Here is a 491,346-nt window from a genome sequence, read left to right on the forward strand (position 1 = left end):
AATTTTCCAATCATTATTTTTAAAAGTAACATGAACAGGGAATGTTTTTAAGGACAATAGCGTGTTTGAATATTGTATAAACCTTCTAATATACATACTAGGACTTGATTATTACAGACCCTTCGAATGGAAGTAAATAAAATTATATTGATTTTTAATATTTTTTTAACTACACTGAATTTCAATAATAATTATTCCATTCCTTGAAATGTACACTATTCAGTAAAAAGTAATTAAAATCGGTGCAATTCAACCGAATATTTATTGGGTGAAAGTTACTGGGTACCTACTTTAGTTGCTGTTCTAAGCCTATATTCAATTCGTTAAAAAAATATCATGACTGGTGAAGCTCCATGTACATGTTAATTATAGGATTCTATCCTCGATATATTTTCTAATCAGATTGCGTTCGTATTAATTATTAATATTTATGTACAATTGTCGTGGTTAGATACAAGTATGAATAAATATGGTATAACACTGTAGTAGGTTCAATAGTGGTCAATGAGCCATTATTGAGCCCAAACAGCCCACTTGCATCCTTGACGTAATCCTACACAACACGACACAAGTATGTACCTACGTATATTATATAGTTATGTTAATGCGACCCGTCGTGGGCGAACTGACATCACCGCCCGCATTACCTTACATGGTCATCAACAAGTCGTATGAATGGTGACATAATTTCAGAAATATTACGTAGTCTAAAAAAATATACGAACAAGGAAATGAACAAAACTAGTTTTCAAGAGAATATGAAGCCGAAATATACAATCTGCTTCTCTTATTTTTTATTATTTTCTATAAACATAATATATATAATTGCAAACTTTTCAGCTTTTTCATTCTAAGCTTACTTTTCTTAGCCTAAAATTTAGCTTAATTTATAACTAACCTTTACAATACGAAAATCAAGATTGAATCCTATACTATATTTAATTTTTATATTATATAACATATGTTTCTAATTCACCAATTAATTTCTTTTAATATTTTTATTACTCGAATAAATTGTTGTAACTACCAAGTAAGTATTATGAACGATACCTATGTATTTATTTAACATTTGATGTCTTAAGAGATTATCTATCTCAATAATTGTAAAATAAACGTATTAACTCGAACTTTTCTGCTTTAGATTCAAATAAATAAAACATCTGTCTAAGACCACGATGGCGAGCTATTTTCGTCTCAATTTTTAAGGTTACTGGTCGTTGAACTGTTGTTAAATTTAACTATTCGCCTCTCTTCCTTCAGTCGCGAGTCGCATGTTATCGACCTATAATGACTTTACAACTTTCATTATAAACGACTATCTGTTGTTAAGCTTTCCTTGTATTATTCTTTACAATAAAATCGAGGTTAGATCCGAACAGTGTTTGCTTTTCGGTACGTATTTTAATGATTATAAGGAAAATTGGATTTATATGTACATTATAAATAATGTACAAAAACGTTTTAATAAATAAAAATTATATATGAATGTAAATTTAATAATATATATATATATTTAATTTATTACAAATATACCTATCCAAAAAAAGATATAGTAGAGTAAATAGGTACCAAAATAAATTATGCCATACTTAGAAAGAAAAAAGATTTAGTCTCATATATTACAGTAATTCAAAAGTTCGCAAGGTACGGGATTCAATTGTGGGACAGACGCCTACCTTATTATAATTAATTGATTAATTACAAAGTATACATTAAATCAGACACATGTCGCGCGACCTCAAAATAGTTTCAACGAGGTATGGGGCCGCTCTTCTATACATAGTCATGCCACTATAAATTGCGCCGTTACCGTACTTATTCCTTACTAGCTTGCAACACCGGTAGACGATGTTTTTTTGACAAATTACATGTCCAGATATACAACTCGATTATTTTTGCTTAATTATATAAAAACGTGCATAACAGTCCATAAAAGCAATTAACTATATATCTTGTTACGTAGGTACAGTAAAAAAGTAACAGATTGTAAATATCCCACTGCTGGGTTGAGGCCTCCTGCCTTTTTGATGAGAAGTTTAGGACCATATTGCACCACGCTGCTGCAATGCCGGTTGCTGTACACACAGTGGCAGGTTTTCATCTAACACATTTGTTGCAATATTTTCTTTCGAATTATAAACACAAATTGAGCTCATGAAAATTCAATGGTGTTAACCCGGGTTGAATCCGCGATCCTCGGTTAAAATTCGATAAAGGAAAACATTTTACCTCTATTGTATTAAAATCGGTTTAGGGCGTAGCAGTGAAAGCATCACTGATATACAGGCAGAGTTACATTAGCATCTGTAATAATATTAGTATATGACTTTGTCTATAAGTACTACGGAACTAAGACTTCTTAATGCTAAGTGAATATGTCTGAAAATTTAAATACATGAGCATAAGTTAGCCGCACTGTAGTTGGCTCTGCGAGCATTTCGCGCATGTAGGTCATGGTCGTCGATAAGAGCCACCTCATACTCGTTCCAAGGATTGGTTAGGGAAACATCATGTTTGCTTAAGTCAATTAATTAGTTTATTTCATTGATTCAGAATAAATTTAAAAAATGCTTTACGCAATACTTACTAAAATAATAGATTTAGTAATATAAAAAGCTATCCCGATTTCGCACAGTTGAAATAATGAAAAAATATTAAATATCCTATGCGATAAAAACATTCACCACGATCTGGCAACATGAGGCAGGTACTCAGGGCATAAAGTAATTAATAATTAACGATTACAATCACAATATTTAATCATCAATCACGATTACAGTTTGGGCTCAGTGAATGACTATAATTAGGTTATTATTGAAAATAAAATTCGAAATTACTTTAATGATTTATTTCATTCTGTATAAGACACTGACATGGGTTCCTTTTTCGTACAGAAAATAAAATTCGACATAATATATAAGTATTAAATAATTTCTTGTCATCTACCAAAATGTTAATTAACTTACTGGAATAATACACTTTAACTACTTCGTACTATGCGGTTATATGTTAGCCCTATTAGTAACTATTTCAGATAATAAAGCAGAGGCGTGCACTAATTTAGTTGTAATTTAAAAAAAAACGATTTTTTTTCTCATTACAGATTACAGCTAAAAACTAAAGGCCTTATAAACGCTGCTTAGCGGGTGATTTGTTAAACAATGCTGTCTCTTTCTTTCGAATTCCAAATCAATGATGACAGAAAGAGCGAAATGCGTGTTCAACTAAACAGCCGTTAAGCGACGTTTATAAGTGAGGCCGTAATATCTAATAGTTAAGTGATGGATTAGTATCAATGTGGACACAAAAAAAGATAAAAGTGTAACTTTCTATATTATTATGAAGATCTAGGTCGAATCGTTATTGATTTCGTGTGAACTTTAGCATTGATTTTACTACACACCGGTGATTGACGTGGCAAAAATGCATGGAGATTATTAATCCATGCTAGAAAACAATAAAAAAAAATAACAAGAATATGAACTTACGTTAAGATTTCATAATTATAATGAAAAAAAAAACACAAAATTTAAACATTAATTTGACGTTATTTTCTTTATACTTTTGGAATATTGCCAAACGTAAATAATCTTTGAATATGAACATAAAATTAATGGTGAAATATAGTAAAGATGGTTTACTATGAAGACGAATGATGAAGAGAAAGCGTGTGATGTGCTCATATAAGACACTACTGTCACTTATAACATGAATGACTTGAAGAGTTTTTTTTCATTTACGTTTTTATAAACATTCAAAAGAACAATTACATTATTGAAAATGTCTGTATTTAAACTTTTATGTCTTGTTTTGTCTACTTCTCCGTTTCAAGTGAATTATACTTATCTTATTGAATTATTGCATTGTTTTATTATATTCGTAAAATTGATATTACATATATCTTATTTCAAAGGTTCACAATAAATTATTTGTAAAACTAAATGACACAACTTTTATTTTCATTGTATGATTATAGAAATATTCTGTCAAAATTTTTTTAAGCATTTGAAGCATACATATTTATATCGTTTTTATAAATATCAATATTGTTCTTTCTTATTTGCATATATACCAAATTAAATAAAGTAATACGTACAGTAATCTAATAAATATTATGTTGAAAATCGTATACACTGTTCGAAGAGACTTAATATATTTTTTAATGACGACTACATGTAACTTATTCAGGAGATATCATTAAAAATGGAACGCATTTGCTATATTTTTAATATAAATAATTCAAAATAATTTACTTTAAAATATTTGGCGTACGTTTTTGGCGCGTACGGTTTTAGGAACACGGAAGTCCTTTTGTTTTAATAAAAAAACATCATAACAAATCGATGATATTAATAAATTATAGCAAATATCGGTAACAGTTTGACAACACTAAGCAAGACACTGTTAACATTTTTTAAATTGGAATTTTGGTAGTATTGTTATCATAATTTATTAAAAGAACCTAGATTGAATTGCTATCTAGTAAACGTGTATTTTTAACCGATTCTAAACACAGTGACGCTACACATTTTTAATATTAATGTATAAAAGTAACAATTATATAATACTAGCGCCATCTTTCGGGCAAATTTGGAAGATATCTTATAATTATCTAATGTATTCTATATATATATATATATATTCAGAACAAATGAAATATACACGATATTTTTCACAACTTATAGATATGTGATGTATATATTTTTTACACTTATGCTTTATCTAGTCTACACGTAGCGACCAAGGCAGCCGGATTTGAGCAGTGAAGTCGCTATAGAAAGACAATCGACTAAACGGTGCAAGTTTGCTTGTTGCTAATAGCTTCAACAATTTGACTGCACAAACCGAAAACTGTACGGAAACTAAAGGGTTCCCATTATGTTTGACAAGAGCCGTGTGACAAATTATCATTTAAAAAAAAAACTATTCAGGTAACAAACATATCGTTTTATAAAATATAATTTGACAAAAACACTATCGATAAATGTTAAACTTTAATTAACAAAAAAAAAAAAAAGTTTTTATATAACCTTACCAATATATTATGTATAAAATCAATTGTTTGTCAAATAATTATTATATTAAGTAATGAAAATATAATTTGTAAATTAACCAAAAGTTGTTCGTAAAATGATAATTTGTCAATAACAGGAACCCAAAATAAGATTTTAAACGACTTTAGTTTTATGAGAGAGTGCCTTTTACACGAACAGACACACATTTAGCACAAGTAAGGGTGTACCCTTTAATAGCGATAACTAATATAATAATTATTTAAAATATATACAAATAAAATGATAGCATATAAATTATAATGGATTTAAAATCGTTTTAGAAGAAATGCTGATAAGTTATTTTATGCAGGCTGTTTCAAATATCAAAAATCATATTGTAGATGGGTTTTGTGAGATATTAAGGTAACATTACAAATATCTCCAAAACTATGACATTATTACTGACCATATTCGGTTATTCTATTCGGGTAAATAGTAAAAACTCGTTTAAAGGAGTAATAGTGTTTTACTGATTTATATTGTTTAGCTCATTTATGGTTTTATTATTTATTCTTTAAAATCATCTGCTTAAGGACCTTTGTACAATTTCTTATCTGTCGTTGTATCAAAGAGTATTTTCTATTAAAAAACAACCTTTCTTTTCCATATACAAATATAAGTACTGATTAAAAAATATAATCCATAAATATTAGTAGTGTGAATTATTTCCTTTTTTTAATATTTTATTTCTAACTAAATTATAAACATATGACACTGTTTTCAAAAATAATTTACATTAATTTCAAATCATATAAATCTGTCAAATAAATAAGTTCAGTCTATACAATGAGAAAATAATGAACAACTATCTACCTTATATCTTCTGCGATAAGGTTCAAAATTTAACTATCAACAATGTTTAACGCTTTATTTTATATATTACATACTACGTTGTCACGGAGACATCTTTGACACGAAACTGAAAACATGGAAAATTATTATTATTATTAATCAATCATATAGTACCAAATACTTTTGTGTACCTCGTTGGTAGTGGTTCTAGTGGCTAGATACAAGTTCGCAGATCCCGAGGTCCTGGGTTAAAACCCTAGGTTGGTGGGCCTGTACCCAGTGTAAACTCCCGTATCCCGGAAAGTATCCCATCAGATTATAAGAGTGAGGGAACAGAGAGGGCACCTGTGTTTGTGTACACCTGAGTACCATAGTCTGTTCTGCGCAGCTGGCTAATCTCACTTGAGTTTAGCCGTCGTGGCCGAAATCGGTCAGGAGGACATCATTATCATATATTTTGAAATCATTTATGGTAGTAAAAAGGCAGAGGAATGAAACAACAGTGAATACCTTTTGGCAAGCAATCACATATATCTAAAAATACTGGCAATATCAGAGGAATTAATCACTCAGTTGACACTCAATTCATAGCGTGTAACGGATATTGTTCTACCGTTCTCGAGCCTATTAGTAGTATATTTTACTACCATTTAGTATATAGTAGGATATCTTACAACCGTGACACGATTCGTTTTGCTTACGAATCGTCTACGAGGAGCAATCAGGAGCTACCATTTGCTTGCCGCTTACGGGTCAGAAGGCTACGAATAACTAGACAATACGTAAGCAAAAGGAATCGCACAGAGCACCGGGCCGCTGAGCGGGGACGCAGCGGGGACGCAGCGGGGACGCAGCGGGGACGCAGCGGGGACGCAGCGGGGACGCAGCGGGGACGCAGCGGGGACGCACCGTGGGCGCGCTCTACACGCGCGCGGTGTAGAGCAGTCGGCGCTAGAGCGCGGGCGGCGGCGCCAGCAGCGCGCCGAACTGCAGCAGCGCCTCGCGCAGCGCCGCGCCCGCGCCGCCCGCGCCGCACACGCGCGCGCCGCCCGCCAGCCGCACCAGCGACGGGTACACGTCTGCCGACGTTTCGGTGACGGCGATTACCATACAATTGTTCACCAGATAATGCCCCTTCTAATTGTGTCGTCGCTATATGACTACACTTACTAGTTTCAAAAGCTGGATAGAGTAAAAAATGCATCGTCCATCACGTATACGCTAATCGGTACATATGCGATGTTTTTAAATTTTAAAGACTGCATTTGACGGGCCTTTTATTATTGAAACGCTTAATTAGCCTTCAGATAGTCTATCGAACCGTCAAAAAAACTAAGAATCGAGCTCAAATGTTCGACTTGTAGTTCGGGAAAGTCCGATGACCATTGGACATTGAAACTGAAACATATAGGCTTAAAGTCGAAGTTCGTTCGTTCCGTCGAGTCGGTATGTTGGCACGCACCGATGAGCTTGGTCCAGGCGGCGCGGTCGACGCGCGAGGGCGGCGCGCGGCGCATGGCGGCGGCCAGCGCGGCCACGGCGCGCAGCACGAACGACACCTCCGACGCCTGCTGTCTGCAGTCGGGGAACAAGGCGTGGGTGAGTCGTTACACGTTTAGCTCAGTTAGTCCCGTGAAATTACGGGTTTCCCACTATTTGATCGATATTAACGTTGAAAGAACTATTTTTAATATACCCATTTTATGTTATTTTATCCACAGTTATTTTTCTCATTATTACAATGTTCTAGAAGTGTTTCATTATAAAAAAAATCCAATATTATGTGTCTTTTTTCAATAAAAATAAATATATTAAAAATTAAACATTGATAAAATAAAAACAAAACGAGATAAAAAACTAAAAAAATCTATAGACTTAAAGAAAGACATTACAAAAAAAAACATTTTTCTGAATAGTCAGTAAGATTTGTATCTAAGAAGGGAAAAGTAGTAAAAAGTTTAAACAAAACAAAGTAACAGTTAAACTATGCCGGCAAGATCTGATCGATTCATATTAAATATCACCAAAATCTATCACATTATATTACCTGGGTAATGGTTCCGAGCTGTCTTCTTCTTTATTATACCTGGATATAACTTCTTGAAATCGATCTAATAATGGCATTATCGCCAATGGGTCGCTTTCGTCTGTAGACAAACGAAGTACATATTATGTAATTAGTTAAAAAACATGCCGTTTTTACAAGACAATGGTGCGATTATTTTAATTTCAAATAATAACGATTTCACTCGTTTATCGTTGACGTACAATACTGATAATATAAGTCTGAACGAACAAAGTAAAGAAAGTAAAGAATGAGTAATAATTAAATATGTATATAGTAAGGATATTGACAATTACTTACTTTCAGCGGCGGTTATGGAGTCCATGTCTTCAAGCATGGAGAATTGGAGAAGCGTTTCGAAGCAAGTTCTCGCAAACTCCTCCCTCTCCTTAAGTTCTTGCTCATTCTCTATAAAGGTAACTGTTATTATAGCTCGTAGGCTCGTCACAGCACTAGACTGTAAGTAACGCCGGGGGGATATCGAATTGAAAGCCAAAGGACGCAGCACGGAGTAGAAAGCAGGTGGAACTCACGCAGGAGCTGGTGCGCGGAGTGCGCGGAGTGCGCGGAGTGCGCGGGCTGCGCGTGGTGGTGCAGCGAGCCGGCGCGCACGAGCGCCAGCAGGCGGCGCGCGGCGGGCGCGGGCGCGCGGGGCGCGGCGCGCAGCACCTCGTCGCGGACCACGCCCACCACCTCGCGCGCCTGCGCGGAGCCGCCCACGCTGCCGCACGGAACCCGACCGTTAGGGGTGTGGTGGAGTAGATATTAGATTATATTAGAAATTTATTAACACCTACGGTGGCTCAAACATAAACGTCTCCAAAACGGTGGGCAGAATTTCCCAAAATTCAGCATATTCGTCAGGGTTTTCTCTCGCTAGTGGTAGGCCCGTCGCTAGCACCTGCGGGACAAACGAGGTGGATCGGTTTTTCAAACCATACAACGTCCATGATAACTGAACATTAATGACATGATATAAGGTTTTGAAGAAGTAAACATTATGATGTTCGATATCTGTTTTAAGCTGTTTAATAAATTTTTTTACAACTATTAAAAAAGATATATTTTTTTCAATTGACCAGTTCACCTGCAATAGTAGCGAGGCGATCTGCGTGGCTTCGTCGGGCTGGTCCCGCTCCCTGTCGCTGTTTCGCCGTCTCTTGTCCGGTGAACATTTCTTTACCGCTGTGTGAAGAGCCTGGAGGGGAGTTTATTGTTAGCAATTTAATTGTTCGTGTTCACCGTCACCGCTCGGATCAATATACATATTAGTAAACATTAAAAAGATCAGTGGTCAGCGGCGGCGCACCTGCAGCAGGCGCGGCGCGTGCTGCGCGCTGGGCCCGGGCGCGGCGCGGTACAGGCGCGCGGCGGCGGCCAGGCTGCGCGCCGAGCCCGCCTGCTCCGCCGCGCCCGCCAGCGCGATGAGCGCCGAGAACAGCGCGCCCAGCAGCTCGTGCCGCGCCAGCGCCTCCTTGTGCACGGTGTCCAGGCAGTGCAGCGCGTGCAGGCTGACGGGCGCGCCGCTGCCGAGCCCGTCCAGCGCCGACGCCGACGGCTCCACGCTGCACACGTTCGACAGGCACTCGCCGAGCTTCTGCACGTCCTCTGCCGTAAACCTGCAACGACGTCATACGTTCAACACTGACATTTTATAATACACCGTATAATAATAGTAATGTCCTCCAGACCGATTTCGGCCACGGCGGCCAATCTCAAGAGAGATTAGCCAACTACGCAGGAGATATTATAATGCACTAATGTGTGCGCAAACACAGGTGCACTCTCTATTCCCTAACTCTCATAATCCGATGGGACGGCACATATTTATTATTATACACCGTATAGTAACAAAAGAATTTATTATGAAACTTTGTGAAAATCTATATTATTAAACGAAATAATTCTCACGTAGGCCGTATGTGTTGGAAGATAAGCGGGAAGATCTGCACTAGTGTGGTGAGGAAGTTCAGCGACGGCGCGTACAGCTCCACCGGCTTCCCGTCTTCTGAAACTGAAATATTTACACAACTTTATTTAAGCTTCGTCACGACTTTTGATATTTTTTTAATTGAATGATGAAGTAGTTTTTAAAATTTACATGCAGCAATTATATACAATATTTAAATATATGTATTTTAGAAATAAAAAAGAGCAACAGCCAAGTACACAACAATACTTATTGCCATTTAGCTGTAGAGTTTCCGATGGGCGGGTGGTACCAAGCCTAGACGAGCTTACACAAGGTCCTACTACCGAGTAATAATATATAAAAATAGTCTTCTTCCATATAATCTTTACATACCGGGCGGTGGTCCTCCGACGCCGGATGCGATGGTCGTCCAGGCGGCCCACGCCGCAGGCCACACGCGTCGCGGGGCTTCGCCCTCGACGCGACCCGCCGCTGACACCACTTCTTGGAATGATTTCAAAGCTGCTACTGACACCTGGGATTATGGAGTTATAAATATATAAGTACGATACAAATGCTGTGTAAATGATACCGTTATAATTAAATATATATTTATTGTCGAAACGCCGTGTAACTGAACATTAACCCCGGATGCATCAATTAATTTATGACTTTTTTTATTACATTTGTTGGTAACTTGAAAAGCAGAAAAATTAAAGTATTTAAAACTCATTAAAAAAATCAAATAAGTGATATACTTTTGCTATTAAATTCATGAATCATTTTTTTTCTCTTCATGTCTAAAAAAATTACTTTGAAAAATAATATGATTATTTTAATGCGTTTTACGGATTGGTTAGTTGGAAACATGTCCACGGTAGCATGAGAAAGCGATCCCGTGGCGCTCTTCGGCACCTTGGACACCGGCGAGCCCACATCCCCCCCCCCCACTGTTCCGGTGGGGGAAACGCGTAACGCGTTTTTCGTTAAAAAAAAAAGTTGGAAACATGTGGCAGAAATTCAAGAGACACGTGTAGTTCTCTTCAAGTGTATCAATATGTATATAGCTACGTTAAACATTTGACTTGACTTGCGGTTAAAATATCTTTTAAAGAATTATCTTTTTAAATGAAAGATCCGTTAAGAAGAAAGATTAATCTAATAAAAAAAAAGATTTTAGATAAGCTGATTTGACCACAATTTTTTTTTAATAATTTGTTAATCTTCGATTGAATCTTAAAATTTATTGTAAATGTTGCTATCTTACCTCATGACTCCTGCGCAAGGCGAAATCGGTAATGTAATCAAGTAACGCGGTCCAGGATCTGTTGAAGTCCCCAACTGTTGTCAGTAATTGAAAACGGGAATGGAACACCCGTGATACGCCTGACAGTGTTAACACCTGAAAAAAAAATGCTAATTTAATATAGAAAAAATAAACAATAATTCTTTTTCATGGAAATTTAATTTATTATATATATATATTAATTGTTCTTAATTTAACTATTACTACCAAAAATATATACAACACTAGCTGCCCGTCCAGACTTCGTAGTTGTTGTACTTTAGTTTTAGCGTTTATTCTCATGCAGAAGATTATACAAAAATTAAATTGTACATAATAATGTTTATATTATAATCCAAATAATGTATTTACTGAACTTGTCGGTTGAGTCAATATTCCTGGTGATAACTTTACATGTAGTAAATATTTTAAAATGACGAGTCGAAATGCTCGTTAGAACCTTCGTGAACAACAATATTCCTATATAAGTGTAAACATATATCTAATTATTTACTTTACAGCCTTAAATTCAAACAAATAGAAAATAAAAATAGCTAGACCACAAATCGTGACCGCATTGAATGCTGGCAACATTTCGCCTTTGAATAAAGTTACTCAGATTGATTTATAGAAATTCTTTCTTTTGTTATTATAGTAGAAACAAAGTAATTTCAACGTACTTGAGTCTCCGCCCACTGTTTCTGCGCGGTGTTTCGCGTGTGGTGGATGAGGATGTGCTCGCCGGTGTCCACCTTCTCGGAACTGGCAATGTTAGACTGCTTTTGAACCTTAAATACGAAATGAGAATCGATTTTATTTTCTTATACTTTCTTTTATTTTATTTAGTGTGATATTAGCGTGCACTACGCCTTGCAGGTTGCTTTACAGTTCTGTTTATTATGTAGTAAAATGTATAAGTAAATGAGTTCAGATGGTTCAATATCAAGACTGTCAAGGGCATACTTATAAACGTTGCTTAGCGGCTGTTTAGCTAAACACTGATTTCTCTCTTTTTGTCATTATTGTTTTCACATTCAAAAGAAGAAGACAGCATTGTTTAACTAATCACTCGTTAAGCGAAGTTTATAAGTAAGGCAGATTAATCTTTATTGAAGATTTTGTGGTTCGAATTTGAGTAAGGTCACAGTTTGTTTTGAGTGCTTCACTGGTTTCTATAATTCATCTCGTAGTCAACGGTGAAGTACCTCATGAGGGTCACATGACACTGTGCCATATGTTTAGTGGAGCAGTGAAATGAAACGCTGAAAGGAATTGAAGTGCCCCAAATCTTTTTTTTGAACAGAAGAGGAGCTCGTTTAGCAGTGGGGATATTTACGAGCCGTTAAAAATACCTTATAGTAAATATCGCAATCGAATCATTCGTTTTCAATTCAATCATCCATTCGGTCATTAGAGATACGTTAGTGCCGCGATAATCGAGCCTCGTGCTAGCATCGAAGAGTATTTATTTGGCACAGGGTCCGCGAGCGGGCAGCACCGACCTGGTCCAGCATGGGGAACAGCACGGCCAGCAGCGCGCGCCAGGCGGGCTTGCTGAGCAGCGTCCCGTGCGCGCCGATGCAGCTGAACAGCGTCTGGCTCGCCGCGCGCCGCACGGGCGCGCGCGCCTCCGTGCACAGCTCGCCTGCGGACACGCTGGGACGGTACAGCTCTACTCTACTACTACTGACTCTACGAGTACTAAAGAATTTGTATAATAAATAAATAAGTAACGTATTTATAACATTGGAATGTAATGGAAAATGTAGCCATATTTTGTTTTTGTATTTTAGTAAAAAAGTTGACGAAGTAGTTTTTTTTAAATATGATTTTCATATTTACACTAAGCCATTATCTTTTTTTATAAGTATGCGTTGAGCCCGTATAGTTGCGCATGCGTCACGCTCGTGTATGTAGTGGTGCGCGAGGTACTCACTGAGGCGTATGTAGAGACACATCCACAGGCGGTCCAGCGGCGGCAGGTCGGGCTGCGCGTCGGGCGCGGCCGCCGCCTCGCTGCTCAGGGCGGCGGACAGCTTGTCGCGGTTGTGGTACAGGTAGTCGGATATGTTCCACTGGTCACAGAACGACAATATTAGGATCTAGTTGATTTCAATTTATTTTTATAGACTAATTGTATAGGCAAATCTATCTACATGTCAATCAATGTAATCTCTTATTTAATTTGACACACTGATATATAAAAAACCCAAGATACACACTCAGCGTCTCAAAAACGTCCGCATAAAATGAGCGCACAATTCAAGATTGTGCGCCCATTTAAAATAGTCTCGCTTCGCCAGCGTCACTGCACGCTCGTTAAAAATGCCGAAGTGTTTGTTGAGAAATTGTAAAAAGATTACGTCAAGAATGTTAAAAACGTATGGGATATCGTATTATCGATAAGAAAAAGTGTTTATTGATTTGTTTTTGTTGTTTTTATGACTTAATATAGACCACAATATGTGATTTTGATTAATTTATCTCAAAACTTCACTCATCGGTCTAAGTGTAATAGGGCAAATTTCAATGACCGCATTGTTAGTGTACGAACTATGCATAACAGCCTCCTTTTAAAGCCTTTTAAGCCTCCGTTTAAATTTTTAATTAATAATTTTGAACTTTTTTGTGTTAAAGTTTTTGTTAAAATATTTATACATTATATATTATAATATAGTTTTTAATTTAGAAATAAAAAAAATTAATCTTATAAAAGCTTTTATAGAAAAGTTTATACACGTTCGTTTACATTATATCGCATAGAGAACAACAGAAAACTTAAAATCGAATTCAAAAAGACAACTCTACAATAAAGTAAATTTATTCCAAGTAAGTTAATGTGTTTCCTGCTATTGCCATGACAGTTTAATAAATTTATTATATTTTTAAAGTTTTAAGAGTGATCCATAGTAGATACACCCTGAAACTTGAAAAATTCGAGTTTCCCGAGCTGGTAGCTCGCTACCCAATATAATATAACACCCTAAACTAAACAGGTACCTACGTAGTTTTGATAAAATGTTCTACTAATACTTTTTGAAACAAAAAAAAATATTACCAGTAAATATTTGTTTCAATTATTTATACACATGTCTTACCCAAAACATACTTACACTGAGATAAAAGTATAAATACGTGTTTAGAACACAATTTAACAAACTCTTAAAAACTAATTCAATGTCGTATAAAAATAAACAGTATAAATAATATTCGTCTCCACTCCATGCCTTGTCCTATCGGATAATTTCGGTTGTAAAATTTTATTGCTTTTTATACACCGCTTTGTAAAAACAATTTTAGGCAATCCGCGTATGGTTGAATTTGCAAAAAAATTGTCTATTGTATAACTATAACGACTTATATATAAATGCCGAGTGTTTAGTGACAGTTTCGAGTGTTACTTTTGTTCGTGACTGTGTATCTAGGGTTTTTTTTATAAATATCAATGATTTGACATAAGCAACTGTTGAGTTTCTTCACTTTTTAGCTTTACAATTAATTTAAACATGACCATTCGAAAGTATATATTATATAATTGAATCCCTGGCCTAGAAATTTCAGTACCGTATATTTTTTTGCAAATATAGCTTAACTGATTCTGTTATATTAAGTGTGATCACTCCATTTTCATCGTTTATATACGTATAGCAAAGTAGATATTAATGGTCGTGGCTTGCACCAACCATCAAGCCCACAGCAGTGAGACTAATATTCAATTCTTTGGTCTGGCGGGCGAAGGCGGCGGCGGCGGCGAGCACCCGGCGCAGGCAGCGCGGCCCCGCACAGCCCAGCAGGTCGCCGGCCACCAGCTGCGCGCATTGGAACGCCGAACGTACCAGCTGCTCACTGTCGACCGATGATGTTTAACATTTGCGTAAAACATTTCTGATGTGCGCTAAGCGACTCGGTATTTGAAAGGAACGTCGGTCACCTGTGGTGGTCGCTGATGGCGGAGATGATCTCCATCATGAGCGGCCAGGCGGCGCCCAGCTGGTCCCCGCGCGAGTGCAGCAGGCGCGCGGCGCACTCCAGCTGCCGCGCGCGCACGTCGCAGTGCCGCACGGCGCACAGCTCCGCCAGCGGCTCCAGCACCAGCCGCTCGCGCGCCTGCCACGCCGTACGGAGAATATATTTTGTATGCACACATTGCAATTCCAAATGTTTCGATATCATTGATATCACTTCATATCCAAATCAATAAAGAAGTAAAAGAACGAATTGAAATAACTCGTTATTATTATAGAACTTCATCGTATTCACCTCGGTGACAAGACCGGGGTTATTGTGGTGGTACTGGAAAGCGGCCTGCACGAGGTACGTGATAGCTTCCACGCCCCACTCCCGCATCCTGATGTGGGGGTGCTGGCACACCTGTAGGCGATCCGTGACAAATAGATTAAACTAAAACATATAGTCACAATCATTTTAGAAATTAGTTTAATTTTTATACAAATATTTTATTGTATTATTTGTACCTGACACTGGCAAGTGGGCTACCTGATGTTAAGTGGTCACACTGCCCATACATAGATAGACATTGACATTGTAAGAAATATTAACTATCACACACATCGCTAACGCGCCACCAACATCGGGAACTAAGATTTTATGTCCCTTGTAAATGTAGTTACACTGAATCACTCACCCTTCAAACCGGAACAAAACAATACTGCATTGCGATTTGGTAGTAGAATATATGATGTGTGGGTGGTACCTACAAGATGTGCAAGGGCACAAAGCCCCACCACCAAGTGCAAACTTTGCTCCAAGTACTTACTTCAAGGAGATGATTCGTGATCGGCCTCCACATTATCTCTATCCTGTGCATGTTCGCCAAGCCCGTCTCGAGGAGTTTAGCGACCGCGAATAAAGATGGCTCCTGTGTATTCATTAAATAATATCAATTACATAAAATATTTATTAGCTTTTTAGTAAACTACAAACTATTGCTGACTTCCTATGTAAATTAAAAACTAATTATCCCATCTTTTTTTGAACTAAATAGTTAAAATGTAATAACGGAAAAGTATAGAGAGTTTAGCGATTGCATAGTCATGATGATATTACTTACTCTATTCGAATACGCGAGCTCCATGGCCTCGTTGGAGAGCTTACAGAGCGCATCTATTAGGTGATGAAGAGCTACATCGTCCAAGTTCTTGGAAGCTTCGAAAACTCTTGACAACATAGCCGATAATGCTGAAATAAATAGCGATACGTATAATAAATAGACATATTTATATATATTTACTTACTTTCACATGCTCATTCTAGAAGCATATATGTCACCAAATAAATACATAATATATGTATTAATACATTGTGCAACCTTGTCTTTCATTATATATTTGAGCGTGGCATTCCTAAGCATGTTTATATATATGTAAATGCAAGACGTGCTTTATAACTCGGTTTTTGTATATTTTTCGATATTATTGAATAATTGTATAGTTATTGATACTGTATGATAAAAAAAATTAAGTCATTTTTATAAATTAAAATCTGTTTTTTTTTGGATAGCAGAAAACCGTCACAAAGCGGTCTTATAAAAACAGCCATCTTATATCGTGTCGTTCTATATTTGAAAATGCCGGCACGCTGGGCAGAAACCACGCCATCTTGTTTCCATAGACAACACTCAATGACAATAATCGACACTGTAACGCCGCTAAATGAAGGAACCGCTATCCTTGAAAACTTGATAAAAACGTTTATAATATTAAGCGTTTATATTATTATAAGGTAGTAAATAAAATAGTCCCTTGTGTTATTTACTATTTAAAGAGTTAATTTCAACTTAAAATCAATCATACAATACCAAAACTAAAATACAATTATATGTCTATGCGATGCAATCGAAAATAACGGTGCATGTTAAATAATATAAAAAACACGGCCAGCAAGCTCCATCCCAGAGCGCGAAGACGGACAAAAGCGAACCCCTAGCGACATGTAATAAGTTCGATAATACCGTTGTATTATCGAACTTATTACAACCACGTAACGTCGATTGTACAACGACGTTATTCCATTCCCATGTGTGTCTATTTGGAATCACATTGAATGTATTGTTCGAAGCACACATGCAAACAAATGTATCTTCGTTCAAAATCTTATAAAGAATGAATGCATCCATAGAAGACAGGTATATGTTATCTGTAATTAGTTTTTTTTGTGTATTTGTTTTTTCTTTCACGACTTTTGGCATTGTTAATATGATATTAGTAATGTATGTGTGTATTAAATTCTGAAATAAACTAAAAAATCTCTTCGTGAAACTCTGGACTGTTGTTTTGTTTAATGCAATTTAACTGACAGCTTCTGTCAACTGTCAATTTATTTAAAAATATTGATATATATTTATAAATATATGAGCTCAGCTGTCCAAAGCGATCAATGACAATTAAATAACGTTTCTTTTTGTTTATACATGTTAATGATATATTAAAATTAGTTGAAAGATTGGAATGGTGTTTTAATTTAAAAAAACGTCTATGATAAAGCATCATTATTGCACATTAAGCCCTTTGAGAAATATGTATTATATAAAGATAAAAACATAAGCTTTAAATTAAATACATAAAACAAGTAATATAAATAATATACATCATTAAGGCTGCTGAGAAATTCAATGTGCGGTACGACGTAACGGAAACGGTGAAACATTCCAAATAGACACAGAGTTTATAAAACTTTATATACCACTCATGACTCCGAGAGACTCGGCCACGGGAACTTGCTGACCTGAAAATAATTTCATTACAACACATCTCGAGATATTCATAAACTTCTCACGCAGTAACACAACACTTCTATAATATATACTAGTATATACTAGTATTATTGTGCTGTCAGCGCATCGCCTTTTTAGTTGTAATTATATCCATATTTGGCAAGATGACGACATCAAAACAAATTTCTTATTAGATTATTATAATGTAATTGATCAGTCAGTACTGGGTACTCAAATAATTGTGACGTGTCTTAAATAAAAATATATTATTTCTTCGGTCTGAGAGTATTGGCTAGCCTCGTACCTGAATCCGTCTCTGAATAATATACGCCTCAGTATCTCAAGATTAGCCTACACGCTAAATTATAAATGAGAAAGTAACTATATGTCTGTCACGTTTTCGCGATTAAGCCACTGAACCGATTTTGATGAAATTTGGTATGAATCAAGCTTGAGCCCTAAGGGAAGAAATACGTTTTTTTTGGATATCTAACACTTGACCCAATAACACGCGGACGAAAACTAATTGAACATAAATTGTCGTTTGCAAAAGGGATACAAAATATTAGGCTTCTCAAGATGAATTCATTCACAATATGAAATCTATAATAAAGATTCAATGGCGAACCGTTAATTTCTCCCTACTAGGTAAGAACCCCCTACCATGTTAGGACTTTTTTTTATTTCACCATTACTAGATTGATTTCTTCTTGTTTTTAAAGAGGATACATGCGTGAGAAAAATGTGAATTATATGATTTAGTTATTTTTGTGATTCGATGATGATGATGACAAAGAAATATATTCTTACATTCTATATTTCTATATTTATATAAATAAAATTATTGCTATGTTCTGTTAATGTCATATGGAATTATTAAAAAGCGATTTTATGGAATGACTTTTTATTATAATAAATTATTAATAATAATAATAATTGAAGGATTGAATTAGGTTTAAATATTCGTTTACCAGGTAAGTCCGCCATGACAGCCGACGTGCTCATAACAGCGTTCGCGTCCGCACTCGCCCGGCTCGCCTTCATACTGCCACCGGTCGACGGCTTCAGACCCAGTATCCAGACCTAGAGGGGAAAATGTGATTAACTTTCAAGCATCGGTGATTCACACTTGAGTGCAGTTCTACAGAATATGTAGATATTAGACGAAGGTTGCGGTTTTAAATCTAGACAAACTCCATTAAGTTTTTCATAATAATGAATTTATTTAACAAATCTTTATGTTTTATAACTTTGCCCGATGTGAGTAGATTAACTAGTAAATCGAAATTTTAATTCTTGTTTCTCGATAGAATCTATATTTCGAGTCGGTAGGAGCATTATATTCAATCGAGTCCTGTAACATCACGATTCAAAAGCGATTAACAGGAGTCCACTATAATATGTAAAGTCGGAGGAGGTCGCCCGCACCAGGTGCTGCAGCGTGGTGAGCACGGGCAGCCACGCGTGCTGCAGCGCGTCCCCGTCGCGCCGCGCCGCCGCCAGCAGCGCGCGCATGGCCGTCACGTGGCGCGACGTCACCATCACGAACGACTGCTGCTGGCCTACGGGGAGGGCGAGCCGAGAGGGTAACATTGTAGTTTATACTATTACCGGACAATTGGTACGATGGTGTGATAAGGGTGGGGTGACCACTTCATTAAGTAATATATTAGTGTTTCCATCAGGAAACTACTGATACTAATAGTGAGCTTGCGAGAGTATACTTCGATATAATATATATTTATGACAAATAAGAATTTAAATGTGAAAATAAAAAAACAACGACGGCTACTAATCGTACACAAAAATCATCGCATGTTTGTATTTATTTTGGATCGTGTAATAATATAGTTCGTAGCAGTCGATGAATAAACGTATCGATACGAAGGCAGGTGTGCGTCGCTAGCGTAGTACGTGTGCAGGAGGCCGACCGGTGGGCTGCGCGCAGGGCAGCGGCGTGCCGACCCACACGACGTGGTGGCGCAGGTCGGCGCCGGGCGCGGGCGCGGCGCGCGCGGCGGGCCACGGACACGCCAGCGCCGCCAGCGCGCCCAGCACGGGCACGCAGTACTGCGCCGGCAGCGCGCAGCGGCACAGCGCGCCGATGCACGCGTCGCGCGCGTTCGTCACCCCCACCTGCGGGCGCGCCATGTAGTGACGACAGGCGGACGACGACATAGAAACGATACATGCCTTATTATAATCTTGTTAGCATAATTGATATTGAGGGTTTTCTTACCTTCCCGCTGACCCTTGCCAATGTCTGTATGGCTCGTAAAATGTTTTCCAGCTCGCCGATGCTGGCCTCCGCTAACACTGAGAGACCCCATACTAAGCCGCACCACGAAGATTTTATTAGCTGAGAACGAGATAAATAAAGTATAAATAAACTCTCACTATATTGGTCCTGTGAAAATATTAACCATCCCTTGAAAAGCACCACCGACCGCGGGATAGTTACACTGGCTCACTCACTGTTAATTATTTTAAATTTTAGTCTTTAAATTAATTAGTTTGAATGTATTTTTTTTTCTTATAATACATCAAATTTATAACCCTGTGTTTACCTTGGGATGCCTGATGTTCGTACTAATAGAAACATGAATATAAAATAGTATCTGAAACTTTAATGACTAAGTATCAAATATATTGTAAAATATTATTTTTTGTTAAAAAAAAACAAGTTAAAACAGAAATGTGATTGATAATCAAATATTCACACAGACATAAGTCACCAACCTGCAACTTCAACTGTATCTCCTTATCGTCTGCATCTGGATCTATTTTCTCAACAACATTAGAATTCTGATCTGCTTCCCCGTGTCCATTGTTTGTTATTTCCTTACCATTGTCTAATTTTGTCTCTGGTTCTGTAAAAATAATACATAAATGTAATAAGACAGGAAATGTCCCACGACTGGGCAAAAGCTTCTCTTATTAAAAAAAAGATTTCAAGGCCATATGTCATAATTTATCATAATTCATCTAATACGTGCAGGTTTCCTTACGGGTTTTCATTTACTGGTGGTAGGGCTTTGTGCAAGCTCGTTTGGGTAGGTACCACCCACTACCACTCAGATATTCTACCGCAAAATAGCAGTACTTGGTATTGTTGTGTTCCGGTTTAAAGGGTGAGTGAGCCAGTGTAATTAATTACAGGCACAAGGGACATAAAATCTTAGGTCTCAAGGTTGATGGCGCATTGGCTATGTAAGCGATAGTTGACATTTCTTACAATGCTAATGACTAAGGGCGTTGGTGACCACTTACCATCAGGTGGCCCATATGCACGTCCGCCTTCCTATTCTATATAAAAAAATATATATCAGCACGAGTTGAATTATAAATACAAATAAAAGTACATAAAGTACTCAGTGCAGCCAATGATAGAAACTGCAATCATTGTTAAAGATTCCTGTGTTCTAGCTATTGAGGTATATCAGCTTATGTATTTATTTTTATGAAATAGGTAGGTGGACGTGCAATGTGCTATCTGATGGTAACTGATGGTAATCAATAAACATTGTCACTGTGAGAAAAATTAACAATTCCTTAAATTGCCCACGCACCACCAACCTTGGGAACTAAGACTCTTGTGCCTGAAATTACCCTCCAAACCGGAATACAATAATACTAAATGTTCCTGTTTGTACGAATGTCAGTATCGACTCGGATTATCTATCAGAAACAATAAACATTATCAAAATGATGACATCATTTAAACACTCACCTTTATGGTTATTAGTTGTTTTATTGGAATTTATTTCTTTATCTTCGCCGTCGTTTTGTGAATCATCGTAGAGCTCTTGTAATCTGTAATGCGATAGTGTTTGTTAATAACTTGCTATTTATTTATCACATTGAAAATCTTTACTAATATAATATTCGTTTTAATTACGATATTTGTCATTGAAAAAAAGTTTAAAATAACTGTTTCGATAGTTTAAATTATTTAGCTATTGAAAAAACTTCTAAGCTTAGGAGTTCGTTGCTGTCACAGACTAGACGCTTTTTTCGCACTTAATCAAAAACGTATGTCGTGTCTACATCAAGAGAAATGTAATCATTTGTATATTTCGATTGTCATTTTGTTTTGTAGACATACGAACGTAAAATAAATAAAATAAAAATGCGAAACTAACTATGTCTGTTTGTCACGCTTTCACGGCTAAGCCACTGAACCGATGTTGATGAAATTTGGTATGAACCAAACTTGGACCCCAAGAAAGGACATGGGCTACTTTTTATATCATAATAATATCCTGGGACATTTTTCACACACGGTCATCTGATCCCAAATTAAGCTTGTACAAAGCTTGTGCTATGGAAACCAGACAACTGATATACTACATATACTACTTTTCTTTTTGTAAATACATACTTATATAGATAATTACACCCAGACTCAGGACAAACAGAGATGTTCATGCACACAAATGTCAGTCCTGGGTGGGAATCGAACCCACAACCTTCGGCGTGAAAGGCAAGTGTTCTACCAACCACGCCAACCGGCTCGTCATATACCCGAGGCGAACAAACACCTGAGAAAATGCGGAAACTAGTTGAAAATAATTTGAAAAATATACATACTGCTGCGTTTCTTTCGCTAGTTCTTCAAATCAGAATATAATACTTTTCGAACCGTTTCGCAACCGTTTCCGTAACGCTTCTACGTTGAATAAATAAATTTAAGTTTGAGGAATCGCTTAAAATTCTTTAAATGTTTAGTGAAACTGTCTGTATCTATATATCTTATATTATATAAAATAAATAGTGTAAAAGATTCGCAAATAATAATTCACGTGGACGTAGGTGAAGTCATCATTTAGACTATTGTTTATATTTATAAGCCGTGATGACCCAGTGATAAGAACGCGTGAATCTTAACCGATGATCGTGGCTTCAAGCCCGGGCAAGCACCACTGAATTTTCATGTGCATAATTTGTGATTATAATTCATCTCGTGCTTGACGGTGAAGGAAAACATAGCGAGGAAACCTGCATGTGTCTAATTTCACCGAAATTCTGCTACATGTGTATTCCACCAACCCGCATTGGAGCAGCGTGGTGGAATCAGCTCCAAAACCTTCTCCTTAAATAGGAGAGGAAGCCTTAGCCCAGCAGTGGGACATTTACAGGCTGTTATTGGTTATATATTTTAAAGTAATTAATATTAAATAAATAATGCAACAGTTATACAGTTGAAAATCACAGAAAACACATAAGATAATTGTCTATATATCTATCTATGATAAGAAATAGTCCCACTCATTGTTAATAATGTAATTTTACCTGAAGTACTCTTCTCCCTCCAAGGTTATGGCGATCGAGCGTATAACCTCGACGAGGCAAGCGTACGCAACTGATATGCCGTACCCATCCTGTATCGTAGGCGCCTCTGTACGATCCAGCATCTCTATACTGAATTGTAAATATATTATTAAACAAAGCGTTTTTTCATAATTATAATTATGAGACTCCATTGAAGTATCAGAAATCTTACTTACTATACTGCCTTAGCGGTGCCAGGCTCAAAGGTGACGCATAGCGGTAGCCACACTCCTTTCCAATAGAAACCGGCTTGTTGGGGGATGCTTGACGATCCTATAACAACAAAAAACACATGAGTATATATGTATATGTGTATTGGGTTAGTGGCTTGGTGAAAGGCTGCAGACCCGGAGGTGCTGGGTTCAATTCCCAGGTCGGGCCAATAAAAAGTTATTGGGTTTTTCTGTCAGAAAATTCTCAGTAGCAGCCCGGAGTCTGGAAGTTGGAAGTGTGTTCACTTCCGTGCCTCGGAAAGCTAGTAAAGCCGTTGTTCCTGCGCCTGAACTCTATCCGGTAGTGTCGGATTGCCGTTCCATCGGATTATGAGAGTTAGGGAATAGAGAGTGCACCTGTGTATGCGCACACACTTGTGCACTATAATATCTCCTGCGCAGTTGGCTAATCTCTCTTGAGATAGGCCGCCGTGGCCGAAATCGGTCTGGAGGACGTCAATAGTATATATAAAAAAAAACTTTAATGTAGTCTTGTCACAGAAGATTAGTAATTAAAATTTAGAATAACAATTTAAACATAAGTCATGTTCGAACATTATCATTAAAAAAGGTAGAACTGTAATTTTTAAATTGAACACAAACTCATTTTATATTACGTTACAAAAAGAAAATCAGTCCGTTATTAAATCTGTAAGGCCGCGGTAGTTAATAAAAATGAACAATAAGATAAGATTTTGTATTTTTTGTGTGCTAACATCAAGCTTCTTATCAATATCATTGGACGGTATTGTTTTATAAGTGTCATTTAATTTAGCAGAATTTAAATTCAAAGCTTAATGTATATAAATAAATAAAACTTAAGTGCATGTACTAAAATTCAAAACATAATTATTATGTATATTTATTTATCTGTCAGTCCGTTTGTCAATAAGCCGAGATGGCCCAGTGGTAAGAGCGCGTGAATCTTAACCGATGATCATGGGTTCAAACCCGGGCAAGCACCACTGAATTTTCATGTGTTTAATTTTGTTGTTTATAATTCATCTCGTGCGTGACTTAAGAAAAACACCGTGAGGAAACCTACATGTGTCTAATTTCACTGAAATTCTGCTACATGTGTATTCCACCAACCCGCATTGGAGCAGCGTGGAGGAATAAGCTCCAAAACCATCTCCTCAAAAAGGGAGAGAAGGCCTTAGCCCATTAGTGGAACGTTCACAGGCTGTTGCTGTTACTATCCGTCTGATTATTTGTCTGGATGTAATCTTTGTATCGTAAAAGCTAATTTTTTCTTTCTACAGCTCAATCATTAGTTACTAGAAAATCCAGGCAGCACAATTCGATTCGATGTACGAGGCGGTATACGCCCGGAATGTGCATCGAACCTGTAATATCAGTGTGGACTTTCGTATTTCAACTACAAAACTGCACGTAGGTTTAAAAAACATTGTTTTAGTTCGAATGTTCCTTAAATAAAAAATCTTATATTAATATGTTTAAGTTCATTTTTAGCTAGGTATCGATCGCGGCTTCACCCGCGTTTTAGGTGGAGAGGAGCGGGTACTAGGTGAAGAAAGTAGCCTATTACCATCCTAGGGGTTCAAGCTTCATAATAAATTTTATCAAAATCGGTTCAGTAGTTTACCCTTGAAAACGCAATAAAGACAAACAGTTATTGTCACATTTATAATACCCGTATAGTCTATTATTAAGAACTTCTTTCAGCGAGCGTTACGGATGCCCTGCGGAATGGCGGTCAAACCGTTTCATCAGCTACGAGCGGTGTGTGAGGCGTTGCAAGCCACTCGTGAACCTTTATACAGAGATCTTGGCTTATGATACGCAAAATTTATCCGCATATTTGCGATCTAAAACCTGGGGTGAGTACTTTTGTATACATTTTTATTTATAAATTATTAATATCACACTTAACATTATTTGAATGTAATGGCATATTTTCTAGAAAAGAATGATTGAATATATAAAAAAAAAATGGAGATACTTTTGTTGGCTCCATCAGAGTTATATCAACTCGATAATCGGTTATCGAAAATGATGTTTTTAAAGACTGTCTTAACTAGTTTAACGAAATTATCCAATACAAATTAAAAAAAAAAAACATATCTTAATAGAAATTTTTAACAAAATGGTTAGAGCCACTTCCGCGATACATTAAATAAATTAAAATATTTTGAAAATTAAACCCCTATGGTGGTAATAAAGGGGATGAAATTTTGTATGAAAAGCCTTCATGAAAAAAGAGCTATGCAAATTGGTACAGCAAAGTGCTAGTTTTATAAAATATATAATAATGAGATAGAGAATACTAAAACATAAATGCATTATCCTATTACAATCCTAACTTCATATTGAAAAAAATAACAAAACTTTATATACTCTTTTTTTTATAGAATAGGAAGGCGGACGAGCATATGGGCCACCTGATGGTAAGTGGTCACCAACGCCCTTAGACATTGGCATTGTAAGAAATGTCAACCATCGCTTACATAGCCAATGCGCCACCAACCTTGGGAACTAAGATTTTATGTCCCTTGTGCCTGTAATTACACTGGCTCACTCACCCTTCAAACCGGAACACAACAATATCAAGTACTGCTGTTTTGCGGTAGAATATATGATGAGTGGGTGGTACCTACCCAGAAGAGCTTGCACAAAGCTCTACCACCAGTAAAATATACCTCATATCCTATGAGTTATTACTTACACCGTTGGTTGCCTGGAAGAGATCGCTATGTAACGTTAAGGTCGCCAAAATTGTATACTACTTTTATTTAGCCTGTATCCATCTTTTGTATTTTTTTTCTCTTTGTGGTGTACAATAAAAGTAGAACGTAAAGTATCATACATCATGTGAATACGATAATGCGTTTGTTACGTACGTTTATATTAGAATTAAAATATTGTTTTGTATTATTCCGTACAAATAAAATTACTTTCATAATTACGTAAAACTTGTAGCAAATTGATCTGGTCAAAGTCGAATTCACCTCATGACGTACCTACTAATTAATCCGAGATGGCCCAGCGCTAAGAACGCTTGAATCTTAACCGATGATCGTGGGTTAAAATCCGGGCAAGCACCACTAAATTTTCATGTGCTTAATTTGTGGTTATAATTCATCTCGTGCTTGACGGTGAAGGAAAACATCGTGAGGAAACCTGCATGTGTCTAATTTCACTGAAATTCTGCCACATGTGTATTTCACCAACCCGCATTGGAGCAGCGTGGTGGAATAAGCTCGAAACCTTCTCCTCAAAAAGGGAGAGGAGGCCTTAGCCCAGCAGTGGGACATTCACAGGCTGTTACTGTTTTTACTGTTACTGTAGCAAATTCAGGGAGACGAGATATAGACATGGACGATGACCCCGAATCCGATGAAGATATATTAAAACGGGACAGTGTAGAGGGCCCAGCGCCTGATCCTCTGGATGACGACTTGGACTACAGGTACCGAGAGTTGGCGCCCGACATAGATGACGTTGATTCGGAGATCACACAATTTGATATGATGGGCCATTTGTATTTACGTAATTAACTTGCAATAAAAATATTTAAATATTATTTTTCATATAGAAACGGGTGTTTTTATTTTTATCTTGTGACATGCAGTCAAATCGGCTTGAGGAAATTTTTGCGTTTGTAAAAATACTTTGATTTTTTATAAGTAGTTACTTAATATTTATGTTTATGTACATATTATTTATTTATATGTATATGTATGTATATTTAGCTATAGTACTTTATATATATATATATATATATATATATATATATATATATATAATCTTTATATTTATTTAAAAAAATAAAAATTGAGATGATTAGTACACCTCCTTACCGCTTTATTTATTTATTTCAAGTCCTTCACCCAAAGGTTGTCTGGAAGAGATCGCTCTTTTAGCGATAAGACCGCCTTTTGTACGAAATAGTTTTCGTTTTTTTTTTGTGTTTGTGTCTAAAATGTACCTCTTTTGGTGTACAATAAAGGATATTCTATTCAATTCTAATATTAAACATATTAAAAGCAATTTTTAATTTGATTTTCTTTAACTCCAGACATTCCTTAGTAATATATAATCCTCATCCTCGCTTTCATTTAATAATAAATCGATACTTATGATAATGATTTCACAAACAAATCATTATTTTTTATAATATTATTATATTATAAAGATGATTAGACATTAGAAATATTAGACAAACAGTTCTTGAATAATATATCTATATTTATTGTATCAAAAGCCGAGATGACCCTGTGGTAAGAACGCGCGAATCTTAACCGATGATCGTGGGTTCAAACCCGGGTAAGCACCACTGAATTTTCATGTGCTTAATTTGTGATTATAATTCATCTCGTGCTTTACGGTGAAGGAAAACATCGTGAGGAAACCTGCATGTGTCTAATTTCACTGAAATTCTGCCACATGTGAATTCTACCAACCCGCATTGGAGCAGCGTGGTGGAATAAGCTCCAAACCTTCTCCTCAAAAAGAGGAGAGGAGGCCTTTAGCCCACCAGTGGGACATTCACAGGCTGTTACAATTACAAAAACAATATTGTATCATAACTATACACTATTTCACTTAATTCGTTCACTTTAATTTGACTTCCAAAGTTCCGTTGATAATTTCGATGACATTCAAAAGGACATTTTCCCACGAATCCATAATGAATACCATAGACAATTTTCGACCAATGATATTATGTCAATTCAAGTTCAAGGTTGTCTATTTATCTTAACTCCTGCCGTTGGAATCGACTTGTATCATAACACAGCTTTATTACGTAGTGCTTCCTTTTGCCATGTAGAGTTGTTAACATGTAGAGCGGTCGATTTCAATATTTTTTAGCATTAAAAGTTTTAATAAAATTTTGCTGTCATTAGAAGTTTAGCAGAAGTATTTATATATAATAAACATAAAAGTCTTAACACCAACCAACGATCTGAGTAGGCGAGATGGAAATACAATTATCCGAGTAGGAATTACGTATAACAGGACCATTTCAGCTCTTTGAGTACATTGTTTTTGTACTAAAAATAATTGTGTAATCTTCAATGGTTCAAGGTCCACCTAGAGATGTTAAAGTCGCAAATTCAGACCCTTGGGCTATTGTTGTCCCCACCCATAATAAAGGCTTAATTGGAGGGAAATAAGAATATTCCTTAATAGATAAGACTTACCAGCTGGTGTATTGACTTGCGAGGCCACGAAGAGGCTCTGCACGTAGGCGCCAAGCGCGTTCACGATGTCTTGGAATATGTTCGTGGCGTGAGGCTTCATGTCGTAACACTCGCAGAATGCTTTGAGCAAATCTGAAAACAAATATTTTATTTTATTTCTATGGTTCCTTCTTCCTACACTCTTCAAATTCAAGGGCAAGTGTAAATTTAAATGATAAAAATTTTTACTACTTTTGATTTATTCCATTGAATTCACCCAACTACAACAACCTATCTGGATGCCAAATTTGAACTTTCTAGGTCATCTGGAACTGGGTTAGAGTTTTGATCTAGAGGTCAGTCAGTGATAAAAATGACGATATTTCTATGTTAATATCTAAATAACCGTTTAAGGTGTGTTTATGAAATTTGGAGTACATATGTATATCGTAAGCCTCAATATATGAGCCAAATTTGACATGTTTATGTGAAATAGTTTTTGATTTATGAGAGGGTCAAACGTGGCTCCAAATGGTTCGTGTAATATTACACTCGGTGCTGCTCGCCAGTTCTGTTGGCTTGAACTTGGCTTGACACGATACCGCGTGTCTACATTAAAGTTATTCATTGATTATATATTTGATTACATATATTGATACATTGATTTGCATTCAAATAATGGTTTTAATTATAATTTATAGCACATAAAAGAACGCACCTGGATGTACAGTGATCCGATGCAGCACTTCAAGCGCTAGAGCGCGTTGCCACAGCGGTTTGTCCGGATCGAGGAACTTGATTGTCAACGACATGAAAATCTCACATTCCGTCACCTGCGTCATATATTTAGTACATTTAGTTGTTATGTAGCAACGCATGTTAAAATTGATGATTATGTTCACTCACAAGGAAGTGTTTATATAACGTGACATGCGATCAATGCCTTCTACATATTGGTAATATCTTAACCTTATATTGATCTTTTTTTTTATAAAATATGTAGCTAGATGTAGGTGGATGGCCTAGTGGTAAGGACGCGTGAATTTTACGCGATGATCATAGGTTCAAACCCGGGCAAGCACCACTGAATTTTCATGTGCTTAATTTGTGATTATAATTCATCTCGTGTTTGATGGCGAAGGAAAACATCGTGAGGAAACCTGCATGTGTCTACTTTCACTGAAATTAGCTCAGCCCAGCAGTGGGACATTCACAGGCCGTTACAGTACGGTACAGTACAGATGGGCAGATAGGCCTCGTGATGGTAAGTAGTCACCACCGCCAATAGAATGGTGCCGTTAGAAATATTAACTACTCCTTACACACCAATGTACCACCAACCTATAAGACTAAAATGTTATGCTCCTGCTGCCTGTTACTACACTAGCACACTCACTTTGTTGGCTGCAATACTTAAAAAATTTAGGTACAGAATATACGAGTGCTAAACATATTTTGACACAGCGAGTCGGCGCTATCGAAAGCACGCGGCGCACTGACCAGCACGTCGTGGTACTTGTGCACGATGACGGACACGAGGCGCAGCAGGCGCATGGTGACGGGGAAGTGCGGCCGCTCGGGCGCGCCCGCCGCGCCGCCCGCGCCCGCCGCGCCCGCCGCGCCCGGGATGTGCGGCGACGGGAACGCCGCCCTGCGACCGCGGGATGCAGTTTTTAGATGTGTGGTAAATACAGTGCAACCTTAATATAACGCCTTCCTCGATTTAACAAATTCTTCGTAATCCCCTCGAATTGTCCATAAGAGTCGATGTAAAATATCCCTTTACATTACGAACAACCTCTTTATAAGGAATTTTCAACTATCAAGAAAAAGTATAAATACTTCTAATTAACGAATTTTGTCAACCTAAAACCTTTATATAAAGTTCCCACCGATGTATGTCTCTTAATCTCATAGTATGTGATTCATGTCGCGACAGGATTCGACGCGCTTTTGTTCGTAAAACAATCATTGTTGTTTAATGGAAAGTAATGTAAACACTTCTGCTCGTCATTTATTAGAAGAAGTTGTTCGCTATAACAAGATAAGTACGTAATGTTGAAGTGAATAAAACTATTTTTTTTACCTCTTTATAACGAATTTTAACCTAACCTAACCTCAACGTAACAAACCTCAGTTCAACGAATTCCTTGATATAACGAATATTTAATTGTTCCCTTCCGATTTGTTATATCGAGGTCGCACTGTATTGAGCCAGTTAATAAAAAATTTACATTTCGTCTCGCACTCGCCAGTCAAGGACATCATCAAACGTCGTGAGGAAACCTCAAGTGTCGGATGAAACTACTCGAATATCACTCTAGAGCCAGTGTAGTGGTAAGCCCTAAACTTTTTCCTTAAAAGATTTCCTGTAAACTTCACACCTTTGCCGCACCCAGTAATATATTCATAATCCATTACTATACCTACTATAACCTATTCCAAAGACAAAATGAGTAAACCCAAATAAACAACTTTCGCACCGTTATCAATTGACGCGATCTTGAATAATCTACGACATTCACTATGGATTCGCAAAAAATGGCGTTTTCAATGTCCGCGAAGTTGTAATCGGAACTTCGAAAGTTAAATTAATGTGGTTATAAGTAGTCAAGTGGAACAGTGTCGTATTATAAATAAAGGTAAATTAATCAAGAACTGTTTATAGTGCGTAATACTGCTGAACAATTTGACGATCGCATGCAATTTGTAAATTTACTGTTTGTTTACGAAGTAGGGGTAAAGACCCCTACTTCGATTGGAATAGGGTATATATTATTATATGTATAACGATACGACGACGTGTTTGCACGTTAGACGAGAACAAAAAACTTCAAGCTTTTGATAAAAAACCAATCGACATAAATCGTATCATACTTACTAATTTACTTACCTATATTTAACATTGGGTGAAAACAGCCTTATAATCAGTGCGCACACGTGTTCCTTCAATAGAAACCGGAACTCTGAGATCTGCAAAAACATATCAATATATATTAATCATAGTCATTCAAATAGACGGTTAGAAATACTGGTGGTAGGGCTTTGTGCAAGCTCGTCTGGGTAGGTACCACCCACTCATCAGATATTCTACCGCAAAACAGCAATACTTGATATTGTTGTGTTCCGGTTTGAAGGGTGAGTGAGCCAGTGTAATTACAGGCACAAGGGACATAAAATCTTAGTTCCCAAGGTTGGTGGCGCATTGGCTATAAGCGATGGTTGACATTTCTTACAGTGCAAATGTCTAAGGGCGTTTGGTGACCACTTACCATCAGGTGGCCCATATGCTCGTCCACCTTCCTATTCTATAAAAAAAAAAACTATAAAATAGAAAATTATACCTTGAAAAATACGTCCGAAAAATCCGTTAGAACAGTATCTAACAGCTCCAATCCAAACGTCTTTGGTACGTCCGATATACCGACAAGCCAATGCGCCGAGTCTCCATTTATCAGCTGAATAATATCCTGCAATGGAGATGCTAGTACATACAAGATTGTTTTGGAGTTTGTTATGCTATTGGTGGTTATGACTTTGATAGCGTCAATAGACGTAAGACAGGATGTTAGTAAGAACGGGATTAAATCAATTTTAAGCAGCCCCCAAAGACGCGAGGGTACCGCTTTAGTGGGTATTCTAGCACTTGGTCAGCGATTCCCGAACACCCTGCCCAGCTTCACGTGGGAGACAAATGCGCTCATCGAAAACAAAAAAGGATGATACACACTAACAAACATGTCGAATTGTGTCGAGAGTGCAGACTAATATGTTCATTGAGTATTGAAATAGATTTCCTTAATGATAATCAGATATACAAATAATTAAGTTATTGTATGACATTCATCCTGAATATATAAATTATTCATTTTTATATCCATATAAAAAGTCACGCGAATGAAGTTGATAACGACGTTTCAATTTAATTACTACATAACTACATATTATAAAACTTAGTCCCCCGCCGCGTCTGTTTGGACGCGATAAACTCGAAATCTACCGACCGGATTCTCATATGGTTTTCACAAATGTACGACGTGATTTACGAGAAAGGTTTAAGTGTATAATTCATTATGGTTTTGTGTAAACTGGTTGAAATAGACTTGCCGCTTAAACCGATAGATTTATATTTTTTATTTTGTTTTATTTAAAAACCACTTTATTAGATCAGAAACAAAATGTGAACGATAATAACTGCTATAGTGTAAAACTGTGATGCAGTTACTCCCGCCAACAAAGCGACGAATCTCTAGTTTGTAAAACATTTGAGTTGCACAAAAACAAAAATACACGATAGAATTAAAATTAAAAGATTACAAAATTACAATATTTTAAACAAATTTAACGAATGATAACATTTAAGATTTAGACAATACATTGTGTGATTAAAATTTCTCATATTACTGTTCGTGTATGTACTTAATTTATAAGTTACTTATATTAGTTACATATTTATTGTAAATAATAATAATATTAATCAAACAAATTTAATAAATAAGATAACAATAAAGGAAGTTAAGTAGCCAATTAGTTAATTTTATTTTACATTGAACAAAGTTCAGTTCATAATATGGATTGCGATACACACGTTTTATCTATACTCTTCTATTACCCGCGTAAAACTGGGACGGGTAGCTTGTTTAAAATTTAACACAAACAAATGACGATCGTTTCGATCGAATCATTACGAACTTACCTGTAATATTAGGTACGCATCCACTGCACACGGCTTAAGGTCCTTCGGCGCTTTATTGTTCGCTTGCATTCTGACATCAGCGGGATTTACTTTAAGGGTACCTGTTCAAACGAGACGGTGTATGGTATAGTAAGTAACTATAATCGATTTCAATGGCAAGAATTAAGATAAATAGACAAATTTGTCCTTTAATTGACTTGAAATCAGTTATCGAGATGTAAATAATCTGTGGTATTCATTATGGATTCGTGAAAAATTCCGTTTTGAATGCGACGAAGCTGTTATCGGAACTTTGACGGTAAAATTATAGTTGATACAAGCAGTTAATTCGAATAGTTATGGATTATTAGTAAATATATATTAATTAAGAACATTCTGTAGTGCAAAATATGTATATAGGTCGGCTAGACTTATTAGCAAATCGCATGGAATATATAGATGAATGGTTTTTGTACTCTTATTCCTACCATTGGAATATATTATATTAACAGTAACAGCCTGTTAATGTCCCACTGCTGGGCTAAGGCCTCCTCTCCCTTTTGAGGAGAAGGTGTGGAGCTTATTCCACCACGCTGCTCCAATGCGGGTTGTTAGAATACACAAGTGGTATAATTTCAATGAAATTAGACACAAGCAGGTTTCCTCACGATGTTTTCCTTCACTGTCAAGCACGAAATGAATTATAATCACAAATAAAGCACATAAATATTCAGTGGTGCTTGCCCGGGTATGAACCCACGATCATCGGTTAAGATTCACGCGTTTTAACCACTAGGCCATCTTGGCTTATTATACTATACAACTAAAAATAACATTAAACAAACAAATATAAGCATTGTTTACATCAACAAGTTTTTCTAAGATATATATTTTAAGCTAGAATAAGGAACTTATATTATATAATGGTCTGAATTACCATTAGCCTCTGCCAGCGCACGCTCAAACACGAGAGCCACTAGCTGCCGGACCGTGGCTGCGGCTGCGTGACTCGTACTCACGTCTCTGGTCTCACTGGGTGATACCATGCGTATACACATCACCATCGTCTGTATGGAAGGTGTAGGTGTAACATTCATTATGTTTTTATGTAAGCTGGCTGAGTATATTAGTAGGTAACAGATACGATATATTTTATACCCCAATCTAAATAAGTTCAGGTTTAAGAAGAATTAATTTCTCTAAAAATAACAAAAGCTAAAGTACAGAATCGAATGACAGCCACAGATTTCAGTATCATTGTTATAATGTCTGATCAACATGCATTTTTAATGTTTTTTTAAACCATTTTAATGATTTTAACATACATCGGTAAATTATTGTGTTACTTCAAGGTAAAGATTAACACAAAGATACCAATCTACTTCAAAATTACCTCTAATTGAACCTAATCAAAGTGTTATCAATAAATACACAGAAACCTATGAACAGCTGATCTTTATCACTATTAAACATGTAATTTTTTAAGTAAGTGCTTAACAACTAAACTTTGATCAAATATCTTATAAGTAAAATTGTAACTTGCTTTTTGTATGTGCTGGCACACATTATGTATAAATATTTTTGGAGATATATGACAATGTCATTTTTTTTTTACAATTAATAGGCCAGCGTTTGACCGTTGACTTGCCTGATTTAAGCATCGACACGGTCTATGTATGATGTAACACGCTTGCCTATAAGAAACCTGTTTACTCTGGATTTGAAGACACCAACATTGTACCTATCAGGAAATAAGGACTCAGGCAGAGCATTCCATAGTTTCAAGGAAGTCAATATACAGTTCAAGAAAAATATAAGAAAAAGTAATGTATCAACGATATCTAAGGCTCGGCTATGGCCTCCTGTTAAGAAGAAGGTTTGGAGTTTATTACACTAATAATACGAGTTGGTACACATGTGTCAGAGATTCTAACACATTTACGTTAACTAACAAACGTTAACAAACACCGTTTGTCCTGGTTTGAGCCCCATTCTTTTGTTGTCATCCTAATTGTGTGTTACAGATAAAGTCGCAAGCATTGCCTATTATTATATAAATTCCGTACTTTCAACTTAGCATGAATAGCTTACCCTGGCCAATGTGTCTCCATGAACCAAATCAGATGTTGTCATAAGTAAGGCTGCTGTTTGTAGAAGTTTTAACTCCAGCATGGCTGCCTGTCCGAGGTTGTATAGGCAATCTACTACATGACGAGCACCCTTCGCATCAATCCCCTGTTGAGCGATTAGCCGTTGGATTGTGCCAAGGCAGAACTGTAAGAATCAAAAGCAATATTTTAATATCTTCTAACACTATGAATTTATATATACATCCTCAATTAAATATTTCATCTGATTTTTGTTTTATAAAATTTATAATCAATTTATTAAAATGACAGTTAATTAATGTATGTAATAATGTAAATGTTGATGCATTTTTAATGTTTAGTCAAAGTTGCATTTAATCTGATTTTTTTTATGTTATAGACAGGCAGACAAATGGGTCACCTGCTGGTAAGTGGCCACCACTGCCTATAGACATTGGCGAGGTAAGAAATAATAACCCTTCCTTACATCTCCAATGGGCCACCGATCTTTGGAACTGAGATGTTATGTCCCTTGTGCCTATAGTTACACTGGCTCACTCACCCTTCAAACCGGAACGCAACAATACTAAGTATTGCTGCTATTTGAGGTCCCCCATTTGGAAATGGTTAGTGTAAAATGATATTATTTTTGGCTTGGTAGGACTTTTCGGCTGGTTAGGCCTCTATAACAGTGCTTTGTAGGCCTAGGCGTACTTACAGGGGTGGTTTAATACACTATTTATCATTTTTGTCAATCTATTGTCTGTTCAGTATAATTTAGGGCAACCTTTGATCTTAATTATGATGAATTGATTATTAAAATTAACTAATTATATTCTTTAATATAGCATCGAAATAACACACAAATCAATAAGTAAAGAATAAATAGTTTCTTAGATTTCTTTAAGGATATGTAGTAATTACCTTTATAATTTTCACATCCTTTGACTCACATCCTTGCACCAGTGGATATAATATTTGATTCACCACCCCATAAAGAGAGGCTTGTGGATTATTTGATGCTAATGCCAATTTTTCTATGGCCTCATCACAAGCCTGAAATAAAAGAGAAAATGTATTGTTTTCTAAACTAATGTAATATATTTATAACTGTTTGACCATTATTTTTGTGAAATAAGTAACATGTACATAGGTTTAAGAAAATAAAATGTAAGACTCATTATTCACATATATTTTCCTTTGTTGTTTTTAATGTGAAAAGCGATGTTTTAAAAATTTATTGTTAGCCAATTGTAAGATTAATACCTCTCTTATCTGTGGATGTTTTTTCTTGGTTTCTAAGCTAAGAGTTTTAAAATCATTTTGTAGGACATCCATGAATTTTTTCGTGGAGTCATCGCCGGTAACAGCACTGACAAATGCCATGTTTTGATATTAAGTTTTAATTAATTTTTCACTTCATGTTTTACACAAAAATGAAAAATCTTACAAATTACAAATTTGCCATGTACACAATCGACATCACAATTTTCAGTTCTAAAATGATATTTTGTAAATGTCATAATGAGAACATTAAATTTGTATAAAAACACTAACATATATTTTAAAAATAAGATTTAAATAAACATGTATGAAACAATAAAAATACTATTTTAAATTAATGCAAATTCGTATATGATTCGTAATTTTAAATTTCTGAACTGAAATATTTATTTATCAAATTATATCTCAATTTTCAAATTCAGTCTTAAAAAATCATATAAAAATAAATAGTGAAATTGAATAAAAAGAAAAAAATTAAGTTTATTTTAGATCAATTAAATTGTTTGCGTTATTCTCTGCGTAAAATAAGTAGGAATGACATATCATTATTGCCATTATAATATACCAATTCCAACTTAAAAATTCTAATAAGAACATTTCGTTATTTTTTTCTACAATATAACATATTCTAAATTTGAAAAAATAACTAGTATAAGATAGATTAATATACTTATTTTATAAAAAATAGATTACTTATGCTTATAACCGAATAAAATAGTGAAAGTGAAAAAGAAACTTTGAAACAAGATCGATGACCCACTTTTTCGTCAATTTTTTTTGAAAACTAGCAACACTGATTTACTGATTGTGCAGAAGAAAAAACAATGGTGTGATTCCAGATTTTTATTTGTAAGTATTTATAGAATCGAATATCAATTTAGCTAATGTAACGTTTATGAGTCGATAAAACGATACACGTATTCAACGATGCGGATCCTAAGGTATAAAACTTTCGCCTTTACCCAAAAATACATGCTTTGTGAACTTGACGGACTGTCATTGCAATTTTTACTCTATTTATTCAGCTTGATTTAGCTATGCGCCATTCGTATTATAATAAAACGGCCAATGCATGCAGATTTTAGAACACCATTAAATAAATCTTTAAGTTACGCGAGTGAAATGGTCAGAAATTTGATGTGGATCAGACGTAATATCTGCAAACTTTCTGTCGTGTTTTCTCGGTTTGCATATCTTGTTGCCGGCACCTAGTTTTAGTTAATTGTGTGTCATAAGCTCAGTGTTTTGTTATTACATTCGCGACGAAAGTAGAGTGTTGACTTCCTGGTATTATCGAAATAATTATGTCCCTGGAGATATGTCAAGTGCGAAAAGGTATAATTTAAGCCGAAAAACTATGCAACATGTGTTTTTGTGTACAAAATTATATATATGGCTTTAAATTCTCACTAAAAATAGTCTCTTGGCTTGTAAACCAGTTTGGACAACTGGTCCATAGTTAAATAGCTATCACTTCCAACCACCTTATACAATTTTATCATGACATTCCAATTACTATCACCAAATTTATACAAATATTTCACTACTGTCAATTATTTTATATCTAAATATAGTTTCAAATCTTCTGTTTCATCTTACACTTATCATTACAATAATCCTATGACTATATTCTTAAAACTATGTATATATACAACCAAGAAAGTAGATAGGTTCATGTAAGCTTATCACTTATTTGATCTGCATTGCATATATATAGAAATAAACAGGCATCTACTCTTATATTACATACATATGTGGAATGTCTGACGGTGAAAAAATTGCTGCTTAAAACCTGTCTAAGACACAACAGATGTATTGAAGTAACACACTTATATAATTATACAACATATTCTAAAGGACAAATGTCATTGTGAAATTTTAATCTTTCACACTTTATTTGCCTTTTGAATCATACTTATATATTTTTTCAGAGGCAATATTATCAAAAAATGCGAAGGATATCATAGTTCTGTACATTTGAAGTTATGTAAATTGAAAGAATAAAGTATATTTGATTTTATCCCGTAATGTTTCCAAGTATTTTCTATAAAAAGTGAATACAGTTAAAAGGGATTGTTTTCTAAAGGATGTCATGTTTACTTAATTATTTTATTAATTTATTGCTTATTTTTTTAGCTCATTATTATGCTTATTCTAAAGTATTTTTGTTTACATTTACTTAAAGTAAGAGCTATATATGTCACTCCTGGGCAACAGCCCCATCTACAATTAAGGAGATAGTTACAGCTTATTCAAAATGCTGCTCTAGTGTGTGTGGGTTTCCACCATCCGGTTACATATGCAACTTTCAATTAATGCACATATACTAGAGTTCTTTACCTTCCTGCACTTAGTTCCCTTCATTGCCGAGCATGATATTTTTAACAAAAAATAAAGAACATATAGGCTCAATGTTTGGCTTAAATCTGCGAACCATTGGTCTTAACAAATCTTAATCTGTGTATGGAACACCACTGGCCTGTTATAACAAAATGTTTCATATTAAATAATGATTATGACTTTTGTATTGTTTCAGATAACATCATAAAATATACCAATCCTGCAATAACTTTCCAAATTTCCCTCAAGACTGTTTATATTTTAGAATAAATATATATTTTGGTTAGTTTAGGGTATGAGCGATAGCTAGTGAAGGATGCCAATATTGCGAGAGAGAAAAAAAGACGGAATTAGTTATTTATTTATTTTATATTAATTATAAAATAGCTTAATCAATTGTAATCATATTCCTAGTTATTCATTATATCCTATATCACTATATAAAATTATTGTAAATGAAATGAATTTATTAACGAAATACTGAGATTGTGATGAATTTGGTGATTATTTATTTATTCAATTATTTTATCATTCGTTAGTTATTAATTAATGAGATTAAAGTAATCACAATGAATATTGAGTGCGCTCATTTTTGATATTGTGACTTGATGGAGCAATATGGACAATATGGCGTCCAACGTGTCTTTACGCAGCAACAAGCAGAGAAAAGACAACCTTATCACCAGGAAACAGGACAAGAGCCCCGAGAAGACCATCAGAGGAACGAGGGGTGCGTACCGTGGCATACCATCGACTTCGAAGCGTGATGAAGAAACGGAGACAGGTTCTACGGAGCGATTGGATAGGCCAAAGAAGTTTATATCACAGAATAAAAGCAATTATGGTCTGGGAAAGAGGCCTGATTTCTCCTTGAAGAACAGGAACGTGCATTTGGCATCCTCACGATATGGACAGGTGAGTGAAACCAAGCTATATTTATCATACTATTTGTAGCATTTTGTAATTTATCATAGATACTATAAATTATAATGCGTCCAGATAAAATGTCGCAAATAGAGTTGAGTGTATATCAAAAGAAATACATTTTATCTTTATACTGTATATTGTATGCAAAAGGGTGTATATGTTTAGTCCTTAGAACAATAGAACAGTTGGCTATATAATATATATCATTTTAGTACTCAAATGAATTATTTATTTAGTATTCTTATATAAAATCCCATTGGCTTAGGAAACCAAGAAAGAACAAATGCGTTTAATATTGTTGTTGTGTCTGATTTTACTGGTGCTACGATTCGATTTAATATTATGATAGATTTATTTTCACTGAATTTCAATTTGGTTTTAATTGTTTTCATACTACCGATAAATATATATTATTATAAAGTCTTCGTAACCGACGATCAATTTTGTTTATATCATACATATAATTCTACCGATTTAGATAAAATATACTTGAGAGCACTCCGTCGACATTAAGATGCAAGATAGCAAAAATCCGATCTGAATCCGTCCCATCGCTTTTACATTCCAGTCCAAAAGACCGACTTGAAATCGAATTTGTCAACGTTAAATGTTATTGATAGTAATCTAACAGGGTTATTTCTTGTAGTGTTATCTCAGAATTAGAAATTTTGTATGGTTATATCGTTTAATTTTTGTTAAATAACTAAAAAATAAATAAAACGAATGTATCGATATCTTTTTGAAATGATAGAAATATTACAATCAACTTTGATTAATGAATTATATATTTAAATAACTCTGAAACCGTTAAATTAAAGAACTAAGCGCCATTACACGACATCGTGAAGATGTATTTATTGTTATTCGATGTTCATGCAATCGGCGATGAGGGATTGTGTTAAAAATTACGTGATAAGTTTAAAATCTTATCTGATATCGACAAAATTTACCATTAATTCAATTGCTAGGTCAAGTTACGGGTATTATATTTTTGGCACGGGTTTTGGGCAATAATTTGACCTTAATTGAACTATTTTTTAATCGTATTAACTATTGAAATTCGTCGTTCTTACAAATCCATAACTATAGCATATTTAAGGTTTCCTTAAAACACTTGACACTCTTTGGCTTCGACGTTCATACAATATTTTGATCCCTCAGTCAAGATGACGTCCATCGTCTCGACGAATTTACATCTTTGTCGTACATTTTATCGATCGATATAAGTATCACATAATGTTATTAATATTTGATAAAAGACTTTCAATTTTTATCAGATAAATGGTCAATGCCCGAAATTGTTTTATCGCTACAGATAAACATTTCAAAGAAAGTCCGAAGTATCTTACAAACTCCTTTCATTTGTAACGTAATTATCTTGTATGTTATTTCAATATTTTTATTTATTATTCATCTTCGTATATTCGTAATTACTTAGTAGAGGCGGCATTTTTTTTTTAAATTGATCATTTTTCTTAAATGTCAAGTATGTGATAAGCAAATATATTATGTAACTCGTGTCTGTCCTGAAACTATAAACTATCATTATTTAAAGTTAGATATTAATAGGATTAGTTGAGTATAATCCGGAGATAAAGAAACTGCTGTTTATAGTAATAGTACGATCCATTTTTATTTCGGCGTATTAATTATATTACTGTCGTGCATAATATAACTAGCTTTACCGTTTAAAACTATTAAATTACAAAAAATATATTTAATTAACCTTTGTTACTTTAATAGTCAAAATTTGATGGATGAAATTGAAAAGTGCAGCTACTTAAATAATAATATTATATATTAAAATCTTCACCGAAACGCGATACATCTTCTGTTTTAGTTATGTATATTGGTTTAGTATTTTTTTAAGTTACATTACAGAATAAAACGTACTCTCATTTACTAGTACAGATAGATTAGGATGCAATTTCATTCAATTAGAGAACCATAATGATTCAGATATGTAAGGGTCAATTGGTCATTCCAGGTCACCTGACATTGTATTAGTCGCATCACATTAGACTCGTGATATTAGATTGGGTTACTGCGACCTTATTTTATATTTTATTCGAATAAGGGCTGAAAGTTGGGTCAAGTGCTCTTGGATTTTCACAAGTGCCCTTGTTTTACGGCTGGCATCTTTGACTATCAATGCTTGTATGTATTGATAAGCGTTATGTCACTAATTAATTGTTTATATTTTGGTGGTAAATTTCAATGATCCAATTCCTATTTCTGCCAATCAGATAAATTTTGAAGTGGATCACGTAGATATCTTGTTATTTTTATCTCGTAAACTTGAAAAGTTTCATCGATAACGGTTCAGATAAATTTTCTGACATAGTGATATGTTCACTATGTCAGAAAAGTCGTTGCGTCATAATAAATGTTATAGGATCGAATTGGGATGCTGATTTTTTTACAAAAACCGAAAAGCTAGTAATTGTGACGATGTAAGTAAGTGGTTATCTTGTACTCGCATTGTAAGAAGTATATGGTCCATCAGCAAAGAGTCGTCAGTGGAATCTCAAGAAACTAACTCAATCTATCAAAATAGTCGTGCCTGTTAGGATAAAATTCACAAGTTGCTACGCCTAGACGGGTCTGCACCAAGTCTTCTTCACCGATTGTTATTTGGGACCGAAATTGAGGATTTACTTTTCAACCCATAATAAGTAACGCAAGATCTAGAAATCTTCTACTGTAGATGAGAAAAAATCTCTGCATAATAAGGGATATTTTTATTTCAATTGAAATAATTTATTCAAATGCTTAAATTAGACCGAACGCTATTGATTGAGCCTATATGATATATCCAGGCACATCGTTAAATTGAACACGTCATATAAGACAATATATACGAGTATATAAATTATAATTACGTGACGAAACATTTATTTATTTAACTATGTAAACGAACGTTAAAATCACGACCAGACAATATGCCATACATTTAATAGTAAACATTTGTTCTTATACATATTTGTTTTCGATACACCGACTCGTATATACATATGACGTAAAGTTTTATTGAGAATGCGATAAAAAGTTTTTACGTCTTTGCCAATAAGTTAGCATACATGTTTAAGTTTATATAAACAGGCGTCTTTTCTAAAAAAAATGAAATAAATGGGATAGTAGCTCTGTATGACTTACGTTTTCATGGCGAAGCCACTGAATTGAATTTGTTTAAATTTGTTATGAAGCTAGCTTGAACCCCAAGCACCGTAAGGACAAAAGCAACTTTTAGACCATATTTTACCAAACACCGTACCACCGTAACCGCACCGTAAGGACAAAACTCCCTACCCTCTTTACAAACGGGCGAAGCCGCGAGCGCAAACAAAAAATATTTTTAAGAAAAAATAATATATCTTTAATATAACCTTGTGACATTGCAGATAGTTGGGTAATACTAAAATTGTCCAGCCAACTTAAAGTTGAAGTGGAGTGTCGTTTGGCATTTACCACGTCGATATCGAAAGCTCTGTTATTTTTTTTTCTCAACACTACATATTACACATTACTGCATTATGTGCACTGCAGTTCTTATATTTACACTCTTGCGCAAATGATAATTTAAATACACGTTTCTGTCTGTGTTGATATTATTCTATAGTTTATAAATTGCTAACTATTCTATCGTTCAGTGATACGGATTGCTGCGAAAAAGGCATTCTTGCGTGTTAAAGAAAATGTTTTGGAACTCTTGTCTCGCTGCTCCAGAGCGGAATTGTGGATATATGCAGGGGACATAGAACAAACTACGAAGCCGCATCGGATAGTTTACAGTCTTGTAGTTTCAATATTTTTGTAACTTACGTTACCTTAGTAGGATTTTACACCGCAAATGGGCCAGTTGATCAGTGGTCACCTTTTGCCCCTAGATATTATCACTGTATAACAAACCGCTTCATACGTCGTCAATGCGGCGCCAACCACCCATATTAGATATTATGTCCCATGTGTCTTTAATTACATTGGCTCATTCAGCATTCAAACCGCAACACACGTATTTAAAGTCATGCTGTTTGGTAGTATAATAACTAGTGAGTGGCTGGTATCCACACCGACAGCCAAGTAAAAAGCCGTACCGCCGGAAAATATTTTCGGTTGCCTGAGAAGCTTAGTATGTTTTATGTTCAATTGAAACATTATATAATGATCATCAATAAACTATCAATTCGTAATAAATCTGTCTATAGCTATTAATTCAAGCAGGCATTGCGTATGTCTCGATATATATTTCGTACTTAATCAAAAGTAACAATGCCTGTTAATGTCCCACTGCTGAGCTAAGTTCTCGTCTCCCTTTGGGGAGGTTTTGGAGCCTATTCGTCTACACAGCTCCAATGCGGGTTGGTTACACGTGTGGCAGAATTTCAGTGAAATTAGACACATGCAAGTTTCTTCATATTTACATTGAACAAATGATTAATGAATGTGCTGTCGAATTGGAGGGCGTTAGTAGCTGATTCTAGTATAGTTACTATTGTATATATTGTTTATGATATGTATTAATTGTTATGAATTGAAGGCACTAACCAAGGTATGATAATTCAACGGTGCAATGGTTCAACCATATGCTGACACCGTTTATTATAATAAGTCTATGAAAATCTATCAGCATTGTATAAATAAATTTCAATCTCAATGTAAATATGCAATCTTGTACAACGAGAGGTCCAAATACATCTGAGCGCTGATTTCAAATATTTATCCTGGCAATTTTGCAACCGCTCGGGAATTGGTTAATCAATTTCATTCATGAAATAACAATTGGGTCTCGCGAGTGTTACGTCATCGCTAAGAGTCTAGGCTGCGGCGTTTACCTAGCGTTAGCCGCATTACCGCAAGCCACAACTCGGACCGTGAACATGTTATCGCTTGAAGATATTATATCTTGCTATAAATATTATTTTACCGCCAACAAACGACGGAAATACTAAGTATTTCTGATAGTATGTTCCAATTTAAATTTAGAATATCTTATTTCCATGGTAGGTGGTCTCTATTTCTTACAGCGCCAGTGTTTATAAGAAACTATTTACCGTCTACGGCTTCCCGTGTTATGCCCCCCCCCCCATAACACAGGAGTTAGATACCCCTATAAACTTGTGTGTTGGGTACACACAAGTGACAACATGAATACAAAATTTCATGACGACTGGTTTAGACTTGAAAGCAAAATAAATAAACAATCAAACACATTAATTTTGGCATTTATAATATTAGTAAGAACAGTAACCAAATTGAAATGCACGTCTGCTTTCCTAAAATGATATATAATATTTATGATAACATTTAGCCTTATAAGAATACCAATTAAGTTTCGACAAATTTCTTAATAACATAAATACCACTATAAAGCTACAACAAAGAAAGAAAAATAAATAAGAAAAAAAAAACTAACAAAATAATTTTAATGTATGCATTCTTCACGGTAGTGTAGACATTCTAACTGCCTCGTTGGTCTAATGGCCCGCTAGCGTAATCCAGCTAGGTTTATAGTCCAGGAATTGGGATTTCTGACAAGAAATTCTCAATGGCTTGCATTTCACTCGTGTGTGTGCACACAATTGTGCGCGGTTATATCTCCTGCGCAGTTGGCGACCCTTGAAAATGCGGCCGAAATCGGTCAGCAAACCATGGACATTCTGAATCGATGGTAACGGATGACCATTCAGAAGCTTACATGGAGATAAAACTTGGTGCAAGCCCATGTGCAACCCATTTATCATACATTATACCGCGAAACAGTAATATAAAGTATTGTGTGTTTTGGTTAGAAGTGTGACTGAGCTAGTATAACTACAGGCACAAGGGACATAACATAGTAGTTCCCAAGGTTGGTGGTGCAATGGTGATGTAAGGAATAGTTAATATTTCTTACAGTGCCTATGTTTATATTCAGTGGTGACCATTTACCCGTCCGCCTACCTATTTCATAAAAATGTTATTTTTACCAATAATGGAAGTAGGGATAATAGAAATCATTGAATCAAAAATGAAATCTGTTGTTAAAAAAAAAACGACAGACTCATGTCTTATCAATACGGTAGGGCTATTCTGTAGGAACAAACTCGAGGCTCACCGCAGAAAATGGTCGTGAAATATCAGTAAGTGATATGCGACATTGACCATAAAAATTATAACATTTCAAGAATACACGCTTCAAAATAGTATATCACCATAAGTCGGTTGTCAACATTTCACGGGTGAGTAATGAAGCGAGTTCATACAGAACAAAACTGCTATACAGAGGTATCCATAATAAGTGTAGTAAATAAATAATTATAATTTACAATTTCTCAGTATTTTAGTTAAACGTTGTCAAACACGTCCTCCGGTCACGTAAACGACACGCAATAAGTATTTTATTTGCTCCTTTATTCTTAGAAAACATACATGTATACAATGTTTCACAATTATTTTCTTCTAAAATATTTATAGCCGAGATGGCCTAGTGGTTAGAACGCGTGAATCTTAACCGATAATCGTGGGTTCCAACTGTATTTTCATGTGCTTAATTTATGTTTATAATTCATCTCGTGCTTGACGGTGAAGGAAAACATCGTGAGGAAACCTGCATGTGTCTGATTTCATTGGAATTCTGCCACATGTGTATTCCACCAACCCGCATTGGAGCAGCGTCGTGGAATAAGCTCCATACCTTCTCCTCAAAAAGGGAGAGGAGGCCTTAGCCCAGCAGTGGGACATTCACAGGCTGTAAAATATTTATTATAACAGTTTACATGGCAGTTCTGTTGTTTCTAAGAGTTTACAGAATTGATATATCTCTGGAACCACTTATCCTTATACGGTTGTTATCAATTAGTTGATTATGGAATAGTCCGTTATTAGATAATTGTAATATTGATATCTATTGTTTCATTGAAATATTATTTGTAATTAATTAAATATGTTTTTTAAATAAGCCGCTTATTCGGTTTAAAAGTTTGGTTAGCAGGTGTAGTTATATACAGAAAGGTAAGAAATGGTTAATACTTCTTACAGTGCCAATGTATATGGTCGGATGTCGCACCTTACTACTTATGTCGGATGATCCAAACGCACGATCCAAGATAGAAGTAACTGCTTGGATTTTTTATTACGTTGAAAAAAACATTAACAAAATCTCTATGATATTCGATTCAATGTTTCCTTGAAAATTATATTTTCTAATAAATTTAAAATGAAGTTTAAAATGTACTGATTAGCGTTTGGGAGTATCTAACCTAGGCTATGTTTAGACACGATAAAGCCTAATTACGTTAACAGCGCGTAATTATAACGCGACCTTTTCTGTCAGCGGCGCGGAATGCCGTTACATCACGGTGCGATAACTCTGACGCCTTATCACAATCCTTTCTGAGTAAAGATTGCGCCGTCATACTAATCGTTATCCATAATGCACCGTTTCAACTATTAGGCTGCCCTTGAACTGAGCAGTTTGTTTTATCGTCGTATGAAACGCAGAAACAATAAAGCTTTTAGAAACAAAGTTATTTCGATAATCGATAGCGATTTACACCGTCTGGCCTCTCTTTTCTTATTAAGGAAGCCTTGACAATATATATAACATACCTATAGCAAAAAGTAAATTCGGAAACAGGGAGTAATTGGCCCATCAGATTGGTCCATTTCATCTTCTTCTCCTGTTTAGGACCGTAAGTAGCTCCTACTTATACCACACTGCTCCACTCAACGTGTTTTTCGATATGTAGTAGAATTTCATCTTACCCATTCAGGGGATGAATCATAAACACAAATTAAGAAATGAAACTAAGTGGTTTATGTCAGTATTTGAACATTCACGTGTTCTATTGTCTGGACCATCTCAATACACATTGAGTGTTAGCTCAAATAAAAGCGGGCGGTAACTTTCATTTCTATATAGGATATATAATATATATACACACAAAAAGATATATATTATACACAATCTGATTCTCACAACAAAGTTGTACAAACCAGTCGGGTAAGAACCGTAAGTATTTAATAATGATAATGATATCTAAAACGACATCGTCGTAGATAACGATTTTTTTCTGTTTTTAAGGTGAAAATCTAAAATAGAAGTCACATGACCAGACCATGTCACCACAAAATTCGAAATAATGTATAGAATAAGTTTATTCATCCATTCATCCATTCCTTAAATATTAGTCCGTTAAAATTTGGGTTATATGTTTTTCTACCGTTGCAGTGATTTTTTTTATTGCCTTTGGTTTATTCTTATTACAAAGCACTCATAAGACTATTTTATAAATTGTTAGATTCTTGTAATTTTCAAAATATAACTAATGTTATATATATTATAACGCTTTCACTTCTTAACTACTCAATCGATTGTCATAAAAATTTGCATATATGTTGTAAGAAAAGGACATATGTTACCCAACACGTTACCCACCCCCCATTACACGCGGGCGGAACTAGTAAATAATATTTCAACTAATTGACAGAAGAAATACATTGCTAACTCTTTTTAATCCGAGGTTAAGAAAGGATAGCAAATATTTTATCGGCGTTAAATCAGCACCAGTACGAATACGTTTCACGAGCCGCTTTAAAGCGTTCATAAGTAAAAGTAACATAAATATTCAGTGTAAATATTTTATATTACATTTTCCTCGCAGCGTTACTGTGCATTGTGTGTGAGTAGCCTTACACACTATGCGTTTCTGAACCTTTATCGCGGTGTTTATTATGAATGGACCAGTGTCAGTCAATCACTGCTCGTTTTAGGATTGACATTTCGCGCCCATTTTTTTTTTGTTTTTTTTTTTTCTTTCTTATTTAATGATGAAGTTCGATGTTTTTATGAATCAGTGTCAGTGAATTGAAAATAAATTGGTGTTTATATATGTTATATGTTCGTGATGTGACAATAATTTGGTGGGGGTTTTTTTTAATGATTCTTTTTATCAATATGAAGAATTTTCCTTAATTGCCATTGAACGTTAAATTGTAATTAATAAGAGTAACGGAAAATATATTTATATACGAAATACGTGATTTTATGGATTCGTTCATGGATGAGTCAAAATTATCTACACGTTACACGTAAATGTATAAACAGTTTTGTAATAATTGGTTATAAAGATATTTCTTTTTCTAAATATTTATTATCTTTAACGCTTAAGAATCGTGTTTAAATATAAGACTTTGTCGTGTATGTCTAAGGCGGCTAAGAAATATATCTCAGACTTACCTGTTATGGCGCATCCTCGATTGTCATAGTTTAAGTAATAATAACAATAATAATGTCCTCCAGACCGATTTCGGCCACGGCGGCCAATCTCAAGAGAGATTAGCCAACTACGCAGGAGATATTATAGTGCACAAGTGTGTGCGCATACACAGGTGCACTCTCTATTCCCTAACTCTCATAATCCGATGGGACGGCAATCCGACACGACCGGAAAGAGTTAGGCCGCAGGACAAGCGGTTTTACGTGCTTTCCGGAAAGCACTTCCAGACTCCGGGCTGCTACTGAGAATTTTCTGACAGAAAAACCCAATAACTTTTTTATTGGCCCGACCTGGGAATTGAACCCAGGACCTCTGGGTCTGCGGCCTTATTTCAAGCCACTAGACCAACGAGGCAGTTAGTTTAGGTATCAGTAGTTTAAGTAAATTACTGATAGAAGGCATCCTTGCTATTTGATTTGTAATAGTTTTGTTTTATGTATTTCACGCTTACAACTTCAATTGTTTTTTTAGTTTTAAAATATGTGTTCTTTTTGAGTTTAGCACATAGAATGAAAATATAAAAATAATAATTAAAGCGTCACGGTTGAAAAGGTCTTGTATACAACAAAAAAAAAATTAAGGTCACAAATAAAATGTTTCTGGGACGCGACGCTTCAACAACACAATTATGGTATCGACATAATATATTATGAAATAATTATATATATATAATTGTTCTTCAAAAGTTTTAAATATGTTTTTGCAATTAGATATATAAATACAAACCGTACCGTACACAGCGTTTTATACCACTTGATGATTGTCAAATTAAGGAATCATACAGTTAGGATAAATAGAGGCGTTTGTCAATTGATCCTGTCAGCGGAGTTCCTCTCCGGGCGAATTTAATCTCGAGTGAATACGTATCGCGGATTGTGACCTCGTATCTTATGAGATTGAAGAATAGATAAAGATGTAAACAGGATACATAGCTAACTTCGATTCAGTATAGCAGTTATATTTATTATTATACTTAAATTATATTTTGTTTCTTAGTGTTCGTTATATTCGAAAATTGTAATAATATCGATATTACATTAAAAATAACATTTTAATGGTATTATGGTATGGTTGCACGATTAGTTACGGATGACAAATTTTGAATGCTGAATTTTTAGAAGCTCGTATCTTAATACAAATAGTTATTTTAGCAATACCACTTTGGTCTTAAACAATTATCGAATTTCCGTATGAACATTTCTCACTCATTTAAACGTTTTTAACGAATTCGTCGTGTCTTACAGATGACATCTGGCCTTCATCATCAAATACCACAGCCGTCTCACCATCTAGAGCCTACCGTTCTTCCCGCCAAAGAAAAGACCGTGCATGGCAAAGAAAAAACATTTAAGGTGCTGATAGCTACTGTTTAAATCTTATCATAGATTATCACCGAGTTTTACGACGTTTTATAGCCAATAAACCAGTTAAATGAATCTCGGCTTCCGATAAGAATAGAACACGATTATAAATCGCAACTTCGCAACGACTTTTATTATGTATCGCTCATACAGATTTCGTCTCTGATAGACATTTTGTGAGTAATTTGTAATCGAAAAGGAAATTAATCAGGCTGGCCAGCTTCTATTGTGAGAAATTACCGATTGGCATCCGTTTGTAACTAGTTTTGGCTGTTAAATTATCTGAGTTAAATGTGTGTGTGCGTGTGTCTCAGGTGGTGGTGGGGGGCGAGGTGGGCGTGATGAAGACGCCGGTGCTGGGCCCCCGGCCCTACAACGCGCTGGCCATCATCCACACCCAGCAGAGCAACACGTTCGATATGCTCAACTCGCTCACCACCAGTGTGGTACGTATGAAATAATATATGCTACAGACGTGTATATTAAATAAAGTTAATTTTTCCTGCTTATACGAAGGTAGGTTTATCTGCTTGTTACCTGTTTTATACTATGTCTCTTTCATAAGTAATAATGTAATTCAAAGCTTTTATATAGAAACGAAAGATTTCGCTTAAAAGTATCAGATGTTTGTCGCCAAGTTCCATTATGATCGGTTGAAGTGTTGTAATCGAAAAGCCAGACAGACCGACAAATTCACCTTCACGCTTATTCATATAATCCTGGTACTGGTAATCAAGTGAAATTCGCAATTCGTTTATTTATCTTTGTTACAAAAATTGTATTTAAGTGTCCTTCTCCCTATGTAGTAAGCTATGTAATAACTTTATTTACAAATTGGTACCTTACCATTTTTAAAATCTTCGTAATAGTTGTATAAGTTCCGCACTCGTGGGGTGGGGTTACTTATATATTTTTTAATTTTTATTCCAGGCTAGTCAACCTGTAGTGGGTGTGGGCGTTGGAGGATATCGAAGGCGTAGTTCCGGCCAGGGCACCATATGCGATCCCGAACTAGACGATAGCGGCAACAAGCTGGTGGCGAGGCTCGAAGACGACGCTTTCATCTCTGAGCAGGATTTGGTGAGTAGCATCTAGAGACTTTCTAAATTTTATAAACGAAGATTTCAAACTCTTATGTTAATCCCATGTATATAAGGAATTTATATATATATATATATATATATATATATATACATATATACATAACGTGTTAAACTCATGTATATAGATTATTTTGTGATGTTTCATGGGCGATTCCAAAGTTTAGACGAAAATTAGACACGACAATGTTTACAAAGATTAAAACGGCAATTCTTTAACTAAAATATTGATCATGTTGCTATTTTAGAAATACAAACAAGATGAAATTCACTAACGCGAGTACCGTTTCAGGAAGAGAATATCGAGATAGCCGCGGCCACGGAGAAGGGCGCTCCGATCATCCCGCACCCGCCCGCCGACGCCAGCGGACAGGAGCAGCCGCAGGAGCCGCAGAATGGTGACGATTCATTACTGGCGGATTTGTCATTAGGATATATCTGATATCATGTATTCGTTAGGGTTTACTAATAAGCCTTATCTATGTGTAACGTGTTTCTAATTTAAAAACACGTCAGACATTATTTAGGTCACTTTGATTAATATGATTTTATGATTCTATATACTTCCTTCAATGAACTTCAAGTAGACTTTAATGTCTGCATGTTTCTTTGATTGTCTGAATTGATTGTTAGTTGGTTGATAACAAACTGCAGGGCATATGCCTTCTTCCCTCTTCAGTATGGCGATATAGCCTCCGTTTGGCTTGTTCGCCTTCATCCCGCTGCTCCAATGAGGGTTGGTGATTAGATATGTCTCAGAATTTCATACCGACATGTTTCACCGTCGAGTATAAGATCAATTTTAAATTTAATCGAAATACAAATTAGGCACATAAGAAACTCACTATATTTTAATTTAGTATATAATAGTGTTCTCACTTTATATGGAACACAGTACGCGAGTTTGACTCACTCTTGTCTGTATTAAATGTAACGTTTTGTGAAATTATGAATCATTAAAATTAGTGTAATGTTATATTTAATATTATTTTATAACCATCGCAAATAAGACGGGCGATCAATCAATATATTCAATATATTGAATAATAAAATACTGGTCAATATAAAAAAGTATTAAGTTATATCATAGAGCGTTATTTTAGGGTTGGTGTACGATCCTATCTACGAGCTGAACAAGCTGGACGATAAAGACAAAGAGAAGGAGGAGGACGAGGAGGAGCCGATCGGCGTGTCTCCTTGTGGCAGGTATATCATGTCATATTATATTCATCAGGTTTCACAACGTTTTTTATCGTGAAATGTTTGATATGTTTTAGGGTAATCTTTCTTATCTTCCCTATTTAACCAGTTTGATTATAAATCATTCTGCGAGTTCCGTGTGAAGATTTTTTCCTGTCCGATTATCATATTAATTTTATTTGTTTATTGTGTATTTGTTTTTAATTAAAAAAAAGCTCTTACAAGCGAGTGTACAAAGTCAATTATAATACTTTTTGCGTCGAAAAGTTTCATAAATTAAATGCTACTCTCGAGCTTGATCTTTAATAAAATTAGTAATAAGATTTTCCAGTCTCGAACATTAAAATTTTAAATAAGATTTAATGAGTGATTACTGTTTTTTTATTTGAATTTCGTATCATTGTCACGTACAGGTTCTTCAAGTACGACAAAGAGGTGGGTCGCGGCTCGTTCAAGACGGTGTACCACGGCCTCGACACGCAGACCGGCGTCGCCGTTGCCTGGTGCGAGCTGCTGGTTAGTGGGCAGACATCGCATACTTACAATCTCAAGTTTAAATCATACTTTCATCGAGTAGGCTCTCACAGGCAATTTTGAATCGAAAACATCCCCCACCTCACACGCCGGCGAAGCCACGGATAGAAAGTAGTATGAAAATATAACTAATAAAGTGCTCAGAAATTTAATTTTCAATTTAATTTTCTCTTCAACAATTTTACAATTTATCGATATTTTAAATAAAGACAGTAATAGTAACAGCCTGTTAATATCCCACTGCTGGGCTAAGGCCTCCTCTCCTTTCTTCAGGAGAAGGTTTAGAGCCTATTCCATTACGCTGCTCCAATGCGGTTTGGTAGAATAAACATGTGACATAATTTCAATGAAATGAGACACATGCAGGTTTCCTCACGATGTTTTCCTTCACCGTCAAGCACGAGATGAATTATAATCACAAATTAAGAACATGAAAATTCCACCCACGATCATCGGTTAAAATTCACGCGTTCTAACCACTAGGCCATCTCGGCTTTAAATAAAGGCAAATATGCTAAAATATGAACAACTAAACGGTATACTTTATTTTTCAGGAGAAAAAACTGAACAAAACGGAACGTCTCCGATTTCGCGAAGAGGCCGACATGCTCAAGAAGTTGCAGCACCCGAACATCGTCCGCTTTTATAACTACTGGGAGGGCACCGTTGCTAAGAAAAAGAATATAGTTCTAATCACCGAGCTCATGGTCTCCGGGACGCTCAAGACGTTAGTATAACTTTAATGAAACACCTAAACTAGTGTAAAGTCGAATGTTAACATTTGTATAGAAATATGATAACGAAAAGGCTTTTAACGTTGTTATAGTTTAGTATATTTACGTGCAGATTGCTTGGTTTATTGACATTTAAAGTAACTGTTCAGCTTCTAATAGAACGAAGTTTGGTGGCCTCGAACTTTTTTATATAGATACTGACGGTAGTGGTTTAGGTAGAAGCATATTGGTATCTATATATATATATATTGGTCGTCTTCACTACTTTTCATAAATGAAATGTAAAATAGATGGTGATTTTATATTTATAGAAATATTTTATTTATTTTAGATATCTCCGACGCTTCAAACGAATCAATCCCAAAGTTCTCAAGTCATGGTGCCGGCAGATACTGAAGGGACTCAACTTCTTACATTCGAGAACACCGCCTATTATACATAGGTAAGAGGTCAAGGTATAACAGACATGATTTGTTCCTATATACCATTTAATAAATAGTCATGATTAACTAATATTATTCATATTACTAAAACGTTGCCATTGTACAAAATACTATATAAATGGCATTAATATTCATGATTGTAACATTAAAATTTATTAAGTAAAAAGTTAAGGGGAAGATTAAATAATAAATCATTCATTTTTTTATTTTCAAATTGTATATAATTTTACATTTTAATCTTGATTAATATAATTTATTGACAGAGATCTGAAATGCGACAACATTTTCATAACGGGAACAACCGGCAGCGTTAAGATCGGTGACCTCGGCCTCGCTACACTTAAAAACAGGAGTTTCGCCAAGTCTGTTATTGGTATGTGTGCGTTATTATATATTTCTATATGTTATGCTATTTAATTTTTTTAAAAAAATTCTTAGTCATTACATAATTTATACAACATTGTATCGATCTCCGTTGGCAACTGAAGGTGATTACAGTAATTTGTTACAAACGCAATATTATAGTAACCTAACATGTAGAATGTATTATTATACATTTTTGTATACATTGAATTCTTTACCAGTAATAATCCGACAGAGAGACAGTCAATAAAGCATCGAAGCGAGTTTCATGAAAACCTCTCAGCTCCAAAAGGTCGCATTTCGTTCTGATCGTCCGTGGATTATACAGGATGTAACAAACGATCGGATTAGATAAAACGTGATCACAAAAACATGTTTAATACTTAACAAATAATTATTTCTAAAATTTAGTATCCTGGTGAAATTAATGTTTCGTGTGGTCGCAGGTACGCCCGAGTTCATGGCGCCGGAGATGTACGAGGAGCACTACGACGAGTCCGTGGACGTGTACGCGTTTGGCATGTGCATGTTGGAGATGGCGACCGGCGAGTACCCCTACAGCGAGTGCAGCGGACCCGCGCAGATATACAAGAAAGTGGTCTCGGTGAGTACATGTGCAAGTTGGAGATGCGACCGGCTAATATAACCTGAAATGCTTTTTGAATATCCTTGCAGATGCTATCTGAATTTTGAAGTAAAATTAAATTTATAATATACATATATGGATATGGAAGTATTTAAGTGGAATAGTGTCGCATCATAAACAATTCTTTATCGATAATTCTTTGTAGTGCGCAATATAGTTTGTTTTCATTTGTGCGTCCTAACCCAAAAACACTTTCACCGTCCACACTAGTACGTACCTAAAAGTATTTCGTCCGTATCGTAGCTACAGATGCGACGATAACGAGCGACAAGCTTATAGTGTTGGTAAACTAACTATGTATGGAATTTTTTTTTTGTTTCAAAACTGGCTACAATTAGGCGGTTAGCCTTCTCGTCAGATCTTTATCAAATAATTAAATCATTATTATTTTTTCTTATTTAAAAAAATAGTATACCGTATTTGTTTACGATTGTAATTACATAAACATTAATTTATTGTATCCAGCATTATAGCAATTAAATAGTTAAACAAAAGACAATATAGTTACAACGTCATCAATAAATTACTAAATAACATAATACAATTCTATTAAGAAATTTTGACAACCCTTATCGCTGGTTCTTGAACCCAGTTTCGGACATCGCCCGACCGATACGATAACTGGTGGTAGGGCTTTGTGAAAGCTCGTCTGGGTAGGTACCACCCACTCATCAGATATTCTACCGCAAAACAGCACTTATTGTTATGTTCCGGTTTGAAGGGTGAGCTTAATTACAGGCACAAGGGACATAAAATCTTAGTTCCCAATGTTGGTGGTGCATTGGCTATGTAATTGATGGTTGACATTTCTTACAATGCCAATGTCTATGAGCGTTGGTGACTTACCATTAGGTGGCCCATACGCTCGTTTGCCTTATATATATATATATATATATATATATATATATATATATATATATATATATATATATATATATATATATATATATATATATCTCAGCACGAGATGAATTATGCACACAAATTTAAGTACATAAAGTAGTATTTTTACATTCGTCAAATTTTTCGAGGCATACGGCGTAATTTTTGTAAATGTTAATTTTTGGAAGTGTTAATTGTCATTACATAAATTTTGAATATACTTCAATTCATTTTTTAATATATTTTCCGTCGGTATATGTTATGTAAATAATCTTAATTTCGAATTTCCTTTTGTAGGGTGTTAAACCTCAGAGTTTGGAGAAAGTCACAATACCGGAAGTGAAGGACATCATCGAGTCGTGTATTAGACCTAACAAAGCCGACAGGTATGACATATGTATTTTTTATTGGCGATATAAAAACTTGTGGCTATAGAACTAGTTATTGTTTTAATCTAATAAGAACCCAGCCAAGGCAAAGCTCAATGTGATTCTCTTGTCCGTCTTGAATAAAATAAAATCCACAAACACAATTCAGGCCCAAAGTGAAAGATCTCCTTAACCACGAGTTCTTCGGCGAGGACATCGGACTCCGGCTGGAGATCGTGGGGCGAGACCTCGTCACATCATCAGACATCACCAAGATACAGTTCCGGCTAAAGATCATCGATCCAAAGAAACGGTAACGAATAAATTTAACGAATAAATCTTTTGTTCGGTTTTTATATACGAGTGGAATCCTAACTAGTATTAGTAATATTAAAGTGAGTTTGATTATTTGTTTGTTTGTTACGCTTTCACGTCTTATCTACTAAACCATGAACTTTTGCATAGAAGTCGTTACATATAAAGAAAAGGACATGGAGTACTTACGGCCTGCCCCATTCACGCGCTGGTGAATCCGCGGGCGGAAATTAGTTTTTTTTATAAAAAAATAGCTGGGTGTCCAGGCTTAACATAGAACGTTTGTATTAAATGACAATCGTGCATAGAAATTTCGTGTTTTTTTGGACTAGGAACCTTCTCGAGCTCATGCACATCAACTCACCAAAGTTTTCTCAAAATCGGATGAATGACTTAGGAACGCATAGAGGACGAACATACAAACATTCATTTTTATTTATATAAATCGCTAAGGGTTGGTTTGACACAAGTTTTTTTTAAGTTCATTAAATATAAATACGTCACATATTATATTTGCGGAAATCGCGGTGATGGCGTAATTGATAAATGTCAATACTCGTTTAATGAATATTAGGTTTGTTATAATTATTATAGTTCACTGAAATATTTACTATTCATTTACGTTAGTATTGGTTTGCAGATGTTAACGTGATAAAACTATGAATCTTATTCGTAATGTAATTATTAGAAGTATTCTAGAATATTCCAGCATAATGTGGAACCCGGGCTATCAAGTACACTCAAAAGTACAGTACGCCTTAAAGGTGTACTTACGCTTTCAAGATTTGATTGAAATGTAAAAGTGAATTTTATATTATAAAAGTAATATTTTATACTTATGTTAATACATGTGTTTCGAATAAACTGAAAAAAACTTTTATATTTTTGCATACTGTGTGCATCTGTAGGATAAAAAAAATATTATTGTATTTTGTTTGTGTTCGTTTGTGGCAAATAATTTGTTGTATTCATTTTTGCGACTAAAATAGAGGGCTATTGTCATCCCACCCGCATTGGAGCAGCGTGGTGGAATAGGCTCCTCAAAAAGGGAGAGGAGGCCTTAGCCCAGCAGTGGGACATTCACAGGCTGTTACTGTGTCATCCCATTCCTAAATCAAAGATTCAAGCTTATCGCTCGTTTCAGGTCGTACACGCACAAGGAGAACGAAGCGATCCAGTTCGAGTTCGACATGCAGCACGACGACTGCGAGGAGGTCGCCAAGGACATGGCCAAGGCCGGCCTCATCATGGAGGAGGACGCCAGGATTGTCTTCAAACTGCTCAAGTCGCAGCTCATCAGTCTCAACCGGTTAGTCTAATACGATAACCACGCGCTAGTGTTGGTCCCTGCTACCGACGTTTAGTAATTTTTTTATTATATATATATATTTAGAAGATACATCAACATATCACACATATTAAATACAGATATATAATACGGAACATTATTCATATTTACAAAATAACTTATCGTCAACATGTTTGATAAAAACAACAAACAAATTAGAAATAGAATACACTTCAAACTATCTAACTATAACTATAATATACATCTGAATTAAGCTTTGCAGCTAACTTTTATTCTTTATAACAACATCAAAATCTTAAATCTCATATTCAGCATATTGAAAGTGAAAATTCCAATTTATATGGACGAAGGCAAAGAGAACAATATCAATAATAATATACATATAATAACATAAAAAGTGTTTTCCGATTTTGTTGTCTTCAACGACGATTGTAATAACAATTTAGAACTACAAACGTATGAATAAAATTACTCGTATTACGAATTTATAGACGCTCAAGGTCGTTCGTACATAAATTACAATTTTAAATCGTTAGAAAATTGTATTTTATTTATTACCTAGCAAAAATTGTAACGTAACGTGAAAAAAAACAACTTTGTTTAAATTAAATAAGCATATTAAATCGTTTTTTCCGCATATCACTTTCATTGTAATTGTATTATCTTTATAAAAATATTTACGACTGCAATGTAATGTAATGTACCATCTGATTGCCTACGATATATATTATATTTAGCAGTCGATTGATGCTTTTATTGAGAGTGCTCCTTAAAACGATGATAAGGAATCAGCGATGGACCTCGTTTTATTCATAACGCCTATGATGATGATGAATTGTTTGTTAATCATAGACGGATGTCGGCATGTAGAATGTAGATTATATGTCGCGACCCTGAATCCGTATTTCTAATCGGTACTTGTAAAACTTAACTTGGAAGGTTTTATGCGGTACAGGTTTTTTTTTTTAATTATTTTTAATTAATTAAATTTAACCTTGTGTTGCGATTGTATCACTATAATCACTGGTCACGTTATAAATGAGAAAGTTTTTTTTTTCACACAGTAACCGGAGCAATCTTTTGACGCTATTTATTACATAGGGGTCGTCCATTAATCACGTGACGTTTGTTATCAACTTTTTAACCCCCTAACGCCCCTGGTGTTAGGTGATGAGGTTTAAACTACCCCCAAAACTCATAATCTGATTAATTTTTCGTTAAAAATTGTGCATTCTACGAAAAATAAATTCACGTGATATCTCATTAACAAAACCCCACCCCCCCTACTTGTGATTTTTTTCCGAAAATGGGGGAATGGTCCTTTCCAGCCTCACGTTATTAATGGACGACCCCTTAGATAGTTTATAGGCTACTTACAAAGCAGCAAAGTGTAGTAATATATATGTAGAGAAAGCTATTTTATTTAGGAAATTTTCTGTCTTTAATCGTTTTCGTCTTAGTGAGTGATAACGTATACGAACAAACAGCTAAACTCATTACTTTTCTTGATTCTTCCGTATTAGGTAACAAAACAAAAAGGAGTCATCGATGTTTAGTCATTATCGCATAACGTCATCAGAATTCAAATGCTTATTTTGACGCTTCATTGCGCGTAATTAATTGCTCTTGACGCGATAACTGCAGTACATAATGTGTGTCGGAGATTTGCACAACGGATTTTGTGGTAAATAAACGTTTATTTATCAAAAAAAAACATAGTATCTTAAATGTTAATCTCGATCGTTTTTATATGTCATGTATCGTGACCGCTTTATAATAAATTCTTGGCATCTGTATGGTACCGTTGTGTATGACACGTGGGTCATTATTTTTATGTCAGTGTTAACAGTGTTTATGTTGACATTTCGTTGCGATGTTATTGCTGTCATCGAAATCTATAATTAAATCGTAAACATTAACAAATTTTACGTATATATATATATTATATATATATTGATGTAAGTAGGGCTTTGTTATTGCTATTATTCGAACGAAACTGTGCCATAAACAGAAAAAAATGGACGAATTTAATTTAAAAAAAAAAAAGTGGGTGAAGACCACACGCGATACTGGTTTTTGTTTACTCGTTTAAAAATTTATATTGAAGATTTTTCGATCTTTATCATCTTGCAATGTAAATTAGTTATAAATCAATTCATTATATCACTGCGTTCTGTCTTTGACTTGACTTATCAAGTCAAAGACACAAATGAGGTTTTTCTTTTTTTAAAGTTATGGCAAATTCAAAGTACTTTGCATAAGATCAAGAAAGAAAAATATTATCAAACTTTATAAAGAAGTGATAATAATATAAGGTCTTTGTACCTTTATGCAATCGATTTCTAAACTGCCTGTATCGCGTGTTTCAAACACTTGTTTCTTGTGACTTTCACATTGTCGACTCTCTTGATTTTCTTGAATTTTCGTATATCTTTAAAGTCATTCTATAAGAATAATCTTATATATTAGAAATTAATTATTTATTATTATAATTTTAAAATTTTTATTGTTACATTTTTCTTAATTCACGTGTTTGGTTTGAATTGAGATAATTTTTCGTAATCGGTGGGAGATTTTTGACAACTAAAGAGTTTTATTATACAAATTATGTCGACTTTCCCTTGATTATTGAAGATAAAATGATGATGAAAATTCATGTTTTCTTTAAAATCCGATTATATTAAAAAAATAAAATAATTTAAATATATTCTAAGGTCGAGGTTTCTTTAAATGTCGTGTCGTATCTTCATACACTTGCGTAGTCATGGCGACCGTAAAAACGACGTCCGCACGCTAAATACCATCAGTTACACAAACTCGCGTGCTCTGCGTCGTTGTGTACATAAACAGGATTATATATTTTTTTTGTGATTGTAATTAAAATTATGCGAGATAATAATAGAGCGCAAAGAAGTTGCCTTACATTTATTTACTTGGACTATTTGATTTTAGACAATAGTTTTTTTTTTTAAATCAGTACAATGTCGAGGACAAGATCGCATTTGTTCTTCTTATATTATATCGCAATATTTCGTCTTATATTTGAATATCCATGAATTTTATCTAATATCATATTAAAATTTAGACATTTTCCTCTGAACTATATAATTAATAATTTCTACAGTTTCTGGCTGTGCTTAATTGGACATTACGTTTATTATAAATACATAAACACTGTATTTACACACATACACATTTACACAATACAACAAACTCATTTACACTGTATTACTTTTTTGACAATTATATTTAAAACATACCACTCCTATGAGGAGGATAAGTGTTTTTGAAATTTTATAAAAATCAATGTAATACTCCACAATCCTTACAGCGAGAGGAGTGAGAAGAAAGCTCAGATGCTGTTCAACCAGGAGTTGATTAATGAACAGAATATGCAACAGCAATTACTTTTGGAGCAGCAGTTGAGACAGGTTTGCAGCTTTTATTATATTTTTCGTTTATGTTTTTATGAATTGAAAACAATGATTTTAAATGTGTTTACATTTTTCTGATTATTTATTTATCGGTTAAAGGTTAAAATGATCCAGAACCAACAACAATCTGGTCCAGTCGATCAAGTGAAGGCTGGCCTGCTGAACGGTGTTGGCTCACAGCCTACTCTGGCATCCGTACAGTAAGTGCTTAAAATATCTTATTGTAGGTATTAATTGATGATCTAATTTATATATTTGCTATATGAATTTTAATTTATGTGTCTAGGCTAGATCAACAATCTCAACTGCTGCAGGCTCAGCAACAGCTCCTACAACATCAGTTTCAGCAGCATCTTAATAATGAAGAGAAAGCCATGAAATTGTTTCAGCATAATCTTATGCAGGCACGCATGTCACCTTCTCTCACGGGCGACCAGCAAATCTTGCAGCAGCAGCAGATTCTTCAGCAGCAGCAGTTTCTTGAACAAAATCTCAAACAGCAGGTGATGATGGAACAGAATCTCCTTAATCAGCAGATGTTAGAGCAAACGGTAACCAACCAAGTGTTGATGGAACAACAGGCCCAGCAAGCTCTTTTCGAACCGCAGCAAAATCAACTACAACCAAATTTATTAAATCAACAGTTAGTAGCAAATGAAATTAACAATCAAAATCAAGCGTTGCAGCAGCAAATAATACAGCAGCAACAAAATATTATCGCTCATCAGGCAGCGGCGATTCAGCAAAAACAGTTGGAGGAGCAATTGACGGCCCAGGAAAATATAATTACTGGACCTCAAACGAATCTCGTTTCAAATCAAGTATTAGACCCATCTTTACAAAACTTACAAAATATTTTAGCCCAAATTATACACAGGCCGGACAATTTGCAGTCAAGAAAAGATTCCGAGTCAGAACAAATGCAACAACAACTTTTACAGCAGCAGCAGGCACAACAACAACTACAGCAACAACAACAACAGCACCAACAGCAACAACAACAGCAACATCAGCAGCAGCAGCAGCAACAACAACAGCAGCAGCAGCAGCAACAGCAACAGCAACAACAACAGCAACAGCAACAACATCCACAGCAAATACAACAACAAATTATTAATCAACAAGCTGAAAACGAACTTCAAAAAAATGCTCTGCAAGAGCAGGAATCCATGCAACAGCAACAAAATGTAATGAATGTGCAAGTACAACAATCAGCTGGTCAAAGTATGAACTTTCAACAAACTCAGCAGTTTATGCATCCAAACTTATTAACGGCTGTAGATCCTACTATTTTTGCGCAACAACAACAAGTAGCACAAGCGCAGCATCAAGTAGCTCAAGCTCAACAACAACTAAATATGCAAAAACAAATGTTAGCACAGCAGCAGCTTGTACTTCAGCAACAGTTAATAACTCACCAGCAGATGCAATTGCCAGGACAAACATTGTCCCCACAGCATATACGAAACTTGCAACAACAACAATATTTAGCTCAACAGGAGTTACAATTGCAAACACAACAGAATATAATTGATCAGCAAAATTTAGCGTTGTTGACACAAAAACAGCAACTAATGGGGCAGCAGCAGCAAAAGGTAGAGGAGATATTACGAGCACAGAGACCAATATACACCCGCCAAGGATCAGAGCAAAGCCAAATAAGCACAACGGAGGTTCACGATCATCAGCAACCAGTAGTTTCCGATCAATATCAACAGCAAAAACCACTTCTACAACCGCAGATGTCGATGGATCAAATGTATCAGAATCAACAATATGTAGAAAAACAGTTACAAAAGCAACCGTCCGAAGAGCAACCCTACCATCCCCAAGTGCAACCAATGCAGGGCCAATCGCTTCCTCATAACATGATGGTGCAAAATTTCAGCCTAATGCAGCAAAACGAAAGGCAGATATCTAGTCATGAAGGCACACCTGTGCAAAATTTTACTGCCAATCCTCTGCAAATGTACCAACAGAGTCAGCCTGTGCAAACTATGCCGAACATTGCGTACAAATCCGTGGAAACGTCCATACCGTCTACAGTTCCTACAACATTACCTCAAAATCCTCCTGTGACTCAGTATCAGCAGGTGGATACCGTACCGGCGTCGAATCCTACTTCGATACCTTCGTCAATTCCAGCCGCTGTGCCTACCCAGGTTCCTCAAGAAGTCAAATCTCAAAATCAAGTCCCCGATACAGTGCCTCAGCAACTAAACATTCAAGCCGAAGAAGCTTTTGTGCCTAATGGTTGTCATAAAGAGCAGTTCCACACTCCGATGACAGAGTTCCCTACTGGTGCGACACATGTTGATGCAATACGGCAGCCGGAACTTAATTCCGTGGAAGAAAAACAAGCGGAAACTCAACAACAGGATGGTACGTATTCTATTTAATTCATCAACTAAAAGAATTTACTAGATTGTACTGTCACCGTTTTTCTGATAATTGGTATCTAATTCAGTAGAAAATTTTGTCCACATATACTATCAGTTGAAGTTAAATAAAATCCTGTATAAAAATATAAAACAATTAATTATTACAGAACCTCATTAAATCTTCACTTAAATATTTAGTATAAGTAATAATTTAATATGTAAATTTAGTATAATAACATTTTTGTAATGTACGTGTTATAATGTACCTTAGGCACAGCAGTACCGTCTCCCATAACGAGCGAAAAGAAAAGTCGTGGTTCCAAGAAGCGTTCTCGAGAGAAAGAAAAGTTTCCGCGTCTCACGTTACTGACGATAAGCGACGACAACACTGTGGTCGAGTGCCTGCTCGAGTCCAAGTCGAAGACCGTAACTTTCAAGTTCCACGTGCCGGATGTCAACCCTGAAGAACTAGCCAATAATCTTGTAAATGAGATATTACTGACTTTTTTTAACTATTTTTTTTATTTGGTCCCACTGTCCGACGGGATTCTTTAAAGTGAGAAGCCTAAAGCAATTGTAAAACATGTTTTTAATTTACTGTAGACATTTTTTTATTCTAGATGAATTTTAGTACAGCATAGTATTTTTGACATCATTTCTGGCTCGTTTTTTCATTTGTAAGTAAAACTTTTTTAAAAGTGAAATCAAAAGAAATCTACGTGAATGTGAACGTTTGACAATATATATAGAACATATTTTTCAAATTAAAGACAAAGAAAGAGTTTTTAAAAGTATTCACTCCAGATAGTGCATGTCGTCGTCGACGCCGCCCGAGCGGTCGTACTCAGTCGAGATCTCGTGACTAATGGAGGCGCGCGCAGGTGGCGAACAACTTGCTGCCGTCGTGGCAGAGCGGCGCCTTCACCGAGCTCATCGGCGACATCGTGCGCGAGCTGCGCGAGCCGGCCACGGCGCGCGCGCCCGGCCGCCTGCGCCTGCACGTCGACAAGGTGCGCGGTGCGGCGGGTCGGCGGGGTCGGCGGGGGGCTCGGTCGGGCTGCCTTCGTACTAGGTGTATGTGTGTTCGGCTTGCAGACGGATTACGACTCCGAGACCACCGAGCGCGACGAAAATTTGACAGATTCGAACCAGGACAACTCCGAGTGCACCACGCCCACCGCGTCGCAGGACAGCATCGCGCTGGCCGAGCTGGCGGACGAGGCCGAGCCGCCCCCGCCGGTCGCCGGCCTGCCGCCCGCCGCGCCGCCCGCCGGGCCCCCTGCGGGCCCCCCCGCCTGCCTGCCGACCGTCGACACGCTGGCGCGCAAGATCAGCACCGCCTCTTCTATAGGTAATATTCCCATCGGTCGATGCGCTCTGGTGAAAGTTTCGTTTCGTTTCCCATTATCTGGTAATTAAAAATGTGTTTTCCGAATAATTCATTTTAGTTATTTTTTTATGCGATACGACCTTGGTCTATAAATATACATTTCTGTTTTAATCGTTAGGTTCTAATCAGTCGGATGGAGGATCGATAGCGGATCGGTCCGGTAGTACCGAATCGAACGGCGAGAAGAAATCCCAAAAACCCACTCGAAAGATTTCGAGATTTCTAGTCAGTCCCGTCGTAGATCGCGGCGAGGACGTTCCGGAGGAGAAAGTCGACCGGACGTCAGCCGAGTCGGATAAACCGGCAGAGGTTCCGAAGGTAGCCGAAATCACCAAAGAACAGCCCCGCGAGCCACTAGTGAACGGTCTTCCAGAACCGGAGCCGGCACCGACGTCTGTTTCGCAACCGGTGCCCGTTCCACAATCGGAAGCCGTACCTGTCACACAACCGGAACCGCTCGCACCGGTAGCGACGCAAATGACTCAAGCCATTCCTTCTGATAAATTTGTTCCTACGCATCAGTACCCACTCCCGACGCAACTGTCGCACGCGCCACAGACCGTCACCGACCACCGGCCGGTGGACAGGAAGCAGGTCCTGAGCGAGTCGACGAGCGGGCCGATTACGCAGACGGCCGTGCAACCGATTGTCACGTCTACGCATCTTCAGTCGACGATGACGCAAAATTTTCCATTTCAAACAACGATTAATTCTAACTTATTTAATGGAACTTTACAACCAAATCTTACAAACTTAACGACGCCATTACAAATAGCAACAGATACTCCGCTACTCGGTCTGAGCCAAGTCGGGACACCTATGGGGGTGAGTGGAGAGTTGGGCCTGAATATAGGCCTGGGGCAAGTAGCAACGGGGCTCACTGATCCGATGGGGCTCAGTAGGCTGCAGCTGACGCAACCCTCACTGACCCCCACTCCGGGGGTTACAGACTCGCTTGCGAATGCAGAAAATATTCAGAGGATGTTGCTCAAGCAGAATATAATAAAGTAAGCTTTTTAATTTATGTATATTCGATATTTAATAAAATAGCACTAAACATTAGAGACGCTTCGAAGGCTTCCTTCTTAAAAAATAAGAAAATTGCTTATTGATAATACTGAATAAGGAGACTTATTCAATATTCAATAAAATTATTGGTTGGTATTTATAAAATGTAAATAATTATTATATTTTTTTCAGCCAACAGCAGAATCTCTCGGGGCCTAACCTACTGGGTCTTCTCAACCAGCAGCAGTACCCCCAACCGGAGCTTTCGCTGCACAACAACCTGCTGACTAACACGCAACCTGGTATGTGACCATATTTATATAATACTGCCCTGGTTTTCTAAAGTTACTGCAAATTGAACTGAATCATTATTAATTGATCATTTTGTTATTTATAGAGTGATAAATGTTTTAGTCAATGTGCCTGGTTGCTATATTGAAAAAATTGAAATAAAATTACTATTAGTTACGAATTAAATGAATTTGCAGAAACTCCGTAGATACCAGCTTTGTAGCTCGTGCATGGCATTGTGCTATGCAATGTTGTATCTTACTAACTTGCTCGTAGAAACCTTTTTATGCGATAAGTCATAGTAAGTATTTATGCGAAGACAACACATTCTTGAATTGTACTATTGCTAACGTATGTGAAATAAGAAGAAATTATTAATAAATATCACTTTTAAGCCGTCACTTCAAAATACATTGTTTTAAACATAATTTGACCGTGTTTTGGAAACTATAAAATAGATTTCGTCGATAAACTTGCAATAAAATCTTGTTATATGTTATATTTGTGTGACCATATTACCCGATTGGCTGTCCCCGCTGTGACTAACGCTGTGTGCAGGGCCCATGTGTCGCCTGCCGTACGCTCCGCCGCGCTACTACCAGCCCATGCTGGCCACTGCTAACGAACTCATAGGTAACTACCACGCTAATTTCTAACTTAAAACGACGAAATTAAGTCCAAATTATTAAATATGACAGATCTTTAATATCAGTTGTGAGTGACGCCGTGCATATATATAGGTGTTATGTACCTCGTGTACATAATAAATATAGTTTTCTATCATACCGATTGATGCGATATGAAACAATTATTTACTACCACTTTATGCTTATATGACAATTAGTTTAAGAACTTAAAATGTGTACATTATTTGTAATTATGACTAACATACGTTTCTCGTGTCCTAATTAAATGTTAGCATGCATGCATATTGAGCTTGTTACGATTTGCCAATCGAAAACACACCTCAGTTATGTTTTCTTAAAAAAAATTTATTTAAACCTACACGGCAACAACAATATTATAAAAACTACGGTTTTAATAAGAGAATGTCTTTTCAGCATATGATTGTACATTATTGACGGGCCGTTGGCGTGTTCGGTAGATACTTGCTTTTCACGCCGAAGGTTGTGGGTTCGATTCCCACAAGGAACAGACATTTGTGTGCATGAACATGTGTGTTAGTCCTGAGTCTGGGTGTAATTATGTATGTATTTACAAAAGAAAAGTAGTATACGTAGTATATCAGTTGTCTGGTTTCCATCGTACAAGCTCTGCTTAGTTTGGGATGAGTGAATAATGGCCCAGGATTTCCCAATATATTAATATTGTTGTTTGAACATGGTCAGATTTCTTCCAAGCCCATTTTAAACTAATTAATATATCTCATGAAGTATTTTACCGCCAAATATTTGTAATCTGTTATGTGCCAATGTGCCGATTTAAAGGACGAGATAGCCAGTGGAACAGTCAATGGAAATTGTATCGTATAACTGCCAATATGTACATAATAGACATTGGCAGTTATATCTATATATGTATCGTTGACATTAAGTAAGTCTTCGTTTCAATTTTGTTGAATTGTAATTAGACTACTCAGCATTTGTGTATTAGGACATTGGAATGTAATGTTCATTAATCCAAACTTTTGATGTGCATTATTATAAAATATATGGAGACGTACATTGCTGATCAAAGTAAAGATTGACTTTAAATAATGGTCCTTGGTCGATGGCAGGCGCAATAGGCATTTTAGATTACGGGTTAATTTATATAAGGGTCACTGTTCAGCCAGATTTGTCAATCTAATTTTGGTCTTGTATTGAAGTCTTGAGTTTAACAGATCCAATTATTAAAACGAAGCAATAAATACATTCGGTGCACCAAATTCATGGTTTATTTTTGGATAATTTCTCATTCAGTCCAGCAGCAAGCCTTACAAAACTCGGGTCAGCTTAACCAGCCGATGTCGCAGCTGAGCCTGGGCTTGGGTCTGGGCGCTCCTCTCCAGCCTGCTCTGGCGCAGAACCTCGGCCTGCAACAGAACATAGGTCTCGCCTCGCAGAACCTCGCACTCAATCAGAACATTATGGGACAGAATCTTGGACAGAATTTAGGTGAAGAGAAATATATATCAAAATACTTATAGTGTAATTTTTAAATATTGCAAAATTAAAATTGGATCAGTATTCTAAAGAAGTTAGGTTTCATACTCTAAGCTGTTTTAATAAATCGGTTCTTCATACAATTTATGTATCGCAGTTGACACGATTACTTAAGATTTAAAATCATTTTTTTCGCTAGATTTTTAGTCCTAGTTATCATTTCAAATACGAAATAGATAATAAACATACATTTCATCTTCATTCGAGTCAGCTAGATGATCACGCTTCCTTTAACATAGGTCTAGCCGGTCAAAATCTAGGTTTAAGCGGTCAGAATCTCATGGGTGGTCAGAACCTCGGACTCGGCGGTCAGGGGCTGGGCCTGGGCGGCCAGAACCTGTCGCTGATGGGGCAGAACCTCGGGCACCTCGTGGCGCAGCGGGCCGTGCACAGCGCACTCGCGCGCAGAGCCGCCGACATCGACATCGGTGAGTCGCCGGCCCGACGCACTTGGCTGTTCATTCATTACTCGGTAGCACGTACTTTCTTTGTCATTTAATATAACTTTGCAGATTTGTAGTGGAGTGTATTCATATCAATTTATTATATGTTTACATATTTTAAGTAGAACAACTCTTTAACTTTGTTTTGGGGTATTTATCTAAATCTTTAAGTGATCATCCGAAAGTATTGATCGCGTAGTTACATCTAAAAATAATCGAGCCTCTACACTCGTTCATAACTTGAAAGGTTTAACATTCATATCAGCGTATCATAGTTACTGAGAGATACATTCATTAGAATGTCATTAGAATAGCAGAATATTCTACTGGTGGTAGGGCTTTGTACAAGCTCGTCTGGGTAGGCACCACCATGTATACCATCATATATTTTACCGCAAAACAGCACTACTTGGTTTTGTTATGTTCCGATTTGAAGGGTGAGTGAGCCAGTGTAATTACAGACACAAGGGACATAACGTCTTAGTTCCCAAGGTTGGTAGCATTGGCGATGTAAGCGATGGTTTACATTCTTACAATGCCAATGTCTATGGGCGTCAGGTGGCCCATATGCTCGTCCTATACAGGGTTACAGGGTAATATGTCACGATCCTTTTAAAGGGTTATAGTTCAGGACAATAGCTATCAAATGACCCCCAAAATGCTTATGCAAAAGTGTATCGTTTTCGAGTTATTAATTTTTTAATATTTTTTTTATTTAAAGGATGTTTAAGATTCTAAAATTCAATAAAAAAAAAATCAACGTATTTTCCCTATTTTTTTTTTGTATTTCTTGCTAGGGTACATCCTAGTTAATAATAACCAGTTATAAAACAAAAACAATCTTCAAGCATTTTTAAATTACAGATCCAAAACTGTACAACTTTTCGATTTTTAATTTTGATCCTTTAAGTTACTCGCAATTTTTTTGTAAAAATCACTATGGCTCTTATCGTGCGGATCATTTTAAAAACATCTGCGTTTCCTTAGCTATCCATCGGTACATAAAAAGTACAGTAACAATCATAAACTCAGGAGAAAATTAGATAACAAAGAGACCAGGTAGGAAATTCTAAGAAATGCTATTGTTAAGAAATTAAATCTGGATCAAAGACAAAAGGACCTCAATGCAAAGTAGTTAAAGATTATTTTTAATAGGGGTAATAGGTAAAAAAGGAGAGATAAACCAGAGCTGTTTGTGGAATACTATTATCAATTCCTTTGAATTTACCGTCATTTTTTCTAATTTCCTTTTATCTCATTTCTTTTAGGAATAAGAGTAATAAAACCTTGTCGGGGTACATAATACTCACTGTACTTGCACTGCTCGTATAGTGTGGACGCGCTTTAGTGAATATTGATCTCTTAAATTTTTGAAAAAAACCAATCCAGCCGCGTGGACAGTAAACCAGACTCTCCATTGAGATACGCCCAGTCGGTTTGCCACAATATTGGTGGAAACTGTAGGGTCCTCTCGAAAATGACGAATAATTACATCTTCTTCATCTGGAGAACGGACACGAGGGCGTCCGGAATCAGATTGTCTCCTTTGCACGCGACCAGTTTCTCTAATTCGACGATACACACCAATAAAGACACTATTGTCAGGTGTCCGGCGATCCGGAAATCGACGATTATACTCACGACGAGCAGCTGCGGCGTCACCGTTACAATATCCATAGCAAAATAAGATGTCAGCGTATTCCTCATTAGAGTACGGACGACGAGAAGAATTTTGTTCTGCAGCCATAATAGTCCTTTTTACGCGCCAAGTTATCATAAACACAAATCACAAATTCCTTTTAGCCTTTTTTTTTTTTTTTATAGAATAGGAAGGTGGACGAGCATATGGGCCACCTGATGGTAAGTGGTCACCAAACGCCCTTAGACATTGGCATTCTAAGAAATGTCAACCATCGCTTATAGCCAATGCGCCACCAACCTTGGGAACTAAGATTTTATGTCCCTTGTGCCTGTAATTACACTGGCTCACTCACCCTTCAAACCGGAACACAACAATATCAAGTATTGCTGTTTTGCGGTAGAATATCTGATGAGTGGGTGGTACCTACCCAGACGAGCTTGCACAAAGCCCTACCACCAGTAAAGCTAGCCGAGTCACGAAGTTGTAAGAAACAGAGTCCAGTAAACGAAGCGGTTTTTTTCAAAAATTTAAGAGATCAATATTCACTAAAGCGCGTCCACACTATACGAGCAGTGCAAGTACAGTGAGTATTATGTACCCCGACAAGGTTTTATTACTCTTATTCCTAAAAGAAATGAGATAAAAGGAAATTAGAAAAAATGACGGTAAATTCAAAGGAATTGATAATAGTATTCCACAAACAGCTCTGGTTTATCTCTCCTTTTTTACCTATTACCCCTATTAAAAATAATCTTTAACTACTTTGCATTGAGGTCCTTTTGTCTTTGATCCAGATTTAATTTCTTAACAATAGCATTTCTTAGAATTTCCTACCTGGTCTCTTTGTTATCTAATTTTCTCCTGAGTTTATGATTGTTACTGTACTTTTTATGTACCGATGGATAGCTAAGGAAACGCAGATGTTTTTAAAATGATCCGCACGATAAGAGCCATAGTGATTTTTACAAAAAAATTGCGAGTAACTTAAAGGATCAAAATTAAAAATCGAAAAGTTGTACAGTTTTGGATCTGTAATTTAAAAATGCTTGAAGATTGTTTTTGTTTTATAACTGGTTATTATTAACTAGGATGTACCCTAGCAAGAAATACAAAAAAAAAATAGGGAAAATACGTTGATTTTTTTTTTATTGAATTTTAGAATCTTAAACATCCTTTAAATAAAAAAAATATTAAAAAATTAATAACTCGAAAACGATACACTTTTGCATAAGCATTTTGGGGGTCATTTGATAGCTATTGTCCTGAACTATAACCCTTTAATATATTATATTTTATAGTATAATATATTAAAGGGTTATATAGTATAGGTTATAGTTCAGGACAATAGCTATCAAATGACCCCCAAAATGCTTATGCAAAAGTGTATCGTTTTCGAGTTATTAATTTTTTAATATTTTTTTTATTTAATTTATATATATATATATATATATATATCTACCTATACTATAAAAAAGAAAAAATATTTTTTTTTGCTAATACAATCATAATAATAAAAATTATTATTATTATAAGTCATAATTTAATATTGACCTATTATAATTTCGTATTCGCTTGTTAAATCTTCCAAAACTCTCCAATATCTCAAGTCTCAACTTGAGATATTGGAGGATTGGATGCAGAATTAATTTTCACACAAGTTGTCATTTAAATATAAGGCTTTTATTGATTATAATCGATCCTCATTCGTCCTCAGGCATGACGAATGTGAACTCGACGGGCTCGTCGCAGCCGAGCACGCCAAACAAGAGTCAGTCCTACAGCGAGTACATGCTCACTCTGCAGAACAAACTCGCCTCTATCTCGAACAGCGTGAGTTTTTGTAGTTGCTAGTATCACCCGTGATCCACTAAACCAGCCGTCGAATTATAAAAGTTTCATGTATCGCGTTTGATAAATAATTTACGACAATTTTAGGTATTCACTTAAGAGTAATAAGAGGGTAGATTGACAAGTTCGCGGCTAGATTTTTTTTTATTACACAACCGTCATTTGATTGACGAACTTTTTGGTAGTCACCGTGTAAAATTTTGTTGCTGTAGTATTTTCGGTTGTCAAACTAGAGCGAATTTGAATCCAAGACCTCAGTATATATCCATTTTTAAGCTACCCGCTAGACCAACAAACCGTTAGTCACAGCACAGTTCAATCATAAGGGGTTTGCCACCTAAATATAAATATAAACGAAATGTAATAAGTATAAAAATGTTAAATTTATTTTATATTGTTAATATATTAAGACAGTAAAAATAATAGTGTATTCATCCAAAAGTGTATATTATAGTAATTTTCCGTTTCTAGGGTCCAGTTTCTCCACAATCTCCTCTAGAATACAGTCCTGCGTTATCGCCGACGCATAAACAAATGCACTCAGTTCCTGGACATAAGGTAATTTAAAATACGATATTGGTTCATTGTTGCTACGGATTATGTTTGAAATTATTGACGCCTAGTTTCTTTCAAGAACGCTAAACTTTTTTTACCTTACTTTTTTATTTTCTTACTTAGCTTACTAGCGTAGGTTACTACTAGCTACTTAGGTTTCCATAATACGTAAATAAAATACATCGATAAAAAAAGTATTGCTTACCGATAAGATGATGTCAAATTGCCACCTTTGTTCCGTAGTTGTGTTTAATTGTTAATGCTTTTTCACTTATCATTAATAAAAATTCAACCCATCTACTTTAATTCAATGTGTTTTTTACCGTGAGAATATTTTATGACATAATTTGTATTTTTTATGACATAATATTTCCGATATTTATCCATATGAAATAAAAACGTGTGATAAAAAATGTATACTATTGGTTTTTAGCGAAATGCAGGCGAAGGCGGCACAGAGGGCGGCGCCGAGGGCGCGGAGGGCGCGGAGGGCGCGGAGGGCGGCGAGGCGGGCGGCTCGCACGCCGAGCGCCTGGCGCACCTCGACCACGAGCTCAGCAAGATCAGCCTGCACTACAAGCACGCGCAGCCCAAGGTCAGCGCGCTCGCCGCCCGCACGGCCACATACGTACATACAGTATTCTGTCTTCTTACGCGTCGGTCGGAACGCATTCGATACCTACGCGCCTCGAGTTCGGTGGACACCTCGGTATAAAAAAGTTAGGGTCGCCAACTGTTTTTGAAAAAAATAACGTATCACAAAACATTTGAAAAATAAGTATATTTCAATTTTTTTAAATTTTCGTTATCTCCTCCCTGGCATATTTTTGTGTGTTTCCAGTAAAAACTTACAGTTTTTCATTATCCTCAAATTTTTGGAACCAATCTTTACATTCCCAATTTAAATTTAAATAAACGAGCAAATAATTTTTTACTAAATTTATGGATGTCATTGTTCATTTACTGGTTAGGGCTTTGTGCAAGCTCGTCTGGGTAGGTACCATCCACTCATGAGATATTCTACCGCAAAACAACAATACTTGATATTGTTGTGTTCCGGTTTGAAGGGTGAGTGAGCCAGTGTAATTACAGGCACAAGTGACATAAAATCTTAGTTCCCAAGGTTGGTGGCGCATTGGCTATGTAAGCGATGGTTGACATTTCTTAGAATGCCAATGTCTACGGACGTTTGGTGACCACTTACCATCAGGTGGCCCATATGCTCGTCCGCCTTCGTATTCTATAAAAAAAAAGTCATGTGGTCGAAGTGTCTGTAATAGTTAGTAATTATTCACTTTTGTTGTGTTTCACTTTACGCATCATAAATAGTAGAGATTGGAATAGTGTATTTTCACATACTTTATTTTATGCAAAAGTGTTAAAGTATATTTACCAAAAAAAAAAATGTAGAATACGTTATTATAAAGTATAGTTGGCAACCTTAACTACAATCGCGAATGACGTATCGCGTGTTGTCGTCACGCGCGGCGGTAGGTGACTCATTTCAAGGACAGGGCCTGTAGCGAGGGCGGTTTGGATGATAACCGAGCGTGTAACGTGTTGCAGGACGCGTACAGCGAGCACGGGCCGGATATCAACGACGCCGCCGTTAACAACTATCATGAAGGTTAGTTCCTTGTCGTCATTTTATTTCGATAGACACATGAGTGCATATTTTCAATTTACGACATCTCTTGAATCGCCATTTATGGTTTTCGCTGATTATATCAAAACAGTCAATATATTCGTGATACTATGATACAATAATAAATATATCGTTACGAAAACGTAATTATATGTATTAAAAATATGTTGCGTCTGAATATAATTAATCTTCCAATCTTTGAGTCTACAGTGATTTCTAAAAACACTAGTAATGTAAAGATCACTACATTTGAATACTAGCTTCCTTACAATAGGCCAGGTACACACTAGGCAGTTTGTGACACTAGCGGTCCGTTCCGTGTCCGCAGAGCGCGCGCCGGCTCGCTTCCAGCTGTCGCGCGCCGCCGCGCTGCGCGGGTACGCGCTGTGCCGCCTGCTGCCCGCCGACGGCGCGCACGGTACGGACTTCTCTGCCGACTTGTTTATATTCTAATATTGAAGCTCAGTTTTTACTAGTACTTTATCTAGTACGATGATCTGTTCTACTTGGGATCATATTCGGGACCTTCTAGACAGTTTTTTCACCCCTAGGCAAAGATAAACTGGAGCTGTCTCAGAGTCAATTCGTGGGAGAGGGAGCGCTGGACGAGCTGTCGTGCGACAACACGTCGCTGTGCGAGGATGCGGGCGAGGCGTCGGCCGACGCGGACGCGGACGCGGGGGCGGACACGGACGCGGACGCGGACACGGACGTCGACTGCGACACCTACGTGCTGACCGACCGCACGCGCGCGCGCCGCTACGTGCTGGACGACGCGCTGGCCGAGCGCCGACACGTCATCCTGGACCCCGCGCCGCTGGTAGGTGGCGAGCCGCTTACACACCGATCGTGACGCGTTCATGATTTGGTCAAAGTCGAATTCACCTCATGACGTACCTACGTCATTACACGTATTTACGACTTACCGAGGAGACCAGGACCCGAAGGCTCGTGAGGCGAATAACATCTGCGTCGAACAATTCATAATACTTCATGGCGACCACGACCGCTCTGACAAGAGTGTCACGACGAAGAAGAAGACGCGTTCATTCTCGCTTATGTGTATTTAGAGGAAGAAATAAAAACTAAGAAATTACAATTCATATTACATTTAATTTACATTCATTAGTTTATATACAATTGAACATGAACACTAAGCGCCTTTTGCACTTTATTTTATTTGAATGTTTTAGTTTTCAATTAGTCACATAGATGGCGCTTCGACGGATTGATCATTGTTTATAAATTTTATATTTCTTAAAGAGCGACTCGAGGCCGAGTCCCGGCGAGGCAGTCGAGACGACCGAAGCCGGCGAGTTCGAACGCAGCTACCTGATTCTGGACACGCTACGGGATATGACCTGCACGGTCATCGACCGCACATTGGCACTAGAAGACGACGCCTGCTTCGCACGCTTTACGGAGAGAAGATATCGCGACGAGGCGCCGGTCAGCGCGGGACTCTCCGTGAGCGAAGAGTTCGCGCGCTGGCGAAGCGCCGCGCCCCCCGAGCCCCCGCCAGCGCTCCCCGGGGCCCCCGCGCCTGCCGGGGCCCCCGCCGCGCGTCGCCGGCTGCTTCGAGACGTGCCCGCCGCCGACCTGATGGCCGACCTCTACGTCGACGACGCGCTCACCGACAGAGGTACTAGCGGACCTGCCATTTTTAAATGTTACTTTATAAATGCGATGGCATATTTCGTGGTGCTTGTATGGAACATTCGATTATGTATGGGTAAGCGAACAAATGTCGCACCTGATGGTAAGCCACCACTGATGTCACCACTGATGTCACCACTGATGTCACCACATTGACGAATGTTCTGTATTAGTAGATATTGCCGACTTTGACAAACCATTGTTATTACTGTTTAATAAATTATTATTGTTTTTCATTATATACCGGAACAAATAAATACTATACGTATTGATCAATAGCAAAAACGATTATGTGAAGGTTACACGTAAACACCTTTTGATATTAAAGATCTTTACACACAATATATAAAAGTAAAGTCGGTATTGTACGTAGCGGTGTGTGTGTGTCCACAGCGCAGTGCCGGCAGTTGGTGCTGATGTCGGTGCGTCCGCGCTCATGACGTGTGTAGCGATTCACCTTGTACCTTATATTTATTGTACGTGTAACATACTATATCTATTAATTAAATATTCATATGTGATATCTATCTCGTTGTTTTCTTTATCTGTCGATTAAAAAAAACAACAATCTATCCAACAACCAACCAACAATCTATCATATTCGCCCGACTATGATAGCATCAAAGAGGGTTATGAATTCAGCAGGCTGTTTTTATGTATAATACTTTATAGTGTATTTTAAACCACTTATCATAATTTGATAAATGAGGAATCGTTTAAACCGTTGATAAAACTTTGGCGATGTCACTTCACACGCACTTATGCTATAATTGTTAAGTATTCTGTATTGCATTGTAAAATACACTTTATGTATACGTAATATGGATGACTTTTGAATACGATGCCTGATTGATATTTTAATTGCTATGTGAAGTTAAAAATAACTCACTGCAATAATGCTAAAAGCTAGTAATAGTAGTAGATTGAAGTGAAGAGAGGCGGCGGCGTTGGACCGCGGGTAGGCGACGCCGTACACCTGGAAGAAGTATTTTAATATTACCAGTCGATAGAAACCTGAACTGAACCGCGGTCCGGTTCGGTTATCGGATAGACCTGTACAAGAATGAAGCAGACATGAAGGAATTCGTGTTAGAACAAATCATGTCTTACTAACGCTTATTACGTGTTTTTATTAATAACGATGGATACAATTGTTTCAACTAAAAACTTATCTGTACATTTGTGCAGGATTTTTGAAAATTTTAATTTCGATGTCATCGTTAAGTAAACAAACAAGATGACGTCACTTACAACGTCATAGCTCTCCTACTGTATTTTGTTGTAATTAGGAATAGTCTATAGTAAGCGTATTCTGCTACAAACTCTACATACGACACTTTCTAAAATCAGCAGGTCGGTACACAAGCATATTCTAAAATATGTTTTATGGTCTCATCAAACATTAATTAAAGTATAACTGAGGGATCTGTGACTCATTTCGTTAAACTTTGTTGAATAATACACATATTTGTATATAGTTTTTATATAAACGGTTGACTGGTAGATAGTTCCTCATTGGAATAACTAAAATTAATAGGTTAATGTTATAAAATCATTGTTAATAATATATAACTAAGGAATACAATAACAAAAGACAGCTTTGATACTCGATAGACGGTGAGGTATTGCTAAGACAGTATAGTCGAGAGAAATAACAAACGAAAATGATTAACAAATTGACAAGTACGATTAGATTGTGTACGATGAAGTAAACAGTAAAGTAATTGTATAAGACGTAAGGAATATCTCGTTCCAAAGATCGTACACATACATACGTACATTATCAAATCTGAAACTCCTTGAATAATAAAAATATCTTTGATGTATATAATAATCGTATGCTTATCGTATCGTGTTGTTACACGTACGGTGGAGTTGATCCAGTTGAAGTACGAGGCCACGCGTGTGTTGACTCCCGGGAACAACGGATTTGCACAACCCCATCCCCAGGACGTCAGCCCCACCACAACGCCCCCCGCAACCACTGGCCCACCGCTGTCGCCTTGACACGCGTCCTTACCTGTAGCAACACATCGTGTACAAGTGGACGACCAACCGAGGGTGACGGCTATAATTGATGACGAGGGAGAAATGATAATGAGACGAAAACGCGAAAAAGAACGAATTGTTTGTTTTTTTAAATAATTAAAAAACAATCAATTCATTCTTAGCCTGTTGTGCTACAAAGAACATAACGACACTATAGCTAAAACCGGCATATCTGTAAACAAAAATCTTCTAGAATATGTTTTATGGTTTCATGAAATTAAATAAAGTAAAACTGTGGGACCTGTAACCCATTTGGTTAAACTTTGTTGAAAAATACACATATTTATGTATTATGTAATGATAAAAATTAAATTAATTGTTTTTCTATAAGCAGATAAATGAAATCGCTCAGATTTGTGCTCACCGCCCTCGTCGATCATCCCCGCACAGATCATGTTGTCAGTGACGGGGAAGGGATTCCCAGTGGCGTCCTCCAGCACGGCGTAGCGCGCCGCGCACGTGTCGTGCGACACCGTGTACACTTGCACCTCGTTCAGCACCGTCGAGCCTTGCGCCACTGACACCTGCGCAGATCGTATATGTTTCAAGTTCCTTAAAATATTGATGTCGCGCATTATGTTTTTCTTTAAGTTGCACGTTGATTTGATAATAATTAACGCGATCGAACCGCAGTCTCAGCTAAAGTAAAAGGTTTTACATTAATCCTAATACAAGGTTACGAGTATCAGTGGTACCCACATTGGTCCGTCCCCAGCCCAGGATAATGACGGGCGTGCCGACCGGCACCACGACATTCGCGGTCGGCAACGTCGCCAGCCCCACGGCCGTCGACAGCGGCACGGAAGCCGACAACATCAGCACGGCCACGTCGTTGTCGCGCACCGGACTGTTGTACGACTCGTGCACCACGATCAGCGACAACTGTCGCAGTAGGCCGCCTGCGTCGAGACCATTGGATTAATATAGCAACGCGTTGGTTCTACGCGTTACGAGTCGCAGCTATCAATAGAAAGCCAGAACTGCCATTAGAAAGAAATATAATGTTATTCAACATATTTGTATAGCTATCTGTGTATGAAAAAGTTTCCACCGAAATGCGTTAAATTAGGCACTACCACAACATTATAAAAACTGCGCCAAAAGTTATTCGAGTAGGATAGATAAAAAAAAATAATGAAAGAATTCCGCTTAGGTTTCATGCTTTTTAAAATAATCATAAAATTATAAACAATTATATATAATTAAATTTTTGCGTATTATTTTTCGACACAGCAGTCACTTGAGGTAATGCTCACAAAATTATTTTGGACTAGTTGAAATTTTGTATATTGTACTGTCACACTTCAAACTTCAAGGTTTTTGTACTGTTATTTACTGTTTACAGCTGGACACTTCGCCATATAAGATAGCCCTCCATACAGAATTGATACTTATTCACTTCATTGCAAAATTATTTTATACTACACATAGGAATAAAATCGACCGTATTCTAATGTCGGATATTCATACAATTAAAATAGTTGTTACGTATATATTATAAAAATACAGATACATATTGTATATTATCTATGTATATAAACGAAGAGACATAAACAATTTATACTTCTTAGCTTTGTCTCATGTTTTTAAACTGTAGGTATGTGTATGAGAGTCTTTAATTCCCATTGAAGCCCTATACGAAGGCGGCTTCGTACTAACCTTTACTGATATATGAAGATCCTATTCGGATTCTGTAGTAGACCGGGCTTACTTGTTGACCATTCCTGCAATAAAAAAATATGGGTAAAACATTTGTCAACATAAAAAAAGATTTAAAAAGGCGAGCACTTAAAGCTCGCAAACATAAATTTGAAACAAAAAAAAAATATTTTATTTTATTTACTCGTATTAACTTAACGCGGCTGATTTCAAAGTAAGTAAGAAATAAAATAAAATTACCGTAAGATCATTCAAGGATTTTGAATCCTTCAAAATTCAAAGGTTTCGAAAACAATAATGAGAATGATACAACGAAAGTAAAACTTAGTTCTAAGTTCTATGGAATTTTACTCTATTGTACTGTTTCTTACTCGGCAACGAAGCAATGCGCGGCTGAGAGCACGTGCCACTGAGTTATTAACGAACCCCCGCACGCTAGCTGAGAGCCGTACAGGATCTGCAAGATAGGGTAGAGATTCACACACTCATACGAAAACTCCGTTAAGGGCCAGCTCATTTATATAATTTTCTTCTCTGTATAAAGCTTGTAAGCTGTGTATCTTTAGAAGAGATTAAACATAATAGATTATACTTTAATTAAAAACTTTTAATTAAAAATTGCATAAATGGTATTGTAGCTAACGCATACGTTTTCAATTACGAAGTTGCAATTTCTAATCCAAACAAATCAAGTGAATAAATTCTGTCTTTTTTAGCTAAGATATTCTCAGTAGCATTTGATGATGATGATGAGGATTATGTCCTGTTAGATTTCATTCAAGGCGAATTCTGGCACAACCCAGAGTTTGAACCCAGGACATCGAGGACTGCGGCCTCATAAACTAGCCATTGGTGTAATGGCTAGCTTATAATGCCGCAGTACACAACACAACAAGTCAATTACATCGATATCTAATATACCTGTACAACGAACGGATACTTTTCCACGGATGTAGGAGTTCCTCCAATTATGCGCGTGCTGTTGTCGTCCACAATGCCGCCGGCAGCGGTCAAGTTAGATGTTTGGATAATATATGCGTAAGCTATTTCAAAAATAAATAGTATAATCAATATCTCAATATGTACCATCGAATTGGTTACTCAACCTATTATTAAGTATATAAGAATAAGTTTTTCTCATTTCTGTTGACAGTTCTCGTATTGAAATGAGCTTACATTTTGGTGATCGATATTCGTCAATTTTTTTAAGAGCGTTTGTTTGGATTGTACGGGCTTAGTATATTATGAATAATAATGTCCTCCAGACTGATTTCGGCCGCGGCGGCAAATCTCAAGAGAGATTAGCCAACTACGCAGGAGATATTATAGTGCACAAGTATGTGCCTAAACACAGGTGCACTCTCTATTCCCTAACTCTCATAATCCGATGGGACGGCAATCCTACACGACCGGAAAGAGTTCAGGCGCAGGACCAACCAAGGCTTTACGTGCTTTCCGAGGCACGGGAGTGTACACACTTCCAACTTCCACACTCCGGGCTGCTACTGAGAATTTTCTGACAGAAAAACCCAATAACTTTTGGGAAATGCCTCTTGGTCTAGTGGCTTGATATAAGGCCGCAGACCCGGAGGTCCTGGGTTCAATTCCCAGGTCGGGCCAATAAAAAGTTAATTATGAATAATATGATAAGCTTAAATCCACTTCTATCATAAATATTAAAAATAATATACGACAATTTTCGATACTAATTTTTTAATCTATTTATGAAATTACAAGTAAAATAAATACACAAAAAATTTGATTAAAAATGCCTACGTCTTTCGTAAGCGCGATTAACGACTTACGTCGAGAAAAAACCTGTTTGTTAAAGGTTAGATATTTAATTGACAATTTAATTCGTAATATTCGTATATTACATAGAAATAATTTAAACTAAAATAATTATAATTATATAACAACACATAGTAATCATACTGTCATAGTGTTTACTCTGCTATTATAGTAATTAACTGCTTGTGTTTATTAATTTAACAATTAAAGTTTTTGCGTTTCAATAGAGAAAACGAAAAAAGTATGGACAAGTCTTATCAATTTGGAAAAACCGGATAGTAAACTAAGTACTTGAATCTAATCTTTATTGTTATAGTACTTCGAATGAATGCTCTTTTCTAAAATCAATATTTAAAACCATGTTGCTATTTATGTAAGAACTAATTTCAAATAAACATAAAACTTTTATATATCTTTGCAATCTAAAGTACTAATACTTTATAAATATTCTATGCGATATGACAGGGAAAGTACATAACCATCCTAAATTAGGTGCTACAAGATTTTCAGTATTATCAGATGAACATAAATAGCTAATCAATAAATAAAGGAATTGTTTTATGTTTCCATTGTTTTATGTTACCTACATATTTACTTGGCTACCTATCTCACACAATTGTTATAAATTCGATAATCAAAAAATGTATATATACGTTTAATTCAATGAACGGGGCATTTTTGTCCTAAATCAACTACTAATATTAAATTAATCAATTTATTTATTTTCCTCGTCTTATTCAACTGGAGAAAGGAGCGCTGAATCATCGCCAGAGGGCCGGGAATTCCGATTCAAAGGGTATCTCAAGGGGACCCCTTGCATTCTTGCCAACATTCCATATTTTTGATTTTATTTGTGTATATTAAAACTTTAATATATTATATTATTGTTTATTATCTTGTAACTTTAAAATATTTTTAGTCCCTCTTTTTAAATAGTACTGAGCAGTGGTACTACGATACAAAAATTAGCGTTGCTAAGATTTTATTTTGGGAAGTGGCTGAATAGCCCAATAAAGCTAATTGCTAACTTGGTTTTTTATATTCATAATTTTAGGTCATTTTATTCATATACTTATACCCTTACCCCTCTGCAGCAATGGAAACAATCACGTTTAAAAAGAATTTCTTCATCAAAAAAATGTTAAATCTTACAACAAAGGACAAATCTTATCAAATCGTACTTACAAAACGCTATTAAATTTAAAATGAAAGTGACACACCACATTTTTGCAAACATTCACAATCGACTGGCGATCGAGAAGTCTCTTATCAACCGATAGCGCTGATATTATCGGTTGATCCAATTTCCATCTTCATCAGATATAAAAGCTCTTGAGCATGTGATTCATGATTATTTTTCAAATAACAAGCTGTTAATAGTTTTTTTTTTTATTACTAAAGGAAAAACTTTCGTGAAATAAAACTACAACGCTTTTAAATGGTAATATTTTGTGCCAGCACAAAGGTACCATACATTTGTGACACTTTTTCAACGATGAATTTTATAATATCCAGTTGTCACCTATGATTATTGAGGTACCTACCACTTTTTGGCAACTCTGTTTGATGTATTGATGATCTAAAAAAAAAAAATAAAATAAAAAAAAATGTTTGAAGCTGTTGTAATTACAATCTTGGTTCTCATCGCTGACATATATCAAATGTAAGGGTTACATACGTTTAGCAGTTAGCATCAAGTTGCTCTTAAAGCTGATGAAAATTTATTAAGGTTAGAAAAAATAAAAAACATTTCTGTGCCATACTTTTATATTTCATAAACAAAACCATATTTGCATTCATCGTAACAGACTTACACTAACTTTATTACTAATAGAGAACTAGTTCAAAGATTCCACGATACAGATCTATTGTTCTATAAAAGAGAAATACGAGGAATGTACAGAATAATGCGAAAAGTTTTACTTATTTTTTATAGAAAGTATAAAATTTACATATTAAAAATCTACAATAAGTATAAAACTCGAAACTTGGTCACACATCCAACTGCAAGAATTTAGTTAGTAAATATATTAAAAGTTTGATTATTTTTAGTCGAAAAAATATAACTTCGTATATATGTTAGATAAAAAAAAAAAAGTTTTATTATTTAATAAAAATCTTTAAATTTAGATAAATTCTCTGTACTAAAAATAATATATATATATAAAGATATAGTAGTCTCATGTTGAAGGAATGTTAACATTTTAGTGTAAATGGTAAAGTTATAATAGTAACAAGTAAGAATTGAAGTTTAAAAACATTAAACATCTTAAGTACAACAAAATCACTCATAACAACTCTAGTATTTGGCATCTTATATGTTCCCTTATGTGTATATAACTGCATACTAAGTAGTACAAAAACACCAAAACTGACTCACAGACGATCTTTCGAGAAAATCTATACTCAATACATTTAATTAATGCTAAGCAATGGTTTTGTTAAAAAATCAACCTATTCTTATCGCTATTGTTACTTGTCACATGGCACTGTTTTATGATTTCAACGTCACAGTAACATTAAAACAGCTGTACTCAACCTGCCGCCCGCCTGGCTATTTCGTTGGCCCACCTGATGTCACTTTAAACTATTCAAATATTTTTAATTTCAAAGAAGTTTTTGAATTAAACAACTGCTTGTAACCACGTTGTCTTTGAAACGTCAAGAAGTGATAAAAAAATGTTACAATATACGCGATAAATCTGTTCATAGTTGTTTAATTCAATTTGTAACAATCCCGAAATTTAAGAAATAATTATCTAATTTTTTTTTGTTTGCGGCCCGCGGCAACCTGACTAAGACGTTTTTGTATAAAGAAAAGGTTGAGTATACTGTATTAAAACATATTATATAAAATATTCAAGAAAAAAACCCTCAAAAAGCATCTGTACCCCATGTATCTCTTATTACAAAGACATAGAGACTATAATTTCCACTCCAAGGGGAAGTTTATAGTAAACAAAGCTGTCATCTATAAACCAATCTGTTAAATAAAAATATTAAAACTTAACCTAACGTAACTAATTCATATAATAACACACAGATACAACAAAATATATGAAACACACGATTAATCGCAATTCGTTTCAGATCTTTATAAGATTTTTTTTTAAATAAAATTTTATTATTTTACTAACTACAGTTAACGGATTTTGAGCGAAGTCGTATTGCACTTCCGAAGTATTTAAATTTTGGGTGACCTCGTTGAAAAACACCAAATTATACTCAATTGTAACTAAGTTGGAGAATAGAATGAATATTTGAAAAAAAAATAACAGTAAAAAATAAAATAAAAAATATATAATTTAGCTACGAACTAAATATTTAATATAAAAATAAATATAAATGTTTAAACAGACAAAATAATATTAGGAAGATAATATATAAGATCCAAAATTAACAAATTAAACTTTATAGTAATATATTTAAGGTTCCAATTAGAAAAACCCGTTGGATACAAAATTTGAACTTTCACTATGAACATTAAATAACGAACAACGTTTCATAGTTTATTATGTTTAGTAGCAATTAATCAGAAAGAGTGTAAATTTTGAATAGTTTAATAGAGAATTTTTTTTTATGAATATCTTCCTAAAGAAAATTTGTCTAGTCTTGTGTTGATAATTAATGAAATGTTGACTTTGATAACATTTTTTATAACTAGCCAGTTACATTTATCATAAAAATATTGCTTCAAATTGGCTGTCTATAGTTTACCGTAGTCTACATTCCATTTATATTTTTTTATAAGCTTGTCAATAGTATGTTAAGACACAATCTATTATGATTCGCTGCGATTGAAACATTCATACGAATGTTTTCATACGCTATCAAATCGATTTCAAATCACACTAAACATAAATATGTTTAGAGTTAATATATCTAGTGACATCTAGTCGAAATTAAAAAAAAATACAGTAGACGATTTAGTCTTATTATTGTATTACGTATTTCACTCCTCGCACGCTTCCTTCGTGCGTGTGACCGCTGGACAACGTCTGCGTCAACTTTTGTTTTATTCATTGGACTTATCGAGGTGATATTTTTGTGCGATTGTCATCGAGGCTTGATGGAATATTAGACGCACCGGTTTTGATACTTAGTATAAACATATGTAAATAAATGTGAAATAAAATATAAAAAAAATACTTAAAGTATTTTAGATTTTTAGTGTTAATCTATTCGAAATTATTATTCCTTAATAAAAATTTCTTACTAAGCATATTTTGGGTATTCATATAAATATATGATGATGATCATGCTGTATGAGCATATATTATGCTGTTAAATTGAAACGAAAATGTTGCTGCATTGAAACTGACTACCCGGTGCGTCGAAGTATCGGTATGTCGCTCACGGCGGAAGGTTCATTTGCAAGTTCTGGAGATACGCCGACGTCGAGTTCAACAGGCCGATACGTTGTTTCTGTTTTCGTTGTTCCGTCATCTGCGAGTAGGAAAATGATTTCATAAATTTTCCATAAAAATTGAATCAAAATATTGAACTTTCGAATGCTTTCGTGTATAACATAAGAATTCATAAAGTGTGAGGTGTCCGTCGGCCCGCAGCGGCCGCGGTACCTGGTCGCGCAGGTCGGTGAGCAGCTCGGTGAGCGCCCGCACGGCGGCCTGCGCGCGCTCCAGCTGCGCCTGCAGGTTGCGCAGCTCCAGCTCGCCGCCCTCGCCCTCCCCGCCGCCCACCAGCGACAGCGCGCGCAGGCGCGGGAACCACTCCAGGTTGTTGCTCTGGCGAGTGCGACGCGACATGTTACTTACGCGCTGGAGACTATTCGATTGCGATGTAACGAAAGCCTTTGCTATTGCGGACTGCCGTGTCCGCTGTTTCCTCGATATATCATTGTTCGTAATTTTTAATTTACGACTATTGCCATTGTTATTAAAAATGTAGTTACCGCTTTTGGTTAAGGTATCACTATGTCTTGTCGAGTGAAAGAAAATATGATTAAAGAAATGATTTAATGTGAATTTGAATAATACAGTACGTAATAGAGTCATAAATGTAAGCGCCTCTAGTTATAATCACCTTGATCATTGAGTGTACGTAGCTCTCGGGCCCGGTGAACTCGGTGGGATCCTTGACTCGCACCAGCACCATGAAGTACAGGTAGTGCCACATGTTGTGCTCACTCTTAATGTGTTCCTCGAACGAGACGGTCTTATTGTCAAAGGCTGACCTGTTCAACCCTGGTACGGAAACATAATACTTATAAGCGACCGTAAATAGAGGTTAATTTTTCCAACTAGCACAGTATCAGCAAAGAAATGCATAACGGCTGTACTAAGATTCTATAAACAATGTAATAATAATAAATTAAGCAATATATATTTAAAAGTATAATAAACATGATTTATAAGATTCTCACCACATATAAAACATGTGTTCTTCAGTATAAGTTCTTTTTGCTGCTTCTCGCTACGGAGATCGGCGAAGGTGTCGATAATAACACCGAAAATGAGGTTCAGTACGATGATGATCACCACGAAGAAAAACAGGAGGTCGTACACCACGCGTGCGACGAACAGTGGCTCCTGGCGACCGAGTGGACGACGGTTATAAAACAAATGCAGCCGTCGAACCATTCAATAGAATATACACATGTATCGCTTACGGTATTCTAAATTGAAACGAAGAAAGGTGGTTAATATGATTAAGGTGTTTTTTTGGATAGTTATCTTAAAATGTTAATTTAATCAACGTTAAAATAGGGTAGAGTACAAATAATATATTTATAATTTTTAGGTTAAATTTTGACTTAGAAGAAAAAAATATGAAACCGAAAATCATATAGAATTAATTAGACAGACTCCCTTCTATTTTCCTAAGGCATTTGAATATTTAAACTAAAATCTTGTACTTAAAGAAAAAATAAAATTACGTCATAAAAAAACAATCGATAGGAGCGATGTCAAAAATATATCAAATTTTCCAGCCCCAAAATTTTTTCTAAGACTCAAAAATGCGCGACGAAAGACTTTTTTATTTGTTTTATTATTCGATCAGCTGGCCTAAATCGACCGGAACCGTCATCGATACGAGACATGTCCGAGCCGCGTCGGCCCGTAGCACTCACGAAGCTGGCGGGCGCGCGCAGGATGTCGCCGATGCCGCCGCCGTTGCGCAGGCCCTGGTTGAGCGTGGTGACGATGCACATGATGAGCGAGTCGCAGCTGCGCTCGCGCAGGTCGCCGCCCACCGACACGAGGCGCGCCGGCGCCGCGTACCGGCCGGCCGGCGGCTCGCAGCCCGGCGCGCCGCACTGCTCGCGCTGCTCGAAGCGCGGGTCGTGGTCGTCTGCGAGCGACGGCCGACTTACTCTTTTTTTTCTTTTTTTTTATCGAATAATTTCGAAGAATATTGACGGGGTGGATAGTTACCATCCAGACGGTCGACGGTGACGAGGAAGTGGTCTCGGAAGAACATGTAGCCTACTATGGAGAACATGTAGACCAGCACCAGCGCCAGTACAGCCGTCAGTAGGATGGACCGCCCGTTGCGAGTGACTGATCGCATCACGTTCAACAAGGTCTCCTCTCTGTATACTATGTCTAGGAGCTAAAATGTTTACGTATTAGTCACGGCAGCTCGCGTATTTGAAATTTGGAAAATCACATTATAGAACGGTGTCACGCTCGACGTAATAAATATTATAATAATTTGTCTATATATTTTTGTAATATTAAAATGCACCACTCACCAGAACCGAAAAAAAGAATGGATGCCAGCATATGCCCATGAAGCAGAAAGCGAGGTAAACGCCGTGGTAAAGCAGCTCGGGGTCCGTGATCACGTTCCGCGTCGACTTCGACAACGTCCCCTGGTTGCCCATTATACTCACCAGGTGAATACCCTTTACTACAATCTGTCGAAGTCAAAGATGAAATCTTAACTCGATTCTACGATTCTACATTTATTAACGATATCGCCAAGGTCCGGGAGGACCCGGTCAGGAGGAGATTTGTCAGGAATTGAGTATGAAATGCGAGCAGGCTCGCTGCGACTCACGGTGAGCATGCCCAGCATCCACATGGTGGGCTCGGGCCCGGCGGAGTAGATGAGGCGCACGATGGCGCTGGCCAGCAGCGCGCGGGCGCCCGAGCCGCGCGGCAGCCACGCCACCAGCGCGCCCGCCGCGCCCGCCGCGCACCACAGCACCAGCGACAGGTGCTGGCCCAGCCCTGCACAGCCGGCGCGTTACTGGCGGCCGAGCGCCGGGCCCGCCGCCCGCGGTACTTACGGGGCTGCGCGTCGCCGAACGGGTAGTAGAAGGCCACGATGACGTTGATCAGGACGGCGAAGTTGAACAGTATGTTGCTCCACAGCGACATGTAGGACGACACCCAGAACAGGAACGGTTGCCCTGGAACGGATCGAGGCACACTTTCAGGGGCTCCGTAGTGCGAGATAGTATTGAAAAACTGGCATTTCTTTATTCCACTCACCACGCAGCTTCTTTTGCCACTTCATCTCGTGAAAGAGATTGTCGAGGCGCGAGAAGAAGTCCGCCACCTTGCTGCCCTGGTCGTCGCGCTCGGCGCTCTGCAGCACGCGGTGCTTGCTGTCCACCGGCAGGTACTCGCAGATCTCCGGGATCGGGAACACTATCTGCTCCATGCTGCGATCCGTGCGAACTATCTGCATGAGTCGACAATATAAGATTATTACATAATTATACGGAGAGGCAAAACACCTACCTGCCTTACATATTACTTCACACCGTCAATGAGACGACAATCATGGCAACTAAGATGTTATGTCGCTCGTGTCTATAATCACAACGGCTTAGAGAACTGTATGTCACTAAAATACTGGTGGTAGAGCTTTGTGCAAGCTCGTCTGCGTAGGGACTCATCAGATATTTAACCGCAAAACAGCAGTACTTATTATTGTTGTGTTCCGGTTTGAAGGGTGAGTGAGCCAGTGTAATTACAGGCACAAGGGACATAAAATCTTAGTTCCCAAGGTTGGTGGCGCATTGGCTATGTAAGCGATGGTTGACATTTCTTACAATGCCAATGTCTAAGGGCGTTTGGTGACCACTTACCATCAGGTGGCCCATATGCTCGTCCGTCTTCCTATTTTATAAAAAAAAAAAATAGGTAAGTGAGGGCCGGTCCGATTTGAATCTCTTGGCGTTAGTCAGCCTTTTTATCGATATAAGTATCATTGAACAACAAAGTAGCGGTCGGAATACGCGCAGTTACTAGTTTATACTACAACATTATGACACATTCCACATTCGTGAAAACGTGACTTTTTCACGAAACCGTAACGGTTGCAAGAGTGCGTGCCTCGATCTGCGCGGTGTGCGTGCGGTAGTACTGCAGCGCGGGCGCGGCGGGGCCGGCGGGCGACGCGCGCACGAGCGCCGCCAGCTCCTTGTTGTGCGCCGCCAGCTGGTGGCACAGGATGTAGATGTTGTGGCCCACCGGGGGGGGGGGGGGACACTTCATATTACTACATTCGAGATCGATTCGGTTTGTTAAGCGTTCCCCGCTTCCATAGACCACTCGACGAGCACCTGAAACCTGGGAGGCTCCCACTTTTGGGGATCTGCCGCAGTGCGGACATCGACAGCGTACGATACCGCGATTGTGAGATGAGATTAGACGATGCGATTGACACTCATTGATGGTATGCTTTGTAACTTAAACAGCCTTCGAGCCTGAAAGGCTTGTTTCTCAGACCATAAGCGATGACCCGATAATTTTAATCGGTAGATAGGAAATACCCGGGTAGTGAGGCAGGCCTCGATTCTGAGCTCGATGTCGCTGTTTAGGCGGGCCGCCGATCAGTCATCAGCAGAATTCCACGATCGAACCTAGTTTCATATTCTCACATAGCTACAAGATCTAAGGCTTTTTAAAATTATACAATTTATCATGGAATCGTTTGAATCTTCGGGTATCTTTTTGTGTAAGTGTATTGACTTACTTCCTTCGGAGAGACGCCTTGTACGGGCGCGTCGTCCTCGGAGTCGGAGTCGGGATCTATGGAGTTCTCCTGGTGGAAGGCTGAGCACGCAACATCAACCTGTACGGAAACAGCTGTGTAATTTCGTTGAATTATAATTTGATATCGTAATTTGGTATCGTTTTACTTGGTGGTAGGGCTTTATACAAGCTCATCTTGGTACCACCCACTCATCAGATAATCTACCGCTAAAAAAGTATTAAGTAATGTTGTGTTCTGGTTTGAACGGTGAATGAGCCAGTGTAACTACAGGCACAAGGGACATAACATCTTAGTTCCCAAGGTTGGTGGCGCATTGCCGATGTAAGCGATGATTAATATTTCTTACAATGCCAGCAGGTGGCCCAGTAGCTCGCCCGCCTACCTATTCTATAAAAATAATTTATTTGGCATTTGATGACGAATACAAATAATTAATTAAGCTATATGCATAATTGGTTAAGTCAGCGTATCCTGCTCATATTGACGGTAATATTAGCCACTCACCAGCTGTTTAGGATTCATGTTGTATAAGATCCTTTCGGCGTTGTTCTCCGAGTCATTTCTAGATTCCATTATGGCCAGCAGGAGCTTGGAGGCATTGTTCTTCAGCTCCAGTACGAGGTCCATGCGTGTCTTGCCGAGGGGGTTAATGTCGTTCAATATCAGTGCTGTTATAATATCAAGCCCGTTGCTCTCGTGTGTCGCTATGCAATTTTGGTTTTCGTGGCACGGACCTGCGACGAAGATAAAAGATATAGAGATAGATAAATAAGAGAACCTAAGATAATAGATAAGTATTATAAAATGTAGCTAAACTAATTTAAGAAATATTTAAAGATTTAGTTTAGTTTATAAATATTTTAAAATACCTTGACAATATTCTGTGAGTGTTTCCAAGGTCTGGTTGATAAGTGCCACATTCCCTTCATTGATGTACAGTCCAAGCAACCCGAGCCCTCCCGTCGTGGATCCACAGATGCAGTCCAGGAACATGAGGGTCTCGGAGACGAGGTTATAGTTGGACTTGTTGTTTTGATTACGAAGGAGGTTCTAGTGGAAGGAGATAATTATTTTGTTTATTTATATATATAATACAACTTAATATATACAATAAGCTAAAGCAAAAATAGTAATAGTTAAATAACTGAGCAGTTGTTAACTTAAGGCTATGGTAACGTTATAAACTTAAATAATTGTTGTATATACGGATATTATTAAAATCCACACATAGAAAGCAACCTCGCACACAAACATTTATATACATACATACTCTGTCACACACAAATATACACACAAGTGGTCACATAAAATTAAATAGGTTATTTTAATATATAGCTTTTATTAGTAATTATACATATTTTTTTGGCTAATATTTTACAAATTTAATTGGCAAAGTTATTGTTACAAAAACCTGAGAAGGAACTGACTTCCAAAACACAGCGAAAAGCTAGTTTGGAATTCAAGGCTTGTATAAGAGTTGTAAACAAAACTTGTGTATAAATAAATAAATCAAATATATTCAATCGTTTACCTGAAGGTCGGGGTTGTGGTTCTCGCATAGCAGCTGTAGGAAACGCAAGATGGGCCGCATGACGGCTACCTTAGCAGGCAGGACGTCCGAATTGCCAGATTCACGTTTTTTCTCTGCCATTATTTCTTCCAAGACGGTTGTACCTGAATACCATTTTGTAGACATTATATATATTATATAATAATAATAAACATAATATAAAAAAACAACATAGGTAATAATTTTATTTTTATAGAATAGAAAGGCGGACGAGCATACGGGCCACCTGATGGTAAGTGGTCACTAACGCCCATAGACATTGGCATTGTAAGAAATGTTAACCATCGCTTACATCACCAATGCGCCACCAACCTTGGGAACTAAGATGTTATGTCCCTTGTGCCTGTAATTACACTGACTCAGTCACCCTTCAAACCGGAACGAAACAATACCAAGTACTGCTGTTTTGCGGTAGAATATCTAATGAGTGGGTGGTACCTACCCAGACGAGCTTGCACAAAGCCCTACCACCAGTAAATTAATTATTAAGACAGTACCAAAAACTAATAACATATAATAATAAGAAAAATATATAACTGGTAGGGCTTAAGTAAATGGAGAGAGAGAGATTTCGCGGATGCAAGAATTATATTGTGGGAGTAAATAGTAAATGGGACCTAAACCGGACCGATTGTTAGACTGGACTGCGTCATCATTATTATTCATATTATGGAACTTTTAGGAAGTAATATTAAAAGTGGTTATGAACTTTTAACGAGCACAACAAGAAAAGAATGAATGTATTTATTTCTTATATAAGTTTGTTTGTATGTATGAATGTAGGTTGGTATATTACATATTTGTATTAAACTCCTTAAATTTTAAGTATAAGTTGTTCGCACCCTATGCCCGATTAGTGATGATGGCTAAAAACACATAAGCATTTCTCTTTACAGAGGTTGCCTGGAAGAGATCACTTTAAGTGATGAGGCCGCCTTTGCATACTTTATGTTTTATTTGCTATTATATGTTACTAAATGTTTGTAAAGTGTGTGCAATAAAGGATTAAAAAAATAAATAAAATATAAATGTATGTGCGCGAGCGTACCGTGCGACATGGTGTGTATGTCGGAGTACGCGTGCACGGCCGAGCTGCACGCGCTAGACACCTCGTCGTCCATGTCCTCTCCCACCACAATGGGACCTACCACTGCCTTACCTACGGGTAGATGATTATGAACTTATTTTTAAATTGTTTTCGGTAGTTGAATGTATTGAATAAAAAATGCGAGTAACAGCTTGTCTGCTTAGCTAAGTAACTCCCCTATTAAAGAAAAGTTCTAAAGCTTAATCCACCGACCTCTTCTATGTCGAGCTTTTTGTTTGTTTAGGGTGTACATCTGGCAGAAATTAAACCGCCTTACACTTTCTAACGACATTTTCCTTTACCGAACATTTTTTATTTGTTAATCTCCGATCTATGTTGTCTGTTCACGGGGCGGCATCAGTTTTACATTAGGCATAAATATTAGATACAATTAATATTGTAATCTGTAAGTTTTCATCATATTGATATAATTAGACAGTATGTTAAACTTACCATCGGTACTGTTAGATTTTTGCTTTTCTGTTGATGACGACCGCTTGTCGGTGGTAGTGGTGGTGGTACTGCTCACAGCCAGGGAGCGAATCTCTTGCTGGGCCTCACGCATTTTATCGTAGAATACCTAACAATATTAAAGTCATCTTGACTTAAATATCACTTATTTAATGCACTCATATTACATACTAACAGTAACAGCCTGTGAATGTCCCACTGCTGGGCTAAGGCCTCCTCTCCCTTTTTAAGTGTGGCATAATTTCAATGAAATTAGACACATGCAAGTTTCCTCACGATGTTTTCCTTTACCGTCAAGCACGAGATGAATTATAAAACATGTGTTTAACATGAAAATTAATTGGTGCTTGCCCGGGTTTGAACCCACGATCGTCGGTTAAGATTCACGCGTTCTAACCACTAGGCCATCTCTGCTTATGAAACCTGATCGACTACGGCCACGGTGATTATTATCCAGGGCGATAAGCCATCTGCGCAGGGAATTTGAAAATGCACGAGTGTTTACGTAAATACAAGTGCAGTCTCAATACCATAACTCTCGTAATCGTTGGGATAGCAAATCCGACACGACTGGAAAGGTTTCTAAAGCCACTAGACCAACATCTTGACTTGTAAGGAACAGCGTTCAATCTTAATTTAATAATACTAATATAACAACATCAATTTTCAATAGCAGATATTATAAAATACATAACAATACTTTGTTCGGAATTATTTTACCTTTAAAAACGCCTGCGATATTTCACCATTTTGCAATTTCGTGAAGATGCTGTGTTGAATTATAGGATTGCCTCCTTCTAAAAGCGCAATTCCTGTCGAAGGACATATTTAACGTCAAACAACGACCAAGTATATAAAATACTTTTGTCATTTTGTGTAATCTATAAGATCAACCGTATGGATAGAGGTACGGTAGATAGATACTAAAATGTCCGACTCTTTTGTGTATGTTTGAGTAACAAATAATATAATAGAATAATAATAATATCCTGGGACATTATTCACACACGGCCGTCTGATCCCAAACTAAGCAGAGCTCGTACTATGGAAACCAGACAACTGATATACTACATATACTACTTTTCTTTTGTAAATACATACTTAAAATTGATAATTACACCCAGACTCAGGACAAACAGACATTTTCACGCACAAAAATGTCTGTCCTGGGTGAGGATTGAACCCACAACCTTCGGCGCGAAAGGGAAGTGGTTGGTAGATACCACGCCAATCGGCTCGTCGAAATCTTTATAGATTTTATATATATAAATGTACAATTTATAATGACAATTTTATTATAACAAAAATGACTCACCGAGCTGTATAGCTTCAAGAAAGATAGCTGGTCGGTTAGTGCTTTTGATGACCAGCTCGACCACCAGGTCGGAAGCGCCCTCACGGTCCAGGTGCGCCTGCACCTGCGCCAGGCTCTGTCCCGTGCGCAGCAAGACCTTTGCTGTATGACCACAAAGAGTCACTATTGCCTCTGGTTTTACCATAAATGCTTTGACCGTATGGAATATGATGTGGGCGTGTCAAGGGTGACATCAAATTATTAGAATTATAATAATATTTCATTAAATTGTAAACCTATAAATTTTGGACCCACCCATATCATACATCCATAGAATAAAGCCAAATAGATATGCCATCAATAACTAAAACTTTCTTTATAATATAAACTCTTTTATACTTAAAATATTTTCAATATCATATAATGCAATAATCCTTTCTAATTAAACGATGGCATTTCTAATGTACTTTTATTTTTATATACACCATATATACATCAATCGTAAAAGAAAAAGTCCGAACATTCATATAACATTAATTAGTTAAGGGTATTGTTATAAGTATATTAAAAAGTATTATTCACGATTAATATTAAATAATTTGTAAAGAAGCTCGTAACGAGTAGTCTACTATAGCAAAATTAAGACAGTAGATAATAATAATATCACCGAACATTATTCACACACGGCCATCTGATTCCAAACTAAACAGAGCTTGTACTTTGGAAACCTGACAACTACATATACTACTTTTCTTTTGTAAATACATACTTATATAGATAATTAGATTCAGACTAAGGAAAACCAGACATGTTCATGCACACAAATGTCTGTCCTGGGTGGGAATTGAATCCACAACCTTCGGCGTGAAAGGCACGCCAACCGGCTCTTAAAAGATAACTTATTTAATAGCTCATTTTCATCATGAAATGTTTTCTCAGACACAAAAAATAAATTGAACGTTATCACAGAAGAAATTAAGTTGGTTTTTCCTTAGAGGCTCAGACGAATAAGTTAATTTGTAATACATTTTATAGCAAAATCAATAATATTATAATCAACGCGAAAGTAACAGTCTATCTCTCTACTTATTACGATTTCACAGCTGAACTACTAAACCGATTACGATGAAATTTGATATGAAGGTTGAATCCAAAGGAAAGACATCCTCCTTTTTTATAACTAACACCTGACTCCTAAAACACGAGTGAAGCCGTAGCCGAGAACTAGTTTACTATAACTATTATAATACTTAGTTGATGACGTAAAATATTAATGTGAAAGATCAACATATGAGCCGATATGGCCCAGTCGTAAGACCGTATAAATCGCCACTGAAGTTTCATTTACTTGTGAAGGAAAACATCGTGATATGTCATATGTGTATTCACCTCAGGAGTAAGATTCAAGCCTACTCCTCAAAGGGATTGGAGGTTATAGCCCAAAAGAAAGACATTTACAAGCCAGTGTGTAACACCGTTTCATCACATTATAAATTAATGATTAAAATTGTGAATGTTAACTACTCGTTTCAGGCTTTATTTTGAAAATTCTGATTACGCATTTCTACTTCTATATCGTCTGTAATACATTTTCTTTCCCTTTATATATAGTTTATTATTTTTAAATTAATATTCAATCATGTTTTAAGTATTACTACTGACTTTTTTCAGAAAAAAAAAGATAATATGAGCCAGAATTAAAAATATGTATTTTATTTTAAGATGTTAAACGTAAAAGAATAATAATTTAAAAAGATAACATTTAAAAAGATAACTATGAGTGCTATACAAATAGTATGTGTTGCCATATTAGCTACAAACAGTACGATTATAATACTTAAGAAAAAAATAATTGTTAAAATAATATATACATACGGCGTTATCTATAAATATTGTTCAGGGGGTGATTAATTAAACGATTTTGTCTTCTTCTTGCGAATGTCAAATCAATGATGACAGAAAGAGAGAAATCATTGATTAACTAAACACCCACTAAAAATACTTCTATAAGTAAGGCCGGCAATAATAAAGCAATATAATTGAAAAAATTATGACTGTCGTCATATAATTTCGTTTTATATACAATACTATAATATATTTTACATGGCAAGGCGATCTATAAAAATATTTTTTTGATCTAAGTGCAACATATAAAGCTGGTGACTGGATAAATGTTATGGACCCACCTCTCTTCGGCTGTTGCGGTACAGTGTCTGCTGCGCATGCGCATCGTGGAAACAAATGAAACATTTCTACCAGTATCTAGATTTCGTAACATGGCCGATTATACTTTTTAACGAAATATAAAATTGATTGAATCAATGAAATAAACGAATAAAATTACATGATATCTTTATAAATAAAATATATTTACCAATTAATTCTGTTTTTCTTTATAGTTATGATGAAAAAAAAAAAATATATAAAAAAATAAGTGATAATAAAAAAGTATTATTTATTATCCATTTTCGTTAAATATATAAGCAGCCATGTTACTTTCTGTGTCATTAAAGTTACAAGATTATATTTTATTTTATATTAAATAACTACTTCTGTAAGGGTTTTAGCGTAGAATACTAGTTTATATAACTATTACCTATTGTGCTGCAAACCTAGTGCTAATTGTGCATACTAACGATCTATTGTTTCAAGTATATATCGTTGTTCGAGTAATATTAAATTTACTTTTGTATAAATAAATAATTCTATTCCTGTACAAAATTTGATTAAATTGAAATTGAAATGTTACTTTTAATAATTGCGACGAATGTATAATATATTATAAAATGTTAATGTAACATTTTTTTTTTCACTATATAATCAAATTTTGTTCAATTATCCAATGGCAGAAGTAGTAAAGATAATACAACATTGACTTAAAAAAAATTTGAAATGATTTATGAATTTACTGGTGGTAGAGCTTTGTGCAAGCTCGTCTGGGTAGGTACCACCCACTCATCAGGTATTCTACCGCAAAACATCAGTACTTGGTATTGCTGTGTTCCGGTTTGAAGGGGGAGTGAGCCAGTGTAATTACAGGCACAAGGGACATAACATCTTAGTTCCCAAGGTTGGTGGCGCATTGGCGATGTAAGCGATGGTTAACATCTCTTCCAACGCTGATGTCTATGGGCGTTGGTGACCACTTACCATCAGGTGGCCCATATGCTCGTCCGCTTTCCTATTCTATAAAAAAAAAGACAAAATGGCGATTTGAATGTCGGCGACGTTGTCACTTTGGAAGTAAAAAAGATATAATAAATTAAGTGAAACGGTGTTATAAATAAAGACATATTATTCAAGAACTGTTTGCAGTGCACAATATAGCAGGTCTATTAGCAAATCTCAACGTTACATATTCGTTGTATCCAAGGTTTGTTTATGTTTACTCCTCCTACCATTGGAATGAAGTAATTTTTTTCACTTACGTTGTATGTATGTAATTTGAGTATTACATTCCAAGAATAGAAAATAATTATATTCAGAAGCACTTAAGGCTCATTAAGTAGTAAGTTCTTTTTTCATTAAAATTTTTCATTTTTATTTTTTTATTACCAATTGAAATTTTTGAAAGGTTAAGTGGAAGTTATATATTTATAAAGTAACCATACCACCGGGACCGTGAGTGACGGCGACGCTGGCGGGCTGGATCCTGGGCTCCGACTTGCGGTTCACGAAGTACTGCGAGAGCAGCTTGTTACGTAGCTGGTTGCCCTGAAGAATAAACATCGAAAACAATCAAACATTGTCCATATTAATATGATAAATGCAGCTGCCCGTCGGTTACGCTTTCAAGACTAAGCCACTGAACCGATATTGATAAGATTTGGTATGAAGCAAGATTGAACCCTAAGGTAGGATACAGGCTACTTTATTTATACCTAACACCTGCTTATTCCCCAACAATCTGGGAAGCTGGGGCTTAAAACTAGTTTAAGCATAACGTTTTCTCTGTCCAATATTTATTTTATTATGTCTAATTAGAACGGCAATGCCACTAACACTAATTAGATATTATTAATAAATTATAAATTACAGGAAACACAATATGAAAGAGATAATAGATATAAAACATAAATAAAAATTGAATTTATCAACAATATTTATACTGAATCTTCCTAGTTTTTATATACATAATAACTTACATTAGAATTTATTACATAAATATTAAAGTTTATTAATGGAATAACTATACTGGTTTAAGGTTATGAGAAATGACACCTAGGCAAGGTATATAAGAAATGACTAAGGCTACAGTTATAAAACTCGAACGCCTAATGCGTACACTGTTGCAATTGTTGCCTAAAAAAAGATTGTTGTTGTTTATGTCGAATAAAAGAAAAACAGAGTGAATTACATACCTTCTCCCCATATTCAGGATCGACGGCCATCATCTCCCGCAAGGTCCTTAACACTTTGACGCACAGCTTCTCTTCTTTCTCTTCAAGAAGCTTTTCCGTATGACGTATTAATCTGAAAATAATGTCGCTTAATTACTAAAAATAAGATTACTAAATTCAAAAATAACAACAGATTAAATATAAAACAAAATTGGTATATAAACAATATATTTTTCATAACGACATAAAGTAGTAAAGTTGTAGGGGAAGAAAATTAATAATGTAAAAATTGAGTACATATCACGTCAAAAAATAGTATAAAATTTACGGTGATGATAAATTATTTAATGGAAAATATTTTTTGCAAAACATAAAAAAGCGAATTCTTGCATACCTCGATATAAATATTCCGCTTGTGTCGGGGTGCGTCAGTTCCCCGGGGCTGGTGAACAGCCGATGCGGTTTGTACAAGATGTCGACTAGCAGAGACTGCTCGGCTTGTAGTAAGGGTCGCAGCTGCTCCTCTAGTAACGCGACTATCTCTTGCAGGCCTTCCATCACGGATCTATCGTTTTGGAGGTTTGTCTAGAGGGGAAAGATATTTCATAAGACTATAACATATAATTATATTTTATGACCAAGGGGCACGTACCCGGGGCGGCGGTTTTATTATAGTTGTCAATGTTTTGTTTCTTTATGATTGACTTTTCTAAAAAAACTCGAGGAACCTACTTAATTAACATCACACAAGTTATCTAATATTTATTATTAATCATAATTAAGAATAGGTACTACAGGTACTTTCCTAAAACATTTAAGGGGAGATTATTTTTTGTGCTCGGTGCGCCAAATTTGAAGTTACGCGACTGGGTTAAGACATAATGGCACATAGCCCATAACACACGCAAAGAAACGCGGGCCTAGAACCAAATGTATGGTGTAAATACTGTACCTGCGAAGCCATCTTCTCCAGCTTGGAGGTCTTGGAGGCGAGCAGCCACTTGCTGGTCTGCCGCGACAGCGCCGCCGCCTTCTCGAACACCGTCTGGATCTTCGCTTCTAGCTCCAACGGTATCGCTATACTGCGACTCTTCGCTGTTAAAAAACTCATATGTTTATTAAGACAAACCCAAGAAATTATATATATAAGTAGTTTTTTTTTGTTTCAATTAAATGTATGGTCACGATCTGACAGACGCGTACCTAAAATAAAACAATTAAATATATACAGTATATATATAGAGAAAGTTTAAGCTGTATTAAGACTATATTGGTAATACAATCTTAATTATAAGGGTATAAATAAATAAATTATTTGCAAAGAAAATCTTCAAGATAAAATATTTTTCATGGACTTTGCTGTTTAATTTAAAAGTGAAATGGTTTTTTTTTTTAATTAATGGACTTCAAAGATAGAAAATTAAGAAATAAAAACTTATATTTCTCACCGACTTCGCTGAGAGTGCGTATACATTTCTCAACGTTGAGTTTCTGCGGCGGCGTTAGCCAAGGACACTGGTAGATCCGGAAGGTGGTTTGGAGCAGCTTCACGAATATCGACTGTCGGGTCTGTGGAACGGATACCAATGTTTTAGTACGCACGCACGTACGCATAATACGTGTAGATGTAACTTATAACTTTATTTTTATTTTTTCTTCAGAAAGACGATTGGTACAGTTTTAATTTATGCAGGACATTCAATTTCATTGTAATCTTAGAAGTATTGATATTCCAATTCTTATATCATTCTTTTACTAATATTCAAATTCTTACAAGAAGTCATCTGGCATACATTCCTAGTCAATGAAATATTCTTTGTAGCAGGAGCCATTACATTTTCGTATTGCGATTATAATATACATATCGCAAAGAAGTGATAAAAAATATAATACTTACATCAACAAGTCCAGCGTCCAATATAGCAAAATATAATATATAAAATGTTAATATATGATACAAATACATACTTATACAGTATATACGTAGTTGCGAGTATATTATTAAAAAGTTATTCCATTCAATATACGTGTATATCAATTTATGAAATATATAGATTAAGCAATAATGGTATACTAATAGGTATTAACAATATTTTATTTTTTTTAAACAAATGTCTATATTTGAAGCAGAATGCTGCCTTAATATTGTCAGATGACATTGTATTTTCATGCTAATAATGAAAGAAAATTTTCGTTATTAAATTTTAAATACTAGTGATTCTATTTTTAAACTAAGACTCATGTTATAAAAGCAACGATATACGTTTATAGTTATTTAAATGACACTTCTATTCCAGTATAATATGACATCACAACCAGCAACATTAGTGTTAGCAGGGAGTGTTTGAATACTACTGGGAGCATCTGCATGGTGTACTGAGCCAGAGCCAAAAACACATATCGATGATATTTAGCAAAAATTTCACAAGTTTTTCAATAGTGAAACCTAGTTACTGGGTAACGGTGTAAACGTACTGATCACATAGTGAGTATAGAAAATATCAAACAGCGATTTTCGATTAAGTTTGTAGAAAAGGGCAAAATGTATGGATATGACATATTTGTATTAAGTTTATCATGTTTTTTTTTTTATAGAATAGGAAGGCGGACGAGCATATGGGCCACCTGATGGTAAGTGGTCACCAACGCCCATAGACATCGGCGTTGTAAGAAATGTTAACCATCGCTTACATCACCAATGCGCCACCAACCTTGGGAACTAAGATGTTATGTCCCCTGTGCCTGTAATTACACTGGCTCACTCACCCTTCAAACCAGAACGCAGCAATACCAAGTACTGCGTTTTGCGGTAGAATATCTGATGAGTAGGTGGTACCTACTCAGGCGAGCTTGCACAAAGCCCTACCACCAGTAAGTATGTGATTAACAATAGACATATAATTCAATTATAGACGGGCGAAGTACGAAATCAATTCACCAATTAACGAATGTCGTTCAATTATATATAGAAATTTGTTGTTTATTGATATAAGAAATACCATCAGCTTATGTACAAAATAAATTACAATATTAGTGACATAGTAATGTCATACTCTTTTGACGAGCCGATTGGCGTGGTTGGTGAATGCTTGCCTTTCACGCCGAAGGTTGTGGGTTCGATTCCCACCCAGAACAGACATTTGTGTGCATGAACATGTCTGTTTGTCCTGAGTCTGGGTGTAATTATCTATATAAGTATGATAATTTACAAAATGAAAAGTAGTATATGTAGTATATCAGTTGGTTTCCATAGTAAAAGGTCTGTACAAGCTTAATTTGGGATCAGATGGCCCTGTGTAAAAATGTCCGAGAATATTATTATTACACTAATGCAGGCATTTACAATAACATAGGATATAGCAATGAGTTTTTTTATATAACATAATGGACGCCTAGCGAATGTATATCTAGTACATATATTACTCACTGGGTCCTTAATAGGTACTCGCGTGGATGTGAACTTTAATCGTGTAAATAATTTGTTCCTTCTTATATCTTGTGTCACCTTACAAGACGCAAAACTCAAAATCAAATTACTAATATCTTATACATATATGATGACGTAACATCCATTATAAGGTAAATTTGTTTATAAACAATGTAGTGTGCGAAATCTTTTAGTGTCAATGTTTTAATAGTTTCAAGGTTGACTAAAACTAAATCAAAGTTTAAAGCAAGAAGTATTTGCCACTTATTTTTCTTTAAGATAGCCTCTTAACTTAGAAGATATTTCAGAATCGCGAGTAAGAAGTGTTTCGTTATACTTTTATATACATATAATTATAAAAAATCAAACAATATATCAATTAAAGGAGAGTCCTACAGATTTAAAATACGTTTAACATACATACGAATACACGTCTGTCCTAACAGAGCTCTCAGACTTACGCTATTAAAAAAGGCCGAATGAATCAATCGGCAGTGGTCTATATCTATCCTGTTTATGATCAGTCAGGGCGGTCACCTGCACGGTGGTGCTCTGGTCGCTGAAGGGCGAGTTGAAGAAGGTGCAGATGGTGTGCACGAGCACGTCGGTGACGTAGTTGACCCACGCCTGCCGACAGCCGCCCGGCGAGCGCGCCGACGAGCCTGCGCACAGCGGACGTTAGCGGCGAGGGCGCTGGTAAACGGCCCCTCTCCGCAGCAGCTTATTCGTTGTCAAATATTTTATATCATTGTTACTCTGAGCACGTTTCATTACCACATGCCCTTTTTATACGTCGGGCTATTGTGTTTTAGATTGAAAATTGTCTTAGATACTGATGTGAGGCCCAGCGTTATATAAAGCTGATGAAACACCACAACATAATCAGATCATAGCCACCAATCCACAAAGGACTGCAGCTTTTAAATTATTATTAAGAAGCGCGGAAGCTTCTGATCGGCAGTGGACCGTTTACTCCTGTCTCCTCTCCGCTTGAAAATATATCAAGCCTTGGTAGATTTAGAAAGCAAGATACTCGATATTTTATGAAACATCCATTCAGCCTTTAAGGGTTTGAGACCTTTGTTCCAATTTTATCATTATGGCTTAAATGTAAGTTATCTATTGGAGTTGATTTAAGGTGGTAAACACATATTATATATAAATAAATAAAAACTAAAAAGTATTTCACCCGGCTCCGATGTCTGCGGCTCCGGTTGCAGGATAGCGAGCATGTCTTGCAAGAAGGACCGTTCGAACAGGTCCCACATGTAGTTGCTGGAGTATATCTCCTTCATCTCTACCTCCGTGTCGATGTAGCAGTGGTTCAGGAAACCCACGTACGCTTCTTTCACCTGTATAAAGAGAAACAATTATTATAAATTTAATTCATATCATTCAATTGTGTTTTAAAATTGATTCTGATTTTATACTTATAAAACTGTAGTAACAAGAATGTACCTTATCAGACAAAAAATAGACCATAATATGTATGCACTACCAGTTAATGAAACAATAATTTGAATGAAATTATGAATTGATGGTAGCCATGGATGATAGGTTAATCGATAAATTATGATATTGTTTACACAAGGAAACAAAAAAAGCGTAATGTAATAGATTTTAGACGGATTGTCTGATTATTTATGTGTCGTGTCACCTCAGGAATACAGTCCGGGTGAGTGATCATGGCCACGATGTCGTCCAATGGTAACAAGCTGTGACACTTTATCTCGGTGTACACGTTCTTGCCCAGAGTGCAGCACGTCAAAAGCTTCACCAGGTCTATATGGTATCTGGTTACAGATAAAAAACGATAAATGTTACAGGTTATTTGTCATTAAAATATTCTTACTGTGACTACAAACGATATAGGATAAAGCCTACTAACGTCAGAGCCTCCGGCATCTCGCCCGTGCGCTTGTACTGGCGCATCATCTGCAGGAAGTAGTTGAAGGACACCTTGTCGTTGTAGAACACCAGCACGTCCTCGCCCGCGTTCACCATCTGCAAGCAGAGCGGCCGGTCAGGCGGGCGGCGCGGGGGCGCGGGGGCGCGGGCGGGGCGGGCGGCACCTCCTGCATGACGAGGTCCTGGCTGCGGCGGATGTGCTGTCCGCCGGCGCGCACGATGGTGCGCAGGAAGCGCAGGTAGGCGGGGCGGCGGCCGCGCGCCTCCACGCAGTGCACGAAGTGCGCCGCCACCTTCTCGTTGCCCTCGTGCGCGCACAGCGACGCGTTCTCCGAGAAGATGGCGCACACCGTCTGCGCCTCGCGGATCTGCGGACGCCGGCGGGGTTAGGGAACATATGTATTAAGGTCGGGTCCTTTTAGATATCAAAAAAATACATAGATTAGTGAGTGGCGTCGAAGGTTTCTTACCCCAGCATTAAGGAAGAGGTCGAGGTGCTTATGTAGGATGGCTTGATTCTGCTGGTTGCCGTGGCAGAAATGTTGGAGGAACTCGTGAGCGAGAGCCAGTAGTTCGTCCATCGCTGCATCATCCTCGTCGTGGGGAACCTGAGTGGGAGACCAGAAAAATTCAGTGTACATTTAGATACTATACAGCCCCTATTGTCATTTTATTTAAAATTAACCTACAAATGTACAGAATATTGCCGCCAATTGTTGAAATGATGAGCAAAGTCAGACTAACTAATCTGACTAGACATTAAACGCTCATTGGTCGTCTACTACGTCATCGGGTGCTATCGACCAATGACCATTCAGTACTATGTCTTTATGTATAGCGTGTACTTAGTAACCTGCAGTAAGTCCAGTACGATGTTGTGTACTCCGATGTTCCGCAAAAGACGCTGCTCGTGTCTTCGCGGCCGACTGACCTCTCCCGCCTCGCCGGCACTGTTGTTGCCTTGCGTACAATATTTAATCATGCGTTGAAGGATCTGAAAAAAAAATGGGTTTAAATTAATTGACGGTATAAGGAACCAAGATTAGGCGACTTCAGTTAAGCTTATTATATTCTGCAAAGATTTTGGGAAATGCATGCTGGGATATGGATTCAGGTCCTCAGGATCTGCGGTCTTATAGCCACTAGACCAAAGACGCAGACATTTATATAAATACATAATACAAATATATAAGAAGAACCTTATAACAAGTAACACTATAGATAAATCAAGCGTCAATTCCTATCTACTAAGTTTAACCTCCAGACGTACCTCCTTGATCTTGTTATATTCGTTCATGTGATCATGTTTCGTGGACCTTGAGGTGTCTAACACATTGTCGAGGGACGCATTCCTTTCTAAAACTGCACCACCCGGGCCCACTGTTCCTTTAATATCTAGAATGAATTGAAAACTATTTAAGTATCATAAATAGCATTCTATAGTTGTTAACTTAAAAATTCACACGGTATTTTTATAGCGTGACCAGTTAAAGATGGTAAGGATAAAATTGTGCCAAAACTATAGATTAGTTTATTTATTTTGCATCTTACCGCTATGATCGTCCAATGTTCCAGCTCGACCTTTGTTGAATACCCAAAGTTCAGACTTTTCCACACTTTGCCGTAACACGTCCAAGTCTGCTTTGATTTGCTTGTAAGATTCTACGTCCGCATCTGATACGAGGAGTTGCACCTAGAGATATCAATGGTTTGATGTAAAGACAATTTTATATTATTTATAATTCTACAAATTGATTGTATTTAACATTTGCTCTTAAGCTTTTTTATTCTAACATAAATTATTTGCAAATATATAAACTTATATTTCTTCTGTGATATTTATATTAAGGTTCAAATAAATGCCTTACTCTCTCTCTGCTTACTCAGTCTAGTCTAGAAAACACCTCAATAACTAAAATGATTAAATTAAAAAAACGACTCAACATTGTAATTGGTTCTAAGCATGTGCCACAGACCGAAAAATAATTCAAGAACATCTTATTCTAAAAACATGTGGATATTTATCAAAGTTTGAACGTCTTAATATTAACTTTCAAAATTATATAGAGAAATATTTCGAACGTAGAATTTATGAGCTGCTTACTTGTTTAAAGGCCGCCAGGACTTCTTGCCTTTGACTGAAATGTCTAAACAGCAGCGCCAAGGCCCCAGAGACAAGAGACGCCGAGGCACCTTGGGAACATAATTGCAGCAATACGCGAAGGACCATACGACCTCCGCACTCATCCAAGTCCAAACCGTCTCTGGAAAATATTATATCATTATGTTAAGGGTGCATTATTTTAGAATCTCTACAGCACTCGGATTACATACAAGTGTGGTTTTTAACGAGCAGGTTAGTGATATTAGCGAAGACAAAAGCCCAGAACACGAAATATTAGTGTTTAAAGCACAATATGAGATACCGCAGCGTGCTATCAAACAATTAATGTTATGTAATTATTTTTACAACATCAATAACACTATTATTATTAACTCTAACTGATTCGATTACGTTAATATTGATCGGGAAATGTTCAACATTTTATCAGCAACGTCATTTTATGACGGGAAACGACTTCTCGAAAGGGTTCCCGTTTAAAGATTGCCAAAAAACGTTGATCGTTTTACACAAAACGTTTCAGTTTATGGTGACTAAGGTCTAGTTTTTTAAGCGTATCGTGATAAATTGTTTGTCAAATTATAGTTTATGTAACGAAAATTTGTCTGTTAATTATTTGTCAAATGACAGGATCCCAAAAGATGTCGATCGTTCCTCGGAAAATAACGTAAGTGAAACAGTCTTATTCAAGTTATAATAATGTTAAGCTCATGGTTTATTGAGAAGTAAAGTAAAATTAATAATAGAAGATCGTATATTATAATTTAAAAAGATATACGACATCAATGTTAATAATTCTTTTAAACATTTTCAAACGCTATGGTGTATTTTAGAAGCGTTTCTGAGACTTGTTTTTTACACATAACATAACATGCACTATTACAGCTAAACACATTAAACCACGTATATAAACTGTACATTAATATTTCAATTTAAAGTATTTAAAAAAGACACATGGTGTTAAAAAAATCCAAAACAACACTTAACCGAGTGTCACCAATGTTTAATATAATTAATTTTTGTAACATTATGAACAACCTTGAAATTTTTTGAATTGTTTTTTTTTTTTAAATAATCTAAATAAAGTAAAAACTTAATTTGATAGTTTGTTTGACGTTAGAAAAACATTAAACTATCATATTAATATTATTATTGTTTAATATTAACTTCATAATTTAATGTCAGAAAGCCAGCAAACAAACTATCAAATTTAAACCGTATTTCAATGACCAATTAACGTTAATTAAAACTTCTAATGGCATTTAAACCAATTCATACATTGCAATATTAAATTTAGGTCATGTTACAACTTCATATCTAACCAAGTTTACACTTTGCAAAGCAAATTCAGCGTTGTTCTAATACATTTAAAGGCGAATTTAGAACGGACATGCTATGGCATGCATCATGCATCGTATAGTTGATCTTACTAACAAATCTACATTTTTTGGAAGACAGTTGTCAGGCACAGTCTGTATAGCTCTGAAATAATATTCATTTATTAAAATGACACCAACAAATTTATGTAAATGATGATATGTGTTTTAAATTTATATAATAGTTTTGTTAAAATCAAAAGTTGATGCGTGTGTTGGAACGTCGGAAATTGAATGTGTTATATTGCATCACAAGTATTATAATAATAATAATCTTTATTCTTCAGGCAACAAGGCTCATAATTTTTGGTACTATTATGCTTGTATAATTATTACTAACGTCAAATGAGTCTTAATTTTTTAAATGCACAAAATCACGAGAATGGAATCTGATTGTTTTATATTTTTAAATGGATTTATTTATTGATGGATAAAAATTATTGATTATTGGAAAGTAAATTTTAATCATCAATAATAGAAAACATATTTTAAAATATTGTAATAATATTACGTTATTAACTAAATCTACAATTCTGTTAAAAAAGAGAAAAATATTTAAAAATAGCGCTAGAATTAATGATGTAACTAGAAAGATGCATTATCCAAATTAGATTATACTGTGTTGATTATGAAAAGTGTTAATAACTACATTGATTTTCAACTACAATGTTATATATATATATATATTTTATTAAAATGAAATAGATGAATAAAAGTTATTTGTTCCCTTATACCCAAAAATACCGACCACTGTTGTAATGTGTTAGTGACAACATTTTTATATTATATTATATAATGGTTATTATAAATAATTCATAGAACATTAAATACTGAAACAAATATTAAATATATTTCATAATGTACTTCAAGTACATTATGAAAGGTGGACATTATAACATGATTTTGTTGATAGGAAAGAAGCCAGGACTTTGATGGAACAAAAACTCATAGTACGGAACACTAATACAACATTGATTTTATTATATTCACTGTTGACAAATCACACAAAATAATGATAATTGTTAATTTTTCATAAACTTAAATATATTTACATGTATATGTTAAATGAAACATATTTAAAGTATTATGGGAAATGTTATAGCCAATGTAATAAAAGAGTAATGGAGGCTTTGTGTAGCGATAAGTTTAATAGAGAAAGATTTTGGTTTAATCCAATATGTTTTTTTTATAGTATAGGAAGGCGGACGAGTATATAGGCCAGGCCACCTGATGGTAAGTGGTCACCAACGCCCATAGACATTGGAATTGTAAGAAATGTTAACCATCGCTTACATCACCAATGCGCCACCAACCCTGGGAACTAAGATGTTATGTCCCTTGTGCTTGTAATTACACTAGCTCACTCACCCTTCAAACCGCAACACAACAATACCAAGTACTGATTTTTAGACATTCTAAATACTTCCACAGATAACTATTCCATCATTTAGAAAGTGCTGACTAATATAAAATTTATCAATCTTTTCAGTTTTCAAATTGATTGTCTAACTTCATGCCATTACATTATCTTATTACTTGGTTGAAGTAAGTCGGTATCACCCACTCATCATTTATTCAAATAGCATGTTTGGTGATAAGATAATTTGTATTGCTATTTGGTAATATATTATATAATATATAATTTTGGGGCTTGAAAGGCGAGTAAGCCAACAGGCACAAGAGACACAACTCTTTGTAACCATGGCCGATGACGCATCTACAATTGCCAATGTCAATAGGTGGTGGTGACCAGTTCTTAGGTGGTCTATTGGCTCGTTAATTTTCCTATTTTCAATAAAATATTAAAATATCATACATAAAGATTATTACGTGTTAAACACAATCTATAAAACTCACCGACAACTGAATATGCCTTCAGCTTGTAATCCAATAGCTTCCACATCTGCTCTCCCGATGTTGTCAGCTTTATCCGATTGTTCGAACTCCTTCTTAAATATAGACAGCAGACAGCTTATGCGGTAATCTAGTCGCACGTCTAAAATGAACTGAAATATTTTTTTTTAAATTACTGGCGGTTTACAAAGTATTAATTTTTAAAAATTTACATTTATATTACTTTAAAATCAAATAGTATATTTAAGCTAGTTCTGTAAGGCTCCGTTTCTGTTCCGTACGTAACACAGAGGTGGCGGGCGGTACCTGCAGGATCTCAATGATCTTGAGCTTGGTCTCCATGACGAGCGGGTGCTTGCGGGCCAGCGCCAGCGCCGACGGCGAGCGCGCCGCGCCGCCCGGCACCTGCACACGCACACACACTCACACACATAGTATTATATTACATTGTACTAAAATGTTATTTGTGTTATTAATTTATCTTATATTCATGTCACCTAGTCGAAAAAGTTTTGGACGATTACACATCCATTAAGTAATATTTTGTTAAATTTTATTTTTAATGATACATTGTTTAACAATATTTTGAAATGAAACTAATTAAGTTTATTAATAATGATTCGTACATTACGTGCGACAGATCCGAGAGTGATCGACGTCATGACGGCGCCCATGTCGCCGATGCTGCGCAGTACGCCGCCCTCCGCTGAGCAGCCGACAGTGCATAAATATCATATATATATATTATTACAGTCAACTTTTACTAATAAATAATTCTTTACTTAAAACTTAATTATTCTTAAAAATACAATACTAAATAGTCACCTATGCCCTATAGACGCTGGCCTTGTATAAATTATTAGCCAATTATGTCGTCAATGCTCCACATTTTTTGGGATGATGATGTTATGTCCCTTGTGCATATATTAACATCTGCTCACCCACCATTTTAGCTATATAGGACCATTTGGTTGATTGGTTAGTTAGTGGTTTAAATCACCAGTTAGACAGGCATGCACAAAACATCAACAACATTCATCATCAAATCTCATTTAATAATATTTGAATCATTTAATACGATAAATGTATACGTGAAAACTAATTTATACACTAAAATTTTGCCATGTCAAATAATTATAGTACTATCGTTACAGCCTGTGAATGTCCCACTGCTGGACTAAGGCCTTCTCTCCGTTTTTGAGGAGAAAGTTTGGAGCTTATTCCACCACGCTGCTTCAATGCGGTTTGGTGGAATGTGGCAGAATTTCGGTGAAATTAGGCATATGCATTAAAGTAAAGCACGAGATGAATTATAATTACAAATTAATCACATGAAAATTCGATGGTGCTTGCCCGGGTTTGAACCCACGATCATCGGTTAAGTTTCACACTTTCTTACCACTGGACCATCTCGGCTGTTTATATATATATTATGGTACTAACTTTAATTATATTAGGTTTCACTTACGTTTCTTTATCTCGTTTTCCTGAGCTGCTTGTTATCAAATATGTACTAAATGAAACTATTTAGTTATCGATGGCATAATTAGATTTATGTTAATACTATGAATCCTATATAGGAGACAGTTTCATATGGCATAAACTTTGACAAATATATACAAACACAGGATCATTACTATAAGTGGATATGAATAATTAAATCTAAAACTAAAAATTTTGGAAGTACCAGCGGAATGTGGTCAATAGCCTTAGTTGTTGGTCCGATTTTGATGAAAACTGAAGCTGCACAGTTTAATTTTATATAATGTTAATAATGAATTTCGACTCAATACTACACTATATGAGAACAACAATGGTCATGAAAAATAACATTTTGTAAGATTACAGGATCATTTAATTTAGCAAGATACGTTATGAAAAAAACACAACTTACATTCCACCTCTCCAGTGAGCGCGCTGGTCTCGTTCAGCAGATCGATGGCGGTCACGCAGTCCAGAATACTGAGCAGCGTCTTGGTCAATCTCAAGAGATCACTAAAGCTGTTGATTGTACATTTATTTTTAAGCTATATTAATAAACTAAAAAAAGAATTGTAAATTTTAAATAATTTATAGGATCATTTGTATAATAATATGAATTGTTATGTATATCTTATCTAGTATTTTATTGTGCGCAGTTTGAGAATATATCTCATTAAATATGCCATGCGATTATTATATGCAAAGTCATTTTTTTAATATAGAATAGGAAGGCGGACAAGCATATAATGGTAAGTGCTCACCAACGCCCATAGACATTGGCATTGTAAGAAATGTTAACAATCGCTTACATCACCAATGCGCCACCAACCTTGGGAACTAAGATGTTATGTCCCTTGTGCCTGTAATTACACTGGCTCACTCACCCTTCTAACCGGAACACAACAATACCAAGTACTGCTGTTTTGCGGTACAATATCTGATGAGTGGGTGGTACCTACCCAGACGAGCTTGCACAAAGCTCTACCACCAGTAAAAAGTCAATAAGACGAGTATAGAACATCAAATATTTTATAAAACTATATTGTAAGTCTATTATTAGGAAAATAGTATTTACATTTGAGTATCATAAAAGCGCATATCTTAATGACGTAGTCAAACTTACGAACGAAATATTTATAAATTAAGAAATCTTAAAAAAGACTTAAAATTCAAATAATACATAAATATACAAGTAAATGATTTACGTAGTTTCCTTGAATTCATTTATTGTGAGAGCTTACCTGTAAAATCCGAAATAAATCAATTCTCTGGCTAGCTTTACCACCTCGAAGGTGAGCTTGTTTTGATCGTGGTCGCTGAAGTACCAAGTCCTGGTGACCACGTTACACAGGTAGTTCTCGACGAAGCGGATAGTTGACGCGAACTGCTCCTTTACTTTCTCTCTAGTAGCGTCCGGCCCGCCTTTCACGCATTGATAGCTATAATTTTTGTTTTATATTATTTTTACTTGTAATCAACAGCGTTACAGAAATGGTAAGTAAGGCCACATAAGATTACAATTTTATAATACGAAGCTTGAGAAAAAATAAAAGTAAAGACATATTATAGATATTAATATTTACAGTAAAAAATAAATAAAAATAAAAACATTCTTGCTTAATATTAATGCGAGAAATCCGTATATATGTATGCGCGCTTGTTTGTGTGTGTGTATGTTGTATGTCTGTGGTTATTTACTTTATTTTTTACGATAAATTTGAATTATATCTCTTTTCTCTTTATTACTTTATATTTTATTTAAAATATAAAAAATAAAGTAATAATAAGAAATTTATTACAGCAAATATAATACAGTTAGGAGATTCCTTTGGCGCGACTTGTGATTTGTTAAATGTGTTTAATCGTATTATTTGGATTTTTAAGAGTAATTGTGTGAGTATTTGGTGTTCTATTTACGTAAAGACCAATTCGAGGTTTTTATAAAATCAGTCTCAGTACTACATATAATATTATTATCGGTAATGGTCGGCCGACCGTGGCGCTGGTCGCGGTACTCACTCGTGCACGTGTATGGTGCCGGCGACCTCGGCCCACAGGCGCGCGTACTTGACGGGCGTGACGGGCTCCTGCGGGTCGCGGTCCACGTGCAGGTGCAGCATCAGGCGGCAGAACGACGCGCGCACCTCGTGCGACAGCGCGCTGTTCGACATGCACCTGGCACAAACGCGTTGGTAACGAGATAACGGTATAAGTATAATTATCAGCCGTTAGTTTGTAATAAATAATAATATTCGTGCTCGGTGGTGGGTTAATCCAATATCGGTACCTATTTTTTCTCTAATAGCCCCGCATAATATTTATCAATACTCACTTGAGTATGAGATCGATCTGCAATTGCTGCGACAAGCTGTTGAGCGCCAGGTACTGTCTGTTGAGGCACATGTTGGAAAAGAGATCGAGCTGATGCCTGTAGTAGTCCAGGATAGCCGCAGCCTCGCTGCGGGGATCCTCTGCCGCTTCTGCTGCTAACGAGGACAATAGCCGGGAACTCTGAAATTTATTATCTTTTTAAGTATTCTGAAATGGTACGTACTCGTCCGAGTTCGTAAATATTTCCACAGAGAAGATAAAATTGTAACACACTTACTAGTTACACAAGTCACTAACAATGTAATTTAACTTTACATTACACTAATTTTAAATTGTCTCAAACCGATACTTATTTTGCCAATGAACCCTGTGTCCTTAAATTTTATTGATAACGTACATTAACATTAAAATAAATCAAAGTCCACATACAGCTGCAATACTTGCACGAACAACGGATAGTGGTAACATAACACTCCGAAGTTTGTATAATTTGGGTAAAAATTAATAATATAATAATAAAGCAATACTTATTATGTTACCTTTTTATTGTTCCAAAGCAACATGACGTCATCTTCTACCGTGTATTTATTACCTATGTCGTCGATTTCCGATACGTTTTCGTATTTTGTCGATACAAGTCTGTAACAAAACAAATGGTGTGGGTTTATTTCTATTTTAATGATTTAACTGGAAATACCACCAGCCTTTCGTTTAAAGTTAGAAGGAAAGGTGTATTGAAAGTTTTCTATAATTGTTACAAATAAATAAAATAATCTGCAATATGTAATGTATACTATACTACATAATACTATACTGTAACTTCATTATATACTGTAGTTTTTTTTGTCTTCGTGTTTAGATAAGAAATATATTCTGTAACTTCTATAGAAATTCATTCTGCCGCTAGATGGCGTAATAGCTAATGTCAAAAAAATATCTTGCAACTAAAATACCTTGTCTCAATAAGAATGTCAGCGTTATTAGCGCAGAGCACACTCTTGCAGATCAACTCCTGCGTGACGGCGATAGCCTTTTTGTTAGAGATGCACAAGTCACTCAAATAGTCTAAGAAACGGGATTGCCAGGTCTTCATATTCTTTCGGACCAGACCTAAAAACAAGCCAGGAAGTGTTATGATTATATTTTTCATGGGAAACTAAATATGGATACTTTATTAGAACTGTGATAGTTTTGGTTTTCCTATATACAAATCAATTGCGTCTTTGGTAGTTGTCTATTGATAGCTTAGCTATTATTATTAAATATGATAGTATGTGTGCGGTGTTATGTTTTTGTATTTATTAAAATCTGATTGTGCATTACACAAAAACAACTATGTACATATCATAGCTATATTTCATTGTATATGTTCCTTTTTCAAAATATCTACTTCTACTATCCATTTGAAGACTCGTTTAAATATTCCACTATATCTCACCAACGAACGTCTCTATCTCCGAAGCAGTGATGTGCTTCTCTAGAAGTTTCCGGTTGTTGTGTAACAGAGCCGTGATCGTGTCCTCTGCGAGTATGTCGTATCCTATTTGTTTTTGCATGAATCCGAAATGTTTTGCAATATATTCCTAGAAAAATACATAAAATTCGTTGCACTTTATGATTTAAAAAAATCGAAATATCTACCAGTATTTAAATATAATATTTTGAATTTTTTTTTAAGATACTTTATACTAAAAAAATACACGTGTATTTTGAGATTAGTCTAAAGCTTCACCAAATTATCACCATAAAGATGGGGAGAGGGGTTATTAACCCCTTAGTTGCTAAAATACTTTTAAAATACTTTTATAATTTAACTTTATGTCGTGTTACCTGATTCTTCCGATAGTCTTGCTGACTGAGTCTAAGTATCCTGTAGCAGAGCCGGAAGATGAACTTATACGGCGCATATCGCGGATCATACAGTTCCTCTATCTTAAGGAACGCCTCACCCTCCGGGGAATCTTGGAAAGGACCCTGAAATATAATACCAATATTGGAAACTTTACGTATATACACAGGCTCACGTAAGTAAAATAACACTGAGGTTACTTCACCTGGAGTATTTTGAAGAGTTGCCTCAATATATACTGTTCACGTAGCAACTTCTGTCTGTCTCGATTAGGATTTTCAACCACCAGGTCGAGGGCTTTGCACTTGTTGGGTTCGTTCTCGAAGCCCGCTATGAAGTATACGATGTCTTGCAGGAGGCAGGTCAATGCTCTGGAAATATTTAATATATATTAATTACAATTTAACTTTAGTGTGAATTATATTTAAAACTTGTAGGTTTAAACTAAGTTAATAACAGTTGTGCGTAAAACTTTTGTCAGTAACGCATAATAGTATATCATTATAAATTTTAGTCATTTAACATAAGAAATTTGTTTTTTGTTTTGTTCTTTAGGTCATATCATTTTAAATTTGTAAAGTTCGTAATTTTAATTTTACTATTTATATTAGCTGTTGTCTAGAGAAGCAAAAAGCCTACAGAAACAAAAAGGCCAGACCCGCCCGATGGTCAGACGATTTTAGGAAAATGGCGGGTGTTCAATGGATGTGATTAGCACAGGACCGGTAGAATTGGCGGGCCTGTGAGGAAGCCTATGTCCAACAGTGGATTAATGTGGGCTGAATATGATGATCATGATGTTGCTTAGTTGTATATGATAGATACTGTGGTTTCCTGTAACTGTGTATGTGCTCCCTGCACATAGATTTATATGAGATCCTATTAAAATAAAAAAATAAAATAAAAATTATATGTTGGCAATGCTTTATTAAAAAAAACTTACTTCATTTCATTGTGTTCGATATTCCCGTGATGCAGTTTGGTTGACAATGCGGAGAGGACTTTGCAGGCATCGTTGGCGAAATCCAAGTCCCGGACCTCGCTGGGAGATACCGATATCAATGCAAACGCTTCCTTGTCCTCTTTCACTATTGAACATCCCACCTGCAATCAGATCTATTAGTGACCAGAGTATAACATATTTGATTGATTCGGATTGATGAACTCGAACAATAATCCGAGTAATGTTTTTGAATAGAGGTGATATGTTAAAATTTAAAAGCTTTAAAGTCATAACCGTTATTTAATGTTTATCATCACTCAGCTAGTGTAATGCTATGATCAAGAATCTACTACCGGTGCGAATGAAATATAAATTATTTCTTGACCCGAGAACTATATAAAGAAACAGCTAGATTTGTGGGTTATGACGTGATTATAATTCCGAGTACGTTTTACAGTAAGGTTATATTGATTACATTTTGAACATTATCTGTGATGTTTTTCGTAAACGACTATTTATCCTACAAGTTTTACTAAACCGTTACCCTCAGTTTATAACATGCACGTCACAATTCCTCGAAAAATCTTTTAGTTTTTATGTCAACACATAACCAACGCGTTAGAACGCGTGAATCTTAACCGATGATCGTGGACACAAACCCGGGCAAGCACCACTGAATTTTCATTTGGTTAATTTGTGTTTCTAATTCATCTCGTGCTTGACGGTAAAGGAAAACGTCGTGAGGAAACCTGCATGTGTCTAATTTCACTGAAATTCTGCCACATGTGTATTCCACCAACCCGCATTGGAGCAGCGTGGTGGAATAAGCTCCAAATCTCCTCAAAAAAGGAGAAAAGGCCTTAGCCCAGCAGTGGGAAATTCACAGGCTGTTACTTTACTTTACATAACCAAATATATATGAATAAGTACCTTCGACATAACTGGCTTCTCTTCTTCTTTATCAATCGGTATAGACGTTGAGTGCACCCAGGTGTGCGTGCAAAGGTGTTGTAATCTGTAAGAAGACATAATAATACGAATATATTTAGTGATTTTAGGTAAATGGTATAACCTTAAATTCTTAAACGGGTAAAAAACTGCATTTGTAGTATGTTTTTTTTTGCATATATATGTCAGAGATAATAAATTTAAGCGGGTATATGACGTCACTTATTAGAATAGTCAACGTGATGTATGTCATATGACATACATCACGTTGTGTTGTCTTATATTTTTACAACTTGACGTCTGACAACCGATCAACCTATATAGGTAGGTAGACGGGTGCCTATTTTATAGCATAGCCGAATAATTGAAATATAAAATATAATGGTGTATCTGTCAGGAGCACGTGTGATCGTTTGTCGAGCGACCCCCTTAGTCTCTCGGTCTCTCGCTCTCAGGCCAGCGCCAGCGCCGCACGTGCGCACTGACTGATTTAATAAAATCAACATATTGGACGACAATGGCGGCCATTAAAATGGCAATCCATTTGAATCCGCGACTTATATAACCCAGCAACTTGCTGTGGAGCTACGTGGTGGAACTTTAAATCTACTTATGAGAATAAGAGTACAATACCTGACATAGCTGCTCTGCGGTACGGGCGCGTCGGAGTGCGTCATGGTGGTGGGGTCCAGCTCGAACAGCGTGGCGATCTCCGACGAGTGCGGCACCGACACGAGTTGGTAAGCTGGCTCCGAGTTCAAACCTTCATTTTCCATCATATTTTCGCTGATAACAAATAGTTTATATTTAAAAGGGAAATTCTTCTTAAAACACAGGTTACTTAACCTAATAAAATAAAAGCATAATCAAAAATTTTCAGTTAGTGCTCCTTATAATGTTACATCTTAGCGAATAAGCTTACCAGTTTGTAGTCCATGTATCAACTTATGTTTATGTTTAAATAAATATTATTATTAAAATAACACCTATTTGGGAATACTAACAAATATACACATAGCAACTTACGATTGTTTAATGCAAGCTTCGGCAGCCAAGTAGTGTCCAGTAGCGAGGTGTTTGAAGCGAAATATCGAGTTCCAGTGACCCGCGCCTCCTCTACACGGGTCGTGTTGTACCACCTGGAATAAAATAAATTACAATTTGTTATATATGAAATATTAAAGAGGATATTTAAATAAACTCTTAAAAGCTGGTCTTTAAGAGTTACCATTGATTCTGAATGTCAATTCTGCAAATAAAACACAACATTGACTTCTTAGTTCTCTGTATATAATTGTTTCAAAATGTATGCATATGTAAAGGTACGAGGAACCATACCTCGATCTCCCACAGAGCTTTACTGCTGGTAGCGGCAGTGGCACTCGATCGGCCCGTGGTCCTGAGGAAGACGTGCTGCCTTCGTCTGTACTCGTCCATGGTGAGAAACTTCTCCTGCTCCGCGTGAAAAAGTCGTACCACGTCACCACCCTTTAGCATCTCCTCCTGGTTCTCTTTATGTTCTAGGAAAAGGGTCACCTTCCATGACGTCGATGAATTTACTACATTCACCTAAAAAAGTTTAAACTTTAGACCATATGTACACCGAAAGGTTTTCAATTGAAATCTAATGTTTGTAAAACACTTATAGACTAGTAAAAATACCCTTTTATAAGGAGGTCTTTTATATTAGTATTTGTTTAGTTTTTAATAAGCAATAAGCTTTCCTGGTTGGACTTGCATAAGAGAATTTCTCTAATTTAATGTAATGTAATTTAATGGTAAATTCTCCTTTTAGGACTATTTAGCTTCTTACACGAGCGAAGAAAGTGATGAAACCAAACGAATAAATTGGTAAAAATAATGCATTAAACAAGGCATGTTTAAATGAACTACCTCACCTCCATACATCCAACGTTGTCCGGTAGTTCGTGGTTGGAGGAAACATGTAGTACCTGTTGCCCGGCGTTCACCGGGTTCAATATAACCTTGTCGCCGACCACTACATTATCCCCTGCAAACGTCACGAGAGTTATAAGCATTTAATTAGATTCGTGTACTTATTTAATCTTTGCTAATATTATAAATGCGAAAGTAAATCTGTATGTCTGCCTGTTCTTTTTTTTTTTATAGAATAGGAAGGTGGACGAGCATATGGGCAACCTGATGGTAAGTGGTCACCAAACGCCCTTAGACATTGGCATTCTAAGAAATGTCAACCATCGCTTATAGCCAATGCGCCACCAACCTTGGGAACTAAGATTTTATGTCCCTTGTGCCTGTAATTACACTGGCTCACTCAATCTTCAAACCGGAACACAACAATATCAAGTATTGCTGTTTTGCGGTAGAATATCTGATGAGTGATGATTCACCCTGTCCGAACCGAATTTGCTGAAATTCGTATCAAGCATATTTGATGACCAAGGTATTATATAGGCTATTTAACACTAGGCTTATAAGGACTTCTGATTGTAGGGTTTATTGAAAATCGTCTAGCTATTTACCATCCACTAACCATTTATTTTACCGCCATATAACAATAGTTTATGTAACACAAACTATTGCTATATGAAAGTATGGCTTGTTTAGATGAGTGAGCCAGATTAATTACAGGCATAAGGAAGGGGGGTGGCGCAATGGTGACGAAATTTATGGTTAATATTTCTTACAGTGCAAATGTCAAGGAAGGTGGCGACCACCTAAAATCAGTTGGCCCATCAGTACGCCCGCCTACCTATATAATAAAGAAAAAATCCTGTATCTGCTAATCGTAGAAAGCGATACTCACCAGTCGACCGGAGTTTGTAGAATGGTATCACATAGAACCACGACCCTTCATTACCATTTGCATCTAAGTGCACCCGCATCGCGTTTTTCTCCAGCAAAGCGGGCAATCGTTTATTAACCTAGTACAATAAGAAAATATTGTTAGCATCGTATAGCATTATAGTAAGTTATAAGTAGATAAAGAACAGATTGCAATTACTACTTAAGATTTGTATTTCATAATCTTTAATAATTATACGCTGTTCAGCTGTAAAAAAACACCTCTATTCTACTTAGCGCTAGCTAAAGCGCTATATTTGTGATGATGATGTTTGAAATAAAAAGTATAATTGTAGATCAAGTACACATGTATATATTCTATGAACTTAAGACATTATTAATATTTCACATTGCCTAAGTTTATATGCCTTACTTAATTACGAAAAATCTCTTCTCTTATTTATTGAACAAAAAATCAATGGAAAACAAGGAAGGTAAAAAAGTAGAATTTGGTACCAAAATATACTCACAGTCAAATATTTGTTAGACTTAACATGCAACAGTTGTATAACGCTGCCGTACTGTACTACTGTCCCCAGGAGTTTCTTATTCTCCATCTCGTTCTGTTTTTTCTCTATCTCGGCTGCATGCTAAAGAGAAAAAGAGTAAATATTATTTTATTTATCCAGAATGCAAACGGGTTGATATGTCACCGAGTGATTACTTCTGTCCGTAGATATTCCGAATGAAAAGTTTTAACTATTTTTGCATTATCGTAAAAATCGTATCACATATGATAATATTAAAAATATATAGTTTTAAATTAATGACTGTCGGACAGTTAATTCGCTAATGTTTTTTTTTGCAAATGTGTTGAATGTAGAATTTTAATTTATATAGCTTTTACTAATCTATACGAAAAGGTAAGTATGTAACAGTCTGTAACTGTCTCACTCCAGGGCTAAGGCCTTATCTTCCTTGAGGACAAGGATTAGAGCTTATTACACGACGCTGCTTCAATGCGGGTTGGTGGATTTACATGGTTGGCGTTCTGACGTCAAACGTGAAATTGGACAAATGTCGGTTTTCTGACGATGTTTTCACGAGCACGAGATGAATTATAAATACAAAAACATCATATGAAAATTCATTAGAGCTTGCCTGGGTTTGACACCCCGCATTATCAGCTAAGATTCACGTGTTTTAACCACTGGGCCATCTTAGATATTACCAAACAAAATAATTTATTATTATTTGTTCAGATAAATTTTATGATATTTTTTTTCCGATATTTTTTTTGAACGGGTTATTTATTGTACCAGAATTTTATATACAGTTTAAAATATGAATGTTTGTAAAAAATAATATTAGTCATTTATATTTTATCAAATGACAGGAATACTTAAGCAAGAAACAAATTAAGTGATTTAAATCTTATTCCATTTGCGTTGCAGTTTCGTTAAAACGGAACGAGAATAATCGAGTTTGTCGCCAACGGATTTATTTGTAACATTCAATCTTAAAACCATTCCGACAAACCGTTTATTAGGCCTGTCACATATTAACGTCTTTTATAATTCGTATTACACGGAGATGAAAGAAATAAGGACGATTAAATTGTATAACAGTATCATTTATCAAGTGAATTGGACGTTAAATTCACTTTATGAGTTGCAGTTAAAAATATGTGACGGATGACAGAAGACTATCTGGGTTAATTGCAATGTTTTCTTTGCCTTTTGTTCTTATTATGAATGAATTTAAAAAAGCATTTTTTTAACTTTTATTTAAATTAAAATTTTAGTGTTGGTTTCTTTCCAAGCCGAGATGATCCGGTTCAAACCCGGGGTACCACTGAATTTTCATGTTTTTTTATCGACGGTGAATGAATACATCGTAAGGAAAATTGCATGTGTTGTTTGAAAATTCGCCATATTTGTATCCATTACCCGCATTGGGAGAGCGTGGTGTAATGAACTCTGTGCCTTCTCCTCAAAGAGAGGTATGACCTTTACCCAGAAGTGGGATAATTAAATTGAACCGTGATTGTGTGAACGACAGACCATACATTATTATTTCTCCAGTTCATTATTTATTATTTATATATTTTCCCAACATACTTAATTATTTACAAAACATGTAAATAACATATGTATATGTTGTAATGAATAAATATTTTTATACGGATTTAGGTTAGATACCTCCAAGATAACAAACTATGGTATTTCGAATCTTATACGAACATCGCATGTTTTTTTTAATAGTATAGGTAGGCGGACGAGCCTATGGGCCACCTGATGGTAAGTGGTCACTAACGCCCATAGACATTGGCATTGTAAGAAATGTTAACCATCGCTTACATCGCCAATGCGCACCAACCTTGGAAACTAAGATGTTATGTCCCTTGTGCCTGTAATTACACTGGCTCACTCATCCTTCAAACTTGGACACAACAATACCAAGTACTTTGTTTTGCGGTAGAATATCTGATGAGTGAGTGGTACCAAACTTGCATAGAGCCCTACCACTAGTGTTATCGCCCAAAAAAAACATCCGAAACCGCCCAGTAATAAAGTGGAAATAGATCGAATCTTTACGTGACTGATATGAAACCTCTGTTGTCGATATAAAATTGGCATTTGATTCGGCTTTTTTATTCATTTTCTATATTAAACAGGTCAACGTGTAACGCTTTAAATATTTCAATGGTAGAGTAAGAAAATAAATAAACTCATCATCTTAGACGTTATTTATGATTCACGTAGACGATCAATAAAAATATTATAGTGGACCTTTTTTCATAGGATGTTATGATATTAAAAGTATTATTATGAAACGTATTCCATTGGAATATTTTAACAAGTTTCCTATATTTCTCAAAGGTTATATTTATTTATGTTGGTCATTGGCTCATTGGTCTTGAGGCTCGTATAAGGTTGCTAGGATCGGGACAATATAAAAATATTTCATTTAAATGTTGGCAGAGTTGGTCCTGCGAGTAAACTCTTTCAAGTCGTTTCGATTTGCTGCGTCATTAGATTGAGCGTGAGAAAAGAGTGCAACTGTGCTGTGTTTGTGCAAACATTTGTTCACTATATTTCCTTTAGAGTTGGCAAGTCAACGTTGAGAGTAGTCTAGGTCTATCTTATTAATCAACATCTTGTCGAAATTCAGGACATCATTCTCATATTTAAACAATAATTTACTGTATTAAACATATAAGACAATTTTTGTTTTTTTTTTGTTTTTTTTTTTTTATGTCGTCAATGCGCCATCGACTTTAGGAGCTACTGTGTTACGTCCCTTGTTCTGTAGTTACATTGGCTTAATCAAAACAATAATAAATGATGATTGGAGGCAGAATATCTGACGAGTGCGTAGTACATATCCAGGGTGGCTTGCACGTACCATCAAATAAAAAATATTTTGTATCTAAATTTGCAAAATATGACCATGAATTGTATCAAACGATGTACAGAAATGTACATATGTGTATGTAAATGTATTTTCGCTAAAAGTATTATAAAAAGTTACGATGAAATATATCGACTGCCAGTTTTTACAGAAACAAGATGCCTTCGCTTGAATGTATTATTAAAATTTAATTTTCTACAATCTAAAATGTTTATATTCAATATTGTATATGTATATTTACATTTAAGCAACTTTTTACATGTGCGATAATTACGAGTGTAGTAAACATTTTCATAAATTAATGGTGCTTATTTTAAAGACGATAAACATTGTGAATTTAATTTTAACTGTGAGTCAACCCGCCGGGTTATTGTGATCACTTAGTGTTACTGGTGGTAGGGCTTTGTGCAAGCTCGTCTGGGTAGGTACCACCCACTCATCAGTTATTCTACCGCAAAACAGCAGCACTTGATATTGTTGTGTTCCGGTTTGAAGGGTGAGTGAGCCAGTGTAATTACAGTCACAAGGGACATAAAATCTTAGTACCCAAGGTCGGTGGCGCATTGGCTATGTAAGCGATGGTTGACATTTCTTACAATGCCAACGTCTAAGGGCGTTGGTGACCCCTTACCATCAGGTGGCCCAAATGCTCGTCCGCCTTCCTATTCTATAAAAAAAAACTTTATTTTAAACTATTCTAAATTTCAAAGGTTTTCATGAACACCGTTTGATAAATCCGTTCATATTTGTTTCATATAATTGTAACAATCCCGTAACATAAGAAATCATTACCTGTATACATTGTTTGCGGCCACCAGGACTAGCACGTGTTGGTGGCCACTATAAAGAGAAGGTTGAGTATCGCCGATCTATACTATCATATTAAAAAGTTGAAAACTTTGTTTCCTTCAACGCGCTGTCCAGTCCGATTTAAAAATTGTTTCAGATGCATCACAACATTATCGAGGCGTGAATGAAGATGCCTCATCTTGCGGGCCGGCAAGGCGGGAGCAGCTAGTGCAGAACATTTTTCCCGACTGTACTGGCCGTCGTCGCGTTTGGACTCTACTACCACTTACCATCAGGTGCAATGGAGTCATTTGTTTTCCCGGTTTATATAAAAAAAATCACAACCCGGAAGAGAAGCGGAGCAGTAACGTTTATCGAGCATAAAACAAGCAAACAGAATGACAAAGTTGTGGATATAAGCTAATCCAAACTAATATTGTAAATTCGAAAGTGAGTTTGTTTATTTATAACGCTTTCATGTCTTAACTACTTCGATAATTATGAAATTTTGCATACACATTGTCAGGGATATAAACAAGGACACGGAGTACCAAACACCTGCTCCTCCCATTCGCACACAGGCGGAAATTAGTTATAAATAAGAAAGTTCATAGAACATTTTATTCACACAACTATTGTTATTGTTACTTGAAAGTTATTGAATAAGTAAGTTATTAAGTACCTTGAATACATTTAGTGTTTCTTTTACAGAACTTGTGTTTTATTTGTACAAGATAAGTGAAGGACATGTTCAAAATAACTACAACAATAGTTCTTATGTGTTCTAAGGCTGATTTGTTAATTTATGTTATATTTGCACAAATTATAAAAATTAATAACCAATTCAAGTCAAAATCGATTTATTGTAATAGACTTTTAGAAGTACTTTTGAATCGTCAAGCGCTACCCGGTATTCGGAATGTGGATTCTACCGAGATACAAAGTGAAATAAAAAATCAAATAACGAAACAAAAATAAAATTAAATACACATACAATAAATAAATTTAAAAATATTTGTGACGTAAGCGATCGCACATATAACAAAAAGAGAAAAATAATCCTTATTTTTCTTTTTCAACTCGAGGAGAAAGAAAGCTTCTTCTTTACGTAAGTAAAATTGGCAACTTTTGTGTCGTCAACATAATAGTGACAAGAAACTTTCTATTATAAACATGTGTCGTCACAAAAAATATAAGTGTTGGTAACTTTCTGAAGAATTGCAAATAGACGCATCAAAAGTTTCAAACTATTTCTTAGGAAACAAGCCACAAGGCATTCCCTGAACTCTTTGACTTTAAAACATCTTAAAAGCAACGGTTTTAAAAAAAAAGTTTTTTTTTTTATTATAGCAGTTTTGGTTAGGCCGCGAAGTGAGGATTATGACGATGGATTTGAATTTAAAAATGATGTTTCTGACGCGAAGTTTCAACTCCGAGCTTTATTTTTCGTATTGATCTTGTTTATACATTTCATGCAAAAGTGGTTCTTATAATAATGTAATCAATGTACGTAATTGTACATCAAAACATATATATTTTTTGTAGAAGAGATAGCAGACACGATAAACCGTGTAATTATCTTGTCAGTTAAAGCAATTTCGCTTTGTAAAAAGCTTTGACTTTATTCATATTATATCAACGTCAGTGGCAAACGACTTATTCAATAGATATTTATAAAGTAAAAAGTGAAAAATAAGCATACAGCTGCTGGAATAATTTCTCCTTTCCTATGGAGGAAGTGGAACTCATTCCACCACGCTGGTCTAATGGATACATGACAGATTTTTATCCGTATCAGTTATATTATAGACTAGTGGCCCGTCCCGACTTCGTTCGAGTTGAACAAATTATCTATCACAGTTGATATTTTATAGGAAATTTTTGATACGTTGGGTAAGATTATTGCAATTTACAAAATAAAATACAGCTGTCGTTACTCGCTGATGAATCTTGTTTTAGGTGTAATATTTTTTAAGTCGATTCATTAGTTTTTGGTTTATCCATAACAAACAAACATACAAAAAATGAAATCCTATCTCTTCATAATATTAGTATAGGTAATAATCATAAATATTACATCAATACTATGTGACAAAATCTTATAATTTGAAATAAGCAATATATATATATATATTGTTAATTATAGAATATATTGAAATATATGTATATACATACATATATTTCGTGTATTTCGAAAACTGCTCTAATGATTATGCTCAAAATTTATATTTATGATACAAATATATAAGGTTTTGCTTTAAGCATATCTATATTTAATTATTAAAGTCTTAAATCTTATAGATGAGCGAAGCTAGTTCGCCCAGGTTCTCTCAATAATATGATCAAGGATCGTTGCTTATTGGTAAAATGATTGGGATCGAGTTATACTTAGGCCTGCTAAAGTTCAATACTTCATTATCAGTAGATAATATAATGTGCATAATATGATAAAGCTCACTAATATAACATTCGTTTCGTTTGACTTAATCACGCTTGAACGCTGATTTTATTAAAAAATTGGTAGACAAGTTGACTTTATCGAGAAGCAGTACGTGTACGTTTTTGAATGGATACTAATGCTTAGCGAAGCTGGCGAAATATAAAAGTCATTCGTTCTCAAGAAAATGTATTACAAAAGTTTCTTAAGTGTCTCATTTCATTTGGTAGCATTAAATCTTAACAGATACATCAGCTTGGAGATGTTTTTGCATTTGTAGTAGTGTACATATAATACATAGCCACTGGACTAAAACCGGAATAAACCAGATTGTGCTAGCTACCACATTCATCGAACACCATGAGTAGCGTCAGAAGTGTCAAGATATTTTGTTATTATTATTTTCTTAGTAATTATATAATAAAATATACATTTAGTATGTCGCAAAAATTTAATAAAATTACCTGAAAAAAATTGAGCGCTATATCTGCAGAGTAATGGAGAAATGTTTGTCTATATGCTTTTGAAGAGGAATAGCAATTTTAGAGTAAAGACGAGACTTCAGGTAGGTACAGTACAGTTAGAAGTGTCACATTGTTTATTATTCTTTGCTTAATAAAACAAATGGGGGAAGTTGATATCACGCCACGAATGACGTGCTGTACGAGGACACAGTGTTAACACATTACACAACACTGCCAACTTTCTAAATCACTTTTAGATAATTTCTGGACTGAAAAACCCAAAAATATATGTATGTTGTGTACACTTGTAATCGATATACTTATCAGAAATTGATTTTTTCTCTTTGGATGTTATGTACCACCGTTTAAGATGTATATTGCTAGTGTTCCTATTAAATAAATAAATAAATAAAATATTTATTACGATATCTGAAACCGAGACACGATCTCCGTTTTAGTTTTTTTTTATATTCGCCGGGAGGGCAAATGACTCTACTCCACCTGATGGTAAGTGGTAGTAGAGTCCAAACGCGACGACGGCCAGTGCAGACGGGAAAAACGTTCTGCACTAGCCGCCTTCGCCTTGTCGGCCCGCAAGATGCCTCTTCACGCCTCGTTTGAAGGAACCCGGGTTGTAAGAGGAGGGGAACACGTGAGCTGGTAAGGAATTCCATTTTTTGGAAGTGCGACAAAGAAAGGAGTTGCCAAATTTCTTTGTTCGCGATGGAATTGATGTCACAGTTAGGCGGTGACATCGAGAACCAGCTCGCGTGGACTTAAGAAGAAAGGGGGAAGCAGGAATTTGAATTAGATCTTTGATTATTAATTAATTTGAGTTAGATCTTTAAACTAGACCAACGATGTATTAAAATCTATATATTAGTTACGTTGGAAAATAAATAAAACATTTGTGACGTAGCCTTGCTATGAATAATAAAACAATAGGTGCGTGTACTCACATGCAACCTCTTCAGCAGCCCGGTGTCCGTATCTGCGCTGGCATTGGCGGACTGCTTGGCAGTATTCCAGAACTGCTTCTGGGCGGAGTAGCGGTTCATAGGACATATTTTGAATAGGCAATCTGAAAATAATTTTCTAGATTTGTAAAGGAATCCGGTCTTTTAAAAAGTGCTTTTAATTGCATTTACTTAGTTTACTTAAGACTTTTTTAATTTCGCAGTATTCGATTGTATATTTAACAACAGACAAAAAACATATCTTTTACATCAATGTAAAAGAATTAATTAATATTCGCGTTTCACTTTAAAAATACCGCTAATGCATATTTTTTATTCATCTAACTGTTTATAATATATTCTGTAATTCTTCAAACCGTGGCCACTAATTAAATACAATATAATATTACAATAATTAAGTCGTATTAAAAAGAATACATAAAAGTATCGATACTAACATAAAGTATGGACGGCAAACAAATTTTAAATATTATTATTTTTTATAGTAACTATATCAATTATGTATTGAGATTAATTTGTTCGTGTTACGGTTTCGTTAGTTATACTGAAAGAGAACACAGGTGAGTATATTGCGTGTGAATAAGATGGCAAGTATTTTTTTCCGTGTATGCAATTACTTGACTTCGTCTTGAAACTTGGCCTCCGAACTTCCATGCTAAGCTAATTAATAACAATTTATAAGGCATTTCTAAACGACACGGGTTATACTTCTAAAGCGGCTATTTTACTTCTTCGTTTGCATCTAATATTAGCAACTTATTTTTTTAAATGGTGAATAATTTAATGTCGACATATTAATTTATAAATTCGTTTAACTTACCCCGGAACTTTTTTGGCGGATCAGTCAGGTCTCCTGCCTCAGGACATACAACGCACCTGTCATCTACCAACCTGCAACAAACGTTAGCATAAAAATATTTCCATTAGCGTCAAATACGTATGTATCCTATATATTTTAAATTGTATAAAAAATGACTGAAATAATTTTTTTAATTGCATAAATCGCTTTGCGGTTACATATAAAAACTTCATGATATGGGGACAATTCCGCTAACAAATTGTCGCTTTGCCACAATCGAATCGAAACGTAATCGTTGCCCTTTAACCGTTTTCCTATTATACTAACACAACGATCAAGTTGCTGTACTTTTGAAGTTGGATCGGAATCGAATCGGGAGCGTATTGTAACAAAATTGACCCTTAATTACAATTTCCATAAACCGTAACAGCCTGTAAATGTCCCACTGTTGGGCTAAAGGCCTCCTCCCCTCTTTTTGAGGAGAAGGTTTGGAGCTTATTCCACCACGCTGCTCCAATGCGGGTTGGTGGAATAAACATGTGACAGAATTTCAGAGAACTTAGACACAAGCAGGTTTCCTCACGATGTTTTCCTTCACCGTAAAGCAAGAAATGAATTATAATCACAAATTAAGCACATGAAAATTCAGTGGTGCTTGCCCGGGTTTGAACCCACCGATCATCGGTTAAGATTCACGCGTTCTTACCACTGGGCCATCTCGGTACTTTTTTTACCAATAACGATTCAGCTGGGGTTTATTTTTGTAAAGAATAATAGAGTCGTGAACGTATCGTAGCCGCTATAAATTAAAAGAAGAATTGAAAGGTCAGGGGTCGTTCCAGACCGCACGCCCCTATAACCCCAATCTGCTTAATCGTTTTGAACGAAATAAAATTTGTAATTATTTATTAGTTTATTTAAATATAAAATAGTAATTTTTTTTTACAATTTGTGTTTGTAATTCATCTCGTGCTTGACGGTGAAGGAAAACATCGTGAGGGAATCCGCATGTGTCTGATTTCATTGAAAATCTGCGACATGTGTATTCCACCAACCCGCATTGGAGCAGCGTAGTGGAATAAGCTCCAAACCTTCTCAAATAAAGGAGAGGAGGCCTTAGTCCAGCAGTGGGACATTCACAGGCTGTTACTGTCACTGTTTTATAATTGAGATAAATTAAAATAAAACATTAAATATTTTAAATCTATAAAACCATTATTCAAATACGTTTATATTTATTTTAAAATCAAGTTCAAGTTATAATGTTATATAAAGGCAAATAATATAATTTTAACTAAATTCAAGGCGAGGATGTTATCTAACTAAATGCGAGTCACGAATTACTAAAGCTCATCGGATACGATGCTGTGTACGGAGATTACTTTGAATGCTAAGTAAATTGAGTTTCAGACAAGATATCTATCCTCTATAGGACTTTGTTTGTTTGTTCGTAAGCTTTATTATATTCATATAACAAAAACGAGCGCTTTTGAAAAAAGAATGTTTTCCATAATCAAATTCTTTTTTATTTAAAATACTTATATGCAATATTATATGGATGAAAAATAAATAGAATGAGTTCCTATATCGTATACCAAGACATATTCTACCTACCTACCTACCTACAGAAAAATACATTATATAGGTACATTTTATTAATAATACTAACTGTTATGTCGAAAATAAAAGTTAAACGTATATGATATCCAATATTAAAAGATAATAAACCCAGAGATTTTTTTTTAAATTAACTTATCAAAGATAAAATATATTTCTTTGTAATTTATGTTATTCATTAAAAGCTATCTCCAAAAATGTTATACTAAAGATCGTTTTTTCATTATTTTATTTCTTTATGTATAGTCAAGTTATTTTCCAACTCACCCTAAGGTACTGAGGAATCCTGCCACAGACCCCTCCGCGAACAGGGACACGATGTCACCCAGGTGCAGGAAACTGTCACCCATGTTGTCCCCCTTTCCTCACTCCCACCATGAAAAAACGCCTGTGAACAATAATTACATATTTATAACAATTCATCCAAATTGATGTTATATTATAAAGATGTTACAATCGTGTTTTACGTCGTTCATTCTCGTTTTAAAAAACATTTTTTTTTTCCTTACCCGTCGTTTTAAAACATATACAGCCTTAGTTAAACACCGATTTCGCTCTTTCTGTCATTTTCGATTTGACATTCGAAAGAAGACAGAGCACTGTTTAACTAATCATCCGCTAAAAACGTTTATAAATAAGAGCATAAACCATTAGATTACTGAATATATACTAAACATTATTTTGCAATATAATAGATTCGGTGGAATTGATTCAAATTCACATATAAATATGTGTGGGTAAAATTTGTCTTTGATATTTCAATCTCATCGCTCCCAAAGAAGACATCAAAGAGCATTGTGAAATTATTGGCTATCAAATGTATACATATCAGATATAAGAGGAATGTATTCAACAAAATTCTGTGCGTTTTTTTTTAATTAGTGTTTTCATTAAAAACGTAATTTGAATAAAGAAACAATTCTATTTTAAAATTTTCGTTACTAATTTTCGCACAAAAATCAATTCTATTAGGTACTATTTTCTTCCATGATTGCTGATTACACAAAAAATATTCTTCGAAGTATGCATAGTTTATATGTTTATTGAATAAAGGATGTTATGTTTAAATAAAATAAGGTCGATATTGGCGTGAATATGTTTCAAATATTTTTCGTTTTGTTTGGACGAATCTGTCAACACTGAGTGTGAGGCTATCGTTTAATGTTAGGCCGAAACCCGGTATATTCATTGAGCTATTGTACAATGTTTTGCCGGATTATTTTCAAGGTGACGGACACTGTGATATCTCAAGCTTTTTTGAACTTTAAATGTGTATTTATATTTATAACATATACATGTTTTCTTATAGTGTTAGAGGAAATCAAGTTTTTTTTTTTATTTTACGTTGAGTATTATTCGCATATTACAAAAATCGTAGGATTAAATTAAATATATTAAAATGTAGCTCTTGTTAAAATTAGTTTTTTTTTTTAATATTGAGATGATAAAATCCTGCTCCTCCGACCTCAGTACTTCCTTGCCGATTTCGGGTTGGCGTTGGGCCGCTTATAACTTTATAAAATATGCTGGTATGATCCTACCATCTCAGGCTGTTGTCGTACACATAGTATTAAATATCATGTTTATTTATAACAAAAGACTTACAAACATACATTACTAGTTTGCTTAGAACATCGACTACAATTTGTGACAATAATCACGTAAGTATTTAGTCTGATTCGGTACATAATTTAAATCGAGTTTATGGTTACCACATAAGCGACGCGACGCCTGTCTAACATGCTTGGAATGCCAAAGCGTAATTTTTAGTAAAATGTCCGTATAACTTTAAATATATGCATTATTTGTTTCAAGAGATCCTCTTTTACTAATAAATAATTATAAAAATCTTCACAAGAAACGTTTTTATAGTTTTCTTGGGTTGCTAGTATCGCTTTTACTGACTGAATCGTCTGTCGATTTATTTCCTTACCACTGAGCTTGCATGTAGACCTCAAAATGCCTTGCAAATGCGACAAACGCCTGATGGTAACCCTACTCGAGTCACTAACAGCGTGTTTTAAACTCATATATCAACAAAGGATACTTCGATACGCTAAGCATAAACATGTCAGTTAGTAAACATACTGGATCTACTAATAGATGCAATCGCTACTCGCTATAACTAGTCATCATTACCCCGATAATGATTATCGTTTATGTTTTAATCATATTTTTCAACTTCAAACGTATATTGAAGCTGTTTACCATAAAAAATATCACTTATTTTTTTATTACTCTTTAATAGTTATATAGTTTTTTTAATTAGGTAATTTGGTTCTAATAACATTTTGTTATAGTAACACAGTTGTACTTAAAAACAATTTCTGTTATAGCTAAAACATTTTGAAATAGTTGAAGTTACATTTTGAAACTTTGTACTGAGAAATAAACTGAAAACCTTAGCTAAAAGCAGAACTCATTTCCTTTTGCGCTATAATGTATTAAATTCAGCTTAGGCTTATTTAAGCTTTTCTGTTCCTATGTAGTGTTTTAAAAAAAAATACAATTTTTTTAATACTTAATAGGCCAGCGTTTGACCGTTGACTTGCCTTGTTAAGCATCGACACGGTGTAGCACGCTTGCCTATTAGAAACCTGTTTACTCTGGATTTGAAGACACCAACATTGTACAAAGTATTCCACAGTTTCGCAGTGCTAATGATTAATGTAGATTCAAAGCGCTTCGTACGTAGGCGAGGAATTTCCACTCCACCTCTGGCGCTTTGGTCGCGTTTGCCTGGCCGTTCGATAGTAAAAGGGGGCGGGAGGAATCAGTTCGTGTAATTCCTGAGCACAATCTCCGAAATGTATCCGATAGAGGACTGAGAGTGATGCAACCACACGTCGATGTTCGAGACTTTGAAGCCTAGACTCGACCAATGTATCGTCTCCTATCAGCCTCCTGGCACGCCTCTCAACCAACTCTAGAGCCTGAAGGTGATACTTAGCAGAGCCATCCCAAAGGTGAGAGCAATACTCCATACATGACCTCACTTGTGCTTTATATAAGCTGAGCAGTTGTTCTGGAGTAAAGTAACGTCTCACTTTCGAGCGGCTATTTGGGCTATGGACTCAAACAGGCCTTGGGTACATTGAACATGACCAAATTGGCATTGCCCCAATCGGACACTGTCTTAAGGGTCACGTTCAGGCGCTCAACCATGGCCTCTCTCTGAGCCTGGATTTGGGCCTCCCTAGCTCGCGCGTTGGATTTGTAGTTCTTGACAACTGTGCAATGATCTGCGTACCCATGGATACCGGGCATCAGCAGATCATTAATGTGCAGCAGAAATAGTGTCGCCGAGAGCAGTGAACCCTGGGGAACACCGGCATTTATAGCCATTTGATCCGACGAGTGGCCATCAACCACCACTCGTAACGATTCCGGTTCCTCAACGGTTCCTTAGGAAGTCTGAAATCCACGCACACAGGCAGGCCATATGCAGGAAGTTATCAGCAGATAAGGCCATCATGCCGAACCCTATCAAAGGCCTTCATATATCATATCAATATCAATATCAACAGCCAATCGTTGTCCACTGCTGAACATAGGCCTCTCCCAAGGTGCGCCAAAGCTCCCTGTCCTCCGCCTTCCGCATCCAGTTGGTGCCCGCCACCTTCTTAAGGTCGTAGGTCCACCTGGCTGGAGGGCGCCCTACGCTGCGCTTGCCGATTCGCGGTCTCCACTCTAGGACTCGTCTGCTCCAACGGCCATCGGTCCTACGACATACGTGACCAGCCCACTGCCACTTCAGCCTGCTAATTTTGCAAGCTATGTCGGTGACTCCGGTTCTTTTCCGGATAATCTCATTTCTGATCTTATCCTTCAAAGATACTCCGAGCATAGCTCGCTCCATAGCACGCTGAGCGACTTTGAATTTGTGGACTAGTCCCGCAGTTAGTGTCCACGTTTCGGCACCGTATGTCATGGCAGGTAAGACGCATTGGTTGAAGACTTTCGTCTTCAAACATTGCGGTATAGACGACTTGAGGACTTGACGAAGGTTGCCAAATGCTGCCCATCCCAAGCGAATTCTTCGATCGGCTTCCTTCTCGAAGTTGTTCCTACCGACTTGTATTATCTGTCCTAGGTAGGTATATTCACTAACAACTTCGAGAGGTTTCCCCTCGACGTATATCGGTCCCGGCACGACATGCCTATTGAACATGACCTTGGTCTTGTCCAAGTTCATACCGAGACCGACACACCGGGAAGACTCGCCTAGGCTACGCAGCATTTCGGTGAGTTGTTCCAGCGACTCTGCTATGATGACGATATCGTCGGCAAATCGAAGGTGTGAGATGTACTCGCCGTTTACATTGACTCCATACCTAGTCCAATCCAGCGTTTTGAAAACGTCTTCCAACGCGTTGGTGAATAGTTTCGGGGATATTACATCCCCCTGTCTCACCCCTCTGCGCAGTTGGATCACCTTCGTCTTACAGTCCTGGATGTGGACAGTCATTGTAGCGGCGTTGTACAGACATCTCAGTACCTCGATATATCTCCAATCGATATGACATCTCTGCAATGAGTCGAGCACTGCCCAGGTTTCGATGGAGTCGAAGGCTTTCTCGTAGTCCACAAATGCCATACACAGCGGCTGATTGTACTCTTCGGTCTTCTGCACAATCTGCCGAACAGTATGGATGTGGTCCACGGTGCTGTAGCCTGATCGAAAGCCGGCTTGCTCTGGGGGCTGGAACTCGTCAAGTCGTCTGGCGAGACGGTTCGTGACGACTCTTGAGAACAGCTTATACACGTGACTCAGGAGGGAGATTGGTCTGTAGTTTTTCAAGAGGGTTTTATCACCTTTCTTGAAAAACAGTACCACCTCACTCCCGCTCCACGTTTCCGGGGTCTTGCCATGTTGGATGACGGAATTAAAGAGGCTTGCTAGCTCTTTCAGGACCGGAGTCCCGCCTGCCTTAAGCAACTCTGTTGTGATTCCGTCATCTCCCGGAGCTTTGTTGTTTTTAAGCTGTTCTAGAGCCGCCCTAATCTCTCCTTGGTCAACGACCGGGAGCTCCTCGGAGTAATGGCGCATAAGAGGGGCGCGCTGGTCATCAATACTGATTCCCACGGGTTTATCCGATCTTGAAGAGAACAACTGCCCATAAAACCTCTCTACTTCTCCGATAATTTCAGGCCTAGAGGTAACGACCCCACCATTTTCAGTTTTAAGTTTTGTCAGACGCGGCCTCCCAAACTTGCGAGCGAACACTTTCGATCCCCGATTTTGCTCAATCGCAGCCTTGATGGCACGGGTATTGGAGCGTCGGAGATCGCGTCGCGTCAGCGTTTTTATTGTTCGGTTTAAGGCCTTATCTGACAAAAACGATGGTAGTTCTCGTCGTTTTCTCATGAGCTCGAGTGTCTCAGCAGAGAGTTTTGGTGCGTTGTCTCTTCTCTGTGGCGGAAAACACTTGCGGGATGTGTTTTGCAGTATTTTGACCAGCGTGTCGGTTCTCTCATCAATGCTGCTTATGGTTTCCAACGCGGTGAATTGATTTTGAAGTTCCATTTGGAACTTTTCGGAGCCTTGAGAAGCTTGGAGCATGGTAGGTCGGAGAGTAGACCTCATCATTCTCGATCTTTCGGCTTTTAAGTTGATATTTAGAGTGCCTCGAACCAAGCGGTGATCACTTCCGGTATTAAACCTGTTGATCACTGAAACATCTCTAAATATGTGCCTTTTATTCGAAATGATAAAGTCTATCTCGTTCCTTGTCACGTTATCGGGGCTTCGCCAGGTCCACCTCCTCTGAGGCTTTTTTTGAAAGAAAGAATTCATCAAAAAAAGCCCCTGCGTTTCGAGAAAGTTTACCAGCATTTGCCCCCTGTGATTTCTGCAGCCCAAGCCGTAAGGTCCGACTTTCGATTCACCGCTATCTTGTATTCCCACTTTAGCATTAAAGTCTCCCATAACAACATTGTAGTGGGCCCTCGAGGTGTCGTTGAGGGCCTTTGCGATGTCCTCGTACATCGCTTCGACCACATCATCAGAGTATGTCGAAGTTGGCGCATATACCTGTACAACCTTCAGGGAGTACCTGTCGGAAAGTTTTAGGACAAGGTACGCTACCCGGTTCGACACACTACTGATTTCCACAATGCTGCTAATGAGATCCTTTTTGACTAGAAAACCGACACCACCCTGGGAGAGGTTATCACCTTCGCGGAAGTAGAGTAAGTTACCGGACTCTAGAGTTATCGTGTCCTCCCCCTGTCTTCGGACTTCAGATAACCCCAGTATATGCCAGTTTATATGACTTAACTCTACTTCTAATTCGGCGAGGTGATGGTCCAGCCTCATCGAGCGTCCATTATACGTTGCCATTTTCAGTCGTTTTATACGGTAGCCTGCCGTGAACCGGTAATTCTTAGCACCCCCTGCCCTGCCGATACCGCGACCGCTACCTTGGTCGGGCCTAGCGGGCTTGCCGGTAACTGGGAGCCTTTTTTTGGGCGCATCTGCCATTAAGGGAGGGGTTTGCCCATACTCGCCGCGCTGGGCAGGCGTGTTGGCGAGCGCAGTAGGGGGTAAGATGTTTATGGGAGGGGGGACGCTGCTGCCCATCCCCCCTTTTCCCCGTCCCTCAGTCGCCTCTTACGACACCCACGGGATGAGATTGGGGGAGTACTATTCTAAGCCGGTACTCCACGGCAAGGCAAAGGCCTTCGAGATATCCAAAAAAACAGCAAGTGCCTCCCCGTGTTTCTCGATGGCTTCACTCCAGATGTGTGTGACGTACACCAGAAGATCACCTGTGGACCGGTTTCGGCGAAACCCGTACTGTCGGTCACTGAGAAGGTCATTGGCTTCCAGGTACGTCAGGAGCCTAGTATTTAGGATACGTTCCATTGTCTTGCACAAAATGGACGTAACCGAGATGGGTCTGTATGACGAAATAAATATTAGATGATGATGATGATGATGGTTTATCTCAATTGTAAACTGATAACGCTGTCATTGCGACCAATTTTTAAAATGATTTTAACAATAAATCGATAATCATCGTTCAATCTCATTCGCGTCTTCTACATCTTACTGTTTTCGCCGGTTCTTTGCAAGTAATTCTTTCCGTACTGGTAGTATTTTTTTTTAACGATCAATAGGTAAGTAAGTGTAATGCTTCGACATTAAATAACATTTTGACTTTACTAGGTAACTTTCGAATTTATTCCGGCGAAATAGAGCTTACTTAAAGTCGATTTAATAAAAAATTATAACCTATGCAATTTGTCTGCCTATAGACGAAATATTTTTTGAAAAGAATGCCTGTGATCATAGATAATATTACACACTAAAAGACAGTTTGGCTTTAATATTTATTACAAGTATAAATATTTGTATGAGATAGGCAGAAAGACAAATGAACCGCCTTATGGTAAGTAGCCAGAAGCTGTCTCAATTCTCAACTATCTCACTCAACTTTCACAACGAAACAACAATATCCGCTTAGCTAAATAACTCGATAAATAAATAGTATATTCTTGCGGTACGGTAGCTAATAAGAACCAAGACCGTATAAATAAAATTACTTATATTTATAACATTCCTGAGATTGGAGAAATCAAAATTATATTTATTTGAATTTAGAACGACAACATTAATTATGAATGCACGAAACTTACCAACGCTCAAGACGACTCCATCCTCTCAGTACAGCTCAACTAACTTCATCAGTAGTTTGAGCATGTCGCATACGAAGTAGAACAAATGCAGCAATAACTTATAGCATAGTCGGCGGATGTCTATGAGATAGTAACCGAGCACTAACACGACGAAACACACACAGTAACATAATTTTCGATTTTTACTTATAACCATCTGAAAGTATAGTCTTATTTCTTAATACCGAGCAATTTTGATCCTCAATTTTTTTATAATTTAAACACAAATGCTTGAATATTCAAGCTTATGTAATTGTCTTTTTCTTAATAGCTTTTTTACGTTTGTTTTTTTTTTAATCTGTACGAAAACTTCTGAGTAACCGCGTCTGAATATTTATCAAAAATAGAAACATATTATTACACAGATTAAATGTAATAAGCTGTAAACCCAGAATGCGGCGTTTACGGTTAATATGCTATAGCTAATTGAGTTTGCTCGCTTATTAATCCCTCTTAATTTTATGAATAAATTGGACGTTACAAAATCGTTTACTTACAAAGTTTAACTTTGCAAGACATAAAAATAATTATTATTGTTTAATTAAAATTTTCGTTATTTTCTAATTTTGACAAAAACAATTATGATAAAAACGATGACGACATAATACAAATACACACCCTCTGCGTTCACTAATTAAAACTAAACATATTTATGTATAATATATCGTGTTACTTTTTTTGCTACTAAAAAAAATCCGCATCAAATTAAGAAACTATTACTATGTAGTTTCAGACCACAGAGTTTCTATATATTATTTGTCAGCCAGCAAACCGACCATTAGATGACAGGTATTATCTGACACTAACTTTTTCCCGCTCGTTAGATACAGGGCAATCGATATGTGAAGTGGATGCGTATAAGTCTAATCAGGCAAGGTGGACCCGACACATATAGAAAAGTCCTTTGGACCGTGTACCTTTAAAAGCCCACTGACCTATATATTCCTTTCGCTAATTTTATTTACAAAGGTCAAACGATGCATTATTAGATAGACTTAAGAATTTACTTTGACCGAGTTAAATATATTAAAAGTAATTAATATATATATATATATATATTAATTACCTATATATATATATATATATATATATATATATATATATATTATTTTAAATTTAATTATTTAAAGAAACATTCCTCTTTATTTACCTAATAATCAGACATGTGTCAGTTTTCTCACAAGATAAGTCGTATGTCGTCGTATCATCTTTCACGGATAAACCACTGCACCGAATTTGGTAATATTTGATATGAAGGAAGCTTGAACCCCAAGGACTTAGGCTACTTTTCTATACCTAACCTATTTTTTTCTTATTCTTAGTTCTTTTGAACTCTAGTCCGGTTTCAAAAAATATTTTGATTTAGATAGCCCATTTATTAAAAGGTTATATACTTAGAGAAAAACTATTACTAAAGTGAATGAATATATAACATCCACGGGGGTCGAGCAGTGTTTTTAACTCGAGTGGAGATATTAAATATAGATTGTTAAGTCAGCCCTTAAAATTATTTATTTAAGTGACACTTAAATTATTGTGTAGTGATCAGTAGTAAGACATAACACCCAAACATAAGATAAATACAAAATTATATGATCTCGAAATAATTAGATGTGGTCAGGTAACTAAAGATAAAGAATAATACAAACAAATATTAGATTTGTTTATCACCATTTTGGCGTTGTGATTGAAATTACGAAAACTTAAATATCTTTATATGAATACCATTCAGTCGAGTCTGGGCCAACAGATAGATCTATTATTGAAATCTGATGCCTTCCAAAGTGCATTTATTATCCATTAGGTTGAGTGAGATACTATCCGCTTTGATTGTTGAATGAAATTTTCAGAAGATAAAATTGTATGTCATAACAACCCACGATATATTTAAAGCAAATATTAAAATTAATATGATTAACACGCTAAGATACATTATACTAGAGTTTACTTAAGGTAACGGATGGTTAATTTTTCTTACAGTGCCAATGTCTATACGCGTGAATCTAACCGATGATCGTGGGTTCAAACCCGGGTAAGCACCACTGAATTTTCATGTGCTTAATTTGTGTTTATAATTCATCTCGTGTTTGATAGTGAAGGAAAACATCGTGAGGAAACCTGCATTTCTCAAATTTTACTGAAATTCGCAACATGTGTATTCCACCAATCCAAATTGGAGCAGCGTGGTGGAATAAGCTCCATATCTTCTCCTCAAAAAAGGAGATGAGGCCTTAGCCCCGCAGTGGGACATTCACAGGCTGTTACTATGATGTCTATGGGCGGTGGTGACCCCTTAGTAAGTGGTTAAGTCAAGATGTAAAAATAAGTAATATGAATATAAAGCTTTAGACCTTTGCAGGTTTCGGCAACATTTAAGTGTTCAAGCGAGAAAATAATAAAAAATATTATATCATTTATAATTTCAGAACACTTTGTATGAACTTAAAGATCAAAATCGCGTGTTTTCCTAAATATTGTCACTATATATAATGTCACACACTATTCACATTTTTCCCATTGGATAGTCAACCGTGAACTGAAGCATTCGGAATTTCATGATCCACATGAAAACTTGCCTGAAATGAATGATGGCTGGAACAGCCTTGTTTTTTTTTTCCAGCTCTGTTTATTTTGCTTTTCGCGTCTTTTATGTTTTTGTGTCATTGTAGTTTGTTACAAGTGCACGTAAACACGGCGCACACTTTGTGCCGTTTCAACTACACATCACAATGAGAACGTGTACTTTTAAAAAATGTTTATTAAACACATATGACTACTCTTTTAAATTTTAAAAATCACGTTCCATCTATACTCATTTAAATAATGAGAAAATTATTCTGTTTGTCTATTAGGCTTTCACGGCTAAACCACTTCTGAGAGGGCAAATGACTATATATAGGGCAAAGATGGTAAGTGGTAGTAGAGACCAAACGCGACGACGGCCAGTACAGTCGGGAAGAATGTTCTCCACTAGCCGCCCCCGCCTTGCCGGCCCGCCAGATGCCTCTTCACGCCTCGTTTAAAGGAACCTGGGTTATAAGAGGAGGGAGAACACGTGAGCTGGTAAAGAATTCCATTTTTTGGAAGTGCGACAAAGAAAGGACTTGCCAAATTTCTTTGTGCGCGATGGAATTGATGTCACAGTTAGGCGGTGACATCGAGAGCCAGCACTCGTAGATTTATGAAGGAAAGGGGAAGCAGGAATTAGAGAGAATAATTCCTCAGAGCACTCGCCGTGATACAGTCGATAGAAAGCGCTCAGCGCTGCAATCTCTCGACGCAATTGTAAAGGCTCGAGGGTGTTTGTCACCTTTACGTCGCCAATAATGCGGACCGAACGTCGCTGCAACCGCTCCGAGGCCTCCAGCAGGTACTTAGCGGAGCCATCCTAAAGGTGCGAGCAATATTCAACGCAAGAACGTACCTGTGTTTTGTACAACAGGCACAGTTGTTGTGGCGTGCAAAAACGCCGCACCTTGTTCAGAACTCAGTTTCCGTGAAGCTGTTTTTATAACAGCCTCGATGTAATCCCTAAGGTCGCAGCGGACGTCAAACACCACTGAAGCGATGTTGATGAAATTTGGTACAAAGCAAGCATGAACTCCAAGAAAGGACTACTTTTTTATACCTAACAACTGCCCCCTTCCAAACACACGGAAGAAACCGCGGGCGAAAACTAGTTTGTTATAAAAATTAAAAGAAATGTTTACGATACTCGTTCATTGTCTATGGGCAGGGGTATTACTAACAAGAGGCGCATTGCCAGTCTGCTTACCCATTTAAAAAAAGAGTAAAGTAAGAAATAGTGGCTACATGAATTATATGTAAGTACCTATATAAGCAAACTTTATTTCAAAGACACCATAACTTTTGAGGTCTTGCTTATAAAATTTGTTTTGCGGGTGATTAGTTAAACAATGTTCCGTCTTATTCTTTTGAATGTCCAATCAATAATGACAGAAATAGATAAATCTATTTAAGTAATAGTGAAAACCGCATTCAAATCCAACGTGAAGCCAAAGTGAACAAACGGACATATAAAAAAGGTACTTTTTTATACTATTTTAAGATAAAAATTATTAAAATGACTACAAAAAACATGCTTAGAACATTTAACTAAATAGTTACAACAAAAATTTATATAAAAATAAATCGTTTATGTTGTAAATATTAGATACCAGTTCTATGCACATTTATTCACATATAAAAATACTTATTTATAAAATGTTAACCATATTTTTTGTACACATCTACAAACACAAAGCTGTATTAGTTACAGATTTATCACAAACGAATCTTCCATTTGTCGAAACATTTACCTTTTGCCCTTTGATATTATATGGCTGCTAGCCTGCTACTAGAGGATAAATAAACTAATGGCAAGGTGGCCAGTACATATACAAATGCAAAACTTAAGAGAATAAGAAGAGAAAAAAATAATAATTTCGAATTAAACCTTAAACTTTTTAATGGTATTTTATAATAGTATAATTTAATTGCTTCGTCGTTCTAGTATCTAAGTTTTATTTGTTTACGGGCTTATATAAAAGTTATTAGAAGGTATATTTTTTAATTCTCCGACCAAATCTGGCTGGTTAAGGATATTGGTAGTTTTACACTCCTCGGAAAGCAGTTACAGCCTTTGGTCATATTCCCGGTCTCTTTACGGTCGTGTCCACATTCCGCTTCCGATTATGTGCCTGAGGCAAGAGAGAGATTGCACCTGAGTCTGTACTTTTTCGAGATGGCCTAGTGGTAAGAACGCGTGAATCTTAACCGATGATCGTGGGTTCAAACCCGGGCAAGCACCACTGAATTTTCATGTGCTTAATTTGTGATTATAATTCATCTCGTGCTTTACGGTGAAGGAAAACATCGTGAGGAAACCTGCATGTGTCTAATTTCACTGAAATTCTGCCACATGTGAATTCTACCAACCCGCATTGGAGCAGCGTGGTGGAATAAGCTCCAAACCTTCTCCTCAAAAGGGAGAGGAGGCCTTAGCCCAGCAGTGGGACATTAACAGGCTGTTACTGTTACTGTTTACTGTACTTTTTATAAATAAGAATAACTATAGATTCCTGAGACGAGATGCATAGCTCAGTGGTTGGAAGGCATGGATGTTAACTCACCGAAATAAATTTAGAATTCATATGAAAATTCAGTGGTGATTGTACGGGTTCAAATCTGCTATTTTCAATTATGATTCACATGTTTCTGGCCTCTGGGTAATCACGATCACTTAGAATCTGTTCCAAAATATTTAAAGGTTATCAAAAAAATATGTCAAGTAAATATTTGACACCATTCTGTATTTAAAATTCTGGATACGCTAAACTGCAATTTACATTTAAATACAGAAACATTTATAATATAAAATACAATATTTAAACAATAGTTATACGTTACAATATGTTTATTTTAAGAATATAATAACAGTATACATATTCATCGCAATAATACAACACTTGTATTTAAAACATCCCTGACTTGACACACACACACACACAGCTCTAAAATAAAAACACAGTTTTGTTTTATCCCAAAGGCAATCCATTCCCTTTATTACAGGTTTTCTGATGTTCATCTAAAAGGTAAACTAACGAAAATACAAGTAAAATTAAAGTAATAGCATGTGAATGTCGCTCAGATGAATTAACGCCTCCTCTCATATTGAAGAGAAGGTTTGAAGATTTTTCCACCACGCTGCTCCAATGCAGCTTGGTGGATACATACGTGGTACAATTTCAGTGAAATTAGACACATGCAGGTTTCCTCATAATGTTTTCATTCATCGACAAGCACGAGATTAATTATAATCACAAATTAAGCACATAAAAATTCAGTAGTGCTTGCCCGGGTTTGAACCCACGATCATCGGTTAAGATTAAACGTGGCAGAATTTCAATGAAATTAGGCACATGCGGATACCCTTACAATGTTTTCCTTCACAGTCGATTGCGAGATTAATTATAAACAAAAATTAAGCACATGAAAATTTTATAGTGTTTGCCTGGGTTTAAACCCGCGTTCATCGGTTAAAATTAGCGATTTCTAACCACTGGGCCATTTCCTATATACGAGTATGTTAATCTTAGTCGAAACCGTAGTTGCCAGATGTTTAATATAATTCCATCACGGTCCCGATTTATTCAAACGCGTTTAGCCTATTCCAACCACTGGAAGAATAAAGACAAATAAACGACTTTGACAAGATCAATGGATCTATGATATTCATTATGGATTCGCGGAAATATGGCATTTTGAATGTCGGCAACTTGTTATCGGAACTTTTAAAGTAAAATTAGTGTCTATAAGTAGTTAAATGGAAGCGTATTGTTTTATTAATAAAGACATATTCATTAAGAATTGTTTGTAATGTATAATATGTATGAATGTAAATGTAAGGTTTGTTTATATTTACTCCTTCGATTGGAACAGGCTACTAGTACGTCGTCGCGTATGGACTTCACTGCCACTTACCATCAGATGGAATAGTCATTTGCAATAGATATATATAAAACTTTAATTCTCTAACGACATTGCTCATTCTACAATGAATTGCTCATTAAAATGAAGAAATATTAAGCATGTTACGCGCGACGTCGAGTGGCTACGTGGGCTTGTCATATATTAAAAAATTGTTGTATTTCATTCAAATTAAAAGTATTGCAAAATAGTACGATTTTGTTTAAAAAATAAGTGTTTTATTGTTCAAATCAGTAATTGACTGTAACAATGTATTTAAAAAAGTTTATTTGTTTACGTAAAGTGATTTAATTGTATCGAAAACTACTCTGATTTATATATTAGTCACGGAATTTATAAATTAAGCAGGAACGCTAGTCATTCGTATATTGTTAGTCATGGTCTCCTTGATACAACGCGTGAAGTTCCAGTGGGGCAGCAGACGCGTTACGCATCAGTGAGGTGCAGAATATCTTTTCTATTGCTATTATGATCTGAACTTAGTACGGCACTTAAGGCCTATGATGAGACCTATCATAAAGATTTTAGTTCCCGACTTTCCCGAATATCCCATATAATCAGTTCCTTAGAGAAGGTAATTTCGAAGATATTTTGAGTATTATAAAAAGTTTAAATTGATAGCTGAAGTTCAAACTGGAACGCAACAATACTAAGTACTGCTGCTGTAGTGATATTAAACCTCATTAGTTTGTATTATTTTATAATAAATTTATTAATGTCATATGTCACTTACGTACTTTTATTATGTAGAATAAAACCACATATTCGAGGTTTTGTCTTATTGCAGATGCTTAGCTGCAGAATATCTTTTTTTTTTTTGTAGAATAGGAAGGCGGACGAGCATATGGGCCACGTGATGGTAAGTGGTCACCAACGCCCATAGACATTGACAGTGTAAGAAATGTTAACCATCGCTTACATCACCAATGCGCCACCAACCTTTGAACTAAGATGTTATGTCCCTTGTGCCTGTAATTACACTGGCTCACTCACCCTTCAAACCGGAATACAACAAAATCAAGTACTGCTGCTTTGCGGTAAAATATCTGATGAGTGGGCGGTACCTACCCAGACGAGCTTGCACAAAGCTCTACCACCAGTAAATATCTGATGAGAGGGTGGTACCCTCTCGGGTGCACCAAGTCCTACCACCAGGAATTTTTGATTATTACATAAAAACTGTATTTATAATATTATAATGAGCAAACCGTGTACATGTGCTGAGAAAAATTGTGTAATTTTTTAATTTAAACGTGTGTTCCGATTGTATTCTATTCGTGTACCTATAGAAATAAAAAAATAAATTGTCAACCCCTGGTCTAGCAGGTTATGTTATAAGCTTTATAATATGATCTAATTAACGCTGCCATATTGCACTTAGAAAGCAGCGAAGTGTGATGTATAGCACTAGAAAGATACTCGCTTATTGTACGTCACGTTCATAAAAGAAATACACCTAGCCTTCCCATTTGGTTATTAACTTTTTGACAGATATAACTTGTATGTCTGCCGCAACGTTACACTTTTATTATCGATTCGATTATTGTTATTTTAACCGGTAGATACGAGTAGCATCGATTATCGATTTTTATTGTTGAATTAAAACCTTCTTTGTTATGTTTAGGCGTTTTTATGCCTTGTGTTTATTATTGTTAAACAATATAAATTTGTTGTTGTTTCTCAACTTATAATTCAATTTCGGTTTTATAGCAAATAATAGCGTATCTCATTGTTTGTCGCATAACGTATCAATAATGTATGAGTGTAAATAAATATGTGGTTTAAAAAATATGAATACATACACGTTGTTTGTGAATAAAATTTTATGAAAGTTTTAAAACATCGAAATAAAGCATTTATTAAGGCATAGTCGAAAAGACTATAATATTATTTATATTCGGATTATATTCGGGAAAGATATGTGGTTTTCGACATTAAATAAATTAAGGGTCATCAGACGAAAAGGCAGTTTACACATATTTTTTACGCATTTTAAAATTAACTTTTACGTAATCTTAAAGATTAATGTTTTAAGACTGATATCAAAAAGTGAATAGCCAAATGGATAATGTCTGGTACTTATCACAATAGACGTTCGCACAATGACCGCAATAAAGCGTCTTCATCGCTTAATAGCAATTTTTTGCAGGCGATCTGGTTGAAAAACGTATAAGAAATAAATAAATAATATATTATACTGATTTTTATCAATTCCTTGGAAAAAATTCTCGAGCCCTACTTGCTAATTTCAATTTTGTCTTAATATTAACAATTCTCTGATTTGTTCTATTTTATATTTTTTTTTTATTTTGTCATTTATATCACAGCATTACATCCACAATTTATTCACCAAGTTTTTTTTATATTTATGATTTAGTGTAAGTGATTATTAGTAAACCAAATAAATAAATAATGAAACATGTCGTATTATCGACTAAAACTCATACTATATTAACTAATATTAGTATGGTAACCGAATTCCGATTATTGCCACTAGACGGCGCTGTTGGTTGGAAAACCCATACAAATCGCAGTTAACGTTGTCGAATCAGTAAAAAAAATTCCGCACTAAGCACACAGTCGAGATGGCTTAGTTAATAGAGCACGTTGATTTTACCTGAAAGTTGTGGATTTAAATCGGGCAAGCGTCACTCATTTTTTACATAACGGTTAGTAAATCGTGCCGTCCTAGGCAATTCTGCCAAAGCATAAAAATTTACGATTTGAAAGTAGTAAAGCGGCCTGGTGAAATAAACTCCAAACATTTTCTATTTATAGGTGAATAAACTCCATACCTTCTCTAGTTAGAGGTTAAACTTCGAGTAAAGCAGCGCGGCTTCTCATGCTTCTATTTAACTTTGCCTATTAGTATGTTTTATTAAATGTGGATCAGATCTCGCAACTAAAATTGAAACAAGTTACACCCAAACAATTAAGCTGAAACTTTGAACACGATGCTGGAACACCCGACCAAAAATACGGCATAAACTTTACCTTTATAAGTTTTTACCATTACTCACATTACCTAACTTTACCAGCAACTTTAAGCACAAGGCTCTCGTGTGTATGTGGTTACACTCACCCTTCAAACCTACTCAGAAGGTGCACAAAGCCCTACCACCAAGTAACATTCAATATAGAAATGATAGAAGCATAACACTTGCTCATTGATTGTCAAAAAATTGCCACTTCATATTATGTTGACAATGATGACTTCACAATATGGCGAAAAGTCGTTTCTATTCTTATTTGGATCGCTTAATACATTTAGATCCATAAGAAAATAATGGTGGATAATAATAATAATAATGTCCTCAAGAGCGATTTCGGCCACGGCGGCCAATCTCAAGAGAGATTAGCCAACTACGCAGGAGATATTATAGTACGCAAGTGTGTGCGCAAACACAGGTGCACTCTCTATTCCCTAACTCTCATCAATCCGACACGACCGGAAAGAGTTCAGGCGCAGGACCAACGGTTTTACGTGCTTTCCGAAGCACGGCAGTGTACACACTTCCAGACTCCGGGCTGCTTCTGAGAATATTCTGACAGAAAAACCCAATAACTTTTTATTGGCCCGACCTGGGAAGTGAAGCTAGGACCTCCGGGTCTGCGGCCTTACATCAAGCCATTAGACTACGTGACAGACTTTCACATATAGGTTTCCTCACGATGTTTTCCTTCACAGCCGACCTCGAGATGTATAAGCACAAAATTAATATATGAAAAATCAGTGGTCCGGGTTATATTATTTGATATTAAAAATATTTTTATATAAAATATATCAAAACCAAGCAAAGATCAGATGCTAATGTCTGATCATTCTGCTATGTAAGTATATAATATTTATTAAATTACTTAACCATAATCAAAATATAGGTATTTTCTTACTTTATTCAAATTTTAACTCTGTTTACTTTTGAATTGTCTTTCCAAAAATGTATACAGTGAAGAGCCACAAACCGGAGCAAAACTCACCAGTTTTTTAATAATACTATTTAAAATACCTTTATATTTATTACTTACAATTTTATATACATATAATCCTATATAAAAATCAAAAAACAACTATGTTCTTGACCCCCAATTTTCGCGTGCCAAATTTGACGGAAATCCGTTGAGACGATGAATGATGAAATGCGTGAAAAACACAGTTTAATGCAACATAATAAAACTTGAGGTCGTGAGGTCAGCAGAAAAGAGGTTATAAGCGGAGTGAAGTGTTGTGGTAAGTTGAGGTGAGATGAGATGAGAAGTGATGAGCGGAGTTTTGACGATTGGCAAGATATTTGTGATCTGGTTAATTGATGTAACGGCAGCTTTTGAAAAGAAAATAAGAAAAATAATTGTATCCATAAAACTAAAGTTTTATTACAAGCTCATTACTTTACTCGCAATTTTTTTCTTTATATTTTAATAATAAAATGATTTAAATTTCTATATCTGACACACATACATATCTAGGACATATTTATATGAAGCATTTCAAGTAGTTTATCAAACGTTAGAGAAAATTATTGACAAGGTCACCGCGATGTCGCATGAACGAGACAATACCTACTATGAATTAATTATTCTCTTACAACAAGTGATTGGCCCTTGTACATCGTTTATTATTAAATAATAATTAACAAACTAGTATAATTGTGGTATTTTTATAACTATCTTATAACACAGTTCTACCTTTTTTTTGTCTACAAACAATCCCCCGTTATATATAAATATATATACACATATATACCTCATCCTAATGAAGATTGTAAGTAAAAAATTTTATATCGTTTGAACTTTTTATATATCTGTTATAGTTTTTCAAACATTCGTCCGCCAGGAAAGCACTTGAAACGACGATTTTCTCTCAAACCAAGTTGTCAGCGATTCGAAGTCCATCGCGAACTGGTAGCCTATTATGATGTAAGCATTTTATAAGTAAGGAGAAGTTCAATAGCGTGAGTACGGAGAAAAAAAACGGATTCCATTCCTACCTATATAATCAATACATATAATAAATCTTAAAATATACGAGTAAAAATGTACACACTGCATTAAAATAAGTTTTATGGAGGTAATAAACTAAAATATTTCGCATATCATTTATTTTTAAATACCCGTTCGTAGGTTTATATCGAAGGACAAAAATACGAGGAAGAAATCATGGTTTGTTTTGTGGACCTGGAGCCCTTTCCGACGTACACAGGACATAATCATCTCAATGGTTTTGCTTATATAGAAGAGAAGATAAATGAATAACATGACAACTAAATTCAATTACATTTTTAATGTAAACAAAAAAATGCCGTCTTCGCCGAAAGTGTCTCAATTAAATGAAAAAATCTCCTTTTATGTTATTTTTCAGGGTTTCTGTTCATTATGTTCGTATCTAAGACCAATTAATTAATGGTCTAAGGTTCGTGTATTGTATTTTGATAAGCCTAGTGTGCATCGTTATTTTTTTATTATAATAATAAACGCGATTTTCCTTTTATAAAATATTTGATACGGAAATGTTTATCATAATAAGTGTATGTTATGTAGGCAAAATTGAAAAATGTTTGTCCTGTTGTTCATGATTCCGTTCTATAATTTTACTAATAGGACAAAGGGTTTTTTAAGATTATCAAACAATCTATTAATTTGATTAATATGCTATTTTAAAATTATAATTTTTTATAAGGACGGCTATAGAATTTTTAATATAAAATATATTTTTTTTTAAATAGCATTATTACACCACAGTCGGGAGATTGGTCCGGGCGGTTTTTATGCTATGGCCGCCAAAATAATAAAAGATAATAAATATTATTTATGATACAATATTTACTTCTCAAAAATATACATTTTAAAGACGACACAGTAATCTCTTTTATGTTTGAAAAACTGTGAATAAACTCAAAGTTATTAATCCTTATCAAAATAAATGACATATAAATTTTAAACATTATCTGTAAGCAAAAACCTATCATTAACACTTTATAATTTGGAGCTGTAGTTTTAAAGATATTACGAGATAAATTTGTATAAGCGAATGACAAATAAAATACGTGTGGTGTGCAGTACTTAGAGGCGGATAAATCGCTTCTTCTGAAACTGATTGTATTATAAAACTTATAAACTAATCATTAAAAAAAAAACATAGAAGAATAATTCATGAAAATATAAACCTATTTTAGATTTAGCATAGCGATAGAACACAAACGAACACTTACAGCTGTTCAACAAATCAAGAACTAAATTTAGACATTTGTTTTATAAACTTTTCAATTTTCATATTAAGCGCGGCCAACATGCGCCGCTGTTATGAGCTTACAAACATTACAAGTATGCTTCGTAACAATTAATTATCGAGGCGCAGTGCACTTACGCCAGTTAGCACAATTAACTCGAGGCGAAATGATTGAAATGTTTTGTTTAACTCTGATATATGACCATTTATATTAATTATATCGTGTATGATAACGCTAATTATAAAATAATATTATTTTCGATGAGTGCTATTCATGATTTATCATAAAAACATATTTAATCTAGCAATTAAAATCTATTTAAATATTTGTAAACTGGACTATGTAAATCTATTTAAATTTTGTGTACTGTGTTGTTTGATAACTTTAAATATTGTATTAAAAAAACTAAATTGCTATTAAAAGGGGGTTATGATATACACAGCTATTGTGGAGTTCTTGTAACAATTATATGGAATATTTGCTACTAGAAGAAGAATTGTATTTTAAAAATTTATCTATCAATCGAGAAATTTATTAATTTGTACTTTCTAAATGGAAAAAAAATTGAATTATACGAACTACATACAATATTAAGAATTTATAATAACCTTGAATTTGGAAATCTCCGAGAGAAAAATTATCATATTCATATTCAAAATGTAAGCTAAATAATATACAACATGTATATATAATATATATATAAAGAAAAGAAGAGAATGAGTAAGTGAGTGAATAAGCATCTCCTAGGCATGCGCACTCACTCCACCTTCGACTGTATCATCACTTTCCATCAGGTGTGATAACAGTCAAGCGCTAGCTACTTGCCTATATATTAAAAAAAAATTCAAACTTAAAGCGAAATATTTGCATCTTATGCTATATATTAAACTATACATCATATTCAGGTTAGCAACTATTGTAAGCTTGTCACCAACTTATTGTTTTTTAATTATTTAATACACGAGTTAAGAAAGATATTTAAAACAAAGAACATTGTGTTACTTATCTTTTACTTATTTGTTGAAATTTGCCTAAAATAAACAGAGAAATTTAATGGAAGCTACCTTTTGGATACTAATGAACAAACATATTCCTTATATTGAATTTAAGTTATTAGAAATATTCTTTGAAGGTTAAAAAATGGTACGAGAAAAGGTCTAAAGTACAGGCCTTACTTACAGCAGGTTATCATACCTATAGTTTAAAAAAGTATTTTGGCCATATAGTTGCCCAGTGTAGTTGGTATATTTAAATTTCAATTAATTTCATTAGAAAATTACTTACTATGTATGATAAAATATTTATAAACGATATTTTAAATAAGCATATTAATAGTACAAAAAATCTGGAAAAAAACTTTGAAATCTCAATTTGCATGCCTTTTAACAATATTAATAAATTTTGATCACCTAATTATCTACTTCCAAAATCAAAACTATTTCTATTTGTTATGGTTTTATGTAGTTTTTTAAAGTAAAATTTATAGTCATTAACATATTTTTTTTTTATTTTAATAATCCAAAAATATATAATGTATATATTTTTTGAATTACCTTATTTTGTTGATGAACCAAATTTTCTTTGAATTTTTTTATATATTGTTATATTTAAAAATCTATAAATATTTTATTTATTATTTAGTCAATTTGCTCTCTTGTGGCTATATAAAAACAGTGAATTTGTGTTTTTTTTCTTAACCAGACATAATATTTTAAGTTAAATACCTACCCCAGGTATTTAACCTAACCTCAAATTAAAGTTTCTTGCTAGCTATTAAAATATAGCCGTATATAAATGACCCGTAATACATACATTAAGCATGTATTTAACTTCAAATAATTTTGAATACTAAGGAGCTACGGACAAATAAGCTCATTATTTGTCCGTATTATTATTTATTCAGTTTTAGGTGATATGAGAGTTTTTATGTCAGGTATATTCTGTTTATTAACGTACGATTCTATTAGGATTCTAATTGTAAAGTTAAATCAACGAAACCGGTCTTTCTAACTAAATAAATAACCGAAACATTTACTTTGGATCGCATACCAATGTAATATATAAAACAACAAAAAAAACTTTCAGATCACACCAATTATACGCCAGCCCAGCAACTGTTTGAGAAAACAGAGGTCTTCGTAATATTTAACATTGAAACATTATTCTAATAAGAATACAATTTCAATGCGATACAGTTCAGAATCGCCGTTTGACAGGAGTAAATGATTAAACGATTAACTTACCCTTATCACACACCTCGAGCGCACATAAGATGATAACACATAATCACAATAAAGTCCGCATATGATAATTAATGGGATTAAAAATGACAATTCGAGAAAAACATGTAAACTTTGACTCGCATGACACAAAAATCATACGACACGCTTCCCTCTCGCTGAAAGGCGCGCCACTGCGTAGGGATACCATGTATCAGATACTTTTACCCTAAAATAAACTAAATTAGGCAAATTATATTGAAATACAATTTTAATATATACATTGAATATTTCATTTAGATACACCAAATCAATTAACACATTTGGATGATGATTTTCTGCATTCTCGACAATATGTCGTACAAGGAAAAGAACATACTTTCCGGCATGATTTCACATTTGTTATGTCGTAGTTTTGAACTGACTTAGAATAATTTATGGGCTTCTTTTCTAGTCGTAAACAACATTCAGAATCTGAAGATATGAAAGCTAACATTACAGGAATTTTATCACCAAACAATTGTTTTATACTGCTATAAACTGCTCGAGTTGATTTATTTTTACTGAATACTCTTGGTTTTCTTATGTTTCTAGACCTTTTTATAGACGGCTCGCAGTTTTTCCGGTTAGTTTTTTGTCTCTTAACTGCTTGCAATATGTTTTCAGGATTTAATTCTTGTTCGTGTACATCATGTGGTAGGCCATTAAAATTTCGATTACCCATTCTCAAAATATTTGTAAAAAATAATACAGAAAAATTTTGTTCAACAGAAAACCATATTTTGACGTATTATACAAACATTAGTTTGACATACCTACACATAGACAAAACCAGTATATTTTTTTAAATTAATATAAATTTCTTGGGCGATGTTGGATACTTATGTTTTATAAATTTATCTTAAAATGTTGTAATAGTAATCGAAAGAAGTTAACTTTAATGCAAAGTATTTAACGACACACGCGTTGTAGTATAATATGGGATACGGGAAATTACCTTTTTATTTTCAAATATTCAACATCTACCAACAGTTACAAAACAAAACTAATTTTAATAATCTATGTTTTTAATTTGAGTAAAAATTAAAAATTAAATGAACTTGGTTGTAATTCTCAAAATAATCGGAATAGGAATGATATCCATTTACCATCTGGCTTTGAAGATACAATTGCATATTCCTATGAGTCGAAAAATTATCGACAGAAATAATAATTATTTTATTAGATAAAGAGTACGTGCATGATTGGCAGTACTAGTTATCTTTGTAAGCTTTTTGGACTCGTATATAGGTTGTTGCAAAAGCAGGATATTTTCGAGTTCTATATCACGTCCTTAATCATATTGATATTAAAAATATTTATGGACACAATATGTGAAATTTCTTAATGATATTTGAGAAGGCGAATAAAATATTAATTTAATACAGAAAACAAATGTACATAGAGGTTCTTGGTAATCCTTTGTGATTAAATAATAAATTAAAAAAATATATTGTAATGTATTATTAGACAATTTTTTATTTCAATTTACTTTTATAAAAAAAGATCCAGTAACAGAGGGAATAATTTTAATATCAAGGTAATACTGAATATGAACACCATGTATAAACAGTATAAGCTGAAGATTATACCAAGTTTTTAGTCCAGCTTCAACAATATATAAACGTATTTATCGATCGTAAAGTTGTCTTGATACAGTCACACCACACGTAGTAGGCAGTTATCCTATTCACCATGGTTGCCAAATTCATTTGTTTGGCCTTTGCGCTCCTCTATACTGGTAAGTTTCCAAAGATAATTGTAAACATACATACATTTAATTTTTTTACTTCATTAGCTATATTTTTAACACATGTAAAGACTATTTACAGTACAGTAACAGCCTGTTAATGTCCCACTGCTGGGCTAAGGCCTCCTCTCCCTTTTGAGGAGAAGACTATTTAAACCCAACTAACTCACCTGTTTATGGTCTATGGACATTGTAAAGGGTCTTTTATATATAAAGGCTCAGATGTTGATTTGCAGGCGCTGGTTAATATACCAAGAAAGTCATATTGTGGTAGAAGATCGATGATACAGAATAAATATATTTAAATGTATTCTTATAGCATCAGCAGCACCAGAGAGCCGCATCGTCGGCGGTACCCCTACAACTATTGAGCAGTTCCCGTACATTTCTGCTTTCGTCTACCACTACCCAAAGCCCAATATCTTAATCCAGAGGTGTGTTGGTTCCATCATTTCTTCATATCATTTACTAACTTCAGCTTTTTGTTTTACGTAAGTATTCATAATTGTTTGACATATTACTAAAACACATATTAATAAAATATTTATTTAAATATAAAAAGTTTAGTGATACTCATATAAAATATTATGTTATGCATAAAATGCCCGATATTCGGTAAAATCCATTAAAATTGCTTTAAATTATTTTTATAACTATATTTATATCTGATCATAAAATACATAAATAATCCAATACATAAATATTTATTAAAAAGCAATCTATCAAAATCGTTCAAAACACCTATGACTATCTTACATTATATCCGATAAGGATTATGCAATTAACACCAATAGTAACAATTCACCGATTAATGTATGTGATAACTTAGATCAATATCGTGCTCTTAACATTTGTGATTCATTTTACATTTTATTAAAAATTAAATTATAAAACCATAAAAATAAATTACTTTACTATAATTAATTTAACAATGCAAGGAAAGTTATGACCATGAGTTATAAAACGATTTTTTTACATTAGCTTGCATCATTTGATATGTATGTATATCCGGCTTGAAGGACCAATTATGTAATTTCTACAGAGGTGCTGATCCAAACAACATGCGCATTCGCGTTGGTTCCACAAACAGCTTGCAAGGTGGTATATTAGTAGACATTCATGAAGTGATCAAGCACCCCGATTATGTCGAGTTACCACGGACCGCCGATATCGCTATTGTGAAATTAAAAGACCCACTGAGGATGACTGATACCGTTAATATGTTGTTCATACCTCCCGCGGGAACATACATCCCGGATCACTTGGCGACCAAAATCGTCAGCTGGGGATTTGAATCTGTAAGTTTTTCCTAAAGCATACTTTTTTGGCCTTTCATTTGCAACGAATTATTTAAAATTTATACATTATAGGAGAACCCTTCGAGTCAACTGCAAACGCTTAAGACCATTACACTCAACAAAATACCCTTAGCCGACTGTCAGAAGAGCTTTGAGAATGAGAATGTTACTATCACTGATGGTGAATATAAGATTTTATTACTATTATAATTATTTTTTGGAAATATTTTTAGGTATACATAAGATCTATATTTGAATTACAAAATATAAGATTTATATTTGGTTTACGCAAACATGATCATTTCTCGTCGAATAACTCAAGTTGCTTTTTATTAACTTTCGAAGAAAAGTTCATGTTATTAAGAAATATATTGTTACCGATTTGTGGGATGGCGTATGACTCTACTATTTTAATTTTCAAATATTCATATATTTTTAATATCTAAATAAAATTCAAACATTGATCGCTAGCAAAGTCAATGCTGTATGTGTTTTGTCGTTTGTTTATACGACCCTAGGTGTATGTCTAAATATATTATATTGAGATTGAGCTGACGTGTGTAATTTTGATATACATTTTCTTTTTCTTCTGCCTAGCGTTTTCACGGCCTAGTAACGCCAGCGTCTCATATTATTATATTTAAACATCTATCTTGGTAAATATAAAATTTATACATCTGTTTCGTCATCAGACAAATTGGAAGACATGACTCTTTAGTGATTAAGCCGCCTTTTCAAAGATATATTTTTTGGTTTATAACTTTAACGGTTTTGTCTTCGTTGGCAACTTGTGTTATCATTAAGTTATTGGATAAACATATCTATGTTACTATTTCGTCTTTAAAGTTTAATTAAAAAGTATTAGTTTATACTAATTTCCTCTGCAGCCGTCATCTGCGCAAGAGCTCCAGGTAAGGGTATCTGCGGTGGAGACTCTGGCGCGCCCATGGTGTACGACTCTGTGCTGCTGGGACTGGCCTCTGACTACAAGAACTGCACCACCGACGAGTTCCCAGACATCTTTACTAGGATCGACTCCTACACGGATTGGATCATGGAGGTCGCCAGAGCAGACGGCACCTCTGAATTGCTTAGAATTGCAAAAGGCTTTTAATCCAAAAAAACTTTTTAGTTTTGAGTTTATGTAGATGTAATTTATTAGTATATTTTAGTCATGTATATATTATATAATCAAGTTAAAAACGACATTTGAATTATATTAATAAACAATACGTATTGTGATGGGTATATTTTTTGGTTTTGAATAAAACATTAGATAAGGTGAAGAGATCTTAATAAAACTAAATTGTAATGATTATAAAAATATATGTATTTACTTAGTAAACTTTTTATTAACGCCCAATCCTATAATAATTTTATTTATCATTTGAATACATATTATAACATTACAGACTTGGGAAACATTAAAATTTATAAAACAATATATTTATCTACTGCCGATTCCAATGGAATAAAATTAGATAAACAAACGTAACCTTGAATGGAAGTGACAGCATTGGTCGAGACCATAATCTACGAAGTCGGCGAAGTTGATATCGGATTTGTAAATGAAGATTAAAGACATATTAACATAATGACTGGTTTCAGTGTATATCATAGCAGAGCTAATAACAAATTAAACGTTAATTTATGGTTTGTTTAACCCTACACCTCCTGCTATTGAAATGTAGTAAGCAATTACATAAGACAGTCTTTGGGCGTTATATACAAGGGTGTGATACATTTTACAACAATTGGATTAAGGCAAGACAGTTCACATGAAGGCACTTACTGTTTTACTCTTAAATAATTTATCTAAATTACACTCCTTTCGGTGGTACCATCTAACGAAAACTACATCACCACTATAGACATATTTAATTTTTGTCAGTCCTAATAACAAATTAAGTCATTACATTATCAATTTATTTACTTTCTAATAATATTAGATAATGTATATTAATAATTATGTATCAAATTTATAATTGCATATTTCAATCAAATCTTCAAAGTATTATATTTTCATTTGAGTAAATCATTATAGTTATTAATATTTTTTTATACATCGATTAAAATCTTTTCAATTATCTGTTTCTGGTCCTTTTTTTTCATCGTTATAATTAGCACTTATTATTATTGCAATACATTCAACGTTTATAAAATCCTAAAAACGTTAATTATTTAAAACTTTATTCAAAATTCATATCCTATAACATCGTGGAATTATAAAATCATGAACACTTAAATATATACAGAATTATAAAAATCTATTTAAAAAACAGATTATACATAAGGTAGAGGTCACATTTAACTTATATCTAAGTTTATACAAAAACTTGAGCAAAACGTGTTTTTATGGTCAAATGTGATTTTGTTTGTTTTTAGAGTGTATGTTTGTGTATTATATTAAGGGCTAAAAAATTTGGACGGCAAATATTCGGAAGAAGAGGTACTTAAGTACTACGAACTTAATTATATTTTTAATAGTAATCTATGTCTAATTTTATTACTATAACTATGATAATACTTAAAATAAATTTGATATTAAATTAAAGCTATAGATTCAATACTTCTAGTAATCTAGGCTCTTATTGTAATTATTCAAATACCTGTAAACACACACCACTGAATGGAGGAATGAGATTTTCATTTTGCTTGGAAGTTTAAGTAGATTCATTTTGAGATTATTTTGCCTGTATCTGGAATAGAAATAAATGAAATATATAAAAGTATACATAACGTAATATGTAATGTATATATATAATTTAGTAATTATAAAAACCTTTTGGAAATGTTATTTATGTTTATATATGCCATAGACTGTACTGTGTTTACTAAAAATCGGTTAAATTAATGTGACCTTTATAAGTAGAAGAGTTGTGACTACTGTCCCAATCATCAAGCAAAACTTATTATTTTGTAAACGATATCAACTTATACAAGCTTCAAACATTTTTGTAAAATTATAATATTAATAGCAGCTTTATTTATCAGATAACAATGGCATAAAAATTATTATGATTACCACAGATTATAGAAGAAATTTTTTTTTATAAAGCGACAATATTTATATTTTAGTATATCACAGAATTAAACAATTCTGCGTTCGACATCTGGTATAAATGATCTCATTCATCGTGTTACCGCGCATGGCAGTCAGTCGTGGCGCGGGTCGGGCGGGGTGACGGTGAGCGTGACGGCGGCGCCCGAGCGCTTGATGAGCGCGACCACGTCGGGGTGCGGCAGGCTGCGCACGGGCTGCCCGTTGATGGCCACGATGGTGTCGCCCACGTGCAGCCGCCCGCAGCGCGCCGCCGGAGAGTTGGCGATCAGCTGGCCTGCAGCACGGGTACGCGTATGTGAGAGAAGGGAGAAGGGCCTAATCGCTGTAATTGGTCGGCGCGATTGGATGTGACGCGGAATGTGTGCACGTACCTTATCACAAATGAAATTATGTTTTTACCGTTATGATCAAGAGATGACGACGCTTTACTGACAAATGAGATACTGGTGATACACACATACACTAATTGTAATTTTTTTTTTTTAAATATGTATATAATATCAAAATATACGATTTCTCGTATATTTCTACATATTATAGTGAGCTTACCTATGGTACTAGTGGCCTTGTTAGTAGATGAAATAACGACGAAGCCGAATCCTTCCCCCTCGTTTCTTGTAACAGTCACGTCATATGGAGTCGGAGACCATCCTGTGTTCGTGTCGTATTGAACACCATACCTAATAAAAATAGATTTATTAAACAGCCCATGAAACAGTATATAAATAATAGATTAATACCATTTTATTTATAAATGCTTTCATAGATCATATTTATCCTGGTGGTATTTTTATAGCGTCGTCTGTGGGTAGGTGGCACCTATCTGTTATTCTATCAATACTAAACATTGCAGTGGATCAAGCTGAGTGAAAGTTGAGTGAGCCAGAGCATTTATTGATAAAGGTGACATAATATCTTTTATACTATAATGGTAGCGTAATGGCGGTATAAAGAATGGTAAATCACTCTTTCTCTTGTAGAGCCAGTATCTATAATTGTACGCGACCACTTACCGTTAATTATATATATATTCGTATTATAATTGTAACTATCAAATAGCCAAAACCAGGTCAAGTATGAAAATCCTTTTCCATCCAAACTGATGCTCCAAGTTAGTTTTATGATCATTATAATGTTACAAAAAAAAAAACATGCAAATGAAAAATTAGAAAATGAACCTAAAAAGTATGTACATAAGATAGAAAATGCAACGAACATTGACATATGAGCGGCCGGCGGGTACATCGGCGCCGGGTGCAGTATGTTGTAGGAGGCCGGCGACACGTGGTGCAGCGGTTCCGCCCTGCGAGGTCACGAGTTACACTTACTGCTGTACTAATCTACTGGGGGCTTTGATTGACCTGCGCCATCAGATCCATCAGCTCTACTACAGACCACTTTAGATCACCACTGATTAAACGGCTACCGATAATTTATTATTATTTTATTCTGAAATCGTAGTAGTATTACAATATAATTTTCTTTTAAATCCGAGCACACGTATTAACTTACCTCACGAATGAACAGATGTGGTAAAAACCATTTGAGGATTAAATCACAAATAATAGATAAAAAGTTCTAAATGTTATTTTATAGTTCAATTAAAACCTATAACGTAACGATTCAAAAATGTTTATAAAAAATTTACATTTTTCGAAATCATCTTTATCAGCTTTTATTTATTTTATTATATCTTTTATTATTATTAATTTGACGTTGGCGCAATAAACAACGATGTGTGGAAGGAACTTTAAATTCGTCTTTTTGGGATTTTTGTTGTCAAGCGAAAAACGCTTGTAAGTATACTACAATAAAGTATAAAGTAGGTATTTTCAGTTTTGAATAAAGAATAATATCTTGCACGTGTCACAGGTATGTTTTCAACACTAGATTTCTTATACAAGTCTCAATTTGTTTTCATTTACACGAATAATGAATGACAATTATGTAAGTGATAATATTAATTGAGTTAAATGATGATTTTTTAATTTAATTGTAATTTTAATGATTTCAATCTCAGTTGAAACTCAGTTATTTATGAATAATGTAATCATTTAAATATGTTTTTAAATATTTATTGAATTCGAATAAGAATTTTTATTTTGTAAACAATATATTTTACAGTCTTGTTAAATCCTTAATAATATTATAAATTTGAAAGCGAGTTTGTTTGTTACGTCTTACTTACATAACTGAACATTAAGAAATTTTAATTAATTTAATGTAACTAAAATATTGTTTACATAATAAAATTAATCCGAATAAAAATTAATTCTTAGAATTAGAATATTAGAATATTATTTCTTATATAATGGTGAACATATGAGGTTTGTTGGGTAAGAACATTAAGTTTATTATTTTGACGTGCCATAGAATTAAAATACAGAAATTATGATCTTCATGCATATTTACACAAGAATATGTCGTTAGATGGCTGAGCTATGTAATAATAGTATATAACAAAGCCGTGGAAAATAGTCTTACGTTAGCAGCGGCTGGTGCGCGTGAGGCGCTGACATGGTCGGCAGGCCGAGCGGCTGGATGTCAGCTCTGTTGTGTCTCACACCGAGTGTCACCTGAAAAATTGATTAGAAAACTTTAGCCGGTAACTAACCTACTGCTAGGCAAAGACCTTCTTTTATCTTGTATCTCTCTATGTATTATAGATATCTTTGGGGTTTATATTATGCTGCTTCAGAGCGACTTGGCTCTCATCCTGTAGAATTTCATCCAAAAAAAACCAATACAATAAATCATTGAAATTATTCCGAAAAATTAAAGCATATAATAAAAATCCACGAACACGTGACAAACGATAAATTTTTATACATTTTTTAAGTATTAATTATTAAATGATTGAAATTAAAGCTACATCATTCAAAAGAGGATATTATGTTAACGATATGCAAAAAATTTAATTGAATTCCGATCACACGTGATATTTGATAACTCTCCCCTGCTCTCGGGTAAGGTGTGAGGGTGAAGAGTACTCACGTGGCCGCGAGCGGCTGCCTCGCAAACGTAGGCGACGGCCAGCGCGTGGGTGGCGCCCCCCAGCGGGGTGCCATCCACCGAGGTCAGCAAGTCGCCCGGCCGTAGAAGCCCGTCGGCCGGACCGCCTAGAGGTGAACAATATTAATATTAGTTTCTTAGGAGTGAAAGATAATTGGTAAATATTAGTAATCCTATAAATAGGCGTTGCTAACTAACCGGGCACAACATAACCCACAGCGACCCGACTGCCGTCCTCCGTGCCGCCCACGATACGGAATCCGAATCCGGCTGATCCTCTCGCTAACCTTACCAGCACATCTGCTTCTGGATCGGTCGCGCCACCAGCTTCTACCTGTATCGGTAATTAAATATATACAATAATAAATTTAAAATCACGAACCAATCATTATAAAGACTCAAAAAAAATTTCACAAACACATCACTTTTATAACATAAAGGCATGCACCCTTTGAAAAGTCATTTGTAAATAACTAATATGATATTAAAATTTAAGTATCTTCAAAATACTTTATTATTTATTACGAAACGTTTATCCTTTGATATAATAATATACCATACCATGGTACCAACTTTAAATATATTGAATAAAGGGTGAAGTATTATCGTAAGAGTTATAGGCATTTAATTAATATGATTACAATTTCCAGACGACAAAATCAAATCCGGTATAAAATAACAATACCTGTGGGTAGTTGGCGACATACAGAGCGTTCTGCGTTTCTTCCGGGTAGCACGGAGAGCGTGTCGGGGACCGCAATCTAAAAACAATTCATAAGCTACATAAATATACATGTATATATACATCGTATGAGTCAGTACATTTATAATTAACCTTTTTGACCACAAACACGATTAACCATTGCATTGTACGAACGGCGAACTTCACGCCGTCGTATGTAACATATATAAAGCAAAATAAATAATTATATATAATTAATTCTATATATCATGAATAACTATATATAGTAAACTCTTATAGATAAACAAAACCTCATAAAGTAGAAGACAACATGTCTATTGGAATAAAAATTCTCATATATGTTGATTAGATTGAAGCATATTTAGTATATCTTTTGATGTAGTAGCTTTATATTAAAATTATTATATAATTAGTCTACCTAAATAAAGTAATATTGACTTTTGACATTATCATCGGTTGGACAAGAATAAATAAATTTGTTGGTTGGGCAATATTAAAAAAAAAATTATATTATGTATTTTACATACTCTAGCCAAAAAAAAAATTGTGCAAGACAAAAATAAACAATTATATAATATACATGTTATGGAGAGTTAATCGTAGTAGAATTTAAGTTAAATATATTTTACTACTACAACTAGCTACTAATATACGCTCAACGTGTTAAATAAATAAATGTTTCAGCAGGACTAAGGTTGGATGAAACGGAACATTACTTCATCCCACCAACAATCGGCGATTTTTTTTCGACACGTCAGCTTCCTGACGATAGGAAACATTCATCAATACATAACGTGAGCGAAATCAGAATATTTAATTATCATAATATTTTGAATACCTAAATATTTGATTTGCTTACGGTTTATTTAGTATTAAAATATATATAGCTTAAATTTTATTAAATGTTAATTATCTTTAAAACATACCAACAGACGACACATTAAAAATAAAGGATAACAAACTTACTTGGTATAAATAACGATAGTTATTGATTTACACGTCATCGGACAGCTTAAAATGCATAAAGTATTATATATATTTGTAAGGTGTTATATGCATATATTTTAGAATATAAGAGAACTTTTATATATATATAATAGGCATGATGAACGCAAATAATTGCATTTTCATTTACCTATTTTGAATTTCGCTCGAAAACACACGCAGGTGTCATGGCGCCTGCACGTGACGTCACGCCTCAATAAACGACAGTAAATGTTGTATTATGTCTATACTCAACGAAGAAAGGCAGAAAATATTGCGTATTTCCTAAGGTTAAAAATGAATTCCAAAGTTTACAAGTGGTGTGCGGTCTCTCTGTGTAAAAGTACATTCGAATGCCAACCAGATCGGAGAACAATCTACAGAAGCAGAACGACCATATATAAGCAATTTCGTTGCTTACTTATATGATGGTTCTTGAAGAATGTGAAAACCAATTAAAAGAAAGTATGGTTACAGAACATTTTAAAGAAATTGTAAATTGAGGCGGAGATTCATAAAGATTTATTATATATTTATAATATATTTAGATTTGTAGAAATATTCGTAAATATGTAAATTCACAAATTCTTGTACTAGTGGAGCTAAATGAAATATTGTCTTAAAAGTTCTTATTGGTAAAAATATTAGGGCTCTTCATATGCGAGTAATACTATATAACTAACAGAAAAAAACCAATGATAACACTAAAGATAAATAAAAACTACTTATTACTTATTATTATATATATTACTACTTATATTATTATTAGTACTTACAAGGAAGTTTTCACATTTCGAAATTCAGATGAGCAAAAGTCTTTATTTGATGAAAGAAACTCTCCTAACATCAACAAATCCTGGGCAAATTAGAGGAATTTGCATTAACAAAACCTTGTTCCATCATTGATAGATCTTGGATGTTTTATTTTCTTCACAACGCGAATAATGAACGACTCAACTAATTAAATAATGCAAAATAATTTTGACACGCGTAAACAACAACTGTTCAAGAGAAACGGTTATAGATACAGAGGCGTGACGTCATTCTGATTAGTGTTTCAAATAAAATGGCCGATTGCAGAATTTTGTATTTTTATTTCATTAAAAATATTATTAATATCAATGTATATATTAAAATGGGATCATTTTTTAGAATCCTTTTAAAATAGTTTCCTCTCTAAAATCATTTCTTTTTTTGTCATTCTTTAATACTGTTATATATGTTATATCATGCCTATACTAAACAAGAATATTGTCCAACTTAATTAGAAGAAAAAACAATAATCCTAATTGAAGGATGAATATGCTAACCATTAAAGAGCGTTTAACGTTAATTAAACAGTTTTATGAAGACTATGAAATTATCTTTATATATATAATTCTTCTGTATTAGAAACTGGACTCTTTTAAAAGGGTTGAGCCGATTTTGACAATTTATTTTGTGTGTGATTGAATTATTGATGGTTAAGATTGGACCCGGTAGATGGCACTACGATCATGTTCCAAGTTTTTTTAACAACAACAATAAAATCTTATTTCACCCGTACGAAGACGGGACATGCAGCTAGTATATATACAAAAAGTTATTCTTTTGTTTAATAGTCGCTTTAATAATTACCTAAGCGGTGATCCTTTTATCCGGCTGTTAGAAGAGTTGTTGGAAGGAGACTGACTCTGCAAACGTGTCGAGGGAGAGTTGGCGAGGAGACGCTCCGAAGCGCTGTTATTTGATGGCGAGTGACTTCTCATACGACCTTGAACAATTAGGGATAGTTCTAAACTATATATATAACATAATTATTTTCATATTTCCGGAGCTTTTTAAAGAGTATAATATAAAATAATTAACATAGCGAACAATTTATTTATTAATTGAACTTCGAACATTAAGAAAACAAACGAAAATAAAAACAAAGACTCGATGAACCATGCAAACAGATGTGTATATAATCACCATTGGAATTAGAAGGCGAGTGAGGTCTGTTTCTGCTGGTAGAAGGCGATTGTCTAGATAGTCCACCAACAGCTGCTGTACTCGGAGAATGAAGCATACCATCTTCAGGGAAACCTATAAAATGTAATTAAATTAGTATTAATTCCATTTTTAAAGAATAATGTAACTTACTTCCCGTAAAGAAGATTTAATATATATCTATATTCAATAAACTCGATAAATTATTATTATTACTCGTTATTTTAATTTTAATTTTTGTAGCTATTTTTATATATTTCTTAACTCACATTTGCACAATTTAGTCTTGGTTTAACAACTGTTTACCTTTTTTTAGTTCCTATGTTTTATTGAGTACCACTATGTAATATTTAGTTTATAATTTTTTTTTTTTAATTTCTGTTTAGTCATTATTTATGTGCTTGCTGTGGTCTCCTTTAATTGAAAGAGCACACATATTTTAAAATATTATTCCACGATGTAATGTACTCGTAAGTGTGTATCCTTTGTTGAAGATCCTTAATAAATAAATAAGCTCGTTACCTCCATTATCGCTACTGTCCGCAACGCTCGCGTTCCCCCTCCAGTATGCGGCATTCATATCAACGTGCACGGTAGGAGTAGGGACTTCCCCCCAGTTGTTATTCCATCTTTCCCCTCGCTCCCAACCATTGCTCGGACCATCGATCCTACCGATGTATTCAGTGTTATTTCCATCCCATTTCTGTCCTGTTTCATCCCATTTCTGAGTCTCGGCCCAGTTCCTGACATTGTTGGAGTTGTCCAGCCAGGGTTGTTGCTGCCACTGGCTGTCCTGGTTGTCATTCCAGTGCGTGACCACGGGTAGGGTGAGCCTCGCTCCGGGGGTGCTGCTACGGCGTCGCCTTTCCATTATACTTTCACGTGTTTCGCGGTTTTTCGCTTCGGGAACCGCATATGTTGCTTCCACTGAGGTGATGATATCATGAATGAGATGAAGGTAGCAAAATGTGTAAAAGTGAATCTATAAGTTTTTTTACATTCCGTAACATTGCAACACAGGCACCGGCCTGTTACTATACCATACCTAGTACTATGTAAAATCTTAGTATTGAACACTCATTGCCCGAACTTATTTTCAGGCAGATATTTTCATATTATAATGGATTTATAACCCTTTAGCAATTATTCAGTAACAATACCAAGTTTACACATGCGTGCTCGTGATTCGCTTCGCGCGTATTGTAAATGAGGTAAAAGATTTTATATAGGACCAGCTAAATATGTAGCGTGATTTTTAAACAAAACGAGATATTATGTAAGAAACCTCACCAACAATAACTAAGCAAAGTTTCAACTGAGTCGGAAGAACAAACTTTTTTATTTATGAATATGTAACTATCTATGTTTACTATTATTAATGAGTCTAAATCAAATACGTTACACGTGTCATGTTTTATGTAACTAAATAATATATAAAGCAATGATGTAAAAATATCTATAGTTATTTAGCAAATATAACAAAAACATGTTGTATATTTACCTGAATTCATGCCATTCTGTCTTTCTCGGAGCTCGTTGTCTGGCGTCCGTATCGGTGCAGACCTCAGCTGTTCAGCTGTTGGTGTCTTACTTCGACCCAACTGGACATTGTTGTTTGTATTCGCTGAAAGGTTTAATTACAATTTTATATTAGTAAATATTGACATATATGCAAAGAAAATAGTGTATGTTTCATCATTTCAAAGACTGATGTCAGTTTCTTTTGTACTATTTAAGGTCAAAATTGCACATTTTGAGTGAAGGCGATGCAATACAAAACATAAATAAATTGTCAGCTTTGCTGCCGGCTCGCTATCGGTAGTGTACTCACGGGGCGCGGCGCGCGTGGCGGAGCGGCTGCGCGGCGCGCGCGCACTGCGGCGCCACACGCGCAGCGTGCTCTCCGACAGCGCCGGGCACTCCTTCAGCACCTGCAGCCACGACAAAAACATATATAATATATAATAATTAAAAATATATATCATCTATTATGAAACCGGTCAAATATTTCTTTGACACATGTATACAAATAAGAGCTTACTTGAACCACGTGTTGGTGTGGCGCATGTCTGACATCAGTTTCTCCAATTTGCAGCAGGAGATCGCCCTCACGTAGACCAGCACACCGACTGCGATCCAAAACCTAGAAATTGAGATGTACTTTCATTAAATATCCATTTATGATAATAAAATATAAAATGTATATTCCCTTTTTCAAACATGATATAACACATGCACACACACAGAAACACCCCATGATACATAAAACAATAATAATAATTGATATATTATACATAGTTTTTTACATAGTTTTATAATAAAAAGGCAAATTAAATTTTGCTTCACATTCATAAAGAAATAAAACAACGGTTTTATAATCGAATTATTGATACTTTATAAGGCAAACATTTATTACCTTTTTGACTTTCTGTCCGTGAACACTGTCTGCTATGGTGAAGCCAAAACCCGCAGCGCCTCGGCGTAATGTGAGGACGAGCTCACGACCCGGCTCGCTTGCAATTCCATTATTATTGCGATGTGGATGATCTATGGAAAACAAAATGTCATTTTTCACACACGGCCATCTGATCCCAAATTAAGCAGAGCTTGTACTATGGAAACCAGACAACTGATATACTACATATATTATTTTTCTTTTGTAAATATATACTTATATAGATAATTACACCCAGACTTAGAACAAACAGACATGTTCATGCACAAAAATATCTGTCCTGGGAGGGAATCGAACCCACAACCTTCGGCGTGAAAGGCAAGCATCCACCAACCACGCCAACCGGCCCGTCAAAATACCTTTATTAATTTTAATAATACCTTTATTTATTTACCGTTAATACCTCATACTTACATACAAAACGTGTGCTTTGGGTAGATGTAATTTTTTAAAAGCTTTTGTTCTTGTTTATTTATCAATATCACACAGGAAGTATTTTCGAACGTGTGAAATACAAACTATGTTGTATTTCATTTTTATGAAATTTTTGATTAGACAGATAGTAAATCAGCAGCATCATAATTGAAAGACATTTGTTATCTACATTTAGCAACAATTTAATATAAACCCTTACTATATATATTTTTTAACTTTGTCTATATCTTACCGCTAGCTAAAGAAAGTAGATGGTCTGCAGAAGGGCATCTCGGAGGCACCTTGTTTTCATTGGTCGTTCCTATCTCGTCCAAATCAAATGATCTCGACATCAGTCTCCGTTGATTGGAGCTATGCGGAGTGCCTGGGGAGTTATCTGTTTCATCTCGCCCTTGTGATGTGTCAACGTGATTTGGAGAGTCGAGGTTGAATCTGAAAAAATCAAAAATATTTCGATTGAAATTGGAGGTATAATAAAAACTATCCTCTTATAACGAAGAAGAATTTCATAAGTCTCATAGCTTGTCTCTGTCAGTCGCGTATGTATTGCCATCCCATTCGCACAGGTGAACACTGTCATCGGGGATTTCAAACTATTTTCCTAAGCAATAAGGTTTTTCACATTTTCTATTAAAAATCGCAATATTTTCAAATTCACATATTGTCTAAAAATGTATGTATGTAATGTCTGTAGGATTTCGTTGAATAATCGATGATGACATTGTTTTAGACTAACCTAGTCCTCAGAGCTCTAGTGAGCTGTTGCATGGCGACGGCATCGGGCGTGGCGGGCGTTGTCGCGTCCACCGCCAGAGTGCTCAGCACGCGGGTGTTCGGGTCTTCAGAGTCGAAAGAGAGGGGATAGCCTGAAATGGAAACATTTATCTACTTAAATATCACAATCATGAAGCATATTTTTATATTTATTTACTCTTTTACCTAAATATGAGACATTTAGAGTTGTTTATCCTATTCATGTATGTTTACATGTATAGTCTAATTACCTATATTATAAGTAATTTATTATGTTATGGACAGACAAATTGTCCGTCCACCTCATGGTGGAAGCGGCCACCACTGCCCATGGTGGTACTTAATGAGGCAAGCTTGCACAAAGCCTTACCACCTAGTAAATAAGTCAAATATAATTAATTACACCAATTACAAATCTTAAGTACGTAAAAAATATTGACCATAATATTATCAAGTTTTAGATGTCTGTAATTTTGTTAGTTTTTTATACATCAACGAAATTTATTTTATCATTATATAAGCTAGTAGGTAGCTGACCGCAAAGAAAAACAATTATATAATTATTATTCTTAAAGGACATTTGGTGACATTTTTATTTTAATATGAAATAGGTTGACAAAACAAAGGCTAAGTCTGTATTTCTTACCTCGCACAAGATGTAAAGTAACTTCAGTGCCAGGTGTAATGGATTGGAAGATCTGAGCGACCTGCGCGTGAGATAGCCCTCGAACGGCCCTCTGCCCCACGCCCACCACAACGTCGCCTGGACGGAGAGCCCCTGTATCAAGGAAGAAAAAATATTGTGAGAAATTCAAATACTTTATATATACAATAACAAACCATAGATTTGTGAGATATCTAGTGCTTGTCAAAGGCCTATCTCTACTAACCAATTGACCAGTGTCAATCTGGGTCTTCACCTTAACTGCACTTCACTTCACCTGACTATACATTGCTACAGAATACGTAGATTTCAGTTGAACATTGCAGATTTTTATATACTGACCAGCTGAATGTTTATCCTCACCGGTAACATAGCCATTTCTGAATGGAAGTTAGACTTATGCTTCTAATGTGGTGGGAAGAAAAATCCGGCCGAAAGAAATAGAACAGGACAACGACAAGTGCACTCACCATCGATCCAAGCTGGACTATGAGGTACTATACTGCGGATTTGCAAATAACCTTCTGTTTCCGGTATTCCTTCAGCTCCAATCAAAGTGAATCCCAAACCCTAAAAGGTATTATATATAAACTTCTTTTAGTTATTAAAATAACACTAACAATATATAATGTAATATAGCTAATATATGATTTGTAAAAAAAGGTTTGCAATTTCTTGATTATTTTTATAAGATGCGTAATTAAATTAATTAAATTTATAATATTACCTGTGGTCCTTTAGTAAGGTTTAAAGTGAATCTATCTCCTCTCAGCTCTCCAGTTGTTGGAGGACCATTTACTTGATTATTATTACCATTTTCCGCAGCCATTTTCTCAGCTAAAAATATTTAAATAATAATAATAACGACAATTTGTTTATATAATAATAACGACAAGCTAAATTAATTATGGCACAAACACGATTTATACATCAAGGATTTCATTCTCATATAAATTTCAAATAGAGCATGGCAATACTAAATTTTATTATATTCTATCATTTAATATTTTCAATGCCTTTATAGTCATAATTTATTTCTTGTATCTTAGAAACTAGATAACTTACCTCTGAGTCTACGAGCCTGTAGAACAGGGTTTTCATATTGAGTGCGTCTATTGATGTGGTCCACATAATAAGAGCCATACCTCTCATCCGTGACTCGTTCCCATCCATATGGCAATTCATCTTCACCACATTCACCTAGAGAATGTTTTCTAACTCTCGCTAGTCTTGGATCCAGCCAATGTGAAGTTCCTGTATTATAGCTAGAAATATAAATTTGTAAATTATTTATTGTTCTTTCTATTTACTTAGTAACAAGTTAATGACTCACACAGAAACAATTGTTTGTTAATGATACTACACCAGAAGCCATAAAGTTAGTGTCAATAACAGCTGTATAAAAGATTTGAATCAATAATTTTTGGTAAAGGTATAAATAAGGGGAAAAAAAAAGAATATATTACTAGCAAAAGATCGCAAAACATTGTTCTGCCGGGGTATATATTTCCATTTCATGTTTTATATAGTGATAATATTTTCAATATGCATTTAAATAAAAGTTACCGAAACAATTAATATTATTTGTTTACTGCATTTTTATTATATTATGAAAATATACTACTATATTAAAAAGTACAGTTTGTTATGCAGTAATGTTGATTTTCATTTAATATCCACTAATCACGAGATCACATAGATGAGGAGGAATGAATCACGAGGAGGGGAAGTAAATTAACTTATTTTATAATGGTTAAATCTATCATATATGTGGCTCGGAGTCCTTCATGCCATACATAGCGTTAATGCATCATTTTATATGAAAATAGGGCAGGATTAACCTATTTCTCTCAAAAAGATTACGAAAAGTTAATGACACTATATCTTAGATAACATTTATGAGCCAGGGCAGGTTAACAAATACAATTTATATTTTAAATTGTATTCAGAATAAAAACAAATTGAGAACAAATAAAACAACTTTACAGTGAAGCATAAATATTTGTACATAATTGATGACTTTATCGTGTCAGGGTAACACCTACAACCTTCAATTTATAAATCTATGCTCTACAATGTACTATAAGACTATGTGACCTAGATTGTGTGATGTATGTCATGTAAATTTTATTATATACTTTTGTTAATTAAAGGTAATCTGATCTAAATCAATTTTTTTTAATTCTATTTATGTTTATTATTACCTATATCATCCATATAGATGTATTAATAGAAAAATTATATAAAGTTAAACCATAGAAAGATATAATGTGTTTTTGACTAAGAAATTACCAATGCTACCATAATAAAAGAATCTCATTGAAATTTACATAATCACTCACATACACATAAAATCTTAGGACTAAGATGTTTAAATTTTGTTTTAATGTTTAGTTGTCTCAGATAAAACTTGTTTTCAAATAAAAAAAAGTAAATAATGTCACCTTGACAATGAAATCAAATAACAGGCATAAGTAATTTTTTTTCAATATATGTATTATATAAGAATATCTTTTATACCACCTTTTGTTAACCTTCTTTCTATAACATAAAAGCATTATTATATTCAATCTCACAACCTATTGTTAAAACACTTTAACTAACTTGTTTAGAAGTTGTGAATACAAAGACTTTTGTGTTGAAACTAAACTTTTTCCTCAGAACAATATATCTATTTTTAGATCTCTTTAAAATATGTTGTTAGATGTTCTCATTATGTCTTCAATGTGTTCTGTTTAACATCATTAACAAGCTTTAATGCTAACAGATTTTCTACTCATTAAATTGGTAATTTCAAGTGATTTATTGATTTATTAGCAAGATTATATGAATTTCACTTTTAATTACTATGCTATTGTGTTTTATAATCATTACTTACTCTATAAAATATCTTTCTCCTGATGGTGTAAAAGCCTTTTCCCACATTGGAGGTAATGGACCCAAATTGTAATCATCCTCATCTTCTCTTTTGTGGTTTGGATCACCAACCCTTACACCAACTACAGATCCTCCAACTGTCCCTGCTGTTCCTGAACTATGAGTAGAAATACCAGCTGAAGATAGTCTATCTGAATCCACTGAACTTTGAGCCATTGCACTATTCAAAATAAACTACGAACATTTTAAGACGAGATACTTATTCACAACTATTCCCGCCAAGTGCCTTGCATTCTTTGAGCTATACTCATTGAAATAAGCAACATTCCACAAAAAATAAACAAAAAAGGTATACTACTGCTTACTTATGAGTCATTTTGTGATCTGATGACTCTTCGGTCTCTCAGATAGTTTATTTTTTAGTTTATCATGATACACACAGTTCCACGTAACTAAATTTACTTTAATTATTCGCTTCGTCGTGTCATGGTAACAATGCACTCAACCCAATATACTGTCGGATGGTGCGTTAATTAACGCCCGACGTATCTGCATAATGCACTGCAGGTGCATCGGAATTGTAACGAATTTTGATATAGAAAACAACACACATTCCGCTTCCCTGTACCGATTGTAACGGTAAATTAGATAACACAGTTTGAACGCCAATGCTTTAACATGCTAATTAAATAACATGTTCACTTTCTCACATAAACAGGTAAAATATTAACTTTTTGAAAGTAGGTGCAACAAGTTGATGTTAAACTGACTGAGTAGGACGTTAGTCGTTAAGGCTGGAACGAATACGACATAACGACACATCGCATTCAGCTGTTTGTTTGGTTAAGGCTTAGTGTACACGTTTAGCTTTAGATGTTTTTTTGTTATTAATTTCAATATAAACATGTTACTGATACATAATCGAATCTGTGTTTTAAATATATTTATCTACAAAAACTATAGTTAAATTATAGTTAAAACAACGTTTTGTTAATTTTAATTTATATTAAGTGCAGTAACATTGGAGTTTTATAGGGCAAGAAAATAATCTCGTTCTAATTATAAAAATTTTCAATAGATGTCGTTAGTGTGATATTTAAGTTAAATCGTAGACAGCGTAGACATAGAAACTAATAAACCAAGGAGCCGTGAAACCGCGATTGAGACAGAGATAGTTTGTCAATGTTGCCGTAGTAATTCCATTCCCTGTTTTGGGAGATAAATAATTTTCAGGATTTAATTAAAACAAAACAAGGTTATTAAATTTTACTTTTTAATATTTCTTATACATTTTTTTAATTAAAATATTTTTTTGTTTACCAACTACACCCAAAAACCGTTGCATTGTTTGTTTTTGTTTCCGTTTTCAATAGTACTTCAACATTTTTATATGGTACTATGGTACTGGCATTCTCCTCAGATGTTGAAATCTAAAACACTAAATTAAATTATTAATAAAGAATGGTTGCCACGTATATTTCTATGTTAACCTCTTGACTCGGAATACAATAATATTATTAATTTAAGAAGAATGTTAAATAATGTTGTCATTAGGAAATTATAAATAGGTGAACGAATAAATTAATATAATATATTTATACATAACGAACCATTAGTCGATATTTTTTATCTAAAATCGGGACATTTTTTAGCTGACGCTGGCAGGACTTGCATGATAAATAATTATAGGATATGAATGATAAAAACTGGAAAATCCTATTATCTTCAGGATTTTAATGCGATATAAGGTTCCGTCATGCTATGGCATACGTAATCATTTACGTATTATTACGCTTGAAAACACAGGCTGGCAATTTTCTTCTTGCTATCGTTTTAACATGAAATAATACGAAAATGCACCATTGTATAACCTTCGATATAATATAAGGACTGTTTCTCTGTCTATTCACTAGATTAGAATTGTTTTCTAACTTAAAAATAAGACACGAACTCTCACGTTTGTTTCGCTACTTGAGTAGCCGACCTTGATAAAACTGATTACACGATAAGGGACAAAATGTTTAATAATTCTATCTCTGTCTAAACTATTTGTAACGTAATTTTTGTTCCCTTTCTTGTGTAAGTGAGAAGTCGTCATTGCGTCCATTAGTTTTTCTTTCTACGAGATAAATAGTGCGACAAGGATCTTGATATTTTGTGGCATTCCAATGATATTGACAGCCTGACATGGCGCAGTTGCAATTAATAAAATTTGCTTTCTTTTGAGGGAATCGATCTAAATCAGGAATAGTATCCATGTTTCCCAAAAATAGGAGTAGGAAGAATAGAGAAAAATGAAGAATATAGAATGAGGAAACCATCACAGTCGAATATAAAAGCTGCAACTTTTTTAAAATCAGCTTAATAGAGGCCTTATAACTTTACTCATTATTTATTCTAACCACTATTCTTAATATTTAATATCTTCTACTGAAACAAAGATCTTTAACTATTGTTAAATGTAGCTTTAAAATGCATTATTATGGCTAGGCAATGATTTATATCAAGAAAATCCCAGTGTATTTCGGTAATTTGCTATAATTGTTCTATATTATTGAAATAAAATGGTCGCAAGCCTTCATTCACATCACTTCTTCACTATACTATATATCAATATTAAAATTATCCAACAAAAAAAACAAGGAAAGATCCTTGTTTTTCTTATTTATCTCTAAAATGTATCTAAAATACTGGATGATGCTTTGGGCATTTTTTGTAAGTAAGCGACGGAGGAATGCACAATATACCTACTGTTATATTTTATATTTCAAAATACAGTCCATCAGTTACTATGAATGGGAATTTAGGATTTCCAATTAGATATGGTATCACTTATCGTTTGCAACGGCTATTAAAATATGACACTTGACAAGATGTCGATAATAATAATTCCGATTTTGGCCACGTGCCAAAATATCCTTGTCGGACTGTAACAGTAAAATTATTATACGACGAAGTTCTAGGTCATTTTTATACTGAAATTTAATATTGGTTATAAAGTAATTAACAAAAATATCAAACTCAACAATAAAGTTATTTTTTTTTTCGCGACCGAAGGTGTTCTTGTTAAAATTTTTAATTATAGATTTGTTTTTTATCATTCTACTAAAATTTAATTTAACAATTTTATTGTGAGACGCCATTAAGCTTTTTAATACGTTACCAAAAATAACAAACAAATGCCCTAGGGCTAAATAAAGCAAAGCTGGATTAACAATGTCACTAACTTCTTAATATATATAAGATTACCTAACAATATTATAAGCACGATATGAATTCAGCACTAACGAGTATGAACTTAATTTGAACCTGCATCATCATCATCTTATGTAAAAAAGGTAAAGGTAAAATAAAATATAAGCAACTACCTAAGGTTAATCACGCTAGCGGCCGATAAACCATGCAGCCAAAGATGATACAGTTAGCCAGTAATAATAGGTACCTATAGTTATCCATCAATTAATACGTACTTACATTTGCTAATATCTACATTTTTTTAAATGTTAAATAGGATTTTTGTAATACTCATACCAGGCCCGGATTTAGAGATTAAAGGCCCCTGGGCACTTTGATCTATGAGCATCCTCCATTCCGAAACGGTTATAGTAAAATTATTTTATGTTTCGTTGGGTGAGACCCTCGCATGGCTAGGCCCCTTGACCCTAGGCCATTGTTGCCTATTATAGTATGGAGCTTCCTAGTTTATTTTCATGCCTATACGATGATTAAAAGTATTCATATTATCAGTACTACTGGCACTGAGTGCGTTTTAAAGTTTATTATATGAAGGATCACGGATTTCTGTTAACAATAGATCTGAATTGTACACTGGTCTGTTATATATCGAGAAAACGCATGATTTAGTGGGTAAAAAGTTGCTATCCTAAGCGACAAGTTGCGGTTCGTATCTTGGCAAACATCTCAATTATATGATATTCTATTTTAATCTTAAGCCTGGACCACTTAAACAATTCGTGATACATATTCTAAAATATCCAGTTTAATGCGAAGTGTCAAATGACATTCTTGTTATAATTAAAAACCTTTTTAATTAGAAGAATCCAAAAATTACTTGAAATAATTTTGTTTTAATAGTCTGTAATTTGTATACGTAATGTGTAAGCTTTAGTTATAATAATAAATTTGTTTGTATTCGTTTGACCTTTTAATCCCTTAAACATTATTCGGTGACTACAATTTCATCGGTAAAATTACGGAAAATATCCTCATAAATATTGATCTTTTAATCCAAAGGCAAAGATGGTGGATATGAATTTAGTGAAACACTTCATTAAGGAACTCATATATAAGTGTCGTTTATGTAATTATTTCCCGAGTTCATCGTATTATAATTCGATGCAAGTGGAAAATGATTCCAAGATTTACGTGTTCCAAAATACATCACATACATTTTCACCCAGCCACCTAAAATTTACTTTAAGGCACGTGAAACTGGTTTAGTCACGTATGTTCTCTGGCTGGGTAAACACTCGCGATAAAAACTCCAGCTGGATTTTTTTATTAACAAAATAAATAAATTAAGTTTATATTTTTTATCAAAGGTTGAATAGATAATCTGCATTGCGTTTCCGAACGCTCAATCTTTCCCGCGCTTTCTCGAGTTCCCGCCATCTATACCGACAACTTTTTGAAATTGGAAGTAAGTGATTTGTATACGATTTAATAAAAAATCAATAATTTGTGTGCCAAAAATATATCGTGTAAGTGTTTAAATGACAGCAGGGTAAAGTAAATTACGATATTTTGTAATATCAAATGAATAATCAGCGTATGGTTTTCAGCAGTGCTTTATTGCTAGTGTTTCGTAGAAACGACCGGCCTCCATGACAAATAGTTCGTGTATGTGTTTAAGCAGAGATTATTACGCAGAAAACATTAAATTGGGTTTGGCAGAACATCTAGATTTCATACAAGTTACGATTAGACATACATATATAAAGTAAATATAGTTTAGGTCCAACCGGAGTCGAGAATGTCAACATGTGATGTAATCGGTAGTGAAATCCTTCTATTTTCGGGTTAGCTTGGAATCTGTTATTATAAAAGTAGGTACGAAACGCTCGTGATTTCCACACGTAGGTTGGAAATTATTTTTAATCTGTAATCCTGTTATATGCATATTTTAATGTCGGATGTCGGTACATTATTCGACTCTTAGTCAGCGGTAGTCAGGACAGACGAATGATATCGGTTTGCCAAAATTTCTAAGCTTTGCGATACATGATTCGAAAGATTAATATGAAATTTATTTGTCATCTATAATTCAAATAGGATTGAATTATTATCTTTTATTAGAACTATTTGTTCAATTAATTAAGGTAGGAGTGATTAACAGTAATATGAAACGACATCCAATGATCCCTTGGCAACTGATCAATTTTAACGTCGCCTTAAGCTTTTTTAAATGAAGACTACCTAGGCTTACACTGCATACATTGAAAAAATATTAAGAAATTAGGCATATTACTCTATACAGGTGTTATATATTTGATAAAAAATCTGTGTAAAAACAAAAAAAAAAATAACCAAATGATAAGATGACACAAATTTAACATTAAATAATAATCATTTATTTATTACTTTTTACAACTTTGTTACGATTTAAGCTTGAATACTTATAATAAGTATAGAGATAAGTTTGTGCCAGATAGCTTTACTGTTTTAAATCAACATACACGCCTATTAGCAACATGTAGTAAATCGAAAAAAACCACTAAGATTAATCGAAATAAACAATCTGCAGGTACTTGACAGTTGACAGTTTCAAAGAGAGTTATAAACTTGTGTGAGCAGGCACGTACTTTTTATTACGAATTATTATAATCTGATTTACTATTAATTTAAAAATTTTACACTGAGCTTTCTTTAAATTATTAACATTTTAAGTTTTGGTTTCAAGTTCGATCCATTATTATCTAACGTTAAGTTATACTTGCTGGATTTAGTCCTTTTTGCAAGGCCGCTTGGATAAGTAAAACCCACTCATTACTCATTCTATTGCTAAACAGGAGCAATTTATATTACTGTGTTCCCGTTTGAAGTATTACAGAGGCATAGTAATTACATACACATGGGATAAATCACCTAGTTCCAATGATATCAAATGTTGGAATCATTTTCCCATTAGTATACACTATTAATGGGTTGCCAATAGCATGATTACTCTTTTTTTACATTTTCAATGTCCAAGGGAATTGTTTTCTTATGGTCTTTAGCTTAACCTTAGTTAATAATGTCTCTCTCTATAAAGACTGTTCTAGGTCGTACATACAATAATTTTTTGAAATGTATTTATCTTAGTTAGGCGGACTGGCAAATAGGCTAACTGATGGGTGACATTGACGCTTTAAGAAATATTAATCATTCCTTACATCGCCAATGCGCCACCAATCTTCCCTAGGTTATGTCTCTTGTGCCTGTAGCTATAACAAATATTTTCTTAATAACAGAGAACAAACAAAGTTTTGTTTGATTACCTTAAACGAATAAAGCTTTCTCGTAAATCTGCAGGAAAGGATCTGGATTCTGGACGTAGGTAATCTTGTATGTATTGCTTTATCTTCAAACACCATTATGATTACATAATGTAGAAAGGATACAGATTTGTTCGATAGAAACACGAGAAGTCTTAAAGTCCCAATAGTGTATTTATTTATTTATATCATACCTATACCAATAATTTATTCGTAGTGTTGTAGAACATAGCTCGGTTATATGGTCACCTAATTATGCCAGCAAAAGAATTGATTCTGTGGACAAATTGTTTTTTTGCGTTTTTGTTTTCGCTATAAATATAATTTAACATGCATGCAGTTGAATATATTTCCTTATATAATGTTCTTTAATATAATCAGATAAGATGAATCAGAATAGATGTCCATTTACGAATAATAAGACTTACATTTAATAAACTAAAATAATCTCAAGTAAATTGTATTATGCCATTTATTATTATTAATCTTAATCTAAATATGTCGCACAGGAACTATCTCGTCATTAAGAATTTTCCGGGAAACCGCTTCCCGGGTGCAACCCACTGGAGCTCGGCGTCCCATTTTCAGCGCTAATTAATAAACAGCCAGACAGATATACCCGTAAATAACTCGTCTAGAAAATATACAATTAAGCAACAATATTCGATGGTATTTAGTACTGGCTTTATATAAATTGGGGCAGACGAGCAATTGCATATTATAATAATGGTTGTAACTACATCTACTCGTAATTCCGGTTTCTTTAGCCATTTTTACAATCGTTAGGAATTAAAAGAAAATTATTATATAAATGTAACGAATAGGTAATTTAGATATAATGACATTTATCGTTTTTCTTATAATACATAGTAACCTTTACGTGAATCTTTAAAATCGGTTCAAACGGTTCGATTTTATGTGGTGACCAACATTGGTTGATCAACAAAAAATTGAAAAAGAAAGAATAGTGAAAAAAAAGAACAATTGAAACACGGCAAACTTATATTGTGTACATATTTTTGGGTGAAAAAGTCTTTTTATACAGTTCGACACTGGCTCTCTTATCATTCAAACCGGAATCCAACAATACAAGGTATTGCTTTTTGACGTAAGAATAACTAGCGGTGTTCACTCGGGTAGTCCTGCGTAATTCCCCTACCAGAAAAATTAGTTTTAATTAAATAGACTATTGAAAATAACCATGGCAAATTGACGATCACATTTTGGCATCCCTATAAGAGATGGTAATATGGCTTTTGATTGTTACGTCTAATTTCTGTTATAAACAATTAAAAAAATATATATTTAAATATGAATCTTATTTCCAATTGATAAAGTAGGTTATAATTCTGAATCGAAATAATTATACTATGTATATGTGTATAATCCTATGAAATAAAAGAGTATGTAATATTTAGGTCAAGGAGTGTCTACGCAATTTACTTAACCGTTTACATAATACCTAATAAATATAACTGAAGCACTTAATATAATGGAATACATCCATATGAATTCTCAATAGTCATACTCTTTTTGTCATGACATTTACAAACGGATCACAAATTGCGTTCTTATCGCGAGTAACGATTGTTATAACTAAACGAAAGGTTTAATAAAACACCGCGACCCGTCACAACGCTCTATTAAACGCGAAAGCATTAAATAATCCAGGGCGACATTTATTGGATGCGTGTTAAGTGATCCACTAAGATCTCTTCCTTGAACGAGAATGTTGATATAATTGAGTGGCTACTATATAGTTCATAATTATATTCGGTTATTTTTATTAATGCTTGTATGGTTATAATATTTTTTATGTATCTGTGTGATCTTCATTACATATATATGGCAGAAATTTAAAAAAAATTCTTTCATCGCCGAGCACGAGACGAATTATAAACTCAAATTAAGCACATGAAAGTTCAGTGCTTGCTTTTGAACCCGCAATCATCGCGCTATTCGCGCATTCATGTATTGTCCTAGCTTAACTAAGAAGGAATTAATGAAAAAAAAAAGATGTACGTAGACACGTACGAAAGGCAATTATTTATATAGAAAATTTTGTTAGTTCATTTGTCACAAACATTAAAAAACAAATGTTATCTTTGATCTTTTTAGATATTTATAGTGTTTTAGCAATAAAAGAGTACTCGGTATATAATATGTTTGTTCTATGAGTTTCACTGTACTTATTTACACAAACGTTTTCAAAACGTAAAGTCAAGGCCTCCAAGATCCAGGGCCGATTTGTGGATAGACACGCGGTAAAAATTTTATCTGACACATGCGTGTGTTCTTACAATGTTTTCATTTACCAACGAGCAAAAGATAAATTATAAACACAATGAAAAATTTCAATAACAAATCTATTTGAAAGTATGTGCAAACTCTACAAAAGGTAGCTCGAATTCACGATTCCCCTGTTAAGATGCTGTTTGAGCAATTTCAGCTGTTTTTGATAAATATGATAAAAATACTTAAGCATATATCTATGATAGACAGACATATAAGTAAATTATTAGATATACTGTATGTATTATAACTGACACAGTTCGCATACAAATAATCTTTATATATTTAATATTTGGTGGTAGGCGTAGTAAGTCTGGGTAGGTTGGTAGGTCATCTAATCATCAGATATTCTACCGCCAAACAGCAATAAATATTGTGTTCCGATATGAAGGGTGAGTGAGTGAGTAACTACAAGCACAAGGGACATCACATCGTAGATTCCAAGATTGGTGGCACATTGGCGATGTAAGTAATGGTTAATATTTCTTACATCACCAATGTCTATAGGCAGTGGTGACCACTTACATCAGGTGGCCCATTTATCCGTCCGCCTCGGTATATTATAATAAAAAACGGTGGACCATTAAACTTAAATCCGTCATCGCAGTCGTGTCACGTTACTAAGACGAGATATTAATCTATAAATAACAGTGAGCCATCCGAGATATTAATTAACGATACGATATTCTTTACGGAATGCGATATTTTTACTTGATTCGTTTTATTCAGCAACGTCACGAATTCTTGGTTCGCTGTTTCGGAACAGTTGTTACGAATAATAAGACTTACATTTAATAAACTAAAATAATCTCAAGTAAATTGTATTATGCCATTTATTATTATTAATCTTAATCTAAATATGTCGCACAGGAACTATCTCGTCATTAAGAATTTTCCGGGAAACCGCTTCCCGGGTGCAACCCACTGGAGCTCGGCGTCCCATTTTCAGCGCTAATTAATAAACAGCCAGACAGATATACCCGTAAATAACTCGTCTAGAAAATATACAATTAAGCAACAATATTCGATGGTATTTAGTACTGGCTTTATATAAATTGGGGCAGACGAGCAATTGCATATTATAATAATGGTTGTAACTACATCTACTCGTAATTCCGGTTTCTTTAGCCATTTTTACAATCGTTAGGAATTAAAAGAAAATTATTATATAAATGTAACGAATAGGTAATTTAGATATAATGACATTTATCGTTTTTCTTATAATACATAGTAACCTTTACGTGAATCTTTAAAATCGGTTCAAACGGTTCGATTTTATGTGGTGACCAACATTGGTTGATCAACAAAAAATTGAAAAAGAAAGAATAGTGAAAAAAAAGAACAATTGAAACACGGCAAACTTATATTGTGTACATATTTTTGGGTGAAAAAGTCTTTTTATACAGTTCGACACTGGCTCTCTTATCATTCAAACCGGAATCCAACAATACAAGGTATTGCTTTTTGACGTAAGAATAACTAGCGGTGTTCACTCGGGTAGTCCTGCGTAATTCCCCTACCAGAAAAATTAGTTTTAATTAAATAGACTATTGAAAATAACCATGGCAAATTGACGATCACATTTTGGCATCCCTATAAGAGATGGTAATATGGTTTTTGATTGTTACGTCTAATTTCTGTTATAAACAATTAAAAAAATATATATTTAAATATGAATCTTATTTCCAATTGATAAAGTAGGTTATAATTCTGAATCGAAATAATTATACTATGTATATGTGTATAATCCTATGAAATAAAAGAGTATGTAATATTTAGGTCAAGGAGTGTCTACGCAATTTACTTAACCGTTTACATAATACCTAATAAATATAACTGAAGCACTTAATATAATGGAATACATCCATATGAATTCTCAATAGTCATACTCTTTTTGTCATGACATTTACAAACGGATCACAAATTGCGTTCTTATCGCGAGTAACGATTGTTATAACTAAACGAAAGGTTTAATAAAACACCGCGACCCGTCACAACGCTCTATTAAACGCGAAAGCATTAAATAATCCAGGGCGACATTTATTGGATGCGTGTTAAGTGATCCACTAAGATCTCTTCCTTGAACGAGAATGTTGATATAATTGAGTGGCTACTATATAGTTCATAATTATATTCGGTTATTTTTATTAATGCTTGTATGGTTATAATATTTTTTATGTATCTGTGTGATCTTCATTACATATATATGGCAGAAATTTAAAAAAAATTCTTTCATCGCCGAGCACGAGACGAATTATAAACTCAAATTAAGCACATGAAAGTTCAGTGCTTGCTTTTGAACCCGCAATCATCGCGCTATTCGCGCATTCATGTATTGTCCTAGCTTAACTAAGAAGGAATTAATGAAAAAAAAAAGATGTACGTAGACACGTACGAAAGGCAATTATTTATATAGAAAATTTTGTTAGTTCATTTGTCACAAACATTAAAAAACAAATGTTATCTTTGATCTTTTTAGATATTTATAGTGTTTTAGCAATAAAAGAGTACTCGGTATATAATATGTTTGTTCTATGAGTTTCACTGTACTTATTTACACAAACGTTTTCAAAACGTAAAGTCAAGGCCTCCAAGATCCAGGGCCGATTTGTGGATAGACACGCGGTAAAAATTTTATCTGACACATGCGTGTGTTCTTACAATGTTTTCATTTACCAACGAGCAAAAGATAAATTATAAACACAATGAAAAATTTCAATAACAAATCTATTTGAAAGTATGTGCAAACTCTACAAAAGGTAGCTCGAATTCACGATTCCCCTGTTAAGATGCTGTTTGAGCAATTTCAGCTGTTTTTGATAAATATGATAAAAATACTTAAGCATATATCTATGATAGACAGACATATAAGTAAATTATTAGATATACTGTATGTATTATAACTGACACAGTTCGCATACAAATAATCTTTATATATTTAATATTTGGTGGTAGGCGTAGTAAGTCTGGGTAGGTTGGTAGGTCATCTAATCATCAGATATTCTACCGCCAAACAGCAATAAATATTGTGTTCCGATATGAAGGGTGAGTGAGTGAGTAACTACAAGCACAAGGGACATCACATCGTAGATTCCAAGATTGGTGGCACATTGGCGATGTAAGTAATGGTTAATATTTCTTACATCACCAATGTCTATAGGCAGTGGTGACCACTTACATCAGGTGGCCCATTTATCCGTCCGCCTCGGTATATTATAATAAAAAACGGTGGACCATTAAACTTAAATCCGTCATCGCAGTCGTGTCACGTTACTAAGACGAGATATTAATCTATAAATAACAGTGAGCCATCCGAGATATTAATTAACGATACGATATTCTTTACGGAATGCGATATTTTTACTTGATTCGTTTTATTCAGCAACGTCACGAATTCTTGGTTCGCTGTTTCGGAACAGCTGTTTCGAATAATGATTTCGAAAGCTATGTATATTTAAGATATCTAGAAATAATAATGTAGATTTAGTATTTCTATTGAATTTAGATTAAGATTTAGTATTTATCATTTTGATAAATTAATAATTTATATTATATATATAGGCCTCTGCATCTTTGACAGATGATTTAAGCGGCATCGCGAAGGCACTTGCGTTCATGACTGAAAAGACCAATGCGAGAGAGGATCCTCCGGCCGCACTTCCGACAAGTGTATGCGCCCCCAGATGGGCGGGGGTTTGAAGCCCGCTCATAACGCCTAGTGCGTTTTTCTTTTAGTAGTTTAAACCAGTCATTGTCATGCTTTGATTGACCTTCGTGAATAAGGCGTCGCCACTTGGCACGGTCCTCTGCAAGTTCCTCCCATCGATTGCTAGGGATGTTAAACGCAACCATATCACGCTTAGCGCAATCTTTGTAACGGAGCATAGGCCGCCCAACAGACCTCTTTGCATCCACAACCTCTCCCAGTAGTATTTGCCTTGGAAGACGGGTCTGCTCCATTCGATGCACGTGTCCCAGCCACCGTAACCGTTTTTTTTTTAGAATGGCCATGATGCTAGGCAGCTGTGCCTTGCCTAGAACAGACTCGTTTGTCACGCGATCCTGCCATGTGATGCCCAGAATGTTCCGAAGACAGCGCAAGTGAAATGTGTTTAGTCGGCGTTCTTGTTTTACGTACGTTGTCCACGTTTCTGCTCCATACAAGAGTGTGCTTAGGACACATGATTGGTAAACAAGCATTTTCGTTTTTACCGTAAGGTGTCTGTTATCCCAAGCCCTTGAACAGAGCCTCCCGAACATAGAGGCTGCTTTGCCGATGCGGAAGTCGATCTCTGCATCAAGCGAGAGATTGCTTGACAAATGTGACCCAAGGTAGCAAAATTTGTTAACCACCTGTAAAGGTGCGCCGTTAAGCAAGATGACTGGTTGCTCTAAACATCCTTGCGCTAAAATAACGGTCTTCTTGCAGTTTATGGACATTGAGAAGAGGTCACACGCTCTGGCAAATTTGTCCATTAGACTCTGGAGTTGAGTTTGGTCATGAGCAACGAAGGCAGCGTCGTCAGCGAAGAGGAGACTATCTACAAATAGGTCCTCCCTGTAGCGTTTGGACTTGAGCATTGAGATGTTGTACAGCCTACCATCGGTTCGCGTGTGTAAGTGGACGCCTTGCTGTTCATCTCCAAAAGCAACCTTCAGAAGCACCGAGAAGAATATTCCGAACAAGGTGGGGGCCAGTGCACAACCTTGACGAACGCCACGGCGTACGTCGAATGGCGTGGATGCGTTGCCATTGTGCAGGACGGTGACTTCCATACCTTCGTGGAACGATTGCACTATCCTTAGGAGTTTTGGGGGGCATCCAATTCTGACAAGAACCGAGTACAACCCCTCTCTGCTCACGGAGTCAAAAGCCTTATTTAGGTCTACAAATGCAATGACTAGGGGGGTGTGTTGCTCCCTACACTTTTCTTGTAGCTGTCTGAGTGAAAATATCATGTCGACAGTTGACCGTTGGGACCTAAAACCACATTGTGCCTCAGGGTATACGCGGTCGGCGAGCCTTTGTAGTTTGCCTAAAATGGCCCTGGCAAAGGCTTTACCGACGATGCTAAGAAGAGATATACCGCGGTAACAGTTGCAGTCGCCACGATCGCCTTTGCCTTTGTAAAGAGTGACGATGTTAGCATCTCGCATATCCTGAGGGACGTAGTTTTCTTCCCAGCACTTAGCCAGGTGGTTATGAAGGATGGGCAAGAGGCACTCAAGCTTGACGACTTCGGTGACAACATCGTCTTTTCCGGGGCTCTTTCCGCATTTGAGCTTCTTGACGGCCAGATAAAGTTCCTCTACTGTGGGTGCAACGTCTAGCTCGTGCCAAGTTGCCAGATTCGGGACAAGCTCCATTGGTTCTGGCTGAATATCCACTGGGCACGAGTAGAGCCCCTTGTAGTATTCTACCCATCGTGCTATCTGACGGGTGCTGTCTGTTATAACAGAACCGTCGGTTTCCTTGAGAGGTGCCGTCTTTTTTGGAGTAGGTCCAAGAGCTCTTTTGATGCCCGCGTACACCCCGCCAATATCCCCCGCGTTTGCGCACGCTTGGATGCTTTGGCAAAGCTCTGTCCAATACGCATTTACAAAGAAGCGCGTGCTACGCTGGAGTGAGGCTTTTGCCTTCGTGAGATCTTTACGCGTCGCATCGCAAGGGTTAAGGCGAAAATTTAAAGCGGCTTGGCGTTTCGAGTCAATCAAGGGAAGTAAGTGCTCCTCGTTTTCTTGAAACCAGTCGTAAGATTTTGCCTTTTGATAGCCAAAAATCTTGCCTGCAGTGTCAGTGAGAAGAGACTTGACTTTTTCCCATTCGACTCGCGCTGATGCCGTACTATCCCAAGTTGCAACTTCTTCGCGGACGAGTTCCCCAAATGACTCCACTACTTCCATGTCACGAGTCTTGAAAAGATTTATCTTTTTACGACCGGGTGGCTTGGAAGAATGGACTCTTCTAGGGACAAGTCGGACTTTAGTAGCAACGAGGCTGTGATCGGTGTCACAATCGGCACTGTGAAACGCCCGCGTGTGGAGCGTTTCCCGTAGATCCCTCCTTCTTGTAAGAGCAAGGTCTAATTGGTGCCAGTGTTTAGATCGAGGGTGCATCCACGAGACTTTCCGCATCATTTTGCCTTTAAAAAAGGTGTTGGTAACACACAGCTGGTGCCTTGAGCAAAACTCCAACAGTCGTTGTCCGTTGTCGTTAAGCTTCCCTATGCCGTGTGCACCGAGGCATTCAGGCCAGGCTGATGTGCCCTGACCGACGCGGGCATTAAAGTCACCCAAAATATGCAGTCTGTCAGTTGGATTTACCCTGCGCACTGTCTCATCGAGCTGGCCGTAGAATTGATCCTTGGTCTCGGGTTTTGAACTAAGCGTCGGTGCGTAGGCGGAAATTAGCGTGACAAAGCCGCTTTTTGTGTTTAGACGCAAGACCATAATTCGCTCGGAAACGCCTACAGGTGTTTCTATGGCGTTGATGAGATGGTTTCGAACCGCGAAACCTACACCATGCTCTCGTGTTTCCAAGGAACTCTTGCCCTTCCAGTAAAAAGTGTAGTTAGCTTCACGCAAAGACCCTTCGTCTTCAGTTCTGGTCTCTTGTAAGGCTACAATATCAATATTGAGCCTTGTAAGCTCCACGTCGATACTGTAAGTTTTGCGCAGTTCTTGGGCGCAATCGGAGCTTCCGTAGGTGTTCGGGAAGCTTGTCCTCATCGTTCGGACATTCCATGTCGCAAAGCGCATGTAAGCAGCGATGGTGTGGGTTTTGGGATTTTTGTTCCTTTGAGCAGGTGGTTAATGTCACAGCGTCAACGTCTAGCTGTAAGGCTTGTGTTCCGTTCACCCAGGCGGAACAAGTTAACGCTGAGGCGGATCAGTACCTTATTGATCGGGGGCTGCCCGACTTAAAGCAGGCGGTAACTGATCAATGGATCTACGATGGATCCTTCTACTGTCAAGAGTGGCCCCTGGCGTCCGCACTTACGCCTATTCGTGCTGACTTATAACCGGTGACTGCCACTCTCCGTGTTGTTTTCCACCTGCAAGACAGGTGAGCGAAGTGTCCTCTCCGTGGATGCTGCTACGCCTGGGCCAGGCGACTTTATGGCAACACGGGCTTGCCCAGTACCCATGCCACCCTCTCCTCCTCCCCAGCAGGATCCGCAGGAATGACGAGTCAATACGTGTGGTGCTGGTTTGGCCGCAGGTGACTGGCTTACGCCTAAACGGAGGCACCGCTCCGGGTTTAATATTAGTTTTCCTTCTTCTTTGGCGTGACGCTGGGATAATTTTGGGAAACAGCGTATCAAGGAGAGGGGGGAGGATACTGTGATCACGGAAGATACAGGAATGTGACACTAGTAGCTAGAGCAGTCCGGGGTCGCGTACCCGTAGTGATTCCAACCAGCTATCGGACAGATAACTGGTAGATCCACCCTCTGGACAAAATTTTATTAATAAATAAATAAACGAAATAGCATGAAGAAATAAAATACGAATTACAAGACGGACATACGGACTACGGACAAGCTATTTGTCAAAACAAAACGTATCTACCTTCTTTTATACTGCAGTTTATTTTTAAAAAGGTTTCTATATATATACATATATTTAACGTCTTCTCATAATGCATCAATGTTTTTGGCCAATCAAATTCGGCTCATAATATAGTATTTGTGTTGAAGAAAACTGTTTATTAGTGATAATGTAAATAAATTATAAAAGGTTAAGAAGACGAGTAAAACTCACGAGCCTTAATATTGAAGCTTCGCTTTGATTATTTCCGCCGATGATTGTTTTATGCTGGATCGATATTAATAATGACGATAAAAATGTTTATGTACAACCATTCATCCGTCTGACTGACCAATAATATCCGATATTGCTGGCGAAGGTTGCGGATGAGTAAGATGTGAAATATAACTCTAAAATTATCAATTTTAAGCAATTGCATAGTGGAAAATAAACTGTAAGGGCTTAGTTTAAAAGGAAAAAAGAAACAAATATATAAAATAAAATAAACAAGCGTAGCGAACATATTCTTCTAAGTAAAGTTTTGGGTTTTGGAAAGACAATTGTTACATAATGTGTTTTTAAACGACAATTTCAACGATAAGCATTCTTCCAAAGAGTTTTTTAAAAAATTGTTGGAAAATTTTAGCTAATAGAAATTTCATTCTTTGTCTAATATACATTTTATTTTTGTCCTTTTAAAATGCCTATAGTTAATGTGGTTTTGCTCTTTTCAACAAATCTTTTTCTCTGTTTCTCAACTTTGTCTGTATTATAATATCGTTTATTACAATAGACCGGAGTATATTTTAGAGGGCCGTGACTTAGAGCATTGAGTATGTAAATACAGACATACAAAGTAAAGGATAAATTGTTTTGCTTGGCACAGTCCGGATCCGCTCAGAAGCGACACGAATTATGACACGCAAACAAATACAATACATATTTTAAGAATACATAATATTCAGGAACGTACTAATTATTAGGATTTATTAATCTTAATTACTTTGATTATTAAAAACTTTAAATGATCCCATTTAACAGTCACGTCCTCACCGGATGTTAAATGGAAATTCCGATATTCATAGAAAATAACTAGCACTTACTTAACCTCGTCAACTTTCAAGGTTCAAGTTTTTGGGCATAGTGATATAATTTGGAATGTATTGTAATATTAAATTATATATTACGTATCTTTATTATCTTGATCGATTACATTGAAGATTCATTCTAAGCGGATACTAGACAACTGCACAGATACATTATAGTGCATAAGTGTGTTTGCAAACACAAGTGCAATCTCTATTCTATTATCAATCCCAAGTATATGCAATCTGAAATTCTTTCCGAAAACTAAAGTGTTAACAATGATTAGTTTAAAATTCCAGGCTATCACTGGGAAATAATAGAAAAATCGATAACTTAACTAAATCCCTGGATTTAAGCACAATCAATCTGACAGAACAACGAGAATCATAATATATTTTTACATTTAAAATAATAAACATTTATGCCTAGGAGTGTGAATATGGATAATTCATTTCTTTCATTTGGTAATTCCCCAGTACAAAACAATAAAGTAAGTTCGTTCCATTATTTGCAATAGAATTAGTGAATGTATCCAATTTATTTCTCACAAATAATCAATCAATGTTATACTTATATAAAATATAAAAAATATATATTATACTACTATTGAAAATGCTTGTAATGATATTGTTTATATTTGTTTGAGAATAATTAAAGTGTGAAGTTAACTGTGTTAATGGATTATCAGGATAGAATCATACATTTACTTGGTGGTTCTCATCAGATATTCTACCGCCAAACAGAAATATCTAATATTGTGTTCTAGTTTGAAGAGTGAGTCAGTGTAACTTCGGGCAAAAAGAAACGTAAATTAGCTCGTAAGGTTTCTGCGACAAAAAAATCAATAAACAATAATACGATGAGATTTATTGTTAATTATTTTGCATTATTAAATTCTAAACATATAAACGTTTGAGTATTAAAAATTTTTCTTCGAAGTTTCATTGATTTCGACTAGAGTATTCCAAATATTCACCGACTGAGCCGAATTAATATTGAACTAGAATTATATTTAAAATAACAGACCAGATGGTCAAGTAATAGTTTTATAATTTACTGTCATCATCCTGTGTCTGTTCTGCATTACATCGAATAATTTACGTACAATTTTTGTATGACACGCTTATAGTTACAAGTTTAATTTTGCTTCAATTTGAAATAGAATTGTTAAAGTTTTTAAAGAAAGATAAATCTTTTTTTGTTTTAACGTTATATATTGTTTCAAAAGTACACATTAACAATTAGAATACTATGTATATATTTATATATGTATGTATAAATTAGGTACGTAGAAATTGTTCACAAGTTTTATTAACATATTAAACTGTTCGATAAAACACTGAAGAAGCAAACATAATAAAGTCTAGTTTTAATTTATATTATTACGTAATAAAAGCGGTGATTGCTTGTAATTTAAAAAAACCAAGAATTTATAGCATGTGTATGTGATTTCTTTTTTTGCGTAAGGTTTGGTTTATAAAATTGTGCAGTCAGCTGTAACTAACAATAGTCGTATATAAAACGCCACCTACCAGGTCCAATCTAAACCATCCGGCGACCCATTCAAATGTACACATACAATTTCATCAAAATCGGTCCAGACGTTCGGGAGGGGTTCAGTGACACACACGTACATAATAATTATAATAAATATAAAGTTTAATAATAAAACATTAGTAGTACTAAAGTACTAGCTTTAAAATAATTCGTATTAAAAAGCCGAGATGGCCCAGTGGTAACAACGCGTGAATTTTAACCGATGATCGTGGATTCAAACCCGGCCTAGCACCACTGAATTTTCATGCGTTTCATTTGTGACTATAATTCATCTTGTGCTTTACGGTGAAAGAAAACATCGTGAGGAAACCTGCATGTGTCTAATTTCACTGAAATTCTACCACATGTGTATTCCACCAACCCGCATTGGAGCAGCGTGTTGGAATAAGCTCCAAACCTTCTCCTCAAAAAGGGAGAGGAGGCCTTTAGCCCAGCAGTGGGACATTCACAGTTTGTTACATATTATTATAACGCTGATTCTAATACTGATACGCAAAATTCAGACATGCTTTGTCGAAAATAATCTCCTCATATAAGGAATTCTTTTCGCAAGCATGTCCGAATTGAAGGAATTCCTTATATGAGGAGATTACTTTCTACTTTATAACGAAGGTTATAATTATGACTGCTTATAAAACAAAAGAATACTTCAATAATGTCAGCGCAGTTTCAGATATTTTTGGGTAAAGTAAAGCTTGTCCAAAACATTAACTTATTCCGGTCTTTTCGAATTGTCCTTGAGAATGGTTGTCTACGCTGGACATTTTAAATTCGCTTAGAAATAGCGTAGCAGATTAAATATTTGATTAACATAACGTTCCTGTATTCAAAATGGGAAACCTTTACACAGTTTCAATCAGAACGCTATTTATAGTTAAGAAAAATGCCATAATCGTTGTTGCTATGGAAAATCAATCAAAATCTATTCCTCGTCCTTCCCACTCAGACAAAATGTACTATTGGAGTTTATGTACTCAGCCTTGTTTACATCACTTTGATACGCCATCAATCTCTGGATTAATTCAACACTAATATTTACGTGTTACCAAGAATAAGAGATTGGATTTTCTGCTTGTAATTTTAGCAATTAAAATGATGCATAGGATATTCACGTTTGCAAAGCAATTATATGTTAGCTAGTTTATTATTTATTTAGGTCGATATCCCCTTCTGACATATACCTATATGTATAATAAGAAAAAACAATACATGATATAATACAGCTAGCTGCTCAGCGCGGTTACACTTTTTTTTTCTTTTTATAAAAGTGACAGTAAAAGTAACAGCCTGTGAATGTCCCATTGCTGGGCTAAAGCCCCCTCTCTTTTTTTGAGGAGAAGGTTTTCAACCAACCCGCATTGGAGCAGCGTAGTGGAATGAGCTCCAAACTTCCTTTACCTTCTTTTTTAATATAGGTATATATGTATCTGCCTCGTTGATTTAGTGAACCGGAGATCCTGGGTTCAAATCCTGGGTCGGGCTAATAAAAGTTATTGAGTTTTTCTGTCGAAAATTCTCAGCAGCAGCCAGTAGTGTACACTCCCGTGCATCGGAAATTACGTAAAGCCGTTGGTCCTGCGCCTGAACTCTTTCCGGTCGTGTCGGATCCCATCTGATTATAAAAGTTAGAGAATAGATAAGCCGAGATGGCCCTGTGGTAAGAACGCGTGAATCTTAACCGATGATCGTGGGTTCAAACCCGGGCAAGCACCACTGAATTTTCATGTGCTTAATTTGTGATTATAATTCATCTCGTGCTTTACGGTGAAGGAAAACATCGTGAGGAAACCTGCATGTGTCTAATTTCACTGAAATTCTGCCACATGTGAATTCTACCAACCCGCATTGGAGCAGCGTGGTGGAATAAGCTCCAAACCTTCTCCTCAAAAAGAGGAGAGGAGGCCTTTAGCCCAGCAGTGGGACATTCACAGGCTGTTACGGTTACGGTACGGTAGGGAATAGAGAGTGCACCTTTGTTTGTGCACACACTTGTGCACTATAGATATTACAGTGTAGTATTCTGCGCAGTTGGCTAATCTCTCTTGAGATTGGCTGCCGTGGCCGAAATCAGTCTGAAGGACATTATTATTATTATTATATATATATAAGGATGGGCTGATGGACCACCTGATGTGAAGTGGTCACCACCGTCCTTAGATATTTGCGCCGTAAATATTTACAATGGCTTACTCACCTTTTTAACCGGAATACATCATAGTATTGCTATATATATACCGTCAAATAGCAATACTATATTGTAGTATTGCTATTTGACGGTAGAATATGTGATAATAGTGTGGTACCTACCGAAACGGGTTTGCACAAAGCCCTACCACCAAGTAAAATGTTACTGGCTTGCCTCCATGCCGTCGTAGCGTATGTATTTAATGTCAATACAATAATATAGAAAAACTTCAGGTAGCACATTGTTTATTTACTCTCCCGTGTTGTTTGTTGGTTAAAAAGCCGAGATGGCCCAGTGGTAAGAACGCGTGAATCTTAACCGATGATCGTGGGTTCAAACCCGGGCAAGCACCGCTGAATTTTCATGTGCTTAATTTGTGATTATAATTCATCTCGTGTTTCACGGTGAAGGGAAACATCGTGAAGAAACCTGTATGTGTCTAATTTCACTGAATTCTGCCACATGTGTATTCCACCAACCGTTACTGGAGCAGCGTGGTGGAATAAGCTACCTTCGCCTAAAAAAAGATAGAGGAGGCCTTTAGCCCAGCAGTGGGACATTCACAGGCTGTTGTTGTTGTTGGTTATTTTGATGACTTAAAAATGTTATAGGTTTTATTTTAATATTTAATTATTATTTGTAATATTTGCATTATAAGACTTTAACATTATTGCTTTATGTTTTTTTATGTTTTAATTATCTGTATATTATATGGAAGTGCTTGTTTCTCTAATAGAAACATGCATTTCGCAAAACATGACCAATCTAAAGCAGAAATATTTTTTTAGTCGGTCTGGTAAATTCTGAGATATAAGCGTTTTCAAACATTTTTTTTAAGTTTAAAAAAAATTTGATGTGTTAAAAATATAATTATTGACGTTATTTACTTTGCTACACTACATGACAACATAAAATAAATATTTTTACTTATTAGAAATGAGTATCTTATTCAAGTAAGATATGGTGTGTTATATAAAAATAGCCAGAACAAAAACGTAATAGTTAAACTGTTACATAGCTTCCAAGTGGAGACACAGATTGCAGAATGTTCATCATCCGAGAAATACATGGGCATTGCGGATACAATAAACATGAAATTTATTTGCATATATTAATTCTACTATCATATTATAACATCAAAGATTAAAAAAATATTATTGTTAGGAAGCATATGGCTCTATGGATATATAATATGCACGTACTCGTATATGGAAATCAGCGACCCCATAAAGTGTGTGTTAACATCGAATTTCAAAGCGATCCAAGCTATATTTATAGAGTGGCGAGTTTCCTCAGCAAACACCGACACGTGGGATAGAATATTTCAGACCTATATTACCAGAAGACGTGTAGACTTACAATTCTTACCGCGTAGTTAGTCGTAGTGTAGCGGATAGTCTTATGTTTTAGTGTTTTGTGCTGTGCATACAATAACGCGGTAAGTTGAGTTTTTTTTTTTTTTTTAATCTAGAAATTAGGGATAACGAATAAGTACGATTATGCTTGCTTTAAATGAAATATAGGCGTTTAAAATATTTTACAATATAATGCGTTTTGTTAAATACACCAAATTGATTCGCAAGTTATTTGCAATTTATTCAATTAACTAATATTGATAAAATGTATTTTCCGAAGATGGTAAATATTGAAACGTAAATAAATATGTTATAGCGGACACTTAATATGATATTTAAGTTGGCAAATATACAAACGAAAAATATATTTTAGAAATTCTCTTTGTAATCTGATAGCATTAAGCGATTGTCTACTAAAATAGCTTCGTAGGCAAACAATTTAAGTTTATATATTAACGGCCCACGATGTTCCAAACGCAATATTTTTATAAATTTACTTTATTACTTTTCCTACTTTTTTTTATTACGCATCAAAATTTATGGATGAAGAAAATAAACCCAATGAATAAATTAAATTCAGATTGGTTGAGTCTTAAATACATTTTAAATTAAATTGACTCTAATATTATACATTAAAACGTCACGTTGCAATACAATATTTTTTTAAAAAAAAGGTTCAAATAATATTTGTTGAGAAAAAAATAAGCGGTAACTTTTTTGTTTCAATAACAATAATAACATTATAGATACTTTTGATAATTATCTACTTCAATAATTGTCAAAGAACAAAATGATGAAGAACAAAAGGGTATTCAAAATGGCCGACCTTTCGCCACCTGTCAAATAAACTTGTCAGCTGTAATAGCTGTCGACGGGTGATTAATTTTCAGAATTTCAACACCATTATGCACGTTGTTAAAAATTTAGTGATTTTTATAATAAAATTAAATTAGTCTCCTTGTAGATCATTGCAATATATAATTTTTTGTTTATGTAGATATTATGCGATTATTATAAATTAAATATTAATATATTTTCACATAAAATAAAACGATAATTATAAAAATAAATAGTTACAAATAATAATCCCAAATCACTTTCTGTACTGCAATTGAATTATATTGTCAAATTTCTGCATTTGAATTAGAATTGAGTTTATAACACATTATATGATAGCACATTTAATATTACATTGGTATATTGCTTATACTAATAACAATGTAAACGATCTTGAGGGAATTCTTAGTATAGCAACTATGGCTTTCTTTTATTACAAATTAAAAAGGCCTATACTTTAAATTATAATATATTAAATAGAAATAGTAATTCTATCCTTAGCTAGGACAAAATTTCATTAAAAAAATAACAACTTTACAATTCAACATCTAGCTCTGTGTCACCAGTCACGTAAAAAAAGAAATATTTATGTCTACATAATTAGCAAACATGAAAGTTCGGTTAAAGACAGACAGATAGAAGGATAATTTGTCATACATCATTACAGATGTAAAATATACAAGAAATATTTACAGCTAAAAAAATATTTTTAATTAGGTTTTGGGATGCGTTAACGATTTGACGCGAAATCGTTTTCTATTTGGTGGTGTAATACAGTCAATTTGGAAAATAAATAAACACAGAAACTTTTTGCTATTATTAAACCACATAGATTCAAATTACCTAAATACCTGTCTTATCTATGCAATTATTAGTTTATGGAAGCAGCGGCATAGCTAAAGGCTGACCAGGCATGGCCGTAACATTTAGAGGAGCACACTGTGCCACTTCAACGATTGATGATCCTCATGGCACGGAATAAATTAGTTTTGTATTGTTTCTCTTCTCACATAGCATCTTTATGCTTAAATAACTACATTATGAAAGTGATTGCGAAGTTTTTCTCCCTTGAAAATCCTTGAAACTCCGATTCCGCTGTGAAGCATTAGTCGAAATTTTAATAATTAGAATGGAAACAAGTTGGAATTACTTCGCAATGGTAATTTCAATTATCAATAGGAAAATAGTCTATGATTGGATAAACCGCAAAGCCAACATAAATAATTGTTTCTACTAATACAATTTGAAACTGCAAATTAAAAAAATAACAATCTGAGACGGCTATTTGTTCACATTTGTCACTTATGTGCTACGTTTAGCTAATTTTTCAGTACATTGTTTTATTTCTCATCCAAGCAAGTGGTAATAAATGAGTTTGTTTATCAATGATGCGCGAAAACGTTTTGTATTTCAATCAACGCAAATACGTTGCAGCGATATATCATATAATATTGTTTTCTACTGTAGATAGATTTTTGATAATACAGAATTTTTCTTCGTGGCAATTTTGACAAGAAAAGTAAAATTTTCATTACAAAGGAATAGTGTTTTTTCTTTATTCTAGACTATCACGATAATATTTAATTTATTTGTTTGTATTAAGTAATTTTTTTAGTGATTTTGTTTTAGAACTGAAGTTTTATAATAATTATTATATTTACGTTTATAAATACGAAAGCTTTCAGCACTAAAATAGATCTTGTAGCTTAATAGCAAAAATCAAATATAATCAACGTCAGAAAGCCTTGACCTGAAGGCCGCTCATTCTCTGTCACCTGTCCTTGTTCCAACCTGCCTGACCTCGGTCTCTGGGACGCTTCGACAGAGGTCACCGGGAAGTTCAGGGCTGCAGTACACGTGTCAGGGATTCAGGGCAGGTCTTGTTATCGAGGTCGGGGCAACCTTGTCGAAGGACGAAATTGTGTCCTCGAACTTTAGAACTTCTGACCTGAAGTAAGGCTGTTTATATTACGATGTAACAAATAAACATAATACAAAATATTGCAGATGTAGGTGTAGTATAAATACAATATACGAACTATTTAAATCGAATCTTTACATAATTGAATATTAATCTTTTGGTTTTCGTTTGAATCTAATACTGAATTTATAAAGTTTTTCAAATTTATTATAGAATCTATTATCATTATAATTATCTATATAAGTATGTATTTACAAAATAAAAGTAGTGTATGTAGTATATCAGTTGTCTGGTTTCCATAGCACAAGCTTTGTACAAGCTTAATTTGGGATCAGATGGCCGTGTGTGAAAAATGTCCCACGATATTATTATTATAATTTTTATTCGTAAGTTTTTGACACGATGGCAATAATATGTAGTATATTTTTTTTAATTAAAAGACCATGGCACTATTTAATTTAATTTAAACATTATTATCGTCATTTTTGAAACAAATTATACAAATATAATTTGCTTAAATTTTCCTTCGGGCAGAATAATATTATAAAAACGGTGTCTTTTGTGTTGTTACTTTATAGTCCGGATGTAAATTATTATTAATGTTTCAAATTATGACAAAGAATTAACAGATTCGTATCAATTTTTTACAAGTAGGTTTTATAGCTTTTCACATATTGTGTAATAAATGATAAGCTGTCGCTAAACACAAAAAGGTTTAATACATGATCATACAACTGTGAATTATTAGTTATTAGTTGTAGTTTTATCGATTGCATATTTTTTAGTTTTTTAATTATTAATATATATCTTATCGTATTGTGATCCCAACACGTATTTTTATATTTTTTAATAGCGTTATATCCCATGTATCATCAGTGAACTGTCTTTTTTAAATGAAAAAGCCCCGAAATAATATGTTATCGTTAATTTTGAAGGCTGGCAACATTTGTGTTTAAAATCATAAAATTATAAAATAACGTGACGGCTCTCTTTAAATCAAAGTATTAAAAAATATTTATAAAATAAAATCTGTCTGCTTACTTTCATATAATATAAAAATGTATGTTTGATTGACGTATTTACAAAGATGCGCCAGCTTAGACGAAGAATGTTTTATTTATGTTGGAATGTACTGATGATCATTTTCATCTCCACATTAATAATACTTTACTTGATATTGTGATATTTAAACGTAGAATTACATGTTATGCTTTTCATTTTAAAATAACATCCTTGAACAGTAACATAAATCTATATACACATAGGTATATAAAATAATAATATTAACTGATTTACATGTCAATAGGCCCCAATCATCATGATAATTAGCATATAGGTTCCTTTTACACAGCAGTTTAGATTAGGTTAGTAAGTAAGGGTAAGTTACTAAGGATTTTTGAAAATTTAACCCTTAAGGTAGTACTAAAATGGTTGAAAGTTTGTATGAAAATCATTCATTTTTAAAGGAAGAGCTATGGAAATTGGTAGTTAAGCGTAGACTTATAATTACATGTAAATTTTAATTCGTACCACAAAAGCTTATAACCGTAGATTCCAAGCTCATGGGCTGCAACTCAGTTGAACAGTTATTGGGATTTTCTATCAAGAAATTAATTTATCAGTCAGGAGACTGAATTACGATAGTTACTCTTCCATTCTTCATAAAGCACGTCAAATCGTTGGTCTTGGTTACACGTGTCGAATTGCCGTGCCATCATATTATAGAGAATAGAGATTACACATGTTTGCGCACATACTTGGGCACTATAATGTCCTGCAATTTTAGTTCGCCTCCCTTTAGACTGACAGAAATCGGTCGGGAGGACATCTCATCATTTTGATTTGTTCACATGTCAATATTCCATATATTTACAACTAAAAGTTAAAAAGTTAAGTATGTATTATGCTCGCAATATTTCTTGCTTGTTCAAAATAGATCAAAGTGAAGATTAATATTAAATATTATTTTATTAATAAAACTATTAACATATAATTAAACTGTTAATAGTAAAATAGATTATGAAAGATCTAATACAATAGACTAATTACTGTACGCGATCACGATAGTCAAACATTATACATCACTAGCGGGCGATGCGCCAGCGCACCTGTTATAATCCACTGACTCAATAAGAGTTTATGCTTTTTAATATTTCCATTGGATTACATTTTTGTGGCTATATATATATATATATATATATATATATATATATATATATATATATATATATATATATATATATATATATAGATTATATAAATATTTCTAAATAAAAAATAACGATAATAAAATATTATGATTGCTTTTATATTTAAATGTATATTATATTATTTTCATTTCAATTAGACAAAAATAACTTATCTAATAATAATAAAAATACATCGATCCGTGTGTTTTACAACGAGAGTGTGATATTTCATAGCATAGTTATAATTATTAAAAAACATTCAAAGTATGGTTTTTTAAATAATTCGAAGTTTATTTATATCAATAGTTATATTTAAGCCCGTAAAAGTAGAATTGTTGGGAAAAGGCGTCCTTCCATCTTATGGAGATGTCACGGAACTTATCCCACACTGTTAAAGAATTTCATTCGCTGCACATTTTTCCTCATGATGCTTTTTAAGCGTGAGAAAATTCTAAACACAAAATCTGCACAAGAAAACTCATAATATTCAGTTATTACCTTTGTCTTAACGAGACTGACAACGGTCTTGTACTTTATTATGAAACTCGATCTAGTTAATATGAATTTTAAAGATAAATTATAGAATGAGCTTCGACGTTGATTCATTTAATTAATTTAATAAGAAACTTTACGAACTATTAAATTAAACAGTGTTGATAATCATATATTCTGATTGCACATGATCTTTATTATTATTTATTTTTGTAAGATATTTACTGTTGTGCGACATCCCAACGAATAAGTCGATATTCTAGAAGATTATTCACACACGGTCATCTGATCCCAAATTAAGAGCCTGTACTTTGGAAATATACTACATATACTACTTTTCTTTTGTAAATACATACTTATATAGATAATTACACCCAGACTCAGGACAAACAGACATGTTCATGCACACAAATTATAGTATATAGTGTAACAGCCTGTGAATGTCCCAGTTGGGCTAAGCCCTCTTTCCTTTTTTGAGGAGAAGGTATTGAGCTTACCACTGGGCCATCGTGTCTAAATTCTAATATAAAAGTGTATAAAAATTTATATAAATAGCAAAATACTAATGCAATTTTTTTCAGTTCTAGAAAACTAAAGCGTGATAATGACATTAATTATATATATATATATATATATATATATATATATATATATATATATATATATATATCTCAATTTAAATAATGTTAACTCCCAAAGGAACATAATTACCCAAAATTTTACGACCAATTCTTCATCATCATTACCACTCAAAATATCTAAAATTTTACAGGTCTTATGTACCATAACCAAACTTTATTGGATTTTATACACACAGTATAAAACATCACACAGTATAACACATACATCTAATACAAATGAAATATGTGTAGAACTATAGCCACGGCTAAGTAAGTATATATATATGTAAATGTTACACTTGGTATTTGATTGATAAAAATCTAACACCGATTCTATATATCCCACAACTGAAAAGAAAGAAAGAAACAGCAAAATGACGATATTATTTCTATACGTTTATGTTTTTCATATGGAACACCCACTCAGGCGCAATCGATTATTTGATACAGTAATGTTTATAATATACATCCAATAACATTAATCACCGTTAATTTATTATCAATGAAATTAGCGTTGAAAGCATCGTTTAACGCGAATTTTGTAATACAATAAGTTCTTTTTAATTTATTTATTCGACTATTCAGGCATTTTTTTGTCTTAAACAAATCTGCGAACTATTTAAATAATTTAAATATTTCCTTTACTTTTGTCAGAGAGCCAAAGCTCTATATAAATCGCGTCTGTGTTATACGCAAGCGGAGGTTGTTCTCTTAGTATATACTGGTGGAAGGGCTTTGTGAAAGCTCGTCTGGGTAGGTACCACCCACTCATCAAATATTCTACCGCATAATAGCAGTACTTGGTGATGTTGTGATCTGTTTTGAAGAATGAGTGAGCTAGTGTAATTACTGGTACATGGGAGTAGGTAGGTAAAGGTAAGCGATGGTTGATATTTCTTACAATGCCAATGTCTATGGGTGGCCCATATACTCGTCCTATTCTATAAGTAATAAAAACGAACATCACTCAGTCTTTTTGTTTTTTTTTTTTGATTTGACGTTTTTTATATAAACGTCAATGGGTCACCAACCTTGGGAACTAAGATGTTATATCCCTTGTGCCCGTACACTTGCTCTATCATTCTTTAAACTGGAACATAACAATACTGAGCAGAGCTTGATAGGGATAGAATAAATGATAATTGGGTTGTACTCAGACAGGTTTGCCCAAAGCCCAACACCAAGTAAACAGTAAATGAAAATCATCAAAACGAATCAAAAGAGCCCCGTGGGCTTACAATCATGTAAAACATCCCGCAGCCTCTCCGATCTCCATTGCGGACGGCCTTTGCAGGGATTCTTCCCATATAACCCTGCTCGTGAGAGAACTCAACTGACTGACAACTATGATTAGTACACACCCAATAATTAAACAAAATACATTTTTTATCATATGAAATTTGGAACATAAGTTTTCAACCAAATTAAAAAAGTAAAGGGGTACTTTGTATGAATTTTCGTGTACGAAGTCAGGACGGGCTAGTCTTGATATAAAAACTTTGTATCAACGTCATAGAAAATACAGTAATAAATTATTTTCGTACATTTTACAAGGTTATATTGACTCTATTGTTGAAATGCTCTAAAAATTAGCTTAAGGAATTTATTATCAAACCGAATTTCCTGTAATTACGTTTATGTAATTTTATTTTATAGTGTAAGCTTTTATAAAGAATAGGTATGTAGCTTTCATAATCATAGTTAACGTTTAGATTTTTTTATTATTGTTTAATTTTTTTATTTATTTATAATACGGACTGGCAAATCGGCCACCTGATGTTCAGTGGTCCCCACCACCCATATACATTGGCGTTGTAAGAAATATTAACTATTCTTTGCATCGCCGATGCGCCAATAACCTTGGGAACTAAGATGATGTGTTCCTTGTGCTTGTTATTATATTAATTACACTGGCTCACTCACCCTTCAAATCAGAAAACATTTTTTTGTTGTGTTTGGTGGTAGAATATGTGCTGAGCGTGGTACATACACAAAGCTCTACAACTATGTTAATATTATGTAACCAAAACGTGTAGTTCCCATCTCCTCGTCATCATCCATCATCAGTCACCACTCGTAGTTACCACATCAAAATGAATGTGATTTTTTACATGAAAATAACCATTTTTGAAATTCATAAACAATATTTATAAAACATTTCCGTAACCGTAACAGTGTATGTCCCACTGCTGGGCTAAAGACCTCGTCCCCCCTTTTGAGGAGAAGGTTTGGAACTTATTCCACCACGCTGCTCCGATGCGGGTTGGAATAAGTTCCAAACATCCTGGAATAAGTTCAAACCGATGTGGCAGATTTTCAGTGAAATTAGATACATGCACGTTTCCTTACGATGTTTTCCTTCACCGTAAAGCATGAGATGAATTATAATCAGAAATTAAGCACATGAAAATTCAGTGGTGCTTGCCCTGGTTTGAACCCACGATTATCGGTTAAGATCTGATAGCCAATTTCATAAAACATATAATTTAAATAGCATTTAAAAAAGATCTATATTGACTAATGACGTCGATGAAATGCGTTGTTTTAATATAAACCTTACTTATATTTTTCTAAGAACTGAAAATCGAGCTCAGTGGCGTGCCATTGGTGAGACCTATGTCCAGCAGCGGACGCGAAAAGGGTGATGATGATGATGATATTTTTCGGTACCGCTTATCATTAAATAATAATGGCACGAACACGAGGCGTTTTGCGATTTCATAGAAAGCTCCTATCACATATACACGCAGGGAATGTAAAAACTTGCCAAGCACTGTTTGTATTGGCAAGCGATTGGGTTTTGAAAAGGCGATAAAATATTTTCTAAGTAATAAATTTATAGTCATCGTATAAAGAAATTTTTTATAGTCTAATTATTTCTTGTTATTTACATAAGTTTGATAAATTATGTTTGTATTTTTAGATAAACTATAAAATTGATTTTAAATTTCATTAAGCACCTTTTGTATGATAATTGAATTCAAATCATCCGGATTGAGATCAAATTAAACCCTCACCAAATATTTGTCCAATTTTTTTTACAAAATTGAGTCTACTATAACTAAAGTCAGAAGTTGATTTGAGGCCTCGTACACCCCTCCAACCTCGACTGCACAAGCTTGTCCTAATGTCCTTATTAGAGATCTGATGAAAAAAGGGCCGCAGCATCTCATCGCAGAGATTGTAAAGAATCCTATATAACCCGGTTCTTTCATAGATCAGGTGTTTTATATACCTAGGTACATTTATTGGATTTTCAGTCACGAAATTTTCAGTAACAAGTACGTAGTTAGGAAGTTAGTAATTATCCTAGAAGCAGTTAGTGTTTGGAGTTAATTGCAATCAATTCAATTATTTTTTATAAAATGGTACTAACGTCCTTAAAATACTGTTGCTACTTGCCCGCGTTCTTTCAGCGAGCAGTGCTCGCTTCCTTCTATTACTAAAAACATTCGTCAGTATGTAACAGCCTGAAACTGTTAACATCATGCTCTTAGATCGTTCAGCGATGTCTGGGTAAGTTTGGATAAGGATCCCGAGTAAAAACTTTGATAAAAGTTCTGAATTAACATACAGACAATGCTACACTCTATATGCTTCGGAAGATTCACTTATATACTAATAGTTATGTAATGTATATAACATGCTTGACGCTTAAAAATATCCAAACAAAAGTATAGAAGAAAATAAAGATAAGAAATAGGTGTTGAGCTTTGGTAACATGAGTCCAGTTATAAAAACGACTCTACATTTCATCGCTTATATTAAATTGAATTTACGCTATAAAATAATGAAAGCTTCGAATAAATCATTTATAAAAATAAACTTGTAGTTATACAAAATTTTATTATAATTAAACGTAGACGCACGGAAAGCATGCGTAGGTGAAAAATCTAACTCTTTGATATAAAAAGTTTTTTTTACGAAAATATTTCGTAATCATTGTTATTAATCTTCATTTTTCATACAGATTTGAATGAATTTTGAATGTTTATTCACACTATTTCTCTTTCATTCAAGTTCTTTGTATTGCGAAATAAAAATTCATACACTCAATCAATGTTTTATATAATTATGACGTCAATTATAAAGGTGGTTAAAAATGTTGTGTCTTTTTCTAGCGACTGTTAGATCAATGATGACGGAAACAGAGAAATCAGTGTTAAACTTAACATCTGTGATGCGAATGCCATCTTTCAATTAAAGAACATAATATTTTTTGTTTATTTTGTTAAAAACGCCATCTAGTTGAAACTTGTGAGAAGTATAACCGTTTATCAATATTTAATACAGCACCATCTATTGGCGCTTTTTTTAAACTGAAATCGCTTCGATTCGAACCCATCCTGAAAAAGAAAACTGAAACTCCGAACGTGTGGCGCGGTAACGACTTTCAAAGATATTTATGCTTGCGGCGAACAGTATGAACTTGGGTGTCCGAAAATAGTACAGTTTGACATATGTACGGCGGAAACATGTAGTTTTTATTTTGAATGTCGTCGTTTGGCGAATTTTATTTCATGAAATTACTCCCCGTGTCGCCGTAGATGATTTTCGATATGGATTCCGGGTAAATATAAATACTGTGAATTATAAGTGATTGCATTTGCACGCTTGTCAATTACGTATATAAAAGAAATTGAGATTGTTTTTGTTCCATATAACCTCTTTTTTACGTGTTTTTGCTTATATACTTTGATTGAAGGCTTATAATAATAAGATCGTCCTGTATCAATTTGATAAAACATTATTTTATAAAATATACATATACGTATAAGTGTGTTTGCATATTTTAAATACATAACTATTAGCGGCATTTCTTTTTGTGACAAGCATGAAAGAAAAAATAGACATGCTGATATATTTAATCATTATATTTATCTTATTAAATGCGTAGATATCTGTTGATCTAATTATTGATTTGTGATCTATTTTTAATGAACATTAAATGTTTTATTTCCAAGTTCAATTTTTTTTGCGACTGATTCGATTTATATAAAAAAAATATTATAAAATAAACAATGCATTTTTTTTAATCCTAATTTATTTTTAGGCTGTATCAGGAAAACCTTTGACTAAAGTGATAAACGCAAACTCATTCGAATTTTAAATGTAACGCATATATTGTTAGTCGTTGTATTTAAAATGTTTATTTATTTTGATACTATAATAATAGTATTATAACACAATCAAATTCACGACTACTTCGATCATTAAATGTCACACGTAATCCAAGTACTCAATACTTTATTACATTTATCCAAACCTAGTGGTCCTTATTGTAACAAATAATATTGCGAACTACTCATAACAGTGGTTAAAACAAAGTATTATTAATGTGTATTATTAATGTGAACTTCTCGTCTGGGCACACAAGCGATGACTGACATCGTTCCGTAGCCATATCTTCAGTAAACTAACTTAATCATCAATTTATTTCAAGTAAAAATATTTAGAAAATCTCGCTAAAATACTCCACGACAGTGTAGCTGTTGATTATATCAGAAAACTGTGTGTGTGTACAAAACAATGTTAAGTTTTGACATTTGTTTAATTGCTTGTTACTTTTTCCACCAATGAAATTGAGATAGGAACAGCTTGGATCTATATTAAATACAAAAAATAAATTATATCCAAAACTGGTATATAAAAAAGTCCGAACATAACTTTTGTTAATATTAACTACCAAAATAAATATAACTACATAATTAGTTAGTCAAATTCTTTATACGAACAAAACTAATATATGATAATAGTAAAAATAAATTGCGTTAAATAGTTAAAATATATATATATCTCCAATATAATAATAATGTCCTCAAGACCGATTTCGGCCACGGCGTCCAATCTCAAGAGAGATTAGCCAACTACACAGGAGATATTATAGTGCACAAGTGTGTGCTCAAACACAGGTGCACTCTCTCTTCCCTCACTCTTATAATCCGATGGGACGGCAATCCGACATGACCGAAAAGAGTTCAGGCGCATGAACAACGGCTTTACGAACTTTTCGAGGCACGGGAGTGTACACACCTCTAACTTCTAGACTACTGGATGCTACTGAGAATTTTCTGACAGAAGAACCCAATAACTTTTTACTGGCCCGACCTGGGAATTGAACCCAGGACCTCCGGGTGTGCGGCCTTACATCAAGCCACTAAACCAGGAGGCAGTCAATACAATGTTAATTGATATGTCCCCTACATATACCTACGTAATATATTATGTAGCTGTAGGTTCGTGAGGTCCGAAATTTTAGGAGCGTCAAACTATTTACAGCGAATTCGTAATCTATTATTTCAGATTGTTAAAATACGTTTAAATAATCATTTTTTCTGCTTTTATGATTACAATATTTTAACATTAGAATGATATTGTTTGTATAATGAAGTGTATCATATAACAAGAAGCTAAGGTGTAATTTAACATAGAAATTATATATATATATATATATATATATATATATATATATTATATATATATATACATATATATACATATATATTATATTTATATTCACTGGTGGTAGAGCTTTGTGCAAGCTCGTCTGGGTAGGTACCGCAAAACAGCAGTACTTGGTATTGTTGTGTTCCGGTTTGAAGGGTGAGTGAGCCAGTGTAATTACAGGCACAAGGGACATAACATCTTAGTTCCCAAGGTTGGTGGCGCATTGGTGATGTAAGCGATGGTTAACATTTCTTACAAGGCCAATGTCTAAGGGCGTTTGGTGACCACTTACCATCAGGTGGCCCAAATGCTCGTCCGCCTTCCTATTCTATAAATATATATATATATATGTTCTATTATCAGTTTATCAGATTTTTAACGTAAATATAATAGTGCTTAATTTGTCAAACTTACGCAGTTTCCTTGGTAGAAGTTAAGTTTCTTGCCGGATATGTGAATGATTACATTATAAGACCAAAGTTAATTATATACGTTTTATTTTATATATACAAATACAATATATACAAAATAGAAAACGAAGGAGTTAATGGAATATAACAGCAAAAAAGAAAGTCACATTAGTCAAGCAGATATAAATATATAATAAATGGATAAACATACTAATGGAGTAAGCTAGACCAAGTGATTCGTAGAATATTTGTGAATGTTCTTATTTTAAAAACATTGTTTTTTTTTTTAATATTAACGAGTTATTCAACAAAAAGGTAAACTAATTATTTTGCGTAATAAAAAAAAATGTATATTGTTATAAAATCTGTATTAATAGTAGAAGCCTACAAGCTCTACATTCCGAACCGGTGTTTAGCTTTACATTAAATATAATTTTTTAAATTTATAATCCAGAAGGGTTTTAAAGGCTTAGTTATAAAGTTAATTTTAGTTTTTTAATTATTTTTTAAAGTATGAAACATTTTATTACAGAGGCAGTACAAAGAGGCTGGGTGAGGGCGGCGACCAACGTTGGTACATCGACTCTACGTACGCTTCCTCTCTTAAGGTCTCACTCCGGCTCCCCACTAGGCAGTTCCTAGAAGGTAAGTTCAGTAAAGATAAGTTTTATAATACCTCAATTAACAAAACTATTATCAAAAGTGGTCACCATGTAAGTCTAAGAATAGAATAATATCTTAATTATTATGGATAACAGAAAGAAAAATCATTTTATGGAAATTTTCAACAGCATGCTAACAGTACGTTCATTGAAATAGGCGATTTTTTCTATAAAGATGGTAACAAAATTTATGAGTCTAGTTAAACATACGTAAGTAAAAAATATGATTTACTTGTGAAGCTGAGAATAAGGAATATTTACAGAATACTATCAACCAAGGCTACGTCTGAGTCAACTTGCCAAATACGTGATGGGTACGTTCAGATTTGCCTCATCCTTTTACCCCACATGAACGAAAATCCATAAATATTTTCTCTTGTATAAATTGCATCGAATTACCCTTAAAACGTATCTCTCTTAACCATCCTATTGCGATTACATTCCAAATGAAATATCTAAATTTAAATATCGAACATATTCTATAATTACTATTCGGTGGTTAATATCAAAAAAATCAAATACACAAAAAAAAACAAATTCTAACTGTGTGCATTGGTATTGAACTGGAATGGCGCAGTAGTTAACATCCCTTTTGTAACATAAACAATCCCTTTATTGTAACTCATTACGTTTTGTTTGTCGTTTTATTTATTTCTGATTTTTATTATGTTTTAATATAGCTGTGTGAGCTGAAAAATATAATCACAAGTTATTCCATTTAAACGCTACTAAACAGTAACATTAAATTTATGTTCAGCGCCATCTCCCGCATTTTACTCGAACTAAGACGCTGAACAACATCTCTTACTTGTAGATCGGTCTGTAAAATATAGATGACGTGTAAAACGAAAGTAAATTGCTTAGTTCAAATTCAAAAGCTTATGTATTATATTAAAAAAAAAAAAAACATCAAAATAATTCGCCATATTTATTTTGAAAATGTTTTACCAACTAATTAAAAAAAATTAATTTTATACTTTTATCGACCTGTTTAAGTTGAGAGGTACAAAATGTATTAATATAATAAAAATATAAGAATTTAAATAATATCAAGTCAAAGTCTTACAATCTTAAATATTGCAATATCAGAGTCAAATGTGCAATAGTACAATTCCCACCTACCTAAAATTTTCCTGACATGATCTGGCATTTAACATACAAAAATAAAATTATTTGAATTAAGCCACTATTTTTACAGTATCGCGAATTTGATTAATAATCAGCAAGTAAAATATATTGAAATAACTAATGGATCGGTTTAAGATTTTTTCCACTTTACCACGAAGACGGAATACAATTTGATGTTTGATATATATATATATATATATATGTATATATTTTTAATATTATTAAATTTAACATAAAAATACAAATAATATCTAAAAAAAAATATTCTGTTCGTCTGTATTTTTGAAAATTGTAAAATCATAAATTGCTTTGAACACTCATTCATAATAAACGCAAACATAAATTAATTTAAAAAAAAAAAAAGCAAAGCAAAATAACTCATATTAATCTTTTGTTAAAATCTTTCCTAAAGTTACGAGTGCGAAATAAGATTCGTTCATTAAAAACAATTTTTTTATAATTAAAATAATAGTGACAATGAATCAAAACTAAAAGTCATAGCCTTATTATTTATAATTAATTTAACATATATATATATATATATATATAAATAAATTATAATAAAATGTATCTACAATTAAACACTTCTATAAGTCTATCGAAGCATAATTAATTTTTAAAGTTAAGAAACTAGCTACAATTTTATTATAATTATATATAATTATATATAATATATATATATATATATATATATATATATATATATATATATATATATATATAAATAAATTATAATAAAATGTATCTACAATTAAACACTTCTATAAGTCTATCGAAGCATAATTAATTTTTAAAGTTAAGAAACTAGCTACAATTTTAAAAGTTATATAAATTTATTCACTATGCCGTAGTCTATTACACTACAAAAAAAATAAAAAATTAAAAAGTTAGAAAATAGTTAGCAACACTGAAATTTGAGTGGAAAATAATTTGTATCGAAACTATTATAAGTGTGGAGTTTAGTTATAGTTGTGAATGACGCATTCGTGTGTTTTATGTGGACAGGTGGAGGAATTTCTTTATATATCATTTAATATCCACACTATAAGATTTCGACATTTTTGTAACACCCTTACACTACGGCTTACGACTTAGATTAAGATTATTTGAAAGATTTTCAAGGTTTTTATATTTCATATTCATTGGATTTAGTCTTAAACATATTTTTAATGGATATCACCATATTCATTTTTTATTAAGTATAAATAATTAAATATTTTTAAATTTATTGTTTGTAATATAATAAGAAAGTTAAAATAATTTGTTTAACCATTTTTTTTGTCTGCCTTTTTATTATAGTATCGTATATATCTTTTTATTATTGTATTTAACTCATAGATTTGATGTAATCAAATCTATGAGTTAAATACAATAATAGAGCAGCAAGATTTGTTTAACTAATCCTTAATCAAGGTTTTGCTTACACAAATGGGTTTAATAAAAGTGTAAAATTTCCCATTGCTAGGCCATTCTATCCATTAGGAGAAGGCTTATTTACCCACGCTGTCCTAATGTGTAATTAAATGTGTTCTTGAAAATAATAAATATCATTAAACTTCACTGAAGTCAATCACAAGTCAATAAACGTATTCCCGAATTAATTTTACGTATGTATAATTAAGTTGTTCGACTATAAAAAAATCACACCATAATGAAGAAAGTTTAGTATATAACATGTTCTCACAAGCGCCTGACATACATATATGTTTAAGTTAGGTACTTTTTTAGTTGCAATATTTGACTCACACATACAAACATTATGTTTATACAATCCAGCTGAACTTGACCTACCAACCTTTTAATTTTTTTAATAATTTTATAATAAAACAGTTATTATTATAAATTTTAGAAAATACACATTTCAGACAGAGCTTTCGAGCTTGGCGTGAACCCAGAACTGGAACATTAAGACATTACGCAGTTAAATTGTCATTTGAAATACAAATTATTAGCTATTTCCATACATTTTATTAATATAACATTTATTTTAGTATTTTAAATGTAATTTTAATTTTTTTTGTTAATATGTATTTGAAGGATTATCATATTTCAGCGTTCTTATATTTATAATTTTTTATTTATAAGCTAGGTAAGGAAATTCATATTTTAGAAGAAGATTGAGATTAACCTCCAGTTTCTGAAACGCAGAGCAAAGTATTATTAACTTACTTGCTTTTAATCTGGTTAATATTCATTACATTACGTCGGTTACAGCCGACGACGCATTGGGCGACCAATGAGCGGTCAGATTAAATGTGATTGTGTAAATCTGACTTTGACAACTATTTGAGAAATCGGAGCTTAGATAAACGAAGTAAAAAAATAAATTTAAATAAGAAAAAATAAATGACTACAAGAAAAACAATAAAATGTACAATAACAATAAATAAAAAAAGGCGATTTGAAAATATTCGCATAACAACAAAATATAAAATTTATATTAAAATTATATAATTTTAAATGCACCCTTAACCTAAGCTATACGGGCCGCTTCGCGAAGTGAAACTGCAGTTTCGAATACAGCCAGTATTCGAAACTGCGTGGTACCCACGCAGGTATCGTATCGTGATACCCACTCATTACACAAACTGCGGTATAATAAACTTGGTATTTGATGGATAATTTAAAGCTATTCAAGGATAAACCTCAAAGGCTGGCAAAGCATTTGCATTCTCCTTGGTTCATATAATTTCCTCACACTTATTTAGTATATAATTAATGTAATCCAAAATTTTCCTGTATTCTTTATACTACGTGATAATAATTTTATCTAAATCCGTTTTAGTACAACTTGAGTATTGTAAAAAGGCTTTTAAAACAAATTATAAATATAAATGGCACAATAAAAAAAAAATCGGAATTCAGCAATAATTAAAATTATTTATAAATTCACTGGAGGTTGTAACATTCAAGTAGAAAAAATAGATTTACTTAGCGGTGGTTACCAACTCAGCAGATATTCTAGCGCAAAAGAGCAGTAATTAGTGTCGTATTCTGGTTTGAAGGGTGGGTTAGTGTAGTTACATAACATTTTAGTTCCCAAGGTTGATGATTATTATGTATTTATTACAATGCAACACAATACAATACGTATCCCACCTATCTGTCTATATAAAAAAAAACTGTCTCGTGAAAACAATGTAACTAAAAATATATACATATATAAAAAACTAAACAGTCATCGATCCCTATAACTGTTTCAAAGATATTTTAAATGCGAGGGTGTCCATTGTATCGTCAATAACACTGCGACACATAATAACCACTGAATTACATTACGAAAATACGTGAAAAATCCAGAATATAATTCTAGTGGATATTAGTGCCAAACGATGTAAATAATTAGCCGCTGTGGGCGAAGACTCTAGACGCGAGTTTTCAATATCGTCTGACTCAGGCGGGTAAATTAAGAAAATATGCACGCGTGATATACGGTTAAATCTAAACTTAACTAAAGCTGACAGTTTACTTTAGTATAAGCGCTTCGCTGAGCGATAATGATTATATGAATGTTTTTTTAATGTAAGGGCCATCCATTAGGATCCATTAGGATCATCTGATAATATTGTATAAGTGGTCAACGCCCATAGATATTGGCGATGTACGAAATATTATCCGTTCTTTACATCGCTATCACACCAACCTTGTGAACTAACGATAAGATGTTATGTCCCTTGTGCCTGTAGTTACATTGCCTCAATCACTCTTTAAGGCGGAACTCAGCAGTACTTAGTATTGTCGTTTTGCGGTAGAATATCTGATGAGTGGGTGGTGCCTACTCAGATGCTACTCTGCTCACACAAAAACTTACCGCAAATTGAATGTATTTTCAAGGCTGATATATAAGAAGATTGGATGAAGATTTTTTTTTATAATAGCAATGCACATGGGTGTTAGTTGGCCACTTATTTAACTGGTACAAAAGAAAGAACTAACAAAAAATTTGGCATTATTTTCTATAAGCCTAAACGTTAACTGTGATAATGAAAACCTATACCTTATTAATTCTGTAAATAATCCCTTACGTTATATTTTAAAATATATAGAATGGATCACTTACCATCAGATGATCAATTTGTTAGTCTGCCTACCTAATACAATAATAAAAATATATAAAAAAAGAAACTATGATTATAAAAAAGTCTAATACTATAGTGTTCGGTAAAACTTTAATCTAATTTCGCTGAAACTCATCCTTTATTATAGTTAAGATTACAAAACATGAAGGAATTTTTTCATTTGTTTTCTTATTTTACGACCATCTGCGTGTTTCCACTGAAACACGCAATGTATTAATAATTGAATTATAATTAACACCATACTAGTTTTCACCCGCGGCTTTGCCCGTGTTTTTTTTCAGGCAAGTGTTACGTAGACTTCTTGTTTAATTTTGATGGCAAAAGAAATAAAAAAATGTGGTCTATTTGTCAAAAACTATATATCTAATGTTTTATACATTAGATTAATAATATAATATACTAAATCAAAGTTATAACATTAAAAATCCGTGTATATAATGAGTTACTTCCTTTTTGCATAAATCCTTCGTTTATCTTTTAAAGATTTAAAGGTATTTAAAAAAAATTAACAACTTCAAATTCCAATAAAAATGATCTATATGAAATTTCTATGTTTTTAATTTATGATGTAATGTGTCATCATTATAACTATCAACATTTGTTAAAGTTTTATCATTTTGCAACCGGTCAATGTCCTACTAAACAATTACAAATGTAAAAATATTTTTACCTGACATTGGCAGAATGTAATAAACATGAGTACAAATACAGGCATATATAAGTAAAAAAAAAAACAAATAGTTCTCACTTCGAATTAAATAAAGAATGTTATGTTTAAATAGAAGGAAAAATATTTGAATTTCAGTTAAATTAATAATACTTCAAAACGCATAAATAATTTGTGTGCATTATCGAACGGAATAATAGATTAATTTTTCTTTTTTTATTTTTTTTTTCTTTATTTATAGTTTCTTTTCCTTTAAATAAATAAATGAGAAATGTTAACAGTAATCTATTTAAATAACAAATTTTCAAGCATGTAAAGTCATATCACAATATAGATGGTTCTTAAAAGAGTACAAACTTGAGGGTAGGATTGAAAGATATAACGGATGTCTAAAAATTTTTCATTTGATTAAGAATCTCTGTAGACATTGCAATGCTTCGTTTATTTGAAGTGTTTTCGTTACTAAGTGTATAACTCATGTCACATTTGGCACTAGTTCAGGAAAAAAAACGTAATATGTAAGCGCCTTGAGTCACGTAGCGCCTTTTTTAAATAATTTCTGATTCATAGTTGTTATAATGACTCTTCACCCGCCTGAGTTGGAAATATGCTTAAATGCAATTGTTATTTATTACAGTCTTTACTTACAAAAATACGCTATTAATGTATGAGATTTGTTTTTGTTATGCTTTTAAAGAAAACATAGATATATCCGAAATATTTCTCGATTTCTAATTAATTTAAAATTCGAATGTCGTTTCCAGTAACTTCAGTAACAAAAAAAAAATTACCTTTTGCAATTAAAATTCTACTTTTAACTGTGTTTGTTTCATGAATATAAAAATTGTTAAGCGTTAGAAAACACTAACTTTTTAATAATGGTAAAATTCGATTGTTTGATTCAGAACGTTAATTTAACTAATCAGTTTTAACTTTTTTAATGATGTTATACCAGTCTTAACCTCTGAAAATTATACCAATATAAAATTATATTTCATTATGTCATCCAAAATAGCAATTCTCATAAAAAAAAATTAAGAACTGGAGCTATTTAAATTGGCATATAATGTATCAATAAAAATGTAAAAAATAAACATATTCAATTTTTTTTACTGATAGATAGGCATACGAAGAAATCTTCTATTATAGTTATTGTAAAAAATATACCGTTAATTGCGGGCTGCCTTAGATCGGGATGGTTGGCGTTCTATGGGGGTGGCTTTCATCTATCAGTGGACGGCGATAAGCTGAAAAAAAAAACCTTTCATACGAACTAACATATTGTGTGCTTGTGACGTAATTATAATGACGCACTCACTCTTCAAGTATATGGCAGTAGCATAAAAGGTGAAAGGGTAATACCCATACACCATGAGCCTGTAAACGTAAATTAAGTAACAAACTGTAAAATCTGTTGGTAAGTAGTCACCGTTGCCCATAGACAATAAACAACAATTCCGTGCATCGTCAACGCGCCACAAACCTTGGTAATTAAACTATTATGTCCCTTGCGCCTGTAGTTGAAATGAGACAGTGTTCATTCGCCCTTCAAACCGTAACACATCAATACGAAATATTGCTATTTGGCCGGTGAATATCTGATGAGTGGGTGGTGGGCTTGCCCAAAGCCCTACTACCAAGTGATATCTTTGCTCTGTTGTTGACAACGCATTGATCGTAAATAATGTTCAATATTCTCTCAGCAGTTCCAGTAATGGGCAACGTTGACCACTTATATCAACAGATCTTTTGTACGTCTGCTTTCCTAAGCCAAATAAAAAAAAAACAAAAACAAAATACCAACATAACAAAACATGTTATGATTTTAAAATAAACATTAACATCATCCCACACTTACTTAAAATGAAGATCTTTGGCTGATTGATCTCATTCTTAAGCCTAAATAATGTTGTTTATGTAATTTTGTAACCCTTTCAAGATTATTCTTACAAGACAATCGCTTGAACAATACTGGCTTAATGCCAACGGACTGACATACAGTATTCTGAAATGATTATCTACATAATAACCTTTTAAGACTTGCTTAACAAGTAGGTATATACCAGTGCCAATGACCCGATGAATAGTTGTTTTAAGTTATCTAAGTTACTTTTGAAATTGCTTATGCATTGTGGGCTTAAACAATATGGTCTGTTGCTTAATATTAAGGCTCTTGTAATATCAATTGTGAAAGAAAAATCTTTAAGGGAGATTTGTCATCAGTGGAGACTGATTATCAGCATACTAGGAGTCTCTGGTCTTATCAGGCAACCTGTTGTCCTCGGTTTATTACATTAATTAAAGCGATTATCATTGACAGATGTGATTAAATAGGATTCAGAAACTTTTATGAAAGCGGCGTGGTGGTATACGCTCCATACCATCTCTTTTAGAGGAAAGGAGGCCTTTGGAAGCGTTTACTGACGTTTTTTTTTATATATAATAAAAATATGCTGTTTGGTGGTGAAATATATGTTATGTGGGTGGTACCAACCCAGCAATTTACCAAGAAAAGTTAGTTATATTATGATTAAGTTATTGCAATTTTTGACAGTAACCCTGCGGCATATTGAATTGTTCCGATACAATTATTACTTACATACGTTTAAATTTGGAATTTCAATAAGTATATTGAAATATATATTGCATATTTATATTGCTACACCGCCTACTAAGGTGCCTACTATGTGAAAATCTCCTTTCAGATGGGATTTTCTGAAATAAATGACTATCTAAGCTCTTTCTACTATACAATAATTTGTTCTAATCATTTATTCTACAATTATTATCATGTCAAGTAAAAGAAAAAAAAACAATTTAAATTTCGAACAGTTTCGAACATAAAATAAACAAAGGCTTCCGCATTTACAAGTAAATATACCTATTTTTCGTAATAGAAACGAAACGAACGTAAACAGAAACGTCTACACGTTGAACATTTGCTCCAATTTTGGACATCGCCCAAACTGTATTGAAAAGTTGAAATCTCTCTCGAATAAACATCAATTAATTTACTTGATTATCACGTTATTTCAAGTATTCCCGGCTCTTATTTACGACAATTTAACACTGACGTAAGAAATTAATTACCGAGGCTTTTGATCTTTGTAATTAAAATAACTCTAGATTAGTATTAATATTTATGTATATTCTTTAAAGCATTCTCAATAACTAAATTTAATTTCATATGAAAAACTTCAACTTTCTTTGTTAATTGATGATAATGATTATATATTATACAAAAGGTGATCTTACTGCTAAAGCAACGACCTTTCCCATTCAGCCATTGATAAGAAGAATAATTATAAAATAACTGTAAGGCGGTACAATCAAAGTAAATATTTGTTTACTAGTAATAAATCGTTTCACCATGAAAACGTTACTTTATACAGAAGCAACATAGGTTATATTTTATATCAGTGTTAATAACATATCAATATGTATGTATGTACTCTTTATTTATTTATTAAAGGTTTGCTAGCGGATGTTAATAAATAATGTACACTAGAAACATTTTATGTATACACATTTAAAAGCAAACACTGTATGCATAGTGTTCTTGTGCGATTAAAATTTCACAAAAGTATTAAAGTACTTGATTAATAAGTAACAATAACAGAAAAAATAATAATAAATGTGACAATGATAGTATATTTAATACCGCATATTAAAAAAATATTGGTTTAAAATAAAAAAATTAAAAAACAAAGAGAATAGAAATAACAAAAACGTCTTAGATGCTACATTACAAAATACCACAAGTTTACATTGACATTAAATATTATTGTAACAATCTTTTATAATCACTAACTGTATTCCACGCGGACGAAGCCGCGAGCACAGGTATATATATTTATTTACAAATGAAATTTCGTCCGAGAATTTACCACTAATGTTATAAATGCGAACGTATAATGTATATGGTGGTTTTATTGTTAATCACGATCAAGCGGCTTGACGGAATTTATTAAAACCTTACATATAAAAGTTGCTTAGCGGCTGTTTAGTTAAACACTGATTTATCTCTTTCTGTCATTATTGATTTGACATTCGAAAGAAGAAGACAGCATTGTTTAACTAATAGCTAAGCTTTACGGTGAAGGAAAACATCGTGAGGAAACCTGCATGTGTCTAATTTCACTGAAATTCTGCCACATGTGTATTCCACCAACCCGCATTGGAGCAGCGTGGTGGAATAAGCTCCAAACCTTCTCCTCAAAAAGAGGAGAGGAGGCCTTTAGCCCAGCAGTGGGACATTCACAGACTGTTACGGTTATAATTACGGTTTAAGCAACCTTTAACATTAAATATACAAATATAATATTTCATAGTAAAGGACACAAGGAATTTAAATTGACATAAATTATACATAGTATGTTACTACGTCTTAACTGTTTGCGTTATTCATTCTATGTAATATACGATATCTGTAATATTCGAATTCATTTTTTTTTTAATTATTAGTCTGTTTTGTAAATAAACAATATATTTTTAAATTTACCATAGATTATAAGATTCGAGAAGTTGATTAAAAATATATGTTTAATTTCAACCAACATTCAAGATATTTACAGATAGAAACCTGCTATAAATATGTTTTGTTTTTATTAAACATCATGTTCAAAGGTCGTTTCTCCAGTGTAAAATAATTTAACTCATATCTAAGCCAAGATTGTCACACGAACTGTCATTTGTCAACATTATATTTAATGACGTTTCCTACAAAATTGAGACTCTGTTCTACACACGAATATTATTAAAAAAAAAACCTACACATACTATTTGCATATATTTTTCGCGAAATGCATTATTAAAAATAAAAATATGTATTTTTACGTTAGACTCAAATTGATGACTTAAACGTGTAACTGCTGAAGTGTGTCCTGGTATCTTAAAAGCATATTTAAAAAAAAAACAGTCCGTACGAAACAAAAATATCCTTAAAATAACGAGAAGGCGTAAGAAAAATCAATCAGCATTCCACGTTGACAGTACAAAGGACCTTTAATGAATTGTGCACGTCAAAGACATTTCAGCAAAAATAACACGTGTTGAAATGTGGAAAATAAGTTTAATTATAATAAAATATATAAATAAATACTTAGTTGTATGTTACTACGCGGTCCGACACCGACTGACTAGTCGCAGGTCGCGCGCACCGCTGTGCGGTACCCTCTGGAATTCCACATTCGATATTTCAAATTCAAATTATAAGTGGCCAGTGTGAAGTGATTTTAGTGCGGTAAAATTAAATTACGGTTTGTGTTTAAAATTCGAAATGGCAGGAGTACGATTTTATAATTTTATAATGTTTTATTTTTTTAATACACACTATACAAGTTATACAAGTTTATAAAATTATATAAAAAAATATACATATATAAAGAATTCACCATTGGTGTGAGTTGTTTGCTACGCGGGTGCTACGCACGCACAAAACGTTTAGCTACGAGATGATTTGTACGAAAGGAAGACGTTATTTTCAAATATTTCTAGATGATCTCCAAATATATAATACAATAATATAATTCAATAGCCATAATAGAATTATTCATTATTAAAAATATTTTAGTAAATAATACATGCAAAATTTTATTAACACAAAAATATACTACAAGAAGTAATCCTATACAATAGGCATAAAATAATGATATAATAAAAAAAAATATTATAACACGTGACATAGCCGAAACTATTTTTCGTCAGAAACGTTGCACTCAAATTTAAACATGTAATTTTACTCTTATCACGCCAAAAGAATCAATATATTAAAAAGTTAAAAAAATATATCATACGGAAAAATTTGAAATCTTTTAACTTAAAAAAAAAAAAAGGTCTTTCGTAGATCTTAAATATGTTGGAATGTATAATCTTAATAAAATTATTTTTAGCGAGCCCGGTTTTATTCATTCGTAATATTTATTACGTGCTATAAGAGCACTCGTGCTCGTTATGAAAATTGTAGTAGTTATTTTAGATGTTCGAGCCAAATTTCTTAGCTTAATATTAGATACTAAATAATTTTAATAGTAATTTATTTACAGATAAAATAAATATCAACAAATTCACTTATTAAAAAAATGCGTCATTTCTTTAATCATATTACCTTAACATCTTATTTCCCAAGGTTGGTGACGCATTGGCGATGTAAGCGATGGTTAACATTTCTTAAAATGCCTATGTCTATGGGCGTTGGTCACCACTTACCATCAGGTGGTCCACATGCTCGTCCGACTAACTATACTATAAAAAAATGATTTTGTTTTATTAGTAACTAGTTTTTAACCACAGCTTCGCTCGCGTTATGAAGGGAGCAGGTGTTAGGTATAAAAACTAGCATATGTCCTTCCATGAGGTACAATCTTGTTTCATAACAAATTTCATCAAAATAGTTTCAGTGGTTTAGCCGTGAAAGCGTGACAGACGGACGGACAGACGAGTTACTTTCGCATTTATATTATTAGTACAAATTTTTGCAGGATGTATCCGTTGAGTCGTAATCGCGATTCTCTGAGCCAAAAATATTACATATTTAATTAAAGTTAAAAAAATAATAAGTTTTAATGAAAATTAAACGCACATGATCATAAGTACGCGTTGGAAATATGAAACATTTTGGCATCAGAAACGTTTTACTCAAGCGTTGTATTTAGAATCGCTGCACTTCGCTTCAAACTTGAAATTTTCTATTTGCACCCAAAGATACCACCACACCACATATTTACACACCACACAACACATCTATTAAAACAATTAGCACTAACTTCAGGTGGTAGGTGCCATTTTCTGTGCCACTGACGAGTATTTAAAATTTCACGATAATCAGTTGAGTAGTTAAAACGTAACGAACGAACAAATTAACAAACTCACATTCGCATTTCTACCCTTCGATTAGAACACTATGTGTTGTCATACCTAACAGGTATTTTAAGTCTCAATATATCAACGGTATGATCACCCTGACCGATTTCGGCCAAGGCGGCAAATCTCATGAGAGTGCACAAGTATGTGCCCACGCACAGGTGCACCCTTATTTTCTCACTCTGATAATCCGATGGGGTGACAACGCAACACAATCGGAGAGTTCAGATAAGATCAAATGTGTTTTCCTTGGCACGGGAGTGCTCACAAGACTGGAATATTAGCAATATTCGTTGCATTGCCAATATACGATTAATAAAAGACATAATGTTGTTTTAATTATTTTTAAACGAATAAAAAATCAATTTGTAAACAAGTGCCGCTATATCCAATTATCGCTTTTACGAATGCGTTCGTGAAGTAATGCGAACTTCCTAAGTATTGAGTCATTAGCAAATTTTCGAAGTTCATTTCATCGTAAAGTCACACCGTGAAATCAGTTGCAACGACAGAATTCCGAATATATTATCACTCGTTTTTGGCCGCGGCTTTACTCTCGTATCAGGGACGAATAATATTAGTGTTTTTCATTTAATTATGCTAAAGAAAAAAACAATGTATCAGAATAGTTTGTCGGAACGTACGCCTTAAGAGGATACTTTAGGATGTCTGATATCAATGAAATTAAGATTGGACGTCCTTGGAGCTAAATTGAATCCTGAAGGCAAAAGAATAATTAAAATCGGCATATAAACAAAATTTACATAACATCATCAAATTTTATCCTTAATTGAGAACTTTCTTATTTTGAAGTCTGTTATAAAAATAATCTATGTCACTCTTAAGATAATAGAATGTTTGAGTTCTGTTACTGCGTGAAGTACGAAACATCAATCATCATCAAACATCATCAGTTTTGCATTTTTTTTATAGAATAGGAAGGCGGACGAGCATATGGGCCACCTGATGGTAAGTGGTCACCAACGCCCTTAGACATTGGCATTGTAAGAAATGTCAACCATCGCTTACATAGCCAATGCGCCACCAACCTTGGGAACAAAGATGTTATGTCCCTTTTGCCTGTAATTACACTGGCTCACTCACCCTTCAAACCGGAACACAACAATATCAAGTACTGCTGTTTTGCGGTAGAATATCTGATGAGTGGGTGGTACCTACCCAGACGAGCTTGCACAAAGCCCTACCACCAGTAAATTTATAATATTTATAATATTAGCAAGCACATTTCGACATTTCGAATAAAATCAATTTTTTTTTTTTTATTGTTACATCAATTATTGCGTTTTGAAATCAATATTTTATCGTTCGTTTTTTTTTTATGTAAGCATTTTTATTTTTAGGAAATAATAATTAACTAAAATTAATTTATCTTATTTTTTAATTTATATTTTAACTGCGTTTTATTTAAGCAAAGTACTTAAAAGTTTGAATATATTTTCTTATAATTTTAAATATCTCTCCTCGAAAATCTCTTAAATAGAATTTACATATCTATTTATACGCAAAGTGATAACAGTTTTAAATTATAAGGAAAATAATTATAAAAAAATTGTATACTGATGATTAAGAAGAGGTTTTTTTTTCAATATTACAAATGTATATGTATAAATATTGCACGGCTCATTTCATTATACATAGAATTTAGTAGGTTGAAGCTTGCGTCCAGCAGCTGTTTTCAAGCTGGACGGATGTATAAATTTTGAAGCGACATTCTTGGTTGGCAGTTGCTCCGGTCACAGCGGAGTGCGGATGGACGACCCGATTATTTCTGTAATCATATCGAATTATTTTCATGGCGATCTGTCACTTTTGCAAACTTACACTATCGGTTTAATATTTGATTAGGATCGGGGGATTCTTTAACATTGGTTTCGAATTTCACATTCATTTTTTTTAAATAAAAAACTGACCTGAATTATAAAAAAAATAAAAAATATCGTTTATCTAAAACGTGATAAGCTTAAAAATAAATACCATATTTTGATAAATAAAACTTAATAATTGCGTCCCTGATTTTAGAATTCCATATTGTTTCACGCATATAACCTGAAACCTGAAGTGTGAAGATTTCCTGATGCAAATAAACAGAACCAAGGTTACTTGGACCGTTCCAGTCAACATTAATCATAAAGGGGCAAAGTACGGAAATCCTAGTTGAGTGATAGATGTACACTTACATGCCTCAAGGTGTTTGAGCCAAATGGGTCAAGTAAATATGTGGTAGGAAGCGAAAAGTTGACAGCTATGAAGAATATTCTCGAATATGAATAAGACATCAGCGAAATGTTGTTCTCGTCAGATGTCCACTGTGTAAGTGGTCTGTGTATTATGATTCTGTCAAATTTATTGTTCAGGACTACAATTCGTTACGATCGTTCCATTACGCGTTATTACCATTTGGATTTTTCTTTTTCAGTGTGTATATAAAACTAGTGTTATGTAATATATGTTTGAACAAAATTTAAATGTACGTTTTTTAACTAACTTAAAATTCTAAATTTAAATTTTTAAAATTCATTCGTAGAAGAAGTCTATCCTGATGAAAAAAAATCATCATTAATATAACCCGTGAAAATGGGGTATTATTCAGAGTATTTTTTTCAATTTATTTTTGACATACAAATTTTACATAATGGGTTGTTAAATAAATTTAATTATACTTAAATAAATTAAAAGACATGCTTTTGTGGGTGTCATATTGTATAAAATGTATAGGATTAGTCAAAACTAACTAAAAAAAAGTGATAATGATTCAAGCAATTCAATCTCAGATCCAATGTCAGGTTAGCTAAACGGTACAAAATTATTTTTTGCAAAGTTTTCAATCTCAATGACAAAAAGTACTAAGTTAAAATCGAGTTCCAAATTTTGCTAATATACTGACGTAAGTTATATAAGTAGCTAATATTAAGCGTGTACATTTCTTATAGTCTACACAGTATCTCTTGTACCGTTTATATTTTAATACTGGTTTTCGCTCGTAGCTTCGCCTGCATATCAGGACGCCCCATGTGTGTTTGCCGTTGTCAGGTATGAAAGAAGTAGCCAACTCTGTCTGCTGTCTGTTATTCACGGCTAAACCACGAAAGCAATTCTAATGAAATTTATTATGAAGTGAACTTGAAATCAAACGAAAAACAAATGATTTTTATACCTTACACCTCTCAACGTACGAGTGAAGTCGCGGAATAAAACTATTAATTTATAAATTAGTGATGTATAAGTTAAATAGTGCTCTATACATTTGACTTATTGTATTGCATATATAATATTCATGCGATTAATTTGTGATTATAATTCATCCAATGGTGTATTCCACCAACCCGCACTGGAGCAGCGTGGTGGAATAAGCTCCAAACCTTGTCCTCAAAAAAGGGAGAGAAGGCCCTGTGGGTCATTCACATGCTGTTACGGAATATATAATAATTGATAAGATATATAACGCTCCCAGTGTTTGAGATAGTAGTTTTTTTTTTATATATGCCCCGGGATGGCATATGACTCTACTCCACCTGATGGTAAGTAGTAGTAGAGTCCAAACGCGACGACGGCCAGTACAGTCGGGAAGAATGTTCTGTACTAGCCGTCCCCGCCTTGCCGGCCTGCAAGATGCCTCTTGATCTACTTAAAATTGCGAATGTGAAATGATTTCATAAATGATACAAATTTGACATTTGGATAAATGAGATAGCACAGTTGCCCGCTTCGCGTACACAATTAATTTGATATTTATTATCTTCTATAATTTAACTTAAGAGTTAATCTATTATTTAATTATTTTAATTTTATAAATTGGCTGCTTATATTTTTTAATTGTTAAACTGTCCATGCACCTGAATGTTTTCTGGTCGTGTCTGATTAGCCGTCCTATCAGATATTGAGCGTCGGAATAGAGGGTTCGCAAACACGCTTGTACACTATAATATGTCCTTTTTAGGCTAATCTCCCTTTTATAACTAGACTGATTTGATGGTTTTTTATGTAAATAAATTCTTGTAAATAAGTTGCTCCAACTCGAGCCTCTGAAAAAAGTTAACTGATAACCATAACTCATAATCGATGCGTGTACAAAAATAGTGTGCGCCTGTAATGGGCACATAAACGGTTTAATATTTTGTATATACTTTCGCTACTACGACAATTGTATCCGGTAAAAAGGTGTCCGATTTGAAAGGGCAAGTTTTACATATCCAGCTGGTTGATTATTTCTATCAGAGTTTCTTAGTTTTTTATATAAAACTTAGATAATTCTAATGATATTAATAGTATTTTCATACATCGGAATAAAACATGCGTTTGTTTGGTCTATTAAATAATTTGAATGTTTATTTCATAATAGATATTCCTGATAACTCTAAGAAGTCTTTGGCATTTGCTTTAAGACAATATTGTCTAAAAAATCTGGATGTGTTGTAATTGGTCCAGTTCCAAGTTCAGTCCAGTTATAGTTTCAAAGTTTATTAACCTTTTAAGTACAATTTTATTCCTTCCTTCATTTTAATATAAAAGTGTAATGAATTTCGATTTTAACAAATGCGAGTTGTATACGAATCCACGATTTGTATCTGGAATCTGTTCCAAATTCCACATTTAAAATGATCACGCCGCTTGCGCAAAATATTGTGAAACATATAGAATATATTATATTTTACATAGTTTAATTTGTACGTTCCCATTTAAGATTGGTATCCTTATAATTAGTTGGCGCGACTTCGTCCACATTACAATAAAATACGGATGTAATTTTGACCTTTGATTTTTATTATTCTGATGTAAAACGTAGTATGTTTCTGGAAATTATTATTAAATACAATTTCTTTGTGTAGAAGTATTACACTTTCTTAATGATTGTACAGTTCGGTACAACTCCGCTTTGATGGATTTGATTATTTATAAAATAAATATAATTTTATATTAATACCACTTATATTTCATTTTGTACTTCTAAATTGTGTTTAATTTATTTTTTATTTTATTTTTCTTCTCTTTCATTATTATTTTAAATGCTTAGGGTCATTTTTCATGTCGTGTTTATTTGCAACTTTTTTGCAAGTTTGTGAGCTTTTAATTTTTAATTATTACTGTATGTCATTTTGGTGGCCCTAAATAAATAAATAAATAAATAAATAACAATAACAGTACTTTTGTAAAATACAAAAATATAAATTTAGAAGTTTAGTTCTAAATTACTGGAGAACAACAATATGCACAAGAATAGTTTCAATAATATTAATTAAAATAACTGAATATCTTTTCCACCAACCCGCATTGGAATACAGCGTGGTGGAATAAGCTCCTAACCTTCTCCTCAAAAAGGGAGAGGAGGCCTTTAGCCCAGCAGTGGGACATTCACAGGCTGTTACGGTTACGGAATATTTTTTGTTACTTAATGATAGCATGTCTTTTTGAAGGCAATAAAAGCGGGAGTACAGTGATTGAATAAACAATAATAAAAAAATATTTACCAATAAGTGTATCTATACTCTTATTTAATGTTTTGTCTTTTTCTTTCAAATTTGCTGCTCTGGCTTTAACGCTATATAACTTTTACTGGTGGTAGAGCTTTGTGTAAGCTCGTGTGGGTAGGTATCACCAACTCATCAGATATTCTACCGCAAAACAGCAGTACTTGGTATTGTTGTGTTCTTACATTACAGGCACAAGGGACATAAAATTTTAGTTCCCAAAATTGGTGGCACAGTGGTGATGTAAGCGATGGTTAACATTTCTTACAGTGCCAATGTCCATGGACGTTGGTCCACTTACCATCAGGTGACCCATATGCTCGTCCGCCTACCTATTTTATAAAAAAAATAACCCTAATTCCATTTAAGTATAACATAAATGGTTGCTTATGTTAATAATGATTGGTTAAATATAGGACCCGTGCATTAATGTCGCCTTCTAATTTATGATTTACCAATTATGAGTAGTTATTACGAGTGTTTCATCGAAGGCCGCAATAAATTTAGCCATAGACCTTTCAACAAATGCTATAAAATTGCCATGCATTTATATATAATGATTAACGGCGTAAGAAAGTTACAATTAATATTATGTAGTAATCCGTATTCTATGTTCATCCGAATACCGAATTCTCCAAGAATAATTTAATCTATTTAAATAAGAATATTTGTCATCACAAAAATTAAATTAAATATCATAAATGTGAAAGTTTCATTTGTTTATTAGGCTTTAATGTCATAAATTTCCAATCAATCAAAGTGTTTTGCATACAAGTTACCATGGGTTCAGAAAAAAATACAGGGTACCCAGTATATGCTTTACCCGCGTGCAGAAACTATTTACATAATAATGTCCTCTCTGACGGTGGATCGCTGGTTTCTCTGTGCTGGTGCTGTATTGAATAATATTAAATATAACTTTTATTCTACTACAAATAAATTACCTGTAGCTGTTATATATATTAATGCGTTCAAAGTGCCAAAATCAATGTTTTGTAATTTCTTAGTGCGCTTCTAGCACAAGGCCATTTTCAAATGTTATTATAACATAAAAAAAATATGCATGCACCCTAAATTTCAGTATATAAAAACAGAAATAGTCTGTTTATCTGTCTGTATCTGTATATATATTAGGTATATGTAAAATAGACAAAGTATGCATTAGGATACTTTCAGTTTTCTACATAATATATTATAAATTATAAAATTTAAAAATATATACTTATATTTTATGTGGTGGTAGGGCTCTGTGCGAACCCGTCTGGGTAGGTTCCACTGATCACATATTAACCGCCAAACTGCAGGTAGTCAGTATTGATATGTTTCGGTTTGAAGAGTGAGTGAGCCGGTGTAACTTGGTTGGTTGGTTGGCCGATGCACCAGCATTGGCGATGTAAGGAATGGTTAATATTTCTTACTGCTCTAATGTCTACGGGGGATGGTGACCACTTACCATCAGGTGGCCTATTTACCCGTCCGCCTACCAATGATATAAATAAAAGTAACAAATAAATACATAACTATGAATTATTGCACACTTAAGTAATTCATAGAACGTAGTAGTTATATTCGGAGGGGCATGCTTTAAATAAATCAAATATGTTTATAAACAAATACTGACTCGCATTAGATATGCAATTAAAGTATCACTAATAAATTTCATTAAACATTACAGTGAATAATCATTTCTTTATTTATAAACATAATGGCTTAAAATAATTTTATGGAATTCTACGGTATTACATATAGATACGTATTAGGATTTAAAATGACAATTCAAAAATTATCTATACTATTTTTTTTTTAATAGAATAGGAAGGTGGACGAGCATATGGGCCACCTGATGGTAAGTGGTCACCAAACGCCCTTAGACATTGGCATTGTAAGAAATGTCAACCATCGCTTATAGCCAATGCGCCACCAACCTTGGGAACTAAGATTTTATGTCCCTTGTGCCTGTAATTACACTGGCTCACTCACCCTTCAAACCGGAACACAACAATATCAAGTATTGCTGTTTTGCGGTAGAATATCTGATGAGTGGGTGGTACCTACCCAGACGAGCTTGCACAAAGCCCTACCACCAGTAATATTGTAGATAAGAATGATTAATTTGCTTGTAATCTAAAAACTCTGATACTGCTGTAGAGCCATTCTGTAAGAACAAACTGGTGATTTTTGTAGAAAACGGTCGTAGCGTCCGGAAGTGATTCGTGACATTGACCATAAAAATTATAACGGTTCATAATGCACCGGCCATCGGAACACAATTTGTTTCAACTTTTTTTTATACTATATTCCATTTACAGTAATGTAATTTAATTAAGGTTTTATAATGACGACTTCGACATTACGCTTATTTTATTATATTATTTCGCAGGCTTGCCTTAAAAAAAATAAGGGCTCTATTTAGAACTTTTACAATTATAGATGTATCCTGCAAAACGGTTGACAACCCTAACTGTTAATATACTTTATTGTATCTAGTTTTGTTAGATTTTAACAAAAATGGTTTTCACAGGACATTTTGAAAAACTTAGGACATTATACATAGCATATACAGCATATATGTTATTTGTTCTAATAAGTGATTTTTTTTGACAACCCTAACTTTTGACCCTAGCCTATAAAAGTATTAATGCGTTTTACAGCTGACCTGATTATATTATGATTTCAAAACTTTCTGGATCACATGGAAGTTATGTGTTTAGAGTTATAACTGGCGTGTTGTAGCGTCTTTTATGTCTATGGTTCGGTTTAAATCCGTTTGCAATAAAATCGTATGCTGGTCGTTTAATGTGGCTTGTAATTTTTATGAACACTTTATTATCGCTTTATCCAAGGGTATGTTGTAGTTTTGTTAGCGGATTACGCAATCCTGCTTTAGGAGTCTAGTATCCATGCCCAGCTCCTATGCCAACCGAAAACATTTTAGGGTCTCAGAATTAGTTGTTAGTAGCGCCAGCATTATAGTATAAACAAAGCAACTGCCTCGTTGGCGTGTGCTAATTAATGAGGTTGTGGATCCCAAGGTAAAAGCTACAAGCTACTTAGTAATAATTGTATGTAGCAACTTACTATATTACTCTATTGGCGTCGGTGACCACGTACCATTAGGTGGCATATTTGTCCGTTCGCCTATCCCTCAAGCTTTAAACCGGAACACAATACTATTTCTGTTTGGTGTTAGTGTACATGATAAGTTCAAAGCCCGATCAAACATAACCTTAACTCTGCAAATGAAACACTTTATGAACTTTATAATCTCGTAAATATTTCTTATACTTACGTGTGATTCAAAAATATATCAAATGTATGCGTTATATAAACATACATCTTATTTTAAGTATTCAATTGCTTAAAACAAATCGCCGTGACGAAATTGCTGGAATGTTGCTCAACATAAATGATAAATCGTAAATATATTTCATTGATGTAAAATATTTGAAGATTTTCCTTTTTTTTAATTTAAACATCAGTATTGTGATATATTATCTGGCAAGAAATAATTTTACAAACGCATTTAAGTAAGAATGTATTCTGTTTTTTTGCAACTGATTTTATAAGTTCACATTTCTTTGATAAAAAGTTATATAGATGATGAAAAAGCGTGGAGTTAAGTGAGTCCGGCTCGAAGGACCAAAACAACTTTCGTAAAAGGAGAATTCTCCGGATGTGTAATGACTATGCGGATTTAGGAGATTTTTTTATTTGTGTTTTATTTAGTTATTTGTGTCGTAAGTATTGTTAGTCGACACTGTACTAAGCGGGTGATGGAATTGTTGTTATGCCTCGTCGTATTAGTCGTCATTACGACGACTAATACCAAACCAAACCACTGTACCGATTTTGATAATGTTTGATATGAAGCGAGCTAGAAACCTAAAGGAGGAAGGCTACTTTTTGGGTGAAAACGAATGTAATAAAATCCTGTAAAATTGATTTTTTGATAACAATTCTAGCGTGTCAATGAAAAAGTGTAAACGCTACTTGAAATTCTTCTGTCCGAGAGTAAAACGAATTTGAATACAGTAACCGAGCTATTATAATAAGAACTTATTTAATTTGTCACCTTAATACAATTGCTGGCGACCGCGATCGAAGATAATAGCAAAATGCATTAAGTTATAAGTAAATAAGTATCTATTATATAAAAAAATATATATAATTCTATAATTTCTTAATCATTATGTTTTGCGTATACGTAATCATTTGCTGACATTCAATTCCTTACGTCAATACGCAACGAATATTTCCTTGTTATTTTTATGATCTGATTTATATATTTATTTAACCGGGCCGGTTGGCGTGGTCGGTAGATACTTACATTTCAAGCCGAAGGTTACCCCACCCAGGATACACATTTGTGTGCATGAACATGTCCGGTAGTCCTGAGTCTGGGTGTAATTATCTAAATAAGTATGTATTTACAAAAGAAAAGTAGTATATGTAGTATATCAGTTGTCTGGTTTCCATAGTACAAACTCTGCTTAGTTTGAGATCAGATGGCCGTGTGTGAATAATGTCCTAGGATATTATTATTTTTATTATCAATTCCTAAGTAATCAATGTTTCACAAAAAAAAAGTGGTAAGAACGCGTGAATCTAAACGGATGATCGTGGGTTCAAACCCAGGCAAGCACCACTGAATTTTCGTGTGCTTAATTTGTAATTATAATTCATCTCGTTCTTGACGGTGAAGGAAAACATCGCGAGGAAACCTGCATGTGTTGAATTTCACTGAAATTCTGCCACATGTGTATTCCACCAACCCGCATTGGAGCAGCGTGATGGAATAAGCTTCAAGCCTTCTCCTCAAAAAGGGAGAGGAGGTCTTAGCCCAGCAGTGGGACATTCACAGGCTGTTATAATGTTTTTAGAGTAGCATAGGACGTAGAGTAACACGTGTGTATGAATCAATAAGTGACGTCTGTTAATTCATATTCAATATTTTTCAAAACGAATGTTTTAATTTATTTAAATTCTGAAATGGATTACTACTTAATAAAACTACATAAAAACATATTAATCATTTAAAAGTTTGTATTTCATAGTGTTTGAAATATTGTCAACCCATTTCGTATATAAACTACACATAACATATGTATGTTGAGTAATCGTTTTAAAGTATCAAGATTGATTTACAAAATTTGTATAAGTATGTCACTTCGTGAGAATTTCCTTTTTATTTATTAATACTGTCATTTTAAACATTGTTTTGTCTAGAATCGGACCCGCTATAATTTGTCTTGACACACGATTCTTTCGATCTTTATTTTATTATATTTTATTTTAGAATGATTTGTGTCGGGTGATTAGTAAGAAAATAGTATATTATTATATACATTAGTATAAAAAACCTCGGAAAGCATGTAAAGCCGTTGGTCCTGCGCCTGAACTCTTTCCGGTCTTGTCGGATTGCCTTCCCATCGCATTTTAAGAGTTAGAGAATATACAGTGCACCTGTTTGCACACACACTTTGCATTATAATATCTCCTGCGTAGTTGGCTAATCTCTCCTGAGATTGGCCGCCGTGGCTGAAATCGGTCTGGAGGCCATTATTATTATTATTATTACCAACCGTTATGGTTGGTTAAACTGTGTCGAAGTTTATTAATCTCAAACAACTATACCAATATCTATCAAGATTTATTGTATAGGAGCGAAATACCACTCATCACGATATCTCCTTAACTATCCGCTCGATTGACTTGTAATTTATCACAGTTACTCCTTACCCGACGTAAGCGCTCTATAAGAAAGGATTTTATGCAAATCATATCAAAAATACATTTTTCTTCACATCAAACCGTGCAAAGCCAGAACGATTAGCTATTTTTTTGTATATATTTAAATTAATCTAATAAAAAAAAGCTAATCGTCCTGGCTTCGCATGATTTGATAAGAAGAAAAATGTATTTTTAATATGATATGTTGTATATTTAAATAAATCTAATCGACTTCCTTCAGCCTCCATGCTAACGGAAGTTATTGACAGTTGACGTATGTAAGACGTGATCAAAATGTTTATTTATATAAATAGTAGATTAAACAATGTTGTATGTTAATATTATATTTAAATATTTTATTTATGCTTATTCTAAATCGATTTAAATCGAGCTTTATTTCTAATTATAAATATATTCAACTTACGTATTTAATATTGAAACTACTTAATATTAAAAACTAATGTCTAAAACCTCCTTTGGAGATAGTTACATCTTATCAGAACTTTATATTTTTTTTAATTCGCATTGCTATTTGCTAGTTCATATGAGCTTAGTTTTAGGTTCGAAACCATTGGCAGTCTAATAAAAGTTTATGGTTTTTATGGCAAAATTATCTCAGTAGATGGAATTAGGAAGTTGATGGATGCATTTTCGTGTTTTTAAAATCTGCGCTTGAGACGAAAGGGTCGTTTGTGTCGCATTGTCGTCCCATCAGGTTATGAGATTGAGGGAATAAAGATATCTGTGCTTGTGCACATACTTGTCCTCTATAATATTTCCCGTGCAGTTGAAATTCGGTCAAGACAATTTTATATTTCTCAACTTTAATAAATGACTACGGAATTCAGAATGACATATGTTATGATATTCGCTAAATAAAAATGTTGTATTTACATCGGCGACAGTATAATAATTTATAGCAGACGTGTCGTGTCAGAAACATCACAAAAATTCTATGCCATTAGACTTGAAGAACAAACAAATTCGATTTCGTTTGATATTTATTCAAAATAACGAGAATATTCGGTCGTCACGCGTCGTTACTGTAACACTTGAAGTTTTAAGTAATTATTCAACTTCATTTAAAAAACAACGTTAATTTATTTTTATTACGTGCTTAAAATATGAAGTCCATTAAGAATTTTGTCAACTGTTAAAGAATTATTGTTATTAATAAGCTTCTGTGTGCTTAGTGCAAGTGTTTTTATTTATTCGATTACGTTGACGTTAATTGCGGGATGTATGGAATGAAGAAAACGTCTAGTGACAATAACGAAAATTATTTAACAATTTTATAAAATTAAACACACTTACAAGTATTTTAATGTGGACACGAGCTATTTAATTTACTTTAATTAGAAATGATTTATTTTAAAGAGCTGGCTCTGTTATGTCCACCAACCCGCATTGAAGCAGCGTGGTGGAATAAGCTCCAATTCTTCTTCACTAGAAGGAGAGGAGGCCTAAGCCCCGCAGCGAAACATTCACAGGCTGTTACTTTATTTTTAATTTGCTTAATAATATTTTTTATACAATAATAAACTATAGGGTAGTTTATATATTAAATATTATTATTAAAAGTCCCTATAACTTTGTCAGTATAGGAAGCACAACCCGTATGCCGGAATCTTCGATAATTATTCATCAAGCTAATTTTAGAAATACGTCCACAATGAAGGATATTTTTTTTTTTTATAGAATAGGAAGGTGGACGAGCATATGGGCCACCTGATGGTAAGTGGTCACCAAACGCCCTTAGACTTTGGCATTGTAAGAAATGTCAACCATCGCTTATAGCCAATGCGCCACCAACCTTGTAATAATAATAATAATAATAATAATAATAATCCTTGTAAATATAAGAGATACACTTGTCTCACTTTATTTAATACATTTTCGCTTCCATAATATTACCTTCTATTTAATTTGTATAAACTGTAGACATCTTAAAGAAATAAGTATTTATACACAAGTTAAAAAGGAATAATATTTTTTATATATATTTGCATTATATCTTGTAAATATAATTAAACATGAAAGTTAACTAACAATAAACTTGTAACTTACATCTTAGAGTTAAAAATATTTGATCATAAATATAGTAATTAAGCAATAGTGCGTGTGACGTCGATTTGCGCTGATTGTAATTATCTATTTGGAAGACTGCCTACCAAAACAAACGAATTGATTCTAATGTTAAATGATTTATAAGTCTAAATTTATATATAAACACCCTAATATAATAGTGCTATTGTAATATAAATATTGTAATATTTGACTGGTGGTAGAGCTTTGTGCAAGCTCGTCTGGGTAGGTACCACCCACTCATCAGATATTCTACCGCAAAACAGCAATACTTGATATTGTTGTGTTCCGGTTTGAAGGGTGAGTGAGCCAGTGTAATTACGGCACAAGGCATGTTATGTACAACTTAGTTCCCAAGGTTGGTGGCGCATTGGTAATGTAAGCGATGTTTAACATTTCGTACAATGCCAATGTCTAAAGGCGTTGGTGACCACTTACCATCAGGTGGCTCATATACTCGTCCGCCTTTCTATTCTATAGAAAAATACTATTGTAATATACCTTAAAAGAGAGAAAAAACATATATCTACTCAACCGATCATCACGTAATTTTGCATTCACGTTGTCACTGGTACAATTAAGGATATAGGGTACCTAGCACCTCCCCTCCTCTCCGGGTGAAGCCGCGGGTAGTTCCTAATATTCATATTTACCCCTCCAATGCTTAGGCTAAACTAAGTGTATTAGAAGTAGAGACGGCAGTAGCCCAAGGTCAGAATCGAACCTGCAGCCCGTAAACCACTGCGCTATTGACGTTTAATATTATTAAGGTATGTTAGAAGAGTTTAAGGGATAATTATACTTTCTCTATCCTTATTACTCCTAAGGGATCTAAAGAGTACAATTGAGACTGATTTAAACATTTTTTTTTATTTGTTACTAACGACGTTAACTATTGAGGCAGTTATCTTGAAAGTATTTATTTATAATGAAGTATTTGTCTTTATGATAAAAACCGTGTTGTTTATTTTATTTTTAAATGTACTTTTTAAAATTACGTCATCAATCTTATTCATCCCAAACTGATCTGAAATTTACTTCAATTTAATCTTTATAAAAGACTACAAATTAATAAATAGATCTATAATATATGTAACGAAATACATATATTCATCATTATGTACCAATTCATTAAAACTAATAACAGCTTGTTAAAGTCCCACTGCTAGGCTAAGGCCTCCTCTCCCTTTTGAGGAGAAGGTTTGGAGCTTATTCCACCACGCTGCTCCAATGCAGGTTGGTAGAATACACATGTGGCATAATTTAAATGAAATTAGACACATGCAGGTTTCCTCACGATGTTTTCCTTCACCGTCAAGTACGAGATGAATTATAATCACAAATTAAGCACATGAAAATTCAGTGGTGCTTGCCCGGGTTTGAACCCACGATCGTCGGTTAAGATTCAAGTGTTCTAACCACTAGGCCATCTCGGCTTTAAAACTATCCAATTTAAAATGACTGACTGCCATACCACACACAGCTGGGTCTAACAGGATTACACTTTGCACAGAGATTACTTATAGAAAGCAGTTGATTACTAATAAAGACAAGCGCGCCCCAACTTAGACTGTATCTTTACTTTCCGTCAGGTGTGATAACAGTCAAGCGTTAGCCTATATATCTAAAAAAAAAAACTCAAAACTCATTTCCCAAGGATTAAATGTGAATAACTTGTTTTATATAAAACAGATAATACACGAATCTAAATATTACACAGATTATAATCGATATTAACGATGACAAAAATGATGTTCAACGGTCAAATAATTTAACACGTCATAAATTATTTGCGATAAATCTTCTTACACTCGTCGACAGGTCGGTATCGTCAAATTGTCAGCGAACGGAAACGTCGCCAGCGATAACCAAAATATCACGTGTATTATATGACAGATATTACTAAGAGCAGATTTGTATAACGTCAATTCAATCTATATATCTCTATAATTATAATAATCTAGCTACTTGCTCCGATGTTACAATTTATCACATATCTCATCACTTATAAAATTAAAAGTTAAGCCAATACAATTGTGGTTTAATAGCTATTCGACCACAGCGTTTCATGTAGGTAGATGTGAAATAATGTCACCCTTCAGGCATTTTTCTTCAAGATATTGTCCTTACCGTCGTGCAGGAGATGAAATTACAAACACAAATAAAGTATATCAGAATTCAGCGGTGTATGCTTGGATTTGAACCCGCCATCGCCGGTTAAAATTCACGTGACCTAGCCACTGGACCATTTCGATAAATACACAGAATAGAGACGAAGAAGATATACATACAAAAGGTGACTTATATCACTATGATAGCGATCTATGTATAGGCAATCATAAGGTTGATTGTGCTATATACAAATAAGTATATTTATGTTACTAAAATGAATGAAATATAAACAAATTATATTTTATTATACATTAGAAGTTTATAATTAGAGTGACAAAAAAAACTATCATAATGAATGCAAATATATATTTTAACCAATTGTATAAAATCAAAATTATAATTTATTCGAGTGGACTTTTTAGGAACTTTTGAATGGTAATTATACAAGATATATTAAGTTTAAAACTACCACAGGATTAAGAACCGGTAAGAAACTCAGTAGTTACTCGTTTCCTCTCTATTTCTAAAATTCAATAAATGAAATCATTAAAATCAATATTACATATCATAATATACATTTAAATGTAGCAAGTATAGCTACTCTGATAGTTTTCTTATAGTTATCTTATTAATATGCAGTCGCTAATTTAAATGGCTGACATAACCCAAGCGGAATGTCGTTTTGATATTCGTATTTAGGTCAAATTACATAAAATACACTCAAGTTTATTAAAAATACCCGCGTCATGTAACTGCGCCCTAATATAAAGTCGGAGGCGCGTCATCTGCGCTGCCAACTATTTTTATGATTTTTATTGTCACAACTAACGCATAAACAGCAAATTTTATATATTTTATAAATAAAACGACGATTATACATAGCGACACGATTTAATCACGACAATATGACGTCACTGGTGAAATAACATATTTCGTACAAAGTTCGTTCCTAATTGATAATTATCATGTTAAAATATCTAGGAAGCATATAAATAGTGCACTTGTAAACTATGAATGATGTTTAATATTTTCAACAACTCTTATAAATGTTGTCAAGGATATACGGAAAGTTTCGAGTACTTTAAACATAATTTAATTAAATACCAGCCAAAATATACACGTTTAAAATAATATATTGCTAAAATTCATGCTAGTTCCACAATAATTTTGTCAACATTTTCTGTACTTAAATCTTATTGACAGTGTTATTTCAATTAAGACAGATAGATAGACTCATTTGTGAATTTATTAGATGTTTTTTTTTGTATTTTTAGATTTACAAAACTTCCAGTTCATTTTAAAAATGGCATATTAATGCAATTAAGCAATTCTATTTTGATTCTTCGATATAGTCTTTTAGCTTTGAAGAAGATTTAAGTGCGGCCAATTCATTTCCCGTAAATGACGAACTATCATTTTATGATGCTGTTATTTGTTCAAATATGCTCGAGATGATTATCGTGGAACTAATTTGAACTTTAGATAAACATTCAAAACTATCGCAGCGTTAAAGTATATTAAAAAAACGGGTCAAAAAAATATATATGTTACAGAATAACTAACAAAAGAATATATACTAATAAAAATGTCAAAAATATAAAACACTCACCACACAACACAATACAAAACAAGTTTTCAATTTGAAGAATTGTAAGGAGAGATAATACCTAAATGGCGTTTATGTCTGGTCTTTGGAATTCTATCGTTGGTGGGAACGGGAAGGAAGATAATTGGAACGACGTATCAGTCTTCTATTGTGATAAAAAAAAGAAATACTTCTCAGTTTCTGAGATTGATAAGGAAGCGGTACCTATAGTTTTTGCTGAAGCACATAAGATTACATTCAACAAAACTGGCCTTGGACTTAATTACACGCCTATTAATTTTTTGACGATCTACCATATTGATAGTAGACAAGGTTGGTTAATGATATAGACCTCCATGTTTAATAATTTCGTTACTAAAGCTCGTATAAACGAAGTTATCAATCAATCAAAGTTGTAAATCTTTAAATAATCCGGTTTCAAGAAAGTACGACTTATCCGATACGATTTTATTTTTACTACTACACCTTATTTTATTTTTATTTCGATTTATTTAACATAATTATATTCCCTTGTCCCGTACACTTTCATGTTGAATTTATTTTCCTTCAACTCCTCTGAACGAAAATCCTCCTGATAATGTTAAATATAATATTTACTTATATTTTAGCGGAAGTAAAAATGCCAAGCGGCCACATAGACCAGCCAGTAATTGAAGACAACCGGGATGGAACAGTCAGCATCAAATATGATCCTCGGGAGGAAGGTTTGCATGAACTCTATGTCAAGTACAATGGGGAACACGTACAAGGTATGTATCATTTAATAAACATGTTATCGACTCAAAGTCAAAGTCAAATTTTTTTATTATATATAGAAGCGTTATCATAACATATAAATCTACCACCAGTTTGGAAATAAAGACCTCATACCTGGGAATAACCATCGCTAACATCATACTCAAGCTAGTACGATCCGTTACGTTAAGAAAATGTTCGATTAATAAAAGATCATTAACATTAACAAATCATTGGCATTTCTATCTCATGTAATAATTCTAATTTAAAGTTGCGGAGAGTGTAAAAATATTTAATTATAAGCAGGTTAAGATATGGCATCACATACATACTAAAAAAATGCTATGAAGAGAATATTAATAGACATTTTTGCAATCGAAACTATTAAATCAGAATCATAACAGCTGCATGAAAGTGTAATTTTGTAAGACGCTACAAATTGCCTACAAATGAAATTGAAGCCAAATAATAATCAAGAAATGGGTCAAGGAATACTTCTTATATCTTAATGTCAAATAATGATAGCTATCTGAATTTCTTCAAAGAAAATGTAGTTAAAAATCTTAAGCGTAATATAATTAATTCAAGTCTTTGATTAATGCTTATTTTAAACATTTCAGGATCACCTTATAAATTCCACGTGGACTCTATTTCTTCTGGTTACGTAACCGCATACGGTCCAGGTTTGAATAGCGGGGTCAGTGGGGAACCAAGCCAGTTCACGATTAGCACTAAGGGTGCTGGTGCTGGTGGACTGTCTATGGCTGTTGAAGGTCCCAGTAAAGCTGAGGTAAGATAAATCTATCTCAGTTATTTATATTGCGCAATAAGCTGAATTATATTTTCTCAGATTTTTTAAAGCGTAACTTACAATTAGTTTTGTTGAAGTATAAGTGGTTTTTCTTTAAAATTTTGTCATATTTATAATAAGCAATTCATCACCATTCGAAGTAAATCTATTTAAAATTATATTTGTGAATATTTCAGATCACATGCCATGACAACAAAGATGGTACCGTCGCAGTATCTTACCTACCGACTGCACCTGGAGAATACAAAATCTCTGTTAGGTTTGGAGACAAACACATTAAGGGATCGCCATTTATTGCTAAAGTTAGTTTTATTCTACTTGTATGTGTTCTGTAATCATTTGTTATAAATGTATTTTGATGAATAATAAAAATTTCAAAATTATATGTTATTTAAGTATTAGTAATTAATTAACATATTTATCTTAGGTCACCGGTGAAGGTCGCAAACGAAACCAGATATCCGTCGGTAGCTGCAGTGAAGTCACTCTTCCTGGCAAAGTCAATGATAACGACATTCGCAGTCTAAACGCTTCTATCCAGGTCAATACTATACTACTACTGCTACTTATGTAGATAAAGGTTATCTTCAATCCCTGCAAGAAGTACACGCTATTGTTTAAAAGCTCAATACACTATGACCTTTGCGCCAGTAATTGCACTGACCTGCTCATCCTAAAATCTAGAAAACAGCTTAAAGCTTTTATTATATTTACTGGTGGTAAAGCTTTGTGCAAGCTCGTCTGGTTGGTGGCGCATTGGTGATGTAAGCGATGGTTAACATTTCTTACAATGCCAATGTCTATGGGCGTTTGTAACCACTTACCATCAGGTGGCCCATATTCTCGTCCGCTTTACTATTCTATAAAAAAATATCCTTAAGCTTATTTTTTTGCATCGTGTTGTCTAGTTAGATTGATTAGTTTCATATATATTACATTTAATAGCAGCAAAAACCCCACGCATTTCTTATGTAGTCAAAAAACTGCTGCATAGAAGCTTATTTTTAAGCTTCTAATTTTGTTTAAGCAGCGATTATATATACATTTTTAGTATCACAAATACAAACAATTAATAACTATTTACAGGCTCCATCTGGCCTTGAAGAGCCATGCTTCTTAAAGCGACTGCCCTCTGGTAACATTGGCATTAGCTTTACACCTCGTGAGGCTGGTCAGCATATTGTCTCCGTCAAGAAAATGGGTGTTCACATCCAAAACTCACCCTTTAACATCACTGTTCAAGAACAGGAAGTTGGAGATGCAAAGAAAGTCAAGGTAAGATTATTTGAAATTTGTTTTTATGACGGGGATCTTTATATACACCGCTTCAAATCCCGATTACGGTCATGGAATTTCCTTATGAATTTATACGATATTGTAAGTTGCATATAATTTATAATATTCTGCTTCGTTGGTTCAAACCTTGGGTGTGGGCAGTAAAAGGAAATGGTTTTTTTCGTTGAAAAATTCTTCTGAGAATTCTTCTGTTGATACTGCTGAACCTCAACAAGCAATTAAAGCCGTTGTACCACCGCCTGATCTCTTCGCTCGTGTTGGATTTTTCGTCCCAGATTATGAGTGTGAGGAAATAGAGCCTGTGTTTACGCACACATTTGAGAAATTTAAAATAATTCACATTATATTTTGTTACGTTAACCAAAATACAATTGTTTTCAACTATCCTACTATCAACCTTATATTTTATAGTTATCAAATGATTTAGCTTTGTTATTTTTATCAATTATTCTAACTACTATGACCCTAAATGTCATTATGATACTGTAAATCTGTGTTAATATTTTTTTAATAATAACACCTTATCTGTTCTCTGCTGTTTATAAATCCACTACTGGACATATTATCTTCTCTCGCGCGTCAATTCTCACGGTCCTGCCCCAATTATATTACAGCTGATATTTTCTTGTATCAAATGTTTACTTCAAACTTCCCTATCTTCATCACCTATATGAATCATTTAAAATCATCTATATTTTTCTAGGTTTCTGGAACAGCCTTGAAAGAAGGCAAGACTCAAGGCGAGAACACCTTTACTGTTGATACGAGAAATGCGGGTTACGGTGGTCTCTCACTGTCCATCGAAGGTGTGCTTTCATGTTTTATTAATTTTGAATAACTCGAAATAAATGCTGATTCACTAAACATACTGGGCTATCAATGCGCTTAGTGAATCTTAACTGAAGATTGTGGTTCTACGCGCGTTCCCAAAGGCCCTGAGTTTTTATGTGCATATTTTGTGTTTGTTATTTATCTTATCTTATTTATATTATTCGCTAGTGAAGTAAACCTTCTGAAGAATCTTGTTTGAGTCGAATGATATTCTGTCACATGTGTATCCTCGAACTCGAATAGGAGCTCCGTGGTGGTCGAAAAGAGGGTCTATGCCCAGTAGTAGGGTAGTTACTGGCTGCTACTTTATTTTTTAAATGTTAATTATAACTTTTTTATATTCATACGAGCATAATAATTTGTTTAGGTCCAAGTAAGGCTGAGATTCAGTGCGCGGACAGCACAGATGGTGTGTTAGCCATCAGCTACAGGCCAACAGAACCCGGCTACTACATCGTCAACCTTAAGTTTGCTGACCATCATGTCGAAGGATCCCCATTCACAGTTAAGGTATGTCAAATCGATTTCTGAAATTTCTAAGTCACAAAACATGTTGATCAAAAATAATAAGATCGTTTAATAGAAATAATTTTAATTGGCGAACTGGTTTACTGGAAAGAGCCTATATCTTAAGACTAAGAACTATTGCTATGACTATATTTCTGTAGTTATCCAGTTATTTCCTTTATCCTTGGACCTTCGTAAGAGGGTATCCCAATACGATATAGTCATCCTAGATTTCCGTATTTATAAAAACCGCGAAAACTTAACACTTGTAATGAATTGTTTTAATAATAGTTACAAACAGTACTTTAAATAATATGTAATAATGAGAGTGGAGAGTTTGACTGTCTCGTTGGTCTAGTATATATGTATATATGTAAGGCCACCGACTCAAAGGTCCTGGGTTCAATTCCCACGTCGGGCCAATAAGAAATTATTGGGTTTTTTTGTCAGAAAATTTTCAGTAGCACCCCGGAGTCTGGAAGTTGGAAGTGTTTTTCACTTTTGTGCCTCGGAAAGCACCTAAAGCCTTTGGTCCTGCGCCTGAACTTTTTCCGGTCGTATCGGATTGCCGTTCCATCGGATTATTAGAGCTAGGGAAAAGAGAGTCCACCAGTGTTTGCGCACACACTTGTGCACTATAATATCTCCTGCGCAGTTAGCTAATCCATCTTGAGATTGGTCGCCATGGCCGAAGCCGGTTTGGAGGATATTATTGTTATTAATGAGAGTGAGTGTGTCCGCAGGTGTCGGGCGAGGGCAGCAACCGCCAGCGCGAGAAGATCCAGCGCCACCGCGACCCCGCGCCGCTCACCGAGGTCGGCACCAACTGCAAGCTCACCTTCAAGATGCCTGGTCAGTTGACTCCTCCTTGTTCATGTCCTCCCTTAAAATTCAATTCAATTCCGTTTAGTGGCTTAGCCGTGAAAGTCATATGGACAGAGTTACTTTCGCATTTGTAGTATTAGTTAACATTTTTTATTTATTTATTTTTATTTTTATAGAATAGGAAGGCGGAGCATATGGGCCACCTGATGATAAGTGGTCAGCAACGCCCATAGACATTGGCATTGTAAGAAATGTTAACCATCGCTTACATTACCAATGCGCCACCGACCTTGGGAACTAAGATTTTATGTCCCTTGTGTCTGTAATTACACTGGCTCACTCACTTCAAACCGGAACACAACAATATCAAGTACTGCTGTTTTGCGGTAGAATATCTGATGAGTGGGTGGTACCTACACAGACGAGCTTGCACAAAGCTCTACCACCAGTAATATTTCTCATTATATCTATTTAGAGCTATTATACTCGTATTGTCATGATCTCGATAATTGTGAACGTGATCCTTAAATGAATTATTGATTGATTGAAATCAGTCGGTTGACTTGTATTCATAGTTCATTACACGATTGATTGCCTTTAAATTATAATCGACCACATTCTTTATATTTACATTCTTTTTATTTAAATTTATTTATAATTATTATTCTTGGTTGAGAGTCAAATTATTACACGTTTTAATTGGCCGTCTTAATTGTGTAAAGTATTCACAAATTATAATTTGTGTACTTGCAACTACTTCTTTAGCTTAGTTAATATATTTAAATAAAACATAAACGATAGCTGTATTCATATAATACTTTGTGAATTATTTAAATCGCTATTTTTTTTAAAAAAACTAATAAATATGACCCGGATAAATATGAACTGAAAAAGTCATGAAAATTACATGAATCAATATATTTAATATAAACATCGATTTTCCCCAGGCATCACGTCTTTCGACTTGGCAGCGACGGTCACCAGTCCAGGCGGCGTGTCAGAGGACGCTGAGATCCAGGAGGTGGAAGATGGTCTCTACTCTGTCCACTTCGTGCCCAAGGAGCTGGGCGTGCACACAGTGTCCGTCAAGTACAGGGAAATCCATATTCCTGGTAAGTTTTGATTTTGAACGTTCTCGTAACCAAACCCTGGTCTTCCTAACTCCGAGATACCATTGATTAATTTTATATACAGAATAATCCAATAGTTTCAGTTGCTTAACGAAATGGCTCAGGATTCGAACCTGTAATCTCGGGATCTATAACATTTAAAGCCAGCAACGAGAAAGCAACTCTTTCAAATAATATAGGTATTTTACAGCTAGGTAAAAGTTTCATATGAAAATTTACCCATATAGGTAATTTGTGGGACTCAACTTAAAGTTATGCTTCAAGTGTCCACTGTGTTGCTCCTGTAGGTTAGGGGGGTTTCAAAGCTTAACTTAATAATGAAAATGATGAAAGTGCCAAGTGGCCAGTTAATTAAAGTATATTATGATTTTAAATTAAAAAAAATCGTTCCTAAAAACTGTTGAAACAAATATATTTTTTATTTCTTTTTAGATAAGTCATTTCACAACTTTTTTAATCCTAATAAGAATATATTAATAATGTATATTTAGCATCCAGAATTGAAATTGTTTTCATAGTCGCCTCGAATTAGTTTTTATATAAATAGAACACCAAATAACATAATCGAATACATTCAACAAATCACAAGTCGCGCCAATAATGTATTAATTACTTTACATTTCTGTCCACAAACAAAATGGCGACTTGAAATTAGCGCGCGTCTTTTTTTTCTAAGTACGCTGTTGAATGGATAAAGAAATCTAACTGAATATTAATTATTTAATTAATATGTATTTTCATTACATATTATATATCATTAAAGGTAAAAAAACTCAAACATAAGAATTTGTAGACTTGAGTTCAAAGATCGATTAATTAAAATTGATAATGATTTAATAACCACATTCCAGGATCCCCCTTCCAGTTCACCGTTGGTCCCCTTCGGGATTCAGGGTCCCATTTAGTGAAGGCCGGCGGTGCTGGCCTGGAGAGGGGAGAAGCTGGCCGCTTCAATGAGTTCAACGTGTGGACCAGGGAAGCGGGAGCTGGACAACTCGCCATCTCGCTGGAGGGTCCCAGCAAAGCTGAGATCGACTTCAAGGACAGGAGGGACGGATCGTGTGACGTGTCTTATAAAGTGGATGAGCCAGGTTAGTTTGTATTTTGGTTCATATATAAAAAAAAAAATTGTTATAAGAAGGTAGATAAATGAGCCATCAGATAGACATGTACTAACGGAAGTGTCAAAATTACCATGGAATCTAAAACGACTCTTGTGTTTTTAATTACACTGGCTCACTCGCTTTTCAAACTGAAATATAGCAATTAAAAAAAATTAACTGTCAATAGTGGCCAAGGCGTTACTACAGTAAAAGTTTAGTTTGTATTATAGAATAACAAATATTATAAGGTGTAGTCATAATAAAAAGATTAACGGCTGTACACTTTGTTTATTGGATGAGTAGTTAAACAAAGCTACGTGTTCTTCTTTCAAATGTCAAATCAATGATGATAGAAAGAGAGAAATCAAAGTAACTAAACACCCGCTCAACAACGTTTATAAAATAAGGCCGTATAAGTCGTATACGGAATTTAAGATTAAAAACATTTTTATATTGTATGAATGCTCATGAATATTAAGATGTAATATTAATAATGTATTGGAAATATCTTTAAATTTTTTTAACATACAAAAATTCAACAATAAATTAAAAAAGATAATATCGACATTTAAAGTTAAATAGATTATGTATAAGTTTTCAAATGCTAGACCGATCAGGTTATGTTGGAACTAGTCAACAATAACACGGAGACGAATAATTCATTCCGAGGCGCTTTATCGTCCCCGGATCAGCAAGTCAAATGGCCTGCCGCCCCCGCGGAGCCACACTGAACTGTACACTATAAAAAACCACATAAACACTGAAATGCACTTCATAAATAAATCGCCGGACTTGTTCCTTATACGATTGCCGACCACGCCCCCCGGCCGGCGGACCAATGCCGGCCGGCTTGACCGCGGCCGCGGCGAAATTTACCGCGAACCATTTTGACAGATCGATTTTTTAAATTGTTTTTCTTTTTTTTTAAAACGACTAGCATCTCCAGCTTCTTTTTTTAAACGTGATAATAGCTGTCGCGTTTTCGGTCAGTGATTACGCGAATTTACGATATACGTTTTTGCTAATGTCAGTCATAACTCTTTGGCAGGAGTTCGGGTTTTGCGCGGTAATTTTATGAAGACATTTTTAAATGTTAATCCATTTATAATTGCTCCAATCATTGGGTGCATTGTTTAAAACTTAATTTTACTTTTTCGAACGTTGACGTTTGTATAGGTGATTAAAGACAATAGATTTTTTTGTCTATGGCATGGTCCAGTGCTGCTTAGTAATATTTAATGAATTATGCAATTTAAATACAGTTTGTGACAATTACCGGGACGTCAGCTGCAAATAATCACTGTTTAAATCGCGAGGGAATGATAATATTAGGCTTGCTAATTTCCTCGTTTGCATATAACTAAAGAGTATTTAATACACACACTAATGGCATTTTGAGTTCATAATGTAATTTAAGTGCTCGATTCCTCGAAAATTCCTTTCTTGTAAACTACATTTTTGTGTTTTTATATTATTGTATTTAACACAAATTAAGATTCTTTGAATATTATTTTTATTGCTGCAGGTCTTAAAATAATATGAAGTGAATTTGATGTTTACTTGTATATTGTAAAACCGTAACGAATTTGTTTTCTATAATTAAATTCAATCACTATATACGAATACATTTAAATTAATGTTCTTTATTCAAATTGACATTAAATAGGTATAGGCAGTTTAAAAATGGCGTTTTAATGATAATTTAAAAAACAAATTGTAATAGTAGAACTTTCGATATTTTTAATACAATAAAATAATATTATCTATATCCATCCTAAACCTTATAAGACCATATTTATTTGTTATGATATACTAAAAATAATTATACCTAGTAAAGATAAGATAAGATAAGAAGCACTCCCGTAAATTTTTAATTTCTCTAAATCCTAGTCGAGTGCGGCTGTGCCTAACATTAAGAAATGAAGGTGCTTTTCAATTCGACGATAGTAAGTCAAGACATTGATCTTTTATAAATGTATGAGTAAGATATTAAACAATTTAAAGCTGCGTGGTTGTATTTTTTTATAAAAACAACTTATGTTTCATGTAAACAACAAACTTAGACAATATCGGGTTTCCCTAATTTACAACTTGACATTGGAATCCATTATAATAGTCATTACATAACAATACTCCAGTAGTAGGTGTTTGTTTTTAAGTTGTTACTTTATTTCAGTAAATACATACAACTAATGCTCTTACTATATATATATATATATATATATATATAATTTCATTATTGCCTGCAGCTGTTATTTCGATACTACCTTATTGATAATATATATTGTATATGAATAATAATAACGTCCGCTATATTGGATTTGATCTTGACCAAATTAAAAATTAGCAAAATACGCAGATAAAGTATATAACGAAAATGTGGGCTCGGACAAGTGCATTCACTACTCCCATATTATGTTATTACAATCCGATGGGACGGCGATATGACGACCTTTGTGATAACGGGCAGAAGTGAAGCACGACCCAAATCCAGGCTTCTACTGAGTATTTCTCGCTAACAATTAAACAGATCTTTTAGCCCGGAATTAGAAACCAGGACCTTGTTATTTCTTGCTTTCTTTTTAATGTATAAGATTGGCTGGAAGGCCACATTATGGTAAGTGGTCACTACCGCCCATAGATGTTGGTTCTGTAAGAAATATTAACTGTTTCTTACATACTATAAGCCACGACACCATAAATATATTATAGCGTGTTACTATGTATTAAGATAGTAGAAATATTAATAACAAACGAAGATATCCCTAAAAATGTCGCGCAACACAGTAGCCAGTTAAAATATTCCGTATCCCGAATTGAATTCTGAACCCGTTCGGACGTGACATTCCATCATAGTGCGATGTCTCCTCTCCAGTGGTTCTGTGACTTTTTTCTCGCCATAATATTCGACCGGCGGTCAATTAAAATGACTCTTAAACACCAGTGGCAAGGAATTCCGCTTCTAAACTAAATTTGTCCGGGTCCATTGTGTTCGCTTAGACAAAAAAACACGCACGCATCCGACAAAGAAGCGGTACCTTTTTGTTGGCGGATACTTCATAAGTGTATAGCGAATAGAAATTTCTTAGTTATTTGATGATATAATGACTTCGTTGTGTTCAGTTTGTTTATGGATTATATTCTCTATATGTTTTTGTTTTCGTTATTATTGTCTTATGCAATTAATTTAATTGGACGAACGTTTAATCTATACAAATAACTGTCTGACTGACATATCAAAGCACAGGTGAAACTACCGGGGCTATCATCTTGAAAATTTACATACGAATTCCTTATACACAGTAGGTTAGCACTAATAATGGATTTTTGAAAATTAAACGCTCAAGTGATAAAGGAAACGAAAGTTTCTATGAAAATTCATTTTCTACGATAGCTATGCAACGTGTTATTTAGCAATTCTGAAATGATGCAAGCGAAACCGTGGGTAAGCCGCTAGTCATTTTATAATGCGATCATAACGTACTCGAAATATGTTTATAGTTACGCAAGCCGTCGCGTTGTTTTTGAGCGTGGAAAGTGTAAAAATGTATCAGTCCATTTAAAGAGAAACGCGTTCGTGTTATCCCAAAAAACGTTTATTATATTTACTTGTTTAGGTATATTAAAAAGAATGACGAATTTCACGACTCGATTGGTTGGAGTTAAAGATAGAGGTGTTACAATGAAGTGTAATTAAGGGAGAAGTGAAAATTATAAAAAGAGCTTGCGAAGTGCCAGCGAAATGAACTTCAACTTCAAGTTTTATGTCTCGATGATAAACTGCTTTTGATAATTAATTTATTAGTCATTAATTACTTTTTTTCTTTCATTGTATCTTTATACAAATTTAGAATGAATAAATTATCTTATTAAAGTTTTAATAATCTCTAATGAAAACAATCTTTTTTTTGTATTAGGTAATTATAGTGAAATATGATGAAAATAGACGATTTATTTCACAAAATGTTTGAATACAATTCTTCTTATATTTTTTATTACACACACATACTCAAACACACACACATATTCTTGTTGATATTTAATTATTAAAGAGAAAACATATTGTACGTAATGATTTTGTTGCACAAAAAGGGGAACGGGGCTGTTACTCTTTAATACAGTTTATGATCTAGCGAGAAGTACAGTGCCAAGCCCTATGTTCTATCTCTATTATGTAACAATATATATGATATATTTTGTTACATAATTTATTGAAAAGTCTGTAAATTTTCAAGGTATTCAAATACTGATATAAAACTAATTGATTGTTACTTATAAGGGAGCACATGAACACCGATAACAAAAAATAACATCAATTCGCGGCTCATTCGAGAAAGTTAATTTATAAATAAACAATATTTTCCACAGCAAAAATGAAGTATTTGATCTATACAATAAATGTCAATATTATTCTAACTCTTTTACTCCAACAAATATTTGATCTAAACGATAAACGTCAATAATATTCCAAGTCTTACACTCCTTCGACCGATCAAAAATAAAAAAAAAACAAAAAATAAACTAAACTTTCTTTTTAACATTTCTATGAAAAAGATAAAAAAGGCTTTAAAGTCGGGCACGGCGCGGGCGCATCGGGGCATCAAAGAGGTTGAATTCATCTTACTCATTCATTTATACGAACATTTCTGGGGACGAATTCTTTATAAACTGCCAATGGTCGCCGATAATCTTAAATGATTATTAGCTAATTCTGTAATTATTTTTATTATTATTTAGAACTGGGCAGACTTAATTGGCTACTTTATGTCAAGTTTTTACTGGTGGTAGCGCTTAGTGCAAGCTCGTCTGGGTAGGTTTTCCACAAAACAACCGTACTTGGTATTGTTGTGTTTCGGTTTGAAGGGTGAGTGAACCAGTGTAATTACTGTCACAAGAGACATAACATCTCAGTTCCCAAGGTTGTTGGCGCATTGGCGATTTAAGCGATGGTTAATATTTCTTACAATGCCAATGTCTATGGGCGTTGGTGACCACTTACCATCAGGCGGCCCAAATGATCATCCTATACTATAAAAAAGTCACCTCGGACTATAGAATTTGACATTGTATGTAATATTATCCATTGTTTACACCTATTATATTATAGTATCTAAGATATTACATCCCTGAATAAATACATTATTTAGACATTATTATATAACTACGGTATGGCAAAAGAATGACATTTCACGAGCGCCGTTTATTTTTTATTTGCCGGAAAAAAATGAGTAGGAAATTAGAAGCCGCAATTAATTTAATTTAGCCAGCCTCTTGACCATAATTTTTGTTTCATTCATGATATAATTCGACTCTTGAAGTCGCTGCACTTGTAACAAATAACTGGTATTTATATGTCACTATCTCCCGGTCTTCTAACTTGATAAAAATCGTACATTATAAACATAGAAAGTATTATATACCTGTTTTATTATATATATACATATTATACTATTTAGTAGGTATGATGATGAAGGTGACGTCTTGACCGATTTCGTCCATAGCGGCTATTCTCGCCATGTGGTATTGTAGTGCACAAAGACAGAAGATATATGTTAAATATTACTTACAATTGGCCATTTGGACGGGCCGGTTGGCGTGGTTGGTGGTCACCAACCGGAACAAGCATTTGTGTGCATGAACATGTCTGGTTGTCCTGAGTCTGGGTGTAATTTTCTATATAAGTATGTATTTGCAAAAGAAAAGTACTATATGTAGTATATCAGTTGTCAGGTTTCTATAGTACAAGCTCGGCTCATTTTGGGATCTGATGGCCGTGTGTGTATAATGTCCCAGGATATTATTTATTATTTATATAATTCAATATTATATGTGAATTAATTAATGAAGTGCTTAAAAAGTAAAAAGCCGAGATGGCCCGGTGGTAAGAACGCGTGAATCTTAACCGATGATCGTGGGTTCAAACCCGGGTAGGCACCACTGAATTTTCATGTGCTTAATTTGTGATTATAATTCATCTCGTGCTTTACGGTGAAGGAAAACATCGTGAGGAAACCTGTGTCTAATTTCACTGAAATTCTGCCACATGTGAATTCTACCAACCCGCATTGGAGCAGCGTGGTGGAAAAAGCTCCAAACCTTCTCCTCAAAAAGAGGAGAGGAGGCCTTTAGCCCTGCAGTGGGACATTCACAGGCTGTTACGGTTAAAAAGTATAAATTTATGTTACTGCATATACATATATATTATAAAACAGGCAGGCGTGCGTGCAAATGGATCACCGGGTAAGTGATCACAATCGCACATAGACATTCACGCTGTAAGAAAATAACCGTTCCTTTCATTACCAATGCGCCATCAACCTTGGGAACTAAGCTTTTATCTCCCTCGTGTATTTACACCCTTAAAACCGAAACCCAACAATTTTACTATTAAGCGGTAGAAAATCTGATAATATGGTGTACCGTACTTAGACGGGTTTGCACAAATCTGTACAGCCAAGTAAAAACACTATTAAATATATATATATATATATATATATAAGTATATATATATATATATATATATATATATATATATATAGTAAATTAGTTATATTCAGTCAATAAAATTACAAACAATTATCTGTGCTACATACTTTGTAGATAATACGTTTCAGTTCTATTGAACTTATAAGCATTTTCATTAATAAGATGACAATTCTTATAAGATCAAGATAAAAATATGCACTCACAATATTACATAGTATTAAAGATTGAATAGTTCGCTTAGAACTCTTGTATAACATTACTTATTGTTATACAATATTGTTGTGTTCCGGTTTGAAGGGTGAGTGAGCCAGTGTAATTACAGGCACAATGGACATAAAATCTTAGTTCCCAAGGTTGGTGGCGCATTGGATATGTAAGCGATGGTTGACATTTCTTACAATGCCAGTGTCTAAGGGCGTTTGGTGACCACTTACCATCAGGTGGCCCATATGCTCGTCCACCTTCCTATTCTATAAAAAAAATAATCTTATATAGATATGTTCTTAAAATAAAAAGGAACACTTATGATATTAGAAAATCGTTGATTTTAATTCACGAATTAGATTAATTAATTAAATTCTTATAAGTTTGTGAATATGACAGATTGAATATAATAAATATACTATTTCCTAATCCAGAAAGATGTAAATTTCACCTGCGATGTAGCAAAAAGCGGGATGGTTTTTTTAAACCGAAAGTATAATAAGAAACAAGAGGAAGCGGCCGGGACATCGAACCCGTAACATGTCAATACCTCCGCTTTGCATGAGGGCTACATCATTATTTGTGATTTGGGTCGTGTGCCACTGTGTTCGGTTAAGACATATTAGTAACGGGCTGTTTTATTTTTAAAATTTTATAATATCCTGGGATATTATACACACAAGACCATCTGATCCCGAACTAAGCAGAGCTCATACTATGGAAACCAGACAACTGATATACTACATATACTACTTTTCTGTATTAAAATCACTATATTAAAAAGTGAAATTATTGTTACAATAACGAATGGTCTTTTTAAAAATAGAACACCAAATCATACAAATTGATGTAAATTACTCACTCAATTACTCTCAAAAATCCAAATAACACAATGTAACACATTCAACAAATCACAAGTCGCGCCAATAATGTATTAATTACTTTACCTTTCTGTTCAACAATAAAATGGCAGTTTTTTTTTAATTAGCGCGCGCGCCTTTTGTTTTTTCTTGTAGGGATCAAGGAATATCTTAACTAACTATATAGTTCGTTAATTTATTAATTTATACATTGTTTTCTTTTTTTTAAATGGAAAATAAACTCGTATTTAACTTACTAACGAATACAGGATCACTGATCCCGAAACTAGTTGAAAGTACCAAATACGGCATGATCGAAAAAAAAAAACGCAAGATTATTTTTTGTCCAATCAATGAAAAGCACAACAAAAAACAATTCTCTCATGTAAATAAATCTGTAACAATATGCCCTCCACGAAGTTTGAATGTTCATACATAAAAAACTATTCGAGAAAAATTTAAATTTCCACAAGTAGCACAGAAGAGAAATGGCCGCCGTCGTTAGTCGGTTATTCAGATTGAGTGACGTCTCCTCCGTAAAAACCTCCTTTCTTGCAATTCAAATCGCGTTTTTGTACGGTTTTTTACCAATTTTGTCGGTTTTTTAGATAAGACAGAAAATTTATAGGACATGTGGGGAAGGGGTCGAGTTAGAAGTAACATGCGTTTGATTTTTTTTTCTTGTAATAAAATATAAATTAATTTGTTACAACTTGTTTTTAGTGATGTCTCTCTGTCTATTTTTTTTGTTCTAGAACATCGTCGAACAAATTTATTTATTTTTGAAGATGTACACATTTTTGTTGTACCAATGACTTTGAGTTCAGCCACAGCATCCTTAAGATGTTATACAAATATAATATTAATCTTAAAATATAATTATGTCACTAAGCATTTAACTGTCTTAAAAAATCCGTTAAATTCCTTAAGCTTATATAGAAAAATATATTTTTTTTTAATTTAGAAATTGATTAATTTTAAGAATCCAACTAGTCATTGACCAATTGGATGGTAGAAATAAATTAATCTTAATAGCTTATTTAATGTTATTCGAAACTTGAATCACTTAGATATGAATGGCCTCTTTAGTAATTATTAAGTTATTCAGTTATATTGTAAAATTAATTAATATTTGCGAAATTACATGTAAATTGTAATGTACTTAAGATACGATCGATTCTAGCTTAATGTAACTTAAGAACGTGCTTTTATGAGAACAAGATCCTGTATTTAAAATTAAACATCAAAGACTTGCCGCATAATTATAAAAAATAATTATGAAATAATTAATTTGAAATGAAATTAAACATTGTATATTATTTCTAGGTAGGGCTTCTGGGTAGGTACTCATTAGATATTCTATCTCTAAACAGCTATAATTAGTATTGTTGCCTTGGTTTGAAGGATGGGTAAGCCAGTGTAACAACAGGCACAAGGAACATAACATCTTTGTTCCCAAGGTCGGTGGCACATTGGCAATGTAAGGAATTGTTATTACTTCTTATATCGCCAATGTCTATGGACGGTGGTGACCACTTAACATCAGGTGGCCCATTTGTCCGTCCGCCTAACTGTAACATAAAAATATATTAAACTCTTTGCAATACAATAATATTTAGACAACGGAAAAACAATATAAAAATAAGAGTAAGCTAATTAAATTTATACATATAAATAAGTGTCTGTCTGTGATTTCAAAATATATAACAAAATATATAGTATATAACAAAATTTAGACGAATAATATATATGTATATTGTATATCTAATATTTACAATAAAGTTCAAACAGTTGAAGAAAAAAAAACAAAAGTCAAATTATTAGAAAGCTACAGATTGTATTAGTAAAATTTAAAAAATATATAAATTATTTAATTTTTAATTATTTATTAAATAAATTAATTAATAATAAATTAATTAATTATTAAAAAAAATATAAATAACTATGATTTACGTTACACAGGTGAATACCGAATCGGGCTAAAGTTCAACGAGCAGCACATCCCAGACTCACCCTTCAAGGTGTACATCTCTCCAGCTGTAGGCGACGCGCATCTTCTGGAAGTAGCTCAGTTCCCGGATTCAGCTCAAGTAGACAAACCTACACAGTTCTACATAAGGCTCAATGGCGCTAAGGGCAGCTTGGATGGCAGGGTAAGTAGCCAATTAATTATGTTGAATATGGTTCTCCAAACTTTTCAACATAAGGGCTGGATCTAATTCTTCAACTTATTTCTAAGAACCATTGCAATAAACGATCCCGCTACTGATTGTGTTTGATGACCGTCGGTGTAGTTTACTTAATTTAAACTTAAACACGTATTCTTTTATTGTCAAGTTAACCTACATTTCTAAAAGTTCGCTCTAAAAAGAACTAGCAAGAAATATATATTTAAAAGCATACAATATCATATATAAAAAATATATATAAGACACGAGATTCAAAAATAGTTAAATACGCAATGATTTTTGAAATAAAAATTTCACAGTAAGATAGATAATATCTTTATATAATAAAACTTCTTAATTGTTGATCATGTTATCTTTGATAAAATATTCGTTGCATGTTTGAGGAGACAATATGAACATATGTTATGTCTATATCTTAAGAGAATGTTAACAATACAATACTTGAACAGCGCTAAATATCTAACGATAGAAAAAATAAACTATTGTCAATATAACAAATCCATATTTAAAATTTTCTGTTATCTGTATAGAGTCCGCGAATCCCCATTCATCGGACAATATGTTTGCCAATAAGCGAGGGTCAATTTGATTTATCGTGTGAACATGATATCCGTCCAGGCCGTCATATTATTAAAGATTTATGATAGATGGACCCGCGTTACGTTTGGCGTAACATCGCTTAACAATTGTTCTTTTATTTGATAATCCAAAGATACTATAACTGTCCTTTTAAAAACATAATACTATATTTCATATCAATTCATAGCTATTTGAAAACTGTTTTTTACCTATATTACTTTTTCTTTTAAGTGCTTTAAAATATTCTTGAATATAATTTACAATTTAATTTGCTTTTAATGATAAAAATTACGATAAATATCAACATTATTAGATAATTATCTCGAGTAAAACGTACAAATCTTAGTGTCATTGACCCAGTGACTAATTATTATTAATAAGCCTACGAAACTTTCTCTATCACTTTACAAATTCGATAACAAATGTCGTACATTCGCAACTCTGGACTAGTCTTATAAAACACTTGGGACTTGTGTAATCGCCCTTTGCTTTCATAATGCACATTCATTATAATAAAAAAAAAAACAACAAATAAGAACTCTTTTGCTAACATTCTAAATTTAATATTTGTTTTTGTACCCAATAGTGTTATACCGTATTTCTTTGAAAAAAAATGTAATAAAACAGGCTGACCGCACGTGACCGCCCTCAGCAGCATAAATCATAGTCCAGCTTAATATTTTATAACTTCGTACGATGAATACTGGCCGAAGTTTCACGATGTGTTATAAAAATTAATATGGTAACAGTTGCATTGTTTCATAATTCAGAAGAAAGTCTAAAAAAGATTTATCCTACAGGTTTATTCTTGTTGAGTTATGATTTTATAACACATTAGAGATCTAAATAGGTTTCTTATTATTATATATAAGAAATTAGCTAATTTTATCTCTAGGAAAAATGCAACATTGATAAAATCGAGTTAATTCTATTAAACAAATAAACTGAGAATCCAATCGGTACTTACCACTAAGCACGAACTGTAAAATGTGAACTAAGCACACTAGAACCAAGTGGTTTCACGAGTTTGAATCCGTAATCTTCAGTCAAGATTAACCTGATATAACCAGATATTGGTTACATCTAAAAAAACAATAATATTTAAAATATATTTGACCCAATATTTCTCTTATGAATATTATGTCTAATAAGGAATATTGTAAAGCTTAATATCGAATGGAATTCGTCCAGGTCATCTCCCCATCAGGCAAGACAGACGACTGCTTTATCCAGAACATCGATGGTGACCAGTACAGCATCAGGTTTATGCCCAGAGAGAACGGTGTCCATAACATTAATGTGAAGTTCAACGGAGTACACATCCCAGCCTCTCCTCTCAGAATCAAGGTATATTATTTATTTTGGAGATTAACATCTTATCTTATAAAATGTCAAACTGCTGGGTTAAGCAGAATTGTTCTTTATGTCTATATAAATATAGGTTAATTTACTTACGTAAACATATTCCCTTATATGAAATTTGATGGAATTGTGCATTTTTTTTACATTTTAAGTTGCATTAACAATAGCTGAAATTGCAAGAAATTGGTTCTATTAGTCATACCATCCATTCCCTAGTTGCTTTTTTATATAATTTATAAAATATATTAGTACTAGTTACCGGCTTCGTAAAGGTAAAATAAAGATTTAAATAAAATGCTTATACTGTAATACATAATATAACTATTGGTTTACGTGGATGCCAGCAAAGTCGTTATGTACCACAAAACCGTTATGTATTATATACCTAAATCGCAACATGAATCCGTCCATTAATGAAAATCTTATGAAAATCTGTGCGGTAGTTTTTGAGTTTATCGCCTTCAGATAGACAGATAGGCGTAGGGTGCCTTCGTTTTAAAATATAAAGTGATAACTGAAATACAATAACTATATATGAAGTGTAATGTTTTAATATAGGTCGGTAAAGATGACGCTGATCCAGCTGCTGTTCACGCGCATGGGCCAGGTCTTGGAAGTGTTAAGACAGGTAGGCTAACATTCCGCTTAAATTAAAACATAAGTATTCTAACGTTGGAATCCTAGATTAAAACTAGCTAAACCTAGGAACTCAAGAATAATTATACATCTTGAACGAATGCAATAAATGAACTCGTATAGTATGAGTATACTGGTTGTATGAGTGCTAGAAACATTTCCCTGTTGAATAGCAATTGCGATTCTTTTGACGTAAATAGAACAAGTATACTAATCACTTGTGATATGCTGTGAAAGCTATAAGACGTGTTTCTAATTTTAATACAAGATGCTTAACACGCAAATAAACTTTCAACCTTTGTATTGCTCGATGAAATGGAATATAATTTTATTACAGGCACAAGGGACATAACATCTTAGTTCCCAAGGTTGGTGGCGCATTGGCAATGTAAACGATGGTTATCATTTCTTACAATGCCAATGTCTGTGGGTGTTGGTCACTTACCATCAGGCCCATATGCTCGTCCGCCTACCTTTACTATAAAAAAAAACATAGATGTTAAAAAGTTAGCAGTTGATTTTCATGCAGAATAATGATTGAATTTCATTAACATATATGTATGGTATTGCATGAGAAAAGAGTTACTATTGAGTATATTTGGTTTAAAAAAAAATAGAGAAATTACATAAACATAGTTAAAAAAGTGTCTCGGATACAGTAAAATAAATAGTTATAAACTTAAAACTTTGGCGTGTAGGCTATCTTGGGATACTGAGGCATATAATATTGAGAGTCGGATCCAGGTATGAGGCTAGCCAATACTCAAAGACCGAAGGAATAATATATATTTATTTACGACACGTCACAATTGTTTGAGTACCCTGTACTGACTGATTGATTAATGTATTATAATATTCTAATAATAAATTGTTATGATTTCGTCATACCAAATATGGAGTACAACTAAAAAGGCGATGTGCTGACGGCACAAAACAGATGAATGAATGATGAAGGTTTTATATCGGTATTTAGTCTATATTTCGATCCGTTGGTTATTTCATATTTAATTTAATTTTGAAAAATAATTCTATAGTGCGTGAATACCTACTTAACCTAAGGTACCTGAATAAAATATTCGTATATTTTGATTTTATGATGTATGGTACCATGATAACATAAAATAATGGTCGTTGTCGTCAAAAAAGAGAAGATGTGGGTTATCTAAATATGCAATTGTATATATGTATCGTGGAATGCATTATTTATGTGTAGATGATAAGGCTCTGTGTTAGTTAATGTAGGCACCACCCTCTCATTATTCTACCGGGGCTTCGCTATAGCTGGTGCTAAGTCTGACAAGATATATACGATGGAGATCTGCATTAAGTTTCTGTGATTTTTCATACATAATGGATCTTATATTTATATTACAATTATGGGTACCCCACTCATTATTCAACCGCCAAACATCAATAAATGCTGTTCCGATTTTAAGGGTTAGTGAGCCAGTGTATTTATAAGCACAAGGGAATAAAATCTTAAATCATCGCGTGGTCATTTGTCTCAGCTCGTCTTCCTAGAATTAATATTAAAAATGTTACAAGTTTGGTATTTAAATAAGATTTAAATATCTATGAAGCCTAATCATTCTAATAACGAACAGAGCCATGATCGGAGACTAGTCGATTAAAATTAAACAAGATTATTTAATACATAAACGCAACTAAACAGAATTATTTCGTCATTACGAGGACGTAAAGTTTTTAAAACAGAATTTATTTGAAATATACTCGTATGTATGTACAGATGCAATTAAAATTCACGTTTCAATTACACGTGTAATTAATATATATATATATATGTTTTAATTTATTTTAGGATATTGATTGTAGATAATAAAGCTAGACGTGTATCGTGTAATGTCATTAGATATATCCTCTGTATAAAGTACTTACTTCCTTATCTCTTAAGGTGTGGGTCTAATTATGCATCTATTTGGCTAATAAAAAGTTAAATGCTTCTCTGTTTCTTAGAATACGATAAGATTATGATTTCTAAGACGAATTCAATATTAATTAAATGAAAGATATTTGAAAATGTACTCGGATGTCAGATAAAATATAATTACGAAGATGAAAATTCAATTATTGATAAAATTATAAAATATTTTAACATGAATTCAAGTTAAAGTAGAACGATAAGGTAAAAATTTCTATAAATCGTTCTCTTTCTCTCTCTTCCCTACGAAATGTACAGCTCTCCCTTTTTAACTCGAAGAAATATATTTGTTAGTATAGTTTTCGGTGGAAATGGTTAAAAATTTAGTTTAAAAATTTTGACTATAACAATGAAAATACGAACAAAGAAAGTTAAATAAAAGTACTTATTTAATTCTATAGTTACTTTATTGTGTATTTGATTATCACGAATGATTTTCAATATTTTTTTCACAGGTGCTAAAACTGACCTGATAATTGACACGTGCAATGCCGGGGCTGGTATCCTGGCAGTTACCATGGATGGTCCCTCCAGGGTTGCCATGGACTGCACTGAAGTCGAAGAAGGTTATAAGGTAGGTCAATACTTATTAATCGTACAAACTATATATGTATTTTTTTAACAAATTTAAAATATACTTCATTTAAATACCTAACTCAAAAAACGACTAAACAATTAAACTTAAAAAGTATACCCGAAATTTTATTATATAATATCACTATATATGTACATATATAGCTGCTGTTGTTTTATATTATATTAATAAATAATTCAAAAATAATAATATATAATATATGTTTTATATTAAAGTAAACAATCTTTTCAGTTTTCTTGATTCATTCTTTGTAGTATCTGCATTCGCATTAAATAATCCTTTAAATTATTTACCTTTAGTAAGCTATTATGTACATACCCCTTTAGACTAGTTTCATAATATTTTAACATAAAAAAATAAAATATTGTTATGACTTAAGTTATTTTACGCCTCTATGAAGTCTAATTTTAAACAATTACTATCCAGGTTACTCAATTGTTTCTTAGAAGATTTTGCATTCTTGTAGGGCTTTCCAATACTGTGGCATATCGAATCGAAGGCTTTAACGAAATTGGTGTATATTTTGTTAGATAATATATTTGATTCACTGTGTTTCTGTTTCTTATGTTACTTTGTATTTTTTATTAGACTTTGTATTTCTTTAATATTTCCGTGGCGTATATAGACATCTGATATTTTCTGCGAAGTTGGTGTATTTCTTTGTTCAGCGTATAGTTTTTATAAAATATAATTGCCGTTTTCATTATTCTAGAGCTTTAGAATACGTCTACTCGATGACTTGTCTACTACTTGGAATTATAAGCTTTCACGAATTTAGATCCTTGTATACATAATAACTTAAGGCTTCATGTGTCGGCTAGATGTTTCTAGAATTACTTAAGTTTAAGTTTTTCTTATTACGAATAGTTATTTTATTCAGAAAAATAAAACAATAATTTCTTAAGAGAATATATAAAATAAATAATAATAAATATAAATAATTAGTTATACATGGCCTTTCTGTAGTTATTCAATTCGTATACATCTACCAAATTACGAATAAAAACGCCTACCGTTTTTATACTATAACTGTTTTTATTTTTGAATTGGCTTGTAAAAGTCTGCGGATAGGAGTACTTCTTCCTTGAATATTATTAGTAGTGTACTATTATCACTTAAGTATTATTTTTAATAACTATTTGTTTATTGCTGCTCAAGAAGTAAAGCTGTAAGTCTAACATTAATAATTTTTCTTATTCTTACGTTTATTTATATTTACTGGGCGCAAAATATAATATTTAAATGTTTGAACGTTAATTAGGTTATCATATTTTTTTTTAATTTCAAACGAACTGGAAAGGTAAAGGCTACACAAAATTTGCATCCGGACGACCCTTTAGTCTGTCAGAAAAAAAAACTGTGTTGAATAAAATTGAAAACCAAAACTTTAACAAAATAACATTAATGTTTGATTTTGAACTTGTGAATGTTACACCATTTAGGGAGCAAAAGGCTCCGTTTTGATTTTGAAGGTTTTCATATCATTTTTTTTCCCAGGTACGATACACACCTCTGGCTCCTGGCTTCTACTACATGAGTGTGAAGTATAACGGACATCACATCGTCGGATCGCCTTTCAAAATCGAAGCAACTGGTAATTTTAGAAATAAATTATTAACAAAAATCGCGATAAGGAAATATTTTTTTTAGCGATATTAAACCGATAATGGTCACTTGTATATCGGTAATAGGTTTGACTGTTCTATTTTTGAAGCCGAGATGGCCCAGTGGTAAGAACGCGTGAATCTTAACCGATGATCGTGGGTTCAAACCCGGGCAAGCACCACTGAATTTTTATGTGCTTAATTTGTGATTATAATTCATCTCGTGCTTTACGGTGAAGGAAAACATCGTGAGGAAACCTGCATGTGTCTAATTTCACTGAAATTCTGCCACATGTGAATTCTACCAACCCGCATTGGAGCAGCGTGGTGGAATAAGTTTCAAACCTTCTCCTCAAAAAGAGGAGAGGAGGCCTTTAGCCCAGCAGTGGGACATTCACAGGCTGTTACGTTCTATTTTTGATGAGATTTCGTCTGTAACAAGGCATTATAAATATACCCATATTTATAATGTCTTTTCCCGGATATATTATATGTACTGAATTTACTCGCCAATTTGAACGTGGGAAATAATTGTAAGTACATTAAACGTTTAAGCGATCGAAGCTATCTCCATACTTCATCACAATCAATTCAATGGTTTGGTTGATATTTTGACAGACAATTACGAATTTATAATATTAGTTAACTTTATATTTATATATAAAAACATGATATTGAAAAAATCTATCTTGAGGAGGAATCTCCGTGATTGACGTTTTCGTCATCGATTCTACGTTTAGTTCCTTTGATATTTTTAACAATATACTTACAATTATTCGTTTCGGAGTAAATAATATGATGCTATTAATTATGATATAATTACAAATAACTCGCAAAATAATCGCTACGTGTCTTTAGAATTGTTAAATGTATTTTTATCTTCACACATATAAACAAAACAAAATTGGCAATATTGCAAGGCGAATAAAACAATCGCATTGTAGAGGTTTTTAATTTTAACTTTTTTAGTTATTTAATTTTTATTTTTAATTTTTTTAATTTGTAATATGTATTTTGTTCTTTTTATTTTAATTTTGTATTTTATAAAAATGTCTGTATATAAAATGTAAATAAATATAACTTTAAAATTAAAAAAAAAATTAAGATCACAAACCAGATCGTTAGTGCAAAAAAATGAAGTTTCAGTATTTTTGAATTAATTCGTTATGTGAACGTTTCATTTATAAAAAAGTATTTTAACGATGGTCTTGTCAATAGTACGTTATGGAAATGGGGTCCGATTAGTAATTATTGCATGCAAGATTACAAGACAATGTCTGAACTTTCATGTGATATGTTAACTGAAATAGCTGCTGAATGTGCTTAAATTACTTCTATGGTTAACACGTAAGGCCGATGTGTACACCTTACCGTTATGGATTGAGAAATTAGCTATATCATAGTTTGGAAATGCTTTAGCAATGTTAAAAGCCTCTAACGCGATAGAGATGTTTTTCAAAATTTCCGAACTGTGAATGAACACAATTAAATTCTAGAATGTCTAGTAAATGAAAAAAAAAAAAATTCTGACGAGCCGGTTGGCATAGTTGGTACATACCTTGCCTTTCACACCGAAGGCTGTGGGTTCGATTCTCACCCAGAACAGACATTTGTGTGCATGAACATGTCTGTCTAGGTGTAATTATCTATATAAGTATGTATTTACAAAAAAAAAGTAGTATATGAGTTGTCTGGTTTCCATAGTACAAGCTCTGCTTAATTTGGGATTAGATGGCCGTGTGTAAATAATGTCCCAGGATATTATTATTATTATTATTTCTAGGTGACAACCTGGCCGAAATCGGTGCGCAAGAGACATCTTCAGTGACAGTGGAAACTGTTCAAAAGGTTTCAAAGGGCGCTCAGAAGCAGGGTCCAGTTCTGCCACACTTCAAGTCTGATGCCACGAAGGTTACCAGCAAAGGCATGGGATTGAAGAAGGCTTATCTGAACAAGCACAATCAGTTTACGGTGCACGCTGGTGATGCCGGTGAGTTGATACTTAGCTTCTGTGTATTTTTATCTAATGTAGACGATTAACTACAATAATTCCTATCATAGAACATACTAGTTTTCATTAACGAATCTTTGATTATGCCAATGAAAGTGTAAACAGAATATACAGATTCTACAAGTACTTGAAATATTTTAGAACATTTAGAACCGAAGTCATTGCTGAAGTTTGTTTCCTTAGTTGTATTACAGAAAATCATTATTAATTTGATATATATCTATCATATCAATCCAAAACAATTTTATTCTCCTTGATTGTTAATTACGTATTCACAGGAATTAGTTTAAATCAAAGATAACATTTTAATTAAATCAATCTTAAACTATATCATTTTCAATTAAGCTTGTATTGCTCTTTAAAATTGTCGATCAAAGTAGATTCGGAATAAATTTTCACTGATAATTAATTTAAATTTTAAACTTCCTAACCTTCAACTATCTTTAATTGACACTCAGGAAAACTATGGAACTTAAATCAATTTTAAAATTTATATCTCGACACAACTAGATTTGAATCTAAGCTATTTAATTTACACATAAGCCACATAGTCGATTTTTAATAAAATTTAAATTTGTTATTTAAATTTACTTTAATTATAATTTAAATTTCGAATATGAATCGTTTGAATAATATTCATCAGGTAACAATATCTTGTACGTCGGCATCTACGGTCCTAAGGGACCTTGCGACGAGGTTCAGCTCAAGCACAAGGGCAAGAACAACTACGAGTGCTGGTACGTCGTCAGGGACAGGGGAGAGTACATCGTTATCGTCAAGTGGGGGGACGACCACATCCCCGGATCACCCTACAAGGTGGAAGTCTAAATCCAATCAAACTGCGTATGTAGCACCATCTGTACCATCGTCTAGTATTAAGTCATCTAAATTGTGTGTTTTCAAAATTACATTTAGTCGTATTCGTGTTTGTCCAAATTTAGGCTGTTATAATCTACATACGCTGCTTTCTAAATTTGTTCTTAATTTATTAAGATTTCCATAATTTTGTTGGATTATTTGATTTCGGAATTGATCTCTTTTCGATCTGAAACGTCCTCTGCCATTCACTATCGTTTTGTGTTTTTTTTTATGTTTTTGTATTCCTACGTCTTTATTATCTATGTTACGTCACGAATTGTAATTTTCTTTCGTAATTAGCATTTTATTAATGTTTATTTCGATATCAACGTTCTAGTCGACTCATGTCAGTGTTTTTTTTTTAATTTATATGATTCTCGTTTAGTTTTTAGGGCGACTAAATGACAATACATATAAAGTATTATTTCAAAATATTCCCTTTTATAGTCTAAGTCGTAAGATGTAATTTATTGCTGTAAGACTTGAGCGAATTTTTCATTGTTTCTTTATATCTGTTTGTATGTAATTCTTCTGCGTCTTTTTCTTTAAAAAGTTCGTAAGAAGAGTTGGTAATTCGCTTATTGTCTTTAGATCGAGGCTAATCATAGACATTTGATTTTTCTTGTCCGTTTTTAATATTACTAACTCTACCTAAAAATCTTTGTCTGTGATTCGTCTGTATATTTTTATATGAATTGCATCTTATTTTATATTTCTTTAAGTATGATATTTTGCTTTCTAATTTTGAATGGTTTGTGCTGTATGAATTTTACCTACGTAGGTAGAATGATCCCTTATATTTGTAAATACCTATTTTAAGTACCTATTCAATAATGTATTTGCGACTGTTTACTAAATAAAAATGAGAAAAGTGTTAAAATGCCTTTTAATCTTCAAATCTACCTTCTGATTCTTATTGTCTAATTTTCGATAACTTTAAAAAAAAATAACAAAGTTAGAATAAACTCTACAAAATAAGAGCAATATATATACTCGTATTGTATTGTCGCCAGCGTTAAAACTGTAAATAAATACAAGCGGTTACGTAGTTAGAAGTAATTTCAAATTCAGTCTCAAGGTTGGGCCCAGACATACTAATAGGTCAAGTTTGACCCACACTTACAAATAGGTGAAGTTAAATATATACATTTTAAAATAATACTAAGTGAATAATATAAAGTTATTCTGTCAATTATTTGTGCCCGCGGTTTCACCCGCGTATAACTTAAAAAAATTTCTAATACTTATAGACCATATACTTACGGCGAACGAAGCCGCGGGCAATAGCTAGTTAAACGTATAGTATCGAAAAACAAAAGAAATGTGTATTACATATATTGTTATATTTTTTTAATCCGTAATAAGTAGCTTTATTTTTAATAATCCGCTAACCTAAATGTTTACAAAGTGATCTAAAAAAATTTACGAAATGGTGTCATGAAAATCGCATGAAACTAAATGAAATAAAATGTCACAGTATTAGGTTTAGTAGAAAAATATCAGAAATTAATTATGATTATAGCATAAATAATTGCATTCTAAAGAAAGTAAACCAAATAAAAGATTTAGAAATAATAATTGATTCAAAAATTTTATCCCGCATATTGATCACATTATAAGTCATTGATTGCGCTAGGGTTTATTAAAAGAAACACAAAAAGTTTTAAGAAATCAAACGCAATGGTTACTTTGTATAAATCATTCGTAAGAAGTTAGTTAGAATACTGCTCCGTTGCATGGAATCCGTTTTATCAAATTCATAAAGACAGGTTGGAAAGAGTACAGAAAAAGTTTTTAAAATTATTGTCTTATAAGGACAAGAATAAAAATTATTTGAAAAATACTCTGATATGTTAAAACATTACAACATGACTACACTTGCAAGTCGCAGAGATGTGATGGATTTGTGTTTTCTACATAAAATCATATCAGGCAGAATAGACTGCCCCGATCTTCTCAGTGAAATAAAATTAGTTATACCGAGACAGAGTTCAAGATTTGTGAACATACTGACTTTTAAATATCGGTTTTCACGAACAAACATAGGCATAAAAGCGCCTTTAAACAGGGCCCTTAAAACGTATATAATGTTTATAAAGAGACGGATATAGATTTATTTGATGATAGCATGGGAGCATACAAATTTAAAATAAAAGAATATTATGACGGATTGTGTATTTAAATTTAAACGCCAAAGTACTGCTACGAATGGTTCATTAATTAATTCTTCTTGTTTTTATTTTATTTATTTTTTGCGTTCTTGTGTATATTTTTTTATTTTTCGTATTCTTCTAATAATTAATTTATTTGTATACGTGTTGTTTACGCGATATCTTAAAAAATGTCACGTTGGAGTGAACGAAGCTGAAAATGTGAAATTGCATGATGAGTTAGCCTATAATTGCGATGTATAGTGTTAATAAGTGTCATTATTTTGAATTGTTATTTTCTGGGACAGATATGTAAAAACATTGTACATTGTGTTGGCTTCCTATAAAATAAAATAAAATAACCTAACAAAATATATCACAAACGAATCCAGACAGAGGTTTACCAGGTCCCTGTTACCAGCGTCATGGTAGCAGTTCGAAAGCGATCCCGTAGCGCTCCTCGTTAAGACGGAAAGGGTTTGGTTTTTTAGTGGGTATTCCGATGTTCGAGCCACACCGTGGGGAAAACGCGTAACGCGTTTTTCCAGCGTTAAAAAAAGAAAGGTCCCTGTTAGAAAGGTCAGAGAGCGCCGTGCTTCTGCAACATACCTGCGTTCGCTGCATATAACTCAATACTATAAGCATTTACATAACTTTTACGTAAACGCGTGGGCACGTTTAATCGACTTATGTCCATTATAAGCCGAACCCTATGTAATATGATTGATCATATACACCTGAGCTCAATTCACATTTGAAGTATCTAAGTCTCTGTAGCTGTCCATTTTTTAATATTGTTTTGTTCCTATAAACTTTCAATCATCATTATTCTACAGCTATCTTTTTGTAGCTAAAGTTTCAGCCAATTCAACTGAACAGTTATTTTATAGCATTTTTTATCGAATAAATGTTCGACATGATTCTTTAGTGACATAATTTTATCATTCATAAACTAATTGAAATAAAACAAAAAAAATTATGTGAACACAATACATTAGTGAAAACCGCATCCAAATCAAGTTAAGCTGTTTATAAGATTAGCGCGCACAAATGCACAGACAAACAGACAAAAATTCTAACAATCATTGTTTTGGGTTACATTGCGTTGATAAAGGCCTCCGATAATAGTTTTACCCATATATACTTCTATGTACAGACAGCTACATTTTAATTATATACAGATAAGTATGTTTTTGTTAAATAAATATCTTAAATTAAGTGATACATATTGATGTTATGTACGCTACAATCATATGTGTAAAAAGGAGTATTATCTGCTATGACAGATGTGTTTTGACTTTAAGTTGTCAAAATTTTTTGTTGACAAGTTAAAGTCCAGCCTGTGAATGTCCCACTGCTGGGCTAAGGCCTCTTCTCCTTGGGGAGAAGGTATGGAGCTTACTCCACCATGCTGCTCCAATGCGTGTTGATGGAATACACATGTGGCCGAATTTCAGTGAAATTTATATCTGTTTTGTAGCGTATTAAATAAATATATTAAATACTTTTTTGGGACATTGAGGTATATAAATAAAATGAAAATATTTCTTGGCATAGTTGTAATTATTTTTATTCGATTTTAAGTAACAAAAAAATTATTCGTCCACTTTCATCTAAAATCTTAAACGGGAACGCTAGACGAAGCGAAACTATCATAAAACGAAATTACTTACAAAAATATGTATTTAATCATAGTAATAAGTTTACACTTAACTTAAAATAAAAATCAATACAATATCACATGTCTACTTACAATAGAGAGATATTGGCGACCTTTGCATCCCTTACAACCGAATTATAAAAAAAAAAAATTTAATATACTCTCGGCTTCATGTCATCTATCTACATTTCGCGCAAGCACTAAAACAATTCGGAAGAGATAATATTGCCGTTGATTACAATAAAAACAATGATTTTTTTTTTATTTGTACAAGAACTTAATTATAGCATTTGGCTAACTTTGTGACGTATGGACAGACGGCATACGATTCCAACGGAACGGTCACATCACAAATAACCACAACCTAACGATTCATAACCTAAGATCAATAGCAAATGAATTTAGACGAAAGATCTTCGAAAAATACACCTCCCTCCGCTTCGACACCTATCACATTTTTTTAAAGACTATCCACTTTGAAATTAAACAAATCAACAATATTTCGTATACATCAAAATTAGTCTAATTAATCGAGTGAACGAATTAGACAATTGCTTTACTTTATTTTATTTATATTTAAACATTGTTACAATATGTATTGTGCAATCATATTGCAAAAAGATATCAATGATGATTTGCGATTAGTGATGTGCAACTGTCTAATTTTCATCATCGATAAAAAAATATGTCAACGGAAAAATGTCAACTGTTAAGTACGATCAAAAACTTAAAAATTGATGGTTATCACCAAAATAAATTTACAATTAATTGAATTCACTTTATGTGAATAAATTTGATTTACTCTGAAGTAACATTTTTTTGTTGCGTTGTATCCACATACCAAATGACATCTTACGTCTAATATAATTGAGCATAAGCATAGACTTAAAGGGAAAAAAAATATTTTCAATAAATTTCAAGTTTTCTCAAAAAATGTGTTTCAATTATTTACAAAATATTTACAAAAGTGCGTTTTTATCGATATCGATAGATGAGAGAAAGCAATTTTGGCCACCTGTCGATATATTACATATAAACGTAACGTACAAATGCAAATAGAAAATGTATTCAGCCTTCGAGATTGAAGATTAACATATTACAATCAATAATAGGATATAAATAAAAAATGTATCCTACTCAAATATATCGCAATCATTATTATTTTTCACCTTCGTATGTCATTCTTAATAAAGTTTCTTGAACGATTTCAAAATAACAATATATTATATTACTGATAAAGAAATACACAATTTAAAAGAAATAAGAAATACTATCACAACCTTATACTTCAGTTACCAGGTCTAAATCCATTAATTCTTATCAAAAAAGGTACAATATATTTCATTTTTATCAATCCCGTCCTAGTAAAAATGTACAAATCAGAAGGAAGACCACATTTTCTAAATCAGTAATTAGAATAAACAAATGATCGTTGTGTAATGATAAATGAAAAAATATATAAAGCTAATTAAGTTTTTATTCGATCTAAGTAGGAACTGAGTGCAAATGTGATGATTTAAGAGATCTGTCATGTTTAGTACATGTCGACGTATACGATAAAAATGCAAATGGAAAAAAAATTAACATTTTAAAATTCGAATTTGTATTTTATCGATATTGTAACTTCATTATTAATTTATCGTTCAGGAACTCTGTTTTTCATTAAATAACAATCAACACATTATATTTAAATATATTGCTTATTACGGTTTTAAAACGACGAAAATTATTTATTATTGTTGGTACATTCTTGAGTACTTCTCGTAAAAGTTTTTTTTAAAAATTATAGCTATTTTATTCAAAATAATGTTTGTTACATTCAGTACTTTAGAATTTATAATTTACACGTTAAAATGTGATAAGACTCACAGAATAATTAAAACATCGAAGTGTAGAGTATTATTACGTTTGTAAAGCCTTTTTATTATGCAATTGTATTATTATTTTCCTATAAATTTTTAAAGAGATTTTCTGACATTATTGCTTTGAAATTTGAATTTAAGGATTAGTTTTCTTAAAGGCAACAGTTTATATAAGGTTTGCTGTGATAGCTTCCACAATAAGAAATCTCTTAAAGATTTGTTATCAATAATTAAATAAGAACCTGGCTGCGCTTTAATGAAAACTAGTCAATAATAAATTCGATCGTGATTTACATAAAATTTTAAATCACATTTCATACAGTATTTGTTACATATCTACTCGCAGATTCAAAATATTTTTACACAATATCGATATAAGTCTAAAAACATGAACTTCGCATCACTAGTGACAAACAAATTTCGTATTTCATACATAATACCACTGTCTTGGAGAGCGAGATTCTAAACATTTTAATAATTTTTGTTTATTTTTTTATAGACTAATAATACCATCATAAGTTCTAAGGTAAGTGCACCTACAGAAAGGGCAAGGGGGTTACTGTTTGTCTTTGTGAGCTAAGGAGTGGGGCAGAATGTGTTCTGCGGGCAAGAGTGCCGAGGGCTGGTGAGCGTAATTCCGAATTTGGTGAAGTGATATCAATTGGTTAGGAAACGAGTTTGGCTGCTGTTTTCCTTGTTGGAAATGAAGTGGGTCGTACAAATATGGTCTCGTTGGAAGCGCACTATGATGCGACAGTCCGTTAAGATGGGGAGCCATTGAGTTTATAGGAGTGAAGGCGGAGTTCGCGGCGGACGAAACTGGGGGCTGTATGCGGTCTTCTTGACTTTCGTGCTGGGCAAATAATGCCCGCTGCTGCTGAAGCTGTTGTTCGTGATGATCGTCGCTTTCTCGCTGCTGATGATATCCACCCTCATCGGACATGTGAGCCGCTGAATCTGGGCTTACTTTCGGCCAGTAGGGGTGATCAGCAAAAGGCGCGGCCGTCGGGGCTGCCGCCGCTAGGGACCTATTGAGCCCGCTCAGTCCCAAGGCAGATATCGGCGGCCGCTTGTCAGCCCTCTCGGCATGCTTGTTCATATGCTTACTTAAGTACGTTTCCTGGGTGTAACTTTTACCGCAGTACTGGCAGATGTGCGTCTTCAGATGTTTCGACTCTTTATGTTTCGGAATGTGTTCGAGCAGATCCTTCTCGTGTGTGAAACACTTGTAGCAAGAATTGCATTTGAACGGCTTGTCGGTTTGATGACAGCGACTGTGACTTTGGAGGTTAGAGAGTTGAGAGAAGGCTTTGGTGCATCCGATTTGAGTGCATCGGTAGGGTTTGTCACCAGTGTGAGTGCGAATGTGTTGTTGGAGATGAGAGAGTTGAGTGAATTTGCGCTGACAAATCTCGCAGCGGTAAGGCTTGATACCCAAGTGTATGCGAGAATGCTGCGCCAAGTATGAGGAGTTGGCGAAGGCTTTTGGACACTGGGTGCAGCGATAGGGCTTCGCTTCGCGGAGGTGTATCTGCGTGTGTAGCTGGAGATCCGCTTTTGAGCCAAAGACCTGAAATGAAACAAAAACAATAGGTTAATAAGTTTTTAGTAAGTAAATGGTGTTTAATAATATTTTTATATAAATAAATTTATTTTAACGATTTCTTGCCATTTTATTTATTACTTATTATAGCTTCGATTATTTGTATACGTTAAAATGCAATAACGAATGAGTCCCTATAGTATAGTAGTTCATCATTGGAAAGCGAATTTTGCCCTTGAACGACATCCGCAGGTAGCCGGAACAAATTGTGCTTAGTTTCAAAGTATTTTTTTATTTACTCAAGAGACGAACACGGCAATAAAAACAGGATGCCACCTTCACGGCGTTTTTCACGCATCTTGGGTAACTAGCTTCCTCAAAGTTAATCTACTGAATAATACGAATAATTATAAATAATATATTTATTTTGGCTCATTTTTATTAACCGTGTAATTGAAACTACTAATGTAGTTAATAAAATGATTGATGATAGCTTTGATCAATTCAGTCTATCTATTCAACCTGAAGCGGTCTAGAATGATGTTGCTAAACTAGTTTTAAGTACCTAGGTACCGGGGGTATCACGCGTGCCAAGTACGACTATAATAGAACGTCGGCAATCTTTGCACATTCAAAGCTGTTTTGGTACGGCATTGATACTCATTGTGATATTCCAAATTAGTTTCTGAGCTAAAACCGATACGTCATCCTACCGAGACGTTTTATTCACTGTCCAACAATGAAACTGTGGGCCACGTTCCTTCGGGCACCGGAATCTATTGAAGCAACACGACTCAATTTTAACTCCTCTATTAAATTTATAGACGTAATCAAAGTGTGATCGATCTTAATTCTATAGTATAGAGTTCAAAATATGTCATCAGCTATTGATTTATATTGTCGAAAACGGCATATCAATGTACAAAATTTAAAATGCTCGCGATAAATATTTGATTTCAAGCAAATTTGAACTTTTATCTTGTGATAATAGAGATGATTTCTGTGCATTAATGGGAGATGCTATTGGTGCCACGCATTTACCAGAGTTATAGGATTCGGTAGCACGTTGCATGACTTGTAAGAATACGCAAACACGAACACGATTGGTCACAGCCTGAACATAATTAAAGTTTGGAGCACTACTTAATGGCATGAGGATGGAGATTCGAGGTGGTGGCTGACTTTTAATAGGACTTCGTGAAGGATTGATTCACCGCAGAGGAATCTGCGTTAAATTAATGTATTGTTGTTACACCTTCCGCTCTATCTAAAACGACTTCAGCTACTTAGGAATTCTCTTATAATGATATCGTTAAATATCCGCTGACAAGTTAAGCTGTATGAAATTATTATGAAGCAAAAAAAATGTGTAAAAGTAAAAACAGCCAAACAAATCGTACAATTTGTATAACTAATGACATTAATGATTTATGGAAACACATTGAAGCAGTTAATTGAAAACGAGATAGAAAAAAAATATATGAAAAAAACCATCAAAGAAAGATGATAAAAAATTTCGAAACAAAAACGGTTATAAATAAAACAAAATTGTCAAACAGCTCATGAGCGATTCAACATTGAAATACAAATTATTAACAGGGTTATTTGTACACTTTGATGAATCACCTATGATAATTATTTGCCATTATAATGTACAATAAATAACTACTTATATTTTGGATTTTTATTTAAGTGAAATTAAGTGGCCATTTTTTTTTATTAATGACACAGAAACAAATGCCGATGCAAATATCAGTATGTATGTTATTTATGCAAAGCTACCAACGGTTCGGAATTTAGTTTCTACCGAAGATCCGGCAAGAAATCTAGTGGTTATTCTTTATATATTATGTTATAGTGAGTAATACATCATATTTATATTTTTTTTTATATAAGATTTAAATTTATTAAATGGTAAAGTCTCTGATTACTAAACTCATAATATATACATAAAAGTAGTATTTTTAGTATTCATTTATAATATTAATAAGTATTGATATTCAAGCTATTTTGACCATTAATTATAACCATGACGTAATAATCTCGGGTGGTATAAAGTGCTTTGATTTGGAGAAGAGATTGCCCTCCCCTAAAGATGTGAGTGAGGGTCAAAGGATTAATGCTTATTAAGGGCGGGACACGCATTATGACATATTTTAGACTGACCCTTGAAGTAAAGAAAAATTGCCACTCCTCTAGCAGATTTTGACAAGTTTATCTCTGGGCTGAATTCATCTAAAACATTAAATTTAAATTGGATCTTTAAATAAAATTAAAATGTATTTAATATATGTTGCTATTAAAAGCTTTTATACTAGCAATTGTCATTTTTAAATAGTATAGTTATCAGGTTCGAAATAGAGCGAAGGTAGAGCTCATTTGATTTAATTCTTACCCGCTAAAAGTATTTACTATACGAATTTTAAAAATATATTTTATCATTTTTGGTAATTTGTTAAAGTGCTTATACAACGGAAATGCCATAAATATTTCGACCCCAACATAGCAAGATTTTCTAATCTAATTTCCTTATAATCCCTTCTTTTAGCAAAAAGCCTGACAAAAAGTCGCAGCGAGCGGACAGTTTCGTTATCCTAAAATTATTATTAATCGTAGACATACATCGCGTCTGTTTATCTGAGGACGCTGGGGTTTGTTGAGGGATACCCTCTAATAAGGCGGTTTTTTGTTGGGATTAATCCAGAAGAAACATTTCAGTTTTAAAGTAAAAAGTTGCTCAAAATATATATGCAACGCTAAGTGCTTATAATTTATTTATTATGTACATTTCACAGTTGTACATATATGAAACATAAAAAAATGTAAAATTTAACAGCGTGTTAACTACCCACGGCTGTCAAAGGCCTCTTCTCCTCTTAAAAAGAAGGATTAGAACTTATTCCTTGTTTTCCTTCACTAGACACAAGAATTTTAAACTCAAATGGTGTTGGTGCTTGCCTGTGGTTGAATCCGCAACCTTTGGTTCAGATTCAAGTGTATGGAATCTCGGCCCCAACGACTGCTTTTCAATAATATTAGTGTAATAAGAAGTTTAAAAATGTTTCTTCATATAATAATAATTAGAAACATTTGAATAAAACTATATCGAATAATAACATGGTTCGACTGTAATTATTTTGTATATTTCTTGTAAATTTTAATAATAATTAAAATATTAAAATATCGCTTATTATAATTAAGTAATTAAAACATTTAAAATTCAAGCTTGTTGTTTTGTACGCATAGGAAATATATAAAGGTCAAAGGATGGGATATGTTTTCAACATATTATTAAATTTTAATATTATTAAAGAAATATTTAATCTGTGTTATAATTGAGCGTTTAAATAACGAACGATTTAATACACAACTAACATTAAGATAATGTATTATTGCATAAGTCATGCTACAGCGTTCTACCTATATTTATATATGTATAAATAAAGATTAATATAAATCAATGTGTCTTTATTTCACCATTCATCCGATTTAGTTGAAACTTGGCAAATGGTTAACCTGATTGCAAGTGGTCATCGCCCATAGACATTGGCTTAGTATCTATAGAATATTAGCAAGCTGATCGAATTATTCACAGGGAATGTTTATGTTTATTCCTTGTTTTCTGTGTATAGATTTTTTTTTCGGTATAATTGTTTTTTCGGTATACATACACTCTTATTACGCGAGTCCAACTCGAACTTGGATGGTTTTTTTATTATATTCATTTTATTACAGTTTTTTATTTTTTAAAATATGAATATTAATGTTAGATAAAATCAACAATAAAATCCTTTATTAAAAAAAACCGCTTAATAAATATAATATTTCTAAAATCTCAGCCGACTTTTCGACCTTCGTTGTTTTTATGTACATTTAAATTTTACTTTTAACATAAACTGTATATACCGAATGTTTTAAGATTTATTCTTATATAATGAATACATCATTACTTTATTTAAATTTCTATTGTATTAAAATGATAAATTATTTTGCCATGTTCTTAGAATTTATATTTAAATTTAAAAATAGAATAATTTGCGATAACTTTTGTCTATTTACCGTCAATGTATGTATTATGCTAATTTGTAATGAAAAGATAACTTTAAGTCGAAGCCTTTTTAAAATAGTTTAATGCGTTCACTTTAAATATTTACTAGATAGCGTTTAATTATTTTAAAGAAACTCTAATTAAAAATAATATGAGGGAGATTAACAACTGTTATTGAGGATAGAAAAATCCAATCTCATATTTAATTGTTCAAATGCAGCCTTTTGCTGATAAATAGTTTTACGAATTATTAATGTTATAATCAGTGTATTAAAATCTATTTATATTTGTAACGAAATAAAGAAGTCAAATATATATGTATAAGAATGAAAATTATGAAATATAAGACATTTCATTTAAGTTTACAGTTTCGACTGGACATCTTGTGACGTATACGTTTTTAACGTTAAGCCTTCAAGAGGAGGGTTTATAAACTACCCTTGTTAATAAAATAAATAGGGTAACAGGTGTGAAGTTTGGACATGTACTTTTTTCTCAGACCAACATTGATAAGATATTATTTAAGCCATCGCCATGATATACATATATATTACAAATTAGGTAATTATGGTTAACTATTATATAATAATTTAAATAGTTTACTTTGTCTATATATTGTATATATATATATATATATAGTTTATTATTTATTATATATATATATATTTATTTATGAATAGCCATATATATATATGGCTATTCATAAAATTGCAATCGAAGTGTAAAATACAAAAACAATGAAATCGCGTGTCAACGCGATGTTCTTTCTTTCTTGATTGTGATGTATATATTTGAAGTGTGTGACGGAAACAGGTGTGTTTGCATCGCGTTACGTTTAACTCAGTAATAATTACTTACTTCTACATATGAAAGTAAATAACAAGTTTTTTTAAACCTATAGTCAATATTTACAACTTCAACATACATGGCGATTTTAACCAAAATCATCAAAAGCTTATCATGTCGTAATATATAATCGAATAAAAATATATTTCGAAAATAAATTACAAATATAATTTACCATTTATGAAAAACCGTTACATTACAATAACAAATTATTATTACGGAAATATATTTCATTACAATAGCGAGGGATACGACACTAGCCGCGGTTTCGACTCGCGCCAAATTAAACGTTTAAAACGAATTTCCACGCCCAAATCCACGGCACCTTCAATGCCAATATTAAACGGTTTTTTTATTCGGGAGCACGATTTCCAACTTTTTACTCGCCGCTTGGGTGACAAAAGCGGAAAAAACTAGCGTGCCGAGTTAAATAGTTGTATATCACGGATTTAAGCCTTACACGCTTTGATTTAGAACTCAAATTGTTTTGTCAGATTTAAGATTTCGTAGGGTCCGAATTGGGTCTTGGTCTTTCGCTTCTTTACGCCAATGCGTCGAAAAACGGTTATTTGGAAATGATATTTTTTATCTGGCACGTGCTTCCCGCCTGCTGTTCACGATATTTGAATATATTGCTAGATTCACTCAGCGTGGATTTTTTTTAATTTTAATGAAACCATAACACAGTGTCATACTGCCTCGTGACATTGTGATATTTAAAAAGATAATTTTGACATTGTGATATTTATCTGTGCTTGGAAACATTGTTACCGAAAATATTTAAGATTAATTGTATTTATATTTTTATTTTTATTCGTATCATATAAATATGTAAATCAAGTCTTGGAATGTGTGAAATTGATTAATGGCTCAATGGATGTCATCGTTGTTTCCATTCTTTTTTAATTGTTTTTTTTTTAACTCTTACGTTTTATATATAGAAACAAGTTAAACTTTTACCACATGCATTACTTTGATGTCTTTTATAATTGAAATTAAATGAAATCTGTTGGATGATTATTTCTCAATAGACTAATATAGATTAAAAATACTTTAATAAATATTGCCAGTGATGAAAATTTAAAACAATAAAGTTTCACAATAATATAATCGCAAATGACTTTTTGAAATTATGAATATTGGTACAAAAAATATTATCACAGAGATCGATTCGTTTTGTTTAGTAACACTTGATTTCTTGCTATTTACCTAAATTATTCGCTTTTTTAACAGAAGTTGCGCCAATCTTTCACGCATGGACGACGCTGACATTGGCTTTTTTGCCGCCAAAAAGAGGTCGACCAATCGATATTTTTCTATGATATAATAAATATCTTTGGGATAATGCTGTGTTTATCTGAACCAACAGACTGGATAATTGAAGGTTACAATAATATTTATATATGTTTATGATATCATACAACTGACTGTTTAATTGTAATTAAACATTAAATTTAAAAATATTTATCTACGTATAATATTTATTGCTTATTTGATTTTAGATAGAACAATAAATACCTTTAAAAAGAAAATTTTAATTGTTTTTACAAATGTCAATACATTTAAAAAAAGAATCATTTAGACAAACGTGAGGTTTATTAGAGTTTCCCAAAAATATCGAATCGTTTGCTATAACTTTTAAACTATAATATATTAAAAATGCCCGTCTTGGTAAAATCATCACAAACAGATAAATAGAAATGCTACAATAAGATATACCTAGATTTTTTGTCATTATATATATATATTTACATATATTTTATTTAACATAAAAAACTAGAAGATTTAAACACGTATGCATTTGAAAACGATATAAAAATTTGTTTCGAGATAATTAATTATTAAAACGAATTTGTCTCGTAATTAATGATCATTAAACAAGTAATCAAATTAAGGATTTTGATAAAACGATGATAAAATTAATTTTAAATAATATGGAAATTTGATTGTTATTTTGTCAATTCTAGGTATTCTAAGTTCAATTTACTTAAAATTAAAATACGCTAATTAATATGAAACAATTATAGAATTGGTCATAATTTTAAGTCAAATTATTGCTTTCGTGTACTGTTATAAAGATTTAGAGATGGCAACACATATATAGTTTAGATACTTTAATAATATATATTTTTTAATCCTTATTATCTTTCTATTTTGTTATTTTAATTAATTAGTACTGTAAATTAACTTGTAAATTTTAGTTTGTGTTTAAATTATTCGTACATAATCCTATATAATATCAAAAGTAACTTAAAAAGCGTTAGATTATATGATATATTTAGTTTATCGATCCAAAAAAGTAGCCGAAATCGTTATGTTTTGTATTCATTTTATTAATATTTCTTGAATGATGCGCAAATTCTCGTTTAAAAATAACTTATTTTTAAGTTATATTTATTTTGTGAGTCATATTAAAAGTTTTATTGTATTTAAAATGTAATTTTCGTTAAATTATCAAAAGTAATGTTGAGTATAAAAGCCATTACTAGCACCAAGCAATATCGGATCGATGAAACCCATCGTTAGTCCGGTTCCAGGATCCATTAAGATTTCCGCCCGGTGCCGTGAGATGCGCGGGAGCACAAACCGTTTTCAGAAACAAAAGCACGTAACACAAATTCGCGTTTATTGAATTTGAACCTTATGGCTACGACATAAGGTCCATTTATTCTTTAATAGCTCTCAAATTGAAATGCGCCTACATTATTACAATGTTGATTTAATGTACAGCACTTTATAGTTCAATCTCGTTTGGTGTTATGCAGATAATTGTGCTTGAAAAGGAGTTCGGAGTGTATTACACAAATATGAGTTTAATTTGTTAGTATTTAAGAATGTAAATCGTTTGAATTCGGCCAGTCCTTCGCAGAAATCTGCTCGTTGTTTGCTATCACTCATTTTTATAGTGGTTTTGAGATAATGGTATTGATTTACCACTGTACACGGTATCTTTAGAAATCTGTTATATTTTGTATACAATATTCCGGTCCCATGGGTATGATATTTCATAATATCTTTTATATATAATTATATGTATATTTACTTGATTTAAAATTTATATATAAATTCGAGCGAAATTTGATGTTTTTCGGTACTACACTTGAGAGCAATAAGTTTCTATATATGTATTTTGTGTAAGTCTGTGTGTCTCAATAATTTTAAAATTCAAAAATTAATCCCGTTTTTTTAATGAATATAACTACTGTTTTACTAGTTATTTATAAGGATAATAACTTATTTATTTTTTAATAGTTTAGCTTTAATAAGGAACTTACATACTAGTAAGTTAGCAAGACTGTTTATGCTTTAATTTATTAAGACTATTTTGATTGCGTCTATGTACTAATTCTAACTCTAGATTTCAGATTATAATTACAATTAGTTACATCAACTACAGTAATCGTATTGTAACCTGTATTTCCTTTAATAAAATGCAATATATTTGAAGGTATTAATCGAAAAACAGTATCCACCGTTAAATCCCTATATAATAACGACAAAAACAAATATAAGTTGTTGTTTTATTTACAGAGGGGAAAAAGCTAACTTTTCTATAGGAACGATTAAAAATAAACAGATCGATTTTTAGCAGTAATTAAATGTAGACGTGACAAAATGCAAGAAAAAATTTCATACGTGCTCCTCACGCAGGAAGTTGAATACATGATTTGTCTCTTTCTCACCTACAGTAATTACTCTACCCGTCTCATTCACTCGTACCAGTTTTGTCGTTCCCAAGAAGTATTGCTTATTGTATAAATATTTTAGTGGAGTTTTTAGCGTTTTCAAGACAATATTATTTGAATGTTTGTATTTTTTGTATTTGAGTTACAAATTGGGAAATCGAAAGTATTTGTGACACTGATAAAAAAACAAATGAAGTTTCTAGAATTGGAATCGATTGTTATTTTTGTTGTTTAGGTATATTGAATTATGTATCTAATTGTCAATTTATTTCTTAAAAAAAACTTCGAAAATTATAACTATATTCATAGTTGATTTCAAGGAAATATAGATAATGTAAATTTATAATTACAGATAATAAAAACACAATAAAAAAACTATCGTATTCAGCATTCAACTAAAACGGAATGGAATTGAAAGAAAAAGTTATTTAAAATATAAATTATAAACAATCATGCCCCGTCTGGTAACAAATATGTCTATGGTAAGACTCATACGTGATGTAACGTAGCAGGTGATCAGAGAACGGTGTGTTTATTACAGCTCTTTTTCAATAAAGTTCATTATTCTACAGCAAAATTGATATTATATATACAAATGAACAAGCAATTTTCGACTTTATGACATCGTTATAAATGTCACAAAATATATTATATTTAAATGATTTCGAAAGTAATCGAAGGTACATTTGTGAATCCCGTTTTACGTATATGTCTCAGGCTGTCACGGAGTTTTAATGGAAACCAGATGTCAGATTTCGATACTGCTAACATTAACCGGTAAACGCGACTTTCTTCAAATAAATAATAGACTGCAGAAATACTCAACAGTAAATACCGAATTATAAACTGCTTTTTAAAAAAAGATTTAGTTTTTAAACCGTTGAGTTTCATTACTTGTAGTATGTTTATTTAGTATGTTGTTGAAATCGTTTATTATAAATCGCCGTATTCCGCCATACTAGAACATACAATTTATACAACGGTCCCAAATCCCAATATAGATATATATGTATATAGAATAGGTAGGACGAGCATATCGGCCACCTGAAGGTAAGTGGTCACAACGCCCATAGACATTGGCATCGTAAGAAATGTCATCGTTTACATCGCCTATGCGCCACCGACCTTGGATACTAAAAAGTTATGTCCCTAATGTAATTGCACTGTCTGTCAAAACATTAAATTAAAAAAAAAAACATTTAAAAACAAAAGTTAACATATAACACAAACAAATAACCTTTTCTATATTTACTTATATAATGAAACATATATATATAAATAAACTAAATTTCATATATTTCTAGTATATTTTTGTTATTAGATGACTAAATTTCATATAAATGATCATTTTACTAAACATATTATTAAATAGGTTCTATATTTAAAATATAAAAATCGAACTTATATTTAGTAATTAAAAAACGAATGTATTTTGATAGTTCTATTTATACATATAAATATTTACAATTGTTAACTCGTCTTTTACTAACTTTCGTTAGAAAACGAAACAAAATCGATATCTGTTTCTACTTTCACCCTAAAATCGGGCATTGGGTCATTCAGAGGGTTGATGCTGGAATGACCGTTACACTATTGATATGGTAATTTATATTTATATTGCAAACGCATGCATTCCGCTCATCCTTTTTTACGCGGATTGGTTGACTTTGATACTTGTTATATTTTGTATGGCATATACTTTGATTTCTTCTTTGTTTTAGTTATAAATAAATCTGAATTTTAATATGTATATATTATGAACTATGTAGATGGACTGGTAAACGTGGCACCTGATGGTAAGTGGTCATCATCGGCCATAAACATTGGCACTGTCAGAAATATCAACCATTCCTTAAATTGCCAATGCAATGCAATTATGCCTGTAAGTACACTGCCTCACTCATCCTTCAAAACGTACAAACCGATACTTAGTTTTGGTGTTTTGCAATAGAATATCTGATAAGTGCATGGTACCTACTCATAGCTTGCATAAGCCCTACCATATAGTCAAGTATTTAGGTATCTTATGTAAAGTGTTAGATGTTATTGAAAAAATGTTGTAAATCGCTAAAACTTGCAAAATAGTTTTAGCTTCTTTATATTTTTATCAATAAACAAAGGCCTCCGATTAATGTAATATATTTTTGTCCTTACAATAATTTTATTTCGGAATAGTTAATTGAAGCGATGAATGAGATTTTTTTATAATATCTGCAGTATTGTACGATACAAGAATATAGCTTTTAATGTTGCATTATTTATAAATCTCCTATTAATAGTATCGTATCGTATTCATAGATTAAACGCACCCCTGACCAAAGATTGGACGCATGTACGATAGTCATTCCCATGAAATAATAGATCGCCCTAAACAGATGCAGGGATTTTTAAAACGTAGGAAGGAATAATTGACGTAATACAGGATACCGATAAATCATTTCAACATAGAACATTGCACAAAGGAAGTCAAAATCTAAGAAATCCTCATTCGTGGAAACTGCGTTCCCACGAAGATATACCAACGTTTCGAGGATATGTAGATTTTAACTCTGTTGTATAGAGCGAAGGATGTTTTTGCATTGCGATAGTTTGAGACATGTGGGCCGTCACCTGCAGGGTCGTGGGACAGGTCGCAGCATCCCTCTTAAGTTACATCCTGTTCGACTTCAGATATTTGCGGGTTTTATGGCATTCTTTTAAGGGATAATAGGGGGAGTATTAGATTGTATACTTAATAATGGATATCCTATACCTGTTATTGTTATAAAAGCACCAAAATTACATTTTGCACAAAGATATTTAGTTAAACATAGACAAACTGCTATATTTTGTCAAAAGTTTCATAAGAAAGATATTTAACTTTTTAAAGATATAGTAAGATAATATTTATTAAAACATCTGAAGAAAACTTTATAAAGTGTCAATATGTTATCAATAACAGCACAGACTTCAAAATGGCTTATATCATACGGCTTCCGCACCACCTGGTCAACAAACGCGAAATCCTTTGGTCATATGGTCAGTGGACCACCCTGGATAGGCAATTACATGGGAGAGTGGACAATGTCCACGGAGTTAATGTGGCACGTTGAGACAACATGAGCCAAGGCTTAAGGCTTCCTTTGATTAAAAAAATCAAGGTTTTTATGTGACATTTGGAAGTCAATTACGAAAATTGGTTTGTATATTTGGAAATATACTGTGCAAATTTTTTATGTATTTAAAAATGTTAGAAGAGAAACTTGTCGTTAAAAGAACTTTTTAATTATCATTCACTCTTCCATTATCAGCTGATCTATTATCGAAGAGTGAATATAAGTATCAAAATATTTCAAGTAATATGTACAACAGTATTTCGATCACGGATTAAAGACAATTTTGACAAAGTGATCGTGAATATTTCAATTGATAATAAACATTATTGCCAAATACATAATGAAATATATTACAATCATATTCGAATGATGGCTTAGGGGTTTTGAAATGATTAAAATTTCACCAGAAATCTAGTATCAATTGTGACAAAAAATTGAAATGACATCCTTAAAATAATAACATTAAGAGTCATCTGAAAAGATAAAATCGGCGAGACGTGATTTCCTCCGGAGATAAAGTCAGGTACACTAAAGAAATATATCGTAGACCACAATAAATTAACTTGAATCGCCAGATATCGTCTTAGGACGTGGCCAAATGCTTATCTATGCTAATGGTGGGATAGTGGAAGGGTTCATAATTTATCTGTCCGTGTGTCGTTACCCTTAGTTTCGTATTCAAATATCAAAATTTTTTTCATATATTTATATGCTTTTAGAACTGGGACCATAATATTTCTCCTCTGTTTGTCAACCAATTTTCTTTTTTTTTTGTTTGAAAACTATTTACGACCTTAAATGTTGTTAGTAGGAGTAGAAAAAAAAATTCGAAGCGTGCGAATTCATTTGTGCTTTCCTCAAAGTTTAAATAATTACTATGGACGAATTTCGACATCTGGGTATGTGTATTCGTTTTAAAAATACAATCCTGATGATATTTTAGGACATGTATACTAAAAAGTATAAGTATATATTTTCATTTAAAAAAGAAACGTATGCAAGATACTTAAAATTCCTCCGGGTAATGAATCAGACGTAGAAGCTAAAAATAAAAATAGTTAGATCAGCTAATCTTGATACCATCGAAAGTTATTTTCCAGAAATTGTTCATTTGCTAAAATCAAAGTTTAGATGGGGTTACTTGTACCCTTGAGTGATGACTAGCGGTTTCGAACACGGTTAAAATTCGACCTGCACTTGCTAGGGTTAAATTAATTGTACGAAGGGTTACAAACTATAAATTATAATAAAGGGTGGATAACTATTTGGATCGATGTGACCATTTTGATAATTATTGTAATTTACTTATATATGCAGATTTTTTATGTTTAAAAGAAGACGTATCATGTTTTGTGGTTACTTGTAAGCTTTCTGTGATTAAAACCATTTAGACGTACGTTAAAAGCCTTTTCTACTTGTGCACGTGTATCTAGCCTTCAAGTAAGGGGGAGCTCCTTTGTCTATGCTACTTAAATGAGCATCACCGTACATTAAGATTATTGTGATGAAACTTCGTCGCTGCTTCACAAAAAACGTTCCTTTATATTTCAAGCCCTAGTCGGTAATTTTATAATTTAAAAATATAATAGATCATGCTTAAGATAAATATAGAGATATAATTTATTTTGGATTAGCTTCAATTACATTTAGACGACTTAAATGTAATCGGATTTTGTCGAATATCGAAATCACGATAAGTTATTTTATGTCCAAATAAAAAAAAATAATCTTAATATAAAAGTTAGAAATACAAAAACAATGAGGAACATATTTAAAAATAGCTACATTTGATGGCGAATAAAATTGACCCACGAGACCTTATTATTTAAATTAGGAAATCGAATTGGAAAACGAATTGTAAACAGTCAAATTTAAAGATTAAGACATTTAAAATGTTATCTTCTGATATACTGATATACCATAACGATTGTAAGAGTATTGACATTAAATCTATTGAAAATTGTATTTTGAGGTTATTAATATAGTTACATATATTAATATGTTACATACATAGGTTTGATTAGCCTATGGAGTGCTATTGAATTAATTGTAACATCGAAACTTGCTTCTCGTCTTTCAACAAAGAAAAAAAAAAAAAAACGGGAAAGGAATCCAACAATTCCAATTGATAACAAAACTGTTGGTTATTAGATTACCGAACATGGGCAATCATCAACCTTCGTATCAGAGCCAAAGTGGCGGACGTGAGCTATGTATATTTATTATGTAATAAGAAAAATGTATTTCTCATTGACGTAAGAATGTTATGGATGCGTTCAGCGACTGTACGGTCTGCCTAATTTTTACTTGGCATTGAGCTGGTCCAAGGTCACGCTAAATACGCCCGATGACGTCACAGCGTGCGTCTGCGCCGAGTCGAACCATGAAGTGGGTGTGCCTTTTATTTGTTACTTTCACACGAAAATTTATATATGTATTAATTCGTACATAAATATAAATCACAAGGAATTTGAATTTTATAGTAAATTTGCATCCTTATAAAATATATATATTATATAAAATAACTATATGTATATATATTATATATATAGTTATTTTAAGTGATGCGCATTATCCTAAATCATAAATTATCACGAGTTATAAGAGCAAAGGTTTCAAATTTATATGATGGTTGAATATTTAAAAGTTTTAAATAAGCTGTTTTTATTGATAAATCTCGTCACTAAGATATACTATGGGTATATAAACCAAATGGTAAAATAATTGGTGATAGGCTTTTCTAGAAGCCTTTCTGATTAGGTACTCCTGTGGCACTCACTTTTCACATATTCTACCACCAAATAGTTATTACTACCACCAGATACTTAATATTGATTAATTCGAGTTTGAAAGGAGAGTGAGCCAGTGTAACTACAAGTATATGGGACATAACATAATGTAACACCTTAGCTCCTAAAGTTGGTGACGCATTGACGATATAAGTAGCAGCCTGTTAATATACCACTGGGCTAAGTCCTCATCTCCCTTTTTGAGGAGAAGGTTTGGAGTTTATTCCTCCACGCTGCTTCAATGCGGTTTGGTAGAATACACGTGGCAGAATTTCAATGAAATTAGACACATGCAGGTTTCCTCACGATGTTTTCCTTTACCGCACCGCACATGAAAGTTCAGTGGTGCTTGCCCGGGTTGAACATCGGTTAAGATTTATGCCTTCTAACCACTAAGCCATCTCGGATATACCATATAAGGGATGAATCATATTTTTTACAGGGCTAATATTGTTTGCTGTCGCCACCATTATTAAAAAAAGACTCGTGAAACTATGACATTATACATATAATATGTGCGGCGTTAATTATTATAATGGATTCAAGATTGCTTTTGTAAAGAATATCTAATGTACTATAATATATGTGATTAATTTATCTTATAATGTATATTTAGATACACGGAGTATTTGGCCCCTCATATAAGAACATTCAAACAATGTGAGAGGCTCACCGCAGAATTGTAATATAATATCATAACTCGTGACATTTCTGTTAACGAGTAATTTTAACTTGATACAGAGCTTAATATATTTGTAAATGTGAATCGATTTATATAAAGTATTGTTGCTGTAACTGTTCCATTCCTGGTATAAGACTTCTTCTTCTTTTAAGGTGCTGTGCCAATGCAAATTAGATTACCCGTGTGGCATTATTTCTTTAGACAAGTGCAGGGATCTATCAACCCAACGATGATCGCGAATAAATAAAAAAAAAAACACAAATACAAAATATTATTCCCAATGCCAATAATTTGACAGGGTTAGTAATATACTATGCTTTTAAGTTATATATTTCTTTCACTTAGCCCACTTAAAAAGACTGGAAATAAATATATATAATACATATCTAAGTAATGTATTCGCGCCGAAATACACAGATCTACATAGCTTTGTATTCCTTTGGCAAGCATCGACTTTCGTCATTGAAGTAACTATTATTATTTTAAACATTTGTATACATGAATTTGTTTGAAAAAAAAACAGTCTTAACAACATTTCGAGGAGGGCGGGCTCTTGTATATTAATATAATTACTTTAATAATAGTATGGCCATATTTACATTGAAGTTTCTTGAAATTAAAATTCAAATATAAATGTAGAAATAGTTTTGTTTAATGAGGTGACTTTAAAGGAAGTAATAATCTCGGACATGTGCTTATTACTTATTACTTAACGACTTGAGATCTCGCTGTGTGAGTGTGGGAATAGGTTGACCATAAATAAGAAATTCTAGTGGATTACCGCTAAAAAAAACGAAATACACATCCTGTTTAGTTCGAAATCAATATAAACGTATCAAAGCGACAATATTTAAATATCGAAACGTTAATACAATTAAAAAAATGACATATTTTATATAAGGCAACACTGGTTCTTGGTATTTTTAGTAGTGTTTAATGATAAATATATGATTTTACTCAGTATGTTGCGTGTACGTTGTAATGGTCTAATGACTCTTGGCTTGTCCATAACAAACGGCCTAAAATTGTGAACAGCTCACACAAAGAATGCCGAGTTCGCCCCAGGCGGAGCCGTCAAAATAATTACCTATATATACAGGAGATAAAGATAGTCGAATCGCGTGACGGCGTCGTGATTAGTGTAATTTTGTTAGACTCCAAATGGATTGTTATTTTACTCGTTATATACTATTTAGAATATACATAACCTTCAACATGTATATTTGTCAAGTTTATATGAACACATATCGAATTGGTTTTATTGAAATGTTTTTATTATGTATTTTGATTAAAAAGTTAATTATAAAGTTTAATATTTTATATATAAAATATACAATATACCAAAATAAACGGCTACATAATAACATACAAGCCAAGAGATCACTAATAGCCGTAGGCGAACAAACGCACTATGGTAATGATTGCGCGTCACCTTGACTTTAAATTCATAGACTTAAAGTTCAATATCAAGTATGAAACGATAAATCAGCAGCAAATTTAAAATTGTAGAGCCGAAAAAATAAACCGACGTATGTCCGTAGTTACTCGATGACGCAACGTCTAACCCGCCCGTAATGGTTGGTGTCAATCAAAATTACAGTGTAAATTTGTTGATATGCGTCCGTGTAAATAATTTGCCAGATCATTATAAACTTTACGCCTCCGGGTATAAAGGTCTAGGTGAGAGAAAAATGTATGTACAACAAGCAAAATTTCGTTAATACCTTCCAAGAAACGTCTTGGATCAAGACGTGGCGGTTTGACTACAAATTATTATTTCGTTTGCTATTTTTACAAATATTGTTTTCGCAAACATATTTTTTTTAATATTATCTCAAATGTCATATTAAATCACTTTATACAATTTTTCGTAATCAAATAATATTCAGTCGCATAATTTATATAATTATTAAAATCAAATAGTTTTTATATCCTTATGGAGTCAATGAACTTAAAAAAAGTCGTTTGATAATTAGATTAAAATAACTGATACATATGCAAAAAATATTTAAATGACAAGTCTGGTGCAAGCTTTATTGACATTGACCGTTTTAAGCGCGGTCGTAGATAAAATATCTAAACTTGAATCGTGTTTAATAATGCGATATCGATCGATGCGGAACATTAAAAGTTATAAGTAGGTAGGTGTAAGAAATTTTACGAGAACCGAATTACATTTTTCTAAGATTTAGTTTCCATATAAGGATGAATTACTTTTTGTTTCGTATTTCGCGCGTAAAAAATATTTTTTATTTCAATTGAATTACCGCCATCGATGTTCCAATTTTAAAAGTGCCATAAACTAGCATGGCCAAAGAAAACATCAGTCATGCGCTGGCCGGCGACATTGACAATGGTTTGAAATTGGAATGTGGCCTTGAAACGAATTCGGTTTCTCGACGGACGGCGAGCGAATTGCGCGGGAAACAGATCAGGTTTTTTATAATCGATAGATTAGACGTGCAGAATAGATTACCGAACGTATCGGACATGCAGAAATCCAGTGTTATTGGATACGAAACTAGCTTCAGACTTCGATTATTTATTTATTCAGCTGCCATAAATAGATATGCTATCTCGTATGTTTAACATTATTAAAAATAATATTTAATATGGCAATATGTTGAATATATTTCTAATTGTTAAAATAATATATTTACGTTACGCCACAAATACTTTAAAAAAAAAGATGTACTTAAATACGAAATAAAAATTCAAAGCCTGGATGGCAAATGATTAAATACAAATAAATAACGAAGTGCTATTTTTTAATATATTTTTATTACGAGTTTGTTCATTATTATTATTTTATGCGGATAAAAAATACAATAAAAGCATATAGCTATATTTTTATTCAAATTATGGGAATATGTTTTTAGTAGGTACAAAATAATTTGAAAATCAAAAAAAATATAACCTTAAACATCGGAAACCAAAAAGGATTTAAATTTGTGCTAATATAATACAAAAAATTGAAGGTTATTCCTGGTAATTGAAATTCTGATGGGAAGTGTTTGGGTCAAGATAAGACATACATACATTCATGTATAAGGTTACTGGTATGAATTTAAAACTTTTTAAATCAATTCGGATGAATGATATAATGCTATGACTATAATAAGATAAAAAAAAAAAAAAAAAAAAAACAAAAAATATTGAATTTAAAAAAAAACCAAAATCTACAAAATTGTATTTTAAATATCATGTAGCTACGTTTTATTTGTTTTTAATCTATTTTAATGGTATTAATGAATCATTAGTGCTTCACAGAGATAAAATTTTATGGGACTCGTCTGACCTTGAATGAGCGATGCAATAGAGTAAAATCACACAAATGCCTATAAATTCGAACGTTTATGATAGTTATTTATCTTTTTTATATAAAATTAATTTTGAAAACATAAAAAACATAATATAAAATTCGTCGATAAAAAGTTGTTATAATAAATAAACATTTTCTTTCGTATCGATCGATGAATTTCATATTTAATGCAAAAAATAATTCATCGTTTGCATTTTTATCTTAATTAATATATAATACAGATTTTATTATAGATAAAGTATATTGTATTATATAAATTAGAAGAATCGAAAGCTTTCGTGACAATATGTGATTAAATGTACTTAATATTAAAAGCTTGTATGTCACAAAATCTTAAATTTATCGAGAAGTTTTATTGTTTTAAGAAACAATCGGCTTTTCAGTCACCATTGATTTGATATTAGAAAGAAATCGACATTTATTTCAATTAGTAATTTTTTTTAGAAAATATTATAAACAAGCGTAGATTTTAGTATCTTTTAATGTGAGCACGTAAGCAACCAATTAAGAATCTCCTATAAAGTTAGAATACCTTTTTTGGAATAATATAATTGTGCATTTAAAACATTAATAAATCTAATGCATTTTAACAAATGAGGTTTTATTAGATAAATGAATTTAATTAACTTTTTATATGCATGTAAAAAATGTTAAGATTCTTAGCAAACAAGACGCAACCGATTTTTTGGTTACATATTGTATCATTGGTATTTATTGATTCACTATTTAAATTTAAAACTCTTTAAGTTTATTTGCGAAATCAATTAAAAAAATAGGTATTTATTTAATGCCCAACATTTTTCATAATGTCTTGGTTTTATCAGAGGCCTTGTAACGATTCGTCTCTACCGGGTCACCATATCTTATTTGTTATCAGCGCTTGTACAAAAACGTTAAGTTTAGGAATTATTGTGTAGGGTATTTGACAAATAAATTTATAACCTTTGAACTAATATTTTGTACCTGATTTGTTGTATTTCTAGAAATTCGATATAGGTAGGATTATGAATTGATATTATAATAATAATAATGTGAGTTTGATCAAAGTTGGTCGTCCGTTGCCAATTTATCTATGATAAAAAGATAGTACAGGATTAGAATTAACCTTTACGTTCTTTCCAGAGCATGAGAGTATAACACTGACAGATGTCAGAAAGCCTCAACAATTAATGCTTACCTACATCGGCTACGAGCCCTGTACTGATCCGCAGTCGTATAAGTTAAACACTAAACCGGCGAGGCTAATGGATAGTAACGTTAATATTTAAAAACACTGAATTTATTTTATCTATCGATCTCGATTTCAATATATCTGTCGTATCAGTTCTTATTTGTGACCCTACTATATATTTTGAAGTTAAGCACATGAAAATTCAGAGGTGCTTGCCCGGGTTTGAACCTACGTTCATCGGTTAAGATTCACGCGTTCTTACCACTGGGCCATCTCGACTTGTCTGAATTTTCATGTGCTTAATTTCTGTTTATAATTCATCTCGTGCTTGACGGTGAAGGAAAACATCGTGGAAACCTGCATGTGTCTAATTTCATCGAAATTCTGCCACATGTGTATTCCACCATTGGAGCAGCATTGGAGCAGCGTGGTGAAATAAGCTCCAAACCTTCTCCTCAAAAAGGGAGAGGAGGCCTTAGCCCAGCAGTGGGACATTTACAGGCTGTTACCTACATATTATGACTAAATATATACATAATAGTGCTTAGTATTTTTAAACTGACAATAAATTTCCGTGTGTGGCTTAAGTTGCTGTCTTTCGAATGTTGGCTGGTCTTAAGTTCTTATTTTAAAATTTAATTTATTTATAATTTACGTGAGATCGACTCGCCTTAGAACAAAGAAATAGGAATAATATTCTTAATTCTATGTATTACGTATAAAATGGTCACGCCGCATATATTAAAGGCGTTAAATACGGAAGCTGATCTTATACATACATTATATATATAATGTTTAATTAAATAAGAATACATTCATACGAAATTAAATATATAATATTAAGTAAAATTCAAAGCCAAATTTAGAATGGCAATTGAAGCTTCAGTCCATGGTCCACAATACGTGATCCCTAGTCTTTCTGGTTGGCCCGGGTCTTCAAACGTGCCCAAACAGATTGTGAAATCTCTAATGTCGAGTCAATAAGCTAATATATAATTAATTGAAAGTTTATTTCACTCGAATATTTATTATCTGTGTCATTCTAGACTCCTTTTTAAATCAATCTATAATAATGTCCTCCAGACCGATTTCGGCCACGGCGGCCAATCTCAAGAGAGATTAGCCAACTACGCAGGAGATATTATAGTGCACAAGTGTGTGCGCAAACACAGGTGCACTCTCTATTCCCTAACTCTCATGGGATGAGACGGCAATCCGACACGACCGGAAAGAGTTCAGGCGCAGGACCAACGGCTTTACGTGCTTTCCGAGGCACGGGAGTGAACACTTTCCAACTTCCAGACTCCGGGCGGTTACTGAGAAATTTCTGACAGAAAAACCCAATAACTTTTTACTAGCCCGACCTGGGAATTGAACCCAGGACCTCTGGGTCTGCGGCCTTACATCAAGCCATTAGACCAACGAGGCAGTCAAATTCAAATTAAATCAAAAAATCAATCTATATTTTCTATACCGTATACGATAGATATACCAAAATGAAGCAATTCAATTCTATGCTTCTTTATTCATATATAGGTAAGTTTACCGACAATGGCTAACAATGCGAAATCTTATAAGATGTCTGATAAGCAATGAGAATGAATTAAATTTATATTTTATGTTAATTACGAAACACATCTGACTGAAAATCACCGAAAAATTAATTAATTACTAATCGTCCCGGAAGTGAGCGTTAAAGTTAAACGTCAGTCAATTTTTAAAAATACGTTTCTTTGGTTCTGTATGAAAATATAAATTAAAAAAAAAGTTAATATTTTTTTTTTTTAAGAACACTCAGCTTATATGTCACGACCGTGTAAACATTGGCACTGTAAGAAAGCCTTTCCTTATATCTCCAAAGCACCATCAACACTGGAAACTAGGATGTTACGTACCTTGTGCTTGGAGTTACACTAGCTCACTCATCCTTCCAACCAAAACACAACAATAATAAGTATTGTCGCTTGGCGGTAGATGTAATGATGACATTCAAAGACATTCCGCCTAACAGATACAAAAAAACCGAACTTTCACAATATGGCAACACTGAATTAAATAACTAATTAGCTTAATACTGTTATTGATATATTTTATATCTGACAATCGTAAGTAATTTTATTTGTAATATCGTGTAGTCGGTAACTTCATTATATAGCTTAACTTAATGTTTGATACTTAGGGTAATATAATACTTAACACGGTTTGATTATTTATTATATAAAGTAATTAAATACATATAGTTTTATTTATTTTAGAACGGTCTCGGTATTTCCCTGCGTTTATTACCTATATCAATTAATGTACATTGATTAAAATAATACATTCATTGTAGTATAGTTTCCTTTTTTTTTTCACAGATTATATATAAAATACATTAACTTTAAATTCTAATATTACATCGATTAAGCTCCTTCCATATTCAAAAATAAAAATGAACGAAATTAATTGTGAGTATTTTTTAATTTTATACAAATAGTTGAAAAAAATAATATCCAAATTCAAATTTGCTTAAAAAATGTTATAAAAGATTTATTATTATTATAAAAGTTTTAGTTGAAATACAAGCAATTCTAAAACCAAAAGTTCTTATCTATTGCATGAGACTGTACTTATTGTCCTTTACAACCTCTAATCGACCTGTGTACGCTTGACCTTGTACGCTCAAGGCACATCCGGACTCATCAAGCGTAATAGAGGCTTTCGTTTCAAAAATTTACGATTTTAACGCTTAAATCCTATGATATAAAGACGATTTTCCATTTGCCTATCGGAGAGAAAATGTTTCATAATTAAAAACTCAAAATAAAATTAATGTTTTCACAGTTGGATTTTGTATGTAAATATTTAAAGGTTTCGTAATTATTATGTATAATGTGTCATTCGTCTTCTTATGGTTATTTTCAAGTTAAAGATTTATATAGTGTTGCTCGAACTTTTATTTCTTGTTTGTAAATATTTCTATATGTACGAAATTTCTATGTAACGTATCCCATGACAAATATTTGAGTACCACTGACACTTATTGGAAAAAAAAATCACAGTAAGTGTTTTGAGACAAACTTGAGAACTTAGTATGATATCTTATTGTCTGGTACATGGTTGCTTGATTGCTGTTCCTGAGGTCGTTTATTGAAGCACTTTAGGTTAGGCTTAATTTTGGAACTTGGTTGTGTGTTTTCACCGAGTCACGGAAAGCAAAATCCATGATTAAAATTTTTTAATTTAAATGTACCTAAAAAGTATTTGTTTATAAACGTCTTCAGGCTGATTTGGCTGTATGTCTGTTGGCCTTAAGCATGTCATCTCTCCAGTCGTGTTGGTTTGCTGTCCCATTGGATTGTTTGCATACACACTTAGATCTCCTGCGCTGTTGACTATTCTCCGCTGGGAATGGTCGTGACTAAGACGTCTCCACCAATGTTGATATGGTAGACATAATCTAAGACTATCTCCAAGTACAGTAACATAATATAGTATATCGAAATAAACTATACAAAGTATTTTATCACTTGCAATTTTAAATATATATTCTTCGTTAACCGGCAAATAACTCCTTAGTTCATTAAATTAAATTTTGAGAATCAAGAACCTCTTACCCCGCGCCATTTCATCACACATAATCATTTATAGATTAACACGCTTTTATCTGTTAATGATTATTTTTTACATTTTATTGAATTTATTAATTGCCAGATGTAAATATATTGTTCGCTTAACATATGATATAATAAATGTTAGTTTTTATGACAATATTTAATTTATTTAAGTAGCAAAAAACGTTGGTTAAATAAATATTAATTTATCCAATCAGTCTCGATTCTAACAAGAGTATTTGACCAACTTCGAGTACTCTTACAAGACGAGGAAGAGGTTATGTTTTAATGATAAATATTCATAAATGAAAGTGATTAAACATATCACTGTTTCTTTTAAAACATGAATCAATTGGAATTATTTCAGATTGTAAAATTCTGATGTTTTTTTTTAATGTAAATGAAATTTGCTTCTGTTTTTATAAAAAAAGTATGATAGTTTATTTCAATAAGGCATCTTAAACTTGTTTTTATTTTTTTAATATTTTATTGTAATTTAAGGCTATATTTCGGCTATTAAGCAACACCTTGACCTCTGAATACTTACAGCATTAGACAGATCAACTTTAATATTCACTGGGTCTTATTAGAATATTATAATATAGATACTCGAAATTGTAATGGAATGGTTCGTGCAGCACAAATGGTGTTACAAGACGAACAAGGAAGTTTAAGGTACTTAGGCGTATTAGGAAATTCGTTAACAAAAATAGAAGAGATCATCAAAAGATTAATGGTCCGTACGCGGAACCAACCTGCATCGTGATTCTTCATAACGATTATAATAACGAACATTGTGTTAAACCGAATATTACCAGTGCGATGACGTCAACAGACGAAAACTTCCGAAGACCTCAAGGATAAAGAGTAATGATAAATATAATTTATTAATTACGACCACTAACAAAAAAATCTAACCTTCTCTTCCTGGTTGCTATGGCCACCGTTCTCTGATAAGGGTGTCGATGGAGCGCTGTAGCCTTTACCATCGTCGTGAGGTGTCATCTGCCGCTGAATGTCATTCTCTTGATCGTTGTGAACTCTTATTTCATGAAGACCACTCTTGAAATCAGATAGTCTAAGTACGGACGGCTTTATTTCTGGTATGTCATCGGGGTGTTCATATCTTCTTAAGTCTGTTAGATTAGCTGCTAAGTGTCGGTGTGGGTCGAGAGGTGGAGCCACTCCAATAGATCTAAGATGTTCTATACTTCTATGGATATGCGAATAATTGTCTACTGGTATCTCCGCCATTAGAGGCGAGTTATGGTAATCTAGTCCACCACCGTCTGTTCTATAATCGATTGTCCTTCCTTCCATCATCTTGATGATTTTATTAATTTAATCCTATCTAAATTTGAAAATAATCGTAATATAATTTTTCTAAATTGTATTTGGCACTATCATATAAAAATATACGGATTCTGTCTTAATATTTCCTTGGTATCTTTTGTTGTTTGTGTCATGGAATTATTCGAGATCCTTCGTTCTTTCTATCTGTAAAAAAATAAATAGAATCGGTATATCAGGTACGAGATAAATATCAAATGTCTCCGAAATGTTGTCCGAATGTCATAACGTAATTAAGAAGTACAATTACGTTAAAAAATCCTAGTGTCGTTTAATTTGACGAGTTGCTTAACAGCTTTGGATATTTGTGTACGTCTATCTGAAACTAGATTCAGAGTGTAAAAAACTTTACTTTTTTTTTTCAAGCAGGTGACGAGCGAGTCAGCCGCGTAGGTTGTGTCAATGATCTAGCCCCTAGCCCACATGCCGCATCGAATAAGGCTTCTATAATCACACGGTTCGTACAACCATGCCTTCAACGTTAATATGAATCATTAGTGATTTGTTACGATTTTTTTCTATAAACCAAATTTTCTTTGCGTTTTTTTTTTTTATAATTACTAACAATAGTGTTGTGATAAGCAAATTTATTTAAATACATGTATAAATTGATCGACTAATATGATTCTACTAGAGACGTCATTTTTATGTTTTTAGTAGTTGATTTCGCTGGTACATATCAATGAATATTTTAATCGAGTTACGTAATTATTACACGTTTTTTCGTTTGCTACCAACAGTACCTGTGGAGCTGGCCATACACAGCTGTCAAAGATAATAATTGCGTGTACCGAATACACGACAAACTTATTTTTGCTATGGTCTCGAAATGTTTTATTGGACCTTGGCCCTTATGTCTTACAATTTAAGGATCATTCAAGCATTATTGCGTTCAAAGATTATGTTAGTATACTTGTGATGTTTAGTACTTGGGCCCCACGGTCGATCAAGTTCAAGATTTGTAATCATTACTCGTTTAAAATAGGGAAGTGAATCGAGCAATTTAATTAGTTTTTATTGATATTTAGAAGAAAAGATAAAATATTTCATTTTAAGGTACTTAGTGATTTTATTTGAGTTTTTATTTAATTTCAATAATATCAGTTTCGGATTCGGTATCGTCGTTTCGGTAATAATTTATTTCGCTATTCTAATTTAAAACGATATGAAAAAGACAGCACTGTTGATTTTTAGTTTTGTTTCTTTAGCAACACTGATCTTAGGACGTTCGATTTTTAAACTATTTGTAAATTCGGTGTTACCAAATTTTGTGGCAAGTGAAGCGATTCGATTGTACAATTATAACTTTTTTGGGTGCAAAGTAAAGTTTTTATAATAAATTCAATTTCTACTTTAAGCATATTTTTTAATTAATTATAATTTATTTTATATTTTAGTATTTTTTTTAAATATTCATAATAGAAAATATACTATATATATAACAAAAAATTATATATATATATATATATATATATATATATATATATTTGTCTACAATCATAAATAGTTTACTTTAGTGTCTAAAATATCCGCAATGAAACAAAAAATCCTAAAATATATATATATTTTTTATTTATAAAATATTTCATTAGCATACTGACAGTATACCTACTTTTTAAATTATTACAACTTTTTTAAGTTATTGAATAAAAAAAAAATTACGACTAAGTTTAAATATTATGATAAGTTATCTTTTAAATCATATAAAAAAACACTAACATACTTACACTATTATCTTCGGACAACATTTCGTATTTTTTGAATGAAAATAATTTGGAGGCAAAACGCCATAGCGCATTGATAAAGTTGATATATTATTTGTTTCATTTATAAATAAATAAATGTTAATACAGTGCATATTATTTCAAAACAGCAAACACTGTACATACGATTATATTTCCGTGTATATAATGTTTATAATATTATAGTTCGGGCATAACTCAAGGTCGTGTTTGACAGACGGCAACTGAGTCGTCCTACAGTTTTAGCATCCATCTTAGTCGGGGGAGATATTACGTAAAAAATTCTCTCTCCCCAAGGGGGGGCCTCCCCCAGCTAGGGGGTTTTGCCTCCGGATTAATTAAAAAAATATACATATAATAACATACCTCTCACTATCCTTTAAATCTTCAATTCACCGATATCACCATAATAAATCACAGTTAGTTCCTATATAAATGTCACTTAAAAATATCACATAATAAAGGTAACCACTAGTGTCACAACACGTCCAAAAGGCAACAGTCCCAGGCCTTAAAGCCAAAATATCTCAAAAAATCCACGTGTTCCCCGCAAATAAACATTTAAAAAAGTCGGAGAAAAAATCACCGAGCCGTACTGTTGACCCTGAGGTAAAATTATGAATGTCGAGCGTCGTTACTAGGATCCGAATTGCCCGATTTTTTTGTACTCAATATTTTTGTGTGCTGTATTTTGATATAGTTGTGGGTATTCCACACGTGATGTAGTGCTCTGTCCTTTTCGCACTCGGCGATTTGCGCGTGCACCGATTGCAGTAGCGATTGTACGCTAGGACATGTGCTTCGACAAAAAGCCGGCACTCTTCAGACAGCGAGAAGCGCCGAACCACCGGCAACTCTCGACAGCAACAAAAATGCAATATAAAACGCCCGCTCGCCCGCCTTTAGACCGACGCGGCAAAAACGAGACTGAAATTCAGATCTATAGTAGAAAAAGTGAACTACACCGAGCGAGGGGTACACTAACACATAAAATGAAAAAAATCACACGGACGCCAACATCGACAACGGAGCTTAAAAAATCGGAGTGGGGAGCGATCCGCACCGTTCTCTTGAATAGCGGCTTCCCGCTCTAGCGGCGTGAGGCCGCACGCACACAACCGAGCCGCGGTTAAGCGAAAAAAATGTGTACACATTTTTTTATTATTCACGATTTTTATGTGTGTAAGTGGGCTCCGTGCAAGCGGGACGGGGATCGGCGGGTGCGTCTAGTCCCATGCCGGTGCAAGCGAGACAGCGCGCGTCGCCACGTGCTCGTCCCTCGGTATTAAATAATAATTAAAATGGCTACAAGACCGGCGTTACGAGATACTGTTCGGTAGACGATTTTTTGGACGAGCTTTTGTCTTTTTGCTAAGCTTTTTGCGAAATCTACGAAAAACGAGGCAACACTTAATAAAGGATGTACATGTAAAAAATTGTGTGTTGATTGACATATAATTTCAAGTGTAATGCGCGCAGAATGTCGCGCCGGGGAAAAAAAACCAAGGACGCGGCGCGAAAAAGAACTTATTGATTAAAACAGGGCTGTCATTGACCAGACGTAAATGAGGGTGGTTAATAGTATGCAACGATGGATAAGACTATCTTACTTTTTTTTTAAATACCATTATTGTTAGTGTGAAAGCGACTGATACGTATTAATCCTATTTCAATAATAGTTTATACAATAGAAAATTTAATTGCATGTAAATTCAATTCACCTATTATTAGCTAGATAAAATATGTAAAGTAATATAAATGGAATATATTTTTACTACTTTTACGTTATAAGTTTCATAAGAATTTTCTTAATTCAATATAAGTAATGACACTTACAAAAAAATATTTTTATATTAAGCACACGCATATATTCAAAACTCGGATGTGTTTGGTAAAAAAAAAAATTGAATTGAAGTAGCAACAACTAATGACTTACTTATTTATTTATTTTATTTATTAATCCTTTATTGCACACACTTTACAAACATTTAGTAACATACAATAGCGAGTAAAACATAAAGTATGCAAAGGCGGCCTCATCACTTAAAGTGATCTCTTCCAGGCAACCTCTGTAAAGAGAAATGCTTATGTGTTTTTAGCCATCATCACTAATCGGGCATAGGGTGCGAACAACTTATACTTAAAATTACATACTTACAGTCTTCATTTTAATTTATTGATTATAGATCCAAAATTAATGTATGTATGTATATATAAATAATTACAAAACTATTACTATATTTTGTTTCCTGAAATGCAAGAACAACACAATTAACTAATATTTTCATTATTCGCCCATCACACCCTAAAGGCTGGACGGATATAAATGAAACTTCACACTTGGATAGACTATGTCGTGGAAAAATGTTTAGTATTGGTTTACTTATTTATTTAAGTTAAAATTACATTACTAGCTTAAGCTTTATATAAATAAGTGAACCAATTAGCGGTTCGATATATTACGTTTTTATTATTTAAATAATGATTTTAAGTATATAGTATTCTCACTTAAGAAGACATTGCTTATAACATAAATTAATTGTATGCGAAAATAATAGTAAAATATTAACATAATAATATAATATAGTCTCATTATATAGACTGCATGCATATGTTTGACTACTAAATGAGTCAAGAACTTCGTTACCACGTTGAACAATCGTTTTATATGCTCATTCCTACAAAACAATTGTCTCTTGTATGTTTAATTCGTTATTAATGTAATAAATACATCATTATATAATTTCCTATCAATGTACAAGAATTAAGATGTTTCATGATTCTAAAGAATTTATTTCAAAACAAATTCAAATAACAAAAAGGCAATAAGGACGTGTTCCTTCTCTTTGTTTCTTTTATTTTTTATTATTTAAAAAAACAGAAGTAAATAGTAAACCGAATCGGCAGCTTCCAATATTGTAAATGTCAATACAAACAATGTTTTATTTTAATTGCATCCTCCATCTTTCGTAACTTTCAATTTTTAAAAGTCATAAAAATATAAACGTTTAAAAGCAAAAGTTACTTTTATAACACTTCTATAAAAATAAACTATTGTTTACTTTTTAAATAATTTTAAAGGATCGAAGGGTTTTGTCTTTGAGCCTTTTTTAGTGGTAAAAAATGTGTTAGTCAGTAAAAATCTAAAGTGCAGCAGTTTAGTATTTTTTTTTTACATTATTTATATTACTATTTTCTATATATAAAATTCACATAACAATGTTCTATATATAAAATTGAGAAAAATTATAAAAAATATGAATACATTTTGTAAGCGTTACTTAAATAGATAGAAAAAAAACCATTGATAGCACGAGAGATTCCAAGACAAACGACTTTAACGCGTGCGCACGCGCATATAAAAAATATGTACAGATAAAAACTGTCCTTAATGCTGACTGGTTACAATTATAATAAAAATCAATTTTAAGTATCACTTTCTAGTTTATTTTTAGCATAATTATTATAAAAATCAGACAAATGAAGATCATAGTTTTGTCTGGTTAATGATCTTTAGTTAAAAAACGAAATAGCATAAAGTATTTGACAATATCAAAATCGTTTTGTTTCCAAAAATGGAAAAAAATGATACTTTCAAACGGGTTTTTTAATCATGACTTAAGTACATTTTTTTATAAAATTATTACTAAGCCGCAATCCTATAACACTATTATGTAACATTCAAATACATATAAGCGTGACTTTTAATAACAATAATAAAGTAATAATCATTTACTTAATAATAACACTACGATCCTTAATACGCCTACAGAGTAATCAGAATAGCCAGCAAATAATATCAATACAAATAGGTACTTCAATCAAGTTCCTTAGGAATATTACACAATAGCAAAGTGTCTAGAATGAGATCATAAAACGTACAAACGTTTTATTTTAATTACGTCATTCTCATAAAATGATAAAAAGCTCAATTTTTTTATGTTACATTAAAAATTTCAATTTCGAATGTCCTTGATTTTTTTTCTTATTTTACACTGCCTGTTCATAATTCAATGATTTTATTTCTTCTATTTGTCGTCGGACGTAATGCAAGGGTTTGACAACAATTGGTTGAATAGATTTTTTTTTGAAGTATTAAAAAAGCACCTGTTAAGGGTGCGGAAGTCGGATGTTGATAAGATTTCTTCTTATTTAAATTCAAATTTTAATTCAGGTGTCACAATAATAACAACAAGTACTTGACGTCTGGTCTTCTTAAGTATTTATTTATGAGACATTCGTGTTATCAATTATGATAAAAATATTTTGTTTTCGACTCCAAATGTACGTTGTTTATATTCATTATTTTAATCTCTTGCAATGACAGGAAGGAGTCACTTAAACGTTGAATAATTTCTATCTTTTCATCTAGCATTACATCTAATTTTCTACATACTCTAACACGGAACCTGTATTTTGGGAGTCCGCCATTTTGATCTACACCACATTAGTTCACTGTAATGAATACAACAAAAAGAAAAATTCATCAATTAAATGAAAGTTACATTGATGAGCCACTAGTGAATGTTTTAAAGCCAATGGAACAAAAGAAGCAATAGTAGTCGCCTCCAGCGATACGCTCAAAATTGACGATGATGTAATAATATCTCATGGTAATAAAATAAGCATGCAAGTGCCCGATCATCCATCACGCAAATGTTCAGAACCGGATTGTTCGGAACAAGATTCGAGCCGAAATATAACTTCTAAATCATCTTAAAAGATAACGAATGCGTTATTAATAGTTGAGAATAAAGCTACTGTTGATGAAAATCTTTGTTTCTTTTGAAAAGTTTGAAGCATATTTGAAAGATAATAAGGAAGGAAGCCGAAACAAAGTATTATTCATATTGCGTAATACTGGAGCAATACAAAAAAGTTTACTTTCTCTTTCAAAAACTAACTTTTTGTGCGGACAGTGTTTTTAATTTCAGCTACCGAGGAAAAAACATCCCAATTGTTTTTTTAGACTTTTTTTGTATCTAACGAAAGGGTGTTTTATATATCGGATATTACAAAACAAACAAAGAAAATTTTATGGTTTGAAAAAACAAAAGTAACGCACCTGGTTTATTATTTTTTATTGATATCTTAAATGTTTATTATAATCAAATAAGTTCCTCTTCCTGTCGGAAGATGGGCGCCGTGTTTTTTCTAAATGTCATAAAAACGACTTGATCACGGCTTGGGTCAGAGATTGGTCTATATCCTACTTTAACATGTGGGCCGTAGGGGACACGGATCTTAATGTAAATTTCAGCCTTTTGATTGAGAGTTTATAGACGCAATGTGTTCTATAAATTTTTAAGGCCCTATTTGTTTAATCTTTACGTACAGATGTCGTTTTATAAATTTATATAATTAGAGGAGAAATTTATCTTCGTCTTCATCGATTTATTTTAAATAAATTTTCTTATATAACTGTTTTAAAAAATGTGGTAAGTATGTATTTATAGCATTTGGAAGTAATTAAGTTTCTGTAATTAGTAACACCGTTTGGAATCTTTTATTCAAAAAATATTATGTGATTTGGTAATCTTAGTAAAAATCTGAAGTGGTCATATTCAATTAACTGTCTCGAGGCAATTTTCGAAATCTACAGAAAAATCTCAAACGGCATCCGTAGTCCATCCATCGCACAGCTTGACGCCGACACCAGCTTTTGTATCTTAAAATCGACCCTTGTTTTTTTTCATCATCCCTCAAAATGTTCGAATTTCTTTACCTGCTCATCCCTCTAATAATATATTTGTTAAACAACTTTACTAGACAATGAATATTCAGCGTTACTGATTTGTAATAAAGGTTATATTGTGTTATTTATATTTTGACTTATATCTTTTAGTTTCAATATGTCACCAACAACATCTTGAATAGCATCCCCTAATTCTTAATGACTCATTTTAAAATCTTTATAAAGGAAACTGTCATCTATATTCAGAGATGATAAGAGTAGTTTTTGCATACATATCGTAGGACATACGCCATATACAGGGTAGTTAATCACGAGCAGTACTAATAGAATTTTGCTATAGCGCATATGAAAATGTGCGTTCCCCGTAGTTTTGGAATTTATTAGCATCGGTGACTATCCATGGTGCAAAGTTTTAGTGATTTTAAAGCAACAAAAGGTCCGCTTAGGAACTGGACAAACAGATGTCATACATTAGAGGGTCGAGTTTTTATTTATGGCTTTCTTTTTATAGTCTTAGGATGATTGTATGATTGGAATTTAGTGCTAAATGCTAGTTTACCTGGCAATATCGCCAGTTACTAATTGATGAATTTAATATGACAGAATAGTCCTATAAACTTAAACACACCACAGTACAAAGCAAACACTGAATGCAAAAATAAAACTTTGTTAAATCTTATCGTAATAAAATTTTACTAAAAATAATACTAAAAATAAAATCAAAGAACTATTTCCATCAATTATTTCAAAGACATCATTCCTTTTAACTAAGTGTTTACATGTTCAAAAGAACTGTTGTTTAAAAATCTTTCCAACTTTAACATTACACTTATACTAACATCAGAAGGACTGCCAAGAAAATCAACAATTACGTTTACAATCATCAAAAATATGTTGAAAGCGCCAGTATCGTGACGTTTAGGGACCGCCTAACGAATTTTCCGAATTATGTTAAGCATTTTAAATTTGCCTCAAATATTAATATTCTAGAAAATATCCTGAGACATTTTTCACATACGGCCATCTGATCCCAAATTAAGCTCGTAAAGAGCTTGTACTATGGAAACCAGACAACTGATATACTACATATACTATTTTTCTTTTGTAAATACGTACTTATATAGATAATTACACCCAGACTCAGGACAAACAGACAAGTTCATGCACACAAATGTCTGCCCTGGGTGGAAATCGAACCCACGACCTTCGGCGTGAAAGGCAAGCATTTTTTTTTATACGTGGGGAAATCCTCATGAATACCTTCTACCACAGATGATGATGATAGAGGGTTATGTCGGACTCTTACCGACTAAAACCACCACGGTTCGCTCCGCAGGGGGCGAAGTTACGGTCACACTTGCGTATTCTTCCGCGACTCCGCCAGCGGTTGTTCAATTGAAGAACCCTTCATTGTCGTCAAACTCCTATTTTACTACAAGCTTGTTGGGATTGGCATGCTTTCATCCTAGGGGGACCCTATACTTTTCAGGCAGTGAATTTCCCCTTTTTCAATGCCCAAGGTATGCTTCAGGGAGGTAGGAAGTTGGCGTTATTACGCCGGCTGTGCCCTACTCTCCTACGCCTTATCGGTGCTGCCAGAGCATCGTCCTCCCTCTCCCTTTCTGCCATTTCTTTTTGCACGATAACGGTCTCGCAAAAAGTGAGCATAGCTTTCCAAGATTTTTCACTGCCAACCATGGACTTCACCACAGCTGGCAGCGACAAGTCTGCTACGATCAACCTTTGCTGCGGCTCTTCCCATGCTGGACATACCTGTAGCGTGTGTAACGCTGTGTCTTCATTTGCTTTGCAGGCGTGACAAATTGGTGTCGGTTCCCTACCAGCAATTTTCCACAAATATCGTCCAAAGCACCCGTGCCCGGATAGCATTTGCACTAGGCGAAATGGGAAATGAAATCAACGGTGGGTGTTTTCGTTCCATCCATTCCTTCAGTATTGGGCGAATTGCTTCTATTGTATGGTGACCTGCCGTTGCCTCCATCAGTCTGTCTTGCCATTTGTGAAGAAGCAACGACTGTTGGGTGGCTCTCCATTATTTTTCCTCAACTGCAGTGTAGTGTACACTACGTCTCCGATATTCAGAACGTTGAAAATGTGCCGCAGCGAGTATTTCCGTCTCCAAATCCCAAGGCGGCGAACCGGCAAGGACGCATGCGGCCTCAAAGGATATGGTACGGTATCCTCTGATGGTTCTTATTGCCATAATGCGTTGTGGTCTTTTAAGAAGCGTTCTGTTCTGACTTGAAAGGTTTGTAGCCCAAATGGGAGCCCCATATAGTGCCATGGAACGCATTATCCCAGTGTATAGACAACGACACCCTACATTTGGTCCAAAACCATTCGGGAGAAGTCGTCCAAGCGCACCCGCTGTGGCCACCAGGCTAGGAGTCAACTGTCGGAAATGCTCTGAGAATTTCCATCGACTATCGAGGACGAGGCCGAGGTACCGCATAGTCGACTCAACAGTGATGCTTACTCCTTCGACTATAATGTTAGCTCCTATTGGAGGCTTTCGCCGGGGTCCATGAAAACAGAAGGCTTTGGATTTATAAAGTGCCACCTCCAGTCCTAACTTTCTAATTCTCTCCACTATTTGAGCTACTGCAGTGGTCGCAAGGATGGCAGCCGTTCCAAAGTCACAGCCTTGCACTGTCACCAATGTGTCATCTGCATAACACACCAGATCGACTTCACGCAGCGTGTCACTTCTCAAGACCCAGTCATATCAGATATTCCACAGAAGCGGTCCGAGGACCGAGCCCTGTGGAACACCTCATGATGTTATCCGACGAACCCATCCCTCCTGTCATTGAAATGATACTGCGCGATTTGCCAGGTAAGAATCGATCAGACGCCGGAGATAGTAAGGGACTTTGTGATACCTAAGAGCTTCACTTATACAAGCCCATGGTAGACTGTTGAAAGCATTGGATATGTCCAGGGATACCGCCAAAAGGACTTTGCCCTGAGAGACTGCCTCCTCAGCGTGGGATTTGAACCGCATAATTGCATCCAGTGTCGACCGTCCTCGTCGAAAACCAAACTGATTTTCCGAAAGTTGAGGGCCCTCGGTGGTCAAGTGCTTGATGATACGAGCAGCTATTACTCGTTCGAATAGTTTGCCTACGTCATCAAGAAGCACGATTGGTCGGTAAGCAGATGGGCTATCTACTGGCCGTCCTTCCTTGCGGAGCAGAACCAAGTGGCCCTTCTTCCACATTATCGGGAAGAGGCCTTGCTCTAAGCAGGACGAAAATATATTTCGGAGTTTTGTCTCAAAGATATCGAGCTTCAGGACGCTGAGCCATACTCGGCCAGGAATGCCATCCGGTCCGGGGGCAGCGTTTTTGCATCGAAGCCTTGATAGAGACGCTTCTAGTTCTTTTTGAGTCACAATCGACACATTTTCCACTCTATTTTCTTCTATTGAAGACGACGTCATCACTGGAGGCAAGTATTCCGTTCTAGTTGGAAATAAGGCCTCCATAACACTTCTCAGGACTTGCGGCTGAAGACTGAGGTCAATGGCAAAAGGCAAGCATCCACCAACCATGCCAACCAGCTCGTCGATAAGTTCGAATTTTGATTAATGTGAGCACATTTTTAAGATATAATTCTATCCAAATGTACATAGATAAAGCCTCCTCACTTACGTTCACATATCAACTACAGAATTCGCTCTATTCATCGCGGACAGCACCTGAGCTATTACAAAGCAATCCCCTTTTTAGTTAAAAAGATGTTTTTAATAAAAAAAACTCTCCCACGACGCGCGATGCAGTTTTTTTTATTCCGTCCTGGATTTTATGGCCTCTGATTAAATATTGTTAAACTATTGTATGTGTTCGAGTTTATTTCATTGAATTATTTTATTGTTACTTATTTCACGCTTTTTATTAGGTCAGTGAGGACGTTTTTAGTATTTCTTTTATTGGGGATACATGTAAGATACACGTGACGTTTATAGTAAATTGTAACGTTCCAATTTCAAAATTTATTATAATTATAAGAATATATAGATAAATATAGCTTATAAAATCAAATATCCATCAGGAATAGCTTCACTTATTTGTTTAAATTTTCGTAATCAATAAAATGATCTTAACATTTGTCCGCATCCGGGTACATGATGCGAGCTCAATGGTGTTGGAATAACACAAGTGTACTACTAGACTCGAGAGACGATATTCATCAAATAAGTTTAAGAAAATCAAGGTTATCTATAATTGATTATTTTATACTATACAATTTTTCCCTGCATGTTAGGAGTAAAGGTGGCGTTTGGTATGGAAGTGTCTATGACTTTGTTGCAGGTCAAGCTTGGATTATACTAAATTTCATCGAAATCGTTCCAGTAGCATATATTAAATATATAGTATAAATGTGTGTAATTAGTATTCGTTGAATTTCATGAAGATTTTTTATATACGACATATGTAGTGGTAGTAGTGGTCACTGGTCATGGCCCAATAGTGGTCACCATCCCTTTGGAAAACCAAAGGGATGGTATTTACAATAGCCGAAGGGATTAGGATTGAACCGATAGGCGGTCCCTAAACTTCACGATACTGGCGCTTTCAACATATTTTTGATGATTGAAAAAGTAATTGTTGATTTTTTTGGCAGTCCTTCTAGCCTTAGTACATCTACGTGGAATACCGATGGTACCACTAGTAATACAACACGATCAGAAAGAGATCCGGTCCAGAATAGGCAAGACTTCAGAGCACGAGAGTGTAACAATGTCAGCTTCCTAACTCCGAGCTGCTTCTAATAATTCCTTGGCAGAAAAATTCAAACTGTTTGCTGGACCAACCCGGGATCCGAGACTTAAGCATCTGCAGCCTTCTAAACTTATCACTAAATTATTGAGGTAGTCAATAATAGTAATGAGGTTTTTTATTATAATTAATTTAAAATATTTTTTTAAAAACAACATTTCTCGTGAGAGCTTAATTGATGATCTTTTTGCAGTTGATGATGACAAATATAAAAAAAAATACAAAGTTATTTATAACTATTGACTATAGGTGTGGCAACAAAAGAAAACTTTTTTAAGTAAAGATAATCGTTATAATTGCTGCTATCGGCATGTTGCTAGTTGTATAACAGATAATTTCAATGTCAAGTGAAACAAAGAACATGAAAACGTAGGTCCAAGAAATGTGGCGTTCAAGAGACGCGATACTATAGTTTTCACAGCTGCCATTAAAAAAATAATGAAATAAATCCCATGTATTTTTATCAATTATTTTTATAAATGAATGAATCGTCAATATTTTTATATGTTATTATTTACATTTATTAATGTATATATATATATATATATATATATATATATGTTTGTTGAAACTATGTACAGACATTTAATTTAACATTTATAAATGTTTGTTGTTGTTGGTCAATCCTACGTTGAAACTTATTATTATAAAAATATAGAAATATAATTTATCGATTATAACATTTTTGTATGTTTTTAATTTGCAAGAAAACTAGCGTATCACTAGATGTTAAATAATTACTACCGTTCATGGACATTTTAGAACCAGAACTGAAGATGCGTTGCTGGTTTTTGGATATCTGTTCATCTGGCCCTTGAGAAGCTCATAATTGGAAGCTGTACCATAGTTTGGAGATACGTGGCAGCTTGAAATAACGATACGTTAAAGAAGACTTGGTATTGGTAAGAAGAGTTGCGGTCAGAAAATAACGTTGATGGAATCAGTTCAAATAACTCGACAATATCTAAACAAATAAATAAAAAGTATTAAATATATTATAATATAAAATAACTTAGCCATTCTCTGTTCCATTAAACTCTGGATATAACTATTTCATTTCATCCAAATCACATGGACGTTTGATGATGTTTTCTTTCACCGGAGAGCACAAATTGAAACATTCATACATTTTAAGCACTTGAAATACTCATAGGTGCTTGCACGGATTTGAACCCGCGACCTTTGTTTATCCACGTGTTCTTTTTAGGTCATCGACACTGGTATATTGGCTTAGACTAACTAAAAGCTAATACGCAAATAATTTACTTTTACATAAAAAAAACAAAAAAAAACATGTATAATTGATAAGCTAACATCTTGCTACAGATTATATAGTAATAATATATATGTATATTTATTATTATTATCTAAAACACTCGTAATCACAATCACATTCAAATTAAAAAGCAATGACTATAGATATTTTTGTGCCGAGTTGTTGACTATTTATTTAATGTTTAGAGAACTTGTGTGATGTAATTTACGATTTGGTTTATTTAATATTATCTTAACATATAATAGAAGTAATGTTAATATTATCTTAATATTCAATAATAATATTTATTGCAAAGGCTTGTAAATGTATCTGCCACCTTTTTAATTTTAAAGTATTTGCCTTAGTCACCACGCTTTCCAGGCGGGTTGGTGACCGCAGTGGCTGGAAATCTTACATTTTCGGATTCCAGCATTTGTGTGGTTATACCGCCACGATTTCGGTCGCCGGAGCCTCGTTCGTTGATCAGTAGGATGCACCACGAGCATGTGAGCTTGACGGTAAAAAAGGTGGCAGGTGCGGAATGGATGCGGACTGCCCAAGATCGGGATAGTTCGCGTTATATGGGGGAAGCTATCGTCCAGCAGTGGACGGCAAAAGGCTGAAATATAAAAATATTATAAATGTCCCACTGCTGGGCTAATCAACTCTTGATTAGAAAAGCTTTTAGGCGTTTCATGGTGGTTGACAATAATTGTTTTTGCAATATAAATAAGATGAGCATTTTCCTAAGGAGTCAATATAAGATATTCGTATACAAGTATATTTATGGTGGTAAGTATCTGTGATATTGCCTTATAACTTGTTAACCGAATCTATACAAGATGATCTCATTTATTATGTGTAGTATACTACTAGTTATAGTTACTGCTAGTGATATTTAATAACAAAAGGTTGTAAATAGGAGTTACGTATTCATCAACTGACTGTTGCTTTATTCTCTTAATGATCTTTAAGAAGAATTTGAAATGGCTTTTTAGAGTTTATTGCAGAACTAGAAAGAGACGGAGATAGATATTCAACGAATACTAAAGATATATATTTTCAATTATTTTAGGGAGGTAAACTAACATTGAAACAAAGAAGTCTAAAACATTTTAAATAGCCTTTCTAAAAGCAGAACAAAGCAATACCAAGTACTAATGTTTGAATGTAAAACAATAAGTAAGTGAGTGATATCAACACATATTTAATACACTCTTAGTATCGTAATAACTTTTTATACAATATACTTCAGATATTTTCGCCACAATATACGGCCAGGTTATATTCAATCATAGAGTGCTCAACGCGAACTAGTTTTTTCTACGAAAGTCATGGCCGTTGCCTAATATATACACTGTATTTTGTTACAGTACAAAGTTACGTACAGAAGAATTAATAATAATTAGAAGTGACATTGATGTAACACGGAAAGCGAGTGACGACTATGTATGATATTAATGTTGTTATCAGTATAATTACTTTTGTATATAGCTAAATAGCCATGAGATTGAAGAGCACTTCAATCTGATGGCTATATCATAGTCCTGGTTTTTGGTATCAATTCCTGAGATAGGTTAGTAAAAAATAGTTCACAGTATTAATGTTCCCGTGCCTTTTAAACCACGTAGAGGCGTTGGTATGCTGAACTGTGTGTGTCTTCTTCGGGATAATAGTAAGGGAATAGAAAGTACACATATTTGTGCACACAATTTTGCAACATGTTATGTCTGTGCTGTTCCCCGTTAAGAATAGCCGCCATTGCTGAAATCGGTCTCGGTCTCGGAGGACATCATTTATTTATATCGGATACAATCGTCATTACAACCCTGTTTATGATTGTGAGAGTACCGACAAATATATATCCATTGATACCATTTTGAGTCATTTCTACGGTGCGTTTTGCTCTATGACAAAATGTAGTCACGTTGATAATATGTGTCATAAAGTATAAATATAAACCTGTCAATATTCCGTTTATGGGGTAAGATCTAGACAATAAGTTTCAGTTCGAGTTGACAAGTAAATTATATAATGGCATATAATGTTTGTTTCGCAACACGCTATGGAGTTAATTATAATTACTTAGAGCCAATGAACTATCATATGGTAGGTCACATCTGTCCATAGACCTAGGAAGGACTAGACACGTTATATACATATACTACCGTACTAATTCATTATAGTATATTTTTTTTAATAATTTGCTGTCATAGCAATCGATCGTTTACCGTTCATCCATAGTATGTACTTATTAAGATTCACTATTTCCAATAAATATGTACTGATATTAAATGTATATATAAAACTGTTAACTTTCATATAAAGCTGAAATTTGGACGCGTTAATCTAAGAATCTATATTATGTAAGTATCTATATTATGTAATATTTTATGTCAGCCCATTTTTTGGGCGGAGCAGTAGCGTCAAACCCGAGTAAAACCATGCGAAGAAGCAAGTTTACATAAAGCTGGACAGTTTGTATCGTTGAACATTGAATAGCTAATCTCAAGAGGAATGATGCTGTCCTTCACCGAGCACGAAATGAATTATGAGTACAAATTAAACACTCGAAAATTCATCGGAGTTTGAAATCGCAACCATAGGTTAAGATTCACGTGTTCCACCGACGTCGGCTCATTACACAATATATTACAATATATGTAAGGATTACTTCAAGTATTAGACATGAGAAGAGACGAATTATAAATAAAATAATAAATACTCGTGTCTTTGCTCGCGTCATAATTCGGAATTGCTATATACCATCTTCAAAATGAAGGGTTTTTATACAAAGTTTCATCCCCTTTAGGAGTAAAGTTTCAAAAATCCTTCTAAGTGTTAACCAATTGTGTAAAAGGTACCCGTATGCAAATTTTTATTGTGCCTCAGTAGTTTGGGCTGGGCGTTAATATAAACAGTCAGTCTGTTATTCTTTTACGAAGGTAGATATATGTACAAATTAAAATATATAAATATACTCTATAAATCATGATTGCGTGGGACGAGATATTTTCTTATCCGTCTTCTATTATATTTCCAATTGTTTTATTCGAGAATGATTAATTCACATGACAAATATAGTTCGTTTCTTTTTTAAGTTACTGTGTGTGTACGTGTGTGTGTGATTTTTTGTATATCTTTTCTCAGCTTAGTTATAATTCCGAAGTCAATAACAATCGTTATTAGTTGTGGTTCTGTTCATTAAACATAGTACTCGTCTATACTGTACATGATCTACCTCGGCGGCGACCTCAGTACGAGTTTGCATTGACACTATGAAACAGCCGGCTGGACCAGCTAATTTTTGACGTTTGCTCGGTTTTATAAGCGCCCCGTAATCAGTGAAGGGATTTTCGCTTGTTCTGTTTGTCGAATTAATAATGATGATATATTTAATATAATTTGTTAAATTAATAAAATTTGTCAAATGAAATTATAAATCTATCTAATAATAATAGCCAATCGTCCGCCTACCTATTCTATATATATAAAAAAAAAACATTTTACAAAATACATATAAAGTAAATTATATAATTTCGCCTCATCATAGTTTTGATGATTCCATTTAAAATAACTTGTTTTAAATTAAGGCGATGAGAGATGTGTATTTTTTTTAATTCTTTATGGCCAGCAACAACAATACTATGATGTGTTATTCGTTGAAATTAATTATATTTCGTTACTTGTAATGACTGTTTACAAGTGAATCAATGAGCAGGTTATTTGAAGGTCGTCAAGAATTTGTATTAGATATTATTTTAGAATTAAAGTCGACTTACGTAACGACTTGTAACACTGAGATTTATGTACTATTTCGTAATATCTGTACATATTATAAAGCAAGTCCCTCACCACATCTGTCTGTCTGTTTGTTTGTCTGAACACGACATACTACCAAACAGATTGTCATATAGTTTTCACCGATGAACGAAATGATTCGCGAGAAAGATTTAGGTGTATAATTAATTAAGGTTTTGTAATAATTAACTGAAATATGTTGATTGTTTAAGAGTTTCATGTGTGGAGAGTTACTGGCAAGCGCTGGGTAAACCAATAGAGTTTTAAGTATTACGATATGAACGTTATCTTCATTCTACTGGCCGTTAGCTAGTGATAAAACATTTTGTTTCCATAAAGTTATAGTTGATTTATATTACTACGCAACACACTTGATTGCCAGTATTGTGAATTGTAAACAAAAAAAGGTTCTATATAATATCGCTTAAGAGCTGGTTTAAAAATCGAACGATTGATAAAATTAACACCCCTTTAAATGGTCATTGTATATGCAAAAGAAATGTAAACATAATAAAAACACCTTACGTTATAAGCAAGTGAAATCATAGTAAAAAATATAGCAAAAAGCCCCCTCACAATACTAGCTCGTGGAGATTTTTTTTTCACTCTGTTCTAAAATATGTTAGAATCTGCGCGAGAGCACAAAGTCAGGTAGAAACTCGGGTTCGCAGGTAGAAAAAATCTTTTGGTGGATGTAAAAAAAAAGGTTCTTTTATGCGACCCACCCTCTGTGTACGCCTACGATTTGTTACTTTCATACTTGGATTAAATAATTTTGATACTATGCGTCTATGTTTGTTACAAACAATGGACCTACTGGTGGTAGGGCTTTGTGCTCGTCTAGGTAGGTACTACCCACTCACCAGATATTCTACCACAAAGCAGCAGTATCTGGTATTGTTGTGTTCCGGTCTCAAGGGTGAATGAGCCAGTGTAATTAAAGGCACAAGCGACAAAACATCTTAGTTCCCTAGGTTGGTGGCGCATTGGCAATGTAAGCGATGGTTAACATTTCTTACAATGCCAATGTCTATGGACGTTGGTGACCACTTACCATCAGGTGGCCCATATACTCGTCCCCTACCTATTCCATAAAAAAAGATTACATTTATTCAATAATTTATTGAATTGGTAAATATATTCTTACTTTACTTGGTACACATATAACTTCCGTACATTTATTTACCGGGTATATATTCTAAATAAGCCGAGATGGCCCAGTAGTAAGAACGCGTGAATCTTAACCGATGATCGTGAGTTCAAATCGAAAATTATAATTCATCTCGTGCTTTACGGTGAAGGAAAACATCGTGAGGAAACTTGTATGTGTCTAATTTCACTGAAATTCTGCCACATGTGTATTCCACCAACCCGCATTGGAGCAGCGTGGTGGAATAAGTTCCAAACCTCCTCCTCAAAAAGAGAAGAGGAGGCCTTTAGCCCAGTTGTGGGACATTTACATGCCGTTACGGTAACGGTAAATATTTTCGGCGGTATGGCTCGTCCGCCTACCGATACTATAAAAAAAAACTCGGTACTCATATTTTAACTAAAAAATTTTTTTATGTTATAGGTAGGAGGACGGACAAATGGGCCACCTGAAGTTAAGTGGTCCCCGCCGCCAATGTCTATTGGCGATTTAGGAAATATTAAACATTACATTACCAATGCTCCATCAACCTTGGGACCGAAGATGTTATGTCCATTGTACCTGTAGTTCTACTGGCTCACTCATCCTTCAAACCGGAAAGCAACAACACTAAGTACTGCTGTTTAGCGGTAGAATATCTGATAAATGGGTAGTACCTACCCAGACGGGCTTATACAAAACCCTACTACCAAGTAAAACTGATATTTAATCTGTCTTATATTTTAGATTTGTCCCTTATTCTTTCTCGTTAAATCTTTTTTTTTTTATTTTATATTTTGATTACTTTTATAAAATCAAAGAAATATGTAATTCAATTGACAATGTAACGAAAGTATATAAATAGATATTTTAAAGTATGAAGGTTTGACAAGGTAACATTTTACAAAAAAGAAAAAATACATTCGAAACTATCAAGATCATTTCTCCTTCTTTATAAGCGGGGGTGAGAATTGTATGCAACATTGGAACCGTATAGCTGCGTATGCGCATTAACTCACACTAATAAACGCACACAAACTCGAAGATTTATAGCTTAAGACGAAACTTGCGAGATTTCGTGTAATCGCAAGGCATTTGATATAGTGTTCTATGTTTGAAATTTAGTGTAAAAGGTTTTAAATAGCCAAAAGTGCATACACTTACCCGTATTATTTATATATTAAGTGTTGGCGTATGTACAAGATACATATAATAATTTAAAAATTTCTACCTCACCATTATGACATGAACGGGCACAAAGGAACAGCTTATTTATTCAGGTTTGAGGCCATCGGCGATGTTAGGGATGGTTAATATTTCTTACAGTGCCAATTTCTGTTGGTGTTGCTAAACCACTAAGTTTCCTATTTGCTAGGGAATACCTAGTAAAATTAAAAAAATATATATATTTTGAACAAGTTCTCATTTCTGCTTTTTAAATATGTATACTTAATGTATATAGTGGCTCTAATTAAGTTGCGTTTGTCCAAAATATTTATTTATTCATTTAGGATTACTAATATGACAAACAGTAATAATTAGAAGTGAACAAATTAGGTCTAAGGGTAACAGTTATCATAAGTAAACAGAATGCGCAAAAGAACACTATAATTGACATGAAAAAAAAAATGGATAAATATTAAGCTATTTGTAATTACGTGGATAATAATAACAATTTGGAAAATATAATAAATAGGCGGCTCTTATAAATTTAATTAGTTTTTTTTTTGGGAAAAAACTGCGTATTTTCTACAGACATCCATCTATACAGATAAACTTAATAGCAAAACCTTATTTAAATACATTCTTTGCGTTAAATCGTTAGAGCCGTTTCCGAGACATGCAAAACATAATAAAATAAAGATTATCATTCGTATATATTATATATACAATACCTATTACGTTTATGTGGGTGTATGTTATTTAGTAATTAATATTCAAATTGGGTTATTATCAAATTCAAAAGCTGTTTGCAAATTACATATGTAAGATTTTATGTAGAAGATTAAAGAAATAACGAGTTTGCATTATGTTTTTATTAGGAAGTCAACGTTATTTACTAAGAAATACATTTTTATAAGACATAATGAAGACTTCCTTAATTCGGAAAACAAAATCGAGACAATCGAATATAGCCAATGACTTCACACCGCGACCTAACTCAACATCATATAAATACAAAAACAACGAAAGCAAAAAACACTTTTCAAATTCAAACGCGTGCGGAGAGTTTTAAGTCGACTATATATTTGCAAAAAGTCATTGTAGACTTTTTTGTTTGTATCTTTTTGCTCCTGTTTTGAGAAGAAAAAGCCTTTGGATGAGTCCGTTGTTACTACAGAACCCGTTACGTCGTTTTTGCCCTTCGGAATGTGGCGTCACTTTAGCTTTTTTGCTCCCAACGTTTTTGGTTGCATAACGCGGGTCAGGTTGTGGTCAAGAATTTTGATCCACGAAATTAGAGTGAGGTCAGTTTCAGAAAACTTGCGAAAGTTAACCTTTCACCCTTCTGGTAGCATAATACAGTTTTTTAATTAAATATATATTTCTAATAGCCATCATAATAACCTAAATGTTAAGGTATGCTGATTTTTTATCTCTTCATTCACGAATACACATCTAATTCAATGATATTTATGCTGAATAGGTATTTAGAGATTATTTAGACTTTGTCTTAAATATTACATAACAAATATCTATTTTTGTAAGAATACATTTTGAAATATAGGCGTTAATGACCGCGGCGTTACCCGTATGATTTGCTTAGACAGGTGTTTGGTGCATGTATGCAGAATTTCATGATGATCGGTTCAGTAGAAAACGTAACAAATAAATAAATCAATATACAAACTCACTTTCGCATTTATAAAAAAAATATAATATTAGTGAATATAAATGTCAATATAATGTTTTATTTGCGTATTCTAGAGAATCAACGTATGTGGATACGATGATAACAAATGTTTAACTGTACCTAAACAAATAAAAAAATCCTACTAAGGCCTAATACAGCCATCTCTTTCATCAATGGTAAAACATTAATATTCCAAAATAACCTTAAGTCTTAAAATATATGACAAACTAATTTTAAGAGCTCATCAAGTAGTTATAATATATATTTTTATGCTACCTGAAAACTAAGTACAAAGTCGAAACTACAACCTTGCGAATAAATCGGCCATTTTGTCCTTGAATTTTAGGCGTAATGTCAGTGAGTTAATGATTTCTTTATTGTAAGAACTTCTTATACTAAATGACGATAGACCGTAACATTCATTCTTATTAAATATTCATACATTTGCTATTTATAGATGATTAAATAAGTTCGTGATCCGGAATCGAATCTGCAACCGTTCGTGCGTAAAGAATGTAAAGGAAAAAAAATTGACATCCGTCGTATTTTTAATTAGTTATGATTCTTTTAATTAACCACAGTACTATGATAATTATGATGGCGTTCGTAATATGAAATGTATTTTTGACAGATGGTCCGCCATGTTGGAAGTAAGATGGCGCAGTTGTTTGGCGGATGCGTGGGCGCAACAGGTGTTACCGTGTCGGGATTTTTTAAAGTATTTTTTAGTCTCGGTGATCCGGCGATATGCTATTTGAGAGCCGGTGGGAAGATTTTAATGATTTTTTTTTCATTTTCATGCAAGTGCATTTTATGTACGTTGATTATTTTTTTTAATTACGAATAACATTTTTTTTTTATAAAATAGAGCAATGACAATTGTTGACTTAGTACACAATAAAATTATTATTTGTTATTATTAATAATTATATATTTTATTAAATAATTAAAATAGGAAGGTTAATTGTTATGTTATCTTGAGATTAGACAGTATGGAAATAAAATAAAAATAAATTTAATTAATCATTATTTTGTATTGAACACAAAATACTGGCAGTACAGAAAGCAATTTAAAAATAGAACAATGTTGTTATTGATAGTTAAGTAAATATATTTTTAATTTATATCATAAACATGAGGTCATAATACAAGGCATGGCAAATAATTAAGAGTCTGGGGTGTCGACACGCACATGTGCGGCGCACTTGTCTATGATGTGCCACTGGGTCGCCTGACGAAAACAATACGAAGGATAAGTCAGATATTAATTTGATTTTCATAACCTATATGACTATCGAAACATTTACATATGTGTATTTATTTAAGGTGTCGTAGAAATAAGGTACAGTAGTGTAAACACCCCACAGCTGGGCTAAGGCTTCACCCCATTTTGAGGAGAACGGTTGGAGCTTATACCATGACGCTGCTCTAATGCCGTTTGGTGCAATTTCATATTTTTTTTATAGACTAGGAAGGCGGACGAGCATATGGGCCACCTGATGGTAAGTGGTCACCAACGCCCATAGACATTGGCATTGTAAGATATGTTAACCATCGCTTACATCACCAATGCGCCACCAACCTTGGGAACTAAGATTTTATGTAACTTGTGCCTGTAATTACACTGGCTCACTCACCCTTCAAACCGGAACACAACAATACCAATTACTGCTGTTTTACGGTAGAATATCAATATGACATGTATGTTTTCTTTACCACGAAGTACGAAATGAATCAATTAAGCACATGAAAATTTGAGTTCGATCCCGTAGTCAATGGTTAAGTTTCACGTGTTCTAACCACTGAGCCGTATCGGCTCTTCGTAAAAGTGTTCGGAGTGAATATCACTGTGACGTCAATTGGAATATGATGGGTGATAGCATGGTACGTATATCCAAAAACCTGTTAGATAAGCTTATGTTTTTCGTACATTTAATATTCTTTATTACAATATAAATTTTCAAAGTTACTAATTACTTACCCGTTTCTAGTTACTTATACATACAAATAAATTTTATTTATCAAATTGTAATCAATTAAGTAATAATTATACAAAAAAGAGAGTTTTATAAACAAACGTATTTATTGTGTAGAAAAAAAATTAGATCCAAGTCTTATCCACAAACAGATGATCGTATTAAAAACGTGAGCCTTGTAAATCAACGTTCAAAATTGCCGTCAAAAGTAAAATTTCGATGCATTTTCTAGACAAATGCTTATGAGGAATAGAAAAAATATATATCCAATATTTACAGTACAGTATTCGTTTTAAGCCGAGCTGAGATAGGTTAGTAGTTAAAACACGTGAATCTTAACCGTAGATTGATGTTCAAACCCGGGCAAGCAAATGAGGAAACCTTCGAAAATTGAATAAGAATTTGATGGAATACACCCCAAGCCTACTCCATAAATGGAGAGGAGCCCTTAGCCAAGCAGTGAGACATTTAAAGGCTATTACACTTTACTATTCATTGGTTAAAAATATCGCATCTTTATAACGATACGCTATTAAATATATATTCAAAGAATTTTTGAATGTTGCGATGACCCAATGGGTGTAATCTAATTGTACTTGGTTATGAATTGTTCAATAAATATTTTAGTTTCGATTTAAATAAGGTAAGCTCAATGATAAATATACAGTAACAGCTAATGTCCCACAGCTGGGCTAAAGCCTCCTCTCCCTTTTGAGAAGGTTTGGAGCTTATTCCACCACGCTGCTCCAATGCGGGTTATTAGACTACAGATGTGGCATTTATATATTTTAATGAAATTAGACACACGCAGGCTTCCTTACGATGTTTTCCTTTAACGTCAAGCACGAGATAAATTATAAACACAAATTAAGCACATAAAAATTCAGTGGTGCTTGCCCAGGTTTGAACCCACGATCATCGGTTAAGATTCACATTTGACAGGGTTTGGCATGATGGCCTTATCAGCAAGCTTTCTGCATATGGCCTGCCTGCTAGCCTTTGTGCGTGGATCTCAGACTTCCTGAAGAACCGATCGTTACGAATGCTGTTTGATGGCCACTCGTCGGATCAAATGGCTATAAATGCCGGTGTTCCCCAAGGGTCAGTGCTCTTGGCAACACTATTTCTGCTGCACATCAATGATCTGCTGTTGCCCGGTATCCATGGGTACGCAGATGATTGCACAGTTGTCGAGAGCTACAAGTACAACGCACGAGCTTGTGAGGCCCAGATTCAGGCTCAGAGAGAAGCTATGGTTGAGCGCCTGAGCATGACCCTTTAGGCAGTGTCCAATTGGGGCCATGCCAATTTTTTTTTTTTTTTTTATAGAATAGGAAGGCGGACGAGCATATGGGCCACCTGATGGTAAGTGGTCACCAACGCTCTTAGACATTGGCATTGTAAGAAATGTCAACCATCGCTTACATATCCAATGCGCCACCAACCTTGGGAACTAAGATTTTATGTCCCTTGTGCCTGTAATTACACTGGCTCACTCACCCTTCAAACCGGAACACAACAATATCAAGTATTGCTGTTTTGCGGTAGAATATCTGATGAGTGGGTGGTACCTACCCAGACGAGCTTGCACAAAGCCCTACCACCAGTAAAATTTGGTCATGTTCAATGCAACCAAGAAGCTACCTCCCTATTTCCGAAATGTGTCCGTACCTATAACTGACCACCTTGACCTTCTTGGCGTTACTCTCACGTCGACTCTAAATTTCGGCTCTTTTATTGAGTCCAAAGCCCAAATAGCCACCCGAAAGCTTGGTATCCTCTTTAAGGTGAGACCTTACTTTACTCCAGAACAACTGCTCAGCTTATACAAAGCACAAGTGAGGTCTTGTATGGAGTACTGCTCTCACCTTTGGGACGGCTCTGCTAAGCATTACCTTCGAGCTCTAGAGTCGATTGAGAGGCGTGCCAGGAGGCTAATAGGAGACGACACATTGGTCGAGTCTAGACTCCAAAGTCTCGAACATCGACGTGTGCATCACTTTTAGTCTTCTATCGGATACATTTCGAAGAATGTGCGCAGGAATTACATGAACTAATTCCTTTCGCCCCTTTTTACTATTGAACGGCTAGGCAAACGCGACCAAAGCGCCATAGGTACACAGTGGAAACTCCCCGCCTACGTACGAAGCGCTTTGAATCTACATTCATCATTCGCACTGCGAAACTGTGGAATGCTTTGCCTGAGTCCGTATTTCCTGATAGGTATAACGTTGGTATCTTTAAATCCAGGGTGAACAGGTTTCTTTTAGGCAAGCGTGCTACATCTAAGACCGTGTCGACGCTTAAGATCAGGCAAGTTAACGGTCAAACAATTGCCTATTAAGAGTAAAAAAAAAACACGCGTTCTAACCACTAGGCCATCTCGGCTTTTTAAATATAGTACTTATAATATATAATTAAATTTATAACATATAGTAAACACTAATATAATGTTTTTCTATGTTTTTTTTTATTGTATATATATGCATATTTACTGATAAAGGTTATTAATTTGAAAGCCATCGTCTGCTGTATTATATATCGATGACGTCATACGCTCCAGAATTTATGGATACATCGCAAATATTTTCGGCATCAATTTTAATAGCAAAAATAACAGCCTGTATATAAAAAAATACTGCATATATATTCTGTCATCTTAAGGGGAAGACTTGAATTTCCAAGACATGATCAACTTATTTCATCATCATCATTTATTTATAGTCTTTTCTTTTATTCTTAATAAAAATGCAGGTGAACAGGCAAATGCCTTTACAATTCATAACATCACCAATGCGCCACCAACCTTGGTAACTAAGATCCCTTTAGCATGTAGTTGCACTGGTTTACTCTTCAAACCGGAATTTAATAATAATGAATATCTGATGAATGGGTGGTACCTAACCAGTGTTTGCACAAATCCGATACGATGTTTTATAAAAAAAAATGTGACTACCACGAATATATCATCAAATAAATTGAAAAAATAAATATGAATTTATCTACAGGCTGTTATGTATTTTTCAATACATAACGGCCTAGAAATAATAAAAAATTTTTTTACCGTAGTATTATTATATTTATATTTCAACGAAATATAAAGTATATGCGTCACGCACACATAAGGGAGGAGAGAGCACTGGAGAGAGGAAATAACGTCATAAGAAACCGTCCTGCTGTTTGCCGTCACGGCATACGAGCCGGTCTTATCATCAAGGCACACACACTCACGAACCAATCATTTTGAGTGTCATTCTAATTGCACAAATATAAAATATTGAAAGTGTAAGTATGATAACCGAATTCAACGTACGACTTTCTAACGATAACTGGTATTAACAATTAACAAAATTATTTGCAATAAAACTAAGGCGATATTGTAATATCTTATTAAATATATTCAGATATTTGAATCCGTTGTAAAGGTGGATACGCTTTGAACCTGCGACCTTAAGATACACGTGTTCCGCATATCATTATTCTTTAATTGTTCGGCAACATGAAATCGTCGCAACAAGGTTACAAATCAAAGTTTTGTTCATTATTAAAACGATTAATAAATATATCATAAAAATAGTACTTTTCAAGTAAATAGCATCTTAAATTGTATTGTTAGTAGATATTTTTTTACAGTAATTATATTAACACGAATATAAACATTTGTCAATTGAACTCATTGTTTACAAAACGCGCAAAAAATTATACATCTTCGGGAATTTTCTTGAGTCGATTTTTTTTAGGGCTGAAATGATGATACTCTAAACCGATGGGACATATTTTCCAATCAACGAGTATGTGCATATAACACTATACTATTAAATAAAAAATGGTTAGATTTTTTTATATAACAAAGAAAATATTATTAGTAATAGTAACCCACAGTGTGCGTTAGAGAAAGAACACGATTTTATACGCAAGCAGATACACTGTGATAATTCAGTGGAACGGCAATCCGACACGACCGGACACATTTCAGGTATATGGTACTGGTATGTACATTGCCAGCCTCCAAACTCTGAACTGTTATTGAGAATTTCTAGATAAATAAACCAATAACTCATTATTGGAACAACCCTCGAGATCATAAGCGTTATGAGTTAGTCAGTAATTTTTGAGTTATGCAAATTTGAATTCGGAACAATTGAATTCTTATAGCTGCTTGCAATATCAACCAGATGAACTGCTCCCTACTAAATATTAGAGTAACACAGCACCTTACTCCATCTCAGTATTCAATCCTTAAAGTTCCATAGTCAACTAAGAGTTGATTGACATTAAGCAAAAAAATATTTTCATGTCATGTAAGTTGAGTTCTCTCTACGACGAGTTCCCAAATCGTGTTCCGAGATTTTTTATACAATAGGAAGGCGTACGAGCATAAGGGCCACCTGATGGTAAGTGGTCACCATCGCCCATAGACAATGGCGTTGTGAGAAATGTTAACCATCGCTTACATCACCAATGCGCCACCAACCTTGGGAACTAAGATGTTATGTCCCTTGTGCCTGTAATTACACTGGCTCACTCACCCTTCAAACCGGAACACACAAGCACAAAGCTCTACCACCAGTAAAGTAAAATGTTACTGAAATTGTTGTTAAATAAGCTAACAGAATAAATATAAATGTGTACATTTCACTTCGTAATATTTTAATTCGAAGATCAAAGTGCGATAAATGTTTTTTTCCACTTTATTGTTTGTAACACAATATAATATTATATAGAGTTTGGGAAGTCTCGACATTTCAATGTCCAAAATCCACTTTTTAAATAAAACTTTTTAGATGTATTTTTAAGATTTATCTAGAAATAATAAACATTTATTGAAATAATCAACAGTACCAGCCTGATAAAGTCCCACAGCTCGGTTAAAGTATTCTTTCTTTTAAGAAGGTTTGTTTTGAATTAGTATGTATTCAGTTTGTGTTTTAATTTTTGGGCAAAATTCATTTCGTGGTTGGCGTTAGAAGAAAATATCTTAGAGAAATCCGCGTCTGTTGAAAATCAGATACACAGACATTTGCGTATAGTCTTTTGGTTATAATCTATTTTAATATATATTTCATTTCATTATTAATAAAACTTTACAAAAATAAACAACATTTGACTTACGTTCTTCATCGGCGTCTGGTGCTAGTTAATAATACTTACAGTTATAAAACCCTTTAATATATATATATATTTTAATATATATATATATATATATATATATATATATATATATATATATATATATGTTTGTCTTGTAGTTTTATTATATTTTTCAGTGTAGGCATAGTTATTTGTATTTTGTTGTGTTTTTTAGTTAAATAATGATGTGAAGAGTGTTATTTGATTTTAACTTACGAACGAAACTTCGTGAGGTCAGAGCTGATGTGTTTAGCCAAAAACCTGTTGATATGGAGACCATGAAGTTCAAATACCGCGAGACCTAATCCGAGCTTATAATATCATGTTATTCCTTAGTAAAATAATATTAGTAAAAGTTTATAAAAGTCCGAACTAATGGCAATACTTTTTTCTCGTGCGGGAAAACGATTTACGCTTATCTATAATTTCGATCATTAAAAATATGTGTATACATTGCTGTACTGTAGAACTAATGAGATTTCAGAATGACTTTAAAACGTGTAGGCATTTCAATGTTTACTTTGACTTTAAAAGGTAAAATAGACGATATACATACATTCAAAAGTATAATATTTTGTTATTTATTTTGTGAAAAGTCTATTAAATGTTAGACTTTATTCAAGCTCAATTCTATCGCTAAACAGCAATAGTTAGTATGGTTGTCTCACATCCGGCTTGAGACGTGAGTAAGCGAGTATAACAACAGGCACATGGGACAAACTTCTTAGTTCTCTGCCAGGCCTACTGGCAATGTATTTCTTACAGTGCCAATGCACTGCACATGCATGGACGATGGGCCTAACTACTATAAATAAATATCAAGTTTCAAGCTTTCCACAATATTAAAGCCATTTTATAGCATGCAATAACAAATGTAAAGTATCGATAATAGTACCAATGTAATAAGTGGCGCGAGAGTCATATCGGATAATATTAAAAAAAGACAAAGATTTATTTCATCACATGCGTTTTAATAATAATATATATTTGACCGCTTGTTTAGTTATATGAAACACAGTCCTAACTAAATCGTTAATCGTGGTCACCCCGAGTTCAGCAGCGTATTACGAGTTACTAATGCCTACACGTCAATCACTTTGATTGAAATGATAAAAACATTGATTCATATTCAAAGTACACTGACAGTTGAGGAATTAAACGATAATAAAATTAATTTATTTCCTCCTATGATATTATTAACAAAATGATTACTATAAAGTATTTTTTTCTTTCCTTTTTGGGCTTAAATTAGTTATTTATAGTAAAAATTGAATTTCGAACGAAAAAACTACTTAGGACTTCTCGGTACTAGTCGCAAGAAAGTCAGTAGTTACTCTCAACGGTGATGACCAATGTCAATGATTTTGTAATTTTTCCATTTCAATATTTTCAGTGCTTAGAACACGTGAACGTAAAAGCACCACTCGATTTTGATGTGCTTAATTCTTGTTATTAAACTCTAGCTCAGCGAAGCAAACAATCCTGACGTAATCTATTATGAATCGGATAAAACTCACACGTATATCCAAGTACACCAAGTCATATCGGAGCAGCGTTGTGGTAGAAGCTCTAAACCTTAAAAAGAGACGATGCGTAGATGTGAGCCCTTGTAATTACTTCATTATGGCTACCTGGCAAAATCTATTCGGATGCTTGGGAAATGAATTACACGTATTATTACTGTCACATTGTACAATTCATTAAAACTGAAAATGTTAGTTCGAAATGTTTTTAAGATGAATGACGTCATAGGCGAAGTCAAGATTATATTTAACATATTTATGGTACACATAGTATCACAATAATCTTAAAAATTATTTTTCATTATAAGTAATTTCTATTCAAATACAATGTATAATTATATTTTTATGCCAATTCCTCATAAAATACAAGTTTTAATTAAAAAGTTTCGTAATTTTTTTTAATTAGCTATGGTCATTTGTAACACCTACTATTCTTTATTATTTGAAGTATATTAATCATATATTATAATATTATTTTACTGAAATTGTAATTAAAAATTTAAATTAAATATTATTGAATTAAAATATTATTTTATAGTAACTAAAATATTTTTTTCAAATATAAGCTTAGTGCGTAGTTTTAGAGTTTCCTCAAGCTGATTGAGCTTAAACTCTTAGAGAATATGAGACGCTGCACTCCTGGCTAATTACCGAGCTCCAAGCTTACATCAGCTAGGCTCTATCTTAGAACCTAGCTGATGTAACGTATTGGGAGTAGATATGGGAAATCATGAATTCTACAATCAGTTTAAGCTCGTCTTGACCTGTTTTCCGAACTGGAATATATGTAGCATACAAAAGGCGGTTCGTTCGAGCAAACAAGCAGTTAATACTCCAAGTGCAAGTTAGCGACTCCAAGTCTTCCTTAGACTTACTAAGCAAATTCAATTAGGTCGATTTATTCTAAGATTAGACATATTTTAATATCTATATTATGTTACTTGGCTTCGTGCAAGCTCGTCTAGGCAGATATCATCCAATCATCAGACTGATATTCTATGAGTGAGCCCGTGTAACTACAGGCAGGAGAAACATAACATCTTAGTTCCCAAGTTTGGTGGCGCTTTGGCAATGTTGCCGTGTATGGTTAATATTTCCTACGATTACAATGTCTATGGGTGATGGTGACCATTTACCAGACCGCTTACCTGTTCTACATAAAAAACTTCATGTTTAGTATAAAAAAACTGCTTAACATTTCCAGTCGCGTGGCAGATAATATATAATAAAAACATCTATAATGAGCTAATATTTTTTTTAAAACGCCGAAACGAAATGAAAAAAATGTAAATAAACAATAAAACCTAAAAAGGACAAATTATTTGAATATATTATAAAAATGAAATAAAACCGATCGCGTTAACTGTGACTCAGTAATGACCAATTTAGATATCTAATAATAAAAACTTTGACAAGTTTTCTGTGTCGTAATCACTATATATAACAATTTTAAGTATGTGTCTGTACATAAACTACTTTTTGATTTTTTTTAAAGGTAATTTTAAAAAATGTGAATTTCTGTTAATGTAAATGTAATTTCTGTAATTGTTACTATCATAACAATCACTCAATTGGTTTTTAAGAGTATAGATAAAAAATAGTATTTTAAATTTTTATGTAAAACAGCTTAAAGACGACCTTAAATTAAATTAAAATAAATTAAAATTCCGTTGTTTGTACGTAAGTTTCTGTAATTGTTTTGTTTAACATAATTGAGTTTCAGATAATATTTCAAATTAGGAATGTTATAAATACAATTGCTTAAATTTTTTTCTAATCTGCCTAAAACCATTCACCAGAATGATCGGAATTTTTCGGATATTAAATAAATATTCATATGTTTTTAATCATGGGGATAAAAAAAACAAACTGATGAACATCCTTATAACATGCAAACTATCCTATCCGCGATTTCATCAAAACAGTATAATAGTATAAATTATTTTTTTGTTTTATCTTCTTTGCGTTGTATAATTCAATGGTTGTTAGAAGTAAATTATTAAGTTCTAATTATAAGAAATCTAAATAAATAATAATAATAATAATATATATATATATATATATATATATATATATATATATATATATATATATATATATATATATATATTATACTTATAACATATAACAACAGTCATAGTAAAAGAGTAGTTAATATATAAAGGACAAATGGAGACATAGTGACCCAATATTTCCCGATTAAGCGAAAAAAGACGTATTTTTTGTTTAACATGGCGTTAAGAAGCGTTCAACAATCGTTCTTTTTATGGCCGTCGGTCTGTGATAAAGATTTTTTTATATTAAAAATGAGCAAAAAATCGTTTAGCGTAATCTAGTAGGTGTCTTGATGAACTACTATTTTAATTTATAGCTGGTTGCTGAATAATGCAATGTATTTCTATATGTACATATATTACTTTGAATATATATAAATATTTTAATTGGTGATATTTGATAATTTTTAGGTGCCATATTGTTTTAGAAGCGGATTTTTGAACGTTAATTTGTCATGTTTCTTATCAATTGTCACGATTCTAAAATTAACTGTCGTGTATTTTTTTTAGGTAGAAATGGATTTGAATGTTAATTAAATTATTATGGAAATTTAATAGAATCTCCATACAAAAGTGATTTAGAAATTGTTGTAACGCTTAGAGTCACATAAGTATTAGTAGATTTTATCAAAATGCTATTTTGATTGTATGTATATCTATAGTTTGTAGCATCTTTAATAGTTCATTATAATATTTATGAAAATGTATAAAACAATGACGTCATTTAGGAACGAGTAGATCCACCTAATGATAAGTGGATGGGTGAAGACATATATAAAAGTGGTTCACAGGCTATCTAAACTAGAAAATAATCAACTTCCAAATATTTATTATTCAAGTATTCTCTTATAAGAAGAAACGCCAACTAACTACTACTGTATTTAATAACTCTCGAGTTTTTTTTTCAAAACACGTACATCTAAATTAAATTTATTAATTTGTTCTCTATGGAAATCAACTAATGTAATATCACCTTTTCGTGTATTGTGTAATAATAATTATTTACAAATGTTTAATTATAGAAGATTTATTAATAGAATAATATATTTATTTTAATTATGATTATTTAATGAAACGCACATCTTGCTCCGGGAACTAGTAACATTTTTGGTATTGCATTTTCTAAGTAAAGGTTTGTGAGTGAATTTGTTTTATTTTCATTGTTTATCATACTTATTATTCTTACTCTTTCAATATACAGTTAGTTGCATACAATGCGTTCATCTCTGGAACAGAAAGACTGACACACATATAACTTTTTTTTTAGATAGAAAGATGGGTATCCCCTGTCGAATATTACAATGTCGATGCTAATGCCTGCATGGCCATCACATGTTTGAAGTAAATTAATTTAAGCTAAATATAATGGACATGAAGATTAAAAAAAATATCGAAAAACGATTTGTTAATTAATTATAAAAAATAAGTTAATCTATGGTTGCCAAATGTAGCCGCCATAAATCAATTGAAAATATATTTTCAACTAAATATAATAAATCTTTAAAACGAGTTACAGAGTTTTGTATTAGCATTAATTGCAATAAAGTCAATTTACATAAAACCACATCGCAACCGGTTTAATGTAATTATATTTTGGTTATCAAAATCTTTTCTTGACGTATTAAGTACAACATTGACCTTGGATGTTTTAGGCGTAAAATTATTTTTAACGTATTTATTTATGCGTGCATTGGCTGTATATGGTAAAGCCTGTGCCTTATGGCTTTTTTTAATACACTACTGCTGATTTCGCGCCTATTTAGTTTTTTTTTTGTTTAATGATTCAGAAGTTGAAATTGATATTTATTCATAAAAGATCAACTTATATATATATATAAAGAATTTGGAATAATGAATTAATACATATATAATTAATAAATTAGATATACACCCATTAGCTGAAAACTGATACATAAATATACCTTTTATATTTAAGGAAATATCAAATTATGTATATTAAATATAATAAATGTAAAATATAATGTAACATTGTATTAACTTCAGTATTTCTAAGTACTGCTGTCGCCCTTCACGGTTTACGAAACAGATCTCAACAGTGATAAAAACTGGTTGTTTGTCAAAACCTCAGCGAAATAATTAATTATTTAATAATATACTTATATTTTCTACAATTCATTGTGTAAATATTTTTGACTTTTTGAAAATATAATATATAGTGATTTTTTTTAAGTCTCGTCTGTAATTATAATGGTGTATTCAAGTACTTTTAAAAAATTTTAAAGTATATTTGGCGGTAGATTAAGTAATGAAAGTAGCTGTGGAGGGCACTACCCCAGCTCCACTAAAATAAATAAAATTTTGTTCGTTCATAGCACACATATTCACTTATTAGCTTTGTTGAATTCGATTGAGCATTTAAATATTTGCACGTTTTTTCGCACACATCTCAACTTTCTTATATAACGATAGAGATTTCGGTTCTAGTAAATTGCTCTACAGCTCGATGTATTAATGAAATCGATTCTAAATAAATTTACGTATAAATATTATTGCTAAATAAATATGTAGGTGAGTAATAATTCTAAACGTAATTAATTTATTTTACGGCTGATAAATGTTTTTCTTTAAGTATTTTAAAAATAATTTAAAATGTTTTGATATGAAATAGTTTCAATAGTTTAATAAAAAGTCGTTTATGAATATAATTTTGTAGTTATTTTCTTTAATTTACTTTAAAATGTATAAAATTACATTTTATTGTTATTTTAATAAAATGTATAAACTGACAGATATGGTATTTCTAATCTATATATATATCAAACCAAATAAGCTTTACAATAAAGGGTTTTTGAATTGTCAATATTTTAACTCTACCGCCGTTTCGGAAAGCGTCTAACGAGGAGGCAGTAAGAAACTCGCGTAGTCGTTCTTTTAGTAATTAATTAATTACAATATGGCTCTTGTAATTCGTATTAAGATTTATAGTTTAATTGTGACTTAATAAAGTTTTAAATAATATATTCTTTATTTAAATAATATATTATATAAAGTTTTAAATAATATATTATATATATATTTTTTATATTATGTGGCCAAAAACACTACAGAAAGAAGGGTTTATTTTTTATTTCTAGTATTAATAGTATATCAGTTTTTATGGAATACTCTTGTATTCCATAAAAACTTTCATGTAAACATTTGTAAAACTCAATCAGATTGTATGTTAAATATTACTAATGTGTATATTTTTGATATTAAACAATAATAATAGAATTTTTTTATCTGACAACAGGAACATTGATAGATACTCTTTATGGCAAGTTATTTAAGTTTTTAATTTTGTTACGATCATGGCCTGGTAAAATATATAATAAGTATATTTTGTGATTGCAAAAAATATAAGAAATAATTCATTCATTTCGTCGAAATTTCGTTTTATTTCTGAATCAAGATCACGTTCTGTATGTATTGTGAGGCAAACGTCAGCACATACATTAGTAATATTATAAATATTAATAGATATATATATATATATATATATATATATATATATATATATATATATATATATATATATATATATATATATATAGCCAGAATGCGTATCACGATACCAAGTGATCATGGAAACACAAACTGAACAAAGTGCAATAAACAAACTAAAGAAAACTTAAACAATTCAACAAAACAAATGCGGAAAGACATAGCCGGAAAAACCTTACTTGGTAACCGCCGAATAGTACTCGCCACTATTGCCATACAAAATGTTGCAATGACTTACCGTGTTTGTCACGCGAAAATGCACTTAATTTGAACGTGTTAAAGCTCAAATATGATGGACATTGGTTTGAAATAAGGCATTATAAGACGCTGTGATGTAATATGTCCGCCACAAGGTCAGCATAGACCGAAAATCAGGTTTGCCCCCCCTCCCCGCTGAGCATACACCGCGTCATGGGAGGCGCCGTGTGCGTTTCTACGGTTTGTGTACATAGACTTTTGTCATAATTGCAAAAATATTTATTAATTATATTAATAAGATTAAGAACTATAATGATTGATATAAATGTATAGTTATAACTTTTGTTTTATAATCTTTTGACAGTTAACAAAAATCTTATTCAAATATCTCATAACTAACGTTTAGGTTGACAAAGTCATTTAGTAATACACTACTACTGTACTACTACTGTAAAGTTTCATTGCTTCGGAGGGACCTTATAAGAATTTTATATAAAATGAAATAAAAACAATATAAGAAATATATATAATATATCAAATATTTACTTAAGAGACACAGTTATCACTAGATGACTTTTCATAATTACTAAGTATCTAGTACTATAAGATAGTTAATATTATATTAATATTTTTTTGTGTTCGGACTTATTCATTGTTTATTAAAAGTAATTTAAAAAAAATAAACAGTTTTCTAAATTCAAATTATAGATATAAAGATGCATGCAGATAGAAATATGTTAATGTTATTAATGTAATGTGTTGGAATGATGGATAAAATTGTAAGTAAATATTTGTACTACATTCGCACTACATTTTAATAATAATGGAGATAAGGGTTCACTTTTCTGAACTATTAATATAGTATGAGTTTAAACATTACACTTATATAGTGCGTGTTTATTGTCTCATGCATATTCATTTTAATTAAATTAAATCACTTGGAAACTAAAGTTTTGGTAATTAAAATGGAATTAGAAATAAATCCATACAAAAGCTTTTAGCGCGCAAATTGTACTACAAAATATTATATGTATACTATACATTATATATGTGTTGACTGCCTCGTTGGTCTAGTGGCTTGATGTAAGGCCGCAGACCCGAAGGTCCTGGGTTCAATTCCCATGTCGGACCAGTAAATAGTTAATGAGTTTTTCTGAAAGAGAAAATTCTCATTAGCAGCCCGGAGTCTGGATGTTGGAAGTGTGTACAGTCCCGTGCCTCGGAACGCATGTAAAGCCGTTGGTCCTGCGCCTGAATTCTTTCCGGTCGTGTCGGATTGCCGTCCCTTTGGATTAATCTTCGTCCCTATGGAGTTGGGGAATAGAGAGTGCACATGTGTTTGCGCACACACTTGTGCACTATAATAACTCCTGCGCGCGCAGTTGGCTCTTGAAATTGGCCGCCGTGGCCGAAATCAGTCTGGAGGATATTATTATTATTATTATTATTATATATGTGTACCTACATAACACGCTTGCTCCTAAAGCAAATATTATAAAAAATAAATTCGTTGCTCTATCCGCAGTAACGCACACGTCTATTCGGAATTCGTCAAAATACTCCGATGACTACCACATGGCTTGCGACTCATTCTTCATACATATTAACGTGTGTGTGTCTACGCTGTGAATGTGTGCACTGTGATCACGTATCTATGAATGCAAAGTTGTGCTTCGCTGTTCTACAAAGTTGAACTTAGATTTCGTTTGTATTACATTCACATCACAATGATTGGTAATTGATATTTAACTTAAAATGATTAAAAAAACAAATCGTATTTACTTCTATATTTAGAGTTTTTGTCATTGTTTTATTATTAAACTTCTGTTTCAAAATAGTTGATTGATAAAGTTAATTATTATTATACATGGTAATTTATTTATAATTATAGTATAAATGAAAAGGAAATATATATACTGCATTAATTTTATCTAATACAATCCAAGCATTTGATTATTAAATCAATTTGCATAATTATAAGGAAACGAAAATTACACGAAAAAATAACATAATTACCCGTTCGAATTTTAAAATATTCATTATAGATCATACTAACGCCATCTATCGACGATCAATTGAACTACCATGTTAATTCCTTGATCAGTCGATAGATGTCTATGAATGGGGTTACATTTTTAATATTACATCTAATATCAATCATACCTTATATTTTTGAAGAATTTTTAACGTACCTGTAACAGAGAACGAATATTTATTTTTACATAAAATTTATTTTAAGGCTTTAGGCTAATTTGCTTATAAATACTTTTTAATTTTTAAAATATGTTTATTGTAATCTTTGTCCTTTGCTCCAGTAGCAAAACTCTGGATATATATATATATATATATATATATATATATTATATTTACATAATTAGACAGCAGGCTGGTTAATGGTCAGTACTGTCTTTACACATTGCCACGTTAAGAAACGAAGCGCTTAAAGCGCCGCCAAACATGATATTTAAAATCGAATATCGCCAAACAGTAATACTTAGTATTATTGTGTACCAGTCAGAAGCGTGAGTGAGCCAGGTCGGTGGCGCATTGGTGATATAAGTAATTGTTAATATTTCTTACGGGGCCGGGCACTTCGTTCGCCCAGAACGGAGTGCCCGGCACTATATTATATTATAAAGAAGAACGGAACCTATATTATAAAAAAGAAAAGAGCCAGTGTACACACTTACTTACACTCTAAAGACAAGAATATCAGGTTCGGCAGGTCAATTTGCACTGCTGGGCAAAGGGGAAAATTTGGGATTTATTTCTCCAAGCTGGTCCAATGCATGGATAAGCCCTTACTATATATATAACACCTATATAACTGGTGAGACCGCGAATCGGCAAGCGTAGCGTAGGGCGCCCTCCAGCCAGGTGGACCGACGACCTTAAGTAGGTGGCGGGCACCAACTGGATGCGGAAGGCGGAGGACAGGAAGCTTTGGCGCACCTTGGGAGAGGCCTATGTTCAGCAGTGGACAACGATTGGCTGTTGATTGATTGATTGATATAACTGGTATTATGATAAATTTGTTAACAATAAACCTCTAGTTTACGTATCTCGTATGTTATTAACTGCAGTCGTAGTTGTATAACTGATTACTCCTTTAACAACATTTATATGTAAAGTCGTTTTTTTCTAATTAAAGTAAAGTAGAAAAGTCTCTAAATTTCTATTTATATTTTTGTTCTGTCCGCAACTAAAACATTATTATAATTGACTCTTGGAATGATTGCTAAAAAACATTTTTAAAGCACAGTAATCGTATTGCCTTCACTGATAAATGAGTGGAATACCGATTCAATGGGAAAATGCTGTCAATAATCTAGCCAGTGCACGTGGTCATGATTTGTTCAGTAGCTATTTTTAATTTGTATATCAGTATTTAAGTCCTTAATACGAATAATTCTTCTGCAAATAAATGTATTGAAGTTATATGTTTACGAATGGAGAATAAATTTATCAATGCATATATGTAATCAAAATATATATTTTTTTTTATAAAAAAAACCTTTTAATTAATAGGTATTATATTTAAAAAGTAAAAACTAACAGCTCGTAAATGTCACCACTATGCAAATACCTCCTGCATCCGTCATTCGAAGTAAAAAGATTAAAAAAAAATACAAGTATTAATTAATCTGCAATTATATTTATATTTCCTGCATAAGAATCAATGATATGTATTCTAAATTTTTATCATCTAAATCTTATATTATGTTGAATAGAATAATTTGTCTTTTGGTTGTCTATTAATAATTCGTTTTTATTTTAATCATTACATTGATTGATAAGTATAAATTACTGATTAGGAATTCAAACATATTTTTTTTTACATTTTTTAACATTAGTTAGTTTGTATATTTTATAAAATAAGGTAATACAATGGCTCACGAAAATATAAAAAATCAGGGTACTATCCACGCATAAATAAAAAAAATTAACGGATCTCATATCCTCACCCCAGAAGTCTGTGTTCCCATAGATCAAGACAGAGCAACGCATTTGCATACGTTGAATCATTAATTTCTTACTCAAGTTTTTTTTCTCATCCCATTTACCCCACATAACTTGAATGGATTTAACACAATATAATATCATTAAAATAAAAGATTAAGTAGTATCCGTAATTTGCATACTGATCTTAACCTGTGAGAAAGGAGTTCCACAAGGGATGGTATAGGGCCTGCGTTTTTTATTATATACGCAAGTGACTAGACAATACAAAATTGTTTTTATATTTATCATACAACGATAGAAGCGGTTTTTTCACTATTTGTTTCTTACTTTAACTTCGCACGGTGATTTGCATAGCCAGTTTCGGTCACCCTAACGTTTTTGCATACTCCTTTGCATATTAATGTCTAAGACTGTCTCTTTGAGTATGTGTGTTTACTTTCAGCTTTATTTTAAGGATAGCGGATTTTTTTAATTTAATTCATAAATTCTTTAGTCAGTTTAGGGTCAGGTATTTTTTTCTTTAGTCATTGTGAGTATTGTGATTGTCATTAGTGATGCTTTTGCTATCGTGTGAGACATTTCGGGTGAATCTTAAGGTGAATAATTAAAGTATGGAACACAAAGTTGGTCCCCACAAACAATTTCTATTGTATATCTAATTGAATTCCGGTTTTGTTGCTCGTCATCGCTGATTATTCTTTGTTTGATGAATATTTAGGAGGCGATTTTTTTTCATTGCCTTCGGGTGCATTATTTTTTATTGCGGAACAAAACATCTGCTTCGTTGTAATTAAAAAAAAATCGTGAGAACACCGGGGATGTCCGTTTGAATTAATTAGAATCATGATATATCCGTTTGTAGATTTTAAGAAACCGTTACGTAATAAAATATATTATTTCTGTTATTAATAATGACTCTTCGTGATCTTTCAAATAATAATTTGAAAGATAATGTTTAAGTAAATGAAATAGTATGAAACTTTATTATTCGTACTTAACTCAAAGGTGCATTAATAAGCAATAAATATATTTGATATAAAACGTGTGAATAATAAACATTTCTAAAACAAGGAAACATAAATGCGCAGGTGTAATGATCACGCAAGCATTATATTTAATGCTTTGAAAATACATAATTAACATGTAAATGAAATTTAAAAAATTATCGAAGTTAATGAATAAATAAATTTGAATTAGTTATTAAATAGTATATAATTATATAAAAATATATAATGATAATAATTTCGTTTATGGATAAATTAAAATGGACATTTGCAAGACAGTTTGGCCGTCACAATTCAATAGTTGATCTTTTTGTTAAATTTATTATGAACATATAAACTGATTTGATTGCCACATAATAAGATCAAATAATTTGGCAATCGTGTTATAAAATTGTACCCCTTGCAATAAAATATTATATTTCATCAATAGTACCCTATACCATTCCAAAATAGTCACATGCAATATAATACCTTATTGCCATTACTATAAAGACAAAGTTGCCGTGAGATTTGTTAAGGTTGATGACTGTATTACCAATAAAGGGTTAACTAAAATTATAAGTCTATTGATGATTGTATTGATGACATAAATTGACATGGCGCGTGCGATCGTTCTATAGATCAACAATTTCCTATGAAATTGGATATTTTTTGCGTTGAACAAAAACTGCATCGATTGTTATTTGCGGTCGGAGCGAATTGTTGTCTGTAGCAACCGAACAACTCAATATAACGTTTGTATTATTTCCTTAATCTCAGCAATATTTCGCTGTAAGATATTTATAAATTTCAGGAAATTAGACTTTTGTTTGACAAAAACGATCGAAATGCTATTTTTGATCTACAATGACTTTCTAATTTGCAGTATCAGACTAGATACAGTTATCTTGCAAAGATTTACTTTATTTTCTAGTTTTGGAAACCATAGACAGCTGACACGCGAAATCGGCTTTTTGTTAATCCTTGAAAAAAATTAACCCTTCGATTGCTTCCAAAAGAGTTTCATACCGTCTTACCCTTCAACCTATTATAAGATTATTGGGTATTGATCTATTGTGGAGGGCGCGAAAGGGTTTAAGTACTTCATATTGTCGTTTAAATCCTTTTACCTATTCTATCTTTTGTGCTTTGAAAGGTATATTTGGATCATTGATTCTATCGGCGTCTGTGATAAGAACTGTCGATGTTGCTAATGAGGGATTATTTATGTTGGTACAACAATATTATAAATGTGGCTTAGATAGTTTTTCGTTCTGGCAACACTTTTGACATCCCATTTAAAGCAGTTTGAGACAACATTTATATGCACTAAGGTAAATTCTATCGTATCGCAATGTATTAATGGAAATTGTCAAATCCCAAAGTACGTTAAAACTCCCAGTACTCGGTCTTCCGCATCATGTCAGAACTCTCCACTTTTTTCTCTTTACGCATTTATTTATGATGTATTTTCTAGAAGTAAAGGTAAATAAAGTGACAAAGTTGTCATTTAAAATATCCATAAAATAATTATGCGTCCGATAAAATTAGATTGGGGTTAATGACATAAATTGTCCTTGAGATATTTACAAGGCGAAAGAAACATACATATAATATACATACCTACACAAAAACTGAACTTAAAGCAAATAATTAAATTAAAAATCGATACAATACAATATTTACCGTTACAATATTTTCCGGGGAGTTAGTCAAATTATATTTAATTATTAAAACGTTGAGTTTTCTTTATAGGACTTGTAGTTAATTTTATAGTTAATTTCAATAATGCCATATGAAATATCTTCAACCTCTAGGTGGTTTGTGCACCCTTAATATTTAACAATTAACTAATAGTTGTAAAAGTAAAAGCCTGCTAGAGTAAGCCCTTCCTTGATTAGAAGGCTTTGTAAATAATGTTACATAAAATTAATTACTTAAACCGACATTGTAAATTATACAAAATTTGAGAATGGAACATTCAAATCTCAATTCAGAGAGAACATGCAATTCAGTATAGATAATCATTTGTTCAAATTTGATGTTTAAGTTATTTTTATAATTAAACCGAATTCGGTTTGTGATGTTTAAAACGAATGGATCTCTTTACAATTTCAACATCACACTCTCATTATATTTAATTTAAACTAACGGCGATTACAATTATCCGGTTACGACTCACATCATTACAAATCTCACACTATTTTAATCAAAACCTGTATTCGACATTTAATTACGAATGTATTTCTACTTATATTTTTGATAAATATAATAATACTGGTGGTAGAGCTTTTTGCAAGCTCGCCTGGGTAGGTACCACCCACTCATCAGATATTCTACCGCAAAACAGCAGTACTTGGTATTGTTGTGTTCCGGTTTGAAGGGTGAGTGAGCCAGTGTAATTACAGGCACAAGGAACATAACATCTTAGTTCTCAAGGTTGTTGGCGCATTGGTGATGTAAGCGATGGTTAACATTTCTTACAATGCCAATGTCTAAGGGCGTTGGTGACCACTTACCATCAGCTGGCCCATATGCTCGTTCGCCTTCCTTTACTATAAAAAAAAAATACGTCACGAATAATTCAATCATTAGTCATATCACGTATATTAGCAGCCAGTTACCGTTTTTCGTTCCCACATTAAGACTAAACACTTCTGAATGCAAATCAGTGCCTAATCCTAGGAATATACATATGATTTTATTGCGGAACAAAATTTTAGCAATGACAAATTATATCAAGTGCTCGAAGCTTTCTCACATACCGAATCATCCCTTGCTAGAGATGTTTTATTCAATAATTGACGTCCTTTACGATTATTATGCAAAGCAATATACTTTGTGATTGTGCATGTTGACATAACACCATCAATCTGCTGTTTGATTTATACCTAAATAGGGATGTGAACGGATATCGATGTTATTATAAATTTGTATCTTAATATTATACGAGTATATCGAACTATGTTATTTTATTATTAGTTTTGATCGTGTGTTAACTTCAAGGTAATCTTATTGCCAATGAGTATTGGCTAGTTTTTTAAATTGTATAGTATATTATTGTCTGTATGTTTTTTTTAAAGTTAATAATAGGAAATATTAACTTATACACGTAATAAGGCCTCAAATGTGTACGAATAAAAAAATATAAATCGCTACTTTTTTTTTTTTTTATAGAATAGGAAGGCTACTGTACAAATCATAATAACAAAATGTAATATATGTATTTGAATCTGCAGTTCAACAATTTCACAATACAATTAGAGCATAGTAACTTAAAAGTAACGATACTTTTATTTAATAACGACTTTAAGTAATCATAGACCTACACATATTAATTTCGAATCTTGATCGTAATGCAATCATCGATAATTCTAGAACTATCGATAAACACTGGTGGTAGAGCTTTGTGCAAGCTCGTCTGGGTAGGTACCACCTACTCATCAGATGTTCTATCGCAAAACAGCAGTGCTTGGTATTGTTGTGTTCCGGTTTGAAGGGTGAGTGAGCCAGTGTAATTACAGGCACAAGGGACATAACATCTTAGTTCCCAAGGTTGGTGGCGCATTGGTGATGTAAGCGATGGTTAATATTTCTTACAACGCCATTGTCTATGAGCGTTGGTGACCACTTACCATCAGGTGGCCCATATGCTTGTCCGCCTTCCTTTTCTATATAAAAAAAAACAATAAAACCGCCAATTTATCGATATATACATTTCACATTCCTACTTTACTTATATTATAATGATGGATTATCCTCTCCTTAGACCTTAACAAAGCGTCTTCGCACCGCAACGCCTATTAGTGAACAAATGCATTCTTATTCTGATTTTGTGTTTAACCTGCACCCCATGTACAGACATGCTTAGAATTTAATGTGGGGTATGAAATCCTTCGTGCTTGCTAATGGGTTGAAACGCATTTTAATACGTATAATTTCTCTATATAAGAAAATATTAGTTAAGTTACTTTGTATCTATTGGTTTATTCTATTTATAAAATTGTATATTTTAAAAGTTATATATACTAGTAGTAGCATAGAACCTAGTCCTGCGCCTTTTTCCAGTCGTGTTGGATTGCAGCCCCATCAGATTATAAGTGATGTATATTTACGCCTACACTCGTGCATTATAATATGACCTGCGCAGTTGGCTGATCTCTTTGAGATTGGCTGCCGTGGCTGAAATCGGTCAAGATGACGTCATCATTTGGGAGATGATAACTTACCATCAAATGATTACTACTAAATGTCTTACAAAATAAGCTTAAAAAAACTACTTAGCAATGTTGAAAATAGTACGTATGTTTATTTACTTACATGTAAACCAAACTTAAAATCAGTTTTAAAGTTCAAAGTTGAGTCATTCTAATTAAAATTCAACATGTTAAAATAATAAACAAAAGTTTATATAATATTCGTACAAAGCTGCGACGTATAACCTTTAAATGTCTTAGGGTTTTCTTGGCTACCGCAAAGCTTCTTGTGGCGAGCTTTCATTGTTTCAAGAAAATTATACTTAAATTTGTTGATGTTTAAACGAGATAGCGGTTAGGGTTGTATTTATAATTGTAACCTGATTTTATATATTTATCTAAAGTCATATTAAGCAAGTATATAGTGTCTTATATACTACCGGTACAGTAAAAGTAACAGTCTGTTAATGTCCCACTGTCGGGCTAAGGCCTCCTCTTCCTTTTGAGGAGAAGGTTTGGAGCTTATTCCACCTCGCTGCTGTAATGCGAGTTGGTAGAATACACGTGTGGCATATTTTCAATAAAATTAGACATATGCACGTTTCCTCACGATGTTTTCCTTCACTGCCAAGCACGAGATGAATTATAAACACAAATTAAGCACATTCAGTGGTGTTTTCCCGGGTTTGAACCCACGATCAACGGTTAAGATTCACGCGTTCTAACCACTAGGCCATCTCGGCTATACCGATAAGTGAAGTGACAATAAACAACAATATTGCCCTTGATATATGGTAATTGGAAGCATTATAAAAAAATATATTTTTTGGTCTAACACCTCGTTTACACGAGTCGGTATTTGCCGATCAAAATGTCGGTTATCGAAACAGACATGCAATGGTATTCAATTTATCACATGTCTGCCATCTTTCAACTGTTGATGGTTCAATTTCAATATGGGGTTTATTGAAAAGTATTATTTTAAGTATTTTTAAGCATTTCACACAAACTTTCGGTAAATTGCAAAATTTATTCACACATATTCAATAACTAATCTAGTTAATCGTTCCGGCTTCGCACGGGCAGATAAGAAGAAAAATGTGTTTTGATTGGATTTGCGTAAAACCCGTTCTTAGTGAGCGTCTACGTCGGCGAACTGTGACAAATTTCAAGTCGATCGGGATAGTGTAGGAGATCTCGTGACGAGTGGTATTTCGCTTATATATATAAATAACTAGTGTTCTCCAAGTAGTCGAAATTCTATCATATGTTGCCATGTGTACCAATTGAACTGTTTAGTCTTTGTCTATACAAATTTGACACAAAATTTTGGTTATTCTTGGTAGTTTAAATAAGGCTGGTTAATTTTTAACAGTGCTAATGTGATTGGTATTGACTTACCATCAGGTGGCCCATTTGAAAATGACATACGAATAAAAATATATTATATTATATCATAAATTAGTTAAATTTGTTCTATAATATAACTGTCTTTATCAAATTAAGTCCATTCAAAGCTGTTTAATAATTTCAAGTCACATAATACTTCACCCCATCGCATCACAAAGTGAGACGCGACCCGAGATGCGGTTGCGGTGGCTGAGTCAACCACATGGAGATCTATGCTCTTATGATATTGTGTACAAATTTAATTTGTAAATACATTGTATAAAATAAAAATCAAATCTCAATGTCAGCTAGAGGCTGATTAAGCCTTAAAGGTATGATTTTTTCCCCCCCAAAGAAACACTTCAGATATATTAACTGTAAGCAATTGTCAAAAAAAATGTTCATGCTATTACAATATTTATGGTATTTGCGATATTACAAATTAATATTAATACTGACTTCTATCTATTTTATTTATATTAAATAAAATTATATTTTTAAGTATTTTGTTTTGCTATCTGTACTGATGTAGTTTTTTAAAAAAACACTAATCATTTATCAAAAACGTAAATATTCGTGCGGCTTGCAATACAATAACTTGCGAGATTACTAAATCTTAACCGATGGTAGGATTCAAATCCTAAAGCCCCAACTGCAAGCCCCACTGAATTTTCATGCGATTAATTTGTATATAAATTATTTTTAAATTAATTAAATTTGTATTGGATGATAAACTGTCTCATGTGTATTCAATCATTGGCGCAACTTTGTGGGTTAAGCTTTTAATTTTCTCAAAGAAAAGAGGTCTTAGTCCAGCATAGCTAAAGCATTGAAATCACGTGTAGTAGTGAGCTTTGCATGGAGACTTTAGTCCAGTAACATTTACAAGCTGTTACTTTACAAACCAAGAAGAATATATAAAAAAAAGAATTCTCATATGCATTAATTCATCCAAAATGATGTATGAGCGATATAAGACAGAGTAGTCTTGTCTATTTCTCATTTTTTATTAATATGAAAGCGTGTCGAACTATCTTCATTGCAATCTATAACCGCCTATCTGAAGGAGACAATTACGCATTTCCGCCATACCCTGCCCACGTTTTGTAAATATTTTAACCTGTCAAGTTAATATGGCGTCGTAAATTAACAACAAAATGATAAGTCAACTGTTTAACGGTCGTTAATGCAGATTATATATGAAAATTGTAAATTGCATGTCTAACGCTTGCTTGAACGCGCGGGCCATGAAACAGGAGTGTGGGAATGCGTTAGCCGACAGCGCTGTTGGAGGTGGTAATGTTATTGTATGGGTCGGATGAAGGCACGATTAAGATATGCTTTGCAATATCGTAAGGCTATTTCTACTTCAAATAAAATGTTGTTCAACATTTCTTTGTATAAACCCGAAGGGTTTGATTCCTTAAACGTACGTGTAAATAGGTTAGGCCAGAACGTTAGATAGGGCATTTATTTGAAAAAGGTTATAGAACTATATTATAACATCACCCGCTTTAAATGTTACTTGTACGCACCCGTGAATGTAACCGTCGAGCAGCTACTAATAGAGTATTGTAAGAAAATGTAGATATTAAGATATCAGTATGCAAAGGCAAATGGGCCACCTGTTGTAAAGTGTTCACTACCACCCATAGTCATTGGCGCTGTAAGAAATATGAACAATTTCTTACATTGTCAACGCGCCACCAACTTTCGAAACAAATATATTATGCCCCTTGTTCTTGTAGTTACCCTGGATCACTCACCCTTCAAACTGGAACACAACTAAGTATTGCTGTTTAGCAGTAGAACATCTGATGAGTGGGTGGTACCTATCTAGACGGGCTTGCACGTTACCACAAAGTAAAATATATTTGTTATATCTCCTTAGCTCACTTAGAAAATGTTGCTATATTTTTTTAAACTTAACCCTTTTATATCTCCTTTTCAATGGCTCCACGCTAATAATCGCAAGCGGTTCCCGTGACAAGTTTTAATTGCGGCGCATGCGCTGCTCACCTGCCGGCGCGCGCGCAACGTGCCTCCTTTTATATAAAGTTCGCCTCCACACATTAATACCAAGAAGTAATTGCTCGTTATAGTATGTTATGACTTCTTTGATTTACAATATTTCTATATGGAATTGGAATACCTTGTTATAAATCAAACATTGTTGTCATTACATACTATGTATACAATAAAACGCAAGGGGTTGTCTGTAAATTAAATGTTTGTAATAATTTGTTTTCATTAATATAAAAGGACTTTTTCTTAACCGTGAACTTATACAACACATAACTAGAATGTTATACGATAGCCAAAATACATTTTCCATAACACGAAGTTACTGGAAGCTTTTATTATACAGCGTGCTTTGTATGTAAAAATCAAGTTATTCATATTAACTTATTAAGAATATATAATGTTGTTTATGATTACCTTATTTTATTATTAAAACTTAATATTATTAAAACCCTTGAGTAAACTTACAGAGTAACACAGATAAAAAGATAAGATATATTATTATTAAATAAGATAGCAACACTTGACATAAATGCAATTTTATTGGTAATTATAAAATAGCAACATTAATTAATAAAATTGAAAGAATAAAAATATTATACGAACATTTTGTGTATTCATAAAATAATACATGTTGTAATACAAGGTATGGATAGCATTACAGTTACAATTTTATAATATAGCTTTAACCACCTGTTCTAAAGAACCAATTAACGCCAGTCTACGGAAAATGATTAACTAATTATTCTGATAAGATTAAATGAAACGATAACAAGCTGGACATGATCTTAGGAACATGAAGAAACTTTAATGAAATGCTGTCGCTACTTATTTAACTAGATAAAAAGCCGATTATATTAGTCGTAGTAAAATTTCCGCATAGAACTATCTCTATAGGATTTTTTTCAATATTTAGATAATGCCCACTGTCTATCCAAGCGACAATGTTTGAAACCTCAAAAATGTTGCCCTAACAACTTCTTTTCCAAAAGTCTAGAGCAGATAAATAAACAAATCTACCCCTGGTTGCCGGTATATTCTTTCGTTCATAAATAATATGTACCCAATATTAATATGAATATTAATATTATGTCAAGTCATTAGGGAAAGGACATAACGTACCCGCTATAGTCTATATTCAAAAATATATTTTCTTTAAATGTCGTTTGTGATCTTTATGATATACTTAAAGTATTAGTAGAGTCACATACAAAAAACATATAAAAAACTAAGAATGTGAAGTGCCTTCTAGTACACCTATGTAGCATCATCTAACGCATTAGTAAAACAGTTCCTTATTGTAAGAGAAAAAGCCAGTCAAATTAAATGTACCCGGGGGTGTGTAAATGGGATGTAATAAAAAATGTCGTTTAGGCACCTCAGGAAACCGACAGATGACCGGAACTCGGATGCGATTTTCATTTCGTGATAAATACGCGCCTATAAGTGCCTGTCCATTTCGAAACCTCTACGAGAAGAAAGTGTAATGACAACCCAAAAGCAATCTTAAATAAAAGCATTAAAGTCAAAATTGCCTCAAATAAACGTTCGTCATTCAAGAACATTACTTACTTTTCAAAAGTGATATCACTTTCATATGTATGTATATTATAGATTTTGTGCCTTTGACTTATAGTTCAATTTTGTTTGTAATAGTTACGACAATCACAAACGACTTGACTGGTTGACAAAATGATAGAAATTTGTATGATCGTTCGCAGTGTGTTAGAAGTTATTGCATATTCTTAATTTGGTGATGAATCACAATATAAAAATGACCTTTACTGACGGTAGATAATAAGATACCGTTAATATTCGAAAACCGAGTTTGTTTCCTAATAATAATAATGTCCTCCAGACCGATTTCGTCCACGGCGTCCAATCTTAAGAGAGATTAGCCAACTGCGCAGTAGATATTGCTCAAGTTTGTGCGCAAACACAGGTGCAATCTCTCTTCCCTCACTCTTATAATCCGATGGGACGGCAATTCGATACGACCAGAAAGAGTTCAGGCGCAGGACCAACGGCTTTACGTGCTTTCCGAGGCACGGGAGTGTACTACACTTCCAACTTTCAGACTCCGGGATGCTACTGAGAATTTTCTGACAGAAAAACCCAATAACTTTTTACTGGCCCGGTTGTGGTCTTACATCAAGACCAACGAGGCAGTTTCCTAATACTTCGGTATCGTGTATATTATAATTATAAATACATACTTTATTCAAGTAGATTTATATAAATAGTTTGAATGGTATATTTATATGATATAAACAATTTATTACTTTAAAAAAATAAATAAATTAATATACATAATGTAGCCAGTGTTACTCTAGATAATGTAAGGATTCGAACGACACCCCAAAGTTAAGGTTGTAATAATAAAAATATAATATACTGGGACGTTATCCACACACGGCCATCTGATCCCAAACTAAGCAGAGCTTGTACTATGGAAACCAGACAACTGATATACTACATATACTACTTTTCTTTTGTAAATACATACTTATATAGATAATTACACCCACACAGGACAAACAGACATTTATTATTTTAATTGTGTAAAGAAACTCACATACCAACATTCTTTTGGGTAGTCATGTAAAAATTCAATTTAAAAGTTATCAACGGTAAGGAATAAAGATTGTATGAAATATTATATTAAATATACTTATTAATTATATAAAAATTAATAATTTGAGGACCTCTAATGTTGTTTGTTTATTGTTGCTATTGCAAGTTATCAACTTACTTAACTTACTCGAGTTAAGTAAGTAACTTAATGATGTAACTACGAATTAAATACCTAAAACTGTTTAAATAAAATTGCTGTAATTTATTTTCTAGATGTGCGATTTTAATCCTAATAATGTAATCTCTTTGCACTTGTTTAAATATATTTATAAAAATAGAAGTAATTAAAAAAGTAACGTATTATTTTAATCTGTGCAGTCTTTGTGTAGTAATTAAAGGGGTTAATAGTAATTTTGACGTCGGCGGCGAATTTCAAAAGAGCGCGAAGTCCCGCTAGAATAGTTTATTAGTATCTTTTTATTTTGATAAAACATTTTTAAAATTCAGAATTTTAAGCACTTTTTTTGCGTTTACAAATGTATACTAGCGAATTGTCTTGGCTTTGGTCGTGTTTAATTAATTGTAATTTAAAAAATGCTAATATGAATCAAGTTAAATTTTAAAAGTAAAATTATATTACCACCTATCGTTGCATAACCTAAACAAATAAAGAAAATAAAAACCGGCGTACTATATATAAAAGAGACGGTTTATTTACCTTGACTAGGTATAAATTTAATTTTAGTTCAATATTTAAATTTTGTAAACAATAAAAAATATGTTTAAAAAATTTAAATCAACTTCAAAAATAAAAGAAATAGCAATTGACTATTGTGTTAATATACATATTTATGTATGTACATATGTAGATACTACAAAAATGAATTTAAAACAATCGTGAAAATTGTAAAATATGAACGGTTTTTTTCTTTGCAGACAACGTTTTTAATTAAGACGTTATTTATTATTGTATGGTTTAGTACTGTGTGCCAAATAATATACATTTAAAAAAGAGCGTGATTTGATAGTTATTGTGAAGCTGCGTTACAAGTATAATATTACAATAACTAACAAATTACTGAACCATTTTCGATAACAAAAACGTGATCTAGCTTAAATCTCGATAAATATAACACAGTTAACGTCTAATACTGGTTACGTTAGTTTAATAAGGTTTTCGTGTAATCGGAGAACATAAATACTAAAGTCAAATACATAACCTTATTTTTTTTAATTTAGAATTTTAAGCGCTTCTTCTGTATTCACTAATATACTAGCGAACTCTTGCTTGGATTTATTGTATTAAATACGATTTATAATTTCAACAGTTGACGAGCCGGTTGGCGTGGTTGGTAGAACACTTGCCTTTCACGCCGAAGGTTGTGGGTTCGATTCCCACCCAGGACAGACATTTGTGTGCATGAACAGGTCTGTTTGTCCTCAGTCTGGGTGTAATTATCTATATAAGTATGTATTTACAAAAAAAAAAGTAGTATATGTAGTATATCAGTTGTCTGGTTTCCAAAGCACAAGCTTTGTACAAGCTTAATTTGAGATTAGATGGCCGTGTGTGAAAAATGTCCCAGGATATTATTATTATTATTATTAACAGTGAAATCTGTTAGGCTCTACATGCTAAATTCAATTTATATTTTGAAATGACATTTCACAAACCATCTACGAAAGCTTTTTAAAATTTAAAAAATAAATGTTCGATCATTATCATACGATATATAATCACAATAATATGTCTTAATAATATAGCAATATATTTTTGAACGACATTATCAAAACTGTACCACTAAAAGCAAGGTGTGCGTAAATGGTTTTATGTCACTCAAGGCCTTCGCAATTTTGTATTCGAATTGTTTTAATTAAACATATGAAGTAAATGACTGACGTTGAATTTGTATTTTGTAAACATTTTTTATAACGTAATACACTAGTATTGATATTAACAAGATTCGTATCCAAATAATTGTTTTATATTATAACTAACATTACATTAATTAAAAAATATATATAAAGTGCGAGTTACACTGGTGAACTAAGGGTTTCGTTGTAACTTGCTTTTTTATTGTTATTATTTGACAACAGTCGTACGTATTCTGTAATTAATAAAACTGACCAGCTATTGCGGTTCTAATGATCAGACATTTCGACACGGAACCGTATAAATATATGAAATGTATTCAAAGCAATCATCTTACGTAACAAGTTGGTAAATATTAGTAAAAATATTAGCGAACTTTCGATTGGCTCCTTAACCCCAGGAATCCAAAAATTTACACAAACGCAATAAGTATTAGGCGATTCAACTTTTTGTCAGTCCGTCTGTCCTCAACGGCAACCTGCATTTTTGCGATGACATTCTTCAGTTCAGCTCTTGATTTTGATTAGGACCACGTGGTTTCGGTGTTATGCAACCTATTGTCAACTTTATAACTCTCATTTTAAGATCGAATATTAATTGCATTGTTGTTTGTTTTTTTTAATTAGCAAAAATAAAGGAGAAAGAATTCTTTTGTTTTGGAACTTTTTGCCTGCAATTTGGCCCGCCAGTTGTGAAATGTTTTCCGACTTTTAATTTTTTTATTTTATTTTTACTTTCTATTGGCAAGGATTTTTAATTTTTACTCCGATATCCTGTGTCTATGATATTGTGATATAATTGTAATTAAATAAAATTAGTCTTGAAAATAAAACAAAAAATATATAAATGCTAACAATATATGTCGTGGCGAAACCACAACACATAGGGTATAACGACGTGGAAAGTTAAATGAAATCAAAATAACATATCAAATCAAGTTACATAATAATTAAATAAAATTGTATTACTGCGTATCCTGCATGGAAATCAACACCTCACTCTTATTTATTATTAATATAATCCTTTATTGAGTAATACGCCTTAATAATTAAAGTTTTTTCACATCTGCCAACTTTTTAGCCTGAACCGAATTTGAACCCAAGACCTCGGGAACTTGTTCTTTGAAGCTGACATTGTTGTACGCTATCTAAATGAATAAATAAAAATATTTAAAAAATTTATCGTGGAAAAGCTTAATAATAATAAGACTTCTTGTGTCAGCCGGTGAAATTAGTTTATTGAACTTATTAATTAAAAAAGTCATACTCGAAAAAAAATAATCTTTTGTTTTTATTTTATAAGTGAACGTATCATAAGATCATAGCAATTTGTAATAAAAAAGATTATAATCAATTTTAGAACGAAACGTCATATCTTGTTGTATTAAATATATTAATAATTATAAAACCTATTTTGATCTCTTTCTCACACACGGAATTTAATAAACAAGTAAGAATACGCAATATTAAAATAATAGAAACTTTTAATTAGTTGCGAAATGCATAATTTGTATGATTGCGTATAAGTTAGTTAGACGAACAAAAACGAGATAGTGGCATTGATTGCAATTTGTGTGCGAAGTATTGCGTCAGAAGAAAAATGTATTGATGTTTTTATTTTTATAATGTCGAATTTTGAATTCAGCTGATTGAATTTCAGCCTTATTGAATATGAAATAAGACTCACTTTAAATTTTAACAGTGTATAATAAAATTGAATGAATTCTGTATTCGTATTTAATTTAGTTGGTACACGTAGGGAACAAATAACTGCCACGTCGCGAGCTGTTTGTTTTTATATGCAAATTAACATAATTTAAGAATAAAATATCTCAAGACATGGATGCTACAAATATTTACCCTCAAAAACAAATCAAATTCCAAGTAAGTAAAGCAGTAGATGTTATACAACATTATAAAAAGTAAACAAAAAATATGTCGTTTCAAATATGTTTTTGCTGACACTACTTGTTTGAAGAACGGAATTTTGATGAGTAACTGGTTCATTATCATTTTGCCTTCAAAATAGCGTCATCTTTGCCAACGATTCGGATACTCCCATATTTGTAAATGCTACAATTATTATCTCATTTGTAACTTATATAATTTAATTTTAATAATTTGTACCTTTAATGTAATTAACCTTTTGGTTGGTAAATTATTGTAATAAGAATACTTTATTCAAAAAATAATTTTTAAATACATTTTTTATTGTCTATAGTTTAAAAAAGTTATGTTAGCTACGATAGTATACCACAGATTAAGAAATAGTTCTTACGCTTCTCTACATTTATAAATTCCGCTGGTTCTCAATATGAATTATAAATCAATAGTTCCTCTTATAAGCCTATTTTATTATATAATTAATATTCATAGATAAAGTTTATTACAAGAACTCTTGCGAGAAAATCATTGGAAACCAACTTTACAATTTTTTTTCTCAGAATACAGATTATATATTTATTAATGTATTTTTTTTTTAATAATCTATTTGCATATTTTGTAATCACATATATGATTAGATTATGTAATTTGACCAAATGGATAGTCTATTTTTGACGGGCCGGTTGGCACGGTTGTAGATACTTGCCTTTCACGCCGAAGGTTGTGGGTTCGATTCCCACCCAGGATAGACATGGTACATGAACATGTCTGTTTGTCCTGAGTCTGGGTGTAATTATCTATATAAGTATGTATTTACAAAAGAAAAGTAGTATATGTAGTATATAAGTTGTTTGGCTTCCGTAGAAAAAGCTCGGCTTAGTTTGGGATCAGATGGCCTTGTGTGAATAATGTCCCAGGATATTATTATTGTTAGATTTTTGTATCTTTTACAAGAAATGATAAATGAATACTAACGTGAAACTCATGAAACTAGACCGACGTAAACACAATTAACTTAAAAGAAAGAATTCGATTTAATCAAATACAGTCTGTAATTATAATGTAATTGCGTAATAGTTCATACATATCGACCTTACCTATTTTCTACATAGATTTGAGATTCGAAAGAAGATTTTTTTTTACCCATAATAAACCAGTGGTTGACCGTTGACTTGCCTGATGTTAAGCATCGTCTCGGTCTAGGATGCAGCACGCTTGCCTAAAAGAAACCTGTTTACTCTGGATTGGAAGACACCAACGTTGTATCTTTTTTTTTATACATTAGGTAGGCGGACGAGCATATGGGCCACCTGATGGTAAGTGGCCACCAACGCCCATAGACATCAGCATTGTAAGAAATGTTAACCATCGCTTACATTGCCAATGCGCCACCAACCATGGGAACTAAGATGTTATGTCCCTTGTGCCTGTAATAACACTGGCTCACTCACCCTTCAAACCGGAACACAATAATACCAAGTACTGCTGTTTTGCGGTAGAATATCTTATGATTGGGTGGTACCTACACAGACGAGCTTGCACAAAGTCCTATCACCAATATATACAGATTCAAGCAAAAAAGAAGGCTTTTTTTCAAATAATCACCCGTTAAGTAACGTTTATAAGTAAGTGTTATAATAATTTTAAATGTTATAATTATTATATTATGTCGCACATAAATTACTGGTCGGCGTAAAATTTAGCTTTTAATATGTATGGGTTATGAAATTATGATTTTTAATTAAATTTGTATATCTTATATAAATATTAACGAATAATAATTTCTATGATTTTTTTACGATTATATAATAGGTATATTAAATATATAGTTGTATATAAAAATAATAAAATGTAATGGTACCTGTGGACACATCTTGCAATGATACTTCCTCGCATGTGTGTGCAGGGGCTGGAGTTTGGTGGGCCCCTTCCCCAGGGGCTGAGGGACGACTAGCAGACCACTTCCGGTGTTCGTGCCCCCTACTGGCGACGAGGACGATGACCCTGGAGACAGGGGAAAGAGGTTCATAAGAGATTAAATAATTTACAATTACATATTCGTTATTTTTTATATACTTTAAATTATCGCTAAACCTGTTAATGTAATTATAATTTTATAGATAATTGGTTTTATCGATTGCAGCAAAAACTCCGACTTAATATTATGTACTAATATTTTTCATTTCTGATTAAGACATCAAGATCACCTAAGCCGTAGTTAGTATGTGCTATAAGATTTGTTTCAATAATATTTAAATATAATATATTTAGTAGGAATTACAAATATAATATTATTTACATTAAAGATTGGTCGCAGCCTTATTGGTCTTTAGTCCTGGTTTAAATTCCTTAGTTGTGTCCATAAGATATTGAATATTTTGCTTCTCTATGGTAGGTAAGGTGTTGTTAGCCACTCATCAGTTATTCTACCGCTAAGCATTAATACTGTAAATTGTTGTTTCGGCTTAAAGGGTATGTCAGCGTGATCAAAGGAACAAGGGACATGGCGTTTTGGTTACCATTGTCTGATCAACGACAGCATCTGGATAAGTTTTTAGTTCTTATAGTGTATGTATATTCCTTCCAGTTATGTATATATAGATAGGCAAGGACAAACAGTTCAGTACCTATTTTTTTCCTTTGACTAGCTTTATTAGACTTGAGTAGAAAAAATATATGTTCGAAATATGAAAATTTATAAATTTTTTCCTCAACCTTCCAATAAGGATTATTGTTTTCTAGGTGAACATCTCAATAAATTTCCATAATATCCCAGTAATATCTATTCCAGAATTTATATTAGCATCATTTACTTTTTATATAATACATCATTACTAAACGAGTGTGATGTTGACATTTGACGGTTATACTCTAATTTTCAAATATAATCCATAAAAGGGCAAGCTAATTTATTACCAACATCTATATTTATATTACTATGGTTATAGTAAGAATATTTTTGCACGCTTATATCGAAAACCACTATTCCGATTTGAACAACAAACAACCTTATAAGCTTTACATAACAGTTTGTTAAATAGGCCCCCTATTTTAAAAAGGAATTATAAAATATTTTTTTAAAAGGGCATGAGGCCCAGGAAGGCAAGAAAATTATTTCCTCCGATGGACATCTGCAACTGGAGCTTGCAATCGTTGCTTTTAGAAAGTTTATATGATGTATCAAGGAAGGGTGACCTGGATGAATATAACCACATAGATCGTCTTCTCGATAGTTTAATGTGATGATGGAATTGGGCAGGTTCGTAGTAGAACCATTCGTAGCTTAATATTTACTTCCTGAAATTCTATCTACTTTAGATACTAACCGGACCGACCTGGTCCGAGACCCGCGCCGTACAGCATCTGGCTCATAGATTGGTGATGGCCGAGCCTGTCGTCTGCCTTCTGGTGACCACCGACCGTGCCGTCTCCTGTGCTCATCTTGGCCTGGAAAAAAAGAAAGTTTATTTAGTTATTTATTTTGTTTTAAATGTTTTAATGTTAATTAGGTGTTTGTTTGTTTTGAATTAAAATGTATAAAAGATTATCACTGTACTTAAAACATGTCATATTATTTTCATCGAGCTCCTCAATATAGTTGAACCGCAACTTAGAATCGTACACGATCGTGACTTGTTAAAAAGTGACAATTATCATTATGCGATATTGATTTCAGTAATTACTATATTTAAATGACTCAAGTATAAAAATAGTGTATCAGCGTAAGTCAGTTTTGACATTTTACGATCAAGTCCAGCGAGTGTCATTTTTTAGGGAATAACTTTGCCGTACTAAAGTGCTATTCAGGAAGAACTCAATTCGTATCTGAATTTTGAAATGTTGATACTTAGAGTGATACGCTAATTTGATTCGTGTAGTCTTTAAATTACATAATAATTATGGCCAATGTCGCATTTCACTTTCTAACATTTTACGATCGTGCTGTGCGCTGAGTTTCGAGATTGTTTCTAGAACAAATATCTTTAAGTCAGTTTTGTATTGTGTTTATCCCATGTTAAATCATATATATATACTTATAAATGAATCACTAGTTGACTATAGGTCTAGATAGGCTAGAAATTAAGTACTCCTTTCGCGACCGTAGACTTTCAATAAGAACGCATTTTACGCAAATTCTGTTCAAAATACTACAATTTTTATTTCATAATATGACTGCCATAAACCAAATTTTAAGAAAGAATGGAGAAGGAGTTAAAAATGAGAGATGATGTTTCTGCGTCTTTCATAATTATAATATGATAAAAAATAGGGATAGCACTAATGTATTTTGAATGCAAGTATTTATTCCATTACAAACTAATATTTTTGATACTTTATTATTGATTACTAAATTGTCCATAATAATTGTCGTCGTGGCAGAAATAAGACAAGATAATGTTAGCACCATCAACTATTAAATGTAGGTATTTACTAAAATAACTAATTGGAGGAACGATTTTTCAAAAACATCTGAAAACATCTATTGTATGTCCTCGAATAGCATAAACCATAAGTTGAAATTGATTTTTAAGTTTAAAAAGGTGTCAAAATAAAATTGTCAATTTCATTGAATATCAAAATAAAAAAAACGGCGCCCATTGAATCGTATATAAACAAAGTGTTGTCACATTTAAGTGTGGTCATCATCACAATCGGACAATAATAGTAAATTGTTATAATTGTATTTAATTACTAAATATTACAAACATTGATAAAGTTGTATCATAATTCTAAACGACATTCAACCCTTAAATGATCACAGTGAGTGTTCGGTATAATAAATAGGGTGGATAGATAGTGTCTTGGAGAGGTGGTCACTTTGTCAAACACTACACGTGCTTGAATTATAGACTGTGGTCAGATAAATCATTGATGGAGGTAGGCCATTTGTTTTCGGTCCAGTTTGCTTGCAAGTAAGTTCGAAGTTCCATTATGAATTATGATTTCTATTGATTTATTTAGAATGTGGATTGTGTGAAATGGTTTAATTGAAGAATAAATTCCAAATCAAAAATTAACTATTTAAGTTTCGTATGTAAATTCTTTTTTTTTGAAACTAATAATAAAATTTAATTACACTAATGAAGTCTGAACGTAGAATACAGACAACGTACAAGAGAGAGAGAGAGAGAGAGAGAGAGAGAGAGAGAGAGAAGGGAGTGTGATTTTTGAGACGGAGATTGTATTTTATTTTCTAAACACTCACACATCTTTATGTTCATAATGAAGCTTTTCGATGGTTCTTAATTTGGAGTATTAAAAAATAGTTGCCTGGAAGAGTTCACCGTAAGTGATAATTCCGCTATGTATTTAGTTTAGCTTTTCTTTTATATTATATTTATTGTATATAATATGCAATAAAGGCTATATAAATAAAAAAAACTGTGTATAATTTATCCTATATACTATATATATCCGATAAACTTAATTTCCATTTACTTACAATTATAGACGACAAAATATACAATACCATTATAATGCAATTCACAATACCCCTTCGTACGTAAATTTAGATAAGGACCTCAGTGGGCAGCCCAGAACTAATATTTTAGCGTAGTTTATAGGAACACTCGTAATTAAGCGTGACCACGTGCCAAATCGCGTGTGAGTAATATATTATGGTCGGTCCATATAAGTTATTGAATTCTGATACTAAGTGCGAATATAAGTCATTTAACTTCGGCAACAAAATCAATATAATATATTAAAGGTAATCTGAGATGGCCCGTTGGTTGGTACATGTAAATATTAACTGAGGAGTGTTGGAGCAAATTTGTGCCAATGAATTTTCATGTGCTTACATTTGTAGCCAACGTTGGAGCACTGTTCTAGAAAGAGCTCGAGATGATGCCTCAACCCAGCAGGGACAGTTACAGACAATTAATTTATAAATTTATGTAAGTACGATATTTCTTAAGGAATATTTCGAAAAGACTACGATTTCTAATGTCACTAGAGTTCGTCCACGGCTACGACCGCATGTTAGGTAAGGGGGAAGATGTTGGTATTGAGGAGTGAGATTGTTATATAAAAATGTTATGTCCTTTGTCTAGCTTTATACCAAATTTCATTAGAATTGCTTCTGTGGTTTAGCTGTGACAGCGTAACAGGCAGATAGAGTTACTTTTGCATTCATAATATTATTATAGATTTAAAATTAAATTCAAAATACAAATACAATTTACCAATAAGACTTTACAAGCAATTTGTTATTATATTAAGCTAAACACGATACGCAACACAGATTCCAACGAAAAGAACCTGCGTAGTGTGAATATCAAAGACTATCTCCAAGTTTTTATTAAGTTACCTCGTTGGTCTACTGGCTAGATATAAAGCCGTAGATCTCGAGGTCCTGGGTTCAAACCCCAGGTTGGGCCTATAAAGAGTTATTGAACTTTTCGGAGTCTAGAAGTTGGAAGAGTGTACACTCCCGTGTTTCGGAAAGCGTGAAAAGCCGTTTGTCCTGCACCTGAACTATTTCCGGTTATGTCTGTATTATAACATGCGAGGAGAGAGTGCACCGGTGCGCACACACTTGTGCACTATGTCCTACGCAGTTGGATATTCTGTGTTGAGATTGAACGCCGAGAACATTATCATCATCAGTACAATATACTTTATTTATTAATGTTACTTTAAAATAAACCCTTGTACTATTTGTGTTTTAAGTAATTATATGAAAATTTAGTTAATATAATAGCAGAGTATATATTTTTTATTTTATAATGAAATATATAGATATATTTAATTATATTCGATAGTGTTATTTTACCGGTATTACTGATAAATATACACTTTTATGTAATTAACGTGATAAGCTTAATTAGCTTTAATTCCTGGTATTAAAAAAATATCGCCTATCTCCCTCTAGCGCTAGTCGCGTTTAAATTATCTGTGATTTTCACTAATGTCCAATTATTTCCAATTACAGGATATAGAAAAACCTGTTACATATAAAACTTAAAGCTAATTAATAGCTTTTATTAATTACTATAATTTACCTTACATCTAAGACAGTACAAATTTATCAATCATTAGAATTTGATTTATAATTTTTTGTATGATAATATAATATCGATATTATGAAGACATATTTAATACAAGTAGACTTTTAAAGCAATTTTGAAACTTTTTACGCGATAAAAGACCTAAAGTTATATAATATCCTTATATAAATATAAATAAATATTAATATATTAACGCTAAACAAATAAATCACAAACTATTCGAGTCCCGAAACCGATGGGTTATTCGTTGCAAATTAATTTCAAGATAACGCCCGACACAGGACGTGAAATTTAATTTAAGCGATCACATCCGCAGTTTAGGGTTAGAGTGTTTCGTGTAGTCATTACTTTAAAATGGTGCCGAAAGTATAAATAAGGTTGTACTTAAATGTATTGCAGCTGTAATATATAGTATAAACAAAAGAGCCGCTTTTCGAAATTAAAATCTAAGTTTTTTTTGGATACTTTATATTTATAATGAAAGTATATTCATAATATAAATTTAAAAGTTTAACGAGGTTCGCTATAACCGATGTGGGCTCAATACCTGCTGTGTCGCAACTTTTGATTCGATTTTTAAATTTATAATTTTGTATACAGCTTAATGAATGCTACAAAAGAAAACTGAAAAACAATTTTGTTATTCAGTTAATAAGTGAACATCTTGAAACGGTTTAAGCTGATTTATTAGTACTAGTGTTATTAAATATTTAAAAAAAACTATTTCGAACAGTTTCATGAAATAGAGCCATCGTTAATATTGAAATGGATAAGGCTTCCATTTTAAGTATCTTCGTATCATATTCAATAACTATATCGAACGCTTCAAAACCTTTCCGGCTTAAAGTTTAAATTACATTCAACTACGGGATATAGATCGCGTTATTCAACGAAAAATACTTTTACAGAATGTCGTAAAAGAAAAATAACTTGCGTCAACGTCCGGACTCGCTGAAAATTCTTTAGAACAGCGCCATCTATCGTCGTTAATAGCGAGTTTTGACGTAAACTGCCCCGCCGGTAACAAACAGTCGTGTTTTTCCGACCCACATAGCGATTTTAGGGTTATATAGCTTAGTTTTGAGGTTTTATGTAATGGGTGATAAGATTTATACTTTATTGGGATGCGTTTGTACATGTTATATTTTTAAGTTTGAGAATCTTTCGCCCAAAGCTGAAAACCATTGAGCGAGGAATTGGATTGAAACTTAAATGTCCATTCGTTTTAATTTTATTTTTGAAAAATATTAGTATCAAATATATGGGAATAATATTTTTACGAACTTCTACTTAACTTCACATATTTTTTTTTTATAGAATAGGAAGGCGGACGAGCATATGGGCCACCTGATGGTAAGTGGTCACCAACGCTCTTAGACATTGGCATTGTAAGAAATGTCAACCATCGCTTATAGCCAATGCGCCACCAACCTTGGGAACTAAGATTTTATGTCCCTTGTGCCTGTAATTACACTGGCTCACTCACCCTTCAAACCGGAACACAACAATATCAAGTATTGCTGTTTTGCGGTAGAATATCTGATGAGTGGGTGGTACCTACCCAGACGAGCTTGCACAAAGCCCTACCAGCAGTATGTAGTATGTGGGTTACATCTTGCAACTGTCTTTTAAGTCAGTTCGAAAGTTTGAGCTGTAAAACACACACACTTGCTACTTATGACAATACAATACAAGTGTATACAACCACATAGATATTATTTGTAACTACATTACATGACTTTTATGTTTTCTGTAATAAAATATACCTATAAACTTACAAAGTTCTGGTTTGTAATTAAGTATAAGCCATTTGTATCGGGTTATTAGGAACCAAATGCTAACTGTATATTATGATTCAGGTTCAATGTGATTTTGTGTGATTTATCCGAGTCAATCTTATATGTCTAAACTTTTTTTTCTTGGTTGCGCTGGAAGATATATTGAGAGATAAATTACTCTGTTGACATTGTTTGTGGTTTATTTTGTTGAATAAACAAACTGAGTCTAATTTGCTTATGTCAAGTTTATTTTATATATCAATTACTAGAGCGCTGTGTTCGTTTTAAACAAGCTACCGTTAGTATTTCTATTTAGAATATGATGTGAATAGTGACATTTATTTTGTGTGTTTGAGAAGAATAAAGGCGTAAGTAAAGAAGTACGAGTTTTTTAATTGTGAACCCTATAACAAAGTGTAGTACAATGAGAGTGTAATTTATCGAACTAATGCTGTAGATATGGTTGGACGTATTATGTACATGAATATATTTAATGAAATCACGACTAAAAATCTCTGAAGTCCAGATGTAGGCGTTACCGCTGTTGGGGACATTTGCAAATGAGTGTTCTTTGTCATTCTGGCCCCTGTGTTATGACTCCCTAAGGAGGAATATCATTCTTTATGACGTATATGTTAAAATTAGATATAACTGTGCTCTTGACGTGAAGACAAAACAAGACTCCATTGGGCTAAGCGTTTGTCACTTATTCGAACTGCGTTTTGTTTATATCTTATTGATAAGGCAAGTTATTATTTGTAATTTTTAATTTTTAAATGTAACTTTGTCAAGTAATAAATTTAAATATAGTTTTTTTCAGCCTGTTAGAAAACGTCATTGAATTTTGTAGCGATAATAATATATCATTAATCAGTGTAAACAGATTCGGCGACTGCAATGACTTCACCTTTTTCGCACTCCTAAATTTTACTCTACTTTTTTAAGTTACTAGCAAAAGCCTACCCCAGCGTGGAATTCAGTTAGTGACGAAAATCATACATACAAAATATTTAAATTATTTAGTAGCGGCAGTAGTCCTATATCAAAATATGTTGTTTTGGTAACTCGCAAATAGCCATTTTAAGATTATAAAAGAGGCATTATTTTGAAATCAGAGACAGATACTTAAATTTGATTTTATTGTATATATGCTTATAAAAAGCCCGTAAATGTGTCTTTGCTGGAAAGAAGATTATACCACTCTGTTCCAGTGTGGGTCGGTAAAAACATGGCACAATTTATTATTAGTCTGTAAAGCATGTCTGGATTTGAACCCATTTCCTTCTGTTGAGATTCACTTTTTATATAAACTGTGTCCACTTATGACAATCCAACATTTTACACGTCAACAGCTGCGCTCAGGAGAGTTTTAACTTATATAGTGCCTAAATTGATCTCGAGCGTGATGAAGGAGAACATTGTGTAACCTGCTTGTGTCTGATGAAAGTGTGCCATATATCCACCAAGCCTCCATATACGCTAAATCTTGTCACATAAGTGTTCTATCTACAGGCTATTCAATACTACGCACATGTAATATATGAATATTATATATATACTATACAATCTTTCACATTTTCTATACATCTATTTACTGGTGGTAGGCTTTGTGCAAGCTCCTCTGGGTAGGTACCACCCACTCATCAGATATTCTACCGCAAAACAGCAATACTTGATATTGTTGTGTTCCGGTTTGAAGGGTGAGTGAGCCAGTGTAATTACAGGCACAAGGGACATAAAATCTTAGTTCCCAAGGTTGGTGGCGCATTGGATATGTAAGCGATGGTTGACATTTCTTACAATGCTAATGTCTAAGAGCGTTGGTGACCACTTACCATCAGGTGGCCCATATGCTCGTCCGCCTTCCTATTCTATAAAAAAAAAACTACATTTAAACATAAAGTTGTAAATATGAAATCATGCGATTGTATATTAAAAATTATTGTATTATAATGGTAATAATAATGTCTACTTCTAATGATAGCTACTTTCACATTTTTTATGTTATAGGTAGGTAGACGGGCAAACGGATCACCTGATGTTAAGTGGTCACCAACTCCCAAATACATTAGTGATGTAAGAAATATTAAACATTCCTCACAACGAAGATGTTATGTCCCTTGTGCAGTAGTTACACTGGCTTACTCACATCTATCTCTAGTACTATTTATATACCAAACGTCTAGTTATATAAAACTAATATTGTTTCGAATGATTGCCAAATAAAACAAAAGCCCTGGTGATGCTTAATATGATGAAAGAAAAAAAAAAGAACAGTAAGGAATTCTACAAAGCGATCACGATACAACTATAGCGTCGACCACGATTCTCACCTCGTAACCTTGTTTGATTGTCATCGCGCCTCGTGGTCGCGACCACGCGGCGTAATCCAGACCATCTTTTTGTTGGCAATGCTGTCGGACAATATACATTCATATATTATTATTTTATATATGTGAGTGAAATTATTTGTTTATTTAATATTAATTGATTTGTGTTCTCCCGGTTTCTGAAGTTCTTAGTTAAAATGTCAACTATTTTTTCAATACAGTAACCCATAAGGTAAACGTCGTCGGTTAAAAGCCACCGCGTGTCTGAATAAGCAACGAGCCATTCAATAACTATGAAATCAATCAATTTCTTTATGACGTAATTAGTTTTATACAGCCAATAATTGCACGGGTAGAATAACATAGCACGTTTATATCTTAATGCATATAACCAATCTAGTTAACGCTACGCATTCTAATAAAACTCACAGTTGGCATAACTTTTTGACATCGACAATCATTGTAATATTTCAGACGATTTACACGAAATCTTATAGTATTATACATCTATTTACTGGTGGTAGAGCTTTGTGCAAGCTCGTCTGTGTAGGTACCACCCACTCATCAGATATTCTACCGCAAAACAGCAGTACTTGTTATTGTTGTGTTCCGGTTTGAAGGGTGAGTGAGTCAGTGTCATTACAGGCACAAGGGACATAAAATCTTAGTTCCCAAGGTTGGTGGCGCATTGGCTGTAAGCGATGGTTGACATTTCTTACAATGCCAATGTCTAAGAGCGTTTGGTGACCACTTACCATCAGGTGGCCCATATGCTCGTCCACCTTCCTATTCTATAAAAAAAAAGACGAAGCTGTGTTCATAGAATTTTTATGTCTTTACCTAACATTCAAACACTGCGAATATCCGAGTTTCAAAGAATAAAGTTAGAAAGCGTTCTTGTAATATAATCTAAAAACTGTACAATAGCAATAACTCTCTATTATTAAAGATTTCTAATGCCTTATACGAGGTTATATCTAACATACTATAATATATATATGTATAAACGATTTTATATCCATGACCCGGCTAACATATAAAATGTTAGTCCTAAACTCGTTTTCTGTCCTTTTCTCGTTTTATATGAGGGAGGGAGACAGATAATCACGTGTGACGCAGGCGAAGACGTGTATGTATGTGGGACGTGTAGTTCCTTGAGGAAGGTACGGAGACGGTTATTTAAATATTTTTATTTTTTTCACGTTGTAAAATTTAATAAATGTGTAAAAATTTAAGCGACGTTACAATTTATAAATAAACATTACTGAATATTATTTAATATTAAAAGAAATAATAACAATAAAACAAATGTTATTTTTAGCATTAACTTAATTAAGACATTAATAATAGATAGGATTCCGTTATATGTCAGATTGATTCTAATATATAATATAAAATACAAGAAGTATACAGGAAACAACGAAAACTGGAACCCAATGATAAAAAAAATAAAATAAAACCACTCTATATAACTATCAAAGAAATTAATACGTAAAAAAAATAATTCAATAACCTCTCCACGACATCCCAGTTCCCAAGAAAAACCCGCGACACGAGTATTTTTCTTAACCTCTACATGTGTGCGTCGTTTTCCATGTGTGCGACGTACACACATCGCTTGCTTGTGTAGTTGGGTAGTAAAATATTATGCTGTCGGGTCTAGAAATAACATTGTATAGATAATCAATAACAGAACATTTTTATGTCGATCCTGAATTCACGGCGTTATCGTTTGGGGCAGGTTAAGCATTTCCTATTGAAACCTTTATACAGGTCGATTGAAGAATCTTTAGACGCTGTATAATGTTTAAGTTAGCTTTATAAGATTTGATTAACGAAGTATTTAAATAATGACCCGGACGTAGTGATCCAAGGCGTTTTGATTGCCCATATTTAAGGCCCTCATTCAAAAGCTTTTAGAGTAAAATAATATATTGTTTTTGGCTGGGTTAGACCCCTCGGTTGGCCGGGGCACTAGGCTGCCTTAGGCTTAGGCGTAAATCCGGGGCTCGATAATGCACTACTCTTGCTAATAATTTTGAAAGAATACAACCTGTTTTAAATAACTATTGATTGATGTTTTGATATATTTTTAATTTTATCTATGAATTTGGCTAGAGATTTTATACGTAAAAACTCATTTTTCATCGTATACTTTTAGTAACATAACATAACATAAGCTCCTTACGCTTTCAAGTTTTTAATCTTGATATGAATGCACTTTAATTATGAATCAAAAACTTAATATTTCATGTACCTTGATTATAGAACATATTATAAATGAAAGCTAATTTATGTAGAATATATTGCAGTGATTCTTGAGTGTGACTTAATATCTATGTATAATATATATAATATAATAATTTCTCTATCAAGAATTTGCCTTGTCCGAAATCGGGCAAGACATTATCATATCAAATGTTATCAAAATCAGATAAGCAATTTATTTCATTCAAGTAATTTTACATGATAAAATCGAATTTAAAGCTACCGGTTCGGAATGTAGATTATACCGAGAACCAGCAAGAAACTCAGTGGTTACTCTTCCGACATTCGAGTTGTATAAATAATAATCAAATTCAATTGAGTTATTATTTAGCAATCAATACTATCTCCACACTTTATAATACATTCACTGATGGTAGGGCTTTGTGCAAGCTCGTCTGGGTAGGTACCACCCAGTCATCGGATATTCTACTGCAAAACAGCAGTACTTGGTATAGTTGTGTTCCGGTTTGAAGGGTAAGTGAGCCAGTGTAATTACAGGCACAAGGGACATAACATCTCAGTTCCCAAGGTTGGTGGCGTTTTTTTACCTTTTATTATCCATATAATCATGTATTTAGTTTATTTATTCACACGTGATTTATATGTATTAATTGGTAAAGCTAGTAAATTAAATATTTGTGGAATTTTAGTATAAAAGCAAATACCTTGCCAAAGAAAGGATGATCATAGTATTATGCTCTAATATATATTTCGTTTAATTTTGTGTGGATATCGTTATAGCTATTATATGTTTGGTTTGGTGGCTTGATGTAAGGCCGTAGACCCGAAGGTCCTGGGTTCATATCCCAGATCGGTCCAATAAAAAGTTATTGGGTTTTTCTGTCAGAAAATTCTCAGTAGCAGCCCGGAGTCTGGAAGTTGGATGTGTGTACACTCCCGTACCTCGGAAAGCACGTAAAGCCGTTGGTCCTGCGCCTGAACTCTTTCCGGTCGTGTCGGATTGCCGTCCCATTGGATTATTAAAGTTAGGGAATAGAGAGCGCGCCTGTGTTTGCGCACACACTTGTGCACTATAATATCTCCTGCGTAGTTGGCTAATCTCTCTTGAGATTGGCCGCCGTGGCTGAAATCGGTCTGGAGGACATTATTATTATTATTATATTGATAGATTAATGGGTAAAGTCATGAAGTCACCATTTTAAATCCGTCAATATTATAATACGATGTTTATATTCTATATTAGGTTATAATATATTCGTTTGCGACATCCTAAAGTTAGTAGGATTTTATTAGTTCGTAATATATTCAAAAAAAAATCTCTATTCAATATAGACTCATTACACTTTCTTATTGATAGTCAACAATCAACCGATTCGGAAAGAAACACGTCTGAACTTTTTAAAAGACATTTTTGAAACGGCCCGGAGGCGATCGTTTCATCTCAACGCCTATCATCTATTTTAAAGTAACTTTTACCACACAAATTTTACGAAAACGAAATATATATATAAATATATATATATATAGAATATAAATATATTATGTTTGTCGTATTCGTACTCGTTTCGTATCTCACTTGTGATATAAACAATCGTTACGATGATTCGAATAATGATTTCAATGTTATAATTATTTTTAATATTATATTTTCACTTTCTGACATTTCATGGTTGTCTTCTGGGTGATTTTCGACTTTGTACTTACAAAATAACTCTCAGACTTTTTTTATTGAATAGGTAGGTATAACGAGCATATAAGCCACCTGATGGTAAGTGATCACCAACTCCCATAGACATTGGCATTGTAAGAAATGTTAACCATCGTTTACATTGCCAATGCGCCACCAACCTTGGGAACTAAGATGTTATGTCTCTTGTGCCTGTAATTACACTGGCTCACTGTGATGTTTTGCGTTAGAATATCTGATGAGTGGGTGGTATCTACCCAGACGAGCTTGGCACAAAGCCCTATTAGTATGTATTCAATGAAGCATTACACTTTGATTGACATAAAAAAACTACCACAGGTTCGGAAAAGAATATCGACCTAAGAAATGCCAGTGAATGAAATTAAGCTGTTTTTTTTTTGTAAAAGTTTCTAATTCCATACAATTTTCAATATAACAAAGAAATAACAATGAAATCGTCGTTTCATTCCCAAAATCTATCTTCCATGCACTTATAAATTGTATAATAAGCTATTGTACACAAGCGTTCCTTTACACATTTTTCTTTAATTTAGCTACACAGACATTTTTAACGCTTTTGCCTACAAAAGAGTTACTCTGTCTTTGCAGTCGAGTAACATGAGTAATTAGTTTGCGTTTGTTTCTTGTACCAATGTTGTGAGTATCACATTTTGTTACGAAATCAGTAACGTTTTTTCACACTTCAATATTATGTAATATTAAAGCATATGTATTGAGAAGACACAGTAAATAGTTCTTAAAAACTCTTTAACTCCTTATGTAGAAAGGTAATATTTCCTTGCACTTAGCTAACTGACTTTAAGTTGTATTCATTTAACGCACGGACAACATCTCGATGAAGAAATATATTTGACAAAATTTTGTTGTGATAGAATAGAAAAACGGAAAAAAAAACAACAACAATACAATATTTAAAAAAAAAAAAACAATAGAAAATAACAACATTTTCAACACAAGAAATATTATTATAATTTAAAGTAAATAATAATCCTCTTGAGTTGCCTCCGCCGGTTCTATTCAGGGCTTATTTCCGAACTGATAGCAAATTATTGAGAATCAACAAGCAAACGTAATGCTTCTATGCTTCTGTAAATTACAAATTTTGATTTCAAGGTCAAGGGATATTTTTTTTCGATTTGTCTTTGAAAATAAAATTTGCGGGTAAATTGGTCATGTTCGTTATCGGCTCACCGAAGCTTATATGTATATCAAAACTCACATCGATTGGAGGTATGGGCTAAACGGAAGCTTATTAAACGGCTTAAACGATTTGGATCATATTTTGTGTTAAGTAATATTTTGCTTTTTAAGCTGATCTATGTGTTTATCCTGAAAAAATCAACTTTAAAACTTTCAACGAAGTGAAACTAATAGCCCTTATTTTTTATAAAACAAATAAGGGCTATTAGTTTCACTTCATTTCATCAATTTTCTTGCATTTATGTATACTGTAAGTTATTTATATGTTAAAACTTTATTGGTTTTCATTTTTTTTGGTCTAAGTTTCTATATCGATTTGTAGTGTTTTTTTCTTAAATAAAAAAATAGATATATCATTGATCTATCTTATACGTATGGTGTGGAAAGATGTTAAAAACTTCACCCCTCCCGAAAGCCGCATCTATAGCAGCACATCCGTCACCGTCACGCACAGGGTGACGCCTTCGCTCCCTCAATCATTAGCGAGGGTAGTTTGTGAAAATTGTTGGAATTTATTACTTTGTTACATTATAAAATAAGAACTGAAATTCGAAATCTCTTGATTTGTTATTAAAATAATTTAGTAACAGTAACAGCCTGTGAATGTCTCACTGATGGGCTAAGGCTTTTCCCTTTTTGAAGAGGTATGGAGTTTATTGAAAAAAAAAATCGAGTATTGGTTACATAGATTTATGTCTGCCATGTTAATAAACTCGTGTTCTATCATTAAAAACTTAAATCATATTAATATTGAATTTAAAAATTTGTTAATTGGTTTTTGGTACATAAAGGTTTTTTTTTTATTATTATTCCACCACGCTGCTCCAATGCGAGTTCAATTAGACATGGCTTACTCACGATGTTTTCCTTCACCGTATAGCACGAGATGAATTATAATCACAAATTAAGCACTTGAAAATTCAGTGGTGCTTGCCCGGGTTTGAACCCACGATTATCGGTTAAGTTAATTAATTCGCTAAAGGCTATTCTGTAAGCACCAACTCGAAACTCACGGTCGTAAAATGCCAGAAAGTGATTATAATTATAACATTTCAAGACTACACGCATCAAAATAGTAAGTCACCATCACCGTTATAAATAAAATGTTATATATAAAGTTTATACATAAATATTATGTTTTATTGGGATCTCCAACAAAGAATCATTAAAAAACTTAAATTGAAAACCTCAGGTTTTCTGTGTATGTTGTATATATATGGGCTCTATTATTCAAAAATATTTATTAAAAGAAAAATAAACTATTTTGTAAATAATTAACTGCAGAATTTTCTGGCGGTTCTCAATAGAATCTTATTAAATACTTTCACATTTTATTGATATGACAAACATATAAGACTTGTAACATCATTGATAAATTATTATTTTTTATATAAAAACCGGGAAAGTAAATGACTCCACTCCACCGGATGGTAAGTGGTAGTTTTCCAAATTATGCTTGCATTAATAACTGTACTTAATGTTTTCTTTCCTAAAGCGTTTTATATAGAAACAGATGATTCTGAAATACTTGAAGAGCTTATAACACGGTGTAATATAGACGAAGTATTAAATTTTTTTATTTCATCATTAACTTCAAGTAATAAAAAGAATATAATGTAATAATAATAATAATATAATGGGACATTTTTCACACACGGCCATCTGATCCCAAATAAGGCTTGTACAAAACTTGTGCTATGGAAACCAGACAACTTCATACTATATATACTATTTTTCTTTTGTAAATACATACTTATATAGATAATTACACCCAGACTCAGGACAAACAGACATGTTCATGGACACAAATATCTGTCCTGGGTGGGAATCGTACTCACAACCTTCGGCGTGAAAGGCAAGCATCCACCAAGCACGGCAACCGGCTCGTCATTCAATATAATAAATATGATTCAAAAATACCCAAATAAATCACATGAAGTCCCTTCAAACGTATCAAATGACTTATAAAATTCAGCTCCACAAAATTCCCGTCAAAACTGTCGTCGTAATCACATAAAGTCCCACTACCGATAGCGATCGTGCGGTTGACATTGACTGATATACGCGCCGCTGATTATAGTGACGGGCTGCGGATAATCCTCGCGGATAAGGTCCGACGTCTGAAGACTTGATTGGCATCACACTGTTTACACTTACTGTCTTACTATTGTCATATCCAACTGGAATCTAAATGCCCGTTATTAACTTATTTTAATTAAGCGAGGTCGCCTGAACGAAGACCTTTTCGCTATTATAATATGTCTTAAATAACAGACAATATTGGAGAGTAATTAAATGAATTATTAAGTATATTATTTTTTATGTTATTTTAGTTTTAGTTTGCTCTTAATATTTAATTACGTTTGTTTAAATTGAATTAAAATATTTCAAAGTTTTTTAGTATAATATATAATACTAATATAAATGAATACAGTATAAAACAAAATGAGTATATATTTATTAATAATTTGCTTATCAAAAACCACGGCCAATAAATTTTTAGGTAACAATCAAATAATAAGCTGTTAGTTATGTTCATAACTTCTAATTAAGTAAACGCTAAAAAAATCGTAACATAGTCTTAACTTCATTCGGATGTCACTCAAAACAAATGTGATACTTATGTCTTTATTGACTTGAGTAATGTCACAATATTTTTTTTTATGAAATAGTTACGTGAACTGGAAAATGGGTCACCACTATGACAGATGGTTACCAACGTCAATGGACATTGGCGGTGTAAGAAATATTAACTATTCACCAACCTTGGGAGCTAAGATGTTATGTCCCTTGTGTCCAACATTTAAACTGGTTCAGTCAGCCTTCAAACCGGAACACAGCAATACTAAATATTGCTATTTTGCGGTAAAATATTTGATGAGTGGGTGGTACATACCCAGATGAGCTTGCACATGCCGTACCAAGTAAACGACAATTTTGACTTCACACGGGTGAAATTAAGATTAGACTGTGACTTTTTTAAAATAAGATAAATATTAATCTTGTAACAAAATCACAATCTTGCCAAGCAATTTGTCAGTTGCACTGTGTTAATCATATCCTACGTCTAAATCGTGAGTTTATTTATTTCATATATATAATATTTCTAAAATTCCGGATCCAGATTAAGCCGTGTAAATAGTAACGTTTATGAATAGAAAACAATTAAAACGAATATTATTTATTGACAAGGTTTAATTTTGTCTCACGAATTTATTGATATGAATTACTATTTATTTAATTAAAATTGTAACTGTGACATGTTTATATAGTCATTATTATATATATTTTTTATGTGTGCAAATATTTTTTAAAAAGTTTTCGTGTTCTGGTTTTAGTTTTGGCAGCATTCGAAAAGCGCTCGTACTGAAGATTTTTTCTCCTAATATTTATATATTAAGAGGTATCTAAAAAGAATGTGCTATGTAAATATATATACTGTATAGCTGTTCTCAAATATCAATAGAATTATCCTCCTATTCTAAGTCGAGATGGCCTAGTAGTTAGAACGCATGAATCTTAACCGATGATCGTGGGTTCTAACCCGGGCAAGCACCACTGAATTTTCACTTGCTTAATTTGTGTTTATAATTCATCTCGTGCTTGACGGTGAACGAAAACATCGTGAGGAAACCAGCATGTGTCTAATTTCATTGAAATTATGTCACATGTGTATTCTACCAACCCGCATTGGAGTAGCGTGGTCAAATAAGCTCCAAGCCTTCTCAAAAAGGGAGAGGAAGCCTTAGCCCAGCAGTGGGACATTAACAGGCTGTTACTGTTATTGTATTCTCCTATTTGTTGATACCCATGTAGGAATACTCATTCAATAGTTTTATCCATATATACCTTGTCTGTCGAAATAATGTAACTGCTGATTATCTTGCCGGTTCATCTCAGTAGAATCTACATTCCGACCGGTGTTATCTTTTAATTTAATATACAGTCCAAAAGTGCTCGCTAAAGTATACTTGAATAAAGTATATTTTGATTTGATTATCATTTATCGTCAAAGCTTCGTCAGTGAAAAATAAAGAAATATTTTTTATTTCGTTTTAATAGCAACATGTTGAATACTCAAACGTGTATCACATTTATTTGCCTTAGTGTATTCAAGTAATGATACTATGAATGATATATTGGAGAAAATTGAAGACTAAGGGAGCACAGCGCTCATCATAAACCGCAAAATCTTAAAGCGACTTAATCGCTTTAATATAAAACGGATGTATACACTAAATTTCAAATCTCTATTTACTCGTATTATTGTTTAGACAACTTCAGACAGGCAGACAGCCTTTAAAATGTATATGTATAGGTGAAGATATAAAAAAGTATTAATTTGAACTGAAATAAATTAAGAAACGAATTCGGTAATATACCTAACCCCTCAAAATTACCAAATTCGATCTGAGCCAAGATGCACACAGAAACAAATTAACGTGATGAGTCGTCCGTGAGTCTGTCTGCCTAAGATGGATGGGTGGGTGTGTCGGTGACGTCTCGCTGCAACGAATATTATGCTCACTTTTGTTTATGATCACTTTGTATTATAAAAATAATTTTATTTCGTTTTGAATTTGGAATTGCACGTTTTTAAATTAAGAGCTTTGTTATTTTTTTTTTCTTTGATGGTAATAAATAATATTCATAATTTATTAAATTTTAGATTTATTATCGTTTTATTTATTATATTTTATTATAATGTAATAAAATATTTAACACTGTTGACATGCTAACGATTACATATAAACAATAGAAGAAATCGTGGTAGCAAGCTCGCACGCTGCTAATTATTAGGTGGCATTTTCTAAACCATTACACGTTTATTGTTTCACTCCACTTATAATTAAACTTAGCAGTTCAGATAAAGAGAATTATTTACTAAGATGTTTAAGGTTTTAAATGCAATATATAACGTGTATAAACATTTATATTTTCAGTTTGGGCATTTGAAATTACATACCGTCTTATTTTTTTTTTTGAATTTCGAATTACAAGAAAGGAGGAACTATAAAAATCTTAATCCGTGTTCTTTTTTTTCGAATATTTTATTTTTTCGAATTATTTCAAATTTATAATTCGAATTACAAATATAACAAGCTAATATTTTCTTAATCGCGTCTGCTTTTGGCGCTAAAATGTTTAATCAAAGTAATTAAATGGTTGCAGCGAGCCCGCACGTAGGTAATCATTGGGTAGCATTTTCTGAGCCATTTCCTCATTGTTTCAGCCACTTGTCTTCTAATGATTACTTAACATTACACTTCTGTCACAATGACGAGTCAGTAGCATTATCTATTTACAAGTTAATTTTCTTCATTTATATAAAATGACTTTCCGTGTATATATTATAGAACAAATCCATACACAGAATTCTTACTAATAAATACGAATGTGAGTTTATTTGTTTGTTACGCTGTCATGTTTTAACTATTTAACGGATCATCATGAAATTTTGCATACACGTTGACCGGGATACAGATAAGGACATAACCTATCTGCCTCCTCCACACTTGCGATCAAAGCCGTGTACAAAAACAAATTAATAATAAGATTTAAATATTGTTAGTAAAAAATCATGTAATGTGTAATGTAATCATGCGTCAATTATTTTTAAATAGAATCAAAGAAATAATGGTGTCCAAAAAGTATAAAGTACGAGTATAATTATTATATATAAAACATTAAATATTTTTCTTCTCAAATATTATCGGCTTATGTTTATTGAAGACTAAAGAGCCATTGACTGTTCGAGTGTAAAAAACGTGACAATGAGTTTAAACTGTAAATCTTATAGTTTCAACATAAAGCTTGTACCCTTACAATATGATGACAAATAGAAAAAAAAAATGTAGCGGTTACGATGTCTTTAGTAAAAGTATGAGAATCGAATGGGTTAATAATTGTACTTGGATTAGATATAATTGATCATTTCGTTCTTTTTTTTTTATTGTAATCAAAATGCTGATTGTAGTTTTGATATTTTTATTGTTTTCTTTACTTGCTTGTTAAATCAAATTAACTAAATTAGTTACTATTTATTACTATTGATTTCTGATAAGTGATTTCTGTATTAGGAGAATGATTTTATAAGTATATTTTATTGCAATACATCTAGCAACGGTCAAATCTTATTACTAAATGTACAAATCAATAATCTTTCAAAGTATCAAAACTTACAATTTTGTCTACAGTTTCACATCCTTGGCTCACCCCTTTGCAAATAGTCCAAAGAGGTGAGGATTTATGTCCCCAATAATATGGCGTCATGAACTGCACTATTATACTGACATCATAATATTTTATAGACATATTATTTATTGGCCATTTTTTTTTTTAATTTCGATGTCACCTTTTATAATTATAAGGTGGCAGCTTCTGCGTTGTATTTAAAAAAAATGGAAAAAATAATGGCCGGGTAACGTATTTTATTTATATTTTTTAACCTACAGGTTTTTAATGATTCAATCTCAATAATTGATGAACTCATGTTAAGCAACAACGAAATATTAAAATATTTTTAATGACCAGATAAATATTCGAGATTGTATTTTAGCGTCAGCTAATCTCTAATGCTCGTCAACTACTCTGGTGGTGAAGTCTACTGGTCTATAACGATAACGATATGTACACGATTCCATTCCAATCTAACTTTGACTATTTTATATGTAGACTTTGGCGTCAATGTATGGTGGTAGCTTGATGTATTTGACTATGGCGTCAATGTTCCATACATGTGGCTTAATGTATCTTGATGATTATTGCGTGAATTTGTATGTAGAAGTAAAACTCTGTTGACGTAACAAACTTATATGTATTTAAATAATATTACATTTAAATCTTGAATAGCGAACAATATAGAAAATAAAATGGAGTAATAAAAATTGTCAAAAAATGTGTGCTTTGACAGCGGACGGCGATGCAGAAGTGTCAATTTATGTTTTTTCTTAAACTTAATGGCGTTAGCTCCCTGTCATTAAATACTTCTTTATTAATAATAGACTAATATTCTTAACACTATTTTTATTCGAATCGTAAACGAACCGATATGATGTTAACATCATATATCATTGTGTCAAAACCAAACTTAATTGTTAACTTTTATGCCAATAATATAATTAAATTAATGAATAGAAAAACGGATGAACTGCAACGATTACGCTTCGATTCGATTGCGATAAAGGGACAATTTCTTAGAAGAATTGGATCTCTGGAAACATTATACGGTACAAGAAATGTATGCGCAAAGATGGGAGCACTCTCGATCCCCTCACTCGCATTCCGATGGGAGGGCAATCGTACATGACCGAAATATCAGTTTCAAGACCAATCAACTTTCTGACTACGGACTGAACTTGACTTAATCCAATAACATTTAAAATTTCAATCTGGAATGTTATCCCACGCTAAGTTTAAAGAAATTATCCAATATCATTATTTTGATATACATATTTATTTATGTAATTTAACAAATTTTATGTATTATAGTAGTTTTCGAATACTTATATGCGGTATTCCAGAATACTAATGTGATCGTCATTAACGCTTTATTTGAATAAAAGAACTGGCTTATTAAAAAAATAAAGACAGTTATTTACTGTTATATATACTTTATTAACCATACATAAACCATACGGACACCAAACTAGCTTGGGTTTATTTCTTTAGATAGGTTGGATTTTAGGTAGGTATTTATCAATCAATCAATCAGTCAACACCAAATTTTGAATCAGCATTTAATTTGCAACTTTATTTTGTTTCTTACGAATCTCTCGAAGCGAGTCCATAGGCTGTTTGCCTATAACACGGATAGTTCAAGTGGACGTGTGTACTAAGCTTTACCATCTTAAATTTCCCAAGTATCATATAAAAGTTTACCGCTGTATCGACACATACAAGTCTGCCCTACAACTCTCCAGGGTTCAAACTTCATGTTACACGAACAATATAATATAGGTTGTCTGTTTATTATCTGTGGGAATACATTTGATGTCTCGACTTTTATATTTGTTTGTATTTTATGTATATCTTTAATTTATAGTATAATAAATAACAAAAAATGGCTTTTTGTATAATGACGTCACGTGAGGAAATCTTGATGGGCTTTGTGAATTCGTTTCGAACTGTATCATCGATACAGAACACAACAGTTTTACTAAAATTACAATAAAAAGTTTTTATTGTAGTTAACTTTTACTCGCGTACATTAAAATAAATATCCTGAAGAGGTATAGACGAGCCGGTTGGCGTGGTTGATTTGCTTGCCTTAGGTAGGTTCGATTCCCACCCAGGACAATATTAGTGTTCATGAACATGTCTGTTTGTCCTGAGTCTGGGTGTAATTATCTATATAAGTATGTATTTACAAAAGAAAAATAGTATATGTGGTATATCAGTTGTCTGGTTTCTATAGTACAAGCTCTGTACAAGCTTAATTTTGGATCAGATGGCCGTGTGTGAAAAATGTCCCAAGATATTATTATTATTATTATTTATAACAAGGCCGTGAAAGTCACGCGTATCACGTCAATCTAGATTTAAAGCGAATGAACGAAGATGCATCTGCTTATATAATAATATTATATATTATAACAAGCTGCGTCTGGGTATAAGTTTTATGTGTATTGGTTTAGTTGTTTTTTCAATTAGGAATTACAAAACGACCCTTATTTGTATGTATAAATAAGAGTTACGAATGAATTACTTAATAATCGACTAAGCATTCACATTTGTTATATAAAAGGAAAAAAAATATCCCCAAAACTAACGACACAACCTAATTACACGCCACGGATAAAGAAACAATAGAAATGGTATCACTTACAATAAACAAGGAAATTTGCCGTTAGGGTGTTCACGATTAATCCGCCAAATTAGACGTGTCCTGGGCTAAAATCGATTAGGGGCCGAAACTATGGCAATTCGCAACGACTCTGCGTCTCGGCCAAGATAAACATGCCTGCCTTTTTTTTTCGTTACGGCAAAGACATTAACCAAGGATGCGTTGAGGGTGACCATGAATTCATCGTTTTGTTAGATCGTCCTGATTTTGTATTTGTGGATGAATTTTGTAGTATCTGTTTCTATAACATACTGTCAAGTTTTTTAATGGCTAAAAAAAATAAAAATTGTTAAGTTGATTACTATAAATCACAAAATAAAAACAACAGTACTATTTTTTTTTAAGAAAAACTTCATAAGATAAATAACATAAAGCATACATTACACTAAGTAAACATAATTAATGTTGACAGATTGAATTTCCGCTCCGATTTATAAATTCATAATAATTCAATTATGTTGAAAAAATGAATTTCTAAAGTCATTGACAACACTTGTTAAGGTTGTTATGTAATTATTAACGCGATTAAAATCATAAATCTTCATATGTTATTGTTACAATATATATTGAAGATAAACATAAAAGTTATGTAAATCTTCAACAGAATATTCGAGAAATATTGAGTATATTTACAATCGTTAAATCGTATGTATCTTTATGAATTCTATATTTAAAAAGTTACCATTAAATTCGTTTTTTTTTAAGGGTGAACGACTCATTTTGAAATAAATATTTCTATTATTATTTATTTCTATATATTCCTGTGGATATTTTTTGACTAAAAATTGACTTGATTAGAAGTGTTCTCGAAGTCTTAATATTCGGAAATCAAGACTGAAGTAAAAAAAATATTGCACGTAGATGTACACACGTGGCGAGCCACTGCTGAGCTAAAGGCTTCCGCGCTTTCCTTTTTTGAGGAGAAATTTTGGAGCTTCCACCACGCTGCTATAGTACGGGTTGGTGAAAAATGTTTTCCTTCACCGTAAAGCACGAGATGAATTATAATCACAAATTAAGCATATGAAAATTCAGTTGTGCTTGCCCGGATTTGAACCCACGATCATCGGTTAAAATTCACGCGTTCTTACCACATGGCCATTTCGTCCTTTAATATTATTTAAGTATATTATAGAAACTGCGCATCTAAAGCGTTGTAAACGTTTATTCAATTTACCGATTAAATACTATGCTGAGTTCTGTAATAAAACCTTTATTTATAGCATTACAACAATGGACAATAACAAAGATATCTACTCCATTAAAATATATATTTAATGTACATATATATAATATATGTGCTGTCCTCTATACATTTTGGTCACTCTACACTCGATGTCATTAGACCGACGCGAGGGCGCGTCATTACGACGATGAGTAGACCTACCATTAATCTTCCAGGACCGGTCTCTCAGCTGTCAAAATTGTGGCCACCGTCCATAGATATGTGATAGTACTATTGTTCGTTCCCGTTGTTTCAGAATGGCGGAGGATTGAATATTATTAATATGGCTAATGATAGTATTTATCCGATTATTATGGCTGCAAGATATTCCGTTCTGTTGAGTTTTGCGTTCTGATGCCAAGCGCTCTTAATGTTATGAATATTAAATTGTAATTTCAATTTGAAATCGTAGCGTCCATTAAATTGTTAAAATGTAATCTTAGCTTTATTCATATATAACTTTGCTTGTCTTATTATCGTTCTCGTAAGTAGTCTATGATGATTTGTTTTTGCGGAAAAGAGATAGATGCATTTAACGACAAGGTAGGTGCTATACATTACATTATAATAACTATATATCTGCTATATATTGATAATAATTTATATATATAGTTCGGAATGTGATGGGTTGATAAAAAACATCTGAATTCAATTTTAATATTCTTAACAATCAATTCGAATATCCAGTAATTTATTTAAATTTGTTAATTCTCAACAAATATATATGTCATATATTATTTAAGTTAAAAGAGCTAGAAAATATAGTAAAGTAAAAACATATGTGCTTTATTCTCTAATAATAACTCAGTATTTCTTAGACAGTAGCTTTAAGAAAAAAAAAACGTGTATCGCTCCAGGCTGTTATTAAGCCAAGGAGACGTAATATTCAAATCCCATCCCAAAAGTACACCTGGAGAAAAAACAATTAATATAAAACCCAAATGTAATCAAGCGTAAAATCCAACCCTTTACAACAATTACTAAATCGATATTAATAATCGATATTGAAATTGAGCAAGCAATACATGAAAAAAAATTTTAAGGGAGACAAAGGGAACACAGATAGATGATTAAGCAATATGTCTTATTCAAATAACTTAACGTGCATAATCGACTTTGACATAGAGTAATTAAGTCATCGTCGATTTGTCAGTCGGTTAAGTTGCATTGTGCGATTTTTTTAAATCGATTTTTGACGCTTGACTGATTCGGATTATTAGTTTATCTGTGAGAATGTTTAATGTGAATAGTTTATATATGGGAAAGTATTCAGGATTAATTATTTTAAATCATTAAAAATGATGATGCGTTATTTATGTATGGGTTTTTGTGACACTGAAAAAAATCATAACTGGAAATAAAAAATTACTTTTACTATAAAATAAGCAAAATTTATGTGAAATTATATAATTCAGTGCCATATTATATAATTCAGTGCCAAAAAAATCAGGGTGTATATTTATTTTATTTACTTGTTTGTAATCAAAATTTGACACCGTTTATATGTTTTTAAAACGTTTGAATATTTAATAAAATGCTTTGGCTTTCGCCTTCATGTTCATCCACGTATAATGTTTGTAAAAGAAAGAGGTGTTTATAAATCGATTTCCTCAGGAATTCTAATAAAACTGTATAAATATATAATTATTATTTTATCAAACGCCTACGATGTATCGTTATTATAGTTCTCATGTTTCCATTCTTGCAAATTTTAAAATTGTAATTTAATGACATGATAATCGACAAGTTGTTCGAAATTTAAAATTTTAATTAAAACATACCCATGCAGTTTTAGCCTCCTCTTCGTTTAATTTTTACAACGATATAAAAAATAGTTTCGATTTGAATTTCGAATCCAATTTTTTTAGAACGTTTTTTTTTTCTAATTTCAAACTTTAAATCGAATCATGAGTTATAAATTATTTCTTAGCACCGTCGCGATATAATATTAGAAAATTTTTTGTCCATCAAGTAGTGTTATCACCCCAGTCTGTATATCAAAAGTCTTACATTTTTTTATACTTTTTCGTTTTATTATTTCATTATTGTATGGAAGCGCACGCAGTCATCAAAATATCGTTAGCGGGGTCCTGAACAATGTATATATTGCAAATTTTTTTCTCGTAATTCAAAAAGTCAACTCCTGCGACGCCTATATCATCTTTATTGTGTTTTGATGTATCAATGCGGTATTGTAAGACTGACTATTGGTTTTTTATACTTTCATGTAGTGTGAAATATTCGTCTTTTGTTACGGACTAGAGAATATGACATTACAAATGCAATAACTTTTGTTTTTTTTTTATTCAATTATTGGATAAAAAAAATTACTGAGACTTATTTATATTGTGTATAAAATTAAAACAGGTTCCGTATATTGAAAGTGGAGTCATAGTTTTTAATTAATTTTATTTCAGTTCTTGGGGTAGTTATTTTAGATTCCGGTCACGGTGGCCATTCTCAAGGGAGAATAGCGTACTGTGTATAAGATTTTGTAATGCTTAAGTGTGTTCACAAACGCAGGTGCAATCAATATTCTCTCAATCTCATAATCTGATGGGACGGCAATCCGACACGACCGGAAAGAGTTCAAGCGCAAGACAAACAAATACCTTATAAAACATTACAAGAAACAAACTAAAGAGAGATTAGCCAACTACGTAGGAGATATTATAATGCACAAGTGTGTGCGCAAACACAGACGCACTCTCTATTCCCTAACTCTCATAATCCAATGGGACGGCAATCCGACACGACCGGACCGGAGTTTAGGCTTAGTTTGTGTCTTTATTTTGTGTTTATATTATAAGTAGAGTTAAAACAAAACCAGCTTATGATACATAGCTTAGAGAATTGGCCGTTGATTTTATTAAATATATGTAAAGGTTCATGGTTGGCATTGATGTAAAGGTCACCTTTAATTAAATATAATTTTGATAAAATAGGAAGGCAGGCTGGCAAACTAGCCAACTGATGGTCAGTGGTCACAACCCTCGATTGACATCGGCGCTGTAAAAAATATTTAACGTTCGTTACATCGCCAATGCGCCACACCTAAGGAGATAAAACGTTGCCCCTTAGGCCTGTAGTTATATTGGCTCACTTACTCTTCAAATAAGAACTTAAAAATACTAATTATTGCTGTTCGGTGGTAGAATATCTGATGACTAGGTGATATCTACTCATACATGTCTGTATGTAGACATGTATGAGTGGTAGTAGTAGGTAGGTAGTAGCAGTAGTAGGTAGGTCTACTACCTACTAGGGCTTGCTCAAAGTCCTAACACCAAGTACCAAAGACATTTAAAAATTATAAAAGACCCAGCATGAGGGTTGATCTCACGACTCACGACAATATTATTAACTTACGCGCTGTCAATTGCGCAACTAACGCTATTATAACAGATTAAAAACTATAAATAGAAATCGTATTGTCCAAACTAGTCCCGATTGTTGTCATCAACTTTAAATATTACTAATTACTGTACTACCATAAGAACAAACTCAAAACTGACCGCAGCAACATGTCGTGAAATGTCAGAAAGTGATATGCGACATTGATTACAATAATCATAGCATTCCAAGAATACACGCATCAAAATTATCACAATACCTCGGTTACAACATTTTACAGATAAGTAATTGAGTTCTAACGAAGTAGCAATGCTGTGACAAGAAATATTTCGTTTAGAAATTTACATTGCATTTTCAAATTTAATTTAATACCATACAAATATAAAATGCGTTTCACATATTACATTAGAACATTATCGGAATCATACATTGTTATAAATTTAAAGACAAAAAAGTTGTAAGCAAAACCGTCACAAAATTTAATGTAAGTCGGCACTATAATTGTTAATAGTGGATCGTATATAAAGGAATGTTCTCAAGTAATAGTATGTATCTAAAACTATTAATATCGAGCGAATAAAGTCGTGGGCATGTAATCAGCTAATTCTCACTGATAACGTGTCATCCTATCATAGCGTGAAGATATGCACAGCACTTTCTATACGCGCGATCGCTCGCGTGAATCGATGCGAAAATTCGAGTGAGGCGAAAAAAAAATACCCTGATAATGTGATAAATGTCCGATTAAAGGCCAGCTCGGGAAAAAAAACGCAGAATCACTGTAACGGAAAAAAAGATAGCAATCGTGTTGGAATTATTTCCACACACAACATTGGAATAGAGACAAGTTTATTACATTAAGATATAATTTAACATACAGGTTTCATAAATAATTTTAAATTTAATAGAATTTTTAACACTCATACAATAGTTGGTGGTTTACAGTCCCGTCATATACTACCACTCGTCACATACTCTACCGCAAAACAACAACACTTAGTATTGTTGAGTTCCAGCTTAAAGGGCGAGTGAGCAATGTCTTTATCCTTTTCTGTCTGTTGTCTATTATTATTTAAGACCATCAGCATCACTTACAAATGTAACAATAAACTCTCCCAAAGACTCTTCAAGACGGCAACAACATGCATATTCAAGGTACAATATCAATATTTTTAGAATACATATTTTTTATGTTACTTAAAACAGATTATAATATAGACAATAATTTTGTTTATACTAAAAAAAAAGTATTTGGCGATGATGGTCATTCCGCATCAGGTGGTCTATATGCCTGCCTTATATATATATATATGAAAAAAGATAATTTCGTAATCGATGATGAAGTGACATCTTAAGGAAACCTATGTTGGGTAAAAATCTGACACATATGTATCCACTTACAAGCATTATCATCAGCGATCAGCGTGTTGGAATATACTTCAAACCTTAAAAAGGAAGGAGGCCTTAGTGGGACTTTTGCAGTCTGTATTTTACTAAGTGCTGTTGATGTTTGAGCAAACATTGCTATTGAAAGAAACTGGATCACTCATGCAAAATATAAAAACTTGTACAAAGCCTTACTGGTGTTTGATAAAACTAGATGTCCTACACAGAGTCCTACCGTCGATTATATAAATATAAAACAATTTTGTTTAAGCTTTTTATTTTGCTAAACCAGATTAATGTGCGTTAAAATATTAAGTAAAGTAAGTAATCAATTGTTATTCATAAAAATGCGTTATGCATTATATAATATCTATTTAGCAAAAAATATTCCCATAATATGCAAGCATATCGCACATGAGAATATTAAGTATTTTAACCAACTTTAAAATATATTGGCAATGATTAATCAAAGTTTTCTTCCAAAGTCTATTTAATATTAGCCTAATCCGTCATCCTTAACTTATTCTTTAAATGCGCGTGAAGGAAACTCAACCTTATTTCTATTAGGATTAAATCTATGACTATTAATATATCGAGAAATAACTATACAAAACAATGTATATGATAAATAAGCCTTTATGTGAATATTACTAAAGTTTCTTTTCAAATACAATAAAAATAGGGTTGTCCAAAAAAATTTGCATGCATTTGCAAGCGCTGCGGGCGTCATTCATTGTATCCAGCTTTGAGAACTGACGTAGACTTGATAGACAAATTTGATCCTTATTCCTTTGTGATACTCACAATAAATAGCGGTAATGATGCGTTCAGAATCGCTAAACAGGTTTTGTCTACTTGGTATACGATACACATTTTTTCTAATGATCTAGTTGAGGGTATGCAAATCTTTCGTGAGAAAAAATTCTGGTAACGATTTTTTTTCCTTTTTTCCGGAACAAATCTATATTAATTACAGGGTTTGTCACATGGGGATTTTGTTGTAATGGATCGGCTGCTGAGTGATTTTACTTATCACTTATTTGATTGGAAAAATATTCAATAAAGTTGCTTATGCTTTAGGCGTGTTCATTAGAAAATCGGAGTAGATTTATTTTTTAATTTACAACAGATAGGTAATTGCAAATAGACCACCTTATGGTAAGTAATCCCCATCACTCATAGATATTGGCACTGTAAGAAATCACCAATGCGCCACCTAATTTGAGAACTTAGATATTGTTCCCGCTGCACAGACAAGCCTGTAATTAAATTCATTCAACCCTTTATACTGGAACACAACAAAACCATGTATTGCTGTTTGGCGATAGAATATCTGATAAGTGGGTGGTACCACCAATTTTGTTATAAAATTTTAATGTTTCCCCCATGTAAATGTTTTGTTCTAGTTTAATAGCATTGTTGGTCAAAAGGTTATAATAATTTCTATGCTTTTTTTTCTTTTTTTTATATAGTTAAAAAAAAAAACAAAAATAAGATTGAATTAGTCGTTTATTAAGTAAGTATGTCATCAAAATGATTAATTATTTAATTATGAACAATTCTCTCCTATTCTCTACAATATGAGAGTAATGTCAATCTTAAGTTATATCTTTGGATCTTTTAGGAAACTGAGGTGTCAAAAAAATAATAAGAAGAGCTTTTTTTAAATGCATGACGTAATATTGAAGTATGTCATTTTTTGGAAGCTAACGGTAGTAAAGTAAGGTAAAATAGTAAAAACAATGTGTATAAAAGTATTTGTTTGGATGTTTCATGTTTTGCAGTCAATTGGTCAATTACTGGTGGCCAGAAAATAGAAAAAAATATATACTTTTTGGTATTTTAGAAAAATACTTAGAACAGTAACAAGCGTTTCTTCGTTAGCCCGGTTGAGTATTGTTTTAATAGTGCGTTTTTTATTCTTCAAATAATATCTCCATTACAAAACGTGTTGTTTATTGCCTTTGGTCTATCTTTTCTATTATTTGGATTGAAGTAATTTTTTTATGTGCTGCATGTTTTATTTCCAGCCACAATGAAATATTCTAAGTTGCATTACCATGATATTAAAAAAAATATTTTCAATATATAACACGTAATAATTAGTACTCACATCGACACCACCATTGTTCCAAGGTGGCAGCGCGTAGTGGGAGGGGTCGTGGTGCCCCCCTCCCATGTGTTCCGCCATTACCGACATCCAGTGAACTAGGCCTTGCGCCCCGCCGCCGCCTGAGGTACCTGACAAACAAAATTATTCAAAGTTGTAAACTTAAAAATCTTAACCTGAAATTTCTTTTTAAGACCTATTTTCTGTATTTGCACATCGTGTAATAGAATAGAGCACTATAGAATAACGAGGTAGTCTAAAACCGCTTTGTTGTACTTAGGAAGACAATATTTGATTTCAATAAATTGTTTTTTTTTACACATACGTACATCACTATCATCGAAAATTATCAGAAAAGTTATTTATTTAATTATTTCATTCTATCTCTAAGGTTTGAGGAACAAGCATTATTAAAGTAATTTAAAAATAAAATCCCAATAGCCCATTACTGTCCCACCGCTGGGTAAACAGCCCTTTTCGAGAAGATTTAAAGCTTTATCTACGAAACTCCATTTCGAATCGACGCATAAAAATATTAGAGAATTTCTCCCGAAGTTAGCAAGTTTCCTCACAATGTTTTCTTTCGCAGAGCACGGGATGAAATGTAAACACGAATTTAACACTTGTTAGACTGAGTGGAGCTGGGCGGATTTAAAAACGAGGACTTTACTTTAGATTGTCACATTCTAAAAAAATTACCACATAATTTGGAATACATCTTAAATCAATAATTATAGTAGGGTCATTGACCTGGAGAAAAGATTATTTAGATGATAAAAAATCATGGAATAGCATTCGTTGATATTCATGAAGGATAATTCAATTATGTTTAATTAACTCACCCATGTAATTTAAATATTAATGTTTAATTAAAGAGTTTATTGACGGTTCTTTTCTATATAATCTGTATTCCGAACCGGTGATTAATTTAATCTTGTAAAATGACGTTTAAAAAGTGTTTTATTATGTGAAGCAACTTGACAAACAAATATTAGGTCCTTACATATGAAATTAGCGTTTTGTCGTACTGACCACTTTGATCTGAAATATCTCGTCTTTGGTTAAGAATTCCAAATTCAAATTTATAAATTCATTTAGCTGGTACATTTGAGTTTTGAAAACAGTAATTCGTTTGTTTTTTCCTCATTATATTTTTCTTTGGTGTCGCTTATTACCGCACAATGGAAAGCGTGAAATATCGGTATATTTACGAGTACGAGTTCTACTGTGGCACCAGTGCTACAGAAGCAGCTCGAAGAATTAATGACGTGTCGGTGCTGGTGTCGCAAAAGAAAGCACGGTACGTTTTTGGTTTCAACGTTTTCGTTCTGGAAATGTTGACCTTCAAAACCAATCCCGTGGATGGACGGCCGGAGACCAAAGTGGAAAATGAAGAATTAAAGGCTATTGTGGAAGCGGATCCATCACAAAGCACTTCAGAGATAGCTCTGCAGCTAAGTGATAAAACTGTATTAATATAATTGAAGCAAATCGGGAAAGTAAGAAAACTTGAACGATGGGTACAAAATAAAAAAAAATGACTTTATATTCCTCCCGTACAAAACGCCAATTTCATATGTAAGGACCTAATATAATACATATTTATATGCTTTTAATTGCAGCTTTTAGTAGGATTCCATATCGATTCGCTGTTGTAAAAAATATATTTTTTTTTTTTTTTTTTTAAGGATACTATGGTTTTAAGGAAATAGTAATAGTTTTATTAACTCCTCAAATTAAGTATACAACTTGTGTTAGGAGTGAGGACAATAGCCCATGGGGTGGTGACCTGCGACTTTTACATTGCTAAGCGGCCCGTAAACCATTCCGCTATTGACGCTAAATTTGTTTATTTTAATACTTAATATATTTTTTTTAATTCATCTCTTATTTTGAAAGAAAACTTAAGGAAACTTAACTTTTGTTAAAGAAAACTTAAGGAAATACTCATGATGAATGGAATTCCTTATATTCAATAACATCCTTTAATATCCTGCTTAAAAAGAGAGGAGAATATCGCGCATCACACTTTTGATTTTGATATTTACGGAATCTGACTATTATAATTGCCAATTGCCTGTTTGCATACCCTTGATTAAACACAATGCTGATTCTTTGAATGCTTCAGGTAAATCGATTCGGTAAATTAAATGTAAAATTAATATTAAAAGCATAATTAGGCAGACATATTGTCTTTATATAGCCGTGATGGCCCAGTGGTAAGAACGCGTGAATCTTAACCGATGATCGTGGGTTCAAACCCGGGCAAGCACCAATGAATTTTCATGTGCTCAATTTGTAATTGTAATTCATCTCGTACTTGACGGTGAAGGAAAACATCGTGAGGAAACCTGCGTGTGTCTAATTTTCCCTGAAATTCTACCACATGTGTATTCAGTATAGCTTGGTGGAATAAGCTCCAAAACCTTCTCCTCATAAAGGGAGAGGAGGCCTTAGCCCAGTAGTGGGACATTCACAGGCTGCTACTGTTACTGTATTGTCTTTATCGTATATAACTTAATATGCTCAATAAATAACATTAATATTAAAAACATTAATCTTATATTTAAAATAATAATGAAAATAACTTAAGTCATTGCAACAATGTATTTTTTCGCTTTAACCTCGAAAAATATATATAATATATATATATAAGTTTGTGTAACCCCAGAAATTATAATAAGTATATTTATTTGTCTTGCATGATTAAGAGTGAATAGATAAGCCGCGGTTCTCAAGATCTTTTCTAAACCCTAAGGTCTTTTTCAGCGAGAAGTTCTCAGCAACAACCCGTCTGGTGTCAGTGTTTACTCACGTGACTCAAAAGTCATGTAAGATATTCTACGGCTAAACAGCAATACTTAGTATTGTTGCGTTCCGGTTCGAAGGGTGAGTGAGACAGTGTAACAGACATTCACAAGGGACATAACAGCTTAGTTCCCAAGGTTGGTGGCGCATTGGTGATGTACGAAATGGTTAATATTTCTTACATTGCCAATGTCTATGGGCGGTGGTGACCACTTAACATTAGGTGGCTATTGGCCCTTATGATAACATATAACATAAAAAATGCCATTGGTCTTGCGCGTGTTGGATATGCCAGCCCATCGGATTATGAGAGTTACGGAATAGTGAGTGTACCTGTGTTTGAGCACTTGTGTACTATGATCTTGCAGTTGCCTAGTCTCGCATGGGAATGATGAATTACGGCTAAAGACAAATTCATCTTCATGTTATGAGTAATGACAATTTTGAAATGATAAAGAGGGAGCGATAAAATTAGACATTAAGCTCATTGCCTTTTATATTTTGTTATTAAAAACTTTACTTATAAACTGTCCATTTGGTTATTCACTTTTTGTCAGTGAGTGTGATGACGTAACATTTTGATTATGGATCGATTATTTTTTTTATATTTGCCGGGAATGCAAATGAGTACAAGCGTTACGACTGCCAGTGCAGTCGGAAATAATGATTAGGGAGTGACATCGAGAGCTAGCACGCGTAGACTTGTGCGTTATTGAAACTTACATTCGTATGTAGTAGCGATTATCGATTTTTGCTGTTGGATCAATACGTTATTTCGATCCCGTCCCTATGTGTCATAGAATGTAACTATATTTATTACGCATAACAATTATTCTTCTTTAAAAAAAACTGGTACATTTACGGTTTTATAATGTATGTAAGAAATCATAAATAAGGCTCTTTAAATAAAATATGTAAAATGTATTACGCATGTTTAATTTATTCGTAATCAGGGAGGTTCTAAATCATAAAGCGAATAACCACAGACATAGTATAATAATTGCAATTTATAATGTACATTGGCATTGCTGTATATTAATACTTGAATAAATATATTCATTTATTTTCTTTAATAGGAAATGAAAACTTCTATTAACGTTTATAGTTCAATTCATAGAAAATTCAACATGTATTTAAAATAGTATTTAAAAAAGGAATTAGTGTCTTAAGTTTAGTTTAATTTTGTAAAACGAAATTTCAATAGTGCTCGTTAGAGATTTATCCTACATTGAATATAGAATACGTTCGATTTGTTTTTTATTTATTTATTCAATATTAATGGATGCAGATGTAGGACTGTTTTAAGCGATTTTGTAATGAGTCACCACGTCTTATGAAATAAGATGTAGAGCCTGTAAGCTGTTAGATATAGTTATTAAATAAAAGAAATTGGGCTAATCGTAAATTTGAACCTCCCTGATGCACATAAATTGAAACAGGAGATTCTTTTGAAGAATATTCTTAAGAATATGAAATATCTTACCGGTAGGCACGGCGGCGGGCTGCGCGACCGCTTGCTCCTGCCCCCCTCCCCCTGTCACCCCCCCTCCGCTCCACACGAACGCTGATGACGCACCCGCCTTCTGGAACAAAACTCAGTATGAGTTTTGGCAAATTCAAAGCGAGGATACATTTCGAAGAAGAATCTAGAAGATCGCTACGCATTTGATGGTAAAATCTATCAGATATCCTACATATAGCAATTAATTTAGTAAAATTGACAGAAATTCATTATTTATTTCTAGGAATTTATTTAAAAGAAAACAGATTTTATTGTCACACACTAGACACGCGCACACACACACACAAGAAACAAACGATAACAATTTTAAATTTCACGTTTAATGTTTTGTCAAAAAAATCCTTATTTAACAAAACATTAAATCTTATAATATTTTGTTTAGTCTTAAAACTTTAGTTAGTTATGAAATTTTGAAAGAATTGCGTAAGAAAATGTAGAATTAGAAATAGTTGTTTTTAAAACACTTAAATAATGAGCTTTATTATAGTAATACTTTAGATATTAAAGCAAATTATGAGCATTGAAGTAACGATATGCTGTATTTACATTTATACGTATAACTTTATTTTATTGGAAATAAGTACCAACTAGATTAGTCTAACTAGAATTTAAGCACATATGGGGTATCTTATGGGAATTTCGGACCAATTTTCTTTCATGTAGATATGCTTAAAGGCAAACGTAAGTCTAAAGCATTCGTAGTTCTATTAGAAGGCTTAAAAAAGTAATAGAATTAGTAAAAACAAGTAATCATATCACAAATAATTATAATGTCTAATGCATTAATAATTATAACAGCAAAAAACATTTTAATTACCAACATTAAATTTACCTCATCAGGTGAGTTAGTGATTCTATCTGTATTGTTTTCATCGTCCGACGTTTCCAAACCGAAACCGTTCGAGAACAGCATATTTCTCGAATAAAGCGAATAACAATCAGCAACATTGCGTCTCCTCTTTCCAAGTGTAGCCAGGAAACTTTTATAAAGTTGCGTCGGCAGGAGAAAAGGAGATCTCGTGTTTTGAAAGCCATCTTTGAAAGCGAGATTTTGATTTCTAAACGGATTCGCGAAATCGAATTCGGGCAAAAATTCTTTCTTTATAAAGTCCGCCATCGGGTGCAGGGATAGAGCGTTTTCTGTATAATCTAAGGCTGTGCTCGATCCCTCGTCATTAGGGTTGTTTTCAACGTCGCTCGCTTCTGAATTAGCATCGCTAAACGTTTCATTCTGATCCTTGTTATCATCTGAATTGAATTCATCAAACTCACGCTTCATTGGAAAATTCATTTGTTTCTTCATAAATACATTCGAATTGGAAAGTGTTACCGACATATTATTTGCACTATTCGTCACTTTACTTACAAATATATTAATCTAATCACAATTTACACTAGTGTCTATTTATATTTAAAATAAAAATAAATATTTCTCCATTATTAAAGTTATTTAGGTATTTTTAGGAACTATCGTTGGGTTAGGAGGTGGCTGGACCGTAACTGTAAAAGTTAAAATGAGTTTTTATTTAATTGAACTTACTTTATACAATTTTAGCATATCTTAAACTTAACTTCACCCGTTTTATGATTAGAAATTTAAATTTTTGTTTTTTTTTTTAACTATAATTTAAAAAAAAAGTTTCTTCTAGCTATTATGTTGAGTGACTGTATATATTATTATTAATGTTATGTTAAACAAGAATTTCATTTATCATTATTTTAAATAAACATTCTGAAGTATGTGTTTTATTTTCATTTATATTCGATTTAATAATCTTTTCAGTTGTTTGAATAAAATTTTGAACATTTCATCTCACATTTGAATACGTAATACAATGACTTGGATGTATTCCCAAGAATGTTAAACTTTATCGAAGAATCTAAAACATTTTCGACGTCTTTTATTATACTGAAATGTTGTTTCATACAAAAGTTATATGAGGAAGTCTTAAAATAAAAGCAGTAAAATTAAAATCGATTGGTAGCCACGACATTCTCGTATCTAGGTCGGACCTGAAATATTTTTGTGACTCATATTTTTATCTTATACGAGCTGCTATAGGGCTATAAGGATATACGTAGCGAAATAACAATAAAACACAATTAAAAAAGCTACAAAATATACTCGTTATGGTAATCCTGTAGACACATTTATTACCGTGCTAAATTAAAAAGTATTAGGAAATTTCTATTCGATAGTTGCACAGATAATAACGACCAAAATGTTATGAGACTGTCACTTGATTTTTTTTTATTCTAATAGGTAATGACAATTGGAAAAAAATCACCTATAGATAAATTTTAATCGTTTGTTTTATTTCAGTATTTATTATTTTTTATTTCTTGAGCGAGTTGCTAATAAAGACTACTGCAGCTTGAAAACGTGACTCAACTAACTCACAATCAACTTTGCCACGATGAATATAAATGTGATAATACCGCAATTTATTACAATTTTAGAAAACGATCGATTTCGACTATACTGAGGCAAAAGACAATTAACTTAGTAACACAATAAATTCGAAATTGTAATTATTCGGGAAAAATATTCAAATTAAGAATACGTTAAATTGAATCATTTATATTTAGTTTCGCGGGTGATTAGTTAAACGATGCTGTCTTCTTCTTTCAAATGGCAAACTAATATTCACAGAAAGAGATATATAATAAAACTGAACACTAAAAACGTTTATAAATTCCGCCATAAAATATTATCATTTTCGTAATAAAATCAATATTAAAACTATTATTACTGGCCAGAATATTACGCTCATGTTATGTTCTCTTAAGGATAAAGTTCTTTAAACCAATGGCGCCTTTAAAATTGTCTTTATCTACGATGTTATGGTTGCGGAAAATTGAACTCTATTATAAAAGCAATAAGATCTATTATATTTTATTTAGTTTTGTAATATAGCCGATTGGAATCTTCTGAAGAATTTTATTGTTATGTATCGATGAATGCTAAGCTTTCCTGCTAGAAGTTTAGCTGTGAAATTATTATTGGTAATGGAACTATTATAATGTTTATAACATAATATTATAAATAACTGTTTTTAGTAAAATGAATAAAATTATTTATAAGTATGTTTTACACCCATATTCAATAATTGATTAAAAAAAATAAGCATATTTAGTTCTGTTTGATACAGAAGCAAAAAAAAGTATATAAGTAAATGTATTAAAATGTAAATATTAAAAAAAAATTGTGGCCAGTGATTCAAATTTCTTTGTTACAACCATTTGCTACAAACATTTCCTTTTATGAACTTAACTAAGAGCAAATTAGGAGAAGATAGCCACGTCATACTTCCTCTCCAAAATAATTAATAACATACTAACTTTAGTATGTCGTATTATATAATAACGCTGTACACTTTCAGAGGTGTTTTAAATATTGTTACATTATACAATTTAAAAAAATATTCTTATAAAAACAGGATGATGGCTTTGTTTAAAATAAAGTAGTGATGGCCTTTAGGCCCCGCGTTGATAAGGGGCCTAGGGTACCTTAATCAATTAAAAATGTTTAAACAGGTTAAATTCACAAAATGTACAATTCATAAATATTTAAAACTCAAAATACATTGCTTATTAGAATTATCTTAAATAAAAAAATCTTGTATAAACCACGACAGCTCTTATATTGAAATTTTGAGGACAAAGAGAATGAGAAAATTTGAATTTAAATTTAAGCCCATTTAACAAAAATAATTATATAAAATATAATCCAATAAGATGCTTATTATTTATACTTATTCCAATAAATATGATTTATATAAATTATTTTTTTTTTAAATTAATTATTTTAAATATCATAAATAAATTAAAAGAAAAACACTGAAATATTGTACCTAATAACGTCTTACGAAGGTATAATGATTGTCGAAATGAATAAATGCCATTCTCATTAATAATTAAAACAAAAATACATGTTATTCAAATACCGCGAAAATTAAAAAGAAAACAACACGCAAAAGGTCGATTATCGCCAGCAATCTTACAGAGACCGCTTCATGGACGCACACACCTACACACTCATTAACGTACACATTTACATCACTAATCGAGACACGTGTCTCTTGAACCATCGGTAACAATGCAATCAAAACTTTCAATTATGATTTAATATTACGTTCACGGTCAATCACTGTGCTTCTTTTGGCGCGAATCGCCATCACCGATTTCTTTAAAAAAAAACATATTTTTTATATTTAATTTTCGAACGCTTTTTTTTTACGCCGCGAAACGGGTGAAGTTTTGAATACCGAACGGCATGACCGATCGATTACTTGACTATTTTAAGGCGACAATTTTTTAAGCAGCCTTCCAATCGACCACTATTTTGATTTAAATTTATTTTGAATTCTGAATTTTTTTAGAGAACGTCTAGATGTCTTTACCGCGAGGTATTCGCTATGAAACTCTTCCCGAGAGGTTGCTGCAAGGAAAAGCATTTCCACAACACATTGAAGGTTTTCTTGGATCGCGCGCGTGTGTGGAGTTTCGGATCGTATCATACGTGTCTGTGTATCCAGACTCGAGTCGTCGTGTGCCTGTGTGGTGAGCTATAAGCTAGTGTGTGTATTTTATGACTCTGAGTGCATCCCTTTCGAACTGCATGCGATTTATATGTGTGCGCTTTATTTTTTTTCTAAACGGCGCGGTTTTGTGTGTACGCGAGTGAAATTTTCGTGTATGGGTGCTCTGTTTTTTTGTGCACTGCCAATGTGTTTCGCGCGTTATATCGATGTGATAAAGTTGTTTTTCGTTTACAGGATTTTAATGTATTTTTCAGTTTTATATCGGCGATATGAGAATCGCGGATGGAAAAGAAAATGTAAGAGGAATAAAAAAATGCATGCATCGTACGTTTTCAGGTAGACACATTTTTCTTTAACCCATTTATAGATGTTTTTCCATGTGTGAGTGAGCTTGCATCTGGGGGGTGGGAGATTTAAAAGGGTTGAGGGGGGGGGTGAACATATAAAAATGATAACGCATCGCAAGACGGCTGCTTTTATGGTTTTTCTTTATTTTTTAAAGGTTTTTTATTATTGAAGTAAAGAGTAATACGTCTGATGGTGAATGTACTTTCATCTGTATCTAATATAATATTCTTTTCATATTTCATTTGAAATAAAATATTAAAAAATTGCATCTAATGTTTGTTATGTATTGATATATGTAAATATATTAAAATACAAGTACATGTTCGCCTTACTATAGTTACCATATGATTCTATAGCCTTCATCTTCGATAATTTTAAAAACGCAAATTAATCATTTACTCTTCAAACCGGATTTGAACCCGCAAACATTAGTATCTTAACCTACCAACGTATTCAAACCAATGGACTATAAGATAACTAAGGAAGGTCGAAATCACTATAAGCTCGCATCGCGAAGCTAATAAGAAAAATATTATATGAAACTCTAATAATACGAAAAGTCTTATTACTTATATATAATTCAATATAATATTTAGATTTAAAACTATCAAAACTAAGTTATATTTAATTATTTTAATTATCAAGATACAAAATCAAAATTAACCAAAAGATTGTATACAATATATTTCAAAAACAAATTCGCGGCCTATTTCATTATTAGGTTACAATATTCATAGAAAAGCTCGTTACAGTTCTTTTAGAATATTAACATATGTAAACCAAACAGGATGAGATTAACTTATGATAATAATATGTATCACTCTCGGTAATTTCATCGTTTCACTGCCGAATATATGTTTGTAATTTATTCTTATTGTAGAATCAAAACCATACAGGATATCTAACAGACACCTTAGACCAGTCCTACGTCCTCTACCGCTGCAATGGTTATGCAAAATATCATCACGATAGGTTGAGTAATGTTGTGTAACAAACAAACTCACTTTCTTATTTATAATATTAGTTATCAATTATAGTTAGAATACCACAGTTCGTAGTGTATTGGATTAAGAAATGGCTTATGTAGAAGTGATTTGTCCTTCTAATGGTTGGTTTATAAGACTGCAGTTTCCGAGATTCAAACCCAGGATGGGCCAATAAAAAGTTTTGCTGTCAAGAAATTCTATTTGTCTGTCTGTTTGATGTTTGGTAATCCAGTCGGTGGAAATCCAGTGTCGTAAAGCACGTAAAGCCGTTGGTCTTGTGTCTGAAATCGGTCTTGTTAGATTGCAGTCTCATCGGATAACGATACAGAGAGGTAGGAAGACGGACCAACCGTGTTTTTTTTTGTTATAGGTAGGAAGATTGGCACGATGATAAATGTTCACCATCAACCACATTGGCATTGTGAGAAATATTATCCATCTCTTAAACCGATAATGCGACACCTACCTTGGGAGCGAAGATGTTATGACCCTTGTGCCTGTAGTTACACTAGCTCACTTACCCTTCAAACCGGAACACAACAATACTATGTATTGCTATTGTAAGCTAACAGCAAAACATCACAGCACTTGTATGCCATCTTTATGAGTAGAGGCGTTCATCCTTTTTTTTATTTCTATATAACAGTCATAGACTAAATAATCTATATATATTACTCTGAGAATACATGATTTATAAATAATTGTTTGACAAGATAAATAATGGATGACATAATTGATACCTACAAATTGCATGCACGCACACACAGTTTATTTATGTACTGGTAATTCAAGCGTGTTTTTTTTATTTACTTAGGTTTGCTAGTAGTTCCTATATTTCATAATAAATTTAATTCGAATGTTACATAACAATTAATTGTTTAAAGCAGTTTGAGGTAATTATCTATATAAGTATATATTTACAAAAGAAAAGTAGTATATGTAGTATATCAGTTGTCTGGTTTCCATAGTACAAGCTCGGCTTAGTTTGGGATCAGACGGCCGTGTGTGAATAATGTCCCAGTATATTATTATTATTATATATTTTAAATTCAAATATAAAAAATATGATTAAATTTTAACAAAAACTATATATGAAAAATCAAAACAAATTAGATTGTATTTATAGCTCGTCTCGTGTCGTCATCGTAAATGGATTATTTTGCAGTACAAGCTGAGAAGCGACAAACTATTTAGTACAAATAAGTAATTTTACGTTTGTATTTAGTAATTTATATTGCATTTCATTATATAACTAATAGAGATTAATAGGAAAGCTATATGTTAGAATTAGTATACATGTGTTAATGATATTGAAAATATTAATTGTTATGTGTTTGAGTGTATGTGTAAGGTGTGTGTGTTTGCGTTTGTGCATGCAAGGCGTTTGTCCCTTCAATAAGAGTCACTTTTGCTAACGCAATCCTATCATCACTGTAATTTAGGTGTATTGCTCGCCAGAATCCGTCTAGTATTTGGGTGAAGAAGTAGCCTCTCAAGACATCGCATTGATATTTCTTTAATGTTATTGAAGATTAAATAATTGAGTAAATCGTTTGACGCTAATAAATAATTAAAGTAAATATTCCACGGCTGGGCGAAAGACTCTTGTCCTTTTGAAATAAGGTTTCGCATTTATTCCATCACACTGCGGGCTGGTTGCTTACGATATTTTTCTTAACCTCGTACTCGGTGTACGAGGCGCTAATAATAATAATAATAAACATAAATTAAGGACATTAATTCAGTGGTGCTGGCCTGGGTTTGAACCCGCAATCATCGGTTAAGATTCATGTGTTCTAACCACTGGACCATCTCAACTCCAATATGTTAAGAGATGTATATGATATACGAATAAGAAAAAATACATAAAAGGTAAAAAAAACATACTACATTATAGCGTCTAAACATACAAACGAACGAAGAATATAATGTAAGCAACGGATGAAAGCCACCGTTAAAAATTTAAGAAACTTGCATAATTCTTATAGTTTTTTAACGTCAAATATATAAATTTTCAAGAGACAAGTTACGACACACAGACCGACTAATCGACGTGCCGAAGCTATTCCCCTGCCAAACAAAGCCGACCTAAAAAATGAATTTTGCTGTGTCAACGCGCCGCTGTAACAGACGCTTTGTTGTATCATTTTCTATCTTTATTTATGAGATTTGAGTACTATGTTAGAAAAAACAGTTATTTAATTTAATAGATTGCTTAATAATACCCTTTTGTTTGTTTATGAGTAACTCAGTTTTGAAAAAACGTTTTTAAAGTTTTTAATTAAATGTCTTTATAATCTCTTGTAGAATCTAATTAGTTGTATAAAGATGTTTCATTATAACATCAAATATTATTTATAAATTAATCACAATGTAAAAAACTCCGCCTCAGATAGAACACATTCGTTTATGCTTATTGCGTTCGAAGTGTTGCCAGTAAAGCTATTTACATTAGGCTTGGCAACATTTTTCATTATTTTATGCATTTATTGAACGTTACGTAACAACACAACCGCTTAAAAACGTCATCTTTAATATGCCTAAAAACAAAAATGATATATACTAATCTTATAAATGCGTAAGTATCTCTGTCCGTTACGCCTTTACCGCTATATCACTTGATCTTGATAAATTTTAGTATGAAGCAAGCTTGAACCCCAAAGAAGAATATAGGTATTTTTTTTCTCTAATACCCGACCCCATTCCCCTAACAAGCAGCCGAAGCCGCGAGTGAAAACAAGTTGTATATACTATCATTGAGTAGTAAGTAACTTCATTAAGACTCTGCTATGAAAATTGTATAATCTTATTCAGATTTTGTCATAAATACAAAGCTAATAAAAAACGGAGAGATATGAAGACATATAGAGAAATAATTAGAAGACAGGGTATATAGCGTACATACTCAAGTTTCTACATTTAAGTAAAAATATTTTAACTATATGCACATAAGTAAACGATTTTTTTTTTATAAAATAGGAAGACGGACGAGCATATGGGCCACCTGATGGTAAGTGGTCACCAAACGCCCTTAGACATTGGCATTGTAAGAAATGTCAACCATTGCTTACATAGCCAATGCGCCACCAACCTTGGGAACTAAGATTTTATGTCCCTTGTGCCTGTAATTACACTGGCTCACTCACCCTTCAAACCGGAACACAACAATAATAAGTACTGCTGCTTTGCGGTAGAATATCTGATGAGTGGGTGGTACATACCCAGACGAGCTTGCACAAACTCTACCACCAGTGATTAAGTATTTGGTGTTAGGGCTTTATTATCATAACTTATTCCACCGTCAAACAGCAGTACTTGGTATTGTTGTAAAGCTTTAAAGGTGATTTAGTTAGTATAACGTCTATACGCAGGATACAAAACATCTTAGTTCCCCTGGATGGAGGCGAATGGGCGTAGTAAGGGATGGTTAATGTTTCTTACAATACCAATGTCTATTAACAATGGTGACTACCATCAGGTGGCTAAATTGTAAAACTATTTTAAATTAATAAAACCTTGTAATTATTTATAGATTGTGTAATTCTTTGCTTGAAATTATAACTCCCTATATTTTAATTGCTCATATAAATTTATCTTTCTTTATATCATGTACTATGAGTTTTTCATAAATCATAGGCTCGCCTAGAAGATGCCTATTTACTCTTGACTTGAAGGTAATATATGTTTAATTGAAGGGTTTAGGTTAGAAGTATTTAAAAAAAACATTCCTAAGAGGTTTATAAATAAAGAAACATTGCTTATCTTTTATTCGTTTGTGTATGGGTAAATCAAGTTCAATTATTGAAATAAAATATAGTATGTAAAATTAATTATATTTTCAAGGGTCGTCTCTGATATAAAAGCATAAAAAATTGTCTATTAAAAATATTACGAAATGTCCTCTATCTCTATTCCTTACATTCTGATTTATACTTGTTTACGCCGAATTAATTTCGTGGTATCAAACGGTAAATGAAACTAAGGAAGAGCTTTCCTCTGTTCACACTAGATCACCATAAGTTAATCACTTTCACACTGTATATATTCAGTAGCGAATCTAACCAGCGCGATTCAGGAAACTGACAGATTTAATAAGCGCCATCTATCTCTATTGGGTTGTAACACATGCCGTTATACAATACTCGTAATACCATAAGGTCATTGAGACAAAACTGGATAATTAATTATATTTACTAAAAAGCATAGAAACGATATCGCGCGCCAAAATGAGACGCGCGCGTGAAATCTGAAATTTTGATAGGCTTAAGAGCGCTCTTAAGGCTTAATTTGCGGTGATAAAAATGATTATTAACTTTTATACAAGCATACATAAAGTATTATATCCACAAAGGTTATATACCAAAAAGTTTATATAATACATTTTTAAAATACGTTCATTTTTCGAATTCCGAATTTAACGTATAATATTTTCATGTCTAAAGAAATATGAAGTTAGTATTTTTTAAGAATTTATATTTATTCCAGTTTAAACGAGTTATACGGATAACAACGTCTTGTTAGAGAAAAATAATTTTCTTATATGAAATTTTATGTAAGATAAAAATATTCCTGAGAATCTTATATTCAGTTGAGAAAAATAATGGCTTATTAATTATAATAAGTAGATTTATATAAATATAGTATGTATATATTTTATAAAACAAAAATAAAATTATATTGCGTCTCTATTTTTTTAAAGCAACTAGAAATAATTACATTTAAATGGATAAATTAAGTTGAAGGAGGTTTTGGGGGGGTACTTGTTCTCCATTCTTACTGTGTTCCTAATTTCAAATGTCAGCTGTCTTCCTCTTTTATATATATGAATATATATATACAGAAAATAACTCGCCTACATATGGTTACATTCTTCTTATGTATAAATATGTAATTAATGTATTATTAAGTGTTACCCGGCTGGTCTAGTGATTAATTAGTCGGCTGAAGATTAAGAGGGCTAAAATTCAATCCTATAAATAAAATATTGAGTATTTTAGTCTAGTAATTTTATTAATCGCATAGAGTTACACGGTGTTGGCTGAGTTAGACCGTGTCTCATTTAACACGTAAATCTTTTGGTTCTGCGCCTGCGCCTGTTCTCTTTCCGGTCATATTGGATTTCTGTCTTATTAGACTATCATATTAATAGTAGTTGAATAGATAATGTATTTTTGTTTCCGCAGTCACTTGTGCTTAATTATAACTCCTGCGCAGGTAGCTAGTTATTATGATTTGTCGACGTGGCCGAAATTCGGTCAGATGAAAATAAAATAAAAATTAGTTTGTGGGAGAATATTGAAATAAAAACTCTGGACCTTATACAATTTAGAAAATAAGCTGCCCCAGGTGATGATTGAACTCACGACCTTAAGGTTATGAGACTTACGCGCTGCCTACTGCGCCACTGAGGCTGTTGAAAAGGATGATAAAATATCTTAATCCTTAACAAATGATATTTACACACTTTTAAGCCCTGTTCTTGTCCTGTATACAAGATGTTATTCTGGTGATAATATGATGTGGTTATTGCTAATACCATGTACAATAATACCCCATTACTTAGAAAATTTAACAGGTTTGTGCATCGAGCAAAAACAGAAGACATAATAGTTAAACACATTGAGGCTTTGAAGAGGAAGATAAAACTTTTCAACCCTTGAGAAATTGTATCACAAATGCTAATTAATAATATCGACAAAATCATAACTAGAATTATTTTAATGTAACTATAATATTATAGCAGCGCAGAGAACATTACACATATTTAAAAATAATCTGCCCCAGGTGAGGATCGAACTCACGACCTTAAGATTATGAGACTTACGCGCTGCCTACTGCGCCACTGAGGCTGTTGAAGGGGATGATAAAACATCTTAATCCTTAATAAATGATATTTACACACTTTCAAGCCCTGTTCTTGTCCTGTATATCATCACCATGATCATAACCATAATATTATTATGGTTATGACGTAGCAGGCAGCGCGTAAGTCTCATAATCTTAAGGTCGTAAGTTCTATCCATGCCTGAGGCATATTTTTTTTAAATGAATAATGTTCATAGTTTTTATTTCAATTTATTCGTAACTAGGCTATCATCTGTGTATGGAGCGTTCCGATATAGTATAAAGCCATATCTCGTGGGCGTCGTAAGAAATATCTTAAGATTTTATTAATACGTTAAGCGTCCGTCAATAGAATCAGCACTTGGATACTATTACATATATTTAATTTGATTTTGCATATATTAAGAAATTCAATGTAAATAATTCTTATGTATAAAAAACATAGCACCTCAATAGTCCGTAGCGAAACGGGAAACCAGTCGAGTCGAGCAAAACTAAAATGAGTTTTGGCGCCAACCGGACGCAGTGGGCCGTAAGTACACCAAATCCTATTTCTTACAGTGTTATAATACACGTCGACCCTAAATAAATGGGCGAAGATTAAGTAACGTACATATAATATGTCCTGCGTCTGATCTTCTGATCGTGTTAGAATGTCGTTCAATCGAATTAGAAGTGTTCTGGGGCCAGAAGTGTTATTTAATGAGAATTTGCTTCATCTCTCGCTCTTGAGATATTGACAACCGACTTATATATATACTATTCTGATGCATCTATTAAAATAATAATAAATTTATTTATTCTCTCCAAAGATAACAGTACAGTAACAGCCTGTTAATGTCCCACTGCTGGGCTAAGGCCTCCTCTCCCTTTTGAGGAGAAGGTTTGGAGCTTATTTATTATACCTTCTCCTCCAAAGATAATAATGCTTAAAATATTTTTTTTTTTATCATGTAGTATTGAAATATTATAATTATTATGGTTAATGTCGTATCACTTTCTGACATTACACGATCGATTTTTGCGGTATATTTTGTGGCCTGCTAAGCGTAATTAATTAAATAATATCAATAAATATTTAATAATTTTAAACACTACCTTTATCGTATTTATAATATAAACGCGAAAGTCTGTGGGGGTGGATGGATCTTGGTTACCATTTCACGCAAAAACTATTGAACGTATTGGAATGATTTTTGGAATAGAGATAGCTTATACCCTGACTTAACACATAGGATACTTGACACATATCCTATATACACGAGAGTAGCCGTGGGCGGAAGCTAGGTAAGAAAAAATAACAGCCTGTATAAGTCCCGTTGTTGTATTAAGGCCTCCTCTGTAAGAAGATTAGGAGGTCATCCACCACTCTCTCCCAATTCGGTTTGATATTCATGGATACGCATGTGGTGGATTTAAATCCGGCACAGTTTTCGTCACGATGTTTTCCTTCATAAGCACGAGGTGAATTATAAAAACAAATTAATCACATGAAAATACATTTACCTGGGCTTGAACCCTTGATTTGACTGGTGACAGGTCTTAGTGCAAGCTCGTCTGGGAAGGTACCACCCACTCATCAAATATTCTACCGCAAAACAGCAGTACTTGGTACTGTTGTGTTCCGGTTTGAATGGTAAGTGAGCCAGTGTAATGACAGGCACAAGGTACATAACATTTTAGTTCCCAAGATTGGTGGCACATTGGCGATGTAAGCGATGTTTAACATTTCTTACATGTCTATGGCGTTAGTGACTACTTACCATCAGATGGCCCATATACTCGTCCGCCTGCCGGATGAGTCATATAATTAAATTTAAAAAAATCTTGGATTAATATGCACGTTGTCACCATCTCGACTGTCATACATATACGTCACAACGGTAGCAGCTAAGAAGTTTTCTGTCTTCATTACTATTATTTTGCGAACAGTACCCCGAGCACTGCTATACGTTATTATTTTCATTTCAACGCAAGTGACTTTAAATTTAATATATTTTACGTATAAAACTGACATTATATGTATAAATAAAACCGATGGTCGTAAAGCGAGGGAAGAGAAAATAGAAAAAAAAAATAACCCAAACCTATATATGTACATAGGAAAAATATAAAATACGACTAAAAAATACATAAGAGCAACAAAAATATATTATTCTCAAGACGAGTTGGCACACAGGTGTACTGTGGATGTGTAAGTGATGTGTGGCTGTGTGTGAGCGATCCTAGCGACGGGTATGGAGATGATTTTAGACATTTTTTAATTTTTATATTTAAAAAAATATATTTTGCAATACATAATATAAGTAAAGATTACATAAAAAAATATCTTGGTTATAAAGGTGTGTGAGTGTAAATTTAATTGATTGCACACATACAACTAAGGGGGGGTAAGGGGGGAACGGAACTACCATCTAAACCGACCCAATTGCCAACCTCACCTGCACGTGGTGCTCCCTGCTAGATAACAGACGAGGCTCTGGCGACCGATCAATGGCGGTATAACCATACGCACCATGATTGGAAAAAGGGAAACAGCGACCTTGAGGTACAAGTAACCTCTAAAATGTCTGGTGCAGAAGGCAAGGGGAAACCACTGCACTATTATTCCCTAGTTATCGTCAGCTTTATGGAAAAGTCTAAGAAATAAATGGCCCCGAGTTCCTGGCGTCCCTTAGATGGGACAGGGGTGCTAAGAATCTCCAGGTGGAAAAAACAACAAATGAAGATAGGAACGTCAGAAGTTTGAAGAGTCTTGAAAAAGTCTACAATGTCTGCAAAGAATGAAGATTAACATCATGGGACTAAGTGAGATTAGATGGATAGGCAAAGGTAAACACCAAATAGATAATAATTACACCATGTATTACTCTGGTTCCGAGGATAGCTCCAAAAAGAAGTATGGAGTGGGAGTAATCATAAACACAAAATACATTAATTAACACCTGTTAACTTAGTACCAAAATCAAACCGAACCATCTTACTTCAAATAGAAGCCAAGCCAAGAAATATCAACATTCTTCAAGTGTATGCTCCCACTACAGATGGGTCAGATCAAGAAGTTCGAAACTTTTATAAAGAAATAGAATATCTGCTCCAAATGACAAAAAATCACGAAATAAATCTAGTGATTGGCGATTTTAATGCTAAAGTAGGGAAAGGAGAAGTGCCAAAAGTAGCCGGGAAGTTCGGACTTGGGGAAAGGAATGAGAGAGGAGATGCCCTTGTACAATTCTGCCAAGAGAGTGATTTTGCTATCATAAACACTTATTTTCAATTACCACCAAGGAGGTTGTATACATGGACGTCACCTAAGCATACCCCTCAGCAAATTATAAGAAATCAGATAGATTACATCCTGATCAATAATCGCTTTCGTAATTGTGTCAAAAGTGCTAAGACCTATCCTGGGGCTGATATAAGATCTGACCATAATCCAGTTGTAGCGACATCATGTAGACTCAAACAAATAAGGAAGAGAACACAGTACCACGAAATAGACGTGAGGAAACTTAAAGAACTTAACATCCAAGATAAAGTGGCGAAAGAAATAAACGAGTGGGCAGCAGATGAGAAACCTGGGATAATGCGTACGGTGGAGGAAGAGTGGTGTTCAATGAAGAACAAAATATTAAACATCAATAAGACACACTTGTATCTTTGAAGGATAAGATCAGAAATGAGATTATCCGGAAAAGAACCGGAGTCACCGACATAGCTTGCAAAATTAGCAGGCTGAAGTGGCAGTGGGCTGGTCACGTATGTCGTAGGACCGATGGCCGTTGGAGCAGACGAGTCCTAGAGTGGAGACCGCGAATCGGCAAGCGCAGCGTAGGGCGCCCTCCAGCCAGGTGGACCGACGACCTTAAGAAGGTGGCGGGCACCAACTGGATGCGGAAGGCGGAGGACAGGGAGCTTTGGCGCACCTTGGGAGAGGCCTATGTTCAGCAGTGGACAACGATTGGCTGTTGATTGATTTGATTGATTGAAGACACACTTGAAAAGAGATTGGATTCCTAAGCAGAGTTGGATGACAGAAAAAAAAAGCGTTTTAATGATAATACGGTCTAAAGATAGCTTGAGTCTTGACATTTTAATTGACAAAACTATTTTTTGGAGATTTTATTTTTAATTAAAAAAATTATATTCCAAATTTTAAATTTAAAAGTCGTCTCAATATATTTCTAAAAGAGCTATTCCTAGACCGAATAGACGATGATATGTATGTGTGCGTGCGTGCACCTTCTCGTATGAAGTATTGACATGGACATCAGAAATGAATACTAGACTAGATGAGTCTTGATATTTTTATACAATCTGTAACATTGATATACTTAATAATAATAATAATAATTGTCGTTTGCACTCTACACACACACTAGCTTAACACTTAATTCGCGGGGGAAAATAACAGTAACAGCCTGTTAATGTCCCACTGCTGGGCTAAGGCCACCTCTCCATTTTGAGAAGGTTTGGAGCTTATTCCACCACGCTGCTCCAATGCGGGTTGGTAGAATACACATATGGCAGGTTTCCTTACGATGCTTTCCTTTGTTGTCAATAACGAGATGACTTATAAACACAAATTAAGCACATGAAAATTCAGTGGTGCTTGCCCGGTTGAACCCACGATCATCGGTTAAGATTCACGCGTTTTAACTACCATCTCGGGGAAAATAAGATTATTAGTAATTCTTTAAAAAAAACATTACTTATAATGATAATAAGAACGTAGTTACATATAAATATTCCTATAAGTTTCGTCTAAAAATAGTTTTTGATATTTTTAAACTGGAATAGTTTCTGAACGATAACGTTGATTTCAATTGCTTACTGAATACTGAAAATAATAAGCGTACACTACATTCGTGGATATATAAATATATAAATGGGCTTTGCTCATAAGAAATACATGGCATTTGAAACAATATAAGTGGTTAATATTGTTTCAAATAACATGGTCTATGGTCGATGGTGACTACTTACCATCAGGTCCACTTGCCAGTCTACCTATCTAATACGAGAAAATGGACTTTGCATGCGGATACAAACATTATTACTCGTAGAGCATTCTTAATTTATTAGGTTAATTTTATAAAATTTATAAATGGTGTTATGGTCGCCTTTCAGTACTTTAAGCATTTTATTAAGCCATGATTTTGTGTTTACTTGTGTGAAATAAAATTTACAAACACAGCTACATAACAATACCAATTTTTTTTTGACGATACATCCAGTAAGTAAACATTTTTTTTTCTAATATCTACGTTACGCACACATATTCAACTTTCACGTACATATATGTAAGACCTCATATCGTACTTACGACCTTCTTTCTTAACAACCAAGAATACACTTCATTGCAAAATAAGGGTACACCATGTTAAAGTAGTATTAATATAATTGTTAAAAAATGAATTATAATGACATCATCAAATCAAGAAAATACGTATGGATATGCTCTTTACGAAATATTGATATTTTGTATAGATAACGGAATCCTCAACGCTGTAGTGGCTAGCTCGTACTCATAAGGAATTGATTTTTTCTGACAAGAAATTCTAAATAACATCCAATTTGTTGGTAATGTTATACTAATATGCTTCCTAGGCATTCCAGAGTAACACAATTAAAGCTGGTCTTGCTTCTTCTCTCATTCATATTTTACCATCAAATACCGTCTGCCGAGTGAAGCGATTTTTTTTGGTTTTTGTAATTATTTTAAAGATGCTAGATAATATATTTTAATAATATGTGTATATTTTTTCTGACAGAATTTGTAAACTAGAGCCTCGTACGGTCAGAAAATGCATAAAATATTCTATGAATTTATTTCAGAGGATTTCAAACATTGCTGCAAATATTGTACGAATCTTATCGCGTGTATTTTTTACTACTTTTTATTTCTTCCGGAACGAAACATGAAAACCTTCTAAAAGTATGTTTTTTTTTAATAATTTTAAAGTAGATATATATACATATATTATATAGTTAAATTTATTTTTTGAAAATTACATTTGTATGTATTTATATCATAAAAAGAAACAAAGTCTTCATGTTATCTTATAATAAAATATAAGCAATTCTTGTATAGATGTACGAGTATAGGTTTAGTTCATGTGTCTTAGAAACGGCTCTAATGGATCAAACTTTGTATTTATATAAAATTTTGCTTTTTTAGTTTATCTATATGAGTTTTTCTCTTGAAAAAAAAAACAATTTTTCACAAAAAAAAAAAAACATATTTTTTCTAATTATTACAGAAGCTTGGTCGCCATGACAAGATTAAAATACCGATGGACAGTTCAAGAGTATATTTTGAACTGAAATATGTTGACTAAGCTATGTTGACAATAGCCAATGAAAGTTAATAGAACTAATATTACTTAAAATTATAATTTTAACCATGAAATATTATTTTAAAATAATTATATAAAAAATTTAGAGCACAAAATTCAAACAAAGTCGTAACACACAAGTAGTATTACACAGTCATTACATTTTTCTGCGGACGGTCCTCACTATCTTTCTTGCTATAACTTATAGTTTCGGATAATGCATTAGAGAAGTTCTTTATGGAATAGAAAATTCTTATATCTATGTACGGAAGGTATTTTATCGTGTACCGTCCATTATATTACGAGTGTCTCATTTTATAGTTTCATTTTTAAAAAAAATAACGACATTAAAATATTAATGTAACTGGCTGAATAGGATTGGCTGTATGAGATAGTACCTGGGTGTCTTTTTGATGAAATTAAAAAGTGTCGGCGCTAGTTTTGAAAATCTTTTAATTATGATTTATAAGGTTTTAAACTTTACAAAGTGTAAATATATATTATTATATGAATTGAAGGAATATATTTATCGCTAGTTACTTTGACGCATATTTTAAGAGAAACAATAAAGTAGTCTTAGAAGTATCATTGTTTTTAACAATAAGAATCATTATTGACAATTACTTTGTTTATAGGAATTACCATACGCCATTTTAAATGCCTAATGTTTTCTATGTTGTAGCTCTCTTATCTTAGAATTTCAGTGATATGCGATATTGATTAAAAAATATACGATATTTAAAGAGTACAAGGATCAAAATAGCGACTCCATGAGTCGGTTAAAAAATTTGATTAATGGGTCGAATATCGAATGGCAAAACAGAGTATACATATGATTTACTTGCTAGGGTGCAAGCACGCCTGGGTAGGTATCACTTAGATATTCTACCGTCAAACAGTGAGCCAGTTTAACTTCAGACATAAGGGACCTAACCTTGGTAACTAAGCTGAGTTACCAAGGTTGGTGGCGCCTTGACCATGTTTGGTATGTTTAATATATCTTACAGTGCCAATGTCCTGGTTGATGGATACATTAAACTTAATCACGTAGAAGTCCAATGGAATACAGAATATTATTGTGACTTCAATTTTTGATGAGAAATTCATTTAAGTCGTATAAAATCTAAATTAAAGCAAACACACTCGTTTAAAGCATGGAGCTCTTTTACTAAGACGTACTTAAGTAAATATTACGTCACATAACCGTATGATATAATACTTAATTGGTCGTTCCAATGTTTACAGATGATTTCGATCATTGTATAGTTTGATTGTTACATCAAATTGGGTGCAGTCAATATCGTTAGCGGTGTACCGCAACCGGATGGCCATTACCGTCGCAATCGCCGTGGTTTCCATTTTAAATAATTATCGTGGCTGAGGATGGAACCGGTTAAATACATTTGAATTTGATATCATATACACATAAAATATATACGCCGGTTGGCGTGGTTAGTAAATACTTGCCTTTCTCGCTGAAGGTTGTGGGTTCGATTCCCACCCAGAACAGACATTTGGGTGCATGAAAATGTCTGCTTGTCCTGAGTTGGGTGTAATTATCTATATTAGTATGCATTTACAAAAGAAAAGTAGCATATGTAGTATATCCGTTTTCTAGTTCCTAGTACAAGCTCAGCTTTGTTTGGGATCAGATGGCCGTTTGTGAATAATGTCCCAGGATATTATTTCATTATTACTATAATATAGATAACGGGCAGATGGGCCCATAGACATTCGCATTATAAGAAATATTAAACAATCCTTACATCACCAATGCGCCCGCACTCCGAAATAAAATGTTACGTCCCTTGTCTAAAGCTATACCACCAAAATATTGATTAGTCTAATATTATAAATGCGAAACTTACTCTGTTTGCTTGTTACCTTATCTTAAATGTGTCAAATGATATTCATATCACCATCCACAATGAAGGAGCGTCATGGAATGATTTCCAATTTTGATTTTGATCATTCATTCATAATATTCAATTCAACATTCATAATGTAAATGGCATCCTAACAACTACGTCGATAATCAAATGGTCATCTTATTAAACTATACTTCCTGGACTCTACCTATAACATTTTTTTTTTTTTTATAAAATAGGAAGACGGACGAGCATATGGGCCACCTGATGGTAAGTGGTCACCAAACGCCCTTAGACATTGGCATTGTAAGAAATGTCAACCATCGCTTACATAGCCAATGCGCAACCAACCTTGGGAACTAAGATTTTATGTCCCTTGTGCCTGTAATTACACTGGCTCACTCACCCTTCAAACCGGAACACAACAATAATAAGTACTGCTGTTTTGCGGTAGAATATCTGATGAGTGGGTGGTACCTACCCAGACGAGCTTGCACAAAGCTTGCTACTGGTGGTAGGGACCACCAGTAAAAAAAACCACCAGTATAAATTACGATATTTATCTTAATATATTTTTAATTTAATAACTTATAATAAACAATTAAGCATTTTTGCATATCATTTTGTATTAGAATTATTATGAAGCTCATTAAAACCAGTAACTTGCCAATTCCAATAACATCTACAAAAATCATATTAAAAAATTAAATTGACTTATAACATTAAAGTCACGCATAAAAATCTATTAAAACCGAAAACCTAATCAAATATAAAACAATTTCTTAGAATATTTCATTATGGTCCATTCAATTTGCCGAACAAAAAATCGCCAATCCAACGAGCCCGAATCAATTCATTACAGCCACCGTATTACGCCGAACAATCATCATTAGTCGTCATAAGCCGAAAACAATAATAAAAAGAAAAAAAAATTAAAAAAAACTCAAACCATTAACGGGGAAAAAGATATAAAAAACATGGCCGACGGCGGGAAAAAGGAAAAAGTTCTAAATTCAAAATTCGAGCGGAAGCCGCGCGGCGCGGAACGAATTTCGATATCATTAGCTTTTTTTATCTGTTCGCCTCATTTGGCGGTAGAATCTTTATTAGAACTATTTGTTTTATTGTTAGATTATGTTGTAACTAACCCGTGTACGGGTAATAAAGACATTTTGTATAATTTATAAGTAACTATTCGAAGTGTACTACAAATAATTAATAATAATACTTTATCCACGAGAATGTTATGTTTAAACGATAATATTCAACTATAATAATATAATATGCAAATCATTATAAAGATTAAAAATTTAATAAATACTAATTACATTTAAACTTGAAATATCATAAATATAAAAATACAAAAAAATAGCAAAATGACAATAAAAAAAAAACATTAATAAATTATAGGTTTTGAATAATATTTTTAACTTTTTTTATTACTCAAAAATGCATAATAGGCTAAACGAAACCTTATTTGGCCTTAAAGTCGGTTACGTCAGAAATAGGATATACTACTTTTTTAATTGCTTATCAGTATAATGAGCTAATGAATTTATATTAATATAATAACCGAAGCGGGCTCTTAACAGTTACCGGTATAACTAACAAGAAGCTAACGGGTATCATAATAATAATAGTTTGTCATAACAGCGAACGATACCGACGGCTTATCACTTTGAAAAAATGTTTTTTATTCTGTTTTATAGCAAGAAATTATTCATGATGAATAGGTGATAGGGCTTTGTGCAAGCCCGTCTGAGTATGTACCACCCACTCTTCAGATATTTTACCGCTGAACAGCAATACTTAGTATTGTTGCCTTCCGGTTTGAAGGGTGAGTGAGCCAGTGCAACTACAGGCACAAGGGACATAACACCTTCGTTCCCAAGGTTTGTGGCGCATTGGCGATGGAAGGAATATTTAACAGTTCTTACATCGCCAATGTTTGTATTATGTTTTATATTGTTTCAAAATATTTATTCATCTAAAACAAAGTAACAGCCTGTGAATGTCCCACCGCTAGGCTAAAGCCTCCTCTCCTTTTTTGAGGAGGTTAGAAGCTTGTTCCACTACGCTGCTCCAATGCGGGTTGGTGGAATACATAAGTGGCAGAATTTTTTGACAGTGAAATTAAAATCTTCACTGTCAAGCAAGAGATTAATTAAGCATATGAAAATTCAGTGGTCCTTGCCCGTTTGAACCCACGATCATCGCTTAAGATTCACGCATTCTAACCACTAGATAATCTCAAAGTAATATAGTAATATATATACAATATTTTAACGAACAATATTTTAACGTCAAACAGAAATTATTTGAATGGTTAAAAACAAAAACATACGATGACACCGAATTAATTCTGTTTCATAAAACATAATCTAATCTACTGTAATCTACACATACACCCACCTACACATACACACACACATACACACACACACATACACACACACACACACACAAACACACAAGTAAAATTCATTTTGATATAATGTTAGTTTACCTTCTGATTGTGAGTTTTAGTATATAGTAAGATATTGTTTATTCTTTTTAAGAACATGGACAGAATTGTATGTTATGGAAGAGCGGGTCCTTCTGTCACGAGTATTATATTTATACTCACTAGAGGGTCCCAACCTTTATTTGCTATGTACAACTTGATAAAGAATAAACTATTTTTTTTTCATTTTTCAATATATAAATTTTCTTTTTAATATTTGTATTAAGTATAAGTACCACCTACTTATCGTTTTTAAATCTCCCTCAAATTATGTTGTCTGGGATGGCTAATTAGTCACAGGTCTATTTTACACAACACAATTTTTAAGTCCAAAGCATTTTCTGTGTCATACATTTATGTACAATAAAGGATATTATCACGAATTATAATGAATGTTGCTCATTGGCCGTGCTTAATTCTGCTGGGAATTCTACACGGCTTTAAAATGTGATATCCGACAGTTTAAGTGTATACATAGCTTAATAGCCAATTATCTGTTTGAATACATGCATTTGTGTATATATATGTAAGACCAAGGAGTACCCAGTCAGGATAACTGGAAAGTCCGCATAGATAGGTATCACCCACTCATTACGCACTCTACTGCTGAACAGTACAAACTAAGTATTATTGTGTTCCGGTGAGAAAGTTCAGTGAGTCAGTGAAACTACAGGCTCAAGGGATACCATCTAAATTTCCAGGGTTGATGGCGCTTACGATGTAAGGGATGGCTTATAATAGCGACAATGTCTGTAGGCTGTGGAGACGACTTACCATCAATTTCAAAATAGCAAAATTTCTATAAATAAATTAAATCAAAAAACCTTAAAATAAACGCAAAATTCAAGGACACATTTATTGTTATCATTATAGACCGTTTTCGGCCACGGCAGACAATGTCCAAAACTAGTCAACTGCGGGGGTTATATTATATTGCACAAGTGTGTGCGCTAAGGGCTATCTCTACTCCCTTTCTCGCATAATAGGACGACAAATCCGACACGGTCGGAAAAAGTTCAGGCGCAGAACCAACGTTTTTCCGCTTCTTTCGAGCTACTAAAAACATCTAACTTCCAGAGAATTTTTCGATAGAAAAACCTCATAACTATCGGCCCTACCTGGGGTTTGAACCGATGACCTTGGTATTTGCATTATAACCAAGCCACCAGACCAATGAGGCAGTTAATAATAATAATAATATTAGACGTTAAGTCTATACAACAATATTAAAACAAACAAACGAGGAATCGAAGTGCAGACGGTCATCATCAGTCCATTCAAGTGTAAAGCGAAATTAGCACCGACCCGTGGTGTCGTAAACATCAACATATTGACAGTTGGGCTGGTTGTTCTTTCATTTTACGAACAAACAAACATGTACGCTTCTTTTGTGGGAGAAATTCTGCTTTTATATTTATTTTTAATATGTGCTTTATTACTTGCTCACGGCTTCTCCTGCTTTTTTTAACGCAACATCGCTAAAACGACTATATAATTAGGTACTACTGTATATATTTGTATATAAACATTTTTATATATTTCATCGGACATTCTCAATTTTTTAATAATAATAGTTTTCTAAGTGGCAATGGATTTTTTTTGACGTCACTATCATATTTATCGCATTATTGCATAAACATTGTTTTAAAACGGTCTGATTATGTCTGATATTAAAACTTTAAACTATAAACCATATTCTAATATAATAAAAATAGATAAATTTCTAATTTAATTCGTTTCGTATTTAAAAAAAAATGAAACCTTTTTTGTTTATTTTTTAAGTGCGAACCAAACTTCGAACAAGGTAATTCGAAATTCAAAAATCCGTTCGAATGCATTTCGAAGCCTTGATTTTTACAATCGCAAGGCGTTACCGCGTAAAACATATCTGGTTAGTCTTTATGGCTTCTAAAGTAACCAGTTCATTATTGGTCGTAAATAACACGGATATTTGTAACGTATCCCACGTATATCGATACGGATAAACAAATATGTATTCAAATTTGCTTGAGCTATAAAAATGTTGTATTAAATTGATTGTATTTCATTTAGATATAGAGGAACTATTCAGTAGACTTGGTTTATATAAAGCAAGTGCGTCTCGGTCATTTATAGTATTGACAAATGACAATACTTTGTGTTGTGTTTTTGAAAAGTAAGCCAGTGTTATTGCCAGAAATAGTAACATCGTAGTTACCATTATCATGGAGTTTTCATAACATGGAGTTTCAGGAACTTGAAGTGTCAATGTATTTAGGGAGTAACTGCAAATTGTCGTCATGGGGTCAATTTGTCCAACTGTTTTTTTTACATTAACAATAAAACCGATTTAAGAAACAATATAATTTTTAGTTATCGAATAATTTCCTGATAATTTTTAATTGTATAAATAATATTCATTTAAGTATTTCTTATGTTGTTAAAATATATAGACCATACCGCAATAATGTACTTGTGTTCTCCTTAAATCCCATGCAAAATCTTCAGATAAATACAATCATGTCTAAGTAAAGCGTTATTAAAGAGACAAACTATTATTATTACTATGCTACTAATGTATGTATGCCACTAATGTTACTGGTGGTAGGGCTTTGTACAAGCTCGTCTGGGTAGGTACCACCCATTAATCAGATATTCTACCGCAAAACAGCAGTAGTCGGTATTGTTGTGTTCCGGTTTGAAGGGTGAGTGAGCCAGTGTAATTACAAGCACAAGGTACATAACATCTTAGTTCCCAAGGTTGGTGGCGCATTGGCGAAGTAAGCGATGGTTAACATTTTTTACAATGCCAATGTCTATGGGCGTTGGTGACCACTTACCATCAGGTTGCCATATGCTCGTAGGCCTAACAATACAAAAAAAAAACTATATTCTGTAACTATTTTAGTTTAGTTTAGATAAACGCCATCTATCATGCTATTTCAGAACGAGCTTTAGACCTGAGACTAGACAACGGACAAGTCTATACGTTATCAACACTATGTATATATGTACGTATGTATGTGTTGTATAAAAAATTGCACTTTTTTATAAGTACAAATGTACAAATGTATGTAAATGTACATGAAAATTATTTATGTATATCATTATAGTTAAATTCAATTTCATTTTCGAATATAATAAACACATTAATAATCATATATATAATTCTAAAATATTATTAATTTCAAATATATATTAAAAGAATTAATAAAACGTCTATGAGAAAATAGAATAATTTAATTCTAGAATTAGATTATAATTATACAAACATCTATATGACTACGTCATGATTTTTATCATCAACAGGTGGCTATCATGCGTCATCACTTCTAACGCTCATTAGCTATACAATCAAGCGACACTTCGAAACATAAATATAAAGATAAATAAATAAAAACCACTCACGTATATTACATCTTCCCGGTTCAACTCAACGTTGTTACCAAAATAATCCAAAAATCAGGAGTCTCGGTCGACTATCGCAAGCTGCATCACGTTTCCCCCCAAAACTAGCGACTTAACTCCCGAACGATCACCAAAACATAACCTTCACACAATCGAACAGTCACAAACGATTTGATGTTGCAGAAAATAGTTTTAACACCATATTTCTACGGATAAACCCTCGAAAGGTACCCTGAAACAGCCAGGCTCGCAGGCAAATTAAGTCAATACGTAATTAAAACTGGCACGACGCACACATACAAAGGATCGACATAAAAATGCGGGAGAGGAAAAAAAAGTATAGGTTTAAAATTTACCCGGTATAAATTTGTGTTTTTTTCCCTCACCTACTTATGTATAGGGACATGCGCAGTAAAGGGTTAAGTTGTTACTATACGACCGAATAGAGAAGTCTCTTCTTCTTTAATATTTGTTAGTTAATAATGACGCTTTAATTTTGCTGGTTTATAGTTCGTAATTAGTAGTGTGTTTTGTTCATTTTGGAGGTGGCGCTGGGCGTCTCGTCAATAAAATAATCCTAACCTCAATATTAATTTCAGGTGTCTTGGGATTTTTTTTCGTATTATATTTCAAAAGTTAATTCAGTGTATGATATACTGAATTAAAACAAGTAAGTAATATTTTTGAACTATAATTTAAATTAAATAAATGTGTCAATAACAACAATAGGGCAATAATAAACAACAAAGGTGAACGAAATACATGTGTTTTGTGAAATTATTTTATTGCTCAATGAAACTGAATGAATCTCAATTGGCGTGTATCGCCAATCTCAAAATATGTTTCAAATAAATTTAAAAATCATTACCTTAAACGTAAAAAAATTAAACGATTTAATAGATTCAAGAAGCGAAGCGTGAAAATAATGGCAAATAATGTTCAAAAGAATAGACTGTTTAATTAAACTCAATTCTAATGCGTTCAACGTAGCCATCGTAAGTCATATTAATGCAATTTAATTAGAAAATATTATTAATTTATTAATATTTTCTTTTAATCATTATATATCAGCATGTTAAACAAAGTTCTTTTGCGTATATATTATATATAAATAAAAAAAAACAATAATTTAGATTTAAAGCTAACGCCATCTGTGAGAATATTCTAGAAACTTTTTTTCAGGCGTTTTTTTCAGTGGAACGCGACTTCATAAAAAACGGTGAGAGGGCGCTATTGAACTTAACTTTAATTTGTTCTTTTTCAGGTAACCTTTTTTAACAATGAAAATAACAAAATGCAATTCCAACGTACATGCAGTGACTAGATTGTTTTTTTTTTAATTTTGATTTAATTTGACTTAGAATCGAGTTACGGTAAATGAAACGAATCAAAGTTTGTTTTGCGATTTTTTTTCAATGATACCATTTTATTGTTTTTTTTTTTATATATACAGTTTTTTTTATATGTAAAAAGTCGATAAGTAAAATGTAATTTAAAACGTTAGACAGAGAAAGCATTTACATTTTTCGTCATGGCAATCCTGTAATTGTCATTATTCTACACAAGATTTTATAGATAATAAAACAGCGAGAAATTAGTATTCTCGAATAAGAAGTTACTTACATTTTTCAGGTTCAACGTGAAATGATGATGAACACACGTGATTGTGAAGTGGTAGGTATTGTGAGTAGGTAGAGGTACTTGAATAAAGTATGTTTTGATTTGATATTTTTGCGATTCGATATGCCAAAAATCACCACCGTTTAAACGCCTTTAGACAATGGCATTGTAAGAAATGTCAACCATCGCTTACATAGCCAATGCGCCACCAAACTTGGGAACTAAGATGTTATATCCCTTGTGCCTGTAATTACACTGGCTCACTCACGCTTCAAACCGGAACGCAACAATAACAGGTACCGCTGTTTTGCGGTAGAATATCTGATGAGTGGGTGGTACCTACCCAGACGAGCTTGCACAAAGCCCTACCACCAGTGATTTAAATTCCTTATTATTATTTTCTTTCCTTATCATCTTCTCCATAGACTAGTAGTTTCCACCGCGTGTAGGAGGGAGTTGGTGTTTGGTAAATACCCTATATCCTTTTCTGTACCACTGACAACGTGTTCGAAAAATTTAAGATCGTTTGAGTAGTTTAAACGTGAAAACATATCAAACAAACAAACTTACTTTCGTATTTATAATATTAGATTTCATTAATTTTGATAATTAAGTTTCTATCACTATAGCTCCTTTGCATGCTTTTAATAAAAAAAAAAATTTTTATTGTCTGTATTACAATTTTAAGCATTACAATATTTTAAAAACATATTCGATTTTTAAAAATTGTTACGTTGTATTGTACGATGCATGCTATATATATATGCAACATGGCATTCAGCCACAAAAAATCTATACATATTAGTTAATTAAATAAAAAAAATACAAAACAAAATGTCCAAGAAATTTCTTACCACGTAAGTTTTCACATAAAGCTAAACGCGCCAAAGATAATAAATCCAACTTGTCTTGCGTATCGTAAAAAAATAGTCAATTTTTCTTGATCACCAACCACCCCTCTGTTACTTGCTTGGGGGTTATATTGTCTTTGTTCTTATTATTTTATTCCCTTGGCTTATTTCTTAAGAGAGTTAATAAATAAAATCAATTATTTAATGTTAGTAGTACATTTTCGTGTTCATTAAAAATTTAATGATTAAATAATTCGTCAAACTTGAAAATAGCTTTCAAATTAATTATATACTAAGCGGTTATTGTCATTTGTGTTTGTCTGGTTATAGTTTTCTTATATCAATTGAGTTGGACCTAGAGATGAATTCTTTACTTTTAATGTATGTTATGTTTATTCTTATATAGTTTATTAAATACTACCTCCTTTCTTACCTCGTTTCTTTAGCTTCTACGGCTGCATATCGTTAGGTCTCGGTCCATTTCTTAATGTTTTTTTATTTTTATTTATAAAATACATTAAGTAATTCTTATTAGCAGGGAGATCACAAGTTGTGCCTTTGAAAGTATATAACGACGATAATCCTACGCCAGATTTGACTATGAGAGTGGACATATTTAAGCGCACATACTTATACACTAAAACGTACGTGAGTACACTTATATAAACAGAAATTTCTAGCTACTCGTAACTAGCAGCCTGGGATATCCAGCAGCCTAGATGTGAAGACAATATTGAGCCACATTAAGTATATTGAGCAATTTTGATTTTAAGCGAGCATTGCACCCAATCATCAATTTTGCATTATAAATAACCAGCAGTGTGATTTAAATTATATTTTATGTATATTTGAACTTTAATAGTTCTGTGTTAAAGCTAAGATGAGGAGATAATTCATTAAATCATTCATTTATCAAAAAATTCATTCTTCGTCATGATTTTCATGATAAAAGACTTAGTATATTAGCTTTTAACAACATACATAACTAGAATCGAAATTCAAAAAAATATTTTTATATAGATTTGAACTAGCAACCTTCAGTGAAGATTATCTGCTCTAACCACTAAACCATATCGGCTTTTAAATGATTACGTATTAACATTAAATAAACTATTAAATTTCACAAACGTAGACTTTTAATTCATAACATTAACCATAAGCTTTTATATAAATTACATTTATAATAAATGATATTCTAGCTATGTGAATTAGTCTTAAGTAACTTGGCACGTGCGAACTACATACTTCGTTCTTATTATATATGTATGTTGGCTATGTATTCGTGACAAGTGATAAATATTAATATTTTATATGATTTAATACATGTAGCTATCGGTAACTTTGTCTGTATAAAGTTAATATATTACATTATATCTTATAAACGTTGTTTAACGACTGTCTAGTTAAACATTGATTTATCTCTTTCTGTCTTTAGTGATTTGACATTAGAAAGATGAAGATACAGCATTGTTTTGTTAATCAGCCGCTAAACAATGTTTATAAATAAGGCTGTTAATGTTTATTTCTTGTTTTAAATTTGATATATTGTGACTTATGTCTAGGTTGTTTTTATGATGGATATTAATAAGTAAGAATAATTCTTTTATATTTAATAAAGAAATTTCAATTTCAATGCCGCGCTTAATGTTGATTAACCTCTGAATCCAGTGGTATTCTGCTGATCTATTTCGGTCGTTAGTTCAACCAATCTGGGAACAACCTGGACACCTTTGTCTCAATTCAAGGATTTTTCTTACCCATCCTATGTTTGAAATAATGTGAATTTATAAATTTGCATTATTATACATTGTCTTCTTTTTTGTAATTTTTTAAACTTATTTGTTTTTTTTTTATTTATTAGTCATTTGATTTTTTTTTTAATTTTTTTTAGTTACATACTCAACTGATTCATGTCCCACTTATCTAAAGTAATAATATTAGCCGTCCTGGCTTCGCAGTGGCTAAATGAGGATCAACAAAAAACGCTTACATTGTAATATTATACATGTAACTCTATTTGTTTATGTGTACAAACTGAAACTCTCATTTGGCATGATTTTTTTCCGCCATATTTAACAACGATCGTCATATTTCATTTACACAATACATTATTAAATTATACACTTAAATCTTTCCCATGAATCACTCCGTTGATGTCTTAAAGCCGTTTTAAATTTGTTAGTTAGTTTTTGAGTTTTATCTCGTTCAGACAGACAAACGCGGCGGGGGCAATTTGTTTTATAATATGCAGTGATTCAACTTCATTCAATTGGCTCTTACAAGCACTTTTCAATAATTGCTGCACGCTTGATATGCTATGAATTAAATATAACCACAACCGGAGTGACTTGCAACCGGTTCGGAGTGTAGATTCTACCGAGAAGTAAAAGAAACTTAGGGATCAATTTAATAACCCTGAAGTTGCACCACTAATATGACATTATTATAATATTAAATCCAGCACTTTATTTAAAGAAACAAAAGTAGTAAAGTAACTATAAATGTCCCACTGCTGGGCATGCGCCTTCTCTCTTTTTTGAGGGGAAGGTTTGGACCTTACGCCACTATGCTTTTCCAATGCGGTTTGGTGGATATACGAGGCAGTTTTCAACACACGCTGTTTTCTTCACAATGTTTTCCTTCACCGCCTAGCCGCCTAACAAAATATAATGTACAAATGACATATGCGTAACAGAAAAAAATATGGTCGTCTTATCACTCAGAGCGATCTCTCACAGCCTTCTTAAAAGCACTTTTAAACCAATTTATCAATAAAAGAATATAAAAACAATATTTATGAATATACGTTGTGAGTTTCAAGCGTTTCCGTAATTAATAACAATTTTAATTAATTATCCAGGCTTATCAATCACGTTGATAAGTATTATCAACCATGATCAATCGCAAAACTGTAAGCATAAAATATACTTAGAGTTTACGGTCGACGGCGTTTGGGATTATATCTTCGCACCAATTATAGAAAAAAATATATATAACATTTATATTTTAGATAAAATGCATTTCTCTACATTGAGGTCAATGTCAATAAAATGCTTAAGGTTTAATGTTATACGTAGGCGGACGGGCAAATGGATCACCTGAAGGTAAGGTCGCCACCTCCCTTGGGAACTAAGATTTTAAGTCCCTTGTGCCTGTAGTTACACTACTTTACTCACCCTTCAACCCTGCGGAACGCAACGATACTAAGTATTAATGTTTTGTGGTAGAATATCTGATGAGTGGTTGAAAACTAACCAGACGGGCTTGCACAAAGGTCTAAAAAAGCTATTTTACATTTCAAGAAAACAGTTTTATACATAGTGTATGTTAATGTGTGTATGCTTGTTTGTGTGTGTAACGTGTAAGACTGTAAGAAAGAGTTCTCTTTTCAATTGCGAGAGTGTAACACTTTAAGGTTGCGATTATTAAATAGAATCCACTGTGTGTTTTAAGTATGCGCTTTATTGGCGTGTAATGGTAAAGTGTTTATGCTCCATATTGTTTTCGCGTTACTTAGAAACATTTATTCATTAAATTAATTTCTTAGTAAAACTGTCGCGTTAGCAGTATATTACGTTGATATGTAGCGCGGACATTTGGTTTGATTTATTACGTTATATTCAATATTTATTACACGTATACGTTTATATATGTGTATTATTGATTTTCATTTTTGTTGTGTGCGTGGTTAATGTATGTGTGAGAGATTCGTTATTTTTTTTTATTTATTTAAGTAACAGGCTTATAATTTCCCGGTGGTAAAGAGTATTTCTCCTTAGGGCAAGGATTGTGGTCATTCCACCACGCTGCTTCAAGGCGAGTTGGCGGGTACAAATGTGGAAGAATTCTAAGCGACACATGCAAACTTTCTCACAATGTCTTCCTACAGTGCCGAACACGAATTGATTGTAACAAACAAGCACAGGAAACTCAGTGATTGCCGGCTTAGAACCCGCAATCTTCAGTAAACATTCACGTGTTCCATACATTGGGTCATTTCGACTTCGCGAACAAAGAAATTTGGCAACTCCTTTCTTTGTCGCACTTCCAAAAAATGGAATTCCTTACCAGCTCACGTATTCCCCTCCTCTTACAACCCGGGTTCCTTCAAACGAGGCGTGAAGAGGCATCTTGCGGGCCGGCAAGGCGAAGGCGGCTAGTGCAGAACGTTTTTCCCGTCTGTACTGGCCGTCGTCGCGTTTGGACTCTACTACCACTTACCATCAGGTGGAGTAGAGTCATTTGCCCTCCCGGCGGTATAAAAAAAAAAAAAATATGTAAGTAGTAGTAATCACTTAGAAACTAGTAGTAAGTACATAATACAGTAGTAGTAATTACTAGACTTGTATTAGAGAAAGAGTTCAAAACGCCTCTGTTGCTAATTTACAGGAACGCTTGTGGACCTTCGGAATTTAAGAGTGACCTGGCTTTTTCTTTCTTAAACTGAAAATTTGTATACAATAACAAGACAATATAAAAAATATCCAAATAAAAGAATCTCGCTAAGTTTCTTTCGCCGGTTCTTCTCAGGTTGACGTATTTCTTTTCCGAAAGGTGGTAGTTTCTAATTTGACAATCAATAAATGTTACGCTTCTATATTGAATAAAACATTTCGATTTGAATGAGGTAATCAAAAGCTAGCAAAGCAAAAGCAGTCGACTATGTCAACTAGTACTGTTTTAGGCTAGATTAAGGAAGACGTGGCGAGTCGAATTTGTTTCAAGATCACTAGTGCAATCGTAATAAGAGATTAGTTTTTTTTACCGTTTCTATCTAAGCCGGTAAAGATTAATTGACATGAAATATTATATAAGTATGTATTTTATTCATTATTTATAAACATAGCGTATTTTAATATAAATCAACTAACAAAATTGTGTGTTCTCGCCTTTTATATAATTTTATGGTCACCCTATTTGACAGGATGCCTTAAAAAGAGGTTTTAATTGAAAAATGCCATGGACTTCCATATCACTGTGAAATAAGCCGTATAAATAGTAAGCCAAGAATGAATCGGTAGGCTTTAACATAATCTTAAAATTTTCTAATGGAAAATGCGTGATATTTGAGAAATTTTATTAGCTTTATAAGACTAAGTTGAAGTATATTTTTTGTATCAGTTCCAAATCTTAATAACAACGGGTAAGAATCCTAAGGCAATGAAGCATCCCATTTTTTTTCCAATCGCCACAATGAAGTGTGCTATTATTTAAGCTGTAATAATGGCGCGCGTCATCCTGGATAAAATATATAATTTGGACCAAATAGTAGTACGTTTATTTCATTATAGAATTCTTAAATGTTAATATTTTTCTCTGTTTACTCGTATGTTTGTATGTGCTATGTGCATGATATAACAGAAATTACATTTATGATTTTCATATAGAATATACTTACAAGTTATGGATAAGTTAAATCTATATAAAATATTAGGAACCATCAAATATTTTGTAAGTTGATTAATTTTAAAAAGTAATTTAAGTATTATGATATCATACTATTTTTAATTGAGAGCACAATCCACTATGGAGCCTGATAAAAAGATGATCTTTGCCTAGAATGAATATTTAAGGATACATTTTAAGTTTAAAACTAAAGCAATTTCAAACGTGAATTATCTTATAATATCTTATAATGCAGTGTATTATAAGATAGCATTATGCAGTGCATGTTTATCCATTTTTTAAATAAGATCAAAGGTATTATTTTCTTAAAATAAATGTTTTTTTTATAAGTTAAAAAAGATTTGAAGTATAAATTGGCGGGAACATGTTTCATCTTTCTTTTTATTCCATTTAAAGATTTAGTTTAATTCAAAAGTATATATAATTTAACGGTTTTTAAGTGCTAAATTGAAGCAATATTACATTTTATTTAAAAAAAAAAATGTGGATTAGCTCAAGGCTTTGCACACTACAGATAAGGTACGACAATTGGACTCGAAACAGATAAAAAATATAACTGCAGTATATCCTATTGTTGTATTACTTTTTTTTATTAAAAATAAAGCGAAGCAAATTAACTTTAAGAAGTTAACAGATTCAATTAATTTTTTTATCACAATAGAACAGATAACGTTTTTTTTAATGTGCTGAAGTTGAATGGCACTAAGTACGTGCTTTACCTGAATCATAAATGTAATTTGTACTAAAACTTGGAAAATAAAGTAAATCCTTTTCCTATTCGATTTGGTTTTTTAAAATAACGTTATTTCAATTAACGTTATTTTTCTATAATATTTATAGGCATTCATTAGAATGAGGATAAATTTGTTTTTATTTAAATTTCAAAATAGCGCTGTCTCCAGCCTGTTATATTATTTGTACCCAAATATTAAAAAGGTATTCCATATATGTCTATTCTATAATCTTATATTATAATAATTATTATAATCTCCTCTTAATGAGGAACTTCTACTAGAGCAAAAATGCACGTGTAAGAATATCATTTGAAACACGCAATCAGTACTCAAGATATTGTTTTGTAACGCTGGTCATGAGATGACAAACATAATATAATATACACAAACACAAATAAGAATTATTAATTCCAATGATAGTGAAAGAATTGATTTGAAAAACCACATTTATATTGTAACGAATTTCGGCAATGTCGGCGAGTCAGTGTAGATTTTCTTCAAACAGATAGACGCTTGAATTATTGATTAAGTTATCCATTTATACGTGATGTATATTATTTAAGTTCCAGAACAATAAAAATATTAGACCAACATCATAAAGGCGATATTTTTTCAAAAGCATTTTATCAAAGTTTTTTTGCGCGTTCTATATTTATTTAACATTTAATATCATTTTAACTATCATATTAAGACCTAAATTACAGTTAAGATTTAAAAGGTTAAACAGGAGATAAATATGATAATTAAAACATCTAACATGTCGGCATTCCAGCGTAAAAATGGTATTAGTTCATTAATGTAGGAATCCTGACTAACCAACATCAAAGAAAATGCATCCATGAATGGTTTTGTCATGTAATATGAAAAGATGAATTCTCAAGAAATTATTTTCATATTTGGTTAATGGGTCAATAAGTTATGGTAAAATATTAAAAAATATTGCAAATCATATTGATTTTAACTTAGATTAGAGACTTAGAAATAGTATAGAATAGCTGTTATAGATGTCTAAAATACAATAAAGTGAACAACAAATTTACTGGTGGTAGAGCTTTGTGAAATCTCGTCTGGATAGGTACCACCCACTCATCAGATATTCTACTGCAAAACAGCGCTACTTGATATTGTTATGTGTTAGAGTGAGTGAGCCAGTCTAATTACAGGCACAAGGGACATCACCTTAGTTCCCAAGGTTGGTGGCGCATTGGTGATGTAAGCGATGGTTAACATTTCTTACAAATCCAATGTCTATGGCCACGGCTTCCTATTCTAAAAAAAAGTGTCACCGCTGGACTAAAATGTCAAAATATGTCAAATTTTAATCGAAATCTTTATTCAATATTAGTGTTCGCCGCATCTTAAAAGAGGTCAGGTATTAGTTATAAAAAGGTACATAACGTTTTTATCCTTCCTTGGGGTTCATATTCATCAAAATTGGTACATTTCCTTAACAGACAACAAACAGTATATTTTTGCGTATGTTATAATATTGATATAGACAAATATTTATTGTATTATTTTTAGTTATTAAGGAACAAACTGTAAATATTTGTATATAACACTCCTTTATTTTACTTACAAGGATAAGTAACTTTAGTTAAAAATATATTTCTTAGAAGTAATGTATATTCTTCAGTAAGGGTCCAGGTAAGATTATATATACATTTACATACCACTCTTATAATATTCTGTGTTCTAAGGTAAAAACACTAAACGGAATGAGGTTAGGATCGCGAGATTAATAAACATCCTTAGGAATTTATCGACATATTCATTAAAATTATAACTCTGATATATTTGATCGATAATATCGTCCAAATAAAGGTAAAACTTTTTCATGCATAACTTGAATTAAATATGGAAATTGACTTTGAAAGATATTTTTAACTAAATATTTCTGTCGTACTAACTAACATTTTCTTAACCCTTTAAAATTGAAAAGCAAATGAACGATGATAACGATGATTCCGTCTTTTATAAAAACAGCTTTGTTATTAGTACTACTTTTATTTTGGTCAAGAGGCTAGCATATAAGGCCACTGATACTTAATTAAAACCCTGGGACGGACAAATAAACGGTTATAATTTTTCAATAGAAAAAATCATAGCAAACTTATTTTAAAATCCGGAGTCTGAAAGAAGTATGACGTGGAACAAAACCGTGCCTCGGAAAGCACGTTAAACTGTTGGCCGTCTCATCGGATTATGAGATTTAAGGAATAGAGAATACAATTCAAGATATAAGTGGAAGAAGGTGTCACGAAAGAGAAAGATGATTTTAGGTAATTGGCAGCATTTTGAGTTGATAACTTACTCGTGTAGGCCATTCATCCATTAAGCAAATCTCTTAAAGTTTTAAAACGAACACATCGTTTTCGTTTTTAATTATCTTAAAATGTATTATTGATGTAAGAAATTAAAAAAAAAATTAAAATGCCACACAACACCTTTCTCTATGAGTGTATTGACTAATAAACAATTGAAGATACGAGTGGATACTTTTCTTATACAATTTGTCTAGCGCAGATGGTCAGTCATCATTGAGAATGTTCACCGTCTGCCAATGCGAAGATAATTCCGACTTATACATTATATGTGCTATACAGCAGAAAGCGCTTTTCAATCCCATGATGTATAATCATCATGTGATTGAAAAGCGCTTCTGCTATTTCAGTTAAATTGTACCGTTGATTTTTGTGCATGTTAAAATATTTATCACCGATATCGATATATCAGGAGAGCGCGAGACAAGCGGTCCAATATTTGTTTCTAATTCCATATATTCCATTAAATTTGATGTTGATACACTAAGGGGAAATGGTTATTTTTAAATTTAATTAATTTCTTAATAAAAAATGTTCTATGTATTGAGCTATGCATTCAAGTGATAATAAAACTTTATTAACACAATAGTTTCAATTACGTACTAAAAACCTCATTATGTCCATAAAATATGTGTCAAAAGCAGGGTTCGAACTCACGACCGCAGCCGTGATATAAACTCGTAGATACATATGAATATACGTTATAACCATGCCTTAGATAACGAGATAATATATTTGAAAAGTAACTTTGGTATCCTAATTAATATTATAAAAGCGAATGTGTGTCTGTTTGCTTGTTACGCTTTCACGCCTAAACCACTAAACCGATTTTGAAAATTCTTTCACCAATGGAAAGGTATATTAGCGGGTAACATAAGGTACATTTTGTTCCCGTATTCCCACGGGAATGGGAACTACGGTGAAGCCGCGTGCAAAACGCTAGTTAAATAATAAATTAGAAGTTTATTAATAAATACTTTAGCAATATATCAATATAAAATTGCAGACAATTTTATCTCAAACTTGATTCAACTTGTCACAAGCAACTATATAACATTTATCACTCGGAGGCGGAGGCCGTAAGACTCACATACTAATGATGTCTGCGGTCGAAAGAACAGGGTTTGTCTTTTAAATTAATTGTTTCGGATTGTAAGCGACGTCACTTGACACTGTGTGGGTTAGTGTGTTATTGTCTTTGTGTGGTTAATTTAAATTTGGAACAAATATACTATTATATATAAATATATAATACGATACGATATTCAACGAGCGCCATTATTGGCTATCGTTGAATGATTGCTGGATCTCGTGCAGGAACTAATTATTTATACAAATTTGTATTTAAAAAAAACGGGTAACCACTGAGTTTCTTCCCGGTTCTTCTCGGTAGAATCCACATTCCGAAACGGTGCGCTCGACTTCACAGGTACTTGTATAAGTCTATTTGAATAAAAATATTTTTATTTGATTTGATATACATTCCAATAATTGATATAAGACCTTATTTAAAAAAAATGGTATATTATTCATTGTATCTTTGTGGCTTATTAAATTAGCAATTGTATATAAATGTATATTTTGTGTATCTCGAAAAAGAGTAACGATTTGGCTCACATTTTGTATTTAGAATAGGTTTTGCTTTAAGCTTATATATAATATCGCGTTTTTTTCACTAATTATTATTTGAGTTAAGCGATGCTCGTTCGCTCACGTACTAAAGAATACAGTCAGGTATTTACAACAAATTGCATTCAAAATAAAAAGTTGTGCGTGTCTTAATGGTTAGCAACATTTGCACCCCTTTCCCCTAAATAGGGGAGTGGGGTACCCCATATCAGGAGTCTATATTACCATTTGTATCTGCTATGCTCCAAATATCGTGATAAGCTAAGATATTGAAATTGTACGATTAATGACCTGCATCAATGGGAAGCAAACAAGCAAATTGTACTGATATAGCCCACTTATACTTCAAGAAGTATAAACCACACACGCTTTTTTTGTCGCTGGAAAATTGCATTTACAGGTTTCCCTCTCATGAAGTGGGGAGGCACTATAAACCACACACTCTACCTTTAAGGAGGAGTCATAATGGCTTAGTGGTTAGCAGACGAGACCCTTAACAGATGATACTGACTTCAAACTCGGGCAAGCAACACTGAATTTTCATGTGCTTAATTTTTTTACATATAATTCGTCTCGTGCTCGTTACTACTGAAAAACATCGTAAAGCAACCTGCATGTGGTGGATAAAAATCAGCCACCAACCAGCATTGGAGCAGTGTGGTGGAGTAACTTCCAAACCCCCTCAAAAAGGAAACGATGGCAGTGCAGCAGTGGACAGGTGAACCGTATTACTGTTTATCTTAAAGCGCAAGAATTCGGTCTACAACACCCGAAGCCTTACAGGTGCATTGCCGGCCTTTAAGGAATAAATACGCTCTTTTCTTGAAGGTTTGTATGTCGTATCGGTTCGGAAAAGTCGCCGGCGAAAGCTGGTTCCACAGAGTGGTTGTGCGAGGCAGGAAATGCCTTAAAAATCGCGCTGTTGTGGCTTTCCAGACATCGAGATAATTTTATACGCCCTCCAGATGGACGAAGGTGATCGTTAACAACTCTTCAAATATACAACAAACGAAATTTAGAGAAAATTCGAACGACGCAAGGCTATATTCGTAATAGCCATATAATAAATTTGAAACACCTCAAACATCAATTTGTGTGAGACACCAAAAATATACACACAATGAAACGCAACTTATTTTTAAACGACGAAATTATTTTAGGGTTCATGTATGTATGTAAGTTTCCTTATATTACCGTAACTTTTATTCCAAAAATTAACATTAAATTTCTGAACAGATTTGACTGTATGTGGTTACGTTAGAGTTCTTGCATCATCAATGACCACATTTACTGACTTACTGACTACTGACCACATTTCTTGATTTCTTTGTTCTTGATAGGACAGTTGTGTAGTTGTTTTGTTAATAAGTAATTGAAATATCCTATAAAATGTGATATATTTTGCCTGCGATCGTTAATGCATGCTTTCAATATTACGCTGAATACATTTTAATCATGATAATATATTGTTAGAAATTTTGATATTTATACTAACATTATAAATGCGAAAATAACCCAAGGAAGGAGATAGGCTTATACTTAATACCTGACATCCCCCCCCCCTACAAAGCATACGAAGACTATTTATTTATAAATAAATTCTGGCTTATCTATTCCTTAAAAATATTTATTCTTTTTCTTATAATATTCAACGTAAGCCATTTCTCTGTCTTATAATCTGTCAAAGACAATTAGTTACTCGAAAATCCACAAACGTTTTTCCTCAAAATACTGGAGACGAATCATCACGGACCGTTCAACTTGATGTCTTCATACTGCTGTACAGAGGTATAACATTGTAATTGCATTATTTATTACATTTTTATCATTTTATGTTTATAAGCTTAAAATATTTTTTTTAAGTTATAGAAAAAAAAACAAGGTAAAATTCGAGCGTAATTTTAGTTGAAACGTATACCTACATACTATATTTTAGCAATGCTCTGTATGCAATTCATGAAACTTATATGACGAATTTAATTACTATCATTATATGGATAAAAATATGTTTAACATTGTCAAGATATGTATTCATTACGCAAGTTTTAAAACCGGGGATTAACTATGTTGTATGTTAAACGCGTTAGTCTTTTTTATGTATGTCTCTAATTACTCAAAAATGTTTTAAGTAAAATGAATCATATAAAATTTATTCTATTGAAATAGAAGTAGTCCCCAGTCTCGTACGGTATGAATAAAACTTGCTTATTTCACCTTAAAATTTTAACAAGTACTGTCCCAATATAATGTAATGTTCAAAAAAATTTTAATTAGAAAAGACGTGGGGCGCACGGTAAGATCACTTTTTTAATTGACGTTGATTGGTTTACAATATTTAAAGGCAAAGTCAAAATATACTCCATCCGATTAGGCTCTCACAACCCTTGAATCATCATTTTATAATTTTGATTTGAATAAAGATTTCCACCGTTTCCTTAGAACCGGCAAGAAATACAGTAGTTACCATTATTAAAATTAAAAAAAATTACATGTAATAATCATATACAAATATATTTATATATCCTGTATGAACATCAACGAATACTAACTCCAAGCTATTGTATCATTTATATAATCCTGTACAGTATAATAAGCCTATTGATTGTACACATTTAACCTATACTAATATTATAAAGAGGTTAAGTTTGTGAGGTTGTAGGGGGTAATCTCTGGATCTACTGAACCGACTTTGAAAAGACTTTTTCGTGGTAGTCGGATCTCGTGGCCAACGCGAGTTTTGTCAGGAAATAAATCATAGCACTCAGTACTAACCGAACCACTATCATAATTTCATCACAAGTAAAGATGTTTACCGCCCAACGAAGTGGGCACGGGTCAGCTAGTATATCTATAAAGTGATATAAAAAGACATTTTAATAGTTATGTAAGATAGATGGGGACTTTAGTAAGCTGTATGTGCTCCAGACCACGATTTCAGCCACGTAGCCCAATCTCAAGAGAGACTAGCCAACTGCGCAGGACATATAATATGTGTGTGAATTTGTGTCTGTGCACACACACACAGGTGCACTCTCTATTCTTTCCGTTGGGCCTGTAATCAGACTTCAGACCATTTTGTAGTACATAATATAAACTATTGTAACAAAAAATAAAATGGAATTACTTTGCGCTTGTCGATTTAATGTTAACGTTTATTTCAAGACAATCGATCGAGGCAATAATGTGTAAAAACACAGCGTTTTACACAAAAACACATCTTTATGTAAAAATTCAAAACGATAATTGCATTATAATAATTATATTTAAATAAATATACTTATTAAAATGAAAAATTATGCAAATAATTTATTTTAATAATATATTCTATTAAAACATAATTACACGTAAATTACATTAATGACTAATTATTTACCCGAAGTAATTATTATCTAACGCTTCCATAGGAAATGTATGAAATAATATCAAACAGTTTATTTCTTTTATTTATTGTAAATAATATTAAAGAATCACACCACAAACGCTAACCCAGGCGTGACGTCACGAATTAAAAAGACATGTATAGAATATCAGCATTGATCTATAGACTTCTAATACGGCGTTAATTTGTCAACCAGTTGTCGGAAAATTAAACGATAAGTATAATCTTAGATTCTTTATAATTATATACTGTTTTTATATATAGTTATACATTATTTGCGATTCCAATATGCTTGTAATTACAACTCACTTACTTTTAAAATCGGAACAGAACAATGTACAATTACTGATAAATGGGTGGACTTTTTCAGACACCTGCCTCATAGAGGCGCTATTAGGACGAAGCCCTACCAACCATACATTACAATAATATTATCATTACGTGACAATTTGTACGTCATACATTAATTTAACTACAGGCAGCTATTAGTTTAGGTTTTTTCAAGATGTTTTTTTATAATATTAATAGAATAACTGCCATCGAAGTGATTTTGTCACATACCCATTTCTCGTTCTAAGTTTACACCCTCGTGTGCAGTTGATTAATGACGTCACGATGTCGTTAGCCCCGATCACTTCCCCGATCCCATAGGATGAGACGAATTTATCCACGCTAGTTTAACTTCTATTTTTGTAAGAATTTTTGTTAGAGTAACATATACGATTTTTGTTGGCCCGATTATTGGATTCAGCAATCAGGATAGCAGATACTTTGTTATATATTAAGGTATATCCCACACTTGGGTAATGTGTCTTCAAAAGTAGAAGGTTCGGAAGCTCTAGCGTTTTCCAGCTGATTTAATGCGGGTTGGTATGCACACGTGGAATATCACCCGACAAATGTAGGTTTGTGTAGACGTTTGATAATAAAAACTTAAATATCTGCCTTTGAATATCTAGACAACAATAAAAGTCAATAGTTTTTATTTGATTCCATTAAATTATTCGTAATTATGAATGTAATGTTGACTTCATTAAATAAAAATAAGGAACCTTTCAATTTATTTATTAAATTTAATAATTGCATATGGCTAACGATTTCATTCAATACATTATCATAACTGTTATAATTACTGTTTCCGCTTTACATAACCAATCACACTCTAGACAAAATAACGAAAAATGGTTTTTTTTTACAAGTTTTGGACAAACGGCATAATTAGTAATGCCAAGATATAGATCAAAGAATAAAGCAAAATTGCTAATCTAAGTTCAAATTTAAAAAAATAGTATATCGTATGTTAACTTCATTATATTTTTACAGGTTGTGTTGTGTTTGTTCAAAAACTGAAAAGAATTAAAATCCGAGATGGCCCAGAGGTTAGAATGCGTGATTCTAAACCGATGGACGTGGGTTCAAATCCGGGTAAGTACCACTGAATTTTCGTGTGCTTAATAATTAATAATTTATCTCGTGCTAAGCGGTGAAGGAAAATATCGTGAGGAACCCTGCATGTGTCAATTTTCGAGAGACTTTCGTGGTCGAGAGGATGGTCGTCATTCGGATCCAGAGAAGGATCGAATTTCAAGGCGCAGAAAAAACTGGCATTGCTAATATTCTTTCAAAAAATATATATATAAATATAAAGCAACAATGCCGATATATTTATGCAAATAAATAGTTCTTATGTAAATTTAAACAGTATATGTTTTACAATCGAAAAGTTTTCTTGTTACAAGACCTTATTGAGTTCAGCATGAATACAAATATGGCGCGCCCTAATGATTATTCATTGATTTTTTTATTCTTTAAATATTTTCGTAGAAAATAACTTCGGAAGGAATTTTACTTAAATTTGTTTAGTTAAAATTCTTACCATTTTACAAAATTGTGTTACAAAATGTCCTTTTAAATTTTGCGTCTTTTTAATTTAATTGTTTAAATGTAAAATATACGAAAGCTGCTACTACTAGTAAATAAGAGATTTACTAGTTATTACTTTGCTCGCATAATTTTTGCATTTCTCATATATATATTACTTAATATATATATATTACTTAATATTACTTAATATATATATATACTTAATATAGTCTAAGATGTATTTATGTACTCAAAAAACGTATATTCTATCTTGCTTTAATAGTACGTACTTTCATCAATTTTTAAAACAATTGAAAATTATAATGTTTAGAATACATCAAGAATACCATTACCATTGAATATCGCGTGCACTTGGTGGTAGGACTTTGTGCAAGCCCGCCTGGGTTACCACTAACTCATCAGATATTCTACAAATAGCAATACTTAGTATAGTGGTGTTCCGAAAAGGTGAGTTAGCTAGTATAACTACAGACATATAAAAAGGTAGTCATAGAAACTTCTCATCTACTCATCTCTATCTTGGTTGAGCTCGTTAGATTTGTCTTGACAAGTACTATAGACCTAGCTGGTGTCCACACTCTTGTGATGCCATAGATACCCATCATTAACTTAAGAAAAACAACATCGTATTAATAGTCTTTTATAAGTTTTTTTCACTATCAGGGAATATAAGTAAGCAAGTAGCAAGTATCAAGTAATTTATCTATTTTTTATGTAGTAATTTATTTATTGTTATTCTTATTCATATATTCTATAACTAAAATTAAAATAAAAAAATACGCATTACAAATTTATAGAAAAACACGCCGTCTAAAAGAGCTGGCGCTTATTTACCGGTGCAGAGAGGCAATAGTGCCAGCGTCTTGGGTACAATGCCACAGGATAATCCTTTATTTTTTCAATTATATCTGAAATACAAATCGTAAAAACTTTTAAGCAGATTAAAAAGAACTAAGATCATTAAATACATAACCAAGGAGTTCGTTATAATCATTATCAATTATTTAAATTATTTGTCATTTCCAAGAATAATAAGCAATTGCAAACATCAACTACAATGAAACGGAGCACCACCCATTCACTCAATATGAATGGATCTGGTCATTCACCGGACAAGTGGCTAAGTCAACAGATAACAAGATGATTGTTCACGTAGCCACGACGTGATAACGTTTTTCTTAACACTCGCCTCCAATAGAACGAATGAAAAAAAAAACAGACAAAATACCAGCGAAGACAGAAAAAGAAAAATATTGTTAATGCAAGATATCGCCCGACGCCAAAACCGTTGACAATTTGTCCATCCGTGCGTGTCAGCTACTGAACAGGTTGGTCGTTTTTCATCGAGGCACGGGTGACCCTGTGTACCGATGCGTGGCTTTCCTAGATGATAGTTAAAAAATCACAGCTGGATTAAAATAATTGTCATTCGTGACGTCAACGGTGACGAAATTATTGTTGATAATTTTAATTGAAATGTTGAAAAAAAAATACGGTTAGTGTTGTTTTTGTGCTCGTTTCTAAGTTTAGTATTAGTCTTTATTTAACTTGATTTAGCTAATATTTATTACATTAATATTTTACGTATACTTCTATATTGATTAATATTAGTATGAAAGGATTTCGATCAAGCTATTTAATGGTTATGGAGTACTGACTAATCGTGGAGATATTATAGCAAGCCAAATGTATCATAAGATTATACCTCTTGTGCTTTTAGAATTACACTGGCTCATTCACCTATCAAATTATAACATAGCAAAGTATTGATGTGTACTAAGAAAGTATTATTTTAATGAAGAATGAAAAGAAAATATACGTTAGAAGTCATAAAATATATCGAAGAATTATTACGATAAATATATATAAAACAACTTATATCTGATATTAATCTTTACTTTCTGTTAAAGTTAGATAATCTGTCAAAATACTAAACGCTCATTGGTCGCCTATTGCGTCATGAATGTTTTACGTCTGTGGCGTATAAGCTCAATCGAGTAATTTATTTTTATACTGTCTGAGAATAACACTATAAGTATGTTTCTCTCAAAAACAATAACATAAAATTATAAATTCAATTATTGAGCAGTAGACTAGGTATAATTAAAAGTAGATATAAAGGGCCTGGAACGTGCAAGCATGCTGTTTCTCCGTCTCGGGATTTATTTAAATAGTATTTAAATAAACGAACGATCATTTATCGTTCAAAACAATTGAAAAAACAAAGCGTTTCTTTTTAATTACTCGAAGAAGGTATTCGAAATGATCTAGAATGTTACTCTGTCTGGTATTTTAAAAACTATAACTTTTTTTTTAATAATATTCTTTTTTAAATTGAAACCGGTGTTTACATTTTCGACTCGTTTCAAGTAATTTTATTATAAAAATTCTTACATTGTAATTGAAGTTGTACGGTATTAATTTTTATAAAAATATATATTTTATTTAAGATTTAGTTAATTGTTTTTTGCGTGGTTTACTTTATTTACATACTAGGTGTTATCTATAAAAAACAAGCCTATTTCCTTCCTAGGGTTCAAGTTTGCTTCATACAAAATTTCATTAAAATTAGTTTAGTGTTTAGCCGTGATATCATAACAGACAGACAAATAAAATTACGTTCTCATTTATAACATAAGTATAGATATAGGCGACTTTATCTCTTTTAAGAAAAAGCAAATCGCATCACGCTGTTTTAATGTACTTATGCAAAATTTCATCTTGAATCTGTAGGCGTCATAATCATTTTATTCAGCGCTGAAGCGCGTCATTAGATGAATTACACATGAAAGTTGTGCTTGCCGTTAAATTCTATACATATAGTCTTTTTATTATTAAATTTTAACAAAGGTAATTTATTCAGCACTATCAAATTGTCTAGCCATTGTTATTTTTAAATGAATAGCAATTCAATTTATGTAACATATTTTTTGTATTTTGTTTACTTTTTCATATTTTATACGAATAATGAAAACAAGTATAGCTGTCGATAAAAAAATGTAATTCGAATTTCAAATTTCAAAATTCGAATTTCGAATGCAATTAAAACATATTTATTTTTGTTATTATAAACGGTCAATGATGTTAATGAAGACGAAAATACATAATATATTTTTAATTTACAGGAAGGAGGACAGGCAAATTTTCCACATTATTGTAAGTTAACCCCTAAACATAAACCGTTAATTGCTTCTGTCAGAAATGTAAGGCAACCGTTGATGCGCTGCCAATCATTGGAGTAGAATAAATAATAAATGGGTATTAAATACGTATTCGGAACAAGAAAATGTCAAGAAAAACACTGACCTAACGCCCATATAATATAAAACTGAAAACTATTATAATATAAAACTAGCATAAATTTTAATAGACAAGTTAAGTATGTATATTTCAGACTGTTAGATTATGGTGGTTTGGTTTTTTGATGACATGGCTTTGTGCCTTTGTGCCCATCTGGGTCACCAATTCGTCACATACCCTACTACCATATTTTATATTAGTGTTTTGAATGAGTGAACCAGTGTAACTTCAGGCACAAGTGACATAACAGTTTAGTAATAATAATAATAATAATATCCTGGGACATTATTCACACACGGCCATCTGATCCCAAATTAAGCAGAGCTTGTAAACCTGACAACTGATATACTACATATACTATTTTTCTTTGTAAATACATACTTATATTGATAATTACACCCACATATAATTACACCAGACTCAGGACAAACAGACATGTTCATGCACACAAATATCTGTCCTGGGTGGGAATCGAACCCACAACCTTCGGCGTGAAAGGCAAGCATCCACCAAGCACGGCAACCGGCTCGTCATTTAGTTCCCAAGGTTGGTGACAAAGCATTTACCATATAAGGGGTGACTAATATTTCTAAGAGTGAATGTCTTTACCATCAGTTGGCTCATCTGCCAGCCCGTCATATCTGAACCTATTTAATAAATATTTAGTTAGGAGATCCCTTGATCCCTACAACAGCGTTGTTAAAAAAAAGACGCGCGCTAATTTCAAACCGCCATTTTGTTTGTTTGTGGACAAAAAGGTAAAGTAATTAATTCATTATTGGCGCGACTTTTTGTTGAATGTGTTCAATTGTTATTTTGATTTTTAATACTAATTGAATGAGTTATTTAAATATTTTTATGGTGTTCTATTTTTAAAAATACCAATTCGAAGCTTATATAAGATCAGTTTTCACTTCTGGGCAGTTACCACCCACTCATCAGATATCCTACCGCAAAACAGCAGTACTTGGTAATGTTGTGTTCCGGTTTAAAGGGTGAGTGAACATCTTAGTTCCCAAGGTTGGTGGCGCATTGGTTACGTAACACTTTTGTTAACATTTCTTATAATGCCAATGTCTATGGGCGGTGGTGACAACTTACCATCAGGTGGCTCATACGCTCGTCCGCCGTCCTATTCTATATAAAATAAACCAATATGATATTCTCACGACAATCGCATTCATTCGTCCACTGAGAAACAGCTCTTTTAAATGTAGATTTATAACAAGCCCGTTTGAGATATTTGCGCGGTGAGTTAACAGCGCCGGTGTAATTAGAGTTTAAGATAACGGCTATATATCGTGAAAGCATCTCGATCGGTTGAGGATGCTGGGAGAATTACAGTGTTGTTATTTGAAATATTTATTTGTTTTTCTTTTGGTTGTAGGGTTTTATTTTTTAATTAAAATGGTTCATTAATTATTATAAAAATATTAGTTAAATTGCATAACATTGATTATTATTAATTTGTCCATTGATAACGAAAAATTATATTTCTGATTTTAGTGCGAATATATATACACATAGACGAAGGGATTGAATTTATAATATACATTAGATAACTCAGAAGAAGAAGAAGAAGAAGAGATTGATTCTAGGCAAGTACAAATACATGAATCAAATTTCCGAAAGTCTTACAAGCTATAGACTTTAAACGAATTTTATTAATTATCGATATAAATTATTAATAAAATGCATTTATCTTTATATATAAAAGAATAACTGACATATCAACGCATAGCTAATACATAAGTACATAATAGTCGATATATAATTAAGTATATACATTGAATTAATTTAAATACCGAATTTTGTTCACGTACATATTATATTCAACAAATCTCAAACATAATTTAGTCACAATACCAGAATAAGATGCAAAGAAAAAAAAAAGGTTAATGAACTCACGAACATATAACAGCTTCCATTTGGAATGTAAAATGTACTATTTAAAGATCTATATACGTTTTTACTCCCTATATCGAATGATAAGAGTTCTGTCTGTTGAACTAAACGTAATAGGAACGGAACTATCTCATTAAACGCATTTAAGGCACGTTAACTACTATTCATGCTAGATATAAGATGCATTGTGCGATGAGGTTAGCTGATATGCTGATAGCTGGTTACTGATAATCAATTATTGACAATTTTTTGTACAACGGTAAAATTTATAAAAAAAGAAGAGGTTTTAGAACCGTGTTAAAGCAAAAAGTCAATTGGAAATAAATCGCTTGATATAATAATGATAAATCGCTTAATAAAAAATTATATGTAACAATAGCATTTTTTGTTTTTCAACAATTATTATTTACTATAAAGCGTAATGCTAGGAATAAATATAAGATTGAACAGCTGTTCAATATGACCAGAGAGAATTTAGGCGCAGAACCGACAGCAATATTTGCTTTCCGAGATTAGGAAGTGAAATACTACCAATACATATGTGTATATAAAATACATTAGATTATTAAAGACCATTTCTCGAGCTTAACGCATGTTTAGATCCGCATCCTCAAAAAAGGAGAAGAGGCCTTAGCCCAGCAGTGGGACATTCTGTTAAGTTCCGTTACGTACGTTATAGAATTACAGCGGTTGAAACTGCGAAGCTTAAATAATGTACTTATATGTTAATTATATACTTGTTCAAACAACTAAACGGAACCTTTAAAAAACTCCTTGGAGTTAATTATATCGTGATATAGGTAACTATTTTTATCAATCATAATAAAAGACACTGAACGACGACTTTAAATGATTTTCATCAAATTAATAAATTAAATAGAAATAATATGAAACTGTGAAATGAAAAATATTTTCTGTGGAGTAGCATTGTATCGCAAATACCTTCACTGGAAGCTCAACCTCACTAACGCAACCTACGCATTGACGCGGGATGAAGTGAATGTGACTTCAGGCTCAGTTTTTACAAACTCCTTTACAAGTTTTTCGCGGAATAAGATTCTTATATATGAGAAAAAGGTGTTTGTAAAAAAACATATACGTAATACTTGTTAGTTCTTCTTATAAATAAATCGAGATATCTTATACTGCACTATATATTACATAATATATAATTACGTTTCGTTATATTAAATTGTAAAAATTATCAAAAATTACGTTTTAATTGTTTTCTTTAGAGAAATTTTTTACATAAAAATGAAGAGTTGCTTGTTTTATTTTTAAAAATATGTTTGAAGGGAAAACTTCTTTAGGCTTTGCGCTGGTTTATCGCAGATGATAGATTCGTCGTCAGAGCGTCACGGTAGCATGCGAAAGCGATCCCTTGGCGCTGTGTGATAGATGTGGACATTGAACAAATATATAGGCAGACTGCCTATTTTTTTTAATGTTTTTTGTCTATAACAGAATACAAAGTGCACATGACTAGAGTTTACGCTTTTACTCATACAAGTGATTAGTTAAAGAAATAATGTGTCTTCTTCTTTCAAATGTCAAATCAATGTTGTCAGAAAGAGAGAAAGCAGTACTTGACTAGAATTATACATCTTTACCTTAATTCGGTGAAGACGCATATAGATATACATACATGGAATTGATATTTAAAAATTCAATTTAAAACAAAATTATACGTAGCAATAAACATGATATATAATATCATAACATATTTAAAGTAAATAATTACAAAGAATTAACTTAACGTAAATTAAATGATAACTAAATTAAAAAAAAAAGTTCAATCATTTTCTTTTAGAATGCTTAAAGCGAAACAATAAAACCTCAAATTAATTGAATTTATTGTTGTAATTTTTATAAGTGCGATGAATTTGATAAATTTGAACATTTCGTTCGTGTACGAGTAAATAGAATAAAGAAATGTATTCTATATTCTATCGACCACCTACTATCTAAATTATTGAACCGATTTTGATGAAATTCAGTGTGAAGTAAGCTTGAGTCCCGAGGAAGGACGTACTACTCTATGTCCTTCCTCAGGGCTCAAGCTTTCTTATACTATACTGGTGGAAGGGCTTTGTGCAAGCTCGTCTGGGTAGGTACCACCCACTCATCAGATATTCTACCGTAAAACAGCAGTACTTGTTATTGTTGTATTCCGGTTTGAAGGTTGAGTGAGCCAGTGTAATTACAGGCACAAGGGACATAAAATCTTAGTTCCCAAGGTTGGTGGCGCATTGGCTATATAAGCGATGGTTGACATTTCTTACAATGCCAATGTCTAAGGGCGTTTGGTGACCACTTACCATCAGGTGACCCACATGCTCGTCCGCCTTCCTATTCTATAAAAAAAAAAAAACCTAAAAATATAATCTGTTTTTAGTAGTTATTTATAAATTCTTATATGTTACAGTATATTTATAGTGTGTGTTGCCAGTGATGACTTACGGATCAGGACGCTCATTATGGGTCTCATAAGAAGGCTCAAGGTCACTCAAAAGGGCAATGGAAGAGGGCTATGCTCGGAGTTTCTCTGCGAGATCGAATCAGAAATGATGAAATCCGCAGGCGAACCAAAGTAACCGACAAAGAGTCACGGTAAGCCGTTGGATGCGGGCAGCGCAAGACCGGCCAACATGGACATCCTTCGGAGAGGCCTTCGTCCAGCACTGGTCGTCTTTCGGCTGATATGATGATGATAATATTTTATTTTAATACATTTTTACTTTTAATTTTCAACGTAAGACATTTTTCAAAAAAACATAATTAGTTTCGCATATATAATACATGTATTAGTATATATATTACTATATATATAAAATGGTCAAGTCTCACCTTAATTGGCGGAGCATAGTCGACCGCCATCATACAGTCGCTGTTCACTCCCGCCTCCGTCTTTATCATGGGCGCGCCGTGGTACAGTTGCCCCATCTGGTGGTGGTGCATACCACCCTCCCCGCGGCTGTACCACGTGGTGTACATCCCGCAGCTCTGTTCGCAACAGTCACTCATAAATACCGCATTCTATCACAAACACTTGAAAACATTTCAATCTAGCTACACTTTCCTATTAACTATCATGTCACTTTTAAGTTAAAAAATAAAATTATTTTATTGAAGTTCAAGTCATTGTTAGGTTTTATTCACTTTTACACAGTTCACTTTTTCAATTACACTTATTGATAATTTATAAACACTTTATCAATTATTGCATCGATTTTTAATAAAAATTATAATAATTAAGTATATAATAATATATGTTTGTATAAAAAACTCCGATCAATTAAATTGAATCAGTTAAAACAATTATTTTAAATATTATTATTGCACTGAGTACGTCTCGTGACGGATATTAATTTTTTTATTATTATTTTATTAGTATCGCATTCGTCCAAGTTTATTATTCCCAGCATCTGAAACAATAAATATCATTATGATTATATACATAAGCATTATTATATATAATATTCGTGTTTTCGACTAAACTATATTGATATTTGATCAATTGATGAAATATATACATTATTATTTGCACTTATGAGGTTACCTAGTTGGTTCTTAGCTGTAAGTGGAGCAGTTGCCGACATCCGGAACTAATTTTTAATTTTTCTAATGCTAACTTTCTATTAAATTTGGATATTCTTATTTCAAAAACCTTCAATTTTCTTAACGTCTAGTTTTCCAGCATCTTTCAATATTTCTGTATAAATGACTGATTAATCTCTCATTAGTTAAAGTATACGAGCCGGTTGGCGTGGTTGGTAGAACACTTGCCTTTCACGCCGAAGGTTGTGGGTTCGATTCCCACCCAGGACAGACATTTGTGTGCATGAACATGTCTGTTTGTCGTGAGTCTGGGTGTAATTATCTATATAAGTATGTATTTACAAAAGAAATGTAGTATATGTAGTATATCAGTTGTCTGGTTTCCATAGCACAAGCTTTGTACAAGCTTAATTTGGGATCAGATGGCCGTGTGTGAAAAATGGCCCAGGATATTATTATTATTATTATATATCGGGACAAAATCTTTAGTATATTAACCGTACGCACGGAGAGTCGGGACAGAAAACGGGACGTGTTACTATTAACTACTAAAAAATACCTAACACTAGTTATTTATTCATTCATTTATGTATATGAAATATGTATTTATAATAAGCATATTAAGTCTAGGTATATAGTATACAGCGTAATATTATCCTGTGTGTTATATCTATAGCAAACGTACATACATAACTTGCTTTAATATAGTTTTAGTTCTAAGTTTTCCATAGATACATTTTCTTTTGGTATTATGTAGACAGACTAAAATGGTAAGTCACCACCACCCATCGACATTGGCTTTGTAAGAAATATTAATTAAACCTTACATAGCCAATGCGCCACCGACTTTCAGAACTAAGATTTTGTGTACCTTGTGCCTGTAGTTAAATTGGCTCACTCACGCTTCAAAACGAAACATTAAAACTATTTGGCGTTATAATATAACTAGAATAAGTGAGTTTGGCGGTAGAATATACCAGTAATGACTGGGTGGTACCTACTCAGACGGGCTTGCATCAAGTAAATAAATATTATACACAAATATTAAAAAATAATTCTCCATTATAAAACACTCTACACTATAAATATACGTATGTAATATGCATGTATATATATACACGTTATAAATAAGGTTTGAAGTATTTAATACATTAGGTTCTCTTTTGCGAAATGAATAGATGTCTGTGGCAGAATTTCTTTTAACAAGTGCGCGTTTATCTATTAAAAAAAAAAAAAAACAAAGTTTAAAAAAACTTAATCTATATCCGCGTAGTTGATCGTCAAAACATTATATAAAGACATAATGGAAAATATTCGAGCGATATTTAGAACACCTCAAAAATCGTTCAACCATAAATTAATTTAAACACAGTTTTAAGGCTATCTTTATAGAAACTAACCTGATCTGTAAGAACATACACCATGCACGACGGAGCTACATTGATAAGCCAATATAAACTTTATTACAAGGTATTTAAGAACGTTAATTGCGTATTTAATAAGGATTTCCGTAGTTAGCGGTCATAGAATTGCAAATGGTCTTACTAAACCTCACCATATAGAGGCTTGTTATCGCATCCTCTAGGGTTCAATAACCGGTAAACCACGCCCCTAGACACGCCCAGACGCTCCGCCCATTAATATTTTGGGAAATCTTTCTCATGCATAATGACTGTCATATTCCTTAATACCTACTGTTTAAAAGAGTTGAATGCGAGATTTGTCTAAAAATATATACTTTAATATTTTTTTAAAGGCTCTACGTGCTTCTTAATATGATTATTTAGCTTATGTACAAGCTATACTGCTAATATGGCTGTTTGCGAATTACGAAAAGCAAAACCATTGATTTTTTTTTGGTCTGTCTGTGTATTTATCCGGGGTAATCTCCAAAATGGTTAAATCAAAGACTTTGTCTGTGATTTCAAACTATCAGCCTCTTTTTAAGATAATATTTACGAGTTACCAAAATCAAATACAATATTTTTTTAGTTTAGATTACCGCTGCTATCTAATAATTTAAATATTCTGTATTACGTATAATTCTAATAGGGTTTATTTATGTAAGTTGAAATGTCAAATTTTAAAGGATTTAGTCACAAACGGAATTCCATTCATGGTTTTTCTAGTTTATAAGTATATTTCTGAACCAATGTATTAGATTGAATATTAAACCCAATTATCAATATCACAGCGTAAAACTGAAAACTAAAATCTAATACAAGTCTACCTACCTCTTTATATTTCTGCGTTTGCAAAATTCTTGAAATGATTAGCCTATATAGAGACAGGAATAACAAAATCATTTATAACTATTATTTATTATTTTTAATAAAAAGTGGAAATTTAGTTTTATAATATACGACTTTTTACGTTATATATATATATATATATATATATATATATATATATATATATATATATATATATATATATATATATATATATACATGTCTACGATTAAGTTCGATGCTATCAACGATTTAAATCAATCGTTCAACCTTAGTGATTAATTATAAATCATTACGTCATATAACACGTGAGCGATTTGCGTCAGTGCATATAATATATCATAATTATATGATTTTATTCGCAATGCATGTAAAATGATTTAAAATTTGATATTATTAAATAAATTTGCCCCCAATAATGTTGACTAGTCAATAAAGTTTATTCCATTATATTTAAGTAAAATAAATTAAATAAAAAATAAAATAAGTAAGACTGAGGATGTATGTATGTGCATGAAAGGGGTGAGTATGACGAGTGGCAGAGAGAGGTGGAAGCAGACGACCCGCCCGACGGTCAGAGGATTTTAGAAAAATGGCGGGTGCACAATGGATGCGATTAGCACAGGACCGGGAGAATTAGCGCGCCTATGAGGAGGCCTATGTCCAGCAGAGGATTAATATGATGATAATGATGAAATAAACTTAATTACATTAAAAATATAAGGGTTTTTATTATCTATGTCATACTGTGTTATTAATATGTTATATATAGTCTACCGCCAAATAGCGATTAGTATTATCATTGTGTTCCGGTTTTGAAGGGTCAGTGAGCCACTACAATAAAAGGCACAAGGGACAACATAGCTCTCAAGGTTGGTGGCGCATTGGTGATGTAAGGGACGCCTAATATTCCTTAATGTCATAAAAAATAACTTTGATTTAATCAAATCATACACCGATAAATTTGTTTGTTAGGTCGCGCTAATATTAAAATCTATCAATACGATTTAAAAAAAATTTTTTTTTCTAATATCCCAATTATGGCGAAAGATCATAAGACCATGAAATATCGAGTACGTCCCAGAGAGCCGGAGTGACATTTAACAACTTGTCTGAAACCTGTAATACCAATTGCATGCTTTGAAAATGTTATAGCAATTTCGCTCACGCAATTATTTATTTACAATAGAATTTAACAAGATGTTTTTTTTATCATTTAACAATTCGTGAAAACTTAATTGGTATGAATTATATATTTTTTATCTGTTATACTTTGTATGTACGTGTGTATGTTTCTGTTGAGAAACGGTAAAATATTTTTATGTAATAAGACTATTATTAACGTACGTATATTTTCGAGAAAAAACTCGTCAAACTTAACACTCTATGAAATGTTATTCAACATTATATAATTCTTCTTCTTCCTGCCCTTATCCCACTACGTGTGGTCGGCACAGCATGTATTTTCCTTCGACTTCTCTCTGGCACTCATTACCTCAGCACTTACCCCTTTCATACACATATACTTTCTTACGCAATCCATCCAAAAAAAACAACATTATATAATTACTGTAGAATATTTTATTTTTCATATTTTATTTTAAGGCCTTCGCCCAAACGGGATCCATGTCACAAGAAAAAAAGGAAACCACAATAACACAGAATTAATTAATAAGTTAAAATTTATTAACACAACTGGGAAACATTTGAATTGGAAATTATTTTGATGTGGAATAAAATGCTTTTTATCATTATTATTATTTTATTTAAAAAGCCGTTAATATTTATGACATAAACTTTCGTACACTAAAAATATAAATAGGCATAGATGAAGCAGTTCAACAACCTTTTCTCATCTGTTTGTCAATCGATTATCTATTTTATTGTTTATAATACAGTAACAGCCTGTGAATGTCCCACTGCTGGACTAAGGCCTCCTCTCTCTTTTTGAGGAGAAGGTATGAAGCTTATTTCATTGCGGGTTGGTGGAATACACATGTGGCTGAATTTCAGCGAAATAAGACACATACAGGTCCTCAGCACGAGATGAATTATAATCACAAATTAAGCACATGAAAATTCAGTGGTGCTTGCCCGGGTTTGAACCCACGATCATCGGTTAAGATTCACACGTTCTAACCACTGGGCCATCTCGGCTGTATTTTATTGTTTGGCCATCAATAATTAATTAAATAATCTTCTATATTGAATAATAAAAACTAATTTTGGTGAATGTATGTATATATCTGAGATACTGTACCAACGAAATCTTCAAGTGGCAATCAAAAACAAACCTGTACAAAGTTTCTATGCGAACGATGCACGAACGAAAAAAATGTAAAGAATTATTTATAATGCAATCATATAACACGTTGTTATTTATTTCATATAGTTTTCAATTATATACATTTCATATAACAACATTACCGAAATTATAAATCGCCACTTATTAAAACAGACAATCGCGCGAATATTCCAATTAGTCGCTATTTAACTGCGCAATAAATAATAATAATTTAAACGATTCAACTCACCATATGTAGACGTAAGAAAAAGTTTACATTTTACGAAGAAATTTATTTCAATTGATGATTTTATGATTTAGATGCCAAATCACATGTTTTGAAACGGTATCTAATCTAAATTCTAACTTAGAATGTTTTCAGAAAATGCTTCATTTATTATAATTAAAAATAAGTATTTAGACAAATAGGTCACCTGATGTTACCACCCCCATTGACACTAAAAGTTATTAACCATCCCTTCCAACGTGACGCGCCTTGGGAACTGTAATGTTATGTCCCTGGTGCCAGCACTGGCTCACTCACGGATCACAAGAATATTATTTATTGCTGTTTGATAGAATATATGATGAGTGCGTGGTATCTCAAATGGGCTTGCAAAGCCCTACCACCTAATTAATTCACATATGTATGTATTAATCCGAGTTGCTTGTATAAATATTATGTTATATTTAATCACATAATTCACAATCATGTATTAAATAAGAATAATCTGGTAAGTATTAAAAAACAATATCTATAAACTATAGCCTATAAACTAGATACTTAAATATATATGATTTTATTTTTGTATTTATTATTTCAATTGAAAAAAAAAACCATTTATGCCATTTAAAATTTATGCAAAATTAATTGTTCAAATTTCATGCAAACGGAATGACAACTGAATTGTTCAAACTTCATGCTTTTCAGGACAGTGTATTGTTCAAAGTCTGTGCAAATGAAAACATTGGTATTATTCGTTTGAATATAGTAATTAAGCAACTTAAAACGCTTGGATAAACAATTTAAAAATAACGCTCTCGTGTGCATGTCAGTGTCAATTTTTTTATTTTTTTTATATTTGAAACCGTTTGCATATCTGTATCACGAAATCTTCGACTTTGAATTGATAATTAAACGTAATGTTTACATACACGCTAGATAATTGTTTATCTGTGAAAAACAAGATAGTGGTTTTTTTTAAACCCGGTTTTCATTTGTTTTGTCATACCAGACCTAATAGATTGTAAAATAAATGAAAATTCTTTCCGTCCTTCCAAATTTGAAAATCGCGCCAAAATCAATCAAATGAAAAGGTTTACAGATACGTTTTTAAAATCATAATTTTCATTGTTATATCAATTAAAAATAACTCTAAAATACTTTAAACTCAAAAAACTGTATGAAATGTTGTTCAACATTATTTTATTATAGGAAATGTCGAACACGCTGTATAACATAAAGTCATAAAAATAATTGAACTAATAAGGGGCTTAGCGTAACAGATACTTAGTGGCAATGTTAGTACTTAAATGTTTATCGACCAGCTGCAGTGCTATTCTGTAAATACGAAAGATATAATTAAATGTTGCACGCTATTTTGACACTTATATCCGTAAAATATTACGTTTATTATTGTCAAAATATTCACGATCATGTTCTGCGTCGAGTTTCGGTTTTGTTCTAATAGATTATATTATTATTATTATTATTAGCTATACAGGCTTTGATATAATATGTATTTCGTATACATTGTATGATTGAAAATAGAGTACGCAATCACTATCAGAATATATATTCAAGAAATGTTCTTTTTTTAAGGATAGTGAAGCAAAAGATAGTCCCACTGTTATATTAAGGCCTCCTTTCCTTTTGTGGATGGATTTTGGATCATATAACAGGATTTGATCTCATGCGATATTCCAAAATATTTTCAAATACAGCTGAAGAGGATATGCTTGTATTTCAAAATAAAAATTAAGCACATTTATTTATTTAGGACAACCACGGTAGATACACGAGGTAAACAAAGGTTGAAAATTTATTCGATAAATGTTCTACTAATTTTAGGTATATAATAAATAGTTAATAAATAAAGCTAATCATTAAATATTATTACGAGTAAAAATATAAATATATTATCATCATTGAAATAAAATTGTGAAATTATTACGATCATTAAATTTACGATTGAATAATTATATAAAACTACAAATTACTAAAGATAAAAAGAAAAAAAGTCACGTAAAAATTCAATGGTGTTTGCTGGATTTGAAACCGTAATCTTCAGGTAAGATTCACGTGTTCTGACTACTAGACCATCGCGGCTCTTATTTAATCTTTAAATATATATATAGTTATATACAAAATAAGTAATTGTCACTTGAAGCGATTGCTTCGCAAGAACCAGACCAGCTTATTATCGGTTTGGTTGTAAGTTATTACTGTAGCGTACATACATTTACAATAATGTATTAATTAGTCTCTCATCTCTAATAAATCTATCAAATTACGCTTTCACAGCTAAACCACTGAACTAATTTTGATAAAATTTCGTATAAAGTGAGCTTGAAACTTGCTCAACTCCTATCACGAGAGAGAAACCGCGGACTTCGCGGGAAAACTTTTCATTAATAAATTTAAAAAAAAAAAGCGATCTCAAAAGTTTTTCCTCATGTCTTAAAATGTTATTAAATATATACGTTTTTGTGTTTTCAAGATAATTCCAATGGTTATGTATTTATATAATGATTTGCACAACGTATTTTTTAAATGAAATCCTTCATTTACTGTAGTTCATTCATTTAGTGTAATTTTCTTTATTTGAAATAATGAATAAATAAATTTACAGCCAGTGTAACTCGGGATAAGGATTTAACAATATCCTCTACATCAAATTCTGTTTTCAGGCATTTTAAAGTTCTTTTTTTATGTAAGAGGGGCAAATGAGCAGGAGGCTCACCTGATGGAAAATGACAACCACCGCCCATGGACATCTGCGACACCCGAGGGCTTGCAGGTGCGTTGCCGGCCTTTAAGTTATGTAGGAATTAAGAATTAAACAAGCATCCATAAGCCCTGAAAAAATCACACTCCTTTTTTGACGTAGTGTAAAAATTAAAGAGAAATTACATTACATAGATTTTTTATATAGAATAGGAAGGCGGACGAGCATATGGGCCACCTGATGGGAAGTGGTCACCAAACGCCCTTAGACATGAGTACAGTAACAGTAACAGTAACAGCCTGTTAATGTCCCACTGCTGGGCTAAGGCCTCCTCTCCCTTTTGAGGAGAAGGTTGTGGAGCTTATTCCACCACGCTGCTCCAATGCGGGTTGGTAGAATACACATGTGGCAGAATTTCAATGAAATTAGACACATGCAGGTTTCCTCACGATGTTTTCCTTCACCGTTAAGCACGAGATGAATTATAATCACAAATTAAGCACATGAAAATACAGTGGTGCTTGCCCGGGTTTGAACCCACGATCATCGGATAAGATTCACGCGTTCTAACCACTGGGTCATCTCGGCTTTTTTTTTTTTTTTTCTTACATGAGCATTGTAAGAAATGTCAACCATCGCTTATACAGCCAATGCGCCACCAACCTTGGGAACTAAGATTTTATGTACCTTGTGCCTGTAATTACACTGGCTCACTCACCCTTCAAACCGGAACACAACAATAACAAGTACTGCTGTTTTGCGGTAGAATGTCTGATGAGTGGGTGGTACCTACCCAGACGAGCTTGCACAAAGCTCTACCGCCAGTAGATAGTATATAAACTACTTTGTGAATCTACAAAATTATATTAAAAACATTTATAATCCTAACCATTATTTTATATGCGTTAGTGAGTTTGTTTGTTACGATTTCACGTTTTAACTCAACGTATAATGATGAAATTTTGCATACGTCATATGTACAGAATCTTAACCTTAGTACCTACCTACCTAATATTTAGAAAGAAAGAAAGGCTTGTATAACACGAATTCAAAGCGCGGCAAAGCTAGTATTTAATTAGTTCAAGCGTTTCAAATATTTTTACATATTTGTTTATTGTTAATTAAATAATCTTTGGGTTTTAAATAAATAGAGATATAGAAAAATTCATTTATTCTCAAGTAATAAGTATGCGAATAATTTTTAAAGCTAGACAAAAAATATACACGAGGGTATTGTATCCGTGAAAAGGCTGACTTTTCAGGTTTTGTCGAAAAACACTGACGGATTTATCAATAACATGTACGTACGAATATCAAATCAATGATGCAGAAAAGAGATAAAAAATTTTTTAATTAAATATCCGCCATCGTTTATAAGTAAAACCCATGTAAATATTTAAAATAAATAAAAATATTCAAGTAGGCGCTGAAAAGTACTATTATTTTTTAAATAGTATAATAATATTTCATTAAGATTGTGTGAACATAACTTAGGCGGACGGGAAAATAGGCTACCGGGTGGTTAGACGTCACTACCGTCCATAGGAATTGGCGCTGTGAGAAATTAACCTTCCAACGCCAATGTGCCAACAACCTTGGGAACTAAGATGTTATGTCCCTTGTGCCTGTACTTGCACTGGCTCACTCACCCTTCAAACCGGAACACAACAATACCAAGTATTGCTGCTTAGCGGTAGAATATATGATGCGTGGGTTGAACCTACCCAGCTTACATAAAGCCTTATCACCAAGTAGTTTTATTAAATTAACTTTATAAAATGATACACTATATATAGGCTACGCAAATAAACTTTATTTTGTTTTTTTTTTTTTAATTAATAATCTAGATGTTACATTATCGTAATACTTCTTGATTTTAATTAATATCAGACGATGAACAATGTTAAAAAACTACGAAGGTTTCGGAAAAACACCTCAGAAGACGTCAGAAAAATCGAAAGAAACTCAACAGCGTTTTACATTTGTTTTCATTTTTATTATTATATCTTATTATAAGCTTAGTAATAATAGAGGGCAGGGATTCAATATCAGCAGCTTAGAACAGTTTTCCGCGTTACTATCAGCAGTGCTATAGTGTAACAACTAACTTCGTAGCTCACTCGTAAAATGTTAATAACCGACTTGACGATGACACGCTATTTTGATGCGTGTGTCCTTTAAATGTTATAATTATTATAGTCAATGTCGCGTATCACTTTCTTACATGTCACCAAGCACTTAGGGATCCAGTGCCCTTATGCAATTTGACATTTGAGGGCCTCCGATTCCGAAGCGGTTAGAGAAAAATTGTTTGGCTGAGAGCAGCAGAGGGTCTGCTGGCAATGGCTTAGTTGTTTCAGTCTGAATAATGTGTAAGCCAGTGTAAGTAAATGCACAAGGGATATAACATCTTAACTTATAAGGTTGGTGGCGCATTGGCGTAAGGATGGCTGATATACTTTACAGAACCAATGTCTATGGGCGATGATTCAGACCAACCTACTTGGCCTATTCGCCCGTCCACCTAAGTTATGTTCACACAATCACAATGAAATAAATAAACATACGGATATATAATATATCATACTTTTCTATTATATAATATGATTTCCATAACAACATACTACTAAGTAATGTTTATGTACAATGTTTATTTTTTCAAGTGTTTATTTTAAATATATATTTTAAACATTTTTTCTTTCAATATAACACCTACATGTCTAGTTATCCAAATCGCCCATAAAGGCTAGTGAGTTCAAGTCACCGCATAAATTAAAGCAAAACCAACATTTTAATGTTATGCCTTAGCACATAAGCTTAACAGTTTGCAGTCCATATGTCAACTTACGTTTTTTTTGTTTGTATGTTTAAATAAATTGTTATTATTATATTATATTATTGTATATCCAACTATTCCTATTCCGACTCCAACTCATCGTGAAGCTTAGTAGTGGCTATATTTATTAGCCTACATATATTACTACATATATATGCCTACATATATTACTAAGTATAATTATACAATTAAGTACTAGGATTTTTAACAACATAACCTCTATTTACCTCTAAATTCTTTTTTTTTTAAGTAAGTTATTATTATACTTACTTTATTATCTTAAAGTTACCCACAAATGGTAGGTCTTAGCCCAGTGGACACTTGGAATATTAGGGTTCTTTTATTATTCATTTACATTAAAATTTTACTTTAAAATTAAATGTGTACGAAATGTTATTTGTGGCATTATATAACATTGTGACGATTGACAAAATTATGACGTCATTAATGAAATAACATATAAAATATATGCATAATGTACAGACACTTACATATATAATTTAATACGAGGAATATTTAAATTCAATTATTATTAATAAATATATATTACCGGTATAAGGCTGACATATACTCAGTTAGTTCTCCACGGAAGAATTCACGTCCCTACACGGTTGTAGCTTCGCGTTTGACTCACGCAAAATACTTATGACAAATTTTGATCCAAGGGACTTTAGTAAAACCTACTTCAACAAACTTTTAATAAGATTTAAATTTGGAATGAACTTAACCATATCAAACATTAAATCTACCTTTGGTTAACTATCCATTACTAATGCAGTCAAGGTTCCTTAAAACTAGAATATTCTATCTAAGATATCCTTAGATTAATATCTAAACTCATACACGCACAAACGACATCTAGAATCGACTTACGATTCATTACCGTATCGATTATCGATAATTACCTTCACAATGCAAAACAACACGGACACTACACGCACATCACTAAAAAACACCAGTCAAAAAAAGCTAGCGCGAGCGAGATAGAAGCACGCGCGTCACTATAACATGTCATTACTATCGTTGATAGCGTTATCGGCGACCAAAAAACCACATGAAAAAGCGCCGGTAATTTTTTTTGCTACGTTTTTTTGTCACCCGATGTTTTCTAGAGGCGACGGATCCGCGCGATGTCTTTACGACAACTAAAAACTGTGCGCTGAAAACGCGTAGGCGTTATGCATCTGTGCGAGAGAGAGATATGGTAATGTTGGCGTGGGAGCGAGACGGGGGTCGTTGACGTGGGCGTGGTCGAAGGGGTGTGGCCTAAGTTTGCATAAGGCTTTATTCGTTGCGTCGTACGTGAGGCGATATTTTATGCGGATCGTTTTTTGCTGTGGGTGCATTGTCTTTAGTTTTTTCAAAGGGTCTACACGTTTGTGTGGATCTGTACTGTTTGAATTTAGAACGAAATGTATCAATTTTATTGGAATGTTATGTGCTAAAATTGTATTGTCACGTTCATGTAGGGTTGCAAACATAGAAATAAATTTACATTATTTTATTGTTTTTGGTTACACATAATTGATACCGTGGTGTTAGATCAGTTTTATTTGCCTGCTGGAAATAAAAATAGCAATATTGTAATATTATTTCCTATTTATTTAACCATTTATACACTCCATACATACTCTACACGAAAATTATTGATAGTTTTACTGTTACTGATATAATGCGAATGTGAGTTTATTTATTTGTAGCGCTTTCACGTCTTAACCACTCAACCGATCATTATGAAACTTTGCATACAATATATATATCCAGAAAATAACAGGATAATTACCTAATAAGTCCGCCCTCACTGAAAATAATTCCTTATAAACCTAGTTTACTAATAATATGTATGTTACCTATTAATATAGGAAAACTAGAATTTGTAATAAGACTATTTATTTTATATATTGAAAATTGTTATCGTGATGATCATAATTTTAAGGTGGTAGGGCTTCGTGCAGGCCCGTCTGGGTAGGTACCACCCACTCATCAGATATTCTACCGCGAAACAGCAATACTTAATATTGTTGCGTTCCGGGTTGAAGGGTGAGTGAGCCAGTGTAACTACAAACACAAGGGATATAATATCTTCCCAAGGTCGGTGGCGCATTGGCAATGTAAGGTATGTAATATTTCTTACATCGCCAATGTCTATGGGCGGCGGTGACCACTTGTCATCAGGTGGCCTATTTGCCCGCCCGCCTACCTATAACATAAAATAAAAAAGTCTTATATTGCCGGCTTTGCTTCAATATTTTCGTTTCCGAATCGATGCTACTTTTTTTCGCTACCAATTAGAAAGTGAACTTCTATATTGAATAAAGAAATTTCAGTTTGAATAAATATTAAAATTGTATTTAAAACACAGAAATAACCAATAAAACGACCGGACTCAACATCACTGTGTCCGTCTGTCTGAACGCAAAACAGATTTTCCTACAGCTTGCACCAATGGACGGAGCAATTTACGAAGATTTATAATTTATTAAGGTATTGTGTAGTGGTTTGAATATGACAATTATTGTTGAATATTATGAAAAAATAAGCCGAGATGGCCCAGTGGTAAGAACATATGAATCTTAACCGATGATCGTGGGTTCAAACCCGGGCAAGCACCACTGAATTTTCATGTGCTTAATTTGTGATTATAATTCATCTCGTGCTTTACGGTGAAGGAAAACATCGTGAGGAAACCTGCATGTGTCTAATTTCACTGAAATTCTGCCACATGTGTATTCCACCAACCCGCATTGGAGCAGCGTGGTGGAATAAGCTCCAAACCTTCTCCTCAAAAAGAGGAGAGGAGGCCTTCAGCCCAGCAGTGGGACATTCACAGGCTGTTACATCATCATTATGAAAAAAAACACACACACTGGCTTAACTCACGTGCACCTCGCACCTCAGTAAGCCAATGGAGTTACGTTATGTATTACGATATAAACATTTTATATTGTCAATTATGCAGTCCGTGCAAAGCCAGAACGGATGGCTTGTTAAAAATAAAACTGAAGACATGAATTTATGAATCTTTTTCATCTTTAAGCTTTTTGAATTTGTTACATAAATGAACATTTTGTGTTTTGTGTTTATAATTCATCTCGTGCTTGACGGTGAAGGAAAACATCGTGAGGAAACCTGCATTTATTCTACTAACTCGCATTGGAGCAACGTGGTGGAATAAGCTCCAAACCTTCTCGTCATAAAGGAGAGGAGATCTTAGTCCAGCAGTGGGAAATTAACAGGCTGTTACTGACTAGTACTGAGAATGAATATTTTAAGTTACTATACACATTGTACCTTCAGCTTTCACGTTTTAAAACTTTAAGAGCTATACGTAATTGATGAAATGAATAATTTATTTAAAAATGCACGTAGTTATAAAAATTCCAATTACTTAAAATCATCTTTCTATTTCAGGACCTTTTTCCACTTATGTATTCAATTGTCTGTGTATTATATAACATCTTAATAACAAAACTTATCAATACCTGATATTGCATTGTGAATGGAATGCTTTATTATTTAAATTCTAATATAGAATATTTGAATTTATTTTTAAATGAAAACTTTATATTTGAAATAAAAGTAACTATTCAGTTTCTTGCCGGTTCTTCTTGCTAGAATTTACATCCCGAACAGGTGGTAACTTGAGATCAGTAATTCTCGACCACTGTGCCGCGGCACTTTTGTGTGCCTTGAAATTCTAAAAGTGTGCCGCGATATTTTGGATATAATTATGTTAATATTATTGAATAATATGATTTAAGAAGAAAAATTCTTTTAACAGGAATAGATATTTAAATCCATAAAATTTGATTGGGTTAGTAATCTATTTTATGCAGTGTGTTTAGGTAAGTAAATAATTTTTAAACTTATATATTTTTTTGCATGCCGCCAAATTTTGAAATCGTTAAAAATGTGCCGCAAAAAAAAAGTTGAGAATCACTGCTTTAGATTTAATATAATTCTGTAAAATATTCAAAAGTACTTGTATAAAAAGCCTATTTGAATAAGGTATAGTCATATTTTGACTTGACTCTTCAAACGGAACGCAGCTCTTGCTCGTTTGTCGTTTCTAACGTAAAAAAAGCGTTATAAAGATTTTTTTTCAGTTTGTCGCCGTTCACTGCTGAACCAACCATAGAAAACCAATCATCCCGAACTTGGGCAACCCAAATAAAGATAAAGATTATAAATACTTAGATGGCTGAAACGAACACTTACTCGTACTGTACATAATATATAAAAACATATATATATATGTGCATATGTATTGTAATTGTTCCTCGCAATCGTTATTCCTAGATTATCTCAATAAGTTGTAAGTATTTTTAGACGAACACAACGCAACCTCAGGGCTTAAAATACCAAATCAGTTTACAATAATAATAATAATAATAATATCCTGGGATATTTTTCACACACGGCCATCTGATCCCAAATTAAGCTTGTACAAAGCTTGTGCTATGGAAACCAGACAACTGATATACTACATATACTACTTTTCTTTTGTAAATACATACTTATATAGACCCAGACTCTGGACAAACAGACATATTCATGCACACAAATGTCTGTCCTGGGTGGGAATCAAACCCACAACCTTCGGCGTGAAAGGCAAGTATCTGCCAACCACGCCAACCGGCTCGTCAAACAATAAAACGTCACAGTTTCAGCAAACGATTTACAATATTAGTAAGCATTTAAAAGCCATTCATCAATGGGATTTTCGAAAAAGATTACTCAAGATTACCTACTTGTAATTATTTTAAGAGGATATCGACATTATTAGTAAAGTAGTAAACAGCCTGTTAATGTCCCACTGCTGGGCTAAGGCCTCCTCTCCCTTTTGAGGAGAAGGTTTGGAGCTTATTCCACCACGCTGCTCCAATGCGGGTTGGTAGAATACACATGTGGCAGAATTTCAATGAAATTAGACACATGCAGGTTTCCTCACGATGTTTTCCTTCACCGTTAAGCACGAGATGAATTATAAACACAAATTAAGCACATGAAAATTCAGTGGTGCTTGCCCGGGTTTGAACCCACGATCATCGGTTAAGATGCACGCGTTCTAACCACTAGGTCATCTCGGCTTTTTATATATAAATTGTGTTATATGTATATTTTATTATATAAATTGTGTTGTGTTATATATGTATTTTATTATATAAATTGTGTTGTGTTATATGTGTATTTTATTATATAAATTGTGTTGGCCAAAAGATAAAACAGTTATATCCATTATAACTGAACATAATTGTATCTGATAAATTTGATTACTTATACTTATAACTATTTAAGTAATTATGTTGTACCACTCAGAGATTTCGGCAATTTACTCAAGTAATAATCATGATCATATCTAGTTACTAAAATACCATCCGTTACTTTAACACCACTGTTGGGAGAGTAATCAATCTCTGCACCTTTGATTGTCGTCATTTTACCATCAACAGCCTTAATGATTGCATTACCTGCGCACAAATCCCACTTTTTGATGGCAGTTGCATGGAGATAAACATCAAAGTTACCATTTACCACACCCATCACTTTGTCACCAGCTCCTGCAGCTTGTGTTACAACAGTTTTAGGTCCAAATGATTCTTTTGCAATATCGGCAACTTTACCAGGATGAGACCTTGATATTACAACTCTTGGTTGTTCTTTATTTTCTTCTTTATGTTGAATGTTTGGAATATTGCTGGATGTCTTCTTAGTAAACCAACCCCAGTATGTGCGTGTTGGGAATGGGTAATGTATGACACCAACAATTGGCACCCCATTGATTGCCACACACACCATTGTTGTTACATATTGATATAAACCCTCTGTATATTCTTGTGTCGCGTCCAGAGGATCAATCCAAACCGTAACATCCTTCACAAATACATGTTCATCGTTCATGTGATCTATTGTTCTGTGATCTGTGGGAGTTGTTTCAATATCAATTACATCTTGATTTTGACAACTCGAATCTTTCCCGTGTTCTTCGGATATTATATTTAACTTAGGAAATGTGTTTTTGAGACCATAGTACATAGCACAATGTGAAGCGTAATCAGCATCGGTAACCGGATCGTTCGCTCCCTCCACCGTTTTGCCTTTACTTTTAATATTCAATTCATGGTTTTTACCCTCAATAACTTTCTTTCCACCTCTCTCAGCTGCATGTATTGCGGCTTTTAAAAGTGATTTAATATTTATTAAGTCATTTTTATCAGAGGGATAACCAGCACCTCCTGAACGCTAATAAATTATAAGGAATAAAATAAAACCTACTGTGAAACATGCGAATTTGTTAACTCTTAATGTGCCACCGAAATTCATTGTAAATTTAGTGTAGCGCGCACTTTATTAATCCTTTCTTAGGCGGTTATAACAATATTCTCATATTCTCACCTTATTTAAAAGGTTTGCCGAATTTTACTATTTAAGACTTTCATTATTACTCCATATAAAATTTTTTTATTAAGCATTTGTATGATGGAAATCCATATATTCTATTTTTTTTTGAGTTTTCATTTTATGGCTTTTCATTTTTTGTAAATGCATAAATTTCGTACATGTTATTCGGTTAAGTAATGTTACTGTTAAAAAAAAATCTCTTAAGTATTCAGTAACAGCCTGTTAATGTCCCACTGCTGGGCTAAGGCCTCCTCTCCATTTTGAGAAGGTTTGGAGCTTATTCCACCACGCTGCTCCAATGCGGGTTGGTAGAATACAAATGTGGCAGAATTTCAATGAAATTAGACACATGCAGTTTTCCTCACGATGTTTTCCTTCACCGTCAAGCACGAAATGAATTAAAAACACAAATTAAGCACATGAATATTCAGTGGTGCTTGCCCGGGCTTGAACCCACGATCATCGGTTAAGATTCACGCGTTCTAACCACTAAGCCATCTTGGCATAAGTATTCGGTTTTAATGAATTACGGCATTACATAAAAACTTTGCTTAGCAGCTGATGAGTTAAACAGTTTCTCCCTTTCTGTCATAATTTAATTGACATACGAAAAAAGAAGACACAGCATTGTTTACACGCACCCGCAAAACGTTTATAAGTATATAATGTTTTTGAAATGAAAAAAAAATTGTTAATCAAAGCATTGAATACCTATTAAATATTTGTCAAAGGTCATAAACCTCATAAAAATAAATAAATTTACTATAATCTTATATTAAATGAACAATTCTTGCATATTTATTTATATCTCAAAACGCAATTTTTTTCCAAAAAATACAAAAAACGCTAATTGAAAATCGGTCGTCCAGGTACTATTCATTACATTACAGCTTACGTTAAAATGTTACAAATATATTTTACGCAATATGTACTGTTATGTATATATAAAGTATGTGAGTATATAATATAATACTGATACTGTAAATTAATTATATAAAATATTAGCTTTCATTTCACACATCAAAGTTGAGTGTGATGTAGTCCGATCCCGAGGTCCTGAGTTCAGACCCCCTGTCGGGCCAATAAAAGTTTATTGGGTTTTTCTGTCAATAATTCTCTGTATCAGCATGGAGTCTGAAAGTTGTAAGCGAGTACACTCCCGCGCCTCGGAAAGCAAGTAAAGCGTTTGGTCCTGCGAACTCTTACCGATCGCGTCGGCTGCCGTTTCAGCAGATTATGAGAGTGAGGGAATACAGAGTGCATCTGTGTTTGCGCACATAAATGTGCACTATAACACTATGTCCTGTTCAGATGGTTCTCTCTCAATATTGGCTACCGTGACCGAAATCGGCCAGGAGGACATCATCAATAATAATCTGTTGAAAATATATAATCAAAAACACAGAATGTTTTTTCCTGTAAGATTGTGAAACCTTGATTACTGGGGCGTCGTTATCTTCTGGTCTTGATAGAATATTGAAATGCTTTATATAACAAAATTAAGCCATGTTTTTTAATATGGAAAAGCAGACTAGCAAATAAGCCACCTGATGCTAAGACCACCGCCCATAGACAATGGCGATGTAGGAAATATAAAGCATTCCTTATATCGAAAAATTTTCACGAACCTTGGGAACTAAGGTGTCATGTTCTTGTGTCTGTAGTTACACTGGCTTACTCACCCTTCAAGCGGAACACAACAATACTAAGTATTGCTTAGCGGTAAAATATCTTATACTTGCCGAGTGTGAACTCCAATCTCCACGAGTACCCACTAGGAAATTTCCGCCATTATTTGACAAAATCCCATTAAAATACGTCAAAACCATTCAACCATTCAGCCTAGTTTTCGGTTATATACGACTCTAACTATTTCGTTAAAATTTTGTATTTAGATTAGGTTTTGCTTTTTAAGTCTGTATATAGAGCTGTCTTTCCTAAAAAAGTAATATTCTCAAATATAGAAAACCGTTATTTATAAGTAATTATTATGAGCTGAGATCGGCTGCCTAGGACAAATAGGAACGTTTTAGTCAATTTATATTTAGGATAGTCAATTAACTATATTCATATATAATATTTAAATAAACAATGGGTAAAACCAGACTGTATGAATTCAAAAACAAGTAACGCCCTAAGTTTTAAATGCGAAAAAATAATTGTGTCATTTTCGTATCAATTATTATGTATTTATAGCTCTTAAAACCGATTTCGACCACGGCGGCCAATCTCAAGAGAGATTAGTCAGCTGTGCAGGATATATTATAGTGCACAAGTGTGTGTGCAAACACAAAAAGTCAAATTCATCGATTGCCTCGTTGGTCTAGTGGTTAGATGTACACACTTGTACACTATAATATCTCCTGCGTAGTTATGCGTAGGCTAATCCCTCTTGAGATTGACCGCCGCGACCGAAATCGGTTTGAAGGACTATTATTATGTAATTTTATATACATTTCTGTAAAACCGTTTAAGTAAAACAAGACAAGGAAAACTCTTTACTCAGATAATGTAATCTTTATTTTGAATATTAATTGAAGTTCGCAATTCTAAATACCACTGACCATCACTGAAAAATCTGATGCTTAATTTTTTATATAATCGACCTCATGTTGAAATCATAAACATAATGAAGAAATATGCAGGTTTTACTTATGTCATACTTGTATCCACAATCTAACCGACGCTCGCATCTTGATATGATATGTTCAAAACCTTAACGATTATATTGGTTTTATTTATAAACAATACTGTCTTCTTCAAATGTCAAATCAATCATGACAGAAAGAGCGAAATCAATGTTTAACTAAACAACCGTATATCAACGTTTACAAGTTAGGCCTTTGCTTTTTTCTTTTTTTTTTCAAATTAATTTCAAAAGTCGGTGTGATGTTGAGACCATATTGAGGGAAAAAATGTCCCCTGCTGGACTAATCTCCTCTTCCTTTTGAGGGGAATGCTTGGAGCTTATTCCAACACGCTGTTCTAATACGGGTTGGTAGAAGGCCCCATGTGTAGGGGCAGAATTTCAGTGAAATTAGACACATGCAGGTTTCTGACGAAGTTTTCCTTCACTGTCAAGCACTAGATGAATTATAAACACAAATTAAGCACATGAAAATTCAGTGGTTCTTACCCGGGAAGAACCGACGATCATCGGTTAAGATTCACGCGTTCTAACCACTAAGCTATCTCAGCTTATCATCAGGCTTTAACTATAAAGAAACACATGTTCCTACTTTCACAGTGATTGGTCAAACAGTGTCGAGCACTTTAACACTTAAACAGATACACCAATAACCGACATCGTCGCTTGTGAGGCAATGGGGTTATTAGGCAATTTTTGTTCTATTCTATAGCGCTAAAAATGTGTATGTAAAATTTCACGATCGGTAAAAGACAAGACGTAAAAGTGTAGCAAACAAAAGACATGATATTAGAGAAACAGAAAAAAAATATAAATAAATATTCGCCAGGCGGTTTTGTTACTCGTAGCGATATCATAACGACCTTCGATGAGAAGCGTTTATAAAACATCTCGATGACTCGGATTGTCATAGAATAATTATATTAGCAAATTTCAATTACCTCAGTTCACCAATACATAGAATGTGTTTTTCTTCTAAAAACTTTTACTGTTGGACATTAAAATTTAGGCATAAGTCAAATTTAGTAGTTTTTTTACTGTTGATTAAAGTGTAAATTACTACGTATGTCCTAGTGCTTAGTATACTTCGTTAGTTTTGTGCAAGCCCGTCTTGGTAGGTACCAACCACTCATCAGATATTCTTCAAACATCAATATTTAGTATTTTTGTATTCCGGTTTGAAGCGTAAGTGAGCTAGCGTAACTACAGGATTTCTTCTTTCAACATCTTAGTTCGTAAGGTTGGTGGTACATTGGCGTTGAAAAAAGTTAATATTTCTTAAGGCACGGATGTCTAAGTGTAGTGGTGGCCACTTACCATTAGGTAACACATTTGCGTGTCCGTCTTTATGGACTGCTAGTGAGTTTAATTTATCTTCTGTAATATATTTGTATTCATACACAGAGACACCAGGACGGCCACCGTGGAGGAGTTCGTCCGCCCCCTCGCACGCACAATGTTCGGAAGAGCGGACAATAGTGCATGCGCGCGTGGAGGTGACCTCCACGGCATAGCACCACTGCATGCACAACCACCTGAGGGGCGTCCTCTACCTCGGAAACTCCTGCTATCGCCTGTCAACTGCCCTATTGCAGACATTGATGGCAGCGACGAACAGAACCACGAATGGTAGGACGACAATCACTGGACAAGACAACCAACCGGATAAGACAATCTAAACACGGACTAAGACAACAGCCACTGGGTCATTGAGATCCTGGCCCTTTGGGCCAAAAATCGAACGACATGGCAAGTAGAACTTGACGGTGAGGATCAGCCCGGGTAAAGGGGGCAACCCCGAGGACCTTACCCGGACTGGCTTTGGCCAGTCAGGAATAACCAGCTCTCTCTATATTTGCATTATGTGTTTACATCCAGTTATATAAGTTTTCTTGTATGTACTATTTATATAATTACATAGTTTTAAAACAAAAATTAAAAACTACACAATTAACTTTAGGATATGAGAAGTTATTTTCATCTTGATATACAATTTCGTTCTTCCATTTGCCAGTGTCAGTGCGAATAACATTTGCTAGCCAATTACCAATAAATTTATCGTTGAATATAGTCGTTAAATTTCTCGTGTGTTTAATTATAAAGACACACGCCAAAAAAGAACATGTCATTATATTATAACAATATTAATATTAACAATGTTTCATTCGTACATCCGTATGGTGTTAAATTAAAATGTGTCTGTTTTTATGATCTGTTGTCGCCTGCAATACAGGTTCGATTATGCCTAGAAATTTGTTTATACAACCCTGTGTCTTCTATTAATGTCACCATAAGAGAATCAGCCTTTAACTAAACACACGCTGAATAAACTTTATAAGTAAAGATATTTTTTTTTATATTTGCTGGGATGGCAAATAACTCTATTCCACTTGATGGTAAATGGTAGTAGAGTCCAAACGCGACGACGGCCAGTACAGTCGGGAAGAATGTTCTGCACTAGCCGCCCCCGCCTCGCCGGCCCGCAAGATGCCTCTTCACGCCTCGTTTGAAGGAACCCGGGTTGTAAGAGGAGGGGAACACGTGAGCTGGTGAAGAATTCCATTTAAGTCTTTAGTTATGATTACTGCACAATTTATACAGTTTTTATTTCTGCGTCATCTGTTTTTTCAATTTATCAAAATTTTACGTGATGCCTTCAAACTGCGAACTGACATTATTATAAAGATTATAATTCTGAAGAAGACGACTGTCTTAATGTCACCCATTATAAGTATTTTCAAGAAGACAGACATATTACAATGTTCATATGTTTATTTGTAAGAGAACAATTGAAATTAACGTATTTTATCATCTATAATAACAACACACACATATACATACTTTATAACACACCATATTATGTATATATTGATATACATATACATATTGTTATTAAACGAGTACACAACATTCACACGAACCATGTACTAGTATACATGTTATATAAGTTATACCATGCTTTGTCTTTTTCTTTCGAATGACAAATCAATAATGAAAGAAAGAGTGAAATCAGTGTTTAACAAAATAGTCGCTAAGCAACGTTTATATGGCCGTTTATTTTTTCGAAGATGTCATCTTGACCGATTCTCAACGGAGAAAATGCCAACTACGTAGAAGATCTTACAGTGCTCAAGCGTGTACGTACACATGGATGCACTAGAGAATAGAGATTCGTTCACTCTCATAGTCCGATGGGATGGCAATCCGACGCGACTAGAAAGAGAGAGAGAAGAGAAAGGACCAACTGCTTTAAGTTCTTTCCAACCCAATAATTTTTTGACCGGCGGTTGTATGAACTAGCCACTATACTATCGAGGAACTCAAACCTACCTATATATATACATAATACCTCATAGCGAGTTGTTAGAAAGGCATCGTTATTAAATGTCGTAAGTTCAAATCTTGTCTTAACTGTCATCAGTTATGCCCATAGGTATATGTGTTGCATTACGCTAATGATTTTTCAATGTGTCCAACACTAAAGTTATTTAGATTCGTATTTAGTTCGTACTTTCAAATAATTCTTAGTAGCCCGCGGTTGACAACTATCTCTGATTCCAAGGATATTGTAATATTTTTTCTTACTAGTGTATTGTGTGCCCTTCTGGCTAGGTACCACCTGCTCATCATATACTCTACAGTGTAACGATAAGAACTTAACATTTTAGTTTTTCAATGTAAGAGGAGGCAAACGAGCAGGAGGCTCACCTAATGAAAAGTGACTACCACCGTCCATGGACATCTGCAATACCCGAGGGCTTGCAGGTGCCAGCCAAGTGGCGTCTTGACGATTTAAGTGATGGAAAAGTTTTACAATGAAAACTTATTTAAAACAAAACGACTCCTCTTAATATCATAATAAAAAGTGACTTCTAATTAAACCCGCCTAAATATATTTTATAAAAAAAAAAACATTAACGTATCATTAAAGTCATATTCAAGGTTTTTATTTGTGTTAAATTTTTGGAAATGCCTAATGAAAAGCACCATTGACTTTACATAAATAGTAGGTTTTTTCTTGAAGTTCCTGTGTTCATAGGTGGTAAAGAAAAACATCGCGTCGAAACGAAGTGGTACAATTTCTGAGCCCTCTTATGGCGAGGAGACAATGAGACATATACGGCCATCAATGTACCTTTAAATTTTTAATTGTTTTTATTGATACAGTGACAGGTCTAAAATAATGATTATTTAATAATATCATCAAAGGACCACAGATATTGAAAAGGTGTTGCCACTTCTAAAAAAATCATTCAAGCCATAAAAAATATCAACTCCACACTATTTATGTCATTTTGATCGTAAATCCTTTGGTCGATACAATTAGAAAATAATAAATATTATAAAAGTTAATTAATAAGAAAACGTTTAAAATTAGAACGTTTTACGCGGTGGTAGATTTTTGACAGTCAATGTGTGACGCTTCTTTATTGAAAAGGCTTACTTAAAGTACTTCAAATATACGTTTTTTTGAAAATCTTAGAGTTTATTCCACCATGCCGCAATGTAAATCGGAAATGTGAGATTTTATTTTGACGAGCTGGTTGGCGTGGTTGGTAGATACTTGCCTTTCACGCCGAAGGTTGTGGGTTCGATTCCCACCCAGGACAGACATTTGTATGCATGGACATGTCTTTTTGTCCTGAGTCTGGGTGTAATTATCTATATAAGTATTTACAAAAGAAAAGTAGTATATGTAATATATCAGTTGTCTGGTTTCCATAGTACAAGCTTTGTACAAGCTTAATTTGGGATCAGATGGCCGTGTGTGAAAAATGGCCCAGGATATTATTATTATTATTATTTTTCTTCAGCGTGTCACCAACGATACAACATTTAGGTATAAATAAAACAGTAAAAGCAGAGATGGCCCAGTGGTAAGAACGCGTGAATCTTAACCGATGATCGTGGGTTCAAACCCGGGCAAGCACCACTGAATTTTCATGTGCTTAATTTGTGATTATAATTCATCTCGTGCTTTACGGTGAAGGAAAACATCGTGAGGAAACCTGCATGTGTCTAATTTCACTGAAATTCTGCCACATGTGAATTCTACCAACCCGCATTGGAGCAGCGTGGTGGAATAAGCTCCAAACCTTCTCCTCAAAAAGAGGAGAGGAGGCCTTTAGCCCAGCAGTGGGACATTCACAGGCTGTTACGGAAAACAGTATGTTCTCTACCGGTTTGACAAAATAAGAAATATGAATTATGTTTCTTTTTGCAAGAAATTACAGCTTTTGATTAAAAAAATAATAACTTCATGAATACATTTTTAAAATGGCGATATGATTATTCCTTAAAAGTCAGATATAATGCAGCTGTTATAGTTATTACGCGTTAATTAGTAATATTTTTTGAATTATTATAAAAAGTTCACTTTCTTGTTGCAAGACATGAATCCTTTGCCTTATTATTTTGAACCTTATTAAGAAACAAACGGCCATTCTAAATGTTTGCATTTATAAAATTTGTAAGCTTTTAATGTAATATAGTATTCAAGTTCAAGTAGATTTTGAGTGTTGCGAACAAATATATGAAAATCCGACGATCTAACATAACATAATATCGGAAACGGGACACAGATAATAAAAACCGGTAATTGATTAATTAAAAATATATAAATGTAGAATTCTACATTTTATTACAGCGTTATCTATATTCGATAGATAATAATTGAGCACATTCGTTGTCTTGGAAACATTATGAAAAACAACGAAACTAAAGGCTGCTATGTATATCTAAAAACAAGAATGTATGTGAAATAAAACGGTTGGCAACATTGTAATATAATCTATATTTAAACAGAAATTATTTTTAACGCAATATTAAATTAATTGAGGATTGATATTAAAATTACATTAACAAATATCATACTTATTATTATAAACTCTAATAGTTCAACGACGCCTTTTAAAACAAGTTGTATTACTTTAAATTGCCGTGAGGTACGAATAATTAAAACAGAAAAAAACTGCGGTTTTTCTAAATTAAATTAACAAACAATCAAAACGTCTTGGAATTTTTAAAGCCAGGAATTTTATGCTAAATTTGAAATTTCAAATATCGAACGCTTCGAGTTCCAATTTTCAAATTTGAACTTGGAACGTCCAGTTCGGATGACGGACAAAAACTGACCACGCAATGCCGCCCGTCATCTGCGCGCGACATAGACTGCTATGGAGTAGACCTTTATTTGTTTATGTGAAATTATTTATCAATTACAAAAATGACAAACATTTTCTTAAAATTAGAATAGTATTGTATGATAAACTGAGTTAACAAGTTATTCTAAGGTTTTGAATAGATTTTTTTATTTTTAACGTTTTTTGTTAATTACAGTTGTCTATTAATTATTATAAAAACATGTATATATAAGGATATTTTTTTCAATACTTCTATTAAAATCCATTTCAAATAATTAAAAGTTTTATAGAGGTATACTAATAAACATAAAAATGTTTTATTTGTATTTTTTTCATTTTATATTTCATTTAATATTTTTAATTTTCTATTGGTAATAATTATAATATGTTACAATATGTTCCAATGTAATCCGCACTGTCCCAAGGAATCAGATCCAGTATGATTATAAAATAGAGCCAGTACGACTTTCAATACTTATTTGTATTAAAATGTACCAAAAATGTAATGAAAAAATTTAACAGAGTAAGGCAAATCCATTACATTTTATGTGTTCCGTAAATATGCCGCCTAGCCGAGCAGACTATGCGCAAAAAGGTCGTCCTCACCGTTTTATCACATACGTTCCAAGAGGAAAAGAGACGCACAAGAATGAACAATCAACAAAGACCCCTCAACGCCCGCGCGCCTCCGGAAAATCGATGAACCGTACTACGTCGTGACCACCTTCAGAGTTCTATTTAAACTGGTTAGTGTTTAAGAAAGGATTACAAAAAGCATTTCGTCTTTGTTTATTATTATCGCGCGCGAAAGGGATAGCATACGCGACTAATGACAGTATATTTATGCACAGACTCGAATAATTTCTGGACGAACGTGATTGTTGATATACGAGTACTATCTGTAGGAAATAAATAACTATATTTTCGGCCAGTATGGAATCGCACGTTTAAATATATGCATTCTTTTTTTAAATCGAATATCGTTACGGTTGGTTGTAAGTATAATTTTTTCCCGCGTTATCGATTAAATTGATCAAAGACTATTATCAGAAATTATGGTGGTTAAATGACCGGTAAAAAAAACTCTCTTGAATATTGAACGGTACGAGAGATGAAAATAATAAATGTTTACTTACATAATTTAAACGTTATGTAATTGTGAAATATTTTCAAAATGTAATTATAGGGTTGGAATTTAAAAAAATATCTGAACGTAATTTATTGTGTTGTGTTGATTTTGTAAAGATTTATTAAAAAAAATTGTGTAGTAAAACTTTATTGCTTGTATTATTTTATTTATTATTTTCGTATATTTATTGCTGATACATGTCTTAGGTTATATTGAATTAATCATTATATGCATTCTCTTAAATATATAGTATAATAACAGTCAGCTACATAGATAACCCAGTGGTTAGTTAAAGGAGAATCATAAATAACAATATCGGATTCAAATCCGAGCAAGCACGTCTGAGTTTTGTTCTCAATTTGTGTTAACGTAATATTCATCTAGTTGACGGTGAAAGAAGATGTGAAACCTACACATGTGTAGTCTGCAGCCCGTATTGGAGCTGTTCTCAAAGGATTTTGGTCAACAGTAGAATACTTATTGCCTAATCAGAAGTGGAATTAATAACCTTGAATTGGCGTGATATGATTGGTTGAGTTTTTTTTTTTGTTTTAGATAGACGGACGAGCAAATGGGCCAACTGATCGTATGTGCTCAACATCACCCATAGACATTGGCGAGGTAAGAATTAACAACCATTTCTTACATCGCCAATGCGCAACCAACCTTAGGAACTGAGATGTTATGTTCCTTGTGCCCGTAGTTACACTGGCTCACTCCCGGTTGAAACCGGAACTCAACAATACTGAGTATTGCTGCTTAGCGGTAGAATATTTGATGTGTGGGTGGTACCCACCCAGACGGGCTTGCACAAAGCCATACCACCAGGTAAATTGAGTAATCCATAATATTCATTATGGATTCGCGAAAGAATGACGTTTTTAATGTTGGCGAAGTTGTTGTAGGAACTCTTGAATTACATTTTAATTATATATAAGTAGTTATGTGTTGAATTATAAATTAAGATATACGGCTTAAGAATTTATTTCACATAAAAAAGAATACAAAAGATATAAAATATTGAAATCTATAAAATAATCTATGAATTTAATATATAATAAAATATTAAAATAATGTGGGTTTGATAAAACCAAAGTGCAATATAACGTACCGTAAGATATATTGATCAAAAACTGTTTGTAGTGCACAATTAAACAGAGATGTTAGCAAATCGCATGGAATCTTTTTCGATTGGATTGCAATGTAAAAAATAACTATATGATTTAGTATATATACCTACGTAAGTAATCTATCTATTGCTGACATATCCAAGTGATCTGACAGCAAAGGAATCCACATAAATCAATTAGCTCATCATATTCTAAGTTTTTTTTGTACAATAATGGAATTTTTCATTATGGAATTACTAAAATTCCTATTTAATGAGGCGAAAAGCTTGTGTGTAACTTTTTTACATGGCTAGAACACAATTTTTTTTTAAATATGTCGTAACCGACTTTTAAGCAAACGAAGTCGCGAGCCACCAGCAAGTGTTATTGAATAAGAAACATACTAAAGTATTTTTATTAAAAGTATTTAAATGTAACAATAATAAAATATGTTTATATTATAATCTATGAAAATAAAAAATAAAACAATTCACAGACAGCACGTGTGTGTGTGCATGTACGCTACAATGAAATAATATAACTATATAATACAAATGCTTATAAGAACTATTCCATAGTTGCGAGAATGCTGTGAGAGTTTCCCCGTTGAATTCTAATTTCGAATTTCGATGCGAAAAATGAAGTTAACGCAGGCAATAAGACGCACTATTGTTTTTTTTTAATTGCGTTATAACTCCAAGGTTTGACAACAAACAGCTTAAAGCAATAATAATATAGAATAAGATACGACTATTTGCACTGTTATCGTTTTAGTATTATCGCCACCAATATCGTCAAATTATTAATTATTTCCATAGCAGCAGCTTCGTAATGATTTAAATATATTATTTTTTAGTTATGTAGTTTATACACTATAATGCCTGTAATATTAATAATCATAAAATCTAATTCACAGCTATTTAATAGAAAAAAAGTTGTTCTAATTCAGCTTACAAGATTTGACTTTGACGAACAAACATTGCCAGTTAAAATGCTTTGAAAACGTTCACCTTTCACAGTATAATTAATAAAATTGCACGTACCTATTTTAAAAATCAATAAAAACATTTTATGTTAATCTGTATTTAAATTTTTAAATGGATGACAATATCCGCAATTTTATCGTTTAAAAATCATTGTTTTATTTGCCGTATTTAATTGTTTATTGACTTATAAATAGTTGAACGTCACGATCGTTAAACGAAATAAACAAATTCAAGAGTATCGTCATTAGCTTCAAAGTTTTTTTTAATCTTCAATACATTATTAAACTACTCATTACAATAAGCTAGCTGTGAATATTTTAACACGGAAAATTATACCATAATGTAACACAATAAGGACTAAAATAGGACAAACCAATTTGGCAGATGTCAAGCAATTATTGTCCAGTTAAAAAGGGTAGCATGAATGTGCGAAATATCTTAAATTGTCACACGAACGAACTTACATTATATTTTTTTATATAAACCACATATGTATATACTTTCATGTTAATTGTTATTACATGGCAACCATATTTAGTTAAGCACCGAAAACAGTTACGTTGTTTAAACTCGATAATAATCTAGATTGTTAAAAAAATATTGTTTACGTATGGACATGTTTTATAAATGTTGGGAAATGTTTACATTTTATCAAATTCATAAACTCATTGACTTTGTAAAAGTATTGTATTGTTATTGTAAATTGCCCGTGTTTCTTTTGTAAGCAGTTATTATATATCTATTTTGTCTTTTTATTCTTTATATTATATATACTCTTTAATATCTATGAATTGGAAGATAATGAGGCCTCATATGATACTTGTAAAAATTAGGAATCACATTAGACTCGAAACATAACACCTCGATTACCGTCCGAAGCAAAAAATGATAGATTTAGACAACCAACTGATATTGTTACGGTTCTTTTGGAATATTATGGTTATTTTTATAACATGAACTTGTACTAACCATAACACATGTCATGGTTCGAAGAAGAAGCCAATCGCACATTTATATTCATCATAAAACAGTAACAGAGCTTAATTGTTTTTTTTTGTTAATTGAGATCTTTTTACGTACGCTGTGACATGTGTATGAATATTGTTTTTGTGATTCCTGCTCATGTATGTTGAATGCCTCGTTGGTTTAGTGCCTTGATGTAAGACCGCAGACCCGGAAGTCCTGAATTCAATTTCCAGGTTGGGCCAATAAAAAGTTATTGGGTTTTTCTGTCAGAAAATTCTCAGTAGAAGCCCGGAGTCTGGAAATTGGAAGTGTATACACTCCCGTACCTCGGAAAGCACATAAAGCTGTTGGTCCTGCGCCTGAACTCTTTCCGGTTGTGTCGGATTGCTTATTGTCCACGATGCAGTATATATTATATATAGAGCAAGCGCAGCGTAGGGCGCCCTCCAGCCAGGTGGACCGACGACCTTAAGAAGGTGGCGGGCACCAACTGGATGCGGAAGGCGGATGACAGGGAGCTTTGGCGCACCTTGGGAGAGGCCTATGTTCAGCAGTGGACAACGATTGGCTGTTAATTGATTGATTGATTGATTCCGTATCAACACCAACGAATAGTAACTCCAAGCTCTTCAATTATATACATAATCCTGTACAGCTTAATGACTTTATTTTTTATATATAAATGTTCATCGATACATATATGTAATTGTTTTAAATAAATATCTTCGTTATTTAATAAGTGTAAAACAGTACAGAGCTTATGACGTTTTTATTATATTATTATTGTGTAAAATTTGAACTAGCTGCTGGGTAATAGCAGTAGTAGTTTTTTCCTCTATTATAATTGTCATTGGTAGGATATTTTGCGCTCAATTACAGACAGAAAAAGAGATACATATACCCTTGTTATTAAGCAAAACATACTTTATTGGTTAGGTTCTCACAAGTACATACGGCTAAGAATATCCAAGGGTTATTTTATAAGGGAAAAATCTTAATTTAACCTAAGGAATTAGGAATGAACCTATGATTTTCACTTTATCTTATAGTCATGCGCAAAGCAATTAATAATAACGATTTCCAAAACAGATCGTTCGAAAAAAAAAATAACGTCACGTAATAATTAAATACTTAATATGAATGAGTTTTAACAAAAACAATAGGAAAATATTGCAGAAGGCAGTTATATAAACGCGCATTGATTGTATCGGAGAAAGTCAGCGTATGAGAATCAATGCTTTTTATGCCATTGTGAGTGCGTGGGAATCGGTATGGCTTTGTAATTATCGTATCTTTAACATTTTCTCTTGAATGTAATATTTATATGTGACTATTAATAGATTAATTTGTTTTATGTGCAATGAGAACGGTGTCAAATAAAACTTACTTACTTAATATTTTATTACTAACGGCCTTCATTATAAAAGGTGCTTAGCCAGTCGCTAAGCACCTTTTATAATGTTTATTAATTTAGTTAAATAATGATTTCGCTCTTTCTGTCATTATCGATTTGACATTCGAAGGATAAAGACAGATCATTGTTTAACTGATCACCAAATAACGTTTATAAGGCCGTTAGTGACTACAAATTACATGATGCTCATAAACACCGGAGGGCTTGCAGGTGCGTTGCTGCAGTTAAAATTTACGTGTTAAAGCCACACTGGCTTTAAGACGTAAATTTTAACCGATGATTGCAGCTTCAAATCAAGGCAAGCACCGTTTATGTGTTGTAAGGAATCTTTACATTAACCCATATCAGAACAAATTCTGCGACACATACATACTTTCACCATTGAAGCAGCGTGATGGAATGAACTCCAAGCCTACTCTTCATGAGCCTTGCCCATTGGTGGGACACTAACTGGCTGGTTTACATTACTTTTTATATATTATCAAATTAATATTATTCAGTCTATCTATTCTACTGCATTTATGTGCAATTATACAGTTGATTATAATCAACGTTTTGCTCTATCGACCTTACTAATAAATGTTGTAACGGGTGAACACACACTAATTTCTCTCTATTCAAACGAAGAAGACAAAGCATTATGTAACTATTCATTTATTGATTCGGGGTATTTGTAAATAAGGAGACCTGTTTTTGTAATGCTATCTGAAAAACATACTAAACCAATATACATAAAGCTTATAATAGACGATGCAGCGCATTTCGGAGAAGATTTTCTTATGATCGACAGAGTGTCAACTAGGCCATCTGATGGTAAGTCACCAATGCCGATAGGCATTGATATTGTAAGAAATATTAACCAATTCAATCTTCGGCAATGCGTCACCAACTAAGATTATATCCCTTGTTCCACAGTACTGGCATACTCACACTTCAAAACAGAACACAATAATACCAAGTTTTGCTGTTTGTCGGTAGAATACGTCATGAGTGGGTAAGATAATTTTACTGGTGGTATTGCCTTGTGCAAGTTCGTCTGGGTAGGTATCACCCACTCATCAGATATACTACCGCAAAACAGCAGTACTTGATATTGTTGTGTTCCGGTTTGAAGGGTGATTGTTAACATTACTTACAATGCCAGTGTATATGGGCATTGGTGTCCACTTACCATCAGGTGGCCCATATGCTCGTCCGCCTTCCTATTTTATAAAAAAAAGGAGACGTGTTTACTCAAAGCAGTCATCATTTTGATTCATCATAAAAAAATTAACGAAAAACAATATTACACATTTGGTATGTAGATTACACCGTGAAGAAACGCCTACAAACAAAATAGTTACCTTTTTCCAGCAATTAAATTTATGTTCACGCAGGTATATTAATTGCTTACGATTAAATTTATTTATACTGTATGAGAAATAAACAAGATATATATATATATTACCAGGGGTCCCTTGCCAAATTTAGATACTGACATTAACATCGAATTTGCGCTCCGGAATGTAAAACGTTTTATGATGTAAATTTTATTATGAGAGCAGATATAGCCTTTAGCCAGTAGTGTGGCATTTACGAACCGTTAATGTTCATACAATTTTATCTAAATTATAATAATATTGATTGTCTCGTTGTCCTAGTAGCTATAAGACCGAAGATCCCGAGGTCCTTGGTTCAAATCACGGGTCGGACCATTATACTGAGCCATATTACTTTCTGTGGATAAATTCGCAGTCTGGAAATTGTGTCTCGGAAAGCACGTAAAGTATTGGATCTAAACTCTTTCCGGTTATATTGGATTTGCCGTCCCATTCGTTATATAAAAATGCAGGAAAAGAGAGTGCACCTGTGTGTGCACACATTAATTCCCGCACACACAGCGGCTAGTCTAGAGAATAGTCATGGTCAAAATCAATCGGACACAACAATATTATAAAGATCAAATAAACTCGACATTTCCAATCAAAACAATTGTATCTGCGTTTAAAAAGACTAGTTACCTTATACGTAACGTGCCACCCATGAGTTTCACCAATATTATGTATAAGAGTTATGTAATTCATTAGGTAAATGCTTGAAATGCAGTCTTATTAAATATTTTAATTCGTATATAGTACATAATTTAAACACAGCGAAGGCAATGATGGCGGAAACGAATGTATATGCATATATGGTGTTATCTAGTTCTAAGCAACGAATAAGGCGATATGCTAGCGAAAAAAACATACTTACGCTATGTAACGGTTCTGATTTTAATATTAACTAATTACGTCTGATTATATTCAAGGTATGGTAAGTAGATATTTCGCCGTGTGGTTCAAGGAGATAAGGATAGAACTACTCCATCAATCCAAGAGTTGAGAAGGACCATTTTTATCAATCGAACACATGGGTGGCTTAATCTGGAGGTAGAGCTTTGTGCAAGCTTGTCTGGGTAGGTACCACCCACCCATCAGATATTCCCAAAATACCGCAAAACAGCATTACTTGGTATTGCTGTGTTCCGGTTTGAAGGGTGAGTTAGCCAGTGTAATTACAGGCACAAGGGACATAACATCTTAGTTCCCAAGGTTGGTGGCGCATTGGTGATGTAAGCGATGGTTAACATTTCTTATAATGCCAATGTCTATATATGTCTAAAAACGAAATGGTATGGTATATAAATCCGGTGTAGTAGGAAACCGAACGACCAGCAAAACTATTCCCACCCAAAATTGACGTCAGGTAACCAGGTATAATTTTTTATTCACTAATAACACAATTATTGTTTGTTTCAGAAAAAAAAAACAATACGCTTATTTCTTTCTAACCGATGTGCATACTTTACAACAACAAGCAACCTTTGGAATTATTAAAAGTATAAATGAATAAAATAAATTAAAAAATATATTATATTCGTTTTGTATGTTTCAAATTGTATATGTACTATATACATACATATCATATCTTTGAGACCTTATATACCTTAATTAATTTATTATATATTTATTAGAATCGTTTATATATTTAAATGCAGCACGCAGATCCAAGACATAAAGTTGTGATATATTAATCAATAGCAACATTATAAAGCTCCCGTATCGATTACGGAACCTTAAAAACTTAATTTAAAGTGTTGATTATATAATTTAGATACGAGCATTCAAGTAAATGTTCTATTTTTCCGTTAAAGTCACAGTAAGTTATCGTGCGCGTGCGCCGGTCGACCACACCTGACCTTTATCGGACACCTGTTTTTTGCCCATTTGTTCAATAAACGGAATAAAACTGAATAACTTATATACAAAATGTCAACATTTCCGTTCGACTTTTTAGTCTGATAAGAATTGTGTGGAGATTCTTAGTTATAAAAGTATTTTTTTTAGTACATATTATTATTATTATCAATATGTAAAATAAATATATATAATAGTTTTATTATAATTTAATAATACTATTCAACTCAAAAACAACTTTAAAATTAAAAGAATATATTTTAAGATTAACAACGAATTTACAAAACATATATACGTCATTGTTAATTTAAAAAAAAAGAAATCACCTTTATGATAAAATTAAATTAAAAATAATAATTGAATGCGACTTCAATCTCTGTTCGATGTCTTTCACGCATCATAAAGCGTTACGTTGGCTGAAGCACGCTATTTGAGGATTACTTGATGACTCATATACATACATACATATATATACATCGGACCCCGCCCGTTCAGCACGGCAAGAGTACACGCTAACGTCGTTTGTAGATTTTCTTGTGTAATCACTTTTATTCCACAGATGGACATAATAATTGCAAACGCTTTATTAATTAACGACACAAACAGAAAAGGGGGGAAGGAGCCCCCATAATATGTGTTAAAGTAAACTAAGCAAAATGAACGAATACACTTTGTATTTTTTTTAATTTAAACCTGTACCATAAAACCTTAAATAAATATAAATAAAAAAAGCTACTGTACACATCGTGACAGCTTTCCTCCGTGACCATTTCCCCTTTGAATCGAAATTCTGATTCTCCGAGCGAAAAATAAAAGAGCCCTCCTGTCACCAGTAGAGGCAATAAGACGGGGTGTAATATTTTTGATGAAACTTTTTGCACTATTACTCCAAGGTCCAAGCTTATCAAATGCAAACGGAACAAAAAAAAAACTTTGAATACTCTTTTTATGTAAATTTAATTTTGGTTAGTATATTAGTTAGTTTGGTAAGTTAAATTATGAACAACTTTGAAAATTGAAATTTTTCCGCAAGATTGTAAGCCAACTTCCTAACGTCGTACAATCTGGCTTAACATGACAATTCAATATTGCTTATAAGAGCGCGTTTGAATAAAGAATATTTCCATTTTCATTTTTGGGTAGGAAGAAACTGATAGTAATAAGAAATAGGAAATATATTTTTAATTGTATTTGATAGACGGACTGGCAAGCGAGCTACCTGATGGTAAGTGGTCAGTACAGTAACAGCCTGTTAATGTCCCACTGCTGGGCTAAGGCCTCCTCTCCCTTTTGAGGAGAAGGTTTGGAGCTTATTCCACCACGCTGCTCCAATGCGGGTTGGTAGAATACACATGTGGCATAATTTCAATGAAATTAGACACATGCAGGTTTCCTCACGATATTTTCCTTCACCGTCAAGCACGAGATGAATTATAATCACAAATTAAGCACATGAAAATTCAGTGGTGCTTGCCCGGGTTTGAACCCACGATCGTCAGTTAAGATTCACGCGTTCTAACCACTAGGCCATCTCGGCTTTTTTGTAATGGTAAGTGGTCACCACCGCCCATAGACTTTGGCATTGTAAGAAATATTAACCATCACTTACATCGGGAACATTATCTCGGGAACTAAGATCTCTTATGCCTGTAATTACACTACGCACACCCACTCTTCAAACCGGAACACAACAATACTAAACGATGCTGCTTGGCGATAGAATATATGATGAGTGGTAGTACCTAACCAGGGGGGGGGCTTGCACAAAGCCCTACCACCAAGTAAACAATACTAACTAGCGAAACTAAAGAATTATTTATATATATTATTTATATTATATTCACTTACATTGTACTTATTTGATTATCAAATTAAATAAAAATATTTCTAGACGAACTATTTATAATAGTGTATTTTTAAAAAAAAACGTTTGACCTACAATTGGCTAAGCGCTGCTGGATATTAATGTGTGTCCTACCGAGAAAAATCAGCAAGAATCTAATTTAGTACTCCTTTTTTAATTACAATTACGTATGTATAAATTACAAACAGTTCAACAATGATTAGATTGTCTCTTAAAAATGTTTGCCGTTAAAATTCTATAATACCAATAAAAAAATACAAATTATCCTTGCGAGTAAGCAACTGTCACCCTTTAAAGTCAACAATCTTTATGCGATATAAGCATTAGACTTACTTATTGATTGACAAAAAAATCTACTACTGGTTTGGAAAGAAACACCCCAGACCAGAGAAGAATCGACGAAAGAAACTCACCGGATTTTTATTTTTTCAACAAATGCACTTACAATGTAATTTTTCATATTAATATTGTGTGTTCCAAGGTGTATTCTAAGAAGTAATTATTTTTATGATATCCTTTAACACACAAACGATTCTGAAAGTTTTTTTTATTTTGCAATTGAATAAATTTGCAGTTGCACAAGTTGAATTATATGTAACATAATTGAAAACCTCTCTTTGTCCCTCTCTGATGATATCGGATTGTCATCCTTTCGAGTTATGACATAAGAAATTAGTTCAGTCTGCACCTGTGTTTGAGTACTCACTCACTATATTGACAAGTTGCCTAATCTACACTGAGTACGGCCTCCATGGTAGAAAGTAATTATCATCAGCAAATTAATTCAAAAATAGAATTCAGTTAATTCCCAATTAAGCGGCATAGGCGGCGCAGGAACCGCGAATCGAAATTGGCCTCTCAAAAACTACCCTAAAATAAGTATTTGTTATATATTATTTTCAATTAATTTATGTTCTGGTGGTAGGATGTTAAACATCCGCCTGGCTTGTTACCACCGTACGCATGGTGAAAAACTCGTGAAGTGGCTTGCGTTTCGAGGTCAGCCAGCGTAAAGACAGTGCCCGAGCGAGTATTGCCGCGATGGGTGTTGGTCCAATGGAGACGGCTATTGAACCAATGCCGGGGGAAACTGTATTGACCTGCCGGACAGGGAGACCCGAAGAAACGGCTGTTCCGCTGGCCGCCCGTGGCATAGTACAGGGGCCCGAGCGTGCCTAACCAGCTCGCGAGGCTGCCCTACCAGGCCACGCATAATCTCGGGGTGGACCGTCGTGCCGGTTGGTGACCGGAAGGTGGGGTCCCGGCGGCCACTTCCGGGGGGGTTCGGGGGCCCTTCCGTCCGGCGGGTCAGTGTATTTTTCCTTTTGGCAACCACTTGGGGAAACACGCCTCCACACTTTGCCCATACCTATCGTGGTAATACGTCGCTCGCTTCACGTCTATTTTCCATTTTTTTTCCCCAAATGGTAGCGCAACAAAACAGAAATAACGGTCTTACAGCGGTGCACACCCCCACCATACCCTCGCTGTTTGAGGTCGAGTTCTCTAACATCCGTGGACTCCACGCTAACCTCAACGCTGTCCACCAACATCTCAAGACAGCACGGCCAGCAATGTTGTTTCTCACGGAGACACAAATACTCCGTCCTGCCGATACCAGCTACCTTAATTATCCCGGCTACACGCTTGAAGAATCCTTCAAAGCGAAAGCCGGAGTATGCTTGTTCGTCAGGACGGATGTTTGCTGTCACCGACTGCGCTGCTTGGAGGACCCCTCCTTCTCCATGTTGGTGGTACGTGTGGACCTGATTCGTCAGAGCCGAGTTTACGTGTGCCTCTACAGATCCCACAATGGTGACTTGGAGACAAGCCGATTATTTGACCATCTTAGTCGGGTGGCAGATGCTGCGCAAGAGCAATTTCCTAACGCGGAATTGGTGTTTTTGGGGGATTTTAATGCTCACCATGAATCATGGTTAAAATCCCTCAGAACTGACCATGCTGGAAGGACTGCTCATGCTTTTGCTCTCACACATGACTTGACCCAACTGGTTGATCAGCCCCCCAGGATCCCAGACATTGATGGGCAAGCACCTTCTCTACTGGACCTTCTGCTGACTTCTCACCCGGTGGAATATCAGGTTGTGGTTCAGGCTCCTCTTGGCTCTTCGGATCACAGCCTTATATCTACCAGAGTGCCACAGGCCAAGCTGCCGCCACTAGCGGTATGCAAACGTCGCGTTTGACACTATAAGTCGGCAGATTGGGACGGTATGCGCGTTTACTATGCGTCGGTCCCTTGGAAGGAACGTTGCTGCAGTGGGAATGACCCGACAGCTAGTGCCGCTGCTGTTGCTGACGAGATCATGTTGGGAATGGAATACTACATTCCTAGCTCAGATCTCGTCAGTAGGGGTACTCGTAACCGTTGGTTCACTCGTGAATGTACCGATGCTGTATCATCTAAGCAGGCGGCATATCGCAAGCGGATCAACGGCTGCATTAGCGGGGCATCTAACATTGACTCACTGAAAGCAAACTACAATAAAAATTCTAAGTCCTGTAGAAAGGCATACACGAGAGCGGATGCACAGCGCATTGTACAGATTGGTCATGACCTTATTTCGGATCCTAGGGGCTCCCGTAGCTTCTGGCGTTTGACCAAGTCTGTGCAAAACAATTTCTGCCACCCTTCGCTGCCACCGCTCAGAAATCCGGACGGATCGCTACAACGTGATGTGCGTGTGGAGCTGCAATCACTTGATGTACGGAAAGCTAGCGGTCCCGATGGAATACCAGCCATAGTGGTGAAGAAGTGCGCAGCGGAGCTGTCTCCTGTGTTAACGCGCCTGTTCCAACTTTCTCTCTCTTCGGGATGTGTGCCGGAGGCTTGGAGAAGAGCTAATGTGCAAGCGGTTCCCAAAAAAGGGGATCGGTCTGACCCGGCAAATTATCGGCCAATAGCTATCACCTCAGTACTTTGTAAGGTGATGGAACGGATTTTAAACAACCAACTGATCCATTACCTAGAAGATAACTGTCTAATTAATGATCGTCAGTACGGGTTTCGACCAAAACGGTCCACAGGTGATCTTCTAGCTTACGTAACACACCTCTGGGGTGAAGCTATCGACAAGCATGGAGAATCATTGGCTGTCAGCCTCAATATCTCCAAGGCTTACAACAGGGTCTGGCACAGTAGTCTTCTCTCCAAGCTGCCAGCATATGGTCTGCCTGCTCAGCTATGCACCTGGATTGCCAGCTTCATGTTTTAGTTGATGGTTGCGCTTCACAATTCTATGTAGTGAATGCTGGGGTCCCCCAGGGATCTGTGCTATCTCCCACACTCTTTCTTTTGCATATCAATGATATGCTCTCTCTTGGGAACATACATTGGTATGCAGACGATAGTACAGTGCATGGTGGATACCACGGACGCGCAGTGGCTGGGCGGGCGGAAATTGAGGAGAGGCGGAAGGATCTTGTCATTGAACTCGATAGGACATTAGAGCTCATCGCCAAATGGGGCTCTAATAATCATGTTGAGTTTAATGCCAAGAAAACACAGGTATGCGCTCTCACAGCGAAAAAGTCTGCATTTTCCCCTCTTCCCTCCCTCTGTGGTACTCCGCTGGTGATACAAAGCAAAATCACCATGCTGGGGATTGACGTTCACTACGACCTTAGTCCAAGGGATTACATCGAGGCTGTTATAAAAACAGCTTCACGGAAACTCGGAGTTCTGAACAAGGTGCGGCGTTTTTTCACGCCACAACAACTGTGTCTGCTGTACAAAACACAGGTACGATCTTGCGTGGAATATTGCTCGCACCTTTGGGATGGCTCCGCTAAGTACCTACTGGAGGCCTTGGACCGGTTGCAGCGACGTGCCGTACGCATTATTGGCGACGTAAAGGTCACAAACACCCTTGAACCTTTACAATTGCGTCGTGAGATAGCAGCACTGAGCACTTTCTATCGACTGTATCACGGCGAGTGCTCTGAGGAATTATTCTCTCTAATTCCTGCATCCCCCTTCCTTCTTAAGTCCACGCGAGCTGGTTCTCGGTGTCACCGCCTAACTGTGACATCAATTCCATCGCGAACAAAGAAATTTGGCAACTCCTTTCTTTGTCGCACTTCCAAAAAATGGAATTCCTTACCAGCTCACGTGTTCCCCTCCTCTTACAAACTGGGTTCCACTGGGTTACAAACGAGGCGTGAGGAGGCATCTTGCGGGCCGGCAAGGCGAAGGCGGCTAGTGCAGAACGTTTTTCCCGTCTGTACTGGCCGTCGTCGCGTTTGGACTCTACTACCACTTACCATTAGGTGGAGTAGTCATTTGCCCTCCCGGCGAATATAAAAAAAAAATGTATTCAAATGAAAATTGATACAATTACATAGATAGAAAAAAAAATTTTTTTAAGTATGTGTGAAGTTTATGTCGCATTTTAAAACTTATTATATTTGTTACATCAATGAACATTTTATGTCACTATATACACTAGGTATCTTCAGCTCTCACGTTTTCAAACTTTAAGAACTATACGTAATGGATAAATGGCGTACAAGAATAAGTAATCAACTCGAAAACAAAAAAACTGCAAGTTAGGCCTAGTTAAAATCATATTATTTCATGACACAACACTTGTGCCCATTGTAAATGTCTCCTTTTAGAGCTTCGCAAATGATCTGCAAAGCTGATAAAATGCGGTTAACGAAAATATAAATGTCAAATACTGTTCTGTTCTGTGTATCTGTTTTCAAATTTCCTCACTCATAAACATTATTTAGCGGGTGATTAATTAAAAAATGCCGTGTCACCTTCTTTCAAATGTCAAATTAATAATGACAGAAAGAGAAATCTACAAGCCCAACCTTTTATAGAAATGTAAATTCATCCGTATAAAATTGAATACGAAAGATTATTTTCTACTAAACTTATGGCCTATATAAAACTAATCGATTTCTCATTCTTTTATTAACAATTTGACATCAGAAAGAATAAGACAAAACATTGTTTGTGTAAATATAAGCCCTATAATTAAATTATCATGTAAATCCTAATTAAGTCTTTAAAAAGTTGTATATAGTAAATATTTCTCTGAATAAAAAGCTAATTTTCTCTTATGGACAGACGAAGCGTACAATTTTATTATTAGTTAAGATCTTATCGGCAGCGCTTTAAATGTATTAACCTTACATTATTCGTTTGAAATTAACTTGATTGTAGATAAAGTGGGAACTCGAAGTTAAATGCCGTGAAAAGGCTTAAATACTAAGCAAAAGATACTGGCTTGAAATAAAACTACAACAATATAATATGGAACATTAAAACCTTTTTTTATTTAAAAAAAAGGAATTTACCAATTACAATATTGGACGTCGTTTTTTTTAATGTTTTATGTAGGTACTGAATTTATTTCAGTTGTTCCATATACAAACTATTTTGACGATTTATAAATAACTAGTTTTTATCTTCGCCTGCGTGTTAGTGGTAGGTATTATCTATAAAAGTTGCCTATCTTTCTTGGGTTTCAAGCGTACGTCATACCAAGTTTTATTAAAATCGGTTCATTGGTTTAGCCGTGAAAGCGAAACAGACAGACAAAGTTACTTTCACATTTATAATATTAATAGAGTATAATTGTTAATATATGTTAAAGACTAACTACTGACTTTTAAAGTTTTAAATTAAATTGAAACAAATAATTGGTTCAATAGAGTTGTGCAAAGATAAACGTCAGTTAACTGTCACTGCGTTTTGAAACCGATATCCATTTTTTTTATGTGTCAGATGGATGTCATGAAACATTCTAAAATTGATTTTATAATTTGAATTCGTTGTGAATACTATTTTTTTTAATTAGTAATTAAATTTAAAAGTTACATTTAAAATTACATTGAAAAGTTAATTTAATTAGTTTAGGTTACATAATCTGTGTGTGGGATGAAAAATATTATTTGACGGGACTTGTAAAACTAGTCTCCTCTTAAAAAAAAGGTCTTATTTCACCACGTTACTGCAATGTGAGTTGATGGACAAACATGGGATGGAAGTTCAATCTTCGGCTTCTCCGGTTCTAAACCCGTAATCTTACACACACACAGTTAATGCTTAAGCTCGGTTATTGTTTCAGTTTCACGTGCTGTACCGTCAAGGATCTAACCACACGTGATAATATCGTTAAATGGAGGTACGTCATCATTTGCCAAGTTTCTTTCGCCGGTTCTTCTCAGGTCTGAGGTGTTTATTTCCGAAACGGTGCAGGATTTATGACAATCAATAAAAGTAAGCGTAACGCTTCTATATTGAATAAAGATTTTTGACTTTGAATTAGACTTTATATCTACATATCTATATAAATACTTACACGGGTCAATAACCAACGAAAGATTTGGTCACACTGAGTGATCCCATGACGCCCTGTGAACAGACGGAGAGGGTACCCCTGGTTTTTTAGTTGATATTGCGGCGCAATGCGCGTTGGTAAGTCCCACATACCTCTCCACTCATGTAGGGGAAGCGCGTAAATGCGTCTTTTCAGTGTGAAATAAAAAACAAAAAAGGCTTGGTCGCATTGCGAAACTTTACTGTGGAATAATAAATCAACGAGGCCGCACGCGACAAAATTTCAAAATAGAACCAGTGGTCTACCTGTCTGCTCAACATTTCCGAAAAACATGACTTTGCCGCTGATGATTTCAGTCAAATGCGTAAATGGGGTAGTAGTGGGCTTGAAGCGATTTGTTAAATCAATCCATGTACGAGTAAACTCGATACTACTCGTGGATTGTTATTTATTAAAACAATAGACGTGTAGAAATGGAACTATGGGAAAATATACTTTCCTAGAATTGTAATTACACAGACGCAAACGCTACTTTGTATTATTAGCAACAATTGATTGCTGTTTCTCAATTTTATTGACTAACTATAATAGTTAGCTAGAGCATGCGGTTGTCACTATGATTGCAATATTAATTTATATCATAATTAGTTATGCAGCTGCGTTGTTTGATACAATGTTAATAAATATATAGTTAAGAGATTCGTTTGTACATAAAAAGCGTTGTAAAAATGAGACGCGCTAATTTCCAATCGCCATTTTGATAATGGACAGAAAGATAGGTAAATTTCTGGTGGTAGGGCTTTGTTCAAGCTCGTCTGTGTAGGTACCTCCCACTCATCAGATATTCTAAAGCAAAACAGCAGTACTTGGTATTGTTGTGTTCCGGTTTGAAGGGTGAGTGAGCCAGTGTACAGGCACAAGGACATAAAATTTTGGTTCCCAAGGTTGGTGGCGCATTGGCGATGTAAGCGATGGTTAACGTTTCTTACAATGTCAATGTCTATGAGCGTTGGTGACCACTTACCATCAGGTGGCCCATTTGCTCGTAGTTGCACCTATACTATATAAAAGAAAAAAAATTATAAGCGCGGCTTGTAATTCGTTGAATGTGTTCAATTGTGTTATTTGAATCTTTAAGAGTAATCGAGTAAATAATTAAAATAAATTTCTATGATTCAGTGTTCTATGGGCCACCATCTTTGAGAAATAAAATGCTACCTACATCCGTTGCGCCTGAAGTAAAACTAACTCATTCCCCTTCAAACTGAAACACGGTAATCGTAAATAGTACTGTAGTATCAGAATATATGATGATGCTCTACCCGGACCGGCTTGCACAAAGCCCTACAATAATATTATTTAGCTTTTATAAAACTTACTATACGTTTAGAATTAAAGAAAGTAGCGTTTAAATGAATACTAAATCATGAGAGAGTGACTTTAATTGACTAGCTACACAAAAGCTATAAAAAAGTAATAAAACATTAATAAATATATTTTTTTATTTATGTTATAAGCCGAGATGGCCCAGTGGTAAGAATGAGTGAATCTTAGCCGATGATTGTGGGTTCAAACCGGGGCAATCACCACTGAATTTTCATGTGCTTAATTTGTGATTATAATTCATCTCGTGCTATACGGTGAAAGAAAACATCGTGAAAAAACCTGCGTATGTCTAATTTCACTGAAATTCTGCCACATGTGTATTCCACCAACCCGCATTGGAGCAGCGCAATGGAATGGAAAAGCTCCAAACCTTCTCCTCACAAAGGGAGAGGAGGATTTAGCCCAGCAGTGGGACATTCACAGGCTGTTACTATGTTATAAACAATTTTAGCAAAATTCAAATAAATGTGTCAATAAAAACACAAAGTAAAAACAAACATACAGAAAAAGTAACGAAACTCATTACTTTCTTGTGTAGTGATAAAACAATCTGAACGAGACAATCTCATGGGAAGAACATTTAAAATAATGTAAAATATCTGCTAAATGATAAGACTGATAACAGCGGACACATAACATTGTTATGTTAAACAACTCCTGCGCATTCAAATTGTTATTTACTTGCATATGTTATAACTGATATGACGAAAACAGGTGCATATTGAGCATTTGTATCTTTGCTTGCAATTAAAACATTTGATTAGAAAAAGGGACCATAAAATATGATAATATACTTTATCTACAAACAATTTACACAATATCACGTTTAAATACTAAGTGGACGGCTTGTAGAAGCGTTTGGTTAGTTTGAGCGTCTCTATTGTGTTTGTGTACTCCTTTCTTTGTCGCACTTCCAAAAAATGGAATTCCTTACCAGCTCACGTGTTCCCCTCCTCTTACAACCCGGGTTCCTTCAAACGAGGCGTGAAGAGGCATCTTGCGGGCCGGCAAGGCGAAGGCGGCTAGTGCAGAACGTTTTTCCCGTCTGTACTGGCCGTCGTCGCGTTTGGACACTACTAGCACTTACCATCAGGTGGAGTAGAGTCATTTGCCCTCCCGGCGAATATATAAAAAAAAAGTTCGCCAAACTTGAATATTGTCATCGCAAAGATCTTTGAGTTGGTCTTAGGGAGAGCGTCTCATAAGAACGTCATGGCTCCACAAACTACTTAGAAGCAGGGAATCTTGCTCCTTCGTGTAAATCAATCAAATCCCCAGGTGGCCAAGAAATTCTTGGGTCTAACCCTGGACGGTCGCTGCGGTATCGACAAGGATCATCATAATTTTTCATCTGAGTAACACACAACGTGATTTCCATGTGCTATCAATATAGAGTAGATCAAGAAACTCCCAATGGGGATGCGGAGAGGGAGAGCCTAGTCTGTTAAGTCTCGTTCGATGAGACTGTCATGGTCCAGAAGTTGACGTCAAGGCAGGGCCAAAAGAAGCATTTACTATTTAATTGCCAGTAAATAAATAAATAACGTCTACTAGTACATCTGTATACGCTTACAACAATGAAACGCTGAATATCCTGTCAGTGGAATATAATGCATGCATTACTTTTATATGTTAAGCGATCGCTTACATTGAATAAAGTTCATTCGAACCGCCTATTCAATTTAAACTTAAGTTTTGCAACATAATTAATTTGTAAATATTATTTCCCGCTGTAGTATAACCGTCGTAATCCCTCATCAACTCTGCGTAGCGTGACGTCTTATGGTCTATGGACATTTCTTTAGATAAAAAAAACAATCTATGGTCGGTTTATTTTTTTAAATGCCACTGGACACGGTTAATGCAATTATGAGAAAATTCTTTCTTTGTTATTCCTTCCTGTTTCTAATACTCTACACTATATAATAGATATTACCCGATAAATATATATTAGATATAAGAAAGGTTTTCAATGTAAAGATTAGGATTTTCTTTATATGACGACGGACGAGCATAAGAGTTCACCAACGCCGATAAACATTGGCATTGTAAGAAATTTTAACCATTGCTTACATGGCCAATGCGCCACCAACCTGTTACACTGGCTCACTCACCCATCATACCGAAACACAACAATACCAAGTACTGCTGTTTTATTTTTAATTTACTAAGACAGTCATGCAATGGAGCTTTATTTTAAGTTACCTTCGCATATAATTTCTAACACCGTCAATGTGTCGCCAACTATAGGCCAACTAAATATATATAAATGCGATAATAAATTTGTTTTTTACACTTTCACGTCTTAAATACTCAAACTGTCATCATGAAATCATGCATACAGGCTGTCGTGAGTCTTTAGCTTACGAAAAAGGCATAGTTTCCTATGCCTATCCCTATGTATCGTAAGGTACTCACCATTAAACCCTACCCTCTCTTCTAATACGCAGATTAAGCCTCGAACAGACGTCGACATTTATCACCACCGTAAGGCTTACAGGTGCATTGCTGGCCTTTAAAGAAGTAACTATTCGCTTTTCTTGAAGGTCTCTATGTAATATCGATTCGGAAAAATCGCCGGCCAAAGCTGTTTCCACAGAGATTCAAAAATAAAAGGATTACAGAATGATTGAACATTGCAAGCATTATATAAAAGTAGAAGTATGAATACTGCGTTACTTTAAAATCAGCTATGTGATTGAAACACCGTTACTGAAAAAAATGTACAACAGTATCTACTACGCTACGTCATTTTAATACACTGGCTCAACCAAACAAACAAAAATACGAAGTTGCTGCTTGTCTGCAGAGGAACTGATTACGCGATGGTGGTAACCTACCACTGGTAAATCTGTCCCACCTAATAACAATATAATAAGAATATGGTGCAATAAATAGTATCGTACGGTGAATAGCATTGTAACGGGAATAAATTCACAATTTGCCACAATTACTCGATAAAAAGCCGAGACGGCGACGTGATGGTCTAATTGCTTTGTTTAATTAGTTAAGTATGCAAAGTAGCAGCATATACATATCCCACTGCTGGACTAGAACCTCTTGTCCTCTCGAGAAGACGGTTTGGAGCTTACTCCACCACGATGTTCCAATTCGGGTTATCATTTACCGCCGAGCACAAAATAACTTTTGAACACTAGAAAATTCAGTTTAAATCCCGGGTATGAACTTGAAATCATCGATTATCTTGTCTTCTAACCACTGAGCCATCACGTCTTTCTATATCACGGTGTATTTTATATTACATAATAATGGCTGATTTTTATATTTCACGTATTTTTGGTGTACATAGGCGGCGATCGTTTTTGAGTTACGAGCAGGTCGTTAAGGATGTGACATACATGCGACGTGGTTTTTTTTTTTTAAATTGGGCTTTTAAATTGAGCACAACATACATATTATTGTTGCTTAGCAGTAGAATATATGATAAATGGTACCCACACGGGCATGCACAAAGCCCTACTACAAAGTAAATATAAATAAATATCATTGCACAGATTACATCTTGCAATCAACAATTATTGTGTTATATAAAATTAACTTTAATAGCACATTAATATGTATAATACAATGTTTGCGTGTTCCGATGTCTGTATCACAGTGATGTAGGATAAATAATTGATAATCTATTCACTAGGTGCTTCCACTGGATACGCTTGCTCGCTCTTTGTATGATAAACAATGGGTTACTCGAGGTCAAATAGGTTTTTTTTTCCAATTATTATTCCTTTCTGTAATGATAAGATTTCGCATGTTAACATTGTAACTGTAGTTTGTTAGATGGTATTTGATACTTTTTATGGTGCAACTAGATCGCGCAAGCGGAAGGAGCTCTTTTCTAAACAAATTCAAAGTTTCGTAATGATGATACCTATATAACAAACATACTTACTGTCGCTTTTATAATATTAGTAAGCATATATATGTACTTATCTGTGAAAAAATCAGCTGTGTGATGTATCCTTATTGTTTGATAATGTATATAGAATTATTGGTTCTAAATAACTGGTGAGTGCTAGTTTATATTATTATACCAATGTCGCGGGTTGAATCAAAATTATTTTTTATTAAAATAGGATTTTGCAAGTCCTTTTAAATATTCAATCTACCGCCGTTTCGGAATGTGGATTCTACCGGGAAGAATCTGCAAGGAACTCAGTTAGTCTATATTTTTTATAATTATGAAATTACATAGATTAGTAAATTGCTATTATATTAGTATATTTCATTTGTCAGATACGTATTTTAAAACAGAGTAATAAGCTTTACTAAAAACGTTATTTTTAATAAGCTAATTGAATCTTGCTTAGTGGCAAGTCAATACCGTCTGCGGAATTTATCTATACCTAGCTCTAATTATTTATTATTATTATTATTATTATTTTATAGAATAGGAAGGTGGACGAGCATATGGGCCACCTGATGGTAAGTGGTCACCAAACGCCCTTAGACATTGGCATTATAAGAAATGTCAACCATCGCTTATAGCCAATGCGCCACCAACCTTGGGAACTAAGATTTTATGTCCCTTGTGCCTGTAATTACACTGGCTCACTCACCCTTCAAACCGGAACACAACAATATCAAGTATTGCTGTTGTGCGGTAGAATATCTGATGAGTGGGTGGTACCTACCCAGACG

The 491,346-nt window shown here is 33.5% G+C and overlaps 9 protein-coding genes, 1 long non-coding RNA gene and 2 other non-coding genes across 40 annotated transcripts; 4 read left to right on the forward strand and 8 right to left on the reverse strand.

The window, feature by feature from the left end:
- Positions 1–2,833: 2,833 nt before the first annotated feature.
- LOC126777967 (protein MON2 homolog) lies at positions 2,834–36,765 on the reverse strand. 3 transcript variants are annotated; one of them, XR_007670108.1, is made up of 39 exons: positions 36,557–36,765; positions 36,215–36,346; positions 35,295–35,477; positions 34,141–34,270; positions 33,225–33,325; positions 31,873–31,998; positions 31,422–31,501; positions 30,029–30,179; positions 29,247–29,361; positions 28,550–28,681; positions 23,349–23,445; positions 23,134–23,262; positions 21,572–21,654; positions 20,581–20,711; positions 20,081–20,200; positions 19,773–19,977; positions 19,270–19,403; positions 18,813–18,924; positions 17,811–17,852; positions 16,180–16,307; positions 15,886–15,987; positions 15,369–15,479; positions 15,040–15,215; positions 14,792–14,954; positions 13,045–13,183; positions 12,611–12,753; positions 11,789–11,896; positions 11,091–11,225; positions 10,217–10,358; positions 9,823–9,925; positions 9,221–9,530; positions 8,999–9,109; positions 8,709–8,812; positions 8,445–8,632; positions 8,212–8,319; positions 7,894–7,993; positions 7,309–7,421; positions 6,649–6,925; positions 2,834–5,973 (listed from the first exon to the last, which is right to left on the reverse strand). XR_007670108.1 is itself a non-coding variant. In XM_050501319.1 (39 exons), the coding sequence occupies exons 1-38, from the start codon at positions 36,674–36,676 to the stop codon at positions 6,798–6,800; spliced, it is 4,935 nt and encodes a 1,644-aa protein (XP_050357276.1). In that variant the 5' UTR covers positions 36,677–36,765; the 3' UTR covers positions 2,834–5,973; positions 6,756–6,797. The 3 variants fall into 3 exon arrangements, 2 of the variants coding, with proteins under 2 accessions (XP_050357276.1, XP_050357277.1); XM_050501319.1 differs by having other exon boundaries at positions 6,756–6,925; XM_050501320.1 differs by lacking the exon at positions 17,811–17,852 and having other exon boundaries at positions 6,756–6,925.
- A 601-nt stretch (positions 36,766–37,366) lies between these two features.
- Positions 37,367–77,338, forward strand: LOC126777963 (serine/threonine-protein kinase WNK1-like). 9 transcript variants are annotated; one of them, XM_050501293.1, is made up of 34 exons: positions 37,704–37,909; positions 39,111–39,829; positions 50,343–50,450; positions 50,774–50,905; positions 51,390–51,539; positions 51,852–51,957; positions 52,663–52,765; positions 53,173–53,275; positions 53,848–54,020; positions 54,359–54,469; positions 54,734–54,843; positions 55,280–55,437; positions 56,659–56,747; positions 56,899–57,042; positions 58,189–58,353; positions 61,685–61,784; positions 61,887–61,987; positions 62,074–64,169; positions 64,440–64,651; positions 65,050–65,178; positions 65,264–65,519; positions 65,677–66,565; positions 66,759–66,868; positions 67,416–67,490; positions 68,780–68,974; positions 69,262–69,450; positions 72,822–72,937; positions 73,427–73,513; positions 73,944–74,105; positions 75,077–75,137; positions 75,430–75,573; positions 75,707–75,975; positions 76,419–76,797; positions 77,205–77,338. In XM_050501293.1, exons 2-34 carry the CDS (start codon positions 39,533–39,535, stop codon positions 77,249–77,251), a joined length of 7,566 nt encoding a protein of 2,521 aa, XP_050357250.1. In that variant the 5' UTR covers positions 37,704–37,909; positions 39,111–39,532; the 3' UTR covers positions 77,252–77,338. The 9 variants fall into 9 exon arrangements, with proteins under 9 accessions (XP_050357245.1, XP_050357246.1, XP_050357251.1 ...); XM_050501288.1 differs by lacking the exons at positions 37,704–37,909; positions 77,205–77,338 and adding an exon at positions 37,367–37,423 and having other exon boundaries at positions 76,419–77,187; XM_050501289.1 differs by lacking the exons at positions 37,704–37,909; positions 77,205–77,338 and adding an exon at positions 37,434–37,515 and having other exon boundaries at positions 76,419–77,187.
- On the reverse strand, positions 76,661–83,578 carry LOC126777988 (trypsin, alkaline B-like). The gene is made up of 9 exons (XM_050501359.1): positions 83,496–83,578; positions 81,441–81,562; positions 80,891–80,976; positions 80,520–80,584; positions 79,560–79,759; positions 79,225–79,384; positions 78,680–78,831; positions 77,701–77,787; positions 76,661–76,809 (listed from the first exon to the last, which is right to left on the reverse strand). Exons 1-9 carry the CDS (start codon positions 83,545–83,547, stop codon positions 76,801–76,803), a joined length of 933 nt encoding a protein of 310 aa, XP_050357316.1. The 5' UTR covers positions 83,548–83,578; the 3' UTR covers positions 76,661–76,800.
- Positions 83,579–84,066: 488 nt separating this feature from the next.
- LOC126777789 (inositol 1,4,5-trisphosphate receptor) lies at positions 84,067–154,334 on the reverse strand. 7 transcript variants are annotated; one of them, XM_050500899.1, is made up of 60 exons: positions 154,185–154,334; positions 131,816–131,936; positions 129,953–130,023; positions 129,115–129,236; positions 121,582–121,701; positions 121,074–121,191; positions 120,184–120,296; positions 119,624–119,854; positions 119,312–119,424; positions 118,919–119,071; positions 118,268–118,352; positions 117,338–117,498; positions 116,600–116,765; positions 116,376–116,519; positions 115,984–116,128; positions 115,499–115,655; positions 115,085–115,184; positions 114,547–114,725; positions 114,234–114,389; positions 113,456–113,653; positions 112,627–112,733; positions 111,359–111,438; positions 111,039–111,137; positions 110,736–110,884; positions 108,937–108,984; positions 107,485–107,644; positions 106,932–107,073; positions 106,651–106,775; positions 106,234–106,374; positions 105,851–105,988; positions 105,545–105,748; positions 105,361–105,476; positions 105,130–105,265; positions 104,662–104,824; positions 104,010–104,134; positions 101,494–101,614; positions 100,998–101,140; positions 100,440–100,630; positions 100,067–100,178; positions 99,317–99,419; positions 97,892–97,918; positions 95,727–95,867; positions 95,132–95,223; positions 94,394–94,520; positions 93,902–94,012; positions 92,815–92,957; positions 92,153–92,333; positions 91,788–92,017; positions 91,261–91,361; positions 90,620–90,755; positions 89,771–89,963; positions 89,566–89,688; positions 89,334–89,506; positions 89,026–89,190; positions 88,706–88,883; positions 88,402–88,622; positions 87,694–87,859; positions 87,354–87,514; positions 86,891–87,055; positions 84,067–86,756 (listed from the first exon to the last, which is right to left on the reverse strand). In XM_050500899.1, exons 2-60 carry the CDS (start codon positions 131,896–131,898, stop codon positions 86,664–86,666), a joined length of 8,145 nt encoding a protein of 2,714 aa, XP_050356856.1. In that variant the 5' UTR covers positions 131,899–131,936; positions 154,185–154,334; the 3' UTR covers positions 84,067–86,663. The 7 variants fall into 7 exon arrangements, with proteins under 7 accessions (XP_050356856.1, XP_050356854.1, XP_050356855.1 ...); XM_050500897.1 differs by having other exon boundaries at positions 97,892–97,921; XM_050500898.1 differs by lacking the exon at positions 154,185–154,334 and adding an exon at positions 151,924–151,996 and having other exon boundaries at positions 97,892–97,921.
- LOC126777806 (uncharacterized) lies at positions 150,367–150,893 on the forward strand. The gene is made up of 3 exons (XR_007670098.1): positions 150,367–150,476; positions 150,549–150,631; positions 150,836–150,893. It is a non-coding gene; the product is annotated as an uncharacterized LOC126777806 (long non-coding RNA).
- Positions 154,335–155,894: 1,560 nt separating the features above from the next.
- LOC126777949 (trypsin delta-like) lies at positions 155,895–158,383 on the forward strand. The gene is made up of 5 exons (XM_050501271.1): positions 155,895–155,940; positions 156,269–156,440; positions 156,992–157,247; positions 157,320–157,428; positions 158,135–158,383. The coding sequence occupies exons 1-5, from the start codon at positions 155,895–155,897 to the stop codon at positions 158,359–158,361; spliced, it is 810 nt and encodes a 269-aa protein (XP_050357228.1). The 3' UTR covers positions 158,362–158,383.
- Positions 158,384–158,626: 243 nt separating this feature from the next.
- LOC126777792 (membrane-associated guanylate kinase, WW and PDZ domain-containing protein 1) lies at positions 158,627–174,944 on the reverse strand. Of its 3 annotated transcripts, XM_050500909.1 has the most exons (23): positions 174,531–174,944; positions 174,167–174,322; positions 172,354–172,553; positions 172,016–172,125; positions 171,759–171,858; positions 171,271–171,402; positions 170,608–170,737; positions 170,104–170,303; positions 169,398–169,528; positions 169,023–169,124; positions 168,813–168,912; positions 168,483–168,605; positions 167,504–167,908; positions 166,964–167,077; positions 166,628–166,763; positions 164,009–164,084; positions 163,522–163,657; positions 163,306–163,430; positions 162,796–162,887; positions 161,528–161,614; positions 160,861–160,991; positions 160,392–160,585; positions 158,627–159,946 (listed from the first exon to the last, which is right to left on the reverse strand). In XM_050500909.1, the coding sequence occupies exons 1-22, from the start codon at positions 174,539–174,541 to the stop codon at positions 160,404–160,406; spliced, it is 2,979 nt and encodes a 992-aa protein (XP_050356866.1). In that variant the 5' UTR covers positions 174,542–174,944; the 3' UTR covers positions 158,627–159,946; positions 160,392–160,403. The 3 variants fall into 3 exon arrangements, with proteins under 3 accessions (XP_050356866.1, XP_050356865.1, XP_050356867.1); XM_050500908.1 differs by having other exon boundaries at positions 174,167–174,944; XM_050500910.1 differs by lacking the exon at positions 161,528–161,614 and having other exon boundaries at positions 174,167–174,944.
- Positions 174,945–178,659: 3,715 nt separating this feature from the next.
- LOC126777793 (filamin-A) lies at positions 178,660–267,437 on the forward strand. Of its 11 annotated transcripts, none has more exons than XM_050500919.1 (20): positions 178,660–178,825; positions 210,113–210,225; positions 210,506–210,556; positions 240,605–240,745; positions 241,352–241,521; positions 241,719–241,844; positions 241,970–242,083; positions 242,629–242,817; positions 243,542–243,644; positions 244,037–244,179; positions 244,920–245,028; positions 245,949–246,113; positions 246,983–247,222; positions 256,747–256,937; positions 258,744–258,899; positions 259,473–259,542; positions 261,945–262,063; positions 263,582–263,678; positions 265,472–265,678; positions 266,343–267,437. In XM_050500919.1, the coding sequence occupies exons 3-20, from the start codon at positions 210,553–210,555 to the stop codon at positions 266,525–266,527; spliced, it is 2,529 nt and encodes an 842-aa protein (XP_050356876.1). In that variant the 5' UTR covers positions 178,660–178,825; positions 210,113–210,225; positions 210,506–210,552; the 3' UTR covers positions 266,528–267,437. The 11 variants fall into 11 exon arrangements, with proteins under 11 accessions (XP_050356876.1, XP_050356879.1, XP_050356874.1 ...); XM_050500917.1 differs by lacking the exon at positions 178,660–178,825 and adding an exon at positions 196,619–196,747; XM_050500915.1 differs by lacking the exon at positions 178,660–178,825 and adding an exon at positions 207,091–207,293.
- Positions 267,438–270,253: 2,816 nt separating this feature from the next.
- Positions 270,254–391,318, reverse strand: LOC126777950 (zinc finger protein rotund-like). Its single transcript, XM_050501273.1, has 7 exons — positions 391,238–391,318; positions 390,367–390,466; positions 386,079–386,206; positions 364,022–364,102; positions 356,227–356,347; positions 354,762–354,904; positions 270,254–273,799 (listed from the first exon to the last, which is right to left on the reverse strand). The coding sequence occupies exons 1-7, from the start codon at positions 391,316–391,318 to the stop codon at positions 272,786–272,788; spliced, it is 1,668 nt and encodes a 555-aa protein (XP_050357230.1). The 3' UTR covers positions 270,254–272,785.
- Positions 391,319–401,621: 10,303 nt separating this feature from the next.
- On the reverse strand, positions 401,622–401,694 carry Trnam-cau (transfer RNA methionine (anticodon CAU)). Its single transcript has one exon. It is a non-coding gene; the product is annotated as a tRNA-Met (tRNA).
- A 365-nt stretch (positions 401,695–402,059) lies between these two features.
- On the reverse strand, positions 402,060–402,132 carry Trnam-cau (transfer RNA methionine (anticodon CAU)). The gene has a single exon. It is a non-coding gene; the product is annotated as a tRNA-Met (tRNA).
- A 56,265-nt stretch (positions 402,133–458,397) lies between these two features.
- Positions 458,398–459,538, reverse strand: LOC126777803 (putative inositol monophosphatase 3). The gene has a single exon (XM_050500938.1). It carries the CDS (start codon positions 459,146–459,148, stop codon positions 458,414–458,416), a length of 735 nt encoding a protein of 244 aa, XP_050356895.1. The 5' UTR covers positions 459,149–459,538; the 3' UTR covers positions 458,398–458,413.
- Between the last annotated feature and the right edge of the window lie 31,808 nt (positions 459,539–491,346).

Source organism: Nymphalis io, chromosome 24 (assembly GCF_905147045.1).
Source record: "Nymphalis io chromosome 24, ilAglIoxx1.1, whole genome shotgun sequence".
Lineage (NCBI taxonomy): Eukaryota > Metazoa > Arthropoda > Insecta > Lepidoptera > Nymphalidae > Nymphalis > Nymphalis io.

Bases quoted from the DNA above. Each gene is read 5' to 3' on its own strand.
- LOC126777950 (XM_050501273.1), bottom strand. From the start codon at position 391,318: ATGCTGTTCTCGAACGGTTTCGGTTTGGAAACGTCGGACGATGAAAAC. The intron at 390,467-391,237 runs GTAAATTTAATG...GTTTTGTTCCAG, and splicing joins TCACTAACTCACCTGATGAG to AAGGCGGGTGCGTCATCAGC. The intron at 356,348-364,021 runs GTGAGAATCGTG...CTTTTTTTCCAG, and splicing joins CAATCAAACAAGGTTACGAG to GCCAAGATGAGCACAGGAGA.
- LOC126777967 (XM_050501319.1), bottom strand. From the start codon at position 36,676: ATGGCATTTGTCAGTGCTGTTACCGGCGATGACTCCACGAAAAAATTC. The intron at 14,955-15,039 runs GTGACCGACGTT...ATCGGTCGACAG, and splicing joins GCCATCAGCGACCACCACAG to TGAGCAGCTGGTACGTTCGG. The intron at 8,633-8,708 runs GTAGGTGTTAAT...TCCGTGCGGCAG, and splicing joins ACGTTTATGTTTGAGCCACC to CGTGGGCGGCTCCGCGCAGG.
- LOC126777963 (XM_050501288.1), top strand. From the start codon at position 39,533: ATGGACAATATGGCGTCCAACGTGTCTTTACGCAGCAACAAGCAGAGA. The intron at 54,470-54,733 runs GTAAGAGGTCAA...ATTTATTGACAG, and splicing joins ACACCGCCTATTATACATAG to AGATCTGAAATGCGACAACA. The intron at 61,785-61,886 runs GTTTGCAGCTTT...TATCGGTTAAAG, and splicing joins TGGAGCAGCAGTTGAGACAG to GTTAAAATGATCCAGAACCA.
- LOC126777988 (XM_050501359.1), bottom strand. From the start codon at position 83,547: ATGTTTGCAAAAATGTGGTGTGTCACTTTCATTTTAAATTTAATAGCG. The intron at 80,585-80,890 runs GTAAGAAACAGT...TTTTTATTGCAG, and splicing joins GCGCATTGCTTCGTTGCCGA to GAATGGTCAACAAGTAAGCC. The intron at 78,832-79,224 runs GTGAGCACAAAT...GTGTTGCTACAG, and splicing joins GGGGATGATCGACGAGGGCG to GTAAGGACGCGTGTCAAGGC.
- LOC126777803 (XM_050500938.1), bottom strand. From the start codon at position 459,148: ATGTACTATGGTCTCAAAAACACATTTCCTAAGTTAAATATAATATCC.
- LOC126777792 (XM_050500908.1), bottom strand. From the start codon at position 174,381: ATGGCTCAAAGTTCAGTGGATTCAGATAGACTATCTTCAGCTGGTATT. The intron at 171,403-171,758 runs GTGAGTGCACTT...TCCTTGATACAG, and splicing joins TAGTCCAGCTTGGATCGATG to GGGCTCTCCGTCCAGGCGAC. The intron at 161,615-162,795 runs GTAAGACTATTT...GTGACCTCGCAG, and splicing joins GCGCACCAGCCGCTGCTAAC to GGCGGAACCGCTGCACCACG.
- LOC126777793 (XM_050500911.1), top strand. From the start codon at position 240,062: ATGGCGTTTATGTCTGGTCTTTGGAATTCTATCGTTGGTGGGAACGGG. The intron at 240,746-241,351 runs GTATGTATCATT...TAAACATTTCAG, and splicing joins CAATGGGGAACACGTACAAG to GATCACCTTATAAATTCCAC. The intron at 242,084-242,628 runs GTCAATACTATA...AACTATTTACAG, and splicing joins GTCTAAACGCTTCTATCCAG to GCTCCATCTGGCCTTGAAGA.
- LOC126777789 (XM_050500897.1), bottom strand. From the start codon at position 131,898: ATGGGTGACAGTTTCCTGCACCTGGGTGACATCGTGTCCCTGTTCGCG. The intron at 116,520-116,599 runs GTGAAGTAACCT...ATTATATTTCAG, and splicing joins AACTCTTCAAAATACTCCAG to GGTCCTTTCCAAGATTCCCC. The intron at 92,334-92,814 runs GTAAACGATTGA...TCCTTCCACTAG, and splicing joins ACCACAACCCCGACCTTCAG to AACCTCCTTCGTAATCAAAA.
- LOC126777949 (XM_050501271.1), top strand. From the start codon at position 155,895: ATGGTTGCCAAATTCATTTGTTTGGCCTTTGCGCTCCTCTATACTG. The intron at 155,941-156,268 runs GTAAGTTTCCAA...GTATTCTTATAG, and splicing joins CTTTGCGCTCCTCTATACTG to CATCAGCAGCACCAGAGAGC. The intron at 157,248-157,319 runs GTAAGTTTTTCC...TATACATTATAG, and splicing joins TCAGCTGGGGATTTGAATCT to GAGAACCCTTCGAGTCAACT.